The sequence below is a fragment of the Pogona vitticeps genome, chromosome 2 (genome assembly GCF_051106095.1).
Source record: "Pogona vitticeps strain Pit_001003342236 chromosome 2, PviZW2.1, whole genome shotgun sequence".
NCBI classification, from domain to species: Eukaryota; Metazoa; Chordata; class Lepidosauria; order Squamata; family Agamidae; genus Pogona; species Pogona vitticeps.
The window spans coordinates 218,425,588-219,002,303 of NC_135784.1; the positions used below are offsets into that span (position 1 = coordinate 218,425,588).

Here is a 576,716-nt window from a genome sequence, read left to right on the forward strand (position 1 = left end):
ACCCAGGCTGGGCAGCTGAGGGGCTTAACTCCGAGAGAGGCCCGGAAGGAAAAAACTAGAAACCAGGCCTTCTCGGCAGTGGTCCCTCACCTTTGGAACATCCTTTCCCCGAGATCTGCCTGGTTCCCTCATTGGGAAGTTTTAAGAATAAACTGAACACCTGGCTCTTCAGGCAGGCCTTCTCTCCTGACATTACTTAATTTCTTCCCCTGGTTTTTCCATCTTGGATAACATTTGCTTGTTTTGATTTATTTTTATTAATATTTTCAATTTTATTGTGTGTGTGGTTTTTTTTTGGACAGTAAACCATCCAGAGTAGATTCATCTAGATGAGTGGCATTAAAGCCAAATAAAAAAATAAAAATAAATAAAAGTGTTCCCCACCCCAGAATCATTGGAGATGTAACCAATTCTTCTCTCTTCATAGAGTCCCACTGCCTTTGAAAACTGCAACAACTCTTGTGATGGTGCACTTCCGTTCCCCTTTCTTAACACATGATCAATAAATTCTCCCCAGGTAGCTATGAAAGTATACCTTTGTAACAATTCCTTCTTGACTCTAATATTACATGTTAACTTGACATTGTTAGCTATATTTCATACTTCTTTATGCCATTCATTTAATTGAAAATCATACTTTATTTTCTTAGGTATCATTAATCTTGCTGCTGTTAATAAACTTGAAATCAATTATCTAGTTGACCAGTTACATTGTTCCTGAGCAAATATTGACAAAAGTGCTATTTTCAGGCATACCTCTAAATTTTGCTTAGTTATTTTATTTCCATAAAAAACAATAGCCAAAATTTCAGTGCATTCTTATATTCCCACCACATATGGAAATAAGTACCTATTTTCTTTTTTCTTTTTTTAATATTGCATTTTATTAAATTTCACATAAGGTAGCAATACAAAAACAAAAGGGGAAGAGAGGAAAAGGGGGAGATAGGGATTTGCAGGGTGGTGGACCAGTCTGACAACTTTTTCACTCTGCATCTTCTCATAATTTGTAAATCTTTCTTGCAATTACTTCTTTACTTGTTTATGATAATCATCCCAATATTTGCTGCACTAATAATCATCCATACCCAAAGTTTTAAGAGTCTCCTTATCTATATATCTTATCAAAGACTCTAACATTCAGAACTGTATGTCCCTAGAGCAAAATTACAGGACCCGATTTTGCTGGAAATAGGGACGGATCATTCCGGACCCCTCTCTGTTTCGTGTAAAGGCAGTTCTGTGTGTGTGTGTTTAGTCGTTTAGTCGTGTCCGACTCTTCGTGACCCCATGGACCAGAGCACGCCAGGCCCTCCTGTCTTCTACTGCCTCCCGGAGTTGTGTCAGGTTCATGTTGGTTGCTTCGCAGACACTGTCCAGCCATCTCATCCTCGGTCGTCCCCTTCTCCTCTTGCCATCACACTTTCCCAACATCAGGGTCTTTTCCAGGGAGTCTTTTCTTCTCATTAGATGGCCAAAGTACTGGAGCTTCAGCTTCAGGATCTGTCCTTCCAGTGAGCACTCAGGGTTGATTTCCTTTAGAACTGATAGGTTTGTTCTCCTTGCAGTCCAGGGGATTCTCAAGAGCCTCCTCCAGCACCACAATTCAAAGGCATCAATTCTTCGGCGGTCTGCTTTCTTTATGGTCCAGCTCTCACTTCCATACATCACTACAGGAAAAACCATAGCTTTGACTATTCGGACTTTTGTTGGCAAGGTGATGTCTCTGCTTTTCAAGATGCTGTCCAGATTTGTCATCGCTTTCCTCCCAAGAAGAAGGCGCCTTTTAATTTCAGGGCTGCTGTCTCCATCTGCAGTGATCATGGAGCCCAGGAAGATAAAATTTGACACTGCCTCCATATCTTCCCCTTCTATTTCCCAGGAGGTGATGGGACCAGTGGCCATGATCTTAGTTTTTTTGATGTTGAGTTTCAGACCGTTTTTTGCACTCTCCTCTTTCACTCTCATTACAAGGTTCTTTAATTCCTCCTCACTTTCTGCCATCAGAGTGGTATCATCTGCATATCGGAGGTTGTTGATATTTCTTCCGGCAATCTTAATTCCGGCTTGGGTTTCTTCCAGTCCAGCCTTCCGCATGATGTATTCTGCATATAAGTTAAATAAGCTGGGGGACAATATACAGCCTTGCCGTACTCCTTTCCCAATTTTGAACCACTCAGTTGTTCCATGACCAGTTCTAACTGTTGCTTCCTGTCCCACATATAGGTTTCTCAGGAGACAGATAAAGTGGTCAGGCACTCCCATTTCTTTAAGAACTTGCCATAGTTTGCTGTGGTCCACACAGTCAAAGGCTTTCGCATAGTCAATGAAGCAGAAGTAGATATTTTTCTGGAACTCTCTGGCTTTCTCCATAATCCAGCGCAAGTTAGCAATTTGGTCTCGAGTTCCTCTGCCTCTTCGGAATCCAGCTTGTACTTCTGGGAGTTCTCGGTCCACATACTGCTGAAGCCTACCTTGAAGGATTTTGAGCATAACCTTGCTAGCGTGTGAAATGAGTGCAATTGTACGGTAGTTGGAGCATTCTTTGGCACTGCCTTTCTTTGGGATTGGGATGTAGACTGATCTTTTCCAATCCTCTGGCCACTGTTGAGTTTTCCAAACTTGCTGGCATATTGAATGTAGCACCTTAACAGCATCATCTTTCAAGATTTTAAATAGTTCAACTGGAATGCCATCACCTCCACTGGCCTTGTTGTTAGCCAGGCTTTCTAAGGCCCACTTGACTTCACTCTCCAGGATGTCTGGCTCAAGGTCAGCAACTACATTGTCTGGGTTGTCCGGGATATCCACATCTTTCTGATATAATTCCTCTGTGTATTCTTGCCACCTCTTTTTGACGTCTTCTGCTTCTGTTAGGTCCCTCCCATTTTTGTCTTTTATCATGTTCATCTTTGCGCAAAATGTTCCTCTAATATGTCCAATTTTCCTGAACAGATCTCTGGTCTTTCCTTTTCTGTTATCTTCCTCTATTTCTTTGCATTGTTCATTTAAGAAGGCCCTCTTGTCTCTCCTTGCTATTCTTTGGAAGTCTGAATTCAAGTTTCTGTAACTTTCCCTATCTCCCTTGCATTTTGCTTCCCTTCTCCTCTCTGCTATTTCTAAGGCCTCGTTGGACAGCCACTTTGCTTTCTTGCATTTCCTTTTCTTTGGGATGGTTTTCATTGCTGCCTCCTGGACAATGTTACGAGCCTCTATCCAAAGTTCTTCAGGCACTCTGTCCACCAAATCTAGTTCCTTAAATCTGTTCTTTACTTCCACTGTGTATTCATAAGGGATTTGGTTTAGATTATACCTGAGTGGCCCAGTGGTTTTTCCTAATCTCTTCAGTCTAAGCTTGAATTTTGCTATGAGAAGCTGATGATCAGAACCGCAGTCAGCTCCAGGTCTTGTTTTTGCTGACTGTATAGAGCTTCTCCATCTTTGGCTGCAGAGAATATAATCAATCTGATTTCGATATTGCCCATCTGGTGATTTCCATGTATAGAGTCGCCTCTTGTGTTGTTGGAAAAGAGTGTTTGTGATGACCAGCTTATTCTCTTGACAAAACTCTATTAGCCTTTGTCCTGCTTCGTTCTGAACTCCAAGGCCAAACTTCCCTGTTGTTCCTTTTATCTCTTGGCTCCCTACTTTAGCATTCCAGTCCCCTAGAATGAGAAGAACATCTTTCTTTGGTGTCAGTTCTAGAAGGTGTTGTAAATCTTCATAGAATTGTTCAATTTCAGTCTCCTCAGCAATGCTGGTTGGTGCATAAACTTGGATTATTGTGATGTTGAATGGTCTGCCTTGGATTCGTATTGACATCATTCTATCATTTTTGAGATTGTATCCCATTACAGCTTTTCCCACTCTTTTGTTGACTATGAGGGTTACTCCATTCCTTCTACGGGATTCTTGTCCACAATAGTAGATATGATAATCATCTGAGCTGAATTCGCCCATTCCTGTCCATTTTAGTTCACTGATGCCCAGGATGTCGATGTTTATTCTTGCCATCTCCTGTTTGACCACCTCCAGCTTCCCAATGTTCATAGATCTTACATTCCAGGTTCCTATGCAGTATTTTTCTTTGCAGCATTGGATTTTCCTTTCACTTCCAGGCACGTCCACAGCTGAGCGTCCTCTCGGCTTTGGCCCAACCACTTCATTAGCTCTGGAGCTACTTGTACTTGTCCTCCGCTCTTCCTCAGTAGCATGTTGGACGCCTTCCGACCTGAGGGGCCCATCTTCCAGCGTCATATCTTTTAGCCTTCTGTTTCTGATCATGGGGCGTTCTTGGCAAAGATACTGGAGTGGCTTGCCATTTCCTACTCCAGGTGGATTGCGTTTAGTCGGAACTCTCCACTATGTCCTGTCCGTCTTGGGTGTCCCTGCACGGCATAGCCCATAGTTTCTCTGAGTTACTCAAGCCCCTTCGCCACGACAAGGCAGCAATCCATGAAGAAGAAAGGCAGTTCTAAGGAACGCTTTTACGACATGGTGGCAGCGGTGGGATAATAATTCACCCGCCATGTTTACGACATGGTGGCATCTTGGGATCTGAGTCTCACGTGCCGTGTTTACAGCATAGTGGAAGATGGGATTTGATTCACAAGCCATGGTGGCTGCATTTGGATACAAATCCATGTGCCGTGTTTATGCCATGCTGACAGCTTAAATAGTTGCAGCTTGGGTTGCGCTTTGCTCAAGGGCTGAATTAGTGCTGGTAATTGTTTTATGAAGGCAGATGGGTGAGCAAGCAGATACACACTGCTTAATAAAGGACAAGAGAAACTTCTCTGGCGTGAGCTTCAGAGCAAAGCAGGGAAGGTGGTAAATTACTGGAGAAGACTCCTGTGCAGAAAGCTCAGGCTAAAGTGATGCAAGGAGAGATTCTGCCAGTGGCTTAAGAGTTCTAAGGGAATAAGCATTGTGTTGTTTAAAAAGTGACAGCTTGATTCACTCAGGTGACAGAGTGGCAAAATTGTTTTGAGTATAGCAGGAGTCTATAAGGAGCCAGCCAGGATAATAAAAGGAATTTAAAAGTAATTAAATAAAGTTTAAAAAGGGAAAATTTCCTACCCTAAGCCAGAGCCAAAAGGATTTCCTGGAGGGAAAGTAGGATTAGTCAAAGCTGACAGTTTTATTGTTTTATTGTTTCTCCTGGGGCTTAAGTGCTTCGGCCAAGGCTGCAGGGAGAGAGAAAAAAAAAGGAAAAATGGCTTTTAGCAGTCGGTTTTCACTGCCTGAATTATCAGTGGATAAGGAGATTTTGGAAGCAGTGGAACACTGGGAAGTAGATAACCCAGAGGATGAAGATGCCCAAAGATTAATGGAAGCAAATCCAGATGTAGTTAAACCACTGGGGCGGAACAAGTTCCAACTCAGCAGGACTTACTAACAGAAAAAATTCCTGATGAAGAAATAATCACCCAGAGGGGAACAGCAGGAGCAGAGGCCAGCAGCAGTCCAGTAGATGCAAAAGATATAAGTTTCAGGTTGCAAGAACAGCTTACCCTGATGATGGCAGACTTCCTGGGTTGCCAGAAGCAATGGGTGAATGCACACACAGCTAGGGAACTTCAAGCAAGAAGATACCACAAAATGAAACTACAGATTTTACAGAAGAAAATTGCTGAGAAACAACAAGCCAGAGACTCGATATCTAACATTGACAGGAGAAACTTACCATATTACCAAGAGGGCGATGACATTTTTTCATTTTTATCACTTTTTGAATTTTCATGTGCTGATCTGAACGTGCCAACACAATTATATTTAAAAATTCTACGATCTCAAGTTTCCGGGGAGTTAGCCACCCTTTTAGCAAGAATTTCCAAACAAAATTTAACTTGGGAACAGTTTAAACTCCTGGTTTACCAAAGAGGAGGTTTTACACCAGAACTGCTAAGGCAACAGTTTAGAAAATTGAGGAAGACCCCTCAAATGAGTTATTCTGCCCTTGCTGATCAAATAGAGGTGTTAAGCGACCATTGGTTAGAGGCTGCCAAGGTCAATACATTCAAGGACTTAAGAATGCTACTGTATATAGAACATTTTCTAAATTTGGTACCACCAGAGTTAAAGAGTAGCTTATTGGAGAAAAATTGCACAGACCTCCAAACATTGGCGCTCAAAACCGATGAATTAATTTCCTTAAAGAAAAGTGAACCTATTACCAGAGTAAGGCCTATTCCAGAAGTGCTTAGAAGGCAGAGTCAATACAAATCCAAGAAAACAGTGGTTCCTGAACCAAGACAGTCTTTTGCTGGAGAGCAAAGAAGCATGGGCATTAGCCAGATTAGGTCACCCTTGGCTTGTTTCCATTGCGGAGGAGCCCATTTAAAAAGGGATTGTCCACGACTGTCGGGATCAGATAACCAAGACGGGAAGCAAGTTGGTAAACCACCTTTACCTGCCCCACGGAAATTCCAACAGACACCCTTACCAACACCAAGAAAATTCGAGAAGGCACCCATACCGACTCAACGGAAATTCAAATCAACTACCCAAAAGTCAATTATCTCAGTGCAACGCCTCTAGAAAAACAAGAATTACCAGCAGAACCACATGTAGTTAATCAACTAAGGAATGTGCCACCCCAGAGACAAGGAGGAGTCAATCCAAATTTTTCTGAAGCCAGTGAAATGCAAGCAACGGAGCCAAGGATTGTGCCAAGGATAATGGGCTTATGAGTAGCTCAAGTCTCTACAACAGTAAACCAACAGACATCCTCAGGGGAGAAATTTTCAGTTATAAATCCCAGTAGCATCCTACCGGAAGAACAGTTTTATTGGTCACTGAAAAGTTTTTCGGAACTGGTAACCCTACATTTTTCTACAGGAGATTTGACCATAAACGCCTCTAGGGATACCGCCGCAGATATCTCGTCAATCAACAAACAGTTTGTAGATTCGGAACTAATCTTAAATAACCTGAGATGGCCAGTAAAAAATTATGGATCCGGAGAAGTAATCAAGCGATGCGTACCATTAGTCTACGTGCAAATTAACTACAAAAATTGGAAAGGAGCAAAATATCTATTAGTGCATGAAGGTAAACCCAATTTCTTGATAGGCAACGACTTGGTGTTTCTTAATCACCAACATACGGAAAAATCCACATCAATACAAGCTGTAACAAGGTCTCACAGCAAAACAATGCAACATGTACCAACTGAAGAAGACTCGGAGGATGACTCAGAGGGACAATTAGCACAGCTGCAGCAGCACCTTGAGGACGAACTAGATAGTACAACCAAAACAAAAACAGAACCAGAGGATCTACCTGTAACAATGGGATCCGAAGTATTCAAACAGAAGCAGATGGAAGACCCTACGTTGGATTCTTTGAGGTCACAAGCTGACGATTACGCCAGACAACCGGTACAACAAAAAGTATCCTTTTTGTGGGGGGAAAATGGATTGTTATACCGGGAATATTTCCCAAAATCGAATGAACAGGTGGAACCTGTACAACAACTAGTCATTCCAAAAGAGTATAGGGAAAAAATTCTACAAATGGCCCACGATAGTCCAAGTAGCGGACATCTGGGAATCCAAAAAACGTTAAGCAGGATTTCACAACATTTTTATTGGCCTGGAATTTCTAAAACCGTCAGGGACTACGTTAATACCTGTGATTACTGTCAAAGAACAGGGAAACAGACTGATTGTACAAAAGCAAATATGCAACTAACCGAAATTCCTGACCAAGTATTCCAGTATCTTCAAATGGACGTATTAGGACCTTTTGTACCAACGAAGTCAAAGAAAAAATACATAATCTCATTCATTTGTCAAGCCAGCAGATGGATCGAGGCATATGCAATTAGCAACCTTTCGGCACAAACTATTGCTAGAGTTGTAGTGGATTTATGTTCTCGAATAGGGGTACCTACTCAAATTATTTGCGATCAAGCCGGTGCTTTCAAAAGCAAATTGATTAACCGAATTTGTGAGATCAGTGAAATTAAATTAAACTTTAGCATCCCTTATCATCCGGAATCCCACGGAATGGTGGAAAGAGGACAACAAACCTTGTTGAGGATGATTAAAACCCTAGTCCAAGAATATGGGAACATTTGGGATGAACTATTACCTTTTGTTTTGTTCGCGTACAGAAGTGCACCTCATGTTTCTCTGGGAGGTTTTTCGCTGAGTGAAGTAGTGTTTGGGAAAAACCTACAAGGACCATTAGATCTACTGCGATCAGACTGGGAAGGTGTGGTCAGAAGTAGCACGGTTCCAGTCGTGGATTTCGTCCGGAAACTACAAGAAAAACTTCTAGCGGTGCAAGAATTGGCAAGAGACAATTTGTTGAAAGCCAAAACAAAACAAAAATACTATCATGACAAGAAGGCCCGTTACTGAGAGTTTGAAGTGGGTGATATGGTACTTGTACTAAACCCACTCAGACCTTCAAAATTGGAAGTAGTCTGGGAAGGTCCAGGGGAAATCATACAAAAAGTGGGAAATGTGAATTATCTTGTGAAAATGTTAAATTCATCCAAGAAACCAGTTATGTATCATGTAAATAGTTTTAAAATGTATAGAAACAGATCTGAAAAAAATTCTGATTGTAACAATGTGGGGAGAAAAATCGAACATAATGTAACAGATCGTTAAAAAATTGTATGCTGATATAATATGGTTACCTTGAATTTCTGTTTAAAATTAATTAACTTGTTTTCTTTTTCCGTATTTTTCATAGAGATGTATTTAGCCATAAGAAAAGAGATATTACTGTTATGAATTTAATACTTTGCTAAGATGGAGTCTATCCCTGCAAGACTTTGATTTTGAAATACAACATATCCCGGGAAAATTAAATATTGTTGCAGATAGTCTTTCACGAATGTACGCTGATAATGAAACTGAGTAATTAAGATAACTGTATATACACATGTGATATTGTAAATAGTCACTTGCATAATCAAATGTTAAGTAAGTATAAAAATAAGAACTCTAATAGTTCTATATTTTGTATATTTAAGGGGGGCGTGTCATGAATTTGATTATGAAAATTGTAAAAGTAGAATAGAGATGGATTTTGTTTCATAACAGCAACGAAACAACTAGAAGCTGACTGATGTCCAGGTGTTAATTAGGAAGAAAAAATTGTACAAGGTCAGTTCTTTTTCCAGCAGAAGAAAAAATTCAAGAAGAACAAGATGACCCTTATCTTATCAAAACTCCAACGGACAAGGACACAACAGCTTAATTTAAGAAAGATGGGCGAAGAGAGAAAAGAAGGACGGAGAAGAGAGATGGGGGAGAGTTGCTTGCATGACAGCCAGAGACGACACACGGAGAGAGATGCATCTGGCAGAACTTTAATTTGGAGACTGCGTAAGAATGTTAATTTAAGATATAGCTAGACTGTCTATTGTTTTCATATTATAGAGGAAATATCTGGTGGTGAAGGCTGGGGTACTGGAAATAATTAATGACGATATTATGCTTTAGTATGTTTGTTTGAATGCTATCTTGCTTTAATAAAAGATAAAAAGACAATTTGTCTGTAAGTTGGCTCCTTGTTTAGACCACAGCTACTATGGTAAAATTGGCTACTTTAAAAATATATTATTTGATCTGGCCACGTTTACGCTACCAAATTAGGGTCCTAAAGTAATAAAAAAGGAAGAGCAGATCTTCCAGATTGTTTATTTAAAATCGGGACAGACTTGGGTGAAAGAGTGAGAAGTCGCCTAGATCAAAATTACAGGACCCGATTTTGCTGGCAATAGGGACGGATCATTCCGGACCCCTCTCTGTTTCGTGTAAAGGCAGTTCTAGGGAACGCTTTTACGACAACATCTATCCTCCATTAAATATTTTTTTAACTTCACCTTACATTGTCCTCCTTCCAATTTTAAAATATCTTTATAGGTTAACAATTTACTTTTGTATGCCATTTCCCTCATGTGCGGGTACAGGTAGTGCCATTTTAGGTGGGAGTCTTGATTGGAAAGTGTTCCAGATTCTTAACATAGCTTGCTGTAAGTAACAATTATTAAAATCAGCATTTACTTTCATTTTATTATACTAAAGATACCCATGCCATCCATATCTCAAATCATAGCCTTCCAAATCTAATAATCTTCTGTTGCTCAATGTAACCCATTATTTCAGCCAAACTAGATGACTTGCTGCATAGTATATTTTTAGGTTCGGGAGACCAAGCCCTCCTCTTTCTTCAGGATCTTGCAAACACTTGTACCTAATCCATCAACCATCTGAATTGGGCCCTATAGGCAAAGAGTTATTCCAATAATGAAATCAGAAGAGCCATCAAACCAAGAAAACAACACCAAACTTAAGAGGAAAAACAGCTGTGATGGAATGCCTAAGTCACACCTGTGCATCATATGGAGCTCTAGGGCAGGAGCCTATGGCAGGACAGGAAAGGCAAAGTCAAGAAGGATAGTTGGAGACTGAGGGGAGTTAGAGAAAAGTTTTGAAGTGTTAAGACAGAGACTGGAAAGTTGGTGTGTGTTAGAGAATAGATAAGAGAGAAAAGTAATAGAAAATAGACCGTCATCAGATATTGTTAGAGTGGTTGATGTGAATGAAGACAAACAAACAAACAAATGTGTAATCCTATCCAAGTTTAATGATTGAACAATAAAAGAACATCTATGACTTCACTTCTGTGATTTACCAATCAAACAATAAATAAACCTATTATATTTGGCAGCCCGGGTCTAAGAAACATATTTGATACAGTGTGGATAAAGATCCACTGGTGGCAGCGTGTAAAGGGAGAAAATAGTACTTCATGTCCGAAGGTGAACCAATGTTTGAAGGAAGACAAACAGGGGACACTGGGGGGACGCAACAAAAGCCATCCAGAAATAAAGTATTTCTGCCATACATCAAAGGGGTCACAGACCACATGAGGAAACCTTTCAAAAAAAACACAACCTACAAACAGTATTCAGGCCCACCACAAAAATATAACAAATGTTATAGTCAGCAAAGGACAAAAGGGAGCCTCTCACCACTGCAGGAGTATAATGGATACCTTGCAGTTGTGGACAGGTATATTGGGACCACAAAACGCAGCATCCACATCAGAATCAAAGAACATGAGAGACACAGCAGACTAAAACAACTGGAAAAATCGGCAGTAGCTGAACATGCCCTGAAACAAACTGGACATGAAATTTTATTTCAAAACATAGAAGTACTGGACTACACCAGCAATCATTATGTTAGACTACACAGGGAAGCTATTGAAATCCACAAACCCCAGCAATGCTTCAACAAAAAAGAAGAAAGTCTAAAACTCAACAAAGCCTGGCTCCCAGCACGGAGAAACACAGCCTGCAAAAGGTCAGCAAACTGTAACCAGCCACAAGGATCACTGCACACAAAAGACTAGCTAACGACACCCATCAATCACAGTGACAGATCATTTTCCCCCTTATCACAACAATGCACCCACAACAACAAAAAACACTGATCACCATAATCACCCAATCTCCTGAAAAGTACAAAAAGCTGATCCCACAGCTATAAATACTCAACTATCCCACAAACAGCACCAGAGCACAGAGTTCCGACTGCTGTCCTCTGAAGATGCCGGCCACAGAGACTGGTGAAAAATTAGGAAGAAAAACCTTAAGAACACAGGCAAACAGCCTGAAAAACCTACAACAACCATAGTTGGGAAATTGTTGCTCTAAGTATTTTTCTATGCATATTGCAAATTAATAATATGTTTTTAAGGAAACAGTTTTCAATGTTTTAACCCTAATCTTATTAGATGGTCTGAGAAGAATATTCTCAAAATTTGAATGTAACTCTAATGATTCCATATCCCAACTTGTGTTTCATCCTTAGTTCCTTACTCTCCTCTCCACGCTTCGGTCATCAGATAAATTTTATCACTGCTGTTTCAAAACCAATTGAAACCAAAACATCATTATCTAATTAAACATACAGCTGGGAACTTTAATTATTTTGGTTTTCGTACTGAAATATCATTATTCCTTTTTGTTTTTCATTGGATTCTAAAAGCTTGCCAGATAGCTCAGTGGTTTAGGTATCTGATTATGGAGCCATGAGTTGGGAGTTTGATTCCCCACTGTGCCTCCTTGACAGGTGCTGAACTCAGTGATCTACAGTTTGAAGATTCTCATCATCATCATTATCATCCTGGGTAAAATTCATTATTCTGAATCAAGGTACATTAGTAAAATCCTATTGTTCTAACAAACAGGCACAATTCTAACATGTAGGCAAACAGGCACTGCACTCATTTAGGTAAACATGTCAAAAGTAATCATAACTAAAATGAGTTTTTAATTTCAATGATGTTCTGTAGAAGTTTGATGCATGCAGCATGCAATTTTGGCATACACAATGAGGAATTGCCATAGTAGGACCAGCTGTTAGGGCACAGAAATTTGGCACACTATAAGTGCTTGCAAGAAAACAAGAGACCTTTCTGTCAGACTTTGCACCAGAAGCACTCTCCCTAACAACTTACCATCTCTCAAAGACATTTCTGTACGTACAAGCTTTTGACAACTGAGTGCCCTGCAAGGAAATTGTTGTATTTTGAACTGTTTTACTTTATACCCTTTCATGGTTTGCAATACATTTTATTCAGTTGTCTAACATATATTTATTGTATTTTAAATGCTGTAAGCCGCCCAGAGACCTTTGGGTAGTGTGGGCGGCATATAAATTAAATAAATAAATAAAAATAAATAAAAATAAAATATTTATTTAATATTGCAATTTATTATATTTTAACTGCATTTCTTGATTAAATATTTTGTAAGTTGTCTTGAAATTATTTATTGGGAAAAAGACAACATACAAATACAAGCAGTGCAGGAATAAAGAGGGATGCTTCCATTGTTTTTCTCATCTCCGTGTGCCTAAAACCAATGTAGTGTTGGTAGTGGAGGGAAAAGATACTATTGTGCTTTTTCCAATAATTGTTGGAGTTCTGCTGCTTTATTAAATAAAAGGAACAATATTCAGTTATTTCTGGCAGCAATTATTGAGTCCCCATTGATATTGTTGAGCACACACCAAGCCAGCAGATATTGGTGCTGCCCAACAAGAATCTCTGTAGGGACTTGTTCATTGCTGGCTAAGAATGACGGAATGTTACATCTTTTGTATAATAAAGCAACAAGATTTTGCCAATATAAACAGAAGCACGTTTGTTTGTTTGTTTGTTTGTTTGTTTGTTTGTTTGTTGGTTTGTTTGTTTGTTTGTTGGTTTGTTTGTTGGTTGGTTTGTTTGATTGATTGATTGATTGATTGATTGATTGATTGATTTTTGCATTCCTCCTCTCATGAGTTTAAAGTAATGTAAATGGGCCGCCTCCGCACAATGAATCCTGTGAGGTGAGTCAGGGTAAAGTATCACATTGTTGACAAACAGGGATCAAATGTCCATGTTTAATGTCAAGATTAAATATTAATGTTATGTTAGCCATGTTATCTTGAATGATCCATCATGTTTAGGACCTCCGTAGTGAGAAAATGAAGTAGTTGATTGAAGCCTTTTAATAATACAACAGTTTTCTTTTTGTTAAAACTTACCTCCACCTACTGGTCAAAATCTAGATTCTGGATTATAGAGCTACAGACATAATGTCTTTTGATGGCATAGTATTCTTTGTCTGTTCTAGCAAAAGAGTCTTTTGTGAAACCTGAGAGAGAGGTTTTTTCAGGAGTAAGCTTTTGTAGATTGGCACTTACTTCATGAGATGCTATAAATCACTGTGGCCATGGCATGTGAGGACTGATAGTTCTCAGCCTATGATTCATGATGTATTTGAAAACAAATTATTTTTTGAAAGGACATAACACTGCAAACACAATCACTCCTGTAAATATGTCTTTCAATATGATAATAAGATAGAAAGAAACTGCAGGCTGTGTTTGAGCATCACATGTTCACTCAGATCATCCCACCTCAAAGAGATCCAAGCAACATCAGAATTCACATTTCGTTTCATGAATCTTAATGAGTACTATGGTACTGCTTATTACTTTTGCAAATGTTCTCCACTGAAATGAATATGTAAATATAATTAAAATCATTTAGAAGAATGGTAACAACAAGTAGTTGGATTGATTTATTTAACCTTCTCCTCTCCTCTATGCACAAAAAGTAGAACTCAAGATCTTCATACAAGGTATACTAGCGATGCTATTGGAGGAATTCTAGGAGCTATAACCCCAAACTAACTTTTATGATCTCTGGAAACTGCCTGAGAATCCAGTGCATTCCACCTTAAATTCTATTTTGGAAGAAATTCTATTTTGCAATCTCTATCTGGGGAGCAGGATGAGAAAAATCACCATCCATTTCTGACTGTCCAAATTCTGCACTCAGTATTGCTGCTAAAATTGTTACATCTGAAACAGTGGTTTTTCTTCAAACGGCATGTAAACAGAGCTCTGATTTGTCAGTGTCCATACCACAAGTGGCTGCATCCATGTTGTCAAAACCAGGACCAGCCCAAGATACTTTGCTGAGGTAGACCAAGAAAATATGCCTCATAATTGCTCACGTGAAGGGACATATTAACTGAAGCCAGCACAGCTGTTTTGGTAAATCTGATGTAAAAAAGTAATGCTTTTATCTTTTCCTGGCGAAAAAATGAAGTAATAATGAAATAATTAAGTAACTAAACATTTGCTCCTCTTTCATGATGTGCAAAGTTTGGTGACTGAGATACATTCATTTCACTATATCTAATGGTAGAGTTGGCCTTGCTCAAAACCAAATGGAGCACTTCTGGAACTACAAGCTGTGCTATACATTAAAAAAAAATGCAGTTCCAGATCACAGACTGTGACAGAATGGGGATAGAGATGGACACATGAATGTATTTCAGTGAATGTAATGATGTACAGATTGACAATTTCTCCCTTTAGATGCACCCTCAGACCCAAATCCAATTTCTGCCTAGAGTTCTTTGTGGGAGTTCACGGAAAAAAGGAAGGCTAATTGCCTTAGAGAGAGAACAAAGGAGTCGACAGCGGATGTCCGAGCCAGCCGAGCCCACTGGCAACACCCTGAGAGCTCTTTTATTTACTTAGCATGATTTCATATTATGTTATGAGAGAAACAGATAAGATACTAGTTACCTAATCATAACTAGGATTGGCTAAAATAACCCTTTGATCTTGTGCTCTACCTCTAAGCAAAAGTGCAGAAGAAGGGGTTACCCCACCTGCTGGCAGCTGCCGCTTCCTGCCAGGAGTGTTTGCACCTCCCTGGAACAGAATGCAGCTACAACCTTTAAGCAGAGGTTTCCCACAGTTCTTGATCCAGCAAGTGACACATATGCAGAAATCTGCTCCATCAGAGCAACATGGGCTTAACGCAGTTCATAATAACTGAAAAGCAGGTTTACATCTGTCACATTCCCATGTGGCCTTTTGTTGTTTCACCAAGCAAAAGTTCACACTACGGGTCGTTCATCTGCCACCAGTTGATTACATCAAATTTGTTCACTATTAATGATAGAGGTCCAGCCAATGTATCATTTAAGAACCAAGTACAAATTGTTTATTGTTACAAGTGATAAAAGTCCAGTCGATTACGTTAATTCTCAATGAAACAGCCTTCTTTCTCCATTCTCAACCCCCTACTCATACTCTCCCTCACCTTTTATTTCCCCCCACTGAACTCTGTCCCCACCAACTCCTATTGTTGCATGCAAATTTCAACATAAATATTCATGAGCAGGGTGAATGCTACAACATCAAATTTATGAATGGTGGGAAACCTTTCCCCATCCTCCTGCCGTGAGTTGCATTAGCTTTTTGGGGTCATATACAAGCAGTGGGCAGAGTCAGATACATCTGGGCAGAACCACTCCCTGCCTATCAGTCTCTTTTTACCTTCTCTTTCCCTGACCTCCACATCTATTCACACAAATATATTTGTAGCCCATCCAATAAGTTCCCTTTCTTTCTCCCTTACTTTATCTCTACTGTTCTCAAATCCCTCATCCTTCCATTCTCCCCCTTCCCCAGTTTCTCAGCCACCCTCAAATCTTTGAGACAAATAAAGTTCCTATTGGTGCAATGGGACCCTTTTAATTCAAAGCCTTATTGCTATTCAATAAGGCTTTGAATTGAATTCAGGCCCTTTCTTGAAGCGGAAGCTGAGGCAGAAGGGAGTTGTGCTTGGGGGACATTTTATCTGGTGAAGTCTTTTCTGCTAGGCTGACCTTTGTACTCCCTGACCGCATGGGCTGAGGGGGCAGGGTTTTGGCTTTAAATGAGTGCAAGCAGAATTCTCTGGTTCTATTTTTGACTCTAATCTGTTAAATAGGAAAGCCAAATAGCACTGCATACACCTGGGGGGCAGGAATTTTTTAGGAGTAGGAACATACTTCCACACCATTAGGGAGCAGGGCGGGTAGGTGGGGGTCATCAGCCTTGGAAGGCAGCCCATCTAGGAGAAGGAAAACTCTGATTTCAAACCTCCACCGCATTGTGGCTATATCCACTGATGGAAAAGACTTCAGGAGTTAACCTCAAGGCAAAATCCAGAGCCGGAGTCCCAGAGGCAGTTCGTGTCTTTCTGGCAATTCCTGCAACATATCTGGAACCAGTTGTATTGGCTCTTGCCTTTCCATTTGACTACTTCAGTAATATGGAGAGGGGGGAATTTGCTGCTTGGGTAACAGCCTATCCTCCATATTATTTTACCCAGGCTTCGTGCTCTAGAGAGGACACTCCAGCTTCGTATACACTGTTGAAATAACATGGGAAATAGCAGTTACTGGTTATCTTTGCTTGATTGGCGTAGAACATGATGCCAGGGGCTGCTTCCAACAGTGGGAGAGGTCACTGCACCTCACTAGGTAGGGTGAAACCTGACAAGCAGATCGATAACCCTGCACTATGCAACAATCATAAGAAAATTTCTTCCCTAAAGTTGGGCACCTGGAATATTCAGAAATTACCCCTGGCTTGTCTGACGACCTGCAGGAAATAGACAACATGCACAAGACAGCAGTCATCGACATGGAATTGAATAGACTGCAGATGGAAATTGTTGCCCTGCAAGAGACGAGATTGCCAGACATGGGATTTGCCAAAGAAAAAAAACTTCTCATTCTTCTGGCAGGGAAAACCATTGAATGAGACCAGGGGATATGGTGTTGGCTTTGTGGTCAGAAATACTCTGCTGAGATCCATTGCTCCACCAACTGTGGGGAGTGAAAGAATCCTGTCTTTGCAGCCTGTCCTAGTAAGTACAACTTGCAAGCTCTTCGAGCTGCTCATAGCCAAGTCCAACAGGCTGCCAGGAGATGTTCCAACGATTATTGGCTTCAGCTCTGCTCTCAGATACAGATAACAGCGGACATAGGTAACATCAAGGGAATGTATCGGTATCAAGCAGGCTTTAGGTCCAATACAGAAGAAATCTGCTCCCTTGAAGTCTGCTACAGGCATGATCATCCAGGACTGAGCACAGCAGATGGAACGCTGGGTGCAGCACTACTCTGAGCTATATTCCAGAGAGAATGTAGTAACCGAAGAGGCACTAAATAACATCGAGTGCCTGCCTGTCTTGGAAGAGTTGGACAACAAACCAACTTTAGCAGAAATAAAAGCGGCCTTGGATTCCCTCACCTCTGGCAAGGCACCTGGGAAGGATAACATCCCTGTTGAAGTGCTGTAAAGAGATCATCACCACCAAGCTGTATGAAGTCTTTTGTCTTTGCTGGAGGGAAGGTGGAGTACCACAGGACATGAAGGATGCAAACATTGTCACATTGTATAAGAACAAAGGAGGCAGGGGCAACTGCAATAGCTACCATGGTATCTTTTTTCTCAGCATTGTAGGGAAGCTGCTGGCCCATGTTGTGCTGAAGAGACTCCAGGTGCTTGCAGACAGAGTCTATCCAGAATCACAGTCTGGATTTCAAGCTAATAGATCCACCATCAACATGGTATTTTCCCTCAGACAGTTGCAGGAGATATGTAGGGAACAACAACAGTCACGCTTTGTGGCCTTCATAGATCTCACAAAGGCCTTTGATTTGGTTAGCAGGGATGGCCTTTTTAAAATACTTCCCAAGATTGGATGCCTACCTCGACTCCTTAACATCATCAGGTTCTTTCATGAGAAAATGAAAGGAACTATAGTTTTTGATGACTCAACATCAGATCCCTTTGACATCTGAAGAGGAATAAAACAAGGCTGTGTCCTCGCGCCAACCTTGTTTGGGATCTTTTTTGCTATCATGCTGAAACACACCTTTGGAACTGCAACAGAAGGTGTCTATCTCCGGACTAGATCAGATGGAAAGATCTTTAATCTCTCTAGATTGAGAGCGAAGACCAAAGTCCAACTGAAATGCATGTGGGACTTCCTCTTCATTGATGATGCACCCATTGTTGCTCACTCTGCTGAAGACCTCCAACAACACATGAATCATTTTACCAAGGCCCGCCAAGACTTTGGACTAACAATCAGCCTGAAGAAAACACAAGTCATGGGCCAGGACATGGGCTCACCTCCCTCTATTACCATCTCCACACAAGAATTGGAGGTTGTTCATGACTTTTTGTACCTCGGCTCAAAGATCTCTCTCCCCCCTAGATGTCAAGCTGGATAAATACATTGGCAAAGTAGCTACCATGTTCTCTAGACTCACAAAGAGAGTATGGCTTAATAAGATCAAGATACCAAGATCCAGGTCTATAGAGCCTGTGTCCTGAGCACACTCCTGTACTGCAGTGAGTCCTGGACCCTTTGTGCACTGCAGGAGAGGAAGCTGAACATGTTCCATATGCGTTGTCTCCAATGTATTTTTGGTATCACCTGGCAGGACAAAGTTCCAAATAGAGTAGTCCTAGAATGAGCTGGAATTTTCAGCATGTATACATTACTGAAACAGCGACATCTACATTGGCTTGGGCATGTTGTGAGAAGGGCTGATGGTCAGATTCCAAAAGATCTCCTGTATGGAGAATTAGTACAGGGAAACCGCCCCAGAGGGAGACCACAGCTGCGATATAAGGACATCTGCAAGCGGGATCTGAAGGCCTTAGGAATGGACCTCAACAGATGGGAAACCTTGATGTCTGAGCGCATCATGGCCTCTCCCAATTTGAAGAGACCCTTGTTCAGCAGGCCAAGGCAAAGGGGCAGTCCCAAAACCAGCAAATTCAGGGAGCTGGACAGGGGATGGATTGTATTTGTCTTTAGTGTGGAAGGGATTGTCACTCTCGAATTGGCCTTCTCAGCCACACTAGACACTGTTCCAAGACCTCCATACAAAGCATGTTACCATAGTCTCTCGAAACTAAAGGATGCCTACTATGATTGCTATTCAGGATATATGGGGCTGGATGGATGTCACAGTTAAAGATGGGGACAAAGTGCCAAAATCAATTTGTCATTAGTCAGATCATGTATTATTATTATTATTATTATTATTATTATTATTATTATTATTATTATTATTATTATTATTATTATTATTATTATTATTATTATTATTATTATTATTATTATTATTATTATTATTATTATTATTTTATGTTTTTGCTTTCCCTCTCTGCTTATGCCCCAGAGGAACAGCATGGATCTCTTTTACACTGCATATTTCAAAGTCGTGCAGAATCAGTGACCATCTTGCAAGTTTGCTTCTATTGGATTTCATAGTTTGTAGCCACACTAAAGGGGATTGGTCAGTGCAAAAGATAAATTTCCTTCCCCAAAGGTAGGGTTTCAGCTTTTGCAGCATCAATACAATAGCTAGGCACGCCTTCTCAATGCCAGACAAATGTCTCTCACCAGGTTAAAGTAACCTGCTGATAAAAGTCACTGGGTGTAGACTCCCACTGTCATCTGCTTGGCACAGCATGACTCCCAGCCCCACCTTCGACGCATCTGTGCAGATGATGAACTATGGTTGAAGTCCAGTGCACCAAGCACAGGTTCCAAAGTCTGCACCCTCTCCAGATGATCAAAGGCTACCTGGCACTCTGATGTCCACTGGATATCCTCAGCTTGCCTTTTTCAGGTTAAGCCTGTTTTCTTTTCGATTAATGGCTTCACTTTGTCAACTTTGGGAAGGGTAGGCAGTTTCTTCCACTCCTCCAGAACAGTTATGGCTGTGCTCTTCTTTGAAATCTTTTTGCTCTTGCCTTCATGCTCACTCATAAACTCACTCACAGGTACTTTTGTCACAAAGCTCTCCATATGTGGGGGACCACTACCACGGGTCACCTCAAAATTCACATGCAAGTTTATTTTAAGTGCCATCTCAAACACTTGGCTTATTTCAGATTTATTGAGATTTTTATCATCTTGTTCTCTCCCATTAATCTCTGGTTTCTCAGGCAGGGGCTTGCCTTGCAGGATTTTCAGTGCTTTGGCAGCTGCATGTGGGGACTTCCCAGTACTAGTCTTCCCAGCCCTCCACTGCTGTCACAACAAATCCACAGGTCCTGACCATGCCTACTGCAATTCACTTCTCTTTTTGGGCCTCAGCATCAGTACCTTGTCTTTGGGACAGAATGTTCTTTCCCAGGCCTCTTTATTATACCTGTTTTTCTGCTTTTCTTGAGCACCCTTTAAGTTTTGCTCTGCTCTTTCTAAGGACTTTTATAGCCCCACGAATTGGAATGAGGATGAGATCACTGGCAAAGGGCATAGCTCAGCCCTTGTCTTTTCATTACCAGTACCTTGTTTTTGGCAAGTATCACAGCTTTGAAAATATTGTTTAACTTGCTTATGCATCCCTGGCTGTTTGTGGGGGCCTTCTCGCCCCCTTCTGAGGAACCATTAAAACCTCTCTATATAATAAATCTTTTACCACACAATACCTCTCTGGGTGTTCAGGGGTCAGTGGAAGGGGATTCTCATGAACTTTTCCAAAGTAATCTTTTAAGGCAGTATCTTCCTTATGCTCCTTAATAAAGGAGGAACTCTTAGGATTTGTCATTAGCACTAAATCAGCTGTCTCTCTCATTTCAGGATGTTCCCCTAAAGTGGTTTTTTTGACAAGAGTTTCAGTGATTCCCTCAGAGGGATCAATATGCCTCCCCTGAGAGTGAATTACTATTGAAACATTCTGCACATGCCTAGATAGATCTAGACCAATTAGACAAGGAGCTGAGATTTGGTCTGACACTGCTACTTTCCATATACCACACCACTCATGATACTTCACTGCTACCCTAAAGGTAAAGGTAAAGGTTCCCCTTGACAATTTTTGTCCAGTCGTGTTCAACTCTAGGGGGCGGTGCTCATCCCCGTTTCTAAGCCATAGAGCCAGCGTTTTGTCCAAAGACAATCTTCCATGATCACATGGCCAGTGCGACTTAGACACGGAACACTGTTACCTTCCCACCGAAGTGGTCCCTGTGATGATTTGTGTTTTTATGAGATGCTAGAATGGGTTTTGTAGTCATGATATTGTCTTGACAGCATCCATCTTGATTTAAAGTCTGCTCTGTAGTAGGAAAGTTTTCATGCTGTTTCAGAGAAGCTTCGCTCTCTGGTTATCTCGTTGCTAAGATGAGTAGAGAGCAGAGACTTTCGTAGTCAAAATAATTCTGCCACAAAACATGATAACAACTCTCAAGCCCCCATGAGAAAGTTAGGCGGGACAACAAGACCCAGGAGGGGGTGTTCCTTATGAAGAATTCTGGGAAGAAGAAGGAAGTTGGTAAGGAGTTGGAAAAAAGATGGAGTTGGACTGAGAAAGGTCAGACATGTGCTTTTTCCCAAAATGGATTATATCTTTGGTATGGAGCCTTTTTATCAACATAGACTGATGGAGGACAATTGGGATCTACCTGACCTGTTGGACTACGAACTGTGAAGTCCCTGGAAACATGAGAATGACTATGCTTATGCCTTATTCTAGTTTAGAATGCTTTTAATTATTTTATTTTTCCAGCTGGAGTGGTGGGGGTGATCTGTCTGCCTTGTTATGAAAATGTTCTTAACTGAATTACTTTGCAATAATCTGAATTCTTTTCTGAACCATCCTTTTTTAAATAAAACAGTAATGATTTAGAATTGCATGCATTGGTTTCTTGAGCAAACTAGTCTTTCTGATTTGGCCATGTGTAATTGCTACCTGATATAGAGCCCTGATTAGCCTGAGTCTAAACTCATGGATTTGTCTGTGTGTGTTGCCTTTCTTAATAAAGGAGGTGGATTTGAGGAAGAAGTGTTAGTCAGGGCCTAGCTGAGAGTCTTGGGCTCATCTTAGCTCCTAAAGGACTGACTAAACTTTGGAATCTCTCCATTCTCCGGCACCCCGTATCTCCTTGGAGATGGGGGATTGCTGACAGTCCCTATTTATCTACTTGCATTTGCATGCTTTCGAACCGCTAGGTTGGTAAGAGCTGGGACAAGCTACGGGGGCTCACTCTGTCGCGTGGATTCAATCTTACAACTGCTTGGTCTTCTGACCCTGCAGCACAGGCTTCTGCAGTTTAGCCTGCAGCGCCACCACTGCTACCCTAGCCATTGGCAAAACCACCAAGGCAGAGCCTTTGAGGGTGAAGACCTCATGTTCTAACATTTTTTCTTTAGGAATGAGGTCTGAGTGACAAATAGTAATCTGGGAATGATAAGATTTGATAAGAGTTACACAGCAGAAATTGTTATGCTGCTCAAGATCTTCTTGTAATCACCAAACAGCAAAAACAAAGACACTGGACACAGAGAGATGTTCCCTTTACCAAGAGTGTATGTACAAATATACATACTTCGCACGTCAGAACTGGCAATTCCACGATTCTGACAGACAAAGTAACATGCTGCTCCTCCATACAGTAACCCAACAAATAAGCTTAGTAAGCACCTTGCTTCTGTAGTGTAGTCTGATGCAATAGTGACACAGCAGATCGAGCTCTGCGCATGTACAACAGTGTCACATGAATCTCATTCTGGCTAACTGCCAACCTGAGTGACTAAGCCTTTTCTGGTTTCCCACAAACCACCAAGGCAATTCCATATTTCATTTTATACAAAATACTGAAAGGGAGCATGTATCTTTTAAACCTAAATACTTTATGTTGTCAATAAAAATAGTTTTGCTAGAGTTATCCAGTAAATCCTGGTTGTACTTGATTAGGGAACAGTGTACCACTCTGGCTTCAGGAATTTCTGGGCTCTCTGCCAAGTCTGTTTCCTTAGCAACAGTGCTGCTGCTAGCTTCAGCTGCTGAAGACTGAAGAAACACTTTTTCATGCTGAATGTAATTTCCACCTTTAGGCTGACTAAAATCCCTATTCTTTTGAGTTTCACACTGAGCCCAAAAATGTCCCACTTCCCAACAGGAAAAACATTTCTTATTGGCTTTAGTTCAGAATAAAGGGTTTTATTAACTTTACCCTCAGGACTATTTGATTTCAGGGGACTGGGCTCTGGGGATGAGGGTTTCACTTTAAAATGGCTTCCCTTAGCTTGACTCTGTCTGAAGTAATTTCCAATGGATTAAGATGTTCTCCTACTGTTGTCCCATACTTTTCTGTCAATTTTTAACTCAGAGAATCGAGGATCTCTGATCTCTCTAATAGAATCAGCATATTCAGACACTTGTAGCAAGTTTTTAGGGTCCTTATCCTTGACCAGATAATGTAACTCCCCTGGTAAAATTAAATAACATTGTTCCAACCCAAACACATTTTCATATGGTCTAAGGTAGAGACACATTCTTGTTCCAGCCATTTATTGAGACACTGCATCAAACGTGCTCCAAGATGGGCAGAAGACTCTTCAGGTTTCTTTGAAATTGATCTAAATTTCCTTCTGTCATGCTCTGAATTAATCAGAATTTTTTTTTGAAATTGATCTAAATTTCCTTCTGTGGTGCTCTGAATTAATCCCAAATCAGGAATACACCATCTTTCTATAAGCCCCCAAATCTCTAGCTTGCTCTAAAGGCATCTGTGAATAAAGCTGAGCTAAAACTCAACTTATTTGTGATCTTAAAATTATCATCCTCTCATCGTCTTTAACCTCAAAGTCCACACAAGCTCTCTCAAATGAAATCAGGAAAGATTCAGGACAATCCACCTTCTGATATTGGGGAAATTTCTTTAGGTTGATTTTTGAGAGATTTCCCACATGGGAATTGTTGGTGGTGTTTTTGTTTTTGTTTTTGTTTTTGTTTTTGTTTTTGTTTTTGTTGTTGTTGTTGTTGTTGTTGTTGTTGTTGTTGTTGTTAGTATTAGTATTAGTATTAGTATTATTAGTACTGTATTATTAGTATTATTAGTATTATTAGTATAGCATCTAATTCCAATTTCTTCATCTCTATTTGGAATTGCATTTATCTTTGCCCGGTTTCTTGCTCAAATTCCATTTTTCCTTTCAAGTTCTCTTTTTTTTTCCTCTTTCCAATTCTTGCTCAAATTCCCTTTTCCTGTTTTCTTTTTCCAATTCTAATTGGTTTTTCATAGCTAACTCTCTGAGTTTGAATTCTTGTTCTAGTTTCCACTTTTCAAAATCTTGGGAGCTTTGAATATTTTCTCCCTCTGAAGCAATCAATACAGGTCCCTCAGTTTCTTCATCCCTTTGAATTTGAGAGTTCCCATTTTCCTAGCACTCTGGGGCTCAATTTGTGCCTCCATAACTAACTTTTTACTTCAGTTGGGCGGCATAAACAATACAATTTCTTATTAAATTGGACTGCTTCTTTTCCCTCACAAAAACCAAAAGTACAAGCCTTTTTCTCTCTTTCAGTGGCTTTCTTTGTAACTAGGTTACATTTTTCCAAGCAGCTCTCCTCTGGCATGCCCAAGCTCACAACCCTTGTCACAATATTTTCCTGTCTGGGCGATTCTGGCCTCCAGACACAAGAACAACTTCTGTTTAGCTTTTATTATCACCTCACATCTATCCTGACCTAGGCTTCCACTCTATCCGCCAGTGCCCTTTACCCTCAGAGCTCCAGATTTTCAGCTAGCCATTAGGTCTTGTAAATCCTGAAGTTTAAAAAATGCTTTCTCTTGAGTAGGTATTTTCCTTCTCTTATGATTCCCCAGATCTGGGTCCAGAAGCCCCAAAACTAAGTCTTCACCAGGACTCTAATGTGTAACCACTTCTTACCACTGATCCTAACTCCTTCTAGTTAGGAATACCTTTAAACTCAAGCCCATTCAACTTTTAACTGGATTGCTTCAGATCCCAGCGTGGTGCCACCAATTTGTCATGATTCACACATGGTCCCTGCTTGTTTCACCAAACAAAGAGCTCACACTACGTGCCCCTCAGCTGCCACCAGTTGATTGCATGAACATTACATATTATTAATGATAGATGTCCAGGCCATATGTCATTTTAAAAGAACCAAATAGAAATTGTTTATTGTTACAGATATTGATAGAATAAGCAGTGCTGTAAACTCTTAAACAAACATTCTCCTTTATCCCTCTCCACCACCACTCTCCTGCCCAAACTCCAAAACTTTGAATCTCTTCAACTCTCTCTCTCCCCCCCTTCCTGCTGAGTCTCTTATATCTTGTGACTCTGCTCCTCCAGCATTTCCATTGGTCTATGCAGATGGCATATGAATATTCATGACCTGGGTGGATGCCACAAGCACACTCTTTCCCCACCACGCCACAGCTACCCTTCCAATCTCACCTGCCAAGATAATACACAGACTTTTCATTCACCAAATGAATCTGTGCTGCAAGGTCAGAAGACTAGCAGTTGTAAGATTGAATCCACATGATGGAGTGAGCTCCTGTTGCTTGTCCCAGTTCCTGACAACCTAGCAGTTCAATAGCATGTAAATCAGTCAGTAGGCATCCTTCAGTCTCGAGAGACTATGGTAACATGCTCTGTATGGAGGTCTTGGAACAGCATCTAGTGTGGCTGAGAAGGCCAATTCGAGAGTGACAATCCCTTCCACACTGAAGACAAAATCCAAGCCAACATAGACATGGTGGTACCTAAATGCAAGTAGATAAATAGGTACCACCACAGTGGGAAGGTAATGGCGTTCCGTTTCTAGTCGCACTGGCCACATGACCACGGAAACTGTCTATGGACATACGCTGGCTCTACAGCTTGGAGACAGGGATGAGCACCGCGCCCTAGAGTCGGACATGACTGGATGTCAAGGGGAACCTTTACCTTTACATATGCCAAGAAAGGGCTGAAAGAGTTCCACAGGCCACAAACAGCCTACAGACCCCAGGGTCTCCATCATGTTTTACACCAAGGAGTTAGAACTTACAAGCAATATTACTAACGCTAGCACATAGATCAGATTCATGCCTTTAGGCACTTCCATGTAGCAAAGTGACACGGGCAGCTTCAGATGGAAAAACTAAAAGGAAAAGCAGGAACAGACGTCTGAACTGTGTCATGATTTTCTTTTTTCGTAGTCCTGGCCATTGTGTGTGTAAGGACATTTAGTGTTTCTCTCTGGGCAACAACATATTGCTGTTGGATATAGGCATTTGGGGGGGGGGCAGGAGGAACCACTGTGCAGGCTATGAGAGTTTTAAAAATTAATGTGCAGCATTCAAGGCTCGACAGCAGTCTAATACATCCATCCCATGTTGCCCTGTATGTGGATCTGTCCTGCCATTTCTCTTCCATGATTTTCACAGGAATACAGCTTCCCAGTGATGGGAAGCTTTCTTCAAATTGGGACCCTACAGATGTTTTCTACTTCGTACTTTGCCATTGACCAAATACCTAGGAGTGGTGGAGCTACAACCCAAAATATTTTAAGGGCGATAGGCTGAGGAAGGCTGCTTAGTACACAAGAATAGTCCTTTCTCCCTCAAGCCTGGATAACAAGAATCTGCTCAGAAATGGAATATGCTGGTGCTCATGCCCTTCCATCAGTTTAACAATATCTCCCAGAAAGTACCACAGGAACATTTCTGGCTTGGGACTATTGTTTGGCATATTTGCCTTAATAATGTAAAGGATATTTAGACTTCTTAAGAGGAACGGACTCTTTGGCCTTCTCATGGAGTCCTGGAACTTTCTGTTGTTTTCTTGGGTCTAGTGGACAGCACTTTCTGGCACTGTCTTACACTGAAATATCCAATACATCACATTGACTTTCTGTAGTAGTAGTGATGGCGATGCCAATGGCAGTAGCAGAAATGGTAGTAGTAACATATTTCAAAAGCGATCCTTTTTAGATTTTCACCTAGAGTAGAAGTGAGCACTTTTGGGAATCAGAAGGCCCTAATCCACCAAAGCCCACCCATTCCAATCACTGCTGTGCCACTGAAGTGTAAATGTTTCTTGAAGGCAATGGCCAAAACAAAACAACAGAACAAAATACCTTAAAAACAAACACTTCCAACTTAAAGCAAGGTGCATGATAAACATACTCTTTGTTTAAAGCTGTATCAGGTTTCTGGAAGCTGTTTGGCTTCAAACAAGAATGCCTGCCTATGTACATTTTAACACCGCCTCCACAATAATTTGTTGCAATGTTGCTCAGTTTTGGTGGCACAGAGGAAATTTAAAGGAAAAGTGTCACAATATTGCATTGCCACCACCATAAATTCTGCAGAGGAACCCTTGAAGGACTGTATGTGGCTCACATACCCCTTATATAAAATGCAATAAAAACCTTCATGAAGACTGCATGTAATACATCTTATCATCCCAAATTACCATCATTCACCCAGGTAGATGTATTTTGCTAGGCACAGAGGACGAAAGATCTTCACATTATATTGTTAGTAATACAAAATAAAATAAACCCTACAGAGTGTGTTTTTAATGTTTACTGATGATGACTGAACTGGCTTTCGGCAGTTTTACCACTATGCATTCCAAACACACTGTTATCTTCTCAGTATGGGTTACACACCTCCCATAAAAGCTTACATTGTCCTAATGACTCACGAAAGTCCCTCAACAGTGTTATAAATCCTAGCACACCAACTAGCTACTTATCTCACCATATATTTAAGAAAACTGAACATGATGCAACAGAGTGGCATTCTTGTTACCACTGGAAATGACATTAGCAGCAGGACCCAGAGCAGTCATTATCTCCATTATTTTAATGTTCATTTTACCGTTGGCTAGGCTAGTAGTGGAATGCTGGTCCCAGGGCTAATTGCATACATCACTACATTTATCCAAACCTACACCCAGTTTGGAGGCAGCAACAAGCAATTACATTTGCTGATTAATGTGCATTAATGAGTTTACAGGCTCGATGGGCCAAGGAGGCACCCTGCTAGGCAAAATAATGAATTGGAGATTGTCAGACTAATTAGCCAATCAGACCTCTAACTTTATCTCTGAGTTTCAAACAACGAAATATATCTTACAAAGTGCCTCTTTTATTTTTATTTTCGGGGGGGGCTGGGGGAGCAGCAGCAGCTTCAGTAGGTTTCTTGCTGGATTTGTTTTTAACAAAATAGCAGTGGAAGTGATTTTAAAAAGCAATTTAAAATGAGTGCATAATCTCATTGTGGTGGACGGGGAGTGTCTATTCATCTCTTCCCTTTTGTTGCACCCTTCTCAGCATTTCAGTCCTTCCAGACATCAAATGACAGATGAGAATTGGAGCGGTTTCATGTATCGTGTATCTATGTTAAAACATAAATGAGAACTGACTTTGGGCAAGTCTAGGATTTGGAAGAATGGACAGGGTTGGACCTTCCATCAGTCTGAAAGCAGAAGATTGAGGACATCACAAAAGGGTGGCAGCAAATGATTCAATTATATAATTTTAAGGCTTTGGGTTTTTTTTTTCTTTTCTTTTTTAAAGAGGTGCCTGTAAGATTTTCTGGCTAAGCTGCAAAAACAAACAAGCCTGCAGTCCTTAACTGGTTTTGGGTACTGTGCATTTTGATTTGTGGGAGTGAGACAACCTACGATTTGCTGCTCTGCCTCACATACCAGGTTGGCCCTGAAAAGAATACACAGTTTATACTTAACATTCTCTGTTAGAGAGCTTGACTCCCCTCCCCTGAACTACAGCAGAGAATTCTACATTCCTCACCAGACTATAAATTCCCAGGCTCCATAGGGTGAAAGCATGCCCATTAAAATATTATCAAACTGCTGTAGGGACACCCCAAGAAGAGAAACGGTAAACATCACCCCAATCTTCTGGGTTTTCTTTTCAGATTTTCTTGGAAAACACCTGGCTCTCCATTGACTATAGAGTGGGTGGCAATGTGTAGAGGGCTATTGGAGAACTAAAGGACCAAGGAACAAACAATAAAGGCCACAGAAATGTTTGATCTCAAGCAAACATGAGGACATATCTTAGACAGTCTTTGGCATGAGGTAGTCATGGATGTGTAGCCAAAAAAGAGGGCATGTGTCACCAACAAATGGTCAAGAGATACAGATTTGCATGTGCTGATTTATATGTACAGATGCAAATTTAGAAGCAATTGCTGTCATTTAAACAGAAGTACACTTTCTGTGTTACACACACACTTTTCTCTAAGAAATTTAAAAAGCTGTGTTTATCAGAGAAATACACTTGGGATAGGAGTGATGAGAGAAGTCCTATTTCCATCTTACTATTGGGAGCCAAGGCTGCTCCTTTCATCTCTAGAGAAGAAAGCCAAAATGTCTCCTCTTTGAAGGAATAAGAGAGAGGTGTGAGAGGGAAGAAAGTGGCATCAGTAACCCTAAGAATAGCGATCTATGATCAAAGGAAGGTCAGCACAGGTCAGAGCAGGTAAAGGACAGTCTAGGAAACTGAAGGAGGTTCTGTCTTGTGCTGTCCCCACTGTCCCCATGCAAAGACTCCTCTCTCCTTGAGTGCATGTTAGGTTGCATCCAGTCACTTCCAACAGGCATAGGCAGACTGTCAAAGAAAGGACACCTTCAAAATAAGACCTTCTTTTGTCAGTCCCTCAAACACAGGACTCTCTATAAAGCAGGACATGTGGCTATCTTTCAGTTTGCACTCTCCAGGTCCTTTATTCATTGGGGGAATCATTTACAAATCCTCAAATCTAATTTTTTTAAAAAAACCCTCCTCCAATAACCTTCAATAAAGTTTTATATTAGTTTTGGGTTGTGTTGGGCCAAGAATCCCAAGTTTTTGGCTACCATTCACAAGCCTCTACTGACTCAGCAGTTACAACACCCTAAAGGGACAATCTTGTTATATCTCTTCCAAACATATGCTAAAGATTAGTGTTAATTTTATGAAATTCTCTGAGGGCCCTTTGCTCAGAATTTTGGAACCCTCTATGACTGAGGGAAAAGCATCTAAGGATAATGGTATTCCCAGTAATTACTTTTTCTATTATATGTATGTCTCCCCTTTCCTCAAGTGAGTTCAAGATGATGTGTGTGACTCTGTCCTCCCTACATTACCCTCACACCATCCTTGTAAGTAAACCACCTTGAGAGACAGTTCCTGTTCCAAAGTCACTGTGTGAGTTTCAAGTTCTGATGTGAACTTGAACCAGGAGATTCCAATTAAACATTTTAACTACTATATCACATTGTCTCTCTTGTTATGCCGCATCACCTCTCAGTTGCTTATTAATCATGAACAAGTACCATTATGGTAATGATAATTAAATATTGGTATTGTCATTTTTATTAGTCATTGTCATAATAATAGTTCATATAGTGTAGGAGCATTCTTCAACATGAAATTCAAAGTATTGTTTATAGCTTTACAAGGTAAATGTAAAACCAACACTGGCAAAAAAATGGTTTTCATCACATACTGCCTTCTTACTTTTATTCTTCAGTATTGTCATGATACAGAAGTTTTTGTTTGCTTATATCAAAAGTGATCCAGTGGTGCTTCCAGTGTGATAGGATCAGCCAACAGTGTGCCATTGTTGGCCAGGAGACACCTGAATATGTTTCACTTGTTGCAATCAGAAGCTGGGTGTGTTTGAAAATGTCCTAATTGCTTTTATTTCCTGTTGGAGAAAAATGTAAATGAGATAAAATCTAGGAAGATTTTTTTAAAAAAACCTGTACAAATGCAAAAATTATAGGTGATATCTTTATGGACCACCAAAATTCATCATTCATTATTTATTTATTTGTTTGTTTGTTTGCTTTTATTTAATTTATAAGCCGCCCACACTACCCAAAGGTCTCTGGGCAGCTTACAACATTTAAAAGACAATAAAAATTCAGAACAATTAAAATACAATTAAAATATATATAAAAATTGCAATCGGATCCACAGCTAATATTATTTCAATTAAAAGCCTTCTGGAACAGGAAGGTTTTGACCTGGCGCCAAAATGTCATCAGCGTTGGCACCAGACAAATCTCAGTCGGGAGGACATTCCATAATCTGGGGGCAGCTGCCAAAAAGGCCCTTTGTCTACAAGCTGTCCCTCTTACCTCCTTAAGGGAAGGCTCTCTCAAAAGGGCCCCCTGGCTAGATCTTAACTGCCGGGTAGGTTCATACGGAAGGAGGCGGTCCTTCAGGTATCCAGGGCCCAAGCCGCTTAGGGCTTTATATGTCAAAACAAGCACTTTGAATTGGGCCCGGGCAGCAACTGGTAGCCAATGTAACTTATACAGAATTGGCTTGATATGTTCCCTGGCCACCGCACCACTCACCAGCCACACAGCTCGATTCTGGACCAGTTGCAGTTGCTGGACCGTCTTCAAAGGCAGCCCCACGTAGAGCGCATTACAGTAATCTATGTGGGATGTTACCAGTGCGTGCGTAACTGTCATGAGACTCCACTCATCCAGGTAGGGCCGTAGCTGGTATAATTTCCGTAGCTGAAGGAAGGCGCCCCTGGCCACCGAGTCCACCTGGGCTTCCAGTGTTAGACTGGGGTTCAGGAGCACCCCCAAGCTGCAGACCCTGTCCCTTAGGGGGAGTGTAACCCCATTCAGGGCAGGGAAATGGCCCTCCAACTTGTCTGGTGAAGCACCCACTAACAGCACTTCCATCTTGTCTGGATTGAGTTTCAATTGATTAACCCTCATCCGGTCCATTATCAGGTCCAGACACGAGTTCAGCACAGAAACTGCCTCACCTGGATTGGTGGGAAAGAGAGGTATATGAGCTTTTGTGGATTAAAACACCACTTCATCAGGTTTGTGCCAATGTGAAGAACTTAACATTTCAAAGTTCATGGCACAATGTATTTTGCCTAGAAAGTTACTCTTCAATGTAAAGTCCAAAAGTTGTTGGCAAGATGGAATTCATCAGGTTAGATGTAGGTTAAGAAATAGTATGCTTGATGCTTTATGGTTACAGATGAGGCAGCTATGGCTTCAGTATAGCTCCCAGTTCCTCAAACAAAGAAGGACATGCCATGTGTGCACATACATCTCCCAATTTTTAAAAAAACTGTTCACATTCATCTCAGTCAAAAGCTAAGTCTTTGCTACAGCTCCACTAAAAGTAAAGGACATAACTATCAATGCAACATCCTGGAACATTGACTCTGAAATGTACTGAGATACAAGGGACTTCCATTCCATGTCACAATCTCATTTTTGGGTGAGACATGATATTCCATGCCATGACTGACAAGGCAAGAATGAGGTCCACAGACCAGAACAGCAAGTTTCAAAGGCTGCCCTTTCACCTATCCAGTCATAGATGAATGGAAATTACATCTCATATAATAATAGCAATGTTGCTTGTGAAACTTTAGAGCAGTGGTGTCGAACTGTGGCCCTCCAGATGTTCTTGGACTTCAACTCCCAGAAGCCTTCACCACCACCTCTGCTGGCCAGGATTTCTGGGAGTTGAAGGCCAAGAACATCTGGAGGGCCACAGTTCGACACCACTGCTTTAGAGGGAAAGCAGCTCTGACAACCAAAATCTTTTGAGGAAAAAACATGCCATATTCTCACAATTCCTAACATGGTGCCCTCCAGATCTGAGGGGAGTAGATTATTGACCATGCAGTCTCCCATGATGAGAGCTTGAATGCTGCTACACTTAAATGCCTTAAAAAGTATTAAAGTACATTAAAATCAAAGTACATTGAAATTCAGCTGGATAGACAACAGAATCATAACCATGCAACAACAGTCAGAATAAAGATGACCTGGAACGGCTTCCTAGTGAAGACTATCATGGCCCAAATCTTGTTGTGCAAATTACACCTGTGTAAGGAAATTGTGTCACTGAAAGGGGAAGGTTGCTGCTAATTAGAATTAATCCTTCCAACTCATGGTCCCAAATACTAACATGCAACTCACAATCAGTGTCATTATGGAGAAGTCAGATGATTCCTGGGATTAAAGGAAGCACTCCTTAATGACTGGCAATCTCCCCCTGCCAGATGATGCTATTGACAGCAATGGATTGCTGGTAATTAAAGTTTCTTCATCAGTCTTGGGGCTCTTACACATAACATGAAAATATATACAATATTTTGGTCAGCCAATGAGAAATGAAAAACACAAATTGTTACAGCTGATAATTCAAGGCAAAATAAATGGAAAGGGCCAGACAGGAAGAAGAAGAACTTACTGGATGAAGAAATCTGAGGTCTAATTCAGACACAACACATTTTACTTGTTTAGACCTGTGATATCCAAAGTCAAAATCACTGAGGATATCCAAGAACCAACATGAGATAAACAAAAAGAATCCATACATTCGTACATAAGAATTCTTATGTATACAGAGAAATTTACTATGCCAGCTTTTAAACATACCTTTTCCCCTAGTTAGTGTATAAATATTAACCCACATCCATCCCACAGTGGTAAATAAGCGTTTGTGAAGAGCAACGAATGAAGACATCAAGAGCTATTTTATCAGAATTATTCCATATTCCCTGACACTCATTTTTCCGCTGACTCTAATCCTATTTATTTATTTATTTATTTATTTATTTATTTATTTATTTATTTATTTATTTATTTATTTATTTATTTATTTATTTATTTATTTATTTATTTATTTATTTATTTATTTGATTTATTTGATTTATTTGATTTATTTATTTGATTTATATCCCGCCCATCTGGTATATTTATACCACTCTGAGCGGCTAACAGCAACATATATACATTAATCCATAAACATCAATTAAAAAGAGAGAAAGAGGGAGAAAGAAATAATTACACATGCCTCCCAGCTAATGTGTGTCTTATGCTAGATCACTTCCAGAATTATCGTGAGAATATGTGAAAGAAAAATAAGTTAGTAGATCAAGATAGAATTGAAATCACCCAGCTATAATAAGGTATGGCTACACTAGCAGCAGGGAGCAAACTAGTGTGGGCTGCTTGGAAATGGCCAGGCTTGATTAGAATGATCTAATCAAGCCTGACTGTTCACTTGGAAATGGTTCCAGTAGTGGCATAATAAGCAAGTCATATCAAGATACTGGCAAACCTTCACTTCTCCTGTTCTGCAGAGGGCAGGGGAAGTGGGGAAAAATCATTTTGACTATATGTAGACTATTGCTGATTTGCTACATCAGTTATCTAAAAACATGTTTTTTCTTGCCTTGCCTTCAAGAAACCATCAGCAGTCAAATCCATAGCAGTGGCTTTGGTTGAATGTAGTTTTTGACCTGACCTTTATGGAAGGCAAAGAAAATATTTTTATAACTTATGGAGCATATCAGCAATAATCTATATACAGTAAAAAAAATACTTCCCTTTATTCAGCCACCTGATATAAGCATAAAAATACACCATCACTACCCAACAGCGACAGCTAAATCGAATAATATAAAAAAACTCAGGATGGGTCGGAATATCTCAGGATTGTTCCTGAATGCCTCTTTGAATAGCATTGTCTTAACCTGCACCCTGAAGGGCGGAAGGGAGGGAGCCTGGTGTACCTCAACAGGTAGTAAGTTCCATAATGCTTCCATTGCAGCCACCACCGAGAAGGCCTGGTTATTTATATTTATTTATTTACAATATTTTTAGCCGCACCATTACCAGTGGCTTCTGGGCGGTGTACAACAATATTAAAACTTAAAAACATTAAAATAGGCCTTCCTCAGGGTAGCCATTCACAACAATGAAGCCTGAAATAATGAAGCGGTCTGGGTAGAAGATCAGAAGCAGATATGGAGAAAGGGTTGCTTCGGATCAGTTCCAGCAATCATATGCCCTGGAAGTGCTGCAAACCAGAGTGATCCTACCCACACCAGAAAAGTAGAAGCCCCTGACAGGGACCCAGAAAGGTGTGGGTAGGAACACTCTGGAGGTGGGTTGGTGTGCTCTAGCAAAGATGTTGTCTGATCAGTGTCTTTGAGTGCATCCCAGCCCACCCCTGCAGTGCTCCAAACAGCAGGCTAAACAGCCTGTGTAGTCAGCCTCTTAGTTTAAAATAGTTTTTTCCCTCTTTTTCTTTTTTAACCTGGCAACATATATTGAGCATGGTTTATTTGTCCCACAACAAAATGCACAGGGCACATACACAGCCTGTTGGGATGTACAGTGGATCTGTGGATTGGGCCACTGACATTAGAAAAGAGAACTAAACAAGACCTCTCTCCCCCACTTTAAAACTATACCTTAGTATAGTTCTTATAGTGTTTTTATTGTGATCATTGTATAGTTCAGTTGTTTATAAGCAGCATCGCATCTCCTTTGAGGAGAAAGGCAACATATAAATAATTTAAATGAATAAAAATGCGGGGTAGCAAGCTAGTGCATGACCGTGGCCAGCCCTGACCTCTCCCCACTTTCTTGTCGCTGAACCACTGACCCAGATATCTGCACATGACCGCCCCCAACTGAGCCCACAGGGTTGTTCCTTGCCAGCTCCCTGTATGTGATGCCACCCTCCTTCTGGGGGTGTTCTCACATTACTCCCTCTTCCCCTTCCCCCCCCCCCCTTGCTCATGATTAGTGGCAAGGATAGTGATTAGAGCTGTGCAGAGTTGTACTTCAGGCAACAGTTCCTAGGTTGTGCTTTCCAGGGGATCATAGAGTCTGTAGTCCATCTGACACCACTCTACACAGTCCAGGGTCTGGCCCCTTCCATCCTCGTGCTCTCTTTCCTAGTTGGGTAACATTCAGGGTCTGCACTCAGGTTTTCCCTTCCCTTCTTGAAGCCAAGCTGAGTCCCCCTCATTCCATCAGCCTTGTGACTCACAGTTGGGGGGGACAGTTTGAATCCCTCCCACTGTCATCCCAGCTGCCTGAGCCTCAGGGGGCATGATTGGATAGCCACCATAGCCTTGCTCCACTGTCAACCCATTCCCCCAGCCCGTCTTCTTCACTCCCTCCCCCACCCTCAGTGGAAGACAAGCCATGGGTTCCTTCCCATCCTTCCCTTGATATTATGAATGAAAATTGGGTTTATGTCCCTCCCTTTTTCCTGCAATATCCTTCCCTAGGAGGATGGCCATAAGCTACCATGTGTAATAAAAAGAATAAAGAAACTTGATTCAGAGCTGTAGTACATAGCATTTTACTGAGCAGGCTCACCAGGAAGGTGCTTGGCATCTCCCCTCAGAAACACCCTTGTATCTTAGACAATGAGCACACAGACAGCAAAGAGATGTGTGCAGAGTGCTTTTGTGTAGCTGTGCTGCACCTGATGCCTAGCTGACTAAGCAGACCAGGGCTGAGGCAGTTCTGTGGTTGCAGTCACACAGGGCTGAGTGGCTTGGCAGCTGCACCTAAAGCACAACTGCCTGTGGAAAGGAGAGGGATGGGAGAAAGACAACAGTCAAAGCACTAGCAGAGCATGGAAAGGAGATGACACAGCTGAGAATGGGTGTTTGTTTTCCACCTGTTTGCATTCTACTTGTGAGTCAAGGACCGTGCTGAAAGGGAACCACAAACCTTTTTGTTGCTAGTGAGAAACCAGAGTGCCCTGAGAAAAACAAAGGGAGATTACTCATGCACCTTTCCAGTCACTCAGCCCCTTACCTGGAAGGGGGGTGCTGTTTCTTGCTCCACTTACCTGTATATATGTGTGTGTGTGTGTGTCCAGCTGCTAGTAATGAGATATTTTAAAGTACACTCTGCACAGACATAAGTGAGGAGTCCAGAGGCATGCATCAGATAATAACAACATTGCCATTTCATGACGTTCTCCCCTTCACTTGCCTGGGTGTTCTGTTGGGAGCTGGAAGCCCCAGGTTGTTGGCAGATGCATTCCTGGAAGGCTCCACCTGTTAGGAGACTAGGCAGAGGGATGTTAGAAAAGAGGTCTTACATGCTTTGTGGTGTGGTCAGGTTTTTTGTACTAAGTCCCCACTTTTGCGCTCAGTGCAGAATGCGCCATTTCCCATCATGAAGTGTCTCCTTCTGAGTGGAAGGTGTGCATGCTGTGTAGCCAGAGAGATCAAGTCCCCTGACACACGTGTTGTCATCGGAGTGAGGGCTTCCCTGAATGGGGTTTATATACTGGTGGTGGTGTGCTGCAACTGGTTGCTAGTTGTGCTGTATCCTAACATTAGCTGAGCTTGTCTCCCTGAGAGGTGGGAGGATTGGGGCCTTAATTATTATGGGAGCTCCCGTTGGGATCCATGTCCTGGAAATTGCATAGGACTATTTCCCCCCCCCCCAAATGTGCAGGCAGAAAGGGTGCAGAGTTTGTGCTGAGCAGGGGTTTGGATTTGGTGTAACTCAGCCCCTCCCCTGCCCCTCCCCTTCACCTCCCCTTTTGGGCCATTTGGCTGGCTTCTCCTATGGGAGATCAGCCAGCACAGAGGGTTAGGCTGGCCTAATAGTAGGGAGGTTAGGCTGGCACAAGGGACTTATGCTCAATCCACACCCTCCACAGTGAGTCTATCTTGGATTGTGTTCTTTGGCAGCAGCCACCACCTACAACACACACACACACACACACACACACACACACACACACACACACACACACACACACACACACACACACACACACACACACACACACGTTGATTGAGGGCTTGTAAACTCAATAATGTTGTGTAAGCAGCCATTTCATCAGCTCTTTCAAGAAAGAGGAGAGTGGGTAGAGAGAGAATTCTATCAATGAGATGCTATAACCAGGAACACTGGGCCCGTCATTACTATCTCCCTTACCTAAAGCAAGTCAGTGTACTACGAGCCAATTCTCTGAAAAAGATAATAATCATTCCCTAGGCATTTTAGGTACACTGTACTGTGCTGTTAGGTCATAGTAAATTTTTATCTTTTTTATTTTGGTCTCTTCTGCTATGGTATGTTTATTCTTTGCTGTTATTTGTATATCTTTTCATTCTTCAGTCATTGTTTTACTGTGTATACTTTGTATTTTTAGTATATTGTACATCACCCACAGAATGTTGGTTACTGGGTTGACTAAAAGTGCAGTCGGTAAATAAATGAGGGCCACCCAGGTCCCAAGCTCTTTATGCCTTTGTAAGTCAAAGCCACCCCTATGAACTGAGCTCAGAAATAAATAATCCAGTAGCCAGTACCTCTTTAAGTAATGGTAAAATTAGTTTCCTGCTATTGGGAACATAACCTTTTTCAAAATTTCCCCAGTTGGCTTATTTTTATTACAGTATTTGAAGATTTTCCTGCTGCCTTACAGCTTTACATGCTTTGTTGTTATTACGTGCCACCAAGTTGACTCACAGAAACTATAACAGGATTTTTAAGGTATGTGAGTTAAGAAATGGTTTTACCATCACCACAAATCAGTTAGTTTCCATGACCAAGTGCTGATTTGTGTTGCAGAGTTCTAAATTTCTGATAAAATTCCTTTTTGCTATACAGTAGAAGTACAGAGGGCCACAGACAACAACAACTTTCCCAGAGTCCATCCCTTTCTCATTCACTGAAACTTAAAGTCTCAATAACTCACTCTGGGTCCCATCACCTCCTGGGAAATTGAAGGGGAAGATATGGAGGCAGTGACAGATTTTACTTTCTTGGACTCTATGATCACTGCAGATGGAGACAGCAGCCATGAAATTAAAAGACGCCTGCTTCTTGGGAGGAAAGCTATGACGAACCTTGACAGCATCTTAAAAAGCAGAGACATCACCTTGCCAACAAAAGTCCGAATAGTCAGAGCTATGGTTTTTCCTGTCGTGATGTATGGAAGTGAGAGCTGGACCATAAAGAAAGCAGACTGCCAAAGAATTGATGCCTTTGAATTGTGGTGCTGGAGGAGGCTCTTGAGAGTCCCCTGGACTGCAAGGAGAACAAACCTATCCATTCTAAAGGAAATCAACCCTGAGTGCTCACTGGAAGGACAGATCCTGAAGCTGAGGCTCCAGTACTTTGGCCATCTCATGAGAAGAGAAGACTCCTTGGAAAAGACCTTGATGTTAGGAAAGTGTGACGGCAAGAGGAGAAGGGGACGACAGAGGATGAGATGGCTGGACAGTGTCTGCGAAGCAACCAACATGAAATTGACCCAACTACAGGAGGCAGTGGAAGATAGGAGGGCCTGGTGTCCTCTGGTCCATGGGGTCACGAAGAGTCGGACACAACTAAACGACTAAATGACAAACTCACTCTGAGACTTCTGTAGGAAAAAGAATAAAAACATTTTATTAACAGTTGCTTGAAATTACAGACTTGTGTGTGCCGTTTTCTGTACTGCACTCATCCTAACAACCAACTGAAGATCTCAAATGCAAACAAACAATTTCTACCAACCCATGAATGTAAGGGAAAGAACACATGCAGCAGAAATGCAGGCTTCTCTTTGGATTCAAAATCTGGAAGGAACAATTAGTTAGTGCTGGACAGACAGTCTTCTCAGCCCAGAAAAGTCCCTGCCAGTCAAACAACTACAGATAGCATGTGAGGTTGAAAATCTTGTTGTTCTACTGTTTTTATCATTATCATTATTGTTTATGATTGTGTGTCCTTTTTGTTAGCTCCCCAGAGTACTAGCCTAGCTACTAATTGCGTGGGATATAAATGTAGTTAATTAATTAATAGTGGACCTGATTCCACAAAGATGAAGCGACCATGACGAAGGCCCTAAGTCTTGTAGAAGATTTATGGGCCTCACTTGGGGTGGCTACCCAGAGGAACCTTGTCTGCAATGACCTGGTGGGTTGGGCAGTTCACATTGGGGCATAATGGTCCAACAAGTAGTGTGGACCCAAAAAGTGGAGGGCTTTGTACATGAGACTGAAGAACTTGAACCTGATCTGGTACTACACAGGTACCCAGTGGAGGCAAGCCAAAACTGGGGTGATGTAATCATATCTGCTCGCCCCAGCCACCAGTCTGGCTGCTGCATTCTGGATCTGCTGGAGTCTCCAGACCAGGCTCAAGGGAACTTTCACATAGAGAGCACTGAATTAATCAATCCAGGAAATGGCCAACACCTGCACCAAGGTCCTGAAGGAGCCATCATCCAGGTGGAGTGGAGCTGAGGCATCAGCCCAAACTGGTTAAAGGCCAATCTGGACAATGCTACGATCTGGGCATCCTAGAAAAGAGCCATGTCCAGAATTATGGCTACATTCCAAACTTTGTCCCTAAGTGGGAGGGCAAGCCACCCAGTCTAGGGACCCCCCATCAACTTTTTTTCATCTAATTTTTATTCTATTCAATTGGGATAGGATTATGTGGAAGGGAATTTAGGGTTGGGGGTAGGTATGGATAGGGAAAGGATAAAATACCAGAGGGTGAGATAGTGTATTAACATCAACTTATGTTAGAAAGAGAGATAAAAAGAAAAACAGCAACTTTTCCAGTATTACTATATCTACTAATCTATCTTTTCCCTAGTTCAGTGATGGCAACCCTATGGCATGCATGCCACAGCTGGCACTCAGAGTCCTCTCTGTGGGCACGTGAGCCATAAGTCACTGGATCGCTAACCCCGGCAGCCAAACCTGAGGAGGTGGCTGCAGCCACAGTGCTAGTGCCATGAAAGGTGGCGGGCCAGGATCCAGACAGCTGGTGCTGGCGGGGACTGGGCACAATTGGAGGCATATCCGGATTGGGATCTGGAAGCACCTCCATGCCCAGGATTCCCCCTTCTGCCGCCACTTCCACTTCCACTTCCACCACCGCCCACTGGGTTTTGTTTTGTTTTCCAGTTCGGGCACTCAAGCTCAAAAAGGTTAACCATCACTGCCCTAGTTGGACCTTCACATTCTTCTTCATTCTATAATTTCCAGGCAATCTTTCGAGTCTAATTATGAAGTTATTCCCTATATATTTGTGACGTTTACCACGTGGTCCCTGCTTGTTTCACTAAACAAAGAGCTCCTGCTATGTCATCCCACCAGCGGTCACCGATTGTGACGTTCACTCCTTTGATGCACCTACCGGTATGTGTTGTGTCCTCACAAAGGGTTCAGTCTTCTCTTTTCCTCACTGCCACCAGTGGATTTCCTTTATCCACAATATAAAAGACATTATATTTTTTATATATATTCTGTCTGGTAACTACCAACAGAACTTATTTATTGAAGAGTATCGAATCGAATCATAATCACAGATGTTCTTCAGATATTCATTGTACACCATCAAATCATTAAAATACCATATATCCTGCCACATAATCAATCACCCCCTGCTCTATCTGTTTATCTTGACCAGCTTATCTCTATTAGTATCTGTTCCTTCTCTCTCTTCTCTCACTATCTCTCCGACTATCTGACTATCCATTTGCAAATTCTGTATCTCTCTCATTTTTCTCTTTTCCTATCTCTTCCTTTATATATCCGCTGACTCCGCCCCTCCAGTCCTCTCATAGACTCATGCAAATGAGATCCTGACTATGAGTGACAGGAGTGATGTGGGGAAATTGTCACGATATCCAGCAAACATAATAAAAGTCTCCTCCTGTGTTTTATGTTTCCCACACTATTTAAAAACATTTTATATTATTTTTCAAATTTTGTTGGCATTGTATACCATCAGTAAATCATATATCATCTATAAAGCATATTATCTGCATTTTCTTTAATAGTTACTGATTTTTTATCATTAATATTCAACCATTTTATACCCATTATATCCTACAGTCTAATCATTTTATTCATTTAGTCCATTTTTATTGTTAAGGTTTTCTTTCCTCCTCCTGGATCCTTTTGTTTCTATAGTGCACTTTCCTTTAGAACTTCTTGCTTGCTCTTCTGCTCTAGTCAAGCTTCTTTCTGCCTCTGATCCTGATGATTCGCTTGATTTCTCATGTGCTTTTTTCTGCCCAGCCACTTTTCCTTTGTTTTCACAAAATCTTCTGCCTTCCTTTTTGAGTTAATATAATAACTCTGCTCCTTGAATTCAAAGAGGCAACCTTCAGGCACCAACCACTTATACATAATTGAGTTTGATCTCAAGAGGGATGTCAGCTCCACATATTGTCTCCTTTTCTGTCTTATTTGCCATGGAATATGTTTCAACATCTTAATTTCTGTATATTTTCTATTAAGTTCTTTGCCTTGTACATTTCTTAGAACTTTATCTTGAAAGATCCTGCTCATAAATTTAACATGAATTTCTCTGGGGAGATTTTTATTCCTGGTGTATACTGTATTAATTCTTCATGCTGTGTCAATATTTTATTGAACATCCTCTGATCAAATCTCCATAAGCGATGCTAAATAGGTAGTAATCACTTGCACTGTATTTTTGTTCTGGTAGAACAAAAATGTTCTACCAGAAGAGTTCTGCTCCTTTTTTTTCTGGTAGATTCTGGAATATAAGTATGGCATTGGCTCTTTCCATTTGTAGATTAAACAGAGTAATTTCATCTTGCTTTCTTTCCTGTTTCACTTCTCCCATCTATGTATTCAAGGTATCTAGTCTTTCTTGTGTTCTTTTTGATGTTCCATCTACCATATTTTTCCATGTATAAGATGCCACCATGTATAAGACACCCCTCACTTTTCTAATCCAAAATTTCTTTCTTTGCAAAAAAAAGTGGAGGGGGGAGGCAGGGATCAAAGTGCTTTGATTCCTGCTCTCCCCCTCCATTTTCTTGGGGGAAAAGTGCTTTCCCTCTCCACTTTCTTTGCAAAAAGGTGCTTTCCCCCTCCACTTTTTGCAAAGAAAGTAGAAGGGGAAAGCACTTCCCTCGCTAGAAAGTGGAGGGGGAAAGTGATTCATGCTTTCCCCCTCCACTTTCTTGCGAGGAAAGTGCTTTCCCACTCCACTTTCTTTGCATAAAGCTGCTTTTCCCCCTCCACTTTTTGCAAAGAAAGTGGAGGGGGTGCTCTCTCCCTCCTTACTACCATGTATAAAACAACTCTCATTTTTTTCTCTAATTATTTTAGGAAAAAGTGTCATTTTATACACAGAAAAATGCTGTATTCTGGTTATTTTTTGTTATTTTCTGTAATTTATTTTTAATATCAGTCAATTGCATCCCTAACACTTTCATTTGAACACATAGCTGAGCCATGCCTCCTTGTAGTTGCTTTAGCCCTGTTGATAACATTTCTTGAATACTCTGTTGCCAGCCCCTAAATGACTCTTGCCCCAATATCCCACTGAGATTCTGTTCCTCTGCCAGTGATCCTCCCTGAGTTATCTTTTTTCCACCTTTTCTTGCCATATTGATTTCCCTCCCCTTTCTTAAGTAAATAAGGAAGCTGTTTAAGTCTTTTGTCAGCAGCTGTTTTCTTTTTCTTTAAGGAGTGATATTGAAGTCTTTTATCAGCAGATGTCGCTTAACCTTACTTTTCTTTCTCAGTTTTATTTACATGTCCAATCCAAGAGAGGGGTTGAGCTTCCCTCTGGGTAGAAAGTTCTCACAGTCACCAAGTCACCAAAATAAAAATGTAAAGGATCTGCAATGCTTTCAAGTAAAGATGATTTAATATCGATATTTCCGATAGTCACAGGAGCAAGGCTTTTATGTTAAATTCCTCTACTTTCGTGGCAAGGTAGTTTTCTTCCCCTTCTCCCTTTCTCCCTTCTCTCCTCTTATTCTCCTGATCCAAAATGAGGTGGGGGGGAGGGTCACTTCTACCGTAAGATTTTTTAAAGGGTAAAGTCCATTTTACTGATTCTTTATATCTATCTCTTTTCTGTGTAGTATTTGGGTCCATGGAGATTTTCCTTACTTGAAGAAGAATTATAACTTACTCAGAGTCTCTGGTTGAGATATTTCCAACATCCTTTTGCATTCTCTCAGTCTTTGCCAAGATAGCTTCCTCCTCGGTCTGTGCACTGAGATGTGACTTTGGAGGGGGAACCAGCCTACACCGATCCCATTCCCCCCTTTTGTCATCTCTGCTGCTTCAGACGCCGCTTCTCCTAGCGGACCGTCCTTCCCCCCCCCTCGGTTTGGGGTGTGTGGAACCAAGGGGTCCTGGTCAGTTTCAGGAGTTTGCCTGAAAACCAACTGGTTCTCACCGTGACAAAACCCCACTGTAGCAACCCCAGACCTACTGGAGTATCCCACCCTGTAGTTAGGCTGCCACCAACCATTCGCTCTACCAAGTCACCCAGACCAGGAATGGATTTTAATAAACAAAAGAACAAGGTTTATTGAAAAAACAAACAGGGTAAATAAAAGGATCAGGTAAATAGGATACTGGAACTTGGGATAGTCCCAATCATACACATACAACAGATTGGTTCCCACAGAACACTTTAAGATAACGCACAGACCCTGAACCTATCAGTTCTGGCTACCTAGATAGAAACCTGAACCTATCAGGTATGTACTATCTGACGAACAGTTGTACCCAGTCTGACCCACAGACTCCAACTCCACTTCTCCACGTCAGCTCCGCTTACGAAGGACTTCCCCCAAATATATACAGTACAGCTCCTCCCCCCTGATGTCCCGCCTTCCACTCCCCATAGGATGGAACTTTCCCTCCAAACCCATGACAGACAGGTACCATCAGTGCGGTATGTGACACCTCCCCCCTTTATAAGTTGTTTTGCGGGGGAAAAGCTAAAGTGCTTTTCTCCAAAAAAACAACCAGGATCAAAACACATAAACAGTTATACATTATAATACAATCCCATAACCCATACTTACTCACTCTAGGTCAAACATATCACTTATGCATTTATACATTAATATTTGCAATACATTAAGTTACCTTTATTAATACAAACCACGCCTGTTCAATAAACAGGTACATTTAACTTTTGGTCACCAATATACACAGTCCATGGTTTCTTCACCGTCTTCACTCGTCGGGTCTTCTTGACAAGGCGTCAGCAACACAGTTCATTGTCCCTCTGACCACCTTCACTTCAAAGTCAAAATCTTGCAGGTTTAAAGCCCACCTCATAAGTTTACTATTATGGGTTTTCATTGTCTTTAACCACTGCAGTGGTGAGTGGTCAGTGCACAGAACAAAATGTCTTCCCCAGATGTAAGGTTTGGCCTTCTGAATCGCGTATACTATGGCCAGGCACTCCTTTTCCACGGTTGCCAAATGTCTCTCACCTTTCTAGAGTTTCCTACTCAGGTAGGACACTGGATGCTGGTCACCATTTTCATCCTCCTGGCAAAGAACTGCTCCTACCCCGCTGTTAGACGCATCGGTGTAGATGATGAACTCCCGGTCGAAGTCGGGAGCACGCAGCACTGGATAATGGATGAGCGCCTCCTTCAACCTCTGGAACGCCTCCTCACAGTCGCTGGTCCACGGGATGCGGTCATCAGTCTTCTTCCGCGTCAGATCGGTCAGCGGAGTCGCCATCTCGCTAAACCTCGGGATGAACTTTCTGTAGTAGCCCACCAACCCAAGAAATGATTTGACTTTTTTCTTGGTGTTGGGTCTGGGCCAATCACGAACGGCTTCTATCTTGGCCTTTAGGGGTTTGATCACTCCTCCCCCTACTATGTGACCCAAGTATTTTATTTCTGGGCTACCCAGCTGACACTTGCTTGCCTTTACTGTCAGCCCTGCTGCACTTAACCTCTGCAGCACTATCTCCAGGTGTTTCAGGTGATCTTCCCAGGTATTGCTGAAGATCCCTATATCGTCAATGTAGGCCACAGTAAAGTCACTGAGCCCTGCTAAGGTCTGGTCCATCAGTCTTTGGAATGTGGCTGGTGCATTTCTGAGACCAAAACTAAGGACTCTAAACTCATATAGACCGAAAGGGCTGCAAAATGCGGTCTTTTCCTGATCCCTGGGATCAATCCTTAATTGCCAGTAACCCTTTACTAGGTCCAACGATGAAATGAACCGACAACCCCCTATGGTTTCAATCAGGTTGTCTAGCCTGGGCATTGGGTAGGCATCAGGAGTGGTTACGCGGTTTAATTTCCGGTAATCTACACAAAATCTAATGCTCCCATCAGGCTTGTCCACCAGGACTATCGGAGAGGACCAAGGACTAGAAGAGGGGACGATTATGTTCTCCCTAAGCATCTCGTCCAGCTCCTTCCGCACCTTGTCCCTATAGGGTCCCGTCACTCGGTATGGGGATACTGCTTGCGGGGTTGCATCCCCTGTGTGGATCCGATGCATCACTCCCTTCACTATCCCCGGCTTATTTGAAAAAACCTTATGATATTTAGTGAGCAGCACTTTTAGTTCTTGCTGCTGGTCTTGGGTGAGTGCAGGACTGATCTTCACCTCATCTGGGTTGTATTTCACTTCCCCTCTACCCTCCCAGAAGGGCAATTCAGCTTCCTCACTCTCAGCTGCTTTTATGGCAAATAAAACCCTCTGTTCCCCTCTGTAGTAGGGTTTCAGGGCATTCACATGTACCACCCTCCGTGCTTGGTGTTCCTCCTGTTCTATAAGGTAGTTCAGGTCCGACATCTTGGAAATGACCCTGTATGGTCCTGCCCATTTGAGCTGCAGTTTGTTCTCTTTGCAGGGCCTAAGCCAAAGCACTTCCTCCCCTGGGTTAAAGTGCCTCTCCCTGGCTTTCTGGTCATACCAGGTTTTCTGTCTGACCTTCTGAGCTTGCAGGTTTTCTGCTGCTAGCTCTAGGTTCCTCTTCAGGTCATTCATTAAAGTGTCTATATACGTCACAACATCTTGTGGGTTACCCTGGGTGATCTGCTCCCAATTCTGTTTGATTAAATCAAGTGGACCTTTTACTTTTCTCCCAAACAAAAGTTCAAACGGACTGAACCCGGTACTGGCTTGGGGCACTGATCGGTAAGCAAACAAAAGGGATTGCAGCTTCTGGTCCCAATTGTTTGGATTCTCCGCCAAGTAAGCCCTAATCATGCGCATCAGAGTCCCATTGAACTTCTCCGTTAACCCATTACTTTCGGGGTGATAGGCAGTGGTTTCCTTGTGTTTAATTCCACAGATTTGCCATAACCGTTTCATGAGCTTTGATGTAAACGATGTGCCCAAATCTGTGATTATTTCTGAGGCAAATCCCATCCTGGACATATACCCCACCAAGGCATCTGCCACTGTGTTAGTTTCGATGTTAGTCAAGGGAATGGCTTCGGGGTACCTCGTGGCATGGTCCACAATGGTGAGAATGAACCGGTTCCCCCTCTTTATGGCCTTGGGCAAAGGTCCCACAATATCCACTCCTATACATTTGAACGGGGTGTCAATCACAGGCAAAGGGCACAACTTCGCTTTGGTCCTGTCACGGTTATTCCCCTGCCTCTGACACACATCACATTGTTTACAGAACTCCTTGATCTGCTTCCCTATTTCAGGCCAGTAAAAATTTTGTGTGATTCTCTGCTGTGTTTTGTTCACCCCCAAGTGCGCAGCAAACATGTCAGAGTGCCCCCTTTGTAAGATCATGGGGCGATACTTTTCAGGTACCACTAGCTGACTTCTGATCCCATCTCCCCCTTTTGAGACATTCATCAGGGTCTCTCTATATAAAATTCCCTTTTTCTCGTGAAATCTCGCTGGGGTTTCAGGTGTTAGCTGGGTGTCTGTCACCTTTTCAAAACACTTTCGGAGAGTGGCATCTGCCTTTTGCTCTTGGCCAAATTTGCTGACTGTGGTTAAGGTTTCTGCCACAGCTTCGGGACTACCCTCATCTGCTTCAGCCTCGGGCTCTTCAGTACCCCCCTGAACTGTCCCCGTGGTAGCTTGTGAGCGTGTAATCACTAGCACCCGTTTCACATGTTCAGCCAGGTCATTTCCCACGAGCACGGCTGCTGGCAGAGTCGATGAAATCGCTAGACGCCAAACTCCCCTCCAGCCTTGAAAGCTCACAGGTACCTCAGCTACTGGCAGGGAGATCACCTGCCCCTCAATCCCGGCCACCTTCAGGCTCTCATTTGGGATTATATGCTTCCTAGGAATAATGTCTGGATGGCACAGGGTCACCTGGGAACAAGTATCCCTTAGCCCCCTATACTGATGGTCAAGTATTCCTACGTCCACCCCAGCGGCCTCAAACAATTGCGAATCTGTCCTAACTAGTAAGCAGCGCTTGACCTCCACAAGAGGACCATTTTCCCCAGCCTGATCAGCAGATGTAACTGGTCCAGAGTGAGTCGCCATGGCAACAGGCTCCCTCAGTGGCAAGGAGCTTTGCTCTGTCTGGACACAGAACACAGCTTTTGGCTTGGTTCCACACAAATCATGAGGCAAATTTCCCTTTAGCTGCTTTAATTTCTCACACTCTGAGATTAGATGGCCCTTTCCTTGACAGAAATAACATTTTCTGCTGTACTTGGAGTCTTTCTCATCTGTTTTTGGTTTTCCCTCCAAAATCTGAGGTCTTGGTGGTTTCATGTCAGAGGGCTTCCCTTCAACATGGGCCCCTCCCCCTTGCTGGTTTTTCCCTGGTCCCTGAGAGTACCGGCTGTAGGTTTCTTTGGGCTTACCCACAGTTTTCCCCTCAGCACCTAAGGGCTTCCTTATTTGGGAAATAAAATCTGCGATCTCCGCCACTTCTGTCACAGATTTAGGTTTCCTCTCTCTCACATGGAACTTTAGTTCCCCATGCAGGACTGAATAAAATTGTTCCAGCGCTATCAGGTCTTTGAGCTGCTGGAAGGTCTCTGTCCCCTCCTGAGACAGCCATTTCTCTAGCAGCCTCACCAGTTGGGCCCCCACTTGGGTAAAAGTCTGCTCTGGTTTTTTTGTGAGTGACCTGAATCTTTGCCTCAGCTGTTCAGCATTTATCCCATGCCGGGCAAACACCAGTTTTTTAAACTCAGCGAAGTCTTTCAGCAGTTCCACTGGCATCTCTGCATAGACTTCTGCTAGGCTGCCACTGATTAAAGATCGCATAATGGTCATCTTCTCAGTTTCCCTTACTGAGAAGTCCACAAACGCTCTTTCCACGAGGGAAAAGAACACCTCAGGGCAATCTCCCTTGTTGTACACAGGGAATTTCTTCAAGTCAGTTTTAGACAGGCTGCCTTCCCCATTCCCTGGGTTCCCCTCCTTATTATTGTTATTCCTATTTCTACTCATTATTTCCAGCTTCTTCAGCTCAAACGCCATTCTTTCTAACTCCAACTGTCTCTGTTTCTCTTCCCTTTCCATTTCAAATTGTCTTTGTTTCTCTTCCCTTTCCATTTCAAATTGTCTTTGTTTCTCCTTTTCCCTTTCCTCCATTTCCCTCACCCTCAGTTCATGCTGTTGGGCTAGGAGCATTTTTCTGAGTTCTGAGGTCAGTTCTCCCGTGCTCTCATCCTGCACTGAGCCAAATTCCTCCTCAGAACCTTGGTCTCCCTGTGGTTCTCTCACTTCCCCCATTTCTGCCATTTGGCTTCGAGTCAAGGGCATAATCCCCCCAGAACAGGCTGCCTTCAAAAGTCACGCCTCAAAATAAAACGACGACTTTTTTCCTTTTGCCTCAGAAACAGCCTTCTATAGACTGCTGCTGTCCCTCCAGCACCCACTTGCAACTGTTGCCAGACAGAATCCACCCCCTCTGCTAGGCCTCTCAGCAGACAGGCTAGATCACTGTTACTTCACGCAGCTTTGCCTCAGCCCTTTCCCGCCAAAACGGGTTGCCTCAGAGCTCCCTAATCTAGTCCCCCAATCTGAGTTTGCACGTTCTTCCACTAGCCTACCTCCCCGTGAGGTAAGCCTAGAAGATTACCTACGTGCCCTCAGATTTTCCCTGACTAGACCCCCCTTGCTCTGGGCACACTAGCCAAGGCTTTGCTGGACCACTGGGCAACTGGACCAGTCGTATCCCACCCGCTGGACACCAACAAATGTAGCAACCCCAGACCTACTGGAGTATCCCACCCTGTAGTTAGGCTGCCACCAACCATTCGCTCTACCAAGTCACCCAGACCAGGAATGGATTTTAATAAACAAAAGAACAAGGTTTATTGAAAAAACAAACAGGGTAAATAAAAGGATCAGGTAAATAGGATACTGGAACTTGGGATAGTCCCAATCATACACATACAACAGATTGGTTCCCACGGAACACTTTAAGGTAACGCACAGACCCTGAACCTATCAGTTCTGGCTACCTAGATAGAAACCTGAACCTATCAGGTATGTACTATCTGACGAACAGTTGTACCCAGTCTGACCCACAGACTCCAACTCCACTTCTCCACGTCAGCTCCGCTTACGAAGGACTTCCCCCAAATATATACAGTACAGCTCCTCCCCCCTGATGTCCCGCCTTCCACTCCCCATAGGATGGAACTTTCCCTCCAAACCCATGACAGACAGGTACCATCAGTGCGGTATGTGACACCCACCTTTCAACTTTTTTACACCCCCCCCCAAACATGGCCTCTTTTTTGTCTGGGTTCAGTTTGAGCCGGTTTGCCCTGGTCCATTCCAGTACATCTGCCCATTTCAGCCTCCCTTAAAAAGTCATCCTACAACACAGCCAGTGCCATCTCATTAGCCCATCTCAGCCTGAATCCAGACTGGAACAGATCAAGGCAATCCTGCTCCTCCAGGTATGCCTGCAGCTGGTTTGTCATTGCCATCTCAATCACCTTGCCCAGGAATGGTATGTTGACAATCAGGCAGTAGTTACTAAGATTGTCCAAAGTCAACTGGGGGCATTATCTGACCGGTTTTATTATTGGTCAGACAGTGGTTTCTTTAATGTGTGGAGCAAGAATGCCCTCCCTCAAGCATGCATTTACAGTATCCATGACCCAATGTGTCATAGCCTCCTTAGTATCTTTTATCAGGCAAGCTGGGCAAAAGTCAAACAAGGAGGTGGTAGGCCATCAACTCTCCAGCACCTTGGAGGCTTCCTTCACTGATATCGAGTCAAACTGAACCAAACAAGCAGAGAGAGGTGGTGCAGTGATGGCCACCCCCAGGTCAACTATCTGCTGGTGGAATCAAAGTATGGATTGCCTCAATTTTTGCCTCCCAAAACTGTTCCAGGTTGAGAAGCCTGTGAGGGCAGACCAATTTCACTGGTCCACTGTCTCTGTGCAGAGGATTCACCATAGACAGGTTAAATTTTAACAGGAAGTGATCTGTCCCTGACCGTGAGTGAGAGCTCATTTTCCACACACTCACATTACTCTCCCCCTGTGCAGTCAAGAACTCCAGGTCTCAAGTGTGGCCAGCTGAATGTGTGGGGCAGGTGACATGTTGGATAGGTTCATGGCTGTCATGGCTTCCATGAACTCCAGGGCTGAGCCAGACAGTTCTGATTTGATATGGATGTTGAAGTCCCTGGCTATCAATAGTCTGGGGACCTGAACATCACTGCCAAAATGAACTTGGCAGTTCCAGTAGGGAGAGTGCTGGGTTGCAGGGAGAGATGTACTCCAGCTCTACCCCAAATCCATCTCTTATCAGGTGCACACTCTAGAAAGCAAGGCAGTCCTGGAGACACAAATGGAATATCTGTAAATTATGGTCAGCCCCCACCACCCCTCTGATCTGCCACAATGTTGTACAGTATAAACCGGGGGGGTGCACATTTGGGAGAGGGAAACCCCTCCCAGATCATCCACCGAAGACTTTATAATACATGCCAGGTCTGCCTTCTCTTCTTCAATAAGATCACGGATCAAATGGAATTTGTTATTGACAGACCTGCATGAACTCTAGGCAGGACTAGCATGAATGCTGGAAGTTGTAGTCTGAAATAGTGACATTTGGAAACTCAGTTTCTCCCAAGCAGGAAGGCAGTACTGAAGAGTGATTTGTTATTGACTCGATCTTGTGCTGCACTGCAGTGCCACCCAGACAATGGCCAGAATGTGGTACTGCAGCTTGTGCAGCCCAGGTGATTTTGGTGGGCAGCCATTCTCAACAGAGGGTCATATCATCCCCTGTGGGGCCCTGACACATGTGAAGTGGGGCACAGACTGGAACCAATTCTTCGTGTACAATCTTATAAGGTTTATTATGCAATTTGTACAATCCTGATTCGGCCTATAGTTCTTTCATACTGTGTTTATGTCTGTGACCAAAAGAAAAAAGAAAAAAGGGTAGAGAAAGACTGATCTCAGGAACCAAATTCATCTTAGCTGGCCTTCTCTCAAGCGTTACTTTTAGAAATGAGCAGATTTGTGCTTTTTTGCTTACTGGGAGCTGTAGCCCCAAAACACACATTTGTCTATCTCTGGGTAAGTTCCACAATCTGATTGCCTTGTTTCTGAGACCAGCCATGTTACCTCTCCTTTGGGAAATTGACCATCAGCTTGAATAGACAACTACCTCAGACCCCTCAGATATTAATATTTGGTCTGATCCAGAATACTTTCAGCTTTTTAGACAGAAAGAAAAAAAATAAGAAAAAATGAATTTAAAATATTTTCCTATAATTATCAATCAGTTATAAGTCAAAATACAGCCATAATGTTGCTATATCATTCACTGGAGAAATTCTAATGAAATGGGTAATTACGATGAGGAGGTAATGTTTGAATTCAGAAGGACAATGATACAAACCAGTAAATTGATCTCTGCTTCAGGACTTTTCTAGGTTTGTAAAAGGCTCATTAGCACCATCTAGTGTTCGTTTCTTTAGAAAATGTTTAAAACTTTTAACATCATCGGTGCAGTAATTGTATTTTGCCAGCCCAAACACAAAATTGATCTGCCATTACTTTCTTTTTCATATAAACCTGGGCTGCTACTGTCAGCTGAAAGGTGACTTTTTTCTGTGCTTCTCCCAGGATGCTAACAAATTGGAACATGTTCAGAGGAGGGTGACATGATAGCACTTTTCAAATATTTGAAAGGCTGTCATAAAGAGGGGAGGCAAGATCTGTTCTCAATCATCCCAAACTGCAGGATACACAACAATGGGCTCAAGTTACAGCAAGCCAGATTTCAGCTGAATATCAGGAAAAACTCCCTATTAGAGTAGTGTGGCAACAGAACCAATTACCTCAAGAGGTGATGAGTGCTCCAACACTAGAGGTATTCGAGAGAAATTTAGACAACCACCAGGCCAATATCCTTTAATTTGTATTCCTTCATTGAGCAGGAGGTTGGACTTAATGGCCTCATAGGCCCCTTCTAACTTCACTTTTCTATGATTCTATGATTCTATGATTCAATGTCTTTCACTTCCTTCCCATAGCTTGTGAACAGTACTTCTTGCAAACTTCAGAATTCTTGCAAAATTCAGGAATCTGTTTTATTTCCAACCCCGCCCCCCCAAAAAAATTAACTATTTCAAGCTGTGTTTCTTCCATGTCACTTGGTGTGGCATAGCAGAGTGACTAAGAAAAAGAGGCTACACTCCTCTATGCATTTATCTAGCAGCAAGCACCACTGATTCCAGTATAACTTACTTTTGAAGTACATATACGGGTACCCATCATGAGGTATGAGTTAGTCTCCAGCAGTCTGAATGCATGAATATCTAATTAACAAAGCATTTAAAACAACATTCAGAATGATCTGGATCAGCTAGAGCACTGGGCTAAATAAACAGAACGATATTTAACAGGGATAAGTGCAGAGTTGTACAAAGATTCCTGGATTTCCCGGCACTTTGCACCTAGGAAAAAGAAACCTAATGCACAGTTACAAATGGGGAATACCTGATTCAGCAATACTGTGAGTGAGAAGGACCTTGGAATTGTCATAGACCACAAGCTGAAGCTAACAATGTGACGTGGCTACAAAAAAGGCGAATGCTATTTTAGGCTGCATCTTGAGTACTGTGCCCAGTTCTGGACACCATACTTCAAGAAGGATGCTGACAAATTGGGACACATTCAGAGGAGAACAACAAGGATGATCAGGGGACTGGAAGCAAAGCCCTATGAGAAAGAACTGGGCATGTTTAGCCTTGAGAAAAGAAGGCTTAGGGGAGACACAAGGCTGAATCTGGACAAGACAGAAATCCTGCGGATGGGGGCTCCTAGTGTCTGTGGTCTGGGTGCCTCCCTGTCTTTCAGGAGATTTACTCTTTCCACAAAGGATGAGGTGCATAGCTTGGGTGTATTTCTGGACCCAGCGCTATCAATGGCATCACAGGTATGTGGTCCATTTCACTTATTTCCACCTAAAGTGGGTAGCCCAGCTGTGCCCCTACCTTGACACCCGGTCCCTCACCATGCTGGTTCATGCACTGGTAGTCTCGAGATTAGACTACTCCAATGCCCTCTACATGGGGTTGCCCTTGGGACTACTACAGAGATCGCAACAGGTCCAGAATGTCACAGCCAGATTATTGAGTGGGACAAGGAAATAACAACACATATCCCCCACCCTGGCAGCCCTACACTGGCTTCCTGTTCGCTTCCGTACCAGTTTCAAGGTGATGGTACTAAGCTAGAAGGCCTTAAACGGTTTGGGACCTCGATATCTTGCCGAGCGCCTCCTTCCAGTTAGGTCTGCCAGCCCTATAAGATCATCCCAGGCAGGGCGGCTCAGAGTTCTGACTCTGAGAGAGGCCTGGAAAACAACCACTAGAAATTGGGCCTTCTCAGTGGTAGCTCCATAGCTATGGAACTCTCTTTCACCCAAAGTCCGCCTGGCCCCTTCACTGGGGACATTGAGGAAGCTGTTAAACGCCTGGCTATTTAAGCAGGCCTTCCCTGAACAAACAACTGTATGATACAAGAGTGCTGAAATATCGTCCACTACACCACCATGCTCCTTGTCTTTTATATTTTATGCTTTTAATTGTAATTTATTGTATTGCATTTGTTTTTGCTGCACTTTATGATATTTGATTTATGTCCCAATTGTATTATTATTATTTTGTATATGTATTATTTTGTTATTCTGTTGTTTGTTTATCTGTTGTGAACTGCCCAGAGTGGCCCTGATTGCCAGATGGGCAGTATCTAAATCTAAATCTAAATCTAATAATTAATAATTAACAACAACAACAACAACAACAACAACAACAACAACAACATTTTTCAAATAGTTGAAAGGCTGTCATACAGAGAAGCAACAGGATCTGTTCTTGATCATCCCAGAGTGTAGGACACACAACAATAGGCTCAAGTTACAGGAAGTCAGATTTAGATTGATTATCAGGGGGGGGAAATCCTGTTACAGCAATAAGACAGTGGAACCAATTACCTTGAGTGGTGGTGAGTGCTCCAACATTGAAGGCATTCAGGAGAAATTTAGGCAACCAGCTGGCAGATATCCTTTGACTTGTATTCCTGCACTGAGCAAGGGGTTGGACTCAATGACCTGATAGGCCCCTTCGAACTTCATAATTCTACAATTCTATGATATGGGTAGGGAATGCTATGGACAGGATGTACATGTGGCTACAAGAAAGGCAAATGTTATTTTAGGCTGCATTAATAGAAGTATAATTTTCAAATCCCGTGAGGTGCTAGTCCCCCTCTATTCAGCACTGGTTAGGCCTCACCTTGAGTATTGTGTCCAGTTCTGGACACCACACTTCAGGAGTGGGGAGGGGGTCTGCACTGACCATCACCACAAAACTATCGTGCACAAAACAGCTTTCACATAACAAAGAGATTGTATGTAGACATCACTCATGTAATAGATATCCCCAAGTGAAGGAGCTATGAGCCAGAAATACTGCAAAGCTAAAGCAGACAAGGAATTAAAATAAAGTCTCCTGAAACAACTCAGCAATTGCATTGTGCTCTCAGGAGAATGGGAAATCCCCCTGATTGAGAGAAAACAAGGAAACCTAGGGACTTTCCCCGCTTTCATGGTCATGTTTCCAAGACTATTATAAAAACACTGAGTAACAGGTTGAAAGACACTGTTCACCACCAAGTAGGACACAGGAGGAATGTTCGAGCTAAGCAGGCCTGCAAAAGAACACAGATGATTTGTTTTCCACCTGGTTCATCAACTGTGTTGTGCCTTTTTTTTTTTTAACATATGGCCTGGGCTCTTCAGGATTATATGACTGTGATATGCTTCAAATGAAGCTACCCTTTAAAAGGGTCTTGGAGGGGTTCTCTGTGTCTCTGGGTGTTGTCTCAGTTGCTGAAGTTGTCTGCCCTCATGGCATGCCTCCACCTATCTCTCACTGTATGGATGAGATGTTCTCTATTGAGGTTCAGCCAGTCTCTGATGATACTCGTTCAAGAAATATACCTCCTCCATTTTCACCTTCAAACTTCCCCTCAATAATGTTCTGCAATATATTTGGCATGATGAATTTTGTGCCCAAGATGTGAGATCTATTGAATTTTTTAATAACCAACACTATTTGTTTTTGTTTTCTTGTCTGAGGAAGCACCTCTTCATTCTTTATTCTGTCAGTTCATACAGCTTACTGTAGCCCAGATTTTTGGAAATTTATGACATTTTTTAATATATGAAACCAATATTGCAGCAGGTTTAGTGGCACTCCCTTTGTTTCCAGCCCCATCTTGAGATGCTGGTTATCATTTAAGATATTTCTACACATACTTATCAAGAAGTGACTCTTACTGACTCAGTGGGGTTTACTTATATATAGACACACCTATATTATTACATTAATAGGGCCCTAAATAATGTGATGCCAGAATTTCCAGAAGTCTGTCTTGTTGGACATCAAATTCTCTCCGCAGGCTATGGCTATCAGCAGAGGCCATTATTAACAGAATATCACCTTGTACAGGGGACCAACCCTTTTCAGCAATAAGGCCTGCACTACAACATCTACTGTTTCACAAGACCCAGCAATCACCAACCTCTCTTTGCACTCAAAGGTGGAAGGGGAAAAGGATCTTGCCTCTGTTTGTGTGTGTGTGGTATACATTTTTTTCTGGTTCTGGACCTGACTTCTGAGACATTTGGTTTGTTTTCTGACTTAGTTCAATTACAAATCTTAAGTGTTGCACATTTTGAGATCTTGTTCTGGTATTGCTTCTGGGGAATTGCTGGGAGTATGGGTGTTCGTTTTGAGTGCTCGTGTTTTTCCTGTGTTTTCATACATGCTTTGCTAGCCACTCTGAAGTCAAAGGCTATATTAATTACATGGTAGATGAGCTACATGAAATATGCATAGTTGTCTTAGTGAAAGCAGAAACTGTCCTATAATGTTGAACAAATATGTATTACTTTTAGTTACTATTTACTGTAACTCCAAGCTACCTGGAGCTGAATTTCCCTCATTTTCTATTCTAGGCCTTCTACTACAAGTTCCAATCTTACTCATGTTCCTTTCAGTTTTGCCATCTTGGAACAGCCCTTTAAATTCAAACTAATTTTAGGCTGGCAGCATCCCTTGGTTCCAGGTCAGTGAAACACAAAAAGGTAGGTAGCTTTGAACATAGTATATTTTCTTTCTCTTTTTTAATTTTAGGGTGTTTTACTACTACCAATTTTGTTTTCTTATATACTATTGTCTGCTTGTGGAACTGACATTCTCTGTTACCTCTTCTTTTTGGTAGTAGCTTTTAAGGGTTCACGAGTCCCTGAAATATAAATGGGGAAACATGAAAGAAATGATTGGTGCATAAAAAAATATGAAAAAGAAAGCAGGTGCCCCTGAAAGAACCCAAAAATGGAAGAAAAAATTGCCGTGAATATCCTTAATGGAAGGATACAACTTTTGAATGTTTTGTTATGCTTACCAAAACATGACTTATTGTCTTCACTATTTAGAGGTGTTTAATGTTGATATTTTTGGAGAGTGCAAAAAACGGACTGAAACTCAACATCAAAAAAACTAAGATCACGGCCACTGGCCCCATCACCTCCTGGCAAATAGAAGGGGAAGATACGAAGGCAGTGACAGAGTTTACTTTCTTGGGCTCCATGATCACTGCAAATGGTGACAGCAGCTACGAAATTAAAAGACGCTTGCTTCTTAGGAGGAAAGCGATGACAAACCTAGACAGCATCTTAAAAAGCAGAGACATCACCTTGCCAATAAAGGTCCACATAGTCAAAGCTATGGTTTTTCCAGTAGCCATGTATGGAAGTGAGATCTGGACAATAAAGAAGGCTGAGTGCCAAAGAATTGATGCTTTTGAATTGTGGTGCTGGAGGAGACTCTTGAGAGTCCCCTGGACTGCAAGGAGAACAAACTTATCCATTCTGAAGGAAATCAACCCTGAGTGCTCACTGGAAGGACAGGTCCTGGGCTGAGGCTCCAGTACTTTGGCCATCTCATAAGAAGACTACCTGGAAAAGAACCTGATTTTGGGAAAGTGTGAAGGCAAGAGGAGAAGGGGACAACAAAGGATGAGATTGTTGGACAGTGTCACTGAAGCTACCAACATGAATTTGACCCAACTCTGGGAGGCAGTGGAAGACAGGAGGGTCTGGTGTGCTCTGGTCCATGGGGTCACAAAGAGTTGTACACGACTAAATGACTAAACAACAACAACAATGTTGATATATGGAGTTGAGGGTTTGTCACGTTGTCTTACTGGAAACCGCTTAGAGTGATGCTTTGCACAATCAGCAGTAGAGAAATGCAGTACATACATACATACATACATACATACATACATACATACATACATACATACATACATACATACATACATACATACATACATACATACATACATACATACATACATACATACATACATACATACATACAGTATATCACCGAAGTGAGTACACCCCCTCACATTTCATAAATATTTTAGTATATCTTTTCATGTGACAACAGTGAAGAAATGGCACTGGGCTACAATGTAAAGCAGTGAGTATACAGCTTGTAAATGTGCTGTCCCCTCAAAATGATGCAACACACAGCCATTAATGTCTAAACTGCTGTCTGGCCACCATTATTTTCCAGCACTGCCTTAACCCTCTTGGGCATAAAGTTCACCAGAGGTTCACTGGTTGCCATTGGAGTCCTCTTCCACTCCTCCATGATGACATCATGGAGCTGATGGATGTCAGAACCTTGCACACCTTCACCTTCCATTTCAAGATTCCCCTACAGATGCTCAATAGATTTTAGGTCTGGAGACATGCTTGGCCACTCCATCACCTTTACCCTTAGCTTCTTTAGCAAGGCAATGGTCATTTTGGAGGTGTGTTTGGAGTCGTTGTCATGTTGGAATTCTGCCCTGTGGCTCAGTCTTTGAAGGGAGGGGATCATGCTCTGCTTCAGTATGCCACAGTACATGTTATGAAATGTGAGGGAGTGTCCTCACTTCAGTGATATACTGTACATACAAACATACATTTAAAAAGAACTAAGGAAAAGCAGAAAGCCAGCCATGCTAAAACCTTCTTCCTGTTGTGCTGTTTTGATTTTTAGTCCTGGGGGGAGTGTCACCCTCCAGATGCTATTGAACAGATGCTCCCATAAATCTCCATTGGGTATTTTAACTAAGGTTGAACTAAGGTAGGCTGAAAATATCTGGAGGCCACCATTGTGCACTCTAACTTGAAGGGAGGTGGTGGTTTGTTTGTTTTTTAATAGATAAGTGAATTCATAAAATAGGTCCTCTATCTGTAATCCAAAGTAATACAGCCCACCTTACCACCTCAGCACTCAATCACCTCATGCTGCTACACTTGTAGACTAGGTTTTAACAGAGAAGGTTGAACAAAATAATGGCTGCATTATTATGTTTTTAATCATAAAGTGAAGAAGTCATGTTTCCAGGTTTCTGTTGTGAAGAAGAACAAAGTGTACTTACATATCCATTTGACAATGATGGAATTCTGCTATTAAGACTGCTTGAAAAGTTCTTAAACTTCCAGCCACACACACAGTGAAATGTATGGAAAGTCCCCTACAGTCTAGCCATGTAAACAAAGTTCTATAAGAAATGTAAAGATGACCTCATCTAAAAGGCACACATACAGTGTTGTCGTTCTTTCTGAGAGCCTCTGCATTGCCACTAGGTGTCACTTTGGGGAAATACAACAAAAACAATGAATACTTTATACATTTGTTAATATTTTATCTTGCAAGCTTTTCTTCTGTATATGGAAATCAGAAAATTTTAAAAGGGTTCATGTCAACAAATACTATCCCAGCACTGTAGAAATTCTACTACTCTGCACCAGGTAGATAAATGGATGGAGTATCTGTATCAGATAGATCAATGGGTAAAGTATCTGTATCAGGCATTCAACAAGTTGTCATTATGCCAGTTAGTTCTTCTAAAATAATCAGCTGAGATGTTAACATACCTTCCTAGTAATTTTAGATCTATTGAGCAAATATTACTGGGCACCAGAAAATAACTGAGTATTGTGTACTGAATAAGGCCTCAAGCAAACTCAGACTTTTGAACCTGTTAATTTATATGAAAGTCTTCTGTAGAAAATACATTTGTCATATATCCTCAGACATGACTGGTAATGCAAAAACGACAGGGCATCTTAGAAACTAAAAAATGGAAATCAATGCCATTTTCCTCATTGCATTATAGAGATGCTGAAGTTCTAAGTTTGGTAAAATTAGAATGAAACACTGAAGAACTGACTCTCTCTTTTATGCATACAGACAAACATGGTAGGAAAGTTTGTATCAAATTCTAGCTCTGTTGCATGGAAGCATGCTAATCATATATATACAAGGTAACAGCAGGAATGTATTTCTACACCATCTGCTCAAAACTGACCACAATGATGAACCTAACAAGCAGTACTGTTGCACAGTATAGTTACCTGGTTATCTGGTGGAATTCCTCTCCAGGACATCAGTGTTGTGACACCTTTCTCTGTTTTTCCCCATGGACGTTCTGAAAACATATCTTTTCAACCAGAACATTGACTAAACCTTATGCCATTCATCCCAAGCCAAAAAAATTTATTCTGTTAATTGCATTTGGAACATTGCTCAATTATAATTATTCAATTGTACTAATTATGAGTGTTTGTTCATCTTTGTTCTTTTGCTTTGTTCCACTCCAATATTATTTCTCTCACTTCCTTCTAAAACTCCCAGTCCTCAGCAATAGCCCAATATAGGACTTTTCCCTGAAGGGAAAGCTGGTAACAGGGTAATGTTGAAACATGCACCACTTCTTACTCCTTTCTCCCTTAAAATGCTCCTCCATTACATTCCTATTAGCTACCAAACACAGTGCCACATCTATGCGCTGAGATAAGCTTTTGCTCTTGGTTTAACCTCTCTACAAAGCCAAGTGTTTTGGGGAAAGGGACAGATAGGAATGTTGTATGCTGTATATAATAAAATAACGAAGAGAAAAATTCCACATAGCACATGAAAAAGCAAACATCTGAGGCTGAACTTCCAGGTGAATTTTGATAGATATATTTGCATTATTCTAGGTGAGGTGGGCGTAAATGTACACCCAGACAATAAAAGATTACTCAGGGTCTGATGTGGCTGGCTGACAAAAGGAACTTATTACCAATTAACACAACATTCCTTGGATAATTCAGTTTGCACAATGGCAAGCATTTTTTAAAAATTCCATTCAACATGAACATAAATAATACTAGTCCACATCCAGATAGATTTAAAAACTGGTTCATAAGATCCTATTTGCAAGATGGCTGAGTTCAGCAGCAGACCAAGTCCCTGTGTAGATAGTAAACCAGTGCAGAAATGAACCTTATGGAAATGGGCAGGGGCATTCACGTGGCCCAGCATCACATTTACACTTAACTCCTGCAGGTTCCCATTTGCAAAGCCCATTTCGGCAGAGTATGGGCTATGCACAGGGAGTAAGCATGGATTCAGGGATAGAGAACCTCTACGCAGACAAAACCTTGAATATGTGGAGGCTGGAAGCAAAGCCACAATCCAATCTCTCCTTCTTACACTCCAATATATCATTGGACCATCCCCACAGGGCTAGGAAGACAAGATACGATTGTCTGCTGCATCCTGCCTCCCAACACACCTCTTTCCCACCAGTAGGAAACTCACTGTAGAGCAGCCAGCCCAGCCTCCATATAATTGGCTGACTCAGTGTTAACAGGTGGGACTTCCAAGCTTGGATCATCAAGAGTGAATTCCTTTTCTAATCTACTTGGTCTCCAAGTAGATTAGACCAAGGCAGTTCTTCAACAGCTTCTGGTATAGAGCGCAATATTATTATTATTATTATTATTATTATTATTATTATTATTATTATTATTATTATTATTATTATTATTATTATCATCATCATCATCATCATCATCATCATCATCATCATCATCACCATCACCACCACCACCACCACCACCACTACTACTACTACTACTACTACTACTACTACTACTACTACTCCTCAGCCCATTATCCCTTGTGCTGGTTGAACTGTTTTTTTTTCCCTGCTGTAACTTTCTCCTCATCATAGCTGTATGATGAGGCTTGGGCCTTGGGCTGGTCAGAGACTGTTGTGGGAGCGTGAATACCCAATCCTGATCTATTTATAAATGTTAATCATACTCTTTGACAAGTCCTAGAGGTTATTTTGTTAGCTCATCTTCACTCCAGGGTACAGGGGAGCCACATAGTGGCTAAGTTCTAATTGCTCTTCCACATTCTCTCAGTCCGGGGTTTCCCCAGCTGGTGACCTGAGATAGAAGGACCATAAAGTTGGCAGATGGCTTGCCTAATGTTCTAGAGATCAGTGGTTCCCAACCTTAGGTAACACAGGTGTTATTGGACTACAATTCCCAGAAGACTTCACCACCAGCTGTGCTGGCTGGAGTTCATGGGAGTTGCATTCCAAGAACACCTGAATTACCCAAGGTTGGGAGCCACTGCTCTAGATCCTTATCCCCATCTCATGCCGCTCTTCTCAATAAAGTTTTGTTCTCTGCTTTCCTTGGTGCCTAATGTTTTTATAGCCCCACAGCACTGTGAGCACAAAAGGATTTTATGAACAGTTCTGGTCTCTTCATAAATTGTTTGAGGACAAGACCTATTCATCTTTGTTTTGGGTCCCCATGCTACCTTGGCTCAAATGTCTCTTTCCTCTCCGGAAATGTTAGCTAGCAAGAGCAAATAGGATGGATTTTGCAGATCTTCTCAAAATTCTCTTCTGCAATGGTTCCCAACCTTGGGTCCCCAGATGTTCTTGGCCTAAATATCCCAGAAGTCTTCACCACTAACTGTGCTGGCCAGGGTTTCTGGGAGTTGTAGTCCAAGAACATCCAAGGACCCTAGTCTGGGAAACACTGCTCTACTGGAATAGAAAAAAAATTATATGCTGATCTGGGAATGGTTCAGAAAACCATTTTTGATTTCCCAAACCAACATGAAGAAAACAACTCACAAGTAAGAAATAATTAACTGTGGAAGCACAAGGGGTGCAAAAGACTTGATGCTGTTGAGCCATGGTTTTCTGTAATACCCCATGTAGCCTTCACCCTAAGTTATGTAATACGTTGTGTATTATTTATGAGTTATATGCTAATATGGTTAAGCGGTGGGGCTGAAAGAGATGTTAAAAGGCGGGTCCTGAGAGAGGAGGAGTCAGCTGGATTGAGTTCACTCTGTGTTAGGAATCAGAGAGAGGAGGATTGTTTGGGGTCTGAGGAGTGATTAGTCTGAGTGTAAACTGTGATAATTACTATAGAAGGTTAATATTGAAACTTGATGAAACTTGAAGAATGTGCTTATAAATTGTTCAAGAAACCAACTGTAATCAATAAACCTGTTCTATTAAAAAGTCAGTACCAAATGGACCTTCATCTTTTCTAAGTAAAGTAAGTTGATGAGAAGATCAACTGGTGGCAGCATGTCAAGAAGTGTTTTGGTTTGCCTTTGTGAGCTCTGTGTTTAGTGAGGCAAACAGGTTGCTGTCCTCTGAAGATGCCAGCCACAGAGACTGGCGAAACATCAAGAAGAACAACCTTCAGAACATGGCCAAAGAGCCTGAAAAACCCAGAACAATCATTAGATCCCGGCCATGAAAGCCTTCGTGAATATATAGAAATTGTTTATTGTTACAGATGATGATAGGTCAAGCAATGTTCTTAACTCTTAAACAACATCCTCTTTCATCCACTCTCAACCACCTCTCTGTCCAAACTCCCAAAACTCTCCTCAGCTCTCAATATCCTCAATTACCTAACTACACTAAAATTCCCCCTCCTGCTGCTGAGTCTACTATATCTTGTGACTCTGCCTCTCCATCACTCTCTTTGGTCTATGCAAATACCATATAAATATTTATGACCTGGACGGATATCATATCATATAAATATTTATGACCAGTGACTTAACTCTGACTTGACTCATGGGTTTTGGGGGGGAATTGCAACTTGACTTACAATTCGGACTCATTTGTCCAAGTCAAGTTGTCAAGTCCCTATGGGCCTGCCTCCATCTCCAACACCATGAGTGTACCTGCTGCTGCCACCACCACCAACACCATCTTCAAAGACAGCATGCCCTGCTTCCATTCCCAAAGCTGGACTGCTGTCTTCACCCACACATGCACCAGCCAACTGATAGGTTGGTACATGCCCGGAGACATCTGGCCAGCTCCAGAACATGACTCCCAAGTCTTGGAGGGATGGGGCAAGTGACTCAAGACTCAGACTCAAGGCTTGGGACTCGGGTCCAAGACTCAGATTTGGACTTGTCCAAATTATCCCTACATAATGCTATCCAAAGAGGAGTTTTTCCACTACTGAAACAACAACAGAAGAGGAAGACTGAGCAAAGCAGAAAGCAAGGGAAAAGAGTAATGAATGGGAAGGGGAAGGTGATTTTAATAACACTTTCAGACCTGTGAGTTAAGCAATTGACAGCACTAAGCTTTTGCTTCATAACAAAAGGGCTTCCCCACACAATCTGACAGGATACAAGACTAGTACCTGATCCCCCACATTAAAATCACAGTGCTTAGTAGGGCAACATGGTTTATGTACTCAGAATTATATATTAGATGGATATGGCCTAAATATGTTTAGTAGGGCAATATGGTTTATGTAGTCAGATTTATATGCTAGATGGATATATGGAAATTATCTCCCAGCATATATGTTTGTGTTTGTCTTATATGTCTGTTTGTGTTTATAATTTTTTTAAAAAAATCACAGTGCTTTGCTTTTTTATTTCCACTCCCCTCCCCAGGCCTGAACATCACACCCTGTTTGAACATTTCCACCCGGCTCTCCAGACCTGAACATCACACTGAAGCACCACCTACAGACATGTCCAGCCATCTTTATAAGATGGTATCACAATTAACCACATGGACAAAAGCTCATTCGAATTGCAGCAGAGTAAAAAATTCACTTAGGGAGCAAAAAGGGCTGGGTCAATTTGAATCAGGCTTGCATCACATGGTCAAAAAATACTTTGAATTCACTTGTTTTATCAGCAGAACAAATCCTACTGTATCTGATCATACAGCTGCACTCTTTATGAGGTGTGTCTTTAATAATACTAATCATATGGCATCAAGTCAATTCTGAATTATGTTGACGCTTTTCAGGGTTTTGCAGGTAGAAATACTCAGAAGTGGTTTACCATTTTCTTCTTCTGGGGGCATCCTAGGTCTGTGCAGCTTGCCCAAGGCCACACAGGCTGGCTTCACTCACAGGAGGTACAGTGGAGAATCGAACTCCCAACTTCTGGCTCCACATCCAAGATACCTAAACCTATCCATCCAGCTATAATAGATACTAAATGAACTACATTTGGTTCTTCCTTTGTTCTGGGAGACGGGGAGAACATTCTGAAAGAACCACCATGGAAAATGTTTACTTTTTTGTTACTGCCTAATGGCTATCTGCAGGTCACAGGGAAATCAGCAAGCCTTCCTCCCTATATGCAGATAAATTTTGTATTTCATATTTTACGTGTGTATTATGGGTGCTGCACCTTGTTTACATGACCAGTGAGATTAAAGTAATGTCAGTGCATGGCTGCCTTGCTACATAATGCAACCTACATTGTGCAGTAGAACATATGTGTAAAGCCAAGAGAACATTGCATCAACATTCACTACTTTCCTAATAATAGGAGGGAGAGGGAAACAAGCAAAGCTAAGAAACATGATAAGAAGATTTCACAAAGCAACAGAAGTTATGCAAAAGAGAGATGAACCAATCTATTTAAATAAATTTCCTATCGCTCTTTTCTCCCCCTCCCACTCCAAAATCAGGAAGTTAGTTTATAAAGGAAAACACAACTGCAAGCTGCTTGTAGTGTACACTAATCACACAGTCTCCTCTCCACTCAGGATACACAAACCACATAATTCCGATGACTCACCCTGAGAAGAACTTTTCAATGCACCATGGACGGAAGGGCACAGGAGCTTTGCCTTCAAACTTCCTGCCAGCAATAAAACCAAGTAGACGTAAACACTTCTTGAACAAGGTTTAAGTAATAATGAGAAAATCACCTACCATAACCCTTCCGGTGAGAGATATCTGCCCATTTTGTGAACTGTGAGATTTTATCCTGTTTGTTGCGCATAACTTTTTAAAAAAAATCTTGTGATTAATCATGAGATTTATTTTTTGAACCTAATCACTGGATTCTTACAGCCTTTTGATAGATGGATATGCACACTCTTTAATTAAGAAACCTGTATCTGAGATGAAGAAAATATGGGTGGAATCTAGATTTTGTGTTCAAGGAACAAAACAGATTTTCACACTAGAAGGTCACACTGTTGTATATTGCTTTTATGACACATCACTTATTTAAATAGGCACTGATGGTGAAGGGGAGTCATAGATCCAGATCCAAAGAAATGCAGATACAGGTGAAATGGAATCTCACATAGAAATGCAGTTGTGCTGTTTCCAGGGCCATTACACAGAGATTTGACAGTGGAAAAGAACACAGGAAACAAAAGTAAAAGTGGAGAAAGAGAGAGAACTTTCTAAGGTTTGTTTATTACACTTGCCACCTTTTAATACTGCTAATGAGTATCCTGCTAATTTGAAATGAGCCCATTGTCACTTAAACCATTGATCACACTGCCTTTTAACCTGGAAGGTTAGAAATCACCATCTATGTATAACAAACAGATCATCAGAGGTCTTATCGTTACCCAAATATAAAAGAAGTGATATTATTTTAATTATTAAATTTTAAAAATTCACTCTCTTTTTTTCCCTGTCTGGTAGTATTCAGTTGAAATAATATGAGGTGGTGTGTTTATTAATTCAAATGATTAAACCAATTCAACAAAATGTTCAATTCAGAAATAGCAATCTATAGTTCTTCTATGATTCTTCTGTGATTCAGTAATACAGTTTTATTGTCACAGAACTGACAACACAAGAGGCAGAAAAATGAAAAAGAAAAAAAACTTAAAACATCTATATTAGTAAGACAATTGGTTCATGTCCAGCAATGTGTACATATTTCTAAATAATGGTTAACACTACCGTTTCATCTTCATCTTTCTAAAGTGACATGACGGAGAACTATCTGCAACGTATATTAATTCCATGGAAAGTGTGTCTTAGAGGCAGTTAATATGAACAGTATTCCCTGAAATGCAGAATATATATTTAAAGAAAACATGTCTAAAGCATGCACTGGGATCTTATTAAAGATGATTTTTACCTTTCTTTTTTAGTTGCCCTATAAGCATAGGTCATAAAACATACATACTTCCTCAACAACCCTGTTCGACCGAGACCATACTGGTAGCTGAGATAAACAAAAAGAGGGGTTTTCCGGATGTAAGTATTCAGTGCGAATATAGTAGCTCCAACCACAAGATACTGTGGGTGGATGGATGTTTCCGCTTTAATTTCATTATTAACTGGCTTGGATGATATTGAACAGATAGATCCGGAAGGCAAAGTTACAAAAAGAAAGAAGAAAAGAAGAGGAAAAAGAATCAGGCAGAAACAAGTTGTCTGGCATATAAAAACAGGAAAAATGGGATGCATTCCAGCATCTAAAAGAGGTTGAGTAACTGGTATCTCCCAGTATCTTTTGTTTCTTTGTTTCATTTGTAGGGAATATTCATGGCACAAAGAAGACATTTAGCTGTTGGTCAAATAGTTGGCTAATGGATGAAAAAAAAATCCCCTGAAAATAAGCCCTAATGCATTTTTGGAGCAAAAATTAATATAAGAAATATAATATATTTTCAAGAAAACAGGGTAATTGTGTGTCATCAAGTCAATTCGGACTTATGGGGACCCTTTTCATGGTTTTCTAGATAGGAAGGACTCAGAAGTCATTTCCCATTCCCTTCTTCTGGGGGCACCCTGGGACTGCACAGATTTCCCAAGGATACACAAGCTGACTCTACTCCCTAGAAGCACAGTGAGGAATTGAACTCACAATCTCTAGTTCTGAAGCCAAGTACCTAACACTGAGCTATCCATGCTGCACAAATAGTAGTGTACTATCCATTCAACTTTGACTGGGTAGAGAGTGCTCAGAGGTTGTTTCCCATTCCCTTCTTCTGGGACTGTGCAGCTTGCCCAAGGCCACACAGGATGGTTCTAATAGGATGCACAATACCTCCAATCAGAAAAAATACTTCCTGATTTCTTTGTTGTGCTATGAAAGAGAGGCAGAAGGATTCAGCTCCCAACTTCTGGCTCCGCAGCCAGAGACCTAACTCACTGAGCTATCCAGCCAGCTAACTTTTTACAAATTCCTTGTCAGTTAGAAACATTCACTCAACAAATTATTGATGAGCCATCTGAGGCATAGCACAGTTATGGTGTCCTTGTCCTATGTAACAATGTGCCTGATGTGTAAGGTGTTCAAATTCCTGACAGGATTCCAAAGTCAGGTGCTACATTATATCAACTTTTCAAGAAGCTAAGTTGAGAGAGTTTTTTTTTTAAATTTCTTCTTATTGCCTGCATTATCTCCTTAGCAATGGTTCTATGAAACCATTTGTTTACCAGGCAAGATAATTTTAGACTTTGGACACAGACTCCTTTCAGTGCAACTCTATGAATTCTGCCTTGGGATAATGACTCATAGGTGGCACAAGGTTGAAGGCTAGAGTATAAACCAAAACAGTTTTTCATTATGTCAGCATGATTATTTCCTTGTTTGCTTATTTTGTCATATTACAACTGGATAGAGGAACCTGCAACCTTCCATTAATATAATCCAACCCTCAACACCATATACAATTGTAATCAAAATTATTCAAACCATATTACAAATCAGGTTTATTGTCAACATTTAGACTTTCATATTTTTGCAATGAACAGACCAAACAAAAATATTTGAAATTGCTCAACACAATGAATGCTTCTAGTGGTTTCCCCAAATTCAACTGAAAATGCAACTTTTAATGAATTCTTCAGTCTCAAAATTATTCAACCTCCTGAATAGAATGCCTCACAACAGCACAAATATGCAAAACAGGTGTTGTTTCAAGCATACCTGATACAACTAATCAAGGGCTTCATTACTTGCAGTAGGTGTGCTTGAGCACACATAAAATACCAGAACTGGAAAGGGGTTTGGTGAGTGTCACATTTAACTGCATGTTAGAAATATGGCTAAGTAAAAAAAATGGTACAAAAAGTTAAGAGAAGAAATAATCACCCTTCACAAGCAAAGAAAAGAATACAAAAGATACAAAAAGATAGTGAAGGCACTGAATGTTCCTAGAGGCACTGTTAGAGGCATAGTTTGTAAGTTCAAATTTAAAGGAACAGTGGTTACACTAGCTGGGTGGGGCAGAAAAAGGAAGCTATCAATGGCTGCAACCAGATTTCTGAGAAGGCAGGTTGAGAAAAACCCTCGAGTGACTGTAAAAGTCCTGCAGCAAGACTCGATGGCAACAAGCATTGAGGTTTCAGTTTGCACAGTAAGGCGCGTACTAAATGCAAAAGATTTCCATGCCAGAACTCCAAGATGTACACCACTACTGTCCCAAGAGCACAAGAAAAGTTGGCTCAAATATGCTCAAAATTGTGTAAATAAGCCACAGAAGTTTTGGGTTTTTGTTCTATCGAGTGGTGAAACAAAACTGGAACTTCTTGACCCGATGGATCAGCAGAATGTCTGGATGAAGAAGAATGAGGCATATGCTGAAAATAACACTCTGCTGAAAGTTAAGCATGGTGGTGGCTAGTTGATTCTCTGGGGCTGCTTTGCATCCTCCTGCAGTGGAAAGCTACAGCATGTACGAGGGGAAAGCAAGATGGATTCATTAAAGTATTAGGAAATCCTAGGAGATGTCATGCTGTCTGTGAGGAAGTGAAAGCTTGGACATCATCAGGCCTTCCAACAGAACAAGAATTCTTCAAAGTCTACCAAGGCTTGGTTGCAGAAGTCCCAGAAAATTCTACAGTGAAAAAAGGCGGTGCGGACCACCGACACCTCCTGAGTTTCCATGGTGAGCACCAGGTCCAGATGGATCCCCAAGCTGCAGACCCCACTCTTAGCGGCAAGGGTCACCCCCCCCAAATGAGAGATTCCCAAACCACGTACAATGGGGGCGCCCACCCTCAGGTCCTCCGTCTTGTCCAGGTTCAGCCTCAGCCCATTTTCCTGCATCCATTGCAGTACAGCCTCCAGGCAGTGCTGAAGGGACAGAATGGCATCTCTTGCAGTTGGTAAAAAGGAGATGTAGAGATGGGTGTCATCAGCGTATTGATGGATGCATCGAACATAGGACTGGGAGCTGTGCTTTGCCAAGCAGACAACAGTGGGAGTCTACACCCAGTGACTTTTATCAGCAGCGGACTCCAACCTGGTAAGAGACATTTATCAGCCATTGAGAGGGCGTGCCTAGCTATCATATGGATACTGCAAAAGCTGAAGCCCTACCTTTGGGAAAGAAAATTCATCCTCCGAACTGACCATTCCCATTTGGTGTGGCTATGAACTATGAAATCCAATAGCAGCAAACTTGCAAGATGTGCGCTAATTCTGCAAGACTTTGACTTTGAAATACGCAGCATAAAAGGGACCAAGAATGTGGTTGCTGACCCCTTGTCACGAAGGCCAAATGACTAACGGGTGGATAAAAATTTGCAATATTGTATTAACTGTTTTGTTTGTGTAATAGTTATGAAATATGATTAAACTGCAGTGTTTGCTTGGATGTTGATGAACTGAGAGGTTTGTATAGTGTTGTGAGCCGCCCAGAGTAAACCATGTCTAGATGGGCGGCATATAAATGCAATAAATAAAAATAAATAAATAAATAATAAAAATAATGGTGAGTATCATTATTAATGTAAAAGTAATGTAATGTAATTTGTATTAATGTAAGTAATGCAAGAGATTAATAGGTCTTTACTGATGTAAGAGTGATGTAAAACTGTATATCTTTAATGATGTAAATAATGAAAAAGGTTGGTGTTTATATTCTTCCATAAACCTTTTTTTGTTTATGAGGGCAAACTGTTAAGTTTCCCCTCTTAAAACAAACTTATTAAGGGGGGAGGAATGTGATGTCCATGAATCTGCATAGACCAATAGGAGTGCTGGAGAGGCAGAGTCATGAGATATAAGAGACTCAGCAGGAGGATGGCAAGATAGATAAAGTGATAGGCTGCCTAGAGTGGTCTTAATTGACTAGATAGGCGGGATATAAATAAAATAAATAAATAAATAAATAGGGAGTTTTAGTTAAGGAGATTGAAATTTTGGAGTTTGGGCAGAAAAGTGGTGGATAAAGGAGAATGTTTGTTTAAGAGTTAACAACATTGCTTGTTTTTTCAACACCTGTAACAATAAACAATTTCTATTTGGTTCATTTAAAATGACATATGACCTGGACATCTATCATTAATAATAGATAATGTTGATGTAATAACTGGTGGCAGCTGAGGGACATGTAGTGTTAGCTCTTAGTTTGGTGCAACAAACAGGGGCCACATGGGAATCGTGTCAGAAACTAAGAAATTTAAGAAAGAAAAATGATGAAACTTACACTCATTTAGGGGTCACGAAGAGTCGGACAGGACTAAATGACTAAACAACAACAAAGACTGTGTATAATCCTGAGTCTCTCCGAACGGCTGCTCCAAACATGCTAGGTTGAAAAGGATTAGTGGGGGGTTGTTGAGGAGCTGGAATTCCTTTGTCTTCTTTGGCATGCCTCTGGCCTTGTGGAGGATTAACTCCTTGTTGAGTGGGCGTTGGTGGTGATGCCTTATAGGGCAAGCATGCTCCAGTGGCTTCCTCTGGCTGAGGTCTCTCAAAGCTGGATGGATCTTCTGCTCCCTCCGGGTAGCTGAGGAATTTCAGCTTGGGCAGTTGCCATGGGCGCATGGGGGTAGCATTTCAGCTCTCCATCATCATTGATTGAGCTGCAGAGAAGCTGGAGAGAGGAGGACACGGAGGGAGACACAAAAAAATAAATTAGGCATTAATTAGACACTTAATTATACTTAAAGGAAGGAAGTTCGGTATTAAAACTTAAGAATTGTTTTCCTGAAAACACTACTGACAACAACTTTACAAAATAAAACCTGTTTATGTTAAGTCTAACAGCTATCTAAGGCACTGGCAAAACACCTAGAATCAATGGCCTTAAATGTTCTGTGACTGTTTGGAATTCCCTTTCTCTTTGAGGACAGAACTGAACTACAGGCAAATTGACCTTAGAAAGCCTAATTTAGCCAAAATGGAACTTATAAAGTGTACCCCAGATGTTGAACTGGATGGGACCTTGAACCTTTAGGCAGGGAAAACTCTCTATGTTTGAGACTGGATTCATGCTTAATGGAACTGGATTGATTACTTTAAGCATATGGACAACTTTAACTTAGAATACAATTTTTTGACAAATTGGAACATAATGACACAAAAAGGACAATTTTGGGAGGAAACAAAATCTACCCTTGAAGCAATCTTAGAAATAGTGATATCCCACAATGAAGAGGCAAAATTATTCACGTTGCAGTTGAAAAAGAATTATGGTCAATAGGAAACAGAAAATAATGAACAAGGAAATGAGAGGGTGGTGGATGATGTACGCCAACCTAAAGAAAGGGCTAGAGGAAGTTAATGGGGGAAACCTAGTGCCGTCGAGAAGATTTTTAAGGGAAGATAAAGGGAGAACATCAGCAGAATTAATTAAAAATAGCCTGGAAGATCTATTGGAGATAGACCAAGTGTATAAAGATCTATTGGAGGTAAACTAAATGCATAAAATGGCCTCAGAGGACACAAAATATGGCAGAATGTTTAGAAAGACAGAATCAAAAAATGAAAAAAGATAAAGACAAGGAATTGCTTAGAAAGATGAAAAAGAGAAAAACAAGAAGGTGGCCCTCAATGTTGGAAAGCATGTATATACCTAACTTCTGGAATTGCAACAGGGCATATCTTATATATTAAAAAAGAGAGTTAAACTGAAAAAAGGAGCACTAATCAGGGTAAAGGCATAATATGGTGGGGGGTTTTTAAAGCACATTGAAGCTAGATATAATGTTGGGGTAAACAAATAGTACATAATGAACATGCATTAGATATGATGTTATTATAGACAAGATAGAAAATGTGGAAATAGAAATAGCTAAACAACTATACAAAGAAAATCTGTATAAAATGCTCTAGATAATATCTATTATGTGTTAAGAGCTTACTCGGTTATCATTAGTATAAATTACAAAGTTTGTCATTAAATCACCTCAAATTATATCGATTTGGAACTGGAATAACTTTTAAGTATGTCATTAGAGGATTTTGAAAACATTGTATACTATGAGAGTAATATTATGATAATAGCCAATATTGTATACTAAAATACATACATGAACGGTTTGAATGATCGAAAGATGTGTCAAATTTGGAGGGATACTTTGAAAGACACCAAGATGCAAAAACAAATAATTGTAAGCAACCAATATAACATGATGTTTGATAAGCATGAACCAAATGTAGATAGATTGAAAAACTAATAAAATCTATTTTTTAAAAAAATACTCTGTGGAAATTGAGTAAAGTACGTGTATGTGAGTTGGGGCTGGAGAGCTATTTTTGCTTAATCAAGGGAGGCATGAAACAGAATCAAACTGAAGCTAAGATGCATCAGTACTACAGAAGTGTCTATACTTTGTCAGCAAAAAACTACTATTTCAGTGTTTTATAGAAATGGAAGTGGTTTCTTCAACCTAGGCAAACAGCCAGCGTTCCCTCTTATGCTGCTGTTTTACTCTCCCACTCCTAAGGGCTGACTTCAGACTGCCCTTTTTAAAATTAAGAATATTTTTTGGGAAACAAAGCTTTGTTTACTGTGGTAGCACTACATAAACCATGTGTCAAAGCACCAACCCGTGGTATATAGAAATATAATATCTTACAACTGTTTTATAAATCAGAATGTTTTTTTTTAAATGTAAAAGGTGAACAGGTTAAAAACAACGTGTAAGAAAAATGTTTCTTGATATATAATTATATTGATATATATTTATAAGCTTTTGCTTTTACTTTTGTTCTTTATAATTTTTTTAATTTTATCCTATTGGACCTTAATTTTATTTTATGATGTTTTACGCTGTTCCTTATTGTTGTTTGTGGTGTATTTCTTATATTTTATTTGGTAGCTGTTCTATATCTTATTATTTTGTCATCATTATTGTTTATATTGTTGTAAACCGCCCAACCCCGTCATGGATTGCTGCCTTGTCGCGGCGAAGGGGCTTGAGTAATTCAGAGAAGCTATGGGCTATGCCATGCAGGGACACCCAAGACGGACAGGACATAGTGGAGAGTTCTGACTAAACACAATCCACCTGGAGTAGGAAATGGCAATGCCACTCCAGTATCTTTGCCAAGAACGCCCCATGATCAGAAACAAAAGGCTAAAAGATATGATGCTGGAAGATGGGACCCTCAGGTCAGAAGGCGTCCAACATGCTACTGAGGAAGAGCGGAGGATAAGTACAAGTAGCTCCAGAGCTAATGAAGTGGTTGTGCCAAAGCCGAAAGGACACTCAGCTGTGGACGCGCCTGGAAGTGAAAGGAAAGTCTGATGCTGCAAAGAAAAATACTGCATAGGAACCTGGAATGTAAGATCTATGAACCTCGGGAAGCTGGAGGTAGTCAAACAGGAGATGGCAAGAATAAACATCGACATTGTGGGCATCAATGAACTAAAATGGACAGGAATGGGCGAATTCAGCTCAGATGATTATCATATCTACTATTGTGGGCAAGAATCCCGTAGAAGGAATGGAGTAACCTTCATAGTCAAAAAAAGAGTGGGAAAAGCTGTAATGGGATACAATCTCAAAAATGATAGAATGATGTCAATATGAATCCAAGGCAGACCTTTCAACATCACAATAATTCAAGTTTATGCACCAACTACCACTGCTGAGGAGACTGAAATTGAACAATTTTATGAAGATTTACAACACCTTCTAGAACTGAGACCAAAGAAAGATGTTCTTCTCATTCTAGGGGACTGGAATGCTAAAGTAGGGAGCCAAGAAATAAAAGGAACAACAGGGAAGTTTGGCCTTGGAGTTCAGAACGAAGCAGGGCAAAGGCTAATAGAGTTTTGTCAAGAGAACAAGCTGGTCATCACAAACACACTTTTCCAACAACACAAGAGGCAACTCTATACATGGATATCACCAGATGGGCAATATCGAAATCAGATTGATTATATTCTCTGCAGCCAAAGATGGAGAAGCTCTATACAGTCAGCAAAAAGAAGACCTGGAGCTGACTGCGGCTCTGATCATCAGCTTCTCATAGCAAAATTCAAGCTTAAATTGAAGAGAGCCTCAGAGCTCCTTCTCTTCCTCCCTCCCCTCCTCTTCCCTCATGGTGCCCCTTACTGACCTATTGCTGAAGTTCCCCAATATGACACTTTGGGTGGGAGAGAAGGGAGGGGGAAAACCCAGCCTGAGTAGTACTTTGTTACAGTCTGGGCTTCTCCACTTCTCCTCCTACAATCTAAAGTATCATATTGGGAAACTGCTGCCATTGGCCAGTATGTCAAAGGAGCGGCGAGTGGAAAAAGTTTGGGAACCACTGCTCTATTCCCAAAATAACCCATTCCCATTGCAAAATGTATGATTTTATAGAAGAGGCTGCAAAAAAGTAAAAAAGAAATAATGTTTCAAGCAACTTCAAAAAGTAAGTGGAAAACTCCAAAAACAATCAAAAGTTATAGAGCAAAAACATTTAAAATAGAGTTTGAGGCAAAGGCAATTATAGAGCAGTTTCCTCAGAAAGTATGAAAACTATCTAGACATTGCAACAGTACTTCAGCATAGCTTTAGAGAACATGCAGAGTACAAATAAGACAGCAAACAATCATAGCATTCTCCTCAGACAGACTAAGCAAATTCTTCATTCCATTTTTATACACCATCTACCTTTCTAGACCTATCAGGATCATTTCACCCATTAGGCTTCGAGTTGTCCCAAATCTTCCAGAAGGAGAGAGTAGCTTTTCCCAAGTAACTTCACTCTTTTTCCGCTCCCTTATTTTCAGCTAGAACCACTTCTCATAATTAGCTAGAACCAAGAGTGAGACAATAATGGCCTTTGATATTCCTTGTCATGCTGATAAGACTCTTGAGGGAACTGACAAAACCTTTCAATTAATCAGCAATTTCTCCCCCTCTCTTCTGGCCTCCCCTTCATGGATTGCTGCCTTGTTGTGCCAAAGGGGCTTGAGTAATTCAGAAATTGCAGTTAGGGGACTCTCCTCCAGCACTTGGGTGCAGGGACACCCAAGACGGACAGGTCATAGTGGAGTGTTCTGACTAAACTCGATCCACCTGGAGCAGGAACTGGCAAGCCACTCGAGTATCTTTGCCAAGAAAACTCCATGGACACATCAACAACCTCTGATATGCAGATGATACCACTCTGATGGCAGAAAGTGGGGAGCAATTAAAGAACCTCTTAATAAGGCTGAAAGAGGAGAGACAGAAAAAATGGACTGAAACGCAATATCAAAAAACTAAGATCATGGCCACTGGTCCCATCACCTCCTGGCAAATAGAAAGGGAAGATATGGAGGCAGTGACAGATTTTACTTTCTTGGGCTCCATGATCACTGCAGATGGTGGCAGCAGCCATGAAATTAAAAGATGCCTGCTTCTTGGGATGACAAACCTAGAACAGCATCTTAAAAAGCAGAGACATCACCTTGCTGACAAAGGTCCACATAGTCAAAGCTATGGTTTTTCCTGTCGTGATGTATGGAAGTGAGAGCTGGATCATAAAGAAAGCAGACTGCCAAAGAATTGATGCATTTGAAATGTGGTGCTGGAGGAGGCTCTTGAGAGTCCCCTGGACTGCAAGGAGAACAAACCTATCCATTCTAAAGGAAATCAATCCTGAGTGCTCACTGGAAGGACAGATCCTGAAGCTGAGGCTCCAATACTTTGGCCATCTCATTAGACGAGAACACTCCCTGGAAAAGACCCTGATGTTGGGAAAGTGTGAGGGCAAGAGGAGAAGGGGTTGACAGAGGACAAGATGGCTAGACAGTGTCATCAAAGCTACCAACATGAATTTGACCAGACTCCGGGAGGCAGTGGAAGACAGGAGGACCTGGCGTGCTCTGGTCCATGGGGTCACAAAGAGTTGGACATGACTTAAAACTAAACAACAACAACAACTTCTGGCCTACTCATCGCAGCACAAGCTAACAAGCCTAGATCTCAAATGAAACTGAAACCACCCCCTCTTTTCCAAATTTCTTGACATCAGGGATGGGCTAAGCAATTAAAACCTTAGGTCTTGATTCAGAACACTGGAAATATTATTCTGAGACTCCAGTAGGTATTCCCCCCCCCCTCTTCTATGAAGGCAAGTAAGAAAAAAAGAGAAAGAAAATACCTCAGATCCTCAGAAAACAAAGATTCTCCACACTACACCCTATTCTGGGATCCCATGGAACTGCAACATATGTTTTCCCTGTTTCTAACATTGTTCATGTATATAATTAGTGTGAGGATTAAGTAGCGTGGTGGTGGGATAGTGGTGTGGTATTGCTCCTCAACTGGACCCAGTACATTAAGACATTTCATGATATTAATGTTAGATGCAGCTGTGAGGGTCCATTTCTTTTTGTCTGGGTTTCTACTTTCAGCCATGAAGGTTTAACATTCCTTCCTATAGACACCCTCTTTGGGCTTCCCTCTATTTCTGGCTGCATTCACATGAGGGAATTGTTCCCCACTTCTAACGATTCTTTCCATACCTCTCTTGTTCTGAATCACAGTCACATGGCATTCCTATTTGAGGAATCTTTTTCATCCCCTTCTCACCTCTTCAAGAAGCCACTTGGGGAGACCCTCAGAGCCCATGCCTCGGCTGTCGTTTGGCTCACCAAAGTTTCTGGTGAAGAGGCACTCAAAGCAAATGAGACTGACGCAGCCAGAGGCAATGGCAGTAGTGGCAGCAGGCAAAGGGGACAGGGAAGCTGTCCTCGGAAGCCCATGTACAGCTCTCCACAGCTGGGATGCCCTGACAGGGAAGGCAGGCATGTGATGAACAACAAATCGTCCTCCTGGAAAAGCAGCAGTTAGGCTGTGAATGGAACTGAGGGTTCCAACTTTTCCTTCCGCTCCTCCCTCCCCCGAAAGCCTCTCTCTGTTTCTCGTGGCAGTGAAGCAGTGGCCACGAATATTTTGCTAGCAGGAATGTAACTCTCTGGCTCTTCTTAGCAACTAGATAACCAGAGAACGAAGCTTCTCTGAAACAGCATGTAAAATTGTCCTACCACAGACACAGACATTAAATCAAGATGGATGCTATTGGGACAATCTTAGGACTACATATCCCATTCAAATACACATAAAAACACAAATCATCACAGGGAGTCCTCTAGGCAGTACAGTAATCACCTTGCACATTGAATCTAGCAACTGTACAGAGCACAAAACTGAAGAGGTACACATTTGAATCATTATGGGTAGCTACATTCTGTACAGGTAAGGAATGAATCACTGCAACTTAGGTACAAAACAGAACAAGTCTCCCTGGCAAGGGGGAAATGCTCCACAGTTACACTGCTGGCGAAGTAAAATGAGTTGCTAATGGTCGTGTGTTGCGTGACCAGAAACTTAAGCTGCAAAGTAACTGGAGGATTGCTGGGGAACATTTCCCTTATGTAACCCTCTCCTTCTGTAATTTCCCAAAGGGTCACACTCAATTCCCTCCCAACCACCCCCAGCTTCCTAGTGCCACCAGGTCATGCCAACATGTGGGCAATGTTTTCCTCACTTGGAAAGGCTCAGCCTTGACAAGGAGACTGTATGTCCTGTACTCTTTATGGGTTCCTGAGAAGATGATATATATATTTGGATGGTGAAAGTTATGTATATTTTAACTTTTTTTTGTAGTGTTGTCCAGTTTTACCTTGGGGAAGAGCACCTCATTTCGTTGCACCCACTTGTGAGCGCAATGACAAATAAATTTCTTATGTCTTATGTCTTATGTCTTATGTCTTATGGTGGTACACCTATGGGAAAGGCATCTGATTTCCCAGACTCCTCACAGCTGCATGCCTTGTTGCACTGCCTAAGGATATAACACTAAAATCTGGCTGCATTTTTTGTGGTTTAACTCAACCAATGAGTTCACTTGACAACAGCAGAGCCAAACATAGGGGGAGCCTTTTGTGAACTGGCCCAGCTGTAAGCAGGTTTATAGCTGTTTTTTCAAAATGATCCACAGATAGCGAGATTAGTGTGTTGCTTTATGACATACTTTGGCAAAAGGCTTTAAGAACTGGCTTTATTTGGTTTAGATGATCATTTTTTCAGAGAACACAGAAGTCTGGGGCAAGCTGAGCAGACCCAATGTAGAAAATACTTCTGACACAAATTGTTCATTCCATCAATATTTTTGAAAGAAAGCAAAGTTCTAGCTAATTGCATTTTTAGCCCGCCCAGGGAACTCAAGAAAACAATAGTGTTACCTTATTTTATCTTTCATACAGAATTGGTTTCAGAAGCATGTTACATTAAAAAGCCCCTGCCAGCCTCTTCTTTAAAAAAAATGGTATGTGGTCAAACAGAAGTGGGCTCTGTGCATCATATAGCCATGATTTTTGAAATGATTTTAGTTACTGAAAACCCGATTCAAGAGCAGTTACTGTTGTCAGTATTGTATAACTGCGCCCTCAGTCACTATGTAAGGATTGTGTGTCCCACAGCAGATGTGTTTTCTTTAGTGTAATACCAAATTCTAGCTCTTTAATTTGAGTGTATTTTAGTATTTATGGATCAATAAACAAAACTTCAAAACAGGATTGTAGCGTGGATAAGGAATAAGGAAAAAAACAATAGGAAAAAGCATTAGAGTTAGAACCTTTGAAGAATTACTTGCAAAATTCATTCACCAATTTTAGTAGCTACTTTACCGCCAAGACCAAGCAGAACAATACTTTGCAATTACCACTCTTAAAGGTAAACTCACCGTTAAAAATGGTTTGAGAGTAGAGATGGAGGTATTCGTGTTTGTGCACAGTTAATGCACAGGTGGCATTAACGAGGGTCCAACCCCATGGGGCCAGACGGTCCAATCACCGATCCGCAGCAGATTCTACAAATGACTCCACAGCGAGCAATCTGCTCGCCACTCTTCGAGCTTGCAGTGAGGCTTGTCCTCCCACCTCCTGCCAGTAGAGTTGTGGGGAGGGGTTTTTTTTTTCCTTTTTTCCTTTTATTATTATTATTATTATTATTATTATTATTATTATTATTATTATTATTATTATTATTATTATTATTATTATTATTATTATTATTATTATTATTATTATTATTATTATTATTATTATTATTATTATTATTATTATTTTGCTGTTCCATTATCTCCTACAGTAGCCTGTGAGACCCCACTCATATCATCTCTCATATGGGTCCCTCAGGGTTCTGTTTAGTCTCCTATGTTATTTAACATCTACATGAAACCACTGGGAGAGATTAGCCAGAGTTTTGGGTTCCAGTGTGTCACCAATATGCAGATGGCACCCAACTCTACCTCTCCTTACCACCTAATTCTGAGGAAGCTGTTTCTGCTCTAAATCAGTGTTTGGTGTCAGTAATGGACTGGATGAGGGTAAATAAATCAAAATTGAATCCAGACAAGACAGAGGTGCTTCTGGTCAGTTGAAAGAAAGATCAAGGAACAGGGATGCAGCCTGTACTGGATGAGGTTACACGCCCCCTGGAAACACCAGTGCCTAGTTTGGGGGTGCTCATGCCTGAGCCTGGGTGCCCTGGTCTTGGCAGTGGCCAGGAGTGCATTTGCACAATTAAAACCAGTGATCCAGCTATGTCTGCTTCTTGAGAGCTCCGATCTGGCCACTGTCATACATATACTAGTTATTTATTTTCAGCTGGAGTACTGCAACTCGCTCTATGTAGAGCTGCCCATGGAAAGTGTCAGGAAACTTCAGCAGGTCCAAAATGCAGCAGCCAGATTACTGACTGGGACTGGTTACACAGGGCTCACATAACCCCACTCTTACAGCAGCTCCACTGGCTGCAAATCAGTTTCCGGCCACAATTCAAAGTGCTGGTTTCAACCTATAAAGCCCTAAATGCCCTGGGTTAGAGATAGGATCTTTGTATCCCTGAGGATATGAATACAACTATTGCAGACACAGGGAGGTCCATTCCCTTTTCCCCTCTGAACCAGTCCGTCCAGTTACAGGTCACTGCATGGCACATGCAGCTAGCAGCATCCCCATCGCGCCAATCACGGAAGTAGCCCAGCTGGTACTTCCCCGACTCTCTATCCTGCTGAGAGCAGGGGAGACTCATCATCCTGCCTCTTCATCAGATTGGTCAGCAGCAAAAGAACACAGGGAAGCACCAGCTGGGCTACTTCTGCAATTGGCATGAAGGGGATGCTGCTGGCCATGTGCACCGTGGGTGACCCATAAGTGGATGGGCCGGTTTGTGAGGGGAGGGAGGAAATGGACTTCTTTGCCATCTGTGACTGTGATATTCATGTTCACATCCCCATGGATAGGAATACAAATATCCCATCTCTATCCAGGGTTCAAGCTATCTCAAAGTCCGTATCTCCCATTATGACCTAGTTTGGGTATTAAGATCATCCAGGAAAGGCCTTTCTCTCAGTCCCGCCACCTTCACAGATGTGCTTGGTGGGGACACAGGAGAGGGCCTTCTCTGTTGTTGCCCCCACAGTTTGAAACTCCTGCCCACAGGAAGCCAGACTGGTCTCATCTTTGCTGTCCTTCCGCAAGCAGGCAAAGACCTTTCTCTTCAGGCAAGCCTTCCCTCAGTAACTAGCTATCTATATGTAATTTTTAGATGAATTGTTATGCATTACTGCTTTGACTGGATTTTTAATAGTACTTCAGTTTTCCATTTTTGTGTTTTCTATTTCTCAGAGTAGCATATGTAAGATGCCTCTTTATTGTTCTTACCTTTAAATATTGTCTCTTAATGACGTCAGCCACCATTGTATACTCATCATTTTCAACTTTAAATATTATCTTTCAATGTTCTAAGCCACCTTGGATCCTTTTCAAGGAGAAAGGCAAGAAAATTTTTTTTAAATAAATAAATAAATAAAAATTACAGTGATGCCTCGCAAGACAAAATTAATTCATCCCGTGAGTTGTGTCGTATTGTGAAATTTTCATCTTGTGAAGCATAGTACTAATGGTTGTGCAATTTAAAATAAACCAAAAAAGGGGGCGGTAGCGTCTTGCGAAGCACGGCCATAGAAAAATTCATCTTACGAGTCACCAAAAAAATCGCAAAACGCTTTCGTCTTGCGGGTTTTTCGTTGCGAGAGGCATTCGTCTTGCGAGGCATCACTGTAATTTGATACAATAAGACATTGGAAAATACATGCCACAGCAGAGACGGGAGAAGTTACTAATTTTTGTGTTCACCTTCTAGAATCCCACAACCAGCATGATAGTGAAACGTAGCTGTAGGATTCTAGAAGCTGTAGTCTTAAAATATATCTTTCTCCATCTCTGTGACTGTCAAATTACAGTGGTGACTGGACAGGTATAACTGCTGAAAGGTTCTGAGGAGGAGTCCATGCAGGCCAAAAACCTGAAGTCACTGTATGTATCTCTTCAAAGGACAGTTTAATATACTTCAGCTTTTTTATTAGTTTGTTGGTAGTTAATTTAACTCTTCTGAGATCACTGCCCTTTCCAAGGGGTTTTATGCGTAGGTAGGTAGGTAGGTAGGTAGGTAGGTAGGTAGGTAGGTAGGTAGGTAGGTAGGTAGGTAGGTAGGTAGGTAGGTAGGTAGGTAGGTAGGTAGGTAGGTAGGTAGGTAGGTAGTAGAATACTAATATTGTGAAATTTTGTTGTGTTTTTATGTTTATGTGTTTACTGATTTTACTAAAATGGACTCTGGTATAAAGTGCAATATAAATATATTATTATGCAAAAGTACCAGGCACAATTAATCAAATTTCTAAATATATTGACTGGTATTATATAACAAATGCAAGTTTTAACCAAAAATCTAAGTATCTGTTAAATATTTATGCTGTTCAAAATATTATTATTATTATTATTATTATTATTATTATTATTATTATTATTATTATTATTATTATTATTATTATTATTATTATTATTATTATTATTATTATTATTATTATTATTATTACTACTACTACTACTACTACTACTACTACTACTACTACTACTACTACTGAATATGTTGTTTTCAGCATTAGCATACACATCTGATGGAAGGGCTGCCAGCACTCATAAAACCCGCAGTTACATTCTTGTCTATATGGGAACAAATGACACAGCCAAGAGGAGCTTTGAAGAAGTTTCTGAGAAGGAAACTCAAGGACTTTGAGTCCCAGATAGTTTTTTTCATCCATTGCAGTATATGTTAAAAAAATTGCATTCTTGCACAGAAATGCAAAGGAAAAGATTGAATGTCCCATTGAGAGCACCAGTATCAATCTAAGTTAGGGAAAAAAACAAAAGTAATATAGTAGTTAGAGTCTACTACTGGCTGCCCAAGCAAGGAGAGGAAGTAGATGAAACTTCTGAAAAATAAATTGCAAGAATTTCAAAGAGACATGATGTAGTAGTGATGGGAGATTTCAAGTATCTGAATTTCTGTTGGAAGGCAAATTCTTCAAAGTATGGTCCTTCCAAGAAATTCCTGGCTTGGGTGGCTGATAATTTTCTCCTACAAAAAGTGGAGAAAGAAGATAGAGGGCTAGCTATCCTTGACTTGATTCTAACCAAAAGAGATGACTTGGTGGAGGAAGTGGCAATAAGAGGAATCTTGGGTGAGAGTGGCCAAGTTCTACTAGAATTCTTGATTTCAAAGGAAACCAAAGCAGATTGTAGCCACACACATATACTGGATTTTTAAAAAGCTTGTTTTAATAATCTCAGAAGGATGAATAAGGCCCTAAGAACAAAAAGAGTCCAAGAGGGTGGGAGTTTCTTTAAAAAAAAAAATCTAGATGCACAACTACAAACAATTCCAACAAGAGAAAAAGATGTGAGGCAACAAAAAAAGGCCATCATGCCTTCACAAAAAGCTCAGGGAGGATCTGAAAATGAAACAAGCCATGTATAGGAAAAGTGGAAAGAAGGCCAGGCCATCAAGGATGAGTGCAGACAAGTAGCAAGGAAATACAGGGATGGCATTAGGAGAGCAAAAGCCGAGAATGAGCTGAGATTAGCTAGAGACACTAAAAGCAATCAAAAAAGCATTCTATGCGCGAAGCAAAAGACAAAGAAATGAAATAGTGGCTATTCTATAGAAATGAAAAAATGATAAAAGATGACAAAGAAAGGAGAGAGGTGCTCAATTCCTGTTTTAGTTCAATCTTTTCCCATAGGGCAGTATGAACCTCCAGACAAATGTGAAGTGCAAGTGAAGGGGACAGGACTACAGCTGGAGATGGGTAGACAAATACTCAAGGAATACCTTACCACCTTGAACTAGCTCAGATCTCCACAGCTGCATGAACTGCATCTGAGAGTTCTGAACGAATTGGCTGAAGAACTCTCTGAACCACTGTCCACTATTTTCTTTTTTAAAAAACTTTTTTTATTATATAAATCTATCCATACTGATTTAACATCGTGTCACCAGGGTACAGCTTATAATCATTTGTAAAACAACTACTACACACATTACACTCCTAATCTATACAACATCCTTCTAACCATTGATAGAATAAGTCCCATGTTTGATAATATTTTGTATCTTCTTTTCCTTTGATTTTCAATGTTAGTCTGTCCATTTCGGCGCAGTCCAATATCTTTTTAATTATTTCTTGATCCGTAGGTGTTCCTTCATTTTTCCAGTACTGTGCATAAATAATCCTCGCCGCTGTTAGAATATGCAGTATTAAATATACATTCTGTCTATCAACACTTTCTGGTATTATACCTAGCAGAAAGAGCTCTGGCCTAAAATCTACATGTTTTTTGATTATTTTAACAAGCCATGTCTGTATTTTGTACCAAAAAATTTTTGCTTTATCACAAGTCCACCAGAGGTGATAATAGGTTCCAGTTTTTTTATGACATTTCCAACATTTATTTGACCTGTTAGAATACATCTTAGCCAATCTATCAGAAGGTAAATGCCATCTATAAAACATTTTATATAGATTCTCTTTATAAGACGTTGCCATTGTCATGTTATAGTTTCTAGACCACAGCCCTTGCCATTTTTCTAAGTCAATATTGTACCCAAAAAATTTTGCCCATTGAACCATCGTTTCTTTGACCTGTTCATCCTCCATTTTCCAATTTAGAAGGTATTTATATACTTTCCTAATTAATTTATCATCTGATGTCAACATTATTTGGTCAAAAGTTGTCTGTTCTTTATAAAAATCATACATTTTTAGGTCCCGTTCATATCTTGATTGTATTTGCATTATAAACCACCACGATGCATCTAACCCCTGGTCTATAAGATCTTGTTTTGGCTTTAATCTCCTATCTTTGTCTAAAATATCTGTATAAGTCAAAATTTTTCTAACATTCAAAAGGTTGGGATGAACAAATGCTTCTATGGGTGAAACCCATCCTGGTATTTTTGTGTACATTTTCATTTTTATTTTTTCCCATATTATATACAGGGAGTTTCTAATATAATGATTTTGAAAATACCTATGAGTTTTGGCTTTCTAATACCATAAAAAGGCATGCCAACCCAACTGTAGGTCATGTCCTTCTAAATACAGAAGTCTCTTGTTTTTCAGGCTAATCCATTCTTTCAGCCAAGTTAGAGCAGATGATTGGTAATATAAGGTCCAGTCCGGTAAACCAAATCCTCCGTTTTCCTTGGATTCTTGGAGCATTTTTAGTTTGATTCTGGCTTTCTTCCCTTGCCAAATATATTGTAATATCACTTTGTTTAGATCATCAAAATATTTCTTCTCTATTTTCACTGGCACTGTTTGGAACAAGAAAAGGAGCTTGGGCAAAATGTTCATTTTGATTGTTGCAATTCTTCCTAATAGTGATAGTTGTAAGTTTTTCCATTTTTCTAGGTCTCTTTTTATTTGGTTAAGTAGTTTCATATAATTATCTTCTTTTATAGTTACACATCTGGCAGTTAAATATATTCCAAGGTACTTAACTTTTTTAACTATTTGTAAATCTGAGATCTTTGAGAGTTGATTTTTTTGCTTGGCTGTTAAGTTTTTCACTATAACTTTAGTTTTTTCTTTATTTATCTTCAATCCTGCTACTTTCCCAAATTCATCGATTTTGTCCAGTAGTCTCAATGTTGTTTCCAGTGGGTCTTCCAATATAAACACCAAATCGTCTGCAAATGCTTGTAGTTTGTAGCTCTCGTCCTTTATTTTGGTACCTTTAATCTCTGGGTCGTTCCTCACATTCCTATTTAATACCTCCAGAGTTAATATAAATAGCAATGGAGAGAGCGGACATCCTTGTCTTGTGCCTTTTTTTATATGAATATTATCCGTCAGTTCACCATTTACAATTACTTTAGCTATTTGTTCATTGTAGATTGTCTCAATTACATTTGTAAAAATTTTGCCAAAGTCCATAGCTTTTATTTGCTGTATCATAAATTGCCAGTTCACATTATCAAAGGCTTTTGGGGCATCCAAGAAGATTAATGCCATTTGCTTCTCTGGATGTACCTCATAATATTCTAATATGTCCAAAATTATCCTTAGGTTATACCTTAGTTGTCTTTTTGGCAAAAATCCGTTTTGATCTGAATGGATGAACTCCATTAAAAACTTTTTCAATCTTTCCGCTATAATTACTGCAAAGATTTTATAGTCCACTTTCAACAGTGATATTGGTCTAAAAATTTTTATATGTGAGGAGTCCGTATCTTCTTTTGGTATTAATGTGATATATGCCTCTAGCCATGTCTTGGGTATTTTAGCTTCTAGTAGGACTTCATTGCAGACCTCTTTTATTGGTAAGTTTATTATATCTTGGAAGGATTTATAAAATTCCGCTGGTAATCCGTCTGGTCCTGAAGTCTTATCATTTTTTTGTTTTTTAATTGCTTCCGTTACGTCCATCATTGTTATTTTCTCATTTAGGAGATTTTTAATGTTTTCTGGTACTTTAGGGAGATTTGCTTTTTTAATATATTGTATTATCTTTTCAAGAGAAACTTCTTGAGTATCATAGAGATTAGCATAATATTCTTTAGTTATTTTTTTTATTTGCTCTTTTTTATATTGGAGGTCTCCGTTTTGATCTTGTAGCTTTGTTATCAGTCTTTTTTGTTTTTCTTTTTTCAATCTATAGGATAGCCATCTTCCAGGTTTGTTGGCTTTCTCGAAGAAATTTTGTTTAGCTCTTTTGACTTGTTGAGCTAATTCTTCTGATTCTATTAAGTTTAATTTATGTTTCACTATCTCCATCTGGTTTTTAAGAGTTTTCTTCTGTGGTTCTTTTTGTAGCTCTAGCTCCAGTTTTTTGAGTTCTTCTTTCAGTTCTGTAAGTTGTTGGTTTTTTCTTTTATTCCTCTTGGCTATATATGATATGGCCAATCCTCTGAAGTATGCTTTAGCTGTGTCCCAGATTGTCTGCAGGAATGTTTCCTCTTTTTTATTCTCTTTGAAGAAGAGTTCCATTTCTTTTTTAGTTCTTTCCACAAATTCTTTATCCTTCAAAATTTCCTGATTTAAAGTCCAACTTGTCTTTTCTTTTCTCTCTCCTTTCCACCGCATTTTCATTGGATTATGATCTGCCCAAATATTGGTTTCTATTTCTACTTCCTGTATTTCAGTTTTTAATTCTGAGGATAGCCAGATCATATCTATTCTCAACCAGGATTTATGTCTATTGGAGTAGAAGGTAAACTGAGAGCTTTTAGTATTTGTTTCTCTCCATATATCTTGTAGTCCTAGTTCTTCTGCCATCTGAAAGAAAACATTTGGCAGCCTTCTCCTTCCCTTTTTCCCTTTTTTGCCATTTTTATAATCTAATCTCTCACCTACAGTTCCATTAAAGTCACCTAATATGCAAATGTTTTGGTATTCTTTTTCCAATATTGTTTTGTATAGCTTACGATAGAATTTTTCTTGTTTACTATTAGGTGCATATATTGCTATCATCAAGATCTTTTTTTGATTTATTGTTATTTCTACCATTAAGATTCTCCCTTCTTCATCGGAATAGATATGTTTAGAGTTTAACTTTACCTTCACATACAAAGCTACCCCTCTTTTCTTTTGTTGTGCAGCTGAGTAATAGAGCTTCCCAATCTTCAGGTAGATCAGATATTTGTAATGCTGCTGTTTGATGTGTGTTTCTTGAAGACAAATTATATCTGCTTTGGTTTTTTGTAGTTTTGAGAAAACATGATTTCTTTTTCTTGGTGCGTTCAAGCCGTTAATGTTCACTGAAAAAATCCCAATTTCATTCTCCATCTTGTTTACTTATATTTAGGTTTTACTGCCCTAGTATTCCTTTTTTCTCTTTGTGTTTTGTTCAAATCTTGTTCAGTATCCTTTTTCTGACTCTCTTCTTCACTTAGTTCACTCTCCTCTTCTGGTGTTTTCTCTCTCTTCTTTCTACTTTCTCCTTCATTTATATCTTGTCCCTGTGCTTCTTCTTCAAAGAAGATTATATGTCTTTCAAGGAATTCTCTTGCTTTTTGGATCGAGTCAAGTCTGTGTCTTCTTGAGTTCCAATTGACCAGGATCCCTTCAAGTACCAGCCATCTGAAATTCACTCCTTTTCTAATCATTTTAGTGGTCAAAAATTGATATTGTTTCCTCCCCTCTCTTATTCTCCAAGGTATCTGTTTCAATACCACAATTTCCTTTTGTTGGTATTGTATTGGTTCTTCACTGGCCCTTCGCAGTATTTCATCTCTTGTCGATCTTTTCACAAACTTTACATGTACTTCACGTGGTATTCTATTCTTTCTCGCGTAGCTTGAATTTAATCTATATGTTTGGTCTATCTCACTTTCCAACTCTTCTTTTTCAATTCCCAATGCCTCTGCCAAAATGGTCGCCATCAGTTCTGGTAAGTCCTCCTGTTTATCTTCTGGTATGTTTTGAAATCTAAGGACGTTTGAGGCTCTTTCCATCTCCATCACTGCAATTGAGTCTTGTAAATTTTTATTAGCCTGAACAAGTTCATGGTTTTCTCTTTTCAGTTCATCCAGTCTCTTCTCTGTTTGTTCTGCCTTATTTTCCAATTTTTCAATTCTTTGTTGGTTCTTTATAGTATTTTGCTGAATATCTTGGAGTTGTGTATTCATCATCCCGATCTGTTCATTGATTTTATCCATTTTCTCTTCCAATTTCTGTTGAATGAGCTTGGCTTCTTCATGGTTTCTTCTTGATTCTTCTTGATTTTTCTTTGTCTCCTCTTTGTGCGATACAACTGTATCTTGAATCTTTGGAGTGTTGCTTGTAGATCTTGCTGAAATTTTTATTGAAATAACATTGTATCAATAGACCTTTGCTTTACTGGACTGGGAGCCCCAGATGATGGTGCAGAGGCTGTTTTTTTAACAGTTTTAGATAAATTTGGTAGACTCATTATGAATATTTTCCCCCAAATATCAGACCAACCCTCCAAAGTTCTATTGATCTACTACACTATCTTTTCCACCCTTTAGGTATTCAAATATAGTCAATATATCATTATATCAGCAATACCTTATATTCAATGGTCATCAATAATACCTGATCATCACAACTCTATATTCTAAGCAAACTATTAGCTTTACAATTTTACAATTTGATATAACAAAGTTTCAAGGATTATTCCCACTGTCCAGTTCTCGACGTATATATCCAAATCTGACCAGATGGTCTAGAGTTTTTAGTTGTAAATCCAGCTCGATCAGAAAGCTATCAAGTTTATTATTTGTAATCCAAGAGTTAATTGTCTGTAATTATCTGTAATTAATCCAAGCTGCAGCTCCAAAAGGAAAACAGAAAAAAACAGGCTTTAAAAGTTTTAGCTAAGCCAAGGTCATTATAAAAGATATCTGTTGCTCTTCATCTGGGCTCACCACCAGTTCCACTGTTTAGACACCCGTTGAGACACAACAAAGTTTCAGAGTTTGCGTCCACTCTTTAATGCCTGGAAAGATGATTCCCGATCTCCATTTGCAATATTAGGTTCAAAAAACACCCGTTATTTCCCCTCTATTGCTTTCGAAGAGTTTCTAACAAATACAGATTAATGTTCCATAGGATAGGATAGACTTGGCTGTCCTTCTTAGCCTCCCCTTCAGAGCAGTGGACCGCTCCTATCTTCTGTCGCCGCTTCCTTTCACCAGCTAGGGGACGGCTTAGAATCCTTCTTTCTTTCTCTTAAGGAGTTATTTTAGTCAGGAATGTTGATAGAGTTAATAAAAGGAGAAGAAAAATAGTCTCACCCAGGTTGATAACACGATGTAAAGTATCCAGAACTTAGTGCTTTTTTTCTTTGGCAGCCGATGACTTGGACAAACCGCTAGCAAGCAAGCGGTTTGTTTTCCTCCTGCTGGTTTGGAGAGTTTCCTGGATCAAACGAAGACAATTGCCATTATCTTCGTGATCTACAGGCATCTCCCCCTCGCTCGTCACCTCTCCGGGGTGACTTAAGCCCCTTGGGGCTCCCTAGCAGGCTGAAAAGCAGTCTCGGGGAGCAGAGCTCTGTCTCCCTGGACTGTATCGTCACGACGTCAAGCCGGAAGTCTCCACTCTCCACTATTTTCTTGAAATCATGGGAAATGGGTGAGGTCTCAGATGACTGGAGGAGAGCTAATGTTGTCCCTATCCTCAAAAAGGGCAAAAAAGAGGAACCTGAGAACCACAGGCCACTCAGCCTGATGTCAATACCAGGGAAAATTCTGGAACAAATTGTAAAGCAGTCATTGTGCAAGCACCTAGAAAACAATGCTGTGATAACTAGAAGCCAACACAGAATTGTCATGAACAAATCCTGCCAGATTATTCTGAGCTCATATTTTCAGCCTCCCTGATAGACAGAGGGAATGTTGTAGATGTAGTATATTTTGACTTTAGCAAAGCTTTTGACAAAGTGCCCCATGATATCCTGATTAGCAAGCTAACAAGGTGTGGGTTGGATAGATCAAGGGTCAGGTGGATACACAATTGGCTACAGAATTGTATTCAAAAGTTGATGATTAACGGCTCCTTCTCCACCTGGGAGGAGGTAACAGTAGTGGCAATAGTGGGGTACCCCAAGGCTCAGTCCCGGGTCTCATGATATTCAACATGTTTATTAATAACTTGGATGAAGGAGTGCAGGGAATGCTTACCAGATTTGTGGATGACACAAAATTGGGTGGAATTGCTAATGCCCTGGTAAACAGAAACAAAATTCAAAATGAGCTTGAATTTGAGCACTGGCCTGAAAACAACAGAATGAAATCAGCAGGGATAAATGCAAAGTACTGCACCTCAGAAAAAGAAAACAAATGCACAATTACAACATGGAGGATACCTGGCTCAGCAATGCTACAAGCGAGAAGGATCTTGGAATTGTTGTAGATCACAAGCTAAATATGAGCCAACCGCGTGATGTGGCCACAAAAAAGGCAAATGTTATTTTAGGCTGCATTAACAGAAGTATAATTTCCAAATCCCATGAGGTGCTAGTTCCCCTCTACAGTGGACCCTCGACTTACAGACTTTTGGAGTTACAGACTTCTCTGGCTGCAAAATTTAGTTTCGACTGAGAATCAACCTACAGACCAGAAAAAAAACAAAATGGAACAAAAACGGCCGGTTACGGGATTAATTGGTTTTCAATGTATTGTAGGTCAATGGAGATGCGACCTACAGACTTTTCAACCTGCAGCCACCGTTCCAATACAGATTAATTCCGTAAGTAGAGGGTCCACTGTATTCAGCACCATTCAGCCTCACCTTGAGTGTTGTGTCCAGTTCTGGGCACTACACTTCAAGAAGGATGCTGACAAACTGGAACAAGTTCAGAGGAGGGTGACAAGGATGATCAGGGGGCTGGAAACCAAGCCTTATGATGAAAGGCTGAAAAAATTGGGCATGCTTAGCCTTGAGAAAAGAAGGCTGAGGGATTATATGATAGCACTTCTCAAATATTTAAAAGGCTGTCATACAGTGGAGGGGCAAGATCTGTTCTCAATCATCCCAGAGTGCAGGACACACAACAATGGGCTAAAGTTAAAGGAAGCCAAATTTTGGTTGAATATCAGGAAAAACGTGGTGGCGCTGTGGGCTAAACCGCAGAAGCCTGTGCTGCAGGGTCAGAAGACCAGCAGTCGTAAGATCGAATCCACGCAATGGAGTGAGCGACCATCGCTTGTCCCAGCTCCCGCCAACCTAGCGGTTTGAAAGCATTCAAATGCAAGTAGATAAATAGGGACCACCTCGGTGGGAAAGTAACAACGTTCCATGTCTAAGTCGCACTGGCCATGTGACCATGGGAGATTGTCTTCGGACAAAACGCTGGCTCTATGGCTTGGAAACGGGGATGAGCACCACCCCCTAGAGTCGAACACAACTGGACAAAAATTGTCAAGGAGAACCTTTACCTTTACCTTATCAGGAAAAACCTCCTAGCTGTTAGAGCAGTATGACAGTGGAACCAGTTCCCTCAGGAGTTGGTGAGTGTGCCAACACTGGAGGCATTCAAGAGAAACCTAGACAACTACCTGGCAAATATGCTTTGATTGTATTCCTGCATTGAGCAAGAGGTTGGACTTGGTGGCCTTATAGGCCCCTTCCAAATTTTGTTATCCTATGATTCTATGATTGTCATAGGTACTTAAAAATAAGTATTATTAAAAAATACTAGACACAGTCAATCAAAATTTAAGAAACAATTGGCTGGTATTATATAACTGGTGTTGTTGTTGTTAAACAGCATGCTGACTTTTTTCTAAGCACCTATGACAATGTGTATGCTATTGCTGAAAACAACATAGTCAGTTTAAATTTACTGCACAATATTTACAGCAGATTTGTTGTTTACTACATCCCGAAGATACCTTCCACATATTTTGCATGCTGTTTTGATATTTTATACTGAGAGTAAATGAACAGCTGCACCAGAAAAGGAAGCATTGTAGACCGTAACAAGAGAACAGCAGGTCATCTGGCTTGATTTGTTTCCCCGTTGCCTTTTGTGTGTGTGTGGTGGAATGTTCAGGAAGTAACAGTGCATTACATTCTAGTCCACATATTTGCTTGAGATTAAAGGAGAAATAGTTTTATCTTCCAGATAGTATCTAACAGGAATTACACTTAAAACCGGACATTTCTGAACATCTTTGTAAGATGCACTAGCTGTGCTTTTTACCATAAATGGGGCATTTGTCTGTGACTAAAATATCATATGTTAAAAGAGGGTAAAAGACCACACAAAATGAGATGGAGTTTTTTCTCCTCCATCCTGATTATGCTGCTTGAAAAGTTATTACCTAAATCAAGTTGTCTAGTCACACTGGAAGGCAGCTCATCTAGGAGCAGGAAAACTCCAATTTCAAACCCCCACTGAGGCGCCACTATCATTCTCCATGCCATGAGGGAGCAGGCCAGGTAGGTGGGACTCATCAGCCCTGGAAGGCAGCCCATCTAGGAGAAGAAAAATTCCAACTTCAAACCTCCACTGCCTTGTGGCTATATCCACCGATGGAAAAGGCTTCAGGAATAAGCCTCAAGGCAAAATCCAGAGCCGGAGTCCCGGAGGCAGTTCGTGTCATTCTGTCAACTCCTGCGACGTTCCTGGAACCAGTTGTATTGGCTCTTGCCTTTCCTCTGGACTATTTCAGTGATGTGGAGAGGGGAGATTTGCTGCTTGGGTAACAGCCTATCCTCCATATTATTTTACCCAGGCTTCGTGCCCTGGAGAGGATACTCCAGCTTTGCATACAGCTTCAAAACACTAGACGCTGTTCCAAGTCCTCCATACAGAGCATGTTACCATAGTCTCTCGAGACTGAAGGATGCCTATGATGGAGTCACACTAACAGCCATAGTAAAAAAAATTGTGTGTTAGGTGTAGGTGGGGATTAGCAAGGATTTAATAGATGAATATCTTAATAGAAATATTCTGTTTGACTAATAAAATATGGAAAAAGTTGCCTTGTCTGTAAGATTTACCAAACTAAGCCCAGATTTTAAAATCTCCAAAAATGGAATGTCTGCCCCTTTTATTCTCTCTCAGTTCAGACTGAACATTGCACATTACCCGGGAAACTGGTATGCCATAGAATGTTCCCAATATTCTAACAGCTGGACTCAAACATATTAGTGTTATGGGGGTTAACAAACAGTACAGCATCTGTCAGGAAACTGAAATGCTCATTTTGGTGGGGAAAATATCTCCCTTACAGGGCCGAAGGAAAAGAATAGTTGTCTACTATTAAGCAGAAAGTGGGTCACAGACAAGATCCATTGGCAGAAATGATGACTAAGGACTAGTAAACAAAGTATGAGATACCTTGGGTAGTAGGTGGTGCTATAAAACATTCTCAAAATACAGTGCCAGGTCCAGGTTTTTGGAAACAGATCTCATGTAAGACGCCCTCATTTCCACTCCTGGAGTAGGCCTACCTCCTCTTTTCCACTGTCTGTCATCCTGCACATCTGCTTGCCTTCTCCAGCTAAACACAATCCATGCAAACACCCAAGGGCTTTAATGCAAGGCAGATGGGTGTGTTTGTAACAAGAATGTTCACATTCTTAGGGTTCCATTTGGCTTCAGTGGCTTAAGCAATGTACTTTGCAAGGTCATGGTTGAAGGATCTCTGATAAGTTTTTGCCAGCCTGACACCCAGAAGAACAAACACTTCACCCAACATGGCACTCAAAGTGCTTCTTGCTGTCACTGCTCTTCAGTGGGGAAATACATAGTGAGTTTCATGCAGAGGGCATTTTGTTTCTCTGTGAAAAGCAAGTGCAGTCACTGCCTAAACAAATGTTCAACACACACAGAGGACACACTTCAGCTGGAAGTAGAAGTCCAGGGCAAATATTTGCGTCCGTGTAAACTGTGCCCACGTTCTGACAAGACAGATTGTTCCTGCAAAGCATTGAGATGCTAAATTAGTACATAAGCTCAGAAGCAGCAGACACTCTCCCGGTTGTTGTTGCTGCTGCTTCCCCTTTACTTCCATTTCCTGTCCATCATTTCTCCTGCTTCTTGCTCCCCATTTTCATCCCTGCTGGTCCTGTCTTGCTTGCCAATGGGAAAGCAACACAAAAGTGTACTACTCTCTGCAGATGCAGCAAGTTTCCTAAATGTCTTCATTTCAGAACCAAGAACTGGTTGAACAGAAATACAGCAACATTTTTTTTTCATGTATGTTGTGCTTGCTCAGTGTCAGCACACCAGAAACTCATGAGCAAGGGGAGGACTGGGGAGGGAGCCATTGGGTGTATGTATTTGGACACGTCATGCCATCCAGAGCAATGTAGGTGTGCCTAGCCCATCCATGCTCCTAGATCATGGTGTGTAATACCCAAAGCCAGGCAAGATATGTTTCAAAATTAAGCAGAAAATCCCATAAGTATTTATCCTCATCTTGGCAATAAAAAAATTAATGGAAAAAATTAAGGAATAGCTTGCTACCCCCTTTATGACACTCCAGATCTGCTCCCTGAGGCAGCTACTACTTTGCACTTAGAGCTGACCCTGGTCATGAACCAAACAGTGGTCCTCTAGATCTTCCAAAGAAAGTGTCCATTCAGGTAAGAACAGGATATTCACAGTGTGGTGCTCCCACAAGTATCCATCTCAGAGAACCTGTCCAGAAGTACATTGGCACTGATGACAACAAAACCTACCAAAAGATCTGGGAGAACTGGCATAATTTCCCCTATTATGCTACTCTTAAAGCTTCAGAAAGCCTCTTAGGGTCTAGAACTGGTAACCTGACCTGCAAGAGAATAGGTCTTTAAATAAGACAACAGAGTTCCGAAAGAAGTAGGAGATGACCCCAAGGAAGAATCTATTGACACTAGACATTTTTCAAAACATGCAGAAAACAAATGGCAATTCAATTATCATCTATGGTTGACCAGATCAGTATGGATGAAAAATTAACCACCATTCCACCAAAAGAGGCAGTTTTTGTTTCAGATATAATGTAACAAGAACGTACTTCCCTCCAGTAGTTGACATCATTGTCACCTGATGACTGGCCTTAACCAAACCAGGAAAAGTGCTGCGGAAAAATTGTTATCTATAAGACACACAAACCTCTCCATAAAGTTCTTATCTTTATGACAAACAAGTGTCAGCCTTTTATGATTTGGAACTGTGTGTTTTCCTAGAAGAAAATTACAAGAGTATGTTTATGACAATGGTACTCTTGGGCCACAGCATGCCATTGCAGCAAATGTTTTATATGCCAGAATTACTCAGTTCAGTCCCAGACACCTCCACTTCAAAATAGCAGTAGGTGAGACAGATGGAGATCCTAGAGAAAGAGTCAAAACAGGTCATAGTGGGCTAGACAGACAATCACACCTGTTTTGTGGAAGCATCCTCTTTTCCCATGGGGTGATAGTTTTAAAGTATTTATGAGGCATGGAATCAACTGCATCTTAAGCAAAATAAGGTGACTGTCTCAGGTTTGGAGTGTCATGAAATGGTAGAAAATAATTCATTAGCATACACAAACACCAAAAACTAATAAAATAATAATTGTTTGCCATCAAGTCCATTTTGGCTTATGACAACCTTTCCAGAGATTTCTAGGTAGAGAATATACAGATGTGGTTTACAAGTCCCTTCTTCTGGGGGCATCCTGGGACTCTGCAGCTTGCCCATGACTACACAGGCTGGGTCTTCTTCCACAAGACGCAGTGAGGAAACAAGCTCCCAACCTCTGGCCCTACATCAAATTCCTAACTCACTGAGTTTATCCAGCCAGCAGGTCAGGCATAGTAGCTGTTTAAACATCTTTGCCATTTCTTTTTTCCTCTGCCTTTTAAATCAGTAGACTGAGGAAGAATTCTGGAAATCTCAAACTCTTGTGACATTTTATGTTTGATAAAGAGCAATAAAAATATTGCCCAACTCAAAATTTTTGAGGGTTTTTTCTCCATATGAATAAATGTATCTGTGCTTCCTTTTCAGGTGTGCTAGATAGCAAACATCTGGGTGAGTGTAAATTTCTCTGTAAGAATGACATGTTTATTCAGGGCACTAACAACACACACACACACACACATACACACACACACACTCCTCTGGTGTTTTAAGGCCTTATAGTTAAAAAGGGACTGAACCACAGCTTCCTTGATACAAGCATGGATTGGCCTGGTTGGGGTGATTTCTGCATTCAAATGTGATTGGATATAAGGACTCCTGCAATTGGTTATCAAAAGTCACACGATTGTTTTTTTTACGGCTGACTCACCAGAGGGCAGCAGCTTTCCAGTTGATGTCAACATCTAAGAATGCCAGTTTTCTCCCATAATTTGTGCTTTGGTTGTTCTCTTAATATACACCAGTAGATTCAGCAGCACAGAGAAGGGTATGATTTCTTCCAATTTAATCAAGACTGAAACACTGTGAAAGAATAGTTAGTGAAAGAGAACTGTCTAACTGCACCCATGGCCCTTTTTCTCTTTCTTTCTTTCTTTCTTTCTTTCTTTCTTTCTTTCTTTCTTTCTTTCTTTCTTTCTTTTTCTTTTCTTTCTTTCTTTCTTTCTTTCTTTCTTTTGAGAAAAGAAAAGAAATGTCCTTTGGGAGCACGGGGTTCCATTGCTGAATTAGGTCCACAACTTATGTAGCCCAGCATTTTGTTCTATAGATGCCTAAAAGGAGTTTACTAAGAGAAGGAACTAGTGTACATAAGCAGCTTTTCAACACCTGATCAGGTGTTTTCATGCAAACAATTCCAGATCCCTTTTTCAAAGCCAGGTAACATGTTTGTATTGCCCTTCTCAGATTGTATGAATGCATCTTTGTGTACAAATATGCACTGGCAGATGTACAATTATAGAGTGAGAAGCATCCCCATGGAGCAGGGATATGGGGAGAGACCAAGGAAACTCACACAGTGAAGCTTTCTTTTCCTGAAAGCTTCCGAGGACTTCACTCGTTTGTAAAGATGGTCTGGGATAGTGTACCTGAGCATTTTGCTCCTAGAGAATGTAAAGAATTACACTCCACACCATGAAAATATGGTAGCCTTATCTGAAAACAGCATCAAGAGACCCAAGGAATTTTGCAAGTGCTGGAGAAGTGTGGCACCCAAGCGAGAGACTGCATGCCTAGAAGTACTTGGCTCTGTAGTCACACACGGCCAGCATGGGAGCCATGCCTCCTCATCACCAGCACTTAAGAGGAGAGTTCACATTCCACTTCAGCCACTGTAAGTTCATTCCACTACCTCTCATGGAAAGAGAGTACTGTATATGATTCGTGTTTGGATATTGTTACGTGTGTCAGGAGAGAGTATTGCATTTTCATGGAGGGTGTTGTTTTTTGGTTTCATTTGGTTTGTTAGTTTGGTTTGCCTTTTTAAAGCTCTGATATCATAATTTGTATACATGGTCAAACACCATGCTGGCTAGGTGACTGGGTGATTCTAGGAGCTTGTTGCAAAGGACTAATTTTTCCAGGCTCTGAACAATTGTCATGTTCTTTGTTCCTGGATGCATGCTGAAGAAATTCGCATCCATTCTCTGAATGTTTACATCACTAATCATGGTGAACACTGTCTAGGTTGGTGTGCAAGTAGCACCCAGTCTCTAAGGTTCAGGGCCAGACACCAAATTGAGGGATGGGCCTTTGTGATGTCACAGTAGTGGTGCAGGCAAAATGATGAAGGCCAGAATTGCTTCTGGACAGATGATCAGAAACAAAGGGCCCATAATACAGGTAAAACCTGGCTAACCAAGTTATATAGCATCCTAGAGTCAAGGGGGACAGGGAATGGCAACTTGGCAAGCTGCAAAACATGAACATCAGCTAGGCCTCACATCATGTGTAATCTTCCTTGTGCCAGAGACCTTATGCTGCTAGACAGGTCTGTGACAGGTTCACCACCAGTCTATTTGGAGTTTCCCCTCTGAGACCTTGCTGTGCTACTCCCAAGACTTGTGAAAAAGGAAGGCCTACAAATTGTAACACCTTGCTCCAGATGGCACACTAGATCCAAGTGCATGACAAATTTCTGGTGTGCTGACATTGTATGAATGCAACACATATGCATCTTCGTACTGAGCCAATGAGCTCTGACAGCGGTTGGGCATCTTGAACAAAACCCATCTCAGGGACAAAACCCAAACTTTCTACTCCTTCACCACCCACGCTAAGATTTGTCTAATTACTGGAAACCTGGGAAAGTGTAGCATGTCTCTGAGACTTCAGCTGGCATCCAGAAACCTGGCAACCTTACTACGCAGCCCTGGATTTCACTGGAGGAACTTAACCAGTCATTATTTCTCAAGCTAACATGGGTAGTCAAAGAAAGGAAAAACACTCTGATGAAATAATGAGTTATCTCAATGATTAAAAAGCGAAACTATATTTGTTATTCAACTAAGCTGCATTGAGTAGATATATGGAAAGCAATGTATTGGTTCAAATTATTATAGAAATTCATGAACCATTTCATTATTATGCAGCAAAGGAAAGCAACACTCTACAAGGCAATTCTAAAAATGGAGGCAGCCCAAACAAATATATATATAACTTTGAAACTGGACTTTAGATAATTTGGCACAATTGTAGCAAACATATAGTGGGATATTCTGATTGTGTATCCACAGTTAAAGACCCCAGGAAATGGCCCAGTATTGCTGCACAATATCATGCTGCCAGCAGGAAAAAGCTTTACATAGTGTTGACAACAGCAATATCAGCAGTCAATATGGTCTACAGCAGGGGTCCCCAACCCCCGGTCCACAACCCGGCAGCAGTCCCCGGGCTAGGCAGGACTGGGCCACAGACACAGATATCCTCCCTCCCGCAAGCGCACCCCTGCGAGCACGCCCCACGCATGCGTGCAAGCACACTCTGCCTCCTGTGAATGTGACACGCCCCACATGCATGCGTGCGAACAGGACACGCCCCTGCAAGCACAATGCACCCCCACGAGCACGATACGCCCCCTGCGAGCACGACATGCCTCCCACGCACATGAATGTGAGCATCACACACACCCCGCAAGCACAACACATCTCCTGCGAGCGCAACATGCCCCTCACAACCAGTCTGAGGCTGGGAAAAGGTTGGGGACCACTGGTCTACAGGATCCCCTCTTATGCTGTCTTATCACAATTCACAAAGGGACACGAGGCAGGGGGAAATTCCAGAAACCTCTTTTCATCAGTTATCCATTTCTCACCCAAACACAAAGCAATTGTTGAGGCTGTTTTTTAACAGGTTCTCTGGGCTCCTTTTTCCTGCTGGCAACATGGGCACAATATTATGCAGCAATATCAGACAATTTCCTGGTGTTTTGAGTCATGGATACAGAAACACAATATCCCACATTCATAAATAGGAGGGGGTTTTGTTTTTTGAAAAATTGAATTGCCATTTTTACATGGACACTTCCCCGTTTGGAAAATCCAACCTTAGAATTGACTTCTGCTTTTTAAAACTTAGAAAGTCAGTAGGAAGAATAGCAAGCCAAGGCCAGGCAGCATATGCAACTCTCCTGTGTGTACATACCCTTGGATTACATCCAGCCCCCGGGGACTGAGGCCTACATCCTATTACTATTCCCAAATATAGACTCACTTAATCAATGGGAACTAGTAGGTCAATATGTATGATCTGCTGAGTCACTGGCCAAAATTCTCTTCTGAAACTTTACACCATGCAAGTAGGATGACATCATCATCCTGTGACCAGGATAAATAACTGAAAGCTTTCTCCCTCCCCTTCAGGTTCTGAAGTTCCTTGGGGCTCCCTTTTGCCCCAGGGAAAACTTTGGGAGCTTCTGGATGAGGGGGGAAACTTTAATAGCCCAAAACCGCTTCTGGGTTGCTGCTGCCTGTTTTGATACCACTAGCAGGCTTACCTTCCCCAGTTCTGGGACCTCTAAGCTTCCCAAGGGGAAAAGGGAAATGGAAGGGGGCTACAGGAAACTTGCATAGAATCATAGAATCATCGTAGGGTTGGAAGGGACTTTGGAGGTCTTCTAGTCCAACCCCCTACCCAAGGCAGGAGACCTCATACCATCCCGGACAGATGGCTGTCCAATCTTTTCTTGAAAACCTCCAGCGATGGGGCACCCACAACATCAGGAGGCAAGAACTTCCACTGCTTAATGGTTCTCACCATCAGGAAATTCCTCCTTAATTCTAGTTTGGATTTCCCTGTGACGAGTTTCCACCCATTGGTTCTTGTCCTATCCTCAGGTGCAATGGAGAATAAATTGATGCCCTCTTCCCTGTGGCAATCCTTCAGATATCAGAAGACTGCTATCATGTCTCCCCTCAGTCTTCTCTTCGTTAAGCTAAACATACCTAGTTCTTTTAGTCATTCTTCATAGGATTTAGCATCCAGTCCCCTTATCATCTTTGTTGCTCTTCTCTGCACCCCTTCCAGGGCCTCAGCATCTTTTTTGTATTGTGGTGACCAGAACTGCACACAACAATCCAAGTGCAGCCTCACCAGTGCGGTATAGAGTGATACTATCACTTCCCGTGATCTTGATGTTATCCTCCTGTTGAGGCAGGCTAGGACTGTGTTGGCTTTCTTGGAAGCACACTGCTGACTCATCCTTAGGCAGTGGTCCACCAGAACACCTAAATCCCTTTCACAGATACTACTGTCATGCCAGGTACTACTTATCCTGTACCTGTGCATCTGGTTTCTCCTGCCTAAGTGCAGAACCTTACTTTTCCCACCACTGAACTGCATCTTATTGGATAGGGCCCAATGTTCAAGTCTATCTAGATCCTTCTGAATGTTGGCAATTCCCCCCAGCTTTGTGTCATCAGCAAATTTGATGAGTGCTCCTTCAATCCCATCATCCAGGTCGTTTATGAAGATGTTGAAGAGCACTGGGCCCAAGACAGAACCTTGAGGGACTCCAATGTACACTTCCCTCCATGTATATGTGGTTCCATTTTAGTTGAGTGCGGTTGGTCAGCCAGCTGCTTTCAATTAATGTAAATTAAATATCCTGATCACCTGATGATGATGTCTAGTTTGTGCAGAAGAAGTTTCATCAACCAGATACGGGCAACTGAGACCAGCCTAAATGGGACTACCAACTGGATTTAAACCACAGGGATAAAAATCTTATCCCAAAGAGGTGCAAGTCAGATTTTCTGGTATTGCACCATAATTGCATCTTCACTTTAACAGCAGTTGGACCGCCTGCCATTGGGCAAAGAGAAGCAGGTGCCTCAGACAGCAGATTCTGGGTATCACAATGGACGTACACTGTCAATTATTTGCTTTGCCATTTGTTAATTTGTGCTGCGTAGGATTTCCTGCCTCGCAAGTCCAAATAATTTGACTGCTTTTGTCAAAACCTGGTAAACTGTGAAATTCAAAAGCATAAAACAGAATTAAAAGTAACAGGATAAAACAGAGGTGTACATAACACACATATGTAAATATACATACATAAATACATTGGGATGTGTACAGTGGAAATGTTCAGTTCTGTTTTGGTTTGTTTTCTTTTCGGGGCTCTTTAGATATCTTTCTCCTCCCCCCCCCCCCCGGTACTGGTCCTTTAGTTTATCATGAAAGGAAGCACCTCTTTCAAATCATTTTGTTTGGGGTTTTCCATTTGTTTTCGGGTAATGCAAGAAGCAGGAGAATGCAGGGCTGGGGAATTCTAAGAAAGCACACAGCAGTGGTGGTGGTAAAAGAGGGGGGGAAAAACAATGCCACCTGGTAGGGCCAACAGGCATGTGTGTGTAGCAGTGGTGGTGGAGGCAACTACTAATCAAGGAGAAAGCAGGTGTGGTAGGGAGTGGAACAGGCTATTTGCTGGAACATCAGCGTGGAGTGATTTTATATGTATAATTCGAAGGGAGGCAATCCAATAGATGAGATCTGGTAGAAAGCTGATATCTCCATGTTCCTCTCTTTAGTTCACAGGCTCCCAGCCTGTGATTCATGATCTCCAAGAAGGTGAAGGTTAGGATTAGAATTAGGGTTGGGGTCAGGATTAGAGTCTGGGTTAGGATTACTTTTAAGGTTAGGATTAGGGTCACATTCTAAATTGGGGTTGAGATTAGGGCAGCGGTTAGGGTCTCAGTTAGGATTAATATTTTAAACACACCAAGATAATCAGAGTAGTGTTGCTAAGTGGTTGGCATGGGCCCCTCTCACCTTTGGTAACCTGGCAAAGAAACTGCATTAACGTCCAACAGAACAGTTAGTGCCATTTCTTAATACATCGCCATGCCGGATGGGAGGAAATACCTCTGGAATTTTTCCTCCACACCTTACTTACAGGATTAGGGAACACCTGAGAAAACCAAAACAGGTAATCATTCTACATTTCAGATGGTATGTGATTTTTCTCCCTTAGGAGCAGCAGTATTTCTTTCAAACTTAATTCATTTATTGTGAAATGGGTTTGTATAATAAGGAAGCCAAATCCATTTGCCTTCAAAAGACGTAAGGGAAAGATTGCTTGCCCTGTGTTGATTTTATCCATACAGTTATTCAGCTCTATTAAGAAATATAACTCCTCAAACAGTGAAGTGGATGGGGTGTGGGGAGGGTTCCATTAGTAATTTCAGATACCATTTTACAAAGACCTGAATGTTTTGAAGTCAATACATTAATATGTGAAATATGTCAATACAATTAATATGCTGATGCTATTAATATGTGAAATTTTAAATACATAGAAAAATTCCAATCTTTTTTGTTTTTGTTTTGCCTTAGAGCCAGACATTTTAAATATTTCTAGAATTAATCAGTTTCAAACTGTATGGGAGGAATTAGTTCCAAGCAGAACATTCATCATGAACTTTTTTTCTTAAAGAGCGGGTCTATCATTTTAAAGACAGCATTTTGTTAATATCCTTCTCTTCTGGATAAGCAAAGTTCATCAGAATCATTCCACAAATACTGCCTTGTTTAGAGTTGATGCTGATAAATGTGCCCTTTACTTGAGTGGCCTGTGTGCACAATCCTTCTGTGCAGATTTCTCAAGCCTTTTTCCAGGCCGGCCCTCCTATTTGGCAGAGTGAGACAGCCCCTTAGGCAAGAGAGTTGGGGTAATCAGGAAAGGGCACCAAATTATTAGTTGTTTATCATGACAGTTTTCTGCTCAAAAGAAAAAGAAGTAGCTGCAGGGTTTCTATCTTGTAGGCATCAGATTTCATGAGTCAATTCTGCCTTTGTCCTCTTCCCTAGATCAAAACCTTTGAATCAGATACCCTGAAGTTTCTGAATCACACATTGAAGGGTTGCCTTCAGTGTTTGATTCAGTGTCTGTCAGAGTTACGTTTACCATGGATTAAGTAGTGATGACTTACATGTACAAATGAACTGTCTATGAACTGTAAATGTTTGGAATTAGTATCAAAGTCCATCTGCTAAAGTGAAGAGAAAGTATTTATTATGGAATTGACATGTCTGATAGTAACACACTCATGTGCCAGCAACAACTACATTACCTAAGATGAAGTTTCAGTTCAAATTTCATGACAAAGGGCAATTGATTACACTGAATGACTGGGCTGCCCTTTGTAGTGACCAGAGAAAAACTACTTATTTTATATCCTCTGGGGTGAAACGTACCACTATCAGTCCTCAGTCTGATTCTTCAATTCTGCAATCTCCATGCTGAAACAGTAATTAAACTTCATATCCCATGATGTCAAGACCTAGCCAGGATGACTGTTGGACTTTTCTAGCTTTTGCCCTTACCCCATAAACTCTGCAGTGCCCAGGGTCTGATGAAGGATTCAGAAAGCTTGCATATAGTTTTGTGGTCCAACAAAGGTATTCCCTAACCCATATTTGGATTATTAGCCACAAACCGATGAATAGGGAAGGACTGTATTGTATAAAGTCTTCAGGTTTTCTTTTTCCACAGAAACCAAATGATGCCAAATTCTAGAAAGAATAGGTCCCTGCTTGTTATGCTCCACTGGTGGTTGCTTGTAAAGTCACTTACCAATTCTAGCAGATTTCATTGCCAGGGAACTCCTTGTATACAAATATACCTATGACTCAAATGCTTTCTTTCGTGCCAAGTAGGGCTTTTGAATCAATATACAACTATTTCAACTATATCAGATTAAGGCTGCCAAGACAGCAGCGAACATGAAGAATATAGCTGCCCACCCAGTATGTCAATGTAACAGGCCAATTTAAGACATCCAATCTGTGTCAAAGGGGATGCCCCTTAATTACATAGCTTGCAGCAACCACCCAGCATCCTTCCCTAGCTGCTGATACAAAAATGGAAAGCAAACTGATAAAGACAGAAGGTCAACTCTGGAAAATAAAATTATTGAGAGATGTGGTGTTAAAGTTCATCATGCAGATACAGTTCAGACCTCACACTGTCAGCTCCTGACCTGATTAAAATCATCTCTGTGTGTGTTCCTACTATTTCCTCAATGCCATTCCATAGGCAAGCCATTCCACACATCAGTAATCCATTCCACAGTCCATACATCTGTAGGCTAGTTCATTCCACATGTCCGCAGGCCTTTTGTCTGGTGTGCCCTTCTACCCTAAAAGTTGACCTGATTAACATGAACTACCATGTTCTTCCTGTTATTTCCTCTGTAGCTGAGCTACTTGAAATGGAGTTAAGTTCATCATTGCAGGTTAGAGTCTTCTGTAAATTTGCTGCAAAGGTTTGCCTTCTCTTTAGGTAAAGTGGTGCAACTTTTTCCAGCTGTAGCACAGCAGTGGCATTTCCCCAGTTGTTTCTCTTGAACCTCTGGCTGTTCTTCTCTGCAAGAAAAGAGACCTTTGTAAACCATGCAACCTCTCCCTCCCTTCCCCCAAATCACTTCCTAAACTAGCCATTAGGGATGGGATTTTTGTAATTCCAGGACACCCAAACCCAGAGGTCAACTACAATCCCCAAGCAGGCTTTTGATACCCAGAAAGGAGAAAGAAGACGGCAACTGAGAGGTCTTCTGACCTCCACTATCAGCTTCACTACATGTGCTTTGCTTGGGAAGCAGAAGGGAATGTCTCCTCAGTTGCGCTGCTTGTTGGGAGTTGCCTCAGTTCTCCATGGGAAGGCAGTTTATTAAGAGGCTTCCCCTATAGAGTCCAAATGGTATTACTACCCTTCCATGGAGCAGTGAGGTAACTCCCTGCAAGCAATGGGACTGGTGGGATGTTCCCTTGTACCAAAGCACATGTAGTGAAGCAGATGACCTGTTTCAGCAGACGTAGGCAATGTGTGGCCCTCTAGCAACTCATGATGTATTGTTCTTACCAGTCCTAGCCAGTGGTGAATGATGATGGAACTTGTAATCTACCATTGGGGGTCGGGGGGGCACACATATTCCCAATATCAATCTTTGCAATTATTGTTGACAATTTATGGATGACCCTTAGTGCCATCTGCACAGGGGACAAAATAGAACCCTCTGTCAATTAAGACCTGCACCACTCTGTTGTTTTCTTCATCTCTGCCAAGCTAATTTGAGTTTGTTATTGCTGTTGGTCAGGAGATCTTAGAAACATATTTTCCCTTTTTTATTCTGACTTCTTAAGAAGAAATATAGACCAGGGTTGGGGAACCTGTGGCCTTCTAGTTGTTGTTACTAGACTACAACTTCCATCATCCTTGCTAGGTTGGCAGGGCTATAGAGAGCTGGAGTCCAAGATCATCTGGTTCTCCATCCCAGACATCCAAGCTGTTCCGATAATTAGGGCAGGCAAGAACTCACAATAAATCAGTAAAACAGCACCTCTATAAGCAGTTTCTCTTTCACTGTGGTGAGCTAGCACCAACCCAAAAGTAAAAGAGAAATCGGTTTCTAAGAAAATACTTAGCAATTTCAGAAATGACATTTCTTGGTATCTAACTCTTCTGTTCCTGGAGAGGAATGTGTCATTATTATCGCCTGTTATTAATATAGGTTTCTGGTGAACATCATTTGTTTTCCAGAGCCTGAGGCTATGATTTGTTTGTTTTTAACTTCATTTCCAAGAATCCTTCAGCTAGTGTGGCAGTTTTTGGGAACTGTGCTCAAAATTCCACAACTTTTTTTCTTTACTCATAGGCCTAACTGAATCTTATGAACTGGTGGTACAGTTAGAGCTACAGGTGGCCACTTAATGACCTTACAAAAGGTAGTGAATTATGGTGCCAGTAGAGCATAGATTCAGGGCCAGCACTTTGACTAACTTGAAATGAAGCTGATGCTGCTTGCCAGAGCACCCTGCCCTTCTATTTTCTTTTGTTTTTGAGAAATTTGTAGTCAGGGAATGGATAACTGGGTTTATACATCGCTAGTCTACATATACTGTATCCATTTTATTTTACTGCACTTCAAGAGATTTATCATTTTCTACAAGGTGTTTAGTGGGAGAACAGAATTCAGCTCCATCTTACTTTCAAATAAATGTGTTTAGTGGGGGAGCAGAATCCAACTCTATCTGCATTCATGATGGTATATGATTTGAGAGTGAGTATAAAACGCAGATACACCCACACAAAATATTTCTTTTCTTTTTAAAGCAAGGCTGGCAAAAATGGTTTTTCAGGTTTTCCCCTTTTCTAAGTTCCCAGAATGTGAAAGTGCGCAGTAATGTGTATGAATGCTTTACTGCCTCACCTGGCATGCCTTCAGTATAGGATTGCATCCTAAAGCTGCTTCATATGCATACATACATACATACATACATACATACATACATACATACATACATACATACATACATACATACATACATACATACATACATACATACATACATACATGTGTGTGTGTGTGTGTGTGTATATATGTGTGTATATATATGTATACATATGTGTGTGTGTGTATCTTCATCAATACATTTAATCTTAATTTACATCATGTGCCCTCTTTCCAAAAATATGATGATTCTTATGTTGGTGTACAATTTTATATCTAGTAAATACACGTTCTATAAAAGGGTTCCAGATCCCATTCAATAATCCTTTTCTAACTTTCAATTCACACATTGATTTATCATTAATAGCTAGATTCTACATCTCATTATACCATTCTTCCAACCTCAGTTGATTATTATTTTTCCCATTCCATGCAAATATCAATTTTGCTGCTGTTAACATTTTAAAAATCCATTTTTCTTCTATCTAATTTACTGTTTCCAAATATATTTAACAATGATATCATTGGACATCTTTGTATATCTATCCCTAGAATTTCTTTAATCTCATTGAATAAAATAATTCATTCCTTCAGTCTCTCTTCTCATGTCCACAGTTCCAACATAGAGATGGTATCACTTTATTCATTTTATTCAGTTTTGTTGGTGTTAAATACCACCTCTATATTACTTTATAACAATTTCCCCTTACCCTAACTGACATATTTTTCATTATTCCTTCTCCCCAGATAATCTTCCATACTTCTCCACTAATTATTTAAATCTCCATGTCATATCTCTTTCAAAGCTTTTATTTTATATGCATCCTTTATTATCTTATATATTACACTTATTATCCTTTTTCTTTGATTATCCTCCAGCTCTCCCCTCTTTTCAATAGTTTCTTCAAATTTAGTCATTCCCCTACATTCCCCTTCCCCTTTTGTCTTTTCTTTTCTCTCTCTCTCTCGTTTTGCCATTCCCTTAGTCCAGTTATCCAGTTGTCTTACATTCAACCAGGTAATGCCTTCTTCTCCTAATATCTCTTTTCTCTCTCTCTGTATTATACATCTTCTTAATCCAATCTTTAATTTTATAGCTTTCTGTTCTGTCAAAGCCTTATTTAATCCCCCCCCCCCCCGATTATCTGGGAAACAGTGTAATTCCACCACATGTGTCTTACTGTTTACTATAATTTCTGGTATATGTCTCTATTTATGAGCTACATAATATAAGTTGTTATCAGGCATATCCAAACCTCAATTCTTTTGAGGAAGATACCATAACATTTTATTTATCCTTGCCCTTTTATTTTCATTAGAATACAAAATTTAATTTAAGGATTATCTTCATTTTTTCTACTGCTATTCTTCCAAACCAAAATAACTTCAACCTTTGATAGTTTTATTTGTTCCTAAATTTGTTTTTTCACTTTATTCAAATTCATGTTAATAATTTCTTGCAAAGTCCAGGTAATATTTATCCCTAAATATCTAATACTATTTTAACTTATCCTCAAATATCTCTTTCAATTTATTCTTCATTATCATAATTTGCTAGAATAAATTCTGATTTACTCCAGTTTACCCTTAGCCTTGTTACTTCTTTAAAGACTTTTAAATGTCATTTAATATTTTCTACATAATTCTTTGGATCTTCAATTGTTTATAACTTAAAATCTGCAAATAAATTTATCTTAATTTTATTTTTATGCCCTATTCCTTTTATTTTGGTATCTTCTCTAATTGTGTTTACTAGGGATGTGGCGGTGCTGCGGGTTAAACCACTGAAACTTCTGTGCTGCTAGGTCAGAAGACCTGCAGTCGTAAGATCGAATCCACATGATGGAGTGAGCCCCCGTCGCTTGTCCCAGCTCCTGCCAATCTAGTGGTTCAAAAGCATGCAAAATGCAAAAATGTGAGTAGATACATTCCATGTCTAGTCATGCTGGCCACGTGACCACAGAGGATTGTCTGCGGACAAACACTAGCTCTATGTGTTGGAAACAGAGATGAGCACCGCCCCCTAGAGTCGGACACGACTGGACAAATTGTCAAGGGGAACCTTTCCCTTTACCTTTAATGATTCTCTTATCAAAGTACAGTGGTGCCTTGCAAGGCGAACGCCTCGTGGGATGAAAAAATCGCAAGACGAATGGGTCTTGTGAGTTTTTTGATGCCTCACAAGACAGGCCATCTTGCAGTATTTTTTGTTTTGCGAAGCAAGTTTTCCCATAGGAATGCATTGAAATTTAATTAATGCGTTCCTATGGGGGGAAAAGTCAGAGAAAAGTCACTTACCTGGTAGTAAGACTGAGTAGACCGAGCCCCACTCCTCCTTGGTAGCCCAGGAACAGCTGGACTCTAGCACCGAACAGCTGGCTGTTGAGAAGCAGCAGAGAGGTGGCAGCCATTTTGAGATGGACCACATGGCTGCTGCCTCTCAAAATAGCTGCCACCTCTCCAAAATGGCTGCCACCTCTCTGAACTGAAGAAGGGATGAAGACACAATGTCCAGCCAAAAATGCCACTGTTCAGCATTACATAACTGAGAAGGATGTAATATTTTGGCAATCTTAAATCCCCATAAGACTCACTATAGAATGAAAACAAGTCTGAGCCCTCTGAGCCGTGTTCTTAGTATCATGGCATGCAAACATATGAAGAGAGTAACTTCGGGTATGTGCAGAGTAAACGGAATGGAAAACAGCGGCTTTCCATTGTGAATAATTATGATCCAATTTTGAGCATTTTGGATTTACTCTTTTCCATGTATAATTAAATTTATATCCCATTCTTTTTCAAAAATTGGTCAGAGCAGCATGGATGGCTCTGCCTCCATTGTATCTGGACAACACTCTGGTATCTTAACACCACTTGTATCTGGAGGATAACCTTGTAAGGGGTGTTAGGGACAGTGGATCAAATTAATCCAGGGAGGTTTGCAAACTCATTGGTAATCTGTATATGGGTCTGCACACTCCTAATCAGACATCCTGAGTCCCCTGCTATTCTTGGACTGGAATGGCCAGAATCCCTGAACTTTGAAATTGCTAGAAGAGGCATTTTTTTCTTAATGAGACTTCATTGCTTGAGCATTTTTATAATCAAAACCTAATCTTTGTGGATTACCTGTCTGATGTTTTGCATTAACAAATTACAATACAGTGGGGTCTTGACTTGAGAACTTAATCCGTATTGGAAGGCGGTTCTCAAGTCAAAAAGTCTGTAAGTCAAGTCTCCATTGACCTACAGTGCATTGAAAACCGATTAATCCCGTAACAGGCCATTTTTGTTCCATTTTGGTTTTTTTCTGGTCTGAAGTCAAATCTCAGTCTGCAAGTCAAACCTAAATTTTGCGGCCAGAGAAGTCTGTAACTCAAAAAGTCTGTAAGTCAAGCCGTCTGTAAGTCAAGGGTCCACTGTACTTATTGCCAGGACATTTATTTTATCAACATTTTGAAAGTTCATCAGCACTGTTAATAGTGCAATTGTCACCTTTTGCATCCCATATCAGTCTTTTCTCTTCCCCACAAACAAGTGCACTGTGCATATAAACCTGCGGCCTCAGTATTGAATTCTGTGTGTCTGAAATGGATTGTAGTGCACAAACACTTACACTGAAATAAATTTGTTAGACTTAAAGTCCTTTTTAAAATATATATTGATTAATGATGCTTATCACTCTCCCCAGCCTTTGCTATAAAATATTGGCCTAGTAAGTCAGGGAAGGAAAAGTATCAATTTTACATCAATCAACAATTACATGCTGATCTATAAATACTTCTGATGATCTTCCTTTTACGTGTTAGTAGGAAAGGAGCTGTCCTTGGTGCTATAGATTTTGAAAGAAACCCTACACTCTAATCCAGTGATACACAGGTTTATGCAGAGAAAGCCACAATACTGTACCTTTTATAGCAACTGCAAACTAAAATGACCAACTCACAGGAGAGGCACATGCCTCTTTGTCTGATTCACTGCTTTGCCCTTCCTTGCTTCTGGCCAGAATACACTGGACTGCATGAATCTGTTGCATCAGGTGCCTCTGGAAAGAGGTTAGGAATGTTTTGGTTTTGGGTTTTGAGTTGGTGGTGATGGTGGTGGTTTTTTGGACCACATATCCAGAATCCCTCAGTCAACCAGTGGCTGAGTCATTCTTAGAGTTGTGGACCAAAAAATTAAAATTTCCAGGCTCTGTAACTGAATAATTTAGTTGTTCTTTGTACAGAGATACTACAAATTTTCCACTCTTTCAGCAGATTACACAGGACAGCTCATTTTGAACCACTCTACTGGGCATGCTTCCATTCCACAAAGAAGATGACTCAGCACAATGACTCACCCAGAAATTTGGGATTCCCTGGGGTTGGTGGTTCTTAAACGCATAAATAAGGAAGGTTGTTGGGACACAACAGTGAAGTGTCCTTCCCAACTGTAGGTTTTGGAGAAGGAAAGAGTATGCCCCAGCAAATTTCAAACACTATTCCAATTTCTACTCTTGAGGAGCCTTTAGGCCATATTTTGGATGAGTCACATTCCTTTTACATTGGCTAAGATGGTGGGGCTTAAAATAATAATCTTGTGCTGTCAATTCTGCCTTATGATTACCCTTTTCAGGGTTTTCCAGTTAGAGAATACTCAGATGTGTTTTACCATTCCCTTCTTCTGGGGGTGCCCTGGGACTGTGCAGCTCACCCAAGACCACACAGGCTGGCTGTATTCACAGGAGGCACAGTGGGGAATTGAATTAAAGTTGAAGTCTGAAATATCTGGAGGGCCAAAGGATTCCTACCCCTGCTGTAGCTCTTTTGCTGCTGAACTGGAAAAGAATTAGTAGATTTCCTTTGTACCCTTGCTAAGTGACCCTCTTCTTTCTCTCTGTATGATTATATCTGTTCTTGCCAGACACAAAGCTGGACATGGGAAGAAATGAGGATGTTGCACTCTATATGTTTAGAATTCTTCTCCTCTATAGACAGCTTGATGCTGTTATGTGCTGTCAAGTCACTTCCAAGTTGTATCAACCCTATCAGGGTTGTCAAGAAATATGAAAAGTCTAACTGATAAACCAAGGAAGCCAGAGCTTCTGAAGATGATTTTGGGTGTCAGCAACATATTTGTCTTCACAAAACATTGCCATGACCCTTCAAAACTTAACGTCATTCTCCAAATCCCCTTCTTTTTTCCCCTCACTCTGACCATGTTTCAAATATGTTTTCCCCGAAATACTGCTTGCTGGTCATAACTGGTAATGTTTATTTATTTATAAAGACACTATGACAATATATGCACATTTGTCACAAAATGTTATTCCTTCATGTGTTAAACAAAAACTTTGCTTGAGATCTCATTTGTGAGCCAGTAACTTGGTCTTTGAACTTTATTCAGCTGTTCCATTATAGCACCCACCCTTATCATATTTCATTGCACTGATATTAAAGATAATGTGAATTATTACCCATGATTGACAAAGAGAGGCCAGAGAACATGCATGTTATTGTTCAGAACATGAAAAACAAGAACTGTATAATGGGTGAAAGTGAAACTAATGGAAGTCATCAATATCTGCATTTAATTGTACAAAGTATCTTCAAGTATAGTCTAAATAAAAAGGCAGGACTAAAAATAAACACTGATTCAGCTCCATAATGTTTTTCACTGTTTGCACAGCAGCAGAATTCTTAGACATTCAACCAAAAAACTATCTTTACGTTTAGTTTTCATCCATAAGTCAGGATAAAAATGGGCCTTACCTAGCAAAATAGTTAGATCCAGTGGTAATCCCAACTAGGATTTCCTGTGGAAATATATAAAATTTAATTATTCAAAACACCTCCAGTTTATGATTGCGAGATACTGTGCTTCTGTATCCATGATTCAAAACACCAGAAAATGACCCAATATTGCTGCACAACATCATGCCCTTTTTGCCAGCATGAACAAACATGCCAGGTTTTACATAACAAAGGGTAGCCTGAATGTTGACAACACCAAGGGCAGCAGTCAAGGTGGTCTATGAGATACTCTCTTGTGCTCACTATAATTCACAAAGAGACATGGAGCAAGGGAAAATCCCAGAAGCTGAATTTATTTTTTTTTCATCAGTTAAACATTCCTCATCCAGACACAAAGCAATTGTCATGTTGATTTTTCAACAATCAGTTTAAAGCAACAAATAAGAAGCATGTCTTTTGTAAAGCTAATGGCTATTAATTGCCCATTCAAGACCAAACCACTCTCAAATAAGTTACATTACAACACATTTAGTTTGCAACAATGTTCTGTTTCTGGGATAAGCCATTCTCTCCCAGATTCTGTTAGGGTTTTAGCTAAATTGAGAGGAAATAGGAAAGCCTCAGTGGGGTGTTGCATGATACCTTAATCTCTCCTACTCAGAAAGTTCTGGAGTTTCAGTTATGGGGCCCCTGGTTCTATTACACCACTGCTATTATTATACATCTTATTTGGCTGTTTGGTAATTTGATGTAGGGAAAACTCCATGCAACTGGCTCATAGGTCTGTAGCATGTTGTTTCTTGCCTACTTTGATTTTTATCCTGTGCTCTTCTTCTGGCCCCATGTTTCAAGTCATGGATACTGTATATCCACATAAATACACATTCTTTACATATAGTGCTGCTGCATATTATTTTGTTTTCTTTTTGACAAATTATCTCCTTCAGTGCTGCATTCTACATGGGACTACCTATAGAAAGTGTCAAGACATTTCGGCGGTCCAAAATGTAGCAGCCAGATTGCTAACTGGAGCTGGATACAGGAATCACATACCACCACCACCACCCCTGGTTACGGCAGGTCCACTGGCTACCAACCTAATTACAGGCAGAATTCAAAATGAATCCCTAAACTGATTGAGTCCAAGCTACCTGAAGCGCCATGTCTCCCATTATGAGCCTGCTCGGGTGTTAAGATAATCAGGAGAGGCTTTTCTCTCCATCCCACCACCTTCACAGATGCATTTAGTGGGGACACAGGAGAGGGCTTTCTCTGTCGCTGCTCCAAGAATTTAGAACTCCCTTCCACAGGAGGTTAGGCTAGAATAAAACCTGTGCTGGAGGGTGGGGGAAATTCTCTGTCCATCATGAAGACTGAAATGTCTTAACAAAAAAAAACCCCTCTCCTATATATTTATAGAAATCTCTAATTGATTGCAGGGTGTAGCCATCATTCTGTGGGCTGTAACATCTGCAAGGGCAAGCCTGGGCTTGTCGTGATACAGGGCACATACAGGACATGTCTGAGCTTGTCCAGCTCATAAATGTTCAGTGTCTGGAGTTGAAACAAACAAGAAGCCTCGCCCCTTGGAAGCAAATGCATGTATTCAGATTCAGTCTGCAGAGAGAGGTGCAGATGCTCTGTGATTTGGAATGTTCTGACTCTAACTCTTCAAGATCATACCTTCACAGAGGTCATGTTTCCAATTTAGGACCCCGGTCCCAGAGCTAGGAAATGTTTCCTGTGTGGACCATCAGTCCCTGGAACCCCTGTCACCATGGCAACTGAGGGTTCTGGGAACTATTGTCCCTCAAAGTAACTTTTCCAAACTCTGTCCAAAACATTTCTTTTCTCCTAGGAGGTCTTCCTGTGTTCCTCCCCTCCTCAGCCCATATTGCCAGCTGGTCCTTGTGACCACAATGTCACTGCTTCCTTATTTGGGTGGTGGCACAGGCATTCTCCCTGGTAAACAGGTGGCTGTTTGCAGAGTGGTTCTGTTTGTGTTTCCATTGAATTTCAGGGGAAATACTATTATTGCTCAGTGGTGACAGCATTGCTAGGTGCTTTGTGGGAGTGGCTCTTATTGCTCTGTTTGCTCTTTTTTCCTGTTTCCATTTTAACATGTAAATGCATGCTGTGACAAACCCAGACCTACTGGGATATGCCACACAGTTACACTAAGCTGCCACCAACCATTCCCTATAAAAAGTCACACAGACCAGGGATGGATTTTCAAACAATAAAAAGAATAAGGTTTATTTTAAATACACACAGGGAAAAATAAACAATCAGGTGAATAATATAAAGTAACGTGGCTTAAATTCACTCAGACATACATACAGTTTGGTTCACCTAGAACCTTTAACTTAAAGCACAGACCCTGAACCCATCAGTTCTGGCTAACCAACAGACCCCTGAACCTATCAGGGTGGTACTCTGACCCACAGTAGTACCCTGTCAGACACACAGACTCCCACAACAGCTTCTTCTTCCCAGCTGCTGCTTCGTCCCAACCCAGTGTCTCACAGTTTGTCTCAGCATCTCCCTTCACCACACAGGCATCACATATTTATACAGTACAGCCCCTCCTCCTGATGTCCCGCCTTCCACTCCCCATAGGATGGAACTTTCCCTCCAAACCCATGACAGACAGGTAACATCAGTGCTGTTATGTAACACCTCCCCTCTTTATAAGTTGTTTTGTAGGGGGAAAGCTAAGGTGCTTTTTCCCAAAAAACAACCTGTATAAAACACACAACACCCATTATACCTACCATATTATACTTACTTACATTCTAAGTTAAACATTTCAAATAGGCATTTAAACATTTACCATATACATTACATCAATTTACCTTTATTAATACAAACCAATTTAAAACCAGGTACATTTTAACTTTTTGTTTTCATTATATACATATAGTCCATGTTCTTTCGCCGTCTTCAGTCTTCAGGTCTTCTTGATAAGGCGTCAGCAACACAGTTCACTGACCCTCTGACCACCTTCACTTCAAAGTCATAGTCCTGTAGGTTTAAAGCCCACCTCATAAGTTTGCTATTGTGGGTTTTCATTGTCTTTAACCATTGCAATGGTGAATGGTCAGTACACAGAATAAAATGTCTTCCCCAGATGTAAGGCTTGGCCTTCCGGATCGCGTAGACTATGGCCAAACACTCCTTCTCCACGGTTGCCAAATGTCTCTCACCTTTTTGAAGTTTCCTACTCAGGTAGGACACTGGATGCTGGTCACCATTCTCATCCTCCTGGCACAGAACTGCTCCTACCCCGCTGTTAGACGCATCGGTGTAGATGATGAACTCCCGGTCGAAGTCTGGAGCACGCAGGACAGGATAGTTGATTAACGCCTCCTTCAACCTCTGGAACGCCGCCTCACAGTCACTGGTCCACGGGATGCGGTCATCAGCCTTCTTCCTCGTCAGATCGGTCAGCGGAGCCGCAATCTCGCTAAACCTCGGGATGAACTTTCTGTAGTAGCCCACCAACCCAAGAAATGATTTGACTTTTTTCTTGGTGTTGGGTCTAGGCCAATCACGAACTGCTTCTATTTTGGCCTCCAGGGGTTTTATCACTCCTCCCCCTACCATGTGACCCAAGTATTTTATTTCTGGGCTACCCAGCTGACACTTGCTGGCCTTTACTGTTAGCCCTGCTGCACTTAACCTCTGCAGCACTAACTCCAGGTGTATCAGGTGATCTTCCCAGGTATTACTGAAGATCCCTATGTCATCAATGTAGGCCACTGTAAAGTCACTGAGCCCTGCCAAGGTCTGGTCCATCAGCCTTTGGAATGTGGCTGGTGCATTTCTGAGACCAAAGCTCAGGACTCGAAACTCATAGAGACCAAAAGGGCTGCAAAAGGCAGTTTTTTCTTGATCCCTGGGATCAATTCTTAATTGCCAATATCCCTTTACCAGGTCCAATGATGAGATGAACCGACAACCCCCTATGGTTTCAATCAGGTTGTCTAGCCTGGGCATTGGGTAGGCATCAGGAGTGGTTACACGGTTTAATTTCCTGTAATCAACACAAAACCTAATGCTCCCATCAGGCTTGTCCACAAGGACTATTGGAGAGGACCAAGGACTAGAAGAGGGGACGATTATGTTCTCCCTAAGCATCTCGTCCAGCTCCTTCCGCACCTTGTCCCTATAGGGTCCCGTTACTCGGTATGGGGATACTGCCTGCGGGGGTGCATCCCCTGTGTGGATCCGATGCATCACTCCCTTCACTATCCCCGGCTTGTTGGAAAACACCTGCTGATATTTACTAAGCAGCATTTTTAGTTCTTGCTGCTGGTCTTGGGTGAGTGCAGGACTGATCTTTACCTCCTCTGGGTTGTATTTTACTTCCCCTCTACCCTCCCAGAAGGGTAATTCCGCTTCCTCACTCTCAGCTGCTTTTATCGCGAATAAAACCCTCTGTTCCCCTCTGTAGTAGGGTTTTAGGGCATTCACATGAACCACCCTCCTTGCTTGGTTCTCCTCCTGCTCTATTAGGTAGTTCAGGTCTGACATCTTGGAAATGACCCTATATGGTCCTGCCCATTTGAGCTGCAGTTTGTTCTCCCTGCAGGGCCTAAGCCAAAGCACTTCCTCCCCTGGGTCAAAGTGCCTCTCTCTAGCTTTGTGGTCATACCATGTTTTCTGTCTGACCTTCTGAGCTTGCAGGTTTTCTGCTGCCAGCTCTAGATTTCTCCTTAGGTCATTCATCAAGGTGTCTATGTAAGTCACAACGTCTTGTGGGTCATCCTGGGTGATCTGCTCCCAATTTTGTTTGATCAAATCAAGGGGCCCTTTCACCCCTAAGTGTGCAGCAAACATGTCAGAGTGACCCCTTTGTAAGATCATGGGGCGATACTTTTCAGGTACCACCAGCTGACTTCTGATCCCATCTCCCCCTTTTGAGATATTCCTCAGGGTTTCTCTATATAAAATCCCCTTTTCCTCCAGAAATCTCACTGGGGTTTCAGGTGTTAGCTGGGCGTCAGTCACCTGTTCAAAACACTTTTGGAGAGTGGCGTCTGCCTTTTGCTCCTGTCCAAATCTGCTGTCTGTGGTTAAGGTTTCCACCACAGCTTCTGAACTCCCCTCTGCTTCCGTCTCTGGCTCATCATTACCCCCCTGAACTGTCCCTGTGGTGGCTTGTGAGCGTGTAATCACTAGCACCCGTTTCACATGTTCAGCCAGGTCATTTCCCACGAGCACGGCTGCTGGCAGAGTCGATGAAATCGCTAGCCGCCAATCTCCCCTCCAGCCTTGAAAGTTGACAGGTACCTCTGCTACTGGCAGAGAGATTACCTGCCCCTCAATCCCTGCCACCTTTATGCTCTCATTTGGGATTATAAACTCCCTGGGAATAATATCTGGATGGCACAGGGTTACCTGGGAACAAGTGTCCCGCAGCCCCCTATACTGACGGTCAAGTATTCCTACGTCCACCCCTGCTGTCTCAAACAACTGAGAATCTGTTTTTATCAGCAAGCAGCGCTTTACCTCTATAAGAGGACCATTTTCCTCAGCCTGATCAGCAGAGGTAGCTGTTCCAGACTGAGTAGCCATGGCAACAGGCTCCCTCTGTGACACTGAGCCTTGCTCTTTCTGGACACAGAACACAGCTTTTGGCTTGGTCCCACTAGAATTCTGAGGCACCATTCCTTTTAGCTGCTTTAATTTCTCACACTCTGAGATTAGATGACCCTTTCCCTGACAGAAATAACATTTTCTGGTGTATTTTGATTCTCTCTCATCTTGTTTTGGTTTTCCCTCCAAAATCTGAGGTCTTAGTTTCATGTCTGAGGGCTTCCCTTCACCATGGGCCCCTCCCCCTTGCTGGCTTTTCCCTTTTATTCTCAAATCCAGCTCCTTTTGCTTGGCCTCAAACTCAGCCCTGATCTGTAAAATTTCTTCCTCAGCCCTAGCTTTTATCTCTTTTACTTTTTCTTCAGTCTTATCTCTGATTTCTTTTAATTTAATGTCTTTTTGCTGAGTATATTTTTCAAGATCTTGCTCACTTTGTCTGACCTGAGCCTCATACTTTTCCTTCTTTGACATTTCTTCCCCTGATAAATTGTTAATAAACTTATTTAGGAACTTCAATTCCAATTGTACCAGTCTAATTTGGTGTTTCAGTTCCATCTCTTTTATCCTCATGGCCATTCCCCTTTTCTTGGCATCTGCCTCTGCCTGACAGATTTCAGCTCTTTCTTTTCTTCTGATTTCCATTTCCCTCACCCTCAGTTCATGCTGTTGGGCTAGGAGTATTTTTCTGAGTTCTGGGTTTTGTTCTCCCGTGCTGTCACCTTGCACTGAGCCAAATTCATCCTCAGAACCCTGGTCCATCTGGGGGTCTTTCATTTCACTTATTTCGGCCATCTGGCTTCGAGTCAAGGGCATAATCCCCCCTCAGAACAGGCTGCTTTAAAAAGTCAAGCCTCAAAATAAAACGACCACTTTTTTCCTTCTTGCCTCAGAACCAGCTCTCCTAGAGATTGCTGCTGTTCTTCAGCACTAAATTTGCAACAGTATCGAGTCAGAGCCTACCCCCCTCTGCTGGGCCTCTCAGCTGGCAAGCTAGCTCACTGTTGCTACGCAGTTTTGCCTCAGCGTTTTCCCGCCAAAATCAGGCTGCCTCAGAGCACCTTAATCTAAGTCTCCCCAGTTGGCACGTTCTTCTACTAGTGCACCTCCCCGTGAGGTACACCTAGAAGATTACCTACGCGCCTCAGACTGTCCCTGACTAGACCCCCCTTGCTCTGGGCACACTTGCCAAGGCTTTGCTGGACCGCTGGACAACTGGACCAGTCGTATCCCACACGCTGGACACCAATCAATGTGACAAACCCAGACCTACTGGGATATGCCACACAGTTACACTAAGCTGCCACCAACCATTCCCTATAAAAAGTCACACAGACCAGGGATGGATTTTCAAACAATAAAAAGAATAAGGTTTATTTTAAATACACACAGGGAAAAATAAACAATCAGGTGAATAATATAAAGTAACGTGGCTTAAATTCACTCAGACATACATACAGTTTGGTTCACCTAGAACCTTTAACTTAAAGCACAGACCCTGAACCCATCAGTTCTGGCTAACCAACAGACCCCTGAACCTATCAGGGTGGTACTCTGACCCACAGTAGTACCCTGTCAGACACACAGACTCCCACAACAGCTTCTTCTTCCCAGCTGCTGCTTCGTCCCAACCCAGTGTCTCACAGTTTGTCTCAGCATCTCCCTTCACCACACAGGCATCACATATTTATACAGTACAGCCCCTCCTCCTGATGTCCCGCCTTCCACTCCCCATAGGATGGAACTTTCCCTCCAAACCCATGACAGACAGGTAACATCAGTGCTGTTATGTAACACATGCATCTACCAAGACTGAGATTGCATGCAGGGGAGATCCAACACACATCCTTATCAAGATTGTCCTTTCCCTGCTGTTAATAACAGGGCCAAAACGGAGAGGTGATCAGCAGGCCATAGGGGAAGGGAGCCATTCCACAAATGTGGACCCCCTTGACCACTTGTGATGTAAAGTGTAAACACATGCCAGGGAAACCAGAACTGACCGTAACTCCTTGCTTTACAGTACTACGCAGTGGGTAATGCTGAAAAAGTTGACTTTAGAGGCAAAGTGAATATCCTTTCTGGCAGTCAAGGTCAGAAGGAATGGCCACATCTTTCATCACTTACCTGCACTGAGTTGCACCATAGTCGTTGTCTTTCTTTGTACATAAGGGAGAGCTCTTAAGGAGGAGTGCACTGTGAAAATCTCCAGCCCCAAGTGAGTGTTGGCGATAGACAGGGAGTAAACTTACGGACATACCAAGATCCAAAGAGCATATGCCTTGCCCCAAAATTTTGGTGAGGTGCCCACCCTGCTCAGACCACCTCAGAATATAGCCCTGTAACAGAGATTCTCTGTGGCTACAAAACAGATTCTCTTTGTCTTAAAAACAAAGCGGCTCAGTGATTTAGGTACTTGGCTGAGGAGCTAGGTGTTGGGAGTTTGAGCCAGATCACAATTGTTCGTTCTTAAGGCGCTAGAGAATAATTCGGGGTGGGGGGGGGAGATCACAATATGGTAAAGAGAAAGAAGTAAACATTTCCTCAGAAAATTTTCGGGAGTGGGAGAAGCAAAGGATCACAGTTGTAAATTATCATAACGTTTATAGCTCTATATTAAAGTAAATGTAGAAGAGACACAGATAGATCACCTCACTGATTGGCTAGAATTCTCCGCTTTCATCCAGCCTGATCTATGGAACGCTCGAACGTCAAGCGAACGTTCAAAAAATGGAGCGTTCTACGAGCGACAGCATTCGAGTTAGCGGGCCGAGGAGCCAGAGAACCTGCCGGACACAAGCGCTCTTGAGGCTCCGTACGTCGGCAACCGAGAGAGGGAGCCAGAGAGCAGCTGACAGACCTGCGAGGGGGGGAGGAGGAGGAGGTAAGAGGCGAAACCAGCCCTTGGACGGAGAAAAGGTGTCCCTGTTGTGTCTCGTGGCCGTTTTGAAGTGCAGAAAGTGGGATCGAGAAGAGAAGCTCAGAGAGAAAAGAGGCAGGGGAGGAGAGGTGAAGCTGCACGATCCCTCCGGACGAGGGGCTGGGGATCCCGGCGGAAGCAGCAGAGATCGCCGGACTTGATCGTCTGGTTCGTGGATCCTGCGAGGGCGAAGAAAAGCCCCGGGATCTGGCACGGCGAATGCTCCAGCCTCACTCCTGGAGCGCTCATAATCGCCCGTCATCGAGCATGGATGCAGGTGGGGAGGAAGGCAGGGCGCACCAGATGGCGAACGCCGCTGCCCGCGGGGACTTGGAGCCCGTAAGAAGGCTGCTGGAGAGCGGGACGGACCCCAACGCGGCCAATCTCTTCGGCAGGACCCCGATCCAGGTGGGTTGGGGAGGGGAGGCCAAGGATCCACGTAGGTTTTAAGGGAGGCGGAGGAGGGCTGTGATTTCCCCCGCGAAGTCTAGGGAAGGGAGCCCACGACCCTTCAGACCTTAAGGGGAGGACGGCTTCCATCCCAAGCCACAGCGCCCAGTGACCGGGGATGCTGGGATAGGCAGCCCTACCGTTCCCCGGCCCTGATACAAAAGTGCAAAAGGAATCAGGATCATCCACGACTTAAAAATACCTTCCTGGCTTTGGGACCGACCATGGCGAAGCTCTGTCCAGCGAAAGGCCCTTGCCCGCCTCGCCTACTTTTCACTACGCCTGCGATAGTGTCCAGACCGACCTGAGAGTAAGACTAACCAATGCCCGGCCCCGATCCCAAACATCCAAAGCAACCAGAAGCTGAACTGAACTGACTTCCCCTCTTCGGTCTCCCCAAGCCTGGCAGCAAGGCTACCCATCCGGTCTCTCTCACACACAAAAATCCGTTTTCAAACAAATCTAAACGTAGCTCCAACAGAGGAAAGCAACTGCGAATCCAAGGTCCGAGACTAGATCACTCCCAGATCCGGCGCAAAAGGCCATCGTGGTGCAGTGGTTAGAGCTGGGACTAAGAAAGGGCAGAATACCTGGTTTAAATCCCCGCCCGGCCACCATGCTTGTCGAACCTGTCGTTAAATCACAGTCTAATGTAAGTTTGTTTGGGGAATGAAACTATTAAGGCGAATACACGTAGGCTATGCGTAATACATAAAAAGGAGCCTCCTCGTCGATCTGTAGCATTCCGCCCCGTGAGAGCAATCTTTGAAAGGTGCTTTAGAGCAGTGGTTCTTAACCTTTGTTACTCGGATGTTTTTGAACTGCAACTCCCAGAAACCCCAGCCAACACAGTTGGTGGTGAAGGCTTCTGGGAGTTGCAGTCCAAAACTCCTGAGTAACCCAAGGTTAAGAACCAGTGCTTTAGAGGCATCCGCGCCCGAAACCCTCTTTCAGAAACCAGAGGAAGCATCTTCTGAAGAGCTTTCATGGAGACAAACCGGCTCCGGGTCCGCGCCCGGCGCGCAGGTCAACGATCTCCTGTGTGAAACGGCTCGCCTTCTCCGGTGAACTCTGATAGAGATCCTTTATAAGAATACACAAATATAAAGAAAACAGTAGCTGCACCTTAAAGCCTAACCCAGTGGTGTCGAACTGTGGCCCTCCAGATGTTCTTGGCCTTCAACTCCCAGAAATCCTGGCCAGCAGAGGTGGTGGTGAAGGCTTCTGGGAGTTGAAGTCCAAGAACATCTGGAGGGCCACAGTTCGACACCACTGGCCTAACCGATTCATTTCAGTGGGACTTTGCGGGGGGGATCATAATCTCTTTCCTCGGGCACAGCTCTGCATGCGGGAACAGAATAGCGCAGCTACCTCGCAGGAAAAAAGAGGGCAGAGCCATCTTGAGCAACTCTGCTCGCGGGGGAAAGTAATGGCCACGTTCCGTCTCAGAGGAGACAGCCGCGTTAGTGGGTTGCAGCAAAAGCAACTGGGAGTCCAGTGGCACCTGAAAGACCGCACCGTTTATTTGGCGCAAGCCTTGTTCAGGCACTTATTGAAGACCAGTAGGTTTTATACGTAGGATAAGTTTTATGATAACGTTTTCTGTGCCGTAAAAACCACCAGTTCCATGTGGCATAAGCGTTCCTGGCGTAGTGCGTAGAGTCAAGAACGAGGACTCCGGACATGCGAGTTCGAATGAGCTCAGCCATGGAAGCTCACTGGGGGAGTGGAATTGATAAAAACCACTCCTTAAATAGCTCATTTAGATTGAAAGCCCTATTAGGGTCCCTCGAGGTAGGTGCCGACTTAAGGGCACATAACTAATTTCCTGGGTTTCAGTCCACTTCTTCGGTAGCATATCAGATACCTTCTGAGCGGGACGTCAGGAAAGCTTAAGCCAGATAAAGTTTGCTCTTCAAGGTGTCGTGAGACTCTTCGTTGAAGGAGTTCAACGAGGCTTAGTGCCAGTTAGGAGCATCGAGGACTGCAGCCTTGGAGGGCCATGCTGAGGGTGGGCTACGCAGAAGCCATTCCCGTGGAGTTCGGTCCGCGTAGATTGACTAGCTGTCTCCGGGTTTCAGCGTTCAGTTCGTTGGGAAGCCTTTTCCGAGACCTGTTCTTTCAGTGGAATAGGTTCTTTGCCGCCAGGCGTCTCTTGAAAAAGGCAATATCACCGACAAAAGCCTGGAGACATACTAAAAGCTGGAACTCACAAACCTCAGTCTTACTCATCTCTTGCATCAGTGGGGAAAGCTGACTGAAAAAGCGACTGGAGGGAAAGAGAAATCGCTTGCAACTAGCCTTCCTTTTTTTATTTTCAGTACTGATAACACTTTTTAAGCCCCTGTAGTTGGAACTGGAGGGATTAAAATTCAGCGCTTTGAAGAGCAGATGTCCTGGAGTCGCTGCTCTCCCAGAAAGTGAAAGGCCCAGAGCACGTCATGTACCGTTTACGACTTGAAGCAGTGATAGGGTTTGAAGAAATCCTTTCTGATTCAGAGTGGCCAATGGTTTACGTCACGGGCTGCCGAGACTGGGAGTTCGGTTTCCCCTCCTTGATAGGGGCTGGATTTGATCATCCCCAGTGCCCCTTCCGGCTCTGCAGTTCTAAAACTTCGAAGTGAATAAGACAGACGATATGCTGCTGGTAAAAAACTATTTAGGGTGATCTTTTTTTTTTTACAAAGGAGAGGACAGTCTTCCTGTAACTTCAATAGTAACTTAGAAGAAGAAAATGGGCAGCTGGAGCTTTTTATATAAGATCCATCTGCTGAAATGGTTGACCCCACGCAACTATTAAAAGTACAAGAAGTACTCTGTTCACTTTTTCCCATTATGTTGTCCATTAGGATTGTATTGATAGGTGGGTGTTCCTGGTTTTGATCCAAATGTTACAATCCTCCTTTTTGCTTAGAGATAAGCTTCTGTTGTAAACCACAAGATTTAATTGGGAGTGTGGGGAGCACCAAGTAAGCCTCTTACTTGAAAATACGTTGTTGGAATAAATAGAACTCATCCGAAAGAAACAGCACGTGGCGTTTACCATTTCAGTAAGATTTGGGGCTTCTCAGATTCACAATTTTTGCCCTAAGCCTTCAACTACATGGGCCAAAACACATAGATTAGGTAGAGGAAGAAGAAGAGGAAGGGGAGGAGAAGAAAGGTTATGGAGGCTTCCCTGAACCTGGCACCTTCAAGGTGAGTTTTGGGGGTGGAGACACAATAGCTGTCACCCTTCGTCATGCTGACTGTTAGGTTTGAGGGCTTGTTTGTAGGTACAGTCCTGTTAGGGAGTCCTGTCACAGTTGCAGTGCTCAGCACTGTCTGGAACTGATGGGAGTTGTAGTCTCAAACATCTTGAAGGCAGTACATTATGGAAGATGGGTTTGTGGTGTGTGTACTGTTTAAAAGAGGGGGAGGCTACTCGTGCCTATCCAGCAGTTTTTCGACAGCAAGAATCATGTCTGTCACCATTGCTGTGCTACCTGTGCTGTGCTACAGCTGGGAGTTGTAGGCAAAAAGAAAACAATTTTTAAAGCCAAAGTTTTCTGCTTCTGATTTAAATCTTGGACAACTGACTGTTCCACTAGTTTGATCCTAGCCACCACACAAAACTCCAAATGTTTAGCATTTCAAAAAGGTGCTGCTCTCATCACAAATCCCTTGTGTTGAAGAGTAGTTCCAAAACATCTAAATAGAGGTGTGCGGGTGGGGGGCACTTCTCTCCCCTACCAAACCTAAACGCTATATTTCCTTAAATATACACAAGTAAAACCACAGTCAGGTCAAGAATCCATAGGCGTGAATAGACATTGCCCCCTCCTCCACTTTATGCAGATACACTTGGATATGTGGTTTAGAGATCTCTCTCTCTCACACACACACACACACACACACACACACACACGGAATTGAGTTATTCATCTTGGTAATAACTGGAGGCAATCTGGATCTTTATGAGGTGGTGGGTTTTCTGAATTGGGAATGGGAAAAAATCACAAGGGGTGGAACTGCCATTGAACTAGAGAGGGAAAGTCTTGCTTATTGTAGTCTTATCTGCTGGGCATCTGTTACACATCTATTGGAGATTTAAGCAAATCCCCACAATTCTGAACACCAGAAAGGGAGATTATGCTCCTCCTGTTCTTTGTGATCATTTGGACAAGTAGGATCTTGTTTGGAAAAGGCCATGCTGGAATCAGTGGGCTTACTTTTAAGTAAGCATTTTAGGATCTCACTGTAAGCTTGTTTAAATACATTGTTTTGGTGCCTACTCATTCTCACTTGAGATGCAGGAGTGAACAGGTGTTTCCCATTGAAAAATCACCAAATGTAATATGCATTATTTATTTTTGAGCAGAGATCAAGTGTTTGTTGTTTTCTATTGTATCAAGAACAGCATGGTGATGTGATGGTGGTGATAGCATTCTTTGGGGGAGGATTAAGGGATGTACACTCTGTTGGAAGTGCTAGTTACCAGAAGGCAGACCCCATAAGAGCAATCAAACTTGATATATACATGGCATTAACTGCTAAAAGTCTTCTTCCTTTTGTTTTCACTTTCTTGGGTACAATTTCCAATTCTGAACACAGTGAGCAACCATTTTAATTAACTGACTAAATATTTGAAGACTTTTGTATAGTGTAGCACTGCAGCAACACACACTAGAAGAGAGATGGAGGTGCCTGCCTCTGATGAATTCCTGATAGGGATTTCCCTGTTCTTACCATGATGTCTGAGCCATTTCCTACTCTGGAGTGGCCAGGTGTCATGGAAGACAGGACTTCAGCTAAGCCCGTGCAATGCAAAGTATTAAAGGATCAGGGACTCCAGGCTGGAGCAAAGGAGGCACTTTAAGGCCTAATTGGTTTCTAATTTAATCTCCTCCTTCAATCTTCCCTCCAGCCTGCTTCAGAGCAACACTACAATTCAGCCTGGCAGGAGTTGGAATGTTTGAAACATTTAACCAAGTAAAACTGTGAAATACCAATTTTAAGAATTGTTCTGAGTTTCCTTCCTTTAAGGTCAGAGTTAAAATTATTGTTTAAGTTGCTTAAAAAAACTTCCCAATGTCACTACCCCTCTAGGGGATCGATGCCTTATTCCTTTAACATCAGATTTTACCCCAGCCCTTTGAGCAAACAATCTATGTTTTAAAAGACTCTAATAAAAACGATCTAAAACACATCTGTGGATCCAGACTCTTGGTAAACAGGCATTTATTTCTACAACATCCAGCATCAATATTTGAATTTGATGAGACCAGCTCTGCTCTGGCTGGAATCCTGTTGCTTGGTGTAGTAACACTCATTAGAGTGAGCCCACTGAATCGGTGGGAATTTGGTAAGTCAGCTCCTCTGTAAGTTCCACTGATTCGAATAGCCTACCCTTCTTGTAATTTACTACGTTAAGTGACAAGATTTCAGCCTTTGTCTCTTTGCTGCTTGCTCCTTCATTTTCACTTTTGCTTGCTTCTTATAATATTTTCCTTTTCCTCCCTATTAACCCAACATAATCATTCGTGGAGGTTTGTCTGATCCTGGAAAAGTTACTTTTTTGGTCTACACATGCTGGCAGGGAGAATTCTAGGAAGTGGGGTTCAGAAAAGTAACTGCTCCAGGCTCTTGGCTTTGTACCCATTTAGGATTCCAGCTGTTGTCCCGTGGGAGCAGGGGCAACAAGGAGTCTTGTGGCATCTTGGTTGGCCAAAGAGTTCCAGTTCACTGTTTCAGATGCAGGTGCTTGGAGGCATGTTTTCCACTGCAGAGAAACGGTGCTGAAGTATATTCACCATGAGGTAGAGAGAATTCCTACAGCCACCCCTCTACAGTTGGTCTCTTATGCACTTCGAGCATATGTGTTTGATGCTGGAGGGACTCCCTAGGTTACCTAGAAGAGTTTCAGCCTCCAGTGTTGAAAAATTCATGGAGTTTTTTATATATATAGGAATCTGGCTGCAGAGGTTGGGAGTTTGATTCCCCACTGTGCCTCCTCGACAGGAACTGGACTGGGGTGATCCACAGGGTCCTTTCCAGCTCTGCAGTTCTAAGTTTAGAAGATTAAAAGAAGATGGGGCTCCTGTCCCTTTAACAGTTGTGTGGAGGAGAAAATGTCAGCAAGTAGACCTTGCATTAAAAGCTGCACCAGATTTTTTTTTCCCTAACCAACTATTAGACCCTCCTTCTCATCTGGTCATCCTAATGGGACAGTTGTGTTCAGACTACCCTAAGCTTTCTGGGCGGCACCAAAGGAAGTGCTCTCTCTTATTAAGTCCTGACTTAAGACTCCAAAAGGTTTCCTCCGCTAGATTCAGAAAATAATTTATTGTGAAAAAACTGGGAATGGCCCGGTGAGGAGAACGCAGTCTCGATCCCAGTGCCGGTTGGCCGCTCCTATCCAACTCGGCTTTTAGGATCCCCCTGGACGACGGTACCAAGGCAGGAGTACTGTTCAACCTCCCAGTCCCTTCGGGGGCAGGGCGAGAAATGCTGGTCTAAGTCACCACCACCACCACCAAAAGCGATCCACAGAGCCGGTTTTCGGAAACAATGTCTTTCCGAAGGGACTTTCTTCGGGGGAAAATGGGGATCATGAAAAGCGATTAGGTGACCTAACAATGCCAGCAGATTGGGAACATTCCGGAAGGTTTCCTCCGCCTTGACATTCATTATCCAAATTGGCAATAAGCTTGTCTTTGAAACTTTTTGCCTATACGACACGGCTCAGTATAAATTACTGTAAACTACAGCCATTCAGGAAATAATACACGCGTCAGCATAAAAAGAATTTCCAAATAATCCGGAGCAACTCCGATAGAAATCAGTATGTTGTTTGTTGGAAAGGGACGCTTTGAAGTGTAGAGTGAAAACTTCAGAATAGTCCTAACGCCGCGTCATCTCCCCCAGGTGATGATGATGGGGAGCCCCCAAATGGCGGAGCTGTTGCTACAGGGAGGAGCGGATCCCAACCTACCGGACCCTACAACCGGATCGCTACCGGCTCACGACGCGGCCCGCGCGGGGTTCCTGGACACGTTGCGGGCCCTGCGCCGAGGAGGTGCCTGCTTCGATCTGCCGGACAAATGGGGCCACCGCCCGCTAGACCTGGCTGAAGAGGCTGGGCACCACCAGGTGGCTCGTTACCTCCGGGAGGGATCTGATTGAAATGTTTGGACTAAAGTTATTGGGGGGGGGGCAACAAGGGAAAGCCAAAGCAAAATGTGCCGCCTTTGCAAGACGCCTTCCACAGGCAAATCGCATTGCACAAGCGAAAAACCCTCCGGTCAGCCTCTCTCCACGTGCATCTTGCTTGACCCTGCCCCCTTACTCCCCCTCTGGAGGAAAAGGCAGAAATAACCCAGTCCAGACCTTGCCAATAAGGTCAGAATCACAGAATAGTAAAGTTGGAAGGGGTCTATAAGGCCACTGAGTCCCACCACCACCCTCGGAGCAAGAATATAAATCAAAGGATATCTGCCAGGTGGTTGTCTAAATGTCTCTTGACTGCCTTCAAGTGTTGGAGCACTCACCACCTCTCAAAATCATTGGTTCCACTGTCTTATTACTCTTAACAGGACATTTTTCCTAATATTCAATCGAAATCTGGCTTCCTGTAACTTGAACCCATTATTGTGTGCCCTGCACTCTGGGATGATTGAGATCCTGCCCCTCCTCTGTATGACAGCTTTTCAAGTATTTGAAAAGTGTTATCACATCACCCCTCTGTCTTCTTTTCTCAAGGCTAAATATGCCCAGTTCTTTCAGCCTTTCCTCATAAGGCTTTGTTTCTAGCTCCCTGATCATCCTTGTCGCCCTCCTCTGAACTTGTTCCAATTTGTTATCATCCTTCTTAAAGTGTGGTGTCCAGAACTGGACACAATAGTCAGGGTAAAACCTAACCAGTGATAAACAGAGAGGGACTAGCACCTTGCAGGATTTGGAAACTATAATGCAGCCTAAAATAGCATTTGCCTTTTTTGTAGCCACATCAGAATATGTAGCTCATATTCAGAAATAATACTATGATGATTATTTTATATTTGCATGCTTCCTCTATCAGAAAAAATAGCCACAAATGGAAAAGGCACCAACAGAAGGCTTGGTTATCTTTCAGGCCATTCTAGGTAAAAATATTTATTATCTGCTCAGATAATATGGACATTTAAAAGGTCTTTTACTGAAGGGTGCTGATTCTGTTATTTGGTTTCTGTTGTTTCCTATTGCTTGTGCTGTTTCTGCTTTCAAACAAATCATGTGGTGCTACTGTTGTTGTTGTTGTTGAGGGCAGGGTAAGTATTCACTAGGTGAAGTATGAACATGTCTTGAAATGCAGCTCTGGGGAGAAATATAAAGATGCTAACCTGTATTCTCACGGTGAGACACTAAAGTCATGTTGCTTTGGTTTTTATATTCACAAAACATATTTCTTTGCTTTTTCTTGAGGAGTTCAATGGAGCACTTATTGATGAAGGAAAGTATGAAATGATAGCCTTCGTAAGGTCATGTGAAATAATTTAGAAATCATGAAGGAAAGCCTTGGTATAATATTTTAAAACTAGCCCCCCTCCTTATAGCCTAGTGCTGCTGTTCTATTTTCTGAAACTAAAGATCTTACCACTTCTGCCCCCACCCCCACCCCAACCAGCATTGCCACTGGTTGATGATTATGGGAGTTTCAGGACAATACATCTGGAAAGCAACACATTGCCTACTTCTACTATGAACATGTGCCTGACAGCAATTCCCACTGAACTCAATGGCGTTTACTTCTGAGCAGACAGGTATAGGGTGGTGCTACAAGTCAGCAGTTTTCCTAGTAAGGACTCCGTAGCTAAATAGGCACTTCTTAATTCCTAAAATGTTAGATTGGAGGGGAAATACAAGTACCCACTTTGCTGCATCCAAAATCAGCTGTTCACTGATACTTACCTAGATATAACCCACACTGACATCACTGAAGGAAGCATGGGAGACTGAAGATATTAATCATGCAACTCAAGTCATTTTGTTGTCTGAGGCAAAGGACAAGATTCCTCTCACCCTTCTACAGAAAGCGACCCAACTAATAGCTGAATCAAGACTGACTGAGTGCACTACATTGGATGGCAACAGCATTGGGGAGGAGAAAGTGCAGTGTGTAACATCTTTAACTCTATCTTGGAACACCTCATCACCACTCCAAGCCTTCGTGTTCTATCTAAGACAGCCACTTCATTTTGTCTCATAGAAGGGATGGCCCATATGTAAATTATACTGTCAAATTATACAGTTATGCTTGTTATATATTAAATATATGGTGAAATTAGTTGGCACTAGAAGTCTGTAATTTATTTGAGTTCAGTTTATTTATGGTCATGGCATATCATCCAGAAAGATCAAAGGATACCTTAATCCCTCTGAAATCACCCCACAAATTTTCTGTTTGCTTTCTTGAACAAGAAAGAACCTGTCTGGAACCAGAAATATCACAAAACACCAAAGAGCTAGGTTATACACAGTATTAAGATATGCTGTAGAGACAATCTTGTGCTGTTTTTCCTCTTTTTCATTATTAATATTGTCACATAACAATAACAGTAAATAAAAAATAAAAATACAACTTTAACAATATAGCTTGCCTTTCAAATATATGGATCTCTTGTTTTCACTACTGATTAAACCTTGTGCCTTGTTTCTGGATTTAGAAATTAAAGTTGGAATCTTACATCCACTTGCCTAGGATTAAACTCCACTGAACTCATTGGGGTTTGCTTCTATGTAGATATTATGGGATTGTGCTGCTCAATAGTAGCTCATGATTCATTCATGGACATTAAATCATTGCTGTCTCAAATTTTAGAATATATATTTTAATTGCATTTTAATTATTTTGCCCTTTTATTTTGCCTTTTTATTGTATTTTAAATGCTGTAAGCCACCCAGAAACCTTCGGGTAGTGTGGGCGGCATATAAGTTAAATAAATAAATAAATAAATAAATAAATAAATAAATAAATAAATAAATAAATAAATAAATAAATAAATAAATAAATAAATAAATAAATAAATAAATAAATAAATAAATAAATAATCTATCTGGAAAGAAAATTAGTGTATTGCAAAAAATACAGTTTTATTTCTAAATCCAGTCATAGTCTGAGCACAAGAAAAAAGCTTTCGTTAAAATTTAAATGTGGGTGTATGTGTATATTTTAAATGGTAAAGAGGTTGGAGACATAGTTTGAATCGTTTGGTACATATAGCTTAACTCAGTATAAAGAAATCAGTTGGCCAGCAGTAATATCCCCCACTTTTCATGAAAAGTCAAAGAGCACTTCAGCCATTCTCCTCAACAAATGAGATTACATCTCTACATGGTATATATCAGGAACCACCTAACCACCTAATGGATCTTTATTGGAGCAAATGGTTTATCCCCTAGGTTCTTAACCTATGGTCCACAGACCCCTGGGCAGCTGCAATGTCCTCACAAGGGATCCACAAAGCCTTAAAGAAGTGTTATGATCTTTTGCAGTTAAACTAGGAAGGAAGGGAGGGAGGGAGGGAGGGAGGAAGGAAGGAAGAAAAGGAAATGTAGAACAAAATCTTGTTTGTGTAAACCTTGGCTTTTCTGACTTACTGCCTCCATTAAAAACAAACAAAAGTAAAAATTGGTTATGAAATTTTTACTATAATGCAGACACCCTATAATGCAGACACCTCACTCTATATAATGGTAGGCTTGGCTCTGGCCTGATTTACATAAACACTGGCCCACTTTTTCACTATATGTTTTTCCCCTTCCGATTCCTGTTGCGAGCAGGCATCATCATACAATAAGTGATAGAAACCACTAAGTGATTAATGATCCATCAGCAAAACACAGTAATCTGTAATAAGCCTCTATGGTTCCTTTTTATTATTATTATTATTATTATTATTATTATTATTATTATTATTATTATTATTATTATTATTATTATTATTATTATTATTATTATTATTATTATTATTATTATTCCTGATAATGTAAATATTTTCCATTTTCTTTAACATCTCTCTTCCTCATTTGCCTTTTCTGTAAACTACTTCATCCTCATTCCAAAGGTAAACAAGGTTGAAATGCACATACTTTTCATTTGTAAATATTAGACAGGTCCTTTCCTCCCACAATAGGAATGAGGAACCAACTCTCATCAATTCCAGCCAGCATGGATAATGGTAACTGGAGTGGCAACCTAACAATGAATGGAGAGTCAACGGTAGCCCAGATATCAATGCCTACATCAGTCTCATGTTATCTTGACATCTGCTTTTCTGTGTTCTGTTTCTGATTGTAAGCTTTATGGAAGGCATGAACCTGTCTGGCTTTGACTGATTAAAATCTAATGTGTAATGTATTTTACTGGCACTGTACCAGTAAAATACATCAACAAATAACTACAACAACAGCTGCCACAAATGTAGTTTCGAATGTTGTTGTTGTTGTTGTTACTTACCTGAACAATTTCAAAGATGCCCAGAGTCTGAGAAACAGTGCTACCTGATTCTTCACCAGTCAAGGTATTCTTCCAGTGATTCATTGCCAAGACTAGACACAATTCTTTAGAGACAAAACTGAAACCAGAAGAAGATGATTAATACTTGAAAGACTAACTGCCAGTACAGTGTGTATTTTGTCTGAAAATACCTGCATAGACTAATACAGCTACTCTTTGAAATCACGTACAATCTGTTTCCCTGGCCTAATGCATTATCTTCTTTGTTTCAAATACAGGGAGTGCCTCAATACTCACAAGAGCATCATGAGGACAGGGTGGTTTTGAAGAGAAAATTCTACTCCTGATATGCCAGGAGAAATTATCTGCAAAATTCTTAAAGTTGTGATAGCATGCCACTATATTAGCATATTAAATCATATGAAAAAGTCTATGAAACCTAGATATTCTTGAAGTTCATATATGCAGTTATTGCAATTACACAAAACAACAGGCAGTTCTTCACATCTAAGGCACTTAGAGCAGAAAAGATCAGAATGGAAAGCAATGGAAATTAATAACACAGGTAGGGATCTACAATATACTGATCAAAAAAATTTCAAGTATAGTAATAAAAGTTTTCCAGAGTGTATCTGGAAAAGGAAATCAAAGCCACAAATTAACTTTTTAAGAGACAAAGATGGTACACAACATTTTTGTCCACCAAAATTAATCATTTAATTTAGGAATCAAACTTTCAACCTCTGACTCCACAGCCAGATAACTCAACCACTGAGCTCTTCAGCTACCTCTTCTCTTTAAATCATCTCAAATAGACCTGGCTTGGCACTTTGATCCACCCATGGGTTTGTCCTGACTTTGCCTGCATTCTGTTTGTATCCATAGCTATCTTGTCTGAAGTTTATATTTTGCTGAGAGGCAAACCACATGTCAATAACAAGCTAGCACTTATGTGGTGCAGCACTAAAGTTGAATAGTTTACTTCTTTAAAAAAAAATTAAAGCTAAATACTGCAGACAGCAGGCATAATTGATGGTTTCCCAGTGGGACAGCATTCCACACCACCTCGTCGTCAAGATGTCAGCATTGGGAATGTCCACACACATACAATACAATGACATAGCTATTCACACAGCTATGTGAAAAAGTTTTTTTTTCCAAGTGTAAAGTGATTTAAAATATACAACCTCCCAACGGGTGTTTAAAAAGAAATGATCCCTTTAAAAAGTGAGTTCCCCCCGCACACTTACAATAATATTGTGTAGTTAGGGAATTTTGAATCGATTTGCATCATGCTAAATCTCAATTAACAGGAGGAGCATCTTGCAGTGTAGCCAAATCTTCACTCCCAGATTCTCAGTTTACCCCAGAACAAGCCTTAACAAGAGAACTAAGCTAGACACCTGGCAGGATCTTGACAGGGTTGTGTCTGTATCAGATTGTGGCTTCTCACCTACTGCCTTCAAGTAGGGCCAAAGACGCTGTCCCAGTCCCATTCAAAATCACAGGTGGCAGTTGTAGCTTTAGTTCAGCTCCCCCAATCACATTACCAGCATCATCACTGGCTGTAGAATTCCGGGAGCTGTCATCCAGATAATGAATCTTTCCAAACTCTGATTCAAGTAAAATGGAACTGTCAATCCAGTGTACTTCTGTAGATGAAAATAGCAGAGAAAGAACATATTGGTTGTTGCCTCGGGCACTGAAATGGCTTGGGTCAGCTTTTTTCCTCTTGCTCTTGAACTGAAAAGTCAGCTATCATTAGCCAGTGATACTCTGATCTAACCTCAAACCTGTCTGGCACTGGCTTAAGTGCCTGACAATGTTTGCTGGATCATGTAAGTTCTAAATAAAACAATAACAGGACTTGCACTCTTTTGGCATTGCCTCATTTTACCCATATGTATCATCCCATAAATTCTTAGATGCATCCCTAACCATAGTCATGATGAGCAGAACCAGTTGAAACTTCAGCTAATTTCCTGTTGTTCCCACTTTTCTTAAGGGGTGATGGATGAATGGATGTATTGCAGGGAACAGTAAGCTACCACATGTCCTACAGCAAGAGGGGTTGGGCACATGTAGCTCTTCAGATATTGTTCAACTATTACCCCCCCCCATCAGCCCTAACAAACAGTTAGGGATGGTGGGAATTATATTCCAACATCTGGAAGCCTTGCCCTGCAATTACCGCATCATATGATGGTGAGTTGAGTCTACCCATTGCAAAAATGTGTGCCGATCACATCTCTTCTGGTAGCAGAAATAATACAAATGTAGCTACAGAATCAAGAACAGCCAGAATGAGACTGGATGCAGCACTTTGGGAAATGAAGTCAGGGTGAGGCTGAGGTTTAGCAATAGAACTAAGATGGCTGCTTAACTGACCGCTGGTGTGTATCCTAAGAATGACTGCTTGTTTCTGTGAAACTCAAAGCCAGTCCCAGCCCTCTCCTTGCTTTCTCTTCCTATCTCTCACCTACATATAACATCTGCAATCTCTATAAGCACTCTAGGCTTAATTTTTAATTAGCAGAAGAAAGGTAATTATATTACAGTCCTACCCCTCCACTGGCAAGATATGATCTGTGGCACTAAGAATGCTTAAGCTCCAGAATGCTCTGGACTTAAAAGTATAATAATAAATGTGAGTTCCTCCCAACATGAGTAGAATCCCCCCCCCCCAATTCTTTAAAGATCCTTGGGAGAACTTATTTCTGCTGTTGTTTGTGCTTACCATACTCTTTAAAGCACAAGAGTTAATACAAACACATATCTAAGGTTTCCCTACTGGTTCAGTACAATAAATATATCCAAAATAATAAATACATTTTTGACAAGAGAGAGATCAGAGGAAGGGCATTCAAGGTAGGCAGTGGATAGATTATTTAATTGATTCATTTTACTTATATCTCTCCTTTCTCCCAATAAAAAGACTCAAGGCTGCCAAGTAAAATTTGCCAGAAAATTAGGGAGCAAAATGTAAAGGTTTGAGAGGAAGGCAGCTGGGCCTTTAAACACTATGAACAATAAACTAAAGCCTGCTTTGGATGTGCTCCAATAGGCAGAAGGAGGCAAGAGAACGAAAAGGAGGACAAGAAAGCAGAGAAGAACCACTGTCACTCGTAATTTGAGAGAAGAGGGAGGAGACCTTTCAGGCCTTTGCTTCTACATTAAGCACCTACTTCGCTCCCACCCATTTCAGATGCCGAAACACTGCCTGGGAGCCGGCAGCTGAGCAATCCCTCCATTGATCTCCCAATCCAACCCCGGCTTCTGTTCTGAAAATCCCGTTTTAACTCTCAAGAATCGCTTTTCTGAGCTAGAACCTTCCGCTCCCTCCTCCGCGATCTGTGCCTTGAACACATTCAGAAAAACAGGTTATTTGACATTGCGCGGTAAAAGAAAACAGGAAGAAACTGGGCTTCTTCAGCTTAAAAGGAGAGCGACATCGTGGCCACTCCGGCATTCGCTGCGGTTGTTAGAGGAGGAGGAGGAGGAGGAGGAGGAGGAGGAGGAGGAGGAGGAGGAGGAGGAGGAGGAGGAGAAGAAGAAGAAGAAGAAGAAGAAGAAGAAGAAGAAGAAGAAGAAGAAGAAGAAGAAGAAGAAGAAGAAGAAGAAGAAGAAGAAGAAGAAGAAGAAGAGGGCACGCCCAACGGGCACCAACACCCACCGGCAAGATCAGGAAGTCCTTCGCCTTGGAGAGTGGCTCCGTCTCTCTTGACTCTCTTGAGGAAAGCCTTCCCGAAGATTATGTGGCAGTGACACCACAAGCAGCGGCCACCGATGGTTCTAGCCTCGTGTGCCCAGAACTGTCACTGACGAGAAGAGCCAGGCCGATGGGACGCGCAAGCGACCGCGCGTTTTCCTTCTTTTGGTTTGCCTTGAGAACCTGCCACTCAAAAGGCGCAGCAACGACGTGTTAATGCAGAACGAAGGTTCCCTTGCCTTACCAAGCAGAGGCGGAATGTTGTCGTTGATCAGCTGTGGCGAGGGAGGGCTGGGAGAGCTCTTTGCGGGCCGATCCGTGAGATTGCTGGAGGTAGGTCGCGCCTCTTAATGGGTGCGGCGGAGGAAGGGAAGCAGATCTCCTGAGAAAAGGAGGAAAAAGCAAAGGATCTCAGTCAGATCTACTACGGCCTGATGCCAGATCTACCGGAGATCCGCCACAAGTGCGTCGCGGGTGCAGGGAGGGGCTGACTGTCACAGGGCCACAGGAAAACAAGCCCGTCGCGAAGCCGAGCCGATCTCAGTGCCTTCCTTCCCTTCAAGAGAAGCGGGATCCCAGGCCGTCGCCCCTCCCCCCGCGAGTGCGCCGCTTCTTAGGAGCCACAAGGCCGCCCGAAGCTCCGCCAACCGGGACTGCAGCGATCGGCGCAGCAGTGGACTTGCTCCAAGCCGATCAGCAGCCCCGAAGCGTCTCTCCGCCTTTCAGCGCCACCATCCATCGCTCGCTCGCTCGAAGCCCCATTCTCCTCTGACTGCAGGGCGGACGGCCGCCTTTGAGCAAGCGGGATCCCGGAAGGGTCACGTCGGCAGAACCGGGAAAGGGAAAAGGGAACGGCGCTCGGCCGGCGGAGCGGGGGGGGAGGCAGGCAGGCAGGCAGCGAAGGGGAAAGGGAAGGGGGCGGGCGGGCGGGCGGTGTCAAAGCGGCTCGCTGGCAAAGCGGAAGAGCCGGGAGGCAAGCGCGTAAATTGCGGGCCGATTCGGCGCGCGGCGCCCGCTATTTCTAATCCCTCCTCGATTGGCTAATGTCGGGCCGCCTTCCTTTTCTGATTGGACGGTTTGGCTTTCTCCCTTTTTTTGGTTTTGTTTTAAGGAAAGGGACGGCGGGGAAGATTTGTTAAAAATAAAAAGGAGGAGGAGTCCAGGCCACCCGGCCGTGGGGAGGGGGGGGCCGCGGGGGGCGGTCACTTGGTGACCCTTCCACCTGCCCGCTCAAGTCCCCAAGTCTTAAGAGGGGGCGCCGGTGGGGGATCGTGGCCCAGGCACGTCCGGGCTTACATGTGACTTTTCCCACTGACTAGTCGTGACTCGTCAGGTCCTGAAAGATCGCGCTTCATGGAACATAAACAGACGCCCAGGGTTGGCCGTCTCTTGAGGCAAAGGCTGCCTCTCGCGGTAAACTTCGCAGACCCCGAGGCGGTCCTTTTCGCCCGTGAATGGGAAGGGGGGGGGAGGGGGAGGGGGGAGGGGGAGCAGAAGGAGAGGTGATGGAGGGTGAGGTGGGCGCGCGCGGATGGATCTCCTTTAACAGTTGTTGCTTCCTCTTTAGTATTGACACCATCTAGTATGAAGCCACTTCGGATAGGAGGGGGGAGGGGGGCGCGCGCGGAAGAGGAGCCGCTCCTTCGTGCCTTGGCCAAACCTTCTGGCAGGCTGCCAAGTCCCGAAGCCAGTTTGCCGCAGAAATCGACAACCAGCCGTGGGCAGCGCCCCCTCCCCGCTTTCTCTCTCTCGCTCGCTCGCTTTTCTTTCCCCCCCCCACCACCACATGACGTAACGAGGAGCTCTCGCACCACCCGTGCAGAAGCAAGCTGGCCATGCGCGCTTGGCTCTCTGGTCCGTGAAGCCTGGGGAGAAACGGCATGGGGGTGCGAATCAAATGCGCCATCCGTTGCGCTCGGCCGCGGAGACTGCCGCCTTTCCTGAAGCCCCTCCTGGTCAAGTTCATCCGAAGCCTTCTCAGGAGGAGGCGCAGGCCTCTCCCCTGCTCGCTCACCCTCACCGTCAAGAAGAAGAAGAAGAAGCCACGCTTCCCTCCGCCGACAGCAGGTAAGGAAACGCCGGTCTGCGCCCTCGTCCCAGAAGGTCTTCCTTGCCTCTCTCGCTCCCTTCGGGCCCTCTGAGCTTTGAATGGTTTTTCTAGGTACAACATTTTGCCCCAGGGAGAGGAATTGCTAACTGCTCCGGGAATTAAAACTATCCTTTATCATAATTTCACTTATGAAATTGCCTTGTTGATACTTTTGAATTTATCTCCTCGAGTAAGAATGTCTTTGTTTAAAAATATATTTTTTAAAAAAAAGTTTAGACCTGCTTCTGTTTACTAATTCTGAGCAGTGGAAAGAAGGCAGGGCCTGCCTGTAATTGTTGTCTTTGTTTATTTTGCCAGCGAGGGCTTATCTCTGTTCTCATTAATACATATTTAGGCATATCCTAAATCAGTCTATTGATGGTTGCTAAAATCAGAGCAAACGTTTATTTTCCAAGAAGAACCACAGAGGTACACACACTGAGAGAAAATATTCATTTAGCGAACTCATTTTTAAGCCATACATGTAGTCATCCCAAAGAGGAGATATAAAATTACAAATCAGTCATAAATATCACAGAACAAAAATTAAAGCATATCTGTATATGTATGCGTGAAATGAGGCGTTTTTAGGCCTCAAAAATCCAGGCAACTTCTTTATTTTCTGTTCCCAGATATGTAGGCCTTTGCATACCGAAGCAATCTTGATTATTTTATAATTCTGTTTTGTTGCTGATGTTAGTAAATTTAGTCTTGTGTGACAGACCACTGTTGATTATCTGTAGGGGCTTTGCAAAAGAGTGCTGTACTTTGCCGAGGTGCAAATTGGAGTAAACGAACCCTGTAAATGTGAAAGTGGCTCACAATTCTCCCTGGGAGGTGGGAAGGGAGGGATCGGTTTTTTTTTTTTTTTTCTGAACCTCTAGCGTGTATGATCTCCATTTTCGAGATCAAAAGGTTAGCTCCCATTTTGGAGATGTCAGAAATAAATCGAAAAGATTCTTTCAGGATTTTTTTTTCTTTCTTAGTGTGTATGAAATATACACTTTACATTTATTGTTCTCATATACAATATAAGCTTTTTTGTTTGTTTAATGTACATTATTCTATGAACGTTTACATCCACACGTAAAAGTTAGTCTTTAAGGTGCCAAAATGTGTTTGTGTTTTATTTATTTATTTTTTTGTTTTGTTTGGGGTTTTTGTCTGGCTATTTTCCCTGCATAATCATATTTCATGTTGACTTTCCCTTTGAAGAACTATTTTAAAAAAATCTTTCCTGCCCCCTTTGGGTTCCAAATGCAATTTTAGGAAAGGGATTTATTACAGTTTGGGTTTAATTTTTTGGTCCAGTGACATTTGGATACAATTTATTGAAATTAGGGGATTTTTATTTTATTTTATTCCCTCGCCTAACATGACAGGGCTTCCACATACTGTGGTCTCCCCTGAAACAAAGAAGTGCGTATATACGCTTAAGTGTTGCTTCCTCTGGAAAGACGAGATCGGACATTCACGTAGGAATCCTTAAAACTCTGCGATCAGAAAGGGAAAGATAAATATAGATATACAGAGGGATTGTACCTGTGGGCCTTTGCCACTGTAACTGACAAGGATTAATCACTGACCGAAAAACAGTGATCAATGAAGAGATTTAAAGAGAAAACAGATGTGGCCTCTGTGTGTGTGTGCATATAGGTTCCTTTATTACTGTCCTAAATTACAACGGGGCGCAGTAATGAGAATGATATGCAGATAGTCCAGCGCAGCAATGGGATTTGATATGCAGATAGATGTTAGAAACCTCCTTTTTCATCGGGGTTTTTTAAAGAACTCTGTAACCTTTCCAGTGTTTCGTATGAAAAGAGTTGCAATAATTACGATCGTCCACTGAGGATCCGCGCCAGAACTTTATGGGCCCCAGCTTGGCAAATACTGTAGATTCATTTTCGATCACAGGTATAGGCAAAGCAGAGTCTGTGCATGCTTGAGAATCCCAGGTATCATTTATTTTAGGGCAGGAATTTTGAGCACCTGCAAACCCAGGGAATTAAGGAGCCTTCAAAACTAGATCAAGCCCTATGTTTGATCCAGTTTTGTTTTCGATTTGTATGGGGATTTTTATTAAAGCAAATGGTCATCTCAATGGAAGAGGAGAAGGAAGATATTTATGAAAATTAAGAGACGTTAGTTTGAAATCATGCGTGGCTGCAGCAATCATATTACAGGTATTTGCAACTGCTGATGGATTTTTATCCCCTCCTCACAGTGCGACGCCATGCGTGTCTCCTCCAAAGTTAATTCCACTGATTTCAATGGCATTTACACCCTGAGTTAAGGATTATTTTTGAGTAGCTTCAGCAGGAAAAGCCTTTCTCTGGAGATTGTGTCACAAACCAACTTGTCGTTGCCCAATCCTACGCATGCTTACTTAGAAGTCCCATTGTATTAAATTCTCTTACTCCAAGGTAAGTGTGCCGGAGGCTGCCATTCTACGAGCTCTTGGCTGCGATTCAGCGGCGCTGAATATCATGGGACCGAGTTTTGAGTAAATAGAGAAGATTGTACTTTATAAAGTGCCACGAGGTTCGTCCTCCTTCTTCCTGTAGCAGCCTAATACGGCTTTTCCTGTGAACTGTCGGGGTCTCGGCGATAGCCTTTTGGCCCCTCAGAATCATTTTTCCGGCACCTCCCCCATAAGAATGTTGGGGGGACCTCAAGAGACGTGAAAGAAAACCAATGTCCCATGGAAACCAGCTATGCGGCGTTGGGCGCACTCTTGCTCGCCCGATCCGCGGTGGATTTAGGCGCGCCTCCACCTGCTGAAATCTTCGGGTCGGGTCCAGTTTGTCCTTCGTCAATAAGGCGGATTTCGCCCAGTTGGCCCGTTCTTAAGAGCCTCAGCCCGAAATCCTAAGTAGGTCTACACAGCGCGAGAGAGACAGATTTCGTCTCCCAGCTTGTTCAGGTAAATTTACTCCAGAGTAAAGACTCTCGGTTTTAAATGTTATTTAAGAGTCTTCCGCAGGTTCCTCTGATGTTGGTGCCTTCCTTGTTCTGAATCTACACGTGTAGGATCGAGGCCTAGGTGCCTCTGCTCCCAGTCTTAAACTGCAAAGTTTAGAAAGGAAATCAAGGGCGTTGGCTTTGATTATAACGAATAGGCTAGCTCAGATCCCGTGCCTCGTGGTCACGATCCTGGACGTGCCTGTCTTCTGATAAACACCAGCCCCTGTCTTTGACTGCTTCCTCTGCCCCGAGGAACGTGGAGCCCCCGGATACTCATGTCCACAGAGAAAAACTTCGATGAGAATGTCAGTAGTATGTCCCCCTCGCCCTTAAGCCCGAGAGAAACGAGCGAGGCTCTTTTTACACCGAAGGAGGTTATTCCGTGTACGGGCAGCTGTAGGAACTCCAGGGCATGGGTTTCAATAAGTAAAGACGATTCCTTCCCGATTTACCTTCAGATCCATCCAGGGGCCAAATCAAAGCCTACAGAAATAGGGCCATATGCGTGTTTTCTAGTGGATACTTGAAGTTTAATTTTCTAAAAGCTCTATCTATATTGTGAAAGGAGTCACGATAAGTGATGTTGCTTGGTTAGGACTTTAGTTATTTAATTTAAAATATTTTTACCCCACCCTCCTCCTTAAAAGGGCCTGAGGCTGCTTACAACGATTAAAACACAATATTTAAAAGTTAAACACAGTGAGTTTACAAATATTAAAAAAGAATTAAAGAAGTATTATATTTTAAATGGTCAATAAAATCAATACTAAAAAAACAGTTAAAAATAAGAGAGCACAACAATCCATTAAAAAAATTTCAGGCTGCCAGTCACTAAGGAAAACCCTGCCTGAACAGAAAGATCTTTGCCTGCTTGTGGAAGGGCAGCAAAAATAGGGTTAGCCTAGCTTTTCATAGGACGAGATATAAGCAAGAGGAGTCTCTAATGCACCTTGCTTAACTTTACCCCATTTTGAACTCATGCAATCATTAGTTAGGACAGGAATGCTTAAGACCATAGTCCAGAATCCACAACTTCCTGACTACAAAGCTGCCCTCAGCCTTTCAGGCCCTGCAGAAAAGAGTTGAGGAATCTGGCAAGTCCTCAGCCCCATATCATCCCAATGCATTTGAATAAGGACATGAAAAACAAGCAATCTGATCAAGAGGGAAGGCCCTTGACAGTTGCCTTATGAGACTGGCTCTAGTGGGCCAAGCAAGCCAGGCCCTGCAGTCCACACAGACACAAACACACACAGATAGAGCTATATAGGAGAGGCCTATCTGGCCTATCTGGAGGCAATCTCATAGTAATACACAGCTAGAGTAAACCCACTGAATCAATGGGAATTTAGTGAGTCTGGGCCTCTCAAAATTCCACTGGTTCAATGTGTCTACTCTAGCTAACTAACTACAGTACTGGGTTTCAGTTACTATGGGCCTCTCCCATTTGTTGTTGGTTTTTTAAAAAAAAATAGGGCTGCATCTCAGCCTGCCATAGAGGAATCGTGTACATGTTTTGAGAAGAAATAGACCAGGAACTTGGGTATTTTTTTATTAATTATGTAGAAGCTGAAGGGGGGTGCAGCCCAGCTCACTAAAGGAGGCGGCATTTTAAAACAGGAACTTAATGCAATTGGAACCTCAGCTATTTTTAGTCTTTATATTCAGGGAAATCAAAATGGGAGGCCATTGCTTGCTCATGTGATTTGACAGACAATACTATCAAACTTGTCACAGAAAAAAAATCTGGGGAAAATAAAGGAAAGCACAGCGCAGGGGCATCTCGCGTGAAGAGTTGCATTTTATTCCAAAAGGATAATTTGGTTCACTCATTGTGCCTCCATTTTCTAAGCATTCCCTAGAGATGAAGGGAGTTGTATTATTGCAAACAGGATTGTTTTGATTAAGCTATTTACGGAGAGAATCAGCGGGATCAGGCCAGGCCCTTGGCCTTCAACCCGGTTTAAAAGCGCGTCTGTCCAGATTGTTGCCTCCTGAATGTGCTCGGGCTCAGACACTCTTTCTGTGAATCCACACAGGTTTACTTTAGGGTAGCTGTGTTAATGAAATCGCGTGGGCTTCGAATACATGCCCAGATCTAGAAAACAGTGTGCATTCAGATGTATGCTGTTAGGGTGAGCCCTCGGTGTGTCAGGCAGACCGGTTACAATCCCACACAGCTACCGGAGGCCAGTGATTCGTGTTGCGAAGAGTTTGCAGTCTGAACTGTTCTTCCAACAACCGGATCGGAAACACGTGACACGAAAATCCGTTCCAGGGCCTCCGTGAGTCGTATTTCCAAGCAACGGGATATGACGGACACACTGGACTTGGATCGAAGAATTGCTGAGCGACGGTGCTAATGGTGTCATAGGAAATACCCATTTCTGCTTCCAATTGTTTAGGGGTTTCGCTCGAAAGGCTGCCGAGTGAGAATTACTAGGATCAGGTTCACCAATGAGTCCCATTGACGGGTGTTTGTTCTGAGCCATCAAGTCGGAACCACTTTGAGCGACCCAAGGTACGTGAGATATTTAAAGGAGGGCATTTGCCAGTCCCACTCTCCCAGTAGGCTTCCACGGCGGAGCGGGGAATCGAACCCAACTCTCCAAGTTCTAGTCCGTGCACTACACCACACCTTGGGAATCCCCCTTGGACGTAGAAGTGGCTTTTCCCCTCGATACACCAAAAGTTCTGGTTTCAATGAGAAAGGAAACGAAGCAGGTTCTTTGCATTCCGGGTGGCATCGGTGGCTGAAATCCAGTCGGACGTGGCCCTCAAGGTCGGCCCATTGAATCAACAGAACTTACCGAAGACTTGACTCACCCAGTCCGCTCTGATTCAATAGGCCTGCTGTAATTATGACATACTCGTGGATTTTCTGGGACTGTCGGGTGCTGAACTTACTAGGGTCGTTCACCCCCTTGCCCCGCGTCGCTGGGAAGTTGTGTCTTCTGACGAGAAGCCATCTTCCTCGTGTTCTCTCCTCTTTCCGAAGGAAGAGGGCAGCGGAAACGCGGCAGGTCCCCTCGGTCTTTCTCATTGGAAAATAGCCAAACCAAATAACCGCGCTGGGCTTGAGAGGCCCGGTGTTTCTCCTTATATTTTGGGTGCCTGAGAATCCACACCGGGGAGAAGGAGGTCGCTAAGACGGTGCGTGCGTGTCCCGCGTGTGCCTATGCGTCTGTACGATTTTGCACCACATCCAGGAAATTAGATTCATGGGCCCTAAAAATTAATCAGTGGCAGGCAGCTACTAGCCGTTGGAACTCAATATTTGAAATTCACTCTTACGCCACTCCTCAGTTCAGGTGCGGGGCTGTCCCCTGTCCTGCCTCAGTCTCACGAACGGTGTTTGTTTCTCTTTTTTTAACGCTCCTTCCCCAGCAAGCGTGCCATAGATTTCAGCCCTTTCGTCCTGAATATGTATGTGGAAGGTCCGCTAAGAAGTTCGCTCTAATCAAAATGACGGCCGAGGGTCAGAGCTCTTCCACTTCCTCTAGAAAGCCGCCCCTGGCGCGGTTCCCCTCCCCACAGCGAACTCCCGCAGGCCGCGCCCCGGGCGACCCTTCCAAGGAGGTTCGAGACCCTGTGCCCTTCGGCCCGTGTCCGCGTTCTCCCCGCGTGTTTCGGGAGGTGGGCGGCCGCCCGCGGGCTGCTTCCCGGAGGCATCGGAGAGAGAAGGGCCGGCCAGGCAGGTCCGTCGGCCCGGCCCTAGCCACGCGGCTGGGAGGATGCCGCTGTCTCCGTGACCGTCGGGTAGGCTAGCTTTTTTTCCACCTCAGGATCTACTCTTGAGTGTACGCACACGTATTCACGCCCCGAGTGCTCTGATGTGCCCCCCCCCCAAATTGTACTTGTTTTCCCCTCCCAGTGTAAGCATATCTACAACCATCACTTTTCGTTGCCTTTCCTCCAAAGATCTCGGTGCCAGTGTCAGGCATACCCCGCCAGTGATCCGTGGCTTCCTCCTCCGCTGCATCTTCCCAACAACCCTGTGAGGTAGGTCTGGGTGGGACTCCGTGGCCGGCCCAAGCTGGGACTGTGAGTGAATGGCTCAGCTGTCGCCAGCTTGAACCTGGGTCCTCCGAGCACCCCTCCAAACACAACTGGCACCAGAGACTCTGGATTTGGCAGGAAAGACTTAATGGTGGTGGAGGGGGGGAGGACAGTGTGAAGACACGTCTTGAGAGGCTCTGTAATCTTCCCTCCCCAAGTGACTCAGAACGCTAGAGAAGAAGGCAGTGGATTCACAGAAGTCCCAAAGCCTGGTTTCCTGAAAAACAGGCTCTTTCTAAGCGGGCAGCCATTGTTGGAAGCCCACAGGGTTTCCCACAGTCTTCCCCACCCTGCAACGGTCTAACATTCGAGTGTCTTTTTTAAAAGTTGGTTTTTAATCGCTCTGGGAATGCTTTCTCTACTGTGGAGGGGTGGGATTCTTCTATAGAACTTACGTAGTTTTCTATAAAACTCGCTAAGTTCTGCCTTGGAAGGCGTGGCTGAGAAAAAGATCCGTTTGTGGATGAAGTTATGAAGGAGTAGATGAGGTCCCCTTCTCTTCTCGCCCCCCGCAACCACTCCTTCTGCTTCCTGAGCTCTTCCGGGGAGTGGGGTCACTCTCTCTGTGCCATCCCAACCCTGAAAGGGAGATTAAGATCACAGCGAATTCTCAGAAGTTCGACCGTGTGACTTCATTATTAGATCATCACTCTCAAAAAGAGCAACGACCGAAGATTAGCCCAAAGCTGCAATCGTACACGATTGAAGTGTAAGGTTTGTTGATTTGTTTGTTTAAACTAGTTGGATTTTAATCATCCTAGATCTATTTCCTCGGCTATGGAGGCAGAGGGCATTTTTCTATAGAACTTGACAGAAAGAGGAATAGGTTACATCTGGCATATGGCCCTATTTCTGTAGGCTTTAATTTAGCCCCTGGATGGATCTGAAGGTAAATTGGGAAAAGAGCAGACAAGACTGTATATTTTCTCCCTACTTATTTAACTTATATGCAGAATACATCATGCGAAAGGCTGGACTGGAGGAAAGAAATATGCCATAAGAAATATCAAAAACCTCAGACATGCAGACAATACCACTCTGATGGCAGAAAGTGCGGAGGAATTAAAGAACTTCGTAATGAGGGTGAAAGAGGAGAGTGCAAAAAATGATCTGAAGCTCAACATAAAAAAAAATAATATCATGGCCACTGGTCCCATCACCTCATGCCAAATACAAGGGGAAGATATGGAGGCAGTGACGTACCTTCTCGGGCTCCATGATCATTGCAGATGGAGCCACAAAATTAAAAGACGCCTGCTCCTTGGGAGGACAGCGATGACAAACCTAGACAACATCTTAAAAAGCAGAGACATCACCTTGCCAACAAAGGTCCGCATAGTCAAAGCTAAGGTTTTTCCAGTAGCCATGTATGGAAGTGAGAGCTGGACCATAAAGAAAGCTGACCACCGAAGAATTGATGCCTTTGAATTGTGGTGCTGGAGGAAACTCTTGAGAGTCCCCTGGACTGCAAGGAGAACAAACCTATCCATTCTGAAGGAAATCAACCCTGAGTGCTCACTGGAAGGACAGATCCTGAAGCTGAGGCTCCATTACTTTGGCCATCTCATGAGAAGAGAGGACTCCTTGGAAAAGACCCTGATGTTGGGAAAGTGTGATGGCAAGAGGAGAAGGGGACGACAGAGGACAAGATGATTGGACAGTGTCACTGAAGCTACCAGCATGAATTTGACCCAACTCTGGGAGGCAATGGAAGCCAGAAGGGCCTGGTGTGCTCTGGTCCATGGGGTCACGAAGAGTCTGAAAAGATTTAAGGACTAAACAACAAGAAGAACCTCAGGAAAGTAAATTCTGGGTAAAGTCCCAGGTTTCTGTGATTCCCAGCATAATCCCAAACCAAAATTGAGTAAAGCGGATGTGAGTACCACAAATCAAATTCTTTGTGCCTCTCATCAGAATATAGAAAAAAATAAACAAGCGGAAGCACAATAGGCCACAGAGGAGAAAGATGCAGTCTGAGCAGTGGCATGCTCACTTATTAATTTAGTTCATTTTTTAAAAAAATCATAAATTACATTTATGTTCCACCTTTCCTCTGATGAGCTCATGGTGGAGGAAATGCTTCTCTTCCTCCTCTTCATCTTCACTTTATCTTCACTGCAACTCTGTAGGTAAGTCAAGGTGGGAGAAAGCTGTGGCCCAACATGAATCAAGGAGTTTTCTGGGCCAGTGAAACCAGAATCTGGCTTTGTCATGTTCCAGTCCCACATACTTTCTAACTGCTAGATCATAGCATGGCATATATCTGAAGTAAAACACTTACATGCCAATGTCACCAACTGCTGCAAACAATTGCTTTTTAAGCATAGGTAGGTTTGAACAGTGGGATTATCACTAGCTGGAGCTGGGAAAGTTTTCTATAAAGTTTTGTTTCAGGGCTGGGAAATCCATAGGCCTGAAGATGTTGCTGGACTACAACTTCCATCACTCCACGATGGGAGTCCTGCTGATGGGAGTTGTAGCACTGTCCCAAGGGATCTGAAAGGCCAAAGATCCTTGATTCCTATTTGTTTTGAGTATTTTTCTGTTGGAAGTAACCCCTGCTGGTTCCAATGGGATTTTCTCTCTGCTTGACAGAGAAAGTGCTGGAAGAGAAGATTAGGCTTCTCATCCTTCTTCACCTTCCAAAATCTCTCACTTTCTGTTTCCTCCCAGAAATGCACCTCCCTCCTGAAGCAGCCCTACCGGTAGAATTTCTGGTAAACCAAATTGATGCTCATGTCTGGAAATTCTTCCTGTAAAGAAGGTCAGTGACTCACTCACCTGGAAAGACCCGCTTCACCAGCCAAACATATTGGTGTGTTTAATTTGCACACCAGGGATACAAAAGGGCAGGTGGGTAAATAATTTCCAAAGAAGCTCCAATCCAAGGCATGTGAAAGCTAGTTAGGGTAGCTTACTAACAAAATATATTCTGCACATGCTAGGGTATTACCCTCTGCTTGTCTTCTGGGTCCCTCACACAATTAATAGGACTCGGCAAAAATGACAGTTTTGAATGATGGTTTAATCTGGAAGGCAACAGCTGCCACTCCATTTCCAGTCATGGGGATATATATACATAATGGGATTATCCAAAGCTTATTTTGAGGTCTCACCCACATGTTTACACACACCCAAAGAAGGTAGGAACTGGAAACAAGTAACTGCCATCAGCAAGGTGGACCAGAGGCTGGTGGGAATTTGATGCAAAAAAAAGTGGAGGAAGAGGTTTTCTGCAGGCAACCAGTCAGAAAGGCAGGAGATTTTGAGAACAGGGAAGGGGGAACAACTGTGGGAGAAGAGTCAATCCTGGGGGAATGCTCTGCCCAGGCAGTTTCCTTGTCCTGGTTGATGTCTTGAAGGGAGATAAGGCTGAGAAGAGGGGGAAAGGAGAATATAAACAGTCAAGAGTCTGACAGAGGAGAACAAGAGAAACAAAACCAACTCTGAAGTGGGGCAATAGCTTTACTGGATCACTGCAGTGTTCCAAGTCAGATGAGCACAGGCAAAGACAGTATAGAACAAATTGTTTAAAAGCCAGGTCAGAGGTAATGGCTTTGCTTTATGAAGGCAGCCTGCCAATGAGGCAAAATGAAACTTAAATTCCATATGAAACAGAAATGACAGACTGGCAGGTCATCCCCTCTCTGTAGATCTGCCAGTTACCCTAGGCAAAGCCACTCTTTGGAGGCTTCCATTAAAAAATCTGAGATATTTACATCAGCAAAAGAGAAGAAACGATTTTTCCCCTATCATAATTCTGGTTTCAAAGTCAGCTGTACCCAAATCTTAGTGGATTGGAGAAGATGGAATCCTCACTGAGATTCATCCTCATGGAGATGCTTTTTCTGATCATGGTATCTTCAGCAGCAAATGCAGCAAATGGCTCTCTGATGAAAGCACCCCTTTCTCCAAATTTTCCCCATGCTGCAGAGCACTGACTCACTTTACAAAGTTCTTGTGTTTGTCAAACCTACACGTTTGCTCAGAAATACGATTCTGTGATCACTCTCACAGCTGCAATACACAGTAATTGTTCTTTCATGCCACTCTCATCATCCTTTAGAATCATGAGATTTGTAGCTTGGTAAGATACTTTAAGTTACTGGCTTAGTAGCTCAGAGTGCATTAGAGCTGTCTTAGTGGAGAACCCTAAACTACAGGATTCCTTAGAATGGCGCTATGGCAGGTAAAGTGGTATCACACTGTTTCATGTCTGAATGAACCTTGCTTCATCAAAAATTATTGCACTTGAAATTATTTGAGATATATCTCCACTTTAAAAAGCATTTCAACAAGAAGCACAACAACAACAAAAAAGAAAACAGACACTGTGGTACTCTAAAGACTGCTGGATTTTAATGTAAGCTTTCCTGGAACATTGGCCACTTCTTTAGACCTATGAGGTGGAAAACAAAGACTTTATACAAGACTCTAAGAGACAGTACTGCTTGGTTGCATTTCACACCTTGTAATGATTTATGATCCTTGTTTGGCATTCAGTTCTTTTGAAGCCTGGTTCTGTAAACATTCCAACAAGAGACAAAAAACAAACAAAAAGCAAAACAACAACATGGTACTTTAAAGTCTACCTGTGAGCAGTAACACAATCTCTCTCTCTCTCTCTCTCTCTCTCTCTGGTCTGTGTGTTTCTACCTAGAAATAAGGTCCATTGTATTCAGGGGGACTTACTCCCCGGTAAATGTGTATAAGATTGCAACCTTAAATCATCCATTTTAAGAAATAGCATTATTTGTTTTTAGTTGATACATTTGCAATCTCCAATAACTCGTGGTTGTGTTGACTGTGGAGTAGATCTGGGATTTCATCATAATCCATTCTGTTGTTCTCTCATGATAATTTTCTAGCTTACCTCCCTCCCTCCCTCCCTCTTCCCTGTCTCTGTACTTCTGAAAATCCTGTGACTTAAGGATCAACACTCATTCTTGAATTTCACGGACAGAGAGAACAAGTGGAAATCTGCATCAAATTTTTGCAGTGCCTGGTGCTTCATCCAATTGGGCTTCCTTTCAGAACACTCTGTGCCACACCTAATACCCCTGCCTAATCAGTCTTCTTCGCATTCTGTTGCCACTGAATACATTAAACACACACTGAACTGGGGAGGGGGAGATGTCAATGTTTCATGTCCTTCTAAAAATGTTGGGGTTCCCCTATGTTTGTGGGTACCTCACTGTGCATGAGGTGTGCCATTTGAGCTGCATCAGGGGTGACATATGGAGAACCAAGTTTGCTACCTTCATATATAATGAAAATCAAATTTCATAGGAGCCACCAGCCTAAAACATTCTGTGTGTGAGTGAAGGTAAAAAAAAAAAAACTTCCTCCAAGTTGGGTGGGGAGCAAATCTGAGAGATCTGGGAGTCAATTTTCTGCTCCAAAACTGAAAGGGACAAAATTGCTTCTGAAAAATTAGTCTTTAAAAAAAGAGAAAAGCTAAATGGTACCAGGAAAGGGTTCCTGAAACCTGGGGAAACACAACTGATGGCAGATCCTAAGAGCAGAAATAGAAAAATTCATGCTGAGATAGTTCTTATACTCCCCCTCCCCAATAAAAAGAAAGGAACTAGAAGCCAGGAGCTACATATTATCTCAGCCCACTTCTGCTCAAATCTGACATATTTGTTAAGCTGCTGTAGGTAACAACACAGACCCAGTAACCTGCTTATTCAATAACAACCCAGTAATGTGCTTATTCAGTCTCCTACATAATATGTAGGAGAATTATGTGCCAGATTATTCCAGGCAAGGAAATGTCCATTTATTTCTCTTTTTATGCATGATTGTAATGAACTGCTGGATATGTTAGTGGTTTAGAGAGTCAGAAGTTGGGAGTTTAGTTCCCCACTGTGCCTCCCTGACATGGGCAGGACTTGATGATCTACAAGTTCCCTTCCACCTCTACAGATCTAAGATTATTATTGCTATCATTATTACTTTCAGTTTAGATACCTATATTTTTCTAAATACCTAGGGAGTTTCTTAAACATATAGAAACTCTTAATGAAATGCTAGGTAGGAAAATCAGGTGGATCTTTTAAACTTGGATTAGTGAAAGATGCCTTCATTTGGCAAAGTTTATTATAATTGATTAAAAGTATCAATTATTTTCTGCCCAGCTGGATCCCATAAGTAAATATTGAACACTATACCTATTTTTTTCCTTTAATTACAAATTTTAGGAAAAGAGTGTTGAAGATTTGGTAAATCACAATGACAGTCTTTATTTGGCCAGAAGGCAAGGGTAGACTGAGATTCTTACTCATGCGGGCAAGTTGCCTGAATCGGGATGACAGGATGTTACTTGTGATTACTGAAACTGCACCAATCCAATTTTATAAAACAGTTCTACATAATGTGAAACATCCTCAAAGTATTCAATGCTGATTTTTTTAACTTTTGTTTTTAAAATAGGTTTTGGATTATTCCTTCGCTGTGTACATTATGGAATAAGCTTATAGAAAGATGGATACAGGATTCACCTACTCCTACTTAACTTCCTCACCTGAAAATGAAACATTTTCTTTCTGAAATTCAAAAATTGGATGGACACTATCCTTTTAGTATGAAATGATTTTGCTACAGTAAATTAAAGTATTCTGTGCCAGAAATCCATAAAAGTTATACATATGTGTAAATGTGAATGTCAATGTGTGTGTATAGACACATGCTCAGATACTTACCCAAAGGGATGGAGATGCTTTCATTCAAAGCAAAAATTATGGTTGAAGCTATAACCTCAAGAGTACTGAAATGCAGATCACATATCAACTTCCCCCTCAAAACATGAGTGCACTGATGCACTCTTTCTTTACCTTAACTCCCGCCCCAGGGAAACATAATCAGTGTGCCCCAGTCCTTGATTCTGAAAAAAAAAAAAAAAAAAACACCTCCCTAGACATATTGATCTAGCTCCATGCCCATTAAAAGTATCAAGATGTCCTTTTTTGAGGTAGAATGGACTGGACTAGTAATGATTATGTAATTGTGGGTATCACTACCCTGCAAATCTCTGCTTTGCCTGCATTGATATTATCATCAAAACCAGTGTTTCATTCCTGCAGCACTTTGGCCACCCTGAAATAAACAAAGCAAACCATCAACAGCAGCATAACAATTTGCACTCAGTACAAAAAGTACTTCATTTCCTAACCAGCTGGAACTGGATCTCTAAGAAAGTAGATAAACTGGAATTAAACCAATGAGACAGGTCTTGCATATTAAAGCCACATCCTGCATATTAAAAGATATAATTCATAATTCTGCCCACCCTGCTCTAATTTTCCCCCAAGGAACACATTCCAGAATCAAATATGTTCAGGTAGATATTAGTCCTATCCAAAGGGGGAGGGATTATCAACTTAGAATTTTCACCTCATAGTTGACGTTTTCATGGGCCACTTAAATAAAAGGCACAGATAGAAATATCGAACATTCAGAAGGTGGCAGGACAGCCATAAGCAGAAAAGGAAAAGGTTGCACCACCACCACCTCAAAAGAGGGGAAACATTTGTTTTTACCATTCATTTGTGTAAGGAAGATAGCATGAAAACCAATCATCTAATATAATTATAACAAATATAAGAAGACAGTATACCTGAAAATGATTTAATATCCATTATTTTCTGACTATGAAACTATAAAAACATGATCTGGGGTTTCTTCTGGCTTGTGAGAATTGCTACAAACTGTTTGTTCATAACAGAAGAATAGAATAGAATAACACTATTATGCATTGAAATCATCAGAGTGCTGTCCAGACAGTGCATCACCCATATAAAACTCCATATAGACTCCTTACAAAATTCCAGCATAATACAATGGCAACAAAATACATTCACATGCAACCCTACAACAAGTCAAATTAAATCTTAACTGAATTTAGCAAAGTCGCCACCCTTGGATTAAAAACTGTTTTTAAATCTATTTGTCCTTGTTTTAATAGATCTATGTTGTCTTCTTGATGGCAGTAGTTCAGGCAAAGGGTGTCCAGGATGGGAGGTGTCCTTTATAATATTTTGTGCTTTTTTTAAGACAGTGGGACCTGTACAGTTCCTCCAAGGTGGGGAGGGGACACCCAACAATCTTCTGTGCTGCATTAATCACCCTCTGGAGTGATTTTCTCTGGGCCTCTGTACAACCCGCGTACAACGTGGACATACAGTATGACAGTACACTTTCTATTGAGCATCGATAAAAAGGACACCAACAGTCTCTTGAGTGATGCTATTCTTCCTAAGCATCCTTTAAAAGTCCAATCCCTGTTGAGGCTTTTTCAATACCTCTGAGGTATTTACGCTCAAAGTCGTGTTCTCCTCAATATGGACACTCAAAAAAATGAAAAGCCCTCACCCTTTCCACCCAGTCTCTACTGGTGAATAATGGTGAGATATCAATCCCCTTCTTCCTATAATCTGTTACAAGCTCCTCAGTTTTTGAAGTACAGTACAGTATTTAGAAGCAATTCTCACTACACCATTTTACCAATCATTCCCTCCATAAGCAGACTCAATTCTCCTCTGAGATGAGCCCCACTACTGTGGATAAACAGTCTGAATCAGTATAAGGCAGCTTTCTCAGCTTCTCTAAGTTGGACTACAGTCCACAAAACTCAACAAACATCTGCTGAAGTTCCAAGCTGCAACCAGGACATTCCTTCCAGAGATGTTAGACCCAGGATCTTCTTTTCATCTCAGCAAGCATTGCTGTGTGTAATCTGAGAGCTCCACAGCTACCTTGAACTCCTCAGGTTTCCGTCCTCTCTCTTGAACGGAGTTTAATGCTAAAATGCAGTGCCACGACAGGAGGTCAAATTGCTGAACTTTCATGCTCCCACCCCACCTCTTACTCTGTGGCTATTACCTTTACATTTGCCTCATTTTCCCCTTGAGGAAGAACTACCAGACTCGGGGCATTCACTGTCAACATTTGCTTCCAGGAGTATCTTTCCAGCAGGGCCTTTCCTCAGGACAGGTCCTCACCCTCACCCCCCTACAAATATGTGTGTGTGTATGTGTGTGTGTGTGTGTTAGAAAGTAATCGCAGAGTATCTTTCTTTAAGAAGTTAAGAGGAAAAAACATGATCCTCCCTTTGCCTAGTGAAATCAGAGAAGGGTTTCCCTTCTCTGATTTTTAAATTAAAGGTTTGGCTCTCTTTAACGTGTTCTGGCATTTTGGGTGCAGTGGGAGGAGGGAGTGGGAGGAGGGCAGTTCTTATATTATTTTTTAAAGTTACATTTACATCATCTCCCCTTTCTTCTTGCACCCTCAAGGCAGTATAGGCAGCTCCTCCCTCAATTCTCCTTGTCTTTTTCCAATTCTGCTCCGCCGTGCACCGCAGCCCATGAAAGTTTGTTTACCCAGCAGGAAACGGGCCGTTTATTAAGAGGCCACCAAAGCTTTTGGGTCTGCAGTCAAAAGCCTGGGAGGGCTAGTCCTCAACCCGTCCCAAGTGCTTAAAAGAGAGGCAGTCGGTTAGGTCGGTAGGTCGGTTCGAAAGTAACTGTTTCTGCAATGTGTGTCTGGGGAACTGCCTTTAGATCCATTCACACGGAACCAAAGCGGTTAGTCTTTAAGGTGCCGCGAAGTCTTGCCCTTCCTACTTGCTTGCTTGCTTTCAACATGCGGGGCAGTTGCTTTTCCGCCCCTGCCGTAGCCTTCCAAGGAGTCTTCTTAGTCATCTGATCTCATACGGAAGCGATAGAAGTCACATAGTGCACCATAGATAGAGATGAGGAAGAAAATCGCGGAGCTTTAAGAGCGATCTCGCCGGCGGCCAAGGTCAGCCTCCGACCGTCGGCCCGCCAGCCCGCCCGCCTGCCTGCCTGCCTGCCTGCCCGCCTCCTCCGGCCTGCCTCTTAGTGTCTGTTTCAGCCCGGAGAGGAGAGGGGAGGAGGGGGCGGCAGAGGCGGCCAACATCAAGCCCGCGAAGGGGAGCGGGAGGCAAAAGGTGGGCGGTGCTATGCAAAACAAGGGGCGGTGCTCTCGGGCAGCCGTTCTCCCAGAGGGCGCCGGCAGAAGGAGCGCGTGGCCGCGCGCCTCCCTCCCTTCCTTTCTGGGATGATCGTGAAATGCAGCGCAGGGCCGAGATCGATCGGGCTAACGGGCTGAGCAGCGCGGCGGCCAGAGGCAATGTGGACGAGGCGCGAAGGCTGCTGGAGGGGGGCGCCGACCCCAATGGGATGAATTCTCACGGCAGGAGCGCCATTCAGGTAGAGACGCTGGGTGGAGACTGCTGCTGCTGCTGCTCAGGAGCGTGCCAGCCATTATCTCTCTCCCCCCCCCCCCCATTAACATCCGGAGAGGTTTTGCACTTTCTGGAGCCCGGAAACTTTTTAAAGAAAATAAAACTATGATTCTGGAAAAAAAATGGACGAGTGATTAGATATAAAGGACCTCAAACATGCAGCTCTTCACTCCTCCCCCACCACCACCCCCGACCTGCACTGTGTACGCACACGCGCATCTTCAGATAAAGATTTGGGTGTGGTGGGGGGAAAAAGTGGAAGAGGAGAAAAAATGTGTGTGTGTTTGTGTGTGTGTGTGTGTGTATGTGTGTTTGTGTTTTCTTTTATTTCCCAATTTTCGAACAATTCTACTTGACCGCCAAGAAGTGCTAGATTGAGTGAGTCTGGTTTAAAGCAGCAGACCGTATCTCAGCACAGTTTGCTTCCGAAACTTAAAAAGAGCCTTGCTTTCGCCTTGATCCGTTTCTGTTCTCTTTCGTCTTCATAATATTTTTATATAAATATAGCATATACCACAGAGGAGTAAAAATGAATATCTTTACTGTCGTTTCGGGGGGGGATTCTTTCCTTATAAAGTCTCTCAGTTAAAAGCCAATTGTTCTCAGAATATTATTTGTGTATTCAAAGTGGGGTTTTTTTGAATGCCTTTGGGTAGTGTGGGCGGCATATAAATTAAATAAATAATAATAATAATAATAAAAATAATGATCTTCAAGGCAAGGACGTCCTGACCCGATTCTAGCCTGGATGTTCAGTTCTCATGTTAGGGGATCTTGCGAGCAACCCAGGGACGCTCGTAGTTCGGCTCACGAAATACGTCAGTTCTGTAAGCGGGGAACTGTGTTTTAAGGATTTCAGTAAACACAAAGGCCGTTAGAAATGTGGCTGTATTTAATGATCGAACTGTGGCATAAATTGATTGTTTTCCATCTCCGATAAATTCAAGAGCGAGATACTTAGTGCACAAGGACTGGATCCTTCTGTGCGATGAGGACTATGTTTCTTATGTCGTTTCTATATAATTGTGTCCCCCTCCGAACGAGCGACTACCTTATTGGATTTTTTTAAAAAAAAATAATCTATGTGAGTTTTGTTGAAGTGGAGAGAAAAAGGGACCTTTTTTAAATATGGGCGGTGGCTGCAGTAGGCACAGATCCGGAGATAACGTCCAAAACACGTCCTCACCATGCTGCAGCTTTAAACATTGATCAAACTAAGAGCATCTTTATGTTCTGAAAAAAATGTCCTCTAAAAGGAGAAGGAGATACCTTTTCGTCTCCCCACCTGAGTACCCCATGGTAAAGATCTGTGTGATCATTATGTTCTTCTTCTCACTTCTGTATTAATATTCTGTCTTTTAAGTTCACATATGTATTTCTTGTCTTTCCGTTTTAACATTACCTCAGTCACAGTTCTACTAAATAGATTGCAGCTTTATTTTTTGTAATTTGCATTTTTTGCCAGAGTACAGTGTCTCTCTCAGAATCCATAATACTCTAAAATACATTGTTCAAAAAATCAACAACCCAACCGAACTGTCCCCTCCTGCCAAAAACCCTTAATATGATAATTTAGTGGCAGAGTAGCACTATCAAATCAATCAGTCAAATCATCCATCCTATATGCAATTCCTGGCAGCTCTTGATTGGATGCAGGAAATATGCCTGAAAATTCTACATGTGAAGTGTAAAGGTTGCACCAGAGGTTCCCAGCATTTGGGGGTGTCAGTGGGCACCTTTGGAATTATGAGAATCCTGGAAACAGTCCCAAAATGGCTGCCCTGCCAACAATAGCCAACAATTAAACCCACAGAGACCCACTGATTTCTTTGATAAACATCTATTTCTCCAAAAATTTAAAACCCAAAGTGGCACACAATGAGTTTAGCTTTCTTAAAGAGTACAGATCAAAAATAAAGAAGCAAAAAAGTTGTAATATCAAAGCACAAAAGTCATAATATGAAAGCAGAGTTAGTTTACAGTATGAAAACACACTGGTCTTAAAAGCAACTGTTGGGAGCACCTCCATCTTAAAAAATAATAATAATAATCTCTTCCTTAGCCGTCAGTTAATTGTCAAATGTTCAGTTGAAGGGAAAGCCCTTTTGCCTGCCAGCAAAAAGGAGAGCAGGGCAAAAAGAACCCAAGACTGTTTTTTCAGGGTGGGATAGGGTGGTAAAAGATTACCCAGCAAAAATGATGACATTTTGCTACTTTTTGGGATTATTTCCTCATCTGTTTATCGGATGATAAATAATATTTATTTATTAAATAATAAACCAGGGATATTCTCCTCATTGATGTTTAAATGAGTACCACAGCCATGAATACAGTGGAATGAAACCTAACAACTAGTGGTTAATGAAAGTAAAAGCTGTAGAAAGCTTATAGATAACAGAGTAGTTTTTCTGTGTTAGAGCTAACCAGATGTTGCTTCCAAGAAAGACAGCAAGCAAGCAAGGCTTTCGTAGACAGCAAGAAGCTTTATACACAGCCAGCCCTGCTATTGGTGCTGGGAGAAGTGGCTGCCTCAAGCAACAGAACAGTGAGGTGGCGCTGGGTGCACCTTGTGCTGCTTAACATATTTGCAGCTTCGCCATGTCTTGGCTGGGCTGTTCTGGCCATGGAGTCATTTTTTTCGGCACTTCACAGAGGATTATTTTAAGCTGCAAATATGTTAAGCAGCACAAGGTGCACCCAGCACCACCTCACTGTATATATATGTTCACTCTCAGAGCATGTGTGTGTGTGTGTCTTGGGGGAATGCATGCAATTTTTTTTAAAAAAACATCTTTATGATACAGGAGAAGAAAAATATAACTTTTAAAATTCTGTGGGACTTGTGGCTCTATACTTAGCATATTAATATGCAGTACAGTCTTGTGCATACCTTTCTCACTTGGCTCTCAGCCATCAGTGCCTACCATTCTCAAATACAGAGAGAAACGCATTCTACATTTCAGGCGGTGTGCAAATGGAACACTCTTGGGTGGGGGGAAGAGACATGTTTATGGCTACTACTCACTCAGGGATAATGAGAGCCTATTGTTAGAAGCCTCTGCTTCTCTTAGGGATTCAAACTGGAAGTTTAAAAATGGCTGCCATTTTTCTTCTGAGTTCTTCCACTGCCAGGAAATAGGCACACTGTTGGCTGAGGGGAAGTGCTCCCTTTCTTTATGCTCCCCCCCACACACACACACACACCCCATTTTATGGGGTAAGGGGAAAACTATCCTCCATGGTTCTCTTAATAGGCCTGCAACGTTTCCAGTTTTTTATAGTTAGCCTGGTGGAATGTAGAAGATAGAGGAGGCATGTACAGAAAACCTCTGTCAATGAAAGTCCTCTCTTGTGGTGATCAAGGCCAACCTCCAGTCAGGTTTGAAAATCACAGAAGCTACCATAGTGCAGGGGAGTGGGTGGGATTACTTCTCCTTCTCTATTACCAATCAATCAATTTCATGAAGATTTTTACAAATGTAATATCTAACTAGAAGTAAACCCATCCTATTGAGTTTAACAGGGCTTATTCCCAAATACGTAGGATTCATTTCAGCCTTAATTTCTTTTTGGGCATGCTTTTGTTTTTTCTTACTCCTGTGGAAGTTCAATTATAGCAGTAGTTTTGATGTTTTTATGCTTTAGTATTTTTTTAGTACAAGTACACTTTTGATTTATCATTCCTCAGAGGGCTCAGGTTGTATCTGATGATTGGGCAGGAGGGGATTGAGACCACTGTACCCTAGTCTTTGGGACAGGCTGAGCTTCCTATCCCTATTCTGGAGCTCATGCAACAGGGAGAACCTGGAAGCAGCTTTATAAGGGTTTTTAAACTGGAGCTAGTACTTGATGATGATGATGAAACTCAGAAATACACATGTACCCGGTGAAGCTGTTGAAGCTAGTAATTGGTACCATACCCCAGTCAATAGTACAGCCACAACACTTTTCAAAGTCAGCCCCACATGGAGCATGTTAAATAATCCTGAAGGGATGCAAGTAAGGCAGGTGTTGTCAAAGTCAGATCCAACATCTTCAGGAATTAGCTCAACTGGCATGCTTGCATTCACTGTACAAACATTTTCCTGGTCACTCCCTGAATCTAGACGTCCAGATATAGAAGTATACCCTAAACATGAACTTACTTTTTCAGGGAATGTGCAATCTCATCCAATACAGGTTCCCAGAAATAACTTTTAAATTATGGGAGGTATACTCTGACTGCTCTGGATTAAGTTCCATTTGTTTGTCTTCTTTCTGTCCCATTACTGACATTAGACATCCATTTAGAGCCAAACAGTTCCCTTGGATTTCTATGGAGAGGATAAATTGAATTTCTTTATAAAGGAGAGTCAGCATCATGCAATGGATAGAGTGACAGATAAGTACTCAGGAAACCTGGGTCCTAATATTCACTTTTTCAGGGAAATTCACTGGTAAAACCATTTCTTAAATATTTCACATACCTTGAATGCCCTAAGTCGGATTTGACTGGACAACACATAACAATAAAGGAGACATCACTTACGTGAGGCTTCATGTGATGCCCTCCATTGAAGGACACTACACAGCTAAAGGTGGATTTAATAGCCCAATCTATTGCACCTTTTCTAAGAAATATTCATTCTATAAAGGGGGGGGGTACTTTTGAAATAAATGTCATACCTGTATGTTGGAGTAGTTTCAGATTCCTGCAGAGCATGAGTTATGAGGACCTTGGCTGTAATTTTATCTGATTACTCAGAAGTAATTCATTCCACTGACATAAGGTGGAATTTAAATCAATACTTCTGTGAACACTGGGGGTAAATTGAGTGGAATTGAGCAATCTTTCAATGTCCTGTTTTCTAATATAGGTGGATGGGGCCCACTGGATATGTAATTTAATACTTTGATCTAATATTGGATGTCTATTGATTTATTGAGATCCCTTGTTATATCCGTCATATTTTACAGTGGTGTAAATTAAAGCAGTGTGGTGTGCTGGACAGAGTGACAGACTAGGACTAAGGAAACCCTGATCTAACCCCTGCTCAACTATGGAAACTCATTTGGGAAGCAGAACTGGTAAAACCACTCCCAAAGTACTGTATAAAACTTACTTAGAGCTGCCATAAGTCGGTTCCGACTTGATGGCACAGTATAACAGCAAGGTAAATCAGTGATAATCCTTAATACTTGCAAACTGCAACATTTGTTGTTTCCATTAACTTCCGAAGGAGAGAGAATACTGTATATGATTCATCTCTTCCTCTCCCCGTAGTTAATTTGTCGAGGCACTGGAAAAAGCACTCATAATTCAGTTAAGTGTTCTGAAATGGCCTTAAGTCGGAGGGCTCCATTTTAACTCCTGATTGGGTTTTATTCGGTGTACTTCAGTCTTAGTTCGGACTAAGAAAACTTATCAAAATGAGCCCACGCGGTAGGTGGGCTGGTTTCCTGTCCTGGAGGGTGACTGATGGTTTCGCTTCCGTTCTCCCTCAGGTGATGATGATGGGCAACCCCCAAATGGCGGAGCTGCTGTTGCAGAGGGGAGCGGACCCCAACCTGCGGGACCCCACGACCGGCTCGTTCCCGGCTCACGACGCGGCCCGCGGGGGGTTTCTAGACACCCTGCGGGTCCTGTGCCAATGGGGTGCTCGCTTCGATCTGCCGGACTACCGGGGGCGCCTCCCCCTTGACCTGGCGGTGGAGAACGGGTGGACCCAGGTGGTCGCTTATCTTTCCGACGGACGCCAGCAAGGAAACCCTGCGAAGGAGGAAGAAGAACGCCGACCCGGAGTTTGAATCCGGAGCGTTTCTCTTTATACCCATTGTTGTCAACTTTAAATCTTGTAAGCCTCCTGAGTTCTTTCCAAGGAGAAAGGCAGGGTAAACGTTAATAAATAAATAAATAAAATAAACTTCTGGTTTGTACTGTTAAAAATATAGCACTTCGCTTTTTAACTTGTCTCCCTTCCATCCCCATTCTTTACAAGAACCCAGGGCAAAAGAAAAAGGACGTGTGTGTGTGTGTGATTGTGTTTTTCCCTTCTAGGGAATAAGACGAACTGAACTTCAGCGGTGCACCCGCTTAGCTAGTGTTTTTACTTTTGGTGTTTATTACCTTTTGCAAATATGTTTGCGATACAAATGACTAGGGGAAGAGACTGCACTTAAGGAGAAGCAGAAATAGGCCGTCTGTGGCGTTCTGTTCAGAAGCAAATGCCCTGGAATTCAGCGGAGCCTCCTCCCAGGATGGTGGGTCTGGAATTTCATCCTGAAGACAGGTAGGAAGTAAGCCCCAGTGAGCAGAATGAGACTTCTGTCCGAATAAACATGCCTAAGGGCGCTCTGTCGACGTTTTCAAAGCACGGCGGGTTGAAGGAGGGGAAGCGCTGAGCGAGAACACAGTTTGGACACCTCGGGAGGTGAAGGGCTAATCATCTCCTTAATAGGGCATAAACGTGGCTGCCAGGAAGAAGATGCCATCACCACATATTCACCGAACCCACAACTTGGTCTGAAGGCTGGTAAGGGTTCCGCTTGGGCAAACTATAAACTGTAGGATATTAACGGCCATCATTTCTATCAAAATAAAATGTTGCACCGAGCTTTTCTCTGGGCTGAAGTGTGGCCACAGCGGACCCGCCAGCTCCTATTTCCTTTCACATTTGCACTTTGCATCAAAGTTTTGACACTGGGGCAACATTAACCAGGGCTCATCATCAGATTCCTCCCTTCTCCGCTTTACTCTTGAGTGAGAACATTCCTACACTATTGGAATCCTTTCCTAACATCTCCGCCAGGCGGATTTCAAAAGTGCTTTGAGGAGAGGGAAACCAGGGGGACCATCCTTGATGGGAGAAGCCCTTCCAACAGCGAAGAAAGTTGCAGAATGTCTACGGTAGCAGTGTCTTGGCTAGCTCAGTGAGTTGGAGCAAGGGAGATCCATTCCCCCACTCAGCCTCCGGGGAGAAAAGCCAGTTTGTGCAGCCTTGGGCCAGCTGCACGGACGCCGAGCGCCACCAGGTGAAGGGAATGATAAACCATTTCTAAGGACGCTACCCTTAGAGAACCCTGGCAAGAATCCCACTAAATGGGAATGGATGCGATGGTACTTAATTATTACTAATTTAACCTAACCTAAACTCCCCTACAAGAAGGCTAAACCAGTGTTGTGGGTCTCGCCCATTCGCCTGTTCGGTTTTAATCTCCGCAGTCTTTGAATATTGTTAGGGAGCTAACACCATAATACCCTTGAGTTCAATGGACTTTCTTCTGAATAAACTGGTTTAAAGAGTGCATTATATTAGCACCCTCCAATTGCTTGAGCCTGACCTCCCATCAAAGTGGCATAGGATGTGGTGGCGGCGTTTCAGAGAAAATAAAAGGAATCCATTCCGTGCAACTACTCCAGATATTACAAAAGATTTGACGTGCTAAATTTGTTACCTTAATTCCTCTGGCAGTTAGGACAGTGCATTAAAAATACATTCAAAAGTAAGAGTGGGTTGTTATTACTCAAAACCAAAAACGTAAATATCAGTTAAATATCCACGCAGTACGTATGCTGTTCCTAATATTGCTGTTTTTGTAGTTCTGATGGTATTATTTCTGAAATCTGCAACTACTTATAGTACTGTGTGAAATTTCTTTATATTTTTCCCAAAGTCCCAGTGACTACGGGGACCAGTGAAGTGAGTTTCTTCCAGAGGTGAGATGTTTCGATTGCCAGGTCCCTGTACTCTGTTAGTTTTTCCAATTCTTTATTTTCAACTCTGGCATCCCCTCGAATTGCAACGTCAATGATCCAGACATTTCTTCCTTTTGTTACTATGTCTGGTGTCAAGGTATTTATCGGTTTGGATCTGGAAATCCCACAAGATCTTGACTTCTTCATTTACACGTTCTCTACCTGATGTTCTCACGCATTTTTGGAGGTTGGCAAGTTATATTTTTTGCATAATAACCAGTGCACTAAGGTTGACATCATCATCATCATCATCATCATCATCATCATCATCATCATCATCATCATCATCATCATCATCATCATCATCATCATCATCCCTACTGGGGAAACAGCCCATTTAATTTGCTGAAGTTAAAAAAAAAACAAGAGGACCTTGTGGCACTTCAAAGATGTACAGTATTCGTTTAGCTCACCGTGGAATCCAGGAAAGCGTATGCCAAACAAAGTTGACTTGAGAAAAATTAGCAAGCCACGAGAGCCCTGTACTCTCGGTCCGCTTGTGGACGCCTGCGTCTCGCTTGTTCAAGCAGGGCTGGGTTGTTTAGAATCTTTTACATCAACCCCGCCCCGCACCCCTGATTGGAATGGGAATACTTTTAGGTGTCTCCCGTCCTATACAGAACTTTCACATTCAAGTGTGCACAGCCTGGTGGGATTTTAAAATATATATATCAAGGACACCCATCCACTCCACGCACAAGCACTTAGAGAAGCTCAAACGATCACAAGCCACTTCAAGGAGTGTTTAGGGACAACTAGGAGATTTCAAACGATTTTAGTCTGTTTAGAACTCTCTAGATCGTCCGCTCACCTCCTCTCTGGAACACATTACGTAGTTCAAATAAACGAGGCGTCATAAAGCCACTCTGTGGGGCTTGAATTTAAGTGCTTTGTTGAGAAAGCTGTTGAAACATTCACAGCTTAAAAACTTGGCCAGACCAGCAGAGATCGTTCGTGCATTAAAAAAACACAACAACACGGTTATTCTTTACTTTTTCAGCACGAATCAGAAGGATGATGTGCCTTTCTTTCCACAGTGGAAAGAGGAAGCGAAGGGTGATTTACACGCATCCCAGATGACATAAAATGGCGCCAGCCTCGCCAGGCGAGGCGCTGTGAATGCCCACGTAGGTGGGATTAAATACGACCCCCCCCCGTTCGGGAGGAACCCCTCCTCCTCTCTCTCTCCCCTTCAGATGGCCGAATGACCGAGACGGCAATTTAACAGGAAGAAGAAATGCCGGGGGGGGGTGAGGAGACGCTAAGCCTGGGGGGGGGGGGGAAGAGGCTTTGCATTCGGCGTGCCATTACGTTTATTTGTCTTAACAGGAACTGTCCAGACACGAGATGGGAGGACTGCGCTCTCTTCCCCCCCCCTCTAATCCCACCCTCTCTTTACTTCCCACTCCTCTCACCGCGTCCGAAAGAGACGATCCGACCAGGAAGGACGCTTCCTTTTCACACACACAACCCCCGCGCAGTAATTTTCCTTTTATTTTACCGAACCTTTCCTTGTGTTTCAGAACGTATTTTTAAAAGTGTGTTAATCTAGGGATAGCTTTTTCATGACCTTCTTTCCAGCCGCTTCTGACTTAACGCTGAACCTCATACATAGGGTTTTTGTGTTAAGTGAGAGGGTTTACCCAGGGCCGGTGCCAGGCTTTTTTTTTGCACCCGAGGCAAGACTACTTGCGCCCCCCCCCAAACCAATTTTCAGAAACAAATTGTAAGAAAAACAGAAAGGACAAAAACTGAAATTGTTAAAAATTTATTTTAAAAAACAGAGAGAACAAGTAATAAGAACAGTCTTCAATTTTCTTTCTCAAATATGTACAAGTTTTAGAACACAAATCATTTTTTAAAAAATATTTTATTCATACATACCTACCATACAAAACTAAAAACACTAAAAATCTAACAATAATAAACAAAAAATATCAAAACTAAACATCCATACTACCCCTATAGATAAGAGATTTCATGTCATCTTGTCATCTAAATATCACCAAAGGATTCCAGGGAGCACTGATTCGCTATAAACTAATTCTTCCCTTAGGTTCCTGTCTTTTTCTAGGCCCAATTATATGTCAGCTTCCAGCTTTCCTTTACAAAGTCTCTTGGTTGATCCCATAGTGTCTCTGAAAGCATATCTAGTTCTTCAATGTATAATACTGTAGCGTCTTTAATAGCTCATCCATCCTTGGTGTCTCTCCATTCTTTCATTTTTGGGCCCAGAGTAACCTAGCTGCACTTAATATATACAGTAGACTATATTTTGTTTTCTTATCAATAATTTCTGGCATTACAGTATATTCAACAGTAACATTTCAGGTTTAAAACAATCTCTTGTAACATTTCCCAAACCTGTGACCAAACATTTTTTGCTTTTTTGCATGACCACCACATATGGTAATAAATCCCTGGATTTTTTTTACATTTCCAACAAACATTAGTGATCCCTTCTGATATTTTTGGCAATCTTACCGGAGTAAAGTGCCATCTATAAAACATTTTAAGGATATTTTCTTTAAGTTTGACTGGCTTGATCATTTTGTAATTATCTTTCCACATTTTTGTCAATTCATCAATATCAATATTATACCCAAAGGTTTGTGCCCATTTTACCATCACCTCCTTCACCCTCTCATCCTCTAAATCATATTCTAATAGATATGTATACATTTTTAATTATTTTCTCATTACTGTAGATTCATAGTTCATACACCTGGACTTTCCCCTCAAAAAAAACAACCCATGTTTTTCTCCTTTTTATATCTTGATTCTAGTATCAGCATTGACCACCACTCTGTAGCTAGACCCAGTTTTCCTAGATCTTGTTTGTCTTTCATACTTTGATCTTTAATTTTTTGAATTTTTTATTTTTAATACAAAAAACCCAAAAAACATATACAACAACAAAAAAACAATTTTTTTAACAAATAATAGTGCTTATTATAAACTAAATTCTAACATGCACCCCATACCCACTGGACTCCATTTAATGATATTTTAATTATGAACTACCTCTCCAAAATTGTATAGAGTATTCTTTAGAGGCTTTCCCCCCTTCCTTTCACTAACACAAATTCCACAAATTTACCCCAAATATCATAAAAATTGTTAGAACTTATTTCCCCTCTTTTTATTTTGAGTTTAATAGTCAATTTATTGTTTAATGCAATATCCCATACTTCACAATACCAATCTTCTATTTTAATATTATTTCTGTCTTTCCAAAATCTAGCTATTAATATTCTAGCACTTGTCATAAAATTGGTGATTAATTCTTTCGAGTAATAATCCAAATCTGTTATCAAAAATTGGCAATAAAGCAAATTTAGCATTAAAATCAATATCTTCAACAAATATATCACACATTTCTTAAAAATCAATTCCCAAAATTTCTTAACCAGTTTACATTCCCACCACATATGAAAATACGTACCAATTTCCTCATCACATTTCCAACATGCTTTGGGGTGTGCTGGATTTATTATATTTAATTTTACAGGAGTCAAATACCATCTTAAACAGATTTTAATTTTTTTCCCTTTATTCTTGTCAACATTAAAGTTAAAACTCTCATCCTCCACATTTTTATCCAGTCCTCTATTTTAATTTCTATTTTTAAATCATTTTCCCAGATTAATTTCAAATCTTCTGTCCCCCATTCTTTTTCCTCTTGTTCCAAAATTATATTATATATTTTACTTACTATTCCTTTCAAAATTATATCTTGCATATCTTCATGTGATGACAGAAATTGTTTGTACTTGGTAAGTTCTCTACATTTGCCATTAGTTTTCAACCAATCCTTTGCCCAGGTGTCTAACTGAATAAGATTATACCATGATAGTTTATTAGTTTGAAGTTTAGACATAATCAACTCCTTCAACTTCGTTTTGCTCATCCAGTCCTTCAATCTTGCAACCCTTTTATTCTTAAACAGTTCTACTAAACCCTTTAAATTTGTAGGAAAACTTTCTATTTCAGTCACTAATTTTAATTGTGAAATTGAGGGACAAAACTTCTCTTTATCTTTATTCCATATATTTAACATATTTCTTAAAAGGGGTTTTTCATCTGATTTATTAAACTTCTCTTTACTACATTAAACAAGTATCATTCGGCATTCCCATTTATTTCTGAAGACTCCATTTCCCACCAAATTAATTTTTCTTTATTATATATAATATCTCCAATAACTATTAATTGGTTTACTATATAGTAATTGTTAACATTAGGCATATCCAAACCTTCTTTTTTGGGGACCTTATACCAATATCTTTTATTTATTTTAGATTTTTTACCTTGATTACAAAATCCATTAATTAATCCTTGCCAGTACTTAAAATCCTCTTCTTCTAATTGTATTGGGAGCATCGTAAATAAGAAAATAATCTTTGGTAATATTTTAATTTTAATTATAGCAATTATCCCAAACCATGATAGTTTCAGTTTAGAATACTCTTGCGGTTTATCTTTAATTTCATTTTTTAATTTAGTAAAAATTTTCTCCTTTAATTTTTGAGTTATTCTAACTATGTTTATACCTAAATATTTGATATGACTACACATTTTAACACTATATTTATTCACAAATGTTTCTTGTTCCTGTATATTATAATTAAACATCATCATTTGTGATTTTTGCCAATTAATCATTAATCCTGTCATTTCCCCAAATTTTTCTAAATGGTTTTTGATGTTTTCCATACTCTCTAGTGGCTTTTTAATACTCAATAATGTATAATCAGCAAACAAATTAATTTTAATTATATCATTTTTACCTGTTCCTTTGATTGATTTATCATTTCTTATTGCATCAGCTAACAGTTCTATAACCATACACAATATTGGTGAAAGTGGACAGCCTTGTCTTGTGCCTCGGCCTAGAAAAATCTTTTCCATTAAACCATCATTAACTATTACTTCTGAAGTATTGTCTGAGTATAATTAATCTATAACCCCTCTAAACTTTTTACCAAATCCCCAACCCCTTATAAGAAGTTTTAGTGTTGACCATTCAACACAATCAAAAGCTTTAAATATGTCCAGTGATAAATTCATTGCTTTTATTTTTTTATTTTTCTATTTCATATATAATATTTAAAACTCGTCTAGTTAAATTATCCATTCGTCTATCCTTAATAAAACCACATTGGTCTTCCTTAATATAATTTGCTATGAATCTATTTAATCTTTTTGCCAATATAACTGTAAAAATCTTAGCATCTTGGTTTATTAAAGATATGGGCCTATAGGATCCCGGATCTGTTTGATCCTTATTGGGTTGCAAAATAAAAATCATTAATGAATGCTTCCATGAAGCAAGTATTTTCTCTCCTTCCATTATCTTATTATAAAACATTTTTAACTTAGGAATCCAAATGGAACTAAAGTGTTTATAATATTCTGGACCCAATCCATCAGAGCCTGGTGTTTTACCATTTTTTAATTTATTTATAACTTCAGCAATCTCTTGTTCATTTATCTCTTCTTCTAATATTATTTTATCATTTTCCAATAATTTAGTTTTTAAATTGCCATTTATATATTTTTCTATACATTCTTTCATTAAATTATTTCCTTTATATTTATTTATTTATTTGATTTTTACCCCGCCCCTCTAGACCATGTCTACAATTTCTGAAAAAAAAATCACGAAAAATAATCAATTTTTCTTTTATTGTATTACAATTCTTACCTGTTCCATCTTTAATTATCCCTATTGAGCTAGTAATTTTGAATTTTTGTTAGTAAATTTTTAAAAAGTCTCTTTAAATGCATCAAATCTCTCTGAACTTTCTCTATTTCTACATTATCTAATTCCTTTCTCTTAGTCTGAATTTCTATTATTATTATTATTATTATTATTATTATTATTATTATTATTATTATTATTATTATTATTATTATTATTATTATTATTATTATTATTATTATTATTATTATTATTATTATTATTATTATTATTATTATTATCCCGCCTATCTAGTCAATAGACCACTCTAGGCGGCTCACAACAGGGGTACAACAATGACTAAAAACGAATTTACAAAGAAGAAAACTTTCAACCATAAAATTATAAACTAAGAAAAAGAAAAAAGGAAAATCAGGATTAGCTAAGGGGGGGTGGGGGGGAAGGCCTGCCGAAACATCATTGTCTTTAATTGCTTTTTAAAAATACCCAGCGAGGGGGCCGCGCAAATGTCCGGGGGAAGGTTGTTCCAGAGGCGAGGAGCCACCGCCGAGAAGGCCCGATTTCTTGTCTTCTCCTTCCGGGCCTCCCTCGGCGTTAGGCTCCTCAACCTCACCTCCTGGCTCGCGCGAGTGACACGGGTAGAACTTGGTGGTAGAAAGCGTTCCGCCAAATATCGAGGCCCTAAACCGTTTAGGGCTTTGTACGTGAGCATCAACACCTTGAAATTCTTCTATCTCTTTCTATAAAAATCTATTTTCTAAATTTTCCAAATCTTCTTCCAATTTTTTCACATCTCTCACCTTAATTTTTTTAAAAATTTACACGATTCTCTTATTGTTATTCCTCTTGTGATTGTTTTCATTGTGTCCCACAACAGGCCTGGTTTAGCACCTACTGTTTCATTTAGTGTCCATAGTTCTAGCCATTCCTTCTTTATCTTTCTATTACTTCTGGGTACTGCAAAATATTATTGTCCATTCTCCACCTTTTGGAGTCTTTATAATCTTTCTTTATTTCAATCTCTATTAACATCAATGCATGATGTTATTTTAATAGGATTTATTTCAGTATCAGCTATCTTAGCAATTAAATCTTGAGGTATAAATATATAATCTATTCTAGAATAAGTATTATGTACCACTGAAAAATAAGTATATATTTTTGTCACCTTTCAATTCTCTCCCAATATCCTTCAAATGGTCATTTTTACCGTTTTACTCAATATTGTATTTCTTTGATAAATATCATTCCGACCATATATAGTTTTGTCTTTTATCTTATCCACAACCATATTAAGCTCTCCTGCCATGATAACATAAACTACCTTTTCCATTTCTTTAAAAACCAAATCATAAAATTCTCATTGTTTGTTATTAGGTGTATAAACATTAACCAGAGTATATTCTTCCAATCCCATTTTACTTTGCTTTATTATATATCTACCATTACAATCTTTTATTACCTTTTCTACTTTAAATTCACAATTTTTGAAAATTATAATTGCTACACCTCTAGATCCATTTTCTGATTGATGAGTCTCTTGTAGAAAGACAATGTCCAGCTTGTTTTTCCTCAACACTTCTATTCTTCTTCTTTTCACTGTTGATCCCAGGCCTTTCACATTTAAAGTTGCAAATCTTATTTTTCTACCCATGTGAATTCAAAAGTTTTCTTTCCAATAGGTCCCGTGTGTAACCTTTCCTCCCACCAAACTACCAAAAATGAACTGAGACTTTTTGGGTTACCCAGGAAATATGCACTTTCTATATCTGTTTCAGTCAGATGTTGCGTGTCCATTATGGAGTTGATCCAAACTATAACCTCTTTTCTGAGATCTTGTCTGTGTTGCACTTTGAACTTCATTATTTTAATATTAGACCTTCTGAGGTTATCTTCCATGTATATCAGCTTTTTATCAGTTTCACAAATTTGTTGATTCATGGACACTATTTTTTCTTTATTTGTCTGAACTGTATCTCCAAGGTCTAATTTTGCTTTTGACATCTTTAAGCTCCTGTGAAACCCCTGAAATTTGATCTTGAAGCTTATTAATACTCATTTCAATGGACTTTGATCTTTGCAAAGCCTTCTGACATTTTACAAGATAAATCTTTTATGAGCTTCGTAATTTTGTCCATCTTATCTTCTTCAGTTGGTAGAAGGGGCTTTGACAGATTTATCCCTCCTCCTTGACATAGAGAGGTCTAATTATTCAGAACAATTATTGTTGTTTCAGGCTTTCATTAGGAGCAGGGCAATTGGAAAAGTCCAGAAGCTTATCGGATTCAAAAGTGAAAGTAATTCCCGGTTTTAAAACAACACGGTCCTTACAGAATTTAATTAGCTGTACACTTTCCTTATCCTTCTCTTTGAGGATTTATGTAACAAAAACCAGTCTTCTAAAAGAAGAAATTCATTTTAATAGCTTTTTACCTTGCTGAGCGATAAGGAGGTTCGCTCCTAGCTGGTCATTCCCCCGAGTGGAAGTGATGTCTCTTTGATCTTTAGTTAACAAGTCTTTATACATGAGTAATGCTCCCTTCTGATTCAATACTTCCAATGTGAATGCCTGTATTGGTGCTACCCATATTGGAATTTTCTTATAGGTTTGCATTTAAAATCTTTGCCATTCTAAGCACAGTGCCTTCCTCAGAATATGTTCTGCAAAACGTGACTGTGTGAGACAGAGGGCGAGAGGGATACCCCACCTGCTGGAGAGCCGTCCCTCCTCAACAACAAAACTAAGGAAGTGGCCTCCAAACCTGTACCCGGACCTTCAGTGGAACCTCCGCAGGAGACAGTGATAGAGTAGCTGACAAAAGACATACAGAAAGTGACGATAGGGGAGATTCACAAAGAAAAGGCAGACAGAGAGAGAGTAAAAGGAGGGTGGAGTTTGAAGCAGGGACGGGGGAAGTAGAGAGAGGTAAGAGCAGTTACTGCCCGGTTGGGAATGGGTGTGGATGCAGGATCCTTGGACTGGATTAAGGGAGACATTGAGAGTGCCAAAAGAGGAGGCACATTATAGAAGAGCGGAGATTTCCCCTAGACCCTCTTATTGGGGGGAAAGAGAGGTGAGGGAGTGGAGAAGGAGATTGAGAGAGGAAAAGGAATTAGTAGAGAGAGAAAGAAGAGAAAGATTGGAATGGAGAGTAAAAGAGATGAAGAGAAGTTACAGGGAGGACCCTGGGAGAACCGAGACCCCGATGGACGGATCCTGTGGGATGACGACCTGGATGAGGAGATTGTGCCCCTGCTGGGAGGCATGATGAGGCAGACCGTAAAGGACTGGGTCCCCACTGATCTCCCGGAACCATGGGACAACAGTTATAGAAACCCATTTCTGTTTGACAAATGGAAGCCCCTTCTGGACCCGTTGGCAGAAAGAGAAAGGGCTCGTAATCATGTTCTAGACACTTGTTTATTGTTTAATGCACCAATAAATGCCATATCTGTTTTGAAACAACAAAGATCTACTAATTTCTTTGAATTGAATTTGGAGCCAAAAGTCAAACCTTCACAGACTGTTCTTTAAATTTCCCATACCACACATATGCATGCCAACCCATTTTTAAATCATGAGCTTCCAGTTTCAATAGTCTTTGATTTTCTAATGTTATCCATTATTTTATCCAGACCATAGCACATGCCTTATAATATAATAGTCAATTTGGCAATCCTGAGCCACGTCTTTCTTTTAAATTTTGCAGTATTCTAAGTTTTATTCTTGGTTTCTTGGCCTTCCATACAAATGTTGAAGTCAAGCTGTCCAAGTCCTTGAAGTACGTATAATTTAATAAAATTGGTGTGTGTGTGTGTATTGACTCTCTAAGTGCCACTGATGTATGTGTGTATTCATACACACACACACACACATATATATACACACACATTTATATACACATATATACATATGATGTCCTGCTGGGCAGCAACTTAAAAAACCTTTTTTTGAAGTGTTGTGAATGCAGCATGCTGGGACGAATGTCTGCGTGTGCCCAAAAGAAACGAGACAGCCAGCCAGGAACGGAAGAAAACACTCCATAGCAACACTGCTGTAACTTTCATTCATTGAGAAATGTATCTCCGTTTGCATCAAGCCCGGCCGATGTCCCGCCCCCGAGAGCCATATACCTCACCGTGATTGGTAGGTTCATTCAGCTCCGCACACAACACTGTAAAGTGCCATACATATCAAACCCGCGGGCCGCACTAACATAAAATGTTCATATCAAGGCAGGGGCCACAAACTATCATCCCGCAGGCCGCAATTGGCCCCTGGGCCATGAGTTTGAGACCCCTGATGTATCACTTCTGGCAAATTCTCCAAGCTGTGAGTTGGAGAAATAAGTCAAGTTGGCAGATTGTCCCTCGGCTTGAGTGATCAGATCCGGTCTGGGTGGGAGATGGAAGAATTTTGACACCATCATCTTGAGAGTGGTGAACCACAGTTGGCAAGGCCACCAAGGTGCAATTAGGATGGCATTGGTGTTGTCTTGCCTCAGCTTCACAACCACCCTGTGTAAGAGAGGCAGTGGAGGGAAAAGGTAAGGTGATTTGCCACTCAAAGAATACATCAACTTGGGAGCCTGTGCCTTTCCCCGCATGGGAGTAAAAAAGCTTGCACTTTGCATTGTCATTGATTGACTTTTGGGTATCCCCACTTGGTGCAAAGGGAGAGGTATATGTCATGGCTCAACTCCCATTCGTGAGAGTGAAGTGGTCTGCAAGACAATTGTCCTTGCCAGAGATGTGAATTACTATGGGAAAATGTGCCTTTGGAGATACCACTCCCAGAAGTGGACTACCAAAAATAATAGGGGCATAGAATGGATACCACCTTATTTGTTGATAGTAAAAACCATGGTCATATTGTCTGAGGCTATTTGAAACACTTTGCCCCTTAGTGTTAATTCAAGGGCCCCAAATGCCTTTATGATTGCCAAGAGCTCCAGATGATATATATGAAGGGATCTCTCATGATAGGACCACAGATCGTGAATAGAGTGCTCTTGGCACTGAGCACCCCAGCCTGATAAGCTGGCATTTTGTGTTGACCTGTATGTGAGGGTGAAGGTGCTGGAATGAGTTCCCTAGTGTGAGGTTGGATGAGTTGGTCCACTACTGTAGATGAGTCACCAAGTCCTCTGAGGAGTTCGATCTGCATGTCAGTGGCTTGAACAGTGTCAAAAATCATGCCTAGAGTGATATCGTTTGAGATGTGCATGGGATAGCACTGTGGTGGTATATGAAACGAGACCGAGAAGCTTTTGGGTGGTGTGTGCCGATACCCAAGCCCTGGCAAGCTGAATTAGGTTTCACTTCTGATCCTCTGGGAGGAAGGCTCTGGCATTTCCGGAATCACGGATGGCTTCAATGTGCTGGATCGAATGAGATGGAACTAGCTTGGACTTGTTTGTTGAAGGAAAGGCTGAGGCTTGCTAAGAGGTTGAGAGTGAACTGAATGTCCTGTTGTGCCTTTGCCATAAAGTCCACTAAAAGGAGCCAATCACTGATGTAAGGAAAAATCAATACATTACAAAGTCTTAGAAATGTAATCACAGGTTACAAGCATTTTGTAAATGCATGAGGAGCTGTGGCCAATCTGAATGGGACAGGTGTGTCCTCCGCATTTATGAAGTGCAGGTAATGGCAGTGGCTTGGAGTGATTGTGATGTGAATATAAGCGTCTTTGAGATTGATTACAGCGAATCAGTCTCCTTTTTTCAGTAGTGGTAGAAGGTTGTGCAGGGGACGTGGTGGCGCTGTGGATTAAACCAGTGGTTCTTAACCTTTGTTATTCGGATGCTTTTGAACTGCAACTCCCAGAAACCCCAGTCAGGACAGCTGGTGGTGAAGGCTTCTGGGAGTTGCAGTCCAAAACTCCTGAGTAACCCAAGGTTAAGAACCAGTGGACTAAACCACACAAGCCTCTGTACTGCAGGGTCAGAAGACCAGCAGTCGTAAGATTGAATCCACGCAACTGAGTGAGCTCCCATCGCTTTGTCCCAGCTCCTCGCCAACCTAGCAGTTCGAAAGCATGTAAATGCGAGTAGATAAATAGGTACCATCTTGGTGGGAAGGTAAAACGCCATTCCCTAGTCACGCTGGCCACGTGACAACGGAAACTGTCTTCGGAGAGGCGCTGGCTCTATGGCTTGAAAAGTAAACTCAGCAAAAATTATTCACGTGTAAACCAGGTAATCCTTGCTTTGTATGGATCTGTAGCACTGGAGAGGATCAGGGGAATCACAATAACTGATGGCTGATTGGCTACAAGGGGTCATTTGCTATAGGGATGGGAGGTGCACGACAAAAAGCGTATAAAGAATACACAGAGGAATTATACCAGAAAGATTTGGATATCCCAAACAATCCAGATAGTGTGGCTGCTGATCTTGAGCCAGAGATCCTGGAGAGTGAAGTCAAGGGGGTCATTTCACACTCTAGCAAGGTTATGCTCAAAATCCTCCAAGGTAGGCTTCAGCAGTATGTGGACCAAGAACACCCAGAAGTACACGCTGGACTTTGAAGGGGCAGAGGAACTAGAGACCTAATTGCTAACATGCGCTGGATTATGGAGAAAGCCAGAGAGTTCCAGAAAAACATCTACTTTTGCTTTATTGGCTACGCAAAAGCCTTTGACTGTGTTGACTGCAGCAAACTATGGCAAGTTCTCAAAGAAATGGGAGTGCCTGATCACTTTATCTATCTCTTGAGAAATCTATACGTGGGACAGGAAGCAACAGTTATAACTAGATATGGAACAACTGACTGGTTCAAAATTGGGAAAGGAGTATATCAAGGCTGTATATTGTCCCCCTTCTTACATCATGTGAAAGGCCAGACTGGAGGAATCTCAAGCCAGAGTTAAGATGGCTGGAAGAAATATCAACAACCTCCGATATGCAGATGATACCACTCTGATGGCAGAAAGTGAGGAGGAATTAAAGAACCTCTTAATGAGGGTGAGAGGAGAGCACAAAAAATTGTCTGAAGCTTAACATCAAAAAAACTAAGATTATGGCCACTGGTCCCATCACCTCCTGGGAAATAGAAGGGGAAGATATGGAGGCAGTGACAGATTTTACTTTCTTGGGCTCCATGATCACTGAAAGTGAGAACTGGACCATAAAGAAAGCTGACTGCCGAAGAATTGATGCCTTTGAATTGTGGTGCTAGAGGAGGCTCTTGAGAGTCCCCTGGACTGCAAGGAGAACAAACCTATCCATTCTGAAGGAAATCAACCCTGAGTGCTCACTGGAAGGACAGACCCTGAAGCTGAGGTTCCAATCCTTTGGCCATCTCATGAGAAGACTCCCTGGAAAAGACACTGATGTTAGGAAAGTGTGACGGCAAGAGGAGAAGGGGACGACCGAGGACGAGATGGTTGGACAGTGTCACCGAAGCTACCAACATGAATTTGACCCAACTCCGGGAGGTAGTGGAAGACAGGAGCGCCTGGCATGCTCTGGTCTATGGGGTCATGAAGAGTCGGACATGACTAAACAACAAACCTCCCCCCACATCTGTAGCCCGATCCACCATGTACCTACAGTAAAATGGCCGGTCTGGACAAGCCCTCTGTGATCTATGCTTTATCTTCTAATCTGCACTGTATCATCAGTGTTTAAAGAGAAACAGATGACTAGGTATATGCAGACAGTTATAGGTGATAATGGTTGACATTGTTCTGCCAATTAAGATCATGTTAGCAGAACTTGATCAGAATTCTTTACCAGTCTGGAACTTCCACAACTCGTTACAACCGGTACCATAATTTGTTTTTTGCTCCTGAAATATTATCTTATGCAGCTATTATTTTAAAATACCCATCACATGGGAATACTGTATGTGATACAGCTACATTGCCTCTACAATTTTAATTAAAATATATTTTTTAAAAATATAATAAAACAAAGGATAGTCCTTAAAAGGACTTTTGCTTTAGTTAGCATAAGGCTAGAGAAGATCTACTAGAAAGCCAGTAGAAAAGGTTAGAAGTGCTCCGATCTTCCTAAGAGAACTGAACAGCTTGGCCGAAAAGAGGAACTGAGAGGAAGGGAGGGTGGGCGGAGCATGGGGGAATCACACCACTAAATTGTTACTTTCAACTCTAGAATCTTCCGAGAATGTCAGCACAGCCGCAGACAATACCCGTATGTGTGCATTCACAGAGGCCACGAAGAAGAATCTGTTTGGCTCCAAGCACAACTTGAATTGGGTTGAGCACAAACGGCTCTGGACATTTGGAATTATTCCAGAACCCTAAACTGTTTTCTGAACTCAAGTGGGGGAGGGCATATACAGCCCTACTTGTTTCATTAAAAGAGAAATTCTTGTAGAACTAATCTTCTGAATTACATTGGCCATTTTTTAAAAGCGTGAATTCTACCAACAGCCAAACATGGGAATAATATTGAAGTGGGAACAGCTCCTTGATAAATCTGAATGGAAGACTGTTTTCTGGGTCTGGGTTAAAACACACTGTAACTGACAACTGTATCTCAAAGCATTACCGTAAGTTATGGTTGAAGCTACACCTTCACAAGCAAGGAAATTCAGAGAACTTAACATTTGTCTCCTTTATTTGGATGGTTAAGGGTCAGACACTTCCTTAATTTTAAGCTAACTTCTGAATGGTAGAAAATTTAAAAGAATACAATTTATATTTCAATAAAATGGTAAATACAGTGGTGCCCCGCATGACGACGATAATCCGTTCCGGAAAAATAGCTGTTTAGCGAAATCGTCATGCAAAATCAGTTTCCCCATTGGAATGCATTGAAACCCATTTACTGCATTCCAATGGGGAAAATACCTCATCGTCCTGCGAAGATCGCCCATTTTGCGAGCGCCGATCAGCTGTAAAAATGGCTGCCCTGTGAAGCATGGGTCTGGAAAACACAGGGCAGCCACTTTGCGGAGCCCAAAAAATCGTCTTGCAAACAAACAGTTTGCAAAGCGCAGACCTAATTGACATTCAGCGAAAATCCCCCATTGGAATGACTGTTTTGCGAATCGCTATAGTGATCACAAGGTAATCATAATGAAGATTCGCCGTTCAGCGGGGTTGTCGTCTTGTGAGGTACCACTGTAATTTCTCATCCAGAGTACCAAGGAAGTCACACTCATTCATAAATGAGAGGAAATACCCATTTAAACTTGTCTCTTAAAAATATATGTCTTGCATACTGCATGGTAATACTCATAAATCTGTCCTCATAAGGTAGTGTGCAATTGTCCCCACAAACCCCATGCAGCATCTTCCTGAAGCAGACATGTTCCTTCAAAAGCTGGTCCCACCCAAGGGGATAATGCTAGAAAAACTACAGGCCTCACTAACCAAATTGCCATTCTACATTATCCAGATATGTAAAACAGGACTTCAAAATTTCAGAAGGAAACAAGACTGAGAAGTAAAACTGCATGAAGTAAGAACCATAACAAAAGCAAAAAATTGTCAGGGAAAATAAGTCAGTTTCTACCTGTCACAGAGGTAACCTGTCATCAACCACGAACTGTATTAGTGACAACAGCCACCACTTGGAATTTCAGTCTGTAAAAGGAAGAACAGTGCTTACCACCCAACTGTACTGAAAATGTTTTATATGTGTGTGTAATATACACTATTATATATTTTATATAACAGAAATATCCAGATACAGAAAGCAACCTTTGTGTCCTTTTTTCACAGGTGGGTGGTGGCCAGGTACTGCTTTCATTTTAATCTGATCTCCAAGCAGCAGAATATGTAAAATAACTCAGTTTACATTTCAACAAAATAATAACCTCTCATCCAGAATAACCTAAATAGTAAGCCTATATATGTGTTATGTTTAAAAAGCATGACACATAGAGGGGAGGTTACATTTGGTTTTATTTGTTACAAGCAGCAGCAGGTTCTTTTCTTAAAGGCAAATGTGAACACCAAATATAGGCAGTCGAAAAATAAACTTTAAGAACGTATCTGTGTGATCAATGTATACATTCATCAGTAAAATTCAAAAGGAATCAGAATAATGATCTTCAAACAAATCAGTTGATCATCATCAACCCCCGCCCCCACATGCATGGTGCTTCAAAATACAGGAAGTCAGAATGAGGCTTCCATGATGCTGAAGATAATACTCAGAATTCTGTTACCACAAAACTACAGCTTTCTAAACAGAGCTGGCTCTACCATTAGGTAAAGTGAGGCAGATGCCTCTGGCAGCAGATGCCAGAGAGGTGACAGCAGTAGACCTCGCTCAGTATTCCCTAACTCTTCAACCAGCCTCTTCCGTGTCCCCCTTCCTCAAGCTAACTGGCCACTCTCAAGCCTGTGGGTGATGTTATCACACTGCCTGTGAAACAACACGAAGATACTGTCTTCTGCACATGGAGACCAGGGGCAGGAGGATCCCAGTTTTTTGCCTCAGGAAGCAGCAGGTCATGGGGCCAGCCTGGATTCCAATCATGGTGTCACTGCAACAGAAACGGTTTCCTCAGAGGGCAGGAATAACTTCTTCCCTCTATAAATGGCATCTCAGCAGCAAGAAGCACAACTCCTTCTTGCCATTTCTGTGAAAGCAGGACCAACACAGCGTTAGTGCTCACTTTGAAGACAACCCTCCTCTGGTGGCTTGCAATGAAGGATGTAAAAAGAGCCACCACTTCTGTCTTTGGGCACATTTGTTCTTGCCAGGAGGAACTTACTGTTGGGACCTGAGCAGAAGATGGCTGCTGAACTGGTGTTAAGCCCATGGGAAGGGGACATTAGGCCCTGTGGACAACTCCCTACTGAGACAACAGCCTTGCCAGTTGCGAAGGGTTGTGGAAAAAGCAGTCCAGGGCATCTGGAGAACCAAAGGTTCCCCAGTCTTTCCTCTAGAGCAAGAAAGGACAGGTATATGGAAGGGGACACTTGGGCCTTGCAGCATATGTGGAGGAATGCAGCACCCTCAAGAGGCAACAAACTGCTGGTGGAAGATAGCTATTCTTGAAGGCTTTCACAGCTGGGATCTGATGGTTGTTGTGGGTTTTTTGGGCTGTTTGGCTGTGTTCTGAAGGTTGTTCTTCCTGATGTTTCACCAGTCTCTGTAGCTGGCATCTTCAGAGGACTGGAGTAGGAACTCTGTCCATGGCATGAGACTGGCGAAACACCAGGAAGAACAACCTTCAGAACACGGCCAAAGAACCTGAAAAACCCACAATAACCAGAAGATACCTATTCTTGAGTTCTTCATGGAGTTCCTCCACAGTCTACTCTCAGGACCTGTGGGAGGGAAGGACATGATTGTGCCCAAGATATTTTTCAAATATATTCATCTATTCTTTATTGTAAGAACCAATATCCTGCTTTTCTTCCAGAAAGAAACCTGGAACATTTTTAGAAGGTACACATAATGTTACTTAATTGGAAAATTCATTAAACAAATACCAGTATAAAAAAATTTAAATACAAAATGGACAAAAATTTAACTCATGAAGTCCAGAACACTGGGACAAAGGCACATAAGAAAAAAGGAATGACATAATCAGAGCAAGAGAAGGAAGACCTTCAAACTAACCTCATCTCCCCACTGGAAAAAAAGCCAAAACCATTTTGGCTAAAAATACAAAACCACATACTGTCAGGGCTTTGCTAGTTTCAACCAGAAAGGCATTCTAAATGTAAACAAATATCAAAATCCCTGTCCAGAAGGCAACTGTTCTTCTGAAAAGAAAAGAAAAACTGAATATATTTTTATGTAAGTAAAGGTACAAATGATGATAATATTCATTACCAAAACATTATTCAGCCAAACTCTATTATAAACCATTACATTTTTAGGAAAAAAGAGTGAAATTGAAAGAAGTCCTATAAACTACATATCTCTTGATTTTGGCTTCCTGAGGTTCCTTCCATGTGCAGCAGTTAAGAGCACATATACGAAGAAACTGATGCAAAGGAGGGGCAGGATGTGTTTTCATCCCAGAGTGCAGGCCATGTAACAATGGCCTCAAGCTATGGGAAGACAGATTTAGGCTGAGTATTAGAAAAAAAATTAGGTCTTAACTGTTACAGCAGTACGACAGCGGAGTCAATGACCTTGGGAGGTGGTGAGCGCTCCAGCACTAGAGGCATTCTTTTTTCTTTTTTTTAGGAAAAAAAACTAGAGGCAATCAAGAGAAAACTGGACAACCACTTGTCAGATCTGCTTTGAATTGGATTCCTGCATTGAGCAGGGGATTGGGCTCAATGGCCTTATAGGCCTCTTCCAATTCCATTACTCTATGATTCTGTATAATAACCTTGCCTTTGCTTCTTCAAGATGAGTGATGAGCTCATAAGGTGAATCTGAAGCTTAGCCCTTGATACCATATTTTTAAACCTCTGGTCTCTAAAGTATGATTGCTAAGTATATACTATTAAACTCCTATTCTCCAGAAGGTCATGTCTCATAATGAATTGGCTCCTAGCCTCGTGGGGATGGTCTGGTCCTTCATCTTGGCAAGATTTTATGCCCAAACAAGAAGCATGACAAGAATGAATGATGTGACATGTATAACCATATTTTTCAGGGTGTTGTCGAGTTCTCAGAAGATATGTCTCATGTGTCTTGAATGTCTTCTCATGCTTTTAATGTTTCGGCAGAATAACAGACAACTGCACGGAATTCTGAAACACAAAATCCAGTACGCAGAAAACAAAACACACTCTGTAAGCAATTCTCCTAAGGCTTTTAACTGTTACAAGAAACAAACTTTACAAATACACATCACCAAAGAATGGTATGGACTATTTTGGGGCCCGATATACGGCAAAAAAAAAAAGTTCCTGTAAAGTAAAAATGCTACAGATTTGTTAAAACAAATTTTGTTCCAGTTCTCGTTTACCTGTTTACAACTGTTCGGGTTACACATTAATTTTCCAACATGATTCTTAGTTAGTAAAAAGTCATAACTGTCTGAATGTGTGTTTGTGTGTATGTGAAAACAAAACTGGTGCACAAGTGTGTACACACACACACAGAGGGAGAGAAAGCTTTGTTATAAACCAGAAAATGCCAAATAAAACAATGAAATACATTAGAAACATGTCCACTGGAGCTGTTTTTTACTTCATATAAAAAGCCTGGACCTGGGATTGAATTCACCAGATTTTTTGCAAGTTCAAAATGAATGCAAGGGAAGCTACAGCAATCATACTTTCTACCCTAATTGTATTTTTGCAGAGAATGAGCAATTTAAGATTTCCGCACAAGCTACCTGTGGAGATGTTCAGAAAAAGCATGCTCTACTAGGTTCCTTCACTTTCTGTAGGCTTTATACTATTCTATATACAGTTGTGATGAATTCAGCTACACAGAAGAATATCTACACATATAAACAGGTGGATTATTTTGCAGAGGTCTGGAACATTCTGTATGAATTTCAGCATGATTTCACTGGCCTCCCACACATTACTGGGGCAAATCATGCTGCCAACATTAAATATCTAAAGCATAAATGTCTAAAGCATATATCCAGGGGCAAAGTGGTCCCGTGAGAAAAGAACAGGGCTCCTATACATTCGATCTTCCACACCTCTACTAAAGGTACAGGAGCCCTGTTCCCTTCCCCTGTAAGCCACCATAGTCCAAAGTACCCTTAAGGGCTATCTGCTCCCTTTCCTATAGGTACTGCTATAGAAAAACCAGGACTTCTCTGTGGTAGATCTGTGGCATGTCCCTCCTTGGTGGTCTGTACATAGGGTGTCTATTCATGACCTTCTTGTAGCTGTAAAAAAAACAGCCCAGATATTTTCAGTCAAAATTCTATTTTTCCATTGCTCCTATGAATTGTGCTGCTTTCAGGTTCTGAACTTTAGACAGATATTTTTATTTGCTGCTGCACAGAAAATTACTTTTGCTGTTCTTTAAATGTTGCTGCCCTGAATGATTCTATCTTGTTTGCAAATATTTTATCTACGGTAAGAAATACCTGCTGAAGCACCAGGACACCAATATGACAAAGAAAGAAAGCAAAAAATGTAACATTACTTTGAGGTTCTGCATGGTCTCTGCCCAGTCCATGGACCCAATCTGAGGAATTGTAGTAAGTAGTAAACTTGTTGCTTTATTAGCATTTTCCTTCAATGTCTTCAGCACTTTGTCTACCGATACCTGCAAAGACAATAACAGGCCAGTGATCAAACTCATTTACTTAACACTGATTTCTTTGCTTTTATAGCAGGCTTTCTCAGAATAAGAGGGATGCTCAGGTGGCCCTTCCTATTATACACACTTATCTGGAAGTAAATCTCACCAAACTCAGTAAAGCTTACATCTGGGTAAAGATACACAGAAGAGCACAATCACATCCTAGATATGTTCAAACCAACATTTAAGAAGACAAAAGCTTTTCTGACAAATGCACACAGAACAATGTTACGTGCCATCAAGTTGGAATCAAGTTAGAATGACTCTAATAGGGCTTTCAAGGTAAGTGAGTTATGTAAGGAGTGGTTTTACCAGTTCTGCCCCTCTCAGTTTATTTATTGAGATTCATCTGGCGCCGACGCTGATGACATTTCAGCACCAGGTCAAAAATCTTCCTGTTCCAGAAGGCTTTTAATTGAAATAATATTAACTGTGGGTCCTGATGGCAATTTTTAGAGTATATATTTTAATTGTATTTTAATTGTTTTATCTTTTTTATTGTATTTTTATTGTTGTAAGCTGCCCAGAGACCTTTGGGTAGAGCGGGCGGCATATAAGTTAAGTAAATAATTTATATCCCACACCACCTGGCAGCCGAGCCACTCTGGATGGCTAACAAGACAAACACAATATTAAAACACAGTAAGAATAAAATAATACAAACATTCAACAGATACAATAACTAGCAGGATAAATTAAAACAGATGGCTATAAAGATGGTAGAAAGGATGATGAAAGGATGGCAAAAAAGGATGATAAAAGGGAAGCAGAGATATCAGCAACTTAATGCTCAGGGAAAGCCTGACGGAAGAGCCAAGTTTTCAATGCTCGTTTAAACCCATACAACGAGGGTGTCAGGCGTATCTCCATGGGCAGATTGTTCCACAGGCAGGGGGCAACCACTGAGAAGGCCCGGCTCCTTGTTCTTACCCTCTGGGCCTCCTTCGGGGTCAAGGCCCTCAACCGTCCTGCCTGTGAAGAACAGATATTACGGACAGATCTGGCTGGAAGCAGGCGTTCTGCTAGATACCAAGGTCCTTGAATGTTATCATCATAACCTTTAAGTCGATGCAGAAACGAACCGGTAGCCAATGAAGTTGAAGTGAATTTCCATGACCAAGCATGAATTCAAACCCAGGCTTCCTGAACCCTGGTCCATCAGATCATCCACTATACCACATTGGATATCACATCGCAATACATAACTGTCGGAATCCTATTCCGGCAATCTGTGGTGAAAGGAGAGATCCCTGAAAGGGTCCGGAGGGAGAGATCTCTGAAAAGGATGAGACTGCAGTCTAGTAATCAGATTCAAAGCGTGCTCAGGGTCATCGGCTGAAGTATAGGAACACTCATCACTGTTCACTCTGTCCACTTTACCCAGCGATGCCTGGCACCTCCTTTTATTATGTTGTAGGTTACATAACATAACTGTAGGTTACATAACTAAAATGGTGTTGTGTATATTCTGCCCAGCAACAAACATGGTACAATACATGAGTACGTGACAACAAGCATGTAAGCCATGGCGCATATAGCCACACATAACTTTTTCCACATCTCTCTCACACACATCAATACTAATCTGTCTCCCAATTTGGTCTTCCTCTTAAGGACAAAATAGTAAATTACACCTCTGCCTATGAGTTCAGCATGTTTTTACTTGCCCCGATATAATTCCCATTTAAATGCACTGCCCAGAATACGTGCAATTGAATAAATCACATTGGCAAACTGCTGCTAGCTAATCAGCAGCCACTTATATTCCTTGTTTCACACCGTACAGCATGACTGGCATTAATGAGGAATGCAAGCAGTAACTTGCTAACTACTTGCAATTTACTACTGCATTTACGCAAGCACAACAAATCAGTAGGATTCTGCTGAGTATTGTATTATTCTTAATGTCACTCGTTTTCAGTTCCAAAATAATCAGGAGGAAGGTGGTAAGCGGAAATGCAATGAACCCTCTCCCCACTTTGCCCCAATTGTAACAAAAGCTGCCCCTATAACTGCTCTTTGCAACAACAGACCTTGCCTTGGAGGAAGAATTTTGGCATCATGGTAGCAGAGGAACAAGGGATCAAACTTTCTTCCAGGCCTACCCCTTTCCTGCCCAATTACAATCCAACGCACAACCTCTAAATCCATCAACAATAAATTGTGACATGCAACACTAACTCAAAGGCAGCCTAAAGTGTAATCTGTAATATCACAACGTACTGGTTCAGCCTGCCCTAGGCAGAATATTTTTCCACTTGAATTGATCTCATACAGTTTTCCAGTTTGAAGAATGGCCTCTTTCCAAACTGATACAAGGTTTAACATGGAGCATCAAGACATCTTTGCTCTTTCTCCACAGAAAGGCTTGGGCAGAAGGAAGAGAACGAAATCATTACTGTATGTTAACCTTTTCTTGTAGTGCCCAGAATCTCAGAACATCGAGTCATTCATGAGCTGCAAACCTGGTTGGGTGACCCTGGGCCAGCCGCTCTCTCAGCATGGCTTGCCTCACAGGTGTTGTGAGGTTAAAGAGGGGATCAGGAGAACCATGCTTACTGGCTTACTGGAGAAAAGGCAAGATATCAGAGGGTAACTAATGTAATAGGTATATATTACTAGCTAAAGATAGAGGAGTAAATGCCTTTTACTGGGAAAGTAAAGAAGGACCCCTGCACTCCAAGGGATCAGTCCCAAGCCCCCCCCCCCCGATACTGGAAAACACAGATTATAGAGGACGCTATACATATCATGGTCTCTGGCTCCCTCTAGTAGCTTTGTCTGGTACCTTCACCATTAAAAATACATATTTTGGAGATTTTTCTTTTAATATTTTTATATTTTCAGACAGCGGATACGTAAATCAGCAGATACTGATCGCATGGATAAGGGGGACCTACTATATAATCCTTGTTGGGTCTACTCAGAAGTAATCCTTATTGAGTGCAATTGGATTTTCTCATAGGTACATTGCTGTGGTGTCCGCCCAGGTCATGAATATACTATCTGCATGGACTAATGAGAGTGCTGGAGAGGTAGAGTCACAAGATATAAGAGTCTCTGCAGGAGGAGGAGAGAGGGTTAGTTAGATTTGAGGATTGTTGTTTGGGGAGTTTGGGGTGGAGAGAGAGTTGGCAGTTGAGAGTGGATGAAGTAGGATGTTTTGTTAAGAGTTAACAACACTGATTGTACCTTCATTGCCTGTAATAATAAACAACTTCTATTTGGTTCTTTTTAAAATGACACATTACCTGGACCTCTGTGATTAATAATAAACAATGTTGATGTAATCAACTGGTGGCAGCAACACGACATGTAGGTTGTGCCCTTTACTTGGTGAAACAACAAAGGGACAGGTGGGAACAATTGCATACAGAGTTGCAGCCTAATTTCCCTATGTTGAAAATCTAAATTTTTATACAAAGAAAAAAACAAAACTCCAAAAAAACACAAAGCAGAGCAACAACCCACCATCAGACTCTGCAGAATTTCTAACACTTATTCCTCCTCTGTTGCTAATTGTTACGAGGTGAGAGCATATGTGAAATTTTTGACTACAGCTCTCAGCACTCCCCAGGAAGTACATAAGGAATTGTGGGAGCTGAAGTTCAAAAACACAACATGCATCTCCTCTAATTATCTAGAAAAGAATTAACAGCTTATAGATATGAATGTTGGATTGAGCCTTGGGATGTCAAAGGTCGATCTTCCAAGGGGCCATGCATTTCTCTGGCCTAATCTTGGGCCAGTTAGTGTTTCTCAGCTCTACCTTCCTTGGAGGACTGTTGTGAGGTTTAAGCAGGGAAAAGAAGAAGAACCATATTAACTCCCTCTAGCTCACTAGAGGAAAGGCAAGATAGAAATGTAACTAATAAAGACAGCATTCTAACGGAATGAGAGACCATTCTCTCATGGTCCCGTCCATAATGCCCAGGGACAATTTTTTTTAAAAAAAGCCTGCCTTCCCTAGTTTTTCCTTTAAGAGTACATTTGGCATTAAATGAAGCACTGAGAGTGTGATTTTTGTCCATGAGTTCCTCATTTGATCATCCTTAGTGGGTGAATTAATATCTAAGCTTCTGTGGCAGGGGTGAGCAATTACTTTCTATAGGGGGGCACATGAAAAATCTGAACTGTGTTCGAGGGCCAAACCAACTTTACTTAAAAATAAAATGAAACAGTGATGTTATGATTGTTTTTATTTTAAACTTGTTAATCTTCACAAATACTAAAGAGGTTTTTGCGGTTTGTTAAAGATAAGCCACTGATCAACTTTAGACAAAAAGCTATAAATGGTTTTGATGTTCAAAACTGTCCGTGGGCCGGCCCAGGTCTGTTCTGTGGCGAGTAAGCTGTGTTCACAAATATGTGGAAGGTCTTGCATCTACATCTTACACCCTTTACCCAAAATTCATGAATATGAGCACCCAATCTGGACTAAGCTAAACAACAACAAATCACCTCAAATGATTACTTGAGCCAAAATTAACATCTCTCAGTTACAACAGACTTATTCTGACATCACTGGTTTCTGAGAAATGCAGGATATATAGCTGAGAATTTTGCAAATATGAATTGCCCCTAAACTTTCTGGCTATTAAACTCCACGATTTTAAGGAAAATGGTTCCAATTTTAGAATTAAAACTGTTAATTAGAACAATCTTACCAATACTTTCATCTTTCACTCTATAGATATTTCTCTATATACAGTGGTGCCTCACTTGACGAGGATAATCTGTTCCGTTCAAATTGCTGTTAAGCGAAATCCTCGTCAAGCGAAATGAAAAAGCCCATCGAAACACATTGAAAACTGCTCAATGCGTTCCAATGGGCGAAATACCTCAGCGTCCAGCGAAGATCCTCCATAGGGCAGCCATTTTCTGGTGCCTGTAATGTGAGGAATACATCCTAAGCACAGCAGGGAGCCATTTAAACAGCAGGCGGCCATTTTGAAACCCGATGATCAGCTGTTTTCTGATCGTTGTAAAGCGAAGCAGGAAACCGATCATTGTGAAGCGATTTTTCCCATTTAAAACATTGTTTTGCGATTGCGTCATTAAGCGATTTCCTCATCTAACGAGGTAATCGTCAAGCAGGGCACCACTGTATACATATCTGTTTGTGCAGAGACATAGACTCTTCCAAGATATGTAATATACAGTTGCAGGTTTCTCTTTTAGGGCCATCATCTATAGTACCGTGGGTGACCTGCAGGTTCCATGAATCCCTCTAGCTATTTTTGCAAATTCTGCAACCACCATTTATTTATTTATTTATTTGATTTATACCCCGCCTATCTGGACCGATGCAGGTCCTGCAGCAGTAATAATAACAGCAGCAACACAAGGGACACCCAACCATTTGTACCTTAAAATGAATGTGTGAAAGAATCCCTTTAATTAGAAGCCACAAACAGAACACTCCTTTAAGTCTACAGCCACTACATTTTTGTAATCTCCTTCCTTAATTTCTCTTTTCCAGTGTTTTTAAGTGCCTTTTAAATGTGGGGAGGGAGGAAGCTAGGCACAGTTCTACCAGAACTTGGTTCCAAAGTATTGGCACTACAGCAAAGAAGGCTTTTATTGGTGGATGATTTCTTGGCCTCCTTTGGAGTGGCTACTTGGAGACACATGGCCTGAGAGGACATTGAGCAGGTAGATGACCTTGGGGAAAGATGCTCTGACAGGTAACATTTGCATTTGGTTCCCCCCCCCAGGTGTAGAACTCTGCATTTATCCCTGTTGAATTTCATTCTGTTGTTTTCAGCCTATCAAGATCTTTTTGAATTTTGTTTCTGTCTTCCAGAGTATTAGCTATTCCACCAAATTTTGTGTCATCAGCAAATTTGATAAGCACTTGCAGACCCCCTCATCCAAGTCATTAATAAAAATGAGATTTTTTTGTTGCTTTTAGCATCTCTTGCTAACTTTACCAGTGAAGTTATATTCTCCATTCTTGGGTACTTTTTAAGGAGAAAGGCAGGGTAAAAATATTTTAAACAAATAAAGTTCATTATTCCACTGATGGTAACAGTGGATTTACCTTTCTTTGGAGCTAAACCTCAAGAGATGCTTTTAAAAAAAGTTTAATTGTTGATAGCATTGTAATTATTGGCCTAGCACATTTAAAGTATTTCATATTTATCAATGGCAGTTGTCACTTGTGTTCTGAATAAAGCATTCATCTCTTACAACGGGTTCGATTTCCCCTCTGTCTAAGCTATGAAAAATGAAGGATGAATAATCATATTAAGCAGCTGCTTGCAATGTGAAGAATAGTGTTTACATGACATGAGTCACTGTAGTTTATTTTTAAATTTCTATGATTTTCTCCAAGGCCATCTGCACACACTACGCCTTCAGACACACACTAAATTTGGAACCTGGATTTTCACATCTGGTCAGTTAATAAATCTGCATCAGCAAACGTTATTTCTAGTGACTGAATGACATTCTAGCATCTACATATTTCTTATCTGGCCCGCAGCAGAAGGGCAGGCATTGACAGAGTGCTTTCGGCCATTTGAAGTACCTCATGTGCTCTTATCTCTCTATTAATTCAAGCAACCCTATAGATAATTAGTAATATTCTCCCAATTTTTCTGACAATGACATCTGAAAGACTGCCTCACAAGCCTCTCTGGAATTCGTTAAAATAATGGCATTTGAATTAGGGTCTTCTAGGCCAGTGGTTCTTAACCTTTGTTACTCGGATGTTTTTAAACTGCAACTCCCAGAAACCCCAGCCAGCACAGTTGGTGGTGAAGGCTTCTGGGAGTTGCAGTCCAAAACTCCTCAGTAACCCAAGGTTAAGAACCAGTGGCCTAGGCAGCTCTCATTCAGTGGCGTAAATTTTAAAGGAATATCTGCAGAGGGAAAGCAAGGTCAACTGCAGTAAAACCAAAAAAATACTGTGACAACTGAAACCAAACGTATTTATAAATAGTGTAAATTTTCAGGGTTTAGCATCCAATTCATTAAGTTATTTGGTAAACAGGGCAAGACATGATATGTATAAAGGAGAGAGTTCTACAATACGATTCATTTTGGCTATTCACAATTGATCCTGCAAATTTCCTGGCTACAAGTAAAGTAATAAAGGGTTCGATGACACCTAGTAAAAGAACCCCAGTTATATCAATATGGCAATTTTTTAAGGTTGTTTCATAAATTTCCAGTCACACGACACATGACCCCAATACTTTTCCCAGCCTGCAGTTTATTTCCAGTTTATCCCCCCCCCCGGGTGGTTTTAAATTGTACTGATGATGAACCGCTTCATTCCTTATCGTTTCAACATGTGTGAACACTGCTGTTGATTTATTTCCTTTGCACTTCATAGCCACTGCGCTTGTACCCTTCCTGTTTTGATTTTCTTTTTAAAGGCACATTGGTACATTGAAGCAGTTGCCACACACACACAAACCTGAATACATTGCTCAGTAGCACCCTTGCAGGTGGAGAAAGAGAACTTTGCAGAAAAGAAAGGGCCATTTCTTGCTTGGGACTGAGGGGGAAAAAGAAAGGTGCCGGGGGGGGGGGGGACAACAGGAATGCATTGCTCAGAAGAAGACAGCTTGAAGGACACAGCCTTCCCCGCTCCCTTGCATGTGAAAGAGGACTAGAGAGACATTTCCTGCTTTGAATTATAAAGGAGTGTTGTATTAACCTCTTCTCTCTCTTTTTTTAAAAACTCTGCTCTTCATGATATTTTGCAAGTCTTTCCAAACCTGCTTCCTCCTTTCAACAATGAGACCTCTCTACTGTTATGTCAATGTATTACTTTTGTTATTTTAAAAAAAAAAAGGATGGCGGGGCTGATTGTCCCAAGAAACAGTAGAGAAAATGAATTAATACAAAATTAAGGCAGTGTAGCCTCCTATAGCGGTTCAAATAGAAAGAAATGAATTTACTATTTGAACTGCTATAGGAGGCTACACACGCACACACATATATGAGATATGAAAGGAATCAGTATAACTGGAGTTCTTTTCTTAAGTGTGATTGAGCTTTAAGACATGAAGTATGACAAAAAATAAACCTTTAAATCCAAATTGAAGCTACAGAAGATACATCAGGAGACTGATTTCTAATGTCATGTTCTCACTGAAGCACATCATCTTCATCACCATTGTTGCTGTTGTAACTACTGTTACTACTACTACTATTTGGTGGCAATTTGACTTCAGCTATAAAGGAAAGCCATTTTTTGGTAAATTATCCAAATCACTTTTAACAAGGATGACCTACAATAAAATGCTGCAGCGTGAAATACTCTTGTTCAAGATTTCAGTCTGTTGAGGTATCACCAAAGACATTCGATTTCATCCTCCTGAGCATTTCAGATGCTGGTTACAGTTTCAAAACTGGTATTATTCTATCACCACTGAACATGTTCCAGCAGGCTGTTCTTGCATCCCTAATTTTTTGACTCCTCTTAAAGATTTTTTTCCCTACACATCCTGGGATCCCTCCAAGCCTAGACATTACCACCATCTAGTGCAGTGGTTCCCAACCTTGGATCCCCAGATGTTTTTGTACTAAAAATCCTAGAACCCTTCACCACTAGCTGACCAGTATTTCTGGCAGCTGTGGTCCCAGAACATCTGGGGACCCAAGATTGGGAAGCACTAATAATTCTAATAAATGGACATGATAGCTCCACATGCTGGGAATGAGTTTGCCACTAACATATCTATGTGGGATTCACACAGACGACACTCCTCGATGTTACACCTCTCTTCACTGACATACCTCTCCCATTTGAAACTCAGCTACTTATCTATTTGGCAAAGGGCAGTTAATTTCTTTGAAAACCATGTATACACATGCACAGTGACTAGACATAGTTGAAAGGATTGCTCAAACACCAGTACTCCAAGTTACCACCATCGGGCAGAAATAAACAAAGATTTCTACTCACCATTTCTTCATGTTCTTTCCAGCAGTCGTAGTCAGTTGCCATAGCAATGCTGGCATAACAGATTCCAGCCTCCTTTGCAAAAATCACTTCGGGGACTGTAGTCATATTGATGACATCTGCTCCCCAGCTCCGAAACATCAGGCTTTCAGCCCGAGAACTAAAGCGTGGCCCCTCAATTGTGATCACTGTCCCTTTCGAGTGGCACTTGATTCCAAGCTTCTTGGCTACATCCATAAGGACCTGAAAATATACAGATAGCCGAGATAATACGTTTATTACATCTTATAGAAAGTCACATAGGCTCCCTCTCTCTAAAAGTCCTCCTGAGACATTGAGGATCAGGTTAAACTTGAACAAGTGAAGAAAAGAAACCTTAGTCCCCTCAGCTTGAAGAGGCAGTCTGAAATGGGGATATAAAGTGGAGCCTCTATCTTCCAGCCAAAAGTCTTATAGGATTTCTCAGATGTTGCATAGTTGTTTTTAAGAAGAAATACAATTCCTTTACAAAAATGCCACCTTCCCTGCATACGATTCCCTGGAAAGAACAAAGAGATGTGCAGAATTTGGCTATTCCCTTGTGCAAAAGAACAGAAAAAGGGAGGCGGACAAGACTGTGGGTCTCATTTTTGTGGGAAACTGGAAAATCTCTCTGGTGCAGAGGGAAATTTCAGTGAGGAGTCTATGTGTGATGAGACCCAGAAAATTTATTTATTTATGAAAATGTATTTATTTATGAAATTTTATTTCAAAGCACTCCTTACCACTACTCTGAAAAAGGACAGGATCCAATACGCATACAGCTTCTCCAGGCAACAGGGAACACTGATTTTCCAGGGTTCCCTTTCATATAGAAAGCTTCCATGCATAGCAAAGTAATGGAGACCTTCTTTTTCAGACTAACGCTATCTTTGTGTAGAGAGGAAAAGAAGAAATACAGTAGGTCTAGCTGACTCCTTTTCCTCCCTTATTAATTTACTAGCTAGAATGTCAGGTTAACCCTACCTTGAATGCCTGAAAATATCTTCCATGAACTCGTGCCTCTCAATAGCAGTAAATCACCACCAATTTAAATATTGGTATCTCCTTTTCCAACCACAGAAAATCACACTGAAGAGCAGCTTGAAAACAAATAAAATTCTACAGGGATGGTTTTTTAAAGCAAACTATTTACATCTTCAGCCTAAGAAATATATCTTGTCATATTTATAATTAATAAGATTCTACAGGGATGGTTTTTTAAAGCAAACTATTTATATCTTCAGTCTAAGAAATATATCTTGTCATATTTCTAATTAGTGTCAAATTTAATGTTGCTATCCAGGGTACTAAGCCATTCAAAGAATTGTTCTAATAAACCCTCTGAGCTTATCTGAACCATTTGATTAAATTCTCTTCAAAAAGGTGATTTCTACAATGCATCATATTTTAAAGGACTAAATACTTAAATTGGGTACTTCTGGGACCATGGCAATCCCATGGCCACTCCCTTTGATAGCTCTCATCCTAGATCTCTATGTCAAAATCTCCCATATGGTCAATTTTTAAGAATGAAAAGGAACTACATCAAGAGGGAGGACTTTGACCAGGAATCTCCAATACTGAGAAATCAAGGGACAGAGGCTAACCACATGAGGTCACAGATAATAGTTTTACTAAGCCAAATAATATCAGACACAGCAATATTCTAAACAAACAAACAAAGAATCCAAAAATCATGTTAACTGTGTTCTGACATATGATCATGTCACTAACAAACTGCAGAAATGCATAAAGAGGCATTGGCACATCTTAGAAAGTATAAAAGGGTTTCGGGAGGCAGTACAGGTTAGTAAAGATTGAATTCAAGTTAGTAAAGATTGAATTTAAAGACAGAGTACCATCACAAATCCCAAGCATTCTACCTGGTTCTTCCCCTCCCACAGTGACGGAATTTAATGATCCACAGAATGGCAAGGTATAAATCCGAAGAAACTCACCAACTGCAATACTAAGGGAGTGATCTATACCACAAGTTGTCCTTACAACAAACTGTATATAGGGAAGACCTCTAGGCCTCTTAAGACATGGATAGGAGAACATCTAATTTAATAAATAGAAGACTGGGTAGTCCTCTTGTCAGTCAATTCACAGAATTCAACCACACAATAAGAGTTCTAATATTTTGGGTTGTGGATATGGTTCTTGTTAAGTACGAGAGATCCTTACTGAGGAAGGAGATTGGATATTGAGGTTGAACACTCTAGTCCCTTTTGGGCTAAATGAAAAAACAGAATTCTTACCCTTACTATTGCCAGCCTCCACTGCCTCGCTGATTATCTCACTGTTCCTGACTCGTCTGCCAGCTGAGAATAGATACCATTTCTTTTGTATTTGCACTTTGGATTAACGTTGGAGCTGGTACAGACCAAATGAGAAGCAAATGTTCTACAAGCTTGGTGTGTATCTTATACAATGTCATTAAGCTGTATTAGAGTTTATGTATCTTGTTACGTGCATATTTATTAACATTTTATATTGTTAACTATGTAAGACTCACCAGCTGGCATGTGCTGCTCTTCTCTTCCTCTTCACATGTGCAACCACTCCCAGCACGAGTGCATGCTTCCCTCCTCTGCCAGCTGCCAATCAGATAAGAAGGCAGAGCAGGGATTCCTGCAGTGCTGCCTTTGAGTGGGTGGCTGCTGGAGGAGGCAGAGGAGGGAAGCACACAGTCCTACTGGTACTAGTCAGACATGCGAAGAGGAGGAGAGCAGTGAACACCAGATGGTGAGTGGGGGAGCTGGCCAGGGGAGGAGGGGAACAAACAGCATCTGTGGTGCCCTTCCAACGAACTGACACAAACCTCTGAACCAAGGCTCTTGCCCATCTCTAATTTCATCCCGTCCTCTTTCCACTGAAACATGTCTTGTTCCACCAGAGTTTACAGCAGAAGCTTAATCATTCAAGGATTTACTGTGAACGTGGGCTGGGAGAGCCATTTGTGATACCAGATCTGGGAAAAACAATTTAATGAAGACTAGATATTTCTGTTATTGATTAACACAAATTGCTGTTGGTTGGTAAGAAAGAAAAACCAATTCTTCTGGAGGAACAGCCACTGACACAAAGTTTTAAGCAAGGAAGAAATCACATTCGGTGTTTGGCCGTTTGTTTCAGTGAAAGCTATTTGACATTTGTGGATGTGGACAGTTTTGTGAAACTGCACTCCACCTCTTCCGAGGCAGTCATAAATACTGAGAGACCCTCTGTAGCAACACTACAGGTCTCACAGCTACATAGGAAAATTGACCATACTCTCATCTCCCCACTGGAATTATGTGCAAGCACCCATAGACAAGCTGTTGGGATTTTACCAATAGGCAGAGTTGTTAAGTTTAAAATCCACTAACTTCTCGTGTCTTGGCACAGAAAGGTTCTGCCATAGAAACATGGCACACTCCTGGAAGGCAGGAATGATTCCCATCATAAAAAGTGAGGTGCCGTTTGGTTGTTCTGTGAAAAAAAGAAAAAAGAAAAATTGGTTCAAGAAACAACCTAGGGATGGATAAAGAGTTACAATGCATACAAGAGTTAAACAATCAGTAGCCTCCAGGGGTTATGAATTACATCATCCTAGACAGCAACTTAGATTGGTGAGAGATACAGTCTAAACGTCCAGAGGACACAAGGTTGCCTGTCCCCCGCAGTTGTGCTAATATTATCCTGTCACTTCTTCCCTGCATTGGAACGCAAAAAATATTACTCTAGCACTACAATATCGCTAGGACTGTCACAAAGTCAAGGACGGTTTCTGTTACCTAAGCTATAGTTTAGTCAGTGGCTCCCAACCTTGGGCAATCCAGATGTTTTTGGATTGCAATTCCCAGAAGCCTTCACCACTAGCCATGCTGACCAGGATTTCTGGGAATTGCAGTCCAAGAACATTTGGGGACTCAAGGTTGGGAAGCAGTGATTTAGGCCATTACTAGCCCCACCCCCAATGCTGCTGACCTGGACAAATTAATAGAAAAGCAAGGGAGCTCAGTAAATAAGTAAGTAAGTAAGTAAGAAAGAAAGGTCCATCAATTGAAGTAAAAAAACAGAAAGGGTGCTACTTTCCCCTAAATGATTGAATCAATACAGGTGGATAATATACACAGCCACTCACACCAGCAGAACTGTGAAAAGCTCTAGGAAGAAATATTTATACATACAGTGGTGTATGTAGCTTAGCAATTGCTTCGTTTAACGACGAAATCGCTTAGCGATGACTTTTTCGGAGCATTTTTACGCTTTGTTTAACAATGGTCCCTATGGGCGATTTTCACTTAGCGATGGTTGGGACCATGCTTTGCATAGCGATTAAATTTTGGGTCCCCTGTTTCACTTAACGATGGTTTAAACAGCCTCATGTTTGCTGTTTTTTTAAATGTTTTTCTGTTATTTACAAAGTTAAAGTTTACTGTTTAAAATGTTTGAAATCATAAAGTGCACTTAATAAACCCTTTGTTAACCAAATTTGACTTTGTTCTGACTCTTTTTTTAATTTGTTGTATTTTTCCCCCATTGAGATGCATTGAATAGGTTTCAATGCATTTCAATAGGGGAACTGCGTTTCGCTTAGCGATGTTTCCTATGGCGATTTTCACTTAAGGACGGCAATTCGTTCCTATTGGAATGGATTATCCGGTTTTCAATGCATTTCAATGGGAAACCGCATTTCACTTAGCGATGAAATCGCTTAGCAGCGATTTTTTTGGAACCAATTAACATCGTTAAGCGAGGCACCACTGTACTTGGGTATAATATGCTCACTGCCTACATAAAGCTGCCATTCTATTCACTTGGATGAAAATCTGATACTCAGTGGGAAAACATGAAAAGAAGTCTTAGAGCATAAAGACAGACATGGTGGACACATAGCAGACGAAGAAACTAAAGGGTGGCAAGATTTGAGAATTAAATGGAATGGGATTTCCAATCTGGATGTAGCACTGACAGGAAAATAAGTAAAGAGTGGTGACTCCTTTTAAAAACTAATTTACTAGGGAGCAGCCATATTTGTTTCAGTGAAAAGAACAAAGAGAGTCTTATGATATCTTGAGAACTAAGAAGTGTATTTGACATAAGCTTTTCTTATCTGTAGCTCAAACGCATCTGAAGCTGGCTTATAGTCCACACAAGCTTCAGTCAAATAACACTCATTGTCTTTGTTTTCTATACAACAAATGCACCAAAATACAGTGGTGCCCCACATAGCAAGCGCCTCAGTTAACAACAAATCCGCATTGGTTTTGTTCTTAATGGCTAAAAATTGCTTTGCGATGATCGGTAAGTGAAACTCATAGCAATGTTTTGGGAACAGCTGATCAGCGGTTCCAAAATGGCTGCCGGGGAAAAAATGACCGGCCCCAGCGTTTTCGCGCCCTTTACTCACTTACTGGGCAGCGAAAATGGTGGCCGCATGGAGGATTTCCGCATAGTGGTGAGTTTACAGCCCACAGGGCCGCATTAAACGTGTTTTAATGCGTTCCTATGGGGTTTTTTGCCCCGCATAGCGACGAATCCGGATAGCGACAATTTTTTTGGAACGGATAATTGTCGCTATGCGGGGCACCACTGTACTATTGCTTAAGCAAAATCCAGAGGATGTGTTTCCAAGTGTGTATATCAAACACACTGAGGAGAAAAAGGGTAGAATATAGTTACAAGCACGTCTCCAAATGAACCATTTAGGTATTCAGTATTTTGCTTCTTAAACAGGAATGCAGAATACTTGACCACCACCACCCAGTTATGAGGCTGCATGTCCTTTCACTATTGGGTGTGATGGCTGGCGCCAAAGGGAACTGCAGTCCGATAGCATGCAAAAGGTCACATGTTCTCCCCCAGCTTTTTTCTAAAACACTTGCTGGCTAAGAAAGCAAGGCAGCAAGCTAGAACATGGAGCCTTAAATTCTAGATGGAAGGACGTTGGGAATGGCTTCCTCACTGAAATCAATCTGGCCTAATGGAAATGACACATTATGTGAATGCCAACCACTGCAGTTGATTCTGGATACTAGTAATGATTAGGATTAACAGCTACTAGTTCTGCTGGATATATATTGCCTCCAATATCAAAGGCAGCATGCTTCTGTGTACTAGTTTCTGGGGAACAGGAATGTGAGAGTTCAACTGCATTCATGCCTAGCTTGTGAACTTCCTGCTGAGGCAGCTGGTTGGCCACTGTGGTAACAGAATGCTGGATTAGTAATCCTTTGGATTCTTCTCATGGTGTTGCATTTCTGCACTACTGCTGTATTTCTGCACTACTGCTGAAGATGTATGAAATGTAAATCTGTGCAGATTCATGTTCAAGGAGAGTTCCAGTCCAAAATCACAAATCTAAACACCTCCAAAAGTAGACATCCATCCCTGCTCTGAATCACAGACTAGTGACCTTCTGCTTCCTGTTCCAAAGAGTTAGCAAAATCTGAGCATGCAGTCCTAGAACAAGCTGGAATTTTTAGCACGTATACATTACTGAAATACCAACATCTACGTCAGCTCCGGCATGTCGTGAGAATGGCTGATGGTTGGATTCCAAAAGATCTTCTGTATGGAGCATTAGTGCAGGGAAAGTGCCACAGAATGAGACCACAGCTGTGATACAAGGATATCTGCACACAGGATCTGAAGGCCTTGGGAATGGACCTCAACAGATAGGAAACCTTGACATCTGAGCGTTCAGCCTGGAGGCAGGCGGTGCATCACGGCCTCTTCCAATTTGAAGAGACCCTTGTCTAGCAGGCCGAGGCAAAGAGGCAGTCCCGAAAGCAGCAAAATCAGGGAGCTGGACAGGGGACAGATTGGATTTGTCTTCAGTGTGGTAGGGACTGTCATTCTCAAATTGACCTTCTCAGCCACACTAGACGCTGTTCCAAGTCCTCTATTCAGAGCATGTTACTATAGTCTCTCGAGATTGAAGGATGCCTAATCTAATATAGGGGGCTATCAGAATAACTCCCTCCCTTTCTTTTCTGCACACCCACAGAGGTACCCTCCCTGGTCACTACAGTTCTTGCTGATGAAAAGCAATCCATGTCTCGGGTAAGCAGCGTTTCTTCATCAGCAACAAAAATCATGGAACTGGTGACAGAAAGAAGAGAAGCATGGATGAAAAGGGAAGGAATGAGGGAGGGACATTGGCTTCCTCTTGCTGCTCCTGGGGGTCGGCTAGAGAACCTCTGGCCCCATTCTAGAAGTGCTTAGATTTGTGTTTTTAGAGTGCAACTCCTAGAATGGGGTAGAACATGCCCATGTAGGAGAAAAGAGGTTAGATATCTTTTATCTATCTCCTCTTATAGTTCTACTCCCAACCAGATGGTATCAGGTGACCATATCAGCAAACCCTTGAGCCACACGGTGCTGTTGATGAACACCAGGTCAGTACAAAATAAGACTGCCCTCATCCATGATGTAATTCTGGATGGGGGTGCTGACCTGGCGTGCATTACTGTGTCCTGGTTGAGAGAGAAGGGTGGTGTTCCCCTCTCCCAGCTGTCTCCACCTGGATTCTCAGTCCAGCACCAATGTCACTCGGAGGGTCAGGGAGGGAGAGTTGCTATAGTCTATAGGAGTTCTATCTCATTGACCAGGCTTCCTATCCCTTTGAGAAGAGGTCTTGAGGGCCTGTATTGTGTGTTGGGCTTGTGAAACAGATTAGGGATTCTGTTGGTGTACCTCCCACCCTGCTGCGTACCAACAGTCTTCCTGCCTGAGCTGACGGAGGTAGTCTTGGACCTGGAGTTGAGGACTCCCAGGCTGTTGGTGCTGGGGGACCTCAACATTCATGCCAAGGCTGCCTTGACTGGGGTGGGTCAGGACTTCATGGGGCTGTCTCAATGTGTCATCAGCCCGACACATGAGAAGGGCCATACCTTGGACCTGGTTTTCTCAATGGGACTGGGAGATGGTGGTTTGGATGTGGAGGGGCTGGTTGTGACCCCATTGTCATGGTCAGACCACTTCCTGGTCAAGTTTAGTCTATTAGCTTCTTCTCCCCTCTGCAAGGGTGGGGGATCTATTAAGATGATCCGCCCTTGGAGACTAATGGATCCGGATGGTTTCCTGAATGCTCTGGGGATTATCCGTCTGATATGGTCAGTGCTCCTGTCGAAGTTCAGGTCACCCTATGGAATAGGGAGATGACCCGGGCGGTTGACACGATTACACCTAAGCACCCTCTCTGTACGCAGAGCTCAGACAGCTCCTTGGTATACTTCTGAATTGCAGGTGATGAAGCAGGAAGGGAGATGGCTGGAACGCAGGTGGAGGATATCCCGCTGGGAGTCCGATCAAACACAACTTAGAGCCCATTATCGGGCCTATTTTGTGGCAATACGGCTGGCAAAATGGCAATATTTCTCCAGCCGTATTGCTTCCTCAGAATGTCGTCCAGCAGAGCTGTTTCAGGTGGTCTGGGATCTTATGAAATTTTTTGAAAGCAGTAGAACTTGGAAATGTTATTTCTTGGTATTACCATTCTGAGAGTTTCCCATTGTTCATGGTGGTTGGGGGAAATTGTGGGAGTTACCATCCCACCCCCTCACCCCACATTTTTTTCCAAGCTATGTAAAGAAAGAAAACATCCTTGAGAGTTGCCAAAGTCAGTAGGAGATCAGCAGGGTCCACTGGCACTTCCCTTTTCTAAAGCAAGAGGACAAGCTTGCTCTGACTTCCACTGGGTGTGAAAGCCTGGTCCCCAGCTTTTCATATGTGACATTTATAAGGGAGAAATTGGCCAAAATCAAGAAAAGAAAAATTAAAAGACTTAATTGAAAGGTGGAGAAGCTTTGGCTCTCCATGTGCCTTGGACATCAGCTCCTAAAAGCCCCAGCTAGCATAACCAGTGCTAAAAGACTGGAGGAGTTTGAATCCAAAACTGTTGGAGGTCCAAAGATTGCTCAGCCTTCTATGCTATATGTATTGCTTTAGAAAACCAAAGAAATCTACCTCACTGCCTCTCCACCTATAGTGGTTTTTTTTTAAAATCCAAGCACATACATGTAGTGCACAGGAAGGAAAGGGCTTCCCCCCCTTTTATTCCGCCCCCCCCTCCGGAAGATGCAGTTAGTTTATTCAGCACAGTGGAGGTTGAGTGTCTGAGTCACACCGGAGGTCACATACTCATTTTGATGAACAGTTGTATGTTGCTGCCAACAGCAGCTTTTCCTTTCTTATTGACTCAGAAATGTTCAGCTAGGAGGAAGCAGCAGTAAGCAAGGGAAAAAGAAGCAGAAGGCACACACTGTTTAAGCTCCAACAATTAATTTGGAACAGTGTAGAGACAATGGCATTAATAGTGACAGGATGGGAGGTTTTATAAAACAAGCCTTTATGATCTAAAAGCCCAGTGCTGGGGTTGGTCGTCTCAATCCTTGATTTGCTTTTGGTTCTTGCCTGCAGGCATCTTCTCAGTGTTTCCTGCACTTTCTAGGCCCTGGCCTCAGTCCCTGACTCATTTGTCTTCTCTGTCCAGCCTCTTCTAGAAGCCAGGTGGTCAGAGAGCCTCTCTGACCATTATGTCCCAAGGACCACCCTATCTAGTATCCATGTTTCTCTCTCTTTAGGTACAATATGTTTAGTTTTGGATTCAATTTACTGTATATCCTACTGTGACATTTGCCCCTTGTGGCCCTGGTTATCTCCCCAAAACAGAAAGCTCATGAAGGCAAAACAAAACAAAACACCTTTTCACAAGCTGCCACCAGTTGATTTCTTTATCAACATACTTTACTTAGGAAAGACATCACTGTCTTTTGAATAAAACAGGTTTATTGATTACAGATGTTTCTATAATAATTCATAAGTATCTTCTTCAGGTTCATCAACAGCAATCTTCTATATTATCTTACAGATTCCCTTCACGTTCTCCAATTTCTCACTGACTCCTGACCCACAAACATCTTGCTGCTTATCAATATCAGTGCTGGGAGATGCCCTGTCCTCCTCCAACTTCTGCAGAAATATGGAATGAATCTCACCTGAATAATGAAATGCACCCACCCATGGCTGTCAATAAAACAGTTTTATTGATGCCAACCTCTGGAGCTAAATAAGAATGGCATTCCAATAAGAATACCCTGGAAATAAGTTCTCTTTCCAGTCCAAAATATCATCCAATAAAGGTCAGATCTATGCTCCATAAAGGACCTCATTCTCACTTACCTGTCTATGAACTGGTCTATTATGACAATGTCTCCAGGCTGAATCTCTTCTCGTAAGGAACCACAAGCAGTAGTTGCTAGCAAATGAGTGCAACCCTCTTCCTTCAGTGCCCACATATTGGCACGGTAGTTGACACTGCTTGGCATAAGAGTATGATGTCTTCCATGTCTATGGAGAGAAAAATGGAAGGAGGGGGAAAGCTGAAACACCAGAGAGAAACCAGAGATACCAACAAGCTATTCAGGAAAATCCATCTGCACTGCAGTTAGGAATAAACCTACCAAAGTATGTTCTCCTTTACAAGCTCGGTGTGAAGAGAATAACTAGGTTTCAGGATCTGGGAAACCATGCCACGACCTAAGCCCAATAACTCTTTGCCCAACATGCCTGTATTCAGATGCTCTAATTAGAGCTAGAACATGGTGTAGCAGGTCAGAGACAATGCCATGGTAAGCAGGCAACGGAACCTGAGCAACCTTCTGGTACGCGTAAGCAGGCTTGGCCAGTCCAAACAGGCTACACAGAACTTGCAGAAATGACTTCTTGGACTACAGCTCCCAGAATCCTCCAGGCTACATGACCACTGGACATCTACTGGCTGGGAACAAGAATCTTAGATACACCCTGTGTCTTTTTGCTCTAGCAGCTTTAAGGGTGCAGTGCACAGGAGAGTAATCTTCACAAGTCCACAGGCATCCTTGGATCTTGGAGGGCAGCGCTTCCTCTCACAACCCTTTCCCACAACACCCACTCCTCCTGTTTTTTCTTTTTTTTTTTTTAATTTTCAAAACAAAAACAAATAGAAAAATACAAAATAATTACTATAAAATCTTAACCACCGTGCACCCCATACCCATGGGACCCCTTGGAACAATACTTTTAATACAAACTTCCTTTCCAAAATTGTATTGATTGTTGTTTAGAGACTTTCCCCTTTCCTTTCACTAATACAAATTCAACAAATCTACCCTAAACAGCATAAAAATATTTGAACTTCTTTTCATCTTAAGTTCAGTAGTTAATTTATCATTCAATGCAATGTCCCATACTTCATTATACCAAATTTCTAATTCAGTATCATTTTATCTTTCCAGAATCTAGCTATTAATATGCTAGCACTTGTCATAAAATTGGAAATCAATTCCTTTGAACAATAATCAAGTTCTAGCTTATCAAAAAATTGACAACAAAGCAATTTTAGAATGGAATTCAATATATTTTCCAAATATACTTCTTTAAAAATCAGTTTCCAGAATTTCTGAATCCATTTACACTCCCACCACATATGACAATATATGCAATTTCTTCATCACATTTCCAACAAGCCTTAGAATAGTGTGAATTTATTATAAAGTGGTGCCTTGCATAACGGGCGCCCCATTTAACGACAAATCCGCATAGTGAAGATGTTTTTGCGATCACTTTTGCGATCGCATAACAATGTTTTCTATGGGGGAAATCGCTTTGCGATGATCAGTAAGCTGTTTTGCTTACCGATTTTCGCATAGCGATATTTTTTCCCCAGCTGATCGGCGGTTCCAAAATGGCCACCGGGTAAAACAGGGACGGATTCCTCGCTTACTGGGCCGCTAAAATGGCTGCCGTATGGAGGATTTTTGCTTAAAAGGTAAGTTTTAAGCCCATAGGAACACACTGAAGGGGTTTCAATGCATTCCTATGGGCTTTTTAAAACCACATAGCGACGAATCCGCATAGCAACGAATCCGTATAGCGATGATTTTTTTGGAATGGGTTATCGTCGCTATGCGGGGCACCACTGTATTCAGTTTCACCAGAGTAATATACCAGCTTAAACTAATTTTTTTTAAATTCCTTTGTTCTTATCGACCTTAATCTTAAAACTCTCATCCTCCAAATGTTTATCCAATCCTCTGTTTTAATTTCTATCTTTAAATCATTTTCCCAAATTGATTTCAAACATTCTTTTTCTGTTTCTTTTTCCTCTTGTTCCAAAATTAGGTTATACATTCTAGTTACCACTGCCTTCGTCAAATCATCTTTCTGCATGTCTTCATATGATGACAGAAATTGTTCGTATTTAGTACATTCTCTCCATTTGCCATTAGTTTTCAACCATTCATTTGTCCAACTATCTAACTGGATATAATTATACCATGATAATTTATTAATTTGAAGTTTAACTATAATCTGATCCTTCAATCTCATTTTAATCATCCAATCCTTCAGTCTGGCAATTTTTTTGTCCTTAAACATATCAGCTAAACCCTTTATGTTTGCTGAGAAATTTTCTATTTCGGTCACTAATTTTAGGGGTGAAGTAGAGACATAACTTCTTTTTATTTTTGTTCCAGATATTCAACATGTTTCTTTAAAAGAGTTGTTCACCTGATTTATTGTATTTCTTTTTACTAAATTAAACAAATATTTTTCAACATTCCCATTTATTTCTGAGGATTCCATATCCCACCAAATTAACCTTCCTTTGTTGTATATAATATCTCCAATTTGCTATATAATAATTTTTATATTAGGAATACCTAAATCTCCAATTTTTGAGCCTTATACCAATATATTTTATTTATTCTAGATTTTTTACCTTGAATACAAAATCCATTAATTATTCCTTGCCAATACTTAAAATCTTCTTCTTCTAATTGTATTGGGAGCATCCTGAATAAAAAAGTAACCTCCTGTACGGTATTTTCTAACAAAAAATGGGGGTGGGATTAACCGAAAAAGCCTTGCACCACCTAGTAGCCAAATAAAATACTCTTTTATTTTAGAACAATATGTTTTCGGAGTGGGGATCCCAGGGGTTTTGGGGACTCCCTCAAAACATGACAGAATTGTCCCCATGTCCTGGAGAGGGCACAAGGGACCTTCTGAGCCATGTGGAGAAGCTGTGAGGCCTTGGCTACAGAAACATGTTGTCCACCACTAGTAAATACACTGCCAGGTTGTTGTTGTTGTTAGGATGAAATCCCAGACATAATGGAATTTTTGTTTCAAATCCTGATTTTAACACATTGGGATAGAGAGATTTTATCATTTTATACTTGGAGAAAGTGTAGCCTTATTTTTGTATGTGCAAAATGTGCACAGAATAGTGTGGTTGCTGACCTTGAGCCAGACATCCTGGAAAGTGAAGTCAAGTGGGCCTTAGCATGGCTAACAACAAGGCCAGTGGAGGTGATGGCATTCCAGTCGAACTATTTAAAATTTTAAAAAGTGACGTGGTTAAGGTGCTACACTCAATATGCCCTCAAGTTTGGAAAATTCAGCAGTGGCCAGAGGATTGGAAAAGATCACTCTACATCCCAATCCCAAAGAAGGACAGTGCCAAAGAATGCTCCAACTACCATACAATAGCACTCCTTTCACACGCTAGCAAGGTTATGCTCAAAATCCTATAAGGTAGGCTTCAGCAGTATGTGGCCCAAGAACTCCCACAAATACAAGCTGGATTCTTAAGGGACAGAGGAACTAGAGACCAAATTGCTAACATGCGCTGTACTACGGAGAAACCCAGAGAGTTCCAGAAAAACATCTACTTCTGCTTCATTGACTATGCAAAAGCCTTTGACTGTGTGGACCACAGCAAACTATGGCAAATTCTTAAAGAAATGGAAGTGCCTGATCACCTTATCTATCTCTTGAGAAATCTATACGTGGGACAGGAAGCAACAGTTATAACTAGATATGGAACAACTGATTGGTTCAAAATTGGGAAAGGAGTATGACAAGGCTGTATATGTCTCCCTGCTTATTTAACTTATATGCAGAAGGCATCATGCAAAAGACCAGACTGGAGGAATCCCAAACCGGAATTAAGATTGCCAGAAGAAATATCAATAACCTCAGATATGCAGACGATACCAATCTGATGGCAGAAAGTGAGGAGGAATTAAAGAACCTCGTAACGAGGGTGAAAGAGGAGAGCGCAAAAAATGGTCTGAAGCTCAACATCAAAAAAAAAAAATCTAAGATCATGGCCACTGGTCCCATCACCTCCTGGCAAATAGAAGGGAGATAGCGACAGATTTTACTTTCTTGGGCTCCATGATCACTGCAGATTGTGACAGCAGCCACAAAATCAAAAGATGCCTGCTTCTTGGCAGGAAAGTGATGACAAACCTAGACAGCATCTTAAAAAGCAGAGACATCACCATGCCAAAAAAGGTCTGCATAGTCAAAACTATGGCTTTTTCAGTAGCAATGTATGGAAATGACCGCTGAACCATAAAGAAGGCTGACCGCTGAAGAATTGATGCTCTTGAATTGTGGTGCTTGAGGAGACTCTTGAGAGTCCCTTGGACTGCAAAGAGAACAAACCCATTTTGAAGGAAATCAACCCTGAGTGCTCACTGGAAGGACAGATCATGAAGCTGAGGCTCCAATACTTTGGCCATCTCATGAGAAGAGAAGACTCCCTGGAAAAGACCCTGATGTTGGGAACGTGTGAAGGCAAGACGAGAAGGGGACGACAGAGGACGAGATGGTTGGACAGTGTCATCGAAGCTGCCAACATGAACTTGACCCAACTCTGGGAGGCAGTGGAAAACAGGAGGGCCTGGCGTGCTCTGGTCCATGGGGTCAAAAAGAGTAGAACATGACTTAACGACTAAACAACAACGACATCAAGCAAGAGAGAAGAGCTTATGCGAGCTTCTTCAGAATATGGGCAAGCTGGTGCAGGGGAAGGTAGAAATCTGGATATAAACCAGAGTTTGGAAAAGTTACTTTTTAAAGGCTACAATACCCAGAATCCCTCAGGCATCATGGGAAATTCTAGGAGCTGTGGTACAAAAAAGGTGATTCTTCTACATTCTTGTTCCAAGCATCTATAGCTGTAAAAGTTAAAATCAGGTTAGTCAACAGGTTAAATTGGACATTGAAATTCACTGGGAGACTATGACGGTACCATGTTTTCCCAAAAATAAGACAAGGTCTTATATTAATTAAGGCTTCTTTTCAGGGGATGCTTTATTTTTTTCATGTGCAACAATTTACATTTATTCAAATACAGTCAGGTCATCTTCTGGTTGTTGCACAATGCTGCACAAAGGTGGAGGGTGGGGTTTTACTTAACTGGGGCTTATTTTTGGGGTATGGCTTATATTACGAGCATCCTGAAAAATCATACTAGGGCTTATTTTCAGGTTAGATCTTATTTTTGGGGAAACAAGGTACTGCCAAGCCCACATATCTCCATGGTTCTTCACACATCTGCCTTTTAAAGGTAAGCTTGAACTGAAAACTGTATTCCCCAATAAGATTCAATGAACTTAGTGCTCGTTCTGAGCAGATAGGCGGGGTATAAATTAAATAAATAATAATAATAACTTAAAGTTCAGAAGAAAATAAAAAGTGAGTTTCCCCAACCAACTATTAATTCAGGAACTTCTGTAAACAAATATTATGATAATCAAGTGAGGTTCTCTTGGTTCCACCACCTTGATAAGTTCTTCTGGTGAGGACACAACGGACGTTTTTTCAAGTGGCAGCTCCCAGCCCATGAAATGTCTTTCCTTGGGAAATGCATTTGGCCCTCTATCCTTCCTTCCAAAGGCATGAACATTCCTTCTTTAAGCATTTGAATTTGGATGTTATATGGATGGTGGGTGGCAGCCATTTTATTATTTATATAAGTTTTCTTAATGTTTAATAGATGTTAATTCTTGTTTATTACTCATTTAATTTATTCTATTTAAAACATTTTACCCCACCTTTCTCCTTGAAAGGAAATATTTTATTTAACTATTTATTGCGATTTTTATTTATTATGATTTATATGCTTGTTTTCAAAAGTTGTAAACTGCCTTCAGTCCCTTATATAAGTAGGTGGTGTAGAAACAAACAATCATATTCATAGCACATGTATCATGCATACCAGATTTTCCAATTAAAAAAATTAATTCAAGTGCTATTTCAAGAGTTCACATACCTGGACAAGAGCACACAGTCAACATTTTTTATCTTTCCCAAAATCAGAGCATCAGATGGCTGAAATTTGAAAAGAAAAAAAGGTGGTAGGGGAGAGAAAAGAAACATCAGAAAAATAAAAATAAATTTACCTCTGAAAAAATTCAGAGACAGTTTTACATTGTTAATATTGTCCTTAAAATGTCAGCTCAGCTGTTAAGCCCCAGTAGGTATGATAGGGCCTGTTCCTCTGCATAGGATTACAGCCTAAACTTGATATGAGGATGAGCATCAATATACACATTCATTCATAAAATTATAAACAACGAATGTCAGACAGTTGATATGAATCCTCCTTACTCTACAGATGTATTAATCAAACAGTTTTCGGAATTCCAATCGTATTCCAAAGGTTGCTGTGGGACACTACATTTAAAAAACACATGCCTGGAATTCTGCAGGATGGGCAGTTTTTGAAAACTTGTTTATAAATACCTCCTAGCACACTGCAGATGTGTGGATACGCACCTTTCCATACGGTGTATCTACATACTTTTCTGTTCTACCTTCTAATATGTCCAGATCATCCAGACCGGTCCCTCCAATAATTCCAATCTAGGCACATAAATAGTAGTAAACATTAAATGAGAGGAGTTACTTCCAACGATACGATATTCTAACTTTACATCATCATTATATTTTTGTTCTTAATAGAGATATAAAGATCTGTGTGGACATAATCTGCACATCTCTAATTCTCAATCAATTTATATGAGGTTTTACAGTCCCCACAAAAACCTTTATGCAGACATTACCATGACTAATTATTCTTCCAAGTACCGTCACTGTCCTCTCACTCTACCATCCATATTTTTTTCATGCAAACATTTTCAAAATGTCACCCAAGACGTCCAGAGTTTGTATGAAAGTACCAGTTTAGAGGACATTGTCCCCACGTGCAGGCTTTAAGAAAGCGTTTGTTCCTCATGTCTTTCGAGGGCAGAAAAAGCCTGCGCTGCACATATAACAGCTGCCCACAAGCCACTCTTGTAGTAAGAACAAGAGCCCTCCCACAGCTTGCCACACAAGGAGAGTTATAAATTCACCACCTCTTAGCAGCCAGCTTTTGTTTTAAAACAAATATTGGCATATAGTAAAAAGCTTGCATTCTGGCAACCAACCAAATAACTATGCCTGTCTAATACAATCATGCTGGTTTCCAGCACCCGAGTGGTTACTGCAAGTACAGTGGTGCCTCGCTTAACAGGCGCCCCGTTTAATGACGAATCCGCATAGCGATGAAGATTTTGCGATCGCAAAAGCGATTGCATTGCGATGTTTTAAATAGGAAAAAAATCGCTTTGCGATGATCGGTACCATTTCGCTTACTGATCATCGCAAAGCGATGATTTTCCAACAGCTGATCGGCGGTTCCGAAATGGCCGCAGGGTAAAAAAAAATGGCCGTCCGCTGTGTTTTCGCCCGGATTCCTCACTTACCGGGCAGCAAAAATGGCCGCCATATGGAGGATTTTCACTTAAAGGTGAGTTTTAAGCCCATAGGAATGCATTGAAGGGGTTTCAATGCATTCCTATGGGCTTTTTAAAACCGCACAGCGACGAAATCGCTTTGCAGCGATTTTTGCTGCATGGATTATCGTCGCTATGCAGGGCACCACTGTAAAATATTCCACAGTTCTTAGATAAGTGCATCTCACATCTCTGTCTCTCAAGTCTTCCTCCACATCTCAGACTTCTCCCCACTTTATAGAACTCTCCTTCTCACAAACTTTCTACTACTTCCCGTGGCCTAGGCATCTTTCACTTACCCTTTTAAAAGACCTGCCTTGCCTTTATCCAGCATCCGAAAAGAAACCCTTCTGCCCGACAGTAGAATTCACAACGGTATTTTTTACAATTATTTTACATTTGTGTTTATTTTCCACCATACCACCAGTTTTTATACCTAAAAATTATAGCATGTGACAAACATAGTAACAGACCAAAGGGGGTAATTAAAATTTCATTACTCACAATAATATTATTTTTATATGCTAAAAACTTACAATAAATGATATAATAAATATAAAAACAGAGTGCCTGTAAATGTTCATACTTGGAAAAAGTGCTCTTTTGTTTCTATCATGAAAGCATTCAGATTTTCTAATAGAATGATAAGAACTTAAAACAGACAACCGGGGCTGCAAAAGGTGCCACTGGGATGCACACACAGAAAGACTGGTGTAAAGGCCCTTAAAACGTCCACACGCCCTACACACCTAAAAGAAGAATTTATTCTCACCCACATCTTAGCGATCCTGTGATCACTGGGTCGCGTGGAGGCTGTTCTGAGAGCACTCAGGTAGGAGGCATCCCAAGCTTCCACCCCAGAAGCCACCTGAGAGTAACCATAATGTCTGCTTTCAGGTCACTCTTCCCAGCAATCCACTGGGATCACCGCTGAGGTGCTGCTACTAGCGGCAGTGAGACCGCCATCTCAGCTGCTTTGGGAGTGTGGGGTGGGTAGGGAAGGAGGAGACTTCGCTTGGCCCTTTCTTCAACTCTGCCTCTCCTCTGTGGCAAAACCAACTGGAAACCCTGTTTGGGTGTTGCCATCAGCTGCACCGAAGCAGAGATCCATCCCAATGGATCAAAAAACAAACAAACAAACAAAAAAACATTATTGGCTACCTGAAGATCAACCACCCATAGAGATGGAATAACCACATCAACCAAATCAACAGATCACTTCAATTGAGAAGTCAGCCAGAGCTTCACCAAGATCACCAGCACCATCAGCACAAACACTTGCCAGGAAATCCTGCCACTACTTCCGAGTACCTTAAAATAATACACTCAAAATTTTGTACACTCAGTATGGCTATACCTACTTTGCATTTGAATGTCTATATCCAACTACCAAATATTGTATGAGAAAGCTGTCACCCTCAGCATATGTTATTTTGTAACAAAAACAAAGAGGCAATTTATCTGTCATTCAGCTTCTCCTACAACAATACATATAAGCCATTAAAATGTCTGCAAAGCAAAATAGAATAGAAGAAAAACTGAATTTGCAGTGCAATCTCAAGAAGCACCAGAACATACAATGTGCATACGGAAGAATCAAAATCAACCCTTTGTATCTCATCCAGCTAAAGAGACAGAAAGTCTGGGGGAAAGCACTGGTGCCCAATTAAGTAGCACCGAGCTAGACTCAGCAGAAGTCTCAACAGTTTATTGACTGTATCTTTACTTCACCTTACTGCTCAAGAACAACAATAATAATCTTAGAATTGCAGAGCTAGAAGGGACCTTATGGATCATTGAGGATAGCCCCTGTCAGGGAGGCACAGTGGGGAATCACATTCCCAACCTCTAGCTCCACAGTCAGGTGCCTATCCAGCAGCCTCAAGCAAATTACAACAGAATTAAATGTATCAGCTACAAATAGGAAATCCGTACAGTCATAAAACTGCTGATAAAGGAGGACTAAAGACAGCAATCTGAAAAACTGTCTCAGGTGCTATTAAAACACAGAATCACAGAATTGCCAAAGATGCTAGGGATGAATCCATGTGTCAATATTACTCATTACATCATTAAAGTAACGTGATTCTCACTTCTGGCACTACTTTTAAATCACAGTTTTGTTGCACCCTCATTACAAAAAAGAAAACAGGCAACTTGATCAATGTAACTATATTATTTGTAACTCACTAATTCAAAGCTCCAACTAAAGCACAGCAGCTGAGATCAGCCACAGTTTCAAGAGTGAATGGAAATCTCCCAGAGTCACCAGAGAACCAATCAATGTTCTGCACTATTTTAAAATACAATGAAAAATGTATGTCCTTGAGATGATATGCCCCTCTTCGGTAATTTAACACTATAAATAGTAGAAAGTTTCTGCAGAACAAGAGAACTATTTTAAGTAGCATACCCATGTGTCCTTTTTTTACAAAGGAACATCCACTTTTTGAAGGTATCCATTTAAAGGGCTCTCCAACCCAAGTCTGATTTAAACAGCCATAAAGAATCAGGGACTCATCCGCATGATGTTTCCCTTGAGGACTGTGGTTAGCAGAAGATGTCTGCCATTATTGGCCTTACTGAGGGGCACTTCAGTACATACAAAGACAGACGATCCAGTTCACTACTTAGTGTGCTGGGGATCGGGTTGTGGTGAGCCAGGTTCTACTAAACCATGAAACTCAGTGAGTGACCATGTAGGGCTTGCTGAACGATCCATTTCATGGGTTTGTTGTGAGGATAAAATGAGGAGCAGAAAGAGAGCCATGCACAATGCCTTGAGTATATCAGAGAAAACAGAAAAAAATAAATACATTCCCAAGTACAGTAACTCTAGGTTCCCTGGAATCCAATGTATTACAACCACCAATGAATGAAGCAAATCACTTTTTCAAAACCTTTTCAGATAACTGTACTAGGAAATATGGACAGTACATAATAATACTTTAAGGAACTATACACTGAAAACTAACAACTGTATAATAACTTTTTTCACCTTCAATAATTTAGGCTCTATGGCAAAGGTCTCTGTTACCTCTGCTCTGCTCGAAATTTTGTCACACCATGGGATCAAGTAAAAACAGATTATTCCTTTTGAGTTGCTGTCATCTTGTGGCAGGGATATAGTACTGCAGACTAGCTACCACCTACTCTTCTAAAACCTTATGAATATCAGAAAGAGGTTACCTACCTATAAATCTGGTTCCTCAAGTTGTCATCTGTGAATTTACACAATAGGGTTGCTCTGTACTTGCACAGAGGTTCTTGAAATCTTCTAGAACTTTAGCACGGGTTCATCAGGACCGCCCCCTTATACACATGGTCTGCCCATCCTAGCAAGTGCCTCAGTTCCAGAGAACAATTCACCTCTGTCAATCAAGTATAAGACATAAGCGATGGACAGAGAGAAGGACAGGCAGGATGTGTGAATTCATGGATGACCACTCAAAGAGCCAGAGTTACATACAGGCAACCTCTCTTTCTTCTTTGTGGTCTCCGTGAATGCATACAATAGGGTGATTAGCAAGGTGATTTACCAGAAGGTGGACCATTCCCATATGGGAATACTGATGCCACTACTATTCTGCCAAATGCATCATTCACCCTGGTATGGATGTCAAGCCTGTAGTGGGTGGCAAATGTTGAAGGTGTGGACCATGTAGCAGCTTTACAGACATCTGGCAAGCTCACTCTTCTGAAAAAGGCAGTGGATGTAGCAACAGCTCTGAATAAGTGTGCTTTCAATGGACTCAATAAAGGTTTGTCAGCCAGGTCATAGACTGGTTGGATGATCATGACAATCCTCCGAGAAACAGTTTGAGGCAAGATTGGGGATCCTCTATTAGATCCAAGAATCTTTTGGATTTGCAGAAAGACAAAGTCCGGGAGACATAGAATGCCAAGGCCCAATGGATGTCGATGGAGTGCAAGGCATGCCCAAGATCATTGGAAGGAGATGGGGAAAAGGTAGGTAAAATGATAGGTTGTGGAAATCAGATACAACAAGATTTAGGAGGAATGAGAGGTTAGGGTAAAGGATGACCTTGTGAGGGTGAAACTGGAGAAAGGGTAGGTTGACATGTAGAGTGGCAATTTCATTGGCCCTGCAGGCTGAAGTGATGGTGAAGAAAAATGGTTTTGAGAAACAGTGCCTTTTCGGAAACGGTAGCTAGAGGTTTGAAGGGGAAGAGCATGAGGCAGTAGAGGACAAGTTGCAGTGACAAATGAGGAGCAGGTAGTCGGAGTGATGAATGGATATTTAGTAGTCCTTCAATAAACTGTTTGAGAGTGGGATCATGGAGGAGCAAGGCAGTGGTTGAGCCAAGATTGGTGAGCTATTATTGCAGTCACATAGACCTTAAGTGTAAGAGTGAGAAAGGTCCTCTTAAGTGGAGCAGGAATGCTAAGACAGCATCCAGCGTGGTAGGCACAGTAGGAAGGTTTTGTGTTTGTGCAAATTTGAAGAAATTATTCCATTTGTAAGAGTATAGCTGGTTTGTGGAAGGTTTCTGAGCTTGTTTCCAAAACTTGAGCTATGGAGGGAGGATCTGCTATGCTGTAAAGGTGTAGGGTCGGTAGGTCCTGGGGGGAGACCTTGCCCTGGGCCTGTGTTAGGAGACAGGGTAGCAGTGGGAGGCTGAGGACCTTGCTCACCAAGGACTTGAGAGTGGTGAACCATGGCTGTTGGGGCCACCCCAGGGCTATCAGTATTGCACTGGACTTGTCCTGATGGATCTTGATGATGATCCTCTGAAGCAGCAGTATGAGGGTGAAAAAGTACAATAGGTTCAGAGACCAAGTAGTCATAAAGGTGTCTCCCAGAAATCCAGGGCCAATCCCTGCTCTGGAGCAGTTCTGATCACATTTTGTGTTCTGGGTGGTTGCAAATATGTATACTGCTGAAGTACCCCATTGTCTGCACAGGCAACAGAATACCGGAATGTCCAGAGAACCACTTGTGATTGAGACTATCGTGTCTGTGTAGGCTGTCAGCTAGGGAGTTGCCCTCTGTGGAGATGTGAACTGTTAATGGGTAAATATGGTGACTGTAGCACCACTCTTGAAGTTGGATGGCAAGCTAGAGAAGGAACAAAGAGTGGATGCTCCTTGCTTACTGACATAAAATAGGGTGATGGCATTGTCGGTGGTGACCTGTATGCCTTGACCAACCAACATGCTCTTGAAGGCACAGAAGGCTTTGATGATGGCCAACAGCCCAAGATGGCTGATATGAAGCTGGCGTTCTATGAGTGACCATGTACCTTGAGGCCATTGCAGTGTGCCCCCATCTGGTAGGGTGGGTGTCTGTGATGACCTGTAATGTTAGTTGAAGGACCCTGAAAGATCTTCCTATGAACAGACTGCAAGCTGTGTCTCACCAGGTGAATTGCACTGCAAACTCCTCTGTTACCCTCAGGCATTTGGCAGGGTGGTTAACAAGAGAGTCAAATAGTGTCAGAAACCACGATTGGGCACGTTGACTAACCAAGGTAGTGGAGGCCCTGAGGCTGAGCAGGCACTGGGCCTGGTGAGCCCTGACAGTTGAATGAGGTTGGGGAGTGTCAAGTTTTGCTGTTCTTTCCTGTGGTAGGGAGGCACAATTGCACTGAGATTCCAAAACAGTTCCTATGTAAGAAACAAGCTGACAAGGATCCAAGATAAATTTGGACAGGTTGGCCTGGAGTTCCAGATCCTCTAGAACAGTGGTCCTCAATGCTGGGCCTCCAGATGTTGTTGAACTACAACTCCCAGAAGCCTTTGCCACCACCTCTGCTGGCCAGGATTTCTGGGAGTTGAAGTCCAAGAACATCGGGAGGCCCAAGGTTGGGGACCATTGCTCTAGAAGAGACAGGGTGAGCTGGATGTCATGTAGGGCCTCTGTATGGGAATGGGTGATGAGCAACCAATCATCAATGTATGGGGGAAATAGTAACTCTGTGAAGGCATAGGTATGTGGCTACAGGTGCCATACATTTTGTGAAAACCTTCAGAGTGGTAGAAAGTCTGAAAGAGAGAGCCTTGAACTCATAGGTGGAGTTGCAGAGGGTGAATCTGAGGTATATGTGATTGTCTGGGCAAATATAGGAAAATAAGCATCCCTTAGATTTATGACTGCGAATGAGTCACCCTGTTGAAGAAAGGAAATGAAGTTTTCTAATGTGGCCATGTGAAATCATCTGGGTGCGACACAGAGGTTGAGGTGACAGAGGTCCAGGATGGGCTGGAGCCCATTGTCTCTTCGGGGGACTGTGAAATAGCAAGAACGAAGGCCTGGGTCGTTGTCTGCAGGAGTGAAAAGATCAATGACATCCTTGTCTATTAAAGACCAAATATCATCCTCCAGGACAGGGGATGATGTTGTTGTCCTGAAGAATCCCATGGGTGGAAGAGAGAGGAATTCAATCACATACCAGCTGCAATGATGAAGAGGACCCAAGAGTCCATAGTGACCCGGGTCCACGTAGATAGAAAGAATGCAAAAAGTGTGGTTTGTTGGGACATCAGCATTGAATGGGAGTGGACCTGGGGGCTGAAAAAGTCAAAGTTTCTGCTTGGTTTTTTTTATCAGAGCACCTGGTAGACTGGTGTGAGTGTTGCCTGTGGAAGTGCTGGTTGGTGGATGAAGATGGTGCTGAATATCTCTGCCTATCCGCTGAAGGTCTGTACTGTTGATAAGAGTAAGTATAAGGAGCAATAGTAATATTGTGTGTTGTAAGATCGTGCCATCTTTCTCATCTTTTGTAGGCTGTCCAGTTTCATCATTTTTGTTCTCAAAGAGTCTGTCACCATCGAATTGTAAGCCTTTAATGTGGGATCCTGAATCTTCTGACAGACCAGCAGAGCTGAGCCATGCATATCTACATAACACTATGGACATGGACACGTGTTTGGATGCTGCAGCCACAACATGGCATGTTGTGATTCAGTCTTGACAAGCCAGTGTCATAGCCTCTTGGTGGAGAGAGAAGCCTCAGTACCTTAGGTCCCCAGAAACTGCTTGAAGGATAGGCAGGACCTTATTCCATAAGTAGTGGTGATATGCTCCCATCACTGCCAAGTAGTCTGTTGCCTGTATAACAAATGAGACCAACAAGTAGATCTGGCATCCAATCACATCTAACCTCCACCTCACGTGGTTATTAGGGATGGTGGCAGGAGTGGTTCTGGGCTCTATGCTGGGTGGTGTGCACAATAATGGAATTGGGGGGGAGGGTGCTTAGACGAAAGGTTGGTGTCATTGCCATGTGTTCTTGTAAATTTTTTTCACCCATTTGGTGCTTTGAGGAACAGAGGAAGGCTTACTCCAAGATTCTTTAATGAGTTTAGTAGAGAATCAAACCCATATATAGTGGTGAGGGCTTGGTCTTCGTTAATGTCCTCATAAACCCTGTCAGACTTGGTGCGGGGTAACTAGTTGATCTCAAGATCCATGACCTTCACTATGCAAAGGGTAAGTTGAGAATAAGCTGAAAAGTGTTCTGAGGGAGAGGGTGGACGGGCATCTGCAACATCGAGTTGTGCATGGGAAGGTTAGGTGTCACAGAGTCAGAGGCTTCGATGACAGAAGCCTGATGAGATATTCCCTGAGATGGGTATGAGTTGTCCGGAGAGATATCATGGTGCCCGTTTCTCGCTGCCAAGGGTGGGAGGTTAGTGTCATCTGGTGAGAGGGAGAGACATTGATGGTGCCTTCCTGGTGCCATGGGTTGGGTCTGGAGGAAGTTTTGTGGATGTGTGCAGTGTGGAGCGTCAAGGCAGTTGAGAAGGCAAGGTGTTGAGGAAGCTGATGGAGGCCCTCTGTAGACCTATAAAGATTAAGACCAGACCTGAGATAAGGTGGCAGCCGGACCATGGGCCTGTGTTGTCCGCAAGCAGTGGGATCACTTCAACACTGGAGCCAGGCGAGTGGTCTGCAAGTCTGTAGGGATAGGATGACTGAAATGATATTTATTTGATTTCGATACTGGGGGAGGAGGTTGAAAGCCTTCTTCGGAGGCAAAGTCCTGGAAGGTCTCCCTCTGCAACCAGTATCGTGGTGGTGATGGTGATGTCAAGGAGTCAGAATGGCAATAGTACTCATAGCGATGGTGCCCAGGCTCCAAGTAATATTGCTGGTGCACCAGTTTGTCCCAATAGGACCAAGATTCGGGCCTGAAATAGGTCAGATAGTCATAAACAGCGACACACTTACAGTATTGGTGTCGGGCCAGAGAGTCTTGCGGAGCTATTGTTTCTGGTCTAAAACGAGTTTGAAGTGGCTCGATGTGATAATGGCGCACATTCAAAGTGTGATTAATTTTCTTCACTCATTTACAAGGCAGCAGAGGTTCAGCCATTGCAGAGGCCGAGTCAGAGTTATGCATGGATAGTGAGCATCCCATAGACCTGTGGCTCGAATGTGTCAACAGGAGAACTGTGGTGACCTCAGCTGGGGAAGACTCATGAAGGAAGATCAAGGAAGTGAAGGGCAAAAGAGAAGAAAATCTTGAAGAAAGGAGGGGAAAGGAGCAAACTGAGCTCTTTCTCATCGAGACCTCAACAGCAGCAAAAAATAACTGAGGCACTCACCAGGATGTGCAGACCATGTATACTAAAGGGGCAGTCCTGGCAAACCCATGCTAAAGCTTTAGAAGATTTCCTCTGTGCAAGTGCAGAACAACCCTATTGTGTGCATTCAGTGACCATGAAGAAGAAACATTTGCTATTTTCAATTTCCTCCTGGAAACATTAACAAAGGTAGATATACTTGCCTGTGGGGCAAATTTGCAATTCAGTACAGTAGTTTAGAAATTGAAATCTAGATGTTTAAATAAAGTTGAAATCCAGGAGTTCAAATACTGAGTTTTAATTCTCAATAATAATTACAAATTGATCTTTAGCCACTGACTGGGAACTGGGAACTGCAGCTGTCATTCCAAAATGAGCCCAAAACAGAAGGAACTCAATGACCAACAGGGAGGGGCAAAAGATACTGTAAGACAGTGGTGTCGAACTGTGGCCCTCCAGATGTTCTTGGCCTTCAACTCCCAGAAATCCTGGCCAGCAGAGGTGGTGGTGAAGGCTTCTGGGAGTTGAAGTCCAAGAACATCTGGAGGGCCACTGTTCGACACCACTGCTGTAAGATACAGTAAAGGCAGAGAAGTAAGGGTTACCCCCATACCAAATATCATCTGATTTCAGAAGCTAAGAAGGCTAGCATTTAGCATTTAGAGGGGAGACCACCAGAGATTTTGAGATAGGACTAGGAAAGCATCTTGCCGAAAACCCTGCAGCCACTCAAAGTTGACAATACTGGCAGATGAACCAAAAGGCATACATTGGGTATTGGGTATCTTCCCATACGTATTCCTAAGATCACTTTGCTGTCATCTGTGACACAAAACAGACAGAACAATGTGTTGCTCTTTGTCTTAGATCTCAATAACCATGTGACTTGTGCTGTTTGCATTTCACCCACTGGCTGCTTGCTCCATTGATTACAACTTCTTGGAAATCCAGGGGATCCACCACATTGTTCCTAAAGAAGGCACTGGACTAACAAACATTTCAGAAAGTCCTCAAGCCCTATTAAAGTTAGCCCTAATGCTGATATTAAAATCCCTGAGGATCCACTATCCCAGATTTTTCTGAATACCATGCCCACTGCCACTTTGACCCTGTGGTACAAGAATTAAGGCTGCGGTTCTCGGAGATCCACATTTTAAATCCCCAATGTGCTATGAAGTTCACTGTATGATCTGGGAGCAATTGTTCTCCCTTAGCCTGACTTCAAAGAGCTGTTCTGGAGAGATTCTGTTTCAAGGGATTTGGGGCAATCAAGACGGCGACAAATAGTCTCCTCAAGCTGACTAAGTTAGATGCTGACCATGTTGGTTCTGACTATCCATGGCAGCCTATGTTGTCAGGGGTAACTCTGGGCTTCCTGGCTGCCACAGAAGCAAATGTATTAGTAGTTATTCTTTACTCTTATTGGTTATTCTTTCACGTGATGAATAGCAAATATGTAGTCCTCCACTGGACAACTTCCATCACTCACCACCATTAGCAATGTCAGATATATGGCTGATGGAAGCTGTAGTCCAGCAACATCTGGGGAGCTACATATACTCCATCCTTGTTCATCATTTGAACTAAAATATAACCCACTGTTTTATATTCAAATGGAAACCCTTAATCTTCCAACCTTGTCTGCTACCTAGGATACTGATTATGTTCTGTTCTGCCAAAAAAAAATATCTGAAGGAACAGCCAAATATTTGTGGACCTCTGACTTGGAAAAAACTGTCAAAATAAATCCTGCCTTCAGAATGGGAATGTGCAGGGTGGCTCTACACTTCACCTCCCCTGCCTCCCATCCTCAAGGGGCAGAAAAAGGTTTCCACACAGTTGGAAACACCAATTGAAGTATGAAGGAGACAGACTCGAATTTGTCTCCCTCTATCACCGAAAAAGCTTTCACTTGTACACAGTAGTCATCCCACAACTCCCGACTTCGTCAATTTCCAGCAGAAACAAATGTAACCATGGATAACTTTAAATACAACACAACACAATAATCAAATCCTTCCCAGAGAAGACAAGTAGCTAGAGATAAAAAGCGACAGGACCAAGTGCGTGAGAACTGAACGATCCCGCAGGTCACGTTCAAAGAACAAAGCAACTCTACCATGCTCTTAAGCTCGATACACGTGTTCAGCGGCGGTTCGCCTCCAGGTAAGCCAGTCCAGGTTTGCAAGTTTGAGAGGGGGGCTCGCAGGGCCGCGCGAGGGCTTCCAGACGTGGACCGGGGCAGCGGCAGGCACGGATTTTTGGGGGGGGCACGAATTAAACGACAGTCGTAGTGGGGGAGGGGGAAATCGGTGAAGGGCTCGCTTTGGGGAGCGGCTCAAGACCCTCCCCGTCCCTCGCGCCGAGGCCCCGCGGGCGCCGGGCAAAAGCAAGCCGGGGCGAGGAAGGGGGGCGCCCCGAAATTGTGGAAAGCCAGGAAAAAGGAAGGGAAGCCCGCCTCCTCTTCTACGGCGTGAAACGGGGCATTCCAGCCCCCCCCCCTCACACACACACACACACACACACGCAACGCCTTACCTTCACGGCGGGGCAAGCGCCGGCCGCAGCCATGTTGGTGGGAGACGAAGGGAAGGCGGGGCGGAGGCGGGCTCGCCGGCCTGGCCTCGCGTCTCCGCCCCCCTCGCCCGACGGAAGGGGCGCCCGCTGAGCTCTCTGTGGGGCGGAGAGGGGGGAACAAAGTAAACCGATGCTCCCCGTGTTTAAGGTGTATCGGCCGTACAAGTTAAAAATATTCCCTTTGTTGGTGGGATTTTAAAAAAAAAACAACACAGAAAATAAATCTACAGCTTCCTCTTCCCCCCCTCCTTCCCAGGAGGTTATATAGTACAATAAAAAGAACTGCGTGGCGGTGATTTGTGGCAATGATTCTGCCTGGTTACAACAAGCAGTGACTACTATATTGCGTGAAGTGAAATGGTTCAAAGGTGAGGTATTTCAGTGGAGCTCGCTGGTGGGAACTTGGCGTTCATTGGAGCTTCGAATTATTAAAGTTGTAGTTCTTCGGCCATTTACTCAGGAGCTATGAGATGGAGAGCACCGAAGAAATCCAGAAGATGCTTTATAGATTACAGCGAAGCCTTTGTGTGGATCATGAGAAGCTATGGGTTGTTCTGAAAGAAATGAGTGTGGCTCAGCACTTGATTGTCCTGATGCCTAACCTATATTGTGAACAAGAAATAGCACAGAATATGGAGAAAGAGAATGGTTTCCTATAGGCAAAGTGTCAGTGAAGGGTGCATTTTTCCTCTTACCTGTTCAATCTTTATGCAGACTATATCATATGGAAAGCTGGAGTGGATTCAGATGAAGGAGGAGTGAAACTGGCAGAAGAAACATCAGTAATTTCAGATATGCAGATGACACCATCTTAATGGCAGAAAGCAGCAATGACTTGAAAAACAATTTTGATGAAACTGAAAGAAGAAAGTGCCAAAGCAGGACTGCAGTTGAATTTTAAGAAGACCAAAATCACAACTATGGCGGGAATACATAACTTTAACATTTACAATGAAGAAATTGAAATTATCAAAGATTTTGTATGCCTTGACTCAATCATCAATCCAAATCGAGACCAAAGCCAAGAAGTCAAAAGGAGACTGAGACTCATAATGGCAGCAATCAAGGTATTAGAAAAGATCATCAAGTGAAAGACATGTCACTGGAGACCAAGACCAAGATCATCCACACTCTTGTATTTCTGATCACTATGCATGGGTGTGAAAGCTGGACAGTAAAGAAAACTGACAAGAAAAAAATTAACTTGAAATCTGGTGCTTGTGGAGAGCTTTGCAGATACTCTGGGCTGCCAGAAAGATAAACAAGTGGGTCCTGGATCAAATCAAGCATGAACTATCTCTGGAGACAAAAATTATGAACCTGTGGATATTCTACTTTGGGCCCATTATGAGAAGGAAAGATGCACCGGAAAAAACAATAATGCTGGGAAAGGTTACAGGCAGCAGGAAAAGAGGAAGACCAAATAGGAGATGGATTGACCCCCTAAAAGAAGCTACAGCTTGAGTTTACAAGAGCCAAGCAGGGCTGTTGAGAACAGGACATTTTGGAGACTGCTCACTCATAAGGTTTCCATAAGTCAGAGGTGACTTGATGGCACATGACAACAATCCCAGGTCAACCAGAAAAGTGTGTACATATATGTATGATATGTGTACATAAGTACACAGAGAGAAACAGGCATGTGTGTGTGTGCGTGCGTGCGCACACACACACACACACATCCTACAGCTGAAGAAGTAAGCTACAGTCCAGAAAATTTATGCCATAGTTATCTTGTTAGTTTTTAAGTTGCCATAAGATTTTCTTTGTTTCACTGAAACAGAAAATAAACTAACACAGCTGCCCCTGTGGAAATAAATACAGCTTACTGTCCAGAAGATGGCAGCACATTTGTAATTATTTGCCCTAATGTTTCTTAGCACATTGACTTACATCTAGGTGAACAGATATGATCTCTCTTCTCTTAAAATGACAACATTCTTCTGCCTTTGTGCAGTGTTCTTATTAATACAGAAAGTTTTGCAAAGTACAGTACAAAGCACAGCACCTTCACGCTCTACTACATTAATACTCAATGGAGCTCTTGGCAAATCTGTGTTGGCTTCTAGTTATTACACCATTGTTTTCTATGGCGTTGTGTAGTGACTGTTTTAAAATTTGTTCCAGAATTTTGCCTGAGATTGATCTCAGGCTGACTGGCCTGTAGTTCCCAGGTTCCTCTTTTTTGCCCTTTTTGAAGATAAGGACAACATTAGTCCTCCTCCAGTGATCTGGTACCTCACCCATTTACCATGATTTCAAGAAAATAATGGATAGTGGTTCTGAGAGTTTTTCAGCCAGTTCCTTCAGAACTTTCGGATGCAGTTCATCCAACTCTGGAGGTCTGAACTCGTTCAAGGTGGTAAGGTATCCATTGACCATTTATTTATCCATCTCCAGCTGCAATCCTGTCCCCTCCACTTGCTCTTCAGATTTCTCTGGAGGTTCATCATCTGTCCTATGGGAAAAGACTGAGCTAAAATAGGAGTTGACCACATCTGCCTTTTCTTTGTCATCTGTTAACATGTTTCCATCTTTATTGAATAGCTGTGCCACTATTTCTTTTCTTGCAGAATGTTTTTATTGCTTTTAGTGTCTCTACCTGATCTCAGCTCATTCTCAGCTTTTGTTCTCCTAGTGCCATCCCTGCTTTTCCTTGCTACATGTCTGTACTCTTGCTTTGTGGCCTGGCCTTCTTTCCATTTCCTATACATATCTTTTTTTTCTTTGTTTGTTTTCAATTCTTCCCTAAGCTTTTTGTGCTGCTGATGTTATTGTTATGACCAAAAAGTTTTGCAAAGTTTAGAGAAATAATACTTTGTACCATAAAGTTTTTGATGCACTGGTTAATATAACTCTAAAATCTTGGCATGCTAGACTTTCGTGAATACAGTACTATAATCAGTAAAATGGGGCACTATAGGACTTACAAATGCCATCTTCATATTTACACGTTGTAATATAAACAAGTTTTAATTAAGACAAGGATTTCTATGACCTAAACATCACAGAAATATGCCAGCATTTTATGACCTTAAGATCCTTTAAATATACTTAAAAATATGACTTTACACTTTTTCTGAAATTAGCACTCACTTTTTAAAAATATGTTTTACTTCCATTGCATTCCATTTGAAGTAATTATATGAACATTTTGAAAGTAAAATGGTCATACCTGGATTTGTTTCATCTACAGCAAAATGGCATTAAACGTGCATTTTTAGGTTATCAACTCAAAACTCATTTTGTTGTCTGTCAGTATGTTCTTGTATCTGGAGAAGCTGCTTGATGTCACAAGGTTATAGGAACAAATCTCAAAAAAGCCAACTCACCGAGAAAATTCTGGCTTGATGTTGTCAAATTTTGCTTCAAGTCCATTTAGAATATTACTTAATTTGCAGAGTGTTGAACAACTCAGATTAGATTGCAACACTCGTTGTAGTTGATCACTAGTTTTTCCTCAGCCACTTTTCCTTTTGCTTGCTTTAAATCACCTCAGATTTTTTTCTACAATTTTCAGTGCATCACTCAGCTCCATTCCTACAGTTTCAAAGTGAGTGATTGCTCTTGATAATCCACTAAGTCAGATTTTATATAGGCCAAGTTTCCAGCCAAGGTTTCAGAAAAGGAATCTTGCACAAACTTGATGGAGGAAGATTCACATTAGTCAAATCCTTTAACTATTTGCTGCAAGGAATCATAATTTGTGGAATGATATATAGGCAAGTCCCTCAACACCATCACAAGTTTGGGGAGGAAGAGCCAAAGTACGACCAATTTCTTTGAACATTTGTACTTGAAGTAGAACTTTAACAAGCGTTTTTCCCTATTTGAAATTATCTCGTCTACATCAAGATAGTTGCTTTGAATCTCTTCAGCCACTCTTTGCAAACCATGTGCAAGGCGTTTGATATGGATGATTTTTGGCTACAGACGTTTACGTCTCTTGGCTGCCTTAGTCATGTACAGAGCTGTGTTACAAAAAGGAGGACATTTCCTCTTTCTTTTTTTTCCCATCATACAAGAAGAGTAGTTTCATAGAGTCATAGAAGAACATAGCAATAGTGGAAGTCGTTACTTTCTGAAGAATTGCACATGTTAGAAAAAATACTTCACCAGGCCTGTAACATTTCAGAGTGCCAATAACAACATTAGCTATATATCTTCTGTTTACATCACTTATTTCATCTATTGAAACCCATATCTTACTGTTGCCAACAGTAGATCTTATCTTTCCTAACACGTCTTCATAGAAGGCAGAGATGTAATTTTCCCTTAGAGTTTATTCTTTTGGAATCAAATGATAGGAGTACTTCTGCAAGAAATGTCTGAAGCTACCACTACCTAATTTCTTTAAGGGAACATTTGAAGTAACCATCACTGTAAGACATTCTTACAAATTCTGACTGAATATTTAATGAACATGCAATTGAAGAAGCTGTATCCATAAGGAGATGTTGCCAGTCCTCAACAAAGGTAATTCTTGCTAAACAATTCTTATGTTTTGTGGTAATGTTGTTGACTATTAAAACACTTTTTTGCTAATATCTTAAATTCATACAATTTACAAAACAAAGTATCACCTTCACTAATGAAAATCCACTCCCCAAACTCTTAAACAAAATGCCATAATTTTACACTTGCTGAACATATACTTTTAGGTATGATGAAATCATCAGGAGAGTTGCCGACAACCAAAATATGACCAAAATATAACTTTTATTATAAAATTAAGCAGAAATATGTTGTAACACTTTTAAAAAACATTTTATTAGTTTTTCAATCGATCTACATTTAATTCGTGCTTGTCAAACATTGTGTTACATGGGTTGCTCACTATTATTTGTTTTTTTGTGTCTTGGTGTCTTCTTAATTGTCCCGTCAAAATCTGTACATTTTTAAAACATTTAAACTGTTCATGTGCGTATTTTAGTATACAATATTGGCTACTATTATAATATTGCTGTCATAGTATACAATGTTCTCAAAATCCTCTAATAACATATCTGATAAAAGTAATTCCAATTCCAAATCTATATAATTTGAGCTGATTTAACCAATAAATTTTGTATTTTATACCAGTAATAACTGAGTACCTAACACATAATAGATGTTATCTAAAACATTTTATTTTTAAAAAATATTTTATTTTTCCAAAACAAATACAACAATACAAAATACTTACTAACAGTCTAAAACACAGTGCACCCCCATATCCTCAGGACCCTTTGGAGCAATTCTTTTATTATGAACCTCCTTTCCAAAATTGTATTGATTGTTGCTTAGAGGCTTTCCCCTTTCCTTTCACTAATACAAATTCAATATATCTACCCCAAATAGCATAAAAATATTTAAACTGATTTCCCCACTTTTCATCTTAAGTTCAGTAGTCAATTTGTCATTTAATGCACTGTCCCATACTTTGTTATACTAATCTTCTAATTTAATATCATGTTTGTCGTTCCAGTATCTAGCTATTAATATTCCAGCACTTGTCATAGAATTAGAAATCAATTCCTTTGAGCAATAATCAAGTTCTATCTTATTAAAAATTGACTACAAAGCAATTTTAGAGTTAAATTCAATATCTTTTCCAAATATATCACATATTTCCTTAAAAATCAATTTCCAAAATTTCCAAATCAATTTACACTCCCACCACGTATGATAATACATGCCAATTTCTTCATCACATTTCCAGCAGCCCTTAGAATAGTCTGAATTTATTATGTTCAGTTTCACCAGAGTCATGTACCACCTTAAACTATTTTTTAAAAAATTCTCCTTTATTCTTATTGACATTAATCTTAGAACTCTCTTCTTCCAAATTTTTGTCCAATCCTTTGTTCTGATTCATATCTTTAAATCATGTTCCCAAATTGATTTCAGTCCTTCTATTTCAGTTTCATTTTCCTCCTGATCCAAAATTAGGTTATAAATACTACTTCCTTCCTCAAAGCATCCTTCTGCACGTGATGATAGAAATTGTTCATACTTGGTAGATTCTCTACATTTGCCATTAGTTCTCAACCATTCATTAGTCCACCTGTATAATTGGATATAATTATATTATGATAATTTATTAGTTTGAAGTTTAACTATAATCAGATCCTTCAATCTCATTTTAATCATCCAATCCTTCAGTCTGGCAACTTTTTTGTCCTTAAACATATCAGCTAAACCCTTCAAGTTTCCCAAGAAATTTTCTATTTCGGCCACTAATTTTGGTGGTGAAGTAAAGGGACATAACTTCTTTTTATATCTGTTCCAGACATTTAACATGTTTCTTAAAAAGGGTTGTTCACCTGATTTTTTTATATTTCTTTTTACTACATTAAACAAATATTTTTCAACATTCCCATGTATTTCTGAGCATTCCATATCCCACCAAATTAATCTTCCTTCATTATATATAATATCTCCAATAAATCTTAGTTGATTCGTTATGTAATATTTTTTAAATTGGGAATACCTAAACTTCCATTTTTTAAGTCTTGTAACAATATCTTTTATTCATTCTTGATTTTTTTACCTTGATTACAGAATCCATTAATTACCGTATTTTTCGCACCATGAGACACACTTTTTTCTTCTCCTAAAAATTGGTGCGTCTTATGGAAAGGTGTGTCTTATGGAGCGAAAAATAAGGTAGTCTCTCCCAATACTTAAAATCCTCTTCTTCTAATTGTATTGGGAGCATCCTAAATAAGAAAGTTTTTCTGGGTAATATTTTCATTTTGACCATAGCAATTCTCTCAAACCATGATAGTTTCAATTTAGATTACGCCTGCAATTTATCTTTAATATTGCTTTTTAATTTTATTAAAATTTTGTTCCTTTAATTTTTGAGTCCCTTTAACTATATTTAAATATTTAATATAATTGCACATTTTAAAACCACATTTATTCACAAACTTTTCATGTTCATATTTATTGTGATTAAACATCATTACTTGTATTTTTGGCCAATTAATAGTTAATCCTGTTATTTCCCTAAATTTTTCTAAATGATTTTTAATTCTATCCATACTTTCTAATGGGTTTTTAATCATTAATAATGAATCATCAGCAAATAAATTAATCTTAATTGTATCATTTTTACCTAATCCTTTAATTCATTCATCATTGCTTATTGCATTAGCTAACAGTTCTTTAATCATACAAAATAATATTGGTGAAAGTGGACAGCCTTGTCTTGTACCTCGGCCTAGAAAAATCCGTTCTGTTAAACCATCATTAACTATTATTTCTTAAGTACAGTATTATCTGAATATACTTGATCTATAATCCCAATAAATCTTCTGCCAAATCCCCAACCCATTAAAAGCTGCTTTAATGTTAACCATTCCATGCAATCAGAGGCCTTAAATATATCTGATGACACAACAGTTGCCTTTACTTTTTTCCCTTTTCTACCTTATATATAATATTCAAAACTTGCCTAGTTAAATTATCCATTTGTCTTCCATTTATAAATCATTTGGTCCTCTTTAATATAATTTGTTATAAATCTATTTAATCTATTTCTTAATATAGCAGTAAAAATCTTTGTGTCTTGATTTATTAGAGATATAGGCCTATAAGATCCCGGGTCTATTAGATCCTTGTTGGGATCTAAAACATTTTATACAGATTTTCTTTATAAAGTTGTTTAGCCATTTCTATCTCCACATGTTCTATCATGTCTATATCAATATCATATCTAATGCATGTTCATTAAGTACTATTTGTTTTGCCCCATCCTTATATCAAGTTTCAGTTTAACTTAAAAGCCTCCATGTAATGCCTTTACCCTGATTAGTGATCCCTTATTTCAGTTTAATTCCCTTTTTAAATATATAAGATATGCCCCTTTACAATTCCAGAAGTTTATCTGTAGTTCAGTTCCATCCTCAAAAGGAAAGGGAATTCCAAACAGCCATATAGTGTTCAAGGTCATTGATTCTGGGCTTTTTGCCAGCACCTTTGATAGCTGTTACAAGTAAAATAAACAGGTTTAGTTTCTCAGAGATGTTGCCAATAATGTTTTCAGAAGAAAGATTCTTAAATTTATAATGACAAGAATAATACCAAACTTCTTTCCTTTAAGTATAATTAAATGTCTAATTAGTGTTCAGTTTATTTTCCTTATGTCTGTCTCCGTCTGCCCCCTCTCCAGATTCCCCGCTGCTCAATCAGTGGTAAAGGGATAGAAGACGCTATTTCTGCCATAGGAATTGTCTCATCCAGGGATAGTAAATCAAAGCAGTTAAAAAAATTCTCACCCAGTGGTAACAAGATGTTAATTAGGCTGATTTATCACTTCTCCATTCCCGGCTGCTGACATCTTGCAAGCAAGCTAGTTCAGTTACTTTTTTCGGTCCGCTGGTTGATTGAGGAGTTTCCTGGATCAGACGTGGGTAACCACCGTCCCCCTTTGATCAACAGACTTCTCCCCCATTTCACAACCCATTTGGGGTGGCTTTAACCCCCTTGGGGGTCCCAAACAGGTCAGAATTCAGCCCAGGGGACAGAGCTGCATCCTCCTCCTGCTGTCTGGTCTCAGCGTCAAGCTGGAAGTGCCATGATGTAACACTTTTAAAAGGTCAAAACATGACGTTTCAAGCAAAATAAAAACCATGTGATTCTCACCAGATTAGTCGTAAACATGTTATAATTTATGAATTCAAATAAAGATTGCAGGAAAAAAATGGCGTGTCATAAAAGTTCTCGCCCTAGTTACAACGTAAACATGTTCAACTGTAAAGATTGTTATTGCTCAAAGAGCCAGCTAATCATTTTGGAATGACTATAAGCTATAAATTAAGCTATAAATTCGTCAACCCTCAATTTTAAAAGCATTTTCATGGCTACTTTTTCTATTTTCTCCTTAAATTTTTTAATACTCTATACATAAAAAATGTAACAACTTCCTAAGGGAATTGCACAAAAATATTCCATTCTGGACTAGTCATGTTCAGGGTGTTCCATTTTACCACCCTGAGCACACTCTGTCCTTGTGCTATTTTAGATAGCACAGTGGTGCCTCACAAGACGATGTTAATTCATTCCGCGAAAATCACTGTTAAGCGAAAACATTGTCTTGCGAAACACGTTTTCCCATTGAAATGCATTGAAAACCTGATAATCCATTCCAATGGGAACGGATTGTCATCGTAAAGTGAAAATTGCCATAGGAAACATTGTTAAGCGAAACGCAGTTCCCAAGCGAAGACAGCCGTCTAACGAAACAGAGACCATTAAAAGACTCATATAGCGAAGCAAGACCAAGCTGTCAAAAACATTGTAAAGCGAAAAACAGGGACCTAAAATTTAACCGTCTTGAAAGGCAAGGTCCCTAACATCATAAATCGAAAATTGCCCATAGGAAACATCGTTAAATGAAGCGCAAGATTGCTCCGAAAACCTCATCATAAAGCAAATTCCTCGTCAAGTGAAGCTGTCGTCCTGCGAGGCACCACTGTATTTCTTTTTCTACAATGTTTTTATTGCTTTGCAACATTAGGGTTTCCTATGATGCCATTCCTTTGTGGGTGGAGGTGTCATTTTGGTTACAAAAAATGGTAGCACTCAAAAAACTGAGATTGGTATTTGCACAAGTCAGAGGTAAGAAACATGTATCCAGATATTGTTGGACTATAATTCCCATTCCCCATCACCATGGTCAAAGGGTTGAAGGGATTTACACTTCAAGAACATCTGGAGCGCCTCAAATTGACATTTGTTAGGATATATGCCACTATGATGTTGACGTAAGAATATACTTGTAGAATGAGAAAGGAGCAATCTGAGGCAATTAACATTCTGAGCAGATTGGTTTTTCAGCAAAGGATAATCACAATCCTCAAACCATAGGATTCAGGCTTGTGGGTTGTTCTGCTTTTAAGACAACTGTGTTTTAAGTCCTGACTCAGCTTTTCTGCCACAGAATGGGTTTCCAGTAAGCTATAAATTGGCTGTTAATATCATTGACGCATCAGGATTTACATTGATGATGATTATGTATTTGCAGATAACCATACATAATATTACCACAGAGCTTACCATTTATTTGCTAAGATATGTGCAACTGTCTAATTGTATAACTCTATAATTGCATATCTTGTGTATGCATTCTCAGATGTATAATGTCACAAATCCTCTCAGAAATACTTTTACACAATATCTTAGTATATACTTCACAACTGCCAGTGTGAAGTATAAACTAATTCATTTGCCAGAATAAAAAAGAAATTAAGAAGTTCTTTCTAATTGGAACCCAAGAGAGTGGACTGTGCAGTGTGAAAAATACATGTGAAATCAGAAAGAAGGGAGAGAGAGAATGCATTAGTGAGAAAGAGAGGATTATAACCTATTCTTATGCCTTCATGCACACACACAGTTTTTATAATGATTTTTGGTTGATTGAGTGGAATCTATACAAATCCATCAAAATATTTTCTATATAAAAAGGTTTTATTAGTAGCCATAAGCAAGAATGTCTGCTTTCTTGAGAATATCCTGAGAATAAATATATTAAGTCTGAAATTGTTCACATGGGCAAAATTAATGGCTTTTGCCTTGGGATGTGCAATACAGTGGTGCCTCGTTTTACGATTGCTCCGTTTAACGACGAAACTGCATTACAACAAACTTTTTGTGATCGCTTTTGACATCGCTTTACGATGTTTCTTATGGGGGGGATTTCGCTTTGTGATGATCGGTTCCCTGCTTCAGGAACCGTTTCTTTGCAAAACGATGATTTTCGGACAGCTGATCAGCGGTTTCAAAATGGCCACCGGGTAAACAAAATGGCCCCCCGCTGTTTTCTGGGACGGATTCCTTGCTGCACAGGCAGCGAAAATGGCCGCCCTATGGAGGATCTTCGCTGGACGGTGAGTTTCCAGCCCATCGGAATGCATTAAACGGTTTTAATGTGTTTCTATGTGCTTTTTAATTTCACTTTACGATGTTTTCACTCTACAGCAATTTCGCTGGAACGAATTAACATTGTTAAGCGGGGCACCACTGTAAAGTGTTTTGGTCTGTTTTCAACTGCTATTGCTTGGAACTGTAGCTCGGGCAGGGCCAGTAAACTGAATGAGGCTGCCGGCTCTGTTAGCCGTGCTGGGAGGTGGCAGAAAGTTATTGGAAGAGAGAGCTGGGGTCCTAGGCCGACCTGGACACACACACCTCCAAACTAGCCTACTGCCTCCAAATAGAGTAGAGGATGTCACCTTATCTATGGATGGTTCAAGTCCAGTCAGCTTTTGTAGATCAAATGGAAGGAGGCTTCATCTTGTTCATTGCCTCAGGCACTACAACTGCTTGAGTTAGCTCTGAACTTGTGTGCAAATCCTGCACAAAGAAGCATCTATAAAAGACCCAGTAATGGTGTGAAAATTGAAAAGCAGGCTTTGGTTTGGAAAGGAGAGAACGTAGCAGGACAGCATCTCTGAGCCCCTCCAGACCACCCCCCCAACCTGATTTTAAAAAGGTGTTTTTTTGTTTTCGATTTGCTTAGAAAGTCCCCATTTGCCTCCTATAGGCTACAGGTGGGTCCATTACCTGCACCCCACGTCTCTGATTCTTTTATTTTAATTTGTCACTGGAGGGCAGAAGAGGCTTGCTCAGTAACAGTTTGTGTGTGAGAGAGAGATTAAAACTACATTTTGGGGGAGACAACAATGAGATATCTGTATGTACTGCTGACTCCAGATCTCTGGACATTGCACCCCTTGAACCAGAGGTAGTCTTCCAATGGAAGCTTGCCTTCATGCAGCATTTTAAACAGAAGACTGCTCCTTGATAAGCAGGCCACATGGCCACCTTGTGAGCTAAAGTTCTGATAATATAAGATAGATTCCCATGTTATTTAGGCTTATGCCACAGTGGTTAAACTGCAATACTGCAGCCAAAACTCTTCTCACAGCCCATGTTCAATCCTAGGTAGCCGCCTCGAGGTTGACCCAGTCTTCTATCCTTCCAAAGCTGGTGAATTGAGTACCCAATGCTGGGGTGGGCACTATGGGCTGGTATATGAGCAGTATACTTCTTTAAATTAAATACTATCTCATTTAAAAGCCACTGGCTCTCCCTGTTTTCTGGCATGTAAGAAGAATTCAGAGGCAAAGCCAAGATGTTCAGTCTGCAAGACATCCTTTTGAAAGGGCTGATAGAAAATTATATCTTTCAAGAGAACAAAGAGGGCAAAGGGACACATGTTTGCTTATGCCTAAATGAAGGAATACAATAATAATCATATCTGTTAAATTATATCTCCCACCATGGTTCATAGACGCAGATCCTCTGATTCCGGGAGTGATGCCAGTATAAGCAAGGAACTTTGAGGGAGGGCTGTATCTGGTGTTTTTTTGGTATTTCAGAAGTTGGCAATTTTAGTTTGGCATCCTGCTTTTGGATTCTGGCTGCAACTAAGAAAATGGAGCAATGTTTTCTTTTTCTTTTTCTGTCTGGACTGGATTTGCACAACTTTATATAAATCAGTTGTGTATGTAAATCAGTCTGCACAACTGTACGTAAATCAAATAAATAAATAAACTTGTGCTCTGCCAAGCCCATCAGGTATGTATCACAATTTACCTGGAAATCAGGCAACATCCTACCTGTGCTTTCTGCTTGGGATTGCAAAAGCAGGAGGAGATGGTAAGCACCAGGTAAGCTGACCCATATGGCAGATGGGTTGTGTCTTGTTTGTTGAGTCACAATGTGAGCAAGGCTGTTCTGCAAATCCTGTTGCTTAGTGTAGTAAATAACACTAGAGTAGGTCCATTGAATCAATGAGGATTTGTCGAGTCAAATACTCTCTAGGTTCCAGAGGATTCAAGTGGTCCTACTCTAAGTGTGACTGACTTTAGCATAATAAGTTGCATTTAGAGTAAGTCCTATTGAATCAGTGGAATGTATGGAGGAGTTGATCCACTAAATCCCCACTGATTCAACTGTCCTACTTTGGTTGCAATTTGCTCCAGCAAGCAAAATTTTGGCCACTGAAAGTTTTGCTGGTGAGAATAGCAGGCTCTAGAAAGTTTATTATGAAAAGAGCATGAAATTGACTTGGGCTCCACCTTGGGTGACAGTGTTGCAACAGGAATTGGACTACAAGTCCCAGAATCCCTTAACTCACAGGACTATATTGGTGGAGGATTCTGGGATTTGTAATGTAATAAAATCCCATTTATGAGTTCTGAGCAGAAATCCATTGGCTAAGGCTGGCCCTACCATCATGGAGACTGAGGCAGATGCTTTCAGTGTTAAGTGCTGGGAGGAGAGAACAAGTGATTGTAGAAGAAAGCTGTATGCTACATAGACAGTTCTGAGCATCCCATGTCAACTTAGATGTTCAACTGCAGCTGGGAATGTAGTTCTGTTGCCAGTGCTTGGGAAAGAGCCAACTAATCAGCTTTTGTATGTCAAAGGATGGTGGTGGTGGTTCCTTGCCTCAGGCAGCTATATGTCTTGCCCTTGGGTACAGTGCAGTCACAAGGTTTCCTGAACACTCTGGGCCCACCCCAACTCCTAGCTGATATGGCACACAGCAAATTCCTTGTGCTCACCATATTTTTGTTGTGATAAGGGGGGAGAAATGTGTATGGCAGAAATGTGTCTACAGAAAACCCACCCACACAGACTGGTACCTAAAAAACCCCAACCACTGCCTACAACAGAAAAGAGGCAGAATCAAAAAACTGGTAGACCGTGCAAATCGGAACTGTGAAGCTCAATTTCTCAGCACCAAACTCAGCCATCTGAATTGGGCCCTATAGGTGAATGGCTGTTCCAAGAATGAAATCAAAAGAGCCATCAAACCAAGAAAACAACACCAAACTGAAGAGGAAGAACAGCCACCAACAAATAAAGTATTTCTGCCATACATCAAAGGGGTCACGGACCACATGGGAAAACTTTTGAAAAAACTCAACCTACATACAGTATTCAGACCCACCACAAAAATACAACAAATGTTATGGTCAGCAAAGGACAAAAGGGACCCCCTCACCACTGCAGGAGTATACCGGATACCTTGCAGGTATACATTGGAACCACAAAACGCAGCATTCACTCCAGAATCAAAGAACATGAGATACACTGTAGACTAAAACAACCAGAAAAATCAGCAGTAGCCGAACATGCCCTAAAGCAAGCTGGACAGGAAATTCTATTTCAAAATACTGAAGTACTGGACAACACCAGCAATCATTATGTTAGACTGCACAGGGAAGCCATTGAAATCCATAAACATCAACAAAACATCAACAAAAAGGAAGAAGGCCTAAAACTAAACACGGCCTGGCTCCCAATATTGAAAAATACGGCATGTAAAAGGTCAACGAACTCCACTCAGCCACAAGGACCAGGGATCATTACACAAAAAAGACCAGCTAACGACACCCATCAACCACAGTAACAGATAATCTTTCCCCCCTTATCACAACAAAAACACGGTCATCACCCTATCTCCTGAAAAAAGACAAAAGCTGTTCCCACAGATATAAATACTCAACTACCCAACAAACAGCAACAGAGCATGGACAGAGTTCCTACTTCAGTCCTCTGAAGATGCCAGCCACAGAGACTGGCGAAACGTCAGGAAGAACAACCTTCAGAACACTGCCAAAGAACGTGAAAAACCCACAACAACCATCAGATTCTGGCTTCAAGAATATAGAGCATATCATTCTCTGAAAGGGAGCTGAGTTTTACTTCCGGAACACATTAGGATGGTGGACTTTATCAGAGCACTAGCCCTATTAGGCAGTAGCTCCATTGGCCATTTATCCTGCAGTTTATAGCAGCCTGGGCACAGATAATTTGAATTACAACCCACTGACTACGTAATAATATGCAAACCATTCATTCTTTTTAGCTTTAAATCTTACCTTTCAATGATGTACAAATATTATAAGTAAATACAAATACAGTGCAAGGATGATAAAGCAGAAAAGGCTAGCATATAAAATTCCTTTTAAACTAGAGGTAGTAAAATATGCTAAGGAGCATGGAAACAGAGCAGTGGAGAGACATTTTAGACCTCCTCCATCTGAAAAAATGATTGGAAAGTGGAGGAAACAGGAGGATCAGCTGCAAAATGCTATTAAAAGTAAGCCCACTTTGCATGCTGCAAAGTGGTCACAGTTGGAGGTGAACATGAAAGAATGGATCATACATCACCGGAATAGTGGCTTCTCTGTCTCGACAAAAATGATCATATTTGAAGTGAAATGCATTTCTATAGAGAAAGGCATTCAGGATTTTACAGGATCACCATCATGGTGCTACAGATTTATGAGCTGGTGTGATCTTGCTATGCAAACTAGAATTGCACAAAAAATGCCAAAAGTATATGAATCTAAAATTCTGACCTTTCATAAATTTGTTATTGATGCTAGGAAAAAAATGGCTTCAAAATTGGCCAGATTGGGAATATGGATGAAGTCCCGCTAACCTTTGATGTGCCATCTAATAGGACTGTAGTTCTGAAATGTGCCAAAACCATCACTGTGAAAACTTCAGGGCATGAGAAGACCCATTACACAACTGTGTTATCCTGCTGTGCCGATGGCACCAAATTGCCACCCATGTTGATTTTCAAAAGGAAAACATTTCCAAAAGAAGTGATTCCGCAAGGAGTTGTTGTACATGTACATGAGAAAGGATAGGTGGGTGAAAATGGAATGAGGATATGGGTTGAAAAGGTGTGGTCCAAATGTCCTGGAGGACTTCTGAAAAAAAAACTGCCTTATTAGTGCTTGACCAGTTTAGAGCACATATTAGCAAACCAACAAAAAAAGTGCTTCAAAGAAGTGAAGACTCATCTAGCTGTAATTCCTGGAGGTCTTACCGGCCAGTTGCAATCTCTTGATGTTTCCATCAACAAGCCATTTAAGGTCTTAATGAGAGAAGAGTGGAACAAATGGATGACTGCTGGTAATCATGATCTGACACCTACTCGATGAATGAAGAGGACCACCATCACTGAAGTTTGTGAATGGGTGAAAACATCATGGGACTCAGTGAAGGAGGAGATCGTTGTACAGTCATTCAAAAAAAAAATGTGGCATTAGCAATGCCTTAGATGGAAGTGAAGACAGTATCTTATATGAAGACAGCGAAGAAAGTGATGTCAGTGATTGTGAGCAAATGAGTGTCCTAAATTCTGACTCTAGCAATGGTGAGTTCTTGGGGTTTCCAGAAAACTAGAGTACTCAAACCTTTAAGTCTCTCCATTTCTTAATGACAGTGGTAATGGTTCTTAATGCCACTGTTGACTGCTGTTCACTTTACATGGTTCAAATGTTATTCTGTTATAGTTTATTAAATATTTTACTACACTACAGTATTTGGTTCAAATTTTTTTTCCTGTTTTATTCCTCTTAAAATTAGGTGCGTCTACTGGTCATGTGTGTCTTATGGAGCGAAAAATACGACACATATTCATGTGCTAATAAGTCCATTCAGGAAGTCTAAATAAGCTACTGGGCAAGAAAAAAATCCAGATGCTAGTCAATTGCCATGAGATCCTTCAAAAGGCCCATGACATTGCAGTGAGTGTTGTCCACTACTGAAACAAGGATGGGTGAATATTTTGTTTTCAGTTTATTTTGTGCCAGACTTTATCAAAATTTGCAACATTTGAATCTGGGGGAAAAGAAAACTAATAGGTTTCTCTATTCCTATGGATTGGTGACAATTTTGCTTCTGTTTGTCTTTGATCACAATTTAGCAAAATGTATATAATTGAAATGTGGGAGAAAGTTCAAAGGACAGACATGCCCATTCCTAAATTAAATAGCCCATTCCCAGCAGGTATGACAGCAGCATCAGATTGCCATGGACTAAAGATTTCCTTTTGAAATGTTGGGGTGCATGCAACTTTATTGCATTGTCTATGAGCCATGCAGACTGAGAAGTTGCAAAAGAAAGCAGCAGTCTGCTGCCACCAATATAGTTCCTGTTGTACAGGCAGAGCTACACACAGGATTCCAGCCATTGACCAACCAGTTGTCATTAACTAGACTCTTTGATCGTAATTAGATTAAAGTACCATGAAGCCCTTAATTCCAGCGGTGGCAAAGTTTGAAGTGAAAGGTGCTCAATACAACTGCCCCATTGACATGCCCCAAAGGGAGATCGACATGAAGATAACTATGTTGATCTGCTCTCAGTAGCCTTCTTCAGGCAATATACTGGGGAAATAGGGAGGGCTTAAACAAGGATGTGGAGATGCAGATTAGTGAACATACAAAGCTCTGTCACCATTCAATGGGTGGGAAAATAGGTAAAATAAACATATTATTTTTTATTTATTTTATTTATATCCCGCCTATCTAGTCAATTAAGACCACTCTAGGCGGCTTATGTGCACATTCCTGCCCCCACTGGGATTCAAACTCTACCATGCTGGCAGAGATATTTGAGGAGTTGCAGTCTAGTCTGAAAAAAAAATTTCTCAGCTCTGGGGCAGATAACATGCATGAGCATAGCTCACCACAGCTTGCTGCCAGCTGTCACCCTATCTCTCAGCCTGGTCCTTTAATGGTTGCTTCTACTTCTTGGAGGCAATTTCATTATTTAAGCCTAAACAGGATAATTGCATATCTTCCTATCTAATTATGAAAACAAAACAATGTGGTGGGACCTCCTTATTTCCACAGACTGTTCCTGTTTTCCTTCAGCAGAAATTTCTTGGTTATTTTAGAGGGACTATTTCTCCTGATATAAGGTCCTAAAAGTTGTTTCCTGAAATTGAAAGCTGAAATTATCAAAAATCCAGACATGTGTATATCCCACAGCCTATTGTACAAATGATGTCCTCAGCTTATAATTATTGACCCTACTTTTCAAGTGAAGAATGGGTTTCTTCCTTCTTTAATGGATTTCTTGTAGTATGAATCAAAGATGGAAGAAATGATGGGGGTGGTGTGGTGGAGGAGGTGGGAATAGGTGGACTGCAAAGGAAAAAGAATGACATCTAGATCTATGTAAAGTTTCATGAATAAGACAAAGTAAAAGCCTCTGCCTGGAAGGAGCCTGATTGAACAACCTGCTAATTAATATGCAGGATTGCACAGCACAGACCCATTATGCCCATCTATTAATTGGACTTGCAAGAAAAGATGAAAGAGAAATAATTTTGCTCAAGGTCAGGCAATGGGAACCCAGTTCTCCTGGGATTTGTCCTGGTAGATAGTGCTAGGTTAGTACATTGTAGAGAATTGCTCCTGAATCTCTAGACTTCTTAGATATTATCCTTTTTATTTATTGCATTGGCTAAATATCCATTTGGCAAATCCAAGCATAACCCTGAGTGAAGAATGACGCATAAAATGTATTACTCCTAAAGCTGCCCACAAAGACACGGCAACAGTTCTAACATATGCCTACTGAGTCATTCTTTTCTTCCTTGCTTTGAGGTTCATTTGGCTTATGTGCTGTCTCAGCCTCATCGGCCAGCAAGTGGTTAGATATAAAGCCAAGATCCCACCCTTCCATTGCCTCTGCCTGCCTGCCTGTCTGCTTGCTTGCATACTCATTTGTGTTAGACAGGAAAATAATCATTTTCCATAGGCTCACACAGGACAAAAGGGAGAGATTAACTTTTATCTGAAAAGGATATGCACATCATACGCTGGGTCAGTGCTTTTTCACCTTTTTAGGGTCACACCTGGAAGTTATGGACCGTCCCCAGAGAAATACACACACACACACACACACATATATATATATATACACATGTACTGCAGCAGAGGGAGAAGACCAGGGAGTATAGGAAAAAATGCCTGGAGGACTGCAGGGCCAGAAGTCAAGAAATGTTCTCATGCATACAAACATCATTGTCAAGGTCAAATGTACAACAGTTGAACAAAGTCCTCACAGCACTACGAGGTTATAACATTCCTTGACAATGGAATGTGGGGGTCTGTCACAGCTGATATTTTTCCCTTATATGGTTAATTTCAGTGTGAGATCAGATAACTTTATCAATCTTATCAGTGCTCATGTGGACACCAAGTTGTAAGTTGCTTCATTAAAGGATCACTTGTAGTTATATAAGTGTCGTGTAATTTACAAAACTATCTCAGCAAAACCAGCAAGTTCTTGGCTGGCATATAACAGGAGACAGCCAAAAAGCAGATGGAGAAGGACTACTCTGGCTTGCCAAAGATTAAAAGATGCTGTGGATATGAAAATATGTTCTGTTCTTTCATTCAAAAACTCCTTAATCTTCTGTGCTGTGGAAGACTTTTCCAGCAGACCAGTTTTCTGCAGGCATTTAGGTCAATTCAAAAAGTGAATGAATGACTCATCAAGATGTTTAGAAAAGTGCCTGAAAAGGAAGGGTAGCAGGGAGACGGCAGACTCACAAGAGTTACCAAATGAGTTGAACTTCAGGCAGTACATGTAGATCAACTATTTAATTAGCACCAGCATGATGGGCAAACTTTAACACAGGACAATACTTGAATCTGCAACATGCAAAACGTTGACTTGGCTGTATCCATAAATTACTGCATTATTTAAAGGACAGGACTCCTCCCCTGCCCCTGCCCTGGGAGTCATTTGGCAACTTTGAATGCCAAATGTAAGAAGACAGAGAATGAACTGGAACAGTGGGTCCCAGTCTTTTTGACACCAGAGGCTGGTTTAGTTGAAGACCATTCTCCCAAGGAACGTGGGGTGGGGTGCGTGCATTTGTGCATGCAAGCGAGGGGGGTTGTGGGCATGCAGGGAGCAGATGTGTGGACAGACATTCGTGTGTGCGTGCAGGGGACATGCATGCATGCAGGTGCCTGTGAAGGTGGGGGCATGCATGTATGCAGGAGTCCATGGGGCGGGCAGAGGGTGTGCGTGCGTGCGTGCGTGCGTGTGCGTGCGCGCGTGCAAACGTGGATACGTGAGCATTCCTTTAACCCTCAAAAATCTGTCTCGGCAGCCCAGTTCTTCCAAGGCCATGGACTGGTACCAATCCACAGCCCGGGGGCTGGGAACCCCTGGATTTGAAGACACTTGTGATCTTACAACATTATGAAGTCTTTGTGAGTGTTGATTGGATCAACTGTAGATGGGATGCAACAGGATACAATGGGAGACCATAAGTTCATACTAAATTAAGTGAGAGTTGAAAAAGGAAGAACTTTCAGAGAGGCAGATGTTTTAGACCCAAATTATATGTTACAGATAGGCCATTATTAGAAGCTGAAAGCTAGCAATGAGATTCAGGCAGACTTTCATACCTGTGCAATCCTGATTGCAAACAAAGTCTGTGCTTGTCCGCTGATAACCAATCAAAACCCAAAGTGTGCTAACTTGCAGATTCCTTCTCTAACAATCAAACATTTTCAGCACTTAAGGAATACCTTCTTCTAATAGCAAGCTTCTTGCTAACCTAACATGACCCTTCATCTGCTGAAGCAAAATAAGTCTTGTGTTTTGAAGTCAGACACATTTGTCATGGTAAAAGTTGGGGGGCACACAAGGAGATATCCTGAAGAATGTGAGGCTTGTGAACACATTCCATTGTTCCCTACACAACAACAACCTCCTGCTGGCTGATCCTTCCACTCCAGCACACCATGGGATTGCTCATCACACAAATGAAGAAGATGGTAAGACTTTGTGGTCTAAAATACATCAGGAGTTGTGCTCGGTTGGTAGGTATGATACACATGAGAGGGGAAGGGAAACTGCAAACAGAAGACAGTTAGTGATGAAACATTTAAAAAGCAGATTCTTGCACTCTTTTTGCCAGCGGTTGGTGAACATTTGATTCCCCACCCCCTTTCTGCCACTTGGAGCATTCTGAACATCTCCAGAGGAAGTGTTCCCACACACAGAAAAGAAACTGATCCAATCCTATGGGAATACATGTAGTACCTTGTCCTATAGATGTTTGCTCAGAAGTCATAATTGTTACTCATTCTAATCTTTTGCATGTTTAGGTTGAAGATGGTTGCCATGTTTTCAATGCAGTATACAGAGGCTGCCTGAAGACTGTCTGTTCTCTTCTGAGAACGGCAAACCGTGAGCCTTCTGTGAAATGAGACAGTTTTGAGTTTTTCAGGGTGTGTGTTGTGTTTTCAAAATGGACATTTAAATTTCATTGCTCTTTATGGCCTTTCTTATTATCAGTATACCAAGGGGGTATTCAGAATGAAATCTACTACTAAATGAATCATATCTAGAGAGGTGTACTTGCAGCTCCTTCCCCATTACACCCTAACACAATATGTGGACTACTTGGATTTAACAATTAAGTCTCCTTCCACTTAGGTTTTTGGGGGTTTTCAAGGCAAGTCAAGATGGCATAAAATTCTCTGTGCAAGCTTTTCAGATAACAGATTTTTTTCCAGGTATTTAACAGATATTTTCTTTCTTTTTTTATGGTTTTGTTGTTTTGGTAACATAATTCCTGAAAAAAAATCTGTTATCTGAAATGCTTGCATAGAGAATTTAATGCCATCTTGACTGGCCTTGAAAAACACGAAAATAAATTACCATTTTGGAATTTGTCTTACAGACAGTGCTTTAACTATTGCATTTTCTCCAGTGAGTTGCAGCTATCCGGAGCAGACTGTTGTAAACTATCCAGAGTGACCTTGGCTGCCAGATAGGTGGTATAAAAATAAAATAAAGTAAAGCAAAGCAAAGCAAAGTAAGTAATTAAGCAAGTAAGTAAGTAAGTAAGTAAGTAAGTAAGTAAGTAAATAAATAAATAAATAAATAAATAAATAAATAAATAAATAAATAAATGCAGGAGAGCTGGACTAAATAAACCTTTTGTTGGAAAAAAGGCTTTGAGGCACTGAGACAAAATAGAATTAATAATCTTTATCTAGTTCTCTTAGGAAAAGGGTAAACGGGACAGCCTAAAAAAACAATAAAAATACTAAAATACATTACAAAACATACCAAAACAGTAAAGGGAATTAAAGGCGGTGGCAGCTCAGGCAAAGCCCATAAACTTAGGCAAGCACACACGGTCTCTGCCTCGCTGGATCAGTCAGCACCATCGAAGGTAAGGGGTTGTGAGGGAGGGAGAGAGGCAAAGCTTTATAGAGCCTAATTGATTATAAGGGACAGTTGAGGTCTTTAAAGATATTAACCCACAGTGGGTAGAATGTTACATCTTGTAATATACCAATACCTTTGATTTGCATTTCCTGCCTTCTGTTCCTTTTATGTGGCCAAAATGTACATTATGTAAACAAATCCTTCTTCAGTAAATCATTTTGTCTCCATAAATGTAGGTCAATTTGTGTCTTAAGAAGCTCTCATTTATGTGAAGAATTCTCTCTCAAGCTCTTTTGACAAATCAGTTTACTTAATATTTGCTCTGATTCATACCTTTTGTTATTCCCAAACTGAGCTTCTTTTTTCTCTCCTTGGACTTTAGATGTGTAGTTGATACTCTATTTAGAAAGGGGGATCTGGCTTTCTAAAACGAAGTCGAAACAACACTAGATGAAAGTCTGAGAAATGTGTGAGGGAGAAGATTCAAATAAAGGCGTCTAGATACGAAGAAAAAGTAACAATCTGAGAGGAAATCTCCACCAGTTTTGGAAACGGGGATGGGGAAAGAAAACAGTCATGGATACCTCCAAAAGGTGTACAGTCTTAATTCTGCAGAGCCATGAAATCATAAAGTGTTTAATTATTTAATGCATCTTTCAATAAGAGTAAGTTTCTCAAGTGAAATAAGTGTTCAGTATACCAATATGTCATCCTATATCAACATAATCAGTTTAGAAAACCTGACATTAGGCTCAAAGTAAAGGAAAAGGAATCTATAACAAAAGCAGTATCAGTAGTTAAAAGTGGAGAAGGAAATTAGACCAGTGGTCCCCAAACTTTTCTAAACCAAAGACCGGTTGGGGGGGCGGGGTCCGTGCGAGGGGGCAGGGCACGCTCGTGTGCATACTTGGAGGGGCAGGGTGCACTCAGGGAGGGCTGGGGTGTGCTCATGTGCATGCACGGAGGGGTGCACTCATGGCTAGGCGTCTTAGGGTATGGCGGGTGGGGCACCCATGCGTGTGGGTGGGGGGGGAGTACATGCAGGTGGGTGGGAGAACTGTCTCCACGGCCTGGTCCTGCCATGGCCACAGACTGGCACCAGCCCACCGACCAGAGATTGGGGACCCCTGAACTAGTGGCTATCCTTGACTTGATTCTAACCAATAGAGGCAACTTGGTGGAAGAATGGGCAACGGTGACAATGTTCTACTAGAATTCTTGATTTCAGAGCAGAGTGTAGCCACACATATATGCTGGATTTTTAAAAAGCCAATTTTAATGAACTCAGAACAAGGGTAAGTCAGGTCACATGGCAGGAGATCCTAACAAGAAAATGAGTCAGAGAAGGGTGGGAATTTTTTTAAAAAGGAAATTCTAAAGGCACAATTACAAACAATTCCAACAAGAAAAAAAGGTGGGAGACAGGGAAAAAGTCAGAGGATTATGATTAATGTCTCCTTCTTAGACTGGGAGGAGGTAACAAGTGGGGAACCCCTAGGGCTCAGTCCTGGGTCTGGTACTCTTCAACATTTTTATTAATGATTTGGATGTGGGACTACTGGGAATGCTTGTCAAATTTGCAGATGAGACAAAATTGGGTGGAATACCTAATGCCCTGGAAGACAGAAACAAAATTGAAAATGATCTCTATAGGCTCGATCACTGGGCTGAAAACAACAGAATGAAATTCAACAGGGATAAATACAAATTACTGCACCTCAGAAAAAGAAACTAAATGCACAGTTACAAGATGGGGATACCTGGCTCAGGAATACTGTGAGCGAGAACGATCTTAGAATCACTGTAGCTCACAAGGTGATTACAAGCCAACAGTGTGATGTGGCTATAAAAAAGGGAAATGCTATTTTAGAGTTCATTAGTAGAAGTATAGTCTCCAAATCCTGTGAAGTACTTGTTTGCCTCTATTTGGCACTGTTTAGGCCTCATATTGAGTACTGTGTCCATCGCACTTCAAGAAGAATGCTGACGAAATAGAACAAGTTCAGAGGACAGCAACAAAGATGATTAGGGGGAAGGAAATCAAGCCCTATGAAGAAAGACTGAAAGAAGTGGACATGTTTAGCTTTGAGGGGAGATAGGGTCGTCGTCTAGTCGTTTAGTCATGTCTGACTCTTCATGACCCCATGGACCAGAGCACGCCAGGCCCTCCTGTCTTCCACTGCCTCCCGTAGTTGTGTCAAATTCATCTTGGTTGCTTTGATGACACTGTCCAACCATCTCATCCTCTGTCGTCCCCTTCTCCTCTTGCCGTCACACTTTCCCAACATGGTCTTTTCCAAGGAGTCTTCTCTTCTCATGAGATGGCCAAAGTACTGGAGCCTCAGCTTCAGGATCTGTCCTTCCAATGAGCACTCTGGTTTGATTTCCTTTAGAACTGATAGGTTTGTTCTCCTTGCAGTCCAGGGGACTCTCAAGAGCCTCCTCTAGCACCACAATTCAAAGGCATCAATTCTTCGGCGGTCAGCTTTCTTTATGGTCCAGTTCTCACTTTCATACATCACTACAGGAAAAAACATAGCTTTGACTATTTGGACTTTTGTTGGCAAGGTGATGTCTCTGCTTTTTAAGATGCTGTCAAGGTTTGTCATCGCTTTCCTCCCCAGAAGCAGGCGTCTTTTAATTTTGTGGCTGCTGTCTCCCTCTGCAGTGATCATGGAGCCCAAGAAAGTAAAATCTGTCACTGCCTCCATATCTTCCCCTTCTATTTGCCAGGAGGTGATGGGACCAGTGGCCATGATCTTAGTTTTTTTGATGTTGAGTTTCAGACCGTTTTTTGCACTCTCCTCTTTCACCCTCATTACAAGGTTCTTTAATTCCTCCTCACTTTCTGCCATCAGAGTGGTATCATCTGCATATCGGAGGTTGTTGATATTTCTTCCGGCAATCTTAATTCCAGCTTGGAATTCCTCCAGTCCAGGCTTCCGCATGATGTATTCTGCATATGAGTTAAATAAGCAGGGAGACAATATACAGCCTTGTCGTACTCCTTTCCCAATTTTGAACCAATCAGTTGTTCCATATCCATTTCTAACTGTTGCTTTCTGTCCCACATATAGGTTTCTCAGAAGATAGACAAGGTGGTCAGGCACTCCCATTTCTTTAAGGACTTGCCATAGTTTGCTGAGGTCCACACTGTCAAAGGCTTTTGCATAGTCAATGAAGCAGAAGTAGATATTTTTCTGGAACTCTCTGGCTTTCTCCATAATCCAGCGCATGTTAGCAATTTGGTCTCTCGTTCTTCTGCCCCTTCGGAATCCAGCTTGTATTTCTGGGAGTTCTTGGTCCACATACTGCTGAAGCCTACCTTGGAGGATTTTGAGCATAACCTTGCTAGCGTGTGAAATGAGTGTAATTGTACGGTAGTTGGAGCATTCTTTGGCACTGCCCTTCTTTGGGATTGGGATGTAGACTGATATTTTCCAGTCCCCTGGCCACTGTTGAGTTTTCCAAACTTGCTGGCATATTGAATGTAGCACCTTAACAGTGTCATCTTTTAAGATTTTAAATAGTTCAAATGGAATGTCATCACCTCCACTGGCCTTGTTGTTAGACAAGCTTTATAAGGCCCACTTGACTTCACTCTCCAGGATGTCTGGCTCAAGGTCAGCAACTACATTGTCTGGGTTGTCCGGGATATCCAAATCTTACTGATATAATTCCTCTGTGTATTCTTGCCACCTCTTCTTGATTTGGTTTAGATTATACCTGAGTAGCTCAGTGGTTTTTCCTACTCTCTTCAGTTTAAGCTTGAATTTTGCTATGAGAAGCTGATGATCAGAGCCGCAGTCAGCTCCAGGTCTTGTTTTTGCTGACTGTATAGAGCTTCTCCATCTTTGGCTGCAGAGAATACAATCAATCTGATTTTGATATTGCCCATCTGGTGATTTCCATGTATAGAGTCGCCTCTTGTGTTGTTGGAAAAGAGTGTTTGTGATGACCAGCTTGTTCTCTTGACAAAACTCTATTAGCCTTTGCCCTGCTTCATTCTGAACTCCAAGGCCAAACTTCCCTTTTGTTCCTTTTATCTCTTGACTCCCTACTTTAGCATTCCAGTCCCCTAGAATGAGAAGAACATCTTTCTTTGGTGTCAGTTCTAGAAGGTATTGTAAATCTTCATAAAATTGTTCAATTTCAGTCTCCTCAGCAATGGTAGTTGGTGCATAAACTTGGATTATTGTGATGTTGAAAGGTCTGCCTTGGATTCGTATTGACATCATTCTATCATTTTTGAGATTATATCCCATTACAGCTTTTCTCACTCTTTTGTTGACTATGAGAGCTACTCCATTCCTTCTGTGGGATTCTTGCCCACAATAGTAGATATGATAATCATCTGAGTTGAATTCACCCATTCCTGTCCATTTTAGTTCACTGATGCCCAGGATGTCGATGTTTATTCTTGCCATCTCCTGCTTGACCACCTCCAGCTTACTAAGGTTCATAGATCTTACATTCCAGGTTCCTATGCAGTATTTTTCTTTGCACCATTGGACTTTCCTTTCACTTCCAGGCACGTCCACAGGTGAGCGTCGTTTCGGCTTTGGCCCAACTCTGGAGCTACTTGTACTTATCCTCCGCTCTTCCTCAGTAGCATGTTGGACGCCTTCCGACCTGAGGGTCCCATCTTCCAGCATCATATCTTTTAGCCTTTTGTTTCTGATCATGGGGCGTTCTTGGCAAAGATACTGGAGTGGCATTGCCAGTTCCTAGTCCAGGTGGATTGCGTTTAGTCAGAACTCTCCACTATGTCCTGTCCGTCTTGTGTGGCCCTGCACGGCATAGCCCATAGGTTCTCTGAGTTACTCAAGCCCCTTCGCCACGACAAGGCAGTAATCCATGATAGGGTAGCACATTTCAAATACCTGAAAGGCTGTCATGCAGAGGAGGGGCTTTCTCCTCTGTTCTTTCTGTTATCCTCTCAACTGCTGAAGTTTCGTTTGCTCACTGTTGTTTTCTTTTCTTTGGTCTGTTGGTTTCAGTTGTTTGTTTGCTGTTAATCTGTTTGCAACTGTAAACAGTCCTACAAATGTCTCGGAGTGAGTTTCTGAGACTTTAACTATCTTTAATGATTAAGGGGTGGACTCTGTGGAACTTGTAGCTATTCTCCTCTGTGAGTCTTTATACTTCTACAGCACAGCAAAAAGGAATTTTACCAGAAATTCAGAACTCTGCAGCACCAATCATCCTACGAGGTAGATTAAGCTGAAATATTGTGAAATATTCACAAGGAAACTAGAAGCAGCCATTACACAACTGATTATCTGTTCACTGCAATCCCACATTTATATTTATTTATGTTGAGAAGTCAAGGTGTTCATTTGTAAATGCACATATGGAAAACTGAATTTTAAGGAATAGTGCCCTATATCTTGGGAACCATTCATACCCACAAATTCTTTCTTTAATTGAAATTAATTAAATTATACATTCCAATTTGTATATTATTTTAATGATAAAATATAGCTTAGAAACACAAAATCATATTGGTTCTTTTTATTTGTCTTCAGTATTCTGAAACTTTAGAACATACAGCTACCTGTGTTTATTTACATGCACTAATCACAGAGTCCAGAAACTTGCTGTTGTGTTTTGCACTGAGATCCAGGTTTTGCTGATGCATTTGAACAATAATACTGTATATTGAAAGTTACTTTATTTTTTCCTCAGTCTGTTATGTGTTGTTAATGAGAGGTCTTGCAGAACTCTATGCCTAAAACTGAAAAGGAAAGAATACCTTTTTCTATTTATAGAAAGAAGCCTAACAGCTCTGTACATGACAAGCCTTTGAACATGGTTCAAAAGCTTTGTCTGCAGCTTAAAGCTATCTTTACGGTTTCTGCCAGCTACCTGATTATCATTATGAAACGCAGATAGTCTGTTTTCAGTCATTCAGCATTGAATTATCTTCTGGCATATACAACTATCTTGTTCTTGAGTGGCCTGACTGCAAATTCAGTGCCTGTGTTTTTGTGCAAATCTTAATTTATTCTATGATTCTGTGATCCAAAAAAGTATTGGTTGACTTCATGGGGCGGGGGAGTCTGACTGCATTTATTGAAGTTTTTACATGCACATCTGGAACTACCCTTTCCTTAACACAGAAGCTCTTCAAGCATATGGTGTTTTTCAGTGCAAATTCCAAATATATGCATAAAAGCTGGATACCCCATTGGTGTTTGATACTCCCTATCCTGCAAGTATCCAAACGTGAAGATTATAGGGAAATAATGACTATATGCTTCAATATAGTACAAAGGAACAAAATCTAGAAGACAAAACTAAGTACTGTATCTGGAAAAAGCACTGTGCTTTCAAAGCACATGATTACTAATCAGTCCAATAATTTTGGTTCTGAATTTAGATCACTGTTTATTATACCTGGTTAGAAGCGTCTGTGGACAGTGATAAGAAATTTCAGCTTCTTTCATTAGCGCAATACAATCTGAGCTATCAAAACCCACCTTCTTCCATGCAACCATTCAAAAGAAGAATCACTGAATATTTCAAAGTTTCTTTAACATTACATGTTGCTTAATAAAACTCCCTACAGACCCCTGGAAAACATACTGCTATCCTGAAGTTTCTCATCCACAGTTAGTGGTACTTGGCCAGGAAACTCAGCAGGCAAGTCACCTGGACAAAGTCATCCCTACTCAAATGAGATGCAGTGTGCTTCTATTTAAATTATACAAACAATTTCCAATTTTGCATCTGGACATAAATTACCATGTATATATTTATGCAAATCATTACCTTCTTTGTCCTCCATTTTGGTGATGTCTGAGCAGTCACCACACACTTATGTGTCCCCTTGGGGAATGTGCATTATCTATGCCAGCCTTCAAGACATAATGTCCAGGGTGGTTTATAAGAGCTACCAACAGAATAATTTTGTGAACACTGAAACAGAGTTCCTCTAAAATGCCCCATTTCCACCAGGGAAAGCTGCCTTCAGGGACTGCAGAATTCTATTGTTCCAATGTCTTCCAGCATTTCTCCTAGGCTCAAAGAGATGTTCAGGTTGGTTGGGCCCGGGGGGGGGAAAGGAGAAGTTGGACTGGGTGGAGGCAAGGGCTTACAGCAGGGATGTCCAACCTTTCACCTTCCTTGGGCCACATTAGAAGATGAAAATTTGGTTTGGGCCACACATAAATTTGGTTTGGGCCACATAGGGGGGGGCAGCCCTAGCCATCCTCCACGGCCCCACTCCAAGCGTGCTTACCGGTTGCTGCAATCTCAGACAGCAGAGGCTGCCAGCTTCGACTCCAGTGGCTTTATGGGGCCGGGAGGGGGTCCACCTATTGACGGGAATGGCGCAATGCAGTCACGCAGCCCCCCCTCTCCTCCCCTCCCTCTCCTTCCTTCCCTCTCTCCCCTCTTACCGTTGTGACGTGCCCCAACTGCATTCCGGCCTCAAGCGCCAGCAGTGTAACTTGAAACTTTGGAATTTCTTTTAAAATAAAAAAATTGCACTGGGCTGCATTATGAGCCGACCTGGGCAGCAGGTTGGACAAGCCTGGCTTACAGGATCCATAAGCCTTTGCTGCTCATCTGAGCCACTATGCTGCCTGAGACAAGGCAATGTTAAGGCAAAGTATGCTAGGGCAGCTACATCATCCAAGTACACAAAGTATTTATTTATTTTATTTATTTTATTTAATTTATACCCCGCCTATCTGGCCCACCGGACCACTCTAGGCGGCTTCCAAATATAAAATCCAATAATAAAACATAGACAAATACATAATAATCAAACAAGAACAGCAGTAAAGATAAAAAGGAAAAGTAAGGGGAAAAAAGCAAGAGTTGGCTGGAGGGAAGGCCTGAATAAACAGCCATGTTTTTAATTGGGTTTTAAAGGTGCCCAGCGTGGGGGCCACGCAAATCGCCGGAGGGAGATTGTTCCAGAGGCGAGGAGCCACCGCCGAGAAGGCCCGGTTTTGTGTCTTCTCCTTCCGGGCCTCTCTCGGCGTCAGGCTCCTCAGCCTCACCTCCTGACTCGCGCGGGTGATCCGGGTAGACCTTGGTGGGAGGAGGCGTTCCGCCAAATATCGAGGTCCTAAACCGTTTAGGGCCTTATAAGTAAGCATTAAAACTTTGAAGTTGACACGGAAACAGATGGGCAGCCAATGCAATGCGGCCAGCGTTGGAGAGACGTGTTGATATTTTCTCACTCCTGTAAGGAGCCTGGCCGCCGCATTCTGCACCACCTGAAGTTTCCGTGTCAGCCTCAAAGGCAGCCCCACGTAGAGCGCGTTACAGTGATCTAATCTTGAGATTAGGAGCGCATGCACCAAGGTAGTGAGCGCCCCCATGTCGAGATAGGGTCGCAGCCGGGCAATCCGCCAAAGATGGAAAAATGTGGTGCAGACTACCGACGCCACCTGAGTTTCCATGGTGAGCATCGGGTTCAAATATATACCGAGGCTGCGGACCCCACTCTTCGCGGCCAAGGTGGTCCCTCCAAATGTGAGAGAGCCACCCAAGCCACCTACCACGGGGGCACCCACCCTCAGAACATCCGTCTTATCCGGATTCAGCCTCAGTCCATTCTCCTGCATCCATTGCAGTATGGCCCCCAGGCAACGCTGAAGGGAAAGGACAGCATCACCTGCAGTTGGTGAAAAGGAGACGTAGAGCTGGGTGTCATCGGCATATTGATGACATGAAGCCCCACATCCCCTAATGACCCCACCCAGCGGCCTCATATAGATGGTAAACAGCATTGGGGAGATAATCGACCCCTGTGGAACCCCACAATTGAGACTCCACGGGGCCGAGACACTCTCCCCAAGCTGAACTCTCTGGGGATGGTCCCCCAAGAAGGAACGGAGCCAGGCGAGTGCCGAGCCACCAATTCCCAACTCAGAGAGCCTCCCCAGGAGGATACCGTGGTCGACGGTATCAAAGGCCGCCGAGATGTCGGGGAGGACCAGCAGGGAGATTTTGCCCCTGTCGGCCTCCCTCAACAGGTCATCGTACAGGGCGACCAATGCCGTCTCAGTACCGTGGCGTGGCCTGAAGCCCGACTGAAATGGATCCAGGGCTTCCGTTTCGTCCAGGTGAGCCTGGAGCTGATCAGCCACCACCCTCTTAACCACTTTGCTCATGAAAGAAACATTGGCGACGGGCCTATAATTGCCAATTTTGTCCACCGCCAAACTAGGTTTCTTTCTTATGGGCCTAATGAGTGTCTCCTTGAGGGCGGATGGAAATCTACCCTCAAGGAAAGACTCATTTATTATTACTGTGGCCCATTCTGTTGTTATCGGCCTGGCTGCTTTGATTAACCAGGCCGGGCAAGGGTCCAAAGAGGAGGTGGTGGCTCGGCAGCGGTCAAACACCCTGGAGACGGAATCAGGCGTTACAGGCTGAAAAGAATCGAAAGTCCCCGGGTAAGACGGAGCGCTGGACATCTCTGCTCGACTCACTGTTTTTAAAAATGGAGAGAGCTCCCGGCGGATGGCCTCCACTTTAGATTTTAAAAAGGCTGCAAACTGGTCAGGGGAAAAACTAGGGGGAGGCCTATCACCTGAACCAGTTCCAGATAGGTCACGCACTATACGGAATAACTCCGCCTGCTGGTTGGACGCTTCGCTTATCCTGTTAGCGAAGAATGATCTACATGCAGCCTTTACCTTAGTCAGGTAAAGGTTACTTGCGACCCTGACAGCTGTCCAATTGTAATCCGTCGGGTTCTTCCTCCACCTACGCTCTAGCCTTCTCCTATGTCGCTTCATTGCTCGGAGCTCCTGGTTAAACCAGGGCGCAGGCCAAGCTCCGAGCCGGAGAGGGCGTTTAGGTGTGATCGTGTCTATAGCCCTAGTGGCAGCGATGGACCAGCTGTCAACCAGAGCCTCGACAGGAGCGCCAGCCAGGTCAGCTGGAACACCTCTCATGGCCTCCTGGAATCCAACAGGGTCCAGTAGCCTTCGAGGTCGGACAATAGAAATAGGTCCTTGCTCCCTGCGAGGGGGGAGTGCCACTGAGAGGTTGCATTTTATTAGGTGGTGATCTGACCATGACAAGGGGACCGACACGAGGTCAGTCACCACCAGACCACACTCGCTCCAGTTGGTGGAGAAAACCAGGTCTAACGTATGGCCACCCAAGTGGGTGGGGCTGATGACATGTTGGGACATGTTCAAGGAAGCCATGGTTTCCAAGAACTCAAGAGCTGGCCCTGTGGTCTCTGCCCCCGCATGCACGTTGAAATCACCCAAGACCAAAAGCCTTGGGGATCCCAACAATGCCACGGAGACAAAGTTGGCCAGCTCCGGTAGGGAAGTGGCTGGGTCGCAGGGAGCGCGGTAACCCAGCAAAATCCCAATACCATCCCTAGCCCCTATTGACACGTGGAGTGCCTCTAGACCTGGCTTTACCACTGAGGAGCGCCTAGTAACCTCTAAGTTGGATTTGTAGACAATGGCTACTCCCCCGCCCCGCCCCTCCAGTCTACCCTGGTGCTGGACAGCATAACCGGGCGGGCAGATGAGAGCCAGAGGAGGACCCCCCTCCCCATTAATCCACGTCTCGGTTATGCATGCCAGGTCTGCATCCTCCTCCAGGATAAGGTCGTAAATCACCTGGGGTTTGTTGGCTACAGACCTTCAAGTAGAAAATCCAACAAGCCTTTCATTAAAAATATAATAGCACCAAATGAAACACCTTGCCTAATAGGAGGGCCAGCCCAGTATGAGAGTCAACAAGGGAAACACTCTCTCAAAACCACCCCTTAGAGGTTAAACATTGAGGTGCTCAAAGCATCCCTGTGAATGCCTGATTTAAATTTCATTCATGCATTTGATATGATTTATAAAATATGAAATCTTTTTCACATGCATATGGCACTTACAAGACATATGTACTTTATCACTGAGCTTTTACATTACTGTAATACATACACAAAATATGATATAAAGATCAGATCCAGGGGCACATATTTAGGTTTAACATAACAACTGTTTTTAATTTTTTATATATATAAACCAGCTTTTTTAAAAATTAACAGTTATACAACAATGTTAGTTCCACTCCTCCATGTATTTAAAGATTATTCAATTAGAGTACAGAGGCTGGCATCATAATGGCCGAAACATGCAGAGAACACAGCCAAAGAAAGATCTTTTCCTACTTGAGGCAAAGGACAAAATAGCACGCTCTCCCACCCATAACAGCTGACTAGACTAGCTATTGAATTTTAATGCAGCATTGGCAATACAGTAGAGTCCTCCAACCTATTAGAAGGCAGCAGGCCAATGTAGGAGATTCAGAATGGACTGTGCAACACAGACAAGAGAAGAGATGGCTGGGGAAAGAATTCAAAGGCAGAGATGGATCTATTATGAAACTAAAAAAGCTTAAGCTTCACAGTGCCTAATCCCAAATGGGGCCCAGTCCACATTAATCTAGTGATCTGTCATGGAACAACCCCATTGAAGAAGATAAGAGTGGTTAGTGAGACCTCATTGCTGGTTGTGAAGGGGCCTCCATAACAGTTCAAGCTTCAAGAACTCCCCAAATGTAGGTCTGTCACTGTTCAAACGGAGGAGCTTAGGAGACATCATTGCTTCCATCTGACATAGTTGCCTTACTGTCCAGTGCTAGAACCATTTATGGCACAGAAAGAAAAATCAAGACATAGATATGGTACCTATGGGAAATTGTGTCAAACAACGACAAAGTCAAAAGAAGCAGCATGTTGTCCCAAAACAAAGCAAGATACACAAACTTACTGGAACAATGTAACAATGTGAATAAGCAGTTAGAGATGTAAACCTGAGTCTTTTTGCACCCATCCCTCAGGGTATCTGAAAATTAAAATCATAGCACCTCGAGTGACATATTTCTTATAAATCAGCATATGCATTTTTATGCAAATAGGACATTTTTTACACAAACCTAACTTCTCTATAATATCCTCAGGTGACCCAAGCAAGAATATGCAAAACTGCTTTAGGAACAGTTTATGGAGGGGAAAAAAAGAAAACAACAGCTTTCTTTCAAAGGGAAAACTAGAATATCAGGAAAATGTCCTAATTGTTACAGCAATACAGCAAAGGAACCAATTACAAGAGGTGGTGAGTGCTACAACACTGGAGGCATTCAAGAGAAATTTAAATAACCACCTGACAGATCTCCTTTGATTTGTATTCCTACACTGAGCAAGGGGTTAAAATCAATGGCCTTATACTCGTAGTCCCCTTCCAACTTCATGATTTTATGATTACAAAATAAAAAGGCATTACACTTTATATTTCATGCATCTGCACGGAGCTTGATGGCTATCCTGCTAAAATAACCAATTATCTCATACAATTGCTAGTTCCAAATTTCTTATTGTGAAAGTTCAAAACAAAGCTGAGTGAGCAGCTTCAGAAAGAAAGAGGTAGCTGTGATGGTCATACGCAAAACTGACCTCCTATTGGGACACAAGGTCTACAAAAAACCCACCCACACAGACTGGTACCTACACAAAAACTCCAACCACCACCCACAACAAAAAAGAGGCATAATCACCTCCTTCTCTTTACTTACAAGCTCTCACTGAACAACACTGAACAACAACTGAATCTCTTTCACATAACCCATCATCCATTTTCTAACTCCTCCCTTCTGGACAATTCTGGCTGTTAACTAATTAGCCTCAAGGGGCTGTAACACCTTCTTCCTCCCTTAATTCCCATGGAAGTCCAGGTGTTTTATCTCTTTTCCAATTAGCTTGGAATGTTGAGTCTTCCATGGGCCTCTCGGTTCAGCCTTCCCTCTTATCTCGAACCAGGCTGTAACGGTCTTCAGAAAAACACTCTCAAAGCACTTAGAAAAATACATTCCAATGTCTCTCAAATCATCTTCACACAGAACCTGTCTGACTCCATTTTACATTTCTCTGACTACATATCCCATCATCATGACAATGTTCAAGTACTTATACTGCCTGTTGAAGATAAGGTTGTTATGTGCCATCAAGCTGCCTTCAGGTTATGGCAAAGAGTGATCTCCAAAATGTTATCATTAACAGCCTTGTTCAGCTCCTGCAAACTCAAGACTGTAGCTTTTTAAATGAGTCACTCCATCTCTTCTTTGACCTTCCTCCTGTTGCCTCCAGCTTTCTTAGCGTTATTGTCTCTGCTAGCAGGTCTTGAGGTGCCCAGAGTACAACTGCCTCAGTTTCCCAATTTTTTCTTCTGAAGGGATTACACATTTCATTTGATCTAGGATCTACCTGGGTTTCTTTCTGGTAAAGCTCTCCTTCAGAAACACATTTCAAATGGATCAATTTTTTCCCTGTTGCCTTTCTTTGCTCCTCAGCTTGTATTGATTGGAGATACAATAATGTGGATAATCTTAGCCACTGTCTCCTTAGAGTGACACATTCAAGCTATCTGGAAAAAGAAGTAGACACCTCAGTAAAACAAGTTATTTCATATTTTAAAAGCTGTAAGGCTCCAGGCTCTCATCACAATAGCTGAATTTTTTCAGGCATTTAGGAATTGGTACTAGTAATAACAAAATTAGCTGGTGGGTGATTTTTAGAAAATGAGATCCTGGAGTTTTAGAAGGAAGCAAATATAGCACTAATTTTAAAATTAGACAGAGGCATTTTGACTCCCACAGCCTATGGGAAGTGGTACTTTTACACAGCAGCTACATACAGTCAGATACTTAGGCATAGAGCCGTGCTCTTTTGTTTTTGTCCTATTCTGTTTTGTCTTTGGGCCTTGAACTCCCAGAATTCTCCTAGAAGCCTGGTGACCCAGCAGGCTGGCCCTCTTGGCATGTTCCGGGGTGCTGGGACAGGCTCTGGGTGTGCCAAGAGAGGGTTTAGGGATGCCAAGAGGGCTGGCCTGGGTCTGCCCCAACCAAAGGCTGTCTGCATGTCACCCCATCATCACCCTATCACCCGGCTTCAGATTGCAGAGCTGATGTGATTCGTTTAACCCCTGCCAGGCAGGAGTTCTCTCCTCCCAGGCAAGCAGGCAGAAGGTGAACAAACTGCCCGCCAGGACTATGTGACCCAGCAGGTCCTCTTGTCACGTCCAGGGGTGCCAGGACAGGCTCTGGGTGTGCCAAGAGGATTGGCTGGCCCTCTTAGCACATTTGGGGGTGCCGGGACAGGCTCTGGGTCTGCTCCAACCAAAGGCTGTCTGCGCATCACCCCATCATCATCCTATTGTCTGGCATCTGATTGCACAGCTTATCTGGTTCATTTAATTCTTTTACTAAAATGTGACCTACCTGCCTAAACAAAGCCCCCCTCCAGTATAAGGTAATTAGGAAAATTTTCCCCCACCCGACCCACTGTGGCAGAGAAGCCAAAAAAGTCCAAAAAGAAAAGCCCTGCCAGCTAAGTCTCAGTCAGAGACACACACACACACCCCAAATAAGTAGTACTTTTGGAAAGAAAATGAATGACGGATCCAGCCACCCACCAAATACCCTGAGAGACAGAAGCCTCTCTAAAATGAGCTTTTGAAAAATGAATATAAAGGAAAAGGGATTCCAGCTAGACGACAACAGTCCCCCCCACCAGACCCCCCCCACACACACACACAAAGGAAAAAAAGGTTTGATTGATTTGATTTTGAAATACAATCAAGCCCTTCTGAAGAAGTAGCCTAAGCTACCTGAAATCCCCCCCCCAAATTCCCAGTACAGTTGATGATGATTGATGAATGATGATGATGATAAAAAAGAAAAATATAAGTCTCTGCTTTGCTACTGCAAAAGGGAAACCACAAGAGCACCAGGAAGCCAGCGAGCAGTAACTGTTCTCACTCCAGAGAGCATGAACAGAAGTGCGCAACGCCTGGAGGGGAAAAGCTTATATAGCTTCTCAGCACCTTTCGGCAGCGCTATTGGCTGCCAGACATGCCAATCCAGGATCTCTGTCCTCATTCACCAGAGCTTTGAATTGGCGCCAGCAAGCTCAAAGAGACCCCCCAAAGGGGTAACGAATATAGACAAATATGAATGGATCTACCAATAAAACCAAGGAAATATTTGTCAAGCCATATTCATCCTGATTTAAAATTTTACAAATACGGATCGACAAATATATGACGAATCTGCTATATTCATCAGAAAAACTGATCCATTTTTATATTCGTCCCCATCTCTAGTTACCACTGTAGAAATGGGACGGATTTTTAGCCATATATGGTGGAACACAATAATGTAATATTTTAGAGGAAAATACTTGATGTTCCTTCAGAATCACATTTTAAAATATTGAATCTATTAGACCTTTAAGTATCAGGTAGCTTATTTTAATTACTACAAGGATCTTAATAGCTAACATTTGAAGAAAAAAAAAATCACAGTTAAGTAACTGTTGGTACGCTATGATAATGTGCATGCTGACATGTTTGAATTTGGAAAGAGTAGGGAAAGTAAATAGGGCTAATAAATTCAAAAAGGCACGGGCCCGTTTTTTGGTATTCTGGAATCAACAGAGGCCCAGAGTGGTAGAATATACCAGATGGGTGGGATATAAACAAATAAACAAATAAACAAATAAACAAATAAACAAATAAACAAACAAACAAATAAATAAATAAATAAATAAATAAATAAATGATTTACTGTGAATGAGGATAGGAAATTCATATTTTTCTGGTATTTTTACAGTGCCTCATTAATTGTTTTACTTACAAAAGACTAAGTGAGAAATATATTGAATGAACATATAGTGTGAATTGTATGCATGTAAGATTTTTTAAAAGAATCTTGTCAGTTAAGACTCTCAGCCACAGCTTCTGCTTGTACCAGGTGGATTTCTCAACTTCTAGATAAAACAAGATCCAGGTTTTGTATTTCTGTTTACTTGCTTATTTACTTATTTTCAATTTCTCTGTGTCAAACTGAAAGCTGCCAAATTACGGGCAGTTTAGTGGCCTTTCCAAGCAAATTCAGCACAGGAAACATTCCATTTTGGCCAGATTGTAACAATCCTGCACAGCTTTATATTTCTGCCTGTTCCAGGTAAATCCTGTACTTGAAAGGTGCTGTTCTGTGCAGGAAGTGTAATACTCCTGCACATCTTGATAATTCTTCTATTAAAAATGGGTATGAAACCTCACAAGATTTCTTGTGTGGTTTCTTGTGGGGAGTCTTGTGGAGAGAAATTTTGCTGTAAGAAGAAAATGAATCCCCCCTCCATTTGTCACCAAGAATAAAAAGCTCTGAGATTCACATTGCTATCTCATCATAAGGGGGAGTGGCCCTCTTCTCCAGGCATCAGCTACCTATCCTGAACACACCAGGCTGGGGTAATCTCTATTTGTATTTCAATTTGCCCTTTCAATGAGCATGTTCTGGAGGGAGAGACTACCCCTGTATAGTGGAACTCTTCATATCTGGGAGCCCTACATTACCAACTCTCCTGATTGCGTGGAAAAGCCTATGACAGAACAGCTGAACGTAGGCAACCTCTCTTTTAGGTTGGAAATCAGAAGGCATGGGTCAGTGATACTGGGAATAAAGACAATGCACAGGTACTCCTCCTGCATGTCCACACTAGACTAATGTTACATGACATAGCAGGAAAGCAGCACTTTACCTTTAGGCAAAGTGAAGCAATTTTTTCAAACCAGTGGCAGCCTTACATTTCCCAGCAGTTTGCCACTGTTGGAAGATTGAGGGATGTGTTGTGCATGCGACCTAATCCAAGCCCCCTAAACTAGCCTGCTGCCTCAGATGTGGTGAGTGACACCCTTCCATTGCCAGTACTGAAATAAGATTTATCTGCTATTTCCATCAGCTTCTGTATAGGGAACAAAATGTCTTGAGTTAGCTATGACCCATTAGATTTTACAGGAATGTTGTACTCCGTGTTCCCAGTGACCACATGTAGCTTTAATTTCTGTCTATTTTTGTCTGATTTTATCCATCTATATAACATGTAAAAACAATATTGCAACTGCTATTTTTAATTATGGTACAAGTATTCAGAAACATAGAAAAAAATCTAGCCAGCATAAATTGAACAAAGATAGTCACAGCATTTCATGCAGGAAGGAATTGGTTATTTTATATTACAGGTTTTGATGTATAAGTGGTATTCAGTTTTACCTAAATATCTAGTTATCTGAAAGCTGGAATGAGTCAAACGGATAAAGGATTAAGGTGTCCCCCTTCTAAATTGTGGTTTAAAATGCTTTAATCATGAGCAGTGATAGAAGAACAAGTTTGGTCACATCAAATGATTTGAATTTTCCCAGTGCTACTTAGCATCAGCCCTCATGGACTGACAAGATGAAATGGTCTAACATAGTTCAGCACATATATTACTACCTATAACCATTCTGTGGAAAGTTGAGATGAGCTATGAGCCATTAATTCATTATTGATCTGAAAACAAAGGGCCATCATCTTCATTTGTTGACCCCCCCCCCGCCTCTCTTCCCTGGCTGGTCAACAGGTTGACCTGTTTTGTTGAATGTCTTAGCCTCTGAAGATACATTCCAAATGGTTGGAGAAAGATAAGGAATTACAGCAGGCGAGTTTCTTTCATAAACACTTCTAGACCATTACTAATAATTTCAATAAGGAAACTCTGTTAAATTTCTGAAGGGTCCCAGGATTCTTTTAAGGGCAATTTTTTTTGGGGGGGGGGGAATTGACCTAGTTAAAGAAATCCAGATACAACTCTTTATTCTTACATTGGCAGGGTATGAACAGGCGACTGTACATGTCAAGCTATAGCAGCCCTAGTCACCATAATTAGTAGTGAAGGGCCATGGGTGTTGTGAAGTCCAAAAACTATTTGTATCCCTTTTGACTTAGCAACTTACAAACCCTTTTGGGAGGGACAAGTGCTGATGCTGCATATCTGGTGACCTCCTTCAAAGTCTTTTCAAAATAATGACAGATAACTCTAACCTAATTAGAAATCAAACCCAAAACTTAAACGCAAACAATCCTTAGAAATCTGAAATTTCCGAGAATGCAGAAAATGTATTCCCAGTGCAACTCCCTCTGTGCTGTGCTTGCAAACTGAACATATTGGCCCAATACTGAATAGAAAACAAACATGTGTACCCTAAATGCTAACCCTAAACCCAGGTCCTCCTCAGACACTTCCCAGTTTCCAAGAATATATACGGTACATCTGATTTCTGATACTGCCTGATGATTGGTGTGCTGTGAGGTGAATTTAACTGAATGAAACTCAAAAGAAAACAAAGATTCTTAACTCAAAACCAAATCCTAAGGCCAGATCTTCCTCAGTTATTCACTTATTTCAAAAAAAAGAAAAGAAAATAATAAAATTAGTGATATGTGATTCACCTGGATCTAGAAAAAAAAGGGGGAAGTAATGGGGAATGTTTGCACATTCCATGCACACATGTTGAAGGTTCACAAAAATCAATGAGACCTGCAGTGTGATGAATTCAGGATGCCTAGTTTACAATTTGCAGCATGTTTATCCATAGACATATTTGTGTAACCACATAGAAATACCGCACACCAACAAATGAATATACTTTTTACACCTGCTGATTATGTAGTATTTGGAGCTGCTATAGACCAAATGAGCAAATAAAGTTTCAATTCTACAGCCTTGCTCCTGATTAATGCTGTGTGTTGAAACGTGTGAAGCATTTTTAAATTAGAATAAAGACTATTTAGTTTTTCTACTTCTTGAGACTTAGTCTTTCATTCTGATTTATGATAAATAAATAGTTCACAATGTAGACCAGGTGCTGGGGCAGTACATGGTGCTGTTTTATCCCTTATTTACTTGGGTAAAATTATACTGTGTGAGCTGTGCTGTATTTTTGGATATCTCTGAGAATCTCAAAGTATTGCATAGTATACAAATGCATCATTTTGAAAGGGTGTTTTTTGTTGTTGTTTTTGGTAACAAAGCAAGTGTTTTCCATTCGGATCACCTGAGCAGAAAATACAAGGTAGGTTAAAATAAAATAAAGCTCATGCTTTTGAATTGTGGCTATTATCTAAGCCCAGTACATTCCAGTGGGAGAAATTTCAACTTCTTTCCAATCGGGCCATCCTACTGACAACCAGACTTAAACTTTTGCTTTGTTGCATCGTGATTAGCTGAAAGAGTTTGAGATGTCTATTTTTTTTAAATCCCAGTATGTTATATTGGCTGGGAGTGGAATGAAAACAGGACCCCGTGACAAAAATCAATATATTTATTGGGCCCATACTTTCATTTCATTTGGCCTGTATTTTATTTTATTTCAGTAGGAAAAAAAACCTATATACAGCAAGTGACTGAAATATAGAGGCTTTGCTTAGCAACTCTTATTATGCACAATGTTGTTGAATGCCTGCATTGTATGCCTAGTTCTGTGTGGATTCTGCATTAAAACATAACTCCAGGGGACTATAATATTTTGTGTCAGTCAAAAAACCTCATGATGTTAATCAAAATGATCAGGTTTTTTTAATTATGCTGAATTAAACATTGCATCTCATGTTTACTGTACCACTCATTCTAATTATCTTTAATTAAATTAGGATATATGACTCATATGGATCTAGGAAAATAGTTTGATCATCAAACTTATATTGGTGATATATATGCTATCATTCTTATTGATTATACTTATAGTTACTTCTGTATGTACTCAGGAATAATTACTTGGCTGTCTTTCTCTCCCTCCACAGGTTTCTATTAAACATATCAACATATCTGCCATCAATGAATTCAAGTTAAGACAAAATTAATGTACTTTCACTCACCCAATTGTGATAAATGACTAGGGAAAACTCTGATCTTCAAAGAAGCCTGAGATTCCTAAAAATCCCATCAAAAACAAAATGAAGCAGAGGAGGAAAAATAACCATGAACTTCAAGAACAGAAAATCCACAGCAGAACAGAGCAACACAGGAGCAAAGAAATCAACCCTCTGAGGTAGCCAAAATTCAGGCTGCAATCTTGCATCTGTTTACTTGTACTGGCTTACTGAATTCAGTGAGTTTTACTGTACTTCTAAGGAAACAAATAGAATATTACCTTGTTGCTGGCTGCTGGAAGGTGAGAAGGGGCAAAGCCATTCAGAGTCCATTGCTCCACACGCCACAGAGCATTCAGAAAACATGATTCTATGGCTGGAAAAAAGCCTCAGAAAGCCACAGATGTACAACATTGCAACACAAGCAGCAAAAAAAAAAAAAAAAAAAAAAAAAAAAAGACTCTGTAGCCCTGTGGAAGGGCACAGCCAGCTGATCAGCACAGAGAGCTAGAAGAGCTGAGTCTGACATGGCCAAATAAAACATTCAGTGTTTCTGTGAACACTTACAGATGTCATCCTTTACCCCTAAAGTATATCCAATATGCACCTTTACCCCTAAAGTTCAGTTTAGGGATTTTAAAAAGGGTGAATTTGAAAAATGTGAGTAGTGAAAGAGCCCTGCCCATTGTCTGTTGCTTTCTGCACAAAGAGAGGGACTATTTCAAGAGGAAAGTGTTTGCTCCACACATGGAACCTCTCCACACAGAAGTTCTGAGGAACCAGTGTTCCTACCTGCGTGAAAATGCTCCAGTACTGCAGACTGTCTCCTCTTAAGCTGTCCTTCTTCATGTGAAGACCATGACAGGCAGAGAGGTCTCCCTGCTATATTTGACCCTTTCAAATTAACTCTTGTTTGAACACCAGAACGGGACTGATCTATCAGGTGAAATGGAGAATGTCCTTGCTGTCCACCATGATTCAACTGCCTGTCTGATCCATTCTTATAAGTGGAATCTGATGAGGGAGCCATCTTGCCTCTCACATCAAACAGCACATGTTTTAAAACAGTCCTGCCACCTGGCCTTATTCCTAATTCTAGCATAGCTATGAATAACATATGGATGTCTTCTCTGATTAGGTGTTCTCTTCTTTAAACAAAGATTTTCACTGATTGCCACTTATTTTTTGGCTGTTATCATTCACTGTGGCTATTAAGATTTAATAGGGTATAAGTCATTTGACCCAAGGAAAAATCTTTTATAAGGAATTCCTAAAAAGATGGTGCAGGCCTGTATTTCTTTTGCAACTATTTGTTTACTTGCGGCTATGAAATTGTTGGTGCTGGAGGAGACTCTTGAGAGTCCCCCGGACTGCAAGGAGACCAAACATATCCATTCTGAAGGAAATCAACATTGAGCGCTCACTGGAAGGACAGATCCTGAAGCTAAGGTTCCAATACTTTGGCCATCTCATGAGAAGAGTGGACTCCCTGGAAAAGACCCTGATGTTGGGAAAGTGTGAAGGCAGGAGAAGGGGATGACAGAGGACGAGATGGCTGGACAGTGTCACTGAAGCTACCAACATGAATTTGGCCCAACTCCAGGAGGCAGTGGAAGACAGGAGGGCCTGGCATGCTCTGGTCCATGGGGTCATGAAGAGTCAGACACAACATAACAACTAACACCAATGAAATTGTTGGAGACATTGCAAAAAGCAGTACGGAAACCAGCAAGCAAGGTTGCAGAAAGTGACTGTGGGATAGCACAGGGTGAGGTGTCAAATAATTTATTACATGTCAGCATGTGGGTTTATTTTCCCACCCTTGGTGGATATGCAAGAAGCCTGCCAAATTAACTGCGCACAGGGAAAAAGAGAAAATGTACAGACTTGCCTCAGTGCTTGCTTGCTCTCGCGCGCATGTTACTCATCTGAATACAATACCAAGAGGTCTGTATACAATGAGCATTCCTTGCTCCATCTTGCTAGCAGGAGATATGCAAACTTTGAGGTGTGAAGGGGAAATCTTGGTAAATTAGGCTTTCTGGCAACAGAAAAAAGGAGCAAAGAGTTTGGCAGAGTGAAATGGGAGTGATTGAGCTGGCATTGCTTGACACCTGAATATTCTATTGACTTGAACAGACTTTGGCTTGTAATGTGGAGAGAAAGTAGCATCATCATAGACTAGGCCTGGTGAAATCCCCAGGCCTGCGGCTGCAAAAATATTTAACATTATATATATATATAAAAACATGGCCGAGGACATAATTTTCATGAAGGAGACAATGACATATGGCAAATGGGAGATATGGAACAGAGGGGAGAAAGCAAGATTCATAGCAAGGTCCAAAAGTCTGATCTTCAATACACTAAAGTTTAAAGGCCAAATTAGAAGAATTGCTGGCAGGACAGCCCAAGAAATTTTGATGACTGAAGTACAGTATCAGAAGGTCTCCGTTCTCCACTCACTTCTACATATTAATATTTCTACCCTGCCTTTCTCCTTAAAAAGAACCCAAGGTGCCTTACATAATTTAAAGACAGTATTTAAAGCTAACAACAGTGAGTATAGAAATACTTAAAAAGATCAAACAAATATCTTGCTAAAATGAAATAATAAACAACAGCAACCCCAAAAAGGAACAGCAAACCATTAAAAAAAACCACTCAGACACCCAGTCACTCAGGGGAAGCTTGCCTGAAGAGAAAAGTCTTTGCCTGCTTGCAGAAGGACAACAAAGATGGGCCAGCTCATCCTGAAGTATTTAAATTCACACAAATGAGTTGTTTTAAAAATGTATCATGTGAAGTCTCTGAGAATTCGCAGTGAATGTTCCACCTTGAACTGTTTATGATGAGTTCAAGATCAAAAGTAACAAAAAATGGCTGCCAGATTTTCATTATGGAAACTAGCCCATTGGGTGGACTCCTTGGTAGATTAGTCATCATTCCTATTCGGCAGACAATTGTCTCTGCCCCTTCAGCAAATGGTGGTGAGTTGGCTGCCTGGAGTGCCGAATCCATTTTTTCACAGATTTTTTAGCTCCTAACCTCTGCCAAAGTACATAAACGTAGGGCCGAGGAGCAGGCTTGAACATGAAGACAGCCATCAAGTAACATGACCTTTACCAAAAAGAATATGTTTCATAATGAACATGGGAGGTTCTAGGCCATCTGTCAGAACCTTAAATTCTCAGTGGACAAGATTCTTCAGCTTACAGTATAGTACAAAATGTTGGGTAATATTCAAATTGATTCTTCTGTTTTTACTTCTCACTGAGGTACCTTCAAAATGAAGTAGATATTGTTGCACACGGAAGATGAGTGTGACATTTCTTTATAGCGGGGGGAAATCCAGATTAATGATTAGTCTTTTAAAAATTCTTAATTTTATTCCAGCTTGGTATAAAGTGAACATAATTTTCAACCATTTCACCAAGATTACTTTGTGAATGTAATGTAGAATGTTTTTGAACATGAGAAGATTCCCCAAAAGTTTGATGTCCAAATTGACCTATCTGAATAAATGACATGAATTACATAGGCAAGTAACATTGGACCGTATTTGATAGTTAGGAAGGGCAAATATTATTTCTAAGGTTTAAATCTAACATAAAAATCTCTACTACTACAGTTTAACTTGGTGAGGAAATTGTATAATCACTTGCACCACCTATAGAAAAAGGGTGTTTTTGGAAGTATTATTTAGAGGCCATAACTCATATAACTTATCTATATGACTTTATGTAAATTAAGGTGTATTAATGCCCTTTTAACTACCGTACTGATTGACATACCAAATTGAAATCTTCCCTTATAAATATTATTTAATCATATGATCACAGCTAGTTGGAAGGGAAGGCTGTAGAAAATTTTCAGTGTACTTTTTTCACTCCTTAGAAGGAAATCTGGACTTCTTGTGAGAAAAGTTATGAAATCAGAACGTATGGGGTTCTGTTCTGAATCGTTTCAAAAGATTTGAGGGGCATGTTTGAATTATTTGTGGTTTTCATGACTCATTCCAAATATCATCTGAGGAAAGAATAGCTACAGAACTCATAAATATCTGCATCAACATTTCTTTTTAATATAACTTTCCTTTCCATATTCCTACAATGTTAAAGAAACTCAGATTCAGTTTCAAAGTCTCCAAAATGAACATAAGCAACTTGGCCATGAAAATGGAATGGATAATACTTTTTTATTTTCTACGGTTTCTCCTAGGGACCAGTACTGGATGATGAAGTAGCCTAGTGTCAACCTTCAGCATGTGACACTCAAGTTTAAACTGGATTTAGGGTATTGTTCATATTGCTTACAGAAAAGTGTACAACAAAATAAAGTAGTTCCCCCTTCTCTTTTGCTTTTCACAAGGTTTCCAACATATGTCTGGAAAAGTAAACACACATCCAACCAACCAAACCCCCCCAACTTTAAGTTTAGTAACTATTTAGCAGAGTTAGAAAGTAGTTACTTCTATTAATTTTAATTTTTGTAATATTTTAATTGTTTTGGTTATAATAGCATAATGAAATTTCATTTCAATAGTAATGTAACAAAATGTATTTATTTATAGAGGCAATGTATGCTCTGGGTACCTTACCTCTCTTTACTTGGGCTATTTTATTATTATTTATTATTTTATTTAATTTATATCCCGCCTATCTGGTGCCATGACCACTCTAGGCAGCTAATGACAACAACAATAACAACAACATGCCATCAAGTCAATTCTGATTTATGGTAAGTCTTTATAGAATACTCAGAATTGCTTTGCCACCTACCTTCTTCTGAGGGCGCTGTTGGGCTATGCAGCTTGCTAAAAGCTACACAGGCTGGCTCTACCAGGAGTCACAGTGGAGAACTGAACTGTGACCCTCTACTTAACTCATTGAGCTATCCGATTAGCCTGGACTACATACTTGGATTACACACCATTTATGTTTCATGGTGCAATAAGTATTTTTCTAGTGGCCCTTTAAGGCATTTTTAGAGGACTTCTGACAAGAATGTCTCATGTTCTATGCCATCAATCCTGTGGGTTTTTTTTTTCCTAAAAAGGGCATGAGAAAGCAATGAGCAATACAATACATTGCTTTTACATGGCAATGAGCCACAACCATGCATTACTATTCAGATGCACTAACAAGCAGTGGCAACAAATTATTTTTAAAAAACAACTTTCTAAATTCTGGTAATTAGTGAAATGGCTGACAGAGTCCTTGTGAAGAAAAATCGAATCCATTGTGTTCACTCCCCACCCCCCAAGAAGCTCTTTGCCACTTTTTAGTTTATGAGTCAGCCCTGGCTGCTCTTCAATGAGATGAAAGTAAAAATACATTAATTCAACTTTTTAAATGTGGTTTTAATCCAGAGTGATGAACTCTGTGAAGCTAAGCATTTGTGGGTTTGGCTCTCAGGGTGCTTCCTTGGAAGCCCTGAACTGGAGCACTTAGAAAAGGGCAAAATCTTGTTATACCCTTTCAGCTTTCTTTGGAAAAGAAAGTACTAGTTGTCTGTGGCACCGTGGCCACATTTGTTCCATTTACAAGCATACAACTGGGTTCACATGGACACAACTTGCAGTAGGCAGCAAACCTGCCCATCTGACATTGTGTTCTTAGAGATGCTACATCTGAATAATCCTACTTCATCTGGAGACGATCCTGGCCAAAACTGTCTCCTTCACTCAGGCTACATTCATTATCATCATCATCTTAGAACTGCAGAGCTGCACGGAACCCTATAGATTATCAAGTCCAGCCCCTGTCAAGGAGGTATAGTCCCAACCTCTGGCTCTACAGCCAGATACGTAAACCACTGAGCTATCCAACCACCTATCTCTTAAATGGGGTATTTATACCAAAAGCTGAACAGAGAGAAATTCCCAGTAGTCACAATATCTTCTATGATTAGCTGCTCACATTGATGGAATATTAACCAGTCATCCTTTATTATGAGCTAGGAATCAGTCCAGCAAAAGGCAGTCAAACAAGTATTTCTAACCATATAGTTTGGTAACAACATGTGCCAAATGAGTACTGAAACACTGCTTATTAGTCTCCCAAACACTTCTACCACATATACAAAATAAATAAATAGTGATGTGATTACGAGAACATTTTCTTGTGTTATCTTCCATTTTCTCTTTTTGATGTTAGTGTTTATTGAAATATGCACCTTGACCTTTAAAGAGCATTAATTAAGGCTGTGTTCAAAAAACCTTTCAGCCTTCACATCTGGAATGAGAATTGTAATCTTGAAACACAGTTGCGAAAAGAGAGGAGAGCCATTGAAAACAATGATGTAGAGGGATTAATAGGCAGTCTGTGGAAACAGAAATCCAGAGAAAGAAAGAGCACATATGCCCAAATTCAGTTAAACCTCTCTTGAAAACTCCTTGATATCATCAGTGTACAGAGATCTTCACAAAAAGAAGAGCAAAACAAGAGCAACAATGACAAAAACAGATCCTTGCTCCAAAACAGCCTTACACTTTTTTTTGGCATGTTTTCATACTCCATGTGTGAATCCTTCCATTCAGGATGATTACCCTGATTATCCTGCTAGACTATAATCATTGTTAGCCTTTCACTAAAGGCCAAGTAATACATTCAGAAATGAAGTCTTTAAGTAGAAAGGAATCTCATTTGTCCTACTGCACGGCTTTCTCGTTCTTGCATTTTACAAACCATGCTCCTTTGTTTTCTGATTGGTCACCAGGAGGCAAACACAAGCTTCATCAGCTTCTGATTGGTCACCAGGAACCAAACACAAGCTTCATCTGCTTCATCTTAACATATGGAATTGTTGGAGGACAAGCCATGCTATAATCTGGTTATGAGTTCAGTGTCTCCTTTGATCTCAAAAGGAAATTTTAAAAAACTTCCAACCCTCAACAATTTAACTCTGCAACTTTGTCTTCTGCAATAGCAGCAATAATGAAATGATCTGGAATTTGGCATTGGTGTAGGGGAGGGGGTAGATCTTGTACACCTCCACAAGAGAGTTGCAATCCAAATGAGGATTTTCTGAACTACTCTTACCAAAAAAGACCAACTTTTCACAAGAAGAAAGCATAAAGTGGTTATCACTGACAAGACACAGGATGAAAATTCCAACGTTCTTAGTCACACACCTGACTACTGGGCAAAGGTATCCAAATGACTCACACACTGAATACGCCCAGACAGGAAACTGGCACTGATCCCTCATCACATATCATAAGTGTGGTGTGGTTATCATTCTTAAAGAAGTTTGTCTTCACTTTCAGCTTGTATGCCCTTGGGGAACACAGCCTGTAGACCCACTTATACACTTTTACCACACTAGTACTTCCATGAAGAGCCATTGATACTTGGTTTATTATATACACTAATACAAGTGTAAGTCAAATACAGCACAAGAGAACTTCCTTCTCAGTAGAAGTCCACAGGATTATGCTATAAAGAAATTGCACTTAGAAGGAATGAAACATTTTCACTCCAAATATGTAATCCTTCAAATTGTCGCAGCTGCACAATCAACTTGGAAATGAAGTCTATGCTTATCTCTCAGTGACCAATCACTGAACAAGAGCAACTTAGGGAGGTAAGAAACCTTTCAGCAGGATAGAGAAGTGAATTTAACTTCTTAAGACAGTAAATCACTTCTGACAACAAGCTCACAGTAACATGTGTTTTGGATCTCACTGTGAGATGGAAGTAAGAAATTGGCTGCTGTTTGGCATTACGGTATTATTCTGAGAATGTTTTCATTATAGACATTGCTACCTGTACTTCTACAGAATCTTCTAAAGCAAAAATTTGCTGCCCATCTGTAACTCAAGATATTGAAATTAATGCCAGCTTCTATGTCCAGGACTTCAAAATGTTTAGAACTTCAGAACATAACTGAAGGAAGAAAAAAGTAAGACAGCTGTAACAAGCCATGTGTATTGTGTAACCATGAGATGGAGCATTAATTGGACGATCTACGTGATCATCATATTCACAGTTCATTATACTGACATTTCACAGACTGCTGGGCTTTGAATTTGTTAATGGTTTAAGATAACACAACACCAGCTATTGTTTTAGTTTATCTGTTCTCTTAGTTCCAAAAAGAAAAAGAAGAAGAAGCAAAAAAGAACTAAAAACAATACACAGATGAAATGCAGGTACAGTAGAGGATAAGACAGGAACATAAACCCTTTGTCCTTCCAGATGTTATGACCAACAGCTCCTACCAGCCCCCCCTCACCATGACCAGTGGTAAGGTACTGTAGGAACTATAGTCCAAAACATCTGGGCTACAGCTGGACCTCAGTATTTCTGCCACGAGACATTTCTGATCCTTTGATTTCTATTGGAGAAAGATAAACACTTGCTTGACACCTTCTACTGAGGTCAATGGGACTTAAAATATTTAGCTCACCTGGGCCATTGCCCAGAATGTTGTTCTCTGTCCTCCCAATAAGAATAAGAGAAGAAAGAACCAGTAAGGTTCAAAAGGCTCCCCAATTTCTAAACAACCAGCTAGCAGTAAAATAGATAACTATACCTACTTTACCTTTCTCAAACAAGTTCAGGCAGTAATACTGTAGAAACTGGCATGCCAAGAGGGGGAAAAAACCAGAGATGTAACATAATTACAGGGTAATAAAATGATAAACACTGTTAATACAATAATTTTATATTTGGATGGATTTTTTTCCATATTTGACGTAGCTGGCCAAAAATCCAGTACTGTCATTATCTCCCATTGTTTGTGTGTCTCTGTGTTTGGGAGGGAGTATAGGAGTTGACCCTGACACTTGCTATACTTCTCTGGATTTTTCAGCAGGTTAGATTGCAAGATTTTAGGGCATGTCTCTGTACAATCTCTCTTTAAAAAATTTTAATTTTTTATTGAGAATAATATACATTTTAAGAAATCATTTTTAAAAACCATTTCAAGTTGCTGCCATTTGAGCAGTGAATAGAAAGAAGTTTTAACTACACACACACACAGAGAGAGAGAGAGAGTTCTGAAAACTAACATTGTAAGATTAGAATGCAAATGCATGACATCTCTCTTTCCTCAGGAAAAAATAGCCAGAAATTACTCATAAAGACTGATAATTAAATATTGAATTAAGAAAACACAAGGTTATAAAACTGTACCTACTGTAAATCATAACAAGTATAGAATAAACATGTTTTGAATTGTAATTGGTTCATCTCCCCAATATATCAGTGCACCGATCATAACCATATTGTTTAAAAACACAGAAGAGTAACACTGGAGGCATTGATACGTGTTGCTCCTCAATGAAAGTTTGAAAAGTATACTACAGGGAAAGCAGAGAGTAGCAGTTGTATAGATTAGAGCATCATGTGGATACCCTCTAAAAAGTGAGTGAACTAAACATAGCAATTCCACTCCAGATACCAAATGTAGGAGAACCTCTGCTCCCCAGTCCTTTTATTTATTTATTTATTTATTTATTTATTTATTTATTTATTTGTTTGTTTATTTGTTTGTTTGTTTGTTTGTTTGTTTGTTCGATTTATATCTCGCCCATCTGGTATATTCTTGCTAAGGTAAAGGCTGCTAGTAGATCATACCTCGCTAACCGGATAAGCGAGGCGTCCAACCAGCAGGCGGAGTTATTCCGTATAGTACGCGACCTTTCCGGAATTGGTCCGGGCGACGGGCCTCCCCCTAGTTTCTCGCCGGACCAATTTGCAGCATTTTTTAAATCAAAAGTGGAGGCCATCCGCCGGGACCTCTCACCTTTTTTGAGCACAGTGAGTCGAGCTGAGATGTCCAGCGCTCCGTCTTGTCCGGTGATTTTGGACACCTTTCAGCCTGTTACGCCTGACACTGTTTCCAGGGCGCTTGACCGCTGTCGTGCCACCACCTCCTCTTTGGACCCTTGCCCGGCCTGGCTAATCAAAGCAGCCAGGCCGCTAACTACGGAATGGGCCACGGCTATAATAAATGGGTCTCTCCTTGAGGGCAGATTTCCATCTGCCCTGAAGGACACACTCATTAGGCCCATTAGGAAGAAACCTAGTTTGGCGGCGGACGAAATTGGCAATTACAGGCCCGTCGCCAATGTTTCTTTCCTTAGCAAGGTAGTCGAGAGGGTGGTGGCCGACCAGCTTCAGGCGCTCCTGGATGAAACAGATGCCCTGGATCCATTCCAGTCGGGCTTCAGGCCGCGCCACGGCACAGAAACGGCTTTGGTCGCCCTGTGTGATGACCTATTGAGGGAGGCCGATAGGGGCAAAGTGTCCCTGTTGGTCCTCCTCGACATCTCAGCGGCCTTTGATACCATTGACCACGGTATCCTCCTGGGGAGGCTCTCCGAGTTGGGAATAGGTGGCCTGGCATTGTCCTGGCTCCGTTCCTTCTTGGAGGACCGCCCCCAGAGAGTCCAGCTTGGGGAGAGAGTCTCGGCCCCGTGGAGCCTCAATTGTGGGGTTCCACAGGGGTCGATTATCTCCCCAATGCTATTTAACATCTATATGAGGCCGCTGGGTGGGGTCATCAGGGGGTGTGGTGCTTCGTGTCACCAGTATGCGGATGACACGCAGCTCTACATCTCCTTTTTGCCAACTGCAGGAGAAGCCGTCCTGTGCCTTCAGCGCTGCCTGGGGACTATACTGGGATGGATGCAGGAGAACGGGCTTAGGCTGAATCCGGACAAGACGGAAGTACTGAGGGTGGGCCCTCCCACAGTCGGGGATTTGGGAAACTCCCTCTCTTTCGGGGGGGTGACTCTCCCTGCAAAGGATGGGGTACGCAGCTTGGGGATTCATCTGGACCCGGTGCTTTCCATGGAATCACAGGTGGCATCGGTGGTCCGCACCGCCTTTTTTCATCTCAGGCGGATAGCCCAGCTGCGGCCCTACCTGGAAGTGGGGGCGCTCACCACCTTAGTACATGCGCTCGTAATCTCAAGATTAGACCACTGTAATGCGCTCTACGTGGGGCTTCCTTTGAGGTTGCTGCGGAAATTACAGGTGGTGCAGAATGCGGCGGCCAGATTACTCAGTGGAGTGAAAAAATTCCAACATATTTCGCCCACTCTGGCTGCATTGCATTGGCTGCCCATCAGGTTCCGCATCGACTTCAAAGTGTTAACACTTACGTATAAAGCCCTAAACGGTTTAGGGCCTCGATACCTGGCGGAACGCCTATTCCCACCAAGTTCTACCCGGATCACACGGGCGAGCCAGGAGGTGAGGCTGAGGAGCTTAACGCCGAGGGAGGCCCGAAAAGAGAAAACAAGAAATAGGGCCTTCTCGGCAGTGGCTCCTCGATTGTGGAATAACTTACCTCCTGGTATTCGCGGAGCTCCCTCGCTGGGCACCTTTAAGAATCTATTAAAGACCTGGATGTTTCGGCAGGCCTTCTCACCAGATTATTTTTGATTTCTTTTCCCCTTTATTGTTTCATTATTCTAATTCTTCTGTAATCTGTTGTTTTATTTTATTGTATTTTATCTTTGTTGTTGGCCGCCTAGAGTAGTCCATCGGACTAGATAGGCGGGATATAAATTAAATAAATAATAATAATAATAATAATATTCTACCACTCTGGGCAGCTTACAGAATATCAAAACAATTAAAAAACATAACATTAGTATACAACAATAACAAATAGTACAGGAATAAATAAATAATAAATAGCAAAGCAAAAGAAATCAGTACAGTAGTTGACAGGAGGGAAGGCCTGGATGTACATCCATGTTTTCAGCTGGCATTTGAAAGTACCCAGTGTAGGGGCCTCGCGAATCTCTGGAGGAAGGTTGTTCCAAAGGCAAGGAGCCACCGCCGAGAAGGCCCGGCTTCGAGTCTTTTCCCTCCGGGCCTCCCTTGGCGTCAGGCTCCTCAGCCTCACCTCCTGACTCGTGCAGGTGATCCGAGTAGATCTTGGTGGGAGCAGGCGCTCCGCCAAGTATCGAGGTCCTAAACCGTTTAGGGCCTTATAGGTAAGCATTGGAACTTTGAATTCAATGTGGAAATGGATGGGCAGCCAGTGCAGCTTGGCCAGAACAGGAGAAATATGTTGGTGTTTTCTCACTCCTGTTGAATTCAATGGCAAACTAACCAATGATTTGAATCTGGTTATTGACAATTGTTAATATATTACTTAGCTGTCAATCAGATGTGCCTGTTTTAGGAGAAAAATGTTCTTTCTGGTACATAAGGCAAATTATATTTTTGTGGTAATGGTACACAACACAAATGATATTTCTATGTGATGTAAAGTTGTCTTTCAATATCCAGCATGTGTTATTGAAGTTATCACATTTCAAAATCAAGAACTAAAAACATCATAAATATTTTTGTACTTCTCTTGTTTCAGTGAGTGCTCTTTTTGTGTGTTTTTTAATATGACAGGGGAAGTCTCTTTCCAGTAATTTATTTACAACTCAAAACTCCTACTCCTCCTAGACATTCTCATCAGCTGCTGACATCAACCTTTGTGCCACTATTGAATAAAAAATTTATCCAGCAATTTGACACACTTAAGGCAGCAAAAGGTCATATGAAAGAGGGCACATGAAAGAAACATGAATCATTCCTGTTATAAAAGCTCTCTTTCAGCAATCACCAGAAATGACATGAATTACATGAAAGACAGCCTCTTCCATGTTTGGGGGCTTTTGTGTAAACATGAAGGATGCATCCTTACTGAGAACTGGCCCAGGTAAGAAGCAAGCTGCAGTATTAATGCAATATCAGTCCACAAACTGTATGTCCATTAGGAAAAGAGATACTAACCTGGGTATCATTTAAATTATATTAGTGTTCATTTAATAAAATTAGTATTTATTTTCTATTTATTTTAAAATTTAATGCTATGGATGCACTTGTGTGAATGCAAAGAATGTGAAGACAGGGAAAGTGCATTGCTTGTACTATTGAATCCTGGATTAGAAGATGAGAAAGAAGTGAATAATGGCATAGATTTTTTAGGCAAAGCAAAATGGTGGATCACTTTTTAAGAACATATGAGCCTCGTGGCGCAGTGGTTAAAACGCTGTATTGCAGCTAAAACTGTGCTCACGACCTGGGGTTCAAATCAAGGTTGACTCAGCCTTCCATCCTTCCGAGGTCGGTAAAATGAGTACCCAGCTTGCTGGGGGGGCAATGTGTAGCCTGTATAATTAAAAAATTGTAAACCGCCCGGAGAGTGCTTGTAGCGCTATGGGGCGGTATATAAGTCCAATAAATAAATAAATAAATAAACATATATGAGGAAAAAGTCAGAAAAGAATGATGTAATGTGGATCTTTTTAATGTGTGACATATCAAAAGCATGGGGAAAAGACCAGGAGCATTTCAGGATTCATATTAAGTATTTATCTGCCTGTTCCTTCTTTTAATGTTATAAAACACATTTTATAATAGACAAAACACTTTAAATATTGTGTCTAGAGATGGGGATAAAGCACCAAAATGAACCATGAATTGCCCCCCAGTGACCCAACAAACAACAAATCAATTTGCCATTATTTATTTATTTATTTATTTATTTATTTATTTATTTATTTATTTATTTATTTATTTACTTACTTACTTACTTACTTACTTACTTACTTACTTACTTACTTACTTACTTACTTACTTACTTACTTACTTACTTACTTACTTACTTACTTACTTACTTACTTACTTATTTGCTTATCCTCCTTTTGCCAAGCCCCGCAGGGCATAGCAAGAAGAGGGAATGCAGGGATCAAAGTGATCTCACAGTGACTGGGGGATCCCTTTGATCCCTCTTTGATCCTTTCCCTCCTCTTATGCCGCGCCGGCATAGGAAGAGGAGGAAAGGGGAACCAAGCCATTCCCCAGCCCCAGGGGGTGGAATCCCCTTTCGGGCAGGCTTCAGCAAGCCACCTGAAAGGAAAACCTTTCTCTGCTTATGCCCCTGAGGAACAGCTGATCCGCAGAGCAGAAGCAGATAGGGAAGGAAGGGAAGAATGTAAAAGGGTTATATTCGTTGCTTCATATTTGTTGGGGTCTCTGGACCCCAGGAATACAAAGCAATGAATATCTGATGAATTAGGGATATTTAACGAATATCCTGATTCATTTTTATATTCGTCCCCATGTCTAATTGTGTCTCATTAATCTCTGAAAGCGTCTGCTAGGGAGGGCAGTGCTATCATCCCCATATGATAGAACAATAACTGAGAGATAGTAATTTGCCTAAAGCAACTCCCATGAATTGATGGCAGAGATAAAGGATTTCTGAATTCATTGTTCCAACTCATGATCCTTACCACTGGGTGTGAGGAAATTGAAGGAAACTTGTAATTGTAGTCATGCAAAGATGGAGTTTGTTAAGTTCTGTATAAGCAATGGAATGTTATGAGACTGCTGAGCAGAGTTGCTTTGCTTGGTACACAGAGATAAGAAGCAAGGCCAAAGAGGCCTAGAGGAGAGACCACTTTAATTGGGGAAAAGATAAGCCACCTGGTTTGGAATCGTCTCATGTGAAATCTGGGCAGTGAACTGTGTTACACCCAGTTGGACTTTATTTACAACTTGGAAAGTGTCATAAAGAGGATGGTCCAAAAGCATGTAGAAAAATGGTTGCTCATGTGTGTGAAGATTTGTTCGTTGGTGGGGGAATGTTATGGAATGTGAGAAGAGAGAGGTTTGCTTTTTGAAGAAGAAGGGGGAAGAATAGCCCAGGATTTAAGTGCGAACATGTAGTCAGAGCAAAGATGATTACTTAGCATAGATTTAGTTGTTCTTATTTTACTTAGAAATAGTAGATTTATTTAAGCATTGTAACAGATGGATATGCCAATTGCTTCTGCCTTAAAGCTACAACTGTATTCTAATGGAACTACTTTATTTTCTTAATAAACCAAATATAATTCTTCAACAGAGGACTGGTCTCTTGAAACAGCAGGACTTACATCTAAATCCAATGTGAGGATTTGAGAAGGTCATTAGGTTGCTACTGGAAATTGAGGGGTCCTACCTGGCAAGGCTGTTAAGGAAGCAAGACGACGTTTCCCTTTCATTTTCACCCGGTCCACTATCCAGTCTGTCTTTCCCTTTAACGGTTCAATGTAATCTCCCTCTTTCACTTGGGAGGTTACTCTCACCATCTTAGGCAGGAAAGAGGTTCTTAAACACATGAAGAACTCAGAAGCAAACCTCATGCTACCCACTTGCCTCAGCAGAGCGTTTACAATGTTCTGAGTTTCAATATTTCTCTGTGGAACCGTTTCAGGATAATCTGTTGTCCAGTCAACGATATTCAGACTGAATTTGTTTCCCCTCAGGGTAACTCTGGGCAATGGTTCAACTATGTCTGAACCAATTCTTTGTACTGAGTTCAAAATGACCGGTAAAGGATACAGCTCAACGTCAGTTTTGTCACTGCAATCCCCTTGCCTCTGACCTCCTTCCCACCTCTGGCCAAATTCTTCTAACTGCTCCTCCATTTCAAACCAGTAAATGTTTTGAGCTAATTCTTGGTCAGTATTTGTCATGTCCATATGAGCTGCAAAGGTACCAATGTGCCGCGCTCCTCTATCCCCACTCGAGAGGCACTACCAGTTGCTTGAGGTGAGTCTCCGTTCCCCCACTGGAATTCACACAGGCCTCCCTGTCCAAAAGGTCTTTTACTAGGAAGAACCTTTCAGGACTCTCAGGGGTTAACTGACCTTCGCCAACTTTCTTAAAACCTTGATCCAATGTGGGATCTGCTTTCTGTTCCCTTTTAACTGTACTTTCTAGTGGAACCTTAACAGGTATTAATCCAGCTGTAGGATCCTCTCCCCTCATCAGCTCTGTATGAATTTCGCCCTTATCCTCTGCTTTGCTTCCTTCTTTCTGCTGGGTGCGAGTCTGCACTAAAACACTTTTGACATGCTCAGTGAGATCAACCCCAATCATAATCCTTTCCACCTTTGATATCTTATAGGTATCTCAGCCACTGGCATGGTAATTATTTCTGTACCCATCCCTTTAACTGTCAGGCTTTCACCTTTCAATATGTTCTCGGGAGGGATTATGTCTGGATGGCATAAAGTAACTTGAGAGCAAGAGGCTTTCAGAGCCATATATTTTGTCCCATTTATGTAAATGCTGTCCCCAGAACTTTTAAAAAGCTCTTGGCTGGTTTCTATTAGATAGCAATGGACAATCTCAGCCACGGGCAGCTGTTCTGCTTGCCTTTCCTGACCCTCTGCCCTAGGTGCATTTGTATTATGAGTTACTATTTCGCCATTCTCTGAAGTAACTTTGTTTTGCTGCACGCAGTACACTGATTTAGGCTTGGGTAAATTAGCCTTTTGACCCCCTTCTCTAGCCTTAGCACATTGTGAAACAAAATGCCCTTTCTCTCCGCAACCAAAACACGATCTGGAATTCACCCACAGGATTTCACTTTCCCTTTCTATTCCTCTTCCAAATCCTGGTAGGATGGATGAGAAAACTATCTGGGCTCTGAAGTCCTTTAGATTCCTTCCCAAAGCTTCAAAGTCTAATGTGATCTCTTCAAAGTTGCTCTTGGCTGTGACACTGTTCCCACATGGGTAAGAAGAAGAGGATATGTATCTGTGGGTTTTATGAGTGATGGTAAGCCTTCTGTCACATCCCTAATCTGTGCTCCAGGAAGACCGCATACCAGGGGGCTTTATGGTATACTTCAGTTTCCATCCCATGCAGTAGGGAGTCTCTTATTACAACTACTCTACTTTTCCTCTTTTTGTAGGGTGTGGATTCAGTGTCTGTACTTAGCTGAGTTTCAGTCCCTGTCATGTACTCAAGTGAGGCCTCCTCTTTGGCTCTGTCTGCTTTCTGTCTGCTGGACTCCTCATCAAGAACCTGAAAGTTCTCTTTTTGCTCCTAATTATGATTCTTTCCCATTATTCTTCCTCCATTATGTTTGCTCTCTCCTAAGCATTGTCCTCCTCTGCTTTAATCTCCACTGACAACTGCTGCTCAAGAGTTCTGGCATATAATTAATTTTCCCTTTATAGCTTTAAGTGTGACTACTCACTGCTCCAGTTCTCTCACTTTTTCTTCTAACAGTGACACTAGTTTACACTAGTTGCATGTGTACATCATGTTACACTGAGGCACAATGACAAATATTGCAAACATTTTGTGAGTCACTACAACTGAAGTGCCTCTTCCCTCCATAAGCCCTGCTTTGATCTGTTTGTCTTTGAATGCTCTTTCCTTAATTTTGTTAGTCTGAACATAGTTGAGAAACTCCACTAATATATAACTTTCTGCCTTTGTCTCTGGTTTTTCCCTTTCTTTTGTCCCTTCCTCCAGCAGACCTTTCCTTTGTACCTTTCCTTCCTATCTCTCCCTCCAGTCAAACTCCTGTTAGATGTCCATGGTTGCAAGCCCTCTGCATCTGCCTCATATTTATTCCTCAGCTATGCCCTGTTAGGAGCCAGCAATCAGGACACACACCCTTCCTATTGAGCTAAGCACACAGCCCTTGCTGTTAAGAACATACCCCCTTTCTATCAAGCTGAGCTCATGGTGCTTCTGAATGAGGAATTCCTAGGGGTTACTCCTGGTCCCTTCCTGATACTTATCTAAAATACTTCTCCGTCTTTATCTCCTTGGTCTGTCCCTTTTGTCACATGTATAATCTCCAGGCTTAGAAGGAAGGTACCTCAAAATGCCAGGTGCAGGATAGGGGGATCAGGAGACAAGTATCTACTTGTCATGTGTGCTCCCAGAGGCATCTGGTGGGATATACAGGAAGCTGGACTAGATGTACCATTAGCCTGATCCAGCAGGACTCTTCTTATGTTCTTAGGACAATGAAGAAAAGATGGAGCTAGGTGGACCACTGGCTTGACACTCTCCTATGTTCTGGAAAGATTAAACTTTTAGAAATTATGAAAACATAATCTCTAACCACTAACATTTTGCATAAGTAACACAGGGTGAAAAAAAACAAAGGCGTGGGGTGGCAAATATGGGTATTAGAAGAAAACAGGAACTGTATTCTGCAAAAACAAGGAATGGTGGATCATCACAGCTTGGAAAAGTTACTTCTTTGGATCACAGTTCTCAGAATTCCAATCCAACATGTTTATGTTACCACTAAAATAAATGGGGACGTGAAGTACATGGTTTGAACCATTGTGTCTCTTTCCTAAAATCAGGTACACAAGGCAAAAGCAACTCTTCAGGCTCAACGTAATGTTGAACAGAAATGAAGTTTCATGCTCTGATCCAGTAATAGATAGCTGGGACCAAGATTATAGTCCTAGGCACACTAACTAACCTAGGAGCAGGTAACATCAAAAACAGTTGGAATAAATTGGCATAGGAGTGGTTGCTGTGTCCCACTGATTGCAGTGGAATTTCTGTCGTTGCAAATGTTCCACTCACTTCCACGGGACATGGTCTCACTGTGTCTTGCAGATTACTCTCTGGGGAAAAGAGCTTGCAAGAAGCTTTCGTTCAGGTACTCCTATTCTTGTCTATGCTTGTATTGTCTATTAAAATAGATTTAGAAGTGATATATTTAAGGAAGAGGAAGATATAGGCTTAAATATATAATGCTTCCTCCTTTGTTACTTAGAAAATACGTTGCACACCAGCCCTTCACAATCTTGTTATTTATACTTCGGGCTGCAATCCTAAACACCCTTTATTTTAACCAGAGGCGGATCACCTTCCCAAGCAAGCATGCATAGGGCAACTGGAGAGTTAGCCTAACAAAATAGTTGAGGCTCTCACAGCAGGCACATATAGTGCTATAAAATAAGCTTTTCCAAAGAGAACAAACTGCACAATATACCCGTCAGAGGAAAACAATTAAAGAAAACTGAGTCTTACCTTTGGTAGAAAAATCCTGGAGGCATACAAAGAACAGAGAAATTATGGGAACTAAAATAAACTGTTAATCCTATTAAAGAATTCATCTTGTAACAAAAAGACTATAAGAGCCCAGAAACGAGTTCTTACTTACAGAGAAAAAACTGATCAGAGTAAGGCAGCTAGAGCTGTTCTTGTGAGTCAACCTTATATCTGATTTGCAAGGATAATTAGGAATCTGAAAATCAGTGCATCTAGAATGTGAGTGAATAAGTGCTACTTTGTAGCACTTATTTTATAAGTCTGTTCTCTGAAAAGCATAATATTATGCAATTTGATTGGGATTTTTAAGTTACCGGTCAATGTTACAGGATTGCAACCTACGGGTTTATGAATGGTTGGATGGTATAGGCAGGGTACACAAATATTTGACAGCAAGAACATGCAGCAGAAGGAAATACAACTGTGTTTCCACTTGCGTTTGAAAATAGGGCAATCTGAATGAACCAAATATTATTTCTGTTTTCTCCAAAGTAAAAAATAAAACGACAAAAACAAGAGACGTATACTAATATAGGTCATTTGTGAAACCTGATTCAGAATGGGAATGACTCATGAATCAGCATTTTGGAAACAGAATGACATTTTAGTCATATTAAAGATTAAAATGAAAGAAACCAAGTAAAAATACAATTTTAATTGTCCTCTGTATATCTACCAATGTGTTTATATCAAACGTTAAGTTAAATAGCAGTTTATAACATTGGTGGGACTGCACTACACAGGATTAGAATCCTCTGCCAAACATTTGAAGTAAGAGGACTTTTCCCCCTATAGTTTATTAATATGGTTTGAACATATTTCTAAAATGTGAATGTACAAAAATGGCAAATTATGGAAATCCATAAATATACATTATACTTATTTTTGAACCAGGGAAATCCATGCGGGAGAGTTCTATTAGTATTTTGTTTTAACAGAAACACTTGTAATGCAAAAATGGAAATGTATCATTCAGTCTTTTAAAGATCTGGAATGTAGCTATCAATATATTTTAAGCAGGATTGAATACTTCAGAAGGTTGAAGACTGAAATAGTTCTAAGAAGAAATCATTTATTAAATGGATGATTAGCTCATATCAACAGTATCCAACAATGCATGCCCACTGTTGGAACTACAGAATATTGCAAAAATGAGAAGGTGGTGAATACAAATTCCCACTGTAGCCTCCGTCTCCAAAACTATGAATTCCAGAATTCTACAGGGCTTAGCCACAACAGTTAAAGTGGTATCAGACTGATATAATTATGTAATGTACATACACTCCAAATGACTTGTCCCCTCCAAATTCAATAAACTTTCAAACCTCTGCCAAACAAAATGAGTATTTTCTTTCCATTGAGTCATGCATCCATCCCATGCCCACTCCCTTTTCTAGGAAAAATTCCAGGTATTGATTTTAAGCAATGTATTTCTCAAAGGGCTTCTATCAGGGAACTGAATAAGTCTAAAGTTTCCCAGCTGCATTAATTTGGTGACAAGTCCCTAAGAATGGCACCAGATGTAGACAGGCAAAAAACAAACACATTGGCCAGAACCAAAGGCTCTGCAAATGTTTTACATTTTACAAAGCTAACATATCAGGGTTAAGGAAGCCCTAAGAGTTAAGCTAAACATCTACATTTGAAAGAACTTTTAAAATGCTTCCTTTAACATGAAAATGTTGAACTTTTGAATATTTCCACTTAAAATTTAAAAAGCTAACAAAAACAAGAGAGGATCTTGACAATTGCCTAACCTTTTGTGAATGACAAATGGCTGTCTACGGAATCCATCTGAGTAAAGCTTGTGGCTCATGAAAGTTTATGTCTCAACTGGGCTGTGCAAATGTACTCTTTGTCTCCTCTTTCTGTTAGGTATTTTCCTGCTGAACTATGTCATCATAGCTTCATATGTTTGTTGAGGAGGAATGGAAATGTAAGAATCTCAAGGTAATTTTAAGGGATGGGGATTCAACTCATGGGACTCGCTGTCAAGCCAGATTTTTTTCAATTACTTGGACTCAGCTTGTGACTCAGAATCCACCTACCCTTCCCTTTTATTCTGGGGGAAAAAAAGCTTTTTTAAAAATAGGGACTCTGATTTGGGTCTTGGGTCTCATTACTTGGTACCAAAGACTCAGCCGACCTAAAGACTTGCTAACATCCCTGGTAATTTTAGAGATGGTAGTTTCTTACAATGACAACAAACACTACAATTTTTTTAAAAAAAATATTTAAAATATTTTTATCCAGCAAAGATAGGGCCAGCCTGGTCTCCTGTGGGAGGGTGTTCCAAAGTCTGGGAGCAGCCACAGAGAAGCTTCTCCTTCATGTCCCCACAAACGCACATGTGAAGGCAGTGAGATGAACGAAAAGGATGATCTTAACACCAGGCAGGTTCATACAGGGAGACATGGTCCTTGAGAAAGCTTGGACCTAAGCAATTTAGGACTTTACAGCTTTGAACCAACACTTTGAATTGTGCCTTGAAACAGATCAGCAACCAGGGGAGCTACTGTAACAGAGCGATTATGTGATACCTGTGACCAGCTCCAGTTAGCAATCTGGTTGCCACATTTTGTTTGTTTGTTTGTTTGTTTGTTTTATTAGATTTATACCCGACCCATCTAGACGAATGGTCTACTCTGGACCCACTGAAGTTTTTGAACACTTTCCAAAGGCCGCCCTACATAGAGCACATTATAGTAATCCAGATGGGATATAACTAACACATGTGTCACTATGGCCAGATCAGACCACTCCAGGAAGAGCACAACTTGTGCATTAATTGTGCAAGGACACTCCTGGTCATCACTGAAATCTGGGCATCCAGGCTCAGAGACTAATCCAAGAACACCCCAAAGCTGCGCAGTTGTGTTTTTAGATGGACTGCAACCCCATCCAGTATGGGCTGCATCCCTATTCCTTGATCTGCCTTTGACTCATCAGGAGCACCTCTGTCTTGTTTTTAAAAACAAATAAATAAAGCAAGTCATGCCAGACTAATCTGGTCTCTTTTTTTGATAGAGTTACAGGCTTGATAGATGAAGAGAATGCTGTGGATGTAGCATATCTTGATTTCAGTAAGGCCTTTCACAAAGTTCCCCATGATATTCTTGCAAGGAAGCTAGTAAAATGTGGGCTAGACAGTGCTACTATTCAGTGGATTTGTAATTGGTTGACTGAAAACCCAAAGGGTGATCACCAATGGCTTCTCTTCATCCTGGAGAGAGGTAACTAGTGGGGTGCCTCAGGGTTCTGTTCTGGGCCCTGTGCTATTCAACCGCTTTATCAATGACTTGGATAGTGTCTAGATTAAGGGAAGTGATAGAACCACCCTATTATGCTTTGGTCAGACCTCTCCTGGAGTACTGCGTCCACTTCTGGGCACCTAAATTCAAGAAGATGTTGACAAACTGAACGTGTCCAGAGGATGGCAACCAAAATGGTCAAAAGTCTGGAAGCCATGTCCTATGTGGAGTGGCTTAGAGAGCTGGGAATGTTTAACATTACAAAAAGAAGGTTAAGAGAGGACATGATAGCCATGTTTAAATATTTGAAAGGATGTCATGTTGAAGAGGGGACAGGTTTCTTTTCCATGGCTCCAGACATTAGGACAAGGTTTCAAACTACCAGAAAAAAAGGTTCTACCTGAATCTCAGGAAGAACTTCCTGACAGTCAGAGCTGGTTGGCAGTGGAATCTGCTGCCTCAGAGTGGGGTGGAGTCTCCTGCTTTGGAGGTTTTTAAGCAGAGGCTGGATGGCCATCTGTCAAATGTGAAGGCAAGAGGAGACGGGGACGACAGAGGACGAGATGGTTGGACAGTGTCATGGAAGCTACCAATATGAATTTGATCAAACTCCAGGAGGCAGTGGAAGACAGGAGGGCGTGGCATGCTCTGGTCCATGAGGTCACGAAGAGTTGGACACGACTTAACGATTAAATAACAACATGCTCCATAGTTCATTCCTTGTTACCGAAAACTAGTCATGGGTTCTGAATTGGGCAACAAAGCAAAGGAGGGAGGAATGTCATGGAACTTTACCCTGTTTTGCCTAGTAATACCAGAAGTAAGGTGATTGGCTGGGAAGTGAATCAATCCAGGAGAGCCTGCAAGAGATGGAGTCAAGAAGACCTGCAGACAATGAGAGAGTGTTATTTTGTGTCCGGAAGAGAGAGGTTGTATGTTTGAGATGTGGCATGTAAGTTAGCATAAACCTAAATTGAACTCTGTTTATTTTACTAGTTGTCACATTATAATAAAGGATATTTCATATGTTTCATTCTAAAAATGCTTGGGTTTGTATGTCTGTGGCTGAAGGCAAGCCTTTTAAAATAAGGGTATTTAAAATGTGGTTAGCCTGGGTGAAGACTGGTCACAGGCATAAAGATACACAACAGGATTTCAGCTACTGAAATCCTGAAATAATGCATGTACTATCGTGAATATACTCATTGAATGTAGTAGGATTGGCTGCTGGTACAAGGGGGCTAGAGGTAAAGTGCCCCCTGGTGTATTGCTTCAGATTACCTGGCACAGGTAACAGCATTCCAGGGCTGGCTAAAAGCTTCTTTTTCAATTTCTAAATTTAAAAACCAGGTTGCCTGATGTAATATCATGCATTGAGGGTCACTTAAAATAAGACTGTGAGAGCCAGTCACTTAGCATAAATGTGTAGCTACCGTGTTTCCCCGAAAATAAGACATGGTCTTATATTAATTTTGCACCAAAAATGCATTTGGGGTTATTTTCAGGGGATTTAATTTTTTTTCATGTACAACAATCTACATTTATTCAAATACATGTCGTCTTCCTCTGGTTGCTGCACAAAGGTGGAGGGCAGGAATTAACTGGGGCTTATTTTGGGGGTAGGGCATATATTATGAGCATCCTGAAAAATCATACTAGGGCTTATTTTCAGGTAAGGTCTTACTGTATTTTTGGTATTGGTGGGCCCTGCTGAAACCATAGATTCTAACAAAGTTCCAAATGTTACTACTGGGCCTAAATAACTGATCCAATATAAAGCTGAGGTTCCTAAACCTTGGTCCTTTAATTCAGCCATTCTCACCTTTTTTCCCCCCAGTTCCTTGCCAAAATTCCTATTCCTCGGTCATCATATTGCCTGTAGGTGTCAGAGAGTTTAAATCTGGGAAGTAATTTATATGACACACTCAGCTGGATCAAATATTTCATTCAACCACAAATTCATACAGATGCTGTGGGTCCAGGTGAAAATTTCCTCCTTCTTAGGTTGGACTTAGTAATAGAAAATGTATTCAACTTGGGGCCACCCTCCCTAGTAGTCTTTCTGGATATGAAGTACTCAGAGAAGTGGTGTACCATGCCCTCCTTCTCATTATACCAGGGGAATGGAAAACCACCATGGCACAGATGCCTATAAACTCTAGACCTTTCAGGTGATCTCATCTGACCCATCTCTGAGGAAAAACATTGGGAATTCAGACTTCCAGCCCCAGCTCCAAGACCAGTTGCTCTGACCCACTGAGCTATCCAGCTGTTAGGCTTATCCTACCTTGTGATAACTATTCCTTTCAGAGTACAGAATTTAAAAAAAGTAAGATAAGCCCTTACACTAAACAAAAGTATAGCTGAGCTTGCAGTAGTGAAATGTCTTCTTTCTATAGGTAAAAGTTATGTTCTCCTGTTAATTTATTGCTTTTAATTAAACCAACTTCATGATAATTCAGAAATTACATTTTGTTTGGATTGCAGAGCTAATAAACTTCAAGTGTTATTCACACCTACATGTGCCATTTAAGTGTTAAATGTTGTTATATAGATAAAAGTGGTTTCAAAATTGCTGCCTAAATTTTGAAGATTAGGACCATAATCTCCTGCTATTGACAGACATGATAAGGATCAGTGAAATGCCAAACTATTATCATGTTTCCGCAAGGCTGTAGTGGGCTGCTTAGCCTTGGACTTCACCACTTGGGAAATATTACCCCAGTGACAGAGAAGACACAGATTCAGATACACATATAGCTTTTGCATAATTTGTAACATCTCTGAATGTAGCATTCTTTATCTAGTTTGGAATTTGTCCACTGCCTTTGATGGATTATTCTTTTCATCTCTTTATGGCATAGTTGAGGAACTTTGACCTTCCAGATATCTTTGTCAACAGCTCTCACAATCACTTCCTATAGGTCATGTTGGTTTGAATGAATGAGTACTGAAGTCCAGTATGCCTGAAATACCAAAAGGACCTTATAATGCACTCCCATACATGTCTATTTAGAAGTAGGCCCTATTGAGTCCATACCCCCATATACAGTGGTGCCTCGCTTAATGATTACTTCGTTAAACAACTAATCTGCTTTACGATGAGGTTTTTGCGATCGCAATAGTGATCGCAAAACCATGTTTACATAGGGAAAATTTGCTTGACGATGATTGGTTCCCTGTCACTGCCTCCATATCTTCCCCTTCCCCTTCTATTTGCCAGGAGGTGAGGGGACCAGTGGCCATGATCTTAGTTTTTTTGATGTTGAGCTTCAGACCATTTTTTGTGTTCTCTTCTTTTACCCTCATTAGGAGGTTCTTAAATTCTTCCTCAGTTTCTGACATCAGAGTGGTATCATTTGCATATCGGAGGTTTTTGATATTTCTTCTGGCAATCCTAATTCCACCTTGGGATTCATCCAGTCCAGCCTTTTGCATATAAATTAAAAAAGCAGGGAGACAATATACAGCCTTGTCGTACTCATTTCCCAATTTTGAACCAATTAGTTGTTCCATATCTATTTCTAACTGTTGCTTCCTGTCCCACATATAGATTTCTTAAGAGACAGATAATGGTGGTCAGGCACTCCCATTTGTTTAAGGACTTGCCATAGTTTGCTGTGGTCCACACAGTCAAAGGCTTTTGCATAGTCAATGAGGCAGAAGTAGATGTTTTTCTGAAACTCTCTGGCTTTCTCCTGAATCCAGAGCATTTTAGCAATTTGGTCTCTAGTTCCTCTGCCCCTTCAAAATCCAGCTTGTACTTCTGGGAGTTCTCGGTTCACATACTGCTGAAGCCTACCTTGGAGGATTTTGAGCGTGTGAAATGAGTGTAATTGTATGGTATTTGGAGCATTCTTTGGCACTGCTCTTCTTTGGGATTGGGATGTAGAATGATCTTTTCCAGTCCTCTGGCCTCTGCTAAATTTTCCAAGCTTGCTGGCATATTGAGTGTAGCACCTTAACAGTGCTATCTTTTAATATTTTAAATAGTTCAACTGGAATGCCATGACCTCCACTGGCCTTCTTGTTAGCCATGCTTTCTAAGGTCCACTTGACTTCACTCTCCAAGATGTCTGGCTCAAGGTCAGCATATCCAAATCCGGAATATCCAAATCTTTCTGGTATTCATTCCTCTGTATGTTCTTGTCACCTCTTCTTGATGTCTTCTGCTTCTGTTAGGTTCCTCCCATTTTTGTCCTTTATCATGTCAATCTTTGCACAAAATGTTCCTCTAATATCTCCAATTTTCCTGAACAGATATCTGTTTTTCCCCTTTCTATTATTTTCCTGTATTTCTTTGCACTGTTCATTTAAGAAGGCCCTCTTGTCTCTCCTTGCTATTCTTTAGTACAGTGGGGTCTTGACTTAAGAACGGCTTGAGTTAAGAACATTTTGACTTAAGAACCACTCTCATAGGAAAATATTGACTTGACTTAAATACTTAGATTTGAGTTAAGAACTGAAAAAAACCCACGTGGGAGGCAGGGAAAGTGCAAAATTTGAACTTTCAGTTAACTGTTGGCCAGTGAAAAGGGTGCCTGTCTGCTTCCTCACTCCTCCCAGCGTTTAGAGAGTGGATTGGGAGACAGTCTTCGGACTGCCTGGTACTGTACTGCCTGGACTGTATTTTCCCTGCCTTCCCTGAACCTTTCTTGACCTAAGAAAAAAAGAAACAAAATATCCCCCTCTAGTGGTCGAAGGCGGAATAGCAGCTTCCCATTAGTTTCTATGGACGGAAAAGAGCAGATACGGATCAAATGGTTTTCAATGCATTCCTATGGGAAATGCAGATTTGACCTGAGAACTTTTTGACTTGAGAACCGCCTTCCAATACGGATTAAGTTCTCAAGTCAAGACCCCACTGTAGTCTGCATACCATTTTCTGTAACTTTCCCTATCTTGCTTCCATTTGGTTTCCCTTCTCTTCTCCGCTATTTGTAAGGCCTCGTTGGACAGCCACTTTGCTTTCTTGCATTTACTTTTCTTTGGCATGGTTTTCGTTGCTGCCTCCCATACAATGTTACGAGCTTCCATCCATAGTTTTTCAAGCACTCTGTCCACCAAATCTAGTTCTTGAAATCTGATCTTCACTTTCACTGTGTATTCATAAGGGTTTTGGTTTACCTGACTAGCCCACTGGTTTTTCCTACTTTCTTCAGTTTTTAACTTGAGTTTTTGCTATAAGAAGCTGATGATCAGAGGCATAATCAGCTCCAGGTCTTGTTTTTGCTGACTGTATAGAGCTTCTCCATCTTTGGCTGCAGAGAATATCATCAATCTGAGTTGCCTCTTGTGTTGTTGGAAAAGAGTGTTTGTGATGACCAGCTTGTTCTCTTGACAAAACTCTATTAGCCTTTGCTCTGCCTCATTTTGGACTCCAAGACAAAACTTACCTCTTGTTCCTTTTATCTCTTGACTTCCTACTTCAGCATTCCAATGCCCTATAATGGGAAGAACATCTTTCTTTGGTGTCAGTTCTAGAAGGTGTTGTAAGTCTTCATAGAATTGGTCAATTTCAGCCTCTTCAGCATTGGTGGTTGTTACAGAAACTTGGATTACTGTGATGTTGAAAGGTCTGCTGTCGATTAGCACCGAAATCATTCTATCATTTTTGAGATTATATCCCAGTACAGCTTTTCCCACTCTTTTGCTGACTATGAGGGCTACTCCATTTCTTCTACGGGATTCTTGCCCACAATAGTAAATATGGTAATCGTCTGAATTTAATCCGCCCATTCCTGTCCATTTTCGTTCACTGATGCCCAGGATGTCAATGTTTAGTCTTGCCATCTCCTGTTTGACCACATCCAGTTTACCAAGGTTCATAGATCTTACATTCCAGGTTCCTGTGCAGTATTTTTCTTCACAGCATCGGAGTTTCCTTTCACTTGCAGGGACACCCAAGACGGACAGGTCATAGTAGAGAATTCTGACTAAACATGATCCACCTGGAGCAGGAACTGGCAAGCCTCTCCACTATCTTTGCCAAGAAAACCCCACGAACAGAAACAAAAGACTATGGAGCATATATAAAATACACATTTTTTTACATATTTCAGACATTTTTATCATGTAATTCTTACACATCTATAATCATACTTACCAGAAGGCAATATTTTTTTTTCTTTCCAAGTTTTTATTAATTTTTGTAGGGGTGAGGTACAAATAAGGGGGCAGGGTAAAAAAAGGGGTGTGAAGCCTGGAAAAGGGTAAAATTTCAGAGAGTGAAAGAATATTTTTACATACACTTATACATTAGATATTAAAAAGGGAAATCATACAAAGAGAAAAAATACATAGCTATTTTCCAGAATATCTATGGTTACTTCCATTTCCCTGGAGCTTCTCTTTCTTTCTTTTTTCTTTTTATCTTTAAACTTACTTATTTTGTAAGTTTAATACTATTCTGCCAAGTTTGTGTCCGCTGCTCTAAATAATGTTATAACTGATATTTTGTGCCCATTTTATCATATAGTCTTTCACCCTCTTACATTTTACATTTCCATCATTTGATCATCTATAGAACATCTTATCTATATTTTCTTATTCTGCCAAGTTTATGTCCACTGCTCTACATCAATATTATAACCAATATTTTGTGCCCATTTTATCATGTTATCTTTCATTCCTTCAACTTCCATTTTATTGACTATTTATATTTAATTAAATCTGCTCCCAAAAACTTCATCAGCTCCACATACTGTCTCCTTCTTTGTCCCATCTGCCACAGCATATGTCCCATCATCTCTATTCCCCTCCCTTCTGTGGTAAAGTTCACTGTTTGCTGCACTTCTTCTGCTGACATCTCCATAAGACGGGTTAACAAGTTAACTATCAGTTGCACTCTATCTTCACCTTTTTCTTCTGAAGACTTATGGGATCTAGAAGCAAAATTGTCTCCCTCTATTTGTAGTTTTAGTAAATTCATTTCATCTTGTTTTTTTCTGTTGTAGTTCATCCAACTCTGCCTTGTGACCTGTCTTTTTCTCCGTCTTCACTGCATTTGGGTCCCCAAATCTTTAATTTGTTCAGATAGCTGCTCCATTCCTCCTTTTATCCGTTGTAATCCAATGAATAACATCTCTTGAATATTCTTTTGCCAGTCTTTGAGAGTGTCTTGTTCCATGATTCAGGCAATTACTGTCTTTTTGCAGTATTATCTGAGTCTCTTTCCAGCAGGTGGTAAACATAATGGATGTTTACAATGGCAGCTTCTGTCTTGAGGCAAATAACATTTAGAATTCAATCTTTCTTTCCAGCCTTTGTAATTAGCAATGGTTAGCAAGGGGAAAGGCTTTTCCTCCTTTTAAAATATTTTCCCAAGACTGTTTCTGGCTGCTCCACAGATTTAAATCCATCAACTCTATAATTCAGTAGTTTATGGTTATATTGTCCTGCCGACACGGGTCTTATTACAAAGTCATTTTTTTCCTTCTCTGCCTTTTACACTTTTACACTTACCACATTTTTTTTCTTTAGTAAAATTGGTTTATCTTAGATTGGCACATTCATATGCCTATTTAAAGTCCAAACCATTTGACAATCACTCAATATTTTTAGCATTTAATTATGTCTGTTTTAATGACCATTAGTAATTAATTACTCATTTTTCAAATGTAATAATACTGTATATACAGATAATGCTTATTTCTTCTCCTCCTGAAGAATCCTCCATCACCATGAGTTCATTGACGTTCTCTCTCCACCTCATACCCAATCTCTAGGTCAAGGAAATCTGGTGCTTGTTCCATAGACCCCAACCCCCGGTCTGCAGCCTGGTACCAGGCCATGGCCTTGGCAGAACCAGGCTGCAGAGACAGACCTCCCCCTCCTCCACATGCACAGACACACGCATACACCCCGCACATGCACGGATGCATGCACACACGCATGCATGCCTCCCACATGCATGCTAAACTGATCTAAAGTGCCAAAACATTGAGGACCACTGCCATAGTTCTTTTATCCCTCAGGGTTTACTTTGGAACAACAATATTTCCAAGTAAGACAGGTAATCAGGATCTTGAACTTTTTCATTTCCTAGTCTGAGATGAATCTCCTATCTCTTCTGATCTCACATTCTCGAGCAAAGTTTCCTGAAATCTCACCAACAGTCTCTTTGTAGCCAAGGTGAGTTTTTCCAGATGTCAATAGACTCTGGCTGACTCTGCCATTTTGACCACTGCAAATGGCACACTCATTGCTTTTCCTGAAGCTTTCTCTCCTGCTTTTGATTTAACCACTGCTTCTCCTCTCTTATTTCTTTTTAAAGCTTTTCACATAACCTTTTGAACGTGAATTGCTTGCACTGTCCCTCTAAGATTTTACAGTAACAACTGTTACAGAAGCTCTTGGAAGAGGCTTTACTTCCAATATACTTTTCTCTTTGTTTGCAACAGCTGTTGGTTCTAGAATGTAAAGCAATCTCCCAGGTGGAGCTTTGCTGGTATAAGACCAAGATGAGCATTCTGGAAACTCTTGTGGCTCAAGGGGCCTTTCAGCTAATTAATATCATTGACATCTCCATCTCTTTCCCTTTCTGTCATTGAACAGTGGTGCCTCACTTAGTGTCACATTCCCGGGGGTTACAACAGCCAAAGTCCAATAAACCAGTCCAGAGTCAGGAATACCAAGAATGCAAAGCCGATATCTATTCACCAAACCAACTCACAGAATGCAGTCCAAGGTCAGAGTCCAGAGTCAAATACACAGCGTAGTCCAGGGTCAGGGTCCAGAGTCAGGAACACGGTTCAAGGAGCGTGGATGCAAGCCACAGATTTTGACTTGTTGCTTCCACAGAATTTCTAGCTGACTAGGAGCAGTTTTATAGCAAAACAGCCCCTTGAGCTGCTGGAAACCTTTCCATCCTGTTAATACTCAGGGCTAGTTGAACGTATGTTTCTGTGGACAGCCTTCAAGTGATCCTCTGAGCTTTTTGTCATAAGACTTCCCCGAAGCCTGGCCCGAAGCTTGTCTACTGGGGAAGGAGAATCTGGAGGCGGTTCAGGTGTTTCTGATTGCTCAACATTCTCCTCAGCCTCAGTTAACCCTTCTGGTTCCAGATCTTCAGCTGCACTCATGCCACTATCCCCCTCCCCAGGACTCCCCCTTTCCGATGGGTCGGGTTGATCGGGGTAGGTAGCATGGAACTGCTGTATCAAATCAGGGGCATGTAGATTACTGGCAGGTTCCCACGATCGATCATCCACACCGTAACCTTCCCAATCTACAAAATACTGAGGACCTTGATGGATTCAGGAGTCTAGGATCTGACGGACCTCATATTCTTCCTCACCATTGATCAGAATAGGTGGAGGTGGAGCCGGGGGCGAAGGTCGCACAGGGTCTGGTGCTGAGACAGGAACAAGGAGAGATCAATGGAAAACCAGGTGGATATGGAGAGTATCTGGAAGTTGTAGCCAGAACGCAACAGGGTTGATTTGTTCCAGGATTACATAAGGTCCTATAAACCGTCCAACTTACGGGATCGGCCTGGTCGGCGGAGGTAACGGGTGGAAAGCCAGACCTGATCTCCTGGTTTCTTGTTGCTTTCGGTCGGCCGTTGTCTTATAAGCTTCTTTAGCCTGCTGAAGTTGCTCTCGGAGTAAGTCTTGGAGGGCCTGCAACACGCGTATATGGGCATCGGCAGCAGGAACCATGGTTGATGGTAGAGTATCCGGGGAAAAGCGGGGATGATACCCATAGTTGGCTTCAAATGGTGTCTGTTCTGTAGACCTGTGTACAGAGTTATTGTAAGCAAATTCCGCCAGGGGTAACGGGGTAGCCCAATTATCTTGCTGGTAACAGGTGTAGCAGTGAAGATATTGTTCTAGAGTGGCATTGGTACGCTCGGTCTGTCCATCTGTTTGGGGGTGATGTGCTGATGACAAGTGCACATGGGTACCCAAATTGGAGTGTAAAGCTTGCCAGAACCGGGAAGTGAATTGGGATCCACGATCAAAAATTAGGTGCGTCGGGAGCCCATGTAGATGGAAAACATGATGGAGGTAGAGGTGGGCGGTATCAGGAGCTGTGGGAGGTTTGCAACATGGGACAAAATGAGTCATCTTAGCAAACAGGTCTACTATTACTAAGACACGAGTATACCCTTGTGACCGCGGGAGATCTGTGATAAAATCCAAAGATACTGTGTCCCAAGGGCCGGCTGGTACAAGTAATGGTTGTAGCAGACCTGCAGGTTTGGCTGGTATGTCCTTGGCTCGATGACAAACCTCACAGGAACCAACATATCGGGCGACATCAGCTCGAACCTGGGGCCACCAAAACTCTCGTGTGAGCAAGTGCAGAGTTTTGTACTGACCAAAATGTCCTGCAGGAGCGGAATCATGAGTCAGATGGAGAACATTGCTTCCGAGGGGCCCCGGAGGAATATATAAGTGTCCACGATATAATAGGAGGCCCTGGTGGCTGGTAAACTCGTTGACAGAGTCCTCTTGAAGTTCCTGCAGACGTTGCTTGGCCCAGGGATCTCGAGCTTGACTGGCTCGAATCTCTTCAGCCAGGGAGGAGTGAGTGGTTACGGCTGCAAAGACTGAAGGAGGCAGGATCAGTGTAATCAGAGGTTCTTCAGAGGTTGGAACGGTGTATTCCGGTTTGCGGGACAAGGCATCAGCTTTCCGATTCTGGGTATGTGGGACATAGGTGATACGGAAGTCGAACCGGGAGAAAAAGAGATTCCATAGGATTTGGCGTTGGTTAAAGCGTCGGGCTGTTTGTAAGTGTTCCAGGTTTTGATGATCCGTCAAAACTTGGACTGGGTGATGGGCCCCTTCGAGGTAATGCCTCCAAACCTTGAAAGCAGCTTTGATGGCTCCCAGATGGTGTAACTACGCTCCGAGGGTGTGAACTGCCGGGAGTAGAATGCACAGGGCTGTAGTGGTTGTGAGGGGTCCTCCCACTGGGACAGGATTGCGCCCAGGGCAACACTGGAGGCATCTGTTTCCACGGTAAATGGTAGCCGGGGATCCGGATAGCGTAGGATGGGCTCAGTGGTAAAACGGGTCTTTAGGGTGGTAAAGGCATGATCTGCCTCCGGAGTCCAAAGGAACGGCTCTTTGGGCCGGAGGAGGCGGGACAGTGGCATGGTTACATCTGCATAAGATGGTATGAACTGACAGTAATAATTCGCAAAGCTGAGAAACCATTGCACATCCTTACGATTCTGAGGTTTCTGCCAGTCCAGTACTGTCTCGATCTTCTTTGGGTCCATCTGGATCCCTTGGGGAGATACAATGTGACCCAGGAACTCGACTTCTCGCAGGTTAAATTCGCATTTCTCCTGCTTGACATAGAGTCGATGTTCTCGTAACCGTTGTAAAACCTGGCGAACATGTTCTGTATGCCGAGCGGGGTCTCGGGAATAAATCAGAATGTCATCCAGGTAAACGATTACAAAGCAATCGAGCAAGTCCCAAAAGATGACATTCATGAATTGCTGGAACACCGCTGGAGCGTTGGTTAATCCGAAAGGCATGACCAGATATTCATGCTGGCCATAACGTGTTCCAAAAGCCATCTTCCACTCGTCGCCAGCACGAATTTGCAACAAATTATAGGCGCCACAGAGATCCAACTTGGTGTAAATTTGTGCCCCTTTAAGGCGATCCAGAAGTTCGCCGATCAATGGTAGAGGGTAGTGGTCTCTAATAGTTATCTTGTTCAAGGCTCTGTAATCATTGCAGGGGCGGAGCTCTGCACTCTTTTTTTGACAAAGATGACAGGTGCAGACAGAGGCGACATGGATGGCCGGATAAATCCCCACTTCAGATTTTTATCAAGAAAGTCCCTTAAGGCTGCGAGTTCGGGTTCCGACATGGGGTAAATCTGGGCCATAAATCCGGGCCACAGGAAGGGGTGCCCCAGGCACCAAATTAATAGCACAGTCAAAGGGTCAGTGCGGAGGTAGTTGGTCAGCCCCTTTCTCCTCGAAGACATCGGCAAAGTCCTCATAATCTGAGGGTATTACAGACTTGTCTGTTGACCCTGCTGCAGCCAAGGTAGCTGGTGGACCCAGATGCGGACACGGGTCCCTGAAACCTAACTCTCCTCGTGTCCAGTCAATTAGGGGATTATGGGTTCGGAGCCAGGAAAGTCCCAAAATAAGTGGAAAATGGGGCATATGGGCAATGTTGAACTGTAGTTGCTCCTGATGGTGTTGAACCTGGAGGATGACTGGTTGGGTTTCTTGGGTCACAGGACCGGAGCGGAGGAGACGTCCATCTATGGATTCGACTAGGGTTCGGGATCTCTTTATCTTGTACAGGGATCCGATGCTGTTTCACAAAAGTTGTATCAATGAAACAGCGATCAGCCCCAGAGTCGACCGTGGCATGAACAAACAAACAACGTCCATCCGGCAGGCAGAGTTTAACTGGTACAAGGAATAGTCCCGGGATGTTAAGGTATGGTTCAGGAGACCCAGCTAAGTGCCCCACATCTGAGGGTCCATTCAGACATAGGGCAGTTCTTTTACTGGCAATGATTTCACAGAGTCAAGGTTACGCCGCTTAACCAAACAGCCAGAAGCAAAGTGTCCTGCTCCCCCACAGTACAGACAAAGATTCTGGGAGCGGCATCGTGTTTTTTCCTCAGGGCTGAGGCGGGGCCGAGCTGCTCCCAATTTCATAGGTTCAGAATCCTCCGGTCTGGTATTTGGGGCTGTCATGGGTGACTGCAGGAGACGGGAACCACCCTGTACTAAGCGTCGGCTCTCCAAGCGGCCATCAATGTGTGATTAGTTCTTGCAGCGTGTTGGGTTGATCTACACGTGCCAGCTCATCCAGGATCCCATCAGCTAACCCTTCCATATATTGGTCCATAAGAGCTGCCTCATTCCAGAGTAAATCTTGAGCCAAGAGTCTGAACTCAGTAGACTATTGGGAGACTGAAGCCTTTCCCTGTTTCAGGGCCCAAATCTTTCTGTTAGCAGTGGCAGCTTGCAAGGGGTTAGCAAACGCGGCTGAGATATGTTCCAGAAAACCCTGGTAATTAGTTAACAGGGGTGAAGGAGCAAGGAGTAGAGGAGTAGCCCATTTAGCTGCCTGTCCCTTGAGTAAACTTATAAAGCATACCTTGGTTTTGTCTGTGGGAAAGTCTCTGGCGCGCAGTTCAATATACAGCTTACATTGTGCCAAGAATGCTGGGAATTCCTCCACACTTCCTTCAAATTTCTCAGGAGCAAGCACAGGACACTTAGCCTGAGAAGCATTGTCGGCTTGAAATTGTAGTTGTTGCTGTTGAAGCTATCCCACTGTCTGGGTGAGCGAGCACAGCATTCAGCAGACCTGAGTCTTCGCTTGCTTTTCCCTCCATGTTGGGAAAAGTGTGGAGGTGGAAGCAATCTGTCACGTTCCCGGGGGTTACAACAGCCGAAGTCTGATAAACCAGTCCAGGGTCAGGAATACCAAGAATGCAAAGCCGATATCTATTCACCAAACCAACTCACAGAATGCAGTCCAAGGTCAGAGTCCAGAGTCAAATACACAGCGTAGTCCAGGGTCAGGGTCCAGAGTCAGGAACACGGTTCAAGGAGTGTGGATGCAAGCCACAGATTTTGACTTGTTGCTTCCACAGAATTTCTAGCTGACTAGGAGCAGTTTTATAGCAAAACAGCCCCTTGAGCTGCTGGAAACCTTTCCATCCTGTTAATACTCAGGGCTAGTTGAACGTATGTTTCTGTGGACAGCCTTCGAGCAATCCTCTGAGCTTTTTGTCATAAGACTTCCCCGAAGCCTGGCCCGAGGCTTGTCTACTGGGGAAGGAGAATCTGGAGGCAGTTCAGGGTTTCTGATTGCTCAGCATTCTCCTCAGCCTCAGTTAACCCTTCTGGTTCCAGATCTTCAGCTGCACTCATGACACTTAGCGATGTTAATTCATTTCCCTAAGCAAAATGCAGTTTCCCATTGAAATACATTGAAAACTGGATAATCTGTTCCAATAGGAACGAATTGCCATTCTTAAGCGAAAATCGCCATAGGAAACATCGCTGAGTGAAACGTGGTTCCCCAATTGAAATGCATTGAAACCTATTCAGTGCATCTCAATGGGGGGAAAAATACAACAAATTAAAAAAGAGTCAGAACAAAGTCAAATTTGGTTTACAAAGGGTTTATTAAGTGCACTTTATCATTTCAAACATTTTAAACAGTAAACTTTAACTTTATAAATAACAGAAAAACATTTAAAAAACAGCAAACATGAGGCTGTTTAAACCATCATTAAGCAAAACAGGGGACCCAAAATTTAATCGCTATGCGAAGCATGGTCCCAACCATTGACTAGCAAAAATTGCCCATAGGGACCATCGCTAAATGAAGTGCAAAAACGCTCCAAAAAGATGTCGCTAAGCGATTTCATTGCTAAACAGAGCACCCGTTAAGCGAGGCACCACTGTATTTCCTGTATTTTGCAATAATTTTGACATAAAGTTCATACTCAAATCCAAAATGAACTCAGTCAGAAATCTTAATCTGCCATAGATGTTTACTAAGGCATTAGTCACTGTACTAGATTCTATATTACTGTCCACTCCTCTGTCTGAATCAGACTTCAAACTCACTGGTACATTTATGTCTTTGAGTGATGTGTTGTACTGATCTTTTCTATCAGCATTCTCCAGTAAAGTTCCTTGTTTATTTTCTTTAGCTCATCAAAATAAATTACAGGTTTAATACTGATTTCTCCAAAGTTTAAATTCCTTGCGCTATAGCCTTTACTGTTATACTTATAACCAAAGTTTGTTCAGCTTTGAAAACTAACTTCTGCCTTTTCTATTTTAGTATAAGTTTGACTTCCAATAACTCTTAAATGATGCCTTGGCATCACTTTACCATGCCAAGTATCACAAACTGTTCTGATATTAAGCTTAGTTGGTACGGTGGCACCTTGACTTACGAACGCTCCTACCTATCAACATTTCGACTTACGAGCAGCTCCGCTCACAAAATTTTGTTTCTACTTGCAAGCGGAGCTTTGACCTAAGAACAGAAAAAGACAGGGGGAAAAGGCGGGAAATTCAAACCGTTGGTGCCAAAGAGGCTGCTTCTTTGTAGCACTTTCACCCCAATGGTTAGAGAAGGGAGTCAAGAAACTTTTTACTCCTGCAGCGCAGGAGGAGGAAGGAGAGGCGGGCGCGGCTCCGGATTGCCTTGGGGCGCAGGAAGCTTGTGCACTCCCTGCCCTTCCCTGGTGCAGGTCTACACATGAGTAAGGCCTGCAGAAGGTGTAGGTCTACTAATGAGTAAGGGCAGCTGAAGGCGCTGGGCTGGGCTGAGCATGCGGGTTGGAGGGGCTCCTCCATGCAGCGGTGGCACAGGAGGAGGCTCCCTACCGGGGAGTGAGTGCCGTCTGAGGAGGCTTTGGTCTGCCTAGTAAGGTGCTGCTTTTTCCTTTTTAGAAACTTCTGGGTGGGTTTTGCAGGGTGGGTTTCGGCTGAGGGGGGTTATGTTTCTGTGCTGTGTTGTTTTTTGCAGTCCCAGCATGGGGGATTGCTCGGGTTTTTTTGGCAGCCTTCAGGGCTTGCTCTGTTCATTTTTGGTTGTTGTTTTTAAAGCCCCAGCGTCTTCCGATGGGGCTTTCTGTGTGCTTTATATATATATATAAATGCTGGTACAGATTAATCCCATTCCCATGCATTTCAATGGGAAATGGTGCTTCGACTTATGAGCATTTTGACTTAAGAACACCATTCCAATATGTATTAAGTTCGTAAGTCGAGGCACCACTGTACTTCACTGACTATAAGTTATTGTTATTGCAGCTTCACCACAAAATTTATTTGGTAATTCAGTGTCGGCTAACATTCACCTTGTCATTTCTAAACTTCATCTTATTTTTCTCTACCATTTTATTTTGCTCATGAGTGTAAGCAATGGTTTTCATATGTAACACTCTGTGCTCTTTAATACAAGTTTTCATTTGGTGAATTATATCCACCATTATTTTCTATTCAAATTGCCTTTGGATTTCTCTCAAATCTGTTACTAACCATTGCCTCATACTTTTTAAACACATAAATTTGACTTTTCTCTTTTGTTTATTTTTATTTTGGTTCATATTTTGCCTTTTCCTTGCTTATCCAGACCTAAAATATTTATTTTTATTTAACTTATACTTGTGAACATAATAGCCTCTCAAAATATGCAGTAGGGCTTATTTTCAGGGGATGTATTTTTTTCAACCTACATTCATTCAAATACAGTCATGGCATCTTCTTCTAGTTGCTACACAATGGTGGACGGCAGGGTTTCACTTAACTAGGGCTTATTTTGGGTGTAGGGCTTATATTATGAGCATCCTGTAAAATCCTACTAGGACTTATTTTCAGGTTAGGTCTTATTTTCAGGGAAACAGGGTAAGAATAGCCTCTGATTTCACCAAGTCTAATAAAGGTTGCAAACTTAGTTGACCCAGCAGGTTCAGGATAATCATTGGGAACATTTTTATTGGAAGTTTGCTCCTCAATGCCAGACTCAGATTGCATCAATGGTTGAATTTACTCCTGAGATTGGGTCATTACACACATATTGTTTACATCTCTGGCCAGATCATTCCCTATTAGACATGGGGCTGGAATATCATCAGTGACAGCTACCTTTCAAGGCCCTGCCCAGTCCTTATGCTGAATATGTACTTTGGCCATAGGTACAAAAAATAGTTGTGCTCCTAACCCTTTTAATAAGACATGTTTGTGAGGTACCTTGGGTGCCACATCAGAGTGACACACACACACTTGTGAGCATGTATCTCTTCTCATACCCCACACAACTTTGTCCTGGATCTGAATCCTCTCTCCATATTCTACCACAAACTGTATTTATTGTAACAAACAATGATTGACTTCTTGCCTCAGCTTGGCCTCACTCCCCTCTAACCCTCCTGTCTCCATAGCAACTTGCCTGTTAGCCTCTCCATTTGGTGAGTGGCTTAACTCTGAATTGTCAAGTTTTGAAACATAATTAGAGATGGGGGTATACGAATATGAATACCTCCGCACAATTGGATGCAATGAGACATGCGTCCACCACCAGTGCTAGCTCCGCTCTCCCTTCCAATCACTCCAGAGTTCCCGGTCACCTAGCCACTCCTGGCAGAAGGAGGGAAGATGAGTCTCCCTGACAGGCTGATGAGTGGATAGCCAAACGGGAGCTCTGGAGCAACTGGAAGGGAGAGCAGAGCCACCACCGGCAGCAGACACATGGGACTGGAACCTTGTTGCATTCAGCTGTGTAACAAGGTCCATCTCTAAATATAATATACAGTCTTCTTAGAGTATACTTTTCACCTAACAATTTTTTCTGTACAATTGCCTCTGAAATGTCCTTCTTTATCACATCTGAAACATATTTTATTTCTTAGGTGGATGTGCTTGCACATATGTATGTGTGTTGTGTAACTGTTGTTATGTGTACGTGAGCAAAAGGGAAAAAAAGAATACATGGGGAAAGTTTGTGTGTTTGTGTTTAAGGGGAGGGGGAGGGAGAACTCAAGCTTCACACTGCACTACACCAAACCATCAAAGGCAGAAAAGTTTACCAGTGTGTCAGGGCTGGAAATTTATTTTTTTTTAAAGTAATTTCTTACCTAACTCACTACAAAAAAGTTTCCTCCTGTCCTTATGGGGGGGCTTATGAGTGATAAAATAATGGCATAAACATTCAACCTAAAATGCCTCTAAAATTCCCTTTAGAGGTAATTTTTAAAAGGAAGTAGAAAATGCTACTTGTTGATCTCTTCCCTTTAAAGCAATGTAAGCCTTGTTCCTCAAACTCATTTTGATATGCAACTTCAATACACCAAAAAAGTAAAACATGCGAGTTTCTGTGTTGCAGTTTATTATTTCCACATTCTGCTGCCTCTGTAACAGTTGTTTCACATTTTCAGCTTCAGCTTGCCTTACAAGGTGTTGTAATTCACTTTTGTGGAAATAGGCTACCTGAAACCTTTGTGGGGGCAGTGTTCTTATCTCATTTTCTCTCTCTCTCTCTCTCTCTCTCTCTCTCTCTCTCCCCTTTGTGGCCAGGTGCCGGCACTTAAGAGATCAGACTGGAAAAAAGAAAAATTAATTACTCAGTTTAAACCTAATTTTTCCTGTGATGACTCATTCAGTCTTGACTAGGTCTCCTTCAAGGCAAGAGTGAAAGCAGTACCATCATGACTCTGCTGATGATTAAAACAAATTCATTCGCAAAATAAAATGACAACACCCTTCAGAAGTGAACAGTTTAAGTACATAAATAAAATAAATTTCAGATGCTGAAAGATTTATATCACGCTCAGCCTGCTCAGGTCTGTCCACAACTAGAACAGGAAAAGGGAAGTAGAATTGGGATTTCCCCCTGCAATTTGCTAGTCAAATCTGCACATGCAGCTATTATGTGGTAAAGCCTTCCTGGGACTATACCATTTCTGACTGCCCATGGGGAGAGGGAGAAACCTGTCAATACTTCCGAGTAGGGAAGTGATCAGAAAAATTCTTATTCTTACCTATTCTCCAAGTCTCACCATGTTGAGGTTTCCAGCCAAGTCTTTTACCATGCCGGGGAAATTTAACCACTTCCCACAAAAAGAAGGCCCCATATATTCATTTTCAACTACTTATTTTTATAAATTTATTTTCTACTTCCTCTTTTTGGACAAGAAACTGCCAAATTCAATGCAGTCCAATGCTCTTCCCATAGTGTGGAAAATATGCAATTTTGATGGAAATGCTGGCATTCGGGGGGGGGGATGTTTCACACAAAATTTCTCAGGAAAATAAAAGCCTCACACAGTGAGAAGAGGTACATTTGCCTTGGTGCCTTGCAGACAGCAAGAGATTCACATTCCTGCCTCCCAAAACGGACTAGCCTTTAAAAACGACACAATTCCTTGCATTAAAAAAAATGTGATTCCTAACTCCTAAATCAAGGAAAACCTGGGTATTTGCCTCAAGCAGAATAATATTGTGAGCCTATGTGACCCATGTGTAACTCACTGCATTTATAAACAGTAACACATACATTAGAGAATAGGAATGTTCATTGATCTCCTTAATAATCATGTGTAGACATGGGCTATGTCAATGGTTGAATTTACCCCTGAGATTGGGTCATTACACACATATTGTTTACATCTCTGGGGATATGAATATGAACTGTGGCACCACAGGTGCCACAGAGGCCCATTCCCTTCCCTAGAACCACCTGGTCCACTCATCAGTTGCCATACAACACTCGGGCCTATCATTGTTACACCAGTCCAGGAAGGAGCCCAGCTGATGCTTCCACACACAGCCAACCACTCCAGTGAGGAGGTGGGACAGGGAGTCTCCCTGCTCAGCTGATGAAATATCCAAAAATATCAGCCAAAAATATTGCTATATATCTGAGAATATCAAGTGAGAGAGTTGGTGCCATTATCCACGACTTGGAAATGAGAAAACTGGCAGCAAAGTGGATCCCCAAATTTTTGACAACCAAACAAAAGAGGAAACGTGTGGAGTCATCGGTGGCTGTTTTGGAACATTTTGCAAGAAATGAGTCAGAGTTCCTGGGCAAACTAGTGATGAGACATGGATCTACCGTTATGATCCTGAGACAAAGGAACAGTCTTAGGAATGGAGGCACAGTGATTCCCCCAGGCCAAAGAAGTTCTGAGTGCAAAGGTCAGTGCAAAGGCAAATGGCAACAGTTTTTTCGGATAAGAAGGGAGTTCTGCTGGTGGACTACCTCCAACAGGGTTCAACCATCAATGCAAAATATTACTGTGCTTTATTGACGAAGTTGAGACAAAACATCAAGGAAAATGTTGAGGAAAGCTCTCCAAAGGTGTCATTCTGTTGCATGACAACGCCTCATCACAGACTGCAGGTGAAACAATGGCAAAACTGACCTCCTTAGGCTTTCAAGTGATGCCCCATCCACCCTATTCTCCCGACCTGACTCCTTCTGACTATTATCTGCCCAAACTCAAAACACACCTAAAGGGACAACAATTTGGGAGTGTTCTGGAGGCAACTAATGCTGCAAATGAGTGGTTACACCAACAGTTGGAAGAATTTTATTTGCAGGGACTTAAGAAGCTGCAGGACAGACGTTGCAAGTGCTTTGACTTCCTGGGGGAATATGTAGAATAGTGTGGCAGTTACAGCTTCCTAGCTCATTTTTTTCTGGAAAAGGCTCAATATCAGCACACCTCCCCCAGGTTTCTGAAACAAGCACAATACAATTTTATTTAGTCATTATTTTAAAATATTTTTATTTTAGCAGATTTTAGTGGTAAGAAGTGCTTCCAGATCAGACTTTAGCAAACAAAAGAAGCTGTGTGGTCCATACACAGTATAAATGCAGGAGATACTTTATTAAACCACTAAAAACCCAAAACAATCAGCAAGTTTTCATGGGTCAAGTCAAAATCCAGCCATTCAACCACCTCACCTCATTCAAGGGATACAGTTAATGTCAATGTCTTCTACTGGTAAACTAGGGTGGTCCAATGTCCTATTTTAGAGAGGATAGCTTTCTAGTTTAGGAGGGGAATCTCCTGTGGGGCTGACATGCTGAAAGGATAGCTGTTTTCCTTCCCTTTCTGTTCTGCTTAATTAGCCTGCCTTATGTTTGGCAAGCTTTAGATTATTAGTACCTTTTCTAACCCAAAATTAAGAAATCTAACTGGGGCTTAGCAAGTGTAGGGGGAAAGGGATCAAAATGCTGCAGGACCGCTTAGATCCCTGCTTTCTCCCTTTGTGCTAAGCCCCACGGGGCTTAGCAAAAGGAGGAGGGAACGGATCAAAGCAATCCCGCGACTACATGATCATTTTGATCCCTTTCCCCCTTATACAGCCATGGGATTGCTTTGATCCTTTCCCCCTACACTTACTAAGCCCCATGGGACTTAGTAAGCAGAGGGGAAAGCAAGGATCAAAGCCATCCTACAGCACTTTGATCCCTGCTTTCCTTTTGCTGAGGCTTAGCAAGTGGAGAGGAAAGCAGGGATCAAAGCCCTGTAGGATCACTTTGATCCCTGCTTTCCCTTCCACTTGTTTTTCTCTCCTCAGCTTACTTCCGTGTATAAGATGACCCTCAATTTTTAGTCTAAAGATTTTAGGCAAACGTATAGTCTTTACATGGAAAAATACAGTATAAAGGTGGGGTCATTTTCTTTGTTTGGTGTGTGGGGTATTCCAGATCGAGCAAAATTTATGGTGCCACCACCTTCACTTTCTTGGGTATGAAGGAAAGTTAATGGTTAACCAGAATTTACATGAAAATTTCCCTTTAAAAAGGTCACCCTATCTGTAATTCTCCTGTGATTTCTCAATATTTCCCTTTAGTTTCCTGAACACTCTTTTGTCTCAAAGGGCATTGCTGTGTGGCAGAGGACCCTGCTCTACTGGTGGTTCTGAAGCAAGGTTCAACTGCCAGTCAGCTGGTTTCTATATGTGGAATGGGGAGATATCTTATCCTTTGCCTCAGTCAACAAAGTATCCTGGGTCAGCCATGATTATGAAGCCCTAGAATCACCACACCGTGTGAACAAATATTTACAATGGTGTACAGCAGTGGTCCCCAACCTTTTCCCAACCACAGACTGGTTTGGGGGGGTGGCACGCTTGCACGGGGGAATGGCATGCTCACAGGGGTGTGGCATGCCCGCAGGGGGGGTAGCGTGCACTTGCACGCATGCACACAGCAGCGCTCGCAAGCATGCACACAGCACGTTCAAAGGGGAGATTGCATGCACACAGCGGTGCTGGGGTGCTCACATGCATGGGTGCTTGTGTGCATGGCACGTGGTGTGCTTGCAGGGCCTGCTTGCATGCATGCATGCACGCAGAGTGCTCACAGGGGGAGGAGATCTGTTTCTGCGGTCCAGTCCTGCCTAGGCTGCCAACCACTGCTGGGTCGCGGAATGGGGGTTGGGACACCTGGTGTACAGGATATGCTTTAAAAACATATATCAGTTTCTCTCAAAGCCAAGAAGTTTTGTGGAGGTTGTCCCTCCAAATCATTAACACAAAGAAAGTTAAAAAAAATCAATTTCCTACTCTCTTAAAAGTTGACCTATTTTAACTGCAATGCAGAACACCTCCATGCCCACTTCCCTTAGATATTAACTACTTGGAACCCACAACAGAATTCAACATAATGTGGCTGTATTTGGCGGTGGGTGTGAGGAATACAAAAGTGAGGTGTGCCCGGGAAACCCAGGATATGAGTCACTTCAGGTGATATTTTGCATTATGTGCATCCTGGCTAGTTTTATGAAAGAGGAAGTGGAGGAGGGGAGAGAAAAGGGACAAGAAAGAGGAAAGGAAGTGGATGCCCACAGGCATGGGAGTTTCCCTCTGTCCATTATATCTGTAAGGCATCAGGGCATTTAGAATAACTATAAAATGGGATTAATGAGAAGCTTAGAGCTAAATCAGTTGGGAATGGGGAGTATAATGACGGACTTTGGGGGAGCAGGAACTGTGTGGCTTCTGGTGGGGGGAAGTAAATGCTTTCTACCTAGGAGGTTCCAGTTCCTTCCATTCCAGCCTCCTGAAGTTGATCTAAAAATTAATAATAGCTAAAGAATCTCAGAGGGAAATGTCATGGTAAGATAGGGTTGTAAGATGCATTATGAAAGAGACTGCAGTTTAAAATACAACAAACATACATCTCAAGCAGCCATGAGGTAAGGGCATAATTTCCATATTTCTTTTACCTTCTTTTTTCTTTTATCATTTTCTATGCTTCCTTTTTTGTCTTAATTGTCTTACAATGGAAAACTGATATATGTTTATTTCTCCAGGGTGTGTATCATGGATATTATGAATTTTTGCATGTTACACTTCACTGGAACACTATTGATCATTCTCAACTCTGTCCTCTCTGGTTAGGAGATGTGTTATGTTTGTACCATGGATAAGAGCTTTTACATGCTGCTTTGTATGAATGGCATGCTTCTGGCGTCCAACCAGGCAATTAATATTAATGTGCTATCTGCATGGACCAATGAGAGTGCAGGAGAGCCGAAGTCATGAGATATAAGAGTCTCTGCAGGAGGAGGAGGAGTTTACATTGAGGGTTTTATATTTGAGGATTGGTGATTTTGGGAGTTTGGAGTGAGGAGAGAGGGTTGGCAGTTGAGAGTGAATGAAGTAGGAAGTTTTGTTAAGAGTTAAAGATGTTGATTGTACCTTCATCACCTGTAATAATAAACAACTTCTATTTGGTTTTATTTAAAATGACACATTGCCTGGATGTCTATTATGAATAATACATAATGTTGATGTAATCAATTGGTGGCAGCAACACAACACATAGCTTGTGTCCTTTGATTGTTGAAACAAGCAAGGGGCAGGCGGGAACGTGACAATGTTTAACATAGTGGAGTTTGTTCCATAGACTGACTATTTGTTTGTTTGTTTGTTTGTTTGTTTGTTTGTTTGGCTTTTATACTGCCCATCTGGCTGCCAAAGTCACTCTGAGAGGTTCACAATACAATAACATATTATCTAACCTACTTCTTAAGGAAGGGTAAAGAAAAGCCAGGGACTGAATATCTTTCTGCCTGAACCTTTACTGTTCCTGATGCTCCCTATGCTCAATTTTAAGACCTATGTGATGCAACCCATGAATAACACCCTCACTCCACTGTTTTTACTGCTAATAACATCAACTTTAACAACTTTAAAAATAGTTCCAATAATATCAAGACCAGTAAAACTTAAAAGGACAAGATTAAGAGGTGGAGGAAGACAGACCTGGACTATATGTGGGGGTAACTTCTTGGTGTTTCTTAATTTAATTTTATATATGGGGCTCTTGTATTGAGATTTTATTTATAATACTGTATAATATTGTATTTATTTTTGTATTTGTATTTGTCCTGCACTTTTCTTTAAGTTGTGGTATTATTTAGGGTTCTGTTCTTTACTTTCTTTTCTATTGATATGGAATGGAAGACCTGTTTGCCCAGCGAGGGGCCTTTTAACATCCCGGTGATCACGGGTAGAGGGAGATATCGCGTTGGCGCAGTCCCTACTCGTGTCAGAAGAACAACGGACAGATGTTTGAAGGCTGTCTGTTGTTCTGAGACTGTGACCAACCCTCAGTATCGAGGTAGCCAGCCCAGCCTGCCCTCCACTCTAACTCTGATACTGTTGAATGCCAGGTCTATAGCCAACAAGCCTCAGGTGATTCATGATCATATCCTGGAGGAGAATGCAGACCTGGCATGCATAACCGAGACATGGATCAGCAGGGAGGGGGGTCCTCCCCTGGCTCTTGTCTGTCCGCCCGGTTATGCTGTCCAGCACCAGGGTAGACTGGAGGGGCGGGGGGAGGAGTAGCCATTGTTTATAAATCCAGCTTGGAGGTTACTAGGTGCTCCTTGGTGGTAAAGCTGGGTCTAGAGCCACTCCACATGTCGATTTGGGCCAGGGATGGTATTGGGATTTTTCTGGGTTACCGCGCTTCCCGCGATCCAGCCACTTCCCTTCCGGAGTTGACTGACTTTGTCTCCACGGCACTATTGGGATCCCCGAGGCTTTTGGTCTTGGGTGATTTCAACGTGCATGCGGGGGCAGAGCCATCTGGGTCAGCTCTTGAGTTCTTGGAGACCATGGCTTCCTTGAACATGTCCCAACATGTCAACGGTCCCACCCACGTGGGTGGTCACACACTGGACCTGGTCTTTTCCTCCAGTTGGAGCGAGTGTGATCTGGTGGTGACGGACCTCATGTCATGGTCAGATCACCACCTAATAAAATGTAAACTCACAGTGGCTCTCCCCCCTTGCAGGGAGCAGGGACCTATTTCTCTGGTCCGCCCTCAAATGCTACTGGATCTGACTGGATTCCAGGATGTCATGAGAGGGGTCATGGCGGACCTGGCTAGCGCTCCTGTCGACGCTCTGGTTGATAGCTGGTCCACCTTCGCAACCAGGGCTATAGATACGATCGTGCCTAAACGCCCTCTCTGTCGTAGAGCTCGTCCAGCGCCCTGGTTTAACCAGGAGCTTCGAGCACTGAAGCAACATAGGAGAAGGCTAGAGCGTAGGTGGAGGAAGAACCCGACGGATTATAATAGGATAGCTGTCAGGGTCGCAACTAACCTTTACCTGTCTAAGGTAAAGGCTGCTTGTCGAACTTACTTCACTAACCAGACAAGTGAAGCGTCCAACTAGCAGGCGGAGTTATTCCGTATAGCGCGCGACCTATCTGGAACTGGTCCAGATGATAGGCCTCCCCCTAGTTTTTCACCTGACCAGTTTACAGCCTTTTAAAAATCTAAAGTGGAGGCCATCCAACGGGACCTCTCTCCTTTTTTGAACACAGTGAGTCGAGCAGAGATGTCCAGCACTCCGTCTTGCCCGGTAACCCTTGACTCCTTTCAGCCTGTCACGCCTGATTCTGTGGCAAGAGTGCTTGACCGCTGTCGAGCCACCACCTCCTCCTTGGACCCTTGCCCGGCCTGGCTAATCAAAGCAGCCAGGCCAATAACAACAGAATGGGCCACTGCAATAATAAATGGGTCTTTCCTTGAGGGCAGGTCTCCCTCATTAGGCCCATAAGAAAGAAACCTAATTTGGCGGCGGACAAAATTGGCAATTATAGGCCCATCGCCAATATTTCTTTCATGAGCAAAGAGGGTGGTGGCTGACCAGCTTCAGGCACATCTGGATGAAACAGATGCCCTGGATCCTTTTCAGTCGGGCTTCAGGCCATGCCACGGTACAGAGACGGCATTGTTGAGGGAGGCCAACAGCGGTAAAATATCTTTGTTGGTCCTCCTCGACATCTCGGCGGCCTTCGATACTGTCGACCATGGTATCCTCCTGGGGAAGCTCTCTGAGTTAGGTATCGGTGGCTTGGCTCTGGCCTGGCTCCATTCCTTCATGGAGGACTGCCCCCAGAGAGTGCAGCTTGGGTAGAGTATTTCAGCCCCATGGATTCTCAGTTGTGGGGTTCCACAGGGGTCGATCATTTCCCCAATGTTGTTTAACATCTATATGAGGCTGCCGGGTGGGGTCATCAGGGGGTGTGGAACATCATGTCATCAATATGCTGATGACACCCAGCTCTACATTTCCTTTTCACCAACTGCAGGTGATGCCGTCCTGTCCCTCCAGCGCTACCTGGGGGCCGTACAGCAATGGATGCAGGAAAATGTGCTGAAGCTGAACCCAGACAAGACGGAAGTTCTGAGGGTGGGTGACCCTGTGGATGGTGGCTTGGGAAACTCCCTCATGTTTGGGGGTGGTGGCCCTGGCTGTGAAGAGTGGGGTCCGCATCCTGGGGGTACACCTGGACCCGATGCTCATCATGGAAATGCAAGTGGTGTCAGTAGTCCGCACCACTTTTTTCCACCTTTGGTGGATTGCCCGGCTGTGACCTTACCTAGACACGGGGGCTCTCGCTACCTTAGTACATGCGCTCGTAATTTCTAGATTAGACTACTGTAATGCGCTCTACGTGGGGCTTCCTTTGAAGCTGATGCGGAAACTTCAAGTGGTGCAGAATACGGCGGCCAGACTCCTTACTGGAATGAGAAAATATCAACATATCTCTACTACTCTGGCCATGCTGCACTGGCTGCCCATCTGTTTCCGCATTGACTTCAAAGTGTTAATGCTTACATATAAAGCCCTAAACGGTTTAGGACCATGATACTTGGCGGAACGCTTACTCCCAACTAGCTCTACCCGTGTCACCCGAGCAAGCCAGGAGGTGAGGCTGAGGAACCTAACGCCAAGGGAGGCCCAGAAGGAAAGAACTAGAAACTGGGCCTTCTCAGCGGTGGCTCCTCGCCTCTGGAATAACCTACCTCCGGAGATTTGCACTGCACCCTCATTGGGTACTTTTAAGAACCAACTAAAAACGTGGATGTATAGGCAGGCCTTCCCTTCCAGTTAATTCCTGTCCTCTTTGCTTTTTTCTCTCTTTATTTATTTTGTATTTTTCCCATTGCAGAATCATTTAATTAATTAATTGTTATAAATTTTTCTTGAACTTGTTATGTTTATGTTGTAAGCCACCTAGAGTGGTCGAAATGACTAGATAGGCGGGGTATAAATACAATAAATAATAATAATCATCATCATCAAAATTAGTATCAGTACACATATACAAAACAACATAACTAAAAATAATTAGGGGTAATTTAAAGGCAAGGTGGCAGAACTGATAATATGAACACTGAGACAAGCACTGTGTTATTGTTACGTTCCCAGGGGTTACAACAGCCGAAGTCCGATAAACCAGTCCAGGGTCAAGAATACCAAGAATGCAAAGGCAATGTCCATAAATCAACTCACAGAAGGAAGTCCAGTGTCAAAGTCCAGAGTCCGATACACAGCATAGTCCAGAGTCAGAGTACCAAGTCCAATACCGGCGTAGTTCAAGGGCAGAGTCCAGAGTTCAGGGTCAGGAACACGATACAAGAAATGTGGATGCAAGCCAAGGTTTTGACTCCTTGCGTCCACAGAATTTCTGGCTTCACTGGTTGGAAAGCTTTCTATCCTGTTAATATTCAGGACTAGATGACGTAGGTTTCTGTGGACAGCCTTTGAGCGATCCTCTGATCTTCTAGTCCTAAGTCTTTTCCGAAGCCTGCCTCGAAGCCTGTCTGCTGTGGAAGGAGAATCTGGAGGTGGTTCAGGTGTTTCTGATCTCTTCACATTCTCTTCAGCCACAGTTAACCCTTCGGGTTCCAGGTCTTCGGAAGCACTCATGACAGTTATGATGTTATAAGCTCTGGGAAGGCCTGTGCAATGAGGCTCCCCATGTAGAGAGCATTACAGTAGTTTAATCTTGAGACTACCAATGCATAGACTAGTGTGATGAGTAGATATTGAACAGCATGGGGGAGATGATCGACCCCTGTGGCACTCCACAATTAAGAGTCCAAGGGTTGGCCATCACCTCCCCAGGCTGCACTTTCTGAGAACAGTCCTCTAGGAAGGACTAGAGTCAGGCCATGGTATTGAAGACACAACACAATTTTTGCAGCTTTTAAATTAGATTCCGTCGGGGCCCACTTCCAGATGCTGTCCAGTCTCCTCCTGTTCTGCTTCATTGCCCATAGCTGTTAATTGTACCAAGAGGTTGGGCAGTCTCTGAAATGGAGGAGGTGTTTGGGTGTGAACGTGTCATTAGCCCTCGTAGCAGCAGCATACCATGCTTCAACAGGAGCTTCAACAGGAGCACCAGCCAGATCAGCCAGAATCCCCTGCATTGCATCTTGGAAACCAATTTGATCCAGTAGCCTGTGGAGTAGGTCCCAGTTCCCCGGGGGGGGGGAGTGCCACCGAGAGGCTATATTTTATCAGGTGATAATCTGACCATGACAGGGGAACTGACACAAAAACCTTTGGGTCATTCTCTCCCTGTCCTGTTGAAAACACCAAGTCGGGCATATGGCCTGCCATGTGGGTGGGGTTGTTGACATATTGGGACATGACCAAGGAAGCCATGGTTTCCAAGAAAACAAGAGCTAGCCCAGTGATCTCAGCATGGATGTCAAAGTCCCCCAACACATACACTCTGAGGAACCTCAACAGCACCACCAAGACAAAGTCCACCAGTTCTGGAAAGGAGAGTGCTGGGTCATGGGGAGCATGGTAGACCAGCGCAAGCCCAAATTCATCCTTGGGTCCCACTGACACATGGAGGACCTCTGGGTCTGGGATCACCAAGGCAGAGAGCCTAACAGACTCCAAGTGTTTTTATAGTCAACGGAAACTTCTCCCCTACCCATCCAGTCTACCTTGATGTTGGATGGAATATCCAAGTGGACAAAGTGTAGAGAGGGCTACACCACCCTCTGCACTCACCCAGGTCTTAGTAGTATAGGCCAGATCTACACCCGCCTCCAGGATCAACTCCTGAATGAGTTGAGCTTTATTTAAAACAGATCTGGCATTTAACAACATCAAGGATAGAGTGGAAAGTTGGATGAGTTGGTTACCTTGAGCCTGGCAGCTGGAAACAGAGCTAGAACTGGGGATAAATTTCAAGCATCTGTCCCCCATTCTTCTCGATTTAAAAGCTACAGTGCCAATGCTGTATCTTCCCTTCAGTGGGTGACAGGCTTTCAAGTGTAAAGTGCAGTAGAATATAAATGCAATAATGAAAATTACACAATATTCGTTGATTAAACAATGAGTAAAGCACAATAGCTTGGATTATGCGGACCTTTCTTGGCAAGGTGATGTCTTTGCTTTTTTAAGATGCTGTCTGCAGTGATCATGGAGCCCAAGAAAGTAAAATCTGTCACTACCTCCATATCTTCACTTCTATTTGCCAGGAGGTGATGGGACGAGTGGCCATGATCTTAGTTTTTTGATGTTGAGGTTCAGACCATTTTTTGCGCTCTCCTCTTTCACCCTCGTTAAGAGGTTCCTTAATTCCCCCTCACTTTCTGCCATCAGAGTGGTATAATCTGCATATTGGAGGTTGTTGATATTTCTTTGGGCAATCTTAATTCCAGTTTGGGATTCCTCCACTCCTGCTTTTCGCATGACGTATTCCGCATATAAGTTAAATAAGCTGGGGGACAATATACAGCCTTGTCGTACTCCTTTCCCAATTTTGAACCTATCAGTTGTTCCGTATCTAGTTCTAACTGTTGCTTCCTGTCCCCTATATAGGTTTCTCAGGAGATAGATAAGGTGGTCAGACACTCCCATTTCTTTAAGAACTCGCCATAGTTTGTTGTGGTCCACACAGTCAAAGGCTTTTGCGTAGTCAATGAAGTAGATGTTTTTCTGGAACTCTCTGGCTTTCTCCTGAATCCAGCACATGTTAGCAATTTGGGCTCAAGTTCCTCTGCCCCTTTGAAATCCAGCTTGAACTTCTGGGAGTTCTCGGTCCACATACTGCTGAAGCCTGCCTTGTAGGATTTTGAGCATAACCTTGCTAGCATGTGAAATGAGTCATTTTGTATTCCCTCATTTAATATTGATTATGTCTATTCGCCCTGTGTTCCCTTTCCCCTTCTGTTTTATTTCGCTGTTTACTTTGTTTTATGCTGATAAAGGTTTACCGTACCATACTGTGTCAGTTCTAGAAAGTGTTGTAAGTCTTCATAGAAATGGTCAATTTCATCCTCTTCAGCATCGGTGGTTCGTGCATAAACCTGGATGACTGTGATGTTGAAAAATCTGCCTTGGATTCATATTGAAATCATTCTATCATTTTTGAGATTGCATCCCAGTACATCTTTTCCCACTCTTTTGTTGACTATGAGGGTTACTCCATTCCTTCTATGGGATTCTTGCCCACAATAGTAGATATGATAATCATCTGAACTGAATTCACCCATTCCTGTCCATTTTAGTTCACTGACGCCCAGGATGTCAATGTTTATTCTTGCCATCTCCTGTTTGACCACATCCAGCTTCCCAAGGTTCATAGATCTTACATTCCAGGTTCCTATGCAGAATTTTCTTTGCAGCATCGGACTTTCTTTTCACTTCCAGGCATGCCTGCAGGTGAGAATCCTTTGGTCCAACCACTTCTTTAGCTCTGGAGCTACTTGTACTTGTCCTCCATTCTTCCTCAGTAGCATGTTGAATGCCTTCCGACCTGAGGGACTCATCTTCCAGCATCATATCTTTTGGCCTTTTGTTTCTGTTCATGGAATTTTCTTGGCAAAGATACTGGAGTGGCTTGCCAGTTCCTGCTCCAGGTGGATTGTGTTTTGTCAGAACTCTCCACTATGACCTATCCGCCTTGGGTCTTCCTGCATGACATAGCCCATAGCTTCTCTTAATTACTCAAGCCCCTTTGCCACAACAAGGCAGCAATCCATGGAGGGCCACTGTGGGCTAGAGCCATTTAAATGAACAATATAGTGAATTAATGCATTTAAAAACCAAATCCCCCCAGTCTCTCTAATCCATTTGAAAAACCAAATCCCCTCTACAGCTCTATTAGTATGCATACTAAGCTTCAGATATTATGTTTCACTGTATGGGAGCTATGATGAGGATAGGTAGAAAGACACATTTTTTTGTTATTTCCTTCATTACAGTTGATGAAGATGTTATGTGTTATTTATTGTGACACTTTCTACCAAATTGTAACAACCTATGATTACATGCAATAGTGATGGCCAAATGCAATAAGAATTGGCTGAATGAACACTGATAGTGAACTTAGATGTGGTATTAAATGCATCTTTCCATTTAATATACAGATTTTAAAATACACTTAACAGCCATCACTCTACTTCTGACATGGTCTCAGCAAAAACTGCTTTCTTGAAGCTATTAGCAGTGGGAATGCTATCTGTCTAGTTCCAGTCACAATCCACAGTACTAGTAACAAACTTTAAAGATTTGTCGGGATGCAAGGTGGTATTCTGCTACATATGCCTGTGATCTCAGAAAAGTGCATTTCCCTTGGTCATCTCACTTTCAGAGGCATGCGTGGCAAGGGTGCAAGAAAGGCCCTTTTGTAGTGGCCACTCCCAGATTATGAAACTGCCTGTCTTGGGAGGCTTGGTTGGCCACCTCTCTTACATCCTGCCACTGATATACAAAAATCTTGTTTAGGCAGGCCTTTGGTGGCTAAATGACTTCCAGAGACAGACAGGGTCCTTTAAGCAAGGATTGTACTCTTCTCTTTACTAATCTGTAATTATTTTAATTGTCAGGTTTTAATAGTTTAAATTATATTCTGTTTTTTAATGTGAAAACTAATTATTGTTTAATATTTATATATATTTAAATGGTACTTGTTTTTAAAAGGTACTGTAAGCTGTCTTGTGTCCCAGTTTCTAGGGAAAGAGTGGCATTATCAAACAAACAAACAAAATAGAAAGAAACAGCATCCAGCCACCCTAATTTGTGAACAGGTACAAAACCAGAGCACATAAAGAGGAAGTTACAGCTTTCCCTCTCTTCTCCCCCCCCCATAATATGGAGATGGAAATTACTTTTAGATGGAAGCTTCCTGAACCCCAGGGCTAAGAGCAACTTTGGGGGAGACGAGGCCTCTGTGCTGCAAGGTCAGAAGACCTGCACTCATAAGATCGAATCCACGCAACGGAGTGAGCCCCTGTCGCTTGTCCCAGCTCCCGCCAACCTAGCTGTTCGAAAGCATGCAAAATGCAAAAATGTGAGTAAATAAATAGGTGCCACCTCGGTGGGAAAGTGAACGGTGTTCCATGTCTAGTCACGCTGACCATGTGACCATGGAGTATTGTCTGCGGACAAACACTAGCTCTATGGGTTGGAAATGGAGATAAGCACCGCCGCCTAGAGTCAGACACGACTGAACAAATTGTTAAGGGGAACCTTTAGCTTTTACTATTGGCACCACAGCAGGGGGAGAAAGTACCATACCTTTCAGAATCCTGTTCACACACATCTTGTGTTACTCATTAAATGTCAGCTGTCTGTGTATACAATTAATACAATACATAGTTTGATCTTTACTCTCTCTCTGGAGAGTAAACAAAAAAGAATGGGTTGGAGGGATAGATCTTATATAATTATATGCTCTTACTACTATAAAAGTAAAATATTTCATTAAACCTAAAGTGTTTCCATGAAAGAAAACGTTTACATAGTTCACCGACACAGCATATAACAACAGAGAGATGCCTTCAGCAGCCTCCAATAGTGTGTGTTTCTGGGGCATTTGGGGTACCCTTTAACATGACAGAAGGATTCCTGTTTAAATCTTTGTGAAATGTTAGAAAGGAAATGTACACAGCATTGAGCCAAACAGGCAATTGAGGCTGCAATGCTATTTATGTTTATTTGGGATTAAGTCCCATTGAATTTAATAGGATTTGAGGTACAGGGTTTCCTCCCCGTTAGAACTAATTTCATTCCCAGTGTGAGGCTGGTGGTGAGAGCAAAGCCCCTCTCACGGGAGCACCATCCCTCCCGTTCTCTGCCAACAAGGAGGTGCAAACACCACCCATCCCCCCTCCCAGGAAGACAACCAGAGGAACATGGGGGAGAAACTGAGGGGGATGTCTGTTGGAGAAGGCAGGAAGATCTTGGCAGGAAGAGAACAGCAACCCCGGAGATATAAGAAGGGGAGGGAAGACAGTTTGCGAGGAGGTTGGGAGTGGATATGGCTGGAGGACCCTTGGACTGGCAAGTTAGAGAAACTAAAGGTCCCAAGAGAGGAGGCTGCTGCCTGGAGAAGGAGTGAGTCTACACCCAAACGCTCTTATTGGGTAGAAAGAGAGACGAAGGAGTGGAGGAGGAAGTTGAGGGAAGAAAAGGAAAAGGTGGAGAGAGAAAAGAGGGAGAGACTAGAATGGATGATAATGCAACACTAGCAGAGGAGTCCTTTGGGAGGCTTTGGCCAGAGGATGCCTCCCCGCGAGAACCGGTATGGGCAGATGACCGGGATGAAGATACAGTACCCTTATTGGAAGGGGAACAGGAATGATTATTGAGTGTGGCCTGTTCACTGGACTGGACTGGTCCCTGGAATACCCAGGAAACAAACCCCTTTAAAGTTGAAGATTGGAACCACCCTCCTAACCTGTTGTTAGAGGGAGACAATGGTTGGAATACTTGTGTGGACATAGGATGTTTGTTGAATAACCCAAAAATGTAACTCCAATTTCTAAACCCAAGGGCAAACGCCACAGTGGGCATTATGGACAGATAGATACCCCGGTGGAACTGGGCATCTTGTGACCACTTGTCGATTGTTGCCCTTAAGTGATCATTCTCCCCTTCTTCAAGAAAATAGTTAGATCCTCTTGTTCTCCTTCATTGGCAACCTATAGGAGTGTTTCCACGTTGGCTTTTAGAACACTTGTACATAGCCCACCTCTGGAAGCTACTGTTTTGTTTTGTCTTCAGTGAATTTCTTGAAACAGTAAAGCTACTTTTTTGTTGTTGTTGTGGGTTTTCTGGGCTGTTTGGCTGTGTTCTTAAGGTTTTTCTTCCTAATGTTTTACCAGTCTCTGTGGCTGGCATCTTCAGAGGACAGCAGTCAGAATTCTGTCTGTGCTCCGTGATCCATCTTTCTTGTCCTGGTAGAAAACACTCTTCAGCATTCATCAGTTCAACAGCACAGACACAGTTCTGATTCCTGTCCCCTGAGACTGGTGAAACATTAGGAAGAAAAACCTTAAGAACATGGCCAAACAGGCCAGAAAACCCACAACAACCATTAGATCCCAGCAGTGAAAGCCTTCAAGAATACTACCTTTTTTTATTTTACGGGCATCCTGAGTGTTAACCCCTAATTCACAACCATACATTCACTTTACCAGCCTGGTTCCTTCCTTCCTTCCTTCCTTCCTTCCTTCCTTCCTTCCTTCCTTCCTTCCTTCCTTCCTTCCTTCCTTCCTTCCTTCCTTCCTTCCTTCCTTCCTTCCTTCCTTCCTTCCTTCCTTCACACTAGAGCATTGCACAATTTAAAATGATGGGCATATATGAAATATAGGTAAAATTAAAAACAAATTAAAATGTCAAGATACACTGCTTTTGACCAGAAGTGGGCTACTTCAATGGCGTAATTGCAGCCATTTGCTAGATCACTTTTTGTACATTTGGTAGGGAATAAATTCCATACACAAAGTGCTGCATTGCTTGAATTTTTTCATAATCACAGAAAATTTGTCCTTTATCCAGGTAGATCCATTTTACTTGATTGTTCTTTCATCTTACTACTTCACTTAAAAGTCTATTAAGTGACTTCCCGATAATCCATATGCCTTGTCCTGGTATGAGACACTCTAGCATTCATCAATTCAACACGGTCTGTTGTTTTTGTTCTCTATAGGTTTAGCCTAGCCTCTTCTGGTTTAATATTTAGATCTTGAGATCTCAGTGGAAATTTTTGCATATATGTAATTTTGGATCATCTATGTATAACAGATGGTTAGTGAAATGTCAATCAGCAATGGTGACAAAGAATCTCCTTGAAATATTCCTCTTCACCATTTTCTTTACCATAGGCCATTAAGACAGTTTTCCATTTTTCCATGTTTTTCTTGAGGAACTTCTGAATATTTTTACTAATCCCAAACATTTTAGACAGATGTTAATCCAGCTGTGTGACAATGAGTCAAATGCCTTTTTAATAGTCTATCCAGGCCATGTTAAGATTTGTTTTTCATCTTTTTGCATTCTTCAGTACCATTTTATCAATAAGCAACTGATCTTTTATGCCTCTTGACTTTTTAAAGTTCCTTTTCTTTTCAGATGTGTATATGGAGTTTTCAATTAAGTAATAATATATTCATCTTGCAAGTATCCTGTGAGGAGCTTGAACACTGTTGGAAGGCATATAATTGGTTGATAATTACTGGGTTCATTGCCCTTTCAATAATCTTTTATTATCAGAAATGTGTGGCCTGTTGTCATCCAGTCTTCAGTTGTAGAATTTTGAAGATATTAAATTGCACTGCTATACCTTGATAGAGACTTTTAAAATGCTTTAATCAAAATCCACACATCTCAACCAGGAGCATTCCAGTTTTTCAGTCTTTACTTGCCTCTTAATTATTTCATTTGTTATTACAATATCATCCATATATTTTCCTTGAGTTTCTTTACAAATATCTTTAATCAGTGAGGCATTTTTATTATGTCTGGTTATGCGCTCCCAAATTTCTTTCCAAAATTTTAGACCATGGGCCTAATTTCTTTTGCTCTGCATTTTCTCCTAATGATGTATAGAATAATCATTGGTTATTTGAAATTGCATGTTTTCTCTATATTTTTTCAAGTGTCCATCATATCTTTAAATTTTCTTTGCTGTAGCTGTTACCCATTGTTTTAATTCATCCATACTTTCAACAATTGTTTCCCTTTCTGGATCATGTATTTTGCATAATCTGGCTTTTACTTTTTCATTTCTACGTTTTGAATGTTTCAAGTGTTTTAATTTGCTAATATCTGCATGTAATTTGTTTTTCCCCCAGATGAACTTTCCATTTTGGGGTACCAAGTGTTTTCTGAAGGTTTTTTTTTTTCCAGCGTGTAACCAAGTTCCATGATTATTATGGTAGTTGTGGTATACATGAGCTGGTTTATTTCCTTTAGCATGTTGATTGGGATTGTTTTGATTACTACATTTACATCTGTGTTTTACTGGTCTAGTTTGGCACAAAATGGGGAGCCTTTAGCTAATATGGATTACTATATTTTCCCTCAGTGATGTCTGTTGTTCTATGAACTCATTATTTCTGGGTTGTTCCACAACGTGTTCCTCTATTGATACATTTTCTTCCACTATTGTACCTATCTTTACCCTCCATTTGTCTTTCATACTATGGTTATTGATCTGTGTTGATTTGTCTTTTGCTACCTTTTTAGTTCTTGAAACTCCAATTCTGAAAATACTGTACTCTGGTTGATAAACTTTCTCTGGTCCATTAATCATTGTTCAGTTATGTCACTATCTGGGTGTTTCCTTTTCCAAATTTCCATCTTCTTTTTTTTTAACCATGGGCTGTTGGATTTGCTTTGTAATAGCACTAAAAATCCTTGATTTTCAGTGGGAGTCCAAGTTTTGCATTTACGTTGTTACAGTAGCTTTGCAGCAGTCTGTCCTGCTTCCTTAACAGTGTCTGCTGAGCCCTGTGGCCCATTTGTCACCAAATGTCCAAGGGCTATAGCACCTGACGCTGTCCTTGTTGACCCAGGTGATGACTGATCTCGTATGGATTTCTTTTTATTTCCTCTCATCATAATTGATGGTTGGTGGACACAGTTGGTCTGGCTTCTCAGCTGAGACCTGTCTGGCTTGGGAGAGCCTTCAGGTAGCAACACTACTCCCAGCATAGCACTAAACCTCATTGAAGCATGCAAGCCATTCTGTCTCAACAAGGCCTGTGTCCATGGAGTTGTTGTTGTTGTTATTGTTGTTAACTCAATGGAATAACAACAACAACAGCCACATACACATAACAATATAAAAATCAAATAAATATAGCAATCTATTAAGCAAGAAAGAGAACATGAAAATAATTAATGAATGCAAAATTTAAAAAATTTACATTTTAAAAAGCAAGAGTGCATTTGGTAGCTTTAAAGTTGAGAGAACTTCTGCACTCTGTTGCTGAAGTATATAAAAAATTCCTGTCTAACTAAACATGTTTTAAGCAGTCTCTTGAAAGTCCCCAGTGAATGGGCCAGGTGGATCTTGGGTGGGAGTTTATTCCATAGATGGGGTGTGTGACTGTGGAGAAGTTGGAACAGAAATTGACAGTACAATGCAAGGTGACCAGGATGGGAGACATATGGTGATATTTATTTAGCCCACTCAATAATCTGGCCACCATATTCTGGGTCTGTTCAAATTTCTGTAGCAGCCTCATGGGCAGATCCACATAAAGAACATTACAGTAGTCTAATCTCAAGACCACCAATGCATGGACCAGCATTGTGAGAGACCAGGTGTTAAGGTAGGGATGCAGTTGGGAGATCTGCCTCAGGTGGGAAAAGGCAGCACAGATGCTACATGATTGATAGTTCTGGGTCCAATTTAATTCAAATTCAAATAATTTATTGTCATTGTAAGTACATACATTGTATACTCATACAACGAAATTCACACAGGCACCTAGAGACCAGACCCACATGCACATACATAAAAATTCCCCAAACACTCCCCACCCATTAAAAATCCCCCACTAAGAGTACAAACATCTACACCACAGGATAAGTAACACTGTCCAACTAACTATTCACTACTGGTGGTCTTTAAGATTATTATTAAGTGCAATTATAGCTCTGGGATAAAAACTCTTCAGAAAATGTGTGGTCTGAGTCTTAATTGTTCTATATCTTCTGCCAGTTCAAAAAAGTTGCAAGCAGGATGGGAAGAGTATCTCAGGATGTTGTGTGTCTTCCTCAGACAGCAGGATATGAAGATGTCATCCAGGGCTGGTACTGGAGCCCAATGATATTCTGGGCAATTTTAATGGTTCTCTGTAGAGCTTTTTTGTCCGCTACAGAGCTACTCTCAAACCATGCCAGAAGGCCATAGGTTAGGACACTCTCAATGGTGCTACGATAGTAAGACAGAAGTAAATGCTGAGATAACATTAACTTCCTGAGCATTCTCAGGAAATACAGCCTCTTCTGTGCCTTCTTCACTAGCATGTTGGCATTTATAGTCCATGAGAGGTCCTCTGAAATGTAAGTGCCCAGAAATTTAAAACTACCAACTCGCTCCACTTCCTCGCCATTTATGTACAGTGGTAAATGTACATTTCTCTTCCTCCTAAAATCACTTATGAGTTCTTTAGTTTTTTTGATGTTAAGTGTAAGATTATTTTCTTTACACCAGAGTATCAACCCTTGTACTTCCTTTCTATAAGCAGACCCATTGTTCTTGTTTATGAGCCCCACCACTGTCGTATCGTCCACAAATTTAATAATTGCGTTGGTCCCAGAGTACGCCCAGACTGCAAATCTCATCCTAGGAGGAAAGAGTAGCCCCTCACCAAAAGAGGAAGGCCTCCAAACTGCAGATGCTAGGGGCACCCGCCTGCAGGACCTCTGTCGTGTCCTGGTTCTGCATCAGTCTGTTGTCTCTCATCCATCTCAGCACAAAGGACGGGACAGCATCCACTGCAGAAGGGTGGAAGGTCTACTCGTCCACAAAAGCTCAAATTAAAATATAACAGTTACTCTCTAAGGTGCCACAATGTTTTTGTCTTCATTATGTTTTATTTTTCTTTCATCTTTGCCTGATATGCTAACACAAAATAACATGGTTACCGCTTTTAAAATAGTTCTGTAGCAGTTAGTTTTTAAGATGCAACAACATTTTTGTCGTCTTTATTTTTTATTTTTCATTTGTTTTTACCTGACAAACAGAAGTATTTAAGCAAAATGTTTTGACTTCTGCCATCTTCATCTGCAGTTGGAAAAGAGCAATTATACATCTAAGCTATATAAGGAACATATTTCCATACTTTTATGTAAACTCTTTTATATTTTGCTATGAAAAATTCATCTGGAGGCACAGATTGATGTTTCAAATAACTCTATGTTTATTGCATCACCTACATACTGCATTTTCGGTGTGGTGTAGTGGACAGAGTGATGGACTGGGACTTTGGAGAATAGGGTTCAAATGCCCACTAGGCCATGGAAACCTACTGAGGGGAATGGAACTAGTAAACCATTTCTTAAATATCTCATTAACCTTGAAAGCTCTATTAGGGTCACTGTAATCGGTTCTGACTTGATGAAACAGAACACATACACACACATTGTATTGCCTGCATATACTGATTACCAAAAGACCGGATTACCTCTTGAGTTGAGACTCATTTAATTGTCGTGCTGAGCTGCAGTATTTTGCCTTGAATTTCAAGTCATTCTCAAGTTTCTCTCTTACCTCTAAGCTGGTACAATTACTCACACAGAGCTAGAACAAAAGACACTGCTACAGAAAACAAACCAGTCTGTACTTTTTTCTCATGCAGCTATAAAAGAAAGACACCTGATATTTTTCCTTCAGGATTTAACATTTATTTATTTATTTATTTACAATATTTTTTAGCCGCACCATTGCCAGTGGCTTCTGGCATGGACGTAATGGCTGAATTGTGCTAATTCTTTCTTTTCTAGTCATCACTAATGAGAGGGACCATGCTGATCTATTCCTTCTCAGTAAAGCAGACAGAATGTATGGTTAGTTCTCCCAGTCCTTTTTTTACTGAAGTTTACACAAGTTATCCCTCTGTGCTGTCAAAACGAGATCTGAATAACGTTATGACTTCACTACAAAGAAGCTGAGATTGAATATAATACTGTGAACCCTAAACTAATAACTGTGATCTGGGAGCTCTACCCCTTAAACAAAAACGAAGACTGTAAATCAGTGCAGCCTCTGATAACATCAAGGACAAGGTCACGCGGTGGAGAACAGACCTGGGATGCATGTGGGGGATAGTCACTATAGGATTTTTTTTCTTTAATTATTATTATTTTATTGCATTTGGTTCATGTATGTGTGTTTAATGTATATTATTTTTACCTTGTTGCACTGTATATGATTATGTTCTTTTCTGTTATTTGATTTGCTTATATTAAGTTAATTTGGCTTTTTTCCTTTCCTCTTTCCTCTTTTTTCCTTCTTTTTTCCTTTTTTGTCATGGAATGGAAGGCCTGCCCTCCCAGCGAGGGGCCCCAAAACATCTCTGTGGTCACGGGTAGGGGGAGATATGACGCTGGCTCATGTTAGAAGAACGATGGACAGATGCCTAAAATCTGTGCATTGTTCTGAGACGGTGACCAACCCCCAGCAACGAGGTAGCCAGACCAGTCTGCCCTCCATTCTACGCCTGGTGTTGTCGAATGCCAGGTCCGTATCCAATAAGGTCCAAGTAATTCATGACCTTATCTTGGAGCAGGATGCAGACCTGGCATGCATAACCGAAACTTGGATCGGCGGAGAGGGGGGTCCTCCCCTTGCACTCATCTGTCCGCCCGGTTATGCTGTCCAGCAACAGGGTAGATTGGAGGGTCGGGGGGGGAGTAGCCATTGTTTATAAATCCAGCTTGCAGGTTGCTAGGCACTCCTCAGTGGTAAAGCCGGGGCCAGGGACAGTATTGGGATCTTGCTGGGTTACCGTGCTCCCCGCGACCCAGCCATTTCCCTACCGGAGCTGGTGGACTTTGTCTCCACGGCACTGTTGGGTTCCCCGAAGCTATTGGTTTGGGGGGATTTCAACGTGCATGCGGGGGCAGAGACTTCCGGGCCAGCTCTTGAGTTCTTGGAGACCATGGCCTTCTTGAACATGTCCCAACATGTCAACGGCTCCACCCACGTGGGTGGCTGCACACTCGACCTGGTTTTTTCCACTAATGGGAGCGAGAGTGGCCTGATGGTGACTGACCTTGTGTCGGTACCCTTGTCATGGTCGGACCACCACCTAATAAAATGCACCCTTAAAATGGCTCTCCCCCCTCGCAGGGAGCAGGGACCCATTGTTATGGTCCGCCCTCGAAGACTACTGGATCCGGTTAGATTCCAGGAAGCCATGAGAGGGTTTATGGCTGACCTGGCTGGCGCTCCTGTCGAGGCTCTAACTGACGGCTGGTTCGCCACCACGGCTGGGGCTATAGACATGATCACTCCTAAACGCCCTCTCCACCGCAGAGACCGCCCGGTGCCCTGGTTTAATCAGGATCTCCAGGCGCTGAAGCGGGTCAGGAGATGGCTAAAGCGCAAATGGAGAAAGGACCCGACGGATTTCAATTGGATAGCTGCAAGGTCGCTACTAACCTTTATCTGGCCAAGGTAAAGGCTGCTAGTTGAGCATACTTCGCTAACCGGATAAGCGAAGCGTCCAATCAGCAGGTGGAGTTATTCCATATAGTACGTGACCTATCCGGAATTGGTCCGAGTGATGGGCCTCCCCCTAGTTTTACACCTGACCAATTTGCAGCATTTTTTAAATCGAAAGTGGAGGCCATCCGCCGGGACCTCTCTCCTTTTTTGAATACAGTGAGTCGAACTGAGATGTCCAGCGCTCCATCTTGCCCGGTGATCTTTGACTCATTTCAGCCTGTCACGTCTGACTCTGTGACTGGGGCGATTGACCGCTGTTGTGCCACCATCTCCTCCTTGGACCCTTGTCCGGCCTGGCTAATCAAAGCAGCCAGGCCTATAACAACGGAGTGGGCCACCGCAATAATTAATGGGTCTTTCCTGGAGGGCAGATTTCCATCTGCCCTCAAGGAGACACTCATTAGGCCCATTAGGAAGAAACCTAGTTTGGCGGCGGACGAAATTGGCAATTACAGGCCTGTCGCCAACATTTCTTTCTTAAGCAAAGTGATCGAGAGGGTGGTGGCCGATCAGCTTCAAGCGCTGTTGGACGAAACAGATGCCCTGGATCCATTTCAGTCGGGCTTCAGGCCACGCCATGGTACAGAAACGGCATTGGTCGCCCTGTGTGATGACCTATTGAGGGAGGCCGACAGGGGCAAAGTGTCTCTGCTGGTCCTCCTCGACATCTCAGCGGCCTTTGATACCATTGACCATGGTATCCTCCTGGGGAGGCTCTCCAAGCTGGGAATTGGTGGCCTAGCTTTGGCCTGGCTCCGTTCCTTCTTGGAGGACCGTCCCCAGAGAGTGCAGCTTGGGGAGAATGTCTCGGCCCCATGGAGCCTCAATTGTGGGGTTCCGCAGGGGTCGATTATCTCCCCAATGCTGTTCAACATCTATATGAGGCCGCTGGATGGGGTCATCATAGGGTGTGTAGCCTTGTGTCATCAGTATGCAGATGACACTCAGCTCTACATCTCCTTTTTGCCAACTGCAGGAGATGCCGTTCTATCCCTTCGTCGCTGCCTGGAGACTGTACTGCAATGGATGCAGGAGAACGGGCTAAGGCTGAACCTGGACAAGATGGAGGTACTGAGCGTGGGTCCCCCCACAGTTGGGGATCCGGGAAACTCCCTCTCTTTTGGGGGGTGTCCCTGCCCGCCAGGGATGGGGTCCGCAGTCCGGGGATCCATCTGGACCCAGCACTCACTATGGAATCCCAGGTGGTCCGCACCGCCTTTTTTCATCTTAGGCGGATAGCAGAGCTGCGGACCTACCTTGATGTGGGGGCACTCACTACCTTGGTGCATGCGCTCGTAGTCTCAAGATTAGACCACTGTAATGTGCTCTACATGGGGCTACCTTTGAGGCTGCTACAGAAATTACAGGTGGTGCAGAATGTGGCGGCCAGGTTAATTAGTGGAGTGAAAAAACACCAACACATCTCACCCACTCTGGCCACACTGCATTGGCTGCCCATCCGATTCTGCATCGACTTCAAAGTGTTGATGCTCACGTACAAAGCCCTAAATGGTTTAGGGCCTCGTTACTTGGCAGAACGCCTACTCCCACCAAGGTCTACCCATGTCACTTGCGCGAGCCAGGAGGTGAGGCTGAGGAGCCTAACGCCGAAGGGGGCCCGGAAGGAAAAGACAAGAAATCGGGCCTTCTCGGCAGTGGCTCCTTGCCTCTGGAACAACCTACCTCCTGAGATTCATGGGACTCCCTCGCTGGGTATCTTTAAGAATCAACTAAAGACATGATGTTTCGGCAGGCCTTCCCATTAGACAATTCCTGACATCTTTTTCTTTCCTCTTTTTTGTTTTTCTCACTCTGTGTATGGTTCTTATTATTTAAATTGTTTATATATTTTTATTGTACTTTTTATGGTTGTTAGCCACCTAGAGTGGTCCTGACCCGATCAGATAGGCGGGATATACATTAAATAAATAAATAAAATAAATAAAAATAATTAAAGTTCAAACCATTGTTATTATGATAGTGGTTGTTACTATAAATCATTGTTACCATTATCATTAATGATCTTATTATTTTGCAAAATATAAATCAGTAAACAACAGCTTTGCCAATATATTCCAGCTGAAGCTTTATTTTGAAAGACAAGAACCTGGAACTCAAATTAACAATGCTGAAATGACTTGGGGTGCAGGGTGGTGGTTCGATAACTGATTTCAGTAGTGATCCCCCTATTCAAGATTGCTGCTAAATTTGCAACAACATGTATAAATTAAACTTTCCAAAATTCACAGAAGTCAAGGCTGCCTTCTGTACCTTGAATCACAATGTATATCGCAGAGTATGCACACACAAACACTGGTCAGGTAATAATTTAGCTAAGAACGTCCATAAACATTGGACTAGCTAGTAGGGCAATTCAGTAAAAATTGCCATTTTACTATATTTTATGGTCACATATTGTATATTAAAATTGAACTTTTGAACTTTAATAAAAAGAAGTTATCTTGCTGCTTTTTTAATATGTATGAAAGACTGATATATTTTAGTAGAGATTAATGAAATTTTGGTTCTGGTAATGGACTGGAACTCTGGAGGGTGAAATATTGAGTCTCCAGTGAGCCACAAAACTCACCAGGTGATCTTCAACTAGTCATGCTCTTTCTCAGTCTCACATACCTCACATGTGAGAATTAAGTGAGAATCAAGGAGAGGTATAATATAAATGAAAATACTATTCTATCACATTTAGATTGTGAACAAGGTAAACTCTTTAAAATAAGGATCGTTTTCAAAGGCCCGTTGCATTTTTATGAGATTAAGGTTGACATTCGTATTAAAACATCTGCCTAAGTATACAAATAAACAATTCTTGATTAGTATCACTGGAATCCCCAGTAATTCAGATAAAAATTAAAACAAGCCCAGGCATCTCGCTTCAAACAAATTACAGTCCCTTTATTAATGAACTCAATCAAATCCAAATACCAATTTGCGATGCAACAGACTGCCAATAATATTTGGGATGAGGTTTCCAAGAGGTTTGCTCAAATTATAATATTGGAGGATGATATTTATACTATAAATTATGTCCCAGAAGTAGCTGTGTCTTTTTCCTGAAGTTGCATGCAACACTATCCTCCCTCCATAGATCTTATACTACAGGAAGGAACTATATTAGAAACATTTTCTGCAGCATGCACAAAAAGGTACTTGTAATAATTATTCCAAGCTATAACACTTTGGAGCTGGTGTGTGTGTTTGTGTGTGTGTATGTGTATTGCTGAATGCTAGCTAGTACTAAGCCAAAATGTTTCAGAAGACATTTTTTCTGAGAAACCTTCAGAGATACTTTTTCGTACTTCACTAAAAACAGAAAGCCACTTTTAGATCTCCCCCCATTTTTCTCCAGTTTTTATAAAATACTGTTTGTGTGTGTGTGTGTGTTGTTGTTGTTGTTGTTTTTGGTGGATGCCTCCCCACTACATTCATCACTTTTTGATCAAATTTGACACAAATGCCTTTGCTTTCAGGTGATACTAGGAGTTGTAGTCTAAAGACATAAATTTGCACAGCTTTGTTTCTTTATAAATAGTAGTGCCATCTCCATCTGTATCAGGAGCCTTTAACTCTGCATCTTCCTGTGGTTCCATCAAGATGAAGCTCTGTCTGCTGTACAGTGTATGTATTCACCCAGAACAGGCAGTCTCTTTGTTTTTAAAAAAAGCCAAAAAGCCAAAATTATTTTTTAAAAAAGCTCAAATATACATTCCGTACAATACAGTACCAGGCAGTACTGTACAGTACCAGGCAATACCAGGCAGTACCAGGCAGTCTGAAGACTCTCTCCCTATCCACTCTCTAACTGCTGGGATGAGTGAGGTAGCAGGCAAGCAGCCTCTTCGCTGGCTAACGGTCAACTGAAAGTTCAAATTTCAAGCTTTCCCCGCCTCCCCTGCGTTTTCTTTCATAACTCGAAGCTCCAGCCACAAGTCGAAGCAATATTTTGCAGCTGGAGCTTTTCGTATCTCAAAATTTTCCCAACTAAAGATGTTCGTAAGTCAAGGCACCACTGTACTTAGGATCACTGTGACTTAGAATTGACTTGGTGTCTCCATAAATCTGCAACAGCTAGGATCCTTCGTGGAAAACTCTAACAAACAGAAGTCAGATCACTGTAAGTAATGTAAATATGCACCAAGGAAAAGCATTTGTTTCTTTTAAGATGGAGTCATGTCACAAAATATCTGCACAAAAGGGCTAGTACTAGTGTCTAAAACCTTTACTTTGAGGCAAATTTGTTTTGCACTAGTTTGTGATCTAATAATACTGTATTGTCTTTAGTATTGCCTAGAGATTGCTGAGGGACTTTGCTTCTGTAGCTCATGGAAGTGCAGTGGAACTTTCAAGAAAAGAATTCCAAGGACCACATCAAACTTCAAATCCCAGGGTTCCATAGGCTGGAACCATCTTAATTAGAATCAAATCCCATAAATGTGTAGCACAGATGCAATCTATCTTCTTTTCACTATTTTTAAATGATAACAAGTGAGGAAAAGCACCATGGATTCCAGCCCAAACTCTTGTTGGTATAGGAACATTATATAAGGAACATTATATAAGAGAGAGGAGAGAAATTAAAATGTCAAATAACAACTAAATACCAAAAAAAGAGGATAACCTTTTGCACATAAAGTGTTTTTTCCCCAGGGTGACCCTCACACTGAATATTTGCTGACTGTACAAAATATTGCAATAATTATTATTCAAACTGGCTGAAGGCAATACATGACTGTTCTTGTATAAAAGGTGAAGAAAATGTAGCCTATGAAGCGGAGCCCCAAGACAATTAGTAGGAGGGGACAGCCTGCTTTCTATACCTCTTTTTCCAAAAAGGTTATTTGCCTCAGCTTCTTTGAGAGACAGCAAACAAATAAAGAGATTAAGGAGACATACAGAAGGAAGGGCGTTTTCTTGAATATTTATTATTTGCTAAATGATTCTCCCCCTTTGGCCTATTTGCTCTAATTTATATGTATGACATATTTTTCTTCTATTTCTTTCTTTCATGCTTTCTTTAATTAAAACGTTAAAGCCCAAATCTTTTGGCTTTTAGCTGAGCCCTCTTTTGTGAAGCAAACATGATTTTTCATGCCAACAAGAGAAGCTGTAATTTCTTCGAACTTCCTAACTGTGGGATATATGGAAACTAGCCTTACAGTACATTCTGAAAGCAAGATTCTTCAGATGTTACGTTCCATTATGGGACATGATCCCAGGTAGCCACCTTGGATACTCAGTGTGGTGTAGAGGAATAGGGTTCAGCAGACCTGGGTTCGAATCCCTGCTTGGCCTTGGAAACACACTGGATGGTATAGAACTGATAACACAATTCCTTAAATATCTCTTTCCTTGAAAGCTCTATGAAGGTCATTATAAGCAAGTTCCCATTTAATGGGACATAACACATACACATACAACCACATATACTAGCCTGGGAACCTCTGGCTGTACAGATCATTGGACTTCATATTCCAGGAGCTTCAGCCAGCATACCTGATGTTGAGGGATTATGCAAAACAAATTTGTTGTAGTTACAGAAGTCCTACATCTGAAACTGGTAATATATTGCTATCATGATGATTAATAGTCATTGGTAGTTTTATCATCCATGACATATATTTTACAAGTGGTACATAGGACTTTTCTGGAAACAATCCTTTCTATAGTGGAGATGTTATATATATATATACTCATTTGCAAACTACAAGATATGAGAGCAAAGGAGAAAAGCTGCACACCAGATCAGGTGGGTTTTTCAGTTGATTCTACATTCAATGAGGTGAAACTGGATGCCTCAAGAAGTTGAGAACCTTCATTTTGGGATGTTTCTTTAACACAGACTCTGACTCTGCAATTTCTGATCAGGGTGGTTTTCGGACTCTTCTGTTTCTCCCACCACCACCACCTCAATTTCTGTACTGCGTAGCCTGAGAATGCTCATTTGTTTCTAAAATTTAGTGCCCCAATTAAGGTAGTGCCCACTTTGGGCTTCGGGTTTTGTCCAAAGACCACAGCACTTTTTTTCTTTGTCATTCGGGGTCTGTCCAGACTTTCCGTTTTGGATGCCGGATGGATTGGACTACATAGAGTCTGTTGAGGCGGGTGGGGGAGGAGTGATGTGCCATTTGGTGTGGTCCTCCTGTCTCAACAGCATACAAACTCTTGTAGCCCGATCAGCTATCAATTACACACTTTCCCTGATCCTCTGTGGGAGGGCTAGGGAAAATGAAAGTAGAGGAAGGAAGTGACTAATTAGCATGGCAAATCACATGTAGGTAAGTAAGAGACTAAAGGTGGCACCTCCCAAACTGGCATCAGGATTTGGGCAAGAGATTAATAATTTCCTGGGAGCAGCTCTTTTTGGAGAAGAGATAGAGATGGCCACTCCCAGCATTAATCCCTCCATCCTACAGAAAGATGGTGCCATGTTTTGGCCTGCTGGTTCCAGGATTGATTGGCAGTCAAGGAAACATCTGCCCTTTTCCACTGTCCCAGCAGATGGTTTTCATGCAAACTGCTTTATCTTATCCGAGATATTTTAGTTAATTCTTAGGAATAAATGGACAAACAAATTATTGGTTGTTGTGGGTTTTTTGGGCTCTTTGACTGTGTTCTGAAGGTTGTTCTTCCTAACATTTTCCCAGGCTCTGTGACAGGCATCTTCAGACGACAGGAGTAGCGCTCTCTGTTCTGGTGCAGTTTGTTTGGGAGTTGAGGATTTATAGCTGTGGGATCAGCTTTTGTCCTTTTCAGGAGATGGGTGATTGTGGTGATTAGTATGGTTTTGTTGTGGGTGTGTTGTTGTGATAAGGAGGAGAGATTATCTGTCACTGTGATTGATAGGTGTCATTAGCTGGTCTTTTGTGTGTAGTGATCACTGGTCCTTGTGGCTGGATAGAGTTCGTTGACCTTTTTCAGGCTGTATTTTCCAGTGCTGGGAGCCAAGCTTTGTTGAGTTTTAAACTTCCTTCTTTTTTGTTGAAGCACTGCTTATGTTTGTGGATTTCAATGGCTTCCCTGTGCAGTCTAACGTAATGATTGCTAGTGTTGTCCAGTATTTCATTATTTTGAAATAGAATTTCATGTCCAGCTTGTTTTAGGGCATGTTTAGCTACTGCCGATTTTCCCAGCTGTTTTAGTCCTCAGTGTCTCTCATGTTCTTTGATTCTGGTGTGGATGCTTCATTTTGCGCTTCCAATATATACCTGGCCACAACTGGAAGGTTCCCTCAGTGGTGAGGGGGTCCCTTCTGTCCTTTGCTGACCGTAACATTTATTGTATTTTTGTGGTGGGTTTGAATATTGTTTGTACGTTGTGTTTTTTTAAAAGTTTCCCCATGCGGTCCGTGACCACTTTGATGTATGGCAGAAATACTTTATTTCATTTTTGGAGTAGCCATTTGCCTGTAGGGCCCAATTCAGATGGTTGAGTTCGGTGCTGAGAAATTAAGCTTCACAGTTCTGATTTGCACAGTCTACCAGTGTTTTGTGTGTGTGGTGTGTGTGTGTGTGTGTGTGTGTGTGTGTGTGAGAGAGAGAGAGAGAGAGAGAGAGAGACAGACAGACAGACAGACAGACAGACAGAGAGAGCTGCAGTTGGACAACATCTGGAGGCCCACAGATTTCCCCCATTCCTGACCTCTACCAGCTGTACTGGCCAGGATTTCTGGGAGTAGTAGCCCAAGAATATCTGAGGACCCAAGGTTGGGAACCACTAATTTAGGAGAATGCAATCGAAAGTAAAGTCTTAAAATGATACAGGAGGGCTTATGTGGCCAGTCTACCCTTCTTGGAGTTCCACTTAAAATTACAACTATCAAATCAGTTGCTAAACGATATGTCTACACTTATGTAAATCCTGTTGAGTTAGTTGGTCTACTCAAGTTGAAAAATATACTGCCCAGTCATAGGGATAAAATAGGAAGTATTTCCTGGGAGAATCATAGAATCACTGTAGGGTTCAAAGGGACCTTGGAGGTCTTGTAGTACAACCCCAGGGCCAAGGCAGGTGACCTCATACCATCCCGGACAGATGGCTGTCCAATCTTTTCTTGAAAACCTCCAGTAATGAGGCAACCACAACATAGGGAAGCAAGCTGTTCCACTGTTTAAAGGTTCTCGCTGTCAGGAAATTCCTCCTTATTTCCAGGTTGGATCTCCCTCTGATGAGTTTCCACCCATTGGTTGTTGTCCTACCCTCAGGCGCAATGGAGGATTAATCAATGCCCTCTTCCTTGTGGCAATCCTTCAGATATTGAAAGACTGCTATCAGATCTCCCCTCAGTCTTCTCTTTATTAATACCTAGTTTGTTTAGTCATTCTTTATAGGATTTAGCCCCCAGTCCCCTTATCATCTTTGTTGCTCTTCTCTGCACCCCTTCCAGGGCCTCAGCATCTTTTTTTTATTATGGTGACCAAACTGGACCCAACATTCCAATTGCGGCCTCACCATCACAGTATAGAGTGGTACTATCACTTCCCATGATCGTGATGCTATCCCCCTGTTGATGCAGCCTAGGATTGTGTTAGCTTTCTTGGCAGCTGCAGCACACTGCTGACTCATCCCTATGTGGTAGTTCACCAGGACACCTAAATCCCTCTCACAGGTACCACTGTCGAGCCAGGTACCACTCATCCTGTACCTGTGCATCTAGTTTCTCCTTCCAAAGTGCAGGTCCTTACTTTTCCTGCCACTGACTGTATCTTATTGGATAGGGCTCAATGTTTCAAGTCTGTCTAGATCCTTCTGAATGTTGAGTCTATCTTCCAAAGTATTAGCAATTCCCCCCAGCTTTGTGTCATCAGCAAATCTGATGAGTGCTCCTTCAATCCCATCATCCAGGTCATTTATGAAGATGTTGAAGAGCACTGGGCCCAAGACAGAGCCTTGAGGGACCCCACTGCACACTTCCCACGTAGATGTGGTTCCATTGAGGACCACATGTTGAGTGCGGTTGGTCAGCCAGCTGCAAATCCATCTGGTAGTTGCACTGTCTATCCCACTGTTCAATTTTACGCAGAAGTAGGTTCTGGTCTACCTTATCAAATGCCTTACTGAAGTCTAAGTACACCATATCCACTGTGTTTCCTTGATCCACCAATTTAGACACTTTATCAAAGAAGGCAATAAGATTTGTTTGACATGACTTGTTCTTAACAAACCCATGCTGGCTTCTGGTAATCACCTTGTTATTTTCTAGGTGCTCATAAATCTGCTGCTTGATCATTTTTTCCAAGATTTTCCCAGGTATTGATGTCAAGCTGATTGGTCTGTAGTTTCCTGGATCCACTTCCCCCCCCCCTTTTCAAGATTAGAACTACATCAGCTCTGTTCCAGTCCTCTGGAAATTTGCTCATGCTCCCAGACCTTTCAAATAATTCATTCAGTGGTTCCGAGATCACACCTGCCAGTTCTTTTTGTACCCTAGCATGTAAACCATCTGGTCCAGGAGACTTGAACTCAGACAAAGCAGTTAAGTGTTCTTTTACCACTTCCTCGCCTATTTTGACCTGCTTCCTTCTCCTGTCACCCACAGTGCTGCTTTTGATAGGATGGACCAATTTTTCCTTTTGCGTAAATACAGATGCAAAAAAAAAAAAAAAAAAAAAGAATTATGCAGTTCCACTTTCTCCCTTCTTGTTGCCTTCTCCCATTAGTGGACCAACAATTTCCTTAACTTTCCTCTTGCTCCTTACATGTTGAAATAAACTTGTTTTGTTATTTTTGGCATTGTTGCAAGTCTTAGTTCATTCTGAGCCTTAGCCTTCCTGACTGCATCCTTGCAGATTTGAGCTATTCACTGTTATTCTTCTCTAGTTATGAGCCCCTTTTTCAGTTTTTTATACTTCTCCTTTCCCCCCCCCCTTACCTTGTCAGAGAGCTCTGCATGCATCCACACCGATCTTGTCAGACGTCTCTTGTTTTTCTTTCTCTGTGGTAATGTTTTGTTTTGGTCCTTTATTATCTCACCTTTCAGGGTTTCCCAAGCATCCTGAACTGTTTTTCCCTTTAGGATTTCCATCCATGGAATCCTTCCTATTACATCTCTTAGTTTGTTAAAGTCAGCTCTCTTAAAATCTAGAACATTAGTCTGACTTGGTACAGATACCCTTGCCTGCATGATGGTGAATTTTAATATGACATGGTCGTTTTCTCCTAAAGTTTGAACAATTTCCACTCCCTCAGCTATTTCCTCCGTATTAGTAAGTATTAAGTCCAGTACCTATTGTCGCAAAGCCAATTTCCTAAGAAACTGTTCTGCACGGGACAGAGAGGATTCTGAGTGAATGACTCCTTTTACCAGGCAAAACCAGGTCCAATAATTTTACCCTAGGGCAGTCCCTTCACTCATGCACCAAGTCTGATCCGATTTATTTGAGAACCAAGATATACACTTGAGTTCTAGGGAATCTAAATCTCCTAGTACCCAAGAATATTCTGGACCCCTGGTAGCGTTACCATCTGTGGCCTTCTAAAGAATAACAATTTAGGTAAACCAAATAACCAATTGCAGCATGTGTTCTATTCAAGAAGCCAAAATGCAGATATTAAGCATATTTTGTTTTATTAGAAAAATAAAGTTCTGATAGAATACAGTTATGCAAAGCAAGGCATATATATACAGTGGTGCCTCGCACAACGATGTTAATTGGTTCCAAAATATTCATCGCTGTGTGAAACATCGTTCTGCGAAACACCATTTCCCATAGAGATGCATTGAAAACCGGTTAATCCGTTCCAATTGGAACGGATTGCCATCGTTCAGTGAAAATCCCCATAGGAAACATCGTTGAGTGAAACAATGTTTCCTATATTGGAATGTATTGAAGCCGACTCAATACATTTCAATGGCATTCCGATGTCTCTTTTCCCTCATTTAAAAGTGCCTTAAACTGTTAGGAAACTGTTTTAAATGCTTGGCATCGATAGTCCAGCTTGTGAAAGGTATGCAAACTTAATTTGGTGTTGTTCTGAGTCTTCGTTCATTTTTGCTGATTTTTTTATTTTTCCTCATTGAAATGTATTGGACGGTCCGTCCAATACATTGCAATGGAGAAAACAAAAAATCAGCAAAAATGAACGAAGACTCAGAACAACACCAAATTAAGTTTGCATGCCTTTCACAAGCTGAACTATCGATGCCAAGCATTTAAAACAGTTTCCTAACAGTTTAAGACACTTTTAAATGAGGGGATAGGGACATCGTTATGTGAAAATCCCCCATAGGAAACATCGCTGTGTGAGGCAGAAACTTGATCAGAAAAAGACATCGTTATGTGAATTCATCGTTGTGTGAGGCACTCGTTGTGCGAGGCACCACTGTACACATTTCCATCTCATCCAGTTAAGTAAGAAACTGGACTCCTCTAAAAGAAACAAAAATAACAAACTTCTAACTAGTAAAATAGGGAAAGGCAAGCTCCCCTTCTATTTCAGTAAAAATCTACATCTTAAAATAATACTATAAATCCCATTGTCCATAGTCCAATAAAGAACATACCAAACTTCCGGAAAATCCAAGTTCCATCTGTCCCATAAGGAAAATCCTCAGCTAAAATCCATCAAACAGAAATAAGTCCTTTCTGTGTCTTTTCAATCGCATCCATCTTCCTTCTCTCTCTCTCTCCTTCTGCAACTTACTACCGCCTTCTTCTTCACAGCTAACAACCAATCAGGGGTGAGGAAAAAAGTAACTTGTCCCACCACAACTTCTCATGAGACTCAAGTTGTTATCATTGCAAATTCCTGGAATGTTATGTCTCTCCTCTCCCTATACCAGGCCACTGTTACTAGGTAACGAGATAACAGGTCAACCTAACCAAGCAATGCTGTGAAGAGAAACTGGCTTTTGGAATTTTCCACTTTCAAGCACACAGAGACCAAAATGGATTCTTTTAGGCTAACTTCATAACCACATATTCCACCAGTAAATAACTTTCTGGCTTTCATAACCAAATTCATCACACCTATGATCCTCTAGTTCCCTCTTCCACCTTTTGGATGATAAAGTTGTCAGCCAGGCATGTCAGGAAACTGCTGGATCTCCCACTTGCTGCAGAGTTGGTTCTTCAGTTGATATTGTTGTTGTTCTTTAGTCATTTAGTCGTGTCCGACTCTTCGTGACCCCATAGACCAGATTATGCCAGACCCTCCTGTCTTCTACTGCCTCCCGGAGTTGGGTCAAATTCATGTTAATAGCTTCAATGACAGTGTCCAACCACCTCATCCTCTGTCGTCCCCTTCTCCTCTTGCCTTCACACTTTCCCCAAATCAGGGTCTTTTCCAGGGAGTCTTCTCTTCTCATGAGATGGCCAAAGCATTAGAGCCTCAGCTTCAGGATCTGTCCTTCCAGTGAGCACTCAGGCTTGATTTCCTTTAGAATGGATAGGTTTGTTCTCCTTGCAGTCCAGGGGACTCTCAAGAGTCTCCTCCAGCACCACAGTTCAAATGCATCAATTCTTCGGCAGTCTGCCTTCTTTATGGTCCAGCTCTCACTTCCATACATCACAACTGGAAGAACCACAGCTTTGACTATGCGGACCTTTGTCGGCAAGGTGATGTCTCTGCTTTTTAAGATGCTGTCTTGGTTTCTCATCTCTTTCCTCCCAAGAAGCAGGCGTCTTTTGATTTTGTGGCTGCTGACTCCATCTGCAGTGATCATGAAGCCCAAGAAAGTAAAATCTGTCACTGCCTCCATATCTTCCCCTTCTGTTTTTCAGGAGGTGATGGGGCCAGTGGCCATGATCTTAATTTTTTGATGTTGAGCTTCAGGCCATTTTTGGCGCTCTCCCCTTTTACCCTCATTAAGAGGTTCTTTAATTCCTCTTCACTTTCTGCCATCAGAGTGGTATCATCAACATATCAGAGGCTGTTGATATTTCTTCCAGCAATCTTAATACCGGTTTGGGATTCCTCCAATCCGGCCTTCCGTATGATGTATTCTGCATATAAGTTAAATAAGCAGGGAGACAATATACAGCCTTGTCGTACTCCTTTCCCAATTTTGAACCAATCAGTTGTTCCGTATCTAGTTCTAACTGTTGCTTCCTGTCCCCTATATAGGTTTCTCAGGAGATAGATAAGGTGGTCAGACACTCCCATTTCTTTAAGAACACGCCATAGTTTGTTGTGGTCCACACAGTCAAAGGCTTTTGAGTAGTCAATGAAGTAGAAGTAGATGTTTTTCTGGAACTCTCTGGCTTTCTCCTGAATCCAGCACATGTTAGCAATTTGGTCTCAAGTTCCTCTGCCCCTTTGAAATCCAGCTTGAACTTCTGGGAGTTCTCGGTCCACATACTGCTGAAGCCTGCCTTGTAGGATTTTGAGCATAACCTTGCTAGCGTGTGAAATGAGTCATTTTGTATTCCCTCATTTAATATTGATTATGTCTATTCGCCCTGTGTTCCCTTTCCCCTTCTGTTTTATTTCGCTGTTTACTTTGTTTTATGCTGATAAAGGTTTACCGTACCATACTGTGTCAGTTCTAGAAAGTGTTGTAAGTCTTCATAGAAATGGTCAATTTCAGCCTCTTGAGCATCGGTGGTTGGTGCATAAACTTGGATTGTGATGTCGAAATGTCTGCCTTGGATTCGTATTGAAATCATTCTATCATTTTTGGGATTGTAACCCCTCTACAGCTTTTCCCATTCTTTTTTTGACTATGAGGGTTACTCATATGTACAGTATATATTTACTCATATATACTGTACAGTTGATATCCGGGTAAAGTCACCTATTACTACAGTGGTGTGTTTCCTACACATCTCAGCTAATTGATTTGCAAAATGTTCATCTATTTCCTCTGTTTGGTTAGGTGGCCTGTAAGTACATGCCTACAGCTATGCCATTTGTTTTCTCCCTAATATTCACCCAAGGAGCTTCAGGAATGCTTTCATCCTTGGTCTCCTGTATTACAGTACAGGAGTATTAATTCTTTACATACAGTGCAACTCCTCCTCCTCTTTTGTTGGATATTGTCCTCCTTCCTGTTAGAGATCATCATGTGTTCTGACCAATTATCTTCAATGAGCTAAATTAAGTACAGAGTCAAAACACTGAGTTAACTTGTAATAACTTTATAAAAGGTTTATTAACAACAAGCTTTAGTATTAGCAAAATATAGCATGTGAGTGAAAAACAAAGAAGGCATTTGTCTTACATATTCTAGACAAGTTTCTTTAGCTTTGAATAACATTTCTAAACTGGGTAAACCACCCCATAAAGCTGGATGGCATGGATGCAAGTGTGGATGGAGAGAGAGCAATCAGATAGCATGCGCTCAGGCAATCTCCATCTTGGAAAAGGCCCTCTTCAATGAAGAAGGCACACAAGAGAGAGGAGGGGCAGGAAATGACCAATGCACAATAGTGCCCCAATAGCAGGGTAGAACTGAGTAACTGGCAGAATCACCCACTGTATACTGGGACAGAATTGATCTGCATACTCCAACACTTCCCTCTGCAGATTTAATTTAGAGCCCTTTAGATGAGTTGAGTGAGATGTCTACCAAAAACGTTCTTCCCAGTCTTTGTGGGGTGCAGCCCATCTCTTGCCATGAGTCCTTCATGTAGGTAGCGTAGCCCAAGGTCCCAGAAATTCAAAGTTTTCTTGACTGCACCATCCCTTAAGGCAGCAGTTTACCTCTGCAATCCTCCATTCTTTTGTTGGATGTTGACCGTCTGTCGGAAACAGAGATGAAAATACCACCTGACCTCCCAGTTCTTTTGCCTTCCTGCCCAGTTGCTCATAGTCCCTTGATGTGTTTTTAGGCTCTTCTTTGTTGGTCCCAACATAAAAGAGAAGGAGGGGATAATAATCACCGGGCTTATTAATCTGGGTAAGCCTCCCTGTCACGTCTTTAATATTTGCCCCTGGGAGACAACATACTTCCATTGAAATCTTCTCTGGTCTGCAAATTGCTGATTCTGTTCTAAGGTGAGTAACCAATTACCACCACAGCATCTAAATCCAGGGGGTTTGTAAGGACATTTAAGTTTCATTACACACAGCACTATATGGAAAGGATTGTCAATGATACGGAAGATAATCCCGATAGAAAGAAATGCTCTGTATCTTTGTTTCCTTGTGTGTGTCTGTGAATCAACTGTTTATGCTTTGTTTTTGTTTTTTGGGAGCATACAAATTATACAGTACATGGATTTTGAACTACATGGGAGTGTGGGGGGGGGGGGTCTGGTGCCCCTAACCCCAGCATTGTTGAAGGGAGAAGTGTACTTATCTACCCAGTTGTTCTAAAACTTTGTGCTGATTTGTTCAGGGTGCCACATTGTTTTCATGCTTTTGATTCACAATCATTATCTTATGGATTTGTATAACAAAATGCTAGTATTGCCCTTCATTTTTTATAAGGAAGAGCAGGTTTAATAAATTATATATTAACAAACGAATGTAATAACTCATCTTATGAATTTTGAGACGGTCCAGAAAGGCTGCCTAAGAGAACAGATTTTAGTATGTGAGCAGCATAGGGCGGTGCCATCAGACAGAAAGGACACAACCAAAAAGAAACAAACTTTTATTAAGTATTCAGCGGCCTGTGATAAAAGAGTTCATCGTTACGAACACTTTAGTTCCACAATTACTTCTTCCTAATAATATAAAAATGACAAAATCCTTTGCACCTCTTTTATTCAAATTTCTATTTGTCCTTTCCTATATATATTGTTGTTGTTGTTGTTGTTGTTGTTGAGTCATTTAGTTGTGTCCAACTCTTCGTGACCCAAGGAACCAGGACACGCCAGGCCCTCCTGTCTTCCACTGCCTCCCAGAGTTGGGTCAAATATACTGATTTGTTTTGGTTGTGGTTGTTGTTTTGGGCTTTTTTTCTGAAATAATTTGGGTATTTTGAGGTATATATATAAAACAGCTGCATTTGTTTAGCAACAATGAGCTCCTCTTCCTCTCACGTCTTTATCTTATTGGCTGTCTTATTTGAATGTCTAAATATGTGAAGAACAAAAACTAGGAAAAGAAACTAGGCAAAGCTGGGAAACGTAACTTACAGATTGAGAACCATCTACTGCATCTTATTTACTCAAAATAAGGTTGAGTGCTCATTCTTTAATGTTTGTGTACATCCGCTTCATGCATCAGTTACTCAGTGCTGTGTGTCTGTGTGAATGTTCCTTTCTCTGTGAAATTAACAGGACAGATCCAGAAAGGGTGAAAATTTGTTCAGTTTGTTCTTCTAATAAGAATATACCAAAATTTAAAACATTTCATGGGAAGAACTTAAATACTTAAAAAGAAAGAAAATGTGGGAAAAACTGGGATATTCATTCATTCAGGCAGAACACTTTGAATTTTTAGCTCTTAAATATCTATACAGATTGAATTCTTGTGTACTCAGCCTTTTTGGTATTGAATTAATATGGCTACCTCTTCCTCTGATAGACTCTTCATGAACTAGGACAAAGACTTTGAAAACCACAGTGCACCAGTGTGAAACTGAGTCTTGGAAAGATTTACCTCAGAGGAACACCAGTATTCATGGACACAAGAGTTGCTTCAAGTGTTGGGGGGGGGGAGAGGTTCCCACATTATGACCAAAGGTCACACACACAATTTCCTGATATAATAATTAGTACTGGATATGTTCAAACCCCTGCTTTGGCAGAAATTGTGCTGATGGACTATGGGCAAAATTCCCATTTTCTGATGAAGAGAAATGCAATAAAACTCAAGGTTGGTGAATACCCACAGAACATAACATTGCATACAGAATTCACCTTTCTTAACATATATCTTCTTATAATAGTTAAGGCACTTCAAGCAATATGGGAGCTGAACAATCAGTAGTGTTGCTGAAAATCTTGAGCTAGAGGGGCTATTGAATAACACTTTACAGTAATTTAAAGGAAAACTACACCTTCAGATCCACTTGTACTTCCCCAAGAATAGGAACATGAGCATAAATGGTGAGAAGTAGGAACACTTGCACAAGGACATGTCCATAGAGAAATGGTGCCATATTCTATTTTGTGGTTTGATATAAAAATCCAAACTATCTGGGTCCACTATCTGAGTTGGACTGCCTGGAAATATGGGTCAGAATTTCAGATTGTGTTTTGTTTTCTATCATAAGCCCTCATAATGTATAACTTGCAAGTAACATGAGTGACATGTTACTTAGACACGAGCAACTGAGACACTTAATTTAGCTGCAGGCATCAACCCCTTCACCTTAAATTATTTCAAATAACCCACGTGAAGGACAGATTAATAATTGCCACTATCTCCAGGTGAGGGAGCGGTTAAAATCATGAAGACAGAATCACTGTGTACTGTATCCCTGGCCCTGGAAATCTTTATTTTCACTTTTACCTTTAGAAACTATGTTCTCTCCGAAAACTAAACAATTTGTTTATATGATTGGGTGGGGACAATCTGCAATCAACAAACTCCAGGACTATCTAATGGATCACAAAACATTGGGAAGATTACGTGCATAGGGAATGATACTCAGGAGCGTACGTCTCAGTAAGTTTTAGTTCGTAAGCTGCCTTGCAAATGCACAATCATAATGGAAATAAATAAATAAAAGAACAACTATGTAGGCATGTACTTGTGTTCAAAATCAGCCATAGCAGCTACACAACACTTTTAGAGTGTCCAAGGTACTTTATATGTGATCTGAGAGGCTCTCTGGTGAAGCCATTGAGTTTGAGTAAAAGACTTTGAAACTTGAGTTCAAATACATTTCTCTCAATCTGAGCTACCTCACAAGATTGTTGTGGTGTTAAGATGGGGATGAAGGGAATACACCTGTATTTGCTATCCTGAGTTCCTAGGAAGACGAAGAAAGGTAGTAGAATTTTTTCTCCTAAAAATCTATAATAGGTAGGTTAGTATTCCCATCACATTACATGGGTCAGAACAAAGGCCGAGAAGCCATTTTGACCAAAAACATCCCATATGATCTCCTGACTATCTTCTAACTAGTCTAATGCAAAGAAATAAGAAATTATGGTTCTTAATCATCTTGCAATCACTTCAAGTGAGCTGCTGTACCAACTTAATAGCCAGATTTTATCCATTTGCAGAGTGAGAGTTGTGATTTCTTGTCCCATTGCATGTATTTACTGGCTGAGCAATACTATGATTGCTTCATTCTTGCTAATCTGTGCTTTTGTGAAGGGCTGTTGTGCTTCCTTTTCAGCTGCTTAAATTTTAAGACTGAAATCTTTTATTTGTTTGCTTGAGAACTCATCGGAATTAACTTCTGAGCAGACACACATAGGACTGAGTTGTAGGTGAATTAACCCTGTCTGTGTTTTTTTTAGTTCCATGGCACTTCACTCCAGTGTTAATATTTTTCTATTTGAATCCATTTGTATTATTCTTATTGCCAGATGTGAAATATATTTCATACATGGGATTTGTGCATGAAAATATTATGGTAATATACATTCATTAGAGAGTATCTACTCTAGCAATTCGATCCCATTATAAGTGTCAGGCTCCATCCTTAGGAACTATGGGATCTGTCATCTGGTGAAGTACTTAAGATTTCTCTATGGGTACTAAGGAAATTCTCCTCTGTATTACATTTAAACAGAAATATACTGTACAAATACAACAATAAAAATTACAAGTCTCCAAAATAACATACACATTAAGAGCATCAGAGGGTATTATCAAATTATGGAAATTCTCCTCTGTTACCAAAACTTCTTAGCAGACAATTCTCCCAAACTACCCATCAACAGATACAGATCTATAGGATGCACAGAATGGAGCCATGGCCAATTTAAAGTTCGATCTACCTGCTATAAATGTATGCAGCAGATATGTTTGATCACACATTTAGTCTTTAAAGCATGCTTAAATGTACATTTTCTTTGTTTCTATTAATAAATTAAGTTACCTACTGATATGATTGCTCTAATTTGGGGTGGAAAGCCACTGAAGATACAAGGTATCAGCTTAGCTCATGTTTCTGTAAGATAAAATTCTGCTCAGTTATTATATGGTAGTTGTATTGTGTGGGCACAGAAAAGCTATAGAAACACAGCAACCCCATACTTGGTTTTTTTTGTGTCTTAATTTTGCCCCTCAAGCATTTGCTGGTCTTGAACCAACACACCTTTAACATTACCACTGATAAAATCTGATGCCCAAGAGGGCAATGCTAATGAAATGTTTTTAATTTCTAAATGTTAATTATATTTGACCTGCTGTTTTTAATGCTGTTCATCTTAAGTACTTTTCATTTCTAGTTGCATGTATTTTTAACCTCATCATTCTTGTAATAGCTGCATAGTCCCAGGGTGCCCCCAGAAGAAGGGAATGGCGAACCACTTCTATGTATTCTCTACCTAGAGTACACAGAATTCGAGATAGCGAATGGAAAGTGTCTACCATGGAAACTGTCCCCATAAATCAGAATTGACTTCACAGCATACAATTATATTCTCTTTAGAATATAAATACAATTATATTGCATAAATACAACTATATTGTATTTTAAAAGTCTTTATTTATGACTGTACTGAAGAATAACTTTTTTTTACTACAGGAATTCTGTATTACAAGAAAGTACATCATAAAACAATATAATTAAAACCTTGTAATCATCATAGTATGGGCACCAAAAAGGCTGTCATATCTTTAGGTAAAGTTGAAGAATTGACAAAACTACTCATTCATGTGTTATAAGCTTACTAAAGGTTTATAAAGTGATTTAACCTTAATGCAGTTGAAAATGATTCTTGAAACAAATCAATATAAGACATTCTGAGTAGATAAAAACATTTATCAAAAAGCTCTCTTTACTTATCACTGTATGGTTATAACCACTTGACAGGTTTGTTGTTTTGAGTTAATGCAGATGTACAAACTAGGTAAATTTTGTAACTGGAGTATAGCTTGGTTATTAGTCTAGCAAGCACAGTAAATATTTTACCATGCACAGTGTATGCAGACGTGTTGTAAAATAGTAATCTCTGTTCACCTTTGATAGCAAATAAATGTAGGATTAGGATTTATTCCCACCCACCTACAACCAAACTCTCTAGAATAAGTCAGTCATAGCTACTTGTATCAACTATTTCAGGGCGGGGGCTAGAAATGTGTCTGGATGAAAAACTCTGTCTGTGATATTTGATCCATATAGGCAGATTACTTATGCAAATCATCACTCTGTTCTGTGGTTGTCAAGTGCTAAATTGGTGTATTAAATTCTTCCATCAATATATTCCAACAGACAGTGGTGCAGTTCTTATAACACCTTTCATTTCAAATTTCCAGGGAAGTTGATAGGCGATGTACACTCAAAACATGCAACTACTTTTCAAAGAGGATGAACCACGAAATAGTTACAACCAGATATGGTCTTTGCTCTCATTTTGAATATTGAGATATTCACATACTTTGAATACCTACTAGGGTTGCTATACATTGGATGCGACTTGATGGCACATAATATATAACAAAGAAATGTTTATTTATTACTGGGTCCCGCAAACAATACGTAGAGTCAATTAACCAACTATGGATCAATTCTCACATTAAAGGAAATGTATATTTCCTGCTATTACAATATTTCCTTCCAGGCATTTTTTTTTCAAAAGCATAATCAGCCTTCCAAACAAAGCCTATGTTTGTCTTGTGATGTCCAATCAGAAAACAAAAGCAAGATAACTTGCAAAATTCAGAGTGAGTGAAGCTACTGTATCTGTAGGACAGTAAGACTTTCACTTCAGGGAAATCAGCTTCTAATGATGTCCTAACTGTATCATCTTGTTTGGTCCTGACTCTGTGGTGTTTTTTTTTTTTTTAACTCTGAAGTAACCGCAAGGGGGGGTTTTTTGCCTCTACTTTTCCAAAAACACACATGTAGGTGGTCTAATCAAGCTTATGTACTCGTAATTAATTACAGCAATATACACTAAAGAGAGATCTGTTATATATGTAGGTGGTGGAGGTATCTTTCTTACAGCCTGTAGAATGAATATTTTCCTTTCCTTGCCAATGAAACAGTTTTATTATTTATTTTATTTAAAATATTTTGATGTCACCTTTCTCCTTAACAGGACTCAATGTTTTGCAGATCCATGGTGTGCATATGCTCCAAGGACCATGTAAAACCCATGAGCACCAATTTACTATCTCAAGTATCACAAGTGAGTGTTCAGGGTGCTTCACATGAGATGTAAACAGCTGGAGTTCACAGCACATTTTGGCAAGAATAAGTCTCATATGTCATGGTGCAGCCAGTCTTTCTGGTGCTGTACTGGTCACAGGCTCAGCTGGGGGAAAAAAGGAGAAAAAATGGAGGAAAAAAATACCCAATGCAGGAAACAGTAGAAATGCTTCTGTAATGTACCGTGTGCCAGAGTCATCCAGTGTCATACCTTGTACCTGCCTTGTGGTATGCTTGGCAAAAGAAAACCACTGCCTTAAGACACTGTGTAATTTAATCCTGAGATGGCCAAGACATTGTATACCCAAATTAATTGGTTGTGACAAGCTACTGGAAATCAAGAACAAGAAAGCATAAAACAGATGAAGTGGAAAAGCTGGAGTATTTTAGCTATGTCACAAAGAAACAGTAAGTGCAGGAAGGAATATAATTTATAAACATTAGAGACTTGTTTGGATGCAATACAGCGCCATATTTTTTACAACTGTCACAACCCAAATAGCCCCAATGACATCCAGCCTCCAAAGGGAGAGAAGGAAGAACTGATTCTAGAATGAAGGTTCTCATGAAATGTAAAATGTTTATATAGCACGATTTTCAACTGAGTTATTTCACAGTCGATCTATGAATCATCAAGTGGTGAGTCATCTAACGATGAGCAATCAGGTGATGTTACATGCATGTGGAAACTGGCCCTTATAGTACGTCTATAGAACAGATGCTAACACTGGAATGCAATGCCTGGATCACTGAAAGCTTAGAGGCAAAGTCACACCCAAAAGGGAAAAGGGAAACTTTAGTCCAGTTTCAAAGGTACATACATCACGAACACGCTAAGGCTGATGTTTGTCAATCATGGGAGGGAAAGGTCTTTCTGTACCAGCACCTTTTTGAATTGGGCCATAATATTAGAAGGATTTCTGAAAATAATTATTCTCTGAAATCAGAAAAGCACAACATTTTTTCCTAATCCAAAAGTGGCCAGTGTGCAAATGTTTCTGTATGTGTAGCCAGACCACTGTTTACGACAGGAATGCGATGAATTATTCAAAATAAATTCTAGAGAAATTACTTTTAAAATGGGGGGGGGGAGCAGCACACACACCTATTTCCAGCATTTAGACACAAGCCATAAAATGAGTAGAACAAAAATGAAGTTTTGGTAGCATTGGTGACCCAACTTATAAACGTTTTTCCTAATTAAAAAAAGAAGTTTGGCTCTATTGTTCTGCTTAGATGCATATAAAACAAAAAGAGGACAATCCGACTAATGTGAAAAAGAAAAACTAAGGAATCTAAGGAAAACTTCTGTAAAATTGCTTCTCTCTGAAAAAAATAAAAAATACCAAAACAGAGATATACAAAAATAAAAATTTCTCTCTGATCTCAAAAATATTCTAATCAGATGTTGTCTGCACACAATACAGATGAGCCAATGCTCTTAAAAGTTTAATTAATGTAAATTATTTGGAAGGCCTTCTTGTTTTGCTCCCCCCCCTCCCCCGAAGACTGTTTACTGAACTAGTTGTCTGAAATGAAAGTACATCTATTTTTCAGAGTCAGAGGTTTTTGTCTTTGAAAGTATGGCTCCTTACTTCAATCCTGATTACAATGAGTTAAAATGTATGCTCATAAGAATCATAAGGTTTTCATTTTTATCGTTGTTATAAAACAAAACAGAAGGATTTTTGCCTTTTGCAGGTTGGATTGCTAGTTTTCTACAGGTGAATGAATCATATGTCTTGAACAGGAAAAAAGAGAGGACAGTATATATTACAATGCTATTATAGCAGGTGACAAGTTTTTAAAAATTAAGAGCAACCCCTCGCTAAAATTCTTATTTTTAACCCCCCCAAAAAATAAATAGGGTCTAAAGGTTTGGCTGGTTTATGTATCATACATAACAAACCGTTATAAAACAAATTTAAGAAAATATGACCCACCTAAGCTGTTTAAAGTGAAATCACTTGAATCATTATTTTCTAACATATCTAGGTTCTCTTATACTGTATTAGTGTTGCTTTTAATACATTAGATGGCTTCAGTTTAGGCTACAATCCTAGACCCACTTTAAATCAATTGGCAAATCATTTTGGGCAAATGTATATGGAACTATTGTATAAACAGTCGTTGTACTAAGATAATTTGATTATACTAATAAACTAGAGAATCTGTGGGTAATTGTGCATAATAGAAACAAGAAGATAGATAGTAGTAGTAGTAATAAATTCATTATTTTAAAAAAATACACTACTGTATTTTATGTGCAAATGCCTCACTTTCATGTTCGTGCTCTGATGCAGTCCAATCAAAACAAGCTGCCTCATCTTAGCTCACAACTAGCCTTAAGAGGTAGTAAGTAATGATCAGAAAAGGTGGGGAGAAAAAGAAAGGCTGAATAAGTCAGTATGATAAGAAAGAAGAAATCAGTTAAGATAAGGGTGAGGAAAGAAAGGAAAAGCTCATCACCCGAGAAATGACATTTTTACCTCTAGTTGAGTACAGAAGCAGACCCACATGTCTGCCATTTCTAGAGAACTTGAAACTGTGCTTACTCTTTTGTGATTTTTTGCAGGTTCCACTTTAGTTAAGTGTGTATAGATTTCAATGCTGCTTTACATGGGTATCCACGCTTTGTGTGTGCAATATGTTTCACGATATTTTTTCCTGTTAAGAGTTCTAAAATGTTCAATTCCAATGTTCCCCTTTATTACTGCTAAATATTGGGAGAGTTTCGGTGTTGAAATATCCACACCACCAGTGAATTCCACAGAATCAGTAACTGAGAAAGTACCAGAACCAAATGATGAAATGAATATGATGTTGAAAAAATAAAATAAAATAAATATGGAGCTGCAGTCTACTGCTGAGGTCAATAACCTTAAGAACAATTCCAACACAAATGTACAAGGCCAAGGGCCAGCCTGAGAGGTGCACAGTAAAAAGTGGCACTCATGCACTCACTTCAAGGTGGATCATACCTAAAACCTGCTGAGTTATTGCAACCCTTTCAATAAATGGCCAAATAGTTACTTGTTTGTTTGTTTCTTCATAAATAGCTGTTTGTTGCTCTTTCATGAGACCTGGAACTGCCACTCAGTGTGATCAGTCTGCCTCAAGGCAGACCCAACTCTAATAAAATGTGTCTGAGGCATCCCATATCAGTATCTATTCAGTTGAGAGCACAATTGGAGACTAAACAGAAACAAGACTGGCACAGTCAAAATAAGACGTTCTGCTGAATGAAATAAAATCTCGGTCCAGTAATGCTGTCTTCAGTGAAATCAAAATCACCTTGCTGTTTCCATCCCTATGGAGCTGTGAAAGAATGTGAAACATTGTTTTAATTTTGGTGTGTGTTTTATCAATAGCATTTTCATCTCACTGTTCAGACTTATGTTCAATTCCATTCACAAAAATAGGTGTTTTGTAAGCACAAAGCTGGCTGGATTGCTCAGTGACTTAGGGAGTTCCATTCCCACTGTGGAAAAGAGCTAGCTACACAATCCCAGGTCACCCCCAGAAGAAGGGAATAGTAAACACATCTAAGTCCTCATTACCTAGGAAACTCTGGAAGCGTCGTCATTAAGTTGGAATCAACAGCATGCAATTACTATTCTTGTAATCATGGAACAGGGAACTATTTTGGCATAATCATTTATCAAGGAATCAAACTGAACTCTGGGCAAACAAGGAAAGCACTGATAATTCATGTCATCCTTAGATAGGAAAGGCAGTGACTAGGCTCTCCTAGCAATCGTGGATAATAGCAGTAAGGGTTTTAGGAGCAATCACAGGAATCAGACACAAAAGTTTGGAAAGAAACTTCTAAAAGCAAATCCAACGTTAAATGGTGTACAGTGGTGTCTCACTTAGCGATGTTAATCCATTCTGGAAAAAACATCACTAAGTGATTTCATCGCTAAGCAATATGAAAAAGCCCATAGGAATGTATTAAAACGTGTTTAATACGTTCCTATGGGCTAAAAACTTACCTTAAAGCAAAATTCCTCCATAGTGGCGACCATTTTGGGTGCCTCTCAAGCGAGGCAAAACAGCGGTGGCCATTTTGTTTTTGCGGCGGCCATTTTGGAAGCGCCGATCAGCTGTTTAAAAAAGTTCCCTTTGCCACGATCGCTTCCCTGCGATCATCGCAAAGCAAATTTTAGCCATAGGGACCATCTCTAAGCGATCGCTCCAGCGATAGCCAAAAGTCCATCACAAAGCGATTTCATCGCTTATCGGAGCGATCGCTAAGCGAGGCACCACTGTATATTATAAATAACGTATATTCAATTAATAAGAAGGATCCTCATTTATACAAATGCACGGTATGATATTATGTGTGTTCTCTGAGAAACAATTCACTGCACTCAAGCATCTTGTTTGGAAATTTTTCATAGCAGTTTCAGTACTAAAAATGAATTTTAACAGATTGACTTGAAGCCTTAAATTTTCTTGCTTTGTCTTGCATGTGTGAACACTGTACACACTTATAATGGATTGCCTGTTTATTCTAATACAAATAAGTGTAGTATTATTGCAATGGAAATTGCTCGGCATAAATTTGGGCGCTTGTAATTAGGTGATTATCAAATCAACTACTTATGCATTTGGACCCAGTCTGAACTGCTGAAGGCCAGAAAGTTTTGATTCAAAGCTATATTTTAGGAAGACAATTGTGATTACAGCAGAATATGTCTGCTAAATGAAGTGAGAATATCAAAACTGATAAGGCCAGGGTTTTGTTTTGGCTGGGACACTGAATTAAATGACCATTGACATTTCTTCTGAGTAGACCAAGACTGCAGCACCAGTCATGCATGTGGCTGCCAAAATCCATGGCACTAAGCACCAGGGATGGGGACTCGAGTCGCGAGACACGCTGTCAAGTCAGACTTATCGTGTCAGGAACTCAACTCAGACTTGACAGGGGTGGTGGTTCAATGACTCGGACTCAACTTGCAACTTGGAACCCACCCATGTCCTCCCTTTTTTCTGGGAGGAAAAAGCTTTTTTTAAATAGGGACTCAGGACTTGGGATTTGATACCAAAAACTTGGACTTGAGACTCGGTGCCAAAGACCTGACAACATCCATGCTAAGCACTGAGGGCAACAACAGCATGTAAAGATAAATATCATGGGTCATGTAACGATTCTGTCTCTCTAAAGAGACAATGATCGTCACGGAGTCCCTCTGGGCACAAAACTACCACCTTTTCCTGAGGTAGGTCCTTTAGTCCAGGGGTCCCCAACCCCCGGTCCGCAGCCCAGTGCCAGCTTGTGGGCTTCCTTGTAGTGGGTCGCAGACCTGGATCTCCGCCCCCCTGCACGCACACATGGTGGGCATGTCATGCTTGCGGGTGGGTGTGTCCCACTTGTGGGTGGGCATGTTGTACCCGCAAGCACAAGGCACCCACCTGCAAGCGTGACACATACCTCTGCAAGCACAACACTCCCACCCACGAGCATGACACTCTCACCCACAAGCGTGGGGGTGCCCCTGCCCTCCAGCGCACGGAGCCCGCATCCCCCAACCAGTCTGCGTTCCAAAAACGGTTGGTGACCACTGCTTTAGCCCTCAGATGTCCGTAGTAAGCCCCATAGACAAGCCTGAACCTTAAAAGTAACCTTGATTGCTTCCAAAGCAATAAAACATAGGATATGTGCTTCCTTAGAATATACACCAGCCTTGTAAAGTAGGACAGTAGGAGACCTTTATTTACAATGGCCACTATTAACCTTCTTTCATCTACACTGGATTTAGTTATAGTCCTTCTGTATCAAGAGACTACTCCTCTGTTGAATAATTATATTTGTTTCATTAAGAAAATAAAGTAGATTAATTAGCATACAGTTGTAGCTTTAAAGCATAAGCACTGAGCATATCCATCTGTTACAATGTTTAAATAAATTTAGAATTTCTAATTAAAATAAAAACAGCTAGGTAACCATTTTTACTCTATGTCCCTATACATTGGCATCTAGAAGTTGGGCTGTTTCCCCCCTTCTTCTTGAAAAGAAAAACAAGCCTCTGTGTCTTACATTCTACAGCATTCACTGAACCTTCTTTTCACATAGACAAATCCTCTCATTTTACATATCTTTAGGACCTCTTTCCTAATCAGGCAGCAGGTATATATTGAATATAAATGCTTATAGAAACTGCAGTTGCTAATAACATGATAAAAGGATGTTTTCCCAGTGAAATGCAGTAAGAATAGCTCTTCTGAAAGAAATGATCTAGAAACAAAGAAAATCTTTGTTTTAGAAACAGTATTTTAACTAAGCACATTTAAATGATGAATATATTAATGCTTATATAATTAACCAATTAGCCTTTACTCAATCAGGTTGAAGCCCTAATGAGAATTCAAGCATGTGCACCATGAATCTTTAACAATAGACTAAATAACTTATCAAGCTTTCTCCTTCCCTGTTGTCCCATCTAACTTTGATTATTATGACTGCTCTGGCCAGAAACTCTACCCCTTTATCTGCTGAACACACCATTAGCACTTCATGAATGTGAAACAAAACCTTACACCAAATAAAACTTTATAGGTGAAAATAAATTAAAAATAAAGAGTAAAAAAGACAAAAATGTGGTAGCACTTTAAAGACTAACTTTTATATTTTTTTAATGGGAGCTTTTGTGGACAAGTCCACTTCATCAGACAAAAGAAAAGGAGATTGTTGTTGTTTAGTCGTTAGGTTGTGTCCGACTCTTCGTGACTGAGCCTGCCGGGCCCGCCTGCCTTCCACTGCCTCCCGAAGTTGGGTCAAATTCATGTTGGTCGCTTCGGTGACACTATCCAACCATCTCATCCTCTGTCGTCGCCTTTTCCTCTTGCCTTCATACTTTCCCAACATCAGGGTCTTTTCCAGGAAGTCATCTCTTCTCATGAGATGGCCAAAGTATTGGAGCCTCACCTTCAGGAACTGTCCTTCCAGTGAGCACTCAGGCTTGATTTCGTTTAGAATAGATAGGGTTCTCTGTGCAGTTCAGGGGACTCTCAAGAGTCGCCTCCAGCACCACAATTCAAAAGCATCAATTCTTCAGCGGTCAGCTTTCTTTATGGTCTAGCTCTCGCTTCCATACATCACTACAGGAAAAACCATAGCTTTGACTATGCAGACGTTTGTCGGTAAGGTGACGTCTCTGCTTTTTAAGATGTTGTCTAGGTTTGTCATCACTTTCCTCCCAAGAAGCAGGCGTCTTTTAATTTCGTGGCTGCTGTCTCCATCTGCAGTGATCATGAAGCCCAAGAAAGTAAAATCTGTCACTGCCTCCATATCTTCCCCTTCTATTTCCCAGCAAGTGATGGGGCCAGTGGCCATGATCTTAGTTTTTTTGATGTTGAGCTTCAGGCCATTTTTGGCGCTCTCCTCTTTCACCCTCATTAAGAGGTTCTTTAATTCCTCCTCACTTTCTGGCATCAGAGTGGTATCATCTGCATATCTGAGGTTATTGATATTTCTTCCAGCAATCTTAATTCCGGTTTGGGATTCTTCCAGTCCTGCCTTTCGCATGACGTATTGTGCATATACCTTAAATAAGCAGGGAGACAATATACAGCCTTGTTGTACTCCTTTCTCAATTTTGAACCAATCAGTTGTTCCATATCCAGTTCTAACCGTTGCTTCCTATACCACATATAGATTTCTCAGGAGATATATACCGTATTTTTCGCTCCATAAGACACACCTCTTCATAAGACGCACCAAATTTTTAGGAGAAGAAAACAGGAAAAAATAATCTGTTTTCTTCTCCTAAAAATCGGTGAGCCTTATGGAGAGGTCCGTCTTATGGAACACACCCTAGGACCCTTTGGAGGCTCACCCAGCCCCCCCCCGGAGGCCAGATTGGGCAAAATCGCCACCTTCTGGGACTCTTCTGAAGCTTCCCAAGCTTCAAAAGAGTCCCACAAGGTAGCGATTTCGCCCCCTCTGACCCCCGGGGGTCAGGGTGAGTCTCTAAAGGGTCCTAGGGTGTGTTCCAGGACCCTTTAGAGACTCAGCCTGCCCCCCGGGGGTCAGAGGGGGCGAAATCGCTACCTTCTGGGACTCTTCCCAAGCCTCAAGAGTCCCAGAAGCTGGCGATTTCACCTGCGCTGACCCTGTGGGGGGAGCGGCATAAGGGTCCTGGAAGGCTCACTTGGACCTTTGCGCCACTCTCACCAAGGGGCCAGCGCGGGCACAATCACCAGCTTCTAGGACCTTTTCTGAGGCTTGAAAGGCTCAGAAAAGGTCCTAGAAGCTGGCGATTTCTCTCACGCTAGTCCCGTGGGGGGTGGGGGAGCGGCGCAAGGGTCCAAGTGAGCCTTCCCAGACCCTTGCGACGCTTCCCCCACCTGGAAGCTGGTGATTTCACCTGTGCTGGCCCCATGAGGGGTGTGGGGAGCAGTGCAAGGTTCTGGGAAGGCTCACTCGAACCCTTGCGACGCTCCCCCCCATGGGGCCAGCAGGGGCAAAATCGTCGCCTTCGCTCCATAAGATGCACAGACTCCCCCCCCACATTTGGGGGGGAGTGCGTCTTATGGAGCAAAAAATACGGTAGTTTGCTGTGGTCCACACAATCAATGGCTTTTGCATAGACAATGAAGCAGAAGTAAATGTACAAAAAGACTCTGGATCCACATTTTAAGCAGGGACACAGACATTTTAAAACAATGCAAGACCCATAAGAGCACAGAAACATACCTCCCCCAGCAAGGCATAGCAATCCAGCAACCATTCCTCCAGCATAAAAATGCCTGCCTTCCTGAACAGCACATGCACTCAAAGAATATTTTAACCACAGTCAAACATTTTAAACACTGCAAGACCCCCCAGCCCTACCCCCCCACCAAGCTTCAAAAAAACCTGTGCAGTATATACAGTAAAGTAAAAACATACAGTGTACTCACCCAGAACAGGCAGTCACTCTGCTTAAAAAATGAATGTCAAAAAACAAAAAGCAAAAATCCAAAAATAGCCACAAATAAAAATACAGTCCAGGCAGTACTAGGCAGTCTGAAGACTATCTCCCAATCCACTCTCTAAACACTGGGAAGAGTGAGGAAGCAGACAGGCACCCTCTTCACTGGCCAACGGTTAACTGAAGGTTCAAATTTTGCGCTGTCCCCACCTTCTGTGAACTTTTTTCCAGTTCATAACGTAAATCTAAGTTTGTAAGTCAAGTCAATATTTTCCTATGAAAGTGGTTCGTAAGTCAAAATGTTCGTAACTCAGGCCATTCATAAGTCAAGGGGTGACTGTAGTTGGAGCATTCTTTGGCACTGCCCTTCTTTGGGATTGGGATGTAGACTGATCTTTTCCAATCCTTTGGCCACTGTTGAGTTTTCCAAACTTGCTGGCATATTGAATGTAGCACCTTAAACGTGTCATCTCTTAAGATTTTAAATAGTTCAACTAGAATGCCATCACCTCCACTGGCCTTGTTGTTTGCCATACTTTCTAAGGCCCTCTTGGCTTCTCTCTCCAGGATGTCTGGCTTGAGGTCAGCAACCGCACTATCTGGGTTATCTGGGACATCCAGATCTTTCAGGTATAAATCCTCTGTGTATTCTTGCCACCTCTTCTTGATGTCTCCTGCTTTTGTGAGGTCCCTACTGTCGTAAAAGTGTTTCCTAAGAAACTGCTTTTACACGGAACAGAGAGGGGTCCAGGATGAACAGTTCCTACTCAGGTAAAACTGGGTCCTTTAATTTTACCCTAGGCAACTTTTCCACCCTTTCTCCCAAGTCTGCTACGATTTTTAAATAAAAAACTTCTAGTCATTCTAGAAGATTTACTCCTCTTTATCTTATATGTAGGACCCTAAATTGGTAGCATGCGCGTGGCCTGATTAAATAAATGAATTTTAAATTAGCCAATTAACTAGAGTAGCTTGACGGTCTATTCAAGAAGCCAACGTACAGACAGCCTTTTTATATTTTATTAAAAAGATAGAGATTAATTTGAAACACATTTAGATAAGCCAATCTTTACACAAATAATCATTTCCAAATTACCCCAGCCGTTACCAACAAACATTTCCTCTATAAAAACAAAAATAACAACCAATCTAACTACATTTCTAAATAGGATTTTATCTTACGGTTAATTAGAAAAATAAGAGTCTTTTAGTAGCTTTTCCTCTGCTGAAATTCATGCTGCGTTCCGGCAGTCGTCCGGGCTGTGTCTCCGTCCATCTCCTCCTCCTTCTCTCTTCTCCCATCTTTCTTAAATTAACAAGTTATGTCCTTGTCCGTCGGAGTTGAGATAAGATAAAGGTCATCTTGCTCTTCTTGACTTTTTTTCTTTAGCTGGAGAAGAACTGACTTTGTACATTTTTTCTCTAATTAGCACCTGGATACAAGTGGATTTCTAGCTTTTTCGTTGCTGCTCTTAAATAAATCCTATGATATACAACTCTATTCTATTTTCATAATCCTATTCATGACATGCCCCCCCTTAAAGATACAAAATATAGGAGTATTAAAGTTCTTATTTTGGTACTAACTTAACATTTGATTATGAAAGGTTAACAAGACTATATGTGAACTTACAATTTATCTTAACAAATTATTAAACTCATAACAGTAATGCATCTTTTCTTATGGCTAAATACATCTCTATGAAAAATACGGAAAAAGAACATGTTACTTAATATAAACAGAAATTCAGTGTTATGTCAGAATGCATTTAACAATCAGTTACATTATGTTCAGTTTCTCTCACCACATTGTTACAATCAGAATTGTTTGGAAAAATCTCTTGACATTTCTCCAGTTTTGTCAACATATCAATAGGTTCATTATCTGGTTGAAAACACGCAACATAGCACTGAAACACCATTGCTGATCTATCTCTATACATTTTCAAACTATTAACATGATACATTATTGGTTTTTTGGACAAATTCAACATTTTCACCAGATAATTTACATTTCCTACTTTTTGTACAATTTCCCCTCGACCTTCCCGGACTACTTCCAACTTCGAAGGTCTGAGCGGGTTCAGTACCAATACCATATCACCCACTGCAAACTCTCGGTGACGGGCTTTCTTGACATGGTAATATTTTTGTTTTGTTTGAGCCTTCAACAAATTGTCTCTAGCCAATTCTTGTACTGCTAGGAGTTTTTCTTGTAGTTTCTGGACAAAATCCACGACTGGAATTGTGCTACTTCTGACCACACCTTCCCAGTCCGATTTCAGTAGATCTAAAGGTCCTTGTAGGTTTTTTCCAAACACTACCTCACTCGGTGAAAAACCTCCAAGAGAAACATGGGGTGCACTTCGGTATGCAAATAACACAAAAGGTAATAGTTCGTCCCAAATGTTTCCGTATTCTTGGACTAAGGTTTTGATCATTCTTAACAAAGTTTGTTGTCCTCTTTCCACCATTCCGTGAGATTCTGGATGATAAGGGACACTAAAGTTCAATTTAATTCCGCTGATTTCACAAATTCGATTCATCAATTCACTTTTGAAAGCACCAGCTTGGTCACAAATAATTTGAGTAGGTACCCCTATTCGAGAGCATAAGTCCACCACAACTTGAGCAATCGTTTGAGCCGAAAGGTTGCTGATTGCGTATGCCTCGATCCATCTACTGGCTTGACATATGAACGAGATAAGGTATTTTTTCTTGGACTTTTTTGGCACAAAAAGTCCTAGTACATCCATTTGAAGATATTGGAACACTTGATCTGGGATTTCTGTCAGTTGCATTTCTGCCTTTGTACTGTCGCTCTGTTTCCCCGTTCTCTGACAATAATTGCAGGAATTAACATAGTCCTTGACGTTTTTGGAAATGCCAGGCCTATAAAAATGCTGCGAAATCCTACTTAAAGTTTTGGGGATTCCAAGATGTCCGCTACTTGGACTATCGTGGGCAAGTTGCAGAATTCTTTCTCTATACCTCTGTGGAATCACTAGTTGTACTGGTTCCGCCTGTTCATTTGATTTGGGAAAATATTCTCGGTACAATAGTCCATTTTGTCCCCACAAAAAGGTTACTTTTTGTTGTACCGGTTGTACCGCGTAACTGTCGGCTTGAGACCTCAAAGAATCCAATGTAGGGTCTTCCATCTGTTTTCGTTTGAATTCCTCTGATCCCATTGGTACAAGTAGATCCTCTGGTTCAGTTTTTATCTCGGTTGTACTATCCGGTTCGTCTGCAAGGGGTTGATGTTGCGTTACATGTCCATCTGAATGCTCCTCAGAGTTATCTTCAGTTGGGACTTGCTCTATTGTTTTGCTTCGCGCACGTGTCACTGCTTGTATGGAAGCTGATTTTAAAGTGTGTTGGTGATTAAGAAATGCTAGATCGTTTCCTAATAAAAAATTAGGTTTGCCTTCATGCACTAATAGATATTTTGCATCTTTCCAATTCTTTTAACTTAGTTGCACATACACAAGTGGTACATATCGCTCGATTACTTCTCCGGATCCATGTTTTCACTGGACATCTCAGGTTATTCAAAATTAGTGCTGGATCCACAAACCGTTTGTTAATAGAAGAAATGTCCGCGGCGGTATCTCAAGAGGCGTTTATAGTCATATCTCCTGAAGCAAAATGTAGAGTCACGGGTTCTGAAAAACTTTGCAACGACCAATAAAACTGCTCTTCAGGTAGAATACTACTGGGATCTATGACCGAAAATTGCTCCCCTGAGGGTGTCTGTTGATTTACTGTCGTTGAGACTTGAGCTACTCGTAAGCCCATTATGCTTGGCACAATCCTTGGTTGATTAATGACTTGCGGTTCTTCTGGTATTTCTTCTGGTATTTCTAGTGGTGTTGCACTGAGATAATTCACTTTAGGGGTCGTTGGCTTGAATTTCCGTGGAGTGGGTATGGGTGCCTGCTGGAATCTCCATGGTGCAGGTACCGGTGTTTTGCCAACTGGCTTCCCGTCTTGGTTAGCTGATACAGACAGTCTTGGACAATCCTTCTTTAAATGGGCTCCTCCGCATTGGAAACAAGCCAGGGGTGACCTAGTCTGGCTAGGGCCCATGCTTCTGCGTTCCCCAGCTAAGGACCGTCTTGGTTCTGGAACCACTGTCTTCTTGGCTTCAGATTGGCTCTGCCGTCTGGGCACTTCCAGAATAGGCTTAACTCTGGTGGTAGGTTCACTCTGCTTAAAGGAAATTATTTCATCCTCTTCCTGGTAATCAGACAGGTTTCCAATATCCATGCGCTCTAAAGAGCCTCTGGCCTGCTCTTCCTCAGCAATCTTCCTCTGCAAAAGATTCAATTTCATCTCGTGGTATTCCCTTGCCTTTCTCTGACTAATGGAGTGGGCTTCAAATCATTGCCTTTGGCTCTCCATGAAGTCTGCCATCATCAGGGTAAACTGCTCCTGCAGCTTTAAACTTCCATCCCTTTGATCTGCGGGACTGCTGCTAGCATGTGCTACTGCTCCTGCTGACCTCTGGTCATCAACAAGAATTTCCTCTGTTAGCAGGTCCTTCTGAGTTGGAACTTGTTCCGCCCCAGTGTACTGCTCTGCCCTTCTCGGCCTTACTTGAGGCTTAGATACATCTGCATTCTCTGACCTCAGCCTTTGGACATCTTCTTCTGTAAATTTTGTAACTGCACTTCTCATATGGAATTCCTTGGATATTTGTAAAGAACTACTAATAGTTCTGGTCTTGCTCCACTCTGCAGTAGAGTACTGTGCTCCATTGCTTCCAAAATTTCTTTATCCACACTTAATTCAGGCAGTGAAGAACGTCTGCTAAAAGCCTTTTTTCCCCTGCTCTCTCCCTGCAGCCTTAGCCGAAACACTTAACTCCAGGAGAAGCTATAAAACAATAAAACTGTCAGCTTGACAGATACTACTTTTTCCTCCAGGAATCTGTCCGTTAGTGTTCTGGCTTAGGGCAGGAAATTTTTCCTTTTAAAACTATATTTTTAATTATTTTTAATTTCTTTTACTATCCTGGTTGGCTCCTTATAGACTCATGCTACTTTAACAACCAAAAACAATTTTTGCCACTTTGTCACCTTGATGACTCGAGCTGGCACTTTTTCACAACAAAATGCCTGTTCCCACAGAACACTTAAACCACTGGCAGAATCTCTCCTTGCATCACTTAGCCTGAGCCTTTGCATAGTTTTTCCCCAGTCAAAACAATTACTAACTTTCCCTGCTTCGGTCTGAACCTCACGCCAGGGAAGTTTCTCTGGTCATTTATTTAGCAGCGTGTATCTGCCTGCTCACACGTCTGCCTCCATAAAACAATGACCAGCACTATTTAGCCCTTGAGCAAAGCACGTGTTTATGATCCCAAGCTTCAACCATGGCTTGTGAATCAGATCCCATCTGCCACCATGCTGTAAACACGGCACGTGAGTAATATCCAAACGCTGCCACCATGTCGTAAAAGTGTTTCCTAAGAAACTGCTTTTACACGGAACAGAGAGGGGTCCAGGATGAACAGTTCCTACTCAGGTAAAACCGGGTACTTTAATTTTACCCTAGGCAACTTTTCCACCCTTTCTCCCAAGTCTGCTACGATTTTTAAATAAAAAACTTCTAGTCATTCTAGAAGATTTACTCCTCTTTATCTTATATGTAGGACCCTAAATTGGTAGCATGTGCGTGGCCTGATTAAATAAATCAATTTTAAATTAGCCAATTAACTAGAGTAGCTTGATGGTCTATTCAAGAAGCCAACGTACAGACAAACAGCCTTTTTATATTTTATTACAAAGATAGAGATTAATTTGAAACACATTTAGATAAGCCAATCTTTACTCAAATAACCATTTCCAAATTACCCCAGCCGTTACCAACAAACATTTCCTCTATAAAAACAAAAATAACAACCAATCTAACTACATTTCTAAATAGGATTTTATCTTACGGTTAATTAGAAAAATAAGAGTCTTTTAGTAGCTTTTCCTCTGCTGAAATTCATGCTGCGTTCCGGCAGTCGTCCGGGCTGTGTCTCCGTCCATCTCCTCCTTCTCTCTTCTCCCATCTTTCTTAAATTAACAAGTTATGTCCTTGTCCGTCAGAGTTGAGATAAGATAAAGGTCATCTTGCTCTTCTTGACTTTTTTCTTTAGCTGGAGAAGAACTGACCTTGTACATTTTTTTTCTCTAATTAGCACCTGGACACAAGCGGATTTCTAGCTTTTTCGTTGCTGCTCTTAAATAAATCCTATGATATACAACTCTATTCTATTTTCATAATCAAATTCATGACACCTACCATTTTTGTCCTTTATCATGTCCATCTTTGCACAAAATGTTCCTTTAATATCTCCAATTTTTGAACAGCTCTCTGGTTTTCCCTTTCTATTATTTTCCTCTATTTCTCTGCACTGTTCATTTAAGAAGGCCCTCTTCTCTCTCCTTACTGTTCTTTGAAAGTCTGCGTTCAGTTTTCTGTAACTTTCCCTATCTCCCTTGCATTTTGTTTTCCTTCTCTGCATTTCTTTTTCTTTGCAATGGTTTTTATTGCTGCCTCCTGTACAGTGTTACAAGCCTCCATTCATAGTTCTTCAGGCACTCTGTCCACCAAATCTAGTTCCTTAAATCCATTCTTCCACTGTGTATTCATAAGGGATTTGGTTTAGGTTATTCCTGACTAGCTCAGTGGTTTTTCCTACTTTCTTCAGTTTAAGCTTCAGTTTTGCTATAAGAAGCTGATGATCAGAGCCACAATCAGCTCCAGGTCTTGTTTTTGCTGACGGTATAAGCGTCTCCATCTTTGGCTGCAAAAATCTCATCAATCTGATTTCGGTATTGCCCATTTGGTGATGTCCATGTGTAGAGTCGCCTCTTGTATTGTTGGAAAAGAGTGTTTGCTATGACCAGCTTGTTCTCTTGACAAAACTCTATTAGCCTTTGCCCTGCTTTATTTTGAACTCCAAGACCAAACTTTCCTGTTGTTCCTTTCATCTCTTGACTTCCTACTTTAGCATTCCAGTCCCCTATAATGAGAAGAACATCTTTCTTTTGTGTCAGTTCTAGAAGGTGTTGTAAGTCTTCATAGAATTGGTCAATTCCAGCCTCTTCAGCATCGGTGGTTGGTGCATAAACTTGGATTACTGTGATGTTGAAATGTCTGCCTTGGATTTGTATTGAAATCATTCTATCATTTTTGGGATTGTATCCCAGTACAGCTTTTCCCACTCTTTTGTTGACTATAATGGCTACTCCCTTTCTTCTACAGGACTATTGCCCACAATAGTAGATATGATATTCGTCTGAATTGAATTCGCCCATTCCCATCCATTTTAGTTCACTGACGCCCAGGATGTCAATGTTGATTCTTGCCATCTCCTGTTTGACCACATCCAGCTTCCCAAGGTTCATAGATCTTACATTCCAGGTTCCTATGCAGTATTTTTCTTTGCAGCATCAGACTTTCCTTTCACTTTCAGCTGCATCCGCAGCTGAGCATCCTTTCAGCTTTGGCCCAACCACTTCATTAGCTCTGGAGCTACTTGTATTTGTCCTCCACTCTTCCTCAGTAGCATGTTGGACGCCTTCTGACCTGAGGGGCCCATCTTCCAGCATCATATCTTTTAGCCTTTTGTTTCTGTTGATGGGGTTTTCTTGGCAAAGATAATGGAGTGACTTACCAGTTCCTACTCCAGGTGGATTGCATTTAGTCAGAACTCTCCACTATGACCTGTCCGTCTTGGGTGTCCCTGTACGGCATAACCCATGTAGCTTCTCTGAATTACTCAAGCCCCTTTGCCATGACAAGGTAGCAATCTGTGAAGGGGAGAAAAGGAGATATAAATGGCAAATATGTATAGGTACTTGGGATCAAGGTTGTTGGTGGTTGGTAGAAATTCAGCAGGTGTTAAACATTGTGATAATAATGTCTTTAATACGCTGGTCTTTAATATAAACTAGTGTTGTAAAGAATGTGAGAACCTCTGTCCTAGATGACCAATAGTAAAATAACAATGGTAAGATAACAATGGTAGAGTAACAATGATGTGAATCAGATGGGCTATTTACACAGTCACTGCTGAACTTTTCCCCTACAAGTTTTTCTTTGTAATCAGTAGTAAAGTGTGAATTACTACAGACAATGGGTGACCACAAGAGCAGAGTTTAATCTATTTTACCTTAGAAATTTCTAAGATAGATTTGTTAAGGGGGAGGGAAACATCTGGGCAATGCAGCATAGTACAATATTTGTAGCATTTATTATCTGTTAGTGCCCCCAAAAGCCTTGGTTTATATTAAGTCCTTTGATATGTGTGTCTAGTGTTTGTGTATATTTTATCTCAGATATTTCTCTCCAGATTCTTGTCTTGTAGTTTCTTTTTTCTAGGTTAGCCACTTTCAAATCGTCTGTAAATGCCCTTGTAAATCAAAATGATGTGTTTCTGTGTTGCCATTCCTGATGTCTGATTTGTGTCCATTGATTCATTTGCATAGAGATTGTACCCTTTCTGCTATGTAGAGTGCAGGTGGGCATGGTTGGCAAAAAAATGGCATAAATAACATTGGGAGAGGAATAAGGAAAAGTGCCATTGATATTGTATGTGACATTCTTAGGTACAGTAATTGTGGAGGCTGAGTTGGCATCAGTTTTTGTAGCAGAGTTTCATTCCCATCTCTGTTTGTGTTGTGTGATCCATTGTGTGTCAGTAGTTTGAGGTTGGAGGGTTGTCTATAAGCCAGTATGGGTCTGCCACCAAGGGCTTGGGAGAGTGAGGTTCTTGTTGAGCATGGGTTGGAGATCATTCATGACGCACATGAGTTGTCTCAGCTGTGGACTGAAAGTGACAACTAGTGATGTTTGATTATTTTCCCTTCTGGGTTCATCCTGCAGTAGGTTGCTTCTGGGTATCTGTCTTGCTTTATTAATTTGTTCCTTTTATCATATTGGGTGGGTATTGAAGTCTGAGGAAGGCATTTTGTAAATCCTTGAGTTTAGTCTCTATCTTGTGGGCCTGAACAGATGCAATTGTATCTGAGGGTTTGATTGTAAACAATGGATGTTGCTGTGTATTCAGGATGGAAGCTGGAAACTTGCACGTAGGTGTATTAATTGGTGGGTTGCCAGTACAGCATGGTGATGAGATGTCCATACAGTATTGCAGTTTTACAGGGGTGTCTAGAAAATGTAGCTGGGAAAGTCGATTAATATGAGGAGGTGCTGACAAGTATTGAGCCTTTCCCAGAAAAAAATGAGCTAGGAAGCTATAACTTGCAGTGTGTATTGGCCAATTTGTCTGTATTCAATGGTGCAAAAATCAACTACCTATGATTTTAACTTATCTTTCAGTTTCTAGTCCAAAGTGAACATGGCAGCACCTCTGGAAAAGTTCAGTGTGGAAGAGCATAGGACCATAATCAAGTTCGTGTTTCTCCAAAGGAAAGGTGCAAAGGAGATCAATGATGAAATGTCACAAACTATGGGTGACAGTTGGCCATTCATATGCAACCGTTAAACGTTGTGTTGTCAATTTAAAAACTGGCCATTTCAGTGTTGAAAGTGAGAAACCCAGTGGAAGGCCTGTTTCTGTCTCTGTACCTGCAAATGTGAAAGCCATGATCATGGAGGACGGCCGAATATCAGCCAAAAGTATTGCTATATATCTGAGAATATCACGTGAGAGAGCTGGTCCCATTATCCACAACGACTTGGAAATGAGAAACCTGGCAGCAAAGTGGATCCCCAAACTTTTGACAACCAAACAAAAGAGGAAACGTGTGGAGTCATTGGTGGCTCTTTTGGAACATTTGGCAAGAAATGAGTCAGATTTCCTGGGCAAACTGGTAACTGGTGATGAGACATGGATCTATCGTTATGATCCTGAGACAAAGGAACAGTCTAAGGAATGGAGGCACAGTGGTTCCCCCAGACCAAAGAAGTTCTGAGTGCAAAGGTCAGTGCAGAAGCAAATGGCAACAGTTTTTTGGGATAAGAAGAGAGTTCTACTGGCGGACTATGTCCAACAGGGTTCAACCATAAATGCAAAATATTACTGTGCTTTATTGACGAAGTTGAGGCAAAACATCAAGGAAAAACGTTGAGGAAAACTCTCCAAAGGTGTCATCCTGTTGCATGACAACGCCTCATCACACACTGCAGGTGAAACAATGGCAAAACTGACCTCCTTAGGCTTTCAAGCGATGACCCATCCACCCTATTCTCCCGACCTATTATCTGTTCCCCTTCTGACTATTATGTGTTCCCCAAACTCAAAAAATACCTAACGGGACAAAGATTTGGGAGTGCTGGTCAGCATAAGCCTTGGATAACCTTTTACTTTCTCAGCACATTTGGTGCATAATGCTGCAAATGAGTGGTTACACCAGCAGTCGGAAGAATTTTATTTGCAGGGACTTAAGAAGCTGCAGGACAGATGTCGCAAGTGCATTGACTTCCTGGGAGAATATGTAGAATAGTGTGACAGTTACAGCTTCCTAGCTCTTTTTTTGGGGGGGGGGGTAAGGCTCAGCACCCCCTCGTAGTTTATCCTACTGACAATGTGTTGTCATGACAGTAATCCTGTTCAGCACAAGGGGAACAGCAAGTTCAGATCTTTGGTGTATGTACTTGGCTGAGGAGGCAATGGGGCAAAGCTACTTTGATGCCATATGTATAAATATTTGCCATATTAGATCTCCTTCTCTTATGTCTGATGAAGTGGACTTGTCCACAAAAGCTCACATAAAAATATAAAAGTGACTCTTTAAATTGCCACCATGTTCATGTCTTTTTTTTTTTACTCTTTATTTTTATTTTGTTTTCACCTATAATGCTTGCACAGACTAACAGGGCTACCTCTCCCACAAATAAAACTTAAGTCTTCAGGATGCTACAAGACCCCTTGTTTTCCTAAATATTTAAGTCAGAAATGTCAAATATCCACTGTTCAAAAATCTGTATTTGTGCACTTCCCTAAATAAGGCTTTTGGAGAATTCTTAGTGATCAAACTGCAACAGTTAATTTCTAAAATTTAAAGGCGGGCCTAAAATAAATTTTAGTAACATCCACAAAGATCTTGGCAGGCATCCTGATACAGTACCCTAATTCCGCCTTCAAAACCTTATTAAGGTCACCAAAATTCGATGCGACTTTACAGCACACAGCAACAACCACGAGTTGCAGCCTTAACGAAACCCCACTGGAAACCTGCCGGTCGCCCGGCCTTCCCGCGGGCTTTCCTTGGTACTTGGGGACGCGACCGGCGCGCCGCTTCCAGACTGGAGAAGGACCCCGGCGGGAATCGGGAATCGGGCGTCGCCAATTCTCCTGGGCCCAGATTGTCTGCCTTGCTGATCCTGCACCGAAAGAAACGAATCGTGGGCCAGAACGATACTTCCAAGTACCGTGTGTTTATGATAACAATATTTACAGGGTTCGGTTGTTGCAGCAATAATAGTCTTATGGGACGCCTTCAAGACGAACCAGCTTTATTTCGTATCAGCTCTTCTAGACGCTCTCTTTTTCAGATGCACCTCAGAGACCGACGAGTTTATGCATTTCGTTTTAAACATTTATGCACCCAATGCACACGCCTTCGTGCACTGCAGATGCACCAAAAAAAAAACACAACATTCAATATTATCACTCTGTAGTATTTTTCAGAACCATTTGTAAGGACGATACACTAATGAGCACAATATTGCTGTAGTTGAACGCAGTGAAGATCTGGTCCTCCTCGCTCCCCCTCCTCTTGCATTTCGCTCCTTCCTTTTAGTCGAGGCCGCAGACGGTGGAAAGAGCCACGGCTTTCCTCCGTCTTTCCCCTGCTGGGATTCCTCTTCCGTGTGTCCCGTCCCCCTCCCGTCGCCTACCTCTTTCGGGGCGTGCCCGCCCGCGGGGGGTGGGGGTGGGGACAGGCGCGGGGGGGGGACGGCTTCTGTCTGGCGGCTCGGCTTCTCAAGAGCGCGCCCCCCCCCCCCGCTCCGCCGACCTGCTGCAATCGAGCTGCAGGTGGGGAGAGAGGGAGGGAGGGAGGGAGGGAGCCGTCAAGGTGGAGCGGCGGCGGCGCCGTCCGTCCTGCCCACCCCTCCCTCCGGAGCCTGGGGGGGGGGGGTTCTTCGGTAGTAAAGCCCGGCCGCTGGCCGCTGAAGCCCGGTCGGGGCGCAGTGTTGGTGGCTGCCCTTTCCTTCCTCGGCCGGGGCGGGTCTCCCGAGAGCTGCTACCTGCGGCAGGTTGGAGACCTGCGTCTCTTCTGCACCGGCGCGCCCGCCCGGTTGCTGCCTCCGCCTCCTCGCTGCAAAGGGAGAGAGGAGCAACACCCCGGCCAGCCGGCCGGCCACCCGGCTCCCCCCTGCCTGCTGCTGCAGCTGTTGCAGCCTCTCGCCGTGGGTTGTGCAAGAGGAGCGCGCCCCAAATCGCCGGGCGGGAGAGGCAGGTGCGAGGCGGCGGCGGCGGACAGAGAGGCGGTGGGCGAAGAAGCCCCAGGGAGACGCCGATCGGCATGAGGGGAAAAAAGGAGGAGGAGGAGGAGGAAAGTGGTCTGGAGGGAAAGAGGGGGCGCGGGCCAGACGCCCTGTTCCTCCTCCTCCTCCTCCTGCGCTACGAATGAAACGAGTCCCCCTGCAGACCGAGTTCTTCTGCAGGAGAGCTTTTGATGCAACGTAGAGGTAAGGAGATCCGGAGAGAAGGGAGAGGGCAGGAGGCCCGCCGGCTCGTTTTCTCTCTCTCTCTCTCTCCTCCCCCCCCCCCCCGCGGGGCTCGGGCCGCGCTCCTACTTTGACAACAACCAGGAGGGCTCTTCTGCCGGGCGCCGGCGGCCCAAAGTCAGCAGAGCGGGAGACCCGGTCGCCTCTGGCGTGTGCCTCTCCCCCCCCCTTTCCCCCACCCGGGTCTTCCGACGGGTTAAGTTCGCCCTGACGGACGGGATCTCGGCCGATCCGCAGCCCGATCGAGCCGGAATTCTTTCGCACCGCGGCTCTTCTGCTCCGCAGGCAGGCGCGCACTTTGCGAACGGCCGGGCGACCCCTCGGCGGGAGCGGGGCCTGTTCCGTTCGGGCCAGTCCGCTTGAAGGGCTTTATAAATGCCCTGCTTTGTATTTGTGTGCGAATCGGCAGAACGTTTCTTGTTTATCCATGAATTAAGGCTGCCGAGTCGAATGACGCTTACTCGCTGGTAAACGCGCGTGGGCCTGGGGTGCAGCCCCATACTAGCCGCTGCCCGTCCGTCTGGTCTCATCTTTGCGACCGAAGCGCTTTATATCGGGCAGAGCTCCGATCCCAATACAAGTCTTTAGAAGTCGTAATGTGAAGTAAAAGCGACCCGCCGCCCGATCTTTTCTTAAAAGTTTCGGTTCTCTTCAGTGCCTAAAAAGCCGTTTCGGCTAACTCTTTGTAGCTCTCTCTTAAAGATCTTGTCGGGGACCTTATCAGTTCTTATTCATAAGAAAGGATATTTGTACATAACTCTTCCCCCCCATGACAACATGCCTTAATGTTTACTGTAGACCTCACACAACACGGATGTTTTTTAAAAAGTTTCTTTTTGCAAAGTGGGAAAATGGCCTTCATTTTCCTTAGCCCTTATTTATCTCAGGGCTTCCACACACAAACACACACACATGCATATTTAAGAAAGACTCCCCCCCCACACACACACATAGGTTCTCTAAATGTAAGCTCATTGTGATTTTTGTTTGCTCTTTAAACTAAGTATTACCCCCATTAGGAATTGGGCATGATTCTTGTTACTGTTTCTACCATCGAGTTTTTAATTAAAGCCTTTCAGACCTTTTTCAGGACAAGTATATCTGGCAAGATACTTGAGGACAGAAACAATAATATCTAAAGTATTCAAAAGGGTAGAAAATCCAGTATCTGCATTCTGGACAGATGTGACCCTGAAGTTTTATACCCATTTTCCTGGGTGCATCTCCGTGGACGTCAGTAAGAGTTATTTTCGAGGTGAAATATATAGGCTTGCTCTCTCAGAGTATTGGAGAGACATAAAGTAAATGGGAGAAGGATTAAAATTCTATCCAGGTGAAGAAAAGGAAAAACAGTCAGTTTCACTTTCTCTGGCATACATGTTTTTAAAATCTCAACTTCTTTCCATCCTGAAAATGAGATTCGTAAATTTTGGTAACTACTTTTTTAAAAGAGGAAATGAAAATTTCCCCCATTTCCAGTGCCAAATTAAATAGGTACACTTACTTGTAGCATATGGAGCATCATGTTTTACCTGTCTGCCATAGATGTGGTGGTAGCAATGAGAAGCCTCTTGGAGGAAAAATAAATTGCAAAACCTAGTTCAGCATTAATGAGGCCGGATACACAAGGATTCCAAGTCAGATTGTAAAGAGTTGTCTCAAGCTCTGGGCCCAATTGAATCTTGTCAGTTTGGTTTTCTTCCATGTTTATTTATTTATTTATTTTACATGCAAGTTCTTCCTATTCAAAAGATGAAGAAATTTGCAAAGTTTGAAAATATATCTGTTAAAAATGAACTGAAATGGGCTTGTCCCGCATCCTCAATACAAGGAGATACCCATACAGGAAAAGAGCTTTTTGTTAAAAAAATATATAAGGAAATTCTTAAAAATAAGTACAGCTCAATATGCACAATGATACAGTTAGAAAGTGGTAGTAAAATTTTTGGCTTCTAGGCTACTGAGAACTGAACTGTCTTTTCATCATTAAGAGAAACTGCTGTTGCACCCTGCTCTTGTAACGAAGCATATGCCTAAATGTGCATAAATCTTATGCAAGCCATGCAAAAATGGGTTTATATTCCAAAATTCTCGTTATTGTACACCTGGAGCAGGTTGTTCTTGCTGTATTAAAATTCCTTTCTTGTGTATTAGTCAGAGGAATAATAACCATTCAGTTCAAACAAAGCCAGTTTTCACTATCAAGCAAAATAAAGTTTCAGACACTTCCAAATCAAATTGGAAGTGAGGAATGAGGTTTCTGTTTCTTGCAAAAATAAAACAAGTTGAACACTGCTAGTGTGTTCATAGCTCTCATGGAGAAACAGCTATTAATGTGCTTCTACTTCTTACCTGCTAGTTTCCCATGCTGATAATGAGATTGACTCTTGCTGACATAGATCATAAATGCATTTTTAAAGACAAAGTTCAAAGAAATGTTGATTTCCAGGCAAGCTTATCAGAATTTAGAAGCAAAATAAAATCTTTCAACCTTTTTAAAGACTTTGAACTTTTCAATACTGAAAGACAAAAGTTGGAAAAAATATACATAACGGTAGTTTTATGTTGGTACATTGAAGGTTACATTTTACCTGAAGATTTTAAAATCTTCTGCAGTTCCAGAGTTTTCTGCAAAATGATGCAGTCCTTTGGCAAAATTACATTGTCACCTGACAGTGGGAGTTGCTTTCGCCCAGAAACTACAAAGAATCCTGTGACACTTTAGGGACTCCGGTATTTATCATGGCATACAGTTTCAAAGAGCAAGAGTCCCTTTTCTCAGTTTTTATTCCACAGTAGATTTCATAATGGTTTAAGGTGTCATGGGGCTGCTGTTTTCACTTTTCATTTAAAAATAGTCATTTATGCACTGATACCTCCAGGAACAAGACAACAGTTAAAAAAAGTTCTTCCTTTTTCCCTACAGCACATGAAGCTCTATGTTTTCAGTTAGTTTTTATATAAAATCTTCTAATTCGGTAATATTTTGGCATTTTCTCATATTGTTTTTAAAAAGCCAGCTTCCCGTACTTAATGGGGTCATCTTTTAAAATGGAGCTGTTAGAATACAGTATTTTTAAATGTATTAAATAGAACTGAATCTCATCCTTGTCTGATTAGAGACTTGAGGGTGGTTCTAGCTTCTGGAATGCTTGCAGAGCTAAAAAGCATGCAACTTCTGAGGTGATAAAAAAGAACAGAATAAATTGGCTGGGATTGCTTATTTAACAAAGAGTAACACAACTGCTTGTTGTTATTATTAATAAATAACAAGCTGAGAAGTTTGCTTTACAGTTATGGGCATGATTGATTCAGAAAGGTTCTGATTCACAGCATCATGATTCACGGCGACAAGCATTAGATGCTATATTATCTAAATGAGCCATTCTCAAAAGGGGTCATATGGCCCCCAACGAATGAGGGTCTAGCGTATTTGAAGAGGGCTGCAGACTGAGAGCAATTCCTCACATACCACCTTATAATGTTCACTATACAACTTACACAGTTCTGATTTGGCCCATATTTCATATTGTGTTTATGGCCGTGGCCAAAAAAATGTTGAGAATGGCTAGTCTAAGCAAGTCTTCCCCCATACACCATCCATTGTCCCTAAATGTTCATGTAACCAGATAGTTCTAAAATGTGGTGCTGGGAAAGTAAATGGTTATCCAAGGCTTATGCTGAGCAGCTTCTTCGAAATGTGAGCTGTTAAATGATACCAGTATATATTAGGAATTTACCATTGAAAGCTAAGAAACTGTATCTTTGGTTAGTTTTAGCTATACTAGTTGTGGGTGCTCTGAAAATTCTTATGTTCCAAGAGAAAAAAAGTGACTTGTCCAGGGCTTCTGGGAGAGTTTCATTGTAAATTTGGGACTAGATTTAGCAATTGCATCCTCCATGTTGAAAAACAATTGTGCAGCTGGTGTGCCATATTGGCATATTAGAAACTTGAAAGGGACTGCTAACACTAAATCAGGATACAGAGTTCAAGATACAGAGAGGAAAATTGAACTGAAGAATGAAAGCTCACTACAAAATGCAAGCATAGATATCTCTATTATAAGAGTAGTTTCTCTAGTGTAAATCTGAGGGCCAGGGATTCTATTTCTTGTTTTTGTTTGTTCTGTTTTTTGGTATCAGAATGGTCTTGCTCTGTTCTTTGTGTGTGTGTGTGTGTGTGTGTGTGTGTGTGTGTGTGTGTGTGAGAGAGAGAGAGAGAGAGAGAGAGAGAGAGAGAGACTGATAACTTGCTTCAGCATCATGCACAGCTCTCCCACCCAGGGATGCTTTTATTGCACAATCACTCTGTCTCCCACATGAAATCCTTGGAGGGCTTGAGATCCCCATTTGTAACCCTCCTATGTTTTCCCATCACATGCACACCCCTTGAGATGAAAGAGCTGTTAAGGAGGAAAAGATAAAATCACTGCACAACATCCTTTGAGTGGTAGGGCTGGGAGTTGTCTGTTTGGAGGCACACCCAGGCTCTGGCCTGCTCCTGCTTTCTCTTCTTCGGTTGTTAATGAGAAAGGAGATGTCACGGGATAGGAAGGGAAGGTGGAAGGTGTTCCACTTGTCACCTGCTGGACTTGGACTGATCCAAACAAAATTGTTTTATTATCCAAAATGCTTTTCTCCTTTTACAACTAGTATTCTAGTGTATATTAATCATTTGCTTCCTTGTGATACTAATCACTGTCAGTGTTGACTTCAGCATTTTAGCTTTCTTGCTTCAGGTTCAGGTTCTGTCCTCTGGTTTTGGATTGGAGAGTTTCCCACACCCAACAATGAACCAAAAAGTGACCGTCTTAGTTGATGATACATGAACTGAGTGGGTGCCTGTTCACTTCCTACAATTGCTTGGGAGAAGTACCTTTCCCCCCACAAACGCATACCTGTTGGAACAATGCCCACAAAGAGTCCTGTGTCTCCCCTTAAGGAGGGAACAAGTTTCATTTTAGAAAAGCTTGCACCTATTTCTTCAGTTGCAAGGTGATCGTAGCAGTTTGTTCCTTCAGAATATTTATAAATCACTGTTTTACCCACCAGAGTGTCTGAATAAAAATATATAAATGGATCATTTAAGACCAGATTTAAGGATGGCATATTCATTCAGAGGGAATCATGAGAAAATCCTCAGACATGTTCTACAAAAATTGATGACTTCATTTACTAATATGCCAATTTTGCCTTTTAAGTTTTATACAAAGGATTTAAAGAGGAAAAATATTTCTCTGTCACCATATATATGTCAGTTAGCTCATTTGTTCATTTTTATTTCTACTTTTTGGATGTCAGTTTATGGCTTATAGCTCTCAGGATTATGCATAATTAAAAATGAAAATGAAACAACTATTATATTAGGAAAAAAATTAACTTTTGCTTAATCTTTAAAAAATTGAATATGTTGCATGTTGACAACACATTATGTGCATCAAAATTGGCAGGCATAAATAAAAATGAATAGATTCCTCCAAATACTTACAAATATTCAGATAAAGGACAAACTGGAGCAACATTAGGGTGAACCAGGGTTTATATGGTGAATTGCCAACAGTTGGCAAAATGGTGGCTCACTGTAAAAATGAGCAAAGCCTAACTTTGTAGTGAGAGAAACTGACTGTCATCAAGCTAAAACCTCCCACAGTTCTCCCAAAGGAAGTCACCTTCAGATAAGTAAATAATATGATTTCAAAATGCTTGATGCAGGTTTTGAACACTTTTTAAAAGCTACCTATAAAAACAGGGAAAATTGTTAGCAGTTGGTGGAGTTTTATTCTGTTTTACTGTATTTCTTAAGGTTAAGCATAATACAATTTGTATTCTCGAAGGCTTTCACGGCCAGGATCTGGTGGTGGTTGTAGGTTTTTCAGGCTGTTTGGCCATGTTCTGAAGGTTCTTCCTAACATTTTGCCAGTTTCTGTGGCCGGCATCTTCAGAGGACAGAACTCTGTCTGTGCTCTGGTGCAGTTTTGTGGGTTAGTTAAGTATCTATAGCTGTGGAATCACAGGACAAAAGTCTTGAGTTGCAAACTTTTTTGCAACTTCAATATGCCTGTGCGTACAAACACACTTAAAAAGAGAAATCACATTTAAAAAGCAGCCTCTAATTAACAACTCAGAGAAGCTAGTGGATTTTGAGATCAAGCTTGTTAGGACTATCAGCATTTATAGTGATGATGTAACAATGTTTTATACATTTATACATATACTCACATGTCTACATTTTAATTAGCTTTTCTGTTTAGAGGGGACGTGGAGGCGCTGCGGGTTAAACCGCAGAAGTCTCCGTGCTGCAGGTTCAGAAGACCTGAAGAGAGTTTTTCTTTATCCGTAGAAAGGAAGAAAAAATAGTTTTGTTCAGCACTGCAGAATAGCGAGTGCTTCTTTTTAAGTGGGATACCCAACACAGTGTAGCAGATAATGTAGTGGATAAACTAGGACTCAGGAGGCCTGGGTTCAAATTCCCACTCAGCCATGGAGATTTACTGGGATTGTAAAACTGGTAAAACAACTCCTTAAACATCTCACTTACCTTAAAAAAACTATTAGATCAGAAGTGATGAGGGACTGTCCTATACAAAAGGCAGCTTGAAGATGGGACTTATTTTACAAATGGTTAGAGTCACCAAATAGTGCTTGAATAACATAGATCAAAATGTGAACTAAAATCCGGAAGGCAGAAAATAGTAGAAAAGCAGAGTTTGAATTTTGATATTGCAGTATGAATAGACTGGGTGTCAGTATATTTTTGTTTCTCCTTCTCCCCCAGTTTTTTCCTTACACCCCCCTTACCTTCTGTATCCCATACCCTAACCCAAGTTAGTAAATAATAATAATTAAAAAAACCCTATTATGATTGCTTTAAGTTGCTTCTGACTTAATAACACATAACCAGTGTAAGCCCACTGAAATAAATACATTTACGTAAAAGTATATTTGCATATACTGATTTTATATGCATATTTAATCAGTGAAATGTAATACTGTAAAATTCTTGTACATGTTTGAAATATGATCTGTGCAACGTTAAATGTGCAGCAGAAAATTATTTTCTTTATTGTTTGAAAGTAAGCATTGAGAGACCCAATGCCTTGCTTTTTTAACCTAAATTTCCCCTTTCATGCATGGGAGCTCGGAAAAACAACAACAACAGATGAAACTACAGTGCAGCATATGTTGTTGTTGTTTTTCCGAGCTCCCATGCATGAAAGGGGAAATTTAGGTTAAAAAAGCAAGGCATTGGGTCTCTCAATGCTTACTTTCAAACGATAAAGAAAATAATTTTCTGCTGCACATTTAACGTTGCACAGATCTTATTTCAAACATTAACAAGAATTTTACAGTATTACATTTCACTGATTAAATATTGTATACATTTGCTTATAGCTCACATTTGTATAAGTAAAAGTTACAGAAGTGGTATTTATCAAAATGGGGAAACCTCACTAAATCTCCTAGTGAAGTGTTTGTCTCTGCAAGAGCTTTTTGTACAAGGGCACATCTTTGGAGTGTGACCATCCATACTTGATAAGAACCAAGCAGCAATCTGTGTTGTGCTTATACAATTGATACTACTAGGAGGTCACACTAGATGTTTTTAGAAGCCTTCTTGGTGTCAAAAATCATGTTTAATAGTTTAAAATGTTAATTTGGATGCATTGTTGCATAAGGTGCATAGCAGGTGGGGTAAACCATGGCTGTCCACATGTGGTTGGACTCTAGCTCTTATCATTCCTGACCATGCCGGGCAGGACTTGTAAGAACGGCAGTTCAGTAACAACTGCTTTGCCCATTCTCAGAATACACGCTTCTGCTTGTCGTTGTTTTATGCCAGTGCTAGCTCTCTGAAAAATTCAGAGCTGAAAATCATCTTGAAGGCTGGTTGTAATAGGCTGGTTGTGCATAGAAAGATGAAGGACAGTGCCAGCCTGGTCATCTCAACTTTTAACCTGTTTTCTGAGAAACATCGGTGTGGCTCTCAGGTTCTGTCAGTCACCTCAGCAGTAACCGTCAGGGCCACAATCCCAAGAGCTGTGAAAGGTATTGTGTATAAACACAAAATGGCTTCTACGTATGTCTTCTCAGACAGCAGGCCCTCTGCCCCCACTTTTGCTCTTCCGCAGACATCTTGAGGGCGGTCTCAAACAATTTGTTTCATGGCATAAGGGTTTTCCTGTACAGAGAGTGCAAATTAAGCTATCTTTTCTTTCTTTCTTTTTCCCTTCCTTTTTTTCCCCCATTGAAAGTCTCTTCATTGTAACTTAACAGCTCTTTGAATGTTGTCCTTTTTTCCTGGATGTTTCCTTCAAAATGGCAACTGTAGAAACATTGTTGCACTTGATGCATCATTTCAGTCTCAGATGTTCTGGATATTTCTTTCCAGAGGTTGCAGTCTGCAAGCTTGACTTTGGGCGTGCTATTTCATGGAGGGAAGAAGAAGGGCATGGTACCACGTGTAACCTTCCAGATGTTGTTAGGCTACCCCCACCACTCGCTTCACTGGGTGGTCTAATGGGAGTCGTGGTTCATCAACATCTGGAAGGTTGCACATTCCACTCCTTTAGTTTAATGGCTTGATGTTAGATGGATTTAGTATAAGATTACAGGGGGAAACAGTCTATTTTTTTTTCAATAGGATCATGATATTCCAACTTGCATGGTTGTGCTTAAGAAGATAATGTCTATGTGTTGTTCTCTCTGCTGAATTGACATCAGAAACCCCAGATTGTGAAGGACCTCTAACATTTTTTTAACAAGTACTATATTGCCTTTTAATTTTTTTATGGTGCAGTTTCTTAAATAGGGCCTCAACTTTTATTAATCCAGCATGATTATTTTCCTCTTATCACTGCTGGTCACAAAATATCTTTCCTAACTGTTAGTTTAACTTACCCACATCTATGTAGTGCTTTTCCTACCATTACCTTATTGGAGGAGCGCTTCTGTACCTTCTCTTCTGACAGAGGCCATGGAAAGATTTCTGCCCATACATTTTTCTAATATGTAATACCTCTAACGTCTCAGTGTTGGCCCAAACAAGAATAATTGTGAGAAAAATACAGTCTCCCAGTCTTTGGGATTCCCAGGACCAAAACCTGAGACATTGTGATGTCATAGAGGTAGGACAGGCAGAGTTTGGAAAGAGGAGCAGAAGTATCCCTGGGCCCGAAGATGGTGGAAACGGGAAAGGGGAATCTGGGAAAATAGGCCCAGAATCCAGACAGTAGGCCCAGAAAACCCTGCAAACCTGAGAATATGGCAACCAACAGCCAGAGGGAAAACCTATCTTGGTTGGCTAGACAGGTGGTGGCATAACAAGCCCCACAGCTGCAGCAGTTGCAGCCTTTCTTGCTAGAACTTGCATCTTCTGTGGTGTTGCCTGAAGCATGCATGAAACATGGGAAGATTTCCCAGGCCATTCATGGCTGCTGAGGCTTGTAAGAAAGCTCACCGCCAGCCCACCAAATGTTCTCCCCACTGAAGCTGTGTGCTGTTTCTGTCAGCACTTTTGCAACAAGAAGACCTACCAGTAGGGACACTGGCACGTGCCACTCCCTTTCTTGCTCCAGACGGCCCACATGCGCAAAGTCACTGTCTGTCTCCCCAATATCCACTTCCGTAACACCTGCCTTTTTGGAGGGCTGATGTTATAGAAACGCAGTACACATACAAATGCCTTCATGTGAAGCTGTTGTCCTGGTACTGGGTGCAAATGGGTGACTGGGCTTTGAAACAACTTCATACACAACAATCAGACATTCTCCTCCTCTAGTGCTGCTTACCCTGAGATTTATCCCATGTTTGGAAAGGTGAGAGCATACCAATTCCAAGACACCAGCTGTCTTCCCTGAGACCCGAAAGCTTGCATGGTATTTGCAATGAGATTAATTCTTTACAGTGTTTCCTTCCTTCCTTGTTCCCTCCTTTTGCCATTAATTATTGAGAGATTTATTGATAATTAAATGGAGAAAAAATGAATTGGAGAGAGAGATTTTTCTAGAGTTCATGAGAATCTGACAGGGATTCTCATGACTTTGCATGTAAGTGACATGAGGAGGATAGCAGATAGATTATTACATTCCATTTGGCGGCTAGATTATTATATTGTGGGATCACAGCAGCAGTTTCAAGCCATATCTGTAGGTACAGTCTTAAGGGTCTGCCCCCGCTGAACTGCAGCCAAAACTGCTCACGACCCAGGGTTCAATCCCAGGCAGGTAGCCGGCTCAAGGTTGACTCAGCCTTCTATCCTTCCGAGGTCGGTAAAATTAGTATCCAGCTCACTGGAGGGAGGGGGCAATGTGTAGCCTGCATCATTAACTTGTAAACTGCCCAGAGTGTGCTTGAACCACTATGGGGTGGTATATAAGCAGCACGCTTTACTTATACCCCTGTTAGATTGTTGCATATATTTCCAGTCACACAATGCACAGCAATTATTGAATCATTTACCTGCCCTGTGTTATAACTGGGGAACACTTTTTCTTCATCACGAAGCTTGTATTATTTTATTCAAATGGCATAGCAAGTTATTCCTTAGCGGTATGACCTGTGTGCACCACCCTATTGATTCTTTTCCGAAGTCAAATAACTGGGGAAGGTGACCACCATGATTGGAGCACAGCTGCCCTGCTGTCATTGTAAAATGTAAAATCAAGGGCAAAATCCAGTTGGGTTATTTAGCTGACCGGACTGCTTCTATCAAAAGAATGAGTTGGGGGCAATCCCCTCTCCCCCACAACACTTTGTGCAGGCTTGCAGGTAGTACATGCAGCAAAACAGTGGGAAGGAGAAAGGAGGTACAGGGTTGGGCAACAATAGAGGGGCGGGCAACTTCCAGGAAGTCCGAGGGCAGCATATGCCCACCCCTGTCATTTGGAGAGTTGCACCATCCTCTGCACTTTAACACAAATATAGTTTTCTTTTAAAAGGATTTTTAAAAACTGAAAATGCTTCCTTACATCTATTGGTGGACAAAAAAGGTTTTAAAAATGCAAAACAAAATGGAAATAGACTCAGGGGTGTTACAAAAGGATCCCTTATAAAACAGTGCCAGTCAGCATTGAGAAAACTGGACTGGATGGACCAAGTATATGTTCCAGTTCAAAATTCTTGTAGATAGTCAGCCTGAAGACCCCGCCCTATTACGTTTACTTTTTTAAAAGAGGAGTTTCCCCCTAAAATTAAAAAAGGGTGAAGATTACTTTTTGAAACTTCTCTTGGAAAAATGTGTGCAGGTTCCCTCAAAACCTCTGGCTGAAGCCAGTTATGCTGTTTCATAGTGTCAGCCTTATGTTGCTTTTGGCTAGAGTAGTGCCTCCCAGCCTTGGGTCCCCAGATGTTCTTGGACTACAACTCCAAGAAATCTTGGCCAGCACAGCTGGCAGTGAAGGCTTCTGAGAGTTTTAGTCCAATAACATCTGGGGACCCAAGGTTGAGGATCACTAGGCTAAAGGTGTGCCTGCTGGTCCAAAAGTCTTGCATTAAGCAATAAAAGGGCACATGGAAATCAAAGGATTTCAGAAATGCATGTAATGTGATTAGAGTGTCCATATGCCCTCTTTTACAAAGGGCAGCCCTTTCTCTCTGATGAGCTGCCAGAGGACCAACCTCTCAGTTTGAAGGGCTGCCCAGTCCAAGTCGGATTTCAAGATTAAGGAAGATAAGGAGAGTGAAAGACTTTGAAGCTCCTCATCCACAGCACAGCATTTGAACAGTAGATGCAGAAGTGTGTTTAGATCAAATTGTATTTGATTTTGCATCTAGAAATATAGATTACTATATGCAATTTTATACAAATTGATGTCTTTTGTCTTCTTGACGTCTAAGCAGCTAACCGAAATACATACATTTATCTTCTCTTTTGGTGATTCATGAAAGGGGTGGGAGGCCTGGGGCTCTCCAGATGTTCCTGGACTACAGAAAGCATTACCTTTGACCAAGTAAGCATTGGTGGGCATTGAAGTCCAACAGCATCTGTAGGGTGCCACATTCCCTGTTTCTGGACTACAGGATGACAGGTTCTCAGTTTCATACAGTCTTTATCCAAGGAATCTGTGCATTCCATTTTCTGACTTAGAGACTGTGGGAAATGGGTGAACACTATCACCTTTATTATTCCTTTATGTTTCCTCCATAAGGATGCTGTGAGTAGAAGTCTGCTACTCACAGAGGAGGACAACTTTTTTTAAAAAATAATTTCCTTTACTAAAAAAAAAAAAAAACACCAGCCATCTAAATTAGATAGAAAACAGCTGTTGTCGGAGGGGGAGAAGTATACCCTAAAAGCATTTTAGGCCCTCCTAAAATAATGAGAAAAATACAGAGTAAACATTACTCTTGACATGAAATATAATGGTGTTACTGATCATTATTTATGGGGGACGGGATACTGTTCTGTCCTTTGTCAAGATTATGGCAGGGAGAGAAAGATCACCCCAAACCCCTTAATCATTCTACTCAAATTTTTCCTGGTGTGGGTAACTTCCAGGGGGTCCGTGGGCTGATAGCTAGGGAAAATTTCCTGTCCAGTCACCTACCAGCACTCTGGGCCACCCTGGCTCCCAAGTGCTCTAGGGAAAAACAAAACTCACGAGGTTGTACACTTTAATTTGTACACCAGGTAGGAATACCAGAAATACCCACAATACAAGGGATCCAGTAGATACCTGTGGTAAGACCTGGATTTAGTGCCTGCAAAACCCCCTTTTTCCAAAATAACCAGACTGCTGTAAAAATGTTAATATTTTATTGAAGAGGTTGTAAAAAAGCAAAAAACAAAATAAAGTTCAAAGCAGTTTAAAATCAATCAAAAACTGTGAAGCTAATAATCTAAAAGACTGAAATATAGGAACGTGCCTCATGCAGAATGGCTTTGCTCCTGCTCGCTAGGGGTGGTAGGAAGCATACATGTTTTTCACCTGTCCTCACTATGAGATTGCACGTAACCAGATTATTTTACCACTGATTTAAAAAATCCCAGGTTGTACAGAAGAAAGTAGACTCTAGTTTCTTCTCTCAGATAAAGACCCTAAGATTACCTATTATGTTGCAAGTTTCTTCCTGGTGATACTTAGATTCCAGAAATCAAAGTGGAGATAAATTTTAGATATGTAAAATGGATTTAAATTGTGGATTTTAAATGGATTTAAATTGTAAGATTCTAATTGGATTTTAAAGTAAGTGGTAATTTTGTTATGTTTTCATGCTACAAAGATTAAAACTGTAATTCTTTTTGCTTAATTGGTCTAAGGACTGTAATAAAATAAAATAAATAATTTGAGACTAGGACAATTCTGGAACAGTTCCCAAAGAAAATAGTAAAGCTAACTATCCTATGCTAATATTTACAACCCAGCAGAAGTATAGCATGGTTCCAGAGCACATGCAAACTGTAAACTGAATAGCAAAAGAACAGAATTGTCTCCTCAGAGAAGTTAAGTCAAAGTAAATAAATTGTATTATTTTTATATCCATCATCCCAGATCTTTTGAGGAAACTCCACCAATTGGAAATTAACAGTTAATTAAGCAACAGAAACAACAACAAAAGGAAGGGTAGTCATGTTAGGGGGCAAATACATTGGCAATTTACCCCAGAATGTCAGTTTGGGCACTAATGCATTTGAATTCAAACCTGGTGATATACAATGTGAAGCTCAGTGTGGGGAAGCCTGTTGTATAATTGTCTTTTTGAGCAAGGAATCATCTTCTATTCTGCCAGCAGGGTGGTTTAAATATGCTGAGATTGGTTTAACATTACTTTGGTATGCTTTCTGCCAGTGTGATCTTCTGATCCAAAGCAGAGGGGTGCTTGAGTTTCAACTCAATGCTGGAACAGGCTTTTGCTTAAGATAGTGGTCCTCAGCCTTGGGTAACCCAAGTGTTCTTCAACTGCAGCTCCCAAAAACCCCAGTCAGCACAGCTAGTGATGAAGGCTTCTGGGAGTCCAAGAATACCTAGGTTATCCAAGGTTGGGAACCAGTGATTTAAGAGAAAAATAAAAGAGGTGTAGAAACTGCCAATCAGCACTTGTTAGCACCTTGTTAAGGGTGCTTCTGCTGTTGGAGCTCAGTGCAAACCAATGCCTCTGCCCCTGCTGACTCCTACAAATATGGACAGCTATAACAATTCCACCTGGGGACACCGGTTTTTACAGGTGCATATCACAATGGCTCAATCTGTATTTTGCTGCTGTGTGGTTGCATCCTTAGTTTGTTGCAGCAGAGTCCTGTGGCACCTTGAAAACTAACACATTTTTATTAGTTTACGTGTATTTTATATTATTTTGATTCTTTTGCTGTTATTGCTGTTTTTTAAGAAATCAGTGTATCCAGAATGGTTTATATTCTGGTCCAGTGTGTACTCTTAGCAAGGTGGAGAACATGACACTTTAATGTAGCCTCTGTTCATTAAATGTGGTGATCCTCCTTCAATGTGCATGTGATGCAAAATTTTGTTTCCTTGCAACTTCACAGGCATAGCAGTTCTGTGTTGTTTGGCTGTAGCAAAGATGGGGCTGTCTTTGAAAAAAAATGTACCCCTGTAACTAACACATTGTATAAGTCTGCTCTAAGCAGGTTTTGACAGTGGCATGTTCAGTCTGCTGGGAACCACGTGGAGGCTCCCACTGCTGCCACTATTTATAAAGCTTTACTGAAGTTTTCAGCAGTGGGAAAGCTCTCCTGGAGAACCAAGCTGGGCGCAGACAGAGCCTTAGGGATGCGGTTCGCCACAGTAATTATACAAGCTTTGCTCTTACGAGAGGTTTGACTATGAGCACTCTCTTCTGCTGACAGCTGTCTTGGGAAACTGTCTGAAGGGCTTTCACATTTAGAAAATTACAATTCGAGGGGTGGGTTCTCTTCCCTCGAAACCTCATCCATCTCAGTCCATGTTCCTTCTGTGAGGGTGTGATCGTATGTCTCTCTTTCCATCCGTGTTGACCCACAAGGTCAGATAAGCTGTTACCTATTTATAGTTTAATTAAACACATTTTAATAATACTTTTAATGGGGCCAGCACATATCCAACAACGCCTACATTAAATGAGCACTGTGTTCAGAGAACACACTGTTAAAAATTAAGATACAGCCACCAGAAGAGACCTGAATATTTTCTGCTGAAATTAGTGTGACATACTGTAATTAACAACCTTTCTGTAGCTCAGTGATTTAGGCATCTGGCTATGGAGCCAGAAGCTGGGAGTTTGATTTCCCACTGTACCTCCTGAGAGTACAGCCAGCCTTTGTGGCCTTGGGCAAGCTGCACAGTCCCAGGGCACTCCTAGAAGTAGAGAATGGTAAACCACTTCCGAGTATTCTCTACCTGTTGTTGCTGAACTACTACTACTCAAAAATACTAGGCACAGTCAAAACTATGAAAACATTGACTGGTATTTTATAACAGATGCTATACAAATTTTAACCAAAAACCTAAGTATCTGTTGAATATCAATGAGTATGTATGCTATTCCTAATACAGTGGTGCCTCGCACAACGGGCGCCTCGTAGAGCAATGAATTCGCTCTACGAGGCCGTTTTTGCAATCACAAATGCGATCGCAAAACGATGCCCGTATAGGCTGTGATTCACAGAGCGAAGGTCGGTAAGCTGCTCGCTTACCAACCTTCGCTTTGCGACCCGCCGATCAGCTGTCCGGCGGGTCCAAAATGGCCACCGGAACAGCCGAAAGGGGCCGGGGCGCAGCGTTTTCGCGCCCTTGGTAAGCAAGGGGAGCGCGCGAAAACGCTGCAGAAGCCCCGAAATGGCTGCACGCAACCCTCAAAATCCCCAGCTCAACTGCTGTATTGTAATTTTTAAAAAAACACCTTTCTAGGCTATGATGTGTACTGTACCCAAGCCTAGCAGACTGGCACATGATGTGTTTTGGATATGTTTAAAACTGTAGCCAGTTTTAAACATATTATCCAATATGTTTTAAATTTCCTTTCTTTTAAAATTCCTTTCTGTGCCAGGTGATTCCAGGAAGAATGAGGAAGGGAATTCAATTTTGGGAAGAATTCCAGGCCATGTTGAGTTTTTTTTTGCAAAGTTCTAAAAAGTCAAAATTTTCAAAAAATTAATACAGAAAGAAGTCAAGGTTTAAAAATGGAATACCACATTCCAATTTTGAGTGAAAATGTGTGACTGTTTTGTTTCATTCATTCATTCATTCATTCATTCATTCATTCATTCATTCATTCATTCATTCATTCATTCATTCAGCTTTACTATTTTCTTTGGGAACTGTTCCAGAATTGTCCTATTCTCAAATTATTTATTTTATTTTATTACAGTCCTTAGACCAATTAAGCAAAAACAATACAGTTTCAATCTTTTCAGCATGAAAGCATAACAAAATTACCACTTAGTTTAAACTCCATTTAAAATCTTACAAGGATGCCATCAAAGCAGTGAAGTTAAGGGTATGGGGCATTGAACTACAGGACCATGCTAGCCAGTTAGGGAAATATAACTTTCTTGAGAAATCTGCTTTTATCACCTCCTTTTATTTAGCCAGCACTATGTCACCTAAAGGGCTTTTACACTAGCTAGGCTCAATGTACTACCTTCTAAGCTTCTGCAGGGAAGATTTCGAGCTTTGCCTATATCATATTGTCTCTGCCCTTGTAATAGTGATAAAGTTGAATCAGTTGGGCATGTTCTCCTTTTCTGTGCTTGCTATCGGGATCTTCGTATGGAGCTTTTATCACCTATTATCTGTAAATCTCCTGGGAGATCAGAAGAGGATTATGTCCAGTTGCTACTCTCTGATAGTATCCCTTATATTACGAGACAAGTGGCCAAATTCTGTGCTGCAGCAATGGTTATTCGTAATCAGATGTTTGAATAGGTGATTTTAGATGGATAATATAATGTTTTTAATATAAAACTGGCTGAGGTTTTACTTATATTAAGGATAAATGATGTTATTAACTGGAAAGAAGGGGTTGTTTTATCACGTTTTGATGGAATTTTATTACCCTGACTGACTTCACGAAACTATAATTATATGTATCTATTTTATATTGATTTGGTTTTACCGGTCTTTGACCATAATAAAGGATTCATTCATTCATTCATTCATTTTTAAAAATAAAACTGTCCAAAATGTGCATACTTTTGCATAAATTTGATGAGAAAAATGTTAGAAAACCTGAATGCAGGAGAAAGTGACAACTGACAGATTTCAGTCTAGTCTTAATTTTGCCTTGCTGCTTTGTGTAGGAAAAAGATGAGCATTGGGAGCCAGGTTTGTTACTTGCCTCTTCAATGTGTAATTATAACCTGAACTTCTCTCTGGAATTTACCTTGTAGGCTAAGCACGATTGCAAGCCTTCCTTTCCAAAGCAGCTCCACAGTGCCAGTTTTTAGAACAATATGGTTGAAGACCTCCATGAAGTTTACATACAGCTGGTGAGACCTGGGAAAATTTGTTTCTTTGACCACAGCTCACAGTTTTAGTTCAAAGAAAGAAAGATTGATTGATTGATTGATTTCCAGGCTCTGGTTCACAAACAGTTGGCCACTTAGAACGATTTTGTTATAAAAATCCATTTTCTTCTCCTTTCTGTCTCTTTGTATGTGTGCAGATTTTGGTTTTGGGGTCCTTTCCCCCCACTGTATTGTTAACATCTGTCTTTTTTCCCCCTAGGCCAACCAACCTTCAATAAAGGATTGTGTGTTCCTACGACAGAAGTTTGACAAGGATTTCTTTTATCGAGAGCTGGAGAGGAGGCAAGATGTTGGCATAGCTGATGAGCTAAGAACCTGCTATGCCAACATATTGCCCTCTTTCCTGTCTGCTTGCTGCAAAGGTTGTCATGCATTTGATACTTCCTTTCTTCCTTTTTCTTTTTAAAATTTTTTTATTCATTTTCCATTGGGTCAGGGAAGATCATAGGAAAGGGGATTTGGAACAAGGTAAGGGGTAAATAAAAATACAGAATGTGGCAGAGAACAATTAATATCATTATTGCTTTTACCTATATGATTTCTTACTAAGCTTATTCCACACCAATCTTGCCATTTTTGTCTAAGCCTTTAAGATTTGCATTTATATCTTAAGTTTGTTTTCTTATAATCTTAACCCATTCATTCTCAACTCTTATCCAATTAAACAAAGGTTCCGATTTTTTTGTAGCCCCAAGAATTTCTTTGTCCTTTGATACTTCATTCACTTAAATATCTATCTCTGCTGCTTCAAAACTTTTTCTATTAACTCCTGGATTGTTGGTGTCTCCTTTTTTCCAGTATTTTACATATAAAATTCTTGCTGCTGTAGCTACACCTATGATCAAGTATCTTTTCTTTTTCTATTGAATCTGGTACTATATGCAACAAAAACAGTTCAGGTTCATATGGAATTGTACAAGATAACATTGTTTTGTAAAATTTTATGAATTAGTTTCCAAAAGCTTTTAATTTCCCTGCAAGTCCACCATATATGATAAAAACTACTTTTTGATTTACATTTCCAACATTTGTTAAGAGGTATTCTGATATATTTTTGATAATTTTTCAGGTGTCATATACCATCTATAGAACATCTTACATATTTTTCTTTATAGTTAACTGATTTTATTAACTTAATGTTGTTTTCCCATACTTGTAACCCTGACTCCAGGTTAATACTCTGGCCCACATTTTGGGCCCATTTTATCATACATTCTTTAACTATTCTTGCATTTTTAATTCTAGTAAATGATTGTACACTATTTCAATCAGTTTTTCTTTTACGCTAAGAAGTACTTTATTTAATGGTGTCTGTTCTTTACAAAAGCTTATTGTTTTATCTCTTGTGTACCTTGAATCTATTTGTGTTTTTGTCCACCAGTCGAGTATTATTCCTTGTTCTTCTAATTCTTTCCTTGATTTCATAGTTAAGTCCTCTTTTAACAAATCCCTATATCCATTAATGTTGGTTGTGAGAATGCTTCTATTGGTGGGACCCATTCAGGACCTTTCTGGTAATTTTCCTCCCAAATCTTAGGCCATACCCAATTCAAAACTTTCCTTGTCACATGATTCTTCAGTTGTTTATTGCCTTTTGCATTTTGATACCATAGGAAAGCATGCCACCCTAGGTTTAGATCGTGTCCTTCTAGTTTAATTCTAAAACTCTCCACTACTTTATCCAAACTATAAAAATCAATCTGGAATTCCAAAGCCTCATATTTGTTTTGCGTCTTGAAGTGCTTTGATTTTTTTCTAGTTTTTTCCCTTGCCAGACAAACTTCATTATTTTTTAAAAAGTTCTTGAAATATTAACTGTTTTGTAAAAACTGGTATTGTCTGAAAAAGAAATATCATTTTAGGTAGTATATTCATCTTCACAGCTGCAGTTCTCCCCATAAATGAAGATTGAAATTTTGACCATTTTTCCAAATCTTTTTGGATTGTCCCAGTTAGTTTAATTCAATTGTCTTTTATCAAGTTGCTCGGGTTTTGTTTTGTTTTTTGTAATCTGAATTCCTAGGTATTTATCTTTTTGCCCCTCTTTAAAGACTGTCATTTCTACAAAATTTTGGATCTCTTCTCATATTTTACACATTTAATATTGCCCTAATATTATTTTTTATCTGTCTCTTTAGCAGAAAGCCTGACTGATCTTCATGAATTATATGTGCATTGGATACTTTCTAATTTTTATCTATGTGCTCTATGGTCTTTTAAAAGCGTCAAACAATGAATGTCATTTGTAAAGCAGGGTTGGCCCAGCCTTTCCCTCATTTGACAGAGGAAGAAAAGGGACTCCTCTCCTAACATGGTGGCTTGGTGATGATGGCACCCCCTTCTTCACCACAGATGGAGAAGGGATGCTGTTCATTTCCAGGCAAGAGAGTGGCAGAAGTGTAGCAGAATCCTGTCTCCTGTCTGCCCACTCAGATCACTGTGGCTGTGCCTGTCAAAGCCCATTGCCTAAAAACAAGGACACGAAAGCATTAGTAGCACTTGACCTGCCATCGAAAAGAGAGGAAGACAAAGAAAATTGCTCACCCATCCAGAGGAAGGGTTATAGGCATTCTTGACATCCGAAAACTGGAAAGGGCAAAGGAGCTGGTGGCAGCCTGAGGCAGCACTATAGATGCTCTCTTTGAGAAGGGGGCCAAGATACAGAACTGCTTGGCTGTCCTATATAGAACTGTCTTCCCGACTGCTTGGCTGTGAGGGTACTTGGAGTCTGGCGTTAGGGGAGGCACAACTAGCAACATCAGATGTACCTCTGCCAGGTTTGCTGGCTGCCACTCCCAATCCTCAAAGCCAGGCAGTAAGGCTCCAGCTTCATACAGGAGAGCCAAGTTATCCTCAGCATTAGCCTCCCGGAGTGCAGTGACACTTCACATCCTTAAGGCTATTGCCAGCTTCTCTTCCTTTTCAAGACTCTTTCTTGGCATGGGTGGGTGCCTCTTCCTCTTCTTTTTCAGGTACCAGGAGAGTCCTGCTGATGACCCTGTGTCTTTCTTTTGGGGGAAGGAGTGGCTACAGCTGCAGTCCTCTTTCTCTTCATCAGGAAGAAGCAGCCTGGAGAGAGCTATGCATAGCAATAACATCTCTCAAGAGTGGCAGAGGCTCTGCTTTGAGATGGCAAGAGGCAGCAAATTTGCCATTCTTACTTCTCTGCCTCGTGAGGCAACTGCCTCATTCTGGCTAAGAAACACAAATGTGTTCCAGTATAAATTTTAGTGGATTGGTTTTTTTAAGGCACCTCACTTTTTAAGGTGTAGGATAAAAATGTTGAAAGTAAATGAGGCTATGTGACAGCATTCTGCATTAAAGATCGATTGTAATGTGCATGCTTATAACAAAAAATCTTGCTGGATGTATTCAAAATATTTTCCTGTAGACAAAAAGTTAACATGGCTTACTTTGCTGTTGCCTAACCAACTTACAAAATAAAGAATGGAGGTAAGGTCTGTTCATTGTGCTCCTGGAATGATATAAAATGGGCAGAGCCAGAAATGTTTGAATTACAGTGGTGCCTCAATTTATGACCATAATCCGTTCCGGAATGATGGTCGTAACTCTAAATGGTCGTAAGTCGAAGCACCATTTTCCATAAGAATGCATTGAAATGCAATTAATCCATTCTGGCCAAAGAAAAATAATCACCAAAAAAAAATCACCGAAAGACTAATTGGAAACACGATTAATCTCTTCTAGCTGAAGTGGGGGGGAAGCATGCAGGACCCATTGCAAAAGCACAGAAAACAAACGGAACAGATTGGAAATGCACAGAGAACAAAGGAACAAGGTCAGAAATGCAAAGGAAAAAGCAAAGGAAGCATGCAGGACCCTCTGCAAAACCACAGAAATCAAATGGAGGAGATCAGAAATGCAAAGAGAACAAAGCAAAAAGCAACGGAAGCATGCAAGATACATCAAACATGGGGGGAAACCCAAAAGCAACCAAACCCCCCCAAGACCCATCGGAAATGGGGGGAACCGAAAAACAAACGAACCCCCCCAAGACCCATCAGAAATGGGAGAAACACTCCAAAAAGGAACCACCAACCCCCACATCGGAAATGGGGGGGGACCAAAAAACAAACAACCCCCCAAGATCCATCACAGTACAGAAACATAACAACCCCAACCGAAAACCACCCTGCAAAAATGCCAAGAACAGGGTTTTTTTAAGCATAAAGGAGCACCATACCATAGCAGACAGCCTCCTCGGATCACACACTCTCTAACTGCCAGGGCGAAAGAGCTACAAAGAAGCAGCCTCTTAGCAATTTGAATTTCCTGCCTTTTCCCCCCTGCCTTTTTCTGTTTGTAAGTGGAAGCTCCGGTCGCAAGTAGAAGCAAAATTTTGCGACCAGAGCTGTTCGTAAGTCGAATTGGTCGTAATTAGGGACGTTCGTAAGTGGAGGCACCACTGTACTACTAATGTATTAATGATATTTTGTTAAAGAATCATAATTCTTTTATGTTAAACCATTAAAATTATTTTAAAATCACATTTAACAACTTTCAGTTATACATTACTTAATGCATTAAACCATTGTTTAAAAAATCAATAATGAGTAATCAAAGTAATAAGTAACTTTGACTATTACTCAGAAATAAAAGTTGGTGAAATTTTAACTATTGTAGTAATAAAACCTTTTAAAGCTGTTAAAAATTTTAACAAGTTGAGGCTAATGAGCTAACAAATGAAATCAATGAACTATTGTTGAGTACTGAGAAGTGCATGCCAATAGTGGGTGAGACTAGCACCCAAAATGGGTGGTTCTACCCTCTTCTCCCTGCTCTTTCTGGCACAAATAAAATACTAGCCATACTTGATTAAGTTGTACTCCAGCAGAAGATGGCTGTCCGGGTAATTGGTTTTCACAAAATGTTTGCAGCTAGGATTAGAAATGGCTATTGCTGGTTTTGTGAGCCAGGAACTGATGATAGGAGGCCTCTGCACTGTCTTCTTTGCAGCCATCACTCAAAACACGCACATCTTTAAAGGCACAGTCCTATTCATCTTTATCTGGGAGTAAGCCCCATGTAAACATGGTGGGTGTGCAAACATGTCTGGGATTGCACCGTATATCTCTTGTGGGTGTTCCCTCCCACCAAAGTCCAGTACTGCCGTTCACATCTTCTTGTTCTGTGCCAGGCAAGTTGGAGATTGCACAGAGGTGTGGCAGTGCCTGATATGAGCCACAGTCTTCCTGAATAGATTGATATTGGAATCCAGAAAGGCTTACAGGTGCTAGAAGAAGCCAGGTGATATAAGCAAAGGCAGATGTGTCTCTTGGCAATTCATAATGCAACACCAGCTCATTCCAAGATGGGTGTCCCAACCCCAACTCCTGAATCATTGTTTAACATTACTGTATATTCATAACATTTTTTATGAGTTAAGATCAGCACCTGTAGTTAGAAAAGCAATTGGGGGAAACAGAACAAACCTTTAGGGTGGTACATCTGAATACAACACCAGACTGGTATCCTCGGAAAGCCAATGTAACATTCCAGTTTATACCACGCCTGGTGGTCTAGTCTGTTTTTAATAATTACTTTCTGCTATAAGATAAATCAGGCTATCAATACAACCTGCCAAATGCTGTTGGCATGAATTTACACTGGTGTAGCCTAGATTGGGCACTGTAAACATTTAATGTAAACTTATGGAAAATATCCTGTCTCTCTTTTCAGGTTTTGAGACTCCCTATGGCTCCCTTTTGCCCTGGGGAAGCCTTTGGGAGTCTTTAATGGTGAAAAAGAAATGGAATGGACGAGCATTTTTGACTGCACATCCCTAAATTCAGGATAACCTTTATAAAGGCAAAACTTAACGTGTTACCCTCTTCTCTGTGGGATGGAAGATTTAGAGGAACAATGTATGAGGAACGAGTATGTCCCTGTGGGAATGGAGATGTGGAAACAATAAAGCATGTCAGGTGTGTTTCCTGCCTTATCAAGCTCTATGCCATCAAACATGTACCCTTATTTTATAGCGACTACCAGGGAGAATGGAGGAACAAGCAGCATATTTTTTAATCTGTCACAATTCAAACATTACTATAACAGTGGTTACTACTACTACTACTACTACTACTACTACTACTACTACTACTACTACTACTACTACTACTACTACAGGGGTGCCTTGACTTACGAACGTCCTGAAATACGATCATTTCAAGTTACAACCAGCTCCAGTTGCAAAATTTTGCTTCTACTTGCAGTCAGAGCTTTGAGTTACAACCATGAAAAAAGGCAGGGAATTCAAATTGCTAACTGTAGGTGGTGACAAGGCTGCTTCTTTGTAGCTCTTTCGCCCCAGCAATTAGAGAGTGTGCGATCAGAGGAGGCTTTGGACTGCCTGGTAAGGTGCTGCTTTCTACTTTTTAAAAACTTTTGGGTGGGTTTTGCAGCGTGGTTTTGGGCTGGGTGGTGGGATTATGTTTCTATGCTGTGATGGGTCTTGCAGAGTTTGTTTGCTTTTTGTCCCCCCCCCCCCTATTTCCGATGGGTCTTGCAGGGTTTATTTGCTTTTTGGGTTATTTTCCCTCATTTCCGAAGGGTCTTGCACAGTTTGCTTGCTTTCTGCTTTGGTTTTTTTTTTTTTTTTTTTTTTTTTTTTTGCATTTCCGACTGGTCTTGCATGGTTTGTTTGCTTTCTGCTTTACTTTCTTTTCTTTCTTTCTTTCTTTCTTTCTTTCTTTCTTTCTTTCTTTCTTTCTTTCTTTCTTTCTTTCTTTCTTTCTTTCTTTCTTTCTTTCTTTCTTTCTTTCTTTCTTTCTTTCTTTCTTTCTTTCTTTCTTTCTTTCTTTTTCTTTCTTTTGCATTTCCAAAGGGTCTTCTAGTCTTGTACGGTTTGTTTGCTTTCTGCTTTGCTTTTTTTTGCATTTCCGAAGGGTCTTGCATGGTTTGTTTGCTTTTCTTCCCCCCCCCCCTTCGGCAGGAACAGATTAATCGTGTTTCCGATAGGTCTTGCAGTGGGTTTTTGGGGGGGGGGTTTGGTGATATTTTTTTCTTTGGATTAATTGCATTTCAATGAATTCCTATGGGAAATGGTGCTTTGATTTAACAATCATTTCAAGTTACAACTGGAGTTCCGGAACCAATTAAGTTCGTAAGTTGAGGCACCACAGGATGTAATTAAGGCATGTGTCACTGTAGCCAAATCCCACATCTCAAGGAACTGGTGCAGTTGGTGCACCAGCTTTAGCTGTGCAAATGCACTCCTGGCTACCGGCAAGACTTGGGCATCCAAGCTTAGGGATTACTCCAGGAGTACACTCAAGCTGTGGACCTGAGCTTTCAGAGGAAGTGTAACCCCATCCAGCGCAGGTAGTATCCCTATTCCCTCATCTGCCTTCCAACTGACCAGGAGCACCTCTGTCTTGTCTGGATTAAGTTTCAGTTTGTTGTTCATCCAGCCCATTACAGATGAAAAGCACTTGTTTAGAGTCAAGACAGCTTCCCTGGAATTAGGTGGAAAGGAGAGATAGAGTTGGGTGTCATCTGCATACTGGTGACACCGAACCCCCAAACTCTGGACAACCTCTCCCATTAGTTTCATGTGAATATTAAAAAGCATGGATGACAAAGCAGAACCCTGAGGAACACCACAGGCCAATGTTTACAACATGCACACATGTTTGTTTGTAGACTTTTTTTCTATATTGTACAATTGTTATCTTCTGCTGTATAATATAATTCTGTTTGTGAATGAAATAAAATACCTATTTAAGCAAGAGTGCTGTAGTTCAAGACTTAAGTGAACAAATTGTGGCACGCACAAACACATGGGCTGTATATCCTGTAATCTTTCACCTCGCCACAGATTATGTTTGCTCCAGTTGGTGGAAGATGAAATCGAACAATATCTGGATGGCCAGAAGTTACTCACCCATGCTTCAACCGCTGTTCATATGTTACCTTAGAAGTCAGTCCAACTTTTTTCAGTTGATTTTTTTTTTTTTTTTGGCAACTGTGTTTCAGGACTGGGGCATTGATCAATTATGTTTACCTGTAAATCTATTTGCCCTTCATCCAAAGTTGAGTTGATGCTACTCTTTGTTGCTATTAACATCAGAAAACCCCTGAAGTTGATGGAGCCACCTATCAGTCTTGCTAATATTTTTCATTTATGCTTGTCTTTCTAGCAGCAGTCCAGTGGGGAGAGAAAAACTCAGTTTGAGCTTCCTTACTTTGGCTAGCACGGGTGAAGAATTGGTTAATTACACATGTTGGATTCACACTATATAATATTTGGAGATGGATTAGGACATGTTGAGGCCCTATGCTTTGTCATTTAAGTGGTCCAACAGCATTATTTTTAAAATACTGTATTAAAACATTTTTGTTTATTTGCTTGTATCTAGAGGCTCCTCATAATATGACATCTGAAGGCGAAGTTTACTTATGCATAAATCCAACACATAAGGTCAGAAGCATTAGGAAAGTTACTAAACCACTGCTGTTCACTGCCCATCATGTTGGTTTTTATAGTCATGCTTTATGGGGGAAGAAATTGAAGGAGAAAAATAAAAAATCTAGGCTGAAAATATTTAGCCTTTCTAGAAATAGTTGCAGTTTCCCTTATCTGAACCAAAGTGCCTCCTAATTCAATTCAGACTGTGTGGTGGGAAAAATCAGGCAGCAATATGCTGGAGCATGAAGCTAACAAAGGTGTAAAAAATTTTAGCAGTTAAGATTGACTTATGTCATCGGGGCCTTTTGAAGCGAACAGAAAGCTGTCCTTTTCTCATGTTACTGTGTGAGTGCTAAGCTGTGCCAGTGGCCTTGAATTATATCCCTGGCAAGCTCATTATTCTCTGGCCTGCCTTGGGCAGTGTTAGCTGTGCTATCTGATTTCAAGTTGGTTACAAAAGACATCCAGTATTGATTTGGTTCATTTGTTAATTGTTTCCAGGAGAATTTTTTTAAGTTTAAAAGCCATTTTGAAGATACAAAGTTCTTACTGATTTAATATTTAATAGTTTAATCTGTCAGAAAGAAAGAGAGTTATTGACATTCTACAATGTGTATCATTTCAGTTCTTTTCCTCCTTTTAGAGAGAGTGCATGGAGAAGTCTAGAATGGCTGTTAGATAAGTGCAACTCTGGGCTTTTCCAGGGGAGGGGCAAAATGTTTGCCCCTATTGGACCTGGATTCTCTCAAGGGGGAGCAATGACCAGAGAGGCGGGGTATAAATTAAATAAATAAATAAATATCTGGATTCACATCTGCTCACTGAGGTTTCAAAAGCCACCTCCAGAAGTCCTTCTCTTTCAGTGATTCTTCGAAATCCTGGTTTGAAACCATAAAAACATGCTTGATTGTACTGCTTAATCCTAGAAGAAGGTATGAATGAAGGAGCCGGGTTTAGGGAAGGCAGTTGTGGAGTAGTAGAGTACACTAGGACAATAGCTTCCTAGTCTTATTCTCTGCACATTGATGAGTTAACTGAACAGAGCACACAAAGAATCAGACTGTTTTATATTAGCTCAATGAGGAAGGAAAAAAATTCTATTGAGCTCAGTTTAGCTTGGAGGAAAAGCATAGATGGGACTGTAGTGCATGGAAGAGTGGGTCAGAATGGGAACTTGCACAGGAATAGAAGGATCATAAAGTTAAACTCTGCCCCTGCCCCAAAACAAAATAAACCAAGTCTTCAGGATGGACAAGATGAGGAGAGCACAGATTTTGTTACTGTTGCTACTGAGACAAGCATTATGTCATAATGAATGGTGGGGAAAATGCCAAAGCAATTGAATGAACCCTTTTCACATGAAAATGTTCCTTTTAAATCTGTCAAATCCATTTCTGAAGACTCTCCTCACCTCAGAGCTGGTCTCATGCAGGTTATGATTATTATTTTTGTGCAGGTGCAGGTGCGAAAGAGATCTATTTTGGCCCATATTTTTCAATGTTCATCTCATGTTTGCACACATTTTTGGAATGTTCACTGTGTTTTACATATGTTGTGAAATATGCTTTTCTCCTTCCTTTTGGAGAGCACATTGCAAGCTTCAAAATCTATGGATGTCAGGTCATGTTTTGTCTGGGAAGTCTGGATCAAGAGAAGCGTTTTTTTAAAAAAACTGGATGGAGTGGACATCTTACACATTTCCTGTCGCTATCCACTTTTATAGCTAAGAAGTGAAGAAACTAGCTGTGGTTGGCAACACTAACAAGGTTATCTGTGTAGATCATTTAGCAAAGAAGTTTCTGAAGTTATGGAGGAAGAGAAACAATTGAATGGATTTATGGGCTGACACACAGCCAGAGACAGAACTCTAGGAGGAAAAGAACCATCACTATGAAATGGGTGGTGAGGACACATGCACTCCCTGAAGTCCTAAACATATTTAAAATGTTAATGTTTGCAGGCAGATATACTGTGACTCTGTTCTATGTGCTCAGATTATGGTGACGTAACCAGTATGCAGCTTTGCCCTCCCTCCACAAAAAAAAATTCAATCTTGCAATGTTGCATGTTTAATAATATATTTGAAAATTAAAAATAAATGGTCAAATCCTAGAGAGGTTATAGGTGCAGAATATTAGCTTTTTAAATCAAAAATTATACCAGTAACAGCCAAACTATTGAAAAATTGTCATTGTCACTGCTGCTACTTTGCCAACACTGGCAGTTTTCGGTTGCCCTCACTGTGGATCTTTTTAGTGCAACTGATAAAATTGTTATCTTTCCAATGATCTCATTGTATAGTTGGTACAGTATTGTTGCTTAAATGCCTCTTCTTAGGGGACTGAGTAGTCTAGAATGCTCTCTTTCTGATCTATTAAATGTTGGCAAGTTAGCAATCTTGATGTAAATTTCAAGATATGGGAGGAAGGGCCTCCATCACAGACTAACTTGTTTACTTGTTTGTTTGCATGCTAACTAATCAGAGGGGTTTGTTTTTGCCGGGCTAGATGAGCTCCCCCCTTGTTTCTTCCCTACTTCTCACGCATTTTGAGAGACTCCATTTTGTCTCAGACCCCTTTTTACCTTGGAAGATGTTAAATTTCCAGGCTGGATCTCTGAACCCTAGAGATCCTCCCAGCTACATGGGCTGAGGAAAAAAACCTTATTTTTACTATTTTTCTTTCTATCAACTTTAAGCCTAATGAGTGCCTGTTTTAGAAATTGACTTTTAAGTGAGTAAAATACACAAAACCTTTTACACTTAAAGATCGCCTCCTGAGTCTTATTTTCTAAAGTGCTAGGCTTTGGTGAGAGTGGATAAAAAGAACAATTGGGTAAAGAAGGGGATTTCTACAGCTAATTCTAATCTTAAGGGGCTGGCCTTCCGCTGTGCATTTTACTGGAATTTAATCAAGTTCCCAGAACTCTCAACATTAAACATGTCACATTGCACAATCAGAAAGGGAGAGAATTGTAGGCTACTCAGCATAGAAACTCAGATGGTTGCTTCTCAGAACCAGATGCCATTGTATTACCACCTTTTCACTGCAAGGTACAAAAATGAATTGTGTGTGAGAAGGAAACGATCTACTGGGAAATATATTGTATATTCCATCTGAAAGCATACTAAATTAGCATTGTGATAGTGTCATGAATTTGTCATATGTGCACTGCTCTCACAAAGACAACCTACCTTTATATGAAGACTGACTTTGTTATGGTAATGCCCGTGACATGCTCTCTGGTAAAATAAATTACTGAATAAACCATATTTTGTTTCATTCTTGAAAATGAAAGGTTAGAAATAGCAAAGATGTTACGTTGTTACTGTTCGGGTTTGGTTTGCTGACAGTTTGGTGTGAGGAAATTGTTGAGTGTGACCTTTCATAATAATAAACCTTTCTGATTAAGCAACAGATAAAAACTGTTCTGGCCTACAGAGCAGATTGACCCACAGTCTCCCTTAGTAGACCACCCCTCATTTCTTAGCTTATGTAAGCTGCCATTTATTTGTTTCAGTACATTCACTCATAGACTCTGACAAATTCGAAATAATAAAAAATTTACATTTACTTACAGTTCTTATATAAAAACAAACATTTTGTGGAAATGTTAACTTGTTACATTACTGAGCTTAAGTGCTTGATTTACTTCCTTATGAATTAACTGGTTACATTGTTGACAGAACACTTCACTCTAACTGTTCACTTCTGACTGCATAACTCTAACACTGGCAAGACACTAACCGAACCTTGAATGACTAAAAAAGGCAGTTAAAAATAGGAGGTAGAAAGGGAATTATTGGCTGCTATTGAGTTGATTGAAATTCATTGCCTCTCCCTCTCAACTTCTCAAAGGCATCATATGAGGGTGTAATATATCCAACAGTTACTTCTTATATGGTCTGATGAGAGTCCTCTGTCAGACCAAATTCTCTGGACTGCCAGTTCATGGTATGTTTCCCACATGCACTTTCACCTGACTCGAATGACAAAAGTTTTGCATGTACGCATGGTCCGCTGCTGGTTTAATACCAGAAGGACCTGCCACATTCCTGCATGGCCCTTGGTTGTTTCACCAAGCAAAGGCACACATTACTGTGTCATTGAGCTGCCACCAGTTGATTACATCGACTTTGTTCACCATTAATGACAGAGGCAATGTATCATTTAAAAACAAAGTAGAAATTGTTTATTGTTACAAGTGATAAAAGTCCAGTCAATGTCATTAACACTCAACGAAACAGCCCTTTTCTCATCTCTCCCCACTCTCTTCCCTCTCTCTTCTTTTTCTTCACTCCCACTTCACACCCCACCAACTCCTATTGGTGCATGCAAATCTCAGCATAAATATTCATGAGCAGTGTGAATGCTGCAATGCTTTTCTGCAGTGATGAATTGTCACTGACTCAGCTGATCTTTAGTGGCATGGATTATGTGAGTTAGAGGACCCCATAAATCAGAGGATGAATAGTCCAGGGAGCAGGTCATCAAAGAATATCAAGCCTCAATTCACCATCTTATAATTGACATTGCTCTTCCTCCTTCATACAGCATTCCAGTTTGATTCAGCTAGTCATTCTCATTTTCATCCTCTCAATAATGACTAACGAGCAGTCAATCCCAGTGTAGAACAACGCCATCCCATTCAGTCCTATAAATCTCATAAGTTGTAAAAATGCCCAATTATGACAGGCAATCAGGATCAATAAGATGTCAGTGAACCCATCATTGTCTTCTGAGCCAGTGCCATTCGTTCTGAAAATTGGCAGAGCAGCCATAACATTTTGACGACCCGGTTCTATAGCTAGCAGTCTGAATAAAGGGATTAACCAGCATTACCAGCAAGCCCCAGTTGTGCTTACTGTTTGATGAGAGTGATCGGCTGGGTCCCAAATGCTGCTCGCTCTGCTAGAGATTTATCATGCAGTTTTAACAGCTTTATGAGTGCTCATGGCTTCTATGGTGTCAAACGGGGAGGAAAACCAACTCAGAGCCTCCCGTGATCTCTAAGGAGAGCACCAAGCCCAAGGTTTTCTCTCACCCCCTTAAGTTTCCTCTCACCAAGAGTGGCTCTAGTCATTCGCTGTATTGCCAGGGTCTGGTTCACTTTCAGTTTTCCTTAGTGACAATGAGGTTTGGACTGACAGAGGGAGCTTGCTGCATGCTGCTAGTAATAAATCCATCAGGGACCAGGAACAGAACGTCCAGACTACATAGAAGCCAAATTAGTAAAATGGGAATGAAAAACCTAATTAAATAGAGACAGAACAAAAAAAATAGAAAGTGAAAATAACAAAACAAAAAAGAAGAAAGACAAAGACCCGGTTGATACTTAGTGTCTATCACCCACCATGTTGGGGAGAAACAAAGAAAAAGTAAGGAATAAACAACTTTAGATTGCTCAAACAAATGGGTAGAACTCCACTTTAAAAGGGAGTACACAAAATTAAGAAGACATTTGATAGCTCAGTGGCTTAGGGATCTGTCTATGGAGCCAGAGATTGGGAGTTCAGTTCCCCACTGTGCCTCCTTGACAGAGGCTGGACTCAGTGATCCAGAGGGTTCAGCTCTGCAATTCTAAGATGATGGTGGTGATGATTTCATATGAATCCAATATAGCTTTAGAGATATATGTTTCTCTATTTTCATAATTAAAATCTCACTGCTGAAATAAGTGAGTCATAGAGTAACTTTGGCTGGACCATAGTGTGGGATGTTCAGTTTTGTAAAGGACTGTAAAATCTATTGATAAGTTTACTAGCATCATAAAAATGAACCATATGTAAATAAACAGGTTAGGATTAGATAAGACTTTCAGGAGATAAAAGAAACAGGAAAAAAAGTTACCGGGTGTGGCGTTCACGCTTATTATGCTGAATAGGTCATGCATTATTCATCTTCTATGTTGATGTGGTTGAGAGGTGGGGCCACCAGAGATGTAAAAAAGGCAGAGCCTGAGAGGAGAAGGGAGGGAGTAGAGTTCAGTCAGAGTTAGAGAGAGAGATAGTTGGGATATCTGAGGTGTGATTAGTCTGAGGAGTGAATAGTAATTTGTGAGATTTAAATAGAAGTGGACATCAGAGGGCCCAATGACCTCCAGTCCATGGATGAGAACATCGAAGAAGGAGCCAGTGATCAACAGAGGGACCCCTGAGTGCCAGCAGTCGTGTGTCCAGCTGAAGGAGGCAGTGATGATCGGACTAGTCCATGGTGCACCTGACTGCAATGGGGAGGTGAAAGACTTGGACTTTGCAACAGAGACTCAGATTGTGCCTTGAAAGCCAAATGACTGATGGAGGGACGATAAAACAAACTGATAATGTATAATAAATGTTCTGTTTGTAAAGGTGAGGAAAAATTGAATATTGATAGACAGAAACATGAAGAATGGTTGAAGGACTTCTAAAACAAACTGGAATGGACTATTGTTTTACTGGTTAGTTATCTTTGTAAAAGTTTCCTGATTGTGGTATATTTCAGTAAGGTTGAAAATGTTAAATGTAGTAAGTATAACTGCTAAGGTAAAATATATTTTTGACTTGTATTGGAATGTTTAGACTAAAAGAGATTGTGATTGTTATAATAAATATTGTTGTTGCTTACAGAATTGTGCCAGATGGTATGTAGAGTTTCATGCAATTGTGCCTGTTTGTTTAGGAGGGGAAACGTGTTTCCCCTCCCAAACAAACATATTTAAGGGGGGAGGTATATGGGGTTCACCCTTATTATGCTGACTAGGTCATGCATTATTCATGTTATATGTTGATGTGGTTGGGAGGTGGGGCCACCAGAGATATGAAAAAGGCAGAGCCTGAGAGGAGAAGGGAGGGAGTAGAGTTCAGTCAGAGTTAGAGAGAGAGATAGTTGAGAGATCTGAGGAGTGAATAGTAACTTGTGAGATATAAATAGAAGATTGATGCTTGATGAACCTGAAGTAAATACTTATGAATTATTAAAGAAACATCTGTAATTAATAAACCTGTGTTAAGAAAAAGCAAAAACTGAATGGACCTTCATCTTTCCTAAGTAAAGTACGTTCATTTAGTGATCAACTGGTGGCAGTGTGTGAAAAGGTGTTTGGTTTGCCTTCTTGTGCTCTGTGTTTGGAAGACAAACAGGAGCCACAAGGGGCAAACGTCACACAGGGTTATTAGAGTCATCACATTCTACAAACATTCCCAAATAAGATGAAGACCTATATAGACCCTTTCCTCTGGTCAATATAAAAAAGTAAGCTATGAACAGAGAATAACAAAGGAAGCCAACTTGTGGCATATTTACTTTCCTTTGGTTTTGTCCGGGAATGTGAACATTTTCCAAGTGGTTAGCAGAATCAACATGTGTGAGAAGGAGAGGGCAATATTCAGCACAGATGGCAAGTTCCAAGGAATGTATTATCTGAATGTATTACCTCCAGCCTGGAGGTGCCAACCACCACCACCAGCAGAGAGCTTTTGTCCACTCTGATCATCAGTAGTGATGATCTTTCTCTTAAAAAAAAATAATGACACAATATCAGGATTTATGTTTGCTAAGGCCATCCTTTCTAGAATGATTCTAGGAGCTGTGGTTCAAGAGAATCATATTTCCGAACTCCGTTTTTACCATGTAACATCAATTTTATGGGGTAGATTTTATTGCACTCTTGCAATAAATTAATTTTTGTGTGCAATTATACTTGGCAGTAATTTTGATCATCCATATTCAAAACATTCTTTTTGTACTGGAGAATACTGAAATAAAATTACAGTAAATAAATACTGAGCTGTTCATGGCCATGATGAAGTACTTACATGTATCTATAGGTCTGGACCTACAAAAACAATGCAATCCTATGTATGCTTAGCAACAGTGCTTCTGAATTCTGCCAATCAAAGTCTATTGCATGTTTTTGTTTCTTATAGATTTTTTTTTATGGTAAGAAAAAAGATGGGAAAAGTACTATAGTGAGGAAACATAAACTACGAACTGAAAACAATAGGGTGTGAATTTGTTCCCATTTCACATTGGAAGCAGGCAATTTCAGGATAAAAGTCTCATCTGGAGTCTCTATGAAGATCTATGGAATTCAGTGGGACTTATACTCAGATAAGCATGTATTGTGGGATCTGGATTTCTCCAGATTAGAGAGATAGAAAAGATATAGAAAAGTGTTATAAGAACTGTGTCTTGTTGGACTCCAGTTCCCATCAGACTCCACCACTCTGACTGATGTGGAGCTATAGTTCAACAACATCTGAAGGGCCTGGTGTATGAGACTGGAACTGATGTTAGTTGCCAAAGTCTTCAATGAAATGTGACACATTTGTTCCATACATTTCAATAGGACTGCAGGTCAACTAACTTCCTCTATGGATCTAAGCTATCAGGACTTGCAGCTTCTGGAGAACACTAAATGTGAATTTTGTTGGTCTCATTCTAAAATCCAAAAGAAATAATTCACCATTCACTCCTGGATGATAAATCTTCCTTTCTGGACCCACACCAACTAAGGCTGTGGTCACACCAGCCAAATGTTGCCTTCCTATCCCCCATCGAGTTCATATCATAAATTTGCAGTCACATGACACACAGCCATTAGTGAAGCACATACCTGGTGAGCGTGCTAACTACAGATTATTTCTTGCTCAACCAGAGGCTTCTACTTTTTTTGTTGCTGTGTGTGTGAACAGTCTTATCACAACTTTTTTGAACTACTGTCAACATGGATTTCCTTTTACACTGTTCTTCATTTTTTAAAACATTTTTCCACAGCATTTGTGTCAATGAGGTGGTTAATTTCTGTAAAAAGGTCTCAACAAGAAGGTCTAGTGCTTCTTGTTGACACCTTCCACTATTCAAGAAGGTCTGGTGGAAGGAAATGAGACAATAATTCAAAAACACATTCTGGAATAAATACCACATGACTGCAAAGCATGACAGAAATATGGTCAAAAGTTGCGTAACCACAGGGGGAAATTTCACTGGTGTGATTGCACCGTAATTCCCAGAGAGAAAGAGAGAGAGAGAGAGACTAGTAGCAACCTTCTGCACTGTACGAGGTAGGGAAACATTTCCTTCTGCTGAGCAAGTCAAGGAAGTGCAGTGTCTGGGCATAAACTGATAGGAAAAAGGGAAATATCAGAATCTGTTTGCAGAAGGAAGTCTCTGTGACTCTCCATATTTTGCTGAAATGAAAATTCATAGAATTATACAATCATATAATAGTTAAGTAAGAAGGGGCCTATAAGGCCATCAAGTCCAACCCCCTGCTCGATGCAGGAATACGCATCAAAGGATATCTGCCAGGTGGATGTCTAAGTTTCTCTTGAATGCTTCCCATGTTGGAGCTCTCACCACCTCTAAAGATAATTGGTTCCATTGGAAAAGACGGGTGATACTGAAACAAGAGGAACTTATTGAGAAGATGCGGGAAGCGGCAGAAATGGACATTCTATCAGAAGTGTTGAAAGACTGTCCAATACAAAAAGCAGCTGAACGATGGGATTTAATTTATAAATGGTTTGAGTCACCAGATAGTGCTTGAATAACATAGATCTAAACTAGGATGTAAATGTGAATTAAAATCTAGAGGGCAGCGAATAGTAGAAAAGCGGAAAGTTTGCATTTTGATATTGCAATATGAATAAACTGGATGTCAGTATATTTTGCGTTTCTCCTCCCCCCTCTTTTCCCCCTTACATTTCCCTGTACCCTCTGTATCCCAGACCCTATCCCAGGTTATTAAATGTAAAAAAAGATAATTGATTCCATTGCCATACTGCTCTAACAGTAAGGGGATTTTTCCTGATATTCAACAGAAATCTGGATTCCTGTAACGTGAGCCCATTGTTGCATGTCCTGCACTCTGGGTTGATCAAGAACAAATCTTGCCCCTCTTCTGGATAACAATTTTTCAAGTATTTGAAAAGTGTTATCATATCACCCATCTGTCTTCTTTTCCCAAGGCTAAACATGCCCAGTTCTTTCAGACTTTTCTCATAGGGCTTGGTTTACAATCCCCTGATCATCCTTGTTGCCCACCTCTGAACTTGTTCCAATTTGTCAGTGTGATGAAGTTGAAGCAGTATGGGATATGTAGTCAGACAGATGTAAGATGGAGTCAGTCAGGTTCAGTGTGAAGATTCTAAGTGCTTTGAGAATGTTTTTCTGAATACCGTTCAAGATAGAGCTGAAGGATTAATCAAGAGGTCCGTGGAAGACTCAAAATTCCAAGCTAATTGGAGAAGAGATAAAACACCTGGACTTCCATGGAAATTAAGGGAGGAGGAAGGTGTTACAGTCCCTTGAGGCTAATTGGTTAATTGTCAAGAAAAAGGGAGGAGTTAGAGAATGTAGAAATTAGACGATGGGTTATGTGAGAGGAATTGAGATCCAGTCTTGTTCTGGATTTAGATTCCATGATGATTGGAGAGAAAGGAACTTGATTGAAAGAGGATGTAAGTAAAGAGAAAGAAGGAGGTGGGGCTAGCCCATTGTAGCCCACAGCCCTGTTTGTTTGTTTGTTTGTTTGTTTATTTAACTTATATGCTGCCCACTCTACCCAAAGGTCTCTGGGCAGCTTACAACAATTAAAATACAATAAAAATACAATAAAAAGATAAAACAATTAAAATACAATTAAAATAGACACTCTAAAATTGCCATAAGGACCCACAGTTGATATTATTTCAATTAAAAGCCTTCTGGAACAGGAAGGTTTTGACCTGGTGCAGAAATGCCATCAGCGTCGGTGCTAGACGAATCTCAGTCAGGAGGGCATACCATAGTCCGGGGGCAACTGCCGAAAAGGCCCTTTGTCTACAAGCCATCCCTCTTAACTCCTTTACGGATGGCTCTTTCAAAAGGGCCCCCTGGCTAGATCTTAACTGCCGGGTAGGCTCATATGGAAGGAGGCGGTCCTTCAGGTATCCAGGGCCCAAGCCATTTAGGGCTTTATATGTCAAAACAACCACTTTGAATTGGGCCCAGACAGCAACTGGTAACCAATGTAATTTAATCAGAATTGGCTTGATATGTCCCCCAGTGGCCCCACCAGTCACCAACCACACAGCTCGATTCTGGACCAGTTGCAGTCGCTGGACCGTCTTCAAAGGCAACCCCACGTAGAGCGCATTGCAATAATCTATACGAGATTTTACCAGTGCGTGTGTAACTGTCATGAGACTCCGCTCGTCCAGGTATGTCCGTAGCTGGTACAATTTCCACAGCTGAAGGAATGCACCCCTGGCCACTGAGTCCACCTGGGCTTCCAGAGTTAGACTGGGGTCCAGGAGCACCCCCAAGCTGCGGACCCTGTCCCTTAGGGGGAGTGTAACCCCATTCAGGGCAGGGAGATGTCCTTCCAGCCTGTCCAGCGAAGCACCCACTAACAGCACTTCTGTCTTGTCTGGATTAAGTTTATTAACCCTCATCCAGTCCATTATCAGGTCCAGACAGGAGTTCAGCACAGAAAGCGCCTCACCTGGATTGGTGGAAAATGAGAGGTAGAGCTGAGTGTCATCAGCATATTACTGACTCCTCAGCCCAAACCTCCTGATGACTTCTCCCAGCAGTTTCATGTAGATGCTGAACAGCATGGGGGACAGTATCGACCCCTGAGGAACCCCATGACATAAATGCCATGGGACAGAGCAACTGTCCCCCAGCACCACCCTCTGGACACAGTCGGCCAGGAAGGAGCAGAACCACCGTAAAGCAGTTCCCCCAACTCCCAACCCAGCCAGCCTATGCAGAAGGACACCATGGTCGATGGTGTCAAAAGCCACTGAGATGTTCAGGAGTATCAACAGCGTCACACTCCCCCCTGTCTCTCTCCCGGCAAAGGTCATCATATAGGGCGAGGCAGTCTCTGTGCCAAAACCTGACCTGAAACCTGATTGAAATGGATCCAGAAAATCCGTTTCATCCAGCAGCACCTGGAGTTGCCCGGCCACAATCCGCTCCAACACTTTGCCCAAATAAGGGAGGTTTGCCACTGGTCGGTAGTTAACCACCAGCCTTGGGTCCAGGTTAGGCTTTTAAGGATTGGCCAAAATACCACCTCTTTCAAGGTGGTAGGGACCACTTCCTCTTTCAAAGAGGCATTCACGGCCTCCTGGACCCAGGTGAGAACCCCCCTGGCAGATCTTCCAATTAGCCAAGATGGGCAAGAGTCAAGCAAGATGGGCAAGGGTCAAGTGGAGTGGTGGTAGAACGGACAGATCCAAGCACCCTCTCCACATCCTCAGGTCTCAACAATTGAAACTCATCCATTAATATTTGACCTAAGCATGGCACACTAGACACATCCTCTGATTTTGCAGTAATGGTGGAGTCCAACCCACTGCAAATCTGAACGATTTCCCCCCTCAAAATGAATGGCAAACTCATCACAGCAAGCTGATGAGCAGTCCGAGACCTCCACCGGATTTCCCGCTGGAAGAAGACCCTGGACCACTTGAAACAGCTCTGCTGGATGACATTCTGAGGAAGCAATACAGCTGGAGAAATATTGCCGTTTCGCCAGCCGTATTGCCACGAAATAGGCCCGATAATGGGCTCTAAGTTGTGTTTGATCGGACTCCCAGCGGGACTTCCTCCACTTGCGCTCCAGCCGTCTCCTCTCTCGCTTTATTGCCCACAGTTCAGAAGTATAGCAAGGAGCTGTCTGGGCTCTGCATGCAGGGAGAGGGCGCTTAGGCGCAATCATGTCAACTGCCCGGGTCATCTCCCTATTCTATAGGGTGACCTGAGCTTCGACAGGAGTGCCGAATATATCAGACGGGTCTCCCACCCTTGCAGAGGGGAGAAGAAGCTAATAGACTAAGCTTGACCAGGAAGTGGTCTGACCATGACAATGGGGTCACAACCAGCCGCTCCACATCCAAACCACCACCTCCCAGTCCCGTTGAGAAAACCAGGTCCAAGGTATGGCCCTTCTCATATGTCGCTCCAATGATATATGGTTGTCATGGCAGCCATGAAGTCCTGAGCCGCCACAGTCTCTGCATGGATGTTGAGGTCCCCCAGCACCAGCAGCCTGGGAGTCCTCAACACCAGCTCCGAGACTACCTCCGTCAGCTGAGACAGGAAGACTTGGTATGCATCAGGGTGGGAGGTACACCAACAGAATCCCTAATCTGTCTCGCAAGCCCAACACAAAATACAGGCCCTCAAGACCTCCTCTCAAAGGGATAGGAAGCCTGGTCAAGAAGATAGAACTCCTATAGACTCTAACAATTCCCCCTCCCCAACCCTCTGAGTGACATTGGTGCTGGACCGAGAACCCAGGTGGAGACAGCTGGGAGAGGGGAACACCACCCTCCTCTCCCATCCAGGTTTCAGTAATGCACGCCAGGTCAGCACCCCCATCAAGAATTACATCACGGATGAGGGCAGTCTTATTTTGTACTGACCTAGCATTCATCAACAGCACCGTGTGGCTCAAGGGTTTGCTGATATGGTCACCTGATACCATTTGGTTGGGGGTAGGACTAGAAGAGGGGATAGTTGTAAGATATCTAACCTCTCTTCTCCTAGGTGGGCATGTTCTACCCCCACCGCCATTTCTGCCCCTACCCAGCACCACCTCAATGGCTGCTTAGTGTTTAATGGGAAATAATTATTTTATTTATCTGTAATGATCTTTGAATATGTTCTTTCTGCTAAAGCTTGAGCAATATAAACTGATTCTATGAAACTATTTTTCTAATAAAAATTAATTATAAAAATTCTTACAAAAGGACTGGTCTCTTGTACAGCAGAGTCTGGCTAAATCCAGGGAGTGGAAAGGGCCATAAACTAGCTATCTTTAAGAGTCCTACCTAATTGAGCTGTTGTGAGTTCTAAGGAATCACAAAGCCCATGTGTCTGTAATTGCAAAGTACTGGGTAAAAGTAAAGTGTTCTTTTAAGGCCAGACTTGTTCAAGGGACTTATGCTGCGCACTGCTGAGATCTTGGGACTTGCCTCAGCACAAAGGTGGTAGGTAAGTGGCCTGTCGAACTCTCTCACCAAACGCTAAGCGCTCCTTAGGGAGACCTCAGCATCACACTCAGCATCCTTCTTGAATTGTGGTATCCAGAAGTGTGGTGATGCCTAACCAGTGCTGAATAGAGGGGAAGTAGCATCTCGCAGGATTTGGAAACTATACTACTTTTAATGCAACCTAAAAGAGCATTTGCCTTTTCTGTATCCCCATCACACTTTTGGCTCATATTCAGCTTGTGATCTATGACAAAGATACTTCTCACTTGTAGTATTTTGTCATTTGCAAATTTGACAAGCATCCAGGAATTCAACCAGCACCTCATTAATGAGTAAACGACTTTAGATTGCTCAAACAACTGGGTAGAACTATATTTTAAAAGTAGAACGACACTTTAAACTTCTTTACACGCTAATGACCTAGTGTGCATAATCAAATGCCCATGCAGAATTCTTTAGCTACAGTTTGCAACTGTACTGTATGCCATGTATTTCAATAGGATTCTGGCCACTAAATAAGTATATGAACTCAAGTTAATTAACAATAAAACCAGGAAAAATCACTCCCAGAATAGGAACAATTTCTTCTCATTAATCCTTAAATTTGGCATGACCTGTTGTGCATTTCAGTCTATATTCTTCATGTAAGAGTATTACCCCCCTCAACAAAATTGCTTGTACTTCTGTCATCTTCAACTGCTTTTCCAGTTTAGCTACTATTCTTCATTTACTAAAAGTGTTCACAAACAGATGAAGAAAAACAGAAAACAGCAGGCATTTTGCTTTCAGGAAGCATGGATTTGAAAGGGTAAAATGAAATCTAAATGACTTGGCTATTTTCTTCAAGTTACAGTTTCATTTGGTTGCTTTCATTGCATCACATTAAGCTGACAGGAAGAAGAGAAGCAGCATGTGTGCATTATCGTTCCAGGTGTCTATTGCACACTCGGACACATTCAGGTCAAAGGAGAAGTGGGAGTTTGGCAACACCTGGGGGCTCCTTGACTTATCTCTTTTCCTGCCTGCAGGTATCAAAGGACTTAGCATTACACTTGGAGTTGGAGCAGAAGTCAAGATGTGGTATCTAAGCCCCAAACTCCAAGAGAGCGTTATGAAGACCCCTTCAACAACTGCTGTACCCCTTCCTCCTTGTAGTTTGAAAATGCCAGAGCCTTCCTAAATTATCCCCTCTCATTTTAGTTTAGTATAACACAGACTTGGTTGGATGAGGCTGGGGGTGTCAATCTCACCCAGCTTTGTCCACTGGGGTTTTCTGTGCATCAGCAAGCAAGATTTGGTGGGGCAGGAAAGTGGAGTTGCAGTGGTCTGTCGTGATTCTATCCCCCTTACCAGGTGCTACATCCCGCAGCTTGCTGGGTTTGAATTTGTGCATTTGAAAGTGGGAGCCTGGGACAGAATAGGGATTCTGATGGTGTAATGCCCACCCTGCCACTCAACAGTCTCCCTGTCTTCTGAGCTCACTGAACTGATCTCAGGCGTAGTGTTGGAGTCTCCTCAGCTTGTTGTGCTGAGGGACCTCAACCTCCATGCCGAGACAGCCTTGTCAGGAGTGACTCAGGACTTCATGTTCTCCATGATGACCATGGGTCTGTCCCAAATGGTTTCTGCCCCCACTCATGCTGCAGGGCACACTTTAGACCTGGTTTTCTGTACTGGGGTAGATTTTGGTGATCTGGGTGTGGAGGAACTCTCTGTAGTTCAGTTATCATGGACAGTTCATCATCTGGTGGGGTTTAGACTCACTGGAACTCAGAACCTCTGCAGGGCTGGGGGACCAATGGAGGCTGATGGATCCAAATGCTTTCCTGATGACTCTTGGGGAGTTTTCCTGTTGCTTCAGCAGGCAATTCTGTTGAAGCCCTGATTGACCTCTGGAATAGGGAAATGACCAATGCAGTTAACACAATTGCGTAGAGCCAAACTGGCCCCCTGGTTTACTGGGGAACTGCTGGTGGTGATGAAACAAATGGGACAGACACTAGAGCAACGATGGTGGAAAACCCAGAGTGAATCCAACCAAACACGGGCTAGAGCCCATTGGAAGGCCTATTCCATGGCAGTGGTGATGGCAAAGAAGTCATTGCGTCTGCACAGAGTCACCCAGCGGAGCTCTTCCAAGTGGTCAATGGCCTGTTACATCACGGCCCACAGGCAAAATCACTCAGATCTGTTCTGACTTAGATGCTGCAGTTAATACAGGTCCTGTGAATTTCATTGTATGGGTATACTGTGTATATACTTACAATGACAAAAAAAATCAATCAATCAATCAATCAATAAAGATTTATTTATTTATTTATTTATTTATTTATTTCATTTATACCCCGCCTATCTAGTCAATTGTGACCACTCTAGGCGGCTTACAACATGCAGTTAAAAAATAAACATATAACAAACCACATCACAAATAATAATTTACATAAATTAAAAGATAGAATAAAATTTTTTCCCAAAGATGGCGAGAAATGGGATATATTATAACAGAAAAAGAAGGTATTAGGTAGAAAGGGGGAAGGCCTGCCTAAACATCCATGTTTTCAGTTGTAAAGATGTAACTATGGCTCCTTATTGTCCTGTGTTGATGGATAAGTTTCAGTTTTTGCAGCCTGATGATGTGGACAGGATCCCGAGAGAGGTGAAGGTTGCCACTTGTCTGCTAGACCCTTGCCTGTTCTGGCTTATAAAAGCTGCCAGAGAGGGACTGGCCAAGTGAGGGGTAGTGAATGTTTCCTTGCACGATGGTAGCACCCCAGCATGCTTGAAGGAGGCAATAGGTAAAAGGAAAAGGTTCCCCTTGACATTTAATCCAGTTGTGTCCCACTCTAGGGTGCAGTGCTCATCCCCGTCTCCAAGCCGTATAGCCAGGATTTGTCCATAGACAGTTTCCGTGGTCATGTGGCCAGTGCAACTCGACATGGAATGCAGTTACCTTCCCACCGTTATGGTACCTATTTATCTACTCACATTTACATGCTTTTGAACTGCTAGGTTAGCAGGAGCTGAGACAAGCGACGGGGAGCTCACTCCACGCATGTATTCGATCTTATGACTGCTTGGTCTTCTGAGCTTGCAGCACAGAGGCTTCTGCAGTTTAATACACAGCACCACCACGTTCTGATGAAGGAGGCAATAGTAAGACCATTATTGAAAAAAAACCCTCCTTGGACCCCACAGTACTGGATAATTACTGGCCAGTCTCATTCCTGGGCAAAGTGTTGGAGCAGGTTGTGGCTTCTCAGCTCTAGGGGTTCCTGGATGAGATGGATTGTCTAGACCAATTTCAATCTGGCTTCAGGCCTGGTTATGGGACAGAGACTGCTTTTGTTGCCATGATGGATGACCTACGCCAGGAACTGGACAGGGGAAATGTGTCCCTGTTGGTTCTGCTGCACCTCTCAGTGGCTTTCGATACTATTGGCCGTGATATCGTACTGGGCCATCTTTCTGGGAAGGGACTTGGTGGCACTGCTTTACAGTGGCTCCAGTCCTTCCTGGAGGGGTGATCTCAGGATGGTGCTGGGGGGACTCCAACACTTTGGCCTGTGGTGTTCCTCAGGGATCAGTGTTGTCCCCTATGCTGTTTAATATCGACATGAAAACACTGGGAGAGGTCGTCCAGAGTTTAGGGGTTTGGTGTCACCAGTATGCTGCTGATCCCCCAACTCTATCTCTCCTTTCTATCAAAATCCAAGGAAGTTGCTTCAGCTCTAGATCAGTAATGGACTGGATGAGGGTGAATAAAGTGAAACTTAATCCAGGCAAGACAGAGGTGCTCCTGGTCAGTTGAAAACCAGATCAAGGAATAGGGTTGCACCGTCTGCTGGATTGGGTTACACTCCCTCTGAAAACTCCTGGATGTCCAGGTTTCAGCAGTGGACAGGAGTGCCTTTGCACAATTAAAACTAGTGCGCCAGCTGTGCCTGTTTCTTGAGAGCTCTGATCTGGCCATGGTGACACATGCCCTAGTTACACCTCAGTTGGATTACTGTAACACACTTTACATGGGGCTGCCTTTGGAAAGTGTTTGGAAACTCCAAAGCCTCCAAAATGCAGCAGCCAGATAGTTCTGGGGGTATGTAACACCCCTATTATAACAGCTGCACTGGCTGCCTATCCATTTATGGGCACAATTCAAAGTGCTGTTTTTAACCTACAGAGCCCTAAACAGCTTGGGTCCAAGTGATCTAAAAGATCGCATCTCCCTCTGTAAGTCTGCCGAGACATTAAGATAATTAGGGGAGGCCTTTATCTTGGTCCCCCGACCCTCACAGATGTACTTGGTGGGGTCATGGGAGAGGGCCTTCTCTGTTGCTGCTCCTAGACTTTGGAACTCCCTCCCACGGGAAGCTATCTGGCCCCTTCTTTGCTGTCCTTCCATAGGCAGGCAAAGAGCTTTCTCTTCAGGCACGCTTTTCCTTACTAACTGGTGGTCTGAGAGGGGTTTTAAATGGACTGTTGTGCTCTGTTGTTTTAAAAGAACTTTAATATTGATAGCTACCATTTTAGTATAGTACTTGTTTAATTCTTTTTAAATATTTGTATACTTACTATTTTAGCTTTTAAATACTGTTTTAGTGATGTAAGCCACCTTGGGTCCTTTTGGGGAGAAAGGTGGCATAGAAATATTATAGATAGATAGATAGATAGATAGATAGATAGATAGATAGATAGATAGATAGATAGATAGATAGATAGATAGATAGATAGATAGATAGATAGATAGATAGATAGATAGATAGATAGATAGATAGATAGATAGATAGATAGATAGATAGATAGATGCCCCATTAATTCAATGCTCCTGCATTAGCTGGGAGAAATAATTGGTTCTATATCCATGAGATTTCTTTACACTATGATCTGTCATTAGCTTCTTCTGGTCTCGCTTTCTGTCTTCTGGGTCCTGCTCTCAGTTTCCTACTCTGTCACTTGTTTCCCCTCTAATTTTTTTCAAACCACTGCTTAAGATCTAGATATCAAAATGTATAAATATGTCTTTCTCTTACGAAGTGGACATGTCCACACAAAAATAGTCTTTTAGGTGCCACCACATTTCTGTCTTTTTTTACTTTTTATTTATATTTATGATGTATTATTATGTAGATCAACTGTGAGACCCAGGTTTGCCTGGGTTTGTTTTTTGTTTGTTTGAATGGAACTGTCGCTCTGGGTGCAAATATTTATGAACATTGTGTCTATGATGCAATCAAGTGTACATGCTAAAGCATCCTGCTGAAATCATAAGAAAAGTGGCAGTTTCCCAATTCACACTGCCTTTTCTCTCCCAGGTCCTCTGACTAAATGTCATAGCTAAAGAATGTGGTTATTCACAGATGCATAGTTCTGAATGTGCTCAGACCAATACCTTTAAAAAACACCTACAAATACTGTAAAATATCAGGAGAGCAAAAGAGAAGGGTGCTTTGGGGAGGAGGGGATGTTATTAAAACGCTTCTATGGTTAGGCAAATTCCAGCAATCTAGTGGTCACATTTCTATACCTAATATGAGCTACATCAGGCCAAAAACTGCAAAAGAAAGAGGGACAATCAAACCTAGAAATAAGTAGAGATCCATTGTTTAATTTGTCAGAGGTTGGGGGCAAATCATGCTGAAGGGAGCCTTGCAGCTCCTGGAGGTTTTCAGTAAAGAACTTGATCATTTGGAACATGTTGGGGGGGGGGAGGGTCAGCAGGGGATCCAGAAAGGGCCTGCAGGAACTGCTTTGGGAACTGCACTTTACACATACCTCCGTGAAGCCACTCTCAATGCTAAGAGTGATAACAGCACTAGATTAAAACATGTGGTTGGTAGCACATGAGTATAACTATCTGAAATTATCATAAAACTTTATCTAGCCATTCTCCAAGACTTCATGACTAGTTTAATAATTCCTGATTCTTCTTCTTCTTCTTCTTCTTCTTCTTCTTCTTCTTCTTCTTCTTCTTCTTCTTCTTTATTATTATTGTTGTTGTTGTTGTTGTTGTTGTTATTTCTGTAACATAAAGCATACAATAACATAAAGCATTCTATAACATATACATACAAACAAAACAAAGACATCTAAGACAATCAAAAACATATAAAACCAACAAAACATATATGCGGGGAGGTATTTCCCATTCAAACCTATCCATTATATAATTTTGACTGGAACAGATCTAGTGACGCAGTAAAAAAACAAACACCAGTGTTACAGGGATTACCAAAGTTATATGCTGCTTTGAGATCTTCCTCCTTGATCCGCCACCAAAAAAAGTCTGATCTATTACTTGCTGTCACTTAGTGCAGTTCATTAATCTCTGTTGATGCAGTCAGATCACAAATCTTCATACCTCCCCCTTCTCTGGGCAGCTACTCACCATTAAGATAGTGACCAGTTGCATGCAGGAAGGTAAACTCTTCCAAAAGACGGACTGCCATCTGAAATTCGGAGTTTCCTTGCTGCAAGTCCACTCTCTTGTAGGAAAATTGCTCCCCCATCTCCTGGGGGGGTCTGCTGTCTCAGAGTAAATTCAGGGGTTCCCAGAGCCCTGAAATCCCCCATTGCTCCCCTGGTCTGCTTCTTTTATTCAGTGCTGCACTAATAGTTAATGGCAAATCCTATTGCTACAACTATAGCAGGCCAGTAGATGAATGGAATTTACAGAGGTGTTGACTCACTGAATCCTCACTGATCCAATGGGATTTATTACACTAAGCCATATGATTTCAGCCTATGAGACATTGTAGTTATTCTGTTTATTTTTGATGAAGTTTTATCATTTTTGTTTTCTTAATTGTAAGCCCGGAGGACCACTAGTGGTTTCCACTTTCCAGCCCATCTCATAATGGTTAGTGCATCCCTGGATACATGATGAATATATCGTGATAACTAGTACCAGAAGATTCCACTTCCTCAGCTGATATGATGCACAGGTTTTCTCTTAATGTATGGTATCAAAAAACATTTATGATAACCAATTTAGGTTGGATGTTCCCCCACACTGAAGCAACTAAGATCTCATCAAGTATATCCCTGGCAAGAATTTTTGCTTCATCAGGCAACAAACTAGGACTGGCAATGAGCCATAATAGATCAAATAAAACAGATAGAAGTTTCCTATCATCTCTAATACAAGAACTTTAAATGATGTCACTTTACACATACAGCTGCTCAAGACCAAGTGTCGGTCAATTGAATGGGAAACATGCATGTCTTATCTAGTTAGCATTAAGAAATTGTATAATTCACAGTGGGGCTGTTCAGATTTGCTCCACTTCAATTCATATTGTGATCTCATCTTAAAAGATGTTATGTTCCAACCAGATACACAAAAGCTAATGAGATTAAATTTGAGAAACCTCAGATTACAAGGGGGGAGGGGAAACAAATTTTTACTTTGAATCAAGTTTTCTAACAGAGATGATTTAAATAAAAAATAACTGTTTCCAAATTTCCCACACATTGAGAATGAGTTTTCATCTCTGTGTTTTCATTTATATGAAGTAAGCAAAAAGGAAAGAAGGTAGACTTTTCTCTTGAAAAGTTCTGTAAAATAGAAAGAGGAAAAAGAAAATACCAGGCTCTGAAAGTATAAATACAAAGACAAAACTCCAAGATGGAACACGCTCCAGGGTACCTTCCGGAAGACATCTTCATCCAGATCTTCCACTCCAAAAACCCTCACATTTGTTCATCCCCAGTATGATCTTCAAAGACTGGCTACTGCACATTTGCCTAATGATGTTCTTCACTGAAATCTCATCACAAGGCTGCAGTCAACTCCATAGTAGGCTGCAAGAAATGAACAAGGGTAATTTGGCACTCCTGAACAACAAGACAGGACCCACCATCCCCCTGCAATGCATAGATGATATCCTCAACTTCTCTCCTGATAATGGAAGCCTTGCAACCATTGATGTCTCCAATGAAGAAAATGCCAAGGTGGCTATAAAAGAAATCTTCCAGCAAACAGGTCTTCTCTTTAAACTAAATCACAATGAAATGTCTTGGGATGAGAATTCTATTAGCGCTTTCCTGGCTGGACTGGATCAGCAAATACAGAACCTGGAAAGATGTCTGAATGCATCTCCAAGGAGTCAGCAAGTGCAGCTCACCAGACTGAGAGTGAAAAGATACTTCCAAAAACTCAGTGGCCTCCTGAAAGAGAAAAAATACAGCCAGTGTTCCTGGGAGATTGTCTGGATCCAAGTCAAGCAGTGCTTTGTCCAGATAAACCAGTTCATTCAGAGGATCCCAAATTAAGGTATGGAGTGACAGATTTCATATACATCTCACTGCTCATATGCCCCCCCCCCCCTTATATCACTCATTATTAGTGATGGGCAGGAAACCAAAAAACAAACCAGGAAGTTCATAAAAATTGCTGTTTCATTGGTTCAGGTTCGTTAGTTTGTTGGGTTTGTCAAAACCCACAAATCAAAATAAACTGACCCAATTTAATGAACTTCCTGGTTCGTTTGCCCCATGAATCTTCTCATTACTCCCTTTGCCTCCCTACCTTGTGCTGCTGCTGCCTCCTCTTCTTTCTCCTCCAGCACCACCATCTTCAGAGGCAGTGGCCCAGCTTCATGTGTGGAAGCCAGGCCTGCTGTCTCTGTGCATGCACTTGCATATCAGCAGAGAAGCATGGAGATGCACAGAGACAGCGGCCTGGCTTCCTTGCGCTAGGCCTGCTATCTCTGTCCATACAACAGGGCCCAAGTTGGTCAGGGAGATCTGCTGGGAACAACATTCCCAGCTGTGTGGGAAACTGTGGATGTGTGGTGCTGGAATGATGATGGAGGAGGAGAAGGAGGCAGCAGAAACAAGTAGGGAGGCAACAGGGGCAATAGGAAGGGAGTGGGGGGCAGGCTGTGGAGCTGTTAATGGGTGATCCAGCACCACACATCCCAAATACGGGTCCACGCAGTGTTGGAGCATCCATTTGCAGCTGGAACATAATGGAGGAGGCGGCAGGAGTGAGGGAGTGAGGGAATGGGGGCAGTGGATGGCAGAGGGGGGTTTAGTTTCACCTCCCCGCAGGTAGGAACTTTTTAAAAATGGGAAAGTTCAGGAAGTTTGTGGTTCATGAGTAGCCATGAACCACCAAGGACCTACATTTTTCTGGTTCGTGCCCATCTCTATTCATTATCAAACAGCATCTTAACTTTAACTTATTCTGTAAAAATTGTTGGAAAAGTGGCAGTTCCAATTTTCTGACTTCTGAAGATTCTTTATTGAAGATGTTAATTCTTATGGTTCAAATGTCACCATTTATTTGAAAATACGCATTACATGTATATAAAGGTAAACTTTACAATAGCAAGGGACTGGCTGGATAGCTCAGTGGTTTAGGTATCTGGCTGCAGAGCTAGAGGTTGGGAGTTTGATTCCCTCACTGTGCTTCCTGCAAGAAGAGCCAGGCTGTGTAGCCTTGGGCAAGCTGCCCAGAGGTCCCAGGGCTCCCCCAGAAGGGAATGATAAGCCACTTATGTGGTGACTTTTTCAGGGTTTTCTAGGTACAGAACCCTGAAAAAGTGACCATAAATCAGGAATGACTTGACAGCACATGATTATTATTATGGCTGTTGCAAATGGAATATGCTGGATCACAAGACTGAAATGATTTCTCATATTCTTATTTCTGAACAACCTGTCAGTGACAAATCTAAAACCAACATGATAACAATTGAATAAACAGTTTCTCATTTTGTGTCAGCCAAGTCCCTACAAAGCTTTGTGGCGAGGTATAGTTAATGTCTCTGAAATTTGGTGTATCTATATCAATAATGTTCATGCTCTTGATTCATCATTTGAACTAAATGGATTTCAAAGGGAAAGTTTAACAGGAAATGTTCTCTTCTTCTTTCCAGCTTAGTCTGCAGCAGTGATACAATGAAAACAGCTGAATGAAAGGGCAGCTTAAAGAAACTTCCAAAATCAAGAAGCTTTCCTCCAATGACACATTTCCAGACTGCAAAAACCTACTTTTTCTTGTTTTACACCATCCATTTCTAAATAGTTTTAATAAGTTGAAAATAAGGTTCAAAACTGGACTGAGATGTAATTTTGGGATAGGTGATACCACACAGAAAACATACAAAGAAAATAGACCTGCTGAAGAAAGCTTGAGGAAATTTCCAAGCCAGAAGATCTTCACCTACCTTTGCTTCACCATTTTACAAGTGCTTTTCTGTTTCAATGAATGGACGTGCCTTGCCTTGAGCCCAAATGAAACTGTATCAGCAAGTTCAGTCCTTAAAAGTATGAACTGTGAAGCCGGTTGAGCCCAGGAAACCTACTTCACATCACAGTGATGTTCCACAAAGATGTCTGGTTGTGAAGAAATGCAGCTCTCGTGCAAACAGTGTCAAACTGTGTCTAATAGTGCGGAGCAAAACACACTGAAATGCTCTTCCTTTTTTAAAATTAGTCATCTGGCTGTGCTCTGGAATTTATATTTTAGGAACTATATATTGTGTTCATATTTATTTATTTATTTATTTATTTATTTATTTATTTATTTATTTATTTATTTATTTATTTATTTATTTATTTATTTATTTATTTATTTAGTTAGTTATTTATTTGTTTATTTGTTTGTTTGTTTGTTTGTTTATTTATTTAATTTATATACTGCCCATCTAGAATGTGTCTACTCTGAGCAGGTTAGATATTGCTGGCCAAATTGAATACAATACTATTTTACTAATTTTTATATGCTATTTATTTGCTGACTTTATTTAATATTATATACAGTATTATAGTAGTTTTCATGGAATAAAAAAAAATTACATCTCAAACCTGTTGTTAATTTTGGGGTAATTTTGTATATTTTACTTATTTAAGCCGAGAGTAGTCAGTCTGTGAAAAATGAGGAATCAGAGGGCAGAAAAAAAAGGGAATGCAAGTATGACTGACTTATTTACTTCAAATGTATTGATACAGAGATTTCCTTATTAGATCTGAAATATTTCCTTTTTACAATGTGAAGAGAAAATCCAATACCTCCCATGTGGCGAGATGCACAACCTCCACATGGAGGGCTGACTTGTGTATTTTTGCCCAGTTATGTTCACATGTTTTCAATTTAGACATTATAGAAGAAGTATAATTTTCGTAGGCTTCCTTGATCACTTAAAGGGACAATTTACAAGTGCTGCAGCAGATCTTTAGCCATTCAACTAGCTGAGAAAGAGGTTCCAACTCTGAGACTGGGAAAGGACCTTGTGATGCCACATGCATACATCTTGATCATGTCTAAGAGAAAAGCCAGAATTAAGATTGCCGGAAGAAATATCAGTAACCTCAGATATGCAAATGATACCACTGATGGCAGAAAGTGAAGAGGAATTAAAGAACCTCTTAATGAGGGTGAAAGAGGAGAGCACCAAAAATGGTCTGAAGTTCAAGCTCAAAAAACCTGAGATCATGGCCACTGGTCCCATCACCTCCTGGCAAATAGAAGGGGAAGATATGGAGGCAGTGACAGATTTTACTTTCTTGGGCTCCATGATCACTGCAGATGGGGACATCAGCCACGAAATTAAAAGACACCTGCTTCTTGGGAGGAAAGCAATGACAAACCCAGACAGCATGTTAAAAAGCAGAGAGATCACATTGCCAATAAAGGTCTGCATAGTCAAAGCTATGGTTTTTCCAGTAGCAATGTATGGAAGTGAGAGCTGGACCATAAAGAAGGCTGACCACCAAAGAATTGATTCTTTTGAATTGTGGTGCTGGAGGAGACTCTTGAGAGTCCCATGGACTGCAAGGAGAACGAATGTATCCATTTTGAAGGAAATCAACCCTGAGTGCTCACTGCTTCCAGATCCTGAAGCGGAGGCTCCAATACTTTGGCCATCTCATGAGAAGAGAAGACTCCCTGGAAAAGACCCTGATATTGGGAAAGAGTGATGGCAAGAGGAGAAGGGGACGACAGAGGACAAGATGATGGACTGTGTCATCGAAGCTACCAGCATGAATTTGACCCAACTCCAGGAGGCAGTGGAAGACAGGAGGGCCTGGCGTGCTCTGGTCCATGGGGTCACGAAGAGTTAGACACAACTTAACAACTAAACAACAACAACATGAGAAAAGGAAGTTCAAAATTTGCATCAGCTAGTTGGGTTCAAAGGGGATCTGGGAAAAGGCCTCTGGATTCATGGGAAACTCAGGTTTTCAGGCAATATGGCAACCCAAATTCAGGGAAGGGAAAGGAGAGAAAACCATTTTTAGCTGTCAGGCTAGAAAAATGAAGTCATTGCCCACAGTGGTTGCTGTCTTATTTTTTCCCTAGAGGGCTCACACACTTCCAAGCTGCTGGCATTTGTGGAAGGTTCACTGTCCACTACCAAGGAAGTTTCCTCAGCCGCCAGGCCCTGTGCTGCAGCAGCTGCTCCCATGGCTTGTGCAAGGAGAAGTCTTTATGTGGACACTGTTGCAACACTCCTTGCCTTGGACCAAATGCCTGATGGCTTAAGGGACTACACTGTTCTCCCTCCCTTCAGTCTTCTTGCTCCTGGCTTTTTTATTTGCTGACATTATCCAAGTACAATACACATACACCTTCAGGCTAAGCCAGTGAGCCCTGGGAATAGTTGGGAACAGACCAAGTCTCCAGGCTTTCATAGAATCATAGAATAGTGAAGTTTGAAGGGTCCTATAAGGCCATCAAGTCCAACCCTTTAAAACCATCAATATTTGAGAATGTGGAATATGATAAGATGATTAAAGAACTGATAACTAATTTATTAACAGCAGCGAGATTAATAATAGCTAGGCAATGGAAATCAAAATCTGAATTTCAAATGGATGAATGGTGTAGTGCAATATGGAATATAGCTCTAAATGATAAATTAACTTGTAATTTAAAGGTTAAGAAAGGAGAGTTGAAAAATAATAGTTTTTATGAAATATGGGGCAGATTCTTGGAATATGTATTAACAAGAGGAAAGGGGAAAGCTCCAAATGAAGAATCAATGCAGTTTTGGAGAAGAGAACAATAAAAGAAGAGGAAGAATATGAATGGAGGAAGAAGATTATAGCAAGAGGTCCCATATACGGTGGTGGGGAACACAGTTATATTGTATTTTGATTTGTGTATTTTTGTTTATGTTTATGTTTTAGATAAATAAAAACTGTAAAAACCAACTTACAGACAAAACTCTATCATACTTCTTTTCCAGTGTTCTTCACCCTAGGATTTGCTTCACCATCTGGAAAACAGGAGAAGCAAAGGAATTCCCTGGAATTATAGCCAGCATCCTGAGATTGGAAACCCTAACTGCCATCTCATTGGCTCATGCACTGAGAAGAGGACGTAAGCTTGTCATGGTAATTTTCCACAACAGATAGAAACCTGAAATTTGGTCCATGGCTCAAGTGACCTGGTTCAGTAGGGATGAGACATATTTGTTGCCTCCTCCCCAATTTGGACCACAGGGTATCCCATAGCCTAGCTGTCGCATTGCTTCATTTAAACTTGTATACTCCCATTACATCTACAGGATAGCATGCAATCAGAAATATTGTGAGGATATGGGTTTTGTAGTACTTGTTTCCCAGGACTTGCAGGTGTTTCACCTCTGCCGGAGACCTAGCTGTTGCTGTGGAAGAAGAGCCAAGGCCACATCTCAAGACTGATAAACATAATATTCTTTGCTAATGGCCTACCAGCCCAGGAATGAGAGACGGAAGCTGTGGAAAGTTACAAGTTGGGCGTGGATTTGCGAACAAAGAACTGTATGCTGGTTGGATACCATCATGAAGCAGAGCCTTTGATTTAAGTTATAGGAAATGAGGTTAAGTAGGTGCCTGTCTGTGTGTGTCTAAGTTGGAGGAGAGAAGATGGATGACAGGTTTAAAGTCTTCGTAGATTGATTGGGAGATTTTAGCCATGGTGACTTAGAATAGTCTAGCCATAAGTAGTAAAACTATTAGCTAGTTCATCTTACAGAAAGTCTTACAGAAGCTTACTTAATACTTAAATGCTTGGCATTTAACCAGTACAATTGTATCTTCTTGTATTACTTTTGTTTTATAACTTTTTACGCTTTTGAATAAATATTTTATATTTTACTCACATGTGATTCTTGGGTACAAGGGCGAGAGTGCCTAAAGAAAGTGCCTTAGCCACCAGGCTAAGGAAACACATTCCTGACAAATGTATTTAAAATAACTGTCTAAAGCCTACCTTATATGAAAACTACAGGATAGCAACAGGAGCAAGAATAGGGTGTTATAAACACACCTCCTGAACTCCTAAAATGTTCCTCAACCAAGAAGGCCTGATCTTCACAAACATCCCAAATATCAAAAGAGAACAGCCAGGAGTGCAACATAAAGTGGGTGTAGTCTTCTAAATCAAGACATAAAGAACAAGAGCTGCCTGGTCACTTAATGGCCATTATCTGCCTCGCTAGCATTGTTGGGATATATGGCCTGCTCTGCAGATTTCAAGAGAGGAGAGGCAACACACAAGGTCAATAAAATAATCGCATGTCACAAGTATCCACTTACGTAGTTAAATAGGTTTTAAAAATCATTTTTCATTAATTATCATTATCATCATCCTCATCGTCCATGATTAGCTTTTTGAGGCTTGCATTTGCAGGGTTCTGCTTTTATGAGTCACATTCTGAGGCTCTTCCCACACACCCCTCATTTTACATATAGCCTTCTGGATGATGCTTGCTTTTTTGAAAGATTGCTTCCTAAGAGACCAGGGAAGATAGGATTCTGTTTCTTCGCTAGCAGAAGAACAGTGTGCCTCTTATAAACCTCCAGCAGAGGGCAGGCAAGCACACAGTAATGCATGATGAAAAGAAGTCTTTCGGGGGGGGGGGGAGCTAAAGCAAAGGCAAGAAACGTCCAGAGTAGAACAAACCTTCCCAACATAATTGGGACTCGTTCAGTCCAAAGCCTCTTCCCCTTCATTGCAATTAAGCAGAAGGAGACCCTTATCACAGGATGGTTCCAGCTGCCTGTATTCAGCAGTGCTCCAGCTTTCTTTCTAGTGTGAGCAGTTGTTGAGGTAACTTCTCCAACCAGTCAACCCCTTCAAACATACAGGATTTAAACTAATACTATGCTGAAAATTTCTTCCAGGAGTATTGTACCTGTTCTTCAATTTGAAAGGGAAAAGTCCCTTTGAAAAGAAATTTGTAAAAGGAGACATTTCTGCGAAATTCCCACATCAATGTTCAGCATTCTTGCACTGACCTTATTTATGAGGTGGTGGCTGGATAGCTCAGTGGTTTAGGTAGAGGTTGGGAGTTCAGGTCCCCGCTGTGCATCCCAGAAGAGCCAGACTGTGTGGTCTTGGGCAACCTGAAGAGTCCCAGAGTGCCCCCAGAAGAAGAGAAGGGTAAACCAATTCGAAGTACTCTCTGCTTTAAAAACCCGGAGAAGGGTTTGAGTTGACTTGAGAGGGAGAGAGGTGTCTGAGAATTCTTGCATACTTTTTTGGACATTTTTGTGGCCCTTTTTTCCCAGAGGAAACACCCATCTGTGGAAAATCATTACAGTTCCTGAAAAAAATAGTATATTTCCTGCACAAAATTCTAAGAAAAGAGCATACAGCTGTACAGAATTTGGCCATTTCTTGCAAAAAAGGTGAAAAATAAAAATAAATGCTGGGGAGGGGAGAGATTATACCATGGTCTCCTTTTTTGCAGAAGCCATCACATTTTGGTGATGCAGGCTAGAAACCTTGGCAAGAAGTCTTGGCATGGTAAGACTTGGAAAAACACCAAGAAGGAGAAATTTTTCAGGTATACTTCACATCTCTACTGGAGAATGATGAAGAGATATATAATACAAAGGGGGTGAAGGATGCAGGATCCTTGACCCCTTTGCAATATTATGTTGAGATCCAAAATCTCTCTCACACACACACATACACATAAGAGACAGACAGAGACTTTGCAATAATATACTGCCCTTGAGGAAAACTCTATTTCTGTTTAGCTATCATGAAGATTATAGCTAAACTGAGAAGGAACAGTGGAACCTGACAAGGTAGCAAGTGATGTTACAGTTCTTGCTCATCAGAGGATCCCAGGGCTTCAACCCGCTAGTCATGGCCCCACTACACCACTGCCGATAACACATAAGCTGTTATGTCTGATGGAGTGGACTTGTCCACAAAAGATCACATTAGAAAATATAAAGGTTAGTCTTTAAGGTGCCACGATGCTTTTGTCTCTTTTCAAAACTTTTTATTTCTATTTTGGTTTTACCTATAATGCTTGCACAGGCCACAGTGTGGCTACCCCTTCTACAACTACACCCATAGCACAGTTATCCAGTGATAATTGGGACAGAACTGAAAAGCAGAAGATGCTTTAAAAGTTTACCAAAGATGCTACAGACTTGAGACTTATTTGGAATGAAGCTGCGACAGTACAAAATCTAGAGCTGGGATTTCCAATTATTATGGAGTGAGAACTCCACAGCCATAAAGTTATGCAAAGCTAAGTTACATACACACTGGCCTAAGACAACCACACACACACATACACCATACTCACAAATTCATTATATACAATCAGAATATCTGCACGTGACTTTCTTGCCATGCTTTGAAGGATGTACTCTCTGTATGCTTCAGAACTATGCTGCTTCTATGCTTATGTGTGAGCATTAACATATGGAGTATTTACCTTTGCTATTTTTAGTATGTTTCTTAATTGCTTTAGCTTTGCCTCAACTGTATTTTTTTGCTCCAAATGCTCTTTAAAACTTTTTATCTTTTTACTATCTTTAATAAAATATAAAACTCTCTTGAACCAACTGTCTGGGCTTTTTGGCTCAGACGACTTGTGGCACTAAAACCACATCTTGTCTTGATTCACTACCAGGTGTTTGTGGTTTTTGTGGTTGTGGTGACAGTTCTACCTTGAATGGTGCATGTATTGATCCTAAGTGCCTAGCCTTGTGGATTTCTTGACTTCCTGGAAGCCATTCACCAAGAATTGAGTCACCAAGCAATATGCAATACCTGAACCAGCCATTTGCATCCCATCAATGTCTGTTGAAGTTGTCCTGTATGGAAGCAGACATAGACTGAAGTGCCTGTTTACTCTTGGCTGAGACACCGAAACAAACCCAGGAGTGCATTGTTTTGATATGGTGAAATAAATTAGAGAAGAGCAGGGTAATATTGTCAAAGGATTCTGGTTTTCACTGTTAGCAAATAAATAAATAAAAGCATTTTTGAATATCACTTTTCATTTTACTCGGGCACTTGGTGCTATACCTCAAACCAAAAGTAAGTTCTCCAAATATAGGCTTCTCTGGCAAAATAATATCTTTCTTTCTATATAATATGGTGGAAGAAATAAAGTGAAACTGGGTGTTTTCCCTCCTGATTGGAAAATACTTTAAACTGAAAAGGGGAAAAAAGAAAATATCTCTGAATCTTTAAATACAAAGACACATCTCCAAGATGCAACACGCTCCAGGGTACCTTCCAGAAGACATCATCATCCAGATCTTCCACTCCAAAAACCCTCACATTTGTTTCTCTCCAGCATGATTTCCAAGGTTTGGTTTCTACGCATTTGCCTATTGATGGCCTTTTCCAATGAAATTTCATCTCAGGGATGTAACCTTCACAGCAGATTACAGGAAGCTAACAAGAACAACCTAGAACTTCTGAACAACAAACCTCAGTCCTCCATTCCCGTACAATGCATAGATGATGTCCTCAACTTCTCACTCAATGAAGAAAGCCTCACAAACATTGGTGTCTTTGATGAAGAGAACGCCCGGGTCACCATACAAGAAATACTTCAGCAGACAAGCCGCATCTTCACACAAAATCACAGTGAACTGTCTTGGGATGAGAATTCTATTAGCGCTTTCCTGGCTGGACTGGATCAGCAAATACAGAACATGGAAAGATGTCTGAGTGCCTCTCCAAGGAGTCAGCAAGTGCAGCTCACCAGACTGAGAGTGAAAAGATACTTCCAAAAGCTCAGTGGCCTCCTGAAAGAGAAAGAGTACAGCCAGTGTGCCTGGGAGATTGTCTGGATCCAAGTCAAGCAGTGCTTTGTCCAGATAAATCAATTCATCCAAAGAATCCCAAATGAAGGTAGGGAAAGACAAATTTCATAACTATTGACATACTATGATCAAAGTCCTGTTGCTTAGGGTAGCAAATTGCACTAGAGTAAGCCCATTAAATCCATGAGGATTTGTTGAGTCAAATCCTCCTTAAGTTCCATTGATTCAACCTGCATCTTACTGTACTGCTAGAGTAACCCACTGAATCAATGAGATTGTTGAGGAATGGACTAAACAACCCCATCAATTCAATGGGTTACTGTAGTGTGATTTGTTACACTGAGCAACAGAATTTTGGATTATATACATATATCTTACTATAACTTGCTAGCAAACAAAATTGTTTTTAAAATGTCTTAGTAAAAATAAATGTAGAAAAAGCTTCTGAATCTTCTGAGGAGTCTTCTTTGAAGCTCTACATTCTTGTACTTCGGTATGCTCAACTTTTAGAAAATAAAAAAGGCACTAGCTGTGATTGAAAAGACAAATCTAACTGCTTATCTTCATCCTTACAGCTTAACGCACACTCGGACACATGGACTGAGTGAAACTGTGATGTGACAGAGAACAGAAACTATTCCAATTTCACCAGAACTCCTCTATCCTGAATCTAGAAAGCAAGATGTAGCTATTTACCATTCCACTTCATCAGCTACCCAATAGTTTTGCTACAGAGATGAGATGCTTGGAAAATTGAAAGCACAAGCCTCACGAAGATCTTGGCTGGTCATTGATGGCAGATCTCCTGTGATGTATCAAGCCAGATTATTCTTAAAAGGAACAATGTTAAAAATGGACTGTACAATATTTTTCCAGGTTTTAATGACACTCTGAACATGTTATTTATGCCTTAGAAAACTGAATTTTTATTTATCTTGTTGGTCAACATGAATACTTGCAGTTATTTATTGTCTTTATTTAATTATATTTATTTACTGTCTTTACTTAATATTACAATATTATTTATTATATAGTTTTGTTGAATAAAATGGTGCCTTCCAAAACTATGGCTATTTTGGAATACACTAAACTTGTTGCTAGCATAGTCCCATGTCTCATACATTTTCCTGGGTTGGAATGTTTTGTTCTGCCTGGAAACGAAAAGGGATTCTGTTGGTTTGCCACCCACCCACTGTACAGGAGTTTCCCTTCTTGAGCTAACCACTGTAGGACTTCAATATCCCTGCCGAGGCCACATTATACGGGGCAGCTCAGGACTTCATGTCCTCTGTGAGAATGATGGATCTCTCCCAAGAGATATCTGGTCTCACTCATGTAGCAGATCATTCTTGGATCTTAAAAACAGTTTGGGGAGATGGGGGAGGGGAAGGAAGAACTTCTCAGGTGGGTGAGGGGAGTGGTGAAGAGGCAGTTGTAAGACCTGTAAGCTGTCTCTGAACCCCACTGTATTGGCCAGTTTCCAACATTCCATTTTTTGGGCAAGGTATCAGAGCAGGAGATGGCTTCTCAATTTCAGGGGTTCTAGATCTATTTCAGTCCTGGTTATGGGACTGAGAAGGCAGCCAGACAGCAAAACTATCTGGGAATCAATAGGGCTCCAAAGGATTGCTTGCATTGGAAGTGATCCTCCTGTTCACACACAAAACTGGAAAATAAAGGATTCACTCTTCCAAAAATAACCAGCATCCACTTGCCAAGTCTGCATTTTAAGACTGCCTTAAGAGAGAAATAGTGTCTCTCTCTCACACATTGGACAAAGGAAGGAAGGAAGGAAGGAAGGAAGGAAGGAAGGAAGGAAGGAAGGAAGGAAGGAAGGAAGGAAGGAAGGAAGGAAGGAAGGAAGGAAAAGAGCTTGGAGCAGCCACAACAGTAAAGATGTTGTGCCACTAGCAAAGATAAACAAACCTCCTCTCCCCTTTCCCCTTAAAAGAAGCTCCAGGAAGAACTTCCAGATGTTATGCCCCCCCCATTCACACCAGCACCCTCTTCAGGTGCAAGTGCAGCAGCAGCATCCAGTCTGTTAGCCAGCCAGCCAGCCAACAAGATTTTTCCTCAGTTTTTGGAGCTCCTTCTTCCCGAAGCATGCATGCTTTCTCTCTCTCTCTCTCTCTCTCACACACACACACACACACACACACACACACACAGAGAGAGAGAGAGAGAGAGAGAGAGAGAGAGAGAGAGAGAGAAAGAGAGAGAGCACAGCACAGGTGATGTCAGCTCCTCCCACTTCCCTGCCCAGCTCCATCTGAGGAAGGGAAGGGAAGTCTTCCTTCATGCCTTCATTGATACTGGGGGAGGAGAGAGGAAGTGATAGAACAAGATGCTCTCTCCCTCTCCTTTTCTCTCCCTTTCACTCAGGTTAATCACTGAGCTGACATAGGACATATCTTAAAACCTATTTTGAAGAGCTAATTCAGAAAAGAAACAATAGAAGAGGAGGGGTTGTCCTCTTCTACACTGTTATTCTATGTCAAACTGACTTGAAGATGTCACTTGGGGCAGCCCCACTCTGCTTAGGAATGAAATAGGTGACTACACATGCCTGAAAATGAACTAAAGCAAGGCAGTCTTAATCATTTCATGCCAGCAACCTAAAAAGCACTGAAAAAAATACTTAAGGCCACGTGTACAACTCACTATGAGTTGTACAACATGTAGGGACAAATGGGGAATAAATCCTAATGTAGATGTCCCCTGAGATGACTTTGGCTTCCTCGGTATCATCTACTTTAGAAACGGAAGAGTGCCCCTGTTGGTTCTGCTGGTTCTGTCAGTGTCTTTTGGTACTTTTAACCATCGTATCCTCCTGTTGTTAGAATTCAGAGACACTGTCTTAAAATGTCTCCAATCCTGCCTGGAGGAATGAACTCGGAAGGTAGTGCTGGGGTACTCCTATACAACACCTTGGCCTTTGGCCTGTGCAGGCCCTCAGTGTCCATTTTGTTCCTGAGGCTATTTAACATGTCACCTATGAAACCACTGGGAATCAAATAAGAACACTTGAAACAGAACAGGTGATAGATTGTAGTTTTAGCTAACTAAATTGGTTTCCAGAGTTTTTGAGTTCAGTGCCACTGATATGCTGAGGACATGCCTTTCCATTTAATTGTACAGAAACTCTCAGTTCAAAACCAGTGCCAGTAGTCAATAATGAATTGGATGAAGGTGAACAAATTGAAACTTAATCAATGCACAGCAAGCAGAATATTCCTCATTGCTTGAAAGATTGATAAGGGAATAGAGAATCAGCTTGTCTTGGAGGGGTTCTCATTCCCCCTAAAACCTCAGGTTTGCAGCTTAGGTGTACTCCTGGATTCACCCCTGAGCCTCGCTGCTCAGGTGTCAGTGGTGGCCAGGAGTGCATTTGCACAGGTAAAGCTGCTGCACCAAATGTGCCCCTGTCTAGAAATATCTGATTGGACTATGGAAACACTTGCCTCAGTTAGATCCCACTTAGATTACTGTAACAGACTTTATGTGGGGGTGCCTTTGAAGACTGATCAGAAACATCAATTCAAAAAACTGTAGCCAGACTGTTGGCAGGGGTTGGTTACAAGGATCATATAATTCTCTTGTTACAACAGCTCCACTGGCACGCCAATCCATTTCTAGACCCAAGTGCTGATTATGATATATAAAACCTAGATAGCTTAGATGAGCTGTTTGGAGGACCATCTCTTCCCAGGATAATCCTCCATGCCTTCTGAAATCTTCAGGGGAGGGTTCTGTCTCGGTCTCATTGCGCTTCCAGAGATTTCTGGTAAGGACACAAGAAAGGGCATTTGTTGCCCAAGCCATCAGGCTTTGATCTTGGGTTGGTATGAAATAACCACAAAACACCTGAGTACTGGAAATAAAGCAGGACACAACTTTATTGGTAACAGCTGCCGAGATTACTGGTGCTAGCATGGAGAACAGATGAACATCAATTGACCTGTCTGCCAAATGATATGTAACCAAGATAACCAGAAATGAGTTGACCACATGTGGCCCCTTCTAGCAACTTTAGAGTGGAGAGTTCATGGTCTCCCAAGATGAGCCCTGCAATATATCTCTGCTTCACCCTTTGAAAGGGGATCCACTAGGGAGGATCAAACACCTGCCTGACCCTATCCCCCACCTGACCAGATTCAACCTCATGTCTCCAACCGCCCCCAACAAAGCTGTGAAAGAAACACAATTGTTTTATTTGCTTTTAATAACATCAAATGAACAAAGAGAGGGTGGGTGGGAGAAAGTCTGCAAAACTGGAATGGCTGCAACAAGGCCAGCATCCATTTTTATTCTCACAGGCAGCCTGGACTGAATCCAGCAGTTTAGGCCACCTGTGGGAGAAGATATCCACTACCACCCCATGATTGTCTGGGTAGGTGTCTCACACTGCACTGTGCCTCCTGCAGTGCATCATGGGAGGAAAGTCATCAGCCCCAAAATGGCCACTGCCATACATGGCCCTTGCCCCACAGGCCACCATTGGGAGACAAACACAACTGCCCAGTAAGTCGAGGACTGTTGCTTCCAGTTTCTGCTCCCAGCCTATGGGAATCATAGAAAAGTGAAGTTGGAAAGGGCCTACAAGAACTGTCCCGCTCTTGTTAGAGAGTATGCGCATCGTGGTACAAGAGCAACATAAGCTTGTGGATTCAGTCCTTTAAAATGTGGAGTAATTTTTTGTAAAGGAATTATATCCAGACAGCTTTCTAAGAAAATAAGAACACTTGAAACAGAACAGGTGATAGATTGTAGTTCTATCTAACTATATTGGTGAGGTCAGTAGGTATGGCTGCCTTTTCATCTCTTGAAAGAAAATATGAGAAAGAAATCACATTAAAAAAGAAATAATAAATCAAACAAAAATCATATGATACATGGAAGACATTCTGAAATAGTATAATCATGGAGTAGGAGAAAGATATGGATATACTGTATATTTAACTTTCAATACCTCCAGGCAAAAAACTAAGAAGAAATACTTAGTTTCACTTCAAATAGAGAAACACAAATAAAACTTCATTCGTAAATACAGAAACATAATCCAAAGAAGAAAAAGGACTCCAATGCATCTTGCACAAGTATCAATCTTTCAGTTACTGCACTTCTGAAAATACAATGTCCCTTTGTCTCTACCAAAATGACTAAGAGTTAGACTCTGTATTTGCCTAGTGATGCATTTGGTCACTAAACTCTCACCTCAGTGCTCAAACCGATTTCAATACACAAGAAGTCAGCCAAGGCAATCTGAAACTTCTGAACAACAAAATGAGACCAACTATTCCACTACAAAGCATGCATAAAACAGGCAAACTGAGCTTGTATCAATTTGAAATATTTGAAGGGTAGTCATACAGAGGAAGGGGCTCAATCTGTTCTAAATTATCCCAGCATGCCGGACACATAATAATGGCCTCGAGTTACAGGAAGCCAAATTTTGGTTGAATATCAGGAAAACTTCTTAACTGTTAGAGCAGGACAACAATGGAGCCAATTACCTCTGGAGCACTCCAAAGGTGGAGGCATTCAAGAGAAAATTGGACAGCCCTCTGCCAGATCTGCTTTGACTTAGATTCCTGCACTGAGCAGCAGATCTTACCTGATGACCTTATAGGCCCCTTCCAGCTCAATTATTTATGATTCTATCCAGTAAGAAAATCCTCACAACCATGTGATGAATATCTGGAGGAGAAAGCTAATGTGGCCATGCAGTAAATTCTCCAGCATCTCCAAACAAAACCAGACCAAAATGTGATGAGATGAGAACAACTATGACCACTTTCTAGACTAGACTTGATCAACAAATCAACAACCTGGAATTTTGCTGGATTGCAAAGATGGAGGATGTCTATCTCCATATGTCCAAGAAGTCATAACATCCAGCTCACCAGTGGAAAGCATCAACGACCCTTTAAACTATGAAAGATATAACCAGTGTGCCTGGAAGATTGTCCACATTTATACAAGCATAGCATTTGAACAGTCAGCAATAATCAGTCATTGCAAATATTATTGTTCTATTGTCTGAATCTTTTGAAGAGCACTTCTTAAAGATGCTAGTCCTAGTGGTTCCAGATGTTCCACTTGTTAGGAAAAAAATACATTGAGACAAGCAATTAAACCCCCCGCTCACAAAGAATATGATAATTTAACTTGGAAATTCTTCATCCGTGCAACATAACCTGCAGTCATTGATGAAAGGGAGGCAGCTGAGTGAAATTGCAACACGGAACAGAATATCTGAATCGTTTACTCACTTCCTTAAACTGTATTTCTAGAGAGCAATACTCTTTCCTGTTCCACTTCGTCTGTTGCTAAATATTTCCGCAGAGTTAAAAATAACAACACATAATGTGTGATACTACAGTAAAGCCTCACAATAGAGCCTTATAGAGAAACATAAAGGACTAAATTTTTTTAAAAAGAGCATATTTTGAAAGGATTCAGGAAATTGCCAAGCCAAAAATCTTTCTTAACAGCCTCCAAACCTTCTAAACTTTCATCTTCCAGTCTTCTTTGGAAGCTCTAACCTCACAGGCTAATCTGAGGTACAAGACAACCTTAACCCCATCTGAATATATTCTTTATACGGTATATTTTAATAACTACAAATTGTATTCATATGACTGCTCAACCTGAATACATGTAAGGCCTTCATTTAATGTTACTGATTTAATAGTCTTTTCCTTGTATATGAAATATGCCTTTCTCTGGAAAAACTGGAACTCCAAAAAAAACCCTGACTTCTAGTGTTTGTGGCAAGAAATAGAGAAAGCAAAGCAAGCCTTCTCCAGCATCTACTAAGGCCCCAGGCTTCTTCAGACAGATGTTCCTCACAGGGACCCCTGCACCCCACTGAGTATCAGGAGGTGCCTGCCACAGCTGGAAACACTGTGCTAGTGAAACTTCCCGTTGCTATAAGTTCTAGTTCTGTTACTACCAATGTGGATGCTACTCTCTGTCTGAGAGAATTCAGTCAAGAATACCTAGCACTGTATCTTCTCTCTTTTCTCCTCACCCCCATTGTTCCTTTCCACACACATATACACACAATTCTCTCCCTTCACAGTCACTCATTCTGCTTGCACCATGGTTAGAAACCCATTAGTCCCATGCTCTACCCCACTGCTCCACCTCTGCCCGCACACTCCCCGTGTTTTGCACTCATGCTTATTCTTTTTTCTGTTCCTACTCCAGTGCTCAGCCCAGTTCAAGGGATACAAATGTAACTTTTTTGGTTTACAGCTCCCAGGGTCCTCAAACCAACACAGCCAACTGAGATTTAACCAATCCAGTTATGTAAACTGGGTCCTCAGGAGTATCTGTGCAAAATGTTGTGTCTAGCACCGACCTTACCAGTAAGAGGACTACGGCTACAATTCCCAGAAAACATCTGGGAGGACATCTTTGGAGTACATTTCCCAGGATCTCCCCCACCCTCAGGCAGCCTGGGCAATTGAAGTTAAGAAATGGCGGATAGCTGAATGGTTTAGGCATTTGGCTGCAGAGCCAGAGATTGGAAGTTCAGTTCCCCACTGTGCCTCCTTGGCAAGTGCTGGACTTGATTATCCATAGGGTTCTTCCAGTTCTGCAGTCCTAACATTACTATTCTTAAATTAGTGGTACCCATGAAAAATTTCAAGTTTCAAGGTCTGACCATTTTGGCGAGAGGATGATAAGTCCCAGAATCCCCAGCCATCATGGACAGTTAAGATCTAAGATCAATCAGACAGTTAAGTTTGGACTTCTTTCTCTTGGTGTTTTGAAACTCTTCAGGGGAAGTAAAAGGATTATATGTCCCTAGATGTCTGTAGATGCATTCTTTGGGCCATGTCCTCCAGAATCCATCATCCAACAGAAACAGTTGAAATACCATGCAACCGCTGGCTTGAATTGGGTCCTCGGTAGTATCCATGCAAAATGCCATGCTTCTAGTTCTTACCATTTCAGAGATTAGACCATTTGGTTTGGAGAACTGCATCTTCCAGGATTCTCCCAGCTGGCATGGCCAGTCTCAGTAACATCTGCCCCATTTTTTTATTATTATTATGTATTATTTCTAGCTCTTACCATTTCTGAGATGAATCAGCACTGAGTGGAGACCACGAAGTTTCTCAGAGGCCAAAGGCTTCACTTTTGTTAGGGAGCCTTATAAGAACAGCAGAACATTTAAGGTTCACTAGCAAAAGTGCTTGGCTTTGCAAAGCTGAGGAGCCTCTTGGTCTCCACTCACTGCTGATTTATTCCCACTCACCTACATGGTCATTCCCTCCATTCCTAAAGGGAGGGAAGGAGCACAAAAATTCAAGCAGCCTTTCTCATCACTTACTTACCCACCTACCTACCTACCTACCTCATTAGATGCTCCTTTTCTTTCCCAGGGAGCAAATGCTCCTTTCTGTCTTTATACCTCCATAGGTGACCTTTCACATCCACACCCCTTCTAGTGCCCCTTTCCTTTCTCTCTGTTCTCCCCCACCCACCATACTCACACATTTTTTTTCTTTTTACTCTCCCACCACCATCTCTGTGCTGCTTCAGCCTTTCCCTTTTCTCATTCTCCCTTCACTCACAAGTTGGCCAGGTAGCTACACCTTCTCTCCCCCCTGCCCACTGTTTGTGTGTATCTTAATTTTTTCAAAGAGGGGAGCAGCAGTCACACATGGCATTTTATAATTTTTCCTCTACCTTTGGAGTCCTATGGAGCTCCCTATGGGCCTTCTGGAGAGATGAGTATGCGAAGTCTGACAGCAACTTCCGCTCTGCTGGTTAGGGAAGACAGAACACTTCTCCTTTCAACAACACTGGGGTTAGGTGTGCAGTGCCCCCACATAGATGAAATTCTTATGCCCTTCAAAACATAACTATGAAGCGTAAACAGCTGATTCTCTCTCACACACAAATATATATCCAAAACAGATAAGTGTGCTATATTAACCGCACCGCTTGCCCCAGCACACTCCCCAGCTGCCACATAGAGCTTCCATGCCAGGAGAGGGGCTAGATGGGCCACCACCAATGGACCTGGGGAAACCTTGCCACCAACAAGGGCCTTGGTAAGTTCAGGACCCACCTTTTTCATGTCACTTCTGTTATTTCTTTCTTGAAATGTTTGTTTGTTTGTTTCAAAAAATCCATGTATAATCAAAATATGCTGCTCAAACCCATGCAATTCAAGGGAGAAGTGTACCGTGAGTTATAGATGCACATCTTTGAGGTCCCCATAGCATATATGCCACGTTTCAGGTTGATGTTGAAGCTGTGGTAAATAAAAATAAACAGATGACCTCATATACTTCTTCTTCTCTAGGACAGATTCATATTTCAGATTCTCCTGCAGAGAAACACACCCTAAGTTAGAGGACTACTATGGTGGAGTGTAGCAGCCTCTCAATTTAATCACATTCATGATTTAAAATTTTAAAAAATTCAACAAATAAAGTAAATTTAGAAACAGATTGTTTTCTAATTCTTTTTTTAAAGGAATGGCTGTTCTATCATACTAAAAAAATAACAGTTAAAATTTTTATGGGAGAAATGTTCAGCACAGTACTTTTAAAAAATAGACAGGGGGGGAGGAAAGAAATGCAACTTATGAAGCAAGACCCAAGATTGACCACAGACCCCTGCCTTCAATACTCATTTTTGTGTTTCCAAGCTGCTCATCCCCAAGTTCAGGTTACACCTGCACACAATGGATACTCTTCAGCATTTCGTTGCAAGATTATATATCTCTGCTATTCAAGATTTCATCTGGGATTGCTCCATGAGAAAAGGCTATGTGGATCAGGTATGAAAGAAAGCCAATCAAGACTGGAGTCGAATATGCCACAAGGACACCTCCAGAGAAGCTGTGGTGCCCTGGTCTCACTTAGCAGTCACTTCCAGTTTGGTGGCCAAGGGAGATAATGCTTGAGCACAAGCCCCAAATAGCCAGGGGTCTTAGTCTATGTAGTGCTCTCAAGCGGCTGTCTGGGCCCATCACTAGGTTTTGGCATATGGATCCCTGCCTCCCTTTCCCTTATGGGATATTCTTTAATTTGTTATTATAATTTACAACAACAACAACAACCTTTATTGGCATACAAACAAGAAACAGTTGAGCATACAGTTAAGTAAATAATTAAAATAGTAAGGAGGGGGGGAATAAGCCCGCAGAGGTGCTTAGGGGAGTCAAGTTAGTTTTTTTGGGGACTGGGAGGTGAGAACCTGTGCAAGGAACTCAGCTACTAAAGTCGTTGTTTCTTGAGAGAAGTCATGAAGAAGAAAACCTGTCAAAAACTGGGGGGGACCCGGAAAGCCTGAAATGATTGGCCCTAGAGTACGCTCTCGGAGATCTCTTAGCTCTGGACAATGACATAGAATATGCGTAACTGAATCGGGTTCTAATCCACAGAGGTTACAAGTTCTTTCTTCAAAGGGTATTCTGGCATATCGTCCCTTGAGAACTTCGGAAGGGAAGATATTCATCCGCGCTAACATAAAAGCCCTCCTGGTTAGAGGGTTCAGCAGGGACTGTATATAAAAATGACCGGAGCCAAAGGTGGGGAAGATACCGAAGTAAATTGGGGAGCATGTTTGGTTAATACTGGAAACTAGATAAATATACTCAGACTCCCATAGTTTCTCCTTAATAATAGAGAGCGCCTGTACGAAGTTGCTATTAGAGATGGAGCTTAAAGATATACCAATCGATTCAAGTTTGGTTTCACAAAGTGAAAACCACTTAGATTGGTAATGATCTTTAAGTAGGTGCACAAGGAGAGAGTCTGGGTTTGATTTAAAGAAGAGACGGAGCCAGAATTTAAAGGTAAGTGCCCACGCTGTCGTTGAGGGTAAATGCGTGCCTAGCTCTAGGGCTATGGTCGATAATTTAATTGAGTTTGGAATCCCTAGAATCCGGCGATAGAAAGAGGCAGCCAATAGGTCAACTTTGTTATCCAACGCATTAATCCAAATTGGAGCTCCATAGAGTAGGCGATTGATCAGTTTTACCTGGAAAATTTGGGTGGCAGCTGGGATAAACTGGTTCCCATCTTTATAATGGAATTTGGTTATAGCTCCTAGCAAATGTGAAGCGGATGCAGTTGCAGAGTCTCTATGTACCGACCACTTGAGTTGAAAGTGGAAAAGTAAGCCTAGGTACTTAAAAGATCTCACCTGTTCAATCGGTTGGCTATTAATTTTCCAGTGAAGGAGCTTCCAGGATTTTGAGAAGACCATAATCTTGGTTTTCTCGGCGTTAATTACAAGATCATTACGTAAGCAGTAAGATTGAAACAAGGAGAGAAGTTGTCTTAGACCAAGACTAGATATAGAGAGGAGAGCAGCATCATCCGCGTATAACAGAAGGGGAACAGGTATCTTATTTAGGAACGGGGCAGATTTTTCGGCAGATGCCAGCTGGGAACGGAGATCGGCTAGAAAGAGATTAAATAGAGATGGAGCTAAGATACATCCCTGTCTCACTCCTCTGTAGATTGGGATCTTCTCAGAGACGGAACCACTATGATTATAGCGAACCTGACAGGAGTTAGCGTGGTGTAATTTGCGTATTAGAAAAAGGAGACGGGGGGGAATTCCCCACGTAGCTAGTTTTCCCCACAGAATGGATCTGTTGACTGAGTCAAAGGCCGCTTTCAGATCAACGAAGGCCACAAATAGTTTCCCTTTAAATTGGATTGTGTACTTCTCTGCTAGATACGAGAGAATTAATGCGTGGTCTAGTGTTGAGGAACCCGGGCGGAAACCAATTTGCTCATGACCTGGAAGATTTGCAGAAGAAGACCAGGTATTAAGATGGGCCAGAAGGTGTTTGCTGTATAGCTTTCCAATTGTGGAGAGTAAGCTAATCGGCCTATAGTTACCTGGGTTAAAGGGGTCACCTTTTTTGAAGATGGGGACTAGGATAGAGGTGAGCCAGTCTTCCGGAATAGACCCGTGTTCGTCAATTAGAGTAAACAGATTTGCCAGGGGGTCAGCCCACCATTGGGCGTTGTTAATTAAGAGATCATTGGAGATTCCATCAGGGCCGGGAGACTTTCCGCGTTTCAGGGAATGAATGAGCTTTAGGATCTCGTCACTGGAAACTGGGGGCCAGAGGGGGAGCTCAGAGGGAATATTCTTTAGGCTCGGGGCTGGATCCTGGGAGGAAAACATTTTCGAGTAGTGAGTTGACCAGTCAGAGGGGGAGATCAGCAGGGAACTTTTATAGGGATCTTCCGTGACGGAGTGTGCTATCAGTGACCAGAAAAGTTTACTGTTCTTTGTTGTAATGGCCTCTAAGAGCTGACTCCATTTCCGCAAGGCGAAATTGTGCTTCTTAATGTCGGTAAGTCTGCGCCATATAATTCTCATTCTACCGTAAATGGCCTTAATCTCTGGGGAGTTGTTGGCTTGAGATAGAGAAAAAAGGTGGCGAATAAAGCGTTTAGTGGCCCAACATTCGGCATCGAACCAGGTGTGATATACGGCTTTATTTTTTGATTTAGCTTCAGAGCCAAGTAATTCCGCCAGGGATTGGGTAATCTTCTGGTAAGATGAAGCAGCTAGGGATGGTGATGTGGTAGACCGAATTGTATTTCTTAAGAGAATCATGTCAGGACTGAGAGACCATTGGACAAAAGCAGAACTAATCTTAGGGGACCATTTGGGCCAAAGCTTGGGGTGATGGGACTGACTGTCATTGAAATCCTGGGGGGAGGAAATCGAAATTTTAATTGATAGTGGAAAGTGGTCACTGTCAATGCGAGCGCCAATGGAGAAGTTGCTGCAACTGGTCAATAGTTCAGGTGAAACCAAAATGTAGTCCAACACACTGGCACCGAGGGGGGAGAGGAAGGTAAAATTATCAGCGTGGGGATACCCGGGTGAGCCATTAATGATGTGAAGATTGTAAGTAGAACAAAGGTTTGCTAAGTGGCGGGCATTCTCATTAAAGGAACTGTCTTTGGATCTTCTATCCAAGCGGAGCCAGGCTGGGGACATTTCGTCAAGTTCCCATTTAAGGAATTTGGCCAGTTCGTTATTATTAAGGCCTAATCTTGAGTTAAGGTCTCCGGCTATTACTATATAGGTTGATGGATAGGAGAGCGACACAGAGTCTAACAGCGACGTCAGTTCCTTCCAACTGGTTGAAGCTGCCGGTTCTCTAGGGGGGATGTATACATTAACCAAGAGAATGGGTAGTTCGCCACCTAGAAGGATAAAGGGTTGGATGTAACAAGATTCAAAAGTAAAAGGAGTAACAGAAAAACGTGGGGAGGGTTGGATAAAACAGCAGAGGCCAGCACAGTGGCGGCCCATTTTGTGAGATTTGAAAGCTGGCACATAATAAGAGTTTAAACTGGGGATGTGAGGCCCTCTCGGTGTCCAGGTTTCTTGTAGGCAAATGATGTCAAATTGTGTCAAGAAATTAATGAAGTCCGGATCCGATGACTTGTTGCCCCAGCCAGCGATGTTCCATGACAAAATTTTCACCTTAGACGTGGAGATCGAAACAGGAGTGGGGGCTGATAGTCATTCAGGATGGTCGATTGGATCCAGACTCTCTGTGGTGTCTTGAAAGACACAGCCATTTGAGGGCCTGGATTGAGCTGGGAGCTCTGGTTCCAAATAAATGTTAGATAGAGTGTTTAAACCAACCTGATTACCAGTGCCAGAGATTGTTCTATTGGGTGGGGGAAGTAAAGAGGAGTTTTGTTTGGAAGTAGTATAATCATAGATCAGCGGGGGGACAGTCTGAGCCTGGGCGTCTACAAGGGTGAATGTTCCCCCCCGGAGATCTTTATTTATGATGCAGGTAGGAGACAGCGCCAGAGGGGGGACCGTAGCTGCTGTAGAATGCGGTTGCTTCGTAGGCGTCAGCTTCGCAGGACACTGGGGTCCGGGGGTGGAAGGGTCTTTGTCCTGGATCTCCGGTCCATCACAGGCTGGGCCTTTCTTTTCTGCGGTGACAGAGGGTGGAGTTGGACGAGGAGATGGTATGTCCCTGTTGTTCGCCTCTACCTTATCAGATAGACTGGTGGTTTGACAAAAATGAGTAGTTTGTCGAGTAGGAAATGACTGATGGGAAGGGGTTGATCTTAAGTAATGTACGGAAGTGGATTTAGTACCACGACGCTCAATGGTCGACTGCCGTCTATCGGGCGAATCTGATAGATGTGAAGAGGTATTGACTTCATCTTTCTTAGGCTTCATCCTAAAATGCAGGTGTCCACTCATCTGCTTAAAGACTCTCTGGGCCCCAATGTCATAGGCGAGCAGTTTGTTTTTCTTTCTTAAAATTCTGCTACACAGGTCCTGAGTTTTCATTGTAAGAAAGAGCCGTTTATACCCTTTGGCTGTTGGCAGGTAGTAGAAGCGCTCTAGGTCCAGTACCTCTATATTATAGTCCAAAAGTTGGGATAGCGATTTAGTAATTCTGAGTTTGTTAGACCATTGTCGAGCATCACTGGCTGGGAACGTCAGGAGCACATCTCTGGGGGACCAGATCAACTGAATTTTTTTATTGTTAGCTTTGTTGTCGCCCTCCTTCGAGGCAGCTATCAATTTAACATTAGAAGGTGCAGAAAGGCCCGCAAGAGTGGTTTGGTTACGTAATTTGGCAGTCGAGGGTGTGCTCTTCAATAGATCGCCACCGGAGGGACATGATCTCTGGCTTCCGGCCTTTTCCTCCCTGTATGTTTGAATTGAGGCAATTTGTTTTTCAATTAAGCATAGTCTGTCCAATAATACCAAAAAGGCGCGGGCTGCAATCAAGCAAGAGTCGCCAATCTTTTGCTCAAGAGACTGGGGAATTTCCGCGGAGGGGCTTAGCGGCAATGATGGAGTATCCGACGCTGCCAGATATTCTCGCAAAAAAGATACAAAATGTTCGCTCCGCCCGCTCTTCGCGTTTGGAGATTGGCCAGAACTCTTCTCCTCGGAGACCGGAGAGTTATTTGGGGACATGTCTTTAGCCACCGATAAGCCCGTTAAATCTTGCGGGGGATTGGTTATTTCCTGGTGAGATGAGGGACTCAACAACATTAGAGCATGGGCAGGTGAGGGCAGTTTATGAGACGACTGCAAGAATGAATCGAAGTATGATTGCACGACCGGCTCCTGTTGCTGTTTTTTTGACCTTTTAATTGCTTTCCCTTTTTTTTGGTCTTTAGAGGAGCTAGGTCTCTTCCTCTTAGCTCTCAGAATCGAAGGCATATTGTTAACGGGAGATAATAAAATAATAAAATAAGGAGGAGGAGTAGGCGACAAAAGATAAAGGATAGCAAAACTTACTGCCGGAACGCCATCTTGCCTGCATTCGTCTGAGATCCAGAGAGGTAGCTCTTATCCTGCTTCCACTGTAGCTCAGAAAAAAACCAATGGTCCGGTAAATAGGCTCCTTTGTTTGCAAGGTCAGAGATGTATGTTTTGTTGTAGTACTCCTGATAATATTGCTTCTTTATCTTCAGAGACATAACAAAGTTAATGGGGCTGCTGATAAAGGCCGGGTTTGTAACCGCAAAGTAGAGTCGCCAGCTGCTCCCTCTTGCTCTTCAATCAAACGGCAGTGTTTGTATTGACGTATAAAAGGATTAAAAGGGATTAAAAAGTTTAAAAGTTTAAAAGTTTAAAAGTTTAAGGGATTTAAAAAGCTAGGTAAAACAAAATAGGGAGGCAACCTGGAGGAAACGCTGCTGCCTCCATCCTCCAGGAAGTCCTATGACGATTCCAAGATCATTCTCGCTCCTTATAATTTATATAACAAAAAACATTTTGTTATATAAATTTGTTTTGTTATAATTTATATAACAAAATGTTTTTTGTTTCATTCACACTCTCTTTCTCTCTCGTCCCTCTTGTTACAATGATGAGACCTCCCACCCATTTTAAATGTTAGATTTGAATGCTCCAGTCATAGCTCAGCAATGTTTTAAAAAACAGTCCCTTTAGACATTTGGGCTATGGAGGTGTTCAGACTGTCTAATTGACACTGGCCTGTGCAATCCCTATGTTTTGGGTTAATGGTCCCATTGTGTTTCCATGGATACAATTGTTTTTCCAATGTATTCTCTCTGCTGATCTGGAACCCTGATCTTCTGGCATTCTATGTTATGTGGTCAGGCCCCTACCAAGTGTAAGACACATGCAGATATTTAACTAGAATGCATATAGGTTAAGGGTGGGGCTTGCTACCAGTTCCTGCCGCTCAAGTATTCACCGTCTGAATGTCAGTGCAGCAACATTACTGCCATATCTGTGCCACAGTTGCTGTACTAATACAGGAATGAGACATCACATCTCAATCACTACAGAGTGGACAATCCTATCACTTCAGATGCAAAACTAATAGAGCTGATCCAAACATTCAGATGCTCCAGAATCAAGGAACCAGTAACATCTCTGTACATTTGAACCAATCATTTGTACTTCATCTGTGGGAGCATTTGGAACCTGCTCATATTATCCCATAAGAAGCAGCCAAAGTCAGATATCTCTGCTTTGCTTTGGCTACGTGGGAAACATGAGAAATTCCCACAGTTTATCAGTTTGTTCCAATGAAAGGAATTTGGGAAGATCAGAGTTGAGTGGCAACAGAGTCTGATTTCCACATCAACAAAGCCAGTTCTTTGAATATTGACGGCATCTCAAAATAGCATTTTTGGTCTCTTTGAGTTCTAAAATTTATAGTAGAAGAGTGAAAATTAATTCAGCATATCTTGAGATCACAAACTGGGGGAAGGGGGAGACTTTCTCTAAATTTTCAAATTTAAATCAAGAAGCAAAAAAATTCAAAGATGTGCTACCAAAAGCAATCTCATAGATACTGCAATCCAGACTGTTGGCTTCTGCCCATATGCCTCATGATGCTCCTCACTGAAATTTTTTCTCATACCTGTAACCAGCTTCATCAAAAGATATTGGAAGAAAACCGGGATAATGTGAAGCTTTTGACAAGTAAAATGGGACCAACTTTTCCTCGGCAATGTATAGATGATATCATGAAATTTTCCTCCACACCAGGTGAAGAAAATGTCCCAAATATTCGTGAATTCCAGAAGGATCGTATCACCACAGTTATACATGAAATCCTCAAGCAGATACTTCATATCTTTAATCAAAACCACACCAACTTGTCTTGGGATGAGAATTCCATCACTGTTTTTAAGCTTGGGTTGGACCAACAAATAGAGAAACTGGGAGCATGCTTTGGTTCAGAGCCAGATGATATCAGAAGTAAAGTGAGGAAGTACTTTGAACGGATGCACAAATTCTTGAAAGATAAAAAGTACAGTCTATGTGCCTGGGAGATTGTCCAGATTGAAATCAGCCAGTTTTTCACAATGGTGGATCAGCTCATTCAAAAACTCCCAGAGGAAGGTATTGTAAAGAATACTTTTTCTTTAGAGCAAAACAAGAAAAGGTGACCAGTTCCATAGATACTAGAGATTACTGAACAACACCTCACCAAGAAATGTTCATTATTCTCAATTAAGATCTCTTTCTGCATCCTGTCCCCACAGGGGAAAGCAGCCATATTTAAATAATTTATTTGTAAGGTCCATGCCAGAGAATTGGCTTGCTACTCACATGTTTCACCACTGAATTTTAAATGGAGCTGAACAAAAACAAAACCCCCACTGTCCTCTTCTATCCCGCCCCATGCAAGGGAATGACAGAAAGCAGGATTTAGTTTTATGTTTATTAGCACGTGGCATCCTTTTATTTTCCATCTGCACAAAGGTTAGACTCAGGCAAAGTGACCGCTAACTGCAACATGGGCAGTCTAGTTTGGTTTGACACCGATGAGCACTCATGCCATAATCAAATCAAAATAGAGCAATCATACATTTTAAAAGCTGCAGGAAGGCATGGACAAGGGTCGGATTGGTTCTTTATTTTGAGAACATCATGTGGTCACCAGAAAATGGAGCAAACCAGCCCTTTCCCAAAGCTGTCCAAACTATGGGATAAAGCATCATATAAACACAAAGATGATGGGAAATAGTTGCACATTAAATTATTCATTAAGAAATGGGGAAAAATTTAATTGAATATGTTTATATAGAAGAGATGGTTTTGTAGGGCTTACATCAATTTAAAATTGGTGTTTACCTTTAACTTTATTTATTTATTTATTTATTTATTTTATTTTATTTTATTTTATTTATATCCCGCCTATCTGGTCGGATCAGGACCACTCTCCAAGTGTTACCAGAATGAAGATGAGAAGTCCTATCTGTGATTTGACTTCTACCCCTTCCCTTGCCCCTCCATGGAGTTTTGAAGTTTAATTAATGGCAAGTAGTCTCCAAAAGTTATGTTATGTCATTCATGTTACTCCAGTGCAATTGAGCAAGAGGATTTGGGCCATTTAAAAAGAAATATCTGTGCAAATAGTTCCACTTAAATAAATCACTTTCAATTTTGAATACTGGCATGTTTACATTAACAAATATTAAGCTCAACTGAGAACTTAATTGATTGTAATACGTCACTGCCTTCTCTCCGACATATAAAACTAGAAGACTAAAAATCTTGTTATTATCTTACAGCTCCTGAAGCAAAAGATGCTGAGATCTCAAATCCACAGATTCTCCCAGAGTTCCCTGATGGGGAGACCATGAAGGAAGGTCAGCTGGAGAAAGGGGAGTGTTCTGGATGGGTGGGGGTGAAATACAGCTTTTGGTTGCAGCCTGCACATATCTGGAGGTTTATGGGACACTTGATAAAGGTTCTTCTTGAGCTGTGGAGATGCTGTAAACCTTCCTCATTTGTCAAAAAACAGTTTGGTGGGGTGGTGGGTGAGGCACTCAGGATATTGGCTTCAGTGTTGCCCACTGCTGTGTTAAATGCCTGGCCCATGCCAATATCAACATTGGGGGTTTTCAAAGAAATAACTATATGTTCATATGATTTTTCTCTACACAGAATTGCCCCAGGGTTGCAGCCAGCTTCAAAGCAAGCTACGGGAAGCCAACAAGAAAAATCTGGAACTTCTTAACGGCAACATGGGATCAGCTGTTCCTCGAGCATGTTTAAGTGACACAGTCAATTTCTTTTCCAAGCCAAATAAAGAAAGTCTTCAAATCATTCGTGAATGCCGGGAGAAGAATGCCACAGAGGCCATATATGAAATCCTCCGACAGATCGTTTTACTCTTTGGGCAAAATCATACTCAGTTGTCTTGGGATGAGGATTCCACAACAGTTTTCGAGCTTGGACTGGACCATGAAATTGGGATATTGGGACCTTGCTTGAGGTCAGGGATGGCACCGCTGAACATCAAACAGGGAGTGATGAAATATTTTGAACAAATCAATCAGCATCTGAAATATAAGAAGTACAGCCTGTGTGCCTGGGAGGTTGCCCAGATAGAAGTTAAGCAGTGTTTAATATTGATTGATCAACTCATCAAAAAGCTTCCAAATGAAGGTACTATGCTTTTTTTTTAACAGTGGCCAGAAGCCTATAATCAATTTATGCTACCATAAAGGAAATGGCATTAAGCCTGGATAGCAAACAGCTCCTCATTAACAAGGTGCTGGTTGTGTTCTTGGGCATGCACCTGATTGTACCATTGGGTATATGCCCAGGAACAAAACCAGCACCTCATTAACGAGCAGCAATTTGCCATGAAGACTTAAAACAATATCTCTAATGCAAGCATAAATCTTCAAAAGGATTCTGGCAATACTTTTGCTTAGAATTAAAGCAATAGCAATATTATAGCTGCCACACAGAGATGCTTAAACTACATTTGCTTCCCACCAAGGTATTTTTACAATTCATGCTCACATTTCTTCTATACATCTTCTTTTACTTCTTCTGAAAGACACTGAACTTCTGACTGAAAACTGAACAAGACACATACATAGCAAAACTTGTCAGTGGCATGTCTGAAGTAACAACTCTGTGCATTCAGTGTTCTTTTTGGAGAACAATGGCATTATCTTTTTCAAACTAATATTAACAGCTGGTAACTTTTTTCCTATCAAAAAAAACCCACTTTGTAATAAGTGCTCTCTGGCCAGAATCCTATTGCAGTTTTACTCTAAGGTAACTGAAGCTGCATATGTTGTAGCAGCAAATTGTAGCTAATTTAGAAGTTACTGATCACTTGCCTGGCAGTAGGCCAGTTACATGACTGTCTCACAAACAAATATGCAGTTGGCGTGTTGTTAATTAGCTGCAATTTGTGGTGATGACTTACACCAATTTCATTTACTCTGAACTAATATCCCAATGGGATTTTAACCTTCGCTTGGTAATTCTATTACTTCAGGAGAAATTAGATGCCATTTGAGTGGATTTGGGGCCATTTTTTAAACTTGTGCTTGTGTAACAAAAAAAGTAATTCATTGCTAATCAGTTACTTGTTGAGTATCAACCGGAGGTATGCATTTATTTATTTTTTACTTTTGGCCTACAACTGTTTTGATTCCCAGGCAGCACGGTTATGATGAGTTGTATAATACTGGGAGTTGCAGTCCAAAATCCAGATATCTGTTTACTTTAGTATCAAGTGATGAGTAATATAATACTTTTAAATGATAAATAAACATATATAGTGAGAGGAGGAAAGAGAATATTCAGCTGTCTTATGTGTCATGAGAAGGTGGGAATACATTATGCAACTCTCTCTTGTTTAAATACAAGAGAAGTAAATTACCTCTTATTTGGCATGCTAGCATTGGGTAGAGGAGAGTTTCCATTATATCTTCTAGCAATTTGACCATTAGGCTTTATTTCATGTTTGCATATACAGTGGTGCCTCGCATTACGATGTTAATTCGTTCCAGCGAAATCGCTGTAGAACAAAAATGTCGTAAAGCGAAAATAAAAAAGCCATTGAAACGCATTAAAACCTGGTTAATGCATTCCAATTGGCTAAGAACTCACCGTCCAGCGAAGATCCTCCATGGGGCGGCCATTTTCAGGTGCCTGTGCAGCGAAAAATGGCTCCTAAACACAGCGGGAAGCCATTTTGAGCACCCGGTGGCCATTTTGAAAACCAGACGATCAGCTGTTTTGATCATCGCGCAGTGAAATTCCCCCATTCAAAACATCGTTATAATGCGGATTTGTCGTTAAACAGAGCGCCCATCTTGCGAGGCACCACTGTACATTAATAGAAACCAAATGCCAAGCAGCTTCTTGATTACCTGCAATAGGGAAAGTCTGCCATTGGGTTCATTTCATATGAAACCAGCAGATTATATGCAATGTATAACTTCCATTGGAGATATTACAGAGTGAGATCATGGTGAGTGAGATTAGCTTGAGGTGGCACAGTATGGTCCAGCTAATTAAATACTAAAAAAAATTAAAAAATGTTGGCATCTGCAGGAAAGTCAACTGGAAATGGCTAATATTTGGTGGTGGTAGTGAGTGATGATAGTAGCCCTTTGCCATCTTCAGTCATCTGGGGTTTATGGTATGCCTAGTTAGCTGCTTTCCTGACCTGTGGAACCATTGAATCTGGGTCAGAAGCTCTGGAGATTCTGCTCAGTATGTTCAGTCACAACATGTATCCTCTAAAGCAGAGCCCCCCAACCTTTTTGGGCCGCAGACCAACTGAGCCTCTGAGGAAGGCGGGGCACCCCCACGCTCACATGGCACAAACTCTTGGGCGCATGCGCAAAGGGGTGGGGGAGCGCTCACGCTGGCACTGGCACACATGTGAGTGCACAAAGCAGCTGTGGGGAGGGGACTGCACGGGGGGGAGACGGGAGGTCTGTCTCCGTGGTCCAGTCTGGCTCTGGCCATGGACCGGCACAGGGCCACGGATGAGGTGTTGACAACAATGCTCTAAAGCATTGGTTCCCAACCTTGGATAACCGAGGTGTTTTTGTTTGTTTCTATCCTGCCTTTCTCCCCCAAAGGACCCAAGGCAGCTAGATATGCTGGCCAGGGTTTCTGGAAATTGCAGTTTGGTCTATGCATCCATAAAGTTAAATGGCATTGAAATGATATATGTTTCTACCTGTTTCTAGGTGTAATGAGCCCACACTTATTTAAAGGACTCAGGATTTTAAAAAAGGCAGACAATTGCCTTTGACTCCAAAATTGTATAAAAAGGGAACAGAGATGAGAGTTTTAGATGTTTTCTCCTATTTTAGCAGCAGAACACATTTAAGTGCAGCTATTGCTTATTTTTGTTGTGATTGCAAGTCCACAGTATTTGTAAATATATGTTCCCATGTTGCACTGAACATGTGTTTGCATTGTACAAATACTCATTAAAATAATACTCTTAGAACCACAGAACTGAAAGGGGCTCTATGGATCATTGAGTCCAGCCCCTGTCAAGGATGCAAAGTAGGGAATCATACTCCCAACACTTAAACCCATGAGCTCTCTAGCAGTTCTACAGCAAGAGTCTTTCTGCCTGGGTTTGTATGATCGGTACCTAGGTTTGCTTTGTTTTGTTTTAATGACAGTTTTCAATCATTTCTGAGCCTGATCAACCTGCAGCAGGGTGGGGATCTGAGTCATCCTTTGGAGTGAGGGGAGATTTGAGGGGATTTAGACCAGACCATACATTAGGCTTGTGGGGATGTGGTGGCGCTGCAGGTTAAACCGCAGAAGCCTCTGTGCTGCAAGGTCAGAAGACCTGCAGTCGTAAGATTGAATCCACGTGTTGGAGTGAGCCCTCGTCACTTGTCCCAGCTGCTGCCAACCTAGCGGTTCGAAAGCATGCAGCATGCAGCATGCAAAATGCGAGTAGATAAATAGGTACCACCACAGTGGGAAGGTAATGGCGTTCCATGTCTAGTTGTGCTGGCCACGTGACCATGGAAGATTGTCTTCGGACAAACGCTAGCTCTATGGGTTGGAAACGGAGAAGAACACTGTCCCCTAGAGTCAGACACAGTTGGACAAATTGTCAAGGGGAACCTTTACCTTTACCTTATACATTAGGCTAGCTATTGTGAATATGCAGACGGTACTTATATAAAAATTAATACACACAACTGTTCATTGACCTCCTGTGGTTGCTTTTACCTCATCATAGCTGGATATCTTAATTTCTTATACTTTCACCACCTTGGATCTATAATATATGTTTTTAGTTTTATTGTTTTTAAATTAGTAAACTACCCAGAGTAGACCTTTGGTCTAGATGGGTGAGATAAAAATCCAATCAATCAACCAATCAATCAATATGGGTGTAAATTATTTGTAGCAAGGTATAGTTTTCCTTTTCTTCTTTGCATTTTCAGAGGCAAGTATATTTAAAAAAAGAAACAAAATAGTTGTGATTTTAAAAAGAGAAAGAGAGAGAGGGAGATTTCAAACTGAATGAAGAATTTTTCACTCCATGCCTTCTCTTTTCTAGATCCACCTGCCATTAATACATTAATGAAAGAACAGCTGGATGCAATTGCAATGCCTAAAGAACCCTCAGATCCTTCAGCTTTCAGTGGATTCTTCCTGTGACACATTCCAAGAAAACAGAACTGTAGTTGCTACCAATTTTTTCACTAAGTTTAAAATAGCATAATAACACTTTGAAATGCACTGATTTACACTGAAGCCTTTTACAGAAAACAGAACGAAATGAAAACAAAAAGGAAAACCAGAACATTGGATAAAACAGTAGAAGCGGTAAATCCAGAAGATTCTACATTCTTTTCACCTCATGAAAACCCTCTGAAATGAAATTGGGTGGGCGTTGCTTACACTGATTCTAGTACTATCTTTATTTTTAACTTCTGTCCATAAAGGGTCCTAAATGTTGATATTAGTACACTTCAACTCACTTAGAAAATGTTACTGGTATTTTAGGGACTATAACTAGTATTTATGTCACCAGTCAGTGTGAATACAGGTAGACGTTTATTGTCTTAATGTAATAACATGGATTTACTGTAATATTATTTATTCTCTACTTTCTTTAAATGAAAATTACATTAAAAACCATAATTACAAAAATGGAGAGTGTAGTATTTGAGTTCAGAAAAGTTTAAAAGTTATCCACAAATCAACATGTGTAAACATGTAATTAACAGAAGTCCAAGTGAGCAACTAATGTAGGTAGAGTAATATCCCTCTAGGGTTTCCTGAAAGGAAAACAAAGGAAAGACTTCAGGTCCTAATGGAGAATGGTAAAATCATAGAAAAGTGAAGGGGCCTACAAGGCCATCAAGTCCAAACCCCTACTCAATGCAGAAATACAATCAAAGCATATCTGCCAGGTGATTATCTAAGTTTTTCTTGAATACCTCCAGTGTTGGAGCACTCACCAACTCCTGAGGTAACTGGTTCCACTGTCATACTACTCGAACAGTTGGGAAGCTCTTCCTGAAACTCAACCAAAATCTGGCTTCCTTTAACTTGAGCCCATTGTTGTGTGTCCTGCACTCTGGGATGATCAAGAACAGATCTTGTCCCTCCTCTATATGACAGCCTTTCAAATATTTGAAAAGACATATCATATTACCCCTCAGTCTTCTTTTCTCAAGGTTAAACATGCCCAATTCTTTCAGCCTTTCCTCATAAGGCTTGGTTTCCAGCCCCCTGAACATCTTTGATGCCCTCCTCTGAACTTGTTCCCATTTGATAGCATCCTTCTTGAAGTGTGGTGTCCAGAACTGGACACAATACTCAAGGTGAGGCCTAACCAGTGCTGAATAGAGGGGGACTAGGGATTTGGAAACTATACTTCTATTAAAAAGGTAAAGGTTCCCCTTGACAATTTGTCCAGTTGTGTCCGACTCTAGGGGGCAGTGCTCATCCCCGTTTCCAAGCCGTAGAGCCAGCGTTTGTCCGTAGACAGTTCACATGGTCATGTCGCCAGTGCAACTAGACACGGAATGCCGTTACCTTCCCACTGGTTTACAGGAGCTGGGACAACTCTGTTGCATGGACTCAAATTGCTGGTCTTTCAACCTTGCAGCCCAGAGGCTTTGCAGTTTAACCCACAGCCTAAAAGAGCATTTGCCTTTTTTGTAGCCACATCACACTGTTGGCTCATATTTAGCATGTGATCTATGACAATTCCAAGATCCTTTTCACTCGTAGTTTTGCTGAGCCAGGTATCCCCCATCTTGTAACTGTGCAATTGGTTTCTTTTTCCAAGGTGCAAGACTTTGCACTTATCCCTGTTGAATTTCATTCTGTTGCTTTCAGCCCAGTGCTCTGTCATTTTGAATTTTGTTTCTGTCTTCTAGGGTATTAGCTATTCTGCCCAATTTGGTATCATCTGCAAATTTGAAAAGAATTCCCTGCACTCCCTCATCCAAGTGATTAATAAAAATATTGAAGAACACTGGACCCAAGGTTTTTAAAGGAAGAACAAAGAAGACAGCATTTATGAAACCTTGCTAATGATAATAATGAAATCAAGCTGGTTTCAAAGTACAGCAATCTGTTTCAGGCTTTCTAGATATAAAGTACACTAAAGTGGCTTTCCAGTTCCTCCTGCTGGCAGTGTTTTAATAGTGTGCAGATTGCCCTGGACTGCAGAGATGGCAGGATATGAAACCCTATCAGCCACACATACGCCAGGTGATCTTGGTTTACCCTTCTCCCAAGATGTAGAATGGAGGATTTAAATTCCCAGGCCCTGCCTCCACAGACAGGTGCTCCATCCCACTGAGCTATATATGTTCAGTGAAACTTAGTTAGCATAGTTATATTATGAAAATTAATTTGGAGATGGATAAGGGTTTTAAAAATCATTTTAAAGTCATATAGTTGTCACATTTTTTTTGATCCATGTGTGTGTTCTCTTGGAAAAACTTTTAATCAATTTCAAAACTGTGTTGTATATTGATGGAGGGAGCTATATGGGTTTTTAGAATCATTGCGTTTGAAACGTTGTCCTGCATCCACCTACCCTCACACTGGCTGCTTCATAGCCACACGCCACGCTCCAACACAGAGAGACAGAGAGACAGACAGACAGACAGACAGTTGCTGGTGAAGGAGAAGGGGTGAGGGATCCAGAAATCAGGTGGCATGGGGAGAGACACACCACTTGAGTGGAAACAGAGATAGAAAGGTTGGGTGAGGGAAAGCACTCCTTCCTTCACAAAGTGAAACTGACCAGAGAAATTTACAAGAGTGTGTGCTTCTTCTGTGAAGAAGGAGGGAGCATTTTTGACTTCCATATACAGTAATGGAAGTCAAAAGTCAATTATAATTCTAAGAAAGGTGTACATTGTTGTTCTTCCCATGCAATATGCAGATAAAAGAAAAGCCAGGCATATTCTACATAGACATCGAGTTCACATGGGCAATGGTTGCACCTAATAAATGTTACAACAATATAGTACTTAGCAGTCTCCAGGTAAACACTCTGAAGCTATATTTAAGCAGCTTTATGCCCTGGGATAAAATGAAAAATGCAGTTTGAAACAGAACCATAAGATACTTGAGTTGTTCAAAAGCAGACGTCCTACATTTCATGAAAACAAGGCTGCAACTTGGGGTGTGCACTGACTTCACCTAAAAGTGTCCAATGAGAGGAACAAGGACATTTGTGCATTCCTGGATCAACATTAGGGAAGTTCAAGAAGGCCCCAGTCACCTCAGATCAATTTTTGCATCCCACAAATCACTAAAGTTTACTCCATCCTTGGAGGCAGGAGTAGAAATGCTGAAATTGAGGGATGACAAAGAATACTTGGTGCCAGCTGCTGCCACAAAAGAACAAAGTACTGAAGTAGGAAACTGACCACTGAAGACCCAACAAAAGCCAAAACCTGTCCTGAAAATGGTCATGAGCCAAATTCTTGTTGCTTGGCATAGTAAGTCGTAATTAGAATAGGATCATTTGAATCACTTGAGTTCAAGGAGGAGCTGACTCAATCTCCTTGATCCAATGGGCCTTCTCTAGTGCAATTTACTATGCTAAGCAACAGAATTTTGACCACTGAGTCCCAGAGAGGGTTCAGGCCAAACACACAGGACTCTATATATGTAACAACCATTTTGCTTTTAGGAAAGGCAAAAAGGAGGGTTTTACATTACTTACCACACTGGCTACATTCTAGACTTTTCCTTCCTCTCACCCACCTTTTTTTAGGTACCTACACAAAATCTTTACTACACTTGGGATCTAGTGGCTGAAATCCAGCACTGTAACACCACTTATGACTAATGACATCGTTAGCCACAGCATTATATTTTGGCACTATGAAAATTTTGCTTTATTCTAGTTTATATATTAACATTTGCTTTTAAAAGACAGCAATGCCATAAAAAGAGGAGACTCCTTTATGAATTTAGATTCTTAACATGGTCACCCAATGGTCAAAGCTAAGTCATCAGAATGAGATGCATGTTGCATTAGAGAAGAAAATTGACAGTTCCAGTGGTGATGAGGCTGGACAAACTCCTGCAGGGCAGCAGCTGGGTAGTAGTAGTACTGGAAGATAACATAAGTAGAGGGTCTTTCATAGACAGTAACAGTGAGACTCAGACTAGCACTTGTCAATATTGCACAGAAGGTGGCATAGGTAAACTGTTTCTGACTATTTTATATCTTGAAAACCCTATGATGACATAGTTCAGACAACAGTCCTGTAGTGCTTTTTCTTTCATTCCCACTTTGCAACTTGGGCTCAGAAAATAATATACAACGGCTCTACAATGTTGCTCAGTCATCTACACTAACTGCAAGTTGGAGGAATAGAGAAAGAGGGAGTTCTGCAGTTTAGCTTATTGTTAAGATTACAAGTCAAAGTTGTATCTGAGGCTGGATTAGATTTTTTTGAGTCAAACATCCCCTTCCTCTTTCAGGTTGCAATGAAATTCAATGTGTGCAAATGGCACTCCCAGACCTTCTCTGAGGCCAATTCTAGCACTCTGTTGCACTTCAGATCTTCATAGACTACTTATATGCAGGTCACCTGGTTATTTTTGGAATATTTAAATACGTTTAAAATATTGAAATACTAGAACTGTAAAGAAAAGAAGCAGGTCATATCAGAGATTGGCTGCTTGGTTGGTTGTTTGGTTGTTTGGTTGGTTGGTTGGACTGGCCACTTGCTTGAATTCCCACTCTGGTTGGGTAACAAACACCTGGACACCAGAGATACACTGGGACTTTTTGTTGTAGGACCATTTTTCTCCTGGGGTTTCATAATATAAGAATATTGCTACCTGAGGAAGGCAAGAATAGAAAGCTATCACATTGATTAGCAAAATATACCATGGCTTTCCAAAAGTTTTAAATAACCATCTGACTCCTCCCATGTTATGTTATTCATGTGTATAAAACTAAGCTCCTTAGACACTTTGGTAAGACAGCTACTTGAAATGTACATTAGAAACTAGATAGGCTGCCTACATGTGTTGAGTGAACAATCGCTTGGGGTTTCCATGGATACAACTGTTTATCTATAAGATTCTCTAGACATGATCCAGAACCCTGCTTTTACAGGATTCTCAGTCTCATGAAGTGGGGTCTACAGTATCAATTGTACTTGTATGGGAATCAGTCATCACAGATCAATTGCCATAGACAGAAAAATCCTGCTATTTCAGAAACAGAACCAAGAGGAGTGATCTAAACTGTCAGTTGCTAAAGAAAGAAGTAACTACGTGATATACATGTGTATCTGAGCCAGCCACGTAAGTGTCATCCCTAGAACCACACAAGGCCATTTCAAGTTGTTTCTTATGAAACAGCCTGTGGCTGACATCCTTCTCTAATTTTGGCTGCAATGTGAGAAGATCTGAGAAGATCAGAGCTAGCTGGCAACAGAGAGTGACTTTCATGCTAGAAAAGCTAGTTCTTCAAATATTGATTCCACCTCACAAATACTGATTCCATACCATCTTTTCTCATTGGAGAAAAGTGGAAATAAGAATACTGGCAGGTCATAAACCAAATGATGACACACAAAGTCAGAGTTCAAAGATGTAACAGATTCCAGGACATCAGTCACAAGGACCAGTTTCCTCTTCCCAGCATGATCACAAATGGTTGGCTTTTGCACATCTGCTTTCTGATGCTCTCTGTCACTGAAATCTTGTCCCAGGGCTGCAGCCAACTTCGCAGCAAGCTACAGCAAGCCAACATGGACAATCTAGAACTTCTGGGCAAAAAAATGGGAACAACCATTCCGTTACAATGTGTAGATGATATAATCAACTTCTCATCCAAACCCAATGATGTGAGTCTTCCAAGCATTTATGAGTTCCAAAAGGAGAACGCCACGGTGGCCATTGATGAAATCCTCCAGCAGATCATTTACGTCTTTAGTGAAAACCACACTCAGCTGCCTTGGGATGAGAATTCCGTCACTGTTTTCAGGCTTGGGTTAGACCAGGCAATTGGGGAATTGGCGCCCTGCTTGAATACAGGGATGCAGGACATCAGAGACAAAGTGAAAAAATACTTTGAACGAATCAATGTCCTCCTGAAAGACAAAGAGTACGGCCTGTGTGCCTGGGAGATTGTCCAAATGGAAGTTAGACAGTGTTTAATAGTGATTAATCAACTCATCACAAGGCTCTCCAATGAAGGTACTGTATACTTTTTAAAACAGCTCTTTTGTTTGGCATCCAAAAAGGAAAATGAGTTTTGTAGCTACTGATTAAGTATACTGAAACTAGGCTCACTTCCAACCAGAAATATTTATGGCTTGTAATATCTTCTTGGACTTCATGTCTTCCTCCTTCTGAAGAGCATTTGAATAACAATTCCATCATCAAAATCATATACAGACATAAGTTTCATATTCAAAATATGCAACATATTTTGTCACATATATGTTCATAGGAGAGGTAGTTTCTTTTATTTAGGTCAGGTCATCAAATGTCACCCACTACCTTCTTCTGCCCGCCCCCCCCCGCAACCCAAAAGTGAAGGTGAGAAGCAAGGTCAGCTACAAAGACAGCATATTGGGAGCAAAATATGGTGGAATGAGGCATTCCAGTCTGGCTCCTCATCTCTCTTGCCAGCTGGTTTGGTTATGTGGGGAGGAGGTCATCTAGCTGAGGCAAAAAGACTCTAGCAGTGCAGTTGCTATGTTTTAGAGATTTTGAACAAAGCAGGAAAAAGTCTATTCTTTGGACAAGAAGTTCCAGAATCTCCCAGCCAGTGTGACCAGCATTTATATGGGAGTTGTCATCTGAAAAAGCAAATACAGTAGGACCCCTGTATCAGCAGAAAATAGGTTCCAAGCCCACCCCACTGCCCTGCACGGATGCTGGAAAACATGGATTATAGAGAATGCTATTTTAATAGCAAACACTATACTTAGGATTAACTCTGGTTCCTTCTAGTGACCAGTTCTGTTAACGTTATCTTTGGAAATATTTATTTCTATGATTTTTCTTTTAATATTTTTAAGATTGTAGATAAGTGAATCAGCAGATACTGATCCAGTGGATACAGGGGTCCTATTGTACTCACAACCCTGGTTCAGAGGGGTTGGACCAGATGGATGGGGAAACAAACTGCTCAGTCACCTCCTTACAGGTGGAATCAGGTAGTCACACCCTCAGCTGCCTCACGTTAGCCTGCTTCAAAAAGAAAATGAGAGAATGAATGCAACAGAATGTTTAAAAGACATACAGGTGGTTCTGTAGGGAAGAAAGTTTTCAAAGGCTGCAGGAAGCTAAATGCTCAGTCATTTTTTCTCTCCAGTGCCCCCAGTTTCTAGGCTGTCCTGTTTAGAACTTAATTTGTCCTTCCGTCAGTGATCAACAAAGGAGGATGCTTATTGCTCAGCTTGAATACCCAGGGATAGGTTGTGGGATATTGTGGGATAGATGATTCTTTGGCCACCCCATGTTTAAAATAAATAAAGCACAAATTTCCTCTTATTTCATGAGTTATTGTAGGGTACTTACTGAAAAGCTCCCATTTAATCTTTTCCCCATGTTCGATGTTAATTTCTCACTTCCATCTTTGCATAACCATATAACACTATTCAACACTGGATCAAGAACAAGTGTAGGGTAGTGGATATAGTACCTGACTAGGAATCAAGAGATCTGGGTTCAAATCCCCTCTTAACTTGTTTCATATGTCATGTATGTTGAAAAGCTTTTTTACGGTGGTTATAAATCAGAAACAACTTGGTGGGCCGTGTCAGCCATAAATTGTATCACATTTTTCCCAGGTGACAATGGGAAAGGGTTTCAGGTCAAGCCATTATTCAAGTGAATACCCAGACCATGTGTTTCCTGTTAAGAAACTGTATATGACTTTGCGGTGGTAGATAAGGATAGTTCTAGGCAAGCATTGATGCACAATTTTAAATTCTGGGCAATGGGGACTTGCAAAATGCAGAGACAGGCGGATGTTGCAGCAGCATTTTCACACCATCGTAATGATCAATATTTGGGAGAGCTGTTGGTGTTGGTTCAAGAGCCAGTCATAGAAAAGGGACAGGAAATGATTCTGTCATACATAAAACTGGAGGCTCAAAGAGGGCTAAGGCACTGATTAATCTTACAGCTCCTGTTGCAGCAGCTGAGGCAGATGAGATGAACACTCCAGGACCGTGCCCTGCCTCAGCTTCTTCAAGGGTGAAAGAGAAGCAGGAATCAGGTGAGTAGTCTACGATGCTGGTGTCTTTGTTCACAGCTTGCAGTTGCCTGGAAATGGCCCACATTGGAGCGGGTAACATTCAGGGGCCTTAAGGGGGTAGTTTCACACCTGGAATCCATGGCAGCCTGTGCAAGGGCAGGAAATTATGAGAAAAGTAAAAAAATAAAATAAAAGATGTAATGCACAAGCATCTGGATGTTCACTTCTGGTTTTGATTCCAAAGGATGAATCAGCAGGGAGAGCAACCTGATTTGTACAAGAATCACCAATCCTGTGTTTTTTTTCTTTAGAGAGAGCATTGAAGGAGCTCTGTGGCAGCTACAAAAACAGACTTGGGCCACATGCAGCTTCTGGGCTACATGTGGCCCACTTGTGGTAAGCACCCTGGAGCATTTTTTTAGCCAGTACATCCATTAATAGCTGGACACTTCTGTCTCAACAGAAGTTTTGGAGATTCTGCAGACTATAGGGTATATTCTGAGTGGGTATGGAGGACATATATGGCACCCAGAGTGTGGATATGACTTTTTTTTTAAATCCTAGGTATATCTTAAAGTGTTTCATATCTTGAGTGAGGGCACGAGATTGCAGCCAAGGTAGCAGAACACAGCACCACTCAGACAATGGGCACCTTTTGGCATTCTCCCTGGGAAGCAGTGGAAGCTCCACCAATGATGCAGAGACTTCAGCCCGGCCTATTCCCAGGGGACAAAAAAAAAAAGCCCAACTAGATTCACCACAATTGTTCATTCTGTAAGCAGAAATCAAACTGTTGTAACAGATACTTGGGAGGGGTTCGGTCAAAGAGGAGATCCAGATGACCCAAAGAAAAGGAGGCCATGAGTGGGGAAAGGCAACATTCCAGAGAAGCAACATGTTTCGTTTGGGTGATGTCAGCCTTATTCAAGGCTTCAGAATAAAATGTAGAAAAGGGGGAACAGTGGCCTGATACCCCTCCTTCATCATTCTGGATGTGTGGAGCATTTCATGGAGGAAGGCTTGGTTATTCAGAAGAACTGATCAGGTTAAGGATAGGCATTTCTCTTGTGTTGACAGATTGCACAAATGCACAGTTGGGCCAGGATGGCTTGTGACTGGGGCAGGGGACACCTCCCTTTGAAATGTTGGGGTGAGATGCCTCTCCATTCCAGTACATGAGCCGTTGTGCCCTAGGAGCAATAATGGAATGTATTTATTTGTAGGGGGCTGGGGAAACTTTTCTTTATCAACACCAAACTCTCTGCCCTTTGACTTTGATTTATTCATATAGAGAGAGGCAGCAATCCACAGCTTTTGATTTAGTACTGGGAGGTGTTCTGATCCAGCATCTGGGCAGTTACTGTTCAAAAGCTTTCCAACAGTGTATCTAATCTTTTAAAATAAGAACAGGGACTGGTAGGTGGAGGAGTATCACTTGTATCAGGAAAATATTTTCTCTGCTGGGGAGGGAGGGAGGAAGCGAACTAAGTAGCTGAAGTAGTTTCTGGGAGAGTTAGAGCATCCTTTAGGGTAGAGGAAGGTTTCCTCATACATAGTATTCAAAGGCCACATGATTTGAAAGGATGGAGAAGGTTCTGACTCACATATCCAGGTAAAGGTTAAAGGGTAACAGAGTGGCAAGGGTAGGTAAGCCTCAAAACATCTCTCTCTCTCTCTGTGTGTGTGTGTGTGTGTGTGTGTGTGTGTGTGTGTGTGTGAGAGAGAGAGAGAGAGAGAGAGAGAGAGAGAGAGAGAACATTAGAAAATTTGAGCTGGTGATTCATTAGAAACAAAGCCTCCTTAAGAGGTTAAATAAATAAATAAATAAATAAATAAATAAATAAATAAATAAATAAATAAATAAATAAATAAATAAATAAATTCATTTGTGTGAGATTTATCAGTTCAACTAGTCATGGATTAGTTTGCTTTTGTTTTTTGATTGTTCATCAGGAGGTAAGCATGGGACTCATTTGCACACTGATTTCTCAGGCACAGGAACTTTGAAAGAATGTGTCTCTGGAGGAAAAAATACCTTATGGTCTTGTACAGTGAGGTCTCGACTTAAGAACTTAATCCGTATTGGAAGGTGGTTCTCAAGTCGAAAAGTTCTTAAGTCGAATCTGCATTTCCCATATGAATGCATTGAAAACCATTTAATCCGTATCTGCTCTTTTCTGTCCATAGAAACTAATGGGAAGCTGCTATTCTGCCTTCTGCCACTAGAGGGGGATATTTTGTTTCTTTTTTCCCCTTAGGTTCAGGGAAGGCAGCACTTTAGAACTCTTTTTTTAAAAAAACGAAGCCAATTTTAAATAATGTTTTAAAGCATGTTGTGCTGATTTTTTCAGCACAAAGGCACTCAGGCAGGCTTTTTAGGTGCTGAGCAAGCCTCCTGAAGCCTGCTCAGAGCCAGCCGATCAGCTGTTAGGCGGGGAGAGGAGCGGGGAAAACCACAAAATGGCTGCCAGGCTCTTTCTGGGTGTCGGCTTTTAGCTCTTTCCTGCTCTTTTTCCTGTGGTTTGGGGGCTACCAAGGCCTGGTAAGTGACTTTATTTAACAGTATAGTACTTATTTTTAAGTTTCTGACCCTTTTCCCCCCTCCAGAAGCCTCTAAGGGGAGGGAGGGGGGACTTTTTCCCCTGTTCATAACTCGAGGGAAGTTCGCATGTCGAGTCCTTACTTTCCCTATAGGGCAGGTTCCTAACTCGAATTGTTCACAAGTCGGGTGGTTTGTAAGTCAAGACCCCACTGTATCTATGAAGCTGATCTCTCCTTTAGTTTTGCCCTAACAGGGATGGAGCTGTATTTGGAGAACAGAATAAATTAATTAGAAAACTGGATGTTTGAATTATGGAAATCCATTCCTCTTTTAAAAATTTTTTTAAAAATTGTTTACAATGTTTATCAATGCACATTGTATTGTATTAATTCTCACCCCAAATAATTGGCTTGTGCATCATGGCTATCGTAAAAGATCTGTAGCAAAGAATAAATCAATGTTCTGAATTTTCAGTATGAAAAAACTTTGAGCTGGTGATTCAAAAGATTCCATATCCAAAGACTTCAAAAAGAGAGAGCAAATTTTCAGATTGCATCATGAATTGTCATCACTCGTCTTCTTCTTTCCAGATTTACCTACAGTCATTGATGCAGTAATACAGGAAGAAGAACTGAATGACACGGGAACTTGAAGCGTGCCCCAAACTGCTCCGCTCTCACAGGATTCTTCCTGTGACACATTAGTAGGAAGTGAAACAGCTGCTTTACATTTCATCACTAACTGAATTGTTTCCTTAAGTTCCAAAGAACATTTTTAAATTTGGAAATACACCATGCTACACTAAAGCCATAGAAAATAAAAGCCCCAAATGAAACAAAATGAAACGAACCAAAGAAGACAAATGTGTAATAGAATAGGTAAAAATGGAAAGCTATTTTTCTATATTTCCTCTCCTTTCTGTCAAGAATTGCATTGAAGTCCTACCTTCAGGGCCATGAATGTAGAGGCTGAAACTGCAGGCTCAGTGAATGTAACGTAATCTAGTTCCAGCATACTATTCTTAAGGGCCATAAGGTGACGAATTTGAACATTATAACCTTCATTTAATGTCCTTCATTTTCTGTCGTAATTTAATATTACTTTCCTGGATATAAGTAACATTAGAACTTAAATGCTATATTAAATATGTCCTATTAAAAAACCTCTAAAACTATGGATGGTTTATGGCAGTTTATATCTTTCAGTAAAAAAGGGGAAATTAGACATGGACACAAAGCCTTATATTTTGCACAGATAACAAGGAGTTTTTTAAAAAATACATAATGCATATTCCCCCCCCCCCTCTTTTTTTGCTAATGTTGCTGCTAATGGGGAAAAAATCATTTAGCTTTTCACCCCTGTGAAAAATCCCAAAACAGTTGACAATTTTTTTTCTATGGGATGTCTCAGTACACCACAACATCCTTTTTCATTAACAATGAGAACATTTGCAAGCATTTGTTCTATCTTTAGCACTTGTTCTATCCTTAGTATCTTGCCATACATCCCAGATGCAATGTGTTGTAGATTTGGCAGAGATGTAGCGATTCCACAACAGGCAAATTTTCAGCCTTGACACTCTCAGTATTACTGTTGTAGCCGTGCTCTCCTGTGACGCCAAACAGAAATAATGCATTCTTTATACTCAAGTAATGGGCAGCTGCCAGTGTTTATGGCTTACAGTGCTCATCAGCCCCTAACCAGCATGGCGGGAAATTCAAATTGCTAGCCGTTAGTAGGCGAAGAGGCTGCTTCTTTGTAGCTCCTTTGCCCCAACGGTTAGAGTGAATGTGATTGGAGGAGGCTTCGGACTGCCTGGTAAGGTAAGGCACTGCTTTCTGCTTTTTAAAAACTGTCTTGAGTGGGTTTTGCAGCGTGGTTTTGGGCTGGGTGGTGGGATTATGTTTCTATGCTTGCGATGGGGGGGGGTTGTTTGTTGTTTTCCCCCCATTTCCGATGGGTCTTGCGGGGGTTTGCTTGCTTTCTGCTTTGCTTTTTTTGCATTTCTGATGGGTCTTGCATGGGTTGCTTGCTTTCTGCTTTGCTTTTTCTGCATTTCTGATGGGTCTTGCATGGGTTGCTTGCTTTCTGCTTTGCTTTTTTTGCATTTCTGAAGTGTCTTCCACAGTTTGTTTTCTTTTTCTTTTTCCTCTTCAGCTGGAACAAAAAGCTGATCCCACAGCTACAAATACTCAACTATCCCACACACTACACCAGAACACAGACAGAGTTCTAACTCCTGTCCTCTGAAGATGCCGGCCACAGAGACTGGCAAAACTTTAGGAAGAAAAACCTCAAGAACAAGGCCAAACAGCCCGCAAAACAACCATCACATCCCGGCCATGAAACTCTCGAGAATACAGAAAAGTTTGAACCAAAGTATTTGGGGCAGGTGGACCATAATACAGGAAGTTTCACTCCACTCTGCCTAGCCAACATATGATGCGGAAGCCTCTCCAGCCAGTTTCCAAGCTTGCCAGTTTTCTCTCTCTCCCCCACTCCCTTGTTTTCTGGTGGTGGTAGGGTGGTACAAGTTAATGTTAGCTGCTTGGTTACTTGATGACTCAGTTCTGGGTGGTTAAAATGTTTATGGTGGTAGTTTGGTAGTACAAGTTAAAGTTGGTGACTGGGATTTGGGGTGTCGATCATTTGATATGGTATTACGTATCTTATTATAAAAATTTTATGGATGATTCAGGGCATTGGGGTTGGATCCAGGTCATATGAGCGTGGCAAACTGGAGCCTTCTCAGGCTTGCTGTTAAGGGAATCACCTTAAGGGTTGCTGGGACAGGGCCATGATCTGGCCTAGCTTAGCAGGCCCAGTGGCTCATTCCTACCATCAGGTGGCAGGGAGTCATGGTCTGGTGTACACCAACATGGCCTCTAAAGCACTGCCATTTCTGGCAGAAGTTGGTGATGGGCATTGGGGGGCACTCGAGCCTTTCAATGCACTGGATCCAATTCCCAATTATAGGCCAGGGACAGCTACTATAACCAGTAAAGGTGTGACCTTTTTGCCTCCAACGACATGTGCTTGTAATTTTATAATGTGGGTTTTGTGTGGCTTTCTCAGCACTAGGCCAACAAAGCTGAATCACTCCAATTCAGATTTTCAGTGTATTTGCACTCTAAGAGGTTTTCTTAGAGTGAAAAGAGCAGGCATAGAGGTGTCTTGATCAATGTAAGTCCCTGAAACTGCTTCACAAAAATTTAGGTCCAGAAAAAGAATAAAGCAAGCCTGAAATATGCTATCAAAATGTGCAAACATAAAGCATACATGTCTAACCTGTAGAATTTGGTTTCATGATTATTGCTCTACTTGATTTCCCAAGGAACATTTATGCACAAATCTATAGGTAGGAGCAAATGTGAAATCACCCCCCAAAATGGAAAAGCAATGACAGGCCTGCTTTTAATATTTGAACTACTTATATCATTAGTGCTCAAGAGTGCACATTGGTGCACAGCAGCATTCCTTAAGCCAACTAAAAAAATTGCCCCAAACAACCATTAAACTGGATCTTAGATCAGCAGCAAATTTGGCATAGATGTAGCAGAAAGTCTGCTCTTGCTCTGTGACAAATTTGGAGAAGTTTGGCAAAGGATTTTTGAGTTAAGATTTTTTAAAACAATAATTGCACTGTTTTATCTTGCACAAAATCAGGCAACCTGGAGCTCCGGCGGCTTTAAAATACATCAACTATATTGATAAGACCAAATGTACATACCTGGAAAGAAAATTGTTAGTGCCTGCTGCTTTTTTTAATTGCAAAGGAATTCAGCCATTTATGGCCCTAGTTTCAAAGTAGAGATTTTAAAGCAAGATAAACTATGAGTTTCCCAGATTTCTATTACAACTTGCCAATATTCTAAATGGACTGAACTTTTGACTCTTTCCATGAAAGTATTTAAAAAGATATTTTTTAAAAATAGAGAATTATACTCAGCAGCTCACTTATTTTAGCTGTGAAATTATTGTTGTTGTTTTTTTGCTTTGTGGCTGGGGATGATCTCAAAGCAAGTTTTGCCCAATGTTCTCATGAGTAAATTTACCTAGCTTACCTACGAGTAAAGGGACAGCAGCAATATCAGCCAAGGACTGCTGCAATGTGAGGGTAGAGCATTGGTATGAAGATTAGGGAGACAGAAGGGAGGTTTAAAAAAAACCCTTCCCCCCTACCATTCTTGCTCTATATGAGTTTCTGGCTTCCAAAATGTCATATCATTAAGAGATCTGCTCAGATCCTGCAAACCAACAGCATCTCACATTAGGTTGTTCTTGCTGCTCTTGCTGCTCCCCCCACCCACTTCCTAGCAATAATGTCTTTTCCATTAAGTTCTGCTCAGATCTTGCAAACTGTGGTTCCTTCACTGAGTTAATCCATTTCATTTTAGATCTTCCTCTTTGTCTACTGGTCTACCCCATTTTCCTAGCAATATAGTCTATTCTGGTTACTTCTGTATTTCCATTATATGTGCATATTAGGATAGTCTCAGGTTACTCATTTTTGCTCAAGTGAGAGTTCAGGCTTGACTTAATTGAGCACCTACTTTTCTGCTTTTCTGGCTGTCTTCAGTATCTCTACCAGCACCAAATTCCTGTCTTATTTCTCTATCTTCCTTTCACATGCTATCCATGATTTTTACCTTGCTTTCCTGTGACATTCTTTGCTAACTCCAACCTCTTCCTTTTTAAAAATTTCAAAGAGCAAAGGGATATATTTTGGAAAACATGTACACAGGATATCCATAGAAGTTTTGGTCCAGTACAGCTTTTCTTCCTCATCTTGCCTAACTCAAAGAAACAGATATGAAATTGGAATATAGCTTTCCACTCTGCATTTGGCAGAGTGGGCATGGTAACATTAGTTTAACTGATAGCTTAAAGGGTGGGTATATTTCTCCACTGTATGTGTTGTCCCTAACTCACACCTTTGCTTCAGCATTTCAGTAAGTCCAAAACAGCCCTTGTAAATATTTTGGCACAGAGGGAGTACAGCCACATTTGAGCTGTCCTCGCATCAGTCTTCTCCCTCACTTCTCCTCTACCACTAGGTACTTCTATATGAGGGATTTTTAAAACTGAATTTGTGGGTAGCATATATATATTTAAACTCCCATTTTGAAGAAACAGGAAATTCTGTTCTTCAAAAACCATTCACACTTGTTGAAAAGCAGCTCTGACAATTGCTTTGTGTTTGTGTGAGAAGCAGTTAACTGATGAAAAAAGGAGCCAGCTTCTGGGATTTACCTTTGCAGGTGTCACTTTGTGAAGGGTAGTGACCACAAGAGGGTATCCTGTAGACCAGTGGTCCCCAACCTTTTCCAAACCATGGACTGGTTGGTGGGTGGCAACGTCCGTGTGGGGGGGCGGGGCACCCATGCATGTATGCATGGGTGGGCAGGGTGCCTGTACACATGGGGTGGGTGGGGCACTCATTGCACACATGCACAGGTGGGTGGAGTACCGTGCATATGTGGGGCGGGTTGCACATGCTTGTGTGCATGCCTGGGGTGTACATGTGGGGGCCCAGGAGATCTGTCTCCACAGCCCAGTCCTGTCAAGACCACAGCCCACGGACCAGGGGTTGGGGACTTCAACTGTAGACCATCTTGACTGCTGCCATTGGTGTTGTCAACACCCAGGTTGCCTTTTGCTTTGTAAAGCTTGGCATCCTTTTTCCTGTTGGCAATGTGGACACAATATTGTGCAGGGCTATTGGACCATTTCCTGGTTTTTTGAATTGTGGGTACATTCATAACCCAGAATTTTTTTTCAATAATTCAATAGAGAGAATAAAGTTCTATATTTTCAGATATGTGTTCACCTTTTGTGTTCTGATGTGTTTACTTAAAAAATTATCAAATGGCATACTACCAAAGCATTTCCAAAACAATTTCCTTATATGTCTGTCTAACTTAGAAAAAACAACAAATGCAGAACATCCGTTTTACATATTACAAAAGTTGTTTAAAAAAAAAAAAAAAGACTGGCTAATTCAGGAGTAAGCCAAGACAAGAAGTTCTGAAAGTGATCAAAATTCACCTGGAAAGTCAACCAAAAGCATTCAATGGCAGCCACATTCTTCTGCTTGGCTCCACATGGCACAGAAAAGGAAACCAAATGTCTAAGATCATTAGCGCCATTACCTCTCAATGAACTTTCCTAGTATAAATGTTTGAATAACAAAACAGAGTTAATTATAAATAATTAGAGCTTACTTCTAGCCTTTCTCATTTAATATGGCATTCATTTGCAGAATCAGATTTTGATTTTACTTCTCAGTCCTATTCAGGCAATATATCTGAAAGTATAAAAAGGGATATATTTATGGTGGGGACAGGGACATCCATGGAAGCCCAGTCCCACACTTCAGACTGTGAGAGTCTGAAGAAGAGCTTTAGAGCAGTGGTCCCCAACCTTGGGCCTCCAGATGTTCTTGGACTTCAACTTCCAGAAATCCTAGCTAGCGAAAGTGGTGATGAAGGCTTCTGGGAGTTGTAGTCCAAGAACATCTGGAGGCCCAAGGTTGGGGATCACTGCAAGTTTAGAGCACATTCAGGTAAATGCAATACAGAGCTCCTGTGGGAACCCTGCGTTGTTGGAGCTGCCAGTCTTGGGAGTTTTTGTCATTGGTTCAGCCAAATGTGCTTACAAAATGTCTTCAGACCGTTGTACTGAGACTGCAAAGGTCTGACTGACTTCTCATGGGGGGGGGAGAGGGTTAATGCACATCTCCATGTCCTCACCACATTTCCATGCTTTCAGATATGATGCCTGAACAGGGCTCCCCACAGAGCCAAAACAGTGCAAAGTACATAGTTCACATGTCATGCTGTGCTTTACTTCGCTGCTAACTTTAGTAAAAGTTGTTTGATTGTCTTTTTTTCATTGGAAGGGGGAGGGACAAATTCCCTCAAACAACGGAAATTCCAGAATGCCAGCCTGCAGTCATGGTCTAACAATTAAAAAGTGAAAGAGAAAAAAGGAAGCCCTGGATAGACATAATCAACAGAACAGACCAAGAAACTTACAAAAGCCAGATGTTGGTGCTGACAGGACGCAAACAGAAATGATGTCATCTAACTCAGGTTTAGTGGTTTTGCCCTCTGGCAGATTGTTAATAACTTTATTCTAAAAGAAGCATTGCCTGAGTCATCTTGTAAAACACCATAACAAAGCAGGGAAACCACATGAAAGTGTGCAGACTGCTCTCTTGTGGTAGCATCTGCCAAAACTATATTCATTGTTTGCCAGTGCAGTGTGTTCTCATCCTATGGACTGGGATCCTTTCCAATCTTGCAAGCAAAGTTTGCTTCATTGTCCTTCTAAGAAAACAGCTAGGTTTGGGTGGGACACTCTTCTCCAACCGCTTGTTATAGGCCAGGGATGACAACCTATGGTATTCTGGCTGTTTTGGAACTCCACTACTGGAAACCCCACCCTCCATGGTCACTGGTAAAGGATAGTGGGAGAAGTGGTCCTACACAGAGCTTGGAAATGTTACTTTTACACTACTATGGCCAATGTCACAAGCGATCATACAGGCAAGGAATTTTGGGAATTATAACCCCAGCTACTCCCTCGGAAAAATAATCTTGATCAAGTTCTGGTCCCAAACATCATGTGGGACCAAAGTTCTTCAGGGTGTCCATAAGTGAACACCCCCCCCCCAATGAAGCAGGAGTTAACGGTGTCTGGGCTAACGGTTCTGCCCTTTGCAACAGCCCTGCAACCCCACTGCCAGCACTGGTATGGTAATAACCAGCGTTCTTGCCATAGATGGACACAATGTCCTTCTTCATTTCAAGTGACAGGGGCTTGTCAGGAAGAATTAGGCTTACCAATGATATGTATAGTTTGAACTAAGAGTCGATTTAAGTCCACCTCCAATTGTAAAGAACCATATCACCCCATATGAATCTCACGAGGGTTTAAAATCTTCAGGGGATCCCTTCTCTTGGTCTCACTACTCTCACAGGCACACCTGATGTAGGCACAGGAGAGGGTCTTTTTGGTGGTTGCTCTCAGGTTATGGGATTGCCTTCCACTGGAGACAAGACCAGCCCCTTCCCTGCTGCCCTTCCACAAGCAGGCACAGACATTTCTTTTTAGGTAGGCTTTTAATAAGGGAATTGCTACATATACTGGCTGTTATTTAATAAATAAATAAATAAATAAATAAATAAATAAATAAATAAATAAATAAATAAATAAATAGATGGATGGATGGATGGATGGATGGATGGATGGATGGATGGATGGATGGATGGATGGATGGATGGATGGATGGATGGATGGATGGATGGATTATTGTACTCTAATAATGTTCTTTATTGTATTTACAATTGTTCTTCTATTTGATTTTGAAAAATTCATTGCAAACCATCTTAGGTCCCTCTTAGGAGGGAGGTGAAGTGTACATTAAATAAATGAATGGATAATAAATATGCTTATGCTGGAGACCCTAACCTGATTAAGTTAATTGACACAAAGTTTTCTGCAGTGCCATCCCAAATTTTCTTGTTTGATCATCATGCTACTTTCACATCAGAAAGAAATCTGTTGAGGAAAAGAAGAAAAGATGGAAGAGAGACTGGCGAAACGTCAGGAAGAACAACCTTCAGAACACGGCCAAAGAGCCCGAAAAACCCAGAACAACCATCAGCTTCTCTGAAGTTCCCCACTTTTCGCGACAGGAGACAGCTGTGTGGAAGCCTCCTTTGAGACATTCTTTTGTGTCTGCTCTGTTACCAAGTAACACACCAAGAATTACGCCTCACTTGGGGGTAGCAGACATGTCATGAATAAGCAGCACCACAGGATCTTTATTTATCAGTTGATTAAATTGGGTGTGTACATATGTGCATATATAAAGACACCTAGTTTCAAAATGTAGCAGAACAGTTTTGATTTCTTCACTAAATCAAAGAAAAGACCTAAATGAGAGAAGGTGAAGACTACTGTACTTATGGAAAAAAATGGTTAAGACTAGAGCACCCTTCAAGAGGATGCTGGGTGGAAATGTTGCTCACTTCACCTGGAGATTTAATATTCTACCCAATTAGTTCCTCCTCTTTATCTTAATATACGGACAGCTTCAAAGCTAAGACGGTCATATAGGAGCGCTCACTGCACTGCGCTACGATCTGCTCAGATGAGCGGATGATTTCTCAAGGTACCCCCCCCAGACCAACATTACTGTGGCTGTCCCTTTAGAACTTGATACACCATCCCATACCTTCTTTTACTGTCAAAAAATGCAATAGAAAGAGAGAAATTCTTGCAAAAATGGCTATTGAAATAAATATTTAGCTTTCTTGGCTACCTTAAAACTACCTTAATTACTCTTGAGCAGTCTTTGCAAAAATTGTGTTGTAGATGTGGCAGCTTTTTGTTTTAATGTATTTTCAAACTCTAAAAGTTGACACAGTGTATGATGGGTTACTAAACCTAAATAAACTTGAAACTTGAATTCTTCTCTGTGATTGCAGAGTTTTCCTTAGTAGCTACATACTTGTGGATTTATTTCTTGAAAGACAAAACCAAACACTGATGTGCAACTCGGTTTTGTACTCTGCTGAGACTGACGGGGATTTTACTGCCCCTGATTCAAAGGGAGAAAAGCCTTTTCAGTTTAATTAATTTGTTTTTCCTGGCTCTGTTTCAGATGCAGTAAAATGTTTATTTTTAGACATTAAAACACAAACACACACGAAAGAACCACACCCCTTTTAAAATGGTAGGAGCCACCCAGTGGAGTAGTGCAGCATGAGGACACAAAAGTGAAACCAATTTCAGGAAAACTCCATTTTGCTGGCTGAGCTAGTTTTTCTCCTAAAACATCAAAAGGAAAGCAATCCAAAAAGCACATAATGCAACTCAAAAAGGAAAACAATGTGTCAAATCAAGTGGAGGAAGCAGATTTTGGTAACGTACAACCATGGTAGTAATGTAATTGGAAGTTTTTAAAGATACAGATATGGATTTAATCCTAATGAGTTTTTAAGCACATTGAGGGCAACAAAGTGGGGGAAAAGATTTGATTATCTTTTCTTTCCACTCCTCTCCAGAGGCTATCAACAGAGGCTGTTGAAACTGTTCATACTGCATAGGGTTGCTGATTTTCATTTGAGAAGGCACCTGCACCTTGCTTATGCTACAGTGGTGCCTCGCATAACGAGTGCACCGTTTAACGACAAATCCGCATAGCGATCTATTTATGGGATTGCTAATGCGATCGCATTGCGATGTTTTAATAGCCTAAACATCGCATTGCGATGATCGGTAAGTGTTTCGCTTACCGATCTTCGCATTGCAATATTTGTGGAACCGCTGATCGGCGGTTCCAAAATGGCCACCGGGTGCCCAAAATGGCCACCGCAACCATTTTCGCCTGATTTCCTCGCTTATTGAGGCGGCAAAAATGGCAGCGCTATGGAGGATATTCGCATAACGGTGAGTTTTCGCCCCATAGGAACACATTAAATGAAGTTTAATGTGTTTCTATGGGGTTCCCCCCCCCCCCGCATTGCATTGTTTCCGGATAGCGACGATTAATCCAGAATGGATTAACGTCACTATGTGGGGCACCACTGCATGTGCCGTTATATTAGAACAACTTCTAGCAATCCAAATAGGGTTTCCAAGGTAAGGGGGATATTTAACGAGTGATTGAGTTCCATACCTCAAGTGAGCTTCCATGGATGTGGGAAATTTGAACCCAAATCACACTACACTGGGTATCATCAGGTGTTGTTAGACTAGTAGAAAAGAAATTAATAAGCCAAAAGGATAAAAGTACGGGGGAGGGGGAGATAATTATTATGTAATCCACTCTTGCCACAGACACAGTGACATTGCTGGAACCAAAAGTGGAAACCAAACATTTTTCTGGTTTGGCAATCCTGGTTGGGACTCTCAAGCCTCATGGTTTGGTAATTCTAATTCGGAGTGCCTTTAAATAAACAAGAAAGTGGGTCTGTAGGGATCTATTGCAAGAAAAAGGACAGAAAGAGGTTTGCTGTGTGTGACTCACTCCCTCTAATCAAGGTTGGGCAGCTCCAAAAGCAACACAAAACCACACCCAGACCCTTAAAGGCCTCGACTACCTTATTAAGAAAACATTGATTGGTTGGTTGGTTGGTTGGTTGGTTGGTTGGTTGGTTGGTTGGTTGGTTGGTTGGTTGGTTGGTTGGTTGGTTGGTTGGTTGGTTGGTTGGTTTAAACCCCATCTTTCTCCTTAAAAAGGACCCAAAGCAGCTTATATTAGCCATTTGTCCGGGATGGTATGAGGTCTCCTGCCTTGGGCAGGGGGTTGGACTAGAAGACCTCCAAGGTCCCTTCCAACCCTATGACAGTTCTCTGATGATGAAGATAATAGTAAAGCTAACAGCAGCGAGTATACAAATACTAAAAGGGATCAAACAAATACCATAGTACTAAAAAGTGGTAAAAAAAGCAACACAAAAACACATTCAAATCAGTAAAGTTCTTACTTAATATACATTTTAAAAACCCCACTCAGGCAAGCAGTCACTCAGGGAAAGCGTGCCTGAAGAGAAAGGTCTTTGCTGCTTGTGGGAGGAAGGTAATGTAAAAGTAAATACTGTATCAGTTTGAAAGTCTGGGAGCAGCCACAGCGAATCACCCCCACACACACACACATGCTCTCTAGTGATTTGAGGGCTGTGTTTTGGCACCAGAAGGCTGTATTTGGCCCACAAGCCCATCTCTGCTCTAAGAGAACACTGACCTCTGCAAGCTTCCAAGCATTCACTGTTGCCTTTTTGTTAGGAGAAGCTGGACATATAAGCATGGAAAAGTAATAATTGGTTTCCCCTATGCTGAGAAATAACCTTTTGCTGGTTGATTTCTGCACTCAGAAAGGTGTAGGCACCAGAGCACAAGAGCAGGCGATGCTGATGTGGTTCCAACCTACCGATGAAGTAGCTATATAATTTAGAGAGCTGAAGGGTATAAAACTGTAATAGGAAAATGACTGGCAGTTTCCGGACTTCTTGTCTAGATTCATGTATAAGCCAAATAAACTACAAACTCCAATTTTGAGGGGGAACTCTAAATAGCGGGAGGGGGGAGGAAGGGTTAAAGAGTGTTTTTTCCCTGAATATCTTATACCAAAATCCTGTTTGTTGTTTTACACATGCACAGTGGTTCACTGTGTGTCCTGGTGGCTTTTTCACAAGAGAGTATATTCACTATTTGTGCTCATGCATGTTCCTTTGTTTTCAGTAGGATGATCTCTAGTTTATGTAACTGCGAGGCAATTACCTAGATCAGCTTGCTTCGTACTCTGCAATGCATCAATTTTTTATTTTGTATTTTTTTTGGTCTTGGTTTCACAGACTTCTTGGTGCACAGACATCTACCAATAAGAAACTAGACAGGAGAGGGAGAGAATATAGATGATTTCACTAGGTGTTCCTTTTATCCACAGTTGTTTGTAAGGTTGCTTCTGAATCTAGCAGAAAGTTAAAAGGTCAACCTTTTGCTAGTTGTGCCAGGATGGGCTCTATATACCTACATAATAGGTGCCTACTGGCAAAAGGGAGTGAGGGTCAGACCGGAACTTGGGAAAAATTACTTTTTGGACTACAACCCTCAGAATCCAAGTGGTCATGCTTGTTGAGGAATTCTGGGAACTGCAGTCCAAAATGTACCTTTCCCATAGTCTGGGTCATACAGATGAGACAATGTCAGCAAATTGTCTCATTAAAAATTATCTTCTATAGAACTGCCATTGTTGTATGCCTAGTCTGGAAATGTTCAGTATTTGGTAATTTGAGAGCAAACATTAGAATCATCCAGTAAGTGACCAGGCTCTCACTTCTGGCTTTATTCCTAATAATGGGCAACTGATTTACAATAAAAATTATTCTTATGCCTTAGATGTGATTATATAACCTCCTTGTGTGTTTTTTCTCACCATGGTAAATGCTAAATAGTCTGTAGACTAAATAAATTCAAGTTTGTCCGTGTAATCAATTTGTCCAGAGCAGATTAGAACAGTCTTCAAATGACTCAGAGCTGGGATATTAGGAGAAGAAAATGAAGAAAGTTACTGGCAGACTGGAGGAGTAAGAGTGTTTCTGTAACAGAAACATAGTTAAAACATCATAAACAGCTTTAGGTACAGATAATATGGTATCTAGTGCAGTATGGGCTCAGTTTTCTTCAGTGTGTTGGGGTTGGGGAGAAGAGTGGAAGAGAGGAACCCAAAAATGAAGAATTTCCTCATTTTGTAAAACTGAAACTAACAAATGAAAACTGATTGATATAAGGAAACTCTCCTGTAGCTCGCAATAAATACACTCAAAGCCATGGGTCCAGAGTGTATGTGGAGGAGAACCTTGAACAAGCCACAGCTTTTCAGCCTCTCCCTACAAGCCAACCATACAGGACAACCATGGCCACCATCGTTCTACAGCAAACAAGTCTCTTGCTTATGCTCATCTTGGCAACTGTAGCACTAGACTGTGGTCAGATAGTGCAATCACAAAGAAATGAGATTGGGAGAACCCAAAGGCTTCTGGAAGCAATGGGAGGACAGAGGAGTCCTACGGAATGCCCTGAGGATCCAGACTTTGGCTTCCCCATGGAAAAGATAGTCCTCAACTCCAATAAAGAGGATGCAAGAATGGCAATAGGGTTTTTCCTGGAGCAGATTCAGACCATATTTCAGCATAACTACACCCAAACAAATTGGAATATGACAGCCACTGATCTTTTCCAGGAGACCCTTGACCAACAGCAGATTCAATGGCAGAGGTGCTCCATTGTAAGGACTCGGGAGCAGGCAACACGTCACGGTCTCCATGTCAAACGTACATTAAAGATGTACTTCACAAAACTCCATATATTCCTAAAGGAGAAAGAATATAGTCTTTGTGCCTGGGATGCTGTGCGAGGAGAAATTTTCGAGGTCTATTCCGTTGTTCTTAGCAAACTACTGGGAAAACTTTGAATCCACATGTAGGGTAAGTGTTTTATATTCAAAATGATGTATATGAGGAAAGGATAATCCTTGAGTTGTACTTTATCTGTTTATATCAGCTTATATTTTGGCCAATTAACACTTTTTTTTACTGTTAATTAGGTTGTAAAACTGATTGGTGCCTATCTGGTGTTTTCATGTTTTTACATTAAAGCTGCATCATCATATCACTTTGAAATATGCCCTGATCGCCTCAGAAAACATTTAATTCATGCTGTGTACTTTGTTTACTGTTAAAATAAAATTAGCATTGTTTTCGGAGCCATGCCATGTTAGGCTGATACCGTCATCAGCCACAGTGATTTTCTTTCAGAATTAAAGCATTTCAATTTCCCCACCCCAAGCCTTTTGTGAATCCATTGGGAATTCAGGAAGCCATTGGGGATGATGGTGGTGAGGTGTCTTTAATTTCAAAAAACTGCACTGCCAATAATTTCATTCCAGCCCCCGTTTTAAAATGTTTTATTTCTGAAAAGTCACAGCAGCTGATGACACCATCAGTGTTATGCAGTGTCACTGGTGCACCATTTTGGCCACTTTAACATTGCTAGGAATCATAATCGTGTATGTGAGTTTGATATGCATATTTAGATATCGATATATATCTGGCTTAAAGACACAGAAGGGCACTTGCTCTTAATGGTAAGAATCTGCAGGAGAGAATACTGAATAAGGGTCTTCACAGTAGGGCTGACCACTGATTTCGGAAAGGTGGAGAGCCCATCTTGTTTTTATCTATCCAAGGTACTAAAATACAACCTTGGAAAAGGTTCAGCACTGTGGATAGCTCCTTGAATGTTTACACTAAAACCTAGAGCAGATTCACCACTCACATAAAATGAAACTCTCCAGTATCAACCAGATCTTCAATAATCAATTAATTAATTTTTATATTTCCCATCTTTTAAATAGCCACGAGATCATGGAGTCTAGTACAGATTTCACGAAGTATTCAGTGCTGGTTGGACCTCCACATGGCACTGTAACTGTTGAGTCTGGGTTGGATTCAACATCTAAAGCAGTAGTGGGGAGCAGGTATGCCTCCAGATATTGCTGAACTGCTGCCACCCCCCAAGTGCCATAGCCAGCAGAGTCAACTATGAGTGATTGGTATTCAAATTGGAAATTTGTTCCCTTCAAGCACTGAGATGCAAGTGAAATTCTAGTCTCAAATTACATGTTAAGGCTGATAGTGAGCAAAGCAAAGCTTTTCTCTTTCCTTCCTTATCACTTGTTCACAGAATCCTGCCTCACACTGATATCCAAATAGCCTTCACTTCACTGTGGTGCTGAATCTGCTTGTTCTGTTTTGATCTTGACCTCATGCAAATTGGCCCAGGTGAGGCACATTTGGTTTGGGATTCTGAATTTGATCCAAATCAATGCACGGCACTAGTAGAAACTACCCACAAGTGATTCTGGCAAAGACTTCCATAAGCTACAACTCCCAGATCTTTGAGCCAGCATGATCCTCAACCATCTTGACTGGAGGATTCTGGGAGTTGTAATCTGAAAAGTGGCCTTTCCAAGTCCTAAATTCCAACCAATAGAAACTGCAAAACATGATGCAGGTTGGTCCAGAAACTCTCCCACTAGCAGTGATTTCAGCCAAAACAGGTCAGCCTCAGTTACCAGAGTACCAGAAACAAGTGTTCTTAAATCTGTGGGTGGGGGAACCAGACACACAAACAAACAAAATGTGGTTTTGAATGTTTTTTTAATTTGCATTCCAGTTGGCAGTCAAAGAAGAACTTTGAGATGCATGAGAGTCATAATATCTTCCACTAGAATCTTTCAGTTGCTTCCAGCAAGAACTTAACAAAGAAGGACTTGAACTTGAAATTTGCACTCGATGACATTGTTATCTGCATGCATCCTGCTTACAGCTTTTGCACACTCAGATGCTGGCATATTGAAAGAGAGATGCAGAATTGGCTAGATGGTTCTCCTCCAGTGGACATTGAAAACAATACAGTGGAAAGCCATGGGATAATCCATGTTTTGTACAAGAGCAGCTCTGTGACAGTTTGAAAGCAAAGCTTACATGCTTCCAGGTAGACAGAAATATCTTATGCAAGCTTCCAGATCCTGAGCCAGACTGATATTGAAGATGGTGTTCACAAGCACCCTGGGACCATCATTTTGCTTGACAAATACAGAATGAGTTATCTCCAGACACAATTACCTGAAGGCCAGCAGACATACAATAATACTATGCAAGATGGACTCCATAATCTACATGTGTATATGCATGCATGCACAGGCATGTAAGAATGTACACATGCATTTGCTATGCAGAAATGCATTGACATGCTGCTTCAGCTTTTCAATCAATTACTTGCAATCAGAACTCACAGCCAATTCTAGTAGCTAAGTCTGAAAATTTATTTCAGTTGTTTATGTCATATGACTACTTGAAACTCAAATGTTATTTCTGAAGACTGTTATTATTTATTTATTTATATTATTTAAAAGACTGCATTTTTGTAAAAGATATTTATATTTTGATTAAAATATTTCTTACATATTTTTATAAAATGTGCTAGTGATGCAGCTCCTTGAGTTACTTTGCAAATATATTTTTTCTACCTGTCTAAATAAAAGTAGATGAAATGGACTCTTGATTTGATTTTTGGGGGGGGGCATGCTGGGGAAATATGCTAGAAAACAGCTAACAAGGAGATCTATTTTATACCTGCTCTGCTTCCCCACCCACCCACCCACACTTTTGAAATGAAAAAAGAAAGGGAAAGGAGCAAGTGTAGCATAAGCAGGAAAAGGAAGGGATGAAGTCATTAAACAATGAACATGGCAAAGAGCTCAGGTTTCAAGTGGGGCAGTTCATCTGCTGGGATGCAGAGGTACTGCTCTGAGGACCCTTAAGCCAACAGGCACCCTGCCCTGCCAGTATTTCTTACTTCCTCCCTGCCCTGGTGCTGCTTAGCTTTCTGTGCTATTGAGGTTTTTGTTTGTTTTTTTGTTTTTTGATTGGTCAGTTGGCATTGTAACACAATGCTGAGCACCTACAGTCTCATGTGAACACAAAATGTCCCCTAACTATCCAGGAACTGATTAAGAAGGCAGAGACAGAGGGTGACAGGTGGGGTGAACACTCACTCTCACTGCTGTATTTGGGCCTCTGCATTAAATGACTGATGAGCATGGGACAGAGTGAAGGACTACCCTGGAGCCAACCCCAACCTGCCTGCCTCCCCCTCATCTTTGCAAACCTTGTTTGTGTCATATTACAGCCAAAGTGTTTCTTGCACTGGGGCAAAGGGCTGACACTTTGGATGGCCTAGGAATCAGTCCTGCTTACTGTGGAGTATTCCCATCGTCTCTGACTTGGGAAGAGCTCTGCCTCTGATGAACATTTGTTCCATTCTGGTGGAGAAGAGGTGTGAGGAAAGCCAAAGCTAGGAGCAGCATCCTAGGGATGAGGATGCTTCCGGGATAATGTCAGTAGCAGGGATCAACTGCAGAGGAGGATGGGAGCAGCTGTGGTGGGAGTTGGGGGTCAGAGTTGTGGGTGAGGAGAGCTGGGACAGACGATAGGAGCAGCAGGAGAAGCAACAGTGGAGTAATAGCAACTTCTTTTTTGGGAGTAGCAACAGAGGGTGAGTGAAGCAGTTTTGAGGAGAACAGGAACAGCAGGATCAGGCTTACTATGGGGAAGGACCCTTGGGGAAACTGGACAGTCTCCTTTCTGCTTGAGAGAATTTCAGAGAGTTTTAGGTCTAGCCCAGAATGTTGCTTTTGATCCCGGCAGCTTCCTGAAGGTTTTCCTACTCCATGGTGTCTGCACATCTCTGGCTATCAGGGGAAAGGAGAGCCTCTTTCTTCCCCACTCAGTGCTCTTCTGCTCTGCTCTGCTCTTAGCTGAGTGGAGGAAACAGTAAGGAACGAGGAAGAGAGTTCCTCCCTGCCCTGTTGCTGAGCTTGTTCTTGCTTTTCATTTTTGGCTGCTTGGCCATACATGGTAGGTGGGACCAGGAAAGCAAGTCTTCAATATGCACCTAAAAATAAGGACTGTTGGAATGTGTCTAATATCAGAGATCAGAGGATGCTACAGAATGAGTGTCACAAGACTAAATGCCCTGCTCTGAATGACTGCGCAGCAGACCTCAGGTACATGGGGCACCAGCATGAAGGCCTCTCGACATAATGTGAAAGATTAAATGGAAGATTTCGATATAATGCAGGAATGGGAAAGTGGTGGGATGGGGGCCACCTGCAACATCTGGGGGGCACAGCAGGTCCAGAAGTTCAAAGAAATGAGAAAAGAACTGACTTGGTTTTTCCCTGGTTCAGAAGAGGCATCAGAAGTTCTGAGGAAGGCCTAAAAAAGAGGGTGTCTCTCTGAAAACAAGGGATATGCCACACTGCCCATGTCTGATGCAATGGGTTTAGTTCCAAACCCACCATTCCAGCTGATGCATTTCTTTCTGGTTCCACACCAGCTGCTTGCTAAAGGAAGAGGGAGGGTATGAAGAATCAGACTATTTGAGCCTCTTGTGTTTTATAGGGACCTGATTCTCCACTCCAAGACACTCTCAGCTTATAAGGGTTTTGATCCTTTCAGCCAAAAAGTATCGATAAAGTACTGTATTAGAATTTCTGTGAAAGCTCCTAATTAATTTCCCTTTATTTGGTTACAGAAAGAGATGGACAAGCACATAATATCCTGGATGTGAATTTTTGAAAATTTAGTTGGAGTGTGTGTATCATGGAGCCAGCTTCCCTATTTTCAATGTTTCCCAGAGTACGGAGAAGGTATTTTATTTGGACAATGGGATGCCTTAAATACTTATTATTCAAGAATTGTGCTCTGAATTGTGCACTTCTATGCACACTTTCCTGGTAGTAAATCCTACTAAGCATGGTGGGGATTACCTCCAAGTAAACTTGCAAACGATGTACTATAAGATTATCAACTGAGAAGTGGGCATTAGTAGAGAAATAATCTGCCTTGAATTCAATTAAATTTAAATTCATTAAAGGTTGAAAAATGTCTCTTCAAAAACTGAGGAAGTGTAAAAGAGTAAGAGCCAGGATGGTGCGTTGGGTAGGGTAATGGACTAGGACTCAAGAGACCTGGATTTGAATCCCTGCTGTGCCCTGGAAACTCATGGTAAAAGCACCCCTTTAACTTCTCACATACTTTGATCCCCTATGAGAAAAATCCAAGTCAGTAGCACGTAACAAGAGAACTTCCAGTTTCATTAATGAAAACTGTCATTCACTGTTTGAATGGAAGGCCATCATTTCTCTTACAGTATAACACTGGAGCCAGAAGAGCCTCAAAAATAACAACTGTTTACTCTCAGTCCAGTTCAGATCAGGGCTGATATGACAAACAGAAAATAAATTAAGCTACAGAAAGTGAAACCATTGACACACGTCTAGTTCTCAAATTGAATAAAAAGAACTTCAATCCTCAGAGCATTGGACTACCACATATACATTTAAAAAAAATCAGAGACTGAACATCAGTTGTGGGGCTGGAACCATGACCTATTACGCTCAAATTTCACACCACATTACAGTATATTGTTCACCAATCTCACCTGATATGATTTCAATCTCATCCAGATCATTTTAGGAATGTTAGCTCTTTGGTGACTATTTCAGGAACACCAACCTGGCTGTACTCTACAGCAAGAAGATGCTTCCGTTCCAAGAGCTACTCCTGAGTTCCTGGGCCACTCCCTTCCCTCAAAAAACAGGTTATGTGTCACATAAAGCCTGTCCAGCACTCTCTGAACTAGCTTGTAATCCTGGGTGTAATGGAGGTTGCTCTCTCATTGACAAGGCTGAAAGTGATATTCATCTTCCGGGCCAGTCAGACATGGAATGGAGGTAGAAGCATCATCCAGTCCCTTGCTTAAGACAACAAATGTCTTGAATTAACCCCATCTGGCAGTTCTGAAATGTATTCTCTCTATTCTCCTCCCTTCTATGCTTTCCCAGTAAGGTAAAGGTTCCCCTTGACATTTTTAGTCCAGTCGTGTCCGACTCTAGGGGGCGGTGCTCATCCCGTTTTCAAGCCGTAGAGCCAGCGCTTGTCCGAAGACAGTTTCCATTGCCATGTGGCCAGTGTGACTAGGGAACACCGTTTTACCTTCCCACTGAGGTGGTACCTATTTATCGACTCGCATTTGCATGCTTTCGAACTGCTAGGTTGGCGAGGAGCTGGGACAAAGCGACGGGAGCTCACTCCGTCGTGTGGATTCGATCTTACGACTGCTGGTCTTCTGACCCTGAAGCACAGGCTTCTATGGTTTAGCCCACAGTGCCACTACGTCCCTCCAGAGCGCCACCACATCCCTCCACAGCGCCACCATGTCCCTCCACTGCGCCACCACGTCCCTTGCTTTCCCAGTACTGTGGTGTAATTCCAATTCAGTTCAATGATGACATTTCTCATTTGCTATGCACTTCACACAAGTCTACACACCTCCCCAATTGTTGCAGTGAATGACTCTGAAGTATCAGAGTATCGTTGTTGTGGGTTTTTCGGGCTCTTTGGCTGTGTTCTGAAGGTTGTTCTTCCTAACGTTTCGCCAGTCTCTGTGGCCGGCATCTTCTTTAGGAAGAACAACCTTCAGAACACAGCCAAAGAGCCCGAAAAACCCACAACAAGCATTAGATCCCGGCCGTGAAAGCCTTCGCGAATCCATATCAGAGTATCCCTCACAGAACTCTTAAGTCTGGAGGGTCTCTTAAAAGACACTTGGCCTCTTCCAACATAGTCGTAAGTATGTTTCTGTGGACAAGTGAGCCTGAAACTGGAGCTATGAACAGATAGAAAGAACTCCTGCTGAAGACATGAGATGGGCTAAAATCTTGAACACAAAATTGACATCTACAAAATGAAAACATTCCAGTGCTTGTCAAGAAGTGTCAACACTGAACTACCACAAAAATATGAGCATCTGAGGAAGCAAAAACTTTCCCAAGGACTGGAAGACATCAGATGCTTATAAAGGCAGCTAATCAGACAAAAACAAAACAAAACAAAAAACAAGAGGCAAAAATATTGTGGCACCTCAAAAACTAACTGCTGTATTTTAATGTGAGCTTTTGTGGATAAAATCCACTTTCTCAGACATAAGAGTGGGAGTACAGTACATGACTGTCATGTTTATACATGACCCCATGACCAACTGATGGACAGATAGTTGACAACTTGACAATGGTTTATTAGTAAAGGAATGAGCTATCAAATTGGGAATAATGTCAGTTATCAGTCTACAAGGTAACAATAGCATAGCTGACACAAATGGAAAACTGTTTTAATAAAAGTAGCATTTCACATTTGGTAATGACTTAAGAACCCCTGGTGGATATTCAGCCCTTTTAAATGGATCTCCCATATATATATCATATCACCCCTCAGTCTTCTTTTCTCAAGGCTAAACATGCACAGTTCTCTCAGCCTTTCCTCATAAGGCTTCGTTTCCAGCTCCCTGATCATCTTTGTTGCCCTCCTCTGCACTTGTTTCAATTTGTTAGCATCCTTCTTGAAGCGTGGTGTCCAGGACTCGACACAAAACTCAAGGTGGGGCCTAACCAGTGCTGAATAGAGGGGGAATAGCAGCTCGTGGGATTTGGAAACTATACTTATATTAATGCAGCCTAAAATAGCATTTGCCTTTCTTGTAGCCACATCAAACTCTTGGCTCATATTTAGCATGTGATCTACAATTCCAAGATCCTTCTCACTCATAATTTTGCTGAGCCATGCATTTGGTTTCTTTTTCCGAGGTGCAGTACTTTGCACTTATCCTTGTTGGATTTTATTCTGTTGCTTTCGGCCCAATGCTCCATCCTATCAAGGTTATTTTGAATGTTGTTTCTGTCTTTTAGGGTACTAGCTATTCCACCCAATTTGCTATCATCTGCAGATTTTACAAGCATTCCTTGCACTCCTTCATCCAAGTGATTAATAAAAATATTGAAAAGCACTGGGCCTAAGAGTGAGCCTTGGGGTACATGGAGCTACCTCCTGCCTGTTAGAGAAGGACCCATTAATCATCACCCTCCGAGTATCATTCTGTAGCCAATTGTGTACCCACCTGACACTTTATCTATCCAGCCCACACCTAGTTAGCTTACTCAGCAGGATGTAATGGAGCATTTTGTCAAAAGCTTTGCTGAAGTCAAGATATACTACGTCTACAGCATTCCCTCTGTCTATCAGAGAAGTGACCTGATAAAAAATTAAATCAAATTAGTTTGGCAGAATTAGTTCTTAACAAATCCATGTTGGCTTCTAGTTATTAATGCATTGTTTTCTAGGTACTTGCACAATGACCAGTTTATGATCTGTTCCAGAATTTTGCCTGGGTTTGATGTCAGGCTGACTGGCCTGTAGTTCCCAGGTTCCTCTTTTATGCCCTTTTTGAAGATATGGACAACATTAGCCCTCCTCCAATCCTCTGGCACCTCACACATTTCCCATGATTTCAAGTAAATAATGGATAGTGGTTCTGAGAGCAATTCAACCAGTACCTTCAGTACTCTCGGATGCAGTTCATCCGGCTTTGGAAATTTGAACTCATTCAAGGTGGTAAGGTATTCCTTGATTATTTGTTTATCTATCTCCAGCTGCAATCCTGTCCCTAATGTGCACTTCCAATTTGTTTGGAAGTTCATAATCTGTCTTATGGGGAAAGACTGAACTAAAATAGGAATTGAGCACCGCCATGCACGGGACCCCATAAAGGGCCACTTGGCATTCAGTCAGAGAGCTCAACAGGCACTTATCTACCACCTTTCTGCAGGGGCAAGTCCCAGGACCTCAGCAGTGCATAGCATAAGCCCTTTGAACAAGTCTGACCATAAAAGAACACTTTACGTTTACTCAGTACTTTGCAACTACAGGCCCATGGGCTTTATGATTCCTTAGAACTCCATGGCAGACACCATGGAGTAGGAAAGTAGTTCTTCACTCTGGCTTTGTTCAGTAAAATCAGTAGCAGAATTTTTCACAAGAGGAATGAATTCCTCCTTTTAGAAAGAGCATAGCCAGGCAGTTTCAAACCTGCAGGGCCAGCCGAACCATTATGCAGAGGAAGATGGCTGCCTGGGTGTCCTGAAAGATAGCAAATGGTTGGGCATTGTAGTGGTTGTGGTTATGGTTGTTGTGATTGTTGCTATTGTTATATTTCTACAACGTAGAAAGAAAGAGGCTGTTGTAGCATTTTCTGCTTCTGAAGCAGGGGAAACTGCCCTTCATTAGAAAGCTACACCAAGATTGTGCTTCTTTATCTCTCAGGCAGTGTCCCAAATGTCAGTGACAAAGCAAAACTGAGTATATCTGTATCACAGAGAAAGCATAAGATGTGCTAAACTGGTTACAGTATTAAAACTAATCTAGATGGGAAAGGACACCTCAGTCAAGCTCCTGCTTTACTGTTTTCTGACAGGCAACATTGGTAATTTTCAGCTATCTTAAAGGTGTTCTAGGAATATATGGCCCCTAGAGGAAACCGATGCTAGAAGATCCCTAAACTACTTTCTGCCCATCCTTGCCTGCAATGAATGTCATGGGCAGAGCCATAATTAGCAATATGGGCACCTTTAGGCTTTTGTGCCCTTAGGTTACAAGAGGTCTGAATGGGTGGAGAGAGGACCGAGCAATGGGGAGGAGTATCTGTGTATAAAAATACAATCGCCATATAGGTTCTATGCTCTTTTACCTTGCCTTGCCTTCTGCCTAAGTAGGAGCACCTGGACATGTTACGTTTGCTCGAACAACAAATAGCAATGCATAGGGTTGCATTCTTCCAGCAGCAAATTCTTGTGCCCTCTGGATTTTGGTGTCCTGGGTCAAAGCCCCAACTGCCATTCCCTGATTGGTCATGAGGAGTTGCTTGTCATACAGAATGATACTCCACCATCTTTGTATTGGAAGAATTAACTTAGCAACTTTATCAGGGTGAACATAAAGTAGAAGTACTCTTCTACTTATTTTTTTTCAGTCGAAATCTCTGAACGACTTAATATGTTATAACGACATATTTATTAAGTATCTTGAATCAGAAGGACACAGTCTTCAGGCTGTTTGGTTCAAACATTTTAGCTCATAAATATCCTACATTCAAATTCCTACACATTCCAACTAAAGATGGGGGCATCTAGACTCTGAGAATAACTAAAGACATGACCTGGCCTATAAGGAAAGTGGGTGCATGAATTTTTTTTGTCACAATAGCCTTCTGATGACACAGAGTGGAACTTTGCTCTTCCATTTAAAGAAAGTAGACTTTAAAAGTCACTTTTTCTCACAGAATCATTGTAGGGTTGGAGGAAGGGATCTTGGAGGTCTTCTAGTCCAACTCCCTGCCCAAGGCAGGAGACCTCATACCATCCCGGACAGATGGCTGTCCAATCTTTTCTTGAAAACCTCAAGCAATGAGGCACCCACAGCATCAGGAGGCAAGCTGTTCCACTGCCTAATGGCTCTCTCTTTTTCTTTCTTTCTTTCTTTCTTTCTTTCTTTCTCTTTCTTTCTTTTTGCTCCATTGATTGGATCGACGTTTCTTCTAAGCTGCACACTCATGCACAGAGCTCCACCAGGACTGTGCACCGGCAGCCAGTGTTGCTGCCCATTTAATTCCAGTTTTGGCTAGAAAACGCCCCCCCCCACAGGTTCCTGTGCAGTAGGACAGAAAATCTGAGTGAATGTTGGTTGGGATGGTTTAAGTTTCATGTATTTTCCAGTGATTACACAACATACAGCTAAGAATGAAGCAGCCCACCCTTCTTCTATGGCCATTCAGGCCTTTATGTTTCACTGGCAGAGATTATTGTTTTTGAGGGATTGGGATCACGCTTCATTTTGGCTTCCAGCAAGTGTGATCACCTGTATCTTTCCCAACCAGCCATGGCGGATGTGTCTTAGAATGACAATGACTATGACATGGCATGTACAACTTGCTCCTTCCGACATGATGGCCGCTCAAACCTGGGGTGCTTCTTAAGAAGCGCTCTGCTGCAAGCCCACAACTGCTCAAGTTGTTTCCCCTTTCTCTTTTCCAGTGCAGATTGATTAACAGTTGTTCCACTGAACAGTGTACATCAGGAACACCCCTTGCTCTATGGTGTAAAATAACTCAAGCAGTTTCCCCATATAGTCATAGTCTCTGGTAAGAAGATGCAAGGAAGCAAGGACAGAACCATCAATGTAAATGCTATTTGATTGGCTCCATTACTTCAACTCAGCCTGACCCAACCGAGGACGGCTTCAGTCTCTATTCCCACTGATGGCTTAAGACTTGATTTAGTTATCTTTGGTGAACAGTTACTTGAAAAACTACTCTTGTTTTTTTATACTGTCACTATTAAATAATCTTTGCATCACTGACTTCATTTTCATAGGGATATTTATGCAATGGTTATGATATACTCATTTCTCATGTATTATTTGCATGTGTGGTATCGATATACAGTAATTCATTAAATTGCTTTGCAATAGGCAAATGCCTAAAATGGGATCCCAAGTTGGTTTATTTTTGTAGTTAAATTTGAAATGTTGCTTAGTTACTGACCTGTTAATTGGCTAAGCTTACGGGTCTGAGCTTATGGCCCTTCACGGATTGCTGCCTTGTCGTGGCGAACGGGCTTGAGTAATTCAGAGAAGCTATGGGCTATGCCATGCAGAGACAGCCAAGATGGACAGTGGAGAGGTCTGACTAAATGCGATCTCCCTGGAGTAGGAACTGGCAAGCCACTCCAGTATCTCTGCCAAGAAAACACCATGAACAGAAACAAAAGGCTAAAAGATCTGATGCTGGAAGATGAGCCCCTCAGGTCGGAAGGCATCCAACATGCTACTGAGGAAGAGCAGAGGACAAGTACAAGTAGCTCCAGAGCTAATGAAGTGGTTGGGCCAAAGCCGAAAGGATGCTGACCTGCAGACGCGCCTGGAAGTGAAAGGAAAGTCTGATGCTGCGAAGAAAAATACTGCATAGGAACCTGGAATGTAAGATCTATGAACCTTGGTAAGTTATATGTGGCCAAACAGGAGATGGCAAGAATCAACATTGACATCCTGGGCATCACTGAACTAAAATGGATGGGAATGGGCGAATTCAATTCAGACGATTATCATATCTACTACTGTGGGCAAGAATCCCATAGAAGAAATGGAGTAGCCCTTGTAGTCAACAAAAGAGTGGGAAAAGCTATACTGGGATATAATCTCAAAAATCATAGAATGATTTCAATATGAATCCAAGACAGACCTTTCAGCATCACAGTAATCCAAGTTTATGCACCAACCAGCATGGCTGAAGAGGCTGAAATTGACCAATTCTATGAAGACTGACGACACAATCTAGAACTGACACTAAAGAAAGATGTTCTTCTCATTATAGGGGATTGGAATCCTAAAGTAGGGAGTCAAGAGATAAAAGGAACAACAGGTAAGTTTGGCCTTGGAGTTTGAAAGGAAGCAGGGCAAAGGCTAATAGAGTTTTGTCAAGAGAACAAGTTGGTCATCACAAACACTCTTTTCCAGCAACACATCAGGGAACTCTACACATGGACATTGCCAGATGGGCAATACTGAAATCAGACTGATTATGTTCTCTGCAGCCAAAGATGGAAAAGCTCTATACAGTCAGCAAAAACAAGACCTGGAGCTGATTGTGGCTCTGATCATCAGCTTCTTATAGCAAAATTTAAGCTTAAACTGAAGAAAGTAGGAAAAACCACTGGGCTACTCGGGCATAATCTAAACCAAATCCCTTATGAATACACAATGGAAGTGAAGAATGGATTTAAGGAACTAGATTTGGTGGATAGAGTGCCTGAAGAACTATGGATGGAGGCTTGTAACATTGTACAGGAGGCAGCAATAAAAACCATTCCAAAGAAAAAGAAATGCAGAGAAGGGAAACAAAATGCAAGGGAGATAGGGAAAGTTACACAAAATTGAACGCAGACTTCCAAAGAATAGCAAGGAGAGACAAGAGGGCCTTCTTAAATGAACACTGTAAAGACACAGAGGGGAAAAAACAGAAAGGGAAAAACCAGAGATCTGTTCAAGAAAATCTGAGATATTAAAGGAACATTTTGTGCAAAGATGGACATAATAAAGGACAAAAATGGCAGGGACCTCACAGAAGCAGAAGACATCAAGAAGAGGTGGCAAGAATACAATGAGGAATTATAACAGAAAGATCTGGATATACCGGACAACCCAGATAGTGTGGTTACTGACCTTGAGCCAGACATCCTGGAGAGTGAAGTCAAGTAGGCCTTAGAAAGCATGGCTAACAACAAGGCCAATGGAGGTGATGGCATTCCAGTGGAACTATTTAAAATCTTAAAAGATGATGCTGTTAAGGTGCTACACTCAATATGCCAGCAAGTTTGGAAAACTCAGGAGTAGCCAGAGGATTGGAAAAGATCAGTCTACATCCCAATCCCAAAGAAGGGCAGTGCCAAAGAATGCTCCAACTACCATACAACTGCACTCATTTCACACGCTAGCAAGGTACAAAGTAGGCTTGTGCAGTACGTGGGCCGAGAACTCCCAGAAGTACAAGCTGGATTTCGAAGGGGCAGAGGAACTAGAGACCAAATTGGTAACATACACTGGATTATGGAGAAAGCCAGAGAATTCCAGAAAAAAACATCTACTTCTGCTTCATTGAATACAGAAAAGTCTTGGACTGTGTGGACCACAACAAACTATGGCAAGTTATTAAAGAAATGGGAGTGCCTGACCACCTTATCTATCTCCTTAGAAATGTATATGTAGGACAGGAAGCAACACTTAGAACTGGATATGGAACAACTGAATGGTTCAAAATTGGGAAAGGAGTACGACAAGACTGTATACTGTCTCCCTGCTTATTTAACTTATATGCAGAATACATCATGTGAAAGGCAGGACTGGATGAATCCCAAACCGGGATTAAGATTGTCGGAAGAAATATTAACAAACTGAGATATGCAGATGATACCACTCTGATGGCAGAAAATGAGGAGGAATTAAAGAACCTTGTAATGAGGGTGAAAGAGAACGCCAAAAATGGTCTGAACATCAAAAAAACTAAGATCATGACCACTGGTCCTATCGCCTCCTGGCAGATAGAAGGGGAAGAAGATATGGAGGCAGTGACAGATTTTACTTTCTTAAGCTCCATGATCACTGCAGATGGTGACAGTAGCCATGAAATTAAAAGACGCCTGCTTCTTGGGAGGAAAGCAACAGCATCTTAAAAAGCAGAGACATCACCTTGCCAACAAAAGTCTGCATAGTCAAAGCTATGGTTTTTCCTGTAGTGATGTATGGAAGTGAGAGCTGGACCATAAAGAAGGCTGACCACGAAGAATTGATGCTTTTGCATTGTGGTGCTGGAGGAGACTCTTGAGAGTCCCCTGGACTGCAAAGAGAACAAACCTATCCATTTTGCAGGAAATCAACCCTGAGTGCTCACTGGAAGGACAGATCCTGAAGCTGAGGCTCCAGTACTTTGGCCACCTCATGAGAAGAGAAGACTCCCTGGAAAAGCCCCTGATGTTGAGAAAATGTGAGGTGAAGAGGAGAAGGGGACAACAGAGGATGAGATGGTTGGACAGTGTCACTGAGGCTACCAACATGAATTTGACCCAACTCTGGGAGGGGGTGGAGGACAGGAGGGCCCAGCGTGCTCTGGTCCATGGGGTCATGAAGAGTCGGACATGACTTAATGACTGGACAACAACAATGGGTCTGAACATAATCTTATAAAAATCTTCTCAGATGTAAATCCCATTGTGTTCAATGAGGCTTGCCCGCATATAGTGGCAGGCATTTGATAGAAGACAAAAACATGGTAATTGTTAGTTATACCAGATAGAGGATTTATGTTGTCAAAGACAGAATACACCCTCTATATTATTTATACTTTTATCAGTGTTAGAAAAATGCAACGTGGTATGAAATTAAAATTCTTTACCTATCATTCTTCACGTGGTTTGCCTGCTGAGAAATAAACAAAATAATGTTCCAGAGATCCTTGAAAGGCTTGTCCAGTACAACAAAGGGTGAGACAAATAATGAGGAGAGGATGAAGCACAGGGATGCTGGAGGCCAATGAACAGACAAATCTATAAGTAATCACAGTGTTTACAATCTTTAGTTGCTTCCTTTCAAAGAGTTACAGCACAGCTGACAAAGCCTAGAATTCTGACCCACACACACACACTCATCCTCCCATCATGCTTCATTCTGAATTCTGGGAACTACTGTAAATAAAAGGTAAAGTTTCAGAGTCTTGAATTTTAGATGCAACTGGGTGATTGTTAATGTTCTCCTTATTGTTCTTCAAAATTCAGTCTCTGTGTTGGACACTAGAGGGCAAAAGGACATTACAATATTCAGCCATGCAATACCACTGATTCCCCCCCCCCCCGAAGGAGTTAAATGTGCATAATATAAAGTTTGCAAAGTGTTAGCAAATTTGGAGGTGCCAAAAATGGAGTGGATGAGTTCAGGGCAGCCAACCAGCCATGTCCATGAATATGATAACTCCATTCCATTTCCATTCACCCACTCAGCTGCTGGCATTTCACTAAGTTCCAAATTTGCTTTTGTGGGGAGGGCAGTTGCCCTCTAAGAGGATGTTTTCCACACACAAGCAAAGGATGCATGTCCTTGCAACTGACTACGATCCCCCAGAAAAGAAGGAAAAGTAGCTGCGAGCATAAACAAAAGTCTAATAATAACTTTACTGGGTCATTAAAAATTACCAACAAGGTGAGGTATTGAGCCCTCTAGAACAGTGGTCCCCAACCTTGGGCCTCCAGATGTTCTTGGACTTCAACTTCCAGAAATCCTGGCCAGCAGAGGTGGTGGTGAAGGCTTCTGGGAGTTGTAGTCCAAGAACATCTGGAGGCCCAAGGTTGGCGACCACTGCTCTAGAACATCTATTTCATTTATTTATTTAATTGTGTCTTATCAAATCAATTCCGACTTATGGTGACCTTTTTCAGATAGTTTATTCAGAAGTGGTTTACCATTCCTTTCTTCTGGGGGCACCCTGGGACTGTGTTGCTTATCCAAGGCTACACAGGCTGTCTCTTCTTCCAGGAGGCACGGTGGGGAATTGAACTCCCAACTTCTGGCTTTACAGCCAGATACCTAACTCACTGAGCTATCCAACCAGCATGTATCAATGATATAAGATGGGAACCGGAGCAGCTGAGAAAGAAGGGGGGCCATTCAGTGACTTGGGTGAATTACACTTACTCAACCTGTCCTACCTCAGAGTTGCTCTAAGGAGAGAGTGGACAAAAGAAGAGTTATGCACACTATCCTGAGTTTCATGGACAAAAATTTGGAAAGAAATGAAACAAGCAAGTATCAGAGGCATCAGTTTCCACTCCTTCCTCTCCTCTACCTGTAGGGTGAGTGGACAAAGTTGAGTCGAAATGCCACAGGCAGCCCCAAGGGGCTATTGTGCAGCCAACTAGGCCCACCCCAAAGGCCTCAAAAGCAAAAATAAAAAATAAATTTTTTTAAAAAAGGAAAAGAAAAAGAAAAAGAAAAAGAAAAAGAAAAAGAAAAAGAAAAAGAAAAAGAAAAAGAAAAAGAAAGAAAGAAAGAAAGAAAGAAAGAAAGAAAGAAAGAAAGAAAGAAAGAAAGAAAGAAAGAAAGAAAGAAAGAAAGAAAGAAAGAAAGAAAGAAAGAAGAGGGAGTTGGTCAAGGGGGTTTTGGCCAAAAAAAAGAGGCCCCAGGAACAGCAGATTTCTGTCTTTGGGAATTGAAGTTGTTCTAAGCATTCTTATACCTCCCTTTAAAAAAACCTGGAACTGTATTTTTTTTCCTGATTCTTATCTTTTTTTTTTAAGTTGCCATATCAAACATTTCCGTGCCTGGCAAGGGCCCTGGCAGGAACTGAGGGCGTGTATTTGGTCTCCAAGCCCTCAAATCTTGTCCATTCCTTTTGTAGTAACTCCACTCCCCCATTTCTATAGCATTTGGACCTGAACAGGATTCCTGGAGGACTCAAAACCTCACCTTTTTATGTACCCAACCAATGTATTACCCAGCCCCAAATTTTAATCTTCCAAGTGACTGCCCAATGGATTTAGCCCATGCAGGCAACCTGGAGCCCACTACCTGTGCCACTGGCCATTGCAGGGCAAGTGGGTGGTTACTGGGTGCATGGAGGGCTCTGCTTGCAGAAGTCAAGTTTAATATGACTTGCCAATTGTAGCTTTGGGGGCATGAAGTACTGAGAAGAGGTTTGACAGACCCTCCTTCTGGGGGCTCTCTGGAACAGCACAGCTTGCCCAAAGTCATACAAGTGGCAGGGCACTTAACCCCATTGGCTAGACACACTCTGGATGAGTGGGAGGTGCAAAGTGGGTTGGTAGGTTACTCCCATCCACTGAGCTTTGCCAACCGTCATTGCACACCTCCTACTGAAATGTAAAAAGCTTATCAGCAGCCACTCATTAGTTAGTGACAGGCCAAAACAGGAAGTTACATTTTTAGACTATCTCTCCCAGCAGTCCTTAGGCCATGTATATGGTCATGCTGGTTGAGGGATTTGGGGAATTATAGTCCAGAAATGTAGTTTTACTAAGCCTCAATTTAAAGCCTTGTCATACAATATGACAATTTTAAGTGTTCCTGAGGTCATATCATCTGAGAAGTACTTTCTGCTCAAAAGAAACTTATGAAAGGGCAGGGAGTAGCAAAGCGGGAAAGAACACAGATTTCTCCTCAATGTCCCCACCCCAGAGTGAGCATCACAATGTGCAAAGATCCAAAGGGTGCAGGGGCGACATTCAGCGAAGCCCCTTTATAGGCAGAAGTCGCAGAATAACAGAACGTTTGCATCAAATGCAGAAGGGTCCCAGGTTCAGGCCTTGACATCCTCAGAGAAAGATTTCTGGAACTCCAGGGAGCCATTTCCAGTCAATGTCATCTTACGGACCAAGAATCAAACACAAGGGACTGCAATTTGCTGTAGTATTAGAAGCTTCTGTATGATCAGACATGCTGGTAATGCAGGGTCCCTGGTAAAAGGAGGGTTCAATAGCACATTTGGCTGAATGTGCTGAGAGATGCCCCCTTTAGATTTTCAAGTTGGCCTGAAGCTCTTTCCATGACAGCAAGGAGACTGAGGGGAGGGGGAAGGATGGGGCTTGTGAAAGTGTTCTGGCCATGTAAATACTGTTTGTTGCTTACTAGCTTGTGTAACTGTGCATAAAACATATAATGCCTACAGAGGTTTCTTACCTTATGGAATCAGCATTTAGCAAATATGTCATTCATACAACAGGATTTTGGCCACATTAATGTTAGTGCAAAGCTAAGCTACCCATTCAAATCTGTTGAACTTGGGGTGGGTGGGTTATGCAATATGACAGGTTAAAAGGTGCATAAAGATTTTGATCTGGGCTTTAAACACTATAAAAATAAGTATCAGAGATATTCAAAGTCTCGGCTTGGAAGGTAACCCATGTAATCTTTTTTTAAAAAGTCATATATTACAATGTTTGAAAAATGGCATGTTGTTGCTCTTTGGAATTTTTAGAAAGTAACTTGTTCTTTGCTTCTTGTGCTGTTGGTTACTTTTCTATTACTTTAAAAAAAACATTAGGGTTGCTGAGAGATCTTTTTAGCAAGAAAAGTTCTTGCCATCATTTTTTTTTTTAAAAAAAAAATCCATATAACCTGTGGGTGTTGGACCCAACCAAGAACATTACCTTTTACACTAGTAAAGTAACTTTGCTTGCAGTCACTACATTGCTTTTGAAACATATATTCACGACACCCATATGATCCAAAAAGTAGCTTCTTACATGTAGCTATTAACTCGTAACGCACTACTTTTAAGCTCTGTTCAACAAATAAAAGCGCTTTAAAGATCGGTTGCGAATACGACACAGTCTGCCTCTCCTGTGGAATTTTACGACGCCTCTTGATCTCTCCTTCGAAAAGGCTGCCACGACCAGAGCCTTTCTCCAAATTCTGCAAAGCACCGCTGGAGACAGCATGAGGGACAGGGTTGATAACTGCAGCTGGACACAGTTAAAGGCGCCGGGGCTTTCCTCTAACCGCTACGGAGGAAAGCTGCACATAGTCTTTGCAACGTTGGTGCAGCACGGCGGAGGGGAAAGGGAAGGGCAGAACTAAAGAGGAAAGGAGGAGAGCTTTCTCAGCACCCCGCCCAGTTGCTGCAGCCTTGAGGAAGAGGGACACAGAGAGAGAGAGAGAGAGAGAGAGAGAGAGAGAGAGCGCGAGCGCGAGCGCGAGCGCCGAGCGCCCAGCCCACTTCCAGCTGCGGGAGCAGGAACTTCTGAGCCAAGGTAAGGGCCACCAAGTGGCGTGGCTGGCGAGCAATCCGCGGGGGAGGGGGAATCTCCACCGCCGTCCTCTTGCTTTGGTGGGGAAGACAGAGGCTGCCCGACCTACCAGATGGAGGTTTTTCTTTCAACAAACTGCTCTCGTGCAGAAAAGCTACATCCTCTTTTCTGGTTTCGGAGAACCATGGTTTCGTCTACTTTTTGCCCTGACCTAAAGAAAATCTCCCAGGGGTGGCTGCTCTGAGAAGATCAGGATGGCTTGTTGGTAGAGCTGAGTTTCTACTCCCTTGTCCCACTCCTTACTCCAGCTAGATCAGGGTAGAATTTTTGAGGTTTCCTGTCTCCCCGCCCCAGGCACTGTATCTTACGTTCAAAGAAAGTATGTCGGTGAAGGCGCATGTTTCAGCTGGAGCTTCCTGTGTGGCCAGCCCTGTCATGCCACAATGCAAAACAAGGATGGCTCCAAGAAGGGAGAGCAGATAAATGGATGGCAGTCTGAGTGGAGCAGCAAACCTTTTTTAAGTCTTTGCGTCCTATCCCCTCTGTGTGCGTGCGTGCGTGTGTGTGTGCGTGCGTGCGCCTGTTGCATGGCTCCATGAGTGCAATTGGGATGATAACAATAGCAGCAGTGGCAAACTGCAGTTGATTAAAGGCAATTTGTGGGTGCACATGACTTGAACAGAGTACAACAAAGTCACATGCACCCCAAAAACCCCAAAGGAAGCCTTTAATCAGTTGACGACTTGCTGCTGGTGGTGACATCATAACTGGTGCTAATGCGGAGTTGCACCTGAGAAAATTTACCTGAGGCATGCACACATTATAAAGGCCAGTGGTGTGCAATACTTAACTGCATACATAGCATAAGTCCTCCATACAGAGCACGTTACCATAGTCTCTCGAGACTGAAGGATGCCTAATCCTACATAGCATAGTATACCAATTTCTCTGCTGCAAATGTCATATGCAGAAACATGCTCTGGCTTCAGAAAGGAACCTTCACAGTTAACTTCAATACATGCATACTGTCTATACTTTGTAGAATGTGTGCTGTAAGCAAATCCCTTTACAGTATTTAAAAACTGGGTACATGAGAAAAAAAACTGTTCGACAAGGTTCATAAAGGTTGCCATAGATCACTGATGAGTGAGGTCAAGTTAGACTTCTGTGAAGATAGACAAAACCCTGGAGGGTTGTGTTTTGTTTTTTTCCCCAAAAATCAAACATAAAGAGAAAACAAAACAGAGGGATTCAGATCCAGGACTTTGAGTAAATTCTTAAAACATTGAGGCTGAATACCCATGTATACAAACATGTTAGTACCGAAATAAAATTTCTATCACACCTTCTCTCTGAGAGTCTTCTCACCTATAAGGCAAAAAGGAACAAAATAGCTCTACTTATTAAACTTGGCCAGCACAAAGGAGAGAGAATTGTGTGTCTGTTCATTTTTGAAGGTTTTACCAAAATTCATAGATATCTTTGTATTCAGGATGGAAAGAAATTGAGGTTTTAGAAAAACTGAAGGTGGAAAAGAAGAAATTCACAGATTTTCCTGTACCTACCATATAGTTTAAATGAAGTTAAAGCAACAACTATTAAGTTACACTATTAAGATACTCAGGATACATCAGGTATGTCCAGGACTAGGCCTTTTTAATTTTGATGTCAGTACTGTATTATAAATGCTCCCTTATGTCTTTTCCCTAAAGAAGACTGAAATATGAAAATGCTATTTCAGTCTGTCTAGCTTATAGTGACATCATAGGTAACTTTGTATGTTCATTTTTAGGCTTATTTATTTTGAGTACTGCCCCCTGACCACTGTTACCACAGAGTAAGGCCTAAACATTAAAAAGCCAAGATAACACAGCTGTTTTTGTTTTTTTGTTTTTTGCAAACACAGAACTCATCAGCAAAAACAAAATAGCATTCCTTCACTAATATCTTAAAGGGAAACACATAGGTTAAATAATAACAACATGAAGAACTATGGTATGATCTCATTTCTTGCACATCCCTTTATCAGGGAAAATAGGCAATGGGATCCTTCTGCAGCCATAGCACTCTGGATCAGGTCCATCAAGTGAAACTAGAGTTTGCAATAGAGTATGTTCTAAACCATCAGCATAATTGTGCCTTTTTATATGGAAGTGTTCATATAGAACCACTGATACGTGATCATGTTTTAAAACCTTTAGAAGTAAAATGTTACCTAATCTATAGAGTACCCTAGGTATAGACTATTGTCAAATTGCCCTTTGTTACTATAATTCTGGTCAGGCTTCTCTTTTTTGAATTCCTGATTTTTGCCTTTGCAGTTACACCATGAATGCCTACATCTTCAGCTATTATTTGATACAGTTCTGTGGACATTCCTGGATATTTACCAACATCATTATCAGGTTCCTGTCTTTTGGGGAAGGTACAGCTATGTCCTATTTTCTTACATCTTTCACGCCATTTTTATAAACTTCAGGAATAAATTAAAAGCTACTTTGTAATGTTATTTGGTCCCAGTAGCTGTGGTATTTCTATGGAAATAGAAACTGAGCAATCCTGAGCAAAACCTAAGTGAGGGCTACACACAGGTAACCCCATTTGGTGTGTTAGCTACCTCAGGGCTTCTGAATAGATCCTGATTCAGACCACGGTGATTTGTGGTCCATCCAAGTTAATGTGTGCTCTGGATTGAACTCTGTAAAGCCAATGACTTTACAAAGCAAAAATGACTATGACTTTTTCGCATCGATATACCTGAAATTTGGAGAAATCCTAGATCCTAAAGAGGTGAGTAAACCTGCCAAATTTCAGATGGGCATCTCTGAAGTTTCGTTCAAAGGAAACTTGTAGGCTGAAGTAAATTGCATCCTGACTAATTTGATTTATGCACTGGATCCAAATCAGTTTGTAAGTTCGGCTGGCTTTTCCCTGGAGGGAAACCTGTTAGTTCTCCTTCTACCCAGCTCCCATACAGATTCAGCTTGGAATATGTAATTTATCCAGATTTGGTGTCTGCTCCTAGTTTAAAGTGTTGCCAAAACATGTATACATTTCCTGGCTCGTGGGAAGCTTAATGCCATGTTTACATGGTGAAAGTCCTTTGAAGTCTTTTGTGTAGAGGGTATTATGTAGGTATAAGAACAAATGCATTGGGAATGGCTATTCCATTGCAATGCCATTTCACATCTTAAAGAAACAAAAGGCAAAATGCTTTTTTAAAACAAACAAACCCAACTCTTCACCCTGTTAAACAAAGTTTCAGTCCTGCTGTCTGGAAAATGAGAACATTTCAAGGAATGGCTTGGGACAAAGGACATTTCGCTGTTGCTTGTTAAAGAAACACCCACCATCCCATCAGTACTCATGCCTCAAGTAAAACTCAGCTTTCACTTACTTGAAGAGGCAGCATCACTCTAAGGCTGCAGGTATTGGAACATAACAGCTGTGAAATGAAGTACCCAAGTGGGACCTGAAGGAAAATATTATTGTGGTGGTGGTGGCGGCCTCTGTTCAGGATCCCAGTGTACTATGTGGGGAGGGGAGGCCTTTCTAGATGGTGTTGGAGTGCAACTCCCAGCATGCCTCATTATACACTATGCTAGCTGGGACGGACGAGAATTGCAGTCCAAGAGCATCTGGAGTACTGCACTTCATCCACTTCTTATTGCCAACTTCCTGGTCTCTTGGTGGCCAGTGCAAAGGAACTGTGGTAACAAAGAGAGGGTGACTGAATTCTAAGACAATGTTTTCCTTCCTTTCTGTGGCTGAAGATTCTGTTGTTGATACCTTCTATTCCATTGGACTGGTGATGAGTATTTGCCAGTTGGCATCGATCCTGGAGCTCTTTCATATTCATCTCGGTATTGAGGAAGACCGTTTCCTTCCAAGGCTTCTACAGGTATGGGGTATACAATCGGAGCACAAAAGAGTACTTGGGCTTAATATTTAGATTGCAAGCAATTTGGTCTGTTTTTTGTTACTGCTGTGGCTTGTTTGATTGATTAAATCCCACAGTAAATCTGGACCATCAAAGTATATATCCTGGACTTTGTGACATTACCTGCAGATGTAGTTTGTGCCTAATGGTTCATCCATCATGTGATGACCTGAGATGATATTCTTAAATTTTTCTCTGTAGTCTTGAACAGGGATGTGACCTTGGCATATGCAACTCATCATGGGATGGTACAGGCATGCAGTTTTGAGCCTAAGATATATGAATTAGGTTTTTTGGTCATTCTTTATTGGTGAGAATAAATTAAAGATAAAGGAATAAATGGCTATGCAGATTTATCAACATCAAAATTTGGACGGAATCATCGGAGTAGGCTTTGGACAGGAATCACAACTGTAACATCTGAAGAGAAGAGTTGAGTATTTCCTGCCAAAATGTGAGCACTTGGTGCATAAATAACTCAGCTTTACATTTAAAAGATGCTCATTTGTCACAGTTAAACTGTGCACCTGCTGAGAACATATGTTAGTAATATCCATATCATGAGAGGCACTCTAAGTAAGGATACGCTACCAATCTGAGATCAGTGACTTTTCTGTTTAATGCTTCCCAGCTTTTCCTTCTGTGGAGAACTGGCTGCAGCAAGGATATGTTTCAGAGGAAAAAGAAACAAATCCTGTGCCACAGTGGAAGCTGGAGCTGCATATGTACTGGAATAGTAAGCAAACAGTTGCCACAACAGAGATTATTGGGCAGGAGATTCTCCCAAATTCATATATTAAGACCAGTTTATGACAGAAGGTGTGGACGAAACACTGCAAGTGCAGATTTGACACTCTTCTAAGAATCTGTTTTGGGATTGTTCGTCTTTTGTTCAAGCCTGCAGGAGCAGTGATAGAATCAGCATTCCACAAGCCTGAACAATTGTTGACCTTTTAGGAAAATATTTAGAATAGATTAGTTCTCTTAAACACAAGGGAGATCACACAAGACTTTCTGGTTTACAGTGTCCCTCACCTCAACCATGGTTTAAAATATGCATTGAAAATATAGAGAATTGCCTGAATTCAGTCTGATCTGTCTCTCACTTGAGCAGTCCTTCCATTCACAGTGGAGATGTTTATTCTCCTCAGAGAAGCATCCACAAATGTCTTTGAGTTCCAGTTTACACATGACTAAGTATATTCTTGAGTAAGTTCACCCAGTTTACTTGCCAGTAAAGAGCAGCAGTGGATGGTGGCAGTGGGGCAAGCTCATGGCAGTGGTACTAGCATGAGGGGAAATGTTGGGGTGCAATTTGGGGAAATGGAAGGGAGGGAATCCTCCATTTTCCCCATCTTTCTCCTCAGTTGGGGCTCTGCTGTGGCTGTGCTGCCTTGTAGGCGGACCTCATGGGGGTGGTGCCCACATAGCCCCATTTCCCTCCTTTTCTTGTAGATGTCATTCAGCCAGCCACAGTAGCTTTCCTTTTCATGTTGTTAATTAAAGTCAGTTTTAAATCAAAAGAGCAATGGTTCAGTCTAGCATAGTATTAGAATTGCATTGCATCCGTTAAGGAGATACTACCCCAAAAAAGGAAGATGAAAATAGATGAGGGAGTTTCTTTGCCTTCCCTTTTAGGTAGGGAACTACCCATTACGTCACAGAGTTGTCACCTCAGATAACACTGCCCACAGTGCTGTTTGGGTGTTACTCAACCAGATAGGCTACACAGTGAGCTACAGTACTTAGAATCACTCTGAACCAAAAAGAATACATGCCATGGCAATGTACCGGAAAGGTGCATGACAGCTCTTAAAGGGGCAGGATCAATCAATCTGAGAACAGTCAATTTAAGTGTGGGCCTGTCATTTGGTTTGAAACAAACCATACCAACAGTGATCCATGTATCAAACTATATGTCCATCTGGACAGGCCCTAAGACTTGTTCACTAATTGATATGTGTACGATGCCTGTGTGAAGATATATATGTAAAGAAAATGGTAAATGCATTTTGTTTTGAAGCAGAAAGTGTCAACAGTAAGGAGTGGGCTGTAAAAAGAGAAATACTGGTGTTCTCTACTTTTGACTGGAGCTTGAGGCTAGAGAGTCACAACATTTAAACAACATTGGCAGTGGTGTTTTGTGGCTGTTTGCTGTGGCATTTCTTTCTGTAGAGGTGTGATAGAATGGTAGCTATTCACAATTTATTGAACTGCAGACATTATATTTCAATTTACTGTTCTATCATCGTCATCTCATTATTTGTCTACTATTACAATTTGTTTCAAACAGGCTCCTTTTTTTTTTACAAAGTGTTGTATAAACATGTGTACAATACATTTGTTTCTTTCCCATCCCTGTTAAAAATGTAATGTAGGACATGCAGCATTTGAATTTCATTTGTAATCTTAGCAGACAGGGCAGGAGAAAACACAGTATATCTGTGTCCTGAACAAATTGTGATTTGGAAACAGACAGTATGTTTGGTCTTAAACAGATGTGACTTCCATTGTTTCATGCAGTAATTTTAAGCCACAAGATGATATCACAGAAACCTGCATTGTTCCTTAGAGATTGGGTAGTGGCATATTGTGGTAGCTTCAGTGTTTGGAGGAAATTCCATATTGATCTTGCAGCACTAGATCATGAATGAAAAATGAAAGCCACTTGTGCACCTTTCATAAAATGATTGCATGGGTTCCATCGTCTGATCTCTGGTTTCAGAAGAAAGGGCATGGACTTTTGGATTTAAATTTAGTTTTGACCAAAGAAATCCTTTCATAGTGAAATGAAAACCAAATGCAAATTCAAAGAATCTGAGAAAACTTAACAGAATCTGTTCTTTCATTCCTTTTGTCAATCCAAACTCTGTCTCTTCAGTTTGCTGTGAATTTGCTTACAAGACTCATTTTGAGATAGGAAGCCTAAGCTTCATTTTACCTAATGATTTTTACATGCCCAAGTCCTGAACCAAAATTAGAACTAAGCAAGAGGGTTTGTGAGTAATCTTGACTTCCTTTCCTTCTTGCTTTTGTCACCTTGGCACATCATGGTGAGTAAGGGAAGGAAATAATCTCTCTGCCCCAGGTTTATATGGAGGCAGGTCCCAAAAGCACTTGGGACTGTCATCTCTCCAGTATTCATAATTAGGCCAGACAATCCTTTTAACTGAAGGCATTACTATGCTAATTTAAGTTGCACTTAGAGTAGGCCCATATGAATCAGTGGACCTTAAGGAGGAGTTTGGGCCATTGCATTATTTTGCTAAGTGAGCATCTTCATATCCTCAGCTAGGTTGTAGATAACTTCATGACCTGTAAATGCATTACTTCTCAGCTCTGCAAGCTGGACAAACAAAGGAACAAAAACAACAACCAGGCTAACACACTGTAGAGGACAGCCACCTTTCCTAGTGCTTTCTTCCCATTCTTCAACCAGACTGGTACATGCATCTGCAACAAAGCAGCTGTTGATGTTTTTTCTAAAGGGATCATTTATGTAGAAATTACTATTACCAGAGTGAGAACTCTTCCAGAGAGCACCACAAAGTATCTTGTCCCCCTGTGGACAATTTTGCAGTTCCTTGTCCTAGCACGAGAGGATGACACTAGGCAGGAGTTACGTTCCAATGGCTATTGGAAATAATCTGATTAGGCATCCTTCAGTCTCGAGAGACTATGGTAACATGCTCTATATGGAGGACTTCGAACAGCGTCTAGTGTGGCTGAGAAGGCAAATTTGAGAGTGACAATCCCTTCCACACTGAAGACAAATACAATCTGTCCCCTGTCCATCTCCCTGATTTTGCTGCTTTCGGGACTGCCTCTTGGCCTCGGCCTGCTGGACAAGGGTCTCTTCAAAATGGGAGAGGCCATGATGCACCACCTGCCTCCAGGCTGAACGCTCAGATGACAAAGTTTCCCATCTGTTGACGTCCATTCCTAAGGCCTTCAGATCCCTCTTGCAGATATCCTTGTATCGCAGCTGTGGTCTCCCTCTGGGGCGCTTTCCCTGCACTAATTCTCCATACTGGAGATCTTTTAGAATTCGACCATCAGCCATTCTCATGCCCAACCCAACGTAGACATCACTGTTTCAGTAGCATACACATGCTAAAAGTTCCAGCTCGATCTAGGACTACTCTATTTGGAACTTTGTCCTGGCAGGTGATACTAAAAATGTGTGGGAGAAAACGCATATGGAAGGTGTTCAGCTTCCTCTCCTGCTATGCACAAAGGGTCCAGGACTCATTGCAGTACAGGAGTGTGCTCAGGACACAGGCTCTACAGACCTGGATCTTGGTATATGCCGTCAGCTTCTTATTGAGCCATACTCTCTTTGTGAGTCTAAAGAACGTGGTAGCTGCTTTGCCAATGCGTTTATCCAGCTCGACATCTAGGGAGAGAGTGTCAGAGATCGTTGAGCCAAGGTACACAAAGTCATGAACAACCTCCAATTCTTGCGTGGAGATGGTAATAGAGGTGAGTCCACACCCTTGCCCATTACTTGTGTTTCCTTCAGGCTGATTGTTAGTCTAAAGTCTAGACAGGCCTTGCTAAAACAATTCATGAGTTGTTGGAGGTCTTCAGCAGAGTGGGCAACAATGGCTGTATCATCGGCGAAGAGGAAGTCCCGCATGCATTTCAGTTGGACTTTGGTCTTTGCTCTCAATCTAGAGAGATTAAAGAGCTTTCCATCTGATCTAATCTGGAGATAGGCACCATCTGTTGCAGTTCCAAAGGCGTGCTTCAGCATGACAGCAAAAAAGATCCCAAAAAGGATTGGTGTGAGGACACAGCCCTGTTTCACTCCACTTTGGATGTCAAAGGGATCTGATGTTGAGCCATCAAAAACTACAGTGCCCTTCATTCCCTCATGAAAGGACCTGATGATGCTAAGGAGTCAAGGTGGACATTTAGCCTTGGGAAGTATTTTAAAAAAGGCCATCCCTGCTAACCAAATCAAAGTGGCTGTTGTTGTTCCCTACATTTCTTCTGCAACTGTCTGAGGGAGAATACCATGTCAGTTATGGACCTATTAGCTCGAAATCCACACTGTAATTCTGGATAGACACTGTCTGCAAGCACCTGGAGTCTCTTCAGTACAACACGGACAAGCAGCTTCCCTACAATGCTGAGAAGAGAGATGCCACAGTAGTTATTGCAGTCACCCCTGTCTCCTTTCTTCTTATACAGTGTGATGATGTTTGCATCCTTCATGTCCTGTACTCCACCTTCCCTCTAGCAAAGTTGAAAGACTTCATACAGTTCAGTGGTGATGATCTCTTTATAGCAATTCAGCTAACAAGGATGTTATCCTTTCCAGGTGCCTTGCCGGAGGCGAGGGAATCCAAGGCCGCTTTTATTTCTGCTAAAGTTGGTTCGCTGTTCAACTCTTCCAAGACAGGCAGGCACTCAATGTTATTTAATGCTTCTTTGGTTACTACATTCTGTCAGAGTAGTGCTGCACCAAGTGGTCCATCTGCTGTGCTCGGTCCTGGATGATCACGCCTGTAGCAGCCTTCAAGAGAGCAGATTTCCTCTGTATTGGATCTAAAGCCTGCTTGATACCGTCATACATTCCTTTGATGTTGTCTGTGTCCGCTGCTATTTGTATCTGAGAGCAGAGCTGAAGCCAACAATCGTTGGAACATCTCCTGGCAGCCTGTTGGACTTGGCTGCTTGAAGAGCCTGCAAGTTGTACTCACTAGGACAGGCTTTGTATGCTGCTAGAGCTCTCCTCTTATCCTCGATGGCTGGCATCAACTCCTCTGAATGGCTTCAAACCACTTGGCCGTCTTTTTGGTTTTCTTGTCAAATGTGGACAAGGCGGTGGATACAACATTCTTGAAATGTTCCCATCGTTCAGGTGCATTTGCATCAGCCAGGCCTGGAAGAGTTTCCTCAAGCGCTTGGGCAAATTCCTCCACTTTTCTTTGATTGTGAGTCTTGCTGATGTCAATACGTGGTCTTCCTTCCTTTTTCCTATGATACAATCTCTTTGTTCACAGTTTTACTCTACTACACACCAGGGAGTGATCAGTATCACAATCAGCACTCTGGTAACTGAGTGTGATCGTAATACTAGGAAGGCTAGAACATCTAGTGAGGATCAAATCGAGCTGATGCCAATGCTTGGATTATGGATGTCTGCAGGAAACTCTGTGTTGAAGCTTCGTGTTGAAGAATGTGTTGCTGACACAAAGACCATAATAACAGCAAAACTCCAGCAAGTGTTGGCCATTTTTGTTCATCTTCCCGATCCCAAAACAGCCTAGATAAGTTGGCCAAGAATTGTGTTCAGAACCAACTCTAGCATTAAAGTCTCTGAGAATGAACAGTGGCTCTCTCTCAGGGACTTTTTTGATAGTAGCTGCCAGATCATCGTAGAATTTGTCTTTCACTTCTGTTGTGGATAACAGTGTTGGTGCATATGCACTGAGGGTGACGGGTCCCACTGATGAGTGGAGCTGCAGAGACAGGATTCTTTCACTCCCTACAGTAGGTGGAACAATGGATCACAGCAGAGTATTTCTGACTGCAAAGCCAACACCATATTCCCTGGTCTCATTCAATGGTTTTCCCTGCCAGAAGAATGAGAAGTTCTTTTCTTTGACAGATCCCGAGTCTGGCAATCTTGTCTCTTGCAGGGCAACAATGTCCATCTGCAGTCTACTCAGTTCCATGTTGATGACAGCTGTCTTGCGCACATAGTCTATTTCCTGCAGGTTGTCAGAAAAGCCGTCGTCAGAAAAGCCAGGGGTCATTATCCGAACATTCCAGGTGCCCAACTTTAGGGCCGAAGTTTTCTTACGATTGTTGCATGGTGCAAGGTTATCTATCTACTTGTCAGCTTTCACCCTAAACCCCACACACCCTGTGAGGTTAACAGATTGTGGCGAGGTAGCACTTTAATGGCTGGGGACTGCCCAGCTTAAAGCAGGCGGTATCTAACTAGTGAGGTGCAATGACCTCTCCCACTGTCAGAAGTAGCCCCTGACGTCATGCTCTATGCCAGTCGAGCAAAGACTTATAACCGGTAACTGCTACTTCCCATGTTGTATCAACGCTGTATGTGAAGCTGGACTGTCCTCTCCAGAGCACGAAGCCTGGGTAAAATAATATGGAGGATAGGCTGTTACCCAAGCAGCAAATCCCCCCTCTCCACGTCGCTGAAATAGTCCAATGGAAAGGCAAGAACCAATACTACTGGTTCCAGCGACATCACAGGAGTTCCCAAACTGACATGAACTGCCTCTGGGATCCCGGCTCCGGATTTTGCCTGAAGCCTTTTCCATCAGTGGATATAGCCAGAAGGCAGTGGAGGTTTGAAATTGGAGTTTTCCTTCTCCTAGATGGGCTGCCTTCTAAGGCTGGCGAGTCCCATCTACCCTGGAAATAATACAGGGCATGCTAATAGTATGCAGTGTTCTTTGATGCAGGTATTAACTGGCAGCTCTTCGTTCAGGTGCAGGTACCTTTACACACATGTTCTGTCTCTGGGTAGAAAACATGCAAGGGGAGAATCTGACTAGCTCCATTGCATTGCTGCTTATGTGCAATTCTGTGAAGAAGCTGTAGCATATTTCCTTTTTGGGAGGGTGGTGTTTGCTCTCTTTGTTTCCTTGTTTGTGTGGACTACAGTCTCAGGAGACTGCACCTAACACCCCCAAGTCAGACACGGAGCCCCACTTCAGCTACAGCAGGGGAAGGAAACATTACTCGTGTCAATATTAAGATTACTTTCATCCTGGCCTATTCGAATTATTCACCTCATCCTGAATCTTGGGAAAATCTCTACTCAGATCCTTCACCAGCAGAGAGGAATCTGTGAGTTTGAGTGCAAAAAATAGTTTTTCTGAATACTGCCTCATCCTGACTCATTTGCCAATTACAGAGTGAGTAGAAGGAAACTTGTACAATTTGAAAAAGGGCAATGTAAAGATGCAGTCCCTGCTCCCTGATTCACACGAAGCGATGGTACAATGCAATTAGCTTCTGGCCTCTGGCCATACCAATTACTATGAGGCAGACCCTGCCATGTTTCCTTCCTCCATTCATCTATTTTTTAAAATCCCACCTTCCTCCCAGTAAAAAGACTCTAGGCAGCTGGCAAAATATGAAAACAAAACAACCACACAAATGCAGCTGAATAATAATAGTAAGTTACACTAAAAAGCAGTTAAACATTTTATCATATTAAAACAAGTGAATATAAAATCATTTCAATGAATTGAAAGTATATTTGAAAAGCTTAAAAAATGCAACATCTCTCAAGCTAAAGAAAACAAAGAGAGGGCCAACCTGATCTAATTTGAGAGGGAGTCATGGTTTGGGAGCAGCCACCAGAAAGCTCCTAATTTGTTTACTCATTAGACATGCCCTTGAGGGTGCAGAGAACCCTCAAAGGTCTCTCCTAAGGTGTGCATGTCCTGGGAAGGATTCAGCAATCTTGGAAACCTGGAGATCACTGAACCTCAGACAACAACATCTACACCAGTTTGCTCCATGCTGTCATTGAAAACATGGACACCTCCTGGTAAAGGAATGGACCCCTACTGTATCTTTGTAGTCAATGTTAGTAGCAAAATGACTACACAATACTTTTAACTGCTAAGACAATATAAAAACTGGCAGATTGTAATAAATAATTTTCTCCTCACAATCGTGTTGATTCTTAACCACTTGGTTGAGCATTCTTAACCACTTGGTTAAAAATGCTCAAAAATTCAACCTCAGTAAGAGTATGCGTCACCAAATACACTTTAGTAAGTTCTAATGACTCGATGCAATTGAACTATAGTGTCTTCCTTTTTAAGGCCACAGTTTTATGTGTTGAGAAATTTGAGGAAAATCCTAATGGATGAAAAATGCAGATTTCTGTTTAATGAAGTCATGTCATTTATGAACTCCTGCCTTCCAGCAAAAATGTTGATTGATAAACCAACACATTCATTTCCCTTTTCATATCTAGCAGATATTATTACGATCATTGTGATTTACTGAAATTACATTTGAACTTAACACAGATTTCCCTTTTTTTATTTGAAGGAGAAAAACAGAAAACCTTATGACAAAAACATTTCAGGTCTTTTTTTATCTTGTAGTTTTCAGGCTGCTTCTACCATGAAGAAGAGTTAGGTGACTGTCTTTGGCAAAAAAAGGCTGTGGGTCAGGCTGGCAGACTCCCATCTATCATCTTCTGCTGGAGGACAAAATGGGACATCTGTCTATCTTCAGATCAAACTATTTTGCTGACTCAGATGTGATAGAGGATGCTCTCCCATTTCCAGCTCGAAGAGCCAATTGCTATTCAAGTCAGTTTCTGTCCACAGTTTAGGAAGTGGGCACCATATGGTTCTCTGCCTCAGGTAGCAAAATGTCTTGGGCCAGCCTTGGTGGTCTTCTTTTAAGAAATACAATATAATATCTTGATATACCTTCCTTTTTGAATAAGCTTCCATCTTTTTGTCCAGAAAATTAAGAGTGGAAAAAGCACAGAGAATTCACATTTCCAGACTGCATAAATAATAAGTCAATTCAAAGGTCAAACAAATGTGGATCATGTATGGGTCCCTACCCAATTTTACAGGATGCAGAGTCCTGAGACCTCTACCATCATCACCTCCCCATTTTTCATACACATGCCAGGAGAATTGTGTTTCTGGATGCTCTTTTAAAATAAAGGACAATATTGCTCCTCAGTCCCGCACTTAGCACCCAAAACCCACTTCAAAAAAAAAAAAAAAAAAAGAAATCAGAAATAAATTTCTAGCTCCTTCCACATCATTTGTTGAGGGTGGTGTGGTCTAGAGTGAACCCGAGATGGAAGAACTTGCCTCCAGACTAAGGTCAGGTTAATTTTCCACTATATAAGGTTGGTAATTAATACCAACTCTCCTTAGTGGAAATCGGCTATTTCATAAACTGTTGTTTGACATTGGCTTGTTTCAAATAAATCATAGCTAAGATTAACCACAGTTTTCCAGTTCAGACCAAATGAAAACTGTGGTTAATAAAAAATGGAAGTGAAGGCTTCCCCTCCTCCTCTTGGTCATGCCACCCAGAGAAAGAGACAAGGAAGGCAGAAGATATGTGCCCAAGATTTGCTACAGCTTCTTTCTATCCAGATAAATCCTGTTTTATTTTAACATCCAAAGTCAATCTTTCATTAACCCACATTATGTTATCACTTAAGTGGAAACAATGTACTTTGTTTATGCATTCAAATTGTGGTTCCAGTTGGTGGTGAAAGGACTGAGAAAATATTACATGGGGAGGACAGGTAAGCCTTTTCTTTATGCCGTATTTCTGGTGGAAATCACTGAGCTGCTATTCATCCCAAGAGCGAAATCCCCACAGGTATGAGCAGACTCACACTACCTCAGCTTCTAGAATCTCTTTGCTTCCAATGCAGTACTATTTCCTGCTACACAAACCTCACCTTACTGTAACTTAGAACTGTCTCTCTTGTAGCCATTTCCCTGAAGCATGGATGAGAATCAAAGTTCTGAGACAGTTCACCTCTCCCATTTGCTTCTAGATCACAGAAAGAATTGTCATATTATTTGTTGTGATTGCCAGTCAGGAAGAGGTTCAAGGGAAATATGTTGTATGTATCTTATTCTTCCTTTGGAGCTTCATGGATGTGATCAGGTAAGAACAAATTGTGTCTCCTTGACAATCCAAGCTAGAGGCCTTTTTGTTTGACTTCCCTGTCTGCATTTTCAGCATGCCTTTCTATGTTACAATCTAACACTGCTGAGAAGGCAAGAGTGTACATATTCTAGGCATTCCAATCCAGGTCTAGTCAACTTTGTTAGCTTAAGACTACATGCCACCCACTCACTTTCATGCTGTATTAGAGAAAGCAAGACTCCGAAACCATGTTGGTTACACTCATTGCTCTAGCCTCTATCAATAATCTGCACTGAGAGTCAACCAGAGGTGTACAAGGCAGGACTGTTGAGCAAAAATGTTAAAGAGAACAGGTTTCTCAACATTCCTGAAACAAATAAGAACTGCATGGAATCAGGCAGATGTATGTGTATTATATGCCAAAATTCACATTTGATTTATAGTGTTTTCAAGGTAAATGAGAAACTTAAGGAGTGGTTCTATCAGTGTCACCCTCTCCAGTGAGTTCCAAGGCCCATCAAACCCAGGTCTGCTAAGTCCTAGTCCATCACTTTATCCCCTAGAGCAGTGGTTCCCAACCTTGAAGAACCCTGGTGTTCTTGGACTGCAACTCCCAGAAATCTTGGCCAACAGAGCCGGTGGTGAAGGCTTCTGGGAACTGCAGTCCGAGAATGCCTGGGTTACCCACAGTTGGGAACCGCTGCCCCAGACTACGCTATAGTGTACCAAACCTAAATAAATCCAGTTGTGGATTCCTGAGAGAACAGAAGATATCTCTTCCTTCTAAAAGGAGGTGTTATTATAGACATGCTGGTAGCCCAGGAGATTTGAATATTATTCTGAATATAACATTTTATTTGGACCACCAAGTTACTTAGTTGCATATTCTGGGGTGTGGGACTAGATTAGCTAGGATACTCTAGAAATTCTTTTAAGGTATTTTTAGCACATGGATCAAATTATGTAAGAAACTTTCCCTTACCTGTTTGAAAAATGGCTGAAAATGATTGCTTACTGGAGCTGTGCATGGTCACCCAATGTGGTTTGGAGGTCGATTCAGGGCTTTAGAACATAACCCAATTTTATCCAGAGGGATTTGTGCCTCATTGATTTATGGATCCAAACTGATGTATAAATTTGTAAATACTGTGTGTGGACTTGTTTGGGGAAATCAAAACAGTTACAGCTTTTTAAATTTGTGCACTGAGGTGCATGGAATTTGGAGACACTAAAGAAAGAAGCAATTCCTCCCAGTTTCAGATGGCTAGTTTCGGAGGTTTGCATATTAGGCTCCTGTTTAAAGCAATTTCTGACTTGTTTGATACAGTTTGTGCCCGAGATTGTGCATTTGCTCTGCTTCACAACTGAATCTTGCCATTCCAGTGCAATCAGAACCTTATATAAATTGCCCTGAAACAGGCCAGTTCTGATTGAAATCTGACTTTTGTCCAAATCCAGTGCACAGCTCTTAACACTGGCCTCACCCTCTTTCCATATCCTTTTCATTCTAGGTACACTTTTTGCATGCTTGCAGCTACAGGGATATATTTCCAACAACTGACTTGGATCCATTATTCCCTGTGGATTCCTTTGTATCCTTTCTCGGTTTTGGCTCAAGGTAAATGGAATGGGAGGTTGCAAGTCATCTTGCAATCGTAAGCTGCAATTTTCTCTACACACTGATCTTTAAAAAAATTATGGCCGGCATGCAAGTGAGGATTGTTTACTTCTAAGCCTAGGCTGAGAAAATAGCAGATATTCTGAGCAGAGTTAAAACCAAAGTCAAAGGAAAACTCAACTCTAAATAGAAGATTTTGCCCTTAAAATTAGAAACATTGATAAACATTCTAACTTTAGTTCTTTTCAGATTGGCTCAAAGTTTAACTCACATTAAAATGGGTTGTTTCAATATTTTGTTTTTTTTTAAAGGGAAATTGTGGCATAAATAAAAACCTCTGGCTGAACTGACTTTTTAAACATTTCCTGTTGAAAAGGTCCTTCCATCATGCTTGATGTGATGCTGTGAGATCCTTAAGCTTGTATTCTCTTCTGCCATTACAGCAGTGCTTTCCAACCTTGAGTCCCCAGATGTTCTTGGACTCCCAGAAATCCTGGCCAGCATGGCTGGTGCATTAGAGGTTGCTCTATTAACAAACAGTACCCTTAATTATCAATTATACAAGTGCTTAGATTGCATTGTTGTAGTCTTTCATTTTTGGTTACTTAGACTTTTTCACTTACAAGCTGCTAATTCAAAGTTTATTTTATTCCCTTATTTTTCCAGCCTTTGCCGTGTATGAATCATTGCCTCACTTTGAAACTGATGGCACTTATTCCATCCAGCTTCCCTTTCCCTTGGTTGTATCTGTCTACTTTCCTTATGTACTAAAAACATACATGGCAATATTATTTGCAGGTAAGTTTATAATTTCATAGGAAATACAGCACAGAAAAGGGTCTGCTGCAATTAATAAACCTGTGAACTTCAGCCAGTCTTATACTAGGGTAGTAAGAGGGGTTATAAAAATATGGATGGTTTGATTTAGTTTGTCTACTTTGGTTTGGTTGCTTTTTGAGCACAATTCCCAAGTATACCAACCAGCATGGCTACTGGCCATGCTGGCTGGGAGGTTCTGGGAGATGAAGTCCAGAAAAGTAACTTTTTAAAGCTCTGGGTCACGGTTGGCAGGAGGAATTAGTCTAAATATGTCTCCTCACATTTATTCTACCTTTGTAGCACTCCTCAATATTTGGTGATGGTTGCAGTATGTAAACACCAGTCACGTCTGCTCACATAATTTATAGAGCAGTGGTTCCCAGTCTTGGGTCCCCAGATATTCTTGGACCAAAACCCCAAGAGGCCTTCATCACTAGCTGTGCTGGCCAGGATTTCTGGGAGCTGTAGTCTAAGAACATCTGGGGGCACAAGATTAAGAACCCCTGTTATAGAGTTGACATGGTAGGTTTGAGACAGGAGGTACAGGGGATATGGGCCAACTCCGACCAAATCTGTCATGGAGCAGACACAGACAGAAAGTCAGAATGTCGTAAGAACATAAGAAGAATCCTGCTGGATCAGCCAAGGGCCCGTCTAGTCCAGCTTCCTGCATCTTAAAGTGGCCCCACCAGATGCCTCTGGGAGCACACAAGAGAACCAGATACCTGTCTCCTGATACCCCTCCCCTGCACCTGGCATTTTGAGGTAGCTTCCTCTGTCCAATCCCCTTTTAAAGGCATCTAGGACAGATGCCATAATCCTATGACAAGGAGTTCCACAGACTAACAACATGTCAGGTAAAGAAATAGTTTCTTTTGTCTGTTTTCACTCTCACAACATTCAATTTGAGTGGATGTCCCCTGGTTCTAGTATTGCGTGAGAGGGAAAAGAGTTTCCTTCTATCCACTTTACCCATCCCCTACGTAATTTTGTACGTCTCAATCATGTTCCCCCTTCAGGTAACTTTTCTCTAGACTAAAGAGCCCCCAAACACCTTTCCTCATTAGGGAGGTGCCCCAGCCCAGTAATCTCTTTGCTACCTTTTCCAGTTCCACTATGTCTTTTTTGAGGTGCAGTGACCAGAACTGTCCACAATACTCCAGGTGTGGCCTTACCATCGTTTTGCACAATGGAATTATAATGTTGGCTGATTTATTTTCAGTCCCCTTTTTAATGATACGTAGCATGGAATTGGTCTTCTTCACTGCCGCCACACACTGGGTTGACACTTTCATCAAGCTGTCCAACAGCACACCAAAATCTCTTTCCTAATCCATCACGGACAGCTCAGAACCCTTTAGCTAATAACTAAAGTTTTGATTTTTTGCCCAATGTGCATTACTTTACATTTTCTTATCTTGAAATGCATTTGCCATTTTTCCAACCATTCTCCCAGTTTGGAGAGATCCTTCTGGGGCGCTCCACAATCCCTTCTGGTCTTCACCATCCAGGAAAGTTTTGCGATGAACAGATAGGCGGGGTATAAATGGAATAAATAAATAAATAAATAAATAAACTTGCCCGTCTCACTTTTCAACCAAGGAATTTATGAACTGGTTGAAAAGCACCAGTCCCAGGACAGATCCCTGTGGCACATGGCTCTTCACCTCTCTCCATTGTGAAAATTGTCCCTTGACACTTACTCTCTGTTTCCTGGTTCTCAAACAATTCTCAGTCCATAAGAGGACCTGCCCTCTCATCCCCTGACTGTGGAGTTTTCTCAGCAGTCATTGGTGAGGGACCATGTCAAACGCCTTCTGAAAATCCAGATAGACAATATCCACTTGTTATTCCATCTTCCCTGGAACAGACGTTAAGCTAACTGTCCTGTAGTTTCCCGGGTCCCCCCTCCTTTCCTTTTAAAAGATTGGCATTACATGTGCTCTCCTCTAGTCCTCTGGCACTGTGACTGTTTTAAGGGACAAGTTCTATATTTTAGTTAAGAGATCAGCAACTTTATTGCTCAGTTCCTTAACAACCCTTGGGTGGGTGCCATTTGGGTCCGGTGACTTATTGATGTTCAATTTAGCAATTATGTTTAAAACATCCTCTCTTTTAACCTGTATCTGATTTAATTCATTAATCAAGAGGGGCCATTTGGGTAGTGGAATCTGCCCAAAGTATTCTGTCATGAAGACAGATGCGAGGAACTCATTTAATTTCTCTGCAATCTCCGAGTCCCTCTTTACCTCCCCTTTACTTCCCCTCTACCTCCAGAGGGCCAACTGCTTCTTTGACAGGTTTCCTGCTTCTAACATATTTAAAGAAGCTTTTATTATTCCTCTTTATATTGCTGGCCATACGTTCCTCGAAGTCTTTCTTTGCCTTCCCTATTATCTTCTTACATTTCTTTTGCCAGAGTTTGTGTTCCTTCTTAAATGGGAAGGATCTCCTTTTACAGAAGGACCCCTCCTTGCCCTTTGGCCTCTCTAACTCCAGTTGTTACCCATGCCGGCACCCTCGTGGACTTAGTTGAGCCCTTCTTTTTTTGCGGTATACACTTCTGCTGGGCCTCTACTGTGTAGGCATCCTTCAGTCTCAGGAAACTATGGTAATGTGCTCTGTATGGAGGACTTCGAACAGCGTCTAGTGTGGCTGAGAAGGCAAATTTGAGAGCGACAATCCCTTCCACACTGAAGAGAAATACAATTTATCCCCTGTCCAGCTCCCTGATTTTGCTGCTTTCCGCACTGCCTATTTGCCTCAGCCTGCTGTACAAGGATCTCTTCAAATTGGGAGAGACCATGCTGCACCACCTGCCTCCAGGCTGAACACTCAGATATCAAAGTTTCCCATCTGTTGAGGTCCATTCCTAAGGCCTTCAGATCCCACTTGCAGACCTCCTTGTATCGCAGCTGTGGTCTCCCTCTGGGGCGATTTCCCTGCACTAATTCTCCATACAGGAGATCTTTTGGAATCTGACCATCAGCCATTCTCATGACATGCCCAAGTCAATGTAGACATCACTGTTTCAGTAATGTATACATGCTAAGACTTCCAGCTCATTCTAGGACTACTCTATTTGGAACGTTGTCCTGCCAGGTGATACCAAAAATGCATCAGAGGCAACACATATAGAATGTGTTCAGCTTCCTCTCCTGCCGTGCACAGAGGGTCCAGGACTTGCTGTAGTACAGGAGTGTGCTCAGGACACAGGTTCTATAGACCTGGATCTTGGTATATGCCGTCAGCTTCTTATTAAGCCATACTCTCTTTGTGAGTCTAGAGAACATGTTGTTTTAAACAGGCTCCATGCACTCTGGAGAGATTGGATTCTTTTTACCTTTACTTTTCAACTTCTTTCTAACTTGTTTCGTCATCTGAGGGAAGTATGCCCTTCAGAAATCATGGGTTTTTGTGTCCAATTTGTTTGACACTCTTCCCCCAAACATGCATGGCAAAAGAGATCGCAGCATGGTCACTGTTCCCTAGGGGTTCAGTGACATTCACATCCTTAACCAGGTCCTGAGTACCACACAATATTACATCCAGAGTCACCAGTCCTCTGGTGGGTTCCGTGACAAGATGCTCTAAGGCACAATCATTTAACATGTCAAGAAACCCAGTCTCTTTCTTGACCTGAGCATGCATTGGCACAGTCGATGTGAGGATTATTGAAGTCCCCCATGATTACAACCCTGTCCCTTTCTAACATTTCGTATCTCCACCTTTCTTGAGTATATCACTACCTTTGACAAGTGTAATTTTAAAAATAGAAAACATTTTGGATAGAAAAATAGAAAATATTTGGAGGAGAAGCAACAACAGGCACTCAGTTGAAAGGAACATGTAATATCTGTTGTTGTTACGTGACATGAAGTTGGAGCCAACTTATAGTGACCCTACTAGGGCTTTCAAGGTTAGTGAGATATTTAAGGAGTGCTTTACCAGTTCTACACCTCCAGTGAGTTTTCATGGTTGAGTGGGGATTTGAACTCAGACCTCCGAAGTCCTAGTCCATCTGTCCACTACACCACACTGAGTAGCATGATGTAATAATTAGCAAACTCCCAGTCCCATGCATTTTTTATGAAGGCAGATTCTATTGGAACTCATCCCACCATATATCTTTGCAAGCCGCAGGTAATCCTTGTGACTTCCATGGTACAGCGGGACACTTTTCTAAGGGGTGAATAAGTGGCATGAGAATGGCATGGAAAACAGAGGACTGTTTGGCCTCCTGCTGGTTTGATGGTTCCCAGACACATAATTTGATCTGGAGGGGCTCACTGAATTATGGGATTGAGAGTTTGTTAATTCCAAAAATCCTATCCCTAGTAATAGCACAACCACTGATAACCCTTCAGCTGCCCCTTTGCATCAGATCAGGCAAGGGGAGAAAAGTGATGCCAGCTGAATCAAAGAAAAATAAACCACATCCTGCTGGCTGAACAAAAAGACACAATTCCTCTGTGAAAAACACTGTTTCCCTGTGCTTAGCTTTACATTAGGATGTAACTAGTGTTTGCTTTGATTTTATTTGTGCCAAATCTGACACAAACTACAATGTAAATAGCCAATGTAGTCGTTCTTAATAGACAGACAGAACTGAAAGCTCTTTTACTGGGATAGGTTCAGAACTGTCATGTGCTTTGCATACCTGAAAACTACTAAACGGAAACTTATAGCTGAGTAGACATGTGTATCGGAACCCCACGTCACGCCTGTCCATCATTGGAAGCTCAAGGGAAAGAGCCAGTGAGAAGACAGGAGGGGCAGAACCAAGAGGGGAGTTGAAGAGACAGTTACGAGACAGTTGGGGATGTGGAATAGCAGTTAGGGTTTAGGAGAGAGGAGAAGAGAGTTAGGGAATTGAACAGAGAGAGCTAGGAGAGTGATTTGAGAAGATTAATATATATAATGAACAAGCAGGAATGAAATTATAAGTACTATAAGATAGATGCTGATTAAAAGTACATTATAGTTCGGAATAAAAGTACTTGCAACCAAATACATAATCAAATCCTTGTTAATACCTGATACAGTTCCTACGTGATTTACCTTTGTGATTTACTTGACAATAAAAGAATATTTGTTAATCAAACCTCTGATTCCTAAGTTCAATAAACCTTAGCTTTGGCAGCACACGTGTATTACATACATAATCGGTATTAGGAGGATAATACCTGGTGGCAGCTAAAAGAGAAAAGGGTGTGAGCCTGTGGGGAGGGCCAAATAAACAGGGGCAACAAGGTCAAGCACCACAATATGCATATAACAAAGTGATGTTTTGCATGTCTGATAGCTGTTCCCTGGGAGACTTGTGCCTGACTAGATATGAAAAGATCTGAGCTGTGGTTTGTATGCTTGGTAGAAAAATATCCAAACTGGTAATATTCACATCTGACCCTACTAAATCTGTTTTGGTCCCATTCACTCTGCACCTGTTCCTCCACTACAACCCTGGCCCAATCTAATGTTGGAACGCAGCACCTGTGACACATCCTAAACTAGAATTTGGGCCCTGGACCAAGGAAGATTGCCCACTATGATTAGTTGGATTCACAATTTTAATTATTTATGCCAATTTACTGATCTAAAATAACAATAATCATGTGCTGTCAAGTCAATTCTGACTTACGGTGACTCTTCAGGGTTTTCCTGGTAGAGAATATTCAGAAGTGGTTTACCATTTCTTTCTTCTGGGGGGTGTCCTGAGACCCCTTGGCATATTTTCTGAACCCAAAATGTAGTGAGCTTGAAGAAGCATGCTCCATGTTTTCTTGCTTTTACATTCTTTAACATTTTTGTTTTTAAAACATGTTTTTTTGCTTAGGTGCATACTTCATTGTCCAGCACCTTCATATGGAACGGAAAAAACATCTAGGAAGCAACCATGGCAAAGCAAAGAGGAGCTAACTCCTGGGCAACAAGGAAAATGGCTTAAGACTTACTGCTAGTGAACATACTTTGCAAAACTAATCAACATCCCCAGGGACATTGATCTCTCCAGCTTAAAACCGTGCCCCTTCTTGAGAACCTGATTCCATCTTACAGATCATGGGAACTGTGCCTATGCATAGCAGAATCAGGAGCCTGCTGCAGAATTACAATTTTTAAGACAGACGTTAGGTAACAATAATAATCTTACACCTGCAGAGCTGGAAGGGACTTTATGGATCATTGAGTTCAGCCCTTGTCAAGGAGGCACATTGGGGAATCAAACTCCCACCTTCTTGCTTCATAGTCAGACACGTAAACCACTGAACTATCCAGCAGTTCCTGGATGTGGCAGATGCTGAAAAATAAGAAGGCAGTCATCCTGGTCCTGGTGAGTCCTTGCAGATACAAGAGACCTCACAAAAGCTTTCCTTCTATACTTTAGTGACAAGAACGGAAGTTCATTTTATACATGCACAATGTGAGTTCATAGCCTGTCCTACACACACAGGTACACCCACTCTCCTGAGAGTTTTTCACATACTCTCTGCTGATAACAGTACTGCCACAAAATGAACTACATAAGCTTCTCTCTCTCTCTCTCTCTGACTCTCTTTGTAATAAATGCAATTGAAAATCTAAAGACAGCTTGAAAGACAATTTGTTGCACTTCAGTATCAATGTCATTCTGAAAGAAGAGCATTTACCTGAAATGGTATCTGACAGTGACTATTCAAGAATCAAAAAAGATATGGACAGGTTACCTACCTGTAACAGTAATTCTTCAAGTGGTCCTCTGTGAATTCACATTTAGGGTGATCTATGCATGCATGGAGCCTCATCAGAACATTCTAGAGCTTCTGTGATCAGAAAGTTAGTATAGCCCCTCCTCCACTATATGCACATTGGCGCTAAGGCTCTCCCCTCGGTTCAAGTCAACCACCACTGTGAGTGAGGATGTGACAGAGAGGAGAAGATTGGCAGGATGTCTGACTTCACAGAGGACCACTTGAAGAATTACTGTTACAGGTAGGTAACCTGTTTTTTGTGGCCTCTGTGAATCACACTCTGGGTGACTAGCAAGCTCCCTTGCCTGGAAGGAGTTTGTCACGCCAGGGTAGAAGAAAGTATTACTCTTCCAAAGGAGATATCTGACTTTTGCCTGACATCCAGCTGGTAGTGGTTGATAAATGTTGATGGCTGTGACTAGGTGACTACTGTGGATGCTGCCAAGGCTCTGATAGAATGAGCCAGAAAGAAGCATGTCATGATGATGGGATATGTAGTCAGAGAAATATAAAATGGAGTCAGACAGGTTCTGGGTAGAGATGATTTGAGGGACTTTGGAATGTGTTTTTCTAAGCGCCATGAGAGTGTTTTCCTGAAGACCATTACAGCCAACATCCAGATATCGTGAAGGCCAAATCGAGAGGCCCTGGAAGACTCAACATTCCAAGCTTGTGAGAGAAGAGATAAACAACACCTGGACTTGCATGGGAATAAGGAGAGCAGAGAGGTGGTATGACCCCTAAAAGTTAATTGATTAACAGCCAGAAAGGCCAAGAAGAAGGGAGGAGCTAGGAGGGTAGGAAATGGATGATAGGTTATGTGAAACTGTCTGATGGAAATTGATGGAGGTTAATGGAATGTGATGGTTCATGTGTTCTTCGATTGCATGAAGGAGAGAGGGTATAAGTAAAGGAGAAAGAAGAAGAGGGGGGCTAGTCCACTATAGCCTACCCTAGTTTAACTTTTTAGTGTTTATTATTTTCAATGGGAAATAGTTATCTTATTTAACTGCAATGATCTTTGAATATGTTTCTTGATGCTAATGCTTAAGCAATGTAAACTGATTTCTAATGAAAGTCTGTTTTTCTAATAAAAATTAATTATAAAAATCCTTACAAAGGACTGATCTCTTGAACATCAGGGTCTGACTAAATCCAGAAGGGGAGAGGGCCACAAACTAGCTATCATTCAAGAGTCCTACCTACAGAGCTTTGGTGAGTTCTAAGGAATCACAAAGTTCATGTGCCTGTACTTGCTAAGTACTGAGTAGGTGCAAAGTGTTCTTTTCCAGTCAGACTTGTTCAAAGGGCTTATGCTATGCACTGCTGAGGTCTTGGGACTTGCCCCAGTGCAAAGGTGGTAGATATGTGCTGGTCAAATTCTCTGGCCGAATGCCCAATTACCCTTTAGGGGTCCGGTGTATCACAGTAAGTACTGTGGCATGGGCCACCTGGTAAGCAAGTTGAATGGGAGAAGCAACCCATTTAGAGATGCATTGGGAGGAGACCTGGAGGCCCTTAGAAGGGGCCTGATAACTGACAAAGAGATGAGTAGATCAGCGAAAAGACTGAGTGCAGGCCACACAGAAGTCCAGAGCATGTTGCACATCCAGAGTATGAAAGATACATTCCTGAGGAGTGGATGGAGACAGGAAGAGGAACAAAAAGATGACAGGCTGAGAGAGATGGAACTGAGAGACCATTTTCAGAGAAATTAAATATCCATGAAAAGGCAAACTTCGTCTGGGTGAAATTGAACGTAGGGATATTCTGAGTAGACAGCTGACAGCTCACTAGCTCATCTGGCTGTAGTAACTGTCACCAGTAACACAGTTTTGAATACAAAAAGGCACAGGTCCATCAAGGCCAAGGATTCAAATGGTGCTTGTGTGTGATGCTGGAGTACCAGCGTCAAGGACAACTGAGGAGGCAGTGGTTGGACACTGGGGTAGAGATGAGCAAGGCCCTTGAGAAAACACTTAAAGGTTGAATGTTTTAAAAAATGGTGGTACTTCAGAACTTGATCAGCTACAATTGCTGAGAGATACACCCAGACCCAGGAAAGGCAAAGTCTGCTCTGTTTTATGTGACAAAGGAAGCCAAGGACCGTACACAAAGAAGGGTTAGCAGGTGATTTACCAATGGAGTGAAAGATTTGAACTTGTTGTATTTGTAGAGGTGGGCCCTCCTGGGAGAGGGCTTTCTGGCCTGTTGAAGAATGTTCAGCAAGGAAAGAAAATTCACCATGTCACCAGATGAAGAGCTGAGAGATCTCAGTGAAGGATCCATGCATTGTCTTGACTGAGAAAGTGAGGGAGACGGGGGAGGTGGTAGATGTTAGATGCCAACTGATGCAGAGCCGGGAAGCATGGCTGGCGAGGCCACCACAGTGCCACTAGGATGGCATTGGCTTTGTCCTGAGGCAGCATGATGACAACTTTGTGTAGAAGAGGGAATGGTGGAAACAGGTCGAACAGAGCACTGGGCCAGCAGCTGTCAAATGCGTTGCCTAGGGATCATTTGCTGACTCCATCACGAAGAGATATACTTTGGGTATCCCCCAGTGGCACAGAGAGTGCAGAAGACTAATCTAATTCCCACTTGTGAGCCTAGAACTCCTTGCAACAGAAAATCTGCAAGGTGTTCCCTTGACCGGCTATGTGAATCACTGTGAGGAAAATGTGGTGGGATAGGCACCACTTCCACAGACACACCACAAGGTAGAGTAGGGTTGGGAAGTGGGTGCCACCTTGATTGATGATGTCCAATATGGGGTGAAGGCTGGCATCTCTTTTGGGAATCGTGAAATAATGGAAGAAAACCCCATGAGCTGCTTAGTGTGGTGGCACTAGCTCAATAGCATCGCTGAGAAGTAGTTTGAGTTGGGGCTGGCTGCTTCTGGAGGAAACCTGCATTGGGATCATGGATGTGGTAGAGGTTATCAATACGTCCGGAGATGGTATGAGAAGAGGCTGGTTTAGTCCAGGAGTGTTTTGCTCTGCCCAAAAGGGACGGCAGCATGAAAATATGGACTGGCATAGTGGTTTGTTTAGAGATGGGGTCATATAAATGGTCTGTGGCCTTCACAGTCAGCCTTTCGTTTTGAGCTTGAGTAACTTTGCCATGCACATCATCAACAGGACATATGTCTGGAAGTCCTTGGCTGGAGAGGTGGGTCTCAGTCCACAAGGTCTGTGTCTGGTGGAGTCAGAAGGACCAATGGTTTTTGAGGGTGAAAACCCAGCTCTGAAGGCTCAGGCACAAGAGAAGAGGCAATTGATTGATGGTTGATGTTGTACTCATAGTATGGCTCCAACTAGTGTTGTTGCAGTTGGGAGGGTTTGATGGCTGGTGTTGAACCCAGTTGGTGTCGATGGAGGCCCTGTAGCGGTGAGAGTGCAGAAAAAGTCCTTGGTGGGTTCAGTGGGTTAAGGTTACCTCATGCTTTAAGTAGAAGACCAGTAGGCTAGCTTGAGATCCCAACTTCTAAGGAGGGAGCACTGAAGGGACAAGTGGAAGCCAGGGTCATAAATAAATATAAGGTGCCTGAAACCAACATAGGCTTGAATAAAGTAAATATTTTTGAACAATTTCGGTGTCTGCAGGCAAAAAGAGAAACAGTGTCTCAGACCAAGGGATTGGCTGGGGGCCAGCAGGAAAATATAGTAACAATCTGTGGCTGCCAATGGAGAGCTACAGAATAACTCTCTCTCTAAAACAAAAGGAAAAAAAAACACTTTAAACTGAGGCTTGACTGCCTGTCTCAATAGAGGTGACCAACTTGTCCAAATAAATCCAATTAAACATGCCTACTAAATGAGGGGAAAAGGTGGCAGTTGAGGTAACTAATCCTCAAGTTTTACCTCATGAAAAGGAGGGAGATCTGGAAATATCTGACCAGGAGGAGGATGCCTCAGTGAGAGAAGCTGCTTTAACCTCCAGGGAGTTTATAAAGTGGAAATTGGAGAAGGAATTTCACTTAAGGGAATTAGAAATAAAAGCTGAGGAAAGACAAAAGGAATTAGAAATTAGAGAAAGAGCTGAAGCAGAAGCCAGACAAAAAGAATTAAGAGAAAAAGAAATGGAATACCATTTAGAAATGAAAAAATTAGATTTGGTGTCTCTAAATAATGATAACAATAATAATGAAATTGTAAGACTAGATCTTAAGAAATTCCCACAATTTAGAAAGGGTGATTGTCCAGAAGCATTCTTAATAACTTTTGAGCGAGTGTGTTGGGATTTTAACATAAAAGCAGAAGAACGTATCGTTATATTGAGGTCCCAAATAAGTGGGGATTTAGCAGACATTTATGCCCAAATGCCCTTAGATCAAGCCAGAGACTATGAGGCTTACAGGAAATTGGTTTTCTCAAGGTTTGGGATCAGTGCTGAACATCTGAGGCAGAAATTTTGAGCATTGATTAAAAAGCCTGAGGAATCATATTCTCAATTGGGGGCAAATCTAATCAGATACTTGGAGAAATGGCTAGAGTAGGCTAATGTCGAGATTTTAGAAAATATGAAAAATATAATAGGATTAGAACAATTTTATTCAGTTCTACCAGGAGATTTGAGATACAGTGGTGCCCCACATTACGACGACCCCGCATGACAACAAAATCACTTGATGTCGACTTGGTTCCTATGGGGTTTTTTCACTTAGCAATGATTAGGTCCCTGCTTTGGGAACCGTTTTTTCGCTACATGGCGATTTTCCCAGCTGATCATCGGGTTTCTAAAATGGCCTCCCACTGTTTTCCAACCCTTGTTTCGGAAGACAGGCATTAAAAACAGCTGATCGGCGCTCACAAAATGGCCACCCTATGGAGGATCTTTGCTAGACAAGTAGATATTTCCCGATTGGAATGCATTAACCGGTTTTCAGTGCATTCCAATGATTTTTTTTGCGTGACAATTTCGCTGTACAGCGATTTTAACAGAACGGATTATCATCGTCATGTGGAGCACCACTGTACTTAGTCACAGACAAAAATCTCAAGAATGTACAGGAGGCAAGTGAAACTCCTGACTATATAACGGATATCAAAACCTCCAAAGGTTGGGACGACAGAAAGAGCCCAAGGATTACCTCAAGCACAGTCAGGCAAATGGAAATCATTTTAGAGGCAAGGCCTCAGAGCAGAGCCAACAGAGATATAAGAGCTATGAAGGGAAGGGGGACAAGTCACCATATTTTGAACAAAGAGTCCCTAAAACCTGCTATGGGTGCGGAGAAAATGGACACTTTATTGCCCAATGCAGACCTCAAGAAATAGAGAGATTGGTCAGCAAAAAGGCGGGGGGAGTCAGCCCAAGAAAGTGTACTGTGTACAACAAAAGAGAGCAATCACCAAGGCAGTGGAAAAGGGCACCATAACCACAGTAACTGCTAGAGCAGAGAGCAAGGAACAACAACCACAACACCTGCCTTTAGCAAAAGGTCTCCAATGTTATTTTATTGAAAGTAACCAGGAGCTTCTTCGCTGTTCTGGGGAAGTTATTTATGTGAATGATACTAAATATCTGGCTCTAAGAGACTCAAGCTTTCCAGTGACATTGTGCCATCCTGATATAATCACTCAAGATGATATTTTAAGAAATGAAAGCATCACCATAAAAGGGTTTGGGATGGAGCTAATTACTCTACCAGTGGTGAAAATACAAATAAAATATCAAGGGTGGAATGGAATGTGGAAAATAGGCATTACAGATCAAATTCCTACCCCATGTTTGATAGGGCTGGATCTCTCTGAGCATGTTAAGAGGGTTCTTGTAACTACTCGTTCCCAGAAAGAAAAAAGGGAAGCCTTTGAGAAAAAATATGAACTCCCTAATGAAATAATAAGAGGAAATGAGGCAGATGAGACAGCCAATTTAGTGGCTATAAGGAATCCTCATGAAAATGCTTTTAGAAGGGACCAAAAAGAAGATTCAGCCCTAGACCCATGCTTTAAGATGGTTAGACCAATAAACCTTGAGAACCCTGAAAGGTACTTTGTGGAAAAAGACCTATTATATAGAGAGGTCTTAGTAAATCCTAAAAGGGGAGGGGAAAGCCTTCATAAACAACTGATAATCCCTAATAAATACAGAGAAAGAATAATAGAAAAGGGACATACAGACACCTTTGCTACTCATTTGCTGATCACACGCACTAAGCAGAGAATAGCTCAGAATTTTTACTAGCCTGGAATGGGTAAGCAGATAAAATCATATTGTCAAAGCTGTGATATATGTCAAAGGCAGGGTACTGGTAACGATAAAACTAAAGCCAAGTTGTGCCCTTTACCTATTATCTCAACCCTTTTTCAATGTATAGGCTTAGACATTGTGGGACCACTACCTAAAGTTACTAGATGGAGAAACAGATTCATACTGTCTATAATTGATTATGCCACCCGATATCCGGAAGCAGTTCCCTTGCGAAATATAGAAACAGAGACAGTGGCAGATGCCTTACTAAGTTACATGTGTGGAATGGGCTTCGCTTCTGAGATAGTCACTGATTTGAGAACCTCATTTACATCTAGATTAATGAAAAGGCTGTGGCAACTTTGTGGCATAACTCACATTACATCATCCCTGTATCATCCCCAACTAACGGATAAGTGGAGAAATTTAATGGAACCCTCATGCGTATGATCAGAGCTTACACTGCAGAAACCACCAATGACTGGGATCACAAATTACAACACCTACTGTATGCATATCGATCTGTGCCCCAGGAAAGCACTGGATTCAGTCCATTTGAACTGTATTTGGGCGGAAAGTGCGGGGACCCCTAGATTTACTCCAGCAAAACTGGGAGGAGCAAAAAGAGGAAGATCCTGAGACAGTGATCCAGTATATAGATAACCTAATGAACTCCTTGAGACAATCTCTGGAGTTAGCAGCAGAAAACTTGCAGAGCCAGCAAGGGAAGCAAGAACTATGGTACGATTAAAGGGCCAGAGAGACAACATTCAACCCTGGAGAAGAAGTGCTGATTTAAAAACCTATTAAAGGGAATAAACTGCAATTAAATTGGGCAGGTCCTATTACAATAGTCTCCAAAATGAGTGAATTAAATTATATCATTCAGGAGGAAGAAGAAGCAGGTCGAAGAGTAGTCCATGTAAACATGATCAAACATAGAGAATTCACTGTAGCATACATCAATGATATAGGAATATATAGTCAAACGTGGGAAGATCACCTGTGCCATATTGAGACAGTGCTACAAAGGCTAAACAAAACCAGGCTAACAGTGAAAGCTAGTTAATGGCAGCTGGGTAGCTCCAAATTAAAACACAGGCCATATAGTAGGGGGAAGTATAATCAAACTAGAATCAAAAATTGAAGTAATCAGTAATTGGCTAAGACCAATGTCAAAGATAAAATTCAGATCTTTCTTAGGATTAGTCAGCTATTATCGGTGCTTTATACCACACTTCAGCAAAATAGCCGCCCCTTTATCTGACTTAATGCATAAAAGAAAGGCTGAAGAGATCCAGTGGACGAGTGACTGCGAGGAGGCCTTTGGGAAGCTGAAGACTGCGTTGATGACTGGTCCTGTCCTGAAAGCACCCGATTTCCAGCGAGAGTTCACCATCTTCACGGACACAACCAACATTGGGCTGGGAGCTGTGCTGAGCCAGGCAGATGACAATGGGGACTATCATCCAGTGACGTTCCTGAGTAAGAAACTGCAGGCGGGTGTGATGATTTGTGTTTTTATGTGTATTAGAATGGGATATGTAGTCCTAAGATTGTCCCAATAGCATCCATTTTGATTTAAAGTCTGTTCTGTAGTAGGAAAGTTTTACATGCTGTTTCAGAGAAGCTTCGCTCTCTGGTTATCTCGTTGCTAAGATGAGCAGAGAACAGAGACTTTCGTAGTCAAAATAATTCTGCCACAAAGTATGATAACAACTGAAGCTTCATGAGAAAGTTAGGCAGAACAACAAGACCCAGGAGGCATTCTGGGAAGAAGAAGGAAGTTAGTGAGGAGTTGGAAAAAGATGGAGATGGTCTGAGAAAGGGCAGACACGTGCTTTTCCCATAATGGACTATTTTTCCTACCTTGGACTGATGGAAGTCAACAGGTTTTCATCTAGCATCAGCCTATGAAGACTCAAGACACGTGAGATGGACTATGTTACCCTTTATATTAGTTAGCATAGTTTCATTTCTTTATTTTTCCAGCTGGAGTGGGGGGAGTGGAGTGTTGCCGTTTGACTTGATATGAAAATGTACCTACTGAACTATTTTACTATCAACTGAAACCTTTTCTAAAGCAATTCTTTTTAATAAAACAGTAATGATTGATTTCTATCTAGAAGCATTGTTTCTTGTTCAGACTAGCTGAGGAATATTAATTGGCCTTATATGTTCGCTACCAAAGATTTCTAGAGCCCAGATTAATCTGAGTATATCTCATGGTTATGTCTGTGTTGCTTTCTTTAAAAGGGGATTGGCTTTTGAGGAAGAAATTTAGACAAGACCTGGCTGGGAACTAAGTGGCTCTGCTCAGCAGTTAGAGGTTTGTCTGGATTTCGTACTCATCCCAGTCTCCGGCACCCCCATAAATCTCTTTGGAGATAAGGGGCTGCTTACATGGAGGCAGCGTGGGACGGAACACGTGCTTTAGTGTGATTTATGGATTTATGGTGCTTGCTTTGTAAGTGAAGCTGCAGGCATTCTTCCAGAAGCCTTGGCTGAGGGAGTGCGTGCATGCTGACAGGCTGTAAATTAGCCAAATTGCTTTTCTCTTTCCAGCTAAGGATCTTACGGAAAGACTTAGCTGCAGTGAGGTCTGATAAGAAACAACGCTTAGGTTTTAACAGACATTAAAATCTGTTTAATTGGGCTGTTTAATGAGTGGGCATTTTCATGCAAGTAAACGGTCGCCCTTCTGAAGCTCCAGTTTAGGGCTGTTTTCTACAAGAGTGTTTTATGGCTTTGCCCTCGCCCTACAGTTTCGGCTACATGGGCAGGGAGAGATTTTTCCTTTTGGGTCAGCTTGGCGTTTGCGTTAGTTGCAGCTTGTATGGAGCAACACTTAGAGGGAGAAGAATTTTTGGAGTTGCCTGGAGAGCTGTTTGTGACTCAGAGAAAAGTTAAGATTGGTGGTGCATCTGCTAGGCTGCCTTTGGTTAGTAAAGATACGAAGCCCTGGCACCAAGAGCTTTTGGAGGCTCTTGAGCATGACGTCTTGACTCAAAGTGGAGCTAAGCAAAGGATTACTTATGGTTCTTCACAACTGAGAAGGGAATTACAAAAGGGAAATATAATGGCTAAACTCCCAGCACAGGACGTCCAGGACCTACTTAGATCTGATCCAGATCAGACTTGGACTAAGTTGCAACAGATGGATCAGGCAGAGGAAATGGCGGGTGCCAGCACTCCAGTAGGGAGGGGAGTGCCAGGCAGAGGCATTTCTGATGGGACAGCAGGAGCAGCAGCAGCAGCAGCAGCCGGTGCTGAGGGTCCTGATCCTAACAAGAGTCTATCACCAGTGGATAAGTTAACCCTTATGTTTGCTAATTTTGTTGCTTGTCACACTCAATCTATTCATAATCAGAACATTGCTGATGAGTTATTGAAGCAGTACAGAGAGGCAAAGGTGGAGCGTTTGGTTAATGAGCTGAAGGAAAAAGAGGAGTTTAAGAACTCAATAGCCAGTGTTGATAGAAGCAATCTACCTTACTACCATGATGGCGATGATATCTTATCATTTTTATCTCTTTATGAACAAGCGTGTCGAGATCTTAGGATACCTGAGGCCTGGTACCTCAAGCTATTGCGTACTCAGTGTTCTGGGCAACTTGCCAACATAGTAGCCAAATTATCTGATGAGGACCCTGACTGGCCTATTTTTAAAGAGGTGGTAAAGAAAAAATTTGGTTTCACTTCGGAAATACTGAGGCAGAACTTCAGAAAACTGAAAAAGCAGCCTAATGAGTGTTATTCTGCACTAGCTGACAAAATAGAACATCTAGGTGATCAGTGGTTGAGCTCCTTGGGCGCCAGTACTTTTGAGGATTTAAGAACTGCGTTGTACATGGAGCATTTTCTTAATTTAGTGCCTTCAGAAATAAGGAATACTTTGTTGGAGAAAGGATACAAAGACTTGCAAACCCTTGCTTTAAAGACTGATGAAATTCTCTCCTTTAAAACGCATGAACCTGCCGTTAGGGCAAAGACTGCACCTGTAGTGCCTAAGAGACAGAGTCAGCCTGAATTTAGAAAGTCTTTTTCTCAAGAGCCCAGGCAAAGTTCATTTGAGCAACGCAGGAGCCTAGCTCCTAGCCAGAGTAAAACGCCTCTTAAATGTTTTGAATGTGGTGGCTCTCATCTGCGACGTGATTGCCCAAGGTTGAATGTGCCAGCTAGCCAAGTTAAGGAGCCAGCTAGAAAAACACCTGTGCCAGCCCCACGCAGATCTAAAGCAGGCACACCCAAGATGGCGTATGTAAGTTCTGTGCCAGCGGGAACTCAGCAAGTGCCAGCTGCCAGTAATGCAGTTTCTGTGCCTCACCAGTCAAGCATTGTGCCTTCACAGAGTCAGGAAGGAGTTAACCTAACTGTAACCCCTTCGCAAGCCAGTGGAATGCAGGCAGCAGTAAACCAATATGTGCCTAGAGTTTTGGACTTACAAATTGCTTCAATTTCCTCAGAAATTGTAAAAGAGACTGCATCAGGAGAGAGGTTTTCTGTTATGGATCCTGATTGCATAGTACCAACTGCGCAAAGGGACTGGGCAACCCGCACATTTTCTGAGGTGGTTTTTCTTCACACACCTGGAGGTGATATGGCTTTAAGTGCTTTTCGTGACTCGGGTGCCGACATTTCTTCGATAAGCAAACGTTTTCTAGACCCCACCTTAATCTTGAACAACCTGAGGTGTCCAGTGAAAACTTATGGATCTATAGAGACTGATCAGCGTTTCATTCCCCTAGCTTATGTCAAAATTTCCTATAAGAGCTGGTCAGGTGCAAAACATATTTTAACCCATGAGGGAAAACCTGATTTTCTTCTTGGAAATGATCTTGCTTTTTTGGATCACATGCAGAGTCAAAATGTAGCTTCGATGTCGGTAGTCACACGTTCTCAAAGTAGGGAGATGCATAATCCTGAACGGGAGCAGGAATCCACTGAGGATAGCTCAGATGGAGACCTTACCCAACAGCAGCCTCTTGTGACCGAACCTGATAATGCAGCTACAACTGAAACTACAATAGAGGAGGTGATACCTAAGGGATCAGAGGACTTTAGACTGAAGCAACTTAATGATCCCTCTCTAGCTTCTTTGAGGTCACAAGCAGACAACTATGCTGAACGTCCTGCGCATCAGCAAGTTAGTTTCCTGTGGGGAGAAAATGGACTTTTGTACAGAGAATATTTCCCCAAATCCAACTTGGATGCCCAACCTGTTCAACAGTTAGTCGTGCCTACTGAATATAGACTGAGAATATTAGAAATGGCTCATGACCATCCGAGTAGTGGGCACCAGGGAATACAAAAAACCCTAAAGAGGATTTCTCAACATTTTTACTGGCCTGGTATTTCAAAAACTGTAAAGGACTATGTCAGTTCTTGTGACTATTGCCAACGCACAGGCCATCAAACTGACAAGGTAAAGGCCGAAATGCAGATTATGGAAATTCCTGACCAAGTGTTCCAGTGTTTGCAAATGGATGTGCTAGGACCTTTTGTTCCTACTAAATCTAAGAAGAAATACATCATTTCTTTCATCTGTTCTGCCAGTAGGTGGATCGAGGCCTACGCTATTAGCAACCTGACAGCTACCACCATAGCTAGAATCATCGTGGACTTGTGCTCGCGTATTGGAGTACCATCCAAAATAATTTGTGATCAAGCAGGAGCCTTTACAAGTGAACTTATGCGTAAGATCTGTGAGATAAGTGGAATAACCATCAGTTTTAGCACGGTCCATCATCCTCAGTCTCATGGTATGGTGGAAAGAGGTCAACAAACTTTGCTTAGGATGATTAAAACTTTGACCCAAGAATATGGAAACATTTGGGATGATCTTTTGCCTTTTGCTTTGTTTGCTTACCGTAGCTCAGCTCATTCTTCACTAGGTGGCTTTTCTCCAAGTGAGGTGGTATTTGGAAGAAATCTACAAGGACCATTGGACTTCCTGAAATCCGATTGGGAAGCTGTGGTTAAAAGTAGTACTGTGCCAGTTGCTGATTTTGTCAGAAAACTTCAAGAGAAACTCTTGGCTGTCCAGGAGTTGGCCAGAGACAATTTGTTGGATGCTCAAGCAAGTCAGAAGTTCTTCCATGACAAGAGATCCAGACACAGGGAGTTTTCTGTGGGTGATTTGGTACTTGTTCTGAACCCACTCAGACCTTCTAAGTTAGAAGTTGTCTGGGAAGGTCCAGGTGAAATTGTTCAAAAACTGGGAAATGTCAATTATCTTGTCAAAATGTTGGATTCTAATAAGAAACCTGTTCTTTACCATGTCAATAGTTTGAAACTGTACAAAGATAGATCTGCAATGGTTTTTCAATGTCATGCTGAATATTTTCATGCTGCAAATGAACCTATTGATATGTTATCTGAATTGCAAGATGCAGGTACATGGTCTGATAATCTTGTTTTAACAGGTACCGTTGATCAGAAAGAAAGGTTGTTTCAAATTTTAGAACAATACCAAGGTGTGTTTTCAGATAAACCAGGTTACACCAAATTGATCAGTCATGTGATAACTACTGAGAACAATGCCCAGCCCATACGGTCTAGCCCATATAGAGCAATTGGTAATCATGCTATCCAAATTGAACAAGAGATACAAAAGATGTTATCTTTGGGGGTGATTGAACCGTCATTCTCCCCTTGGGCTTCTCCGGTGGTTCTGGTGCCAAAACGTAATGCTCTGGGTGAAATTCTCGAGGAAGTAAGATTTTGTGTTGATTACAGAAAGTTAAACAGTGTTACTGTTCCAGATCCATACCCATTGCCTAGAATGGATGATTTAATTGAACATCTTTCAAAGGCTAAGTTTATCAGCATTCTCGATCTAAAGAATGCTTATTGGCAGCTCGATTTAGCTGAAGATTCACGAGATAAGACCGCTTTCATCACGCACGTGGGAACTTTCCGTTTCCGAAGATTGCCATTTGGTTTGAAGAACGCTGGTGCGTCATTTCAAAGGATGATAGACAAACTTTTACAAGGTTTACCTTTTGCAAGTGCTTATCTTGATGATGTTGCCATTTTCAGTTCTGATTTTGATTCTCACATGTCTCACATTGAAACTGTTTTGTCCAGACTTCAGCAAGCAGGACTGACAGTCAAAGCCAGCAAATGTCAATGGATGCAAGGAAAAGTCATGTACTTAGGTCATTTGATTGGGCAAGGAGAAATTCAGACTTTGCAAGCTAAAGTACAATCTATTAATGATTGGCCTATTCCAAAAACTAAGAAACAGGTACGCTCGTTTTTGGGCCTAGTTGGCTACTACAGAAAATTCATTCCTGATTTCAGTCATTTGGCTTCACCTCTGACAGAGCTCACTAAGAAGAGACAGCCTGTCAAGGTAAAGTGGACACCAGAGTGTCAAGGTGCCTTTGATGCTTTAAAAGCTAAGATTATGGATGCACCTATACTGAAATCCCCTGATTTTGACAAACCATTCATTTTACAAACAGATGCCTCTGAATTAGGACTTGGAGCAGTTTTGTTACAGCAAGGAGAAGATGGGAACCTTTACCCTATCTCCTACTTCTCTAGAAAACTCTTGGATAGAGAGAGAAGTTACGCAGTACCTGAAAAAGAGGCTCTTTCTATATTTTGGTCTCTTAATTTACTTAGACCTTACCTATGGGGTCGTAAGTTTACACTCCAAACAGATCACAGAGCTTTAGTTTGGTTACAGAAGATGAAATCTCACAACCAAAAATTGTTGAGATGGAGTCTAGCGTTGCAAGATTTTGATTTTGAAGTTCAACACATTCCTGGAAAATTGAATGTTGTGGCAGATGGTCTTTCTAGAATGTACTGTGAAGATTCTTATGAACCTGAACGTTGAAACAATGTATTCAACAGTGTGCTATGTTTCAGTATTGTAATAGTTAATTTGTAGTTGAATTTTGAGATATAACCAGTTAATTACTTTGAGTTACTTTTTAGTTACTTTTGCTTGATTTCTTAAAATTAGATCAGATTAACTGCTCTGAATTTTAACGATAATCAGGGGGGGCATGTGATGATTTGTGTTTTTATGTGTATTAGAATGGGATATGTAGTCCTAAGATTGTCCCAATAGCATCCATTTTGATTTAAAGTCTGTTCTGTAGTAGGAAAGTTTTACATGCTGTTTCAGAGAAGCTTCGCTCTCTGGTTATCTCGTTGCTAAGATGAGCAGAGAACAGAGACTTTCGTAGTCAAAATAATTCTGCCACAAAGTATGATAACAACTGAAGCTTCATGAGAAAGTTAGGCGGAACAACAAGACCCAGGAGGCATTCTGGGAAGAAGAAGGAAGTTAGTGAGGAGTTGGAAAAAGATGGAGATGGTCTGAGAAAGGGCAGACACGTGCTTTTCCCATAATGGACTATTTTTCCTACCTTGGACTGATGGAAGTCAACAGGTTTTCATCTAGCATCAGCCTATGAAGACTCAAGACACGTGAGATGGACTATGTTACCCTTTATATTAGTTAGCATAGTTTCATTTCTTTATTTTTCCAGCTGGAGTGGGGGGAGTGGAGTGTTCCGTTTGACTTGATATGAAAATGTACCTACTGAACTATTTTACTATCAACTGAAACCTTTTCTAAAGCAATTCTTTTTAATAAAACAGTAATGATTGATTTCTATCTAGAAGCATTGTTTCTTGTTCAGACTAGCTGAGGAATATTAATTGGCCTTATATGTTCGCTACCAAAGATTTCTAGAGCCCAGATTAATCTGAGTATATCTCATGGTTATGTCTGTGTTGCTTTCTTAAAAAGGGGATTGGCTTTTGAGGAAGAAATTTAGACAAGACCTGGCTGGGAACTAAGTGGCTCTGCTCAGCAGTTAGAGGTTTGTCTGGATTTCGTACTCATCCCAGTCTCCGGCACCCCCATAAATCTCTTTGGAGATAAGGGGCTGCTTACAAGAGACATCTGTCCACAATCGAACGTGAATGTATTGTAATCGTATAGTCATTACAGAAGCTCAGGCCATACATATGGGGAAGACATTTTGTTCTTTGCACAGACCGTTCCCCACTTCTGTGGCTGAGAACTATAAGGGCAATTAATAACAAGTTAATGAGATGGGCCCTACTGCTACAGGACTTTTGATTTCAAAATCCGGAGTGTGAAAGGGATGCAAAATGTAGTGGCTGACGCTTTGTCACAAAGACCGGAAGACTGATTGATGAAAAAGAAGAAATAAGTAACTTATAATGTAATAAACTGATCAAGTTATGAATAAATAAAAAAGGAATTACAAGTGTAATATTTTTGATGAATATAATGATATAAGTAACAGTAACAGTATTGTAGTAAAGAAGTTGTGAGTAATGCAAATGTTGATTAATGTATTTTAAATGTGTAGAATGATAAGACTAATATTTGTTAAATTGTAATCAACAATAAAATGCATGTCTATACTGTATATAGAAATGAGTAAATAGAAATGTGATTTAAATGTGTAACTGAAAAAGGTAATGAAAATTTGTTTGAAATATTGCTAGGTGTTTCCTACGTTGTTCATAAGAGTAAACTACTGTAGGTTTTACCCCATGAAACAAACTTTCCAAGGGCAGAAGTCTGTGGTGGAATGCCCCACATCACTCCTGTCCATCATATGGAGCTCAAGGGCAGGAGCCTATGATAGGACAGGAGGGGTGGAGTTAGGGTCACAGACACTTAGAGAGAGTTAGAGAGAGAGGGAGAGTTAGATAGGGAATGGAAGTGAAAGAGTTAGGACATTGAATTGAGAGAGTTAAAATAGAGATTGGAAAGTTGGAGTGTTATAGAGAATAGGAAAGCGTTAAAAGGAATAGAGAATAGATAGATGATTAAAGAATATTGTTAAAGAGGTTACTGTGAATAAAAACTCATACAAGTAAACGTGTAATCAAATCCAATTTAATGAATGATCCTCAACAACTGTGATTTACATCTGTGATTTAAATACCAACTAAATGATCAATAAAACCTCTGAGATATATTTGGTAAATTGTGGACTAGATCCACTGGTGGCAGCACAAAAAGAGGCAACGCATCCTGAAGGTTTGGGGAGAACAAACAAGGGACACTAGGGGGACACAACACTCACATATAAAGAATTACTAACTAAAGAACAGAATATAAAAGATAAACAAGAGCTAGAGGAACTAGGAGTGGCCACGGATTGGTGGTCAATGTTGAAACTGGAATAGAGATACAAAAAAGATAAAATTGTTGGTTTCTTTGAGGGTGTAATTCAGGTGGATGAATTGTGGATATATACTAATGAGAAAATAATTTTAAAAATGTACACATACTGGAGTATGAGTTGGAGGATGAGAGGGTGAAGGAGATGATGGTAAACTGGTCAAGTAAGTCTGGATATAATATTGATATTGATGAATTGACCAAGATGTGGAAAGGGTGTCATAAAATGATTAAGCCAGTGAACCTTAGGGAAAATATCCTCAACATGTTTTATAGATGGCATTATACACCTGTAAGACTGGCAAAAATATCAGAGGGTAATAGCAATGTTTGTTGGAAGTGTAAAAAAAAATTCAGGGACCTATTTATCATATGTGGTGGACATGTGAAAAAGTCAAAAGATTCTGGATACTGGTGTGGGAAATGGCAAAATACTCAAGAAAAATTAAATTTTAAACCTGAAATGGTATTACTGAATATCATGCCGGAAATTATTGATAAGACAATAAAATATTGTCTAATGTATATATTTACAGCAGCTAGGTTACAATGGGCCCAAAAATGGAAAAATGAAGAAACCCCAATGATGGAGGAGTTTTTAAAGAAGCTGTTGGATATTGCAGAATTAGATACACTTTCAAAAGCATTATGGGATCAGCCAAGAGGCTATGTAAAGCAAAGCTGGAAGCTGACATATGATTGGGCCCAGAAAAAGACAGGAGCTTAGGATGAAACTTTTTATTTTATGAACTCAGTGCTCACCGAAATCCTCTTGGAGATACCCAAGATCCTGATGACAACGGAATCTCTGTCCTAGAAGTGTTTGTGTGTGTGGGATGTTGTAGCTTGGTAGTTTTTCATTTTTGTTGTTGTTTGCTTTGTGTCATTTGTCTGTTTGTTTTGTATTGTTTATAAAAAAATAAAATAAAGGGGGGGAATAAAAAAATAAGCTAATGCTCCAAAATATAGTGGGACAAATTAGCTGTAAACTGTCGACATTTTATCCAGCTGTTGAGCACATCAGTTTGTGCAGACTCCATATGCTAATCTCTTATCTGTTAATTAAATATATCTAAACACTTATTTTAGCATGGGATATTGTTTTGACTGGCACACAGGTACAACACAATAGATTCATTATGCATGCTTTAAATGTAGCCAACACCTTGATTCATTTCCTCTGAATACCAAAATCCCAATGTGTTTCATTATCAAAATTTTCAGCAGGTGGGAGCTGCGAAGAATGCACATTTGAAGCCCTACCTAAGTCACTGTTTTATTACAGAATCATCTTGTTTTTTATATTTGTACCAAAATATCTGCAAGTATTGCATGTTCTAAAGCAGGGGTCTTCAAACGTTTGACCCTGAGGGCCATACTGAACACTTTCAACACCTTGCGTATGCACATATGCCCTCTTGCACCCACATGAATGCATGCACACATGCACCCACCCATGCCCCACGCCTGGACATCCACGCCCCACAGAAAATGGACTGGATAAAATGGCAAGGTGGGCTGGATGTGGCCCATAGGCCATAATTTGGAGACACCTGTTCTAAAGTGATTCCCACCAGATGTTTTGGACTGGATCTGCCATCAGCTTCAGCAAGAAGGGCCAAATGATGATAGGAGCTAAAGACCAATGCACTGAAGGAAGCAACACTGGGAATTCAAAAGCACCTGAAGGATGCAACAATGTTATGTCTTATCATGTAACATGCAAAACACATCCAAAAGTTGTAATTTCAAGTTAGTATGTTTAATTTTGTCACAAGATCACAGATTTCACCCAATGCATCATAGAATTTTGTTGTATAGTTCATACCATCCTTTAAATTTCAGAAAATGAAATTCTATGACTCGGAGCTAAGCTTTTTCCAACACAAGCTTCATATGCATGGCAATCTGTTAGAACAAAGGTACATATGTATACAGTAAACTCTTTTAAACATCTTGCTCAGGAAAGACAACAATCTGTCTGGAATAGAAATCCTAAAGCACTCTATAGCAATGTTATGTCTTTCACACCACGTTTTAGTTTTCTCCCTTCTTTGTCATACTGGGACTACCAGCCATAAGCTTTTGTCCATACTGCCTTCTTCTTGAACTCTTGGAGAGATCTCAGGGCCAACAGTGAAGCTGAGAAAGAAGTAAAGAACATTCCTAACATTAGTGAACACTGCAAACTGAAATAACTCCTCTATAATTACATCCTTCAATTAAACCAGTGGTTCTTAACCTTTTTGAAAGAAACGCCTCCTTGAGCCATTGAGGAAGTTATCATCGCCCCCCCTCCCCGCGGTGATGATATCTTTCTTATTTATTTATTTATTTATTTCACTTAAATCCAATGACCCCTGAAAACAAAATTCAATTCCAAGAAAATGAAAGGCCCCAAAAAAGTAACATTTAATGATTTAGTTGCAAGCGAATTTTAAGACACAAAAAGAAATATAAAAAGGGCATAAAAACAAACCACAATACAGGAACTAAAAATTTCAAGACGAAAACTCTGAAACTAAATTAAGATTGGAGGAAAATATATATTCATACACACTGTAAAAAGGCTGCAGCCATCTTAACAGGTTTGGCTTGCTCCAGCGCCCCCCTACCACCCCCCTTCTGCTCCAGCGCCCCCACACCATCCCTTTTCATTCTACCGCCCCCCTGAAAAATGAAATCGCCCCCTGGGGGGCATTATCGCCCACGTTAAGAACCACTGAATTAAACAGTGATTTGAAGAGGCAGGAGCAGCATTATCACAAATATTCAGATTCCATAAAGCAGGAATGATCAATCTTGACTCTAAAGTCATTTTATTAAAACTGCAACACCAAGGTACCTCTACATTGGCTATGCTGGCTAGGGATTGTGTGAGTTGAAGTATGGAGGCACTGATCCTATGAATAAATATTGGTGTTCTGTAAAGAGCAGTGGATTTGCTCTATTCTTTCTTCCCTGTTTGCTCAGAGCATCATGCTCTGGGTTTATCAAAGAGCATACTATCAGATCAAGGCAGAAAATCTGTTTCTTTAACCAAATATTTAATCCTTGGGCAAAATTAAGAATGCCTAAAATAGTTCAGAAATTCCATCCACTTCCTGGAAATAAATTCTTGGCATCTCAATTAGAGATGAGCAGGAAGCTCAGTTTGCAGGTTTGTGCCAATTTGTATGCATGGACTACTTGTGCCATGTGTTCCCTTTCCTTGCTTCACCAGCGGGTATACACTCCTCTCTTCCTCCTCTTTGGCTATTCAACCAGTCTCCATCCAGAGCATAGACTTCCCTGCCCCACCTCCTTGGTTGCCCAATCAGAAGAGGAGGCAGGAGAGGGAAACCCAAAGAGGAGGAGAGGAACAGGCTCTGACTGATGAGTGGATAATTGGCCGAGGAGGTAGGGGAAGGGAACACGTGGCACCTAAGATGCTATGCATACTGAGTTTTGTGCCCATCCGAGTTCTGTGCTCATCTCAAATCTCAATCAACCTTGGGCTCTTCTAAAGGGAGGATTTGCTCCATCACAGTCCCCTTTTTCTACCTGGCATCAGAAGAGCATTTTCATACTTCTGCCAAGTTCTACCCGTGTCACTTGCGCGAGTCAGGAGGTGAGGCTGAGGAGCCTAACGCTGAGGGAGGCCCGGAAAGAAAAGACAAGAATTCGGGCCTTCTCGGCGGTGGCTCCTCGCCTCTGGAATAACCTTCCCCCCTGACATCCGCGCGGCTCCCTCGCTGGGTATTTTTAAAAATCAATTAAAAACACTGATGTTTCGGCAGGCCTTCCCCGCCAATTCTTGATCTTTCCTCTTTTTTCTCTCCCCTCGTCTTTGTCCCACCTTGTCTAAGTTTTTCCCCTTTTTAAAAATTGTTTTAATCATATTGTAATTACGATTGTTGTAAGCCGCCTAGAGTGGTCTTAAGTGGCTAGATAGGCGGGATATAAAATAAATAAATAAATAAACACTTTACATCCAAATGAAAAGCCCTTACTTTGGAATAAGAGTGTGCAGAAAAGAAACACTTAAAACTGCAAATTTCAATGTGCTTTTTAGAAAATCTCTCTTTAGACCAAATTATGCTAAAGCAACACATACAACATTGTTGTACAACTTCACCTGATCAATGAGAATGACATCATTGCACTGGCAGATTGCCAGCAATCAAAGAGTTATTTTTCAATTTTGGAGTGCACACAACTCATATGCAATAAGATGAAGTTGGGCACAACCCAGAATAAAGAAAGGAAATCTTTAATTGTTGTTGTTTAGTCATTTAGTCGTGTCTGACTCTTCATGACCCCATGGCCCAGAGCACGCCAGACCCTCCTGTCTTCCACTGCCTCCCGGAGTTTGGTCAAATTCATATTGGTCGCTTCGATGACACTGTCCAACCATCTTGTCCTCTGTCATCCCCTTCTCCTCTTGCCCTCACACTTTCCCAACATCAGGGTGCATTTAATGTTAACTACTGGCAATAATGTCATTCACAGAGCAATAGGATACTTGTCACTGTTATTTTTATCCCACAAATGCAAAGGAAAATGTAACTTTAACATAGGAGAGACCTTTTTTGGCCTAAGGATCCTTACAATATCACTTTATCTTGCTGTCATAAAAATGTTTTGTTTAGTAATTGATACAATCCTCCTTTTGAAAGATAATGATAATATTTTCTCAAATCAAAAGATTATACACTTGAATTCTACAATACCTTTCAAAAGGTCTCTAGAAGACTGGGAGAGTACTTCCTCTGAGCTTTCCATTATGTTCAACAGCCAATCAATAAACTAGGAATAAATTTGAAATTAAAACATCAACAATCTTACTCCAGACACCTTGATCTAATTTTGGAATTCAACTCTAGAGGGAAAAGAATTAGTGTCATTGTTTTCACATATGTTCACATCTGAAGCCCAGACCATAACATACGCATGTATGTTAACAGTAACCCATAGCTGTATTTTGAAAATCAAATGCTACTTCTTATTAAGCACATCACGAGCAAAAGGTAAGCGTGGCAGAAGACAGGGGCATTTTAAAAAGTGAAAAATATGGTCAGTTTTTTAAAAATGCTGTTAAATTGATGATGACACAGTGAATGTAATTTCACTTTACTTTTGAGTTTCTGGCTCAATACAAGCATACGGCTTAACACTAGTTACACACTAACCAAGGTCTGATGTCTTAACCTTCGTGTATGTTTTCTGATGTGCAATAAAACTAAGAGCTAAGTTTCTGAGTTACCTGATAACTCCAAAGGGCTCAAAGACATGAATTATTGCTGTATATTGCTGTGAGGCTGGGAGTACCCTAAGGGACACTCCTCAGAGTGTGCTGTCCACCTCCTTGAGTGAAGATACTGTGGGAATGATGACTGCCCTGGAAGAGACCTTAAAGGGACTGTGCTTGAGTGAGGAGGGACAGAGAGATCCAGAACAGAAGAAACCACCAGAGGGTGACATTTTGGTGGGGGGGAAAAGGAAGGAATAAGAAGGAGAGGAGAATAGAAGGGGCAGTTGCAGTTGGGTGAGGCAAAAGCTTCTTAATTTTAATACTTCCTTGAGAAATAACATCATCCATATTGCATATTAGTTGCTTGTTACAACTGAATCCTAAGAATTTCCTCACTTTGTGAGATCAGACTTGGAGGATCAGATTTATTATGTTGGCACTTGGGAGATGTGCTCAAGTTAGGTCTGAGAAGCAAAGCTATTGGGCATGACCCTCATGACGCAGTGGTTAAACTGCTGTACTGCAGCCAAAACTGTGCTCACGATCTAGGGTTCAATCCCAGATAGCTGGCTCAAGGTTGACTCAGACTTCTATACTTCCAAGGTTGGTAAAATGAGTACTCATTTTACCAACCTTGGTAAACCTTATTGATCTTATTGACCACCATACAACAATGTGTAGCCTGCATAATTAACTTGTAAACTGCCCAGAGAGTGCTTGAAGCACTATGGGGTGGTATATAAGCAGCACACTTTGCTTTTGCTTTGGAGGAGATATGAACCCTGTTCAGACATTATAGCCTGAAAGCAAGGAGGATGACAGTAGAAAAAAATGAGAGTTTAGTAGAAGGTATTTGCAGTTAGGATCCCAGCCTTTTTTATTTCCATTTACAAGGTGAACCATCCTTCTATCATTGTCTCTGCAGACTTTTTTAAGGAAAAAAGGGGGAGATAAATCATCTTAACTACTTAAGCAGAGAACTCTTAACCCTTTTCACTGCCCTGTTTCTCTTGTATCTGATGGAACTCTTTATATTTATGAGTTAGCTGTACAGAGATCAAAACAGCTAGACGAGTCTGTGAGAGACCCCTTGCTCTATACCCACAACATGGCCAAACACCCTGAAAACCCACAACAGCTATCAGATCCCAGCCATGAATGCCTTCAAGAACACAAATACATAAACAAATAATAAAAATGCATTGACACAAAACCTATGTTCTGTACTTAATATATCACTATACTGACAATCAATCAATCAACCAACCAGTACTTAAGGCCGGAATTTTAAAAAATCCTCAGCATGTTAAAGAATCCCTAATTAGAACTTAAATCATGTACCTTTTGTGTGTGTTCCTTCCACGGTTCCTTTGCCATCAGGATCTGCAAGCACCCTGGAAGAAGAGTGAGGGTCTCCTGGGCAGCCAAATGATCTACTGGCCGCTGGCCCAAATAACCTGCAGACAACTGTGACACTGTGCCACCTTCCCAGGGAGACCAATCAGCACTGAGGCCAAGCAGCAGGGGTGCAGCATGGTCAGCCCACGCCACCACAGAAGCAGCAAAGATCCACAGAAGGAAGCTGACTGCCTAAAGAGGAAACAGATGTGCCTTTTGTTAATGGGCTCAGCAAAGTTAGAGAAAGACTGCAAAGCTCCCTACTCCATCACCACCCTGCAGCAGATAACTACTGGATCCAGAAGCTCAAAAGAAAAGGGAGGATCTATCAAGTTGGAAAATGTATGGGCCATAACTTGGCACTGGAACTTTTTAAATGGAACATTACCAGAGTGTTCAGAGAAAGTTTGTAAGGCAGGAAAAGGGAAAAGGAGAAACAACTGTCACTAATTTCTGTGTATCTTACTTGTTTGCGTTATCAGCACTACACTGCCTCATAGCATCTGTTTCTATGGTAGTCAATAACCTGGTTCCTCCAATCTTCCTATAAGCAGATAGTGCTAAAAGATGATTAGTACAGGCAGGCCTGTACTATCACAACAACAAACTATAGACATTCCAGTTCAAATGATTCTGGACTAAAATTACTGAACTTCCTCACTAAGGTTTAGATAGTTCAGCTTTTATTATCTACTTGTAAAATGGACATAGGGTAGGCCCATCTTACTGTTCTGAGGGGGAAGGTAAAGATGATAAATACTGCAAATACACTTTGCACACAGAGGCTGTGCCTTCCGTGATCACTACTTCAATATAGTGGCTAAGAGCCTGATATGCAAAATGGAAAGAATCCTACACACAGTTCCAAGGGCACAGGAATTTTCCAAAGAGAAACTTTGTGCCACCATCTTCTTCATTTTTTCATGCTGGAAGCAATCCAGTGGTGTTTCTGGAATGGACATATCAGCTGACAGGATGCTGTCATTGCCCAGGGGATGTGTTCACAGGCTAGCCACAAGGCTCTCTGCCAGGCTGAAGAGTGGCTCGCCGATCGCAAGCTCTGGAGTGATAGGATGGGAGCACGGAGCCCACAGCACCAGCAGATCAGTGAATGGACCATCCAGCCCCATGGGGCCGGACTCTTTATTACAGTGGTGCCCCGCTTGACAACGTTAATCCGTTCCGTTAAAAATGCTGTTAAGTGATATCATCGTCAAGCGAAAGTAAAAAAAACCATTGAAATGCATTGAAAACCGTTCCAATGCGTTCCAATGGGCGAAATACCTCATCATAAAGGGAAGATCCTCCATAGGGGAAGCCATTTTCGATCACTGTCTTCCGGAAATAGGTCCGGAAAACAGCAGGTGGCCATTTTGAAAATCCATCGATCAGCTGTTTTTTATCGTTGGGAAGCGAAAAATCAGTTCCCGAAGCAGGGGACCGATTCAACGTAAAGTGGATTTCCCCCATTGAAACATCATTTTGCAATCGCAATAGCGACTGCAAAAACCTCATGGTGAAGCGATTTCGTTGTCTACTGGGGTACTCATCAAGCGGGGCACCACTGTATTTCCACCTGCGTGGGGGTATTCATATTCGAATACCCCCATCTCTAGTTCACAGTCTTCACATTCTGATAGGCTTCTTTCAACTCCCCCACACCACTAACTGTGTTAGTGACCTCAGGCATGTCAGGTTCTCTCTAGTCCACAAACCTGTGATATAACTAATAATATATAGTGCCATGCAAGATTGCAGCAAATATTTTTGGGTTAATGTATATTCAACACTGTATTTTCTTCTGCTGAACAATATGAGAGACGAGGCACTGAATTCTAGAGTACTGTTCAACACTACAGTTAGGTTCTAACTGTGAAACTGCTAAACCAAACTGTCACAACTACCTCTCTGACAAGGACACAGAGCCTTATTTCATGATCCCAGCAGTAAATAAGTGTTGCATGGAGAAGTGGACTTACAACACAATCCTTTGCATATGTAACTAAATGTAAGTCTCATTGTGGTTATGCTCACAGGTTCGTAAATATGGAATCATAGAATAATTGAGTTGGAAGGGGCCTATAAGGCTATAGAGTCCAACCTCCTGCTCAGTGCAGGAATCCAAATCTGAGGCACGGTGATCCTATGGGAGCAAGCAAAACTTACTTGAAAGAAAGCTGTCTGGGTTAAAAGGTGGGGGACAGTAGATTTTGTCTGTGGTTCCCCATTCTTCCTCTGTGCCTCTTTTAAAAATATCCATCATGTTGACAATAATGAGAGAGGAAATATATGCAACAGCCCTATGAATACTTGTTTGTCTTTCTCAGCAGGTGGGTAGGACGGTTTCAAATCTTGCAGATCAGCCTTTCTCAAGCCAGCAACCTCTAGATGTATTTGACTATAATGTCCATCATCCCATGCCTGCAATAGCCATGATAAGCAGAACAATGGGAGTTATAGTGCAACTCATCTGCACAGTGTCAGACAGGGAGAAGCTCACTCATGGCCTCTTTGATCTGTTACCAAGTATACCTCTTCACCCATTACTACTAAAACCTCTGTCACTGTTGTCAGAGTATGATGGTGGTGGGGCAGTAACACAGGAGGGCTCTATCACTGAAACAAAATAGTCTGTGAGAGTATCCTTGGACAACAATTCAATTATATTTAGTACACAATAAAAATAGCGTAATAGCACAAGCAAGCAGTTCAGTCTATCTGAATTATTTAAAACAAGCTAAATTAACTCAGATGGCTTGACAAGCTCACAAAAAACTTTGCTCTTAGGTTAATATCTGAAGTGATATTTTCTTCTGCGATTCATGTTCTTATATTCAGGCAGGCCAGATGTCTAATTCCCATATTTTAAACATGTGTTCCATAAGGCCATTTTGATACATTCTGCTAGCTATTTGATATTTTCATTATGGAAGTAATTAAATAACTTTTTCATATGGCAAAAGATAACATAAAATATCTCCACACGTTCCTCAGAAAGGGTATGACCCATAAATCAAAATGTCTGCCTGTTCTAAAAACCACAAATTATTTCCTTGGCCTGTACCTCATTAGGAGACACATTTGGTATGGATGCTGTCTTCAAGGAAACATTCCTGATATACCCCATCAGTTCCAAGAGCCACTCCATTCTCTTTAAGACTCCTAGATGAGCAGGAACAAAAAAAAACAAAAAAGAAACAAAACCACATTGTCAGACCAAAACCATACATGGCATTTTTCAGGTGCTTTAACATGGAGACAGGAATCTTCTTCCCACTTCAGATAACATTCATTACCATCCTATCCAAATTATTCTCTTTGCACTTTAAAAGGTTCCACAAGACCTCCAGTAAGTCTTTGACAAGAAACTCCCATCCTTGTGTATCTAAGCTGCTGAGGGTTGAAATAAATGGCATGGTAAATTTGTAGCATGTAATTAATATTTCCTTTTCACTTGCCAATAAATATCTAAGTTGCTGATATCAGTCCCAGTGTCAGTGCACATGTCTGGAATCAGCTTGGGAAAACTACAGTATTTAAGGCTGTATGTCATGGCAAGTTCAATCTGGCCAACTACATGATCACTTGCAAATAAAGAAAGTTTAGTTTTGCACTAAGTATGTATTTTCATAATTATGTGGTGTCAATTTCAGTTTATCACAAGTCTTTCCAGAGTTGTGATAAACTGGAATCTTAGGTACAGAGTAACATTAGAATTTTAGGTACAGAGTACTCAGAGGTAGTTTATTATTCCTTTCTTCTGCAGGTGATCTGGAGAAATATAGCTTGCCAAAGACCACACAGGTTGGACCTTCTACAAGGCATGGTAAGGAATCTAATTTCTGACTTCTTGCTCTGCAGCCAAGTGCTTTGGCTGGCTCATTTTGCTATCCAGTCAGCTAATTTGTACTTTAACCATTTAACTCACTGCAATCCTCTATTACACCACACTTCAACAAATATGCTAACAAATTGGAACAGAGGAGGGCGACAAGGATGATCAGAGGGCTGGAAACAAAGCCTTATGAGGAAAGGCTGAAAGAATTGGGCATGTTAAGAAGACTGACAGTAGCACTTTTCAAATATTTGAAAGGCTGCCATACAGAGGAGGGGCAAGATCTGTTCTCAATCATCCCAGAGTGCAGGACACACAACAAGGGGCTCAAGTTAAAGGAAGCCAGATTTCGGTTGAATATCAGGAAGAACATCCTGACTGTTAGAGCAGTACAAAAGTGGAACCAGTTACCTCGGGAGTTGGTGAGTGCTCCAACACTGGAGGCATTCAAGAAAAACGTAGATAATCACCTGGCAGATATGCTTTGATTGTATTCCTGCACTGAGCAGAGGGTTGGACTTGATGGCCTTGTAAGCCCCTTCCAACTTCACTATTCTATGATTCTATTATTATGATGCAGCTGAAACAGCCCCACCTTCCCTGTTTGCATCACCTGTCTGTTCTTTCCACCACCACCTTTCTCCTGCTGCAATCTCTACTGGATACGTGCAAGTTTGGTAGAAAACCCATCCTTAGTATTGCCAAGCAGCCAATAATATTTCTTAGTAAATGACCTCTGAGCATCAATTAAGAAACAGCAGAGACATTCACCATAAGTCTAGACATAACATGGTTGCTATCCAGAAGTATCTGCAATTGTTCAAATTGTAACTGTCTGCACAAATGGAACAATTTCACCTTGGTTATTCAAACAGCATGGGGGAATGGACCAAACCAAAGAAGCCAGTCTGAATGTCTAGGAATTATACTGCTGTTAGATTTTGGGAACACAAGTGTAAACCAGTATAACTTGTGTCTCACAAAACCCAAATGCCAGCATGTTTTTAAAAAGGCTTTTTGTTGGCTACCCAGGACTGCAAAACACAGAAAGGGTTGTTAGGTACATAGCCAGACATAATATGTGACTGCCAGGCAATATGTTCTGCAGGCCTCTCGTAGATGCTGAGAGTGCAGCTCAGCAGATGGGAAGGAGGGTGTGGTTAATGGGCCCTTCTAATAATGCACATAGCAAGTAAAGATTTCCCAGACCACACCATGTCTTCTTCTGATCAGTTCTTCTTACCAGTGTTTTTGTGGCTCAAAATTCGTGCATGGTAGAAGCTCTGTAGCAGCATCCACACAATAGTTTCCTTCTGCTGGCACCCAGCTGCCATGCTAATCACATCATTCCATCTCAGTAAAGGAAGTCTGCCTTGAGCAACCAAATAAACTTTAACAAATGTCACCTTTTCCAAATTATTCTGCAAAACAAACCATGAAGTAGATGAAAAATAAGAAGCAAACTGTTTGGTGCAAGCTTTTCCTAGTTATTATTGGAGGAAGCAAAGCATTGTTTCAGAGTTACCCTAAACAAAATATAAAGTAGCGAGAATCCTATTTCCAGTCCCATCTATAGTTCGTAGGCATTCTTCAGTCTCAAGAGATTATGGCAACGTGCTCTGAATGGAGGTCTTGGAACAGAGTCTGGTGTGGCTGAGAAGGCCAGTTTGAGAGTGACAATCCCTTCCACACTGAAGACAAATACAATCTGTCCCCTGTCCACCTCCCTGACTTTGCTGATTTTGGGACTGTCTCTTTGCCTCGGCTTGCTGAACAAGTGTCTCTTCAAATTGGGAGAGGCCATGCTGCACCACCTGTCTCCAGGCTGAACGCTCAGATGTCAAGGTTTTCCATCGAGGTCCATTCCTAAGGCCTTCAGATCCCTCTTGCAGATATCCTTGTATCACAGCTGTAGTCTCCCTCTGGGGCGCTTTCCCTGCACTAAATCTCCATACAGGAGATCGACAGGTTATCCACCTGTAATTGTAGTTCTTCAAGTGGACCTCTGTGATTCACACCCTGGGTGATCCGCACCTGCGCGGAGCCTCACTGGAAGATTCTAGAACTTCTGTGGTACCAAAAAAAAAAAAAAAAAAAAACACTTTAAATAAGCCCCTCCCCCATATAAGTACCTTGGCACCAAGACTCAGTTGTGTCAACTGCCGCATTCTAGAGCTGTATGGAGTGACAGTGGGGAGGTTGGGCAGGATGTGTCAATCACAGAGGTCCACTCAAAGAACTACATTTAAGGTGGGTAACCTGTTGTTCTTCTTCATGGCCTGGGTGACTAGCAAGCTGTTTTACCCAAAGGCAGGGTGTCACACCAAGGTAGAAGCGAGAACAGCACATCCAAAAGCCGCATCAGACTTCTGCTGAACGTCAAGCCTATAGTGCCTGATGAATGTCACAAACTATGGGTGACAGTTGGCCATTCATATGCAACAGTTAAATGTTGGGTTGTCAATTCTAAAACTGGCCATTTTGGTATTGAAAGTGAGAAACCCAGTAGAAGGCCTGTTTCTGTCTCTGTACCTGCAAATGTGAAAGTCATCCATGACGTGATCATGGAGGACCGCCGAATATCAGCCAAAAGTATTGGTGTATATCTGAGAATATCATGTGAGAGAGTTGGTGCCATTATCTACAATGACTTAGAAATGAGAAGGCTGGAAGCAAGTGCATCCCCAAACTTTTGACAACCAAACAAAAGAGGAAACACATGGAGTCATCGGTGGCTGTTTTGGAACATTTGGCAAGAAATGAGTCACATTTCCTGGGCAAACTGGTAACTGGTGATGAGACATGGATCTACTGTTATGATCCTGAGACAAAAGAACAGTCTAAGGAATGGAGGCACAGTGGTTCCCCCAGGCCAAAGAAGTTCCGAGTGCAAAGGTCGGTGCAGAAGCAAATGGCAACAGTTTTTTGGGATAAGAAGGGAGTTCTGCTGGTGGACTACCTCCAACAGGGTTCAACCATAAATGCAAAATATTACTGTGCTTTATTGACGAAGTTGAGGCAAAACATCAAGGAAAAACATCTAGGAAAGCTCTCCAAGGGTGTCATCCTGTTGCATGACAACACCTCATCACACACTGCAGGTGAAACAATGGCAAAACTGACCTCCTTAGGCTTTCAAGTGATGCCCCATCCACCCTATTCTCCCGACTTGGCTCCTTCTGACTATTATCTGCCCAAACTCAAAACACACCTAAAGGGACAACAATTTGGGAGTGTTCTGGAGGCAACTAATGCTGCAAATGAGTGGTTACACTAGCAGTTGGAAGAATTTTATTTGCAGGGACTTAAGAAGCTGCAGGACAGATGTCGCAAGTGCATTGACTTCTTGGGGGAATATGTAGAATAGTGTGGCAGTTACAGCTTCCTAGCTCATTTTTTTCTGGGAAAGGCTCAATATTTATCAGTATCGTGATCATGAATATGTGGATCAAAGTATGTGATTTAGATGGTTTGTGTAGTCATGAAAATTGTAAAATGGAATCAAATTGGTTCTGTATGAGATTGATTTTGAATGTTGGGAATGTTGTCTAAGAGAAGCTGTGGGGATGTTTTCCTTTTCAGCCGGTACAGCTAGGAGGAGATAAGAAGACCAGACAGCGCATTCCTTCTTAATTGGAGAAGAGATAGGAAGAGACCAAACAACACCTGCATTCTCACGAGAAGAGGAGGAGGAGACAAATTCTACTGCCTGAATTATAATTGGATGACACCTTGGAGGACAGAGAAGAAAGGAGGAGCTTTTAATGCTGTGCTTATGCCTCAAACTGACTTTTTCTGTAAAACTATATTTTTTCAACAAAAAAGAATAATTATAAAATCTTAAGATTTGGTCTCTTGAACAGCAAACCTGTTAAAGCGTACTCCCAGAGGGGGTGGCAAGGCCACAGATTGCTACAGAGTCCTACCTTATTGGGCTTTGGTAGATCTTGAGGGACTCTGAAGCCCAAGTGTCTGTACTCGCTAAAGACAAGTGAGTGCAAGAGGGATCATTTTAGGTCAGAGTTGCGAGAAAGGGTATGTGATATGCCCTGGCTGAGGTTACTAGGACTCAACCGAGCTGGAAAGGGGTACTCAGATGCCTGGACGCTCTCTAGCCAAGTGAACAGCACTCCCTAGTGGGAGGCTGGGTCACGACAATCAGCACCCCCTCATATATACCTTCAAATAAACAACTACAACTACTAATAACATCAAATTAAAATTAGGCTTAATACAGTATAAGTCACCAAACTATACAAGACTAATACAATATAGACTATTACGGAGAAATATTTTATTTCTCACTCCTAAAAAGGAAGATCAAGATAGCTAGAATGCAATTACCTTTGACGGTTGGGTAATTTGATCAATCTCTGTGTCTGTCATTTCTGAAAGGCATTTTGCTGAATCAATATAGAGCTTCAGTTCATTTTGCTGATCAGAGAGAAAAAAAAATGATAAGCTTTAAACCAAGCAAAATGCCCACAGAACCACTAAATCACAAGAAACACCCACCATTCTGGAGTTTATTTGGGCACTACTACAGCTCACTACTTTTCAGGCCATTAGTAAAATACAAAAGTAACCCCCCCCCCCAAAAAAAGCATAAGCTTAATAAGACAGGAATTACCTTATTACTGTGAGACATTATTTTCAGGTTCTTTCTATTTCCAGATTATTAAAATGAACTTGGATACTACCATTCACAAAAGGTTTGTTCGCCAAGTGTTTTCAGTTACATGGAATCAAAGCAACTGCTATCTGGCATTTCAATGTTGTATTAAGAGAATTTATTTCAGTCTTGATGTTATCAAAATCCATATCACTATACAACAGGACCAGAAAATACCAACAACTGTGCTGTTGAAGGACTGCATGTCCATATCTATGCCATATTAGAAAGCGAAGAAGATAAATAGCATTTATAATACTTTTTATTATAAGCTTCTGCTATGGCATCTATACTTATCAACATCTGATAAAGAGAACATTGGTGTAAATCACTGTTTTTTAAACTCTGTCCAGTTGTTTATAAATGTCTGTGAGACAGAGTGATGGTAGTGAAGGACTGATGAAAAACCAACCTGCCATACTAGATGCATTTGCTTTTTTATGCATCTTGGTGCAGGAAGCCCACATTCATCACCATCTCACCAATATGGGAAGTGATGTCATATTGAGGTGGGTGTAGCAATACCTTGAGTTTCCCACCTCTAACCCATGTTGCAACACAGGGACAGGATTGAGCAAAGGGGAAGGTAGATGTTTGGGAGGCAAGGCGCTGATGACTTTTCGGCGTCAGGTCAAAACCTTCCTGTTCCAAATGGCTTTTAACTGAAATAATATCAGCTGTAGGTCTGATGGCAATTTTTAGAATATATATTTTAATTGCATTTTAGTTATTTTGCCCTTTTATTTTGCCTTTTTATTGTATTTTAAATGCTGTAAGCCGCCCAGAGACCTTCGGGTAGTGTGGGCGGCATATAAATAAATAAATAAATAAATAAGATAAGATACGCTGAGCAATCCTGCAATTGCAAGGCAGCTACTTGCCCATTACTCTGAGAGCTCACTGAGAAAATACTGGCATACATTACACACTATCAAGTGTGCATCCAAGTTCAACCAACAGCAGGAGAAACCCTTTATGTCCTAGGTGTCAAAATGTGTGATCTGAATCATTGAGCTTTACACCTAGGTTCTCAGATGTTTGTTGTTGTTTAGTCATTAAGTCGTGTCCAACTTTTCGTGACCCCATCGACCAGAGAACGTCAGACCCTCCTGTCTTCCACTGCCTCCCAGAGTTCGGTCAAATTCATGTTGGTTGCTTCAATGACACTGTCCATCCATCTCGTCCTCTGTCATCCCCTTCTCCTCCTGCCTTCACACTTTCCCAACATCAGGGGCTTTTCCAGGGAGTCTTCCCTTCTCATGAGATGGCCAAAGTATTGGAGCCTCCGCTTCAGGACCTGTGCTTCCAGTGAGCACTCAGGGCTGATTTCTTTCAAAATGGACTCTCAAGAGTCACCTCCAGCACCACAATTCAAAAGCATCAATTCTTCGGCGGTCAGCCTTCTTTATGGTCCAGCTCTCACTTCCATACACCACTAATGGAAAAACCATAGCTTTGACTATGCAGACCTTTGTCGGCAAGGTGATGTCTCTGCTTTTTAAGATGCTGTCTTGGTTTGTCATCACTTTCCTCCCAAGAAGCAGGCATCTTTTAATTTCGTGGCTGCTGTCCACATCTGCAGTGACCATGGAGCCCAAGAAAGTAAAATCTGTCACTGCCTCCATATCTTCCCCTTCTATTTGCCAGGAGGTGATGGGACCAGTGGCCATGATCTTAGTTTTTTTGATGTTGAGCTTCAGATCATTTTTGGTGCTCTCCTCTTTCACTCTCATTAAGAGGTTTTTTAATTCCTCCTCACTTTCTGCCGTCAGAGTGGTATCATCTGCATATCGGAGATTGGTGATATTTCTTCCGGCAATCTTAATTCCATCTTGAGATTCATCCAATCCTGCCTTTCACATGATGTATTCTGCATATAAATTAAATAAGCTGGGGGCCAATATATAGCCTTGTCGTACTCCTTTCCCAATTTTGAGCCAATCAGTTGTTCCATATCCAGTTCTAACTGTTGCTTCCTGTCCCACATATAGATTTCTCAGGAGGTAGATGAGATGATCAGGCACTCCTATTTCTTTAAGAACTTGCCATAATTTGCTGCGGTCGACACAGTCAAAGGATTTTGCGTAGTCAATGAAGCAGAAGTAGATGGTTTTCCGGAACTTTCTGGCTTTCTCCATAATCCAGCGCATGTTAGCAATTTGGTCTCCAGTTCCCCTGCCCCTTCGTAGTCCGGCTTGTACTTCTGGGAGTTCTTGGTCCACATACTGCTGAAGCCTACATTGTAGGATTTTGAGCATAACCTTGCTAGTGTGTGAAATGAGTGCACCTTAACAGCATCATCTTTAAGATTTTAAATAGTTCAACTGGAATGTCATCACCTCCACTGGCTTTGTTGTTAGCCATGCTTTCTAAGGCCCACTTGACTTCACTCTCCAGGATTTCTGGCTCAAGGTCAGCAACCACACTATTTGGGTTGTCTGGGACATATAGATTTTTCTGGTATGATTCTTCTGTGTATTCTTGCCACTTCTTCTCGATGCCTTCTGCTTCTGTGAGGTCCCTACCATTTTTGTCCTTTATCCTATCCATCTTTGCACAAAATGTTCCTTTAATATCTCCAATTTTCTTGAACAGATCTTTGGTTTTCCCTTTCTGTTATTTTCCTCTCTCTCTTTGCAGTGTTCATTTAAGAAGGCCCTCTTGTCGCTCCTTGCTATTCTTTGGAAGTCTGCATTCCATTTTCTGTTACTTTCCCTATCTTCCTTGCATTTTGTTTCTCTTCTCTTTTCTGCTACAGTGGTGCCTCGCAAGACGATTTTAATTCATTCTGCGAAAATCGTCGTCTTGGGAAAAAATCATCTTGCAAGGTTCCCTATGCATCGGTCTCAAAGAAAAAAGTCTTGCAAAGCATCAATATAAAAAAAAAGTCTTGCGAAGCACGGTCATAGAAAAAAAACATCTTGCGAGGGACCATAGTGATCGCAAAAACCAATCGTCTTGCGGGTTTTTCGTCCCATGAGGCAATCGTCTAGTGAGGCATCACTGTATTTCTAAGGCCTTGTTGGACACCCACTTTGCTTTCTTGCATTTTCCTTTCTTTGGGATGGTTTTTGTTGCTGCCTCCTGTACTATGTTATGAACCTCCATCCATAGTTCTTCAGGCACTCTGTCCACCAAGTCTAGTTCCTTAAATCTGTTCTTCACTTCCAATGTGTATTCATAAGGAATTTGGTTTAGATTATACCTGACTAGCCCAGTGGTGTTTCCTACTTTCTTTAGTTTAAGTTTGAGTTTTGCTATAAGAAGCTGATGATCAAAGCCACAATCAGCTCCAGGTCTTGTTTTTGCTGACTGTATAGAGCTTCTCCATCTTTGGCTGCAGAGAATATCATCAATCTGATTGCCCATCTGGTGATGTCCATGTGTAGAGTTGCCTCTTGTGTTGTTGGAAAAGAGTATTTGTGATGACCAGCTTGTTCTCTTGACAAAACTCAATTAGCCTTTGCCCTGCTTCATTTTGAACTCCAAAGCTAAATTTACCTGTTGTTCCTTTTATCTCTTGACTCCCTACCAGTCCCCTAGAATGAGAAGAACATCTTTCCTTGGTGTCAGTTCTAGAAGGTGTTGTAAGTCTTCATAGAATTGGTCAACTTCAGCCTCTTCAGTAGCAGTGGTTGTTGTATAAGCATGGATTACTGTGATGTTTCAGATGTTACTGTGATTTCTCAGATGCTACTGAACTTCATCTCCCAGAACTCCCAGCCAAAATGGCTAATGATTACAGATTCTTAGAACTGCAGTCCAAAAATATCTGAGGAACCATTGGTCTATATAGATCATGGCATCTAGCTCAAGAATCTGAACAGAATGTTAAAAACAAAGAAAAAAACCTATTAGGCATTTCTTGTCGTCCAGTCCGTAAACACGTACAGTGGTGCCCCACTAGACGATTACCTCGCAAAACGATTTATTTGCTAGATGATGAGTTTTTGTGATTGCTATAGCGCTTCACAAAACGGTGTTTCCTATGGGCGGTTTTTGCTGTACGACATTTCGGTCTGTGCTTCACAAGACAGTTTTTTTCCCGGGACTGTTTTTTGCAAGATGACGATTTTGACAGCTAGGTCCGCAATTCGCAACATGGGTGTTTTTGGGACCATTTTTCGCAAGGCAGCAATTTTGACAGCTGATCCACGCATTGCAAAACGGTTTTCCTATGGCCGATTTTCACAAAACGATGACGATTTTCCCCCATTGGAATGCATTAAATGGATTTCAATGCATTCCAATGGGGAACCACATTTCGCAAGACGATGTTTTCGCAAAATAGTGATTTTCGCAGAACGAATTAACATCGTCTTGCCCGGCACCACTGTATTTAATTGAATTCTGGAAGGGAAGGGAATTAACTGTAGAACACACGTGCAATGGCCAAAGGCATGACATGTGAGACCTGCTGAAATTCTCCTTTCTGGGCAATGAATGAAGGACAGGAGCCTTGTCCTCTTTTGCAGGAGGTAAAGGTTAAATGTGAACAAGCCACCAAAAACATATAGACAAGTGCCCAAGTTCTCCCCATCCTCAATTCACTTAGCATTGTCCATTAGGAAAAAGCCTTCTAAGAAGCCACAAAAAAGTGTCAATGCTGTGAAGCTACCCACAAAATGAAATTTGACCACACTCACATTTAACCATTAAAAACACATTTAAAAGAGCACTTCATTTTTCTAAATTTACTCTGTAGTTTCATTTCTATCATCACCTCAACTTTGCATAAATCCTAAAAGTGAAATCCTGACTTATTTAAAGCTGCAGCAAAGTTTATGTTCTACAACAATGGAAACAATATTCCTATGCCTATTTCAACTTCACAATCATCTCAGAAGCCAGTTTTATTCCTCTTGTTAATTTAAAACATTTCCAAATGTTCTTCTTTTCCAAAAATGTGATTTAATGCATTACAACACAGTTTTGCTATGTACATTACTTCTAAGCCCTATATTAAATTTCCCAGATGTGAAATAGCTGTATATTTCAGGGCCTGTGTTTTCTCCTCTGGCCATCCCAGCTTCCAAAGGAGCATTTTCTGAACAGTTCTAATACTTTAAATATTTACTTTCCTTACCCGAATCTCATTTGGCAAAAGCTCAAATATTCTCTCAGCAGCCCGGCAGAGACAGCTCCAGCTGTACTGGGCAGGGCTAGGAAGTTTCATGGCTTGGTGGAGTCCCTGTAAAATATTCCAGCAAAGCTCCACATTTTTTGGCTGGTCCTTGGCCTCAAAATGCTGCACCATAAACACTTCAGTGAATGCCTGCAGTTGGTCTTCTGCTACATATTTCATCCATACAGGTAAGGAAGTGAAAAGATACTTCTTCGTTCCTATCTGGAGAACAAATACAGGATAATAGGAATCCCTAGGTTTGGGGGGTTGGGGAGGAAAGGCATTGAACACAATGGACAATTTGATTGTTTAGGTATTGTCTCAACAAATAGCTCCATCCTAAGAAGACACAGTACTTGTTAACCAAGATAATATTGCCTTGCAGTTAAAAGCAATTAAAACAAACATGCCTGCTTCCCTGCTTAAGAAAGGGGTCATTTGAAAAGCTGGGGGTGCGTAGGTCTGTAATACATGGAGTACTTTTTGGTGCTGAGAGAAATGCAGAAACACAGAAAAGGAAAGATACCCAGAAAGATCCATTCTTGATTAGTTTTACTAAGGAACAAATGATTATTTGTAAAGGTAGAAGTTGGGAACATGGCTTCTTTCAGAGTGTAACTCCCAGATTCCTTCTACCATCATGGCCAGTGGGATTTTCATAGATGTAGTCGGAAATCTTGCAAGGAGTTTAGATCTGAGGGAGAGGTGACTTCTTCCCCTCACATCTTAAAAACCTCAGAATTTTAGACATTTATATTCATGGTCTGTAGAAGAATGATACATGTCTCAGTAAAAAGATTTTCTTCCCAAGGAAAGCTTAGTTAGAATGATCATACGTACACTTAAACTACGCACTAGAGGTGGTGCTACCCACATCCCCAGGAGCACTGCCGCATTTTGAGATGACTGGACCTGAGTCACGGCTAGCTGAAGGCACAGCTGCTGGATCTCCTCACCTAAAAAGAAGACATCAAGAATAGAGACTGAAATTGTAGATATTGGTAGAAGAAGAAAGGAATAGCACACAGTCTGAACTCCTGGTATTAAATGGAAAACCACCACTCTCCACAGATTCTGTATTGTGCAGAATTATCCTCAGCATCCATATATATTTTGTGTTGGAAAACACAGTGAAAAATGAGTTCTTGATACAATCATGCCCCCCAAGATTGAAATCTTATCACAGAATGTATCAAGAAAGAAACTATTTAAGATACAGTGGTGCCTCGCTAGACGATTGCCTCATGGGATGAAAAACCCACAAGACAATTGTTTTTTGCGATCAATATGGTGCCTTGCAAGACGTTTTTTTCTATGACCGTGCTTTGCAAGACTTTTTTTTATACCGATGCTTCGCAAGATTTTTTTTAGACCAATGCTTCGCAAGACTTTTTTTTGAGACTGATGCATAGGGAACCTCGCAAGATGATTTTTTCACAAGATGACGATTTTTGTGGAACAAATTAAAATTGTCTTGCAAGGCACCACTGTATTCCAAAGGTTAACAGCAACTATTTTGCCCAGAGTTGCCTGGCTCAAATCAAAAGCTAAAACTACAGAAACGCCTAAGATTAAATGCATTTCTGCTCCTTTCATTTCTTTCTTTCATTGCATTTATTTCTACCCTCCCCCCCAGGAGGTTTACATCCTTTCACCCATACAGATGAATATCTCTATTGGGAATGCATGCAAGCAGACATGTCTCCCCTGTTCTGTGAAAGAATAAACCTGAACATGAAAAGTTTTTTAAAAAGGAATTGCAAACAATGTTGTTGGTATTTCATTAAGTGAAATGGGATGTTATTACATGGACTTGATGTTGTGACAAGACAGCAGCAGGAGGATGGAGCTCCGTATCCTGGGCTAAGTTCCTACCTGTTTGGGACCCCCCAGGGGGTTAATCCACCCCAATGAGGTGGTGAATTGGGGGAGAAGCCTGTTGATCACAGGGGGGATGGCGGTAACCCCCATTTTGATCCAGGAAACTCCTGAAATCAACCAGCAGTTGGAAATAAGCAGCTGAAAGTCATCGGCAGCCAGCAATAGAGAAGCGATAAATCAGCTAATTAACACCATTGTTACTTCTGGGTGAGATAATATTTTATAACTATACAGCTTTATGACTATCCCTGGACGAGATAATTCCTACAATAGAAATAAGCGTCTCTTATCCCCACCACTTATAGAGCAGCGGTGAATCTGGATAGAGGGAAGGAGACGCAGAAAGACACAAAGAAAATAAACTGGACACTAATTAGACATTTAATTATACTTCAAGGAAGGAAGTTTGGTATTACTTTGGTGTTAGAAATTTAAGAAATATTTCGCTTAAAATCATTATTAGCTAACCAACTCTGGAAAAGACCCTGACGTTGGGAAAGTGTGAGGGCAAGAGGAGAAGGGGACAACAGAGGATGAGATGGTTGGACAGTGTCATCGAAGCTACCAACATGAATTTGGTAGTAGTGGAAGACAGGAGGTCCTGGCATGCTCTGGTCCATGGGGTCATGAAGAGCCGGACATGACTAAACAACAACAAAACCAACTCTGGGAATCGTTAAGTTATGGCTATGTTCTGGCTATCTGTAGCGTTGGCAAAAAGCCTAGAACAATGACCTTGAACACTCTATGGCTGTCTTAAGCTTAAAAATCATTTTGACTTCCCTTTTCTTTCTGAGAACTGACTGAAGCATAGACAAAATAACCCTCGAAAGTCTAATCCTGCCAAAGTGGAATTTTTAAACTACGCTTTGCTGAGATCTGAACAAAGACAATTCATACTGGAATATATATCTGTCTAATGTGGACCTATGTGGACCAATAAAGTTATTTGAATGTATCCTGGATTCCGAACTTGACTGAAACATGGGCCGGGATAGAATTAATATTGGAATGGACTGCATCTGGGGCTGGATTACAAAAGACATTAGGCCATGAATACAGACATTGAGTGAACTGCACTGTCACTTTACGTCTGAGACTGGATTCAAATTTTCAAATCTGAGACTGGATTCACCCTAAAGGTGATCAATTTATTAAAGTGGACTTACTGAAGCAATTATTGATGGAACTGGATTGATTACTTTAAGCAACTGGACATCTTTCACTTGGAATACAAGTACTTGACATCTTGGGACATAAAGCTACAACAAGGGAAACTTTGGCATGAAGCAAAATCTACTATTCAAGCAATTTTAGAAATAGTGAGAGCCCACAATAAAGAGGCAAAATAATTCAATGAGCAGTTAAGGAAGGAATTCAACAGGAGACAGGAAATAATGAACAAGGAAATATGAGGGTGGTAGATGATGTATGCCAACCAAAGGATGGGCTGGAGGAAATCAGAGAAGAAAATTTAGGAGATAGCTGCTGTTAACCTTTGGAATATCTTAAATACTTTCTTTCTTGATACATTCTGAGACAAGATTTCAATCTGGGGGGCATAATTCTAACCCTGGAGACTAGGAGAGTCTTAGGTGTGCTAAAGCAAGATAAGGGGAGAGAACGAGCAGATTCAATTAAAAATAGCCTGGAAGATCTATTGGAGATAGATCAAGTGAATAAAATCATCCCAAACAATACAAGGGATGGCAGAATTTTTAGAGAGATGGGAACAAGAATTGGGAAAAGACAAACAGGAGAAGGAAAGATGAAAAGGAAAAAAAATATTAAGGTGGCCTTCAACACTGAAAGCATGTATACACCTAATTTCTGGAATTGTAAGGGGACATATCTTATATATTAGAAAAGGGAATTAAACTGAAATAAGGGATCACTAATCAGGGTAAAGGCATAACATGGTGGTTCTTAAGGTGAGGCAAAACAAATAGTACTTAATTAATAGATATTAGATATGATATTGATATATACATGATAGTAAAGGTGGAGATAGAAATGGCTAAACAATTATATAAAGAAAATATATAAAATGCTTTAGATAACATTTACTATGCGTTAGAAATTTATTTAGTTAATATTGGTATAAAATACAAAGTCAGTTGTTAAATTGCCTCAAAATTATATAGATTTGAAACTAGAATTGCTTTTATTAGGTATTTTACTAGAGGATTTTGAGAACACTGTATACTGATTAAATCACCAAAATACAAAAATAGATAATTATAAGCAAACCCATGTAACACAATGTTTAACAAGCATGAATGGAATGTAGATATAGTGAAAAACTAATAAAATGTTATTTTTTAAAAAAGTTGTTATTACGTGAGGGGAGCTTAAAAGACCTAAACAAAAAACGGAGACCATCTGCCATTCATTTGGTTAAGGACATGCTGAAAGGAGTGCCAGTATCAGTGCTCCAGGAAAAAAAGTAATTCATTCATCAGCCTGAAGACTATCTGAAAATCAGGTGCCTGACAGAAGGCAATGAGTAATTTTTCTCCTGAAATATCTGACATCAGATATTATTAGAACACAATGAACTATTGCAGGGTAAAATTATTTGCCAATAGTAGACATAGACTTGGAAAAATCATGTCTCTGCTACAAAGTTTCACAGTAAGGAGACAAACTGCAGCACCAGAAGCAGGACTACTGATTTTGTCCTCCACTAGTTGTTTTCTAACTACCACCACACACCCTTAATATGACAAATACAAGTAAAAAAAACCCTTAAACTCAGTTAAACAGGAAGGATTCAGATATAAAGAGACACTTTCCATCTCTTCAGTGCAAATCACACCTGTCTCCCATTGGATATCCTGCAGGGAAGCAGTGTCCCCTGCTTCCTAATCTCATGCTCGCCACTATCGTTTTTGAGAAATGCATGACGTTGCACCACCTTTCTTATTTTCGTTATCCTTCCTCCTTAAAATGCATGATCTGGATCTCAATTTTGAGAGGAGGCTTGTCTTTGTTTTCAAAAATACATGCTAATCTGGAATTAGTTAAGATGAGGGAAAGTTCATACTGTACTTGTATTTGTCATATCTAGGTTACTGAGTTATGAGCACTCCTTTACAAATGTGCTTACTAAATACAAAGCCTCTAAAATACGTTGTCCCATAGCTATACCAAACCTGGGAATTGTAACTTTATTTCTTTATAAGAGATCTTGCCCACTATAGCTGGATGCCCTCTAGATGCTGACTGTGGCCATCCAGTTGGTGAAGGACTGCAAACTTATTTGTCCTAGGTGGAAGGGAAAATGTTCTTGCTGCTATAAGGCTCTCTCAACAGGAGAACAAACTTTTATGAGGCATTTAAAAGCCTTGCAAGATACCTGGCTTCTAGCCCTCAAGATACCTGAAATTTACATGAAAGGTTCCAGTTGTGTGCAAAGCACTCACCTGCACAAACAGACACAGAGGCACAAAAAGAGTGGCAGGTTGTTAAGAAAGATGCAGACAACTGATATAGTACTTCAGATCCTTTTTTTTAAAGCAATCGATAGCCTAGGTAAAGGTAAAGGTTCCCCTTGACAAATGTTCAGTCGAATTTGTGGCAATTCATTCTATATACTGGACTGTTTCAGTTGGAATAATAGATTGCACTCAAAATAAATTAGAAGAATTGAAAATGAGGTCAAGATCTTGTGGGATTTCAAGATCCAAACTGATAGACATCTTGAACGTAATACACCAGACAGAGTAGTAATAGAATGAAGAAATGTCTGAATCATTGACATTGCTATTCCAGGGGATGCCAAAGTTGAAAATAAAGAATTGCAAAAACGAGCAAAATACAATCGAAATATCTCACTTGTGGATGAAACATATGTCAGTGGTCCCCGTAGTCATCGGGGCTTTGGGAACAATATCAAGAAATTTCACACAGTGCTACAAGCAGTTGCAGACCTCAGAAATCACCCCATCAGAGCTACAAAAAATGGCAATATTAGGGACAGTATACGTACTGTGCCAATATTTAACAGATACTTAAGTTTTTCATTAAAACTTGTACCTGTTTACAATACTAGTCAGTGTTTTTATAATTTTGATTGACTGTGCCTGGTGGTTTTGAATTAATTATTTTAATCATTAGTATTACTCTATTAATACTTCTTTAACTTTATTTTTAAGAGTTCAGGGGAAACTCTGGGCCTCCACCTCTTGTAGCAATGGTGAAATAGGTGGACTCAACATATATCAATAATTTTTCCAGCACTCTACCATATTCATCAGAAAGGGATTACTGTATTTTTCGCTCCATAAGACGCACTTTTTCTCTCCAAAAAGGTGGGAGGGAAAGTACATGCGTCTTATGGAGTGAATGCAATAACCCAGGGTTCAGCCACCACCACCCAAAAGCCTCCCACTGCCATGCCAGGAGGCCTCTGAACTGGCAGCAGAGACTGCTTGCTGTTCAGACCTCAGCATTCTGCACTGCTGGCTTTCCAAGATCTGCTCCCTGCAGCTCAACTGGAAAATCAGCAAGGCAAACAGGCCTGTGGCAGCAAGCAATGCAAACAGCCAAGGACCAAAGGGAAGGAGTGATTCTATAAAAACCAGGGGAAACCAGAAACACAGTCCCCCATTTAGGCAGTTGATTTTCCCACATTTGGGGAAATCACAGGGGTCAGCTCATCTGAAGTGCAATAGATGAGCCTTACCCTGGGAAAACCACTCTTACAAGAATGGCATCTTCCCTGCCAGGTCTGAGTTTGAATGGCCCCTAAGCCTCCTGGCCCTTTGTGTGCCCTGCCCTTAAAAGGCATGGTGACCGCCTGGCTGCACCTCCTGATCAGAACAGGGTTGCACAGCCCCAGTGCTGAAAGAGGTCAGGAGAGCTCCTCAGTGTTTTGGGGTGCCCCACAGGACCCCCATCAGGGGCTAGATGTTCCTCCCACAATCCTCCAGTGCACAGATATTAGCATACCTAATATGTGGGGAAGGCGGGGAAAGCAGGGGAAATTGAAACTTTCAGTTAGTGAAGAGGCTGCTTGTCTGCTTCCTTGCTAGTCCAAGCAGTTAGAGAGCTGCTTGTTTTTCTTTAAAAGCTTCTTGTTTTGAGTTAAAACCTGTTTGGATTAAAAGGTGCTCCGTTTGAGTTGAAACCTGCTTGCCTGGGAAGCGGCTGATCAGCTGTTAGGTGGGGAAAGGGCAGGAACGGAGAAGAGCACAAAATGGCTGCCGTCTGCAGGCTGCCTGCTGGCATTTAGCTGTTTGGGGCTCTTTTTTGGCTGTTCTGGGGTCTACCAAGGCACTGTGAAGAGCCAGGCTCAGTCTACAGTACCTGGTAAGTGAATTTCTTTTAGGTTTTTTAAAGTTTCTGACCTTTTTCAATGTATTTCTATGGGAAATTTGGATTCAACTGGCAAAATTTTTCAACTAGTTCTGGGCATCTAATAGAGAATGTATTTCCAAAGGGTGTTGCAGCAAGGAAACTAACTGTGCCTCGTGACTTCTAACTGGATTACAGTACCTGCTTCCTGATTTCAGTTACTATAGTTTGTATTCAGTTTTTTTGGCTGGTCAAGAACATTGTTCCTGGCTTTGTGTGTTGTGCCTTGCATGCTATAAACGTTCAATTATGTCAGAAAATGGAGATTTGGTCTTATGCTGAGCATGTGCTACTGCTGGTGAATGGGATCAGGTTAAGCTTTGTGTTGCTGTTCTTTTGCATAACCTAAAGTAAATAAGGAAAACCAGCTGTTAAATAGTTTAATTCCACTATTTATCCTCCACACAACTAAAAGGGACCTCTCAATGCAGTGCCCAATCAGACAAACCATTTCTAATTTAATATAGGATTGAGCTGTAGATGGGCAGAGTCGCACAACAATCTCATCTGTCATTTCTATAAGCATGGGGAGGAGGTGGATGAAAGGAAATGTAAAATATAGGTAGCATGGTATACAGTAGGTCTTATCACTGGCTGATAATGGTCTATATGTACTTGAATTAAATTTATGGTACATGAGTACACAAAGCTTTAAGTCTCTCCATTTGTTAATGACAGTGGTAATGGTTCTTAATGCCACTGTTGACTGCTGTTCACTTTACATGGTTCAAATGTTATTCTGTTATAGTGTATTAAATATTTTATTACACTATTTGGTTCAGAATATATTTTCCCTGTTTAACCCCTCTAAAAATTATGTGCGTCTTAAGATCCGGAGCATCTTATGGAGCAAAAAATACGGTAGTTCTTCTCTTAATTTCGTCTACATTTTTTTCTTTTAAAAAAAGAAGGCCTCCATTCTATCCGGGTGTTCTGGCAATTTCCAGTTCCCTCACATTAGCTTTCTAGTGTGTACTACATTATCTGGCATATGCCTACTTTGAATTGCAATGTAATATAATTTAATATTAGGTAGCCCAAGCCCTCCTTTTTGTGAAATATACCATAGCCTCTTATTGATCCTTGTTCGCTTATTTCCATTACAATAATTATATATTAACTTCTGCCATTCTTTCAAATATATTTCTCCAATCTTTATTGGGAGAATCTAAAATACAAAGTTTAGGGATAAACTTTTACATAACACTATTCTACCAAACCAAGACAATTTTAATTTTTGGTTCTGATGTATCTGTTCATTAATTTCTTTCTTCAATTTGTCCATATTTGATTTAATTATATTTTGTAAATTCTATATAATATAAATTCCTGAATATTTAATTACATTTTCTATTCTTCCTTTGAATTCAATCAATCAATCAAAACCTTTATTGGCATATATAAAACACCAAATCAAAAACTACATTTAGTAAAACCTGTTTGCAATTTTCTGGAACAATATCAAAGTTTGTTCATATTTGTAGTGTTCACCCTTGTTAAGTAGTCATGCATATTCATGTTGCAGGCTAATGGTGCTAAGAGGCGGAGCCAAGTGATATGTAATAAAGAGGCAGAGTCAGAGAGCAAAGAGTCAGTCAGGGAGTCAGAGTGGAGAGGGAGACAGAGGGAGATCTGAGGTAGAATAGTGTTATTTCTTCTCCATTTAATATACCATTATATAAATCCTTTAATTTTGGGCTAATAATTTTGGAAGGTTTTATAGTACTCTGGGCCTAATCCGTCGGTGCCAGGTGTCTTCCCTACCTTTAACTTATTTATAATAACTTCTATCTCTTCCTCTGTAATTGTTCTGCCCATTATTTCTCTATCCTCATCTAGTAATACTTCCTTAAATTTCTTTTTTCATATATTCTTCAATTTTTCCTATGGAAGGATTCTTACTTGTATGTAAGTCTTTATACATTTTTTGAAAAGTTTCTAACTTCTCTTTCATTTTATTGCATCTATCCCCATTTTGTTTTTTTATAACTCCTACTTTTTAAAGTAGGAGTTATAAAAAAAACTATAACTCCTACTTTACTCTTACTTTTTAAAATTGGGATGCTTTAACCAGAAGCTTCGAATTTTTATTACTAAATTCAAAATATTCCCTATTTAAATATATTAGATCCCTCTGAACCTTTTCCATATGCTTGGTTGGGATTGTTTTGATTACTACGTTTGCATCTGTCAGTAAATATTTTACTGGTTTACTTTGTAATTAGCGCAAAATGGGGAGCCTTTGTCTTCCTGTGTTTTGGCTAATATGATTTATTATTATATTATATTATTATATTATATTATATTATATTATGATTATATTATATTATATTATTATATATTATTTTTAGTGATTTCTGCCGTTCCGTCAACTCATTTCTTCCACTGTTACATCTACCTCTACCCTCCATTTGTCTTCCATACTATGGTCATTGATCTGTGTTGATTTTTCTTTTGCCATCTCTTCTAGTTCCTGCAATTCTAGTTCTGAAAACACATTATTCCAGATAATAAACTTTCTCTGGTCCATCAATCATTGTTCAGTTATGTCACTAGATGGGTGTTTCCTTTTCCAAATTTCCATCTTTCTGTTTTTGAAAACCAGAGGTTGTTGGGTTTGCCTTGTGATGAGATGGGTTTTTGAGTTAAAATCTTTTAAAGGCATATGGGTTTTGTAATTAAGAAATGAGCCAGAGAGGTTCCATTTTGTTTCTTTGTATATAGTATCTGTGCTATGCTGACAAGTTGTTTTCTAGGCGAGCAGAGAGAATGTTATTCTGAAGGCCTGAGAAAGGACTCTGTGTGATTAGATAGATGGGAATTGTTGTGACTCTTTGAGAAACCACCGTAACCCAAATAACATCTGGTGTGTATGAGAAAGAAGTCATGTGGTACAACAGGACTGTTTGCCTAGTAACGAACTCTGATTGGATGACATCGTGGGAAGGTGCATTAAGCCCTTGCCAGTTACTCTTGAAAAAGGAACTTTTTCTCTATAGACTTTGTCTTTCCAAGACCGACCTTTCAGTCATTCGTGACCTACTCTTCAGCCATTTGGGACTGGTGGCCTAGCTACATGAACTGGTTTCTATGCTTTGCTGGATTACTTTTGGACTTATGGGATTTTTCCTAAGGACTATGCATGGACTATTTTCTATGGACTGTTCTATGGAATATTCTTTATGGACTTCTCTTCTTGGAATACTCCATATGGACTATGCTCTTGTAATTTTGTAAGGACTATGGTATATTCACTGGATTTTTCTTTTCTAAGGACTATGGGACATATAAGGGATTTTTATTTTTGTTAAGGGATTTTTATTCTATAGTATCACTGAGGACTATAGCCTTGTTATGACCTACATGGATTATTTTGTTTTTACCAATGATTTCTTGTTCTGGAACTGTTTTGATTCTTTTTAATGTCTTTTTGTATTTTTAATAAGGTTTTTGAACTCTTTTATATTTTTCATGTTTTCTTTGCCTCACTACATCTTTGTAACTAAACAGCACAATGCTAGTTTATTTGTTTTGGGTTAATTTGGCTCTGATACTTAGTAACATGCTTTTTCTTTAATAAATTAAAGATTATAAAACTCATTTGGTTTCCTGAACAGTACACTTGTCATAGGGTCATCTGAGAGTGCTGCCTCGGCCTAGCTTACTTAGAGTCCTGTCAGTGGTGTAAGTTAAGTCTAAGGACTACAAAGCCCACTTGACCTTTTCACAATAATATCTGAGAGTACCAGGGTGTTCTTATGTTGGCAGACCTGCGAGAAGGAGTGTTGTATCATGGCTAGCTGAATTGGACTCTTTCAGCCCATTTTAGCATGTGCAAACTCCTGATTGCTCTCTGTCCAAGCTTACACGTGTGTTTTCGAACCCGTGTTTGCTTACATGCCTCATTACAGCATTTCTATAACTTCTCCATTTTCAGCGGGAATCCAAGTTTTGTATTTACATTGTTCCAATAGCTTTTTGCAGCCTTTCCTGGTTCCTCAACAAGGTCTCCTGAGCCCTGTAACCCATTTGTCACAAGATATCCAGGGGCTTTAGCATCTGATATGGGTGACGACCGATTCAGTATGGATTTCTGTTTATTTCCTCTCATCATAATTGATGGTTGGTGGACACAGTTGGTCTGACTTCTCATTGGAGACCAGTCTGGCTTGGGAGACCCTTCAGGTAGCAACACTACTCCCAGCATAGCTCTCATCCTCACTGAAGACCTTCTGACTCAACAAGGCCTGTGACCCTGGAAGGGATGATGATAATGATTTTGCCATCCTCAATAGCAAATAGAATGTTTTAATTCTTCACCCTTACTTGCAAAGGATGAGAGGAGAAAGGATTTAGATCCCTGTTCCTGGCAAACAGATGTTGATACTGACAGAGTACAACTCCCATTATTCCTGACCACTGGCAACTGGCCATTAGCTTTGTTGACTGGGGCTTATAGCAAGTTGCCCACATCTGCAATTCAGACAACATGGCTATGATTCACCAATTATATTATTTTTTAACTTACCAAAGTCTAGCCGCAGCAGAGGGGAAAGAATAGATGCCCAGTTCACTGGGGGATACTGGTAGCTTTCTCCAATTAATGCTATAGGTGCCATGACTGCCTTTATCAATTGAGGGCGAACTTGTTCAGGGCCTAAAACAGAATTCCAAATGACAACTTGAACATCATAAATAAATTTTAAACATCTGCTAACACCAGAAGACATCCTACAACTTTTAAACATGTTTTGTTTTATTGTATTTTCAAACCTGGAAAAATATAATATACAAACAACAAAGGAGAGAAAAGCCCTTCATTCAAATGACTTATGCAGGAACTCATATCCACTGGAAAAAATACCCCACCCTCAATCCTGCAAAATACACAAAGATATTAACAAAGCAATATGAAAATTCACAGTAGGATCAATGCACATTTATATCGTAGGTTGGAGAGATTATTTTCACAGCTAGTTAAAACAGAATATTTAACCAAATTAAATAAAATGTTGATCTGTTTTTATAGGCAATCTGAAGAACACCTTATTCTTAGGATCCCGGGAAATGAAAGCTGGTAAGTATTGCAAACTAAATGAGTATGATGAAGAGCATTTAATATTGCTGTGTCTCAGGTGGAGATGCCATGATTGCAGGATATATCAGTGGAGATCAGCACAGAACTTTGTGTAATTCATAGGTTTGCAGCGGTGGCATCTTGCCAAATTCCAGTATGAATTAAGGTGGAAGCTGAAATTACAAAGCAAAAATAAGGCTCCCACACCCTCATTTCTCTTGTAAAACAAATATGGGGAACAGAATCTTGGAAGACGGGGATGTCCAAAACCTTTTCTCCACCACTGTTCAATTCTTCCTGCAATTTCCTAACTGATTACTTTTAAATCTTGTCTCTAAAAGGCCAGACAGGCCCTGAAAGCTGAAGTAAGCATGGCTGAGGGAGCAGTTTCTTTGGAAGTAGAAAGGCACCAACAGAACAGACTTAAAAGCCATGGGAGTGATCTCCAGAAGCTAATTTGATTACATTTCTATCTCCCTCCAGTGAGCTCAGAGTGCTGCACAATAATTCTCCTTCATACATTATCCTTATAACAACACTGTGAGACAGAGTGGCTGGCCAAAGGTCATTCCATAAGTTGTCAAGGATTTGACATTGTCATGAAGTCCAAATTTATTAACTCAAATAGATATGTGGTGAAGATCAAGCACAGCAGGTGCTACTAATCAAGAAAAGTGTAGAGTCACGCTGTATAAGTAGATGGTGTAATGTGTAAGAAACTAATGTAATTTGTCATTGGATATTGTGAATATAAATATGTATGAAGACATGTACAATTTGGTTCAGTTTGAGGGCCTATGCTATCCTCAGCTTAACTACTCTGAGAGATCATCTCACTCAGAGGCACGAATGAGGCCAGTCTGTCTATTTGTCTATCTGTATATTTGTAAATAGACTGGTGATGGAAACGATGATGTCTGAACTGGAGAACTTGGGGAATCTAAAGACGCTAAGCAAGCTGCAATTCCTGACATAAGTTTAATGGCCCAATTATTTATTTTATTTTATTTTAATTTATTTTATTTTCAATATTTTTACTTCACCATTCTTAAAGGACCCAAGGAGGCTTGTAACAATTAAAAGACAATATTTAAAAGCCAGAATACTACAAAATACATTTAAAAGCAGCAGAGCACAGACTAATGACTATAACCTGGATCTTGAAAATCCCAGCTAAACAATCTATTCACTACGTCACTTGTGCTCTATATCTTTCTGTGAAAATGTTGAGTCTCTGCCTGTATAGAATCACAGAATCAAAGAAAACTGAAGTTGGAAGGCCATCACGTTCAACCCCCTGCTCAGCACAGGAGTACAATCAAAGGATATCTGCCAGGTGATTTTTTTTTCTTGAATGCCTCCAGTGTTGGAGTACTCACAAACTCCCAAAGTAACTGGTTAATGATCGCCCTCTGAGTACGATTCTGTAGCCAATTGTGTATCCACCTGACCCTTGATCGATCCAGCCCACACCTAGTTAGCTTGCTAATCAGGATATCATGGGGCACTTTGCCAAAAGCTTTGCTGAAGTGAAGATATACTACATCTACAGCATTCCCTCTGTCCATCAGGGAGGTGACCTGATCAAAAAACGTGATAAATGATAAATACAATCATAACTCAAATATATATATTCTGAAAGGTCACACTGTATATTTGAGTTATGATTGTATTTATCATTTATGCATATATATTTGTATCATTTATGTGTGTGTGTGTGTGTATATATATATATAAACACATTTCATCTTATTTATTTATTTATTTATTTATTTATTTATTTATTTATTTATTTATTTATTTATTTATTTATTTATTTATTAGATTTTTACCACACCCCTCTAGACAATGTCTACTTAGGGCGGCTTACATAGATAAAAACACATCAATATAACATATATAAAATCATAAAGAATACAATTAATTTATATCAGTGCCCCATCTTTTTCCAAAATTATAATGATTCTAGTGTTGAGATATAACTGTAACGACCTCCTTCTACCTCACAAAGGAAGGTCGCTACGTCACTCCACTGTTACTCTTCTGGTAGTCTGCCACCAACCATTCCCTGCAATAAGTATCTTCAGGCCGGAATGGATTTCAAACAAAATAACTAAAGTTTATTGATTGGTACATTAAGATTGGTAAAACAAATAAATCAGGTAATCACATAAGGAAAGGCTCTAGCTCACACAGACTCATATCTCCACACAATCTGATCACTATCTCATCTCAACACAAACTGATCCTCATCTAACCCTCACACACATACACACCCATATATATCACAGCTCCACCCCCTGATGTCCCGCCTTCCGACCACCATTGGATATTAACACTCCAGCCTAAACCTTGAAGGACAGGTGACATCATAGCTGTTTGTAACATACCTCCCCCCTTTATTAGTTGTTTTGTGGGGGAAAGCTAGATTGCTTTTCTCCCAAAACAACTAGGAGTAGAGTCAACACATTTCCATAAAATTACATTACCCAAATACTTACCACATTAATCATCTTTTCACTCTAAAACATCACAACACATTACAGCATTTCTTCCATTTCAAATACTTATCATCAATATTCAACATACACTTAAATTGTTCTGTTCATCAAAAAATACTTACACACAATAACTCATTTCCATATACATATACAGAACAACATTTCAACAAACCCATATTCATAAACAGTTAAACCACTTTAGCCAATTTACAAAGTCCATCTGGTCGTCTTCACTCTTCTGGTCTTCGGGATAAGGCGTCAGCCACACAGTTCATCGTCCCTTTGACTACCTTAACCTCGAAGTCGAAATCCTGTAACAGCAAAGCCCACCTCATCAGTTTACTATTGTGGGTTTTCATAGTCTTTAACCACCTCAGTGGGGAGTGGTCCGTACAAAGGATAAAATGTCTCCCCCAGATGTATGGCGATAACTTCTGAACCGCATAAACAATGGCAAGACACTCTTTCTCCACGGTAGCTAAGTGTCTCTCTCCTTTCTGAAGCTTTTTACTAAGGTAGGACACTGGATGCTGGTCTCCGTTGTCATCAGCTTGACACAAGACAGCCCCTACCCCGGCGTTGGATGCATCTGTGTACACGATAAACTCTTGGTCGAAGTCTGGGGCACGCAACACTGGATAGTGGATTAGCGCCTCCTTCAACTTCTGGAACGCCTCCTCGCAGTCACTGGTCCATGGGATGTGGTCATCAGTCTTCTTCCTTGTCAGCTCGGTCAGCGGCGCTGCCATCTCGCTGAACCTAGGAATAAATTTCCTATAGTAGCCTATCAGACCAAGAAATAATCTTACTCTTTTCTTGATATTGGGTCTAGGCCAATCACGTATTGCCTCTACCTTTGCTTCTAGGGGTTTGATTACTCCTCCCCCTACAACATGACCCAAATACTTTATTTCTGGGCTACCCAGCTGGCATTTGCTTGCTTTCACGGTTAGCCCTACCGCACTTAACCTCTGCAGTACTACTTCTAGGTGTCTTAGGTGATCTTCCCAGGTGTTACTGAAGATGCCTATGTCATCTATGTAGGCTACTGTAAAATCACTGAGCCCTTGTAAAGTCGGGTCCATCAGCCTTTGGAACGTGGCTGGCGAATTCCTTAGGCCGAAACTGAGGACTCGAAACTCAAATAAACCGAAAGGGCTACAAAAAGTGGTCTTCTCTTGATCTCTAGGATCAATCCTCACCTGCCAAAAACCCTTAACCAGGTCTAATGAAGAGATGTATCGACAACCCCCTATAGTTTCGATCAGGTTGTCCAGTCTGGGCATAGGGTAAGCATCAGGTTTGGTCACAAGGTTTAGTTTCCTATAGTCAACACAAAACCTAACACTTCCATCCGGCTTATCAACCAGAATTATCGGAGCGGACCAAGGGCTAGAAGATGGTACAATGATATTCTCCTTGAGCATTTCATCCAACTCCTTGCGCACCTTGTCCTTATATGGTCCTGTTACTCTGTATGGGGTTACTGCCTGCGGGGGTGCATCTCCAGTATGGATCCTATGCATCACTCCCTTAGCTAACCCAGGCTTGTTTGAAAAGACCTTATAATATTTGGTAACTAGCGATTTCAGTTCTCTCTGCTGATCTAGGGTGAGTGCAGGGCTGATTCTCACCTCCTCTGGGTTGTACCTAACTTCACCCCTACCTTCCCAATAAGGCAAGTCATGTTCCTCCCTATCAGCAGCTTTCATTGCGAATAAAACTCTCTGTTCCTCCCTATAGTAAGGTTTCAGAGCGTTAACATGAACTACCCTCCTGCCTTGGTGTTCTTCTTCCTCAATATTGTAGTTTAGGTCATTCATTTTTGAAATAATCCTATATGGTCCTGCCCAATTTAATTGTAGCTTGTTCCCTTTGAAAGGTTTTAACCAAAGTACCTCATCTCCAGGGCTAAACTGTCTTTCCCTCGCCTTTTTATCGTACCAGGTTTTCTGTCTAGTTTTCTGTGCATGTAGATTTTCTGAAGCTAACTCTAAATTCCTTTTCAGGTCATTCATTAGCATGTCTATGTAGGTAACTACATCTTGTGGATCATCTTCTGTGATCTGTTCCCAATTCTGTTTAATTAACTCAAGTGGTCCCTTCACTTTCCTCCCAAATAAAAGTTCAAATGGGCTAAAACCTGTACTGGCTTGCGGCACTGATCTATAAGCGAATAACAGTGATTGCAATTTCTGATCCCAGTTGTTTGGATTTTCTGCCAAGTAAGCTCTGATCATTCTCATTAGGGTCCCATTAAACTTTTCAGTTAACCCATTGCTCTGAGGATGATAGGCGGTAGTTTCTAAATGTTTAATCCCACAGATTTGCCATAATCGTTTCATGAGCTTAGAAGTAAAAGATGCTCCTAAATCTGTTATTATTTCTGAAGCAAATCCCATCCTAGACATATAACTTACTAAGGCATCAGCTACTGTGTTGGTCTCTATGTTACTTAAGGGAATAGCCTCAGGATATCTAGTGGCATGGTCCACAATAGTGAGAATAAATCTGTTTCCCCTCTTTGTGACCTTAGGCAATGGCCCTACAATGTCCACACCTATGCATTTAAATGGAGTAGAGATCACGGGTAATGGGCATAACTTGGCTTTGGTTCTGTCACGGTTGTTACCCTGTCTCTGGCAAACATCGCATCTTTGGCAGAAGTTTTTAATTTGCTTCCCTATCTCAGGCCAATAAAAGTTTTGTGCGATCCTTTGCTTGGTCTTGTTTACTCCTAAGTGTGCAGCAAATATGTCAGAGTGCCCCCTTTCTAAGATCATCTGGCGATATTTTACAGGCACCACTATCTGACCTCGAATCCCATCTCCCCCTTTTGAGATATTCGTCAGTGTCTCTCTGTATAATATTCCCTGCTTGATGTGGAACCTCTCTGGAGTTTCAGGGGTTAACTGCACTCCTGTAACTTTCTCAAAACAACTTTTCAAAGTAAGATCTTCTTTTTGTTCTTGTGAAAATATACTGCTTTTAGGTAACTCAAGTGTAACTGCTTCTGCTTCTTGTCTACCCTCATGTCTCACCTCCTGAACATCAGTAACTTCCTTAGCTGTCTCTGTTTGGTCTTGTGAACGTGTAAGAACTAACACCCTCTTAACATGTTCAGCCAAGTCTGTTCCCACAAGAACAGCGGCTGGCAGTTGCGAAGAAATCCCCACTCTCCAATTTCCCTGCCATCCTTTATAACGCACAAAAACTTCAGCTACTGGCAAAACAATTAACTCTTCCCCTATTCCCTTGATTGTCAGACTCTCCTGAGGCAATATATACTCCTGGGGTATGATATCAGGATGGCACAAGGTCACCTGTGAGCAAGTGTCCCTTAAGGCTAAATAGTCGTGATCAAAATCCCAATATTATCTCCAGCTGCCTCAAAAAGTTGAGAATTTGTTCTAACCAGAAGACAGTGTTTTATTTCAGCCAGAGGAATACTTTCATCACAGCACTCAGCTGTTGTATCAAGTGGTGCTGGTGTTGCTATGGCAACGGTCCTTTTCCTTGGCAGTAATAACATTTTTTGCTGTTCCCAGAGTATTTCTCATCAAATTTTACCTTTCCCTCCAAATTTTGTGGTCTCTGTTGTTTCTGCTCTGAGGGCTTCCCTCCAAAATGGCTACCTCCACCCTGCTGGCTCCTAACGTGTCCCTGAGAGAATCTATTATAATTTTCCCGTCTTCCTCACATTTTTCCCCTCAGAATATATTGGTTTTCTGATCTGTGTTATAAAATCTGCAATCTCTGTGGCTTCTTTCAAGTTTTTAGGCTGCCTTTCCTTGACTTGAAATTTTCATTCCCCATGTAGAAGAGAATAAAACTGCTCCAGTTCAATTCTTGAAATGTCTGCACTCCCTCCTGTGCCAACCATTTATCCAAATATCTAGCTAAAATTGCTCCTAACTGTGTGAATGTTTCATCTGTTTTTTTGGTGAGTGATCTGAATCTTTGCCTAAGCTGTTCAGCATTGATGCCATGACGGGCAAATACAAGTTTTTTATACTCAGAATAATCCTTTATTAACTCAATAGGCATTTCAGCGTACACCTCAGCCAGGCTTCCACTAATTAATGATCTCAAAATTGTCATTTTTTCTGACTCCTTTATAGAAAAATCTGTACACGTTCTCTCATAAAGGGAAAAGAAAATTTCGGGACAATCTCCCTTCTTATAGACTGGAAATTTCTTTAGGTCAGCTTTTGACAATTGACCCTCAACAGTACTTGAATTCATATTGTTGTTGTTATTTTGATTCATCAACTCAAGTCTGCGTAGCTCAAACGCCATTTTCTCTCTCTGTAATCTCTCTTCCATTTCCATTTTCTCTCTTTCAGCTTCCCTTTCCATTCGTGCTCTCTCTATTCCTAGTCTTTCCTTCTCCATTTGTGCCTCTTTTTCTATTCTTTCCCTTTCTATCTGTGCTTCAATTTCCCTCACTCTCAATTCATGAGCCTGCGCTAACTCAATTCTTCTGAGGTCTCCTAATTCTTCACTTGAAGCCCCTTTCTCCTGAACTGAGAGAATTCTTCCATCCTCCTCACTAAACTGTTCCTCAGAGACAACTGCCTCCTCAAACTGGCTTTGTTCAGTCATTTTTCTCCTTGTCAAGGGCATAATCTTTCACCCAAAAGGTTGTTTTCTACTTTCAAGCCTCAGTTTAAAAGAACACTATTTTTTTTTCTTTACTCTGAGTCTGTGAGATATACTGTCGCTGTCCTTTCCAGCACTGACAGATAGAAACAGTAACTGGGCTCCTGCCCCTTTCGCTAGGCCTCTTACTAAACAGAGTGAATTCTCTTTACTCTGTCTCTGGTACCAATCTTAATTGACACAGTTCTGCCTCTCCTCAGGCTCTGCTGTCTAAATGGAGAGTTCCCTCAGCGTTGCTGTCTTTTGGCTTCCGCTCTGTCCCCTCAGAGTTCCACTAAGCTCAGGACAGGACAGCCCCACCACAGCCTCTGCCTTTTGGGTCACTCTTCCCACAAAGATGGTCACCTCAGAGCTTCCCTATCTTAGTCCCCAGTCTGAGTTTCAGCGCCCCTCTACTAGACTTTCTCCCCTTGAGACAAGTCCTAGAAGGTCACCCACGCGTCCACTCGGACGTCCCTGACTAAAATACCCTTGCTCTGGGCGCGATTCAGCCAAGGCTTCACTGGATCTCTTCGTATCCCACAAGCTGGCACCAAATTTTTGTAACAACCTCCTTCTACCTCACAAAGGAAGGTCGCTACGTCACTCCACTGTTACTCTTCTGGTAGTCTGCCACCAACCATTCCCTGCAATAAGTATCTTCAGGCCGGAATGGATTTTAAACAAAATAACTAAAGTTTATTGATTGGTACATTAAGATTGGTAAAACAAATAAATCAGGTAATCACATAAGGAAAGGCTCTAGCTCACACAGACTCATATCTCCACACAATCTGATCACTATCTCATCTCAACACAAACTCATCCTCATCTAACCCTCTCACACACACACCCATATATATCACAGCTCCACCCCCTGATGTCCCGCCTTCCGACCACCATTGGATATTAACACTCCAGCCTAAACCTTGAAGGACAGGTGACATCATAGCTGTTTGTAACAATAACTTCTACGTTTAGTAAATATGTGTTATATAAAAGGGTCACGGATGACATTAAAACTGTTTTCTTTTGATAATTCTTTTCTAACTTTCAGTTCACAAGTTAATTTATCATTATTAGCTAGATTCCACATCTCATTATACCATTCTTCCAA

The 576,716-nt window shown here is 41.5% G+C and overlaps 11 protein-coding genes, 5 long non-coding RNA genes and 1 pseudogene across 29 annotated transcripts in view; 12 read left to right on the top strand and 5 right to left on the bottom strand.

Annotated features, from left to right (window-relative positions):
- Positions 1–104,803: 104,803 nt before the first annotated feature.
- On the bottom strand, positions 104,804–138,669 carry LOC110077389 (uncharacterized). The gene is made up of 7 exons (XM_078384087.1): positions 138,579–138,669; positions 138,170–138,276; positions 137,895–138,033; positions 135,675–135,873; positions 134,222–134,339; positions 113,796–113,839; positions 104,804–106,177 (listed from the first exon to the last, which is right to left on the bottom strand). The coding sequence occupies exons 1-7, from the start codon at positions 138,667–138,669 to the stop codon at positions 106,039–106,041; spliced, it is 837 nt and encodes a 278-aa protein (XP_078240213.1). The 3' UTR covers positions 104,804–106,038.
- LOC110077365 (cyclin-dependent kinase 4 inhibitor B) lies at positions 122,232–133,191 on the top strand. The gene is made up of 2 exons (XM_020790333.3): positions 122,232–122,703; positions 129,652–133,191. Exons 1-2 carry the CDS (start codon positions 122,515–122,517, stop codon positions 129,907–129,909), a joined length of 447 nt encoding a protein of 148 aa, XP_020645992.2. The 5' UTR covers positions 122,232–122,514; the 3' UTR covers positions 129,910–133,191.
- A 746-nt stretch (positions 138,670–139,415) lies between the features above and the next one.
- LOC110077364 (putative transposon-derived protein F52C9.6) lies at positions 139,416–153,704 on the top strand. 5 transcript variants are annotated; one of them, XM_078384920.1, is made up of 4 exons: positions 139,416–139,997; positions 146,908–146,988; positions 149,719–149,898; positions 153,481–153,704. In XM_078384920.1, the coding sequence occupies exons 1-3, from the start codon at positions 139,828–139,830 to the stop codon at positions 149,735–149,737; spliced, it is 270 nt and encodes an 89-aa protein (XP_078241046.1). In that variant the 5' UTR covers positions 139,416–139,827; the 3' UTR covers positions 149,738–149,898; positions 153,481–153,704. The 5 variants fall into 5 exon arrangements, 3 of the variants coding, with proteins under 3 accessions (XP_078241046.1, XP_078241045.1, XP_078241044.1); XM_078384919.1 differs by having other exon boundaries at positions 149,719–149,809; XR_012084277.2 differs by lacking the exon at positions 139,416–139,997 and adding an exon at positions 140,006–145,507 and having other exon boundaries at positions 149,719–149,809.
- Positions 153,705–157,008: 3,304 nt separating this feature from the next.
- On the top strand, positions 157,009–163,215 carry LOC144582988 (cyclin-dependent kinase 4 inhibitor B-like). Its single transcript, XM_020790332.3, has 2 exons — positions 157,009–157,277; positions 162,797–163,215. The coding sequence occupies exons 1-2, from the start codon at positions 157,137–157,139 to the stop codon at positions 163,097–163,099; spliced, it is 444 nt and encodes a 147-aa protein (XP_020645991.3). The 5' UTR covers positions 157,009–157,136; the 3' UTR covers positions 163,100–163,215.
- Positions 163,216–180,613: 17,398 nt separating this feature from the next.
- Positions 180,614–353,981, bottom strand: MTAP (methylthioadenosine phosphorylase). Of its 3 annotated transcripts, none has more exons than XM_072992053.2 (8): positions 339,225–353,981; positions 210,463–210,549; positions 209,957–210,015; positions 204,031–204,198; positions 197,229–197,331; positions 193,840–194,079; positions 184,758–184,880; positions 180,614–183,394 (listed from the first exon to the last, which is right to left on the bottom strand). In XM_072992053.2, the coding sequence occupies exons 1-8, from the start codon at positions 339,258–339,260 to the stop codon at positions 183,356–183,358; spliced, it is 855 nt and encodes a 284-aa protein (XP_072848154.1). In that variant the 5' UTR covers positions 339,261–353,981; the 3' UTR covers positions 180,614–183,355. The 3 variants fall into 3 exon arrangements, with proteins under 3 accessions (XP_072848154.1, XP_020646042.2, XP_078241047.1); XM_020790383.3 differs by lacking the exon at positions 339,225–353,981 and adding an exon at positions 222,552–222,675; XM_078384921.1 differs by lacking the exon at positions 339,225–353,981 and adding an exon at positions 222,133–222,151.
- LOC144586561 (uncharacterized) lies at positions 220,588–235,920 on the top strand. The gene is made up of 2 exons (XR_013541443.1): positions 220,588–222,179; positions 223,305–235,920. It is a non-coding gene; the product is annotated as an uncharacterized LOC144586561 (long non-coding RNA).
- A 4,835-nt stretch (positions 353,982–358,816) lies between the features above and the next one.
- LOC144586559 (uncharacterized) lies at positions 358,817–370,705 on the bottom strand. The gene is made up of 2 exons (XR_013541441.1): positions 370,022–370,705; positions 358,817–365,616 (listed from the first exon to the last, which is right to left on the bottom strand). It is a non-coding gene; the product is annotated as an uncharacterized LOC144586559 (long non-coding RNA).
- A 15,490-nt stretch (positions 370,706–386,195) lies between these two features.
- On the top strand, positions 386,196–418,690 carry LOC140704191 (interferon beta-like). The gene has a single exon (XM_072988908.2). It carries the CDS (start codon positions 418,070–418,072, stop codon positions 418,628–418,630), a length of 561 nt encoding a protein of 186 aa, XP_072845009.2. The 5' UTR covers positions 386,196–418,069; the 3' UTR covers positions 418,631–418,690.
- A 5,945-nt stretch (positions 418,691–424,635) lies between these two features.
- On the top strand, positions 424,636–433,430 carry LOC110077388 (interferon alpha-C-like). Its single transcript, XM_078384088.1, has 3 exons — positions 424,636–424,713; positions 427,766–428,465; positions 428,953–433,430. The coding sequence occupies exons 1-3, from the start codon at positions 424,636–424,638 to the stop codon at positions 428,955–428,957; spliced, it is 783 nt and encodes a 260-aa protein (XP_078240214.1). The 3' UTR covers positions 428,958–433,430.
- Positions 433,431–445,115: 11,685 nt separating this feature from the next.
- Positions 445,116–452,433, top strand: LOC144586557 (interferon beta-like). The gene is made up of 2 exons (XM_078384922.1): positions 445,116–447,811; positions 451,719–452,433. Exons 1-2 carry the CDS (start codon positions 447,289–447,291, stop codon positions 451,817–451,819), a joined length of 624 nt encoding a protein of 207 aa, XP_078241048.1. The 5' UTR covers positions 445,116–447,288; the 3' UTR covers positions 451,820–452,433.
- A 4,788-nt stretch (positions 452,434–457,221) lies between these two features.
- LOC110077377 (interferon beta) lies at positions 457,222–457,929 on the top strand. The gene has a single exon (XM_078384089.1). The coding sequence runs from the start codon at positions 457,222–457,224 to the stop codon at positions 457,927–457,929; it is 708 nt and encodes a 235-aa protein (XP_078240215.1).
- A 4,238-nt stretch (positions 457,930–462,167) lies between these two features.
- LOC144586560 (uncharacterized) lies at positions 462,168–466,744 on the top strand. The gene is made up of 2 exons (XR_013541442.1): positions 462,168–462,414; positions 463,005–466,744. It is a non-coding gene; the product is annotated as an uncharacterized LOC144586560 (long non-coding RNA).
- A 28,560-nt stretch (positions 466,745–495,304) lies between these two features.
- On the top strand, positions 495,305–520,614 carry HACD4 (3-hydroxyacyl-CoA dehydratase 4). Of its 3 annotated transcripts, XM_020790372.3 has the most exons (8): positions 495,342–495,754; positions 497,244–497,385; positions 498,073–498,176; positions 499,525–499,652; positions 510,235–510,347; positions 511,841–511,947; positions 512,614–512,745; positions 518,603–520,614. In XM_020790372.3, exons 3-8 carry the CDS (start codon positions 498,080–498,082, stop codon positions 518,683–518,685), a joined length of 660 nt encoding a protein of 219 aa, XP_020646031.1. In that variant the 5' UTR covers positions 495,342–495,754; positions 497,244–497,385; positions 498,073–498,079; the 3' UTR covers positions 518,686–520,614. The 3 variants fall into 3 exon arrangements, with proteins under 3 accessions (XP_020646030.1, XP_072848155.1, XP_020646031.1); XM_020790371.3 differs by lacking the exon at positions 497,244–497,385 and having other exon boundaries at positions 495,305–495,754; XM_072992054.2 differs by lacking the exon at positions 497,244–497,385 and having other exon boundaries at positions 495,305–495,754; positions 511,841–511,920; positions 512,724–512,745.
- A 14,960-nt stretch (positions 520,615–535,574) lies between these two features.
- Positions 535,575–576,716, bottom strand: part of FOCAD (focadhesin) — a 249,024-nt gene continuing 207,882 nt past the window's right edge. For 5 of the 6 annotated variants that reach the window (XM_078384917.1, XM_020790338.3, XM_072992055.2 and 2 more), the window contains 9 exons: positions 567,909–568,037; positions 556,982–557,097; positions 556,103–556,363; positions 550,689–550,778; positions 547,588–547,765; positions 545,574–545,671; positions 542,453–542,701; positions 540,591–540,666; positions 535,575–538,020 (listed from right to left, as the gene is read on the bottom strand). In XM_078384917.1, the coding sequence (XP_078241043.1) occupies positions 537,947–538,020; positions 540,591–540,666; positions 542,453–542,701; positions 545,574–545,671; positions 547,588–547,765; positions 550,689–550,778; positions 556,103–556,363; positions 556,982–557,097; positions 567,909–568,037 (1,271 nt within the window). In that variant the 3' untranslated portion in view covers positions 535,575–537,946. Of the gene's footprint in view, positions 538,021–540,590; positions 540,667–542,452; positions 542,702–545,573; positions 545,672–547,587; positions 547,766–550,688; positions 550,779–556,102; positions 556,364–556,981; positions 557,098–558,016; positions 558,130–567,908; positions 568,038–576,716 lie in introns of all 6 variants that reach the window. The other variant, XR_013541436.1, reaches the window with a different exon arrangement.
- LOC144586558 (uncharacterized) lies at positions 546,179–555,504 on the top strand. The gene is made up of 2 exons (XR_013541440.1): positions 546,179–546,335; positions 549,927–555,504. It is a non-coding gene; the product is annotated as an uncharacterized LOC144586558 (long non-coding RNA).
- On the bottom strand, positions 562,606–562,760 carry LOC140705184 (U1 spliceosomal RNA; annotated as a pseudogene).
- LOC140704828 (uncharacterized) overlaps positions 568,408–576,716 on the top strand; it is a 17,576-nt gene continuing 9,267 nt past the window's right edge. Inside the window, exon 1 of the long non-coding RNA XR_013541439.1 lies at positions 568,408–568,457. This is a non-coding gene — a long non-coding RNA (uncharacterized LOC140704828). The remainder of the gene's footprint in view (positions 568,458–576,716) is intronic.

Excerpts from the sequence above, each read along its gene's own strand:
- MTAP (XM_072992053.2), bottom strand. The coding sequence starts at position 339,260 with ATGGGACAGATGGAACTTGGATTTTCCGGAAGTTTG. Across the intron at positions 210,550-339,224 it reads TTGGATTTTCCGGAAGTTTG|ATTGGAATTATTGGAGGGAC; the intron begins GTATGTTCTTTA and ends TTATGTGCCTAG. Across the intron at positions 183,395-184,757 it reads AGACCATGCAGAACCTCAAA|AATTCCGTGCAGTTGTCTGT; the intron begins GTAATGTTACAT and ends TTTGTGTTTCAG.
- LOC110077364 (XM_078384918.1), top strand. The coding sequence starts at position 139,828 with ATGCGCCATCCGTTGCGCTCGGCCGCGGAGACTGCCGCCTTTCCTGAA. Across the intron at positions 139,998-146,907 it reads CTTCCCTCCGCCGACAGCAG|ATCTCGGTGCCAGTGTCAGG; the intron begins GTAAGGAAACGC and ends TTTCCTCCAAAG. Across the intron at positions 146,989-147,998 it reads CTTCCCAACAACCCTGTGAG|AATACATCATGCGAAAGGCT; the intron begins GTAGGTCTGGGT and ends ACTTATATGCAG.
- LOC110077389 (XM_078384087.1), bottom strand. The coding sequence starts at position 138,669 with ATGGATGGTGGCGCTGAAAGGCGGAGAGACGCTTCGGGGCTGCTGATC. Across the intron at positions 138,277-138,578 it reads CGCCGATCGCTGCAGTCCCG|AGGCGCGACCTACCTCCAGC; the intron begins GTTGGCGGAGCT and ends GCACCCATTAAG. Across the intron at positions 106,178-113,795 it reads GGATCTAACTATTTTGCTAG|AGAAGAACAGCCAGAGGTTC; the intron begins GTAAGGCCCATT and ends CTTTTCTTGCAG.
- LOC144582988 (XM_020790332.3), top strand. The coding sequence starts at position 157,137 with ATGCAGCGCAGGGCCGAGATCGATCGGGCTAACGGGCTGAGCAGCGCG. Across the intron at positions 157,278-162,796 it reads ACGGCAGGAGCGCCATTCAG|GTGATGATGATGGGCAACCC; the intron begins GTAGAGACGCTG and ends GTTCTCCCTCAG.
- LOC110077377 (XM_078384089.1), top strand. The coding sequence starts at position 457,222 with ATGATGACACACAAAGTCAGAGTTCAAAGATGTAACAGATTCCAGGAC.
- LOC110077388 (XM_078384088.1), top strand. The coding sequence starts at position 424,636 with ATGTTCCTCAACCAAGAAGGCCTGATCTTCACAAACATCCCAAATATC. Across the intron at positions 424,714-427,765 it reads AGCCAGGAGTGCAACATAAA|GGGAAAAAAGAAAATATCTC; the intron begins GTGGGTGTAGTC and ends TAAACTGAAAAG.
- HACD4 (XM_020790371.3), top strand. The coding sequence starts at position 498,080 with ATGAATGCCTACATCTTCAGCTATTATTTGATACAGTTCTGTGGACAT. Across the intron at positions 510,348-511,840 it reads AGCTTCATGGATGTGATCAG|GTACACTTTTTGCATGCTTG; the intron begins GTAAGAACAAAT and ends TTTTCATTCTAG. Across the intron at positions 512,746-518,602 it reads CATGGCAATATTATTTGCAG|GTGCATACTTCATTGTCCAG; the intron begins GTAAGTTTATAA and ends TTTTTTGCTTAG.
- LOC144586557 (XM_078384922.1), top strand. The coding sequence starts at position 447,289 with ATGATTTTTCTCTACACAGAATTGCCCCAGGGTTGCAGCCAGCTTCAA. Across the intron at positions 447,812-451,718 it reads CAAAAAGCTTCCAAATGAAG|ATCCACCTGCCATTAATACA; the intron begins GTACTATGCTTT and ends TCTCTTTTCTAG.
- LOC110077365 (XM_020790333.3), top strand. The coding sequence starts at position 122,515 with ATGCTCCAGCCTCACTCCTGGAGCGCTCATAATCGCCCGTCATCGAGC. Across the intron at positions 122,704-129,651 it reads TCGGCAGGACCCCGATCCAG|GTGATGATGATGGGGAGCCC; the intron begins GTGGGTTGGGGA and ends CATCTCCCCCAG.
- LOC140704191 (XM_072988908.2), top strand. The coding sequence starts at position 418,070 with ATGATCTTCAAAGACTGGCTACTGCACATTTGCCTAATGATGTTCTTC.